This window comes from Pelodiscus sinensis, chromosome 7 (genome assembly GCF_049634645.1).
Source record: "Pelodiscus sinensis isolate JC-2024 chromosome 7, ASM4963464v1, whole genome shotgun sequence".
Taxonomy (NCBI): domain Eukaryota; kingdom Metazoa; phylum Chordata; order Testudines; family Trionychidae; genus Pelodiscus; species Pelodiscus sinensis.
The window spans coordinates 44,036,655-44,485,000 of NC_134717.1; the positions used below are offsets into that span (position 1 = coordinate 44,036,655).

Here is a 448,346-nt window from a genome sequence, read left to right on the forward strand (position 1 = left end):
TAACTTGTGGTTCACTATAACCCCTAGATCCCTTTCTGCCATACTCCTTCCCAGACCGTCGCTTCCCATTCTGTATGTGTGAAACTGATTGTTCATAATAGTCTATTTTTTGAGACTGTCCAAATTTCTTGGTCAAAGTAATGTCAGAGTCTAGACTCCAGAGAAAAATAAGCAAATCAAGATTTTAGAGTCCATTCAAAACCATTTGATAGTCCAGATTTGGTCAGTGTATTGACTACCCCAGCTTTTGAGCCTCAGAAGAAAAGGTGCTAGGGAATACACTATCAAGTTCAGCAGTATTGGAATTGAACATGGGAGCAGGAAACAAAAAAGTTAGAGGAAGGCAGTCAAAGTTTAATTGTCTCTAAATGTCATTACAAAAAATCATTAGTACAGGCAGTCCCCGGGTTACGTACAAGATAGGGACTGTAGGTTTGTTCTTAAGTTGAATTTGTATGTAAGTCGGAACTGGTACATATTGTAGGGGAAACTCTAGCCAAACATTTTTTTTAGTTTTGGATAGCATAGGGAAAGGTTAACTCCCCTCTAATGTTTGTTTTGCTGTCTGTTCCCCTGTTCAGAAGATTTCACATCTATTTCTGTCCCTGTGACAAACTCAGGACTAAAGGAGTAACTCATCAAATACCAAACAGCTCTGCACCATGCTTTGAACTAATAGCTTTATTTCCACACACCACCCAGGGTTCTAGGAGGAGGGTCCTTTTTTTGCTAACACAATGAGGCCAGCACTTTGTTTTGGTGGAGTCTTTGTTTGCCCAGGGAGCCCAGCATGTATAGGGGGAGGAGGGGCTGAGAGGCTGCTTTTGTCTGCTGTTCCGCAGCCTCTTGCTCAGGGGAGGGGGCAGCCTGTTGCTGGCAGGGGGGGAGGGGGGAGGCGTGCAGGATGCGAGGCCACGGGGGGGGGGGGCAGCGGGCATGGGGAGGCACTTTTCCTCTGCCCGGCAGCTCTGCAGGACCCCAGTCGGAGCCGGCCGGAGGAGGAGGAGGATCCTAGGACCCAGGTGAGCGAGCCCCGGGAATGCTGCTGCGCATGTGTGGGAGTTGCCTCACCCCGTTCGTATCTAGGGATCCGACGTAAGTCGGATCCACGTAAGTCGGGGACTGCCTGTATTTCATACACCTAAGATCACCAATAGCCTTTGGCAGGCTATTTTTATGGGTCTTTACCTAGAAAGCCAAGTGACAAATGCATTCAACTCAGAACTAAAATAGACATGACATATGCAGTGACTACACAGACAAATCCTTAAATGTGGATTTTTGAACTTGTTACTTTGAAGTTATGATTTCAGGGTCTTGTACTTCTTGTGAATTCAGAGAGATAAGGAGAAATTTGTGGTGACTGCAGATCACTATTGCACCCATTTACAATTTGTCACATGAACCAACATTCTCACATCCACTAGACAAAGTGATCATATTAATAAACGAAGGCCACAGCCAAACAGATAAAGTTATTGTCTTTAATTAAATGACTTTGGAAATAATGTTCATTTCCACATCAAGATTTGGGAGCCCCAGTAAGATACATACAATTACATTCATAGTTTACTAATGCCAATATTACGAGCAGCAGATCTCTTCACATTGCAAACAGGATCAAGAAAGCAACCATCAGACAAAAGAGACCCATAGCTTCAGACAGGGCGAATCCCAGGATAGCATATGAAAATAGCTGCTGCTTCAGAGACGGATTTCTAGAAGAGAGTATTGAAGTATAAGATTGTTAGTCTGTGTATAAAACGGTTTATGTGAATGTTGTTTGATGCATTTGAGAGAGCCAGTTAAGGATTTTAAATATTACTTTCATACTACAAGTCCCCTACATTAGCAGTGAAAACACATTGCAACCCCACATAAATGTTAACAAAGCCCATCACAACATAGTGACTTCTGAGTAAGTTAACACTAGAATTAGGTTGTTAAACAGGGTATATTGATATGCAGTGTATCTATGATATTTCCCCCCTCCCCAAACATGAAGGCCTTATCTATAAGAGTGCAAAACCAAAAGAAGCTTTGACGATGGACATATCAACATATACAGAGTTCATATGCAGTAATTATCTACCAGTCTAAGATTTCTCTGGTTAATTCCCCTGGTATGTAAGGTACAAAACTGAGCATTACAAAGGGCTTGAACAGGTTATACATCCAGAATTATACTGAATGTCCCTGTAATATTTAGGTCACTTACAGATAAGCTGTAACAACTATTTATCTGCCTTACATGGCTTGTTAGCCCTCTTGGTGTTGCAAAACTGCAACTGAGTATCTTTTCCTTCCATGCTTCAAGTAGAGAGCAGAAAGTAATTCAGGATTAGTACCTTGTAACATCTGCCTCCCTTGGAAGTGGAGGGAGGGTGGGGGGAATAAAAAAACACTACAAATGCCAGTCTGAAACAATCCTCGTTTGTAGTACCAAGATATAGTACATTTTAGATTCCTGAATGGTAAATAAAACCAGGCTTTTAGTGCCAGGTTAACACTTCATAAGAGATTTGCAAATAGAAACAATGTTGGGTTTTTTTTTTGGTAGTGGGTGGGTGAAAAGAAAGCAGCAACACTACTGCTAATTTAAGTCACTTCCTGCCTGTGCCAATTGTTTGTTTCCTTAGTAGCAGGAATTAGGGTTGTAAGCGAATAGTTGAGTTGATACTACTGCTGCCTGTATCAGAGGCAGCAAAGCAAGGGGTGGGAAGCAAGAGCCAGTGCTCAGGGAAGCTGGCTTAAAAGCAGAGGCAGTAGCACAGGGGAGTGGTGGGGGGAAGGGCGAGAAAGAAGGCTACCCATGGCAGGCCAGGCTTGCCCAAGCAGAGGCTGCTCCACAGGCTCCCATTTGCAGCCAGCCCCAACCACCGGAGGTAGGGGCTGCTTCACGGAAGAAGCCCCATTAATAGGCTGCTGGACCCAGTCTGAGCCATGTCTGGGAGCTACCTCTGCTGCCGCTCTGCATTTTAAATGTAGTAAGAGCCCAGAAGCTCTTATTACATTTAAAATGCAGAGATTCAGCAGTTATGGACCTGGGTGAACCAGGACTGCTTGGTCGCAGCAGCCCTGTTCATGGTGACCCATGCTGGCTGCAGGCAGGGGGCTGCTTCAGCAGCAAACCCTGGTTGTTGTGAACAGAGGCTGCCCAGGCTCATTGGTTAACCATGTACAATTACACATTCACCATCCAGTTGGTTCCCTACAAAATATTTTAAAGTTATATTCAGTCTAGGATAGGTTTTGAAATCTGAGTTGAAACTGGCACTTAAACATGAAACCCTGATTTAGCTGTAGCTAGACGTAAGTCACCTAAGGTTTGCATTTACTGACATCTAATCTTAGGCCTTGTCTTCACTACGTGATGGATTGACTCTGCAGGAGAAAAAAAAAGAATCCACCAGTGGTTGGTCTATTGCATCTACTTAAGACACAATGAATCGACCTCTGAGTTCTCTTCCATCAACTCCAGAACTCCACCAAGATGAAGAGTAGCCAAGTTGACAGGAAAGTAGCCCCAACTGACCTTACTGCATGAAAGACACCTCAGTAAGTACGTTAACTTCAACTATGTTATTTGCGTAGCTGACATTGCAAAGGTTAGATGGGTGCCAGGGGTGTAGCACACAGTAGGCCTTATATTTTGTCTGCACTTAGGACAAAAAAATGGTCCTTCATTAGGTGCTAAAAAAAAGTCATCTGAAAGACAAAAAAATTGCCGTAGCAAGCGGCAATGCGAACAGCTTGTTGTTGGCAAGAGCTCCATCCTGTGACAATGTGAACCCCACACAGAGGATGGAAGTAATCTTTTACAAGTGCCAACAGCCAGCATTTAAACTGCTACTTTTAGCAAGTAACGTCAACATGACCGTGTTGCTAAAAGCCACATGGTATAGACCAGCCTTAGAGATTCAGCACTTGTTCCTGGTGTGTCATTAACAAATATTCCATCTCACCAAGAACTTAACATGTTAGATAAATTATTCAAGGAGCTTTATTTCAATTCTACATGCAGATTGTTTTATGGGAAGATCATCAAGACTCTGCTACTAATCTACATCTTCAAATTTATCAATAGGTATATATCAGGGCTGGGTAAAATATGGCCTGCAAGCCAGATCTAGTCCATTGACCACCCTGCCAGGCCCCTCAGGTACAGAGCTGCAGCAGCCCTCTGCTCTGGAGAGAGAGGGAGACTGTTTCCAGCCAATAGGAGCTGAGAGATTGGCTTGGAGGATGGGGGCAGCACAAGCCTCTTCCCCCTCCCAGAGCCACGAGCCACATGGAGGGAACAGCCTGCAGCTCTAAGTGGTCTGGGGCTGCAGCAGGCAGGCAGGGATCCCAGCCTGTCTTGGCAGTGCTGGCCAGGAGACACTTAAGTAAACACCTCCCATCCAGAGCTTGCCTCTGGCACCCCTGCCCCTCCTGCATGCCAACTCCCTCCCCCAGATCATCATCCAAACTTGTTTGCACTCCTCTGCCCCAGATCACAAGTCCCTCCCAAGGCCAGAACCCTCTCCTGCAGCCAAACATCTTCCCAGACCCTACACCCTAATCCTCTGACCCAGGTCACAAGCCTCACCTTCATCCAAACTCCCTCAGACCTCACACTGTCTCCTCCATCCCAGTCCCTTAATCTGTGCACCCTTCTGTACCCAGCCTCCATCCTAGATCCTGCACCTCCACAGAAAAGGGCAGCCCTTGACCGCTTTCCAGAATCTTGGAATGACCCCACCAAAAGTTAGTACATACAACTTAAATCTACTACATATTTGAGAGTTTGTGTGTCTGTGTGTTCATCCATGTGTGAATCTGCACAGGAACTCTGCCTAAACAGTAAGAGCTAGGACCACCAAATTTGGTATGCAGCTTCCTCTTATAAATTAAAGGAAGGCAAGGCTTTGGTTGTTGCAGGACAATGGAATGTGCCTGGAATGCAACTGTTTCACATCAAACCAAGAGAGAGGGCTAATAGCAGAAACTTATACTCTAGAATGACTATAGGGGGGCAACAAGCTCCCCAGCCCCAGGGAGCAGGTGCCAGTTGCCTCCTCCCTTGAGTTCCCCACACCTCCCAACCCCCTATTCTGACTCCTGTGCCCCACACCCTCCAACCCTGAGGACCTCACATTCCCCAAACCTGTGTTCTGAGTCCTGCACCCACCATACTCCCAGCCCCCTGCCGTGAGCAACACCAGGTAAGTCTTTTAGTGGTATAAAAAAGTGGAGGGGATTACCTGGCATAACCAATGATTAGACTACCGAAGACAGTTCCAATACCAGCACCAGAACCAGCCACTCCTACTGTGGCAGCGCCAGCACCAATAAATTTGGCAGCAGTGTCAATATCCCTGCTGATAGCACTAGTCTGGAACTCTCTAAGTGCTACTTGGGAGACAGCGCTCTGGACCCCATGAAGTGTTGAGCAGCCCTAAGAAACAAACATGCAAAACATTTAAATACAGAGACAAACTGAGATATTCCATAGCTATTTTGAAGTTCTGAGTTACTGTGCTATTCTTCTATTACAAACACATTAAACCAGAAATACTAAAGCATTAAGTAGAGTCTGTGATTAGAAGTTCAGACATATACATTACTTGCTGAATATAATGGATTGAAGCGTTAAATGGGAAAAAAATCTATTAGATGACTCTGTCATACAGTCAATATTTTAGTTAGGAAATTACATTTGAAAGCTAGGATGAGAACACTTGGGCTCACCAGATAGTTTAGGAAGCTACAGAGTTTAGTTTATAAGGTACCTCTCCAGTCCTGACCTCTGGCCTAGACAACACTGATGCAGAAATTGGTCTGTACAAGACTCTTGATCCTGCACGGATCTGTAAGAGAAGACAACGTTACATAATTGATCACAAACGTTTCTACATAACGGCACTGATTTAGTCTTTTTTGTAAGACCAAGGACTTAACTCGTCACAGCAGTGACCAGTGGCAATCTGCAGTAGGCATAAGTGACCAGTCAACTATCTGATAAGCAAAAGATTATCAGATAGTCAACTAGTCACTCAACTAGTTGATGGGGGGGGGGGGGGGGGGAGAGAAGAGGAGGAGGGAAGGGAACAAACGGGACAGGAGCCAGTGCTGGGAGGAGCCAGCTTAAAAGCCAGTTTCCCCCAGCACTGACTCTGCAGGAGACAGGGGTTAGCGAGACTGGGTACGAGCTGGGAATCAACTGATTCCCAGTTTGCACCCACTCCCAGATGCTGTGCCCCTGCTTTTTAAATGTATTAAGAGCCTGTTGGCTGGGACAGCTGACTCCCGGCTTGTGCTGGGTCTCCCCCCGCTGCGCACCAGCCTTTACATTTAAAAGGCTGACCCAGAACAAGCCAGGAGTCAGCTGTCCTAGCTCCTACTGGGTTTTAGCCTTTTAAAAGGTATTGAGACAATAGGCTCTTAATACCTTTAAAAGGCAGAGCCGCAGCAGGGTTGATTAAACTAAATTTAACATCCCTAGTTCGCAGACATTGGTATACCTAATAATATCAATACGAAAACTTCCATATATGTCACTTGATCCCTAACTAAAAGCTCCCTTTTCTGGAATGGATTCTTTTAATTCCAGGTGCTCAGGTTAATGCTAATCCATTATTCTGAGCAATTATTAAGCAGTACTGTAATAACAAAGGCAAGTAACATTTTAAGTAGGATATATCTAATAGCAATACAAACAAAAGGAGAGATGGCACATTTTGAAATTGAAATGAAGACAGGATACTGAACATCTGTAACCTGATACTACTATTCAAGTTGCTAACCTTTATATCATTAAAACAAGTGCTTCTAACTAGCTCATTTGTGAATGTCACCACGTCATCACTAACCAGGGAAATTACACAGACGTTAGTCTTGTACCTACTCTAAAGTTTTAGAGCTAAAAAAAAAATCTCACTGCAGTCCTTAGCTGTGAGGAGAAACCGGAAAGTTTAAAAAAAAAAAATCAATCTAGTACGCTAAGAATGAATGAATCTTCTCCGGCGCGGCCTGCTGGTGTCCTTGGGCTCCCAGCACTATAAGGTCACGCTGACTCGAGCCCAGCCCATGCCCGCGGCATAACGGAGAGGTCGCGGGCTTGCGCGCGGCAGCCGAAGGGGCGGCGGGCGGAGAGACTCGCTCTTGCACCGCGGAAGCGGCAGGCTGGAGTTTGACCTAGAGCCAGGGGCTGAGCGGGCGCTAGGCCTCACGGGCAGCGCCGGGCCGGGGGGCCGCCTCTCTCCCCGCACGGCCCCGCTCCGTGCCCCACGCGGCAGGCCAGGGCCTTGACCAACAGCAGGAGCCGGGGCAGCCAGCCCCGCAGCCGCTCACTTGCTGCAACCGGGGAAGCCCTCGTCCCCGGGGTGGGGCCTGCCCGCGAGGGGGCGCCTGCTGCCGCCGCCGCCTCCCCGCTCGGACTCGAGCCCGGCTGGCGGGACGGGCGGGGGCGCAGCGGCGGCTGCCGGCGCAGCCTGTCCGCACTCACCAGGGCCGGGGAGGAGGCGAGCTTCACGCAGGCGAACATGGCAGAGGGCAGCGGGCTGGGCGGTGTCCCCGGGGCCTTCTGGACGCTGGAATCCGCCTCTCTGCAACGAGAGCAAGAGCGTTAGGGCCGGGGGCGCCGCGGGCTCCATGGGGCCGGGCCCCGGCTGCCCGCCCCCCACCGCCACTTACCGGCTGCAGCGGCAGAGGTCGAGCGGACTGAATGGGCGCGGGGCGCAGGCGCGGCGGGGCCGAGAAGTGCCCGGATGCTGGGTGGGCGACGCAAACGCTGCGCCTCAAGGTCACTTTGTAGCAACATTATTGGTCCCGCCGGAGGGGGCGGGACGGAGCCGCCCCAGCCCCGCCCTCCCCCGGCCTAGCGCCCAGCTGGCGCGCTCAGTCTGCGAGTCCGCTCCCGGCCTGGTCTTGCTTTCTCCTCGCACGCGCCTTCCTAGCCCAGCGCCAGGCCCTTTGCGCACAGAGATACATCCCTTTGCGGAGCCGGGCCTGAGGGCCAAGCAAGCGCGGCCGGGCAGCGCCGGAGTGGGAGCTGGTCCCTGCCCCCAGGAGCATGTCCCAGCGGCAGTGCCCGTGGGTGCCCTGCCCCTAGAGTGCATCTTGGGCGCTAGGCTCTGAGGCTTCCTTTGATAAATCATTTCCAGTGACAACACCTTCATTTCCCCTGCCTTCACGAGTCATGGAAGTGCTGCACCTTTTAGTGGTCTAGAAGTTTTGGATCGGTTTTTGCATTCCCTCTCTTAAAGAAAATGCTCGTCTTCGCATGATTGTTGTTGACATGTTGATCAAGAGTTAGTTGATGTCATGTTGTGTATAAGGAATATTTATTGCCTGCTCTATAAAAGGCATCCTTAAAACAGTAGAGTTGTTATACTAGTTAAAAAATGAAGGCAAAAAAGAAATGCGCACAATCTTCCAAGAAAAAAATGCAAGTTGCTTCATAGTACTTAACTATGATCATTTAGGATCAAAGAATGTGGTCATACCAACAGAAAGAGGGACTGGACAGCAGTGATGCTGAAAAGGATTTAGGAGTCATATGGACAAGCAGCTCTGTATACGTTCCCAATGCAATGGTGTGATCAATTGAGTAAATGTGATCCTGGAATGCCTAAACGGAGGAGTAGGAGTAGGGAGGTGGTTTTACCTCTGTTTACCATGATACTAAGACTCATACTGGAATCCTGCATACAATTCTGGTGTTTTCATTTTAAAATGGATACTGAAAAATTGGAGAGGATGCAGAAAATAACCACACAAAGGCTGTGTGTAGACTGACAAGTTTTTTCGCAAAATCAGCTGCTTTTGCGGAAAAACTTGCCAGCTATCTACACTGGCCCCTTGAATTTATGCAAGAACACTGACTTCCTACTGTAAGAAATCAGTGCTTCTTGCGGAAATACTATGCTGCTCCCGTTCGGGCAAAAGCCCTCTTGCGTAAATCATTTGTGCAAGAGGGCCAGTGTAGACAGCACAGTACTGTTTTGCGCAAAAAAGCCTCGATGGCTAAAATGGTGATCGGGGCTTTTTTGTGCAAAAGCGCGTCTAGATTGGCACGGACGCTTTTCCGCAAAAAGTGCTTTTTTTCCGTTAAAAGCATTTGCGGAAAATCATGCCAGTCTAGACATAGCCAAATAGTCTGAGGGCTGGAAAAACAAAGTGAAAGGCTTAAAGAGTTCAAACTGTTTAGTTTATGGAAAAGATTGAGAAGTGTCTTGCCTTAAGTATTATAAAGTATATAATACCCAGTAAAATATTGAGTACTAAAGGGCTCTTTAATCTAGTGGAGCAAGGCATAGAAACAATGGCTGGAAGGTAAAGCCTGGCAAATTTAAATTAAAAATAATGCAGGGTGAATTTTTTTAACAGTGAAAATGATAAACCATTTGACCAAACCACCCAGGGCAATGGTGGTTTCCTTACCTCTTGTCTTCAAATTAAGATAGGATGCCTTACTGAAGATATACATTGATGAACCAGAGGTTCGAAAGATTGTCTAGGGGTGGCGTTTATGGCGAGGGACGGGCTGCGAAGGAGGAAAGCCTGAGACTTAAATACACTTAACCAATTACAAACTTTATTAACTTCAGTTTTATTTTATTAAATCACTGTCTCTGATTCGTCTTAGTGCAGCATGCAAATATATATATATATATATAACAAATAAAACCAATACAGCAATAATAAAAACTCCTCCCGTAGCCAATCCTTCTATGGTTATCTTTGAACAGCTGGTGGAGTTAGTCATTAATCTACGTATACTTAACAACCTCTAAATATGAAATGGTTAATACAATGGTAAGCAATACTCACAAGCCCAGTAACAATTACGATGCACAGACGCAAAACAAAACATAGCATGCTCCGGATTCGTATACCCTTTCGTGATTTGGTGGGTAGGAGGTGGCCTTTGGTGATCAACCCTTTAGCCAGGCTGGATGATACGTGCCTTCTATCTTGATGTAGAACAGTGGTCCCCAACCTTTTCAGGTTGGCGGGCGCCAGGGGGCGTGGCCGTTCGCCCGCTGGGCGCCAGGGGGCGGGGACACTTGCCCGCCCGGGGGGCGGCCCCCCCCAGCCGCATGCCCGGGGGCAGGGCCCCCCCATAGCCACGGGGCCGGCGCCCTCCCCCCGTAAGCGCCGCGCGCCCGGGGCCGGTGCCCTCCCCCCGTAAGCGCCGCACTCCCGGGGCCGGCGCCCTCCCCCCGTAAGCGCCGCGGGGCCGGGGCCAGGGCACGCGCGGTGCTCCCGGGGGCGGGGCCAAGGCCGGCGCCGGAGCTGGCAAGGGTACGCGCGGCGCCCCCGGGGCCAGGACCGGCCATGCGCCCGGGGCTGGCACCTGCCAGCCCAGATTGCTCCGCGGGCGCATGTAAAGAGCCCGGCGGGCGCCATGGCACCCGCGGGCACCGGGTTGGGGACCACGGATGTAGAACCTCCCTGATCTTAGGGCTCAGGGTGCTTTATACTATAGTTTTGACATCCAGTACCATATTAGGGTTCCTTCCTTGTGACATGACGTCTGCCCCAGGGCATTGTGGTCAGTGCCTGATGCAGACACGACTGGCGCATGTGAAAGCTAGCTATGGTTTTTGTTTTCCTGCTCCAGGTGCTTGTTAACTAATGTATATGACAGCTCATTTCTCTTATTCCTATCTTGTCCTTTTTTTTTTGTTTTGTTTTTTTTTGTGTGTGTGCTCGTTAACTTAGTGTAAGCACCTTTTTGGCCCAGGTGCTTGCTAAGTTAAGTTCCGTTTACTGAGGACTGTGCTGAGGCTTGAAGGCCTCTGGCCCGGGTGCTTGCCAAGTTAAGTTCCGTTTACTGAGAACTGTGCTGATCACCCGAGGGACTTCAATCTCTGTTTCTGGATCCACCTCAGCGGCCTGTGTTTTTCTTGTGAGGGGCTTTAGTGTGGCAGTGTGGGCAATACGCGTGAGGCCATGGTCAAAAGGACCTGCTACACGACATACATAAGTCAAGCACATAACTATGCTCAGAAAGGGCAAATTGGGTGAAATTCAATGGCTTATATATGAGAGGTCAGAACAGATCTAATGGTTCCTTCTGACTTTAAAATAGCTACTTTAAAAAGCTATGAAATAGTTGTTTTGTAGTTGACTTTGGTGTACCCATCAGTGTACAAAACACAGAAGAACCATCACTTCATTTTGCATTATAAAAGGCAAGCACCACAAATTAGATACAAAACACAACAGTAGACCTTGAGGAAGGTTCTGTTTTAAAGCTTTTGTTTGCATTTCCAAAAAGTGGTGACATTTTTACTAATAGGCTACGTCTACACTGGCATGAATTTCCGAAAATGCTTTTAACGGAAAAGTTTTCCGTTAAAAGCATTTTCAGAAAAGCATGTCTAGATTGGCAGGATGCTTTTCCGCAAAAGCACTTTTTACGGAAAAGTGTCCGTGGCCAATCTAGACGCGGGTTTCCACAAAAAAACCCCGATCGCCTTTTTCGCGATCGGGGCTTTTTTGCGGAAAACAGTACTATGCTGTCTACACTGGCCGTTTTGCTCAAAAGTCTTTCGGAAAAAGACTTTTGCCCAAACGGGAGCAGCATAGTTTTTCCGGAAAAGCACTGATGATTTTACATGAGCTCATCAGTGCTTTTCCGGAAATTCAAGCGGCCAGTGTAGACAGCTGGCAAGTTTTTCCGCAAAAGCAGATGATTTTGCGGAAAAACTTGCCAGTCTAGACACAGCCATAGGCTTGCCATAAACTTGCCAGTCTAGACACAATCAGCCGCTTTTCCGGAATAAGCTGCGAGCTGTCTACACTGGCCCTTGAATTTCCGGAAAAGCTACGCTGCTCCCGCTCGGGCATAAGTCCTTATTCCGGAACACTGTTCCAGAAAAGGGCCAGTTTAGACAGCCCAGTAGTCATTTCTGGAAAAGCGCGTTTACATTGGCCACAGATGTTTAACAATGCAGAAGAAGAGAATTCTAGCATTGGTAGAAGTGAGGGCTTGATCCTGCAGTGAGTTCTGCATAAGCAACCCCCTGTCTCTATGTAGAGTCCCACTGAAATCAACGGGACCCCCTCCCGGAACAAGAGGGCTGTTTCTTTGAAGCTCATTACAAGATTTGAACCTAATGCACCAGGAGTTTGGTCCTGAACTGGCAAAACCCTACTTATGTGACAAGTTTTTTTGCGGGATAACAGTTTTCAGATTGACACATCAATATTTACTTGCAGGGGGGAGTCCTTGAAAAGGGAGTCCCTTGGGAAAGGGTGGGGGCGGGGGCAAAGAGGGTTGGAGGTGGGAGGGAAGCCCTGTCCCCAGGGGGATTGTGTTGTCCCACCCTCGCACATCCCTGCTGCTGGGGGGAGGGGCTCATGGGGGTAGCTCCACAGGCTTGGGAGGAGAGGGGGTGGTGGAACCATAGATGGGACCCACATCCCGATCCATGCATCTGAGCATCAAGTGGCCCAGTATGTCAACCACAAGGGTTACTTTTCAATAGTGCTGCAGACCCTGGTTGACCACCGTGGACAGTTTACAGACATTTTTGTCAGGTGGTTGGGCAGGGCGCACAACGCCTGTGTATTCGGCAACTCCAGCCTCTACGGGAAGCTGGAGGCTGGCACATTTTTCTCCTGCTGTGACTTTGAGGTTTTGGATGTACAGATGCCACTGTGCATCGTGGGGGACACGGCCTATCCCCTGATGCCTTGGCTGATGAAGCCATACACCTATCACCTAGATGCCAGCAGGGAGCAGTTTAACTCCTACCTCAGCCAAGCGAGGATGCAGGTGGAGTGCGCCTTTGGCTGCCTCAAGGCACGGTTCAGGTGCCTTCTGTCCCATCTTGACATGGGGGAGCACAACATCCCTGAGGTTGTCTTGGCACGTTGTGTCATACACAACATTGTGGAGGGGAAGGTGGAGACCTTCCTCCTGGGAGGGGGAGGGATGAGTCTGGATGCAAGGGGAGACTCTTTAAGCAGCCATGGACAGCTGCCATCTGCCAGGCCCATCAGGCTGGGGTGCACATCCGGGAGGCCCTGAGAGAGAGTTTCTCTCAAGGATCCCAATAAATCTCCCTAGGGCCTCTCCAGTAGGGGCCTCTGGCTTGCTCCAATATCCCTTTTCCACCACAATCCCTTCCTTCTCTCCTTCCCTGACCTCAGACTAAAGATACCTGTCTGGATTTGAACAGAATGAACTTTGTATTAATCTGTTATTAAAAAAGCTGGGGAGGGGGAGAGGGGCTCATAACCTGCAGGGGGACTGAGGGCTGGGAGTGGTGTGGGGGGTGGCTGGATGTCCCACCTTAGGTGCAGGGACCTCATCGAACTTGGCGTTGGGTGGGTCCGGGGACCACAGGATGGGGGGCAGGAGTGGGGGCTTGAGCGGGCTCAGGGATGGCAGGAGGGTAGGGGTAGGAACATGGACATTGCTTGGGGAGAGGGCCTGGGCATTGCTTGGGAGGCAGGGGAGGGGCAATGGGTATAGAAAGGAGGGTAGAAGGGGGGTAGGCAGGAGCAGCGACAGCAGCTGGGTGTGCCATCATTTCCCGCATGATGGCACATATTTTATCGCCCTGCTGCCCAAGCTGGTCCCACATGTGGGTCTGCCAGTCTGCGTCCTCCTGAACCGTCTGCACCAGGGTTTGCTGCTTGTTACACAGGATGCCCACATGCTGCCTCCTGGACCATCAAACACTTTCGGGTCCCCTGTGGTTGGGTATCTGGCTTGGGTGTTGTGGCTCTCCCCTCAGTCCTGGCTGGTCTGACTAGGGAGAATACAAAGAGGGAGAGGCGGTCAGTCATCCATGCAGTCACTATCCCTGAGGCTGTGCACTCTTCTGTGAGCAGTGACCAACAGTCCTCGGGCCAAAGGATGGGGTGGGGTGCCGGGAGTAAGTCCACGTGTGGCCTGCACAGCAGGCCCGGCCTCACAGGGGCCCCGAGTTGCCTAGGGAACCATGCTGGCGACTGTCCCCCACCCCCATGGACAAGCAAGCAAGGAAAGTGTCTGGTCACAGTGGGATCCCATGGGTGGCAGGGGAGCCGGGAGCAGCCTGGCCCTCCCTGTGGCCTGCACACACACACACCTGCACCTCACAGCGCTGTCAGCAAGAGCAGGTGGTGCCTCATACATGCAGGCATGCCTGTGTGCTGTGTGCGGCACTCCTCGGTGTGTATGGGGTTATGCCTGTGTCCTTGTGGCTAGCCTGCTTCTAGCCGTGGTAAGTGGTGGGAGGACATCCCCCTCACCTCACTCCGGGGCCATACGTGTGTGTGGCCTCCCCTGAGCCAGAAGCCCGGAAGCAGGAGCCTGAGGGTGCTCAGGGGCTGCCTGTTGAGTTCATGGGCACACAACAACGCTGCACATGTTTCCACATGCATGGACTGCAGCATGTTGTCCAGCCCGAGCAGGCAAAGCAACGCTTGCACCCCATCTCCTCTGCACCCGCCTCATCTGCCCTGTGTGTGTGACAAACTGAGAGCACTCACCTGAAGATCACCTGGACAGGATCTCTGCTCCAGACCACGAGGGTGCCTGCCACTTGGTAGCCCTGGTGTTGCTCCCTGCAAGGGCCAGGAGGATCTTGGGGGGGCTTGTGGCTGTGCCATGGGTGATCAGGCCTGTGGCAGGGAGAGCCGCGTGGTCATGGTGTCAAGTATCAGAGGAGTAGCCGTGTTAGTCTGAATCTGCAAAAGCGACTTCGTCAGATGCATGGGGTCTTTGCCCACAAAAGCTTATGCTCCTACACTTCAGTTAGTCTATAAGGTGTCACAGGACTCCTCGCCGTGGTCAGGGTGCTGCTCCAGGGCTGGGTTCCTGCCGCAAGGCTTGTCCAGGGTGCCTGCAGCTTTAAGAGGGGCCAGGAGACACGAACTATAGAGTTGTGATTACTTTGGACAGAGCAGCCACCCCGGCACATGTGTTATTTCCTGGAAGCCTCTTCTTTAAAAAAAAAACCCTCTTCCCTGTCCACACATGCCTTTTTCCAAATGCTCTTTCGGAAAAAGTGTTCTTCCTCATAGAAAGAGGTGTACTGTTGTCAGAAAAACCCCTCTGTTCTTTCAATTATTTTTTCTGAAAGAACGCGATTGCAGTGTGGACGTAATTGAAGTTTTTTTGGAAGAACATCAATTTTTCCAAAAAACTCTGCAGTGTAGACATACCCTGAGGCAGGTGTACATGTGCTAGCTTTGACCCAGCTAATGCATTAAAAATAGCAATTAAACTATGGTTGTGTGAGTGGCAGTGTGGGCTAGCTGCTTCTGACATTCCAGACTGTCCACTGCTATGTGCTTTAGAACGACCTATAGTATAGACTAGGAGGAGGACACTGTAATTCAGAGCAACTTCTGACTTCTCTGTGTTGGTCTTTACATATGTGCAGAACAGGAGACCACTCCTTGGTTTTTTTTTAAACAGTTTAATATCAGAGAGTGTGTTATATTAGTGCTGAAAGCGCTGTACATTAACTTACCTCTTGCTGTAGTAATAAACTAATACATGGTACTTCTGATCAGCAATTTTCATTCTCAGGATTTCAAGGCAGGTCACAAGTATCGGTGAATTAAGTCTCCCAATATCCCATGCAAACAGGTATTAGTAATCACATTTTAAATATAAAGATATTGAGGCGTTAAATGGTTTGCCCAAGCTCACAGAAGGAGTTCCATGGCAAAACTGGGAACAGTACCCAGCTCTCCTTCTCCCAGTACTCTGCCTTAATCTTGTCTCCTATTATTATCCTTTAACTAGATTCTCATTTGAACATCAGAATCTGTTTAGCCCATTAGAAGTACTAGATGTTAGTGTGATGATAATAAACCTCAAGCACATCTGTCACTACTAATTTTGGGACCAAACATTTAGTGTTTGTTGTACAGGATTTTTCTTGGTGAGAATGCTCAATTTACATGACAACAAATGGACCACTCCATGTTTCCTATCTCACCTTAAATAACAGAGCTCATACTGAGGCTCACTAATATGGAATTCTAATACTGTGCAGTAATAATGTAATCATTCTGCATCTTGGCTGTGGAGGATTTGGCCCCATAACAAATCCTGCTATGTTAAAAGCAGCAGGTAAATTTAAGATCTATTCTAGACTTCTAATACAAGCCTGAAGTTTAGCAATCCAAAGGTACATTTTATATTTATCTTAAAACTTACACATTTCTCCCTCTCTTTGCTCCATTTATCTTACAGCTCCTGTATACTCAGATTGTGCTCTTTGTTCTCAAACACTGTCTTTTCGTGTTAGTAAAACCTTCCTAAAGTCTCCTGAGTATTGTGCAGTTTGTCATGACCCTGTTTTAGAATGTCTTTCAAAAATGCCTTCACAAGCTTTTGATCTTAACAACATCAAACCTGCCATTACTGAACACTTGTTAAATGTTGCTTTTAGTCCCTGTTAAGACATAACAGCCGATATTAATATTTTATGTATGTCTCAGCGGTTGCTTTTAGGGGGAGTCAGAATAGCCATTGTTATTTACATCTAAAAGCTCTGTTCAAACTTAATTCTACCAGACCTTTGTGAAAATGAGTTCTCATAGCCTAAGACTGTCTCCTAGTGGATACATTTCCAATAGGGTCTACAAAAAAGTGCATTAGTGAGTAAAGAAGCAGTACATTTGAAATTTGAGTCCTGAGTTTTCCATTAAAATTTGCCACACTACAGTAAACTGTAAATAGCTTAAATTCACCAGGAATTGTATCTCATATTTGCCAAAACTTGTTATTGGAGCCATCTCTTCCAGTTTTCCAACTACCTGATAGATCACCACCCCTATGTGGACTTATTCAAAGTATCTTTGCTTGCAGCTGTAGTTGGTTATACATCTCAGATGCTCCCTTTAAAGATGGGCATTGCATCTGTTTCACAGTTCAGGGCTCAGTCTTCCAGTTGTGCTGTTCAGGGCACCTGCTCACTTGTGGAGGGTAGTTAAAATAGTCCAAACAAAAAAGCATGCTCCTGTAGCCCACAGAAAATAGAGTCGTAGGCTTTGGAATGCCAAAGGGAAAGAAAAGACCCACCACTTCTTTCTGTGAGTGCTTGAGCAGTCAAGAGATGGCTATACTAAAGAATTTACAGTGGAGCAGTTGGAGTGATGCAGCTGCACCAACACAGCACTGTCTGCACCAGTGTAAGTTATGTTTATTCATATCTCTGAGCACCATACGTTATGCAGATATAAGCTGTAGCGTAGACATAGCCTGAGCCGTTTCCCCAATCAGCACCTCCTACTACCTGGGATATCTGAGTTGTAATCCTGCTCCTTCAGAGTGCAGCATTGGACTGAGTAGGGATCCTTTGCTTTAAAGCTCCACCTATCTCCAGGCTTGACAAGTCTCACCTATCCACTGGGCTGAAGTAGATTGTGACCAGAGGAACTCTTTACTCCCTTCCTGGCTGGAGTGCTCACAACACTGAATTTATATTGACACAATTCAGACTGTAATTGTTACTGTACACAAATGCCCGCTGACATGCAGCATGGAGCTGGCAATACTGAACAGTTCCACTCCACAGAACTAGCATTTTCTGTAGAGATTTTGTTCAGCAATCTTTTTTATCCTTGGATTTCCATTCACTTTGCCCTCCAGAAAGCTGGTAACAAGCAAAACTGATCACAGTCATTGTGAACTGTCATGTAGAAGCAGTACAAAACATAAGCTGATTTTCCTCTCCAGATATAGTTGAACTTCAATGGCTGCAGACTAGTTCAGGAAGCAAAAAAAGTAAAGTGTTATTGACATATCGGATTCCGTTCATTCAACTCTACAGGGTGCTTTGCACCACATACCACAAGAATTCTTAACACAAGATACAGCTGATTAACAATAAATTATAAGCCTGCATGTTATGTTTGCAACAGAAGAAATCATAGATGTATATTCAGGTTGTTCAAAAGTATAAATCAAAAGTTTTCTGTTTAATGCCTTTGAAAGGCTGTGACATGAAATCAAAATCTATTCAATGAGGGTGAAATTCACCTCTCACTAGTGGATTCATCACGAGCTGTATCCATCACTCCCATTTCAGCTATATTTTTAAGATTGTGATTTGAAAGGAAGCCTGGATGGAGCATCATAAAAGGTTCCATTCACCGCAGGAGTAATTAAATGGCTAGATCTGGGAATTAGCTTTCATCATGTATGACATATATAGTTGTCATCACTTGCTCATGCTTTGTTCCCGCTCTCTTTGTGATTCAAAGTGCTCCTTCAGATCTCTAGCCAATCCCTCCTTCCAGGATATAAAAGTCCCACCAAACAACCTGTCAGAATGTCTCCCATTCCACCTTTGGATCCTATGCTACTTCCCAGTGCCTGCGAGAGGAACTCAGTCCTGCCTGCTACTCTGAAGAACAGTATAGGAGGGCAAACTATAGACCATAGAATCTTAGGGTGCATCTACACAGCAGGGCTTAATTCAAAATAAGCTACGTGAATTGAGCTATGTCAATTGCATAGCTTATTTAGAAATTGGGAGTGTCTACACAGAACTTATTTTGAAATAGAGCACTCTTCTTCTGACTTCCCTTATTCCTCGTACAATGAAGGTTACAGGAGTCAGAGTAAGAAGTCCTCCAGTTTGACAGCATTTTGACATTATTTCAAAATAACTGCCTGCTGTGTAGACACAGACTAAGTTATTTTGACATAATGTTGCTGTGTAGATGTACCCATAGAATCCTAGGGCTGGAAGAGACCTTAGGAGGCCATCGAGTGTAGCCCCCAGCCCAAAGCAGGACCATAATTAGGCCAAAACTTTCAAGCATTTCCATTAGTTTTGTGGGGTAAAATGGAGGCATGACTAATTAGTAGACCCTTTTGTAGGCCTTTGTATAGAGCTGGTTGCAGTATCAGGCTCTTTAGGTTATGTCTCGACATCAGGACAAAAGTCGAATTAAGATGCGCAACTTTAGCTATGTCAATTGTGTAGCTGAAGTTGAAATAGCTTAATTCAGCTTTTGGTGCTGTCTACACAGCAGGAAGTCGAAGGAAGAACACTCTTCCTTCGACTTCCCTTACTCCCCTTGAAATGAGGGTTACAGGAGTTGGAGTAAGAAGTCCTCCAGCTCAACATTATTTCAAATTAATGGCTTGCTATGTAGATAACGCTCTGCGTTATTTTGAAATATCATCAGTTATTCCAAAATAACACGGCAGTGTAGACGTACCCTTAGAGGCTAACATTGTCTTGTGGTGAAGGCACAGGTCTTGGAGTAGAGAGAATGGGCTTTTATTCCTGGTTGTCCCAGAGATGACCTATTTGACTTTGGACAAATCACTTTGGGCAAAATTTGGGTGGATAAAAAGAGAGGCGGATAAAAAATGTGGGTGGATATTCCCGTACTCATGGGAATATAAAGTTCCTTAATTCCTATGGTCTCTGGAGAGCAAACTGCTCCAAAGGTGAGAGGAAGAGCTGGACCAATCAAAGGAATAATACATCATATTCATACCTCCTGCATGGCAGGGAGCTGGGGAGTATTGTGTCTTTTGAGACAGAATCCCCCCAGAGCTTTCTCTGGGGCAGTGTGGTCCCATATTCTAACCTCAAAAGTGGGCATAAGCTGCCCCTTAATGCTGCTATGTCTCAGTTTCTTCATCTGTACAATGTGTTAATATTTACTCTCCTTACAGGGTGGTGATAAAGCTAACTTCACTGATATTTGCAAACTGCTTTGAAATCACAGACTGGATAGTGCTGTATAAGTGCAGAGCATTTGTTGCAATCCTGAAGCTCCAAGGTCTCAGCACTGAATTCACTATGGTAACTCAAAATAGATGGCATATTCCTTTAACCTAAGGTACAGACGCTGTGTACAGCCTGTCATTTTTACATTCTTGGACTGGAATCTGTCCCTAATATCAGACTTGATGAACATACTGGTTCTCTGGCATGCCTACAGTCATTCCCATCTGCTAGGCTGGCACTGTTCCCATTCTGAATTTGCTGTGCCAATTTCAACAGGGCATAGGTGCTAACCAAACATGGTTTTAGAGGAGAAGCCTTCATAACACAGCAAGTGTCAGTGCTTCTGCCAGGAGATCCTGCTGTTTGCAAATAATTCCCGTTTAGGGCCACATGCTTCATTACATGGGATCACATCTGTAGATGCTTGTGGGCATTATAAAATCAACAAATGTCCACTGTATTTCACTTTCAATCTGGTGCTGAGTTTTGGAATTTGCATGTGGAGAAGAGAAGCTCTGCACCTTTTTAGCAAGGCTTTTATACATAGGAGAGGTTCCTGCATCAAAGCTGAAGCAACTAATTGCAGAAGATTACCAGTGCTGCATTGCTTTCTCAGGTGGACTTCTATTTTCATAAAGCTGTCATATATTTTGAGAAGAGAAGACAATACAATTTTACCTCTTTATAGAACATCTCTGGCCAAATTCTGTCTAGAATAGTGGTTCCCAACCTTTTCCAGATGGGGACCCATTTTGACAATTCAGGAAGACTTAGTGACTCAAGGCAATTAAAAAATGGGGGGAGGAGAGAGGGCAGAGCCAACTGGGGAGACACTTGGGGTGTGTCTAGACAACATGGCTCCGTCAACGGAGCCATGTAAAGTAGTTTACCCGACATAGTCAATGAAGCAGTGATTTAAATAAAAATGGCTGCCGCGCTGTGCTGACAATCAGCTGATCTGGAACAGCGCGGAAGTCTAGATGCGGATCGGTCAACAAGGGAAGCCTTTGTTGACCGCTCCTGTAAATCTCTTTTCACGAAGCATAAGGGCTTCCTTTGTTGACCGATCCGCGTCTAGACTGCCGTGCTGTTCCAGATCAGCTGATTGTCAGCACGGCGCGGTGGCCATTTTTATTTTAATGAAGGGGGGGATTATTTAAATCTTCATTGATTATGTCGGGTAAACTACTTTACATGGCTCCGTTGAGGGAGCCATCTAGTCTAGACACACCCTTGGTGACCCTTTTGAAATATAATGGCGGCCCATATTTGGGTCCTAACCCAGAGGTTGGGAAACCCTGGTCTAGAACCATGAAACTGACTTAACTCATCTCCCCCACCTACTGGCATATAAATAATTTAAAGCATCATTAATGTGGACCCATACTGTGGCGCCATCTTGCCCAGATCCTTTCTGTTACCAGTCTTCCATGCCTTTGAACATTTCAGTAAGTGCTTATCTGCAACTTTAGGCACCTAAGTACTTTTAAAATTGACTGAAGAGCTTTGCTAAATCAAAGCCTTAAAGCCCCACAGACTGAAACAAGTTCACCCTGATGATGAATTTCAGGATAATAGTATACAACAGTTAATTAAATGGTCTTATGACTTCAAAGTCTTTTTAGGAAGAAAAAGAAGTCCATGAACTTAGCCTACAAAATGCCTTCAGCTCCTGTTGCCTACCCATGACCTGCCACTGCCCCTGCTCCTGTTGCAATCATTGGGAATTTTACAATTTATTACAAAAGAATGGGCTCAAACTTTTCATTGGGGGCTGTAGGTATGAAGCATCTAGTTCAGCAATGGGCAACACAGGCTAGTGAGTGGGCTGCATGAATGCTCTCCTTCATCTCAGTGGGTTACAATATTGCCAATATTGTCCTTCATCTCAGTGGGCTACCAAGACGGTCTCCTGGGATGGAGGTGGGGCTTCAGGTGGAAGGGGTGGGGCTTGGGCAGCCAGACCCCAGTACTCTCCCTCCCCCACCTGCCCTCAGCCTGGCTGGAGCACATGGCTCTGGAATGCACCTCCTGGCAGCCTAGCAGTGATTCTAAAGGGCCTGGGGCTCCAGCCACCACCACTGCTGCAGTAGAGCCCAGGGCCCCTTACAATTGCTAAGCCCTGGGGCAATTGCCCTCTTTGCCCTCCTCCCTGTTGATGGGCCTGTGCATATCTAGGGTTTGTGGGGTGGGCTGAGTGAACCATAACAGTGCTTTGATTGGATACAGAGGGCGCTCACGGCTTTCACAGTCAATGTTGTGTGCAATCAGTACACACCTAACTTCAAATGCTCTTGTTTTATGTGCATGTCACTTCAGTAATACCGATAGGGAAAAACCATGTGCATGGAAACCAGAGGAATCTGGCAACCCTGTGAGTGGGCTATGGCAAACAAAATGTCCCTTACACCACACATAGAACCCTGATGGGCTTCCGGTTGTCTATCACCGATTTAACAGGAACAGAGGAAGAAGCTAAACCCTACTAGACTACCAAAGGTAAGTCAGAAAAAGATTTGTGTATCTTTTTCTATTTTTCTGTCGAAAGAGGCTTTTCCAAAATTTGATGCATCTACATGGTGCCAAATTTCAGAGAAACCTGCTCTTTCGACACATCCCGTATGCCTTGTAGAATGAGGTTTACAGGGATGGAGAAAAAGCGTATCCCCTTTTCTGAAATTTTTTTTGGAAAAGCAGATGAGTTTGTTGGACATGGCATTGCATTTCTGGGATACCTTTGGTATTCCTGAAAAGTGCTGCAGTCTAGATATAATCTATGTCCATGACTTGATACTGTAAACTAATGAGCAGCTTTGAGTAAGGCTGGGAGGGAGATGAGGACTGAAAATCCACAAGACATACAGCCACACTAAGGGAGAAATCTATAGGATGGTAAAATGGAAACAGTGCCAATAGTTGTACCTACAGCATGCCACTGAGAGCTCTCTTACGGCTCCATGTCTCATAGTATCAAGCCACAAGAAGCAGCTTTGCTGTCAATATTGGACCATGCTGAAGTGAGTTATTCCCTGCAGAGACAGCTTCTAGTATTGTCAAGCTAAAAACTTCCTCTTACACTTTCACTTAAATTAAAACTAGTTCATTTTTAGTCTTCAAATATGCTGAATATCTAAGGTGGCTACACTTTTATGAATATTTGTATCTTTTGATGGTAGGAAAAGCCAAAGGGAATCAGAATATTTTTAATAACCCTTTCTCTCTTTTAAACATAAATATGTATTTATAAAATCTAATATAACTAGCAAGATTTCATGAACGTTTAATACAATTTTATCCCCGGTGATATTGACAATTTAAATACAAGAGCACTGTACTTGAGCAGAAGAAAGTGAAACTGGCAACTCCAGTTTGATTGATCACACTGAATAAATATAAAAATACCCCCAGCCTTAAAATATGAAGGAAACTAAATTGGATATTTAAAACTTTTCCATATTTAACCCAGTGCTGTGATAATACAAGCAAGAAGTGATACAAACTCATTCTTTGGACTAATGTCAGCACTCTTGTGCATGGTATTCCTCAGAAACCAGCTACTCTCCACTCCAACAGTGGGGGGCCAGAGAGACAGAAAAACTCTGTGAGAATTGTGTTATGAAATTTAATACAAAGCTTCCTCCACAGTTCAGTGGAAGCATGAGCTGTCTTGCGTGGATGAGTGCACCTCCTTGAACTATATTGCTTGTGGAAGGGATATGCTGCAGCCACAAGGACAAGGCAGAGGGAGATGCTATGGGCTACAGTCTAGAAATTCAGCCTGTTTGGGAGCAGCCAGTGCTTGTTTAGAATGCTGATGATGTGTCTGTCAAGAACTCCTCTGCCCCCATCCCCAGTAAGTATAGCACAAAGTACAGTGCAGCAGATGATGGGTGTGTTTGGAGGGAGATGGGTGAGGAAACCACGCCTCATAAGTGGCACCTGTTCCACCAATGCAGATCTGCTGTGAAAGGTATGCTGTGGATACATATCCTGGAAAAGTGAAGACTGACAGGGGACATGATAACAAGAGTTTATATAAGGTATATAAGAGGTTATTTCAAGGAGGAAGGAGAAGAATTGATCTTATGCTCTGAAGATAGGACAAGAAGCAATGAGTTTAAACTGCAGGAAAGAAGGTTTAAGTTGGACATTAGGAAACACTTTCTATCAGGGTAGTTAAGTGCTGGAATAAATTGCCTAAGGAGGTTATGGAATCTCCATCACTGGAAATTGTTAAGAACTGATTATACAAACACCTAACACCTGATGGTCCATGTAATACTTAGTGTTGCTTTGAGTGCAGGGGACTGGAGTAGATGACCTCTTGAGTTCACTTCCTATGATGCTATATACAGAGGGGAAGCTCTGGCTCACTGAGATTACTACATCAAGGATACAGACAATTAAAAATGCTTTCAACTAATGTAGAAAAGTCAGGGCCAGATTGTTCTAAGAATCAAATAGGTAGTACCTCCAGAATGACTATTTGTGTGCATAAATAGTGACATCCAGTGTTCAGTCAGATTAACCACGGGTCCATGATCCTGAAAGTAATTTATTGTAAAAGATAGAACACAGACCCCCCCCTTTAAAATTCCAGCTTGAAGCTAGGCAGCTAATTTGAATATTAACTACCTGCCAAGTTCAACACACCTCAACAATAAACATTTCCTTCCTGACTTGTAGAGAAACAAAAGTGGTGTGGCTCTTGTATAATGCTTTTACTTTTCCTTTTTTATGGCAGTGGTAAGTATCTGATTGTTCCCAGGTGTTTCTGATTTCTTCTCTTCTACTTCTGTCACTATGAATGTGACCATTAGGGAAACACCCATAAAGGATGTGTTCACCACTTCCTTCTATGTTTGTCTCTTAACATAGCCACAAGTCCACCGTCTTCCATCCATGTCAATTCCCTGAGGTATCCACATAGTATTTGTGTTGACTGCCTTAATTTTGATCTTTTCTAATCATTCCCTGCCAGATGGCAGTTAAAGTTTAATGATCCCTATAAAAATAGTTCCCTTTCTTCTTTTAATCAGTCACGTGTGTTTGCTTAGCTAACTGTTAGATGTTCAGAAAGCATGAAGAGACCACCAACATAACTATTTCAAAATGCACATTCATATTGTGCTTTCAATGCTATGTAAAAGCAGTGGGTTATTGAGTGAGGAAGATTTCTGGAAATTATCATGGACAAGTTAGTTTAGACATTTTGCTTGTATTTGTGTTATTAGTATACTGCTATTTACTGTGACATTTCATATCATCTGGCATTTAGAACTTCTTAGGTTTGAAAGAACATGAGCAATCAGAATTTTAAGTCCTAATTCAGCAAAACAGTTAAGCATGTTCTTAACCTTAAGCAGATGAGTATTTGTAAGGTTGCCCTTCATCAAGGTACTTAAGCACATGCACAAGCTTGAGCACAGAAGTAGCCCCATTGGGCCCACTCAACTTTGTACATATGTGTAAAAATCTTACTGAATCAGAACCTAAAGATTATAACCATGTATTCATTTGACTTCAGTGGTACTTAAAAACATGCTTAAATGTTAACTGCTTAGCAATGCCTTTTCCAGTAAAATTTCACACTTGCATATTCTTTTCACATCTTCCATCTGAGACTTTCCAATAATTTTACAAGCAAATTAATTAAACTGTACCACGTCCCTGTGAGATAGGTAAAATATTATTATACTATTGATGGAGATGGACAACCTGGGACATTGTGAGGATAAAGACCTAATGCAGATACCATTGAGGCCAATGGAAAGATTCCCATTGACTTCAGTGGGAATTGGCTGAGGCCCTAAATGCCTTACCTAAAGTAACACAGGAAGTATGTGGCAGATCTCTGGCTTCAAATTAAAGTTGTTTTGTTTTGAGTTTTTTTGCTAACAAGTAATAGGATGAGACTCTGGGAGGAGGGGGAATAAACCCTCAGCTGTCTTTTGGAAAGCTTTTTGTACCTTCCGCCAAAGCATGTGGTGCTGGCCACTGTGGGAGCAGGATACTGGACTAGATGGATTATGGTAATGAATTATGGCATTTGCTTTTTTAATAACCTAGGAGTGCTCACTTTGATCACAAGTCCTGCTCACTTTGACCACAGTCCAACTTTAAGACTTTGTCTACACTGCACAGGGGAGTAGCTAACAGCTCTGGGAGTGTAGCTTCTAGTACTGGGAGCATGTTTACACTGGCACTTTACAGCACTGTAACTTGCTGCACTTGGTGGGGGCAGCGTTATTTTTTCACACTCCTGAATGACAGTGGTAATTGTTGGGGAGGAACACAAAAGGGGCACTGGCCACATGATCATCCCACCCAAGTGACTCCTACCCATGCCATCCCTAGCCGGGAATGACCCTGCCCTACTTTTACTCCACCACAGGCCTTGCCTCTTCGTACCCCCTGCTCCCACTCCACCCCTTCTCTCAAACTCCTGCCCTTGCTCTGCCCCCACTGTACCTCTTGCCCAATTCCCCTCCCCCAAGCTAAATGACCCAGGGTCTAGCAGGGGAACCTGGTAGCAGCAGCAGCAGCAGCAGCAGCAGCAGAAGTAGAAGCAGGGGTTGGCTTCCACCCATATTCACTGGCCATGGTGGGGGGAACCCAGTTCCAGTGGAGCGACCCGGTTCGTCTGTTCTGCTGCCCCAGATTCCAGCTGTGTCACTCTGCCATTGGTGAGTGCTGGGAGGTGGTTCTCTCCATCACCCAAGCACCCTCCCCCAGGCGACAAGCTGGGGCCTGATTGCTCTGCTTCCCACTGTTATTGATGAGTGCAGGGGTGGGTCTGCTCCTTGCTGCTGGTTCCAAGCCCTGCATCTCCTGCTTGTTCCCTGGGCTGCATTGCTGGGGGAGGGGAGGGGAAGTGATTGGGAAAAAAGGTGGAACTGCCCCCCACGCTCATCAGCGGCAGAAAAAGGAGTGACACATCTCTTGGGAACCAGGGGAGCAGAACAGACTGTGGTCGGGTTGCTTCACCTCCTGCCACTGCCAGTGAGTGTGGGGTAGGTGACAAACCCTACTGCTAGTGCCAGGCCCCCCACTAGTCCCCTGTGTCCCACAGGCCCTCAAACGTGCAGGGCCTGGGGCAATTGGATGAACCCCTGCACTCATCAATAACAGTGGGAAGCAGAGCAATCAGGCCCCAGCTTGTCGCCTGGGGGAGGGTGCTTGGGTGATGGAGAGAACCACCTCCCAGCACTCACCATAGGATAGGACTGCTCTGCCTGCTGCCTGTTGGCCCTTGCCACTCTCCCCATAGCATCTGGGCAGGCACATGACCCTTTGTGCCTCCCACATGTTGCTGTGCTGAGTGAGAAAGTTAAAGTGACAGTATAGACAAGCCTAAGTCTTGCAAGGAAACAAAGGTTCTAATGATTTTCAGTCTTAATTAGAGATGGGAGAATTAGTTAAGAACAGATAAGAACTAAATTAAAAATATTGCTCAACATTTGAACAGAAAATAAAACTTTTTGAGGTTCAGATGACTATTTTCTCCATGTTATCTTCTCATGTTATGTTCTTTGGGTAAAGTTCAAGCCATAGAGCAGAGGCGCTGAATGATGGCAAAGACTCTTTCTTCTCATTTATACTTAGGTAAGTCCTAAAGGCCTGAATTGGGAGTAGATTGTCACTATACTAGGTGCTTATAGCCGGTTGGGGCTCCTGGAGGGGCTCCTCCCCCTCCGGGTCAGTGCGCGGCCACTCTGCCCCACTACCGCAGGCACTAAACAAACCCCCAGTTCAGTAGCCCAGGTCCGGGTCTTGGGCGGGGAAATAACAAAACACAGTAAATCAGTAGTCCAGTAGCCCAGCCTTAGTTCAAGGCAGGCAGTTATGGAAGCAAACCAGTAGTTCAGTAGCACAAAGACCAGAATAAGGCTTCCTATGATGATGATTGCTACTGGCAGGTGATGAAGAAATATGTCTTCTTTTAGACACAAGAATTATCTATTCTTGATGAGTCCTAGTTCACGGGATGGAACTTCCATGATTGCAATGCAGAGAAATAGACGTAGTTATTGAGCTGTCTGGATCTCTGCATAAACTCTTTTCTTTCATCAAATTATAGACATAGCTCTTAACAATTGAGGAGTATAAGCTAGTTCAGAAGGCAAAAGTATGGTAGTTCATTAACACTACTGAGACACAACAAAAACTGTACATGCAATACAGAAAAACACCACACGGTAGAAAATATGCCTATGCTACCAAAATACGTGCCAGAAAGCGTATTCCATAAAGATTTAAAAGGTCACCTATTTCCTTACTTAATGGAAGCTTGTAGGTAGCTAAACAACTTACAGCGCTCGTTCTTATCATACTGAAGCAAAACTGGAGTAATACAATGTGACATTGGGTTCTTTGATTTATCCAGCTATTTGGTCCCACTTTGTGTGATTTATAGATACAGGCAGTCCCCGAGTTACGCGGATCCGACTTACGTCGGATCCGCAGTTACGAACAGGGCCCTCTCCCTGGTCTCCAACAGACCAGGGAGAGGAAGCAAAGCGGCGGAGCACACGAGCAGCGGACAGCCCAGACAGGTCTGGGCTGTCCGCTGCCCGCGTGTTCCACCGCTTTGCTCCCCGTCCCCCTGGTCTGCAGACCAGGGGGACGGGGAGCAAAGCAGAGCAAAGCCGCGGAGCCCGAGGGCAGCAGGACAGCCACAGCGCGTCTGGGCTGTCCCGCTGCCCCCGTGCTCCGCGGCTTTGCTCCAGACGCCTGTGGTACAGCAGCTGGGGCGCTGCCGGTTGGTCCTGTAGCGCCGCTCTGGGCGCTACTGGACCAACCCGGCAGCACCGCAGCTGCTCTGCCCCAGGCATCCTGATTCAGCCACTGCTGGTCAGTTTCAGCAGCGGCTGAATCAGGACGCCTGGGGCAGAGCAGCTTGGGTGCTGCTGGGTTGGTCCAGTAGCGCCGAGGAGCGGCAGCGCTACTGGACCAACCCAGCAGCACCCCAGCTGCTCTGCCCCAGGCATCCCCAAGTCAGCCGCTGCTGAAACTGACCAGTGGCTGACTACAGGAAGCCCCTGCCCCGGGCTTCCTGGAATCAGCCGTTGATCAGTTTCAGCAGCAGCTGACTTGGGGATGCCTGGGGTTCTTAAGTTGAATCTGTATGTAAGTCAGAACTGGCATCCAGATTCAGCCGCTGTTGAAACTGATCAGTTTCAGCAGCGGCTGAATCTGGACGCCAGTTCCGACTTACATACAGATTCAACTTAAGAACAAACCTACAGTCCCTATCTTGTACGTAACCCGGGGACTGCCTGTAGGAATATTTTTCACAAGCAAACTGATCTGGACAACATTTTAATATACTCATACTCAGTGTTGTAAAGCTCACTGGAGTTTGTTTCAGCTGCACAACTTTGGATGGAGTCTTGGGGTTATAACCACAACACTGAAAAAATTAGGAGATTGTCTCTCAGAAAACCCAGGCCGGGAAACTTCACCGCTTTGCACAGGTGGAAATGATTTCACAAGGTAATAGAGGAAAAAGCCCAGGATCTTGTGTTTGCTTTCTCTTAACATACGAATGCCACAGGGATTTCAGGGGGGAGAATATGTAACAATTCACATAGAACCTTTGATGCTGTATATGCCATTGGAGAAGACAGAAAGCCAAAGGCAATGAGCACCGTGAGAATTATAAAAACTTTTCTTTGCCTGGACTGGAATTGAAGAACTGTCCTCTTCTGATCTTTTGGGTGCTTTTGGTAAGATTTTCTCAAGGCTTCAAGAAAGAATCCCTAAAAACTGAAGAAACTTTCTTCATATTATAGTTCTGAGGGCAGTTTCTAGAGTGTAAAAGTCCCCTATATTCTGTTACACTGGCCAAAGGTCATCTAATGCATTGTGTTCCAGCTCCCCCTCATCCTACCCCTAACATATCTCCTACACTGGAGAATCCAAGAAGGGGGAATTAAGGCCAGCTACAAAAGCATTATATTACTCAGAAATTCCTGTGCCCAAGAGGAATTCTCATGTGCCCATTTAGGGAAACTTTACTATCCCTTTGCATTCTTCAGAGCAATGCAATGAGACAGTATCAGGGTGGAGGATCTGCCCCCTTCTTCACCTTCCCTCCCGGCTTTCCAAGACCTCTTTATTTTTCCCCTCATAGCTGTGGACTTTTTGATGGTTAACTAATTTATACTTCATTGTTAGTTATATGTGATGTTTGTATGAATATTCGGAAAATGCTACTGCTAAGACTAGTTGAGTTGCTGCTATTCTAGGAAAAGAATTATAAGGCACCAAGTAAAGTTATCAGAAATGCTGCAAATACCTATATTTACTGGCTAGGAATATGAGATACAAAATAAGAATTCTTCCTGTCATCTCACCACCCACATTTTTCCATTGTAGCACTCTGAAGCAAAACAAACAAAAATCTTAAAATAAAGTGTGATCTCTTACTTCGATAATATTAACTGAGGCTTTAAATACCAATGGACATAGGACTAGCGGGTACTGTTTATATGAGCTTTCCATGTCACTGAGTCCTTAACAGAGTAAGGGTAGGTGGCGGTGTAAAGGCAAGAAACAATTTAATCAGAATGACATCTGCATTCTGTTTTAATGAGGAAGCTCTTGAAAAAAATGCCACAAACCTGATAGGACTGTTTGGGAGAAGAATAGCAGACAGAAGTGACAAAATTAAATAAAGCCTAGTGGATATCTGACACATCAGAGCTTCTGGCAATGCTATTTAATTGAAGTTACACTGATGTAGCATATTAGTAATTCACATACCCAGATTATTCTGAAGCTGCCTACCACACAAAGAGCCATTAAAAAAATTAAAGAACTGCCTCTGTCTTATCACTGTGTCACCCCTTTGCACTTACAATACAAAAAGAATCTGCTTCCCCAAACGTATTTATGCAGCAGGTTAAAAACTGAAGCCCGTGAGTGTTCTAAACTGGCATGTCAATTAACAGAACCTCCATCAAGCAGGATGTAGTAATGCTAAGGATTAGACTTCAAAAGCAGTTGTGGAATTTGGTTCAGGGGCCTGCCTAGAAAGAGGAAGCCAAATTCTCTACCTGCTCCTGAGAAAAGGTTCAGTATTGGAGCAAGTCTACATGTACAGCTTTGCAGCAGTGCTGCTGCAGAGCATCTGGTAAAGGTGCTCTATGTCAATGGAAAAGAGTCCTCCCGCTGGCATGATAAATACCAACCGGGAACAGCAGAAGCTATGTCAGCAGGAGAGTTTCTCCTGCTGGCCAAACCAGCACTTAGGTCAGTGCAACTTATTTTGCTCAGTAGGGTGGTCTAGTCACACCACTGAAGGTATGTCTACACTACAGCGCTAATTCGAACTAACTTAGTTCAAATTAGTTAATTCGAATTAAGCTAATTCGAACTAACGCATCCAGACTAAAAAACTAGTTCGAATTAGCATTTTGCTAATTCGAACTAGCATGTCCACATTAAGTGGACCCTGAACCGGGGTTAAGGATGGCCGGAAGCAGTGCCGGCCGGGCATCAGATGAGGACTTAGACCGTGGAGCGGCTGCCTCAGGCTAGCCGAGGGCTGTGCTTAAAGGGACCCGACCCCCACCCCAGACTGACAGTTCTCAGGGGTGCCCCGCTTGCAAAGCAGTCCTGGCTTGGAGTGCCCAAACTGGGCACATCACAGCACTTGGCCATCAGACCGGCTGCACTTGCCACAGGCTGCCATCTGCGGTGAGGCGGCAATTGGGGGGCTGCAGGAGAGCTTCCACCCCCAGAAGCCCGCAGAGCCAGCCCAGTCCTCCCCATCGGGGGCTCGTACCCCATTCCTCCCTCACCTCCTTCCACTTACCCTTCCCTAGCCCCCCTTCCTGATGTACAAAATAAAGAAAACGTGTGGTCAAAAATAGAATCTCTCTTTATTGAACAAAACTCAGGGAGACTGGGAAAAGGAGGTGGGAGAGAGGAAGAGAGAGGGTGGGAGAGGGGAGGGCAACTAAAATGATCAGAGGTTTGGAACAGGTCCCATATGAAGAGAGACTAAAGAGACTGGGACTTCTCAGCTTAGAAAAGAGGAGACTGAAGGGGGATAGGATAGAGGTCTATAAAAGCATGAGTGGGGTGGAGAGGATGCATCAAGAAAAGTTCTTCATTAGTTCCCATAATAGAAGGACTAGAGGACACCAAAGGAAAGGAATGGGTAGAAGGCTTCAAACTAGTAACAGAAAGTTGTTCTTCACAAAGCAAAGAGTCAACCTGTGGAACTCCTTGCTGCAGTAGGCTGTGAAGGCTAGAACTGGAACAGAGTTTAAAGAGAAGTGAGATAAAGTGATGGAGGTTGGGTCCATGGAGTGGTATTAGCCAGGGCGTAGGAGTGGTGTCCCTGCCCAAAGTTTGTGGAAGGCTGGAGAGGGATGGCACAAGACAAATGGCTTGGTCACTGTCTTCGGTCCATCCCCTCCAGGGTCCCTAGGGTTGGCCACTGTCGGCAGACAGGCTACTTGACTAGATGGACCTTTGGTCTGACCCAGTACGGCCATTGTAAGCTCAGGGCTCAGGGTTGGGGGGGTCTCAGTGGACCACCTTGATTTTCATGCACACCTGCTCCTGGGTGGCCAGGCTGGCAGCTCTCCTGCCCTAGACGGCCACTTTCCTGTGCCTAGTGCGGAGGTTGTGGACGAGGTCCATGATGTCCGCACTAGACCAGGCGGGCGCCTGCCTCTTGCGGTCCCGGGCAAGCTCCCGGGAGCTGCCAGCCTGGTCCCGGGAAGAGGGGGAGGGCTAGGGGGCATCAGGTGGCTGGCTCGAGCCATGCCAGGTGCAGGGTCTGCTGGCTGGGTGCTGGCAGGCTTGCACCTGGCACGGGCACTGTAGCCAGCCCGTGCCCCTTTAAGGGGTCCGGGGCCGGGAGGGGGGCAATAGAGTTTCCCTGGTGTTGGCCAGAGTGGCCACCAGGGAAAGCTGGGGAGGGCTAGCCTCCCACTAGTTTGAATTAAGGGGCTACACACCCCTTAATTTGAACTAGTAAGTTCGAACTAGGCTTAGTCCCTCGTAGAATAGAATCATAGAATCATAGGACTGGAAGGGACCTCGAGAGGTCATCAAGTCCAGCCCCCCGCCCTCAAGGCAGGACCAAGCTCCGTCTACACCATCCCTGACAGATGTTTATCTAACCTGTTCTCAAATATCTCCAGAGAGGGAGATTCCACCACCTCCCTTGGCAATTTATTCCAATATTTGACCACCCTGACAGTTAGGAATTTTTTCCTAATGTCCAATCTAAACCTCCCTTGCTGCACTTTAAGCCCATTACTCCTTGTCCTGTCCTCGGAAACCAAGAGGAACAAATTTTCTCCTTCCTCCTTGTGACACCCTTTTAGATATTTGAAAACCGCTATCATGTCCCCCCTTAATCTTCTTTTTTCCAAACTAAACAAGCCCAGTTCATGAAGCCTGGCTTCATAGGTCATGTTCTCTAGACCTTTAATCATTCTTGTCGCTCTTCTCTGTACCCTTTCCAATTTCTCCACAACTTTCTTGAAATGTGGCGCCCAGAACTGGACACAGTACTCCAGCTGAGGCCTAACTAGTGCAGAGTAGAGCGGCAGAATGACTTCACGAGTTTTGCTTACAACACACCTGTTCATACAACCTAGAATCATATTTGCTTTTTTTGCAGCAGCATCACACTGTTGACTCATATTCAACTTGTGGTCCACTATGACCCCTAGATCCCTTTCCGCCATGCTCCTTCCTAGACTCGCTTCCCATCTTGTATGTATGGAACTGATTGTTCCTTCCTAAGTGGAGCACTTTGCATTTCTCTTTATTAAACTTCATCCTGTTTACCTCTGACCATTTCTCTAACTTGCTAAGGTCATTTTGAATTATGTCCCTATCCTCCAAAGAAGTTGCAACCCCACCCAGTTTGGTATCATCTGCAAACTTAATAAGCGTACTCTCTATCCTAATATCTACATCATTGATGAAGATATTGAACAGTACGGGTCCCAAAACAGACCCTTGCGGAACTCCACTTGTTATCCCTTTCCAGCTGGATTTAGCACCCTTAACAACAACTTTCTGACTACGGTTAACCAGCCAATTATGCATCCACCTTATCGTGGCCCTATCTAAGTTATATTTGCCTAGTTTATCAATAAGAATATCATGCGAGACCGTATCAAATGCCTTACTAAAGTCTAGGTATATGACATCCACCGCTTCTCCCTTATCCACAAGACTCGTTATCCTATCAAAGAAAGCTATCAAATTAGTTTGGCATGACTTGTTCTTCACAAACCCATGCTGGCTATTCCCTATCACTTTATTACCTTCCAAGTGTTTGCATATGATTTCCTTAATTACCTGCTCCATTATCTTCCCTGGGACAGACATTAAACTGACCGGTCTGTAGTTTCCTGGGTTGTTCTTATTCCCCTTTTTATAGATGGGCACAATATTTGCCCTTTTCCAGTCTTCTGGAATCTCCCCTGTCTTCCATGATTTTTCAAAGATCATAGCTAAAGGCTCAGATACCTCCTCTGTCAGCTCCTTGAGTATCCTGGGATGCATTTCATCAGGACCTGGTGACTTGCTGACATCTAACTTTCCTAAGTGATTTTTAACTTGTTCCTTGTGTATCCTATCTTCTAAACTTACCCTCTCTCTGCTTGTATGAGGTTTACCTAGTTCGAACTAAGCGCTCCGCTAGTTCAAATTAAGTTTGAACTAGCGGAGCGCTAGTGTAGCGCCTATGAAAGTTAATTCGAACTAATGTCCGTTAGTTCGAATTAACTTTGTAGTGTAGACATACCCCGAGTGACATAAGTTCTGCTGCCATAAGCTGTAGTTTAGACATTGCTTTCTCCTTTGACCAGGGCTGGATTAAGGGGGGGCTAGCCGGGCAGCTGCCCAGGGCGCCAACCTATGGGGGGGGGGCGCCTGATTGAAGTGGTAAGGGACGCTGCATCAAGCGTCCCCATAGGTTGCCGCCCAGGGGTGGGGCCCTGGAGGGCGTGGCACCACGTACATGTCAATCAGGTGCTGCGCACCCGGGGCAGAGCTGTGCATGCGCCGTGCGCCCGCTGCCCAGGGTGCAAGAATGGCTCGGGTCGGCCCTGCCTTCGACAAAAACCATACTGCGTGCACAGGCAGAGTGCTGTTTGGCATGGCTGGACAAGGTAGGGGTTGTGTTTGGAGGATGGTAGGTGAAAGCACTGTGCTCAATATCATGACTGAGCCACAGGGATGTCCTTAGGATTTATGGGGCCCTACACAGTACTATTAAAACGCCCCTATGCCCACTTGGCAGCATTGGGCACGTGGGCTAGGAGAGGATTTTTTTAGAGATGTGTTTTTATTGTCTTCAGCAACACACAAATGAAACATTTTAAAGGAGATTTTTAACTAAGGTCCAGTAGACCAGTGTTTCCCAATTGGCGCTGCACAGAACCCTGGGGTTCTACAAAGTGAAAGTAGGGGTTCCACGAGGAGCCTGCACTCCCCTGTCCCCTCTGAAAGAGAGAGAGTCACTAGCCAGCTTCTTAAAGAAGCAGCACACTTGTTTCCCCTTCCTCCCTGGCAATGCAGAGGCATAGCGAGATGGGGGCAGAGGGGAACAGTTGCTCCCAGCCGGCACAGTAGAGGGGTGCTGGACAGGGGTGACCCCACGTGACCCACAGCGGGGAGAGGAGCACTTCCCCTCCCCAAAGGAGCTGGCACGCGTTGCCAGAACAGCTGGGGCTGTGGGACTCGTCAACTTAGTTCCACTGCCTTTCTGTGGAGGAGGTCAGGAGACCCAGGTCTGCGCAGCTCCGACTATGCAGGCAGCGCTCTCTGCCCTGGGACTCCCCGCACCCTCTCTCCGCCCCACAGGAAGGCATCATGGAAGTAAGTTACTGGAGTGCAACAGCCACTGCTGTTCAGGCAGCGCATGCGCCAGCTGTTTGGGGAGGAGAAGTGTAGTCGCATGCTTCCCGGAACCCAGAGGTGATGCAGGATTGCCAGGTACTGGTCCCAGCTGCCCCTGTCCCCTGCCCAGACCCCCCACAAGTACCCTAGCCCCTTCCCCTACCAGTGCTGTCCTCAGCACCCAGCAGCATCCTGTCCATTGCCCCAGTACCCTGCCATCCACCTAGCACCCAGCAGCACCTGTCCCTGGCCCCAGCACCCTGCCACCCATCCTAGCACCCAGCAGCACCCTGTTCCTTGTCCCAGCACCCTGACACCCACCCCAGTGCCCAGCAGGACCATGTTCCTGACCCCAGCATCCTGCCCCAGTTCCCTGCCACCTGTGCCAGCATCTTACCACCCAGCAGCACCCTCTTCCTGGCCCCTGCACCCACTAGCACCCTGTCCCTTGCCCCCACCATCACAGTTGGGACCACATTAGTGAGGCTTGGGGGTTTTGGAGGGTTTTTTTTTGCATCTCACTTGTGTGGCCATAACTGACTTTTCTGTGGGTCAGTGATCCTTGATTCAAAACAGGTTTTCTGCCCATCTCATAAATAAAGACAATGCTAAAACCTTTTGAGTGTGACATAATATTTTATTTAAAAATGAAGCCTGGCCAACATGCCCACAATTGGGGCCAAATCCCCATCTCACTCCTGCACCGCCTGACCCTGAATCTGGGCCTATCATACTCTGGAACCCCCTGTCCCGAGCCTCTTACATCCCCAAACTCCTGCATCCCCACATCCTCAGTCTTCTGCCACAACACTCCTGCACCATCCACACAGTGCAAATCTGTGTCCCGAGCCCATCATACTCACAGCCTCCTTGCCCTGAGCCCCTCACATATCCAACCCAAACTCCTGCACACTCACATCCACAAGCCGGTGACTTGCTCAGCACCCCAATCTTCCACTTGAGCCCAACACTCCCCAGCCTGGAGCCCCCTCCCCGAGACAGCATCCCCTTCTCCTGCATCCAAATTCCCTCCCAGAGCTTGCACTTCTCACCCTGCCCACACTCAAATCCCTCATTCCCACCCCAGAGCCTGCACCTCCTGTCTCAACCCAGTGAGAGTGTATAAGGGCTAGAGATAGCAAGTGATGGAGAGGAGGGGAACAGAGAGGATGGGGGCCTCAAAGGGATGGGGTCTTGGGGAAGGAATGTGATTTTCATGCATAGATGGGTTGTGTTTGACAAACCTAGGGGTTCCTTGAACTTCTGAAAAGCTGAAAAGGGTTCCATGGCCAAAAAAATTGGGAAACACTGCTGTAGACTAACACAGTAAATTCAGAAACTGACAGTATATACCTGGGATTGGCAAATGCCTTTTAAATAGCTTCATTACCACTTGAATGGCTCTTTCACATATTCCATGTTCTGCTAATAGCCCTGGCAGGCTTTTTTACTTTTAAGTTAACTAGATCCTCTCTGGAAGAAGCAGAGCCACAGAACAGGGATAGGATGGGGTGGGTACCCAGTGGTGCCCCAAATTTTTGGATGCCCTACATAGCTGCATATTCTGCATGTAGGTAAGGATGGCCCTGCTGAGCAGGTTTAATAGTGTGTGTGGTGATCTGAAAAGATATTCTGGTCTATTTTAGCAGAATAAAGACTGAGGATTGGGCCTTCTTTTATCTGACGAAATATAACTGTTTGTTTCTGAGTGGCATACTCTGTACCCCTGTCTGTTGTTCTTGATTTCCTCATAGCATCATAGAACTGGAAGGGACCTTGAGAGGTCATTGAGTCCAGTCCCCTGCCCTCACGGAAGGCCCAAGCACAGTCTAGATCATCCCTGACAGGTGTCTATCCAACCTGCTCTTAAATATCTCCAGTGATGGAGATTCCACAACATCCCTAGGCAATTTATTCCAGTGTTTAACCACCCTGACAGTTAGGAAGTTTTTCCTAATGTTCAACCTAAACCTCCCTTGCTGCAATTTAAGCCCATTGCTTCTTGTCCTCATACATCCTCACAAAGGATAAGCTGACACAGTATAAATTGGAATCTGTTTTCTAACCACTAATTGAATTCCAGCAAATTCATTGTAAAGAGAAACATGTAAATGCTAGGCACAATCAAAGTGGCTGTGTCTACACTGGCCGCTTGCTTTTCCGGAAAAGCAATGACGATCTACTGTAAAATTATCAGTGTTTTTCCGTATACTGCTCCCGTTCGGGCAAAAGTCCTTTTCCGGAAAAACTATTCCGGAAAAGGGCCAGTGTAGACAGCACAGTAGTCTTTTCCGCAAAAAAGGCCCGAACGCGAAAATGACGATTGGGGCTTTTTTCCGGAAAAGCGCGTCTACATTGGCCACGGACGCTTTTCCGGAAAAAGTGCTTTTCCGGAATAGCATCCTGCCAATGTAGACGTGCTTTTTCCGGAAATACTTATAACGGAAAACTGTTCCATTTTAAGCATTTCCGGAAAAGGGTGCCAGTGTAGACACAGCCAGTATGTCCCAGGGATTTGTTAGCTTGCTCTAAACTAGTCAAATGAAACCACCTCCAGGGCTAAATTACTCCTTGGAGTTTACTCCATTGTCTTCCACCAGAGACTATTACTCAATGGGGTTACAGCAGGTATGGCTTTGTCTTCAAGGCTTAGCTTTATAAACATCCCACAATGCTAAAGTACCTAGCTCCTCAAGACCCCAGAGCAGAGCTTCCAAAGTATCTTAGGCTTTTGTGATTATGGGCCAAAGGTAGAGGTTGCATTATTTTGCAATTTAAGAGCCCATTTGTGTCTATTAAATGTTAATTTTAGGATACATTTTAAAAAGTTATATTATATTCTTTACATCTCAGCTAAGATTGTGATTTTCAAAAGAAGCCAGGGAGCCGAATACTCAGCTTCCATTGAAACTAAATTTCTCTTAGATAGTTTAGGACATCCTGCACAAAACGTGTAATCATTTGAATTTGTCGATAGAGAGGTAGAGTCACTCATCTATGGCTTATTCTGTAAAAAGAGATCTAAGATTTCCTCCACCAAATTAATTGTTAAGCCAGGGAAGGAACCAAAGTATTCTTTAAAAAAATAAAGTAAAAAAAATAAAAATAGAAGCCCATGAAACTGGGGTTACTGAAAAGTGTATCAATTGTATACACTGTCATCAATAAAAAGAGCTATGATATATAGCTCTTTAACAAATCTCATCTGCTCTATGTAGCCTTCCTCCTTATCAGAAGAGTTAATAGTTTGTCAGAAATAAGCACTCTGAAAAACAGAATTTACAGTGGAAACAATGACTCAACCTTGACTGGAGAAAGCTAACTAGCACTGGAATAGTCTCATATTTCAGGGTCTGATAATGTTATATTGAATAACAAGTAAACTGGGCTAAAAATTAGTTTTCTAAACTGAATGTTTAAAACAGGAGTTTTAAAACTTTAATTCTAGCCCAGATTTATCTGGTGGCTTGAATTTGTAGTGACAAATATTGTACTCTGGAGTACAGGGAAAATAATCAAAGTAGTTTTTACGATACAAAGAGTGTCACTATTTTGGGGTTATTTAAATATAATAATCCAGGCCTTATTTTCACAGTGGATTATTGTTATCATATACACAACTGCAAAATGTGCTAAATACTATTCATTCCTGTATCCCTTGTTAAATGAGGGCCCAGTGCTACTCCCTAGTGAGAACTCACATTGAAATTATGGTCCCCTTGTTTTAAATGGGCAATAAGAGGATTTGTGGTACTGTTTTGTTTTTATCCATTTTTAAAATGTTCTGATTTTTTTGTTCTGTGTTAGAGCTCAACATAATACACACATGCCTTTGGAATTTATGTTTACAATGGTTGAAAAGCCGTATTTTAATATTAATAGTGTAGAGATTAAAAATGTTAGAGGGAGCACAATTTAAAGTCTGCAGGGGTATAATGACGAGCCTCATTTTGGCCTTGATAGATCACACCCAGAAATATCTCTTAGATAGGGTTACCAGATGATTTAACAAAAAATACTGAACACTCTCCGCCCGCTCCAAGAGAAAACACACGGAAAAAATTCTGTTGAGGAAAAAAAAGGGGGAGACCAAAGTGGTTAAACAAAAAAAACCCAAACAAACAAAAAAAAAGGCAATGCACCTTTAAATGGCCCCACCGCACTCCTCACTCCCCTACCCCCGCCAACCGTAACAGAGGAAAATTGTCCCTGCCGGGCTTCTGTCCAAGGGAAACAGGAAATACCGGACATTTCACATGTCCAGTATTTTCTTTTTTTTTTTTTAACCGGACGGGGGACCCAAATAACAGACAGTTTAGGGCTATGTCTAGACTGCAAGCCTCTTTCGAAAGAGGCTCTTTCGAAAGATACTTTCGAAAGAACCTCTTTCGAAAGAGAGCGTCTAGACTGCACGCGGAATTTCGAAAAAGCAAGCCGCTTTTTCGAAAGAAAGCACCCAGTGAGTCTGGATGCTCTCTTTCTAAAAAGCCTGTTTGCTTTCAAGAACGCCTTCTTTCGAAAGAGCACTTTTGAAAGAAGGCGTTCTTCCTCGTGGAATTAGGTTTACGACCGTCGAAAGAAAAGCCGCATTCTTTCGATTTAATTTCGAAAGAACACGGCTGCAGTCTAGACGCAGGTGAAGTTTTTTCGAAAAAAGGCTACTTTTTTCGAAAAAAACCCTGAGTCTGGACACAGCCTAGGCGAAAACCTGGCAATCCTACATTCTTGAATGAAAAGTAATCTCATTTTGTATATATGAATATTATATCAGCCCAAAACTCATCTTGAATGGAAACTATTATTTTTATCAGGGTGTTTTCATCATGCACTGATGTGAGACTAACCAACCTATTTCACTTAGGATTGTTAGGTAGACTCAGACTGTTTGTTTTAGCCGTGCTATAGAAGTTTGTTCATGATTTAGTTAAAAAGGTTTGGCTGTCAGTATGCGTATTCTACTATTCAGACACTAGTGAACAGGAGGATAATTAAACCTGGCCTTTAAACAAATAGAACTTGTGTTAGTATGTGCTATTCTGCATACCTAAATGTACAAATTGTGTCTAAATCAGAAACTCAGAATCCTTCTTTTAGATCCAGACATGCAAATTTCGTTGCAATCAGTGGACATTAAATACGTGTGCTGATCCTGCATCAATTTACACCAAAAAAGTATTGTCAAAGAATTACCCTTGAACTGAGCATAGGTCTATAACCAAAAACTTGTATGCTTCATGCTACATAGGTCCACATTCCATAGTTATTCTGTTGTTAGAGGCATGGGATGTTCTAAGGTAGAACAAGGAATCAGGGATAGTCTGTCCTTTGGACACACATCTCCATGCACGGCTGCTCAAATTACTCCTGTCTATAAGTAATCTGGGGCAAAGTATGAGGCCACACATTCACACTGTTTTTAATGCCAACTTTCCCTTACTAGCCAGTAGGTCCTGAATTTGATCCAATAACTACTTTGAAATGTCTGATATTATGTTCCTTCCTCGTTTCTTTCACTCTACCTCTTTCTGCCAATGTTCAGCTCTCTAAGGGCAAAATAACTTATTTCAGAATAATAACTCCTGAAATAACTATTTTAAAATAGTGAGTCCACACTTCAGGGAAGCCTCAAAATTAGTTTGAGGCAGGCTCCCTTAATGTGGATGTGCTACCTTGAATTAGAGCTCCAGGAATCATGGGGGAATAATTACTTTGAATGACTCTGGGGAGTAGTTGTTTTGAAATAGCAGAAGTGGAATATCCACACTAATGTTATTTCAAAATAACTATTTCTAAATAAACATTATCCCTTATTGGAATAGTGGAAAGCAGGAGTTATTATTTTGAAATAACTAGCCCCTTATTTTGAAATAACAGGCTTGGTAGTTTGGACGCTTTGCTTGTTTTTTCGAAATAAGGAGAGTTATTTTGAAATAACTCCTTATTGTAGACCAGGGCTAAACAATCCATTCTCATCTTCCCTTTCCATCTGTATAGGCAGTGTATGATATTTAGGTGCCATTGAAAAATAAAAAGCTTCAAAGGGGTAATCTGTAACAGGAAAAACTTAAAAAACATCATAAAGTCTAGTAGCACTTTAAAGACTAACAAAACATGTAGATGGTATCATGAGCTTTCGTGGGCACAGCCTTCTTCTTCTTTAAGGTGCTACTAGAATATTTATTGAAAAATAAGTTGTATTAACTTTGTCAGAGATTGCATATATCAAACATAATACAGTGTTTTAAAAACATCCTGGGTTCTAATATATTCTATTATTGAATTAGCTAATTTATTAAAAGTATACTGGGAATGGTTGGCTCACTTTGACTCACATAAGAATTCTAGAATTAGTGAAAAATCTAATTGAAATAAAAGTGCTTACAATTTTATTTTCATTTTTCACTACCAGCAGGGGGAGCACTAAGGACGAAACTGGACACACAATCCACAGCTAATCATTTCAGTCAAACTCAGTCCTAAAGCACCTGCCTCCCACACTGCCATTGACTTTGATGGGAACTGAGGAAAGTATCTGAAGATAGGATTTGGCTCTTCCATTAGGTATAGTCACACATTCCTATACTCTTCAAAGTGAATCCCCCACAGAGTTAACTGAACAACATCATATTGAAAGAGAGATAGAAAAAGAGAGAGAGAGAGAGGGAGAGAAACCAATAAATACCACCTAATACCACTGCTGAGTACTCTCTGGATAAACTCTGTGACCTGGTTGCACAAACCACTGACAATATCCAGTACACTGACAGTATGCTTCAAATATATTTAGTAATTCAATTTCTTTGATTGTGCAGTTTGGACCACAGTTCTAGGAGACAAATTCTACAAATACAGAAACATAAATTCTCAGTCTAGAATTTTAAAAGATCTTTGTGTTACTCCTCACCTTTTGTTTCAGTTGGCCAGTATCTCATGTTGGCTTTTAGGCAGTGTTTAAAAATCAGTGTTTTCCCAGACTAATGATTTCCTTCCATTATCAAAGTTTCTATCTATTCCGTACCATAGACTCTTGCATAGCTGTCATTAGTGAACTGAAAAGGAATGTGCTGCGGTAGGCCCTAGTGTGATAATATGGCTGTATCACCCTGGTACATGCTAACAATGCATTTGTTTGGGTCTAAATGTTGTCTTAACTTCTGATTTCCTTTTAAAGGCTTGTGTTGTGGGGAAATGTACTACTGGATGATTCATTGCTGGCTGTTCCCCTTACTCTCGGAGCAAGCAGAAAGCACACACATTGCTGCATTCCTCCCCCTGGTGGGGAGGTGCAGGGGGCAGACTAATATGGACCTGTCCCAGTCAGGGGACATGCGGCCCTCCCCTGGTTCTCTGTGGTTCTCAACTGGTGGTCCATGGTGACTTTTTCGGTGGTCCACAGGAACATTGTCCAAAGTCACACGGCATGAGCAGGCACCACCGTTAGGCTGTTTTACACCATGTTCACAAGCACACGGCGCGTCATGCATAGCGTCACCTAGGATGCAACCACGTTGTGTTGCCAGTAACTTCCATCTGAGGCTCTTATGACAGATTATCGACACCATGCAACACCCAGACACTAAACTCAACAACCAAAACTAGACTATAGACCAGTGGTGAGCAACATTGAGGTTCTATGTTTGGCCCACAAAACATTTTCTTTACATTTCCCTTGTTCAGGGCTGCCAGATTCTGCTAGTTTCTGTGTGCATAGTTTTTGTCCTACATGACACTCAAATAAAGCAAGGGCATATGAAGTGAGGTGTGTGCTGATTGCACACCATATTGACTGTGAGATCCTTGTGCTCTCTCTGCATCCATTCAAAGTGGTACTATGGTTTAACTGGCACACTTCAGTTAGCAAAACTACCCTATTCCGGGAGACCATCTTGTTTTTGACAATCTTGCTGTCCACTGAGACGGAGGGTCACTCATGCAGCCCATGTAGTAGCCTAGGTTGCCCATTGCTCCCATAGAGTGTTATGTGCCACAAGCAGAGAACCTGAGTGAGATATATGTGAACAACCCTGGCAAGTGACCTGCACCATACAGAGGAATCATCTTCACCCAAAGGTCACTGCTTGTACTGGGGGGAAAACTCATCAGCCCCCCATACAGCAAGCAGTTAGATATTGACAATATGAGCAAGAGCCAGTGAGCCAAGCAACACACACACAGAGAATGCTCCGTGCTACCTCAGTCCCTTCACCTTCATTGTCCAATGGCAGGACAGAAACCTAAACAGGCTACATAAAGGGCAAATGATAAAATAAATGTAGTGGCAACATATGACATTTAGTCAAGCAACATAGTTTTTTATTCAACAGAACTGGACGGAGTAGACACTGACTAGGGCTATCACAGATGAAAGTACAGGATGGAGCAGAGGAGCAGTGAGCAGACCATATTACATAAATATATCTGATCGTTGTACAGAATATGCCAATAACACCACTTTCAGCTCTGACAGACAAATCAGGAAACCAATCTATCTCTGCAAGCCTTGCAGCTTTTATCCTTCTCAGACACTTGTCTAGCAACACAAAACAGCAGAGAAGGAGCCACAGCTCCTTTGCTGGACATGCTCCAGTTTATCCATATAAACAAAACATTTTGGCTATGTTTACACTGGCGCGATCTTGTGCCAGAAATATGCAAATGAGGCTAAGCGTGGAGTGTCACTGAGCCTCATTTGCATATCTAATAAGCCGCCATTTTTGCGGAAGAGGCTCTTGCACCAGAAGGAGCGTCTACACTGCCCCTTCTTGTGCAAGAAAAACCCTCTTGCACAATGTCCTTATTCCTGAAAATAATCAGCATAGCGGCATTGTGCAAGAGGGTTTTTCTTGCACAAGAAGGGGCAGCGTAGACAGCTCCTTCTGGTGCAAGAGCCTCTTCCGCAAAATGGCAGCTCATTAGATATGCAAATGAGGCTCAGCGATATTCTACGCTTAGCCTCATTTGTATATTTCTGGCGCAAGATCCCGCCAGTGTAGACATAGCCTTTATGTTTTGTGGCATTGACTGAATAAGGAGTTCCTAGAGACAAGGAGATGGAGAAATAGCTTCAAGAACACACAGAGAGAAGCCTCAAACAATTATACCGATAATGATTTTGGCTCCAAATTCTGGGGTAAGCATTGCCGTTCTTGCGCAGGCAAAACTCTAGCTTACTCCAGTGTAAATTTTACCAGAGTAAAGACTGAAGAATTTGACTCAAATTATTAGTGGTTCAGTTCGTAGATTTAATTAATTGTTCAACAAACCCATAGCTGATCACGGTTGTATGGAAATCATGGAGCTAGTGCATGGGTGCTGAATTCCTTCAGAATTACTTTCCTACCACTTAGCAATGCTAGTTGCCTTGTATTAATTATGATGCTACGTTTTATTTCAGGTTTCAAAGTATTGAGCAACTGCTAATTTGTGTTTTCTTCACCCCATAATGGAGCACAATCTGTCTGAAGCATTGGAGAGTGCAGCTACAAGGTGTTAATTATAGCAGAGGTGCCCCATTCCTCCCCCCCTCTCTCTGGGCTAAACTCTAGTGGTTTGGGTTGCATTTACTTAAGTAGCCATTTGATCTTTCCCAAGAGAGGATTCTGTATTGTTTCTTTTAATCTTCTCTGCATGCATTCACCAATGGCTCACTGACCTCTTAAGTTAATATTTGTGTTTATGGGCAAGAGGTCATAGAACAAATAAAACTAAAGTTTGTAAATCTGAATTTAAAAAAATGGTGTCGAGTAAAATGTAGAAATGTCTGTTTAAAGCATGGATTGAGTCTATCAACCTATGATGATTTGTAATAAATAAATATGATTTATATTATATGTTAAAAGCTATGAAAATAATAATTATCATGGTCCCCTTTCTGCTACAGAAGAATCTAGCAAAGGATTTTCAAATATATTAAATTAAATAAAAATGTAAAACACAAATGCTTAACTTTATGTATATGTTTTCCTCCTTTGATTTGAATGGGATTACTCATGGAGCATAAAGGTAAGCAGAATTAGAGTTTTATACAGTAACTACACAGCACAGTGTGGTTCCATTGTTGCGTGAGAGGGTCTGTCCCGCTTTCACTCAGCCAATGAAACATCTCTCATTGACCGAGCTTCTGATTTCACTAATACCAGTGTTCTGTCATTACGGAAACTCTATCGAGGTCTATGACATTACTTTAATCAACAACACAGAAATCAAAATCATTCTTCTTAATCAAACATAATGAATCTTAGGTTAAGGTGAAAGAAAGAATCAAGCAGCCATCTCAGGAACTACAGAGCTTGTTTCATCCAGTGCAAAATATTTTGTCCATATCTCATTGTGATAGTAAGAATATCTATGAATCTGAGTTTACTTTCCACTGTTATTGTTTTTATAACATTAGAAATCCAAAGAGTGATTTAATTCCTAACTTATTTATTTCTAGCACTGCAATAGTAATGTTTGCTGTCCAATGATAACCATAGCCAAAACCACAATCTGGATTCAATTAGAGTAAGTGACAAATCATCTGTATGACCCAGAACACACAAAGCAGGAATTGCAATAATAACCTTCTTCAAAGTGTTAGAATGAATCAGAAAAGCACCATGACAAAAATTAATGAAAATATATGAAAAATGTGCAATATTCTACCTAAAAACATGAAGAAATGAGACGTCTGATATAATAAATATGATGCTCCTGATCCAGCAGAATCAGAATCACTACAAATTGAATTATAATTAACAGTTTTAAATTAGATTCCCTTACAGTTTTGAAAGCACGGTGGGGCCAGATTATGCTCAGCTACACCCATGTGATCTTACTAAAGTAAAATGTTGAGTTCAGAGTGATTGCATATAAATGATCATAGAGGTTGGCCCAATGTACTGAATTGTCAGATATCAACAAAATGAAATATTATTCCCATTTATTCTGAACACACCAGATTGTTTCAATACCTCTCTTTCAGAAATAGAAAAGTAGACATAATGTCTTATTTCAAGATATCACCATTCAACTGTTTTTTTTACTGAAAATCCTGCACACATTTTATTAATGTCCAGCAATTCTAGCAAGTGATTTGAAATTAAACCATTTTTTCAGCACCCGTAAAAACGTGCAGATGAAGAACTGGCAATGTGATGATTGCTTTACAGATAAGCATTTCCTTCATCATCTTCAAGGACATTCAGATTTATGATCTAATCAGTTGGCTCTTTAGCAGGATGCATTTGAATCTGATTAAAAAGAAAACAAATAGCAGTGTAGATTTATTAATGAAATCTGCTTGACCTTTCCATTTACCAAACTCTCTCAACATAAGGTGTTAAAAAGAGAATGTAGCTTGTTTAGCAATTCTAAACATTTTAATGTCTACAGGTCCAATACACAGAATGCTCTACAATGCATTTTTGGACATTGGCAAGTGCAATTTTTGGAGAGTTATCTTTTTTCCCTTCTCTTCTTGGACTTTAATTGCTTAACCTACATCCTAATTCAGGTTGCTCATAAACCTTAGCCTTTGTTGTAGGTCCGACAGCTGCATTATGTCAGTAACAAGTAAAACATTCACAAAGTTCCGGAATGTTGCAAGGCATTTTATAGGTGCTGCAATAAAAGGCAAATTGAATTTACAAAAATGCATTTGTCACTGATTAAAAACGTACAAAGTTAATTGGAAACACTATGTAGGTGTTGCCACACAACAAGAGGTGTAGCGGGTGGTTCTAATTCAGACAGAACATGGTTGGGTAGTAGATAGTCATACAATATTAACCTTCTTAGTAATATTTGTCTTCTTTGACAAAACTGTGGTTTACCCAGAGATCTAGCTTACGGGCTGAAATAGTGAAATCTGAAAAGTGTTAACTGAAAATAATCCCTGATTTACAAGATCATTTTCAGGGTTGCAGTCACAGCTGAATTTGTCAGTATCATTCAGTGCTGGAATCTCTCACTTAATAATTGTAGTGCCCATTGGGAAGTTTTCAATGGGGTTTTTGCCTACCCACTTCACTGCTGACAATGTTGTAATGTTGACGCTATTATAATAAGTATATAAGCAAGTGAGGTGGAAAGAGGGAGGTAACCAACAAGGAAAGCAATCAGCACCTTCCCATAGAGTGGAGTGAATTATCTCCACATAATCCACTTAACCTTTGCCATTGTGGGACCTGGGAAGCTTGAATGTATTTCTAAACTTGAGTCTTTTAATTGCCAGTTTATAGTGTCACTAGTCTAGCTCAGCTGGAAAGATGATGACTGGAAAATAGTTCCATAAGGCAATAGCTTTTCACCTCAGGTAGGAGTCCTAATTATTATTAGTTTGGTGGCCTGTCCTCTCAATCTGTTGTAGACAGTGACCTACAACAAATCCACAAGCGAAGGGCTGAGTTCACCACTGTGTCATTCAGATTTTACACTGTTATTACACTATTTATTTCAGCTGAGTAACACCAATGTAAAACTGGAGTAACATACACATTGGGACTGATTCAACACTGAGGGTATGTCTACAGTAGGAAATTATTTTGAAATAACTAAATTCGACTTAACTCCTGATTTTACAAAATTGAAATAGCATGTCCCCACTACTAGTCTGAGGCGGGCTGTATTAATATGGATGCACTACCTCAACTTAGAGTCCTAGGAAGAACTAGGGAATAATTAGTTCCAATTACTCTGGGGAATAGTTATTTTGAAATAGCAGCACTGGCGCGTCCACACTAACACTATTTTGAAATAACTATTTCAAAATTGCTGTTATTCCCTGAGGAAAGTAGGAGTACAGATTTCGAAATAAGTAGTCTGTTATTTCTAAATAACGGGCTTGGTAGTGTGGAATCTCCGCTTGTAATTTCGAACCAAGTGGGGTTATTTTGAAATAACACCCTAAAGTAGACCAGTGCCAAGTGTTAATATTCAGAGGAGGATTTCAAAAGATCCTAGCTGAGTTAAGGACCTAACTTCAATTGAGGGCATGCCTACACTTGCCATTTGCAGTATAAAAAGTCCCTTTTTGCAAAAAAAAAAAAAAAAAAACATGGGTGCTTCTATACTTGGCAATGACTTTTTAGTCAGAAATTTCACTGCAAACAGAAATCCAACTCCACAAGTGGTGTACAGTTCTTATTGATAATACTTTTGCAGTGATGTACAAGTGAAGATAAGTTCCTTTTGTTCACACAGCTTTTAGCCCCTGGAGGATATCCCACAGGCTACATCTAGACTCCATGCCTTTGGCGACAGAGGCATGTAGATAAGGCTACCAGGCATAGGAAAATGAAGCGGCGATTTAAATAATCGCCGCTTCATTTAAATTTACATGGCTGCCGCGCTGAGCCGATTAGCTGTTTGTCGGCTCAGCGTGGTAGTCTGGACGTGCGGGTGTCGACATCAAAGGCATTTGTCGACCACCCAGGTAAACCTCATCCCAGGAGGCATACCTGGGTGGTCGACAAATGCCTTTGATGTTGACACCCGTGTGTCCAGACTACCGCGCTGAGCCTACAAACAGCTGATCGGCTCAGCGCGGCAGCCATGTAAATTTAAATGAAGCGGTGATTATTTAAATCGCCGCTTCATTTTCCTATGCCTGGTAGCCTCATCTACATGCCTCTGTCGCCAGAGGCATGTAGTCTAGACGTAGCCACAATGCTTAGGTGACCACTCTAACCAGCAGCTCTATTTCTCTGATGCCAGGTAAACAGATGTTTGCTCCACAGCCTTTAAAACTCCCTTTCCTGTTTTCTTTGCAAGTGCTCACTTATCCTCTGGCCAAATTACAATGGCTGCTCCATGCCAATCCCCAGTTTGGAGCAATGCTGAGCTACTAGAGCTGATCAGTGTTTGTGAGAGGAGGCTGTGCAAGGACCCAAGATGCCCTGTGATAATCCTCTCCTTTCCCTCAAAACAATACTCAATAATGAGAGAGCTGTACTATGAGATATCTGGCCTTAACTCACTGCTCTCATCCATGACGGAAGTGCTGCAAATGTGAACATGATCTGATGCCTCTGAAAGTAAGTTATTACACAAACCAGCACTTTTCTTTCCTGCTCACTCTCACTGGTAAACACATGCATCTGACAAAGTGGTTTTTAACCACAAAGCTTATGCCAAAATAAATCTGTTAGGGTATGTCTACACTACAGCACTAATTCTAACTAACTTTATTTGAAATAGTTAATTAGAAATAAGCTATTTCGAACTAGTGCATCTAGACCTAAAAACTAGTTCGAATTAGCATTTTGCTAATTCGAACTAGCATGTCCACATTGAGTGGACCCTGAACCGAGATTAAGGATGGCCGGAAGCAGTGCTGGCAGGGCATCAGATTAGGACTTAGAGCGTGGAGCTGCTGTCTCAGGCTAGCCGAGGGCTGTGCTTAACCGGGCAGACAGTTCTCAGGGGTTCCCCGCTCGCTTGTCTAACTCGATGAGGGACAGCAAAGCAGTCCTGGCTTGGAGTGCCCTGAATGCCCACACTCGGCACATCACAGCACTCGGCCATCAGCCTGGCTGCACTTGCCGCAGGCTGCCATCCAGGGGGGTGTGTGTGTCAATCAGGAGGCTGCAGGAGAGCTTCCACCTGAGGAGCCCGCAGAGCCACCCCAGTCCTCCCCATCGGGGGCTCGTGCCCCATTCCTCCCTCACCTCCTTCCACTTACCCCTCCCTAGCCCCCCTTCCTAATGTACAAAATAAAGGACACGTGTGTTCAAAAATAGAAACTCTTTTTATTGAACAAAACTTGGGGAGACTGGGAAAAGGAGGTGGGAGGGGGGAAGAGAGAGGGTGGGAGAGGGGAGGCAACTAAAATGATCAGGGGTTTGAAACAGGTTCCACATGAAGAGAGGCTAAAGAGACTGGGACTTTTCAGCTTTGAAAAGAGGAAACTGAGGGGGGATATGATAGAGGTCTATAAAAGCATGAGTGGTGTGGAGAGGGTGCATCAAGAAAAGTTCTTCATTAGTTCCCATAATAGAAGGACTATAGGACATCAGATGAAATGAATGGGTAGCAGGCTACAAACTAATAAAAGAAAGTTTTTCTTCACAAAGCAAATAGTCAACATGTGGAACTCCTTGCTGCAGGAGGCTGTGAAGGCTAGAACTATAACAGAGTTTAAAGAGAAGTGAGATAAAGTGATGGAGGTTGGGTCCACGGAGTGGTATTAGCCAGGGTGTAGAAATGGTGTCCCTGGCCTCTGTTTGTGGAAGGCTGGAGATGGATGGCACGAGACAAATGGCTTGGTCGTTGTCTTTGGTCCATCCCCTCTGGGGTCGCTGGTGTTGGCCGCTATCGGCAGATGGACTACTGGGCTAGATGGACCTTTGGTCTGATCCAGTACGGCCGGTCTTATGTTTTTATATTCTAAGCTCAGGGCTCAGGGTTGGGGGTCTCACTGGACCACCTTGATTTTCATGCACACCTGCTCCTGGGTGGCCAGGCTGGCAGCTATCCTGCCCTAGACGGCCACTTTCCTGTGCCTAGTGTGGAGGTCGTGGATGAGGTCCACGATGTCCACACTAGACCCGGGCAGGCTCCTGGGAGCCGCCAGCCTGGTCCCGGGAAGAGGCGGAGGGCTGGGTGGCAGCGGGTGGCTGGTTTGTGCCATGTCAGGTGCAGGGTCTGCTGGCTGGGTGCTGGCAGGCTTGCACCTGGCATGGGCACCGTAGCCAGACCATGCCCCTTTAAGGGCTCCAGGGCTGGGAGAGAGGCAGAAGAGTTTCCCTGGTGGTGCCCATTAGTTCGAATTAAGTGGCTACACAGCCCTTAATTCGAACTACTTAATTCGAACTAGGCATTAGTCCTCGTAGAATGAGGTTTACCTAGTTCGAATTAAGTGCTCCGCTAGTTCGAATTAAGTTCGAACTAGAGGTTTGCCTGTGTAGCGCCTATTAAAGTTAATTCGAACTAACATCTGTTAGTTCGATTAACTTTGTAGTGTAGACATACCCAGAGTCTTTAAGGTGCCACGGGACTCCTTTGGTTTTTTGCAGATACAGACTAACATGAGTAACCTTTTGAGACTTGTCACTGGAGAAACTGATGGTGCAAAACTCTGCAAGTGTAGAAACAACCTAAAACTGAATGGAGTACTGGTGGGTTTTTTTTAAAAGCCCAACTTCAGTCCTAGATCTTCCAGAACTGGGTTGAAGCATATTTGTTGGGAAGTGCGGAGAAACTTGCATTGGTCCTGCCCATGATCTCCCTCAGAGGTATCTGGATAAAAGATACGTTCACAAGTACTAAACGCATGCTCAGAAGCATAGTCTACATGCCCTGTTTGATCCTTCTACAAGTTTTAATCTGCCAGCCTGTGCCTGGAGGGAAGAGGCTGTGGGTGGGGGAGGACATTGGGGTTATGATGGATAGGAGGAGTGCTGGCCAGCATCCAGTGACTAAGGGGTTAAACTCAGCCAGCAAGGGTGCTGGCAGGGGACTACAAGAACCAATGGGGATACAGTGCTGACATTTGAATTGGCTATAGACACCTGGTCTGCTGTTCCTTTGTGGGGATTTCTAAGAAAAGGACTGAAGAGAGCAGATGCAGGGGTCAGAATTACCATGTCTATAAGAAATATTGGACATGGAAGTGAACTGGACCTTGAAGTACAGATCAGTATGTATTGTGAGTAGAGGGGAAAGTGTATCTAGTCATGATCAGGGTATTTTTCTTTATTTTGGTTGTTTGGTTTAAACGTCTCTGTGTGAATCCATGCCTTCCCTCCTCCATTCACTGTCTAAGAGTTGTTCCCAGAAATTTTCTCTGTATATTAATTTGTTTTACTTAGTTGCTCTGTACACCTAGTAACAAAGTCTGCTTTATCAAGTATATCTTTTGTTTGTTAATAAAAATCACTTTTTTAAGGTGATGATTTGATTCTTGTGTCCTGGAAGGTAACAGGGGGGGTCTGCGTATGTATTTGATTGCCTAAAACTGGCAGTTCAACTGCCAGAGACTGCAGCTTGTTTCTCTCTTTTCTTTTTTAAGCTCTTTTGGGGCAAAAGAGCTTGGGGTATCTCTGGGGAAGGAATTCAAATGCTCCCTACTGTTTTTTAGGGTGATATCACTTGATGGTGGCAGATTTGTTTTTTTTTTCTCAGAGCCAGTATATCTGTGACTATGGGGAGTTTTTTTGTAAGCAGAGCTTATAGAGGAAAGGTATTTAAGGTCTTTGTGGGCCCCCCACCTTCTGCACTCGGAGTGCTAGAGTGGGAAACAGCCCTGACAGGGGTGTCTTGCAATGCTGATGTCACAAATACTCCCCATCCCTACACTCAGGGTTGCAGTGACCAGGAGTGTGATTGCCCCTTCCATGGGCTCCTTTGTAACCCTTCCCTCTCTTGTTCACCTCATTTTAGACAACACAGATTGATAACTTTAAAAAGAAAGAGTAAGAAAGAACTGAGATGGCAACTGCAAGGCTGCTTTTTCTGCAAGATGACTCAGACCTTCCAGACATGAACTCTCCCACGATGACTGTCATCTCCTCAGGAAGCCAATGCCGTAGTGGGTAAATCTAAACCAGGGCCGGACTAAGGGGTGGGCTAGGTAGGCAGCTGCCCAGGGCGCCAACCTATGGAGGGTGCCCGGCTCCGAGCAGGCTGCAGCGGCCACTTGAGATGGGGGCCGTGTTAAACCCCGCAGCACTGGCCAGCAGTGCCCTTCCCCCCGCAGCTGCAGGGCGCTGCACAGCCAGGTGCAGTCCGCCCCGGGCGGCCCCGGGCTGTGCACCATCAGCAGTGGCCGGGCCGACTGGGCAGCACATGTGCCGTGCATCCGCCCATACGCCCTGGGGGTGGACCCGCGCATGCGCCGTGTGCCTAGAGGCGGGGACATGTGCCCCGGGGGCGGCGCCGCGTGCTTGGGGCCCGGGGAGCCAAAATGGCTTGGGCTGGCCCTGATCTAAACAGCAATAACTTCTACATGGATTGCTATTCGGTAATCCACCAACATTGAGGGAATCATGCTCTAAGAGAGCAGTTGGCTCCCCAGTTTCATAGTCCTCTTCCTGTGAGATGACTTGCAAATGCACAGACCTCTGACCACATGTGTTGCCTTCTTCCCTCAGAGGTTGAGGAGGATACTAGTGTATCACCCTATTAAGTCAGTTTGTCTTCCTCTTCCTACATATAGGGAGAATTACAGAGCAGAAAAAATTATAAAACTTGAATTTTATTTCTTTGATTAATGTTTTAGTGTAACAAGGAATTAATAACATGGAATTGAGAACTGCAGTTTAGCCAGCATGAAGGCCTACCCACTAATAAACCAATGTGAGTATCAGGCAGTAAAGTTGAGCTGCAAAATTTGGTCATAGAGAAATGATGGGGTATGTTTTTATTATTAAGAAGAAACCTCCAGACAGTTGCACAATCTACTTTAGTTTGGATAGGAATCCACAGTTTAGTTTAACTACATTTGACTTCACTGATTTGAAATTTAATCTTAACCCAGAAATGTATCTAAACACCTCAACAACATGAGGTTTTTTTAGTACTTCCTGGATTTGGTCTGGTGAAAAATGGCATGGGAATAAACTTCCTGATTATACCAGGCAAAGCAGGGATGCTTGGGGAGAACCCTTCCAGATTCTTGCCTAGAACTTTGGAACAAGGACAGAAGAAACAATCCCTGAAGAATGAATCCATCCTAAGCTTCATTGTCAATCAGCCACATGTTGGAACAGGATAGTGGGGATTGTTGGCGTTCTGTGCAGTAGTTCTTTAGGCAGTTTAGACATGTTTGGTTCAGCTAAGCGCCACTTAAAAATAATCACTACACAATGTTAACTGAACCTTTTCAAGCTTCAGGCAAGATTAGGGGTTGGAATGGATTTGGACCAGAGTTTGGGGGACAGGAGAATTAGTTCACTTGAAACAAATTCATAGCCTAGTAATTCTTGGCTTGAGGCACACAGTGCTTCAGCTCCTTAAAATGATCATATGAATAGTGAAACAGCATCTATTGAAATGAGAACACACAATTCTGGTTCCTGTAGAGAGGCTCTAAATAAGTGAGGACATCACTGGCAGCACCTTGTAGATGCCTTTAAAATGCTGCTAACTGATTTTAGACTAAGATGAAGTGTAGAGAGTCCGGAGGAAAGGATAACAAATTGAAGCAATATTTCTGTGAGAGGTTGCAGCGTGGCAAAAATGTGGGCACTGCAAATGTTAGTTGCAAATATTGTTGCCTTATTAAAGCTATTAAAGGGTAGTAAAATCTCTTTCTGGCCTCAGAGTGCTGAATGTTACCACTGAAAGAGTGTCAAACTGCAGTGGTCAATTGCAGATGACACACAGGCAGACCTGCTAACAATTAACTTTGCCGCCTCTTATTCAGGGTGGACTGACCATGAAGGATGTTGGTTTAATTTTCTTTTCCCCAAATCGTTTTTGTTTTGGGGTGGGGGAAAGTGTATATTTTAACCATGTGGAAAATAAATCTCCAGTCAGATTGCATCAGGATATCGTGTACAAAGTAATCTAGAAAGGAGATCAGTCTTAATTTACAAGTCACATAAATGTAACTGACGAATGGGGAGAAGGGGTGAATACTAGGGAGAAAATAGAGGGAGGCCTCCATTAGACAGAGGTATATAAATAGCTATTTAAGGATCAGGTCCCATTAGGTGTTACTCAAGAATATGCTTCATTGTTTCTGGGCTTTGCAGGACCAATGGAATTAGTTACTTCTGGTGTATAGCTCTTCAAATAAATTTCCTAAGCACCATTTTTTTTATAGTGCAGACATTATTGTAATAGAAAGATTGTCTCCTGGGACTGCATCATTTCCACTGATGGACACACAATCACACATCTTCAGCAAATACAACAGTTGGTCATATGGAAAAACAACATTAAGTATTTGGTTATTTTAAGCTGTTCTGGTTCTGCACTCTAGTCCCTGAGTGCTGCTCCTTGTTTTCTTATGTAGAAATGATTATTGGTCTGGCAGCTTGACCAGATCCTCATTGTTTCCATCTAAATTTGTGGGTATCCAAGTTCTTTAAAATGAAGAGCAGGGGTGGGGAACCTCAGGCCTGGGATTCAGGGCCTCTCCTTGCATTGGGGAGCCAGTGCTGGTGCTCCAGCCCCCCGCTGCCTCAACCATGGGGCTGGAGCCCACAGAATCTCCTAGGCTCTGGTGTGCAAGGGGAATGTGGGGAGTGTCTTTCTCCTTCCTAACGTATTTTTCTGTTTTGTTTTATACTTCAAAAGCAAGCAGGACTGAGTTTCATGCAGCCAGACTGCTCTCTTGGGCTACCAGCAAGTGCTCCCTGGAACACAGTTTGGAAATCATGTCCATTTTAATCATACTTTTGATGGAACTAGAAATCAGTTCCTATCACTCACCATATAGTGGCTGCACTTAAACTATTAATTCTCTTATATTTATGATAGAAAACACTCCGGGGACTGGTAAATCTCTAAAAGGAGAATGCATTTAAGTTAAATCACTGTGGATAAATTAGATTTAATTTTCCATAAGACAATTCACCTTCTGAAGTGGGTTTCAATATACTGATAAGGGACATTCAAAGTATAATGGGTTTGATTTAATTTTTCCACTGTCCACCAAAGTGGTACCTTCCAGAGTGGCAGTTTTCTATTGTTGCTGCTCTGAAATTAACAACAAGCATGTAGCTAGCAGAGGAGTAGCACACTAGCACCTGATTTCTACTTTAAATTTAATTTAACTAGTGCTCAGCTGTTTGGAATATAAATCTAAAGTGACTCAACCAAGCAAACATTGTTGATAAATTTAATACATATATTACTCTGCCCTCAGCACAATTATCTAATTTTCTGAGGCCAATGAGGCTTGGATGAAAAATTCATTACTCTGAGTTTCTGAGGAGTTCTTTTAGTACACTTCAATGAAAAATACCTTCCTCCCTATTTTTATTTGCAACAAGCAGCTGACACTGTGTCTATTCTTCCCAGTCCTGCTCAATAACATTGTAGATTACTTTAAAAAGTGTAATGTGGATGACTGTTTTGTATATAAAAATTCAAATGAGAAATAAAATAAAGTGAAAAATTCCTCATGAATAGAGAATTATTAAAGAGGTATTATGAACATGTGTAGAACAACAACATTACTATATTTAAAAGATGTTAAGCCTGCTAACAGCTTCATGGATGGAGGATGTATATATACACACACACTATGCCTGAAATCCTGACCCCGTTGAATGGGAGCTTTGCTATGCCTTCAATGGGGCTAGAATTTCACTTTGTGCATATAAATTATATTGCTGTTGTATTTTCTATTATAAAAGTAAGTAAAGACAGGTTGTAACTATTAAGCTTTTAATACTAGCTACTGTATATGGAAAATGTTATCTAGAAGTATGCTATGGCATCCTTACTGGTTTTATACAGTTTAGGAAAAGTTCCTTTCTATATCAATTTGATTTCTTTTGCAGTTGATAGATGGAGTTTTCTACTGAGCATGTTCAGTGGCTATAATCTACTGTGACTTTCAGAAAGCCTTTGACAAGATCCCTTATCAAATGCTGCTAAGTCAAACAAGGAGCCATAGGATAAGAGGGAAGGTCCTGTCACAAATCGGTAACTGGATAAAAAGTTAGGAAACAAAGAGTAGGAATAAATGGTAAATTTTCACAGTGGAGTTAGGTAATAGCCAAGTTCCATAAGGATCTGTACTGGGACCCTTGCTGTTCAAGGTATCTAAAGATGATTTGGGAAAAAGGGTAAAGAGTGAAGTGGCAGAGTTTGCAGGTGACAAAGACATACTCAAGATAGCTAAGTCCAAAGCAGACTGCAAAGAGTTACAAATGGATGTAGTAACGTGACTGAGCGAAAAAATAGCAGATGAAATTCATGCTGATAAATGCAAAGTAATGGATATGGCAAAATACAATCCCAGCTATCCATACAAAATGATGGGATCTATATTAGCTGTTACCACTCAAGAAAAAACTTGAGTCATTGTGGCTAGTTCTTTAAAAACATCTGTCTAATGTGTAGTGGCAGTCAAGAATTCTAACAATGTTAGGAACTGTTAGGAAAGGGATAGATAAGCCAAATGTCATAATGTCACTATATAAATCCCTGGTATACCCACACCTTGCATACAGTCTGTAGTTCTCATCACCCCATCACACACACCCAACAAAAGAGACAGAACTGGAAAAAGTACAGAGAAGGGCAACAAAAATGATCAGAAGTTGATTAACAGTTTCTATATAAAAATAGATTAAAAAGACTAAGACTGTTTAACTTGAAAAAGAGATGACTGAGGGAGGAATACAACAGAGGTCTATACAACCATGAAAGGTATAGAGAAAGTGAAAAACAAAGTGTTATTTACTCCTTCACATAACATTAGAACCAGAGGTCACCCCCAATGAAATTAATAGTGAGCAGGTTTAAAGCAAACAGAGGGAAGTACTTCACACAGCACATACTCTGTTTGAAACTCATTGCTGAGGATGTTGCAAAGGCCAAAATATAGCCGAGTTCAAAAAAGAATTAGGTAAATTAGGACAGGTCCATCAGTGGCTATTGGCCAAGATGATCAGAGACACAGCACATGCTCTGGGCATCCCTAAACTTCCAACTGCTATAAACCGGGGCTGGACAACAGGGGATGGACCACTTACTAAATTGCCCTGTTCTGTTCACTTCCTCTGAAACATCTGGCATCCGCTACTATTGGAAGATAGGATACTGAACTAGATGAACTATTGTTCTGACTTATTGTGACAATTAGAAAGCTGACATGATTTGTGGGATATTTTTTTCACACACAGAGATAGTATATATGAGAGTTTTTCTTTATAAGTGTTTTTAACTTTAAAGGGAGAGTAAAAATAAAACAAAACAAAAAAGCTGGTGAGGGAGCACAATAGACAGCAGACCCCCACAACTGCACAGGTGCAGTGCATCAGAAACAAAACTTTAAGTTACATAGGTTTGTATCCTAGAGTTTTCAGCTGTTCTGTGTATGAGAATGCATTCCTGCCTCTCCAATACCTGAGAATGTTGTATTTAGTTGTTATCTTTGAAAATATCAGGGAGTTATGTTAAGTTGGGTTCTCTCAGCTTAATATAGCATATTCTTTGCTGATCCAGCTAGACAACATGCCAGGTTCAGTGGTATTCATGTTAACTATTACATGAAATTAATGGTAGAAGCATTAACTGTGATAGATCTTTATTCAAATGGTACCAAGAACTTCATCAATGTGGCGTGACCCTATATGTAAAAGTAGATTGCATTAAAGCAGAGATGGGGAACCTCAGGCCTAGGGGCTGATGCAGCACCTGGCTTGCCTGGATCTGTCTCCCAAGGCTCAGCATTGGGAAGCCCACGCTGGCACTCCAGCCCCCCAGCCTCCCACCTGCAGGACTGGAGCACACAAAATCAACTAGCCTTGCTCCCCCCCCCCCCCCCCCCAGCTCTGGTGTGCAAGAGGAATGTGGGAAGTATCTTTCTCCTTCTCATTCAGGGGCTTCTCCCTTTGCTTCTCACTTGTGTGTGGCCCCCAACTGATTTTTCTGTGGGTCAGCGGCCCCGACCCAAAAAAGGTTCCCCACCCCTGCATTAAAGAAACAGGTAGATTAACAATCAATATTACTGTAAATTCAGATTTATGAACACCTCCCACCCCACCCCGCATTTTGCAAGATTACATGCAGATAGAATAATTTGGTCAACTAGTATAACTAGATCACGAATTATCCTTTACTCCCCACATTCACTACATTACATTTTGTTTCACTATCTATTTTCTTTTATGTTTGTGCATATGTTTATACTGGGTTTATTGATCCATCTATGCAAAATTTCATGTGCTGTTGCTCTCATGGGAAGAAGCTCCATCACAGAAAAAATTCTTAATTATGCTGCAGGATTGTATGTTTTCCTGCTCACAATTTTTCACCAAAATTACACTAGTTTAAAACGGAAGTTGTGAACTTCTGATTAATGACCAAAGACTTAGTCTGATGACTATAAACATTTTAAAGTTGGACATATTTCGTGATTAGAGGTACATACATTTCTTACTTTAGCCTCCTGGTGGATGACGTTCTCCATATTTTTCTTTATAATTCACTGTTTATGCAGCTAAATTAGATTTCCACCCCTCCCAAGAAAATACAGATCAGAAATGCACACATTTGTTGTCCTGTTTTCATTTGCTATTTTTTGTATGCATAATCTTTTTGTTCACTGCAGATTTTTGCCATTTAACATTATAATAGGACCTCAATCAACAGGAAAAGTTAGCAACAGATTACAGAATAGTTCTTTAATCACAAATTCTGATTGCCAGGAGTATCATTTCTAAGGTACTTTTTAGCTGACTAACAAATCTTTCATTTTATTGGCTGTCTCATTTTGTCTTCCTTCATATTTCACATTTATGATGCATTCAGACATTCCCCTGTTTTGTTAAGTAGGAATCTGTGTGGTCTTTGATGTAAGACATAATTTATTTGACAAGGAAATATGAGATGGTGCCCTGAATCTGCATTTAATTGATGGATTGAGAATTTTTAGCATTGCAACAAGATAGATTCTCATCCAGAATGTCATGGAAGTAGCATTTTGTTAATGTGTTTTTCAGTGAATTAAAATATATGTATAGATAATTTAGGGAACAATTTTAAAAGTTCTATATTGAAGGTGGTTGACTAGATTTCCATATCTCTCTGAAATTCATATAGTAAAAGTGATTTATGCTATTATCTCTTCATAAGGATATTCTTATATTCATAGACAGTAGTTTACAATTTCTACAACTCAGTGATATGTGCCATTCAACATGGCAAATTAACATAAGCCCTTGGTAACATATCAATGATGCATACGCATGTATATATATATATAATTTCTTATACAAAGAAAGCAATTTATTCTCCCTTTATTAAACCTCTTATAGCTTTAACATCCAAAAAAAGCAAGCTATATTTTAAAACATTACTTTATCCTACATTCAACATTTCTGCATTCAGTTAAGCCTTTATAATATGAAGAGGCATAAATGAATGGAAAATAAATGTATTTGTTGTGTCCTATTCTTGCTTTGGATACCTTATTAATTTTCAATTACTACTCTTAAAGAGCAATGAATTATTTTAAAAAAAACCCTTAGATGGTACTTAGTTTCTATAATTTGTTTCTGAGAAATGTCTTAGGAGTAGTCAAGTGACTGGTAATTTCTCATCCAATGTCAAAAGGAAGCAACAAGCGAGTGGGCTCTATATGTATTTCGGAAGGTTTAATTATTGAAGAATGGATGTTTCCAGACTTTGAACATCCTCTTATCTCTTGGTATTTGTTTAGGAATTTGAAAAAAAAAGAGAAGAAGAAGTTACTTTGGTTATTTGTAAAAGTGTTTTAGTGAATCTTCATTATGGAAGAGAGGCTTTGCTATAAGGCCAAAATGGCAGCAGTGGCACCAAAATTACAAAGGTATCAAACACTTAATGAAATCTCCAGCAAGTCATATTAAATTGCCCTTGCCCTCTTGCCCTTCATGCTGATCTCAAAATGTTCCCCCTTTATAAACTACTTGTGATTCATGCACTAGGGTGACATGAGGATGATTTCTTCTTCAGTACCATTGTACGGAGTTGGTGATTTTGAGTATTCAGAATGTCCTGTGGGCCATCCTAAGGATTTTAATGCTCTGGATTTCCTTTCCCTTTAATTTCTGTTTCAGGTCTTTGGCAGAGCTGCTGGCATGACATATACTTACTTTTACTAGTGCCCTTTAGTTGGACACAATTCTCAATAAATTCATAGTGTTTTCTTAATCAAAACTCTTTTTTCTTTACTTCCTGTCTTTTTTCCATTTCCTGAAATAAAATACATATTATTTGGATTTGGAATAGATCTTCTATTGTACTTCTTTGTTTTGTATTCTTTGAGAGCTTGCTCTCCTCCAAATCTCTACTTCTTGTATTCCATTCTTTTCCTCTACCTCAACAGAATTAACTAGGAAGTTCTATGGGCTTCCATGAAGTAGTCCTTCCCTAAATTCTAAACAATTTAGTTCTCTCCCTGCAAGCACATTTATTATAGGGACCAAGTTAAAAAAATCTGCCATGTAAAACCCTGTATTCCTCGGGGAAGGAGTCATGTCAGCAGCACCGTGAACAGAGGTCTTCTTTCCACAGATAGTTTAATCATGTCCTTATACAGCCCTGCCAATATAGCCTAGTCCTGTTATGGAAAAGTCGTCTCTGGCAACTCAGGCTCCAGAGATACTCAGTATTTTGTCTCTCTGCTGATGCCAGTTAAAATGTCAGTTTTGGTGGCAGTTTTGTAGTGTCCAGTATTTAAGGCAAAAATTCATTTCACAAAGGCCACTGGTCAGCCATCAGATGGTAAGGACTTTTGCTCTCTCCTAATCTGAGCTCCGCGTGACCTGCCACAGTGACCTATGTGGGAAATTTTCTGTGTCCCAATAGATATTCACAGTCCCATTGAGACTATACCTAGTTCTCCTCCAAAACTCCCACCATCTCTAGCCAGCATTTTTCTGCTACTGAGAATTAGAGATATATTTTCTGTCTTTTCAGCTTTGTTGGCACTATGCTCTCTGATAAATAATGGGATGTTCAACCTGAAAAATTATCAGAAGATGTAGCAGGCTGCCCTGTTGTGGATTAACTGTTTTCCCTAGTTCTGAATATTACTGTATACAGGAAAGCACAGAGGGGCTATGGAGAAGAATCATCAAGTGTAAATTATCAAATTGGATTTACTATCTTGGCAAGTCCTTTAAGTCTAAGAAAGGGGCTAGATTATATTTACTAGTGTTCCAATATATAGTAAATGCTTATTTTTCCTCAAAAGAGTAAAGAATGTTTTATAATCAGTATTTTGTATGAAAAATCAGGAAAATATATTGTGGAATTTTTGTATATTATCCTGAAGCCTTGCATACTATAGTAATGAATTAGAAATTCTGGGTGTTTTGCCTGAGCAAGGACGTTAAGATGAGACTCTATATTACAAATACAAATAAAATCAAGGTAATATACAGCATGGGCTCTTTTCAGTTCCAACAAACTCTCTCATTCTTACCTTGCCTGCAAATTTGTGTGATAAAATAATCAACATTTTTCATCATTATACTTTTATATCTTTCATAAAAGAACCACTCTCACTCTTATCTTTATTCACTTCTGTAAAAGAAGATAATGTCTCCTACTTCATAAAACAATCCCTTTTAAAAAAGGTTTCATTTTAGAGCGTTAGGCCATGATGAATTGCTGAATGGTTGATTTCCTGACACGCTTTCTTACTAACCTTTCCTGACAGCTTCTGGATTGCTTTACCTGGTAATTTGCACTATAATAATGGCTACAGTGAGATGTCTCTTAACTATTTCCTTGATTTTAACAAGGATTCTTAACACCCTCTGTAGGTGACAAAATGCAATTACAGACATGAAGTGTCCCCCAGAGGATGTCACAGATGCCACCAGTACTTTAGTACAGCAACTGTTAAATGAAATGAAAACAAAGAATCAGATTCTCTAAACATCCAGTTCAAATAAAAATTTAATTAAAAGTTATGAAGGTATTTTATTGATTAACAATCTTAGTAATTAAATAGCGTAGTTGACATTTTTTCTTTTGGATTTGTTCTTCCTTGGAGATCTCTAATTGTTGTATGGCTTTACATTTATTGATAACTCTGTTTGATGAATACAGATGCCACCTTTTATGGTAGTCGTTGACAGAGTAATCATATTGTGAGAAACACCAGGCTTATGTAGTAACAGCTGTTGCAGTTATACATGCTGACATCCATTGGGAAAATGTGTTTGCTGCTATCATGGGTACACAATAAATGGAAGGTGCAATAAAGCACAAGCTAACATTTTGAAAATCCTTACAACTCTAGGAACTTTATTGCAGATTGCAAGCACTTTGATCTCTGTCCAGTACTTAAGTCTTAATTATCAGACTAATTGCACAGACTATGTTCATTTTCAGTGGTAATCCTTTTGTGATTAGCTTCTGTGTTCAATAACTGACTTATCCTTTAATTAAAAAGACTATTAACCTTAAGGCTGCTGCTGTATCTTGGGATTAAACCTATACAGAGTTAATATTTAATATCATTGTAAAAGCCTTTGGTGAAAGGTGTAGAATGAAAATATACAGTGATTCCCTTTACTGTAACTTGCTTTACTGATGTATAATAAAGCTATTTGCTAAAGTATGTTTTACTTTGACATCCTACTACATTAAATCCATTATGGGCTTGCAAAGATATGTATGCACATTGAGTTAACATAAAGCCCCATCCTTGTTTACAGGCATAGCATACTCATAAATGCACTACCTTGGGTCATTGCAAGAGGTTTGGAGTTGCCCAGTTTTTAACACACATATATGATCTATGAGTGGTCTAAAAGTCAACATGTCAGCAACCAAGATTTATAGTTCTCCTTTTTTTTAATAGTATTTTTTGTTTTAATAGTCTGGACAATTTACATTTTTGTTAATATCTGGGCAGTGAGATATGTACTGAAGATCAGTGATAAGTAAAGTGAAATGGAGTATTCTGGAAAAAGAGGTGTTATAGTTTTGCCTAAGGCCACAGCAGTTTAACTGGTTGAAAAACCAAGAACCAAATCCAGAGCCGTCATTACAACAGCATGTAGAGTTTGCCAAAAAGCCAGATGCTGCCGCAGGAAATGCTGTATCTCTTTCTAGTTTGGCATCTGGGTCCGGCAATGAAGAGCCATCCCCAGTGTGCAGCCATGGCTCAGGGTTCTCCTGCTGCACTAATCGAACAAGAACAGGAATCGAAGGTTATTTTACAAGTATTTTTTATATAAAACTATCTTCACCCTAAAGGCAGATAGCCTCCATGGATCCATGACAGAGTCAGCTATTCTATCTAGCAGTGGGCTACTTAAGTCCAAGATCCTTACAACCAACCTTTCAAAAGACCCCACATGTATGACTTATGCCATGGCATAGTATGTATCTGTTGTGTTATCTCTATTTGTTCCTTTTCCTTGAACAGAAGTAAAGGACTCTGATCAAATTAGGTTCGGTGAGGACATTTATTACAGCTATTGACTATTTGTCCTTACTAAAGACTGGTGAGTACCGTTGTTCTAAAGATATGCCAGAGACATGCACCTCTGGTGTAAAGAAAGGTAGAGTTACCAAATTGTGGGCCATAACATGCTCCCATTGACAAGGCCATTTCCTTCCATGGGTTTAGGGTTTTGCCTTCTGAGAAGCAATACTTTATTCTTTTCTACCTGCTCTATGGACGTTGCGATAAATAGCATAAAGCAGTGTTGTAATGTTACTGTACTTGTTATATAACTCAAGTGACCAAATGCGACTGCTCCCTGAATGAAACTGAGATAAAAGACCATAATATTTGAAATCAATGGGAGCTCCTCGTTCACTGTGATGGGAGAATCACGTCCCAGAGTTATTATCTACCAATAAATCCTGTAGGAGGCAACACTTGGGATGGTGCATGTAGGTTCACATGTCCGCTAGATTTGTTGCTTGGCTTGTACTGAACATGCTCAGTACAATTGCAGAAGCTGTCTGCCTTCACTGTCCTCTGTGCAATGCTGATGACTGTGTACAATACACAAATAAAATCTGAACCCCAAGATGCCTATATCAGTCCTCTGTGGTACACAGCAGTTGATCTCAGCAATCAGAGGTATCACAGCTGCTGTTTCCCAGGTGTGGATATTCATGGGAATACTGTGAAAAATTGGTTACAATTGTTAAGTGAGTTTACTTTCACTGTGTCTATCTCTTTTGTGTGAGATTTTTTTAGAAGCACAAGATAGAACTCATAGCTCAGGTTAAGGAGAACTAAGGTTTAAGTGACATATTCATCCCCCAGATGGCGGGAGGGCCTGTGCGGGCTTGAAGGATCCACTCAGTGTGATTTAGATAAACCTGGGGGTGTGATATGCAAGTTACAACTGGGTACAGACTTCCAAAACAAATAGAAAGGGTCTGTACTGGGGCTGAAAATCTCAACTTACATGATATTCTCATGTCAGCTTTACTAGTGTCAGTGCTTGCAAAAAGGGCATCTAAAGCTTAAATTCTCAAATATTCTACAAAGGCAAAACTCTGAACAGCAGAACTAACCATTAACAATATGAATTTCTAAGTGAGAGGTTTATACTTAATTCAGAATTTACACTGATGGCTTTTCCTTTCCGTAGTTAAACGATGCCATGTAGTTTATATAACTGAATTGAGCACATTTAGAATTTGCACAATGAGCTATCATGATTATTTGCAGGGGAAATTCACAAATCCGGAAGTATCATCATTTGCTTGTGGAAAGCAGTGAAGAGAAAGAAGTAAAATTAGTCACATTAATTATTTATAACAAAATATTGACTCAGTTCTACATACCAGATTAGAACTCTGAAGACCTATGCATAAGAAAGGTAACTGTCTATCCACCCCACTGGCAGACCCCTTCCCCCCCCCACAAACTCACTGAAGAGAAGGAATAAACCCACTTACGTGCAATACCAATCATCCCTGTACCAGCCGACAGTAGAATCTACAAAATCTTATGGCCATAAGATATAAAATACTGTAGAGATCTTAAAAAAAACCCCAAAATACCAAACCCTGCTATTCAAAGAATACCAACCAGTAAGATCACAACTATTTCTGACACTACACTATCCAACTAGCATTGATTGTAAAAGGCTGAAGACAGATATTGTCAGACCTTGGCACCACAATTTCAATGACATCAACCACAAAGGACATTAGGTGGCAGCTTAGCTCAATGTATTAGTTAATTACCAGGTTTAACCATAAAGTTACATATTTCTTGAATATGACTACTGCTCACTTGAGGGAACCTGTCACCCCATATTCCCTTGGGAAGGCATTACGTATTCTTCCCTGACAAAATCAAATGCAGTGGGATCAATTTTCAGAGCTGCTGAGGCCACTTTATGCTGGGTAAAGTGGTCCTAAACTAACCAGCACATAATTTGCCCTGAGCTAGGAGTTCACATCAGCAATGAAAATTAGTAAGGCCAATCACTAATCTACACAGGGGTTGGATTGTAGGGGAGCTAGAAGCCATCGTCAACATCTGATATCCATATCTCTTGGACACAGAATCTGAACCAATATCTCTGTGCTTATTTTTACCAGCCATGAGACAAACATGAAAGCAGGAAGCATCTGAAATTTACTAGCATCTCAGTGAATAAAACTGCTTGAAATGTAACCAGAAATTATGTGGGCTTATAATTCTAGTGTACCTTTGATCAGTGTTCTCAGATCCAAAGTTTTATATCTTTGCTCACGTTGCAACATGAGTAGTTCCCTTGAAGTCTTGAAGCTACCTGCAGAGTAAGGTGTAATTCAATATTAGAAAAGGAATTACAATCTGGCTCTTAGATTGTAGATTTGCCACAATAGATTCTCCATTCTGACAGGGGTCTTTTGGAGCAAATAAACAATGAACCGCCATCATTTTATCAGTGATAAAAGAGAAGACTCCTATCTCACAGTGAGAAACAACTGAGTTTCCAGGTGATGGGAGCCCCAACGTAGTAGCCCAGCATCACACAACAATATTGCAATGTCTCTGTGACAGGGAGTATCAGCTTTGCACTGGTACACTGGGGGTTAACATTTCTCGTATAGCAGAAGAAGGTACACCACTCTGCTGGGCATGCTCCAGCTGGGGTCAAGGTATAAAAGGCCCGAGAGGAGCTCAGTCTGGGCTGACCACTAGAGGGGAAGGAGTTGTTTTGCTAATTCCAGAGTGGACATCCTTCACTGTAAAGCTTGGAGGCCAGCTGAATGGGACCAGATTCTGACACATGGATGGGGGACATCAAAGAGGGTTTAAACACTGGAGGATCACAGATGCCAAAGATTCCAGATACTTGGGTAGGAAGCGACCCAAAGAAACTTGGTGAGCTATGGTGTTATTACCAAATAAAGGCTTGATGTGTTTTGGACACATACCTGCTGAACTAAGGGGAGGTGAACCCACCATTGACTGAGCCCTGAGTCAGGACCCAGTGGAGAAGGAGGGTCTGGGTTTGCCTACCGCAGCCACCACCCATGCTGGGGTGGTGGCCCAGCTTGCTAATTACAGTGACTTGGCCATTTGACACCCCTACCCTGACCACAGGGGTTGTCACAGTGACCCTGGCCATTGGGCTGCACTACCCTGACCACAGGGATAGCTGTATTGATTCTTGCCAGTAGGCCAGAGTGTCCTTTTATGCAGGCAATAGTAAAGGATGCAGACACATGGGTTACTTTTTAAACTTGACTGAGGGGCTTGACATGCCTCTTCCCTGTCCAGAGAGATGACAGGATGTATCAGTCTTCTGACAGGCTCAAGACAGCGATGCTAACAAAAGTCTTGCTTCATCATCCAATCTTGGTTGTATAAACAATTTATAAGATCCAAGATCACTTCACTAATAGCAATAGCTTTATTAGCCACTGACTAACATGAAACGAAGAATCAGGGCCTTGACAGCCAATGCTCTATATGTTTAAGGCAAGAGCCAAGAGGAAATAAATAGAATCCACAGGGCAAATGTACACCCCTTGTCTCAGAAGAGTCTCTTTATGCCTCTAGTTTCATCGCAAGAAGGAGGGGATTGTATAACCCCCTAGAAGTGTTTGCCTTCATGTGGTCTTTCATATCTGTAGCCCAGAGTATCATTGAAACATTTCACTCACCCTACAGTGGTCATCAAAGTACTTGAGATCACAATTCAGCATGGTACTTACACAAATGCTTAATTTTAGCAAGAGAATGCTCCCACTGAAAGAAAATTAGCTACGTGCTTAAGACTGATGCTGAATAGGGCTTCAGAATTTCTAGAATTAAAGAGAAAAATCTTCAAACTCCCCCGCTCCACCACAAACAATAATAATTCTCCTCAATGAGAAGAACACCAAAATGCAACCCCTTCAAGCAATCCTAATTAGGATAGTTAAGTGTTACCCTGAACTCCATGGATCCCTACAATTGAAGCTTCCAACTAATAGCAGGCCACTCACCTATCATACACTTCAACTCCACAGCCATGCTAGAAGTTTAAAAATCAGTACAAAACAAAATGAATGCATAATAGTACTTACTGCATCAATACCACTGGATGAAGGAATTGAAATGAGTTAAAAAAATGTTAATCAGAGGAGCCAACATTATTATAGATTCAACACAGAGAGATAGTATTGGAGATGGTCAGTTTCCCCCTAGATTTAGGACAGGAAATGTATGTAGTAATGGTCATGGCTGGCAAATGCTGATGTTTGAATGGCTTTAACACTGTTACAACATGAGGAGAGTCAGCCATTTTTCTTTAGTTATTTCCACATTAGGCTATTGCCCCTCTTGGGTGAACTAACCTCTGGTTGCCTGATTCCCAGTGTTAGATGACAGAGAAATGGTCTTCTGAGCTTCAGCAGCCTAACACATTATTCCAGATACCGCCTGCTCTTTGCTAATGCATCGAATGATGAACAGTATTTCTTTTGCTGCTGGGAATCTTGTCATGTTTTGTGATGTCATCAGCAAAAGTCAAAAAGAGGTCAGCTGTTAAATGATGTACCTTGTATAGACTGAGCAGAGTTAAAGAAGGGTTAGCTGTTTAGATGGCTATGCTGAACAAGACATAGTAAAAGCTACATTGCCCATATCAGAGCGGGTCAGTGATTGTCTTTTAAAAAAAACAAGACAGCCTCCCAAGTATTTACCAACACTTGCAATAGAGAAGATGCTAGTTATGCTCTCTAATTAGGCTTACTGGTCTCTCAGTCACCACTCTGTTATAACTGAATAAATATACATTTAAAGGGCTACCACAGTATGTAGGTTAATAGACTTTAGGAGAGTCCCCTCACTCTACTTCTTTGTTTAAATGAGTTCATAATATGTAATAAGTAGTATTTAAGAAAACAGTTACATATTTTTTATTAGCAGCTGCCCTGCCAAAAAACATTGGCTGCCACACAATTTTAAAATCCTAAGAAATAAAGCTGCACTTCAGACAAAATATTAAGTGATAAAGCAACTAATAAATAAAGTTACTGTATTTTTTATTTTATATAATTTGTGAAGTTATATTACAAGGAGGGAGTGGTTAAAATAGATCTCTACTACGAACCAATACTACATTGCTATTACTAGTACAATACTACATTATTGGGGCTGACACTGAACTTTAACAATTGCCTACTGGCTTCAAGAGATGCCACCATGAGATCATATTAGAGGATGTGCAGTACCCAAAAGGAAAATCAATAGACCATGGATGCATCTTCACAGTGCCCTAAACTCGAATTATGTATCTTATTTCAAATCTATTTTGAAATAATGTGCTATTTCAAACCATCCTTTATCCCTCATGCAAAGAGGTTTACCGGGATGGTGAAATGGCGCACCTATTATTTCAAAAATAATTTTGAAATAACGGGTGGCTTGTGTAGACGCAGGGTAGCTATTTCAGGATACACCTGTGCAGTGTAGACGTACCTCATATATCCTTCAGGTATTGGAGACCTTTACATGTCAACCAAGTATATCACCAATTCATCTATTTGTTAGGGTTGAGAGCCAGGGTGGAGCAATATATTCAGAAGTGCTAGCTCCAGCAGGCAAACCATGCTGCACTCTGTAGTCACTTCAAACCACAATGTTGCTTTGCCAAGATTCTGGAGCAGGGAGCCACTTTTTTCGAAAAAACCCTGTGGTCTAGACACACCCTGTGAGAATTAATCATTTGGCTTCTTGTTTTTGTGAATCCCTAACTAAATATTGCCAGTTTTTAAATATCGTGAGTCCTTTATAGGACGCTAGTAAGAATAATTAAGTTTATATGAAGTCATGGAGAGAGAAGACCAATAATGTCATGAGAGATGGATAAGAATTAAAGGGTTAGGAATAAGCGGTCAGTTTTTATAATGGCTATAGATAAAGTGTGAGATGACACAAGGTTCCATACCAGCACTGGTGTTTAAATTATTTATCATTGAGCCAGGAAAGGGGCTGAGCAGTAAAGTGGTAAAATGCAGGCTAGGGAATTCTAGAGAAGACTGAGGGACTTGAGAGTTAAGCTAAGTGAAAGGGTAACATGAAAGTGGGTGAAAATGTAACAATGGGTACGTCTAGACTACAAGCCTCTTTCGAAAGAGAGCGTCTAGACTGAAACCTCTTCTTTCGAAAAAGTGAGCCGCTTTTTTGAAAGAGAGCACCCAGGCAGTCTGGATGCTCTGTTTCGAAAAAGCCCCGTTTGCGTTCAAGAATGCCTTTTTTCAAAAGAACACTTTCGAAAAAAGGCATTATTCCTCATGAAATGAGGATTACCGCTATCGAAAGAAAAGCCGCGTTCTTTTGATTTAATTTTGAAAGAACGTGGCTGTAGTCTAGATGCAGGTGAAGTTTTTTCGAAAAAAGACTACTTTTTTCGAAAAAACCCTGCAGTCTAGACACAGCCAAATGACAAATGCAAAATAGTTCATATATGAAGAAATATTTTAGCTCACCATATAGTTTAGGAAAAGGACCTGAGCATCATCAGTGCAAACTTCTCACTAAAAATCTCTGCACAGCATGAAGCAGCAGCAAGAAATAAATAAATGGCAGTCTAAAGAATGGGATGGAGAATTATACAATGGCAATATATTACTCAGTGGTGCACCCTGGGTTCAGTTCTGGTCACCCAAACAGGATTTAGCCAAACTGCAAGGGGGAAGGACTAAAACAGCTGATGATACAGGTGATGAGAATGATAAAGGGCACTAAGAAACTCACATGGGAGACTGAAGACTGGGTTTGTTTCCTTTAGAAAGAAAACAGGAAGCAGATATACAGAATAATGTAATGAAGAAGATAGATCAGGAATTTCTATGCACCTACTCTGATAGTACAATAATAAATGGATGGTCAATAAAATTGGAGGGTGGCAAAATCACTCTTCCCCCCATTTAATTCTTAGAGCTCATTGCCACAAAAAATGGAGGCCAACAGTTTAGCAGGATTTAAAAAAACACTTTGACATTTGCATTGATGACAAGAATATCCAGAGTTATCTTAAGGATCAAAGCCAGCGAGGTTTTAGAGGGGATATAAAACCTCATGCTTCAGAGTGCAAGACAACTTCTAACTAGTGCAGGACAGGAAGAACCATTCCCCAAGGGTAGGTAATTCCATTATTACCATCCTCAGAGTTTCGTGTTTATTTTTCTGAAGCATTTGGTGCTGACCATTACAAGAGACAGGATACTGCACTAGACAGATCACTGGTGTGATCCAGAGTGACAATGTCTGTGTTTCTGAAACATAATTATGTTATCTTTTTATGTCATTGCTTAATGTAGATGGCTTTTGTTTTGTTTTGCTGGGGGAGCGGTGGTGGAGGCGGCAGTACTGGGTGTGTTTTTGTGTGGAGTATTCCGGGATTTCCATGAAGGCTGCAATATCACTCTATTTTGGAGGCATTTTATTGATTGAAAAAGAATCAGCTAAACTGAGATTTAAACAATGATTGGCACTGGCCTTAACCCATGTGGCTAATATCACTGATTTGTCATGCTGAGTGATGTGAAAAGATAAACAATTGGTTGTTGATTATTGAACATCTCAACACAGAGCACATTTGGCATGTCAGTTGAGAGGTTATTCTAATGAGCTGGAGTTCCTGCCAATTACTTAGGAGCAAATACCCCTACAAGCTATTTTGTACATCTTCAAGATCTTTAAATTCTAATCTCACTAGAAGATTGCAAATAAGATTGTTAGATGCTAGAATTTGTACATGTGTAGTATTCTAGATATGATTTTGTGTGCACCTGTCTGCTAATCCAGTCCTGTCATTCAGTGACAATGACTAATTAACATACAGTACAGCAATTATTTTAAGAATAGCTATTCTCTTTGCATAGGCTGACAGACCTATATAATTGAACCATCCCCAGGAGCTTTTTATTTATTTATTGGATTCAAGATTGGGCCCATAACATCACAATATTCCTGTAAAATAACTAGCATATAAAGAAAGGATCCCTCACATGTGTCCAAAGGGGGGCCCAGCATATTGTTTGATGTTTCACATACCATAGTGGATTCTCCTTTAAGGAGAAGCTCTTGGTATGAAAAGGAATATGGGAGACAGAAAGTTATAATATATTTATAGTCAAATATCAGTATTAAGCACACTGTATAGGTTTAGTTCAATGTGGGTTTAAAGGTTTTTGGTATTTTCTTTTCTGGCATTGGAGTGTGAGGTACTGGACTAACAGCCCTGAAAAAAAATCAAAGCCCCCTTTCTTCAATGGCTATAGGATGGGCACTGACTGTGCAAGCTCCTTGAATCCTGACCTAAAAGTATGCACCAACAAGGCTGAAAGAACATGTAGTTGTCTATACCGAGGTTGATATAGGACTCTGCTGGGAATATGAACAAGGGTGACCATTACTGCCAGTTGAGATGATTTTGTGATGTGGATGTTTGGTCACTGATATGAGGACTGAAACCAGGGCCCTCTTAGTCTTTCACTACTGATCTGGGATGTCTTTTAACTCACAACCTGCAAGTAGAAACTTCTATATGCCTTTACCAATTGTCCTAAGCATGTGTGAATGGGCCAATTACATTTTTTGTACTATATAGTTCATATGCCATAGAATCTGATCCAGCCTTTTCCTCCACTTTGGGACTATTCTGTTGACGTACTTGTTTGAATCCATTAACATTAACTGCCCTGACGTACACAAGAGGACAGATGACCCCTTAATATTTTCCTGTTTCCTGTGAGCTTTGCTAAGTCATAATAGATTATGTTAACTGTCGTGTTATTATTTCTATTACCAGATCACATAGGAGCAGTAGTCATATACCAGGACCCCACTGTAGTAGGTGCTGTACAGACACAGACCAAAAAGATGGTCCCCATATCAAGGAGCTTACAGTTTAAGATATGTGACTGCAGATGGATATACACAGACATTCTACAGTTGAACTGTTGTAAAGTTTTTTCAAGATGTCACAGCAAAGTAGCATTTCAAGGAGGGAGCTAAAGGTAGATAATGAGGTAACTTTTCAGATGCTTTTGGGTCCTCAAATGTGTGGGACAGCATGGGAGAAAGCACAAAGGTGCTAGTTTAAAAGTTTAAGTCAAGGCATATTGTTCTCAGAAAATGTATTACAGAAACACTACTCATCAGTAGATCTCACATTTCAATTCACAAGGCACTGACCTCACAATGACATGGGACACACGCACAGTAGTAATGGTGGAATCTTTAAATTAATATTTAGAACAAAAATTTGCCACTAATGTACAAGCCCAAAATGGATTCAGTAGGAAGGCAGATTTTAAGTCTTTGTCTTGAAACCTCTGAGAACTCATCTCCATGGTTTTCCTACACTGCCAAGTGCCGAGTGAGAAAGACAAATCACTTTTACACTCCATCAAAAAATTAAATGTTGACATTTTTATTTTTAAACCATTTGAAACACTTCTAGTGATAGCTATATTGTTTTAATCAAAAAAGGCTCACAATGTAATCTCACTGTAAATTTAATAAAACTATAGTATTCAATAAATGGGAGCTTTTATGAACCTGACTGATCTAAATAAGCTCAGTGACCATGAAATAAAATCTACAACAGTATTTCTTCCATTTTGATATTTGCTAGAAGAGCATACTATGTGATTCACTATATCAAAAAAAAAAAAAAAAATTCTGTTGTAAAGAAATCTAATAGGTATCTTACAATGGAATGGCTACTTTCTCTAACCTTCTGTTCAAATGCAAGATGTCCTCAATTGCACAATACCCATAATTTTAGAGCCATTAGTATCATTTTTTTCCACTTTTCGTTAAATACATAGGATGAGAATGGCTCTTTAGAACACAAGTTCATTCACAGTCATTTGCTCTGGACTTCATAGTTGAAGCACCTTTATATATTTCCTGATGAAATATTTGCTGCCTCCAATCACCTGGGGATTGCTACCTTGATGAAGCCACTGATATATGCCCTATCAGTCTCAGAGGGTTTTCCTAGCCTACTTTTCACACTGCTCTTGCCAATTAAGCTGCCAAATTATGTATGGTAGTGAGGGTCACTTGTATTTTTTTAGTGTTAGTCTGGATGGTAAGAGATGACAGAAGCATCCTGGTGTGGTGAATAATTAGAGTGGATTTTAAAGTCCTGAAACCTCATCTTGCAATGCCACACACTATTTGTAACCTCATCTCCTTTTATAGGAGACTATATGCATTTTACCCTGAGAAGCCACTCTGGCATTCTGCTCAGAATGACTATCTTAAATTACCAAGCTGCCAGATAAAATGAACAAGGCAATGATATCAGAAAATACAAAATATATAAGGAGAGCAAGCACAGAGTACAGGGTTTCTTTTCACACAGTAAAGAAAACCAATACTCTAGGTCACATAATATTAATACCGTAAGTCTTTACTGAGCAAAAATGTTCAGTATAATGCTTCAGATTTTGCATATTGTATATCACCACTTTTCAGTAGGAGTAGGCAATGTAACCCTTGTGTGTGCTTCAGAACAGAAGGATGTGGTCTTGATAGTGATAGTAAGAGCACAGTAAATTTTGGTACTCTAAAAAGGCCTTTCTGAAAGGAAGAAAAGTTTCCATTAGCTAGAGTATAGCACTATGCCACAGGATACTTACACCGTCTGAAAGACTATTAACAAAGGCCTATAATAAAGAGCAAAGTACTCAGCTTGAATGATGCGTGTAATGGGAGACAGGTATCAGTTGAGTGTTGTTAAACAGGCATGAACATATTTTATATCAGTAATGATCTAGAAATAGCAGAATCACATGACCATAGTAATGAAGGGATGGATTATTACCATTACTTGGGTGCCTGAGGTGAGATAATAGGATAGAAAGCCTCTACTCCTTGCCCTCAACAAAGACCAGCCATTAGTTCCTCATAAATGGGTCACAAGGGCCACTCATAAGCCCAGAACCTGTGCTCAGGAAGCAAAACTATTGATGGTGTGTTGTTTTGGGAGGCTCAATCCACATCCAAGCAGGGGAAGCGCTATACAATGCCCTGGGTTGCCAATGGCTAACTGCCAAAATTTGGCTTTAATTGTGCAGAGAATACTAAACTAAAAAGAAATGCCAGAGAGAGGGAATTAATTAAAACCACCTAATACGATTCAAAGCCTTCAGCACCCACCAAGTGATTCAACAACTAATTATATATCTGTATGATTATTTTTGCAATACTCCCATCCTCCTCTACTCTTCCCTCTCCTACTAAGTAACATTCTGTACCATGTTTCAAATTTATTTTAATTTTGGGGGGACAAACTGTAGGGTTGTACAGCCCTTAGCAGGCAATGGCATCCATCAGAAGACAGGTTCATTTATACCATTGCAAACACAAACTCCAGTAGTAAAATGGAACTTAAGTTGTCTTGTCTGCCCCTGATTAGTTTAGAGCTCTGCCTGCAGTAGGGTTGAGCAGATAATTAATTTTTCAGTTTGGTGCTGAAAAAAAAAGTCTGTTCATTTCAAACCCAAACTCATTTTTTTGCCTCCCTCTCTCCCTAGGAAAACTTAAAGCATTTCTTTCAGGCTGAACAAATGTTTTAAATGCCATTTTGGAACATTTTCTATATGAAATATAATTTCAACCTAGTGGCTAGTTTTGAAAATATCAAAACAAAATGTTCCAGCAATTCTAAATTTCTCCACCCAAAATGATTAGCCAAAATCAGAAATCCTTTTACCAATGAATTTACTATTTGCTGAAATCATTTTTTCCAGTTCTAACCACCAAGGACACTTCAATGTTAGTTTAATTTTATCAGCTTGCTCTCTTTCTTCTTGGCACAGGACTTTGGCTGGGCAATTTTGGTTGTTATTCTCTCACCCAACTTCCTCAGTGTGCAATTTGACATAAAAAACAGAATAGAGACAAAATAACTTCATTATTTGTAGACTGGCTTCTTGAGATAGCAACTTTAATTGGCGTAGTAAGGACAGCAGCAAGCAGGTAACTTGAATATAATGTTTATTTTAGAGTTAGTGATAAATCACTGTGAGATAATAATGGGAGCATATGTCTCCAACAGCTTTTCAGAAAAGGTGTTATATTCTAAATGTAAACTAGTGGACTAAAGAGATAGTGAAGATTTATTTCCCCTTTTCTGGCAAAAAATAGATTGCTTTCCTTAGCATATTAATGATGATACATTAAAAATGTTTACAAAATACCACCACTTGGAATTACAGAATGAACATAATTAAAATGACTCTGAGCCCTGAGGGTTGGGAACACCAGCTTAGATATTACTAAACCAGATTGCCAGCTAGGAGTCTAGGGGAGACATGAAAATCGTACTGCCACAGAGCATTCTGTAACCTCACAAAATGGAACATTTTTATGTTACAGGTAGCAAGATGACAGTTGACTACCAGGAGTGATGTTGCGCCAACACTGAGAACTTCTGAAAAATCTCACTTTATATAAAAGCAATATGGTTACACACCTGTCTACCTCCCCTAATTATACAGCAAATATTTATTTTAATCAAATTTATAAATAAACACAGCTTACATTGTGTTTACTACTTATGTAGGGTTGGACCTATGTGGGCGAGCAAGGTAGACAGTGTGTTCAAGGAGCCTTCTTCCTCCTTTGGGTGCCGCCTGTTAGCTAGATGTGGTACTGTAATATTTTCCCCTCTTCTCCTTTTACCACCCCCTTTAGTTTGCCAGCCTCCCCAGGCAGGGCCTTTGGGAGCTCAGTTTTCCAGCTAAGTAACAAAATCAAAATGGAAGAAATCCCTTCCAAGAGCGTAGACAAAGAGGACAACAATCTATTCTCACTAAGATCATCAGCTCTGGCTCTAAGCCAGGGTGGGCAATAATTTTTGCAGGGGGGACCACTTCCTGAATTTTGTAAATGGTCACATGCCCCCTGAAGGGGCGGGGCCTCAGGCGGAATGGACAGGGCCTCGGATGGAAGGGGGATGCTCCCTCTAGGCGACGCTGTTCCTGGCAGAGAGAGGAGACTTCACATGCTCCCCTGCTCCCAGCATGCAAAGTGCTTGCCCCCCCACCATGGGTGTGGGGCACCTAGAGAACTGCAGCCATTTTGAATGGGGCCTGAGCGGAGTGGGGAGGTGCACAAAGTCTATTGATCCTTCCACCTTGCCAGGGGTGCGCAGTGCCTAGAGGGAATTGTCAGCAGTTTTGAACAGCTGGCAGCTACCTTAACAGGGGGAGGATACTTCGCACATTCCCCCATCCCCGGGTCTCGATTCACCTGGGGGCAGGGAAGCAGCAGTGTGGACGTGGGCCAGATCAAATGGCTTGGAATTTAGGCCACATCTGGCCCATGGACTCTATCTTGCCCGCTCCTGCTCTAGACTCTTTGAGTTTAGCTCCTTTTCTTGGGATTTTTAAACCAGCCATGTCTCTCTCCAGGGCTTAGGCCACTCCAGCACTACCCAGATCTCAACTCAGGGAACCAATACACAGCAGCCAGGTATTGCTGCCTACAATTCACTGCTCCTGTTCCCTGGGCCTTTCCCCACATAGCTCCTTTCCTTTTCCCCATTAACTTAGGGTTAAAGTTGTCAGAGCCTCTCATTCCCAGTGCCAGTAAATCAGCCTATCAAGTACCTCCAGCCAGAGCAGAATACTCCCTCTCATTCTTGCTATGTATTGGGTTGTAGATATAGATCTTGTTGTTATAATAATTGAGTTTGGTCACTAGGGGTCAGTCCAGCCAGTTTGAACTGGTTCTTGTTAGTTCTGTGTTATGAAATAAAATGGACACTTGCAACTGTTCAAGCTCTCTGTGTTTCCACTGATTTCTTTCTAAACTGTGGAACTCCACATGATATAACAAAGTGGCGACAAAGAGGGGATACCTGTGCTGCCTTCAGCAACAGAAGAAATAGAAGTCAATGTAAGAAAACAAACCTTTTCACTGTTCTGGAAGGTGGGGCTTAGAACTGACAGTGCAAACTGAAACTAAGATCAGTGGAGCCCAGATGCTGGAAAATGAAAGAAAGAAAGAAAGAAAGAAAGAAAGAAAGAAAGAAAGAAAGAAAGAAAGAAAGAAAGAAAGAAAGAAAGAAAGAAAGAAAGAAAGAATTTGTAGTGGCCATGGCTACACTTACAGAGCCACCGGGACCTTTTGAGGAGACTATAGAGCAATGGCACGTATATACTGAGCGTTTTGAACTTTTTGTTATTGCAAATGACATTAAGGAAGAGAAGAAGGTGCCAATATTTTTAAGTGTTGTAGGGGCTAAGATCTACTCTCTGCTACGCAGTTTGCTGCTCCTTGTTAATTCAGAGACCAAATCTTACAGTGACATTGTGGAACAAAGACCAAAAAGAAAGTGAAACAATTGTACAATTTATAACAAATTTGAAAAAGCTTACAGAACACGGTGAATTTAAGGAGATGTTAAATGATACCATACATGACAGTTTAGTGTGGCCTGCACAGTGAAGCTATATGGACGCGTCTATTAACAGAAGCTCGGCTCACCCTACAGAAGTCCATTGATAGTGTGGTCTCCATGGAACTGGCTGCTCGGGAGGCGCAATACCTTAGTGCACTCCTAGGGTGCATAAAGTGTCCCAAGAGCCTACCCAGAATACAGTGGGGAGCCAGGAATGTTACCGCTGTGTAAAGACCTAGTGTGTTGACAGTGTAGAAAAAAAGGACACATTGAGCCTGCCTGCAAACAAAAGAAAAAAAGGCCTGCGGTCTGGCAGACCAAAAAGGAAAATCTGTATATCATCGAGCAGTCTCCTGATGATCAAGGTGAAACCTTGTCTGAAGAAGAAGTGCCCTGCTATGTTCTGTCTGTGGCAGAGGGCTCCCATGAATACTGGGTAACCCCACTGTTGGACAGCAAACCTGCACACATGGAAGTGGACACCAGTGCAGCAGTTTCGTTGGTCTCAGACACTGTGTATAAGGAAAAGCTAAAGCATCTTCTGCTTAAGGCAACAAAGACCATTCTGAAGACACATATGGGAGAAGCAGTACTTATATTGGGCACTAGTGATGTTAAGGTGGAGCTCAATGGACCCACTGCTGAATTGCCACTGTTTGTGGTAAAAGGCCATTAACCAGCCTTAATGGGTAGATCATGGCTTAGGAAGATCCAGCTGAACTGGGCAGCAGTACACCGGATGACTAAAGAAGAAACAGGTCTGAACAATATATTAAAGAAATATGCTGTTGTTTTTGGAGAGGATCTGGGAAGTATGAGGGGAATCATGGTGAAACTGAACATTAAACCTGGTAGCCAACCAAAATATCCAGAACTGTACCATATGCCATCAGGCCAAAAGTTGAAGAGGACCTGGAGTGTCTAGTCAAAGATGGAGTACTAATACCAGTTACACATAGCCCATTGGCAACTCTAATAGTTCCAATATTGAAGAAAGATGGTTCTATTTGGATTTGTGTCGATTTTAAGTCACTGTTAACCCAGGGTACGTCTAGACAACAGGCTTCTGTCGACAGAAGTTTTGTTGACAGATACTGTCGACAAAACTTCTGTCGACAAAGAGCGTCTAGACTACATTGAGTTCTGTCGACAAAGCAAGCTGCTTTGTCGACATGGTAGTGTAGACGCAAAGGACAGTTTACATGCAATAACACCTTCTGTCGACAGAAACTCTGTCGACAGAAGGCGTTATGCCTTGTAAAATGAGGTTTACCAGCGTCGACAAAACTGCTGAGTTCTGTCGACGTTCTGTCGACAGAACTCAGCGGTAGTGTGGACGCAGGTATAGTTTTGTCGACAAAAGTCCACTTTTGTCGACAAAACCCTGTAGTCTAGACACACTCCCAGTGTTGTGTGCAGAGCAATACCTCTTTGTGGGCCTGGCTGAGGGACAAAAGTTCAGCAAGGTTGATCTGAGTCAAGCATATTTACAGATGCATGTCGATGAGAAGTCCCAAGATCTATTGACTATAGAGACGCATAAAGGGCTTTATCGTTACTGTTGCTTAACCTTCGGAATAACTTCTGCCCCTGCTTTGTTCCAGAGGGCAATGAACCAGATCTTGTGTGGCTTGCCAGGAGTCCAGTGCTATCTTGACAACATCCTGGTCATGGGCAGGAATAAGGAGGATCACCTTAAGAACTTAGAGGCTACCCTACAAACAGGGCCGGCTCAAGCTATTCCTGCGCCCCGGGCAGAGGGCGTGCAATGCATGTGTGGCTCCAGCCCCGGGCACATGGCGGGGACACGGCGCATGTGCGGCCCTGCCCCCGGCATGCTGTGCCCCTTACAGCTGCCATCAAGTGCCACATACCTGGGGCCGGGGGCCGGGGGCCGGGGGCCGGGGACTGTGCGGCGCCTGATGGCAGCTCTAGGGGTCCCATGTGGCCCCTGGTCCCAGGCACACGGTGCCTGATGGTAGTTCTAAGGGACGCTGTGTGGCCGGGCACGCGGCACCCCTTACAGCTGCCATCAGGTGCCCCCTGTGACGGTGCGTTGGGGGTCCCCCGTCTCCTGCACCCCGAAATAGCACAAACAGACTCCATCAGCCAGTAGAATTGAGGGTGGTTTATTGCTTCTCCACGATACAGCATAGCACAGATGTAATCTGGTTACAGGAACTGGGGGCTAAGAGGCCTCAGTGTCCCCTTCTTCCCTGCTTTCCCGACAGGAACTAACTCCCCCTCTCCAAGCACTGCCCCCAGCCAGGGCAGCATTCCACCTCCCTTTGTTTCTCCCCATGGGGGGTTGGCTGGTTCAACCGGTATGGAGTCACCTTTGCATAATAAGGTTTTCCCTGCTGGGTCTTGCTCCAGACAGCAGAGGTCACCACAGCCCAGCAGGTACCCCCACTACGTCACCCCCCCATAGGTTGGCACCCCAGGCAGCTGCCCAGCTAGCCCCCACCTTAACCTAGCCCTTCCTACAAAGACTGGAAGAATATGGCCTACAAGTCCACAAAGACAAGAGTGCATTCTTTCAGCCCTTGATTGCATAACTGGGACACATCATTGATGCTACTGGCCTTCATAAGTCCCCTTCAAAAGTTAAGGGTATTGTGGAGGCTCCATCCCCTCAAAATATTAGTCAGCTTCACTCATTTCTAGGACTATTGAACTATTATGGAAAGTTTATTTCACAGTTAGCCACACTGTTAAAACCACTTCATGAGCTTCTTGGCCAGAAGAAGGTCTAGAAGTGGACTGAAGCCTGTGATGTTGCATTTAACAAGGCTAAATGTGCATGGCTGAACTTGGTGGTCCTGATGTGTTTTGATCCACCCTTACATTTACAGTTGGCCTGTGATGCCTCCCCGTACGGAGTGGAAGTAGTCTTGTCACACATTATGCCTTCGGGAGGAGAGAAACCAATTACTTTTGCTTCACGTACCTTAAGCAAGGCTGAAACTAACTATGCGCAAATCAAACATAAAGCATTGGGAATCATTTTTGGGCTGTTTGGATGGAAATTTTCACTTCTCACTGACCATCGACCTCTGATGGCAATTTTTGGTCCACACACAGGTGCTCCACCATTGGCTGCTAGTCGTATGCAATGATGGGCATTGTGGCTTTTGGAACATATGTATGAGATCTGATATCGGAAATCCACTCTGTATGGCAATGCAGATGGTCTCTCTAGGCTACCTTTGCCAGTCAAACATCAAGATAGTAGCCAGAAGGAAATCTTCTACTTTGAACAAATAGAGAACACGCCCATCACTGCTGTGCAAATTAAGAGAGCGACTTGGTTGACTCAGTACTGTCCCAAATTATGGATCTGGTGATACATAGAACATCTCTATGGGACTCTCAGGCCTCCCCAAACTTTTTCCCTGAATGTCCAGAAGGACAGAGTTATAAATCAATTCTGGGTGCTTGTGTGGGGAATGCGTGTTATTATTCCAAAGATACTGAGACAACAGATGTTAGAACAGTTGCATTCAGGTCACTGTGGAATGCTGTGCATGAAAGAAATGCACCAATCTATGTTTGGTGGCCTGGCTTGGATGATGCCATTGAAGAGAAGGCAAGAGCTTGTATTTCATGCCAGGGTGTGAGGAATGCACCTCAGTTGGCACCTCTACACCCATGGGATTGGCCTGAAAAGCCATGGCAACATATTCACGTTAATTTTGCTGACCCATTTGAAGGTAGCATATTCTTGGTGGCGGTAGATGCCCATTCCAAATGGCCAGAAGTCTCTATAATGGCTTTTACTGCTGATGAGAGTATTATCCAAAAACTACAGGGAATCTTTTGTTGTTTTGGTCTTCCAAAACAACTTGTAAGTGACAATGGTCCACAGTTTGTCTTTCAGGAGTTTGGAAATTTTATGAAAGCAAATGGGATCCATCATATCACTTCAGCACTATATCACCCATCCACGAATGGATTGGCTGAAAGGTTTGTGCAGACAATGAAACAAGCTTTGAAATTGGCTAGAGGCATTCACTTATGCAAAAGCATCTGGACACCTTCTTACTATCTTACAGAAACACACCTCATACTACAACCAAAATGTCCCCGGCTTTTCTAATGATGGGACGTCAGCTGCGCACTTGCTTTGATTAGCTGAAACCTTCTGAACCGCAACAAATTGTGCAACATCAATAGCAAGATCAAGTCATCAGGCGTGCATCCAGAGAAAAGACCAAACCTTTAGTCTAGAGAACCGGTTTTGGTTCGGAACTATGCTTCTGGAGCTAAATAGGTTCTGCCACTATTATTGCTCAAACAGGACCTGTTTCCTATACTGTCAGGACTACAGAGGATCTCATCTGGAGGCAGCATGTAGATCAATTATTGCCAGGTTATGCCTGCCCTCAAGACATATTTCCAGTTGAGTTGACCATCCTCCCCATTGCCAGTGAGCTACTGCAGCAAGAATAATCTGTTCCTGAATCTCCCCCTCCATCACCACCTGTGGTGAACATAACCCCCCTCCCTAAGCAGGCTGATCTGACAGCCTCACCTGTTCAAGTTTCCAGCCCATTATCAGACCTGCATTCATAACACCTTTGGCTGCAAGAATGCCAGACGTTCGCCGTAATACACTTAGAGAAAGAAGGTATCCTCAATGGTTGAGGTTAACTCACAGATGGGGCAAAATAGTCCACGGGGTTAGTTGGGAACTTGAGGCAGTCTATCCTCATTCCATAGTTAGTGTTATTTTATTAAAGGGACGTTCTTATTAAGCGGGGAGGAATATGTTGTGTTTTGGGTTATAGATATAGATCTTGTTGTTATAGAACTGAGTTAGGTCACTAGGGGTCAGCCCAGATGGTTTGGGCTGGTTCTAGTAAGTTCTGTGTTATGAAATAAAATGGACACTTGCAACTGCTCAAGCTCTCTGTGTTTTCACTGATTTTTTCCTAAACTGTGGAACTCCACACAATATAACAATACCCCTGCTCCCTGGAACTGATCCACTCAACCTCTGCAGTTCCTCTTACCTGAGCCTGTGGGGCTCTGATTGGCTGTTTCAATGCAGTCTCTCTAGCCAGGCATGAAGGATTCCCATCTGCTGTTCCTCCCTGGTGTGGTAGGCCCATAGTTGTCCACGACACATGGTAACTCAGTTCTGTTCCTACTCCAGTAACAGTATTGTTACATGGGTGCAAAATTTTCAACAAAATGTTATTTTGCCAAAAAATGCCATTTCATCAAACCCTAGATTTTTCAGGAACATATCAGTTACACAAAACTTAAGTCAGGAATGGAATTTTTGGTCAAAACTAGAAAGAGATACTCTTTCTCCTCCAGAATAGCCTGATGGTATGGGGCCTACCTGGGAGAAACCACGGTTCAAGTACTTGACTTGCCTGATCTGGAAAAGAAACTTAGATCTGTTATCCTACATGCCATGTGAATACTATAATCATTAAGCTATTCTTATTTTGGGGTGGGAGATTATATGTGCTCTCTCTCAAAAATTGTCACAAGATCTCAGGTTCATCCTGATATGGAATGAGAAAAAAAATTCACAGGATGGAAAAAGCAGCTAAGCAAGTCACGTAACTTACAATTTTGTACAGGAAACCATGAGTAGTGTTCCTCATTTTCTGAGCACTAAGACTGAGAATCCTGGGGACTTATTTTCACTTGCGCTGCACACACTTATTATTAAAGTCAATGAAAGAAAAACAGGTGGCTTGGAGGAATATGCACGCACTAGAAAATAGGAAACCTTGAGTTCTAATTTCAGCTTTACTATTGATTCAGTGTGTGGCCTTAGGAAAGTCACTTAGCCTTTCTGCCTCCATTTCACTCTCATCTATAAAACATAGAAACATGTATTTCTACCTCCTAAGGGTGCTGTGAAGATTGATTGGCTAATGTCTATAGAATGCTTTAAACATAAAAATGCTAATTACTGAGAAAAGTCATTCCCGGGGGTACATTGACTGAGGTAATCAACAATTAATGAGACTTTTGCAAACACTAGCCTTCATCTCTATGCCCTGGTTATGAGATAAGTCTTATTCTGACCTCATGAGGTAGGGGTGAAGATGAATTCATTAGCAGTTGTGAGGTGTGACACTGAAAAGCCCACGAGACAATAATTCCTTGTTCAATGCAGAATCTCGATGAAGTAAATAAGGCATGGAACCACACACTGAATGGCCAGGATGAGAAGATATATTACAGAGTGGCCTCAGTCCCTCAGCACAATCCATCCTGTGCACTGAATAAAGAGGGATCTCATGGAGAAAATAATGTAAGCTCATGTAGCTAAAGAACTCATAGGCTCAATTACATGCAGTACCTTAAATTTGGCATTTCCTAATGTTGTGCTTGCATTAGGTTCCTAATGCAACCTAAATAACTGTTTTTAAATGTAGCTTTTCATGCGACGTATGGAATATAAAACTGAATAGATATTCTATCATGTGCTGTGTACAGGAGTGATGCTCTCTACATCCTCTGCCTGTATATTGTAGACAACTGTAGAACAAAATGTATCCCCCAGTTCCCACTGGGATAGTACAGTTCCCCCCTGGATTCTAAACAAGACTGTGCCATAATGGTATTATCTAGTCTTTGAGTGCATTACCGTCTCATTCACTAGCTACACAAGAAGTCAGATATTAGCTTATATTTTACAAAGTTTCTTCATGAATATCAAGGAATCTATGATTTCCATGATGAAGGGACAGCATTAGTTAAATCAAAATGATAAAAAGAATAAAACAGATTGAAAGATGGCGAGGTCGTTGATGAGAATCTGCCCACAATTTTTTGCTTTGTTAGCACCACATGTCAAATGTACTTGGACTTTCAAAAAGCCTTTAACAAGGTGTGACAAAGTGTGTGTGTGTGGTGGGGGGGTCTGCTTGTTTTTTTTCAATGGTTTTCATGCAGAAAGGGGTGGGACTCAGTTTGCCTGAGTGTTACTGGTTTAACAAGGTGATGGAAACAAGAGAGTTTGTTACAGTGGACCAGTGACAGAACTTGGGATCCCAACCAGTGGCCTGGAGAATGGGTATCCCAGCAACTAGTGACCTGGTGATCAGAAGACCCATCTCAGTTGACAAAGCCAATTCTGGACATTGGGAGGACAATGGGCTGTAGAGAGGGGATCCTGGAGACCTGGTCAATATGCAGTAGCAGTTAAAAAAGCTAACAATGTTAGCAATCATTAAGATGATAAGACAAAACATAATGCCACTAAAAAAATCCATGGTATGTGTATACTTTGAATACTGGCTGCAGTTCTGTTGGCCTCATCTCAAAAAAGATATATTAGAATTGGAAAAGATGCAGAGAAAGGCAATAAAATTATCAGGAGTATGAAAAGGCTTCCATACAAGAAAAGATTAAAAAGACTTTATCAACAATTTAGATGATGGCAGAAAGAGTATGATTATTAAGTTTGCAGATAATACCAAGGTGGGAGGGGTGTCAAGTGCAGTGGAGGATAGAGTCAGAATTCAAATTGATCTAGACATACTGGAGAAATGGTCTGAGGTAAATAGGATGAAATTTAATAAGGACAAAAACAAAGTGCTCCACTTAGGAAGGAACAATCAGTTTCACACATAGGCTGCGTCTAGGCTGGCAAGTTTTTTCACAAAAGCAGCTGCTTTTGCAGAAAAACTTGCCAGCTGTCTACACTGGCTGCTTGAATTTCCACAAGAACACTGACGATCTCATGTAAGATTGTCAGTGTTCTTGCGGAAATGCTATGCTGCTCCCGTTCAGGCAAAAGCCCTTTTCCGGAAATGCTTTTGTGCAAAAGGGCCAGTGTAGACAACTGAAAACTCTTTTGTACAAAAAAGCCCCAATGGTGAAAATGGCGATCGGGGCTTTCTTGCACAAAACCACGTCTAGATTGGCACGGACGCTTTTCCGCAAAAAGTGCTTTTGCAGAAAAGCATCTGTGCCAATCTAGACGCTCTTTTCCACAAATGCTTTTAATGGAAAAACTTTTCCGTTAAAAGTATTTGCGGAAAATCATGCCAGTCTAGACGTAGCCATACAGAATGGGAAATGACTATCTAGGAAGGAGTACTGCAGAAAGGAGTCATAGTGAACCACAAGCTAAATATGAGTCAACAGTGTGGCACTGTTGCAAAAAAAGCACACATGATTAACAGGAGTGCTGTGAGCAAGACATGAGGAGTCATTCTTCCACTCTATTCTGCGCTGATTAGGCCCCAGTTGGAGTATTAAGCCCAGTTCTGGGCACCACATTTCAAGAAAGTTGTGGAGTAAATGGAAAAGGTCCAGAGAAGAGCAATAAAAATGATTAAAGGTCTATAGAACATGAGCTAGGAGGGAAGACTGAAAAAATTGGACTTGTTTAGTTTGGAAAAGAGAAGACGGAGAGGGGACATGATAGCAGTTTTCAGGTATCTAAGAGCATGTCATGGGGGGGGAGGGGAGAGGAGGGGAGGAAAATTGTTCTCCTTAACCTCTTATAATAGGACAAGAAGCAATGGGCTTAAACTGCAGCAAAGGAGGTTTAGGTTGGACATTAGGAAAAACTTCCTAACTGTCAGTGTGGTTACATACTGGAATAAATTACTAGGGAGGTTGTGGAATCTCCATCTCTGCAGATGTTAGACAGACATCTATCAGCGATGATCTTGATGGTGCTTGGTCCTGCCGTGAGGGCAGGGGACTGGACTTGATGACCTGTCAAGGTCCCTTCCAGTTCTAGTATTCTATGATTCTATGACTGGGATTGTTCAGCTTGGAAAAGAGATGACTTAGGGGGAGATATGATAGAAATCCCTAAAATCATGAATGATAGGGAGAAAATGAATAGGGAAACGTTATTTATCCCTTCCCATAGCACCTGAATCAGGGGTAACTTGATGAAATTAATAAGCAAGAGATGTAAAACAGATGTAAACAGATGTAAAACTAGGCTTCCTAGTCCGAACTACCTAGTCCGTGCCGCGTGTAGTCGCGCGGCACAGAGTCTGCACTAGCGGACATTTAAAAATGGCGGCGCCCGGCTTTATGCAAATGAAGCCCGGGAAATTCAAATCCCAGGCTTCATTTGCACCTCCGGTTGCCTACATTACCACCCTAGTTCGAACTAGGGTGGTAGTGTAGACATACCCATAGTTACTGAACTTCTATGCAGTCATAGCACCTTTCCTTGTCAGCTCTCCCCAGTTAAACTGAGATGGGCCTGTTTTGGGGGGAGCTTACAGGAAGTGTTTTTGATGAATCATCTAGTAGGTGGCAACTTTTCTCTGTGAGTTGGCTGAATTCATGCCTGAGTATGGCATTACAGTGCATTGTGCTGCTGACGCTGCCACCTCCAAATTCCAGATCAGTGATGTGGAATCCAGCAACTGGCCTCTGACTCCAGAGCGCTCCATACATCTGAGTGGAGGCTTTAGTTTTGCACCTTGTCCCTGGAGGCATAGCAGAGCTGGCATGTTGTCTTGCTTGGCAGCCTCCTTATGCTTCAGGCACCATACAACTGCTAGTTTCCATCTGCACTGCCTCACGGTCAGTTGCCAAGTCCTGTGGCGAGACTGCTTACATTTCAGGGAGATAAGAGGGACACAGCGTGAAAAATACAGGACAAAAATAACATTAAAGGGACAGCTTTCTCTAATGTTTTATGTCAGATTCTACACTATGAATATTACAAAACCATGTATTTCTATCACAGTGTATGAGCCCTTGCATAACTATTGTTTGAAAACAATTCTATCTGACTGAATGCTTCTTAGTAGCTCCTTTTGGATAATATGAACCCATAAAACTCTTAACATGACATATTGAAATAAACCTTTACTTGAAGCTGAGCTTTAGCGGTGTCAATCAATACTCATGCATTTTCTGCTGTCAGTCCAAGGCTGTTTATACAAGGAAAATATCTTTTCTACAGTTGCATTCAGTGCAGGAACTGACATTGTAAATTTGACTCCCATAAATATATATTTTTCTGGATTTGCAGTGAAGGTTTGAGATCATTTCTTAGCACAAGGTTCATTGAGCAAACATCTTCTCTCCAGTGGGTCCTTCATTAAACAATATTCTGCAAATAAAGCATCCACATCCAACCTATGTTGCCATTTCAGGCCTTCAATAATGTTTTGCCTTTGGCTGTCCTTGTGTGTGCTGGTACGATGGAAAATAGAAGGAGGAGGGGCTGTGAACCACTAGGCTAAGCCTCTGAGGGTCACTGGAGCTCAGTGCTGATGCACAGAAAGGAAAGAAGCCACCCTGCCTCATGTCTGTTGCAGTGAAGGCAAGGGAAAAAAAACACTCCAAAACTCCACATGCATATCTATCGAAAAGCCATCTGGTCTGAATTAGGAGATAAAAAGCCTGTTGTATCCAGCCTTAACTCCACACTGATTTTCACTCTATCCCCCTCCATAGGATAGAGGCTTTGCATCACTGGATTTCAGAATTAGCATATCATATCTGTGTGCTTGGCTACGGTGTCTCACTGAATTGAATCATGTCTATACAGGCAGTCCCCGGGTTACGTACAAGATAGGGACTGTAGGTTTGTTCTTAAGTTGAATCTGTATGTAAGTCGGAACTGGCGTCAGCCGCTGCTGAAACTGATCAGTTTCAACCGCGGCTGAATCTGGACGCCAGTTCTGACTTACATACAGATTCAACTTAAGAAACCCAGGCGTCCCCAAGTCAGCTGCTGCTGAAACTGATCAGCGGCTGATTCCAGGAAGCCTGGGGCAGAGCAACTCTGCCTCGGGCTTCCTGTAGTCAGCGCTGGTCAGTTTCAGCAGCGGCTGACTTGGGGACGCCTGGGGCAGAGCAGCTGGGGTGCTGCTGGGTTGCTCCAGTAGCGCGGCTCCTCAGCGCTACTGGAGCAACCCAGAAGCACCCCAGCTGCTCTGCCTCAGGCGTCCTGATTCAGCCGCTGCTGAAACTGACCAGCAGCGGCTGAATCAGGACTCCTGGGGCAGAGCAGCTGGGGTGCTGCCGGGTTGGTCCGGAGCAGCGCTGCGGGACCAACCCGGCAGCCCCCAGCTGCTCTACCCCAGGGGTAGGCAAGAAAAGCCTGGTCTGCTGGGGGGGGCACAGCAGACCAGGGAGACGGGGGTGGGGACGCCCAAGTCCTCCACAGCTTTGCTCCATCTCCCTGGTCTGCTGACCTGGGAGACACGGAGCAAAGTCGCAGAGCACGCGGGCAGCGGGACAGTCCAGGCGCGCCGTGCTGTCCCACTGCTGGCGTGCTCCGAGGCTTTGCTCCCCATCTCCCTGGTCTGCTGGTCAGACCAGGGAGACGGGGAGCAAAGCCTTTGAGCACGCCCGCAGCGGGACAGCCCGGGCGCGCTTGAGTTGTCCCCCTGCGGGCGTGCTCCGCGGCTTTGCTCCCCGTCTCCCTGGTCTGCAGGGAAAGCGGCTTTGCAAAGCCGCGGGGGAAGCCGGCGGCGGGACAGCCCAGGTACGCCTGGGATGCCCCGGAGCCCCAACCCCTCCGCGGCTTTGCAAAACCTCGGGGGAAGCCAGCGGCGGGACAGCCCAGGCGCGCCTGGGCTGCCCGGCTGCCCGAGCCCCTCCGCGGCTTTGCTCTGCGTCTTCCTGGTCTGCAGACCAGGGAGACGCGGAGCAGCTTTTCTCGCCCCGGAGTACACGGGCGGCGGGACCGCGAGGTCCCGCAGTCCGTGTCCTCCGGGGTGAGAAAAGCCGCGTTCGTAACTGCGGATCCGACATAAGGCAGATCCGACATAAGTCGGATCCGCGTAAGTCGGGGACTGCCTGTAAAGTGCTTTGGGACACAAAGGTGGTCCAGTACTATATGAAAGCAGAACATTGCTTACAATCCCCCAGAAGACCCAGTGCAATCTTTTACATTAGTCACTGGCCATCACTCCCTTCTCAGGGACACAAACAGATGCCAGGAAGTCTGCTTCTCAGTAGTCAGTTGCGTAATCCACTGGCCCAGTAGAGATCATGTCCTGCTTCGCTGGCTGGTGCTCATAACAGATATCAACATACAACTGCAAGCAGCAAATGGGTTTGCTCCTTTATTCAAGGAAATCTGTGCTGATAATCCAACGGTCCTGGGTTCAAACCCTGCTGATAACTCTCACGTGTTGTCCTTTGTTTTGCCAAGAAAGGTTTAAATATGGTCGATATAATTTACAGTGATATTTAATCTTCCATTATAGAATTATGATTGAGATTCATCCATCTGTTCAATAATCACCATAATCAAAGATATGCTAATAAAATTATGCAGCTAAATAGTATACTGTTCCCTCCTAATCCTAAATTGTTGGGATAGTTTTCATCTGGTAGTAGTGATAGACACAGCAGGAGGAATAGTCCATCTCTATTAGGAGTGATTAATAAAATGCTAAGCTATGATTACCTAGATATACTCACACAGGAGACCCACTACCAGACTGTTAAGCATCCTTAAGAGGATGATCTCTTGTGCCAATGGCTCCATAGCATACAGAAGAGCTGCAGAGATTTATTCTTACCAAGTGGCTGAAGAGTTACACATACATGAACAGTGCCTAAGGAGGACTTTTTTCGATAGATGGCTTGAAGAGAAGGGTCTCTCTTCAGTTTCTCTGCAGAGTAACCTTCATATCAGAGGCGGTTTTGGGAGGACAGGAGAACAACATGGGATCCTACTTATTTGAAGGCATTTCACTCTCAGCAAAGCAGTGTGACAGCATACACTTTCTAGAATGGAGAGGAGTCCAATCTGATGACAGCTCCAAGAGATTTCGGAGAATCAGGAGTGCTAAATGATCTCAAATGATATTGCCACTGTCTCACCAGAAATTGGACAGGGAGAAACCAAGGGAACAAGTCTATGCCAGAAGGCCCTATTTGGCCAGAGAACCCCTTATACCATTGATGGTCATGAAATATAAAACTACACTGAATGTGAAGAGGTACCCTAATGGAATGGTTCATGAACAATTCAGTATTCCATGGCACATTCCTGTAGTGTTTGAAAGCCCACAAATATATCTTCTTGAATTGTAGATGACTACTAAATATAAAGCTATTTCTTCATGTTAAAAAGACAGTGAATACTATTTCCCCAAATTGGTCAGGCCTCGTCTTCTATCCACTGCTTCATTACAATAATTTGTCTTAATATTCCTAGATCTCAGCACTTTTTATAAGAAGTTGGCAAGGGTAAGTGGTTCATCCAAGATCACACAACTGGTTAGCATCACCACTATGTCTCTAGACATTTGGTACAGTACACTATTCACTGACCCACATGGTCTTATTAGGCTGGAAAATGTAAGACAGACTTTGTAAACTCATATAGTACATCACTGGCACAAAAGTCACTGGGTTTCCAAACTGCCATGTTTATTGACAGAAGCCTCAGAATTCCTTCCACACCAGCAAGGTCTTCTCAGCAAATGTCCCCTCTGGCATTTAGTCCCAAGAAACTTGAACCTAGCAAATAGTGACTGAAAAGGAAAATGAACGTCTCCTCAAAACCAGAAAACCCTTCACTTCTAGCTCATATTCCGAGACCTGGAACCATTAAGTGGACCAGTCTATCAAATTCTTCAATCAACCATACACAGCCCTCCAATTCTACAGAGCAGGCAGGATGGCCTTGCAGCTAACACTATAAATATATAATACTGGTGACTGCCTTCTACACAGTACTGTCTTCTCAGCTTTACAAACTCTTTAGCTCCTGCCCATGTAGCACTTTTCCCTGAACAAAACAGGAAACAAAGAGTCCCTCAAGACTGGATCCTTACATAATCAGAGGCCTTTTCCTAACATTCTACTTAAATCTTTCAGTTGCTTTTCATTATATTTTGATCCCAGCCTTCCCAGTGGCAATAATACTGGTTCTACATTGTCTGAACTGGGGACCCAATTTTTCAACTCTTGATCTTGCATCTTCGAGGCAAATCAAGTGGAATGTGAGCCCATAGAAAAATTAATCTCCCATTACTCGTCAGATAGAAAACTTCTGGCACGCTCATCCAAATGAAAAACTGAGAAAATTAGTTTCATTGCTAGACAAAGGTGAAACATCCAATGAAAATACACTGTCTCCACATGGATGCAAAATACATCAAATCAAGGGCCTAATGGTTCCAGACAGGCTTCAGGCATGCTCTATAAGGAGAGGAGCACTCTGTATCAAAAGCACAAATGGGCATAAAGCCTAGTCCAGTAAATATTACATCTGTGATGGGAGCACACCTTCATCCCAATCAGAAGAAGGCTAATGTGCTCCTGTTAACTGAATCCCTGCTAAATATGGACACCTGCAGAGCTAGAGAAAGCAAGCTTAAAATGGAGGGCTGTTCACAGGAAGGGGAGGCAATCAGAAGAAAAGATGCTATGGCTTGGAAGAAGCTGACTCTTGTTACAGGGGAACTGAGCTGGAAACAGTTAACAACTCCTGCCACCCACAAAGACTTATTGAAACCACAAAAGACCTTTGAAAGGGGGAAAGGCTCTGAAGCTACCTGAGCATGTCCCAAAGGAAGGCTCTGCCTTTCACTAACCACTACATTCTATACATCTTGGCTTTCATTGAAGTGGCACTGAGCAAAATGGATGCTGCATATTGAAATATTTAATTAACATGCTATTGTTACCTTGTGTATAACCTCTCCTATTGCTCATCTCTCTGCATGCCAACCTTTTCACTGCTAGATACTTCTAATCCATTTATGTACCTGCTTCTTCCTCAGAAGACATTTTCTTCCTGCACCAGCTTCTCTTCTTCAGGAAAGGCAGGCTCACTGAACTAATATCCTTTACCCGGACAAATATGCACAGAAGAACTTGAAGAGTCTCCTTAAAAGGGAGAAAGATTCTATCATTCACAAGGGCTATGAGTGAAGAACAAACTGTAAGGTCTTTGTTCTGTGACAGATAAAGAACCAGGATCATGTTTATAACATGGAAAACATTTAGGAATAATGGTGCCAACTCATGGCTTTTATTGAGAATTTCAAGGCGTTTGGGTTTTTTTTTGTGTGTTTTTAGTACAGCCCCTGTTCCTGGAGTGAAGGGATTACATAGGAATCTCATCTTAAAAGCTTGAAAATATGACGTAGGTGCACCCTGAAGTCTCATAATCCAGAAATAAAGAAAAAGAACTCAACCTTTTTTTTAAAATACAGGCTCTCCTTCCCTTTAGAGCTTTGCCTAGAAGCTTCTCCAGCATCCCTAATGTCTAGCTCCTTGCAACAATTCTGAAGAAGCACTAGACATCCTTGGAGTCTGAGAATTACATTTAATTCTGACATTCATTAATTTTATTTGCTCATAAAATACAATATTTGTTATTTTAAGCTTTAAAATCTTAGGTTTTTGAACTGCAAGCAGCCCCACCTTGGCCTGTAGCTGGCTTGCTTATTAAGGCTTTGGCTAATGAGTAGAGGTGTCTCTCTCAATCACTCTGCTTCCTGTGAAACAACCAGAGAATGATTTTTTAAATTTCATTCAGTCACAGCTTAAAGTCAGAGCATCATAACTACAGTAGTTTAAAGTACACTATTATTCTAGCAGCAATGTCTATAGCATAAAATATATTGGGCCAAGTTTATTTCTGGAGTAACAACACTTGAGTCACAAAAGGGATGAATTTGGCCTCTCGTTTTGTAAACAAGAGCAACAGGACAATCTTACTTCAAAAATGTCAAAGTCTTTCTCTGGCCCAACAATAAATATCCATCTGATCTCTTGCAGCTGCAGTAAGTGATGAGAGAGCATTGTTTAGTGCGCTAGTGTACCGTACATGGATCAAGGAAACAAATGTGTATAGATCAAAGAAGATACAATACAATGAGTAATGGAACATTCACCTCAGGTTAAACAAAGATCCCTGTGTGGTGCTGTGTGATCTGTACTGCTCTCTAGGGCTGCTATAGGGAAAAAAAGCATTAAGAAAAAATATTAAGTCCCCTTTGTGATCCCTATTTCAGAACATTGCAGAACCTTCCTGAGTCTTCCTTAGCAATGCAAGCTGCATAATATTATTGTGTGTTTGTATGAGGTGGGAGTAATTGTATATATGATAAGTTATTTGAAATGTATCTCCAATGTATAGTACAGGTTTTACCTCCCTCATCTGGGATTCCCTGGTCCAACAATATCCGTGGTCCAGCATGGACCATGGATGTTCCTGGACCACAGAATCCAGGAAGAGGGAGGTCTGGTGGCGGGGCAGGAGCACCGTATGGGGCACTGGTGACTCAGCCATGAGCCCAGAGTATGCGTGTGTGTGGGGAGGAGGACAGATGGTATGATGGCAAGTTATGGCCCCAGCAGAGGTCCCTGGCCCCAGCAGCTGGGGACCTCTAGCCTGGCCACAGCTGTGGACCTCTAGCTCTGGCCAGGGAGCTCCGACCTCAGTGGCAGCCAGGGAACTCTGGCCCCATCCGCATCCACCGACCTCCAGCCACGTTCTGGCTCCGGCGGCTCGGGAACTCCAACCTCAGCCCCAGCCAGGAAGCTCTGGACTGGGATGCGGAGCTCTGGCCCTGTCCCTCCACCATGGCCACAGCGTTCCGTCCCCAGCCATGGAGTCAGGTGACTGAGGAGCCCTGCCTCAGCTATGCACAGGAGCAGCCCTAGACAAGCTGTCGGCAACTGGCGCCCTAGGCGAAACGCGTGATCGATGCCCCCACCTCCAAAGCCCTCAATGGCCATTTTTCTTGGTAGGTCTTGGTAGCCTGTATTGACGGGCTGACACTGGCTGTTCAGCTCTGGCCGTGGTGCTCCGGTCCTGGCAGTAGTGGGGCCAGGGAGCAGCCCCGGGGGACTGAGGCAACAGCAAGGACAGGCTGGAGCCTTAGCCCAGTGGCAGCATGGCCATGAGGGGAGGGACATTCCTTAGCAAATCCTCTTGTTCCCGAGTGTGCCGGACCAGCAAGGTCCAACCTGTACCCAGTACACCCCCATAGCATTGCTTTTGTTAGTTTGGCAAGTATAAATGTTAGTACAGGCCAAATTCAGAGCATTATACATGGTGATTTAAGTAATAGGTTGGCATATGTCCACAACTGATATGAGATAGAACATGCAGTGTGTGCCAAAGATCTGCTAACCTCGGATTCTTATTCTGAGTGGAAGTAATGAGATTTTGGGCCCACATACTCAGCCACATGCTGAGTGTTAGATCTTCAGAGGACATAATGAGAATGCTTTTCTGGCCTGAGTACCTCCTAATCCAGGCCAAAGCCATGGCCTTCTACCCCATGCCTCCTAGGAAAAATAAATATCAAGTTAGCCTGCAAAGGCTCTTGAACTGATGAAGCTTTCAGCATGCACCAAAGAAGCAAACTGCTCAGCTCAGAGGGCTACGTCCTGACAAATTGCCAGAGCATTGTGACCTCATAGTGACCAAAACCATTCATAGATAGGCCCTGAATCAGCCTTCTCACTCTTAGACCATGAAAAGCAGACCTATCAGACTAAAAAAAATAGGTAGAATACCAAACTGCTGCTGGTGGAAGACCCAATCCAACTGTACTGCCATGAGCCAACAGCAGAAAGACTTCTTACAGACTGTACCACTACCACAAAGGAAGTAAAGAGATCTCCTGTGCTGCTACAGTTGCAGACCTGTGTTTGACAAAGCTGTTATGAACAGGGAAGAAGATAATTGGTCTATATTTTTTACAATAATTAACTTAAATTTCAAAATTCATCATAAGTAATCCTTTTCAGTGAAAAGTAGCAGTTTTGATGAATTGGTGTTTTCCAATGGGGATGGGAAATGTTTTTCAGAAAAAATTCCTGACCTGAGCTATTGACCACTCAATAGTTTTTATCGTATGTCACAGAAAAGATTAACTGGATGTAAGATGGCCTCAGAGTGTTTCAAACAGAATCAGAAAGCATGGGCCAACCACTGTTTGAATTTGACCCCATTAAAATATTTGTGTCATGACCTGCAGATCAGATATACATCCCTGCTGACTGATAAAATTCAGTAGAGATCAGTTCGGACACCTAGCAATTCCTTCAGAGAAATGAAGCAATACTCTGCCCAGTCCTTAAGAAAACAACACAATATATAGACAATGGAGCGGATCCCCCAGCTGGTGTATTGAAGTTTAGGACAGCTGAGGACCTGTCCCAAGCACTCCGACCTCTTTGTTCAAGGCCAGATCATAGATCAAGCAGTGGCATATAAGATGTGCCAGCATCTAGGTCGTATAACTCAGGCTTTCAACCAAGACAAGACCTATTCACTGAAGCTGAGGGAAGGTTTTGCAGCTATTATGGCAGAGAAGTAATTTTTGCTTCACTTAGTGCAACAGTAAAGTCTCTGGTAGCACAAGTGATGCTGCGATGCAGACAGAACTAATGCCAGCACGTGTCCAGGGCTCACTGAACACAGACAAATGCACAGCTGGAAAACAGTGTGTGTTAGCATTGTTAAAATGGGTATTAGGGTTATGAGTGTGTTGAGTGTTTAGACTTTATGAAATGCTTGTAGGATGCTGCATATATCAATCATATTTATAATATCCATGACCCACCATACAAGGTACAATGTAAATGTAATGTAAAAATGTTTACTAAACCTGTAAAACCCCACATTCAGGAGAGAAGCTTTAACTAGTCTGAAATACTAGTTTATCACAAGAGGTTCTGCCCAACCAAAGAAAGTGTAGATAGCAGACCAGGCACTGTGGAACACTGGCAGACAAAGGACTTTGTTGAATGCCTCCCTCACACCCATGATGAAGATACATGCACAAACCTTTGTCCCATCACTACTTGAATTCTGAGGAAAAGGCATAAAAATCTGTGTCTAGGAAGAATTGTCATCACACTGATGCAATTCAGAGAAGGAATAAGGGATTTCCCAAACTGCATAGCTTGGGTTAGCCCTAAAGGACATACAGAGCTTGCATATAATGGCAGTTACTATTACCTTTAGAACCTAAAACTATCTATTTGTGCATGTATACGTTTACCTGCTTTAATCTTGTAAATAACTCTCATTTTTATTTGTTAATAAATCTTTAGTTAGTAATATTATAGGATTGGCTCCAAATGTTGTCTGGCTCCAAGTGTTGTGTCCAATCAGAGATACAGTTGACTTGGTGTAAATGAGGGATCCCTTGGGACTGGAAGTAACCTGAATATTTTGATTCTCTGTGTAAGTGACAATCCATCACAAAGGCATGGTTGCCTGGGTGAGATGAAAGACTGGTGTGCCCAATGGAACTGTCTGTGACTCCAGGCTGCTGTAGTGTGTGAGGAGTTCTCACTTGTTACTTGGTTGGCAAAATCTATACCACTCAACCAGTTTGAGGTTTGTACCCCAAACTGTACCAGCCTGTTCTGAAGTTGGCATTTGACCTCATAAACTACTCTTGGCAGCTAGACAGAGGATGAGTTCCTTTGGTAATAGGGGAAAGGTCAAGTCCCTTGATCTCAGCAGTCTAAGGTTGTGTAGGTCGACAATTATTTGTATTGCAGTAACACTGATGAGGCCTAGCTGTGCTAGTTGCTGTACAAATATAGTGACCCCCATCCTCGATGAATCTAGTCATGCCTGGCTATGGGCTCAACTTCCATCTACCCCTGCTGACACCCAGGCTGTAAGATAATGGGGTGGAAGAAGTGTCTGTGCAAGACTGGAAATAAAACAACCCATCTCCAAATTAGTTGCAATGATAATAAATAAAATAAAATACCAATAATAATTATTAATAATAAAAGCCAAATTGTTGTACAGGAAGAGGGAATTGAATGCCCCATTCCTCTTCCTGCTCCTGACTTCTTAACTCTCCACTCCTTCAAAGGCCCCATGCTGCAATGATCTTACCTCTGACGGCAGCACCCACCAAGCCCATGTTCCTGCAGCCAGGCAGAATGCTTCATTAGGCAGAAAACTCAAGGTGCAACCACCCTATGGGTCCTGAGCTTTCCCATAGCTGTCCTACACTCTGCCATTGCCAGAAAAGAAGAACTGAAGAACAGATCCTGTATGTGAAAGTGCATTTTCCTGTTGCTGGGTTGCCTGCACACTAGGGACTTACCACGCTGGGCTGCACATCTGCTGCCCAACCATAAACAAGATAAATACATGTATCTGTGGTGAGGAGAGAGTCACTCTCACTTGGGAATGCAAAGCTGAAGCAAACTCCCAAATGCCAATCCTTTACTTGGCAATCTTTTCTATAGGCTGAAGGTCTTGCACAGTTTTACAGAGAGCCCATATACACTTGCCACACTCAGAAAGGACTTACATTGAAAGGGGAAGGATGCAGCCAGAAACCTTGTTAAGTTATTTGAATGAACTCATATGAGCCAGGAAAGTGGTAGCTTCTCATTCATTTTGCCAGCAGCTCATTTTAATTTTTTAGACGTGATGGGAAATATTTTTCCTTTTTTAATGGACCACTTGAGCCCTCTTCACATACCTTCAAATACACTTCTCTCTGTAGGAACTTGCAGTTTAGTTCAAAATTTTAGCTTGGTCTGACTCACTGTATCATCCATTATATACACTTACAGTACACTGATTATTCTGGTATCACACAGCAGGTCAATCTGATTAGGACTCTTTTGCCATACATTGTGTTTTGTCTTTTTCTACAGCTGATCAGAGGATCTCAGAATTAATTAAGTCTCCATGTAGTTGGACAGCTTGTGGAGTAAGTGTTAAGATATTAAAGACACTAAACTTGTTCATTTGATTTCATCTTTGTAACCCGAGCTCCAATTTAATGCTGTATCTTCCACCTTCTTGGAGATTAATTACTGCACAAGTTAGTAAGTCAATCCACCTTCTTTCTTTTGTGAAGAGCGTTAGTCAGTAGCAGCATAATTCAGGTGTTATGCTGACTTTATATGTGATCTGTGGAAAAAAGTCAAAGTAGTAATAGGCTGAAGTGTACTAAGCAAGGCATCACCATTTTCATCCAATGGGTAAAATTAATCTCTTTTCATTTATGTTAGACATTAGATGAATCAGGCCTATTGGGTCTCATTCTACTCAGTTTCATCAGTATAAATGCAGGTTCCTCAGTGAAATCAGTGGAGCTGCTCTGGAGTTACACTGGTGCCTACAGTGCAGAATTTGCTCCACTTAATTTTTTACATATGGGAAAAGGCATTTTCAGAGAATCATTGAAATATATGTCTGGAAGGACCTTAAGATGTCAGCTAGTCCATCTCCCTGTGCTGAGGCAGGATCAAGAAAACCTAGAACATCCCTAATGGGTATTTGTCTAACCTGTTCTTAAAAATCTACAATGTTAGGGATTTCATAACCTCTCCTGATAACTGACTCCAGAACGTAACTATCCTTAAACTTAGAAAGTTTCATCATGAGCGGGAGCATTTTGGAACTGTACTGCAAGGTCTGATTCTATAGCTGCAACACTTCCTGCCCATACTGGCATTGTAATGGTACATTGACCCAATGAAGGAGACAAAAGTGACAAGATTTACTAAAAGAAAGTGCAGTTGCCATAATGGTACCAATGCCTGTTTGCTATTGCTAGGTGGTCCATATGTGGATAGGAAGTATATTATAGGTATATCAGAGGCTCACAAAGATCAATGCAAGGTATCAGTGACCTTGGTCTGAAACTGGAAGATAAAGTTGTGTGATTTTGCTTATATTTTAAATATATTATGGTAAATATTGTTATGGCAGAAGTCACCAGATGGGGCTGCTACATAGTTTTATAATTCTTTTATTGTGTAAGCAAATTTTTAGTCTTTGAAGAAGTTCTTTATTGATGTTAGTTTTGATATATAACAGTTCTTGGAGAGAAGCTATGGCAGATTGTCTTATTCTGTATATGTGGAAGAGATCCTGGGAGCCAAGCATTGGTGTGTGGAATATGATTTCTGCAAGGAAAGATCACCTACATGCTGTTTGTAAATGTCTCTGTTCTAGGTCTTGTGAAAATGAGAAAAACCAACTGGGGGTTGCACCCAAGGCCAAAGAAAAAGCAGAACTATGTTCTGGACCACTCACAGGATAGACAGGGCCTTCCTTCACCTCTTTGGATGCAGGGCTCATCAGCAGCAGTAGTTTCCCTTCATTAGCTAAATAGGGGTATGTCTACACTACCAACCTAGTTCGAACTAGGGTGGTTAATGTAGGCAACCGAAGTTGCAAATGAAGCCCGGGATTTAAATATCCTGGGCTTCATTTCCATCTTGCCGGGCGCCGCCATTTTTAAAGCCCCAGTAGTTCGGACTCCGTGCCCGCGGCTACACGTGGCATGGAGTAGGTAGTTCAGATTAGGCTCTCTACTCCATGAGGTGTACTGGTAGTTCAGATTAGAGAGCCTAATCCGAACTACTTACTCCGTGCCGCATGTAGCCGTGGGCACGGAGTCCGAACTACCGGGGCTTTAAAAATAGCGGCGCCGGGCCAGATGTAAATGAAGCCCGGGATATTTAAATCCCGGGCTTCATTTGCAACTTTGGTTACATTAACCACCCTAGTTCGAACTAGGGTGGTAGTGTAGACATACCCTAGGTTAATAATTGTTTTTTCAAGAGTCTTCTCTCATCATACCCCTGTTAATATTCCTGTTAGTACAGAAGTAAGGATGGGGACTTTCTCTCATCCTCCGTAGCAGTACTGGCCATCAGCCCCAAAGTAGGAAACTAGAGCTCAGTTCCTCTCCCACACTCTGTATGCTTCTTCATTCACAATCTCTTCCTTCACGCTCCCTACTTCCCAACATACCCAGACCGTACCCCTTTATCTGTTACAAGAAGATCCCCTGCAACTTTAGATTAGGGACAGGATTTATTCCTTAGGGCATAATTGTCATGCCATAGCTCATGTCTCTAGGCCTCAACACTTTCTCATAGCTCCTCCGTTGTCTGCTTTTCTAGCTCACTTGATTAAGAGCCAAGCTCTTGCCTTGATCCTTATTTCTTTAGATTGCACAAGAATCTTGCCTCATGTAGTGTCAGCGCATAGCTACAAGGTTCTTGGACTACATCTCCCATCACACTACAGCCCAGAATGCCCTTGAAATGGGATAAAATGGGACCAGGGCCATATTTGACCTATAGCCCTTGGAAAGGACCAGTACATGCACTGATACAATAAGTAACAGAGCCCCGATCTACCTTTAAGAATGTAAAAAAAGTGAATAATGCACAGATCTTAAACCAGCATCTTAACCTTCTTCATATTATGTCTCATTGCATGCCCATCCCTGTGACACATAAAAATATCCAATGAGTAATAACTTTCAGACTCACATTTCTATTAGTAAAGGTATAGTCCCTTGTATAGTTACATTTGGTTTCTTCATTTATATTTGTCTTTCTGAGATGGTTTTAAACTGGAAAAATCACAAGCTAGTTTGCATTAATGATGGGCCTGAAGACACCTGTATTTTGGGGAAACTCATAGACCCAAACTTTGCACCTGAGACCCATCTTTGGCTGGTATATGAATGATTAAAACAGTAATGCCGTGTGATGATGATAAATATAGTTTAACCTGGAAAGTTTGGTTCATTTAGATCCCTAAGCATCATGAGGCTCTAAAATGCAGCAAAAACACTAAGATTAAATTGATTTGATCTCCAAGAACTGTTGAATGCTGCACTCTAAGGGTATGTCTACACTACAAAGTTAATTCGAACTAACGGAAGTTAGTTCGAATTAACTTTGATAGGCGCTACACTAGCGCTCCGCTAGTTCGAACTTAATTCGATCTAGCGGAGCGCTTAGTTCGAACTAGGTAAACCTCATTGTACGAGGACTAAGCCTAGTTCGAACTTACTAGTTCGAATTAAGGAGTGTGTAGGCCCTTAATTCGAACTAGTGGGAGGCTAGCCCTCCCCAGCTTTCCCTGGTGGCCACTCTGGCCAACACCAGGGAAACTCGTATGCCCCCCTCCCGGCCCCGGACCCCTTAAAGGGGCACGGGCTGGCTACAGTGTCCGTGCCAGGTGCAAGCCTGCCAGCACCCAGCCAGCAGACCCTGCACCTGGCATGGCTCAAGTCAGCCACCCGATGCCACCCAGCCCTCCCCCTCTTCCCGGGACCAGGCTGGCGGCTCCCGGGAGCTTGCCCGGGACCTCAAGAGGCGGGCACCCACCTGGTCTAGTGCGGACATCGTGGACCTCGTCCACGACCTCCGCACTAGGCACAGGAAAGTGGCCGTCTAGGGCAGGAGAGCTGCCAGCCTGGCCACCCAGGAACAGGTGTGCATGAAAATCAAAGTGGACCACTGAGACCCCCAACCCTCAGCCTTGAGCTTACAATGGCCGTACTGGGTCAGACCAAAGGTCCATCTAGCCTAGTAGCCTGTCCGCCGACAGCGGCCAACCCTAGGTACCCTGGAGGGGATGGACCGAAGACAGTGACCAAGCCATTTGTCTCGTGCCATCCCTCTCCAGCCTTCCACAAACTTTGGGCAGGGACACCACTCCTACCCCCTGGCTACCACCACTCCATGGACCCAACCTCCATGACTTGATCTCACTTCTCTTTAAACTCTGTTCTAGTTCTAGCCTTCACAGCCTCCTGCAGCAAGGAGTTCCACAGGGTGACTCTTTGCTTTGTGAAGAACAACTTTCTGTTACTAGTTTGAAGCCTGCTACCCATTCCTTTCATTTGGTGTCCTCTAGTCCTTCTATTATGGGAACTAATGAAGAACTTTTCTTGATGCACCCTCTCCACCCCACTCATGCTTTTATAGACCTCTATCCTATCCCCCTTCAGTCTCCTGCAGCCCCCCAATTGCCCCCTCTCCCCAGATAGCAGCCTGCGGCAAGTGCAGCCGGTCTGATGGCCGAGTGCTGTGATGTGCCCAGTGTGGGTACTCCGGACAATCCAAGCCAGGACTGCTTTGCAAGTGGGGCACCCCTGAGAACTGTCTGTCCGGGATGGGGGTCGGGTCCCTTTAAGCACAGCCCTCAGCTAGCCTGAGACAGCAGCTCCACACTCTAAGTCCTCATCTGATGCCCTACCGGCACTGCTTCTGGCCATCCTTAACCCCAGTTCAGGGTCCACTCAATGTGGACATGCTAGTTCGAATTAGCAAAACACTAATTCAAACTAGTTTTTTAGTCTGGATGCGTTAGTTCGAATTAGCTTAGTTTGAATTAACTAATTCGAACTAAGTTAGTTCGAATTAGCGCTGTAGTATAGACATACCCTCAGACTAGGAAAATCACAGTCACGGCAAGCTGAGTAAATATCTCAGGGTATGTTTACGGCAAGCTGAGTAAATATCTCAGGGTATGCGTTAGTTCGAACTAGCGGGGTAATGTAGGCATACTGCACTTGCAAATGAAGCCCGGGATTTGAATTTCCCGGGCTTCATTTGCATAAACTGGGGGCCGCCATTTTAAAATCCCAGCTGGTTCGAACCCCGTGCCACGCGGCTACACGCGGCACGAACTAGGTAGTTCGGACTAGGCTTCCTAGTTCGAACTACCATTACTCCTCATTCCACGAGGAGTAACGGTAGTGCGGACTAGGAAGCCTTGTCCAAACTACCTAGTTCGTGCTGCGTGTAGCCGCGCGGCACGTGGTTCGAACCAGCCGGGATTTAAAAATGGCGGCGCCCGGCTTATGCAAATGAAGCCCGGGAAATTCAAATCCCGGGCTTCATTTGCAAGTGCGGTATGCCTACATTACCACCCTAGTTCGAACTAGTGGGGTAGTGTAGACATACCCTCAGAGAAAGCTAGGAGATGGCAGTTGCTGGTGGGTCCAGTCTGGGCACTGAGTTTGCTGAGGCAGCGAACATTGCTTATAGTGTCACTTCCTCACCAGCTTGCATGTCTGAAGGGAGGCTGAGAGTCAAGCCAATTCTTTTGTAATGATAAAGAGAGAAACTAGAGGAGAAGTGCAGAAGCAACATTAGTCCTGCAATGGGTCAAGAATAGCTGATGATGTAAGATGAAGGGAAATCCCTTCCTTCTCCCTATAGACAATGAACTGAGATCCTGAAGTCTGAATACCTTTATGCTGTCTTTCACTGAATAGTTGCAAATGCTGCATTCACATTGTAGGATACGAAAATACAGTCTGTGACTTTACGACCTATTCAGACTTCCCTCAGGCAACACTCCCACTTCATCAGATCCTAGAGAACTTACTTCATCCTTACATGGGCTAGTCTTTTGCTGATATCAGTGAAAATTTTGCCTGCAAGGACAGAACAAGAATTATAATAAGTACCACAATATCTGATAGCACTGGTCCATCATTGTAACTTAAAATAACCATATTGTGCATGGGCTGTATATCTTGAGGTGATTATTGTAGAAAACAGTCATTTTGTTTTTTAATAAGGGAAGGACTGTGTGATTTGGCCCAATGGGAGTTTTGTCTGAATTTGGAGTGGGTAAAGTCCTCAGAGTGTATTGTGTTTAGCCACAGTCATAAAGCTCAAAGGAATTAAATCGCTTACCGTAGTTAACAGGTACAGTCATGAAAGCTCTCGGGCCTCTTTTCCCCCCTAGAAGCATGTACCAGTGGTTTTTTGGTTTTCTTTTGCCCACATACGAAACTCAGCACCTGGCTGTTTTTATTATAATTCTCTCACTTCGCTCAAACCAGTTTTATTTCAATAATAAAAATATAGAAATATAATTAGCATCTTTAAGGCACTGAGTTTTTAAAGAACCGCATGACAACCATTACGGCAGTGAAATCGTTAAAATCATGTAAATGCTTAAACTATGTAGGCCTGGGAGATTATAGTTTCATTAGAGAAAAGGCTATAAAGTTAGACCTAGGTAATTACCTTTCCCATTAATGCTAGAAAATTCTTTGCTCCACTGAGAAGCGATTGTGGTGCATCATGCCTTCTGTGCTTTTACATTCAAACTGCAGGAGCCTTTATTTCATCAGCACAAACGGCAAGAAAACAGCGGCAGCTTTCCAGGTGTACTTTGCAAATTGGGGTTTAAATGTGGAACACATCAAATTAAAATTCAATATTAATTATTTTGTCTTGCTAGGAGCCTGAGTAGTTTAAAGCAGCAAGGGTAATTGTCTAATTCATTGTATGTGTCTACAACGAACTTAATCATTATGTCAGCTTCCTAATAAAAGGTTATTATAGAAACAAAGATCCCAATTTTACATATGGTAGGCAAGGGAGAATTCGAAGAGCTAGTCTCCAAGGTAGACTTGAGGTTCTTGACAAATGATGCCCATGCTGTGATCAGATACTTAACAAGAAATCTCGTTATTAACTAGGCCTGTACAGATAATTAGCACTTGAGCTTCAAATTTTAAATCTGGCTTGAGATGTATAATTTATCAAAAGCCCTAGCTTGCTGTCAAAGTCCTATAATAAGGCAGCGTTATTGATGAATTGAGATTAAGAGCAGATTGAAGAGAAAATTAGGCCACTGGTTAGTCTGAAAGGTCTGATTTCAATATTTACAGTACTAATTTGGTATTATTTTGGTAAATGGATGTGGTCCCCAAGTGCTGCACAGTATAAAAGAATAAACTATGCATCATTATTCTAACAGAAAAAGTATTGTTTACTGTAAGCTGGATTTTGCAGCATTAGCAATCTGGTTAATAAGCTTCTTTATGGGATAAAGTCTACCTGTTTTTATTGCATGCATTTATTATAACCCATACAGCTTTCAGGGCTTTTAGCTAGAATTAGAAAACATAGCTTCTTTGCATTAAAAATTATATTACAGTAGAGTAATTGTTATGGAGTGTGTGGATCTCTGATTTAGCTCAGTTTCATTTATATCTTTGAATTGTCTTTCAAGCATTCTTTACACTGGAATGCAGATAAGTACCATTTTATATATTCAAGCTACATAAAATGAGCAATCTTTTTTTAATGATCGCTGGTAGCATTTCACTGCAAATGGCTCTAAGAAAAAAAGAAAGAGTTACTGTGTGCAATCTAGCCACAGTACAGTGCAGCTGCAAAGGTGTTAGACCCTAGTATGCTAAATCTTATTGATACACATAATAAAATGTCATTTAGGGCAATAGTGATTTCCAGAATTATATTAGGCAAAACATAAGGCTCAGGTGAATTGTAATTCATATTTTTCACTGCCTAATTCAGTGGCTGAGCGTGTAAGTGGTAACTGATAAGCATTGTGTATATCATGTCCAGTATATATCAAATACAACATTGCATCTTTGAATATATATCTCATATATCATTATCAATATCCTCTAAAAATAATAATATCAGTTGCTGCCTGTTTCCAGGAAACTTTGCATTGAAAATCCCTTGTAACATGTTACTGGCAGCAGCTCCTTTCCTCTCAGTTTCCAGCTGTCCAATAGGGTATGCCAAGTCACAGCAGGACCTGAGGAGTGTTTGTATTCAACTGTGGCATTGAGGTTTATGGAGATTTTCCTTGTATATTGTGCACTTGCAGACAAGCAGGATTTCCAGGACCCAGCAGGAGCACTCCAGTGTCTATGCCGAGGTGGTTAGCTAGTTGGCAAATTGCTTTGGTCTAGAAACATGGTGTAGAACAAAATGTATTGCAGCAGATTTTCTATCAAAACCCTCTTAATGCTGACATATAATACAATCGCTTTCATGCTGACCCTTTCTACAGATTTTAATCTTAGGATTGATTGAAAATGTAGGTGAAGTTTCTTGGGAGGCATCAGAAAGAAGTGACCCTTCTTTATTTACTCATAAAACACATGGCTTTTAAAACAATATAAGTAGCTTCAGCTGTTTTGATAACCCATTGATTAATGTATGTTTAATTTCCCTTTACAGGGCATCTAACACATCTTTTTGGACAGATCTACAGCATATAAACACTGGAAGGGGACTTAAAATCATTTATTTTGGGGGTTATACTCTTTAGTACAGAGTGGAGAGGCAGTCTGCAGGATCCTTTGAATCATGCAGGATTTCATTCAATGATCTCCACGTGGTTTATATCTATTGTGGGTCAGGTTCTGATTTTTTTACAGTGGATTTACTTCTGCAGAACACAGGAGTAACTGAAATCAGAATCCACCTTTAACAAAATTAAACTTCACATGATGTGAAGTGCCTAAGTTTGCAGTATCATTGATGATTAAAGTCATTTATATGCTAGAGTTTCAGTTAGTTTGTTCAGAAATAAAAAAGATCTAGGAAATATTTCAAATTAAAAAATTCATATGTATTGAAAGTTAAAAGAAATGTTTAGCTACGTCAGATTTTTGGTAGAAAATGCATGTCAGAGGCATATACTCAACAGGAACAAAGTGTATAAAAAGTTTCTATTATCGTTGAACATATTGACGTTCATTCAGTACAGTGGGAAAGAACTCTTGACAATAAGTTTAGCCATTCATTTAGCTTGATCTTGCAGTCCTTTCACATGAAATGTTCCATAGCCTATAATGGGCTCTATGCATATTTAACTAGAAGTTGCAGTGCAATTAGATGTATATGTTGTGACTAGGATTGAAACAAGCATCTTGTAAACAGGCAACATTTTGTACAAACAACCAAAGTAAGAAATACAGTAGCCAGTGATCAATGCATGTGAAAAGACAGAAAAAAGTATTCGGAAATAGCACTTTGTGTCTTGCACTGTACTGTTAAGAATAATAGGCCTGGTTCCCCACTGTCCTGTTCTGCCTTGTACAGGCAATCCCATCAGTGCAAGAAAGGCTGGATGGCTGATGAGGTAGCACTGGTGCAAATGACTATGCAGAATGAAGGGTCAGGGATTCTATCCGTAGCTACCAACTCCTTAGTGCTGCAAGGCACATTAACAAAACAGAGTTTTATAAAGGTACATTATTTCACCCAGTCAACAACTATTTCTGTTCAAATAGCTATACTTACTCTTCCACTTTGTAAACTCACAGCAGCATTATTTAGAAAATTACAGCATCGGGGATACAAAAATGAATGGTTTTCTGTGTTCAAATACCAATAAGAGAATACAGGAGTTATGTCTCCACAAAAGAGATCCATCTCATCAGCTGGAAGAACATTCACTTTGTTCTGCTAGTCCCGAACAGAGGTAAGAAATAGAAGTGGTAGCACTATAAATATAGACATTTTTGATGTAAGTTTGAAATATACAAAAATATTTTTATTTGGTATTTCAAGGTTTGCTTCTCTAAAAGAGGAAACCAAAACTAAAATTGTATAGCACGTGTATTCTGATAGGGTCCTTATTCAGGAGTATATTTTGACTTTGAAATGTGGACTTTTTTGTGCGCGTGTGCATGCATATGAGGAAAATGTTTCACTATCAGGAAAAGTGTGCATGCAAATCTTCATCCTTTAAAATTGGATGATTACACTAAGACATCAAGATCTTGATTCTGATCTTTTGAGGTCAATGCCAAAACTTAAATAAAAGTAGAATCAGGCCCCAACCTATCAAACTCGTATTACTCTGGCTATGTCTACACTGCGATCTTCTTCCAGAAAAAGATACGCAAATTGTGAACCGCAATTTGCATATCTTTTTCCGCTTTTTTTTCTGAAGAGGCTTTTCCAACATTTGGCCTGTCTACATGGGGACAAATGTGGGAAAAACCCTCCTCTTTCAGAAGAGCCCTTATTCCTCATAAAATAAAATGAGGAATATGGGGCTTCCGAAAGAACGTGCCTGCCTTTTTGGAACCTGTTCTGAAAAAGCAGGCGTGTTCCCTGGATGTGGCAGAGATTTTCTGGGATACCTCCATTATCCCAGAAAAATTCTGTAGTGTAGACATAGCCTCTGACCAACAGAGTGGCAAGCATCTATAAAGAGGTAGGAGAGACCTCTGTAGAATGATTCCAGTTGTTGTCTCTTTTCTCCCTCACACTCTTCTGACACCTCATCTAAGATTATGTGATGCAAACCCATCACATGCAAAATCACTTGGGTCCCAATTATGATGCCCACACTGAATTATACCTTAGCCTTTTTAGATTCCCATGAATGTGAAAGGAACTCTTTGCACTGTGAAAAACTACTCACTGAGACAGGATAGCAGAATAAAGCAATTGTGGAATATTTAGATTCCAAGAGTATCAAAGTTATGCTGAAGCTTAATCCACAGTTCATAAGAATTGTTACTGTCTATTTATTTTATAGTAACAAGTCACAGGCCTATATAGTTCTGCAATAAATATCAGTTTCAAAGCTATGATTTCTGTGCTCTTACAGTAAAACTCAGTCCTGCATCTCTGATTCACATGGCTACAGCACTGAGTCCATGTTGGCACATCACAGTAATCTTGGTTAATACCTACTGTATTTGGTTTATTAGATGATGAGCTTTCGTGGGCCAGACCCACTTTTTGATCTGAGGAAGTGGGTCTGGCCCACGAAAGCTCATCATCTAATAAACCATCTTGTTAGTCTTTAAAGTGCTACATTGTCCTGCATTTTGCTAAAGCATCAGTAGACACAGTTTAGTCATTTAACTGCTCACACGGTTGTTTTCACTGACTGACCAATAGAGGTCTCCAGTGTACCACAGAACTATTTATACAATTTACTCATGATTATTTACAGTATACAGTATGTAGCAGGGGAGAGAAAGAGTGCAAAGGAGAGGTAGTGAGAGTGAGGGAGGGAGATGGGGGTATCTACAGTGGGTGCAGTCCTCAAATTGGAGTTATTTGCAGGACTTAGAAAATTGAATCACAACTCTTACAAGGTGAAGCAAAGCACAGTGTGTTGCAAGATTAGGTTTTGACTTAATACACACTGTGTGAATAAGTCTAATAGCATCCTCACACCCTTTTTGTATTTTGTTTATTTTAGTTTTTTTCTCATTTTCCATCTCCTCTCTCTCTCTCTCTCTCTCTCTCTCTCTCTCTCTTTCTCTCTGTTTTAAGGTACTATATTGACATGTAGACTTTTTCCTGTAAAAAGGATGTGTGCGAGTGGTTCACTTGGGAGGGGATGGCAGGTGATGGTATTTTCAGACTGTGACAGGATGGACGCTTAAGAACCTGTTATTTCATCCAAATCTGATACAGAGTGAGATAAAATAACATGATGTTCTTATTTAGCACATCATGACTCTCCTATTTCATTTGAAATAAGAGTGGGTTTTTCCCCCCCAAGCAGGATCAATCTGTACTAATGCACTATTTTTCATTTATACACACAGGTAACAGAGGAAGGGTGAAAATGTTGTTTTGATTATTGTGGTCCGTATTAAATAATGGTATTCAGTGCCATTTTGTTAAATGAGCAAGGCACACATAATTAGCTAGTTAATATTTAACACATATGGGAAATTTGATCTCTGTTTTTAATTTTTTGGCTTAAACTATCTAAGGAGACAACTGCCCCAAAAACTTAGTGCATTTCAAAACTAGAATATAGCTCTAGAGTGTGTGACAATGTACAGTGGTTGATGAGTTAGTTCTAGAGGCTTCTGAATTTTAATGATGTTGGAGATGATATTGTGTGTCCTTCAGCTTGTTAGAGTGACACTAGCACTCCATAAATCATAATACCTGTGTATTGTAAAATCAATACAAAAGTGCTATCTCAGCGCTAAACCTTAATAAGTTTTTCAGTGCTCTAACAGCTTAAACTTTGCTGTAATACCATTGGACCTGTAGGTTAGGATCAGAGCATGCTTAATTTGCTTTGTAATAGAGACTTTTCTTTAATGAAGGACCGATTAGTAAAGCTTTGGTTGCCACTCTGGTGATCAGTTGGCAGAACAGCCTCTGCAATTAAACTCATGTATCTCTGTCCTGAAGCAAAAAAGCAGGCTTAAACAGTCAATAAATGTTAATCCAGTCAGAACCTGTCTGTGCCTTTGAAGACTGCCCATGAGGGGTTTTTCAAATCACATTTTTTTCATCTTGTTTTAAATGTGGTGGTCCCCATAGAGTTGGTACGTAGCGTACAAGGCCTCCCACTGTTCTGTAATAAGATCTGGCACGCTAACAACAATCTACACAGATCTGTCATCTATAGGGCAGTTTGTCCCTCTCCCGCACTGCCTGTCCATATATTTACCTATGGCTTAAGAATAAATGAGCAATTTTGAAATTTCCATTTTTATGCAAGTAGAGGGAGACTATCTGAAGTATGTATACAAAATGCAGTAGTGGCAATGGGCAGGTTTTTTCAGGGCAGGCTTTCTCTATCTACCAACGGCCTATATGACACACAGGAAAGCTTTTGTAATTATTAGCTGCTGTTAGCGCAATGGACATCCCATATGACATTTCTCAAGGATGAAGCACACATGTAAAAGCAAAGGGTGCCTATACAAAAACACAGAGAGTGAAGAGTGGAGCTTTCATGTGACTTTCCATAAAACAAGCAAATGCAAAAGCTGAATGCTCACTGGGCAGTGGGTGTCCTTGCAATGGCGTGCCTCATCTCAAACATTGCCAGGTATTTGTGTGATTCTGTTTCTCATTCTCTCCTACTTGCCTTACCTTCATAGGAACTGCATAAAAAGCAGGGTAAGGTTGACAACTAAAGGCAAGGGTAGGACTAGAATAAAATTAGCCTGTACGCCAGGTAAGTAGATGTGGTTACAGGAAAAGGCAATTCCAAATATTTAAATACTTTTTGGTTGGCACAAGGCAGCCCTTCTAATAAGAATTTGATTAAAATTATCTACTTATACATATATATGTAACTATATGTATAGTGAGTCCTTCACACAAGGTTTTTCAAGTCACATTTTTCATTTTGTTATAAATGTGGTAGTCCCCACAGGTCAGTATGTAGCGTACAAGGCCTCCTACTGTTCTGTAATAAGATCTGGCATGCTAACAACAATCTATACAGATCTGTTGTCTTCAGGGCTCTTTGTCCCTCTCCTGTGCTGGTTACAATTAGCCTAATCATAAGTAGCATCATATTTATACTACTTTGTATAATTTAGCTTCTGTTTATCACCAGCAGAGTGAAAACCAGGAATCAGAAAAAGGAGAGCATTTTATGAGTCAGCATTTAGTTTATATTTATAAAATTCTAGAATATGTACCCAGCATTGCTTGGATTCTTAATTCAATTTTTTTTAAATAAAGTGAAAGTTTACATGCTTCATTTAAATCATTGCTCTGGGGTGAAGCTGGGGATGAGGGGTTCAGGCTGCCTGGGGAGAGAGGACTACCCCACTCCTCTCTTACTGAAGCAGCTTGGACCCAGGTGAGAAGAGCCTCTCTATGGCTGCTTCAATTCCAGCAGGCACAGCCGGCACATGCATGTTTAAGAGGTGTTCTTCAACAGACAGACAGACAGACAGATAAACTCTCTCAAATACAAATTTCACAGCTAGCCTAAGGAGATGTCTTTCTCCTGACTTCAGTGGAGTTGTTCCTTCTTATGCCAATGGTGAGTTGGGAACGTTCAAACTGTATTAATGGACAGGGGTGGTGCATAAATGCTGTCTGTGCAATGTAATGATGGCAGGGCACAATGATGCAATATTTTGGCAAAGGCAGCCAGATATGCGAACTCATGTGTGCAAAGAGACTCTGTGCCACCAATGTGTTTTATCTGAAGAAGTGCCATAGAAATATAATTACAGAGGACCAAGTGGTAAAGATAGCAGTTCAATATTATTATTAAGAGTATGAACTTTAAAAGCAAATCTATATATTTGCCCTAACTATGCCTAGTTTAAAGTGGGTAGACTCTAGTGAGCACCAGCAACACAATGTTTGTTTATTTTAAAAATCAGCCACTCAGTCTTCCAGGATTTTTAAATCCTCCCACACTCATGTTACAAATCCAAAGACGAAAGCACAAGTATGGAGCTGACATGTAAGGTAAGTCACATGATTGAAGGCTGGAATATGTCAGCATAGGCAAGTTAGGTTGGGGTAGGAGTGATGACAGATAACCTTTTTTACACAAACTTGGTATTAGTTTGAATCTGGTGTATGGAAAGAAAATTTCCTATTGGTTGTGTAATATATCTGCCCATCTCAGAATCTAATTTACATCATTTTGCAGTAGTCATTTGCACTGATTTATATCTTACTGGAAGATTTACCTGGTATTGCTAAGCTTCTTAATTCATTTTTGTTTTTTGGAAAATAAAATCAAAATGTACATCATTGCTCTGGAGTGGGGCTAGGAATGAGGGTTTCAATATACAGGCTGGCCCAGGAAGACAGAACTACCCGAGTCCTCTCTCAGGGTAGTTCTAGACTGCAGAGTTTTTCCAGGATACTGGACTCTGATGCATCCAGGGAACGCATCTGCTCTTTCGAAATTTTTTTCGGAAGAACAGACATGCTTTTTTGGCATTCCCGTAAACCTCATTTTACGGGGAAGATGGGATGTTCCAAAAAAGGTTTTTTTCCCCACATTTGGCCCAGTGTAGATGGGCCAAATGTCAAAAAAGCCTCTTCTGAAAAAAGAAGCGGAAAAAGCTATGCAAATTGCAGTTCACAATTTGCGTACCTTTTTCTGGAAGAACTGTGTAGTATAGCCACAGCCTCACTGCAACACCTTGGGGCAAGGTGAGAAGTGGGCACAGTTGGGAGAGGGTACATGTTCCCAGGCTGGGACAGGCCCAGATTCATCTGTCCCCTATGCTCCCCTCTCACAGTGAAGAATGCAGCAAAGTGTACACTTTCTCCCCATTCTCTAACAAAGGGTAATAACCAACAACATTCCCAAATGACTCAGCGGGGAAGGGAGCTTCAGCCTCCCTCACCCTCCCTAAAGTGTGCCTGCAGGGGTGGGGGTGGGGAGGAAGAGCTGGAAGCTCAGGAGTGGGGCAGTCCTGGAAGGGAGGGGTGCCCCCAACTAGCCCCATTTATCTGCCTGGTGATTGTCTCTTTTTTGAATGGTTTTCTGAGAAGCAATCACATTCCAGGCACATCCCATTTTCCTGGCATAACCAAACCCTTACCTTGCTTTAAGTTAGGATAAGGGGAAGCTGCATACCGAATTTGGTGGTCCTAGCTCTTACTGTTTAGGAGGAGATCTTGAACAGACAGATAGATGGACAGACAGACAAACTCTCTCAAATATATGTAACTTCTGACTTTGGCCTAACGTGTAGCTATCACTGCTCTTCTCCAGTAAACAATTACCATTCTGACCTAACTTTTGCCTTCTTTACACCTGTATAATTCCAGTGAAGTCACTCAAGGCAGAATTTTGCCCACTCTCGGCCAAGCTGTGTAAGTTCTTACTGAAATCATTGAGAATACAATTGAGCAATTACATGAGTATATGAATAAAGTGCAGGCAGCTCTGTTGTAGTCTGAGCCATTTCAAAAATAGTGAAAGGCTACAGGGGAAGGAAAGGAATCCTTACAATGAAGTAGTACAAAATAGAGGTATGCCAGCTTGGAAATAAATGTCTTTTCTGGCAAAATATCAGCCCACAGTTAGGAATTCGAATATTCTCAGTAATAATCAGAAAAATTCATGTTGCCCATCAACAGCATTCACAGCCTCACCTGATCGTTGGTCTTTTTGGAGAGTGGGCTGCCATTCCCTCCCCTTACAGTTCTTCATACACATTGTGATCCTTCATCCCTGCCACCGGCATTGTAGACAGTTCCTCTAGTCCAAGCAAAGGTCTTCAGGCTACCTGCATTGCTCTTGCTTTAACAGCTATTCAGAAAAGCCCCCACTTCCCTGCTCACCTATTCCCACCCACTATCTGGGATTTACCCACATGACAAGCATCTATGCCACTGCTAATAGCTTAAAGAAACCAAGTCATGCTACTTCTCTGAAGCTCACCAACACCTAACACCCCTACAGCTAGTTGGCACCCTCTGAAAAGGTTGTAAGAGGCTGTAGAAGGAAGTGAAAGCTACCGGCATCTGCAACAAAAGGCATTAACATCTAAACAGGGGTGGGCTAACAGCCTCATCGTACTGCACTGGCCAGCAGAGGTGTCTGGGCACACAGGGGAATGGGTGTGTCATGATCATGAGGGTTAGCCAGCATCCTGGGGACTAAGGGGTTAACTATGTCCCTTACCTAAATCAGGTGTCAGGCAGCCAATAGAACTGTAGGTAGGGATTTCAAACTGGGACAAAGGAATTTTTTGGTTTTTTCTCTTTCCTTTGTCTCTGGAGAGATTCTCTCCAGCTATTTAAGGGGACAGGTTATCTCCCTGTAAGAAAATACTCTTCACAGTCTGTAAGTAGGATAAAGTTAAGATAAATCCATTAGGTATTATTGTTTTATGGTTTGGGAAATGGGATCTGGTCTGTGCATTTAAAAATGGGTTTTGCTCTCCTTTGTAACTAAGTTCCTGGCCCATGGTAAATTTCTCCTCCATGAGTATATTATTTTGTTACTGTTCTATCTAGTCATTATGCTTGCAACAGGAAAATTGTGGGGATAATAAAAGTTCTTTCTCTTTTCTTTTTATTAACCTGGTATTGGTTAACTTTTGTGTCCTAGTTTACAGGCAGTCCCCGGGTTACGTACAAGATAGGGACTATAGGTTTGTTCTTAAGTTGAATTTGTATGTAAGTGCTGCTGCCACTGAAACTGACCAGGGGCTGACTACATGAAGCCGGAGGCAGAGTTGCTCTGCCCCCAGCTTCCTGGAATCAGCCTGATCAGTTTCAACAGCTGCTGAATCTGGAGCCTGGGACAGAACAGCTGGGGCGCTGCCCGGTAGGTTCCCACAGGACCAACCCGGCAGCACCCCAGCTGCTCTCCCCGAGGCGTCCCACAACAAAAGCCTGGTCTGCTGGGGGGGGGGGCGCACTAGCTGCGCCCCCTACCCCCCCAGCAGACCAGGGACACCCGAGCAAAGCCGCACAGGCGCGAGTCCCCCCCAACACACCAGGGAGACCCGAGCAAAGCCACACTGGCGGAGGGACCACGCCGTGTGGCTTTGCTCCTTTGCCCCCGAGCAAAGCTTCTCCCGGTCTCCCTGGTCTGCTGGGGGGGGGGGTCCAGCGGCTTTCCTGGACCCCCACAGCAGACCAGGGGGACAGGAGCAAAGCCGCCCAGGCGGCGGGGGTCCTGCTGCCTGGGCGGCTTTGCTCCCGGGCAAACGAGCAAAGCCGCCCAGGTGGCGGCTTTGCTTGGGTGTCCCTGGTCTGCTGGGGGGGCGGGTCCAGTGGCTTAGCTGGACCCTCCCCAGCAGACCAGGGAGACCGGGAGAAGCTTTTCTCGCCCCAGAGGACACAGGTGGCGACCCGCCACCCGTGAGCTCCGGGGCGAGAAAAGCCCCGTTCGTAAGTGCAGATCCGACATAAGTCGGATCCGCGTAAGTCAGGGACTGCCTGTATACTTTAGGGGTGAGATTTCCCAAGTAGTCTCTCCTTGGTTGCTTTATTAATATTTGGGTGGTGGCAGCGGTGTTTTATTTCCAAAATCTAGGTTGTTAAGATTTTGGGGAGAAGTTTTAAACCAAAGCCTGGTAGATAAGGTTTTGGGGTAGTTTTGCGGGCCCCCACTTCTGCATTTATTGTGCCAGAGTGGGGAAAGAGCCATGACAGGGTGCAATCGCATTCTTCTGCCACACACCTCAGAATCCCTGGGGCCTTCAGACCCCACCCATCACATCCCCCTTGGAACACTGAACTTCTGCAGTGGCCCCTGTGCAGGGCTGTGGGCCTATGCCCCTACTATGAAAAAAACCTGCATCTCCTTGTTTATCGTTGGCTTCAGTCAGATGCTCACACTATTTTAACCCTTGAAGCTGGCTGTAATCAGTGCACTCACAGAAAGCAGAGAAGCAGAATTTCAGTTTTAGGAAGATACCACTATTCTGCAGAAAAAGAAATGTGAGATTTCAAATAAATCTGCTTTCTTTTTTCCTTGTTTTCCTCAAGACCATTGTTCAGGTCATTGGTCAGGCGAGTGCATCATTAAGACAGAGAGTGGAAAAGATGGAAAGCTAACATTTGAATGCGTTCTTCATTCTCATTCTGCTTAAGAGACCTGGGGCTATTGTTGATAAATTGCTCTTACAGCTTTTTAGGATTTATCTCAGGTAAGTATTAATAATAAAATCCATTCCTCTGGTATTAAATAATTTCTTAGTGAGTCATGTTGAGTGTCTCTAGCTATGTAATGCTCCTAGTTTAACTTGACCCCTTCCTAATAATGAAAATGGGGTTTTCCACCCCCCCCCCCCAAGGCTGAAGAACTGCAGAAAATTATTTTTCTTACAAGTTTTTTTTCTTTTGGATCAAGATTAGGTACTTAGAGAGATGGGCTGGACCAGTGTTTCAGGTCTGGGCAGTGCTGAGATCAAGTCTGCTCCACCGTAGGTTTCCTTTGTGATATTGGGCAAATTACTAAGTTTCTCTGGGCCTCAATTCTGCCTGTAGAAAGTGAGGTCAGTAGCACTATCGTCTTTCACAGGTTCTTTGAGGATCGGTATATTGGAAGGTGTTCACTTACTTTGGTACGAAGGGGGAAATATATAAGTACCTTGGAGGAAAAGAATGATGTTGTATTTGGGGCTATAAGACATGGCTATATCTTGAGGTCATGCAGACCACAGGAAAACAGTCACAAACCCTATTCCTGAATTTTAACAAATTAATAGTTAGGTTTTAAAAATCTTTGCCATTGTCAAGTCAAATAGGACAATCACTTTTCCAAATCGCATGATCATAGTCAACTTACAGATTTTACAAACGAGTAAATATCAAGTCATATTTCTTCCTTGATGACAGGATCTAGTTTAGTCCTTAGTTCTTACAATGCAGGACTTTGATCTCACCAGCTGCTGAGCTTTATTGAAAGTAGGGAAGAGAGCAAAGGCCTTATCCAGGAAAACTTTACAGGAGATGGTCACCACCCACAGCAACTGACTGATAGCACTGAGTAATATGTAGTACTCATCTTCTCAAACCTCACTCACTCCCTGGAGGAACACGCCCACAATGAACAGCCATTGGAATATTCTTTTTCAGGCCACTAATTAGTTATTCTGTTCTATCATATTAATTTTAAATTCTCAACAATTCATTGATCACAGAATACTGGAGGTGGATTGTTAGTTTTCTTCATGACACTTATGCCGAAGACCGATTTTGGGAATATTCCAGTGTCTGTCAATAGTATGTTCCTCCTCCTATGTGTCTTTGGAGGACTTCTCTGAAGTAGCTGCTATTGGTGTGAGCAGAGGTGGGGTTTCTGGGATTGATTTTTTCATTTGTATAATCATCAATTTGAGAAAAAATAGTTTTTTTTTAAAAAAAAAAAACTAATCTAGAGGGAAAAATGAGGGGGAAAAAATCAGTCACCAAAGCTAAAAAATGGTAGAGGAAGAAAGAGGTGAAGGAAATTACATACGTTTTACTACCCATCCCTTCTGATTTCCTTCCAAATACTTCCTTTTCTGTTTGCATGCTGCCTATTTTCATGGTGCAAGGAAATAAGGGCAATGAGTCTCAAAGCCCCCTGCCTGGATCATAGCAGACCCTAAAATGGAAGCATTTGCAAGCATTAATAAAAGCCCGGCTGCTATTCAACTGGCTTCAACCTATGCAATATAAGAAGCAGATCTTTGACATGATTCATTGTGTCCATCTATAATATGGAAGTATTAATAAGCAGATCTGTACCACAGAACATTGCTAGACCGCCTTTGGTTTGAGCCATAATAAAGGCCTAACAAGGGCTGATATTAATACTGTTATATGCAAATCTGGAGAGTACCCAAGGCACTTTCTCCTTTTACGTGCTTAGTACATTGTTGGATGCACTTTCCAGGAGTACAGGGAGGCATTATATATATATTAAGCATAAGCATTCTAAACCCCTCCAAGGGCTCTGTGGGTGCATACCCAGTGAAGTCCATGGCAATTTTGCCACTTAACAGAACCAGGAATAGGACCCACAAAACAATGCATGTGCAGTTCCTTTTTTTCCAAGTGTCAGTAATTCAGAAAGTGAAATTTAAAATAAAGAAACATCACCAGTTTGAGAGCTGCATGTCTATTTCTTTGTATATGTGCATTGAACCCTGAACCATTTTTTGTAAGAACTGTGCAAAGAAAGTAAGTTTAAAACTGATTAGTTTTATTACTGTCTTCTAAGAATTGACAAAACTGATTGTAATTAAATTTTGAATTTAAAAAACAGTCAACAAACCACACACACAAATACCCACACAGAGACCCTGTGCTGCTGGAGCGAACCATTGTGTACCATGTTTCAGCCTGAAGCTAATTTTAACAGGCACATTATAAACCCCCTGAAAAGAGGGTTTTATTGTGGAAATGCTGACAGAACTATAGCAGTGCTACTGGCTGCCGTGCTAATTAGTCTGAAGAACAGAATGGTATGTTATGCAATATGTGGAGTGTACCATTGCCCTGAGATTGCTGGTTTGTGCCAGAACTACAGGCTTAATTTGGTATTTCATGCTCTGTCACTGTTTCATACAGGCTACCTTTGACTCTTTTAAGCATCAATCTTCATTGGTCTGTTTAATAATAAAAATATTAAAAGATGCTGTTTGGATTTGTGTTTGGTGACAGTGCAGAGGTTCCTGGGGTGTTCAGTTTGCTTTGAAGATGTGAAACCCATATGGGGTTTCTAACATGTTTTCCAGAGACTAGTTTTAGCATCTTTTTAAATTCCTACAATAAAACACAGACTTGAACAGGAATAAGAGCATTTGGTGGTAGTGTTTACAGAGAAACATTCCGCCACAGGGCAAAAGTAATTAAAAGAAAGGCATTAATTATTATGCTTGTGTTCTCCCTCCCTCACCACACTCTGCTGCACCTTCCCCCAGTTGTTTGTGTCTATCTATTCTGTGAGCTGCAAGCTTGTTGCCCCTAATTCCTACTTATGCACAGTATAACCAAAATTGCAGAGGCCATTTTACCTGCCTCAAGTGGAGTGGGTATGCACTGGTGGGAGCAGTATCATCTATGCATTTGTGATGGTTCAGTCCTTTGCTCACATTTCATCAACAGCTCTTAGACCTACTACTGTTACAGGCTGTTTTCAGACTCAGTCAGATGACTGCTGGAACCTTTCAGATTTTTTTTTTTGCAACCAAAAGGGGACTAGAAGTTTGTTTTTAAGTTGAAGTTATGATTGTGGTATTATCACACAACTCCAGGGCAAGGGCCTGTAGTGTCTAGGCCTTCATCTGGCCATGATGGAGGGGATCCTCTGACCACACATCACACCTGGCCTGCATAGAACAGATGTTCAGTTGCTTCTGCAGCAGAATCCCCTCTTCCCCTGGAATGAATGAAGAAGGAGGGGAGACGTAATGGGGGGAGTGGGTACACTAGAGGTGGAGATAGGATGAAGAGATGTACTCAGTCCAATTAAATTAAGAGATAATGCAGCTTCAGGCTATATTATCTTTCTGTAATGGAGACCCCCAGACTATTAGAATCCTGTCAACAGACTCCTGCTTTACTATGGCTGCTACAGAAAAGGAATAAATCTAAGGAAGCCTCAGAGCTGGCTCAGAAGTAGTGTCTCTACACAGATGGCCTTCTGCCAGGTGGCTGGACTTTGTACAGACTCTGGACAATCCCCAAGGTTTGTTATGAGCCTGACACCTGTTCTAGAACAAGACACCTCCAACCTTCCCCCAAGGTCTGCTGCATGGAATGATTAGGGATAAATTTCCACCAGGAGAACGTTGCAGGCATTTTCTCCAATTTAGTTTTATCTCCTGGGTTTTATCTTGGGTGAGTGAGATGACCAGGACTGTCATTTGGCCTCTTCCTTTATTCCTTGCTCAGTTTTTACATCGTCTTTAGCAAATTTCCCATTGAATTCTGTAGTAGTTTTGCCTGAGTAAAAACAGAAGGCCATATTCTTCTGTCCACTACCTTGGAGTAATCCTACTGCTTTCAGTTCTTGACTCATTTATACTGGTAAATTGAGAGGGCATCCAATGAATGTAATAGAGTTACTTCAAATTTACATCAGTGTAATGGAGAATAACATTTTTCTCTGAGTAAGGACTGTTTGTTTTGGCTCTATATTAATAAAGCTTTAGTAATTGATTTGAGTCTTGTGTAGGCTTGTAGAGAGCTTATAAAGCATTTCATAGCTGAAAAATATATATTTATAATGTTAAAAGTAAGTAAAATTAAATAATTGCTAGCCCCCCACTCTTTTAAATAAAGCACAGATTGCACAGATTGTTCCTGGGAAAGGCTGTATGGCCATAGGTGGCTTTTGCTGCAATTTGCATTGTAAAGTTTAAGTCTGGGAGACTAAATCAGATGTGAAAGAGAAATTACAAACTGTTCCTCTCTTTTTGGTCTGTGCTGTTGACTCCCATCCCTTTTCAGGGAACACCTTGATGCAGTGGCTTGAGCAGTGAATTTAGTATAGCAGATGAGATTACATTAAAGCACAGTAACAGATCTCTTCCACAAAGTCTTGACAGTGCTAACCCCGACTGCACTGTTTTGTGCTTGTTCAGCACTGCAGGTCTCAAATTCTGTTTTGTTTGTTTATGTTCTATTTTCTGCCTCCTACGCAGGAGGTAACCTCTCAGGAGTGACCTGATGGGCTGGTGCCCTGAGATTTGACTCAACCAATCTGACCCAACCAGCAGTACTTCGAATTAGATCGCAGTCTCGTGAGTGCATTAGATCTACGACCTACAGCTCCAGAAGTCGGCTGAACCACTAGACTTGCTCTGATTGAAATTACCATTTTGATGCTCTGACCTTCAAATCTATTAATAAAATAGAAACTACCTATCCAGTTGTCCTTTTTTCTTCAATGTAGCCCAGTGGCACAGCTGCTAGGGAACACAATTTTTCTAATTTGCCTGCAGAGCACAGTACAAAAGCTAGTCACTGAAAATATTATAGGGCCTGATTTTCATTTACATGACAGTCCTTTCACATGGCACTAGCAGACCCATCATCAAGCCCTTTTACACTGCCAGAGTGAGGACAAAGGGCCTCTGCTATATGAGAAACAAACCCAACCACTGCTTTACTGGGTAGCCAGTAGCACATTGATCGTTCAGTCAGACAGCATGTTAATTTCCAAATACACCACAAATCACATGTCTTATCCACATTGTAACATTTCTCTTGCAAAATACATGTAAATTACATATACACACGTGGAGGCCTGACAAATATAAAATTATTATGGCATTCTTTACACTCTGTAGATAGAAGGACTGAAATTGGGAATGGGTATGTGTTTTCAAAGGGCGAGGCCATTGTCACAAGGGAGAAGACTGTTTCTCTTTCATTTCAATCTGAGCTTTAGGAATATACTGCACAATCAAGGTGTTAAACACTTATGCAGAAGTTATGTTCTGTAACTCCTAAGATGGAAAAAAGATCCTGTTATCTACAAAAAAAGAAATTATTTCTAAATCATGTGTACTATCAGTACATGTTGCAAGTAGGAGAAAAGCCATTTAAATAAGCAACAATGTTACTTTACATCTGTTTATGTTAGATCTGAACACTGCTGTGCCTTTCCACAACCAGGAACAGAAAACATTCAAGATGTTTCTTTTCATGAACACAGACTACAAGTTATTTTTTGTGTTTAGTTTCTACATGAAAAACAAACTAACAAAAGCACAATCCTGACAAACAAAAAAATCCCCCAAACTCACACCAACAAAAGTGTTTCCAAGCTGTTAAATTGCCCTTTCTGAAATCCAAGATATAAAAATAGACAATGCACAACTGTTACAGTGGTGAAAATACATAATCTTACTATATTTTTTAGATATCTGTGTCTATCAGTCTATGAGTCCATTTGTTCAATAATTCCTCCTAAATGGTAAGAGCTAGGACCACTATAATGGGATTGTGACGGACCCAGCCGGGTCCGCACTGGTGGCGGGGGAGGGACTCCCCCTCCCACCTGGGAAACCGCGCGCCACAAGCAGCGCGCAGACCGGCGCCGTGGCCCCGGAGCCAGGGCAGTGGGAAGCCCAAACCGGGGCGCCCCGCCGGAAGCGGAGGAGGGCGCGGACAGGGCCGAAGCAGCCGGCCCACCCGCCACGGCTTACGGCCCCGAACAAGGCACGGGCCCACGCCGGGGCAAGCGCGGGGGTGGCGGCGCCGTGCGGGCGGGGCGGATCGCCTGGACGTCACTCCCCGGCGCCAATAAAGGTGGCGGCTGGGCAGCTAGAGGGGGGGTAGGAACGAGGAGGTGGCGGCCCTGGCTTCCAGGGGCACCAAGTTCCCGGCCCCCCGGGCGACCAGGAAGGACGGCTTCGGCAACTGGCGGCTCGCGCTGGGACGGACCCGGAGACTCCGGTGCGGTGAGTGTCCCCCGACCTGCCCCGTCACCGGGGCGGGCCAGCAGAGAGTGGAAGGAGCCTGAGGCAGGGCCCTTTTGGCGCCCGTGGGAGGATGAGTTGAGGGCTGCCACCCCGTCCGCCGTGGAGGGCGACGTTCAGACGCCTAGCTCCACTTAGGGCCTCGGGCTGGGACCCGGTGATGAGGGAGGGCCCAGGTCCCCCACTCCCCACCCATCCTCCCTGCAACCCTCGAGAGCTAGGGCCTGGGTGGACGGGACCGTAGGAGGAACCACCCAAGGACCAAACCCCCCCCCTTTTCCCCGGCCAAGCCACAACCCGCCCCCTCTCCCCGGCTGGAGAAGGGGGCCCGGACTAGGGGTTCGCCGAACCCTCTCGGCCGTCAGCGGCCGAGAGGTGATCGCACCCTCAGCAGACCCCGCAGATGAACCCTGGGGTCAGGGATGAAGAGAGCAACTGAAGGCGGTGGGTCCGCGGACCCCCGCCCCCCTCAGCTCGGTGGGAAGCCAAAAGGGGGGGGGGGGCACGAGAAGCTCGCACCCGTAAACCCGCCACAGGGATGGGCATGGAATCCGTTTGTTTCTCATAAAATGGAAAGGAGGGCTCTGGTAGGAGGGAGTTATACTGCAGAATGACCACAGGGAGGCAGCAAGGGCCCATAGATGGGAACCAGGATAGCTATAACCCCATTTGGCCAGCAGGGTGCAGGGGTGGAGAAAGGGACAGGTATCTACTAGATATTTAAGAGAGTTTGCCTGTGTGTCTGTCTGTCCCCCAGCAGGAAGACATGCCCCTTTCCCCAGCTGTGCCCACTGCAGTTGCAGCAGTCATGGACAAGCAGCCATGGACAAGTCATAGCCCCAAGCTGCTGTGGTGAGAGAGGCATGGGGTTGTCTTCTCTCCCTGTGGCAGTCTGCAAACTGTACCCCTCATCCTCAGCCCCACCCCAGAATAATGATTTAAATGAAGAATTACAAAAATTAATTGAATTAAGGACAAAAGAATGGGCAAACAGGGCCAGATGACTGGTTCATTTAGTCCAGTATTCTGTCTTCTGACAGTGGATGGGGCCAGATTCTTCAGTGGAAGAGAAGAGAACAGGCTATTTTTGTGTGTCCATCTCCTGTCATTCTGTGCCAGCTTCTGGCGGTCAGAGGCATAGAGCCATCCAGAGCATGGAGTTGTGGCCCTGACCAACTTGGCTAATAGGCATTGAGGGATCCACCCTCCATGAACTAATCTAATTGCTTTTATTAACCCTCTTATACTTTTGGCCTTCGCAACGGCCCATGGAGATGGATTCTCCACATTATCTATGAATTTTGTGAGGAAATATTTCCTTGTATTTGTTTTAAACCTTTTGCCTACTTATTTCATTGCATGACTATCGTTCTTGTGTTATGTGAAGGGGAATAACATTTCCCCATTCACAATCTGCACACCTTTCATGATTTTCTAGCCGGTTACGGCTACTGCAGCAGCAGCTGGAGTTCAAGGCCTTTTAAATTGAGGCCAGAGTGCTGGGCAGTGTGCACGCTGCAGCACTGAAGGCTGGCTCCCAGCTCCACCCTTTTTTGGTAGAGCCCCTGCTCCTTAAGGGGTCCCAGAGCTGAGCACCCATACTGGGAAGATTTTTAAATTACTTACCCCCCTTAGTAATCCTTTTTCTAAGATGAATAGTCTCAGTCTTTTAATCTCACCTCAGATGGAAGCTGTGACATTGTGATATTTTCTGGTTCATTATTTATCCCTTTCCTAATGGCTCCTAATATTTTGTTCACTTTTTTTGAGTGCCACTACACCTTGTGTGGATGTGTTCAGAGAATGATCCACAAGGACTCCAAGATCTCTTTTTACATTGACAACAGTTAATTTACACCCCATCATTTTGTATGTATAGTTGATTACTGTTTTCCCAATGTGTATTACTTTGCCCTTCTCAATGTTGAATTTCATCTGCCATTTTGTCACCCAGTTTAGTGAGATCCATTTATAACTCTTTGAAGTCAGCTTTAGACTTAACTATCACCAGTAATTATGTATCATCTGCAGATTTTGCCACCTCATTGGTCTGCCCTTTTTCCAGATCACTTATGGATATGTGGAATGGCTTGGGTCCCAATACAGATCCTTGGAAGAACCTGCTCTTTACCTCTCTCCACTGTGAAAATTGACCATTCATTCCTACCCTGATGTTCCTATCTTTTGACCAGTTACTGACTGTGACGGGGTCAGGCAGTCCCGCACTGAACCCGAAGGGCCCAGCCAGGGTTATCTGGCTGCAGAGGCCCCTCCCTCACAGCCCTACCAAGCATGCCCAGGCTGTAGCGCCACTATAAAAGCCTGGGGAAGGACTCAGTCTAGGAGGTCAGTTGGAGGAGAAGGACCTGCGAAGGAAGCTCCTGCCCAGCTGTTGCCCGAGACTCCAGGAGAGGCCGGAGGGGGCACGGAGGTGAGCGGGTGTGACCCAGGGACTGCCTGCCGAGGAGACGCCGGCCCGGAGGTCACAGCAAGCTAGGCGAATACAGGGGAAAGAACCCCAGGGAACCAGGTAGGAAGTGGCCCAGGGCAGGAGTGGGAACCTTCTCCCCCGCCCAGAGAACCTCGACGCGTTTCAGCCGGATTGCCCCGCCAAGGGAGTGACCCGCTACCCGGTCGCTCACAGGGCTTTGGGCCGGGACCCGGTGGAGTAGGATGGGCCTGGGTCCCCCTACCCGGGGTGTGTCCCTGCTACAACCCTAAACGGTGTTATGGACTCAAGCCGGAGGGCCTTGGCCTAGCCTTAAAGGGCCAGCTTTAAACTGTATTCTGGACTCAGGCCGGAGGGCCTTGGACTTGAGAGGGTAGGCGGGAGGGGCCCGCCACACTGACCCATGAGAAGGCTTTCCTGCTTATCCCATGACTACTTAGTTTGCTGAAGAGTCTTCAGTGATGGTTCTTGTCAAAAGCTTTCTGAAAGACCAGGTCTAAATAAACGGCAATGATATTAAATCTAACTAATTCAGAAGATTGGTAAAAATAAAGAGAAAATATACAAGCCTCCAGAAGAGGTTTTGTGTTGTGTTAAATAATCCAGTTTGTAATTTGAGTTTATTAATGGAACATTTTCATTATTAAAACCAAAATGTATGGTTTTTCAGGAGACATGGCAGGTGCCTTTACTGCACTATAAAAAATTATTGAATACTACTTTACATTTCTAATTTGCATATAGATTTTGAAGGTGTGTATGTGTGCACATACATGTGTGTATACACTTCTCTGTATAATTTTAAGCAGCAAAGTTTTTCCCAAAATTTATGATGGGCAAACCTCAGAAACTACAGCAGTTCTGGTTCTGTTTGGATAAGACTCTAGAGGTTGAAACTTAATGTATCCAAGCATCTTTGGGCTGGAAATCTCATAAGAACAGACTCTGTTGCAAGATTTCTAGTAAATCCTGAATTCAGTCATGTGGAAATGCGCAATAAGCAGCTTTCCCATGGTATTTCTCCTTCCAGATGTTTAAACTAGTAATAAATAACAATTACAATGATAAGCATCTTTAGCACCATATAATATCAAAGTACATTGAAAATTATCTACTACATATTAACTAAGAAGTACCTAAAACATTTTAATGTATCAACAGAATAGTTAACCAAACTCTTTGGAACCTTAAGAATGAATCAGGTTCCATTAGTTTTGTTTTGAAGAAAGGTTCAGGTTGGCTTTTATTTTATTCCAATTGATCACATGCCACTCTTTGATGAAGGCTTGGAAGGCAAACCTCCAAGGTTTCTGACATTGGCCTATTGTATGCTAGGCTTTTTTCTGTGAACCTAAAGTTCAAGTATTTGCGTGGCAGGTTTGCCATGAGAAGGAGTTTATGTCTGAAAGAAAAAAATAACATTGAAGATAATATAAAATGGTGGAGGATTTAAATGACTTTATATACCAGTTGACTCATATATTCCAAACAGATCATCTAGAACAGGGGAGTCCAAACTTTTTTCAAAGAGGGCCAGATTTGATGAAGTGAACATGTGTGAGGGCCGACCATTTTGCCTGACATTCTTTGAACCATTAAAATTAAATGCAAATTAACTATTTTATGCAAAGTTTATTGCAAATGGCATACTTTTCATTTCGTCACATGGATCACAAATCTAAACAGGTGTTAAATCACTCTGCCTTTCATATCTGAAGGCCAGATGAAAAAAAAATCCAGGAAGCTGAAATATATGTCAGGAACATTGTAAAGTACATTACATATTATTGGTAATAAAGGTTGTCTGTCAACTTTTAAGTTCAAAAAATATGAACAGGAACATAACACCAAGTATACATGTTGTGTCCAAATATATTTATAACTGATTTAGACCAACTGACATTAACTGAGATTTTACAATGTATTCATCTCAATACATACGGATTTGTTGGGGGCCTTAAAAGATAGCTATTGCCAAATTACCTGTGGGGCTGTATTAAACCAGAACACGGGCCGCAATTGGCCCGCGGGCTGGACTTTGGACATGCCTGATCTAGAACAAGTCTACAGTGAGCTCAGTCAGGTTATATTGATAAAAGTGTCAGTAAAAGGGCTTTGCTCCAATAAAACATGCTAACAAGAGAAGGTATCCACAACTATATAGAAACCACTGAATATGAGGAGGAACTGTGAATGTAGCGTGGTGCTTCTTCTCACCACTGATTTTTGGTCATGGGGATATGAGGGTGTAAGATCCTATTGGCTGTGTCCCTATGAGTGTTCCCTGTTAGCTGTGCACTTGGGCAACCACCTGGGAGAGAATCAGGTGTAACCCAGCTCATTAGCAGAGCACTTACACCTGGCAGCATATGTTTCTACTGGTGGACCACATGCCTCAGTGCACATAACAAAATTTATTCCATTCACTGATGAAAGAAATTAGAGGGAATATTGGACTCTACATCCTCAACAACATACTTCCCCCTGACCCCTTTGCAAAGTTCTGTCAGGTGGATTTTCCACTGTTTGACTCTCTAGTCCCATGGGAATTTCTGTTATATTAGACATTAGACTTTCTGTTATGTTAGACACTGTAAAGTGGAATTGGTTTATATCACAAATACCTTTTGTGGGTGATTTTGGCTTGGTTGTGTGTATGTTGGAATGTAGGATGGGAAACTGAAAGAAGAAAATCAAGTGAGGGCAAAAAAGAAGTGTTCCATAACGTTTAGCATTTAAAATTATATATATACATGGAGAGAGAGAGAGAGAGAGAGAGAAAATGAACTTCTGGCATGGCTTGAGGTGTTATAGATAGAGTGGATTTCTGGCATGACTTGCATGGGGCCAATAAGTGAGAAAGGAAACACAGGCCCATTCTACTCAGTTTGCACATATTCAATATCCAGACAAAAAAGCTAGGGATGGGGCCCAGCAGCATTCATCGGACTCAAGGACATATCTAAGGCTCCATTTCCCATTGCACTACTGTCCAGAAGCAGATACATGGTGGGGGAGGAGGTAGCACAAGTTGCACCTTTCTGAGTCAGTGACATGGAACTTTGCAAAGTTATTCCCCCTAGGCCTTCCTTAGCCATTTTCCCTGTCTTTGTCCATGCAGGCAGAATTGTTCAAGGAGCTTCTGCTACAGCTCTGCCCTCAGTCCCTTTGGCTCTCTATACCTTCATATCTGCAACTTGTGGCTGACAGAAGAGGCGATGTGAGCCCAGCATGAGAATAAAACATCTCTTTAAAATGCTCTAAAGTTTTGTTCTTGGAGGTTTATTTTCCATGCATACTGACATCGCTCACGCAGCAAGAGAAGTTTGTAAGTCAAAAATTAAAGCAAAGCTGGACAGTTACATGTCTTTCCCCCTTGGAAGTGGTTTGGTTTTATTCCTGAGACATCTCAGGAAGAGAGCACACTGTAAAAATTTTATGCGTCCATTAGAATGTTAAAAGCACAGTTGAAACCAGCTTTGTATTTTAAATAAAACTGAAGTGCAGTACTCTGTATTAGGAGCGATACAGAGTAACCAGTCAGGCGCACTGAAAAATATCAGGCACCACTAGTTCCAAAACACAATAAAACCCAAAAAACCAGTGAGAGCAACAGCTCCAGCATTTGATGTAGGTATACTGAATGCAAGGAAACCCACAAGAAACATATACTTTATTAGGTCGTGCAAACGGCACACACAGCCCTGCACTGGGAGTAGTGAAGAGCATGCAGGTGAGCCGACAGCCTCACCAGGCAACTGGGCAATGCGGAGGGGGAGGGGGAGGGGCGGGGGGCTCTGTGCTCCCGGAAAGAGGAGGGCTTTGGGTAGAAGGGATGGGACTTTGAATCACCGGGTCCCAGAGCAGTTGCCCCCATTACTTCTCCTCTCCCATTGGTGGGTCTGAGAGCATCGAGGACATTTTCTCAAGAAGTCACTCTCTCCCTTTCTTGAGTTCTCAGGCCTGAACCAAAGCCCACCAAAGCCAATGGGAGTCTTTTCACTGTTCTTTAGATCAGACCCTGAATGAACAGGGGGACTGCACAGGATTCACCACCCTTTAAGATAGTGCAGTCTGCTCCCTGCAGTGGGCAAGGCCTGCTCTACCAATCCTATGTATGGGGCTGGGAGGGCAGAGCGCTATGGCCTCCTCTCTTGTTACTGCCTCCCTGGGACAATATATACTCCTCGGGGTACACTGAAGGAACAGATTGCAACAATGGGTTTAACCAAGGTCACAGAAAAGCATTCAGACTGAGTGTATTGTTTCTCCAAGGTTTATCCCTGAATTTTATCATCACCTACAAAGGAGTCAATAAGATCAGTGAGTTTAGTGAAACAGACACAGTGTCAGATCTCAGTGTAATAGTGGAAAACGTGTTTAGCATTTATAAACCATGAGCAATGGAGTACTAATGTATTCCTTTGTAGGGGATTATCCATGGATTCACATTCTTGAAATATGAATCCATGTAAGTTAACTATTTAATCCTCCTCTTAACCATTGGTGCTCTAATCTAAGAACACAAAATAAGCCTATGCCTATGAACTACATTGCCTATCAAATTAACAAGCGCTGGTCCCTAACTGGATGCATGGAATCCTGGGAGGAAGGACACATGAAACTATCATGATTCTGCTCTGTATGAAGAAAAGTGGGTTGGGGCCAGAAAAAAAGAGCAATTTAAAAAAAAAAGAAAGAAAGAAACTGGAGAACTAAATCCTGTTCTTAGTTACATGGGTGTAAATCCTTTCAATACAATGAGCTTCATGGAAGTTTAGGGTTGGAAGAGACTTCAGAAGGCTACCTTGTCCAACTCCTTGCTCAAAACAGGATCAACCCAGATTAAATCAAGCCTCATCTTAAAAGCATCTAAGGATGGAGATTCCACCACATCTCTAGGCAATCCATTCCAGTGCTTTACTGCCCTCCTAGTGAAATACTTTTTCTTAATATTCAACCTAGAGCTCCCCCATTGCAACTTGAGACTATTACTTCTTGTTCTGTCATCTGCCACCATTGAGAATAACCTGGCTCCATACTCTTTGGAAACTCCCTTCAGGTAACTGAAAGCTGCCATCAAATCCCCCTTCAGTGTTCTTTTCTGCAGATGAAATAAGACCAGTTCCTGCAGCCTCTCCTCATAAGTCATGTGTCCCAGCCCCCTAATCATTGTGTCGCAAAACTGGACACAATACTCCATGTAGCCCCAACAGTGGCGAATAGTGGGGAATAATTACTTCCCTCAGTCTGCTATCAGTACTCCTACTAATGCAGCTCAATTAGCTGTTAGCCTTTTTGGCGACAAGGGCACACTTTTGACTCATATCCAGCTTCTCATCCACTGTAATCCCTGAGCCTTTTTTGCAGAACAGCTGCTTTACCAGTTGGTCCCCAACTTGTAGCAGTGCTTGGGATTCTTCCGTCCTAAGTGCAGGACTATGCTGAACCTCATCAGATTTGTTTTGGACCAATTCTCTAATTTGTCTAGGTCACTCTAGGCCATATCTCTACCCTCCAGTGTATCTCCCCTCAGGTCAGTATCATCCACAAACCTGCTGAGGATGCAAACCATCCCCTCATCCAGATCATTAATGAAGATTTTAAACAAAACCAGCCTCAGGACTGACCCCTGGGACATTCTACTTGATACTGACAGCCAACTAGATATCAAGCCATTGATCACGACCGGTAGAGCCCAATGATGTAGCCAGCTTTCTATACATCTTACAGCCCATTCATCCAATCCATATTTCTTTAACTTGCTGGCAAGAATACTGTGGGAGACTGTATCAAAATCTTTGTCAAGGTCAAGATCTATCACATCCACTGCTTTCCCCATAACCACAGAGCCAGTTATTTCATCATAGAAGTTGATTAAATTGGTCAGGCATGACTTGCCTTTGGTGAAGCCATGTTGACTATTCTTGATCACCTTCTTCTTCTGCAAGTGTTCCAAAATGCATTCCTTGAGGAATTGCTCCCTGATATTTCCAGGGACTGAGGTTAAGATGACTGGTTTGTAGTTCCCCTTATCTCTCTCCTTCCCTTTCTTAAAGCTAGGCACTACATTTGCCCCTTTCCAGTTGTTTGGGACCTCCCCTGACCATTATGAGTTTTCAAAGATAATGGCCAATAGCTCTGCAGGCCCATCCGATAATTCTCTTCACACTCTCAGATACATTAGATCTAGCCCCATGGATGTGTGCATGTCCAGCTTTTCTAAATAATCCTTAACCCATTCTTTCACTACTGGGGGTTGCTAACCTCCTTCCCATATTTGTGCTGTCCAAGTCAGCAGGCTAGGAGATGATCTTGTCTATGAAGACAGAGGCAAAACAGAAAAAAAAAGGAAAAAAGATTTCATTGATGTTATGCTAGATTTGCTTCCATATAACCAAGATCAGAATCTGGCCCAAAATCTACGACCTTTCTGGTGGAATTGGGTATATGAGAAGGTAAATAAAATGCCCTAAAGGAAAAGGGAGTGTCTGAGAAATCTCCCAACCATCAGGACAGCAAGGAACATGTCAAATATGCAAGTGTGCCATAAAATCTGCTAAACCAGACAAAGATGACTGGCACCCAAATGGCTGGCACTGGGGGAGGAGAAAAGCATAAACGATGAGAGAATGTGACGTGATTGTGATCTCACCCAGAATTCCTTTACCATTATACTCCTCTATAAGCTTATTTTTTTAGCTTGCTTCATGACATCGAAAGAATAAAAGGCATTATGATATGTGGTCAAATAATTGATCACCTGTCAATAGGAGCACTTTGAGGTCTTTTCTCCATCATGTCAAAATACATAGTATCAAGAAACACACAGAACTATTTATTTCAACAGTGGACAACACTACACTACAGTCAATGAACTGAAAGGGAAGCATCAAGTGTCTTACTAGGGGACTGGGGAAATGTGACAGATTATTCATTCATTCATGAGTGCACTGACACAAGTAGACAGCATAAAGCCCTTATTTACACAGAGGTATGCAACGTGATCAAGATAGAGTAATTCTACAGTTGCAGAAAAATATTTATATGGCCGTAAAACTATAAATCCAAGAAATGCTGAAGAAATGAGAAAAGATCCTATACAAAATTTGCCAGAGATGTAGGGCAGAAGTTTCAGAAGTACCTACATGACTACTCCAATTGACCTTCAACGGGCTTTGGACTCCTGAGTCACTGAGATTCTTTGAAAATGTTACCCACAGCTGGGGTAAGTCAGGCATCCTGATTTACCACCGAAAACTCAGCCTGCTGCTTCATAATTGGGTTACATTTTGCCTAAAGTACATATTGGTACCTGTAAACTGATTCTCCCTTACCTTACACTTTGTGTTGTCATTAACCCCAGAGCAGAGTGAGTGTTTAGTGGCTATAAAATCTCACCATTCTGATTGGTAGTTTTCTGTCCATTTGGCATTCACTTTAGGTCTGTGTAAATGACCATCCAAGGTCATTCTAATCCCAATTTAAGCAATAGTCAGAAAGACTCATCAAAATATAGTCTCATTGATGATTAGTGGCAGATTCATTACCCAATAAGTGAGATAGGAAAGGACAATGTTTAAGCACTCTATTTTCCTGCTGTTTCTTCATTCAGATTGAATCACTAATGTTCCAAAGAGCTTACTGAAAATATGCCTAACCCATGTACTGCTCTTCTAAAGCTCTTAAACACGTGCTGTAAGAGGTCTCAAAAATGCTAGCCAGCCTGTTTTATGTAATGAATCCTGGCACAACAGAACAGCCCAGGTCAGTGGACTCTCAAATGCTCAGCAACTTCCCCCAGCTTATCATATATAAAAAGCACCCATGAAGTCCTTCAGTCCTTCCTGAAGTACTGCAACTGCATGCAGTGTTAGTCACAACATAACAAGTCTGAGTTATGTGCACAGGTAAAGGAAAAGGAAGAGTCCAAAGATATAAGAGTATCCATGGATTCAACAAAAAGCACAGGGTAATAGTGTGAAGAAGTTAATAGGTGCCACAAAAGAGCTCTTCATAAGCATGTAATTCAGTTTACAGCTGTGGTGGGCAACCTGTGGTCCAAAGGCCATACTGGGGTTCTATATGTGGTCCACGAGACATTTTATTTACTATTGGTCACATGCAGGGTTGCCAGATTCAGCTGATTTTCATAGCATTGTAAGAGCCATGTACTCCCACTGCATCCAGTCAACGTGCTGCTACCGTTCAGTTGGCACACATCACAAATTCTAGGTACACAAGCTCAGTTAGTACCCTTTCCCAGGGTTACAACAATCATGTGGCTTGCTGAGATGAAGGAGGGCCACTCATATGGCCCGCTCACTAGCCTAGGTTGCCCTTCACTAGTCTACAGAGAGTGGACCAAATTCTTGCTCAGGGCCAGATCCTCAGCTGGTATAAATCAGTATCGATCTTCTGACTTCAATGGAGTTAAGCTAATTAATACCACTTGAGGTACGTGCAAATCCCACCCAAATTGGAGTTTATATTTATTACATGCACTCTTATTCTAGTCAGAAGTAGCTAACTGCAGTTACTCTGCATGAATTATTCCTTTAAGGAATAATAAACTATCTGCCCATGTGGGTAGGAGGCCACTGGTCAATCAGGTTCTGAAAGGACACTAACAGAAGGACCATTCTAAATAGCCATGTGTGGCTCCAGCAATGCTGAAAACATGTACCATGGAGTCTCTCTGGGGTGGGGAAGTGACCAGTATTGGGGCAGACACCAAAGTAATTAAGCATGTGCTAATTCAGAAAAACACTTAGGCTGTGTCTAGACTGGCAAGTTTTTCCGCAAAATCATCTGCTTTTGCGGAAAAACTTGCCAGCTGTCTACACTGGCTGCTTGAATTTCCACAAAAGCACTGACGATCTCATGTAAGATTGTCAGTGCTTTTGCGGAAATACTATGCTGCTCCCATTCGGGAAAAAGTCTTTTTCTGAAAAACTTTTGCGCAAAAGGGCCAGTGTAGACAGCAGAGATTTGTTTTCCGCAAAAAAGCCCCGGTCGTGAAAATGGCGATCGGGGCTTTTTTGCAGAAAAGCACGTCTAGATTGGCCACAGACGCTTTTCCGCAAAAAGTGCTTTTGCGGAAAAGTGTCCTGCCAATCTAGACGCGCTTTTCCAAAAATGCTTTTAACAGAAAACTTTTCCATTAAAAGCATTTCCGGAAAATCATGCCAGTGTAGATGTAGTCTTACACAACTGCTTAACTTTTAAGCAAATGCTAAATCCTGTTGACTTCAATGGGATGTAAATTAAGCATGTGCTTAAAATTTCAACATATGCTTAAGTGCTTTGCTGCAAAGCAATGGACTGCTGAATGGGGGCTTCGGTGCCCCCACGTTCAGCCTGCTGGGTACAAATTTTCTGGCAGACAACAATGAGCAATGCACGGCCAGGATGTTGGCTCACACATTGCAATCATTTTTACCCAGTCTACATAAAAACTTATCAGCAATCTCAATCGTATGCATATTCCAACTGTATGTTAAACACAAATGGCCCTTTAGGTACAATTACATGCAAGCCTGATTTGATTTTGAATGGCAACGTCTCTCTGTTGCTGAATGTAAACCAAGAACAGATTCTGAGTCTCTACATCATCCTGATGTGAAGCCTGATTGATTGTGCAGTGCAGTGCACTGAGGCACAAGGAAGTAATAGAGCATCAGTATGAACCACAGGATTCCTGTGCATTAACTACAATGCTATCCTATCCATTCCTTATGTGTACCTGCTGTGTTTTCTACACTTCCCTCTCCTGTAGTCCATAGCTCTCTCCTAGCTCCTGTGGTCTTCACATTCTCTCTTTTTCTGGCTACATATACTTCTGTGGATCCATCTCCACTTTCCACTGCCATCTTCCTGCAATGGGCCAGTCTTCTGACCACCCCTTCCTTTCTTCCCCTAGACTTCCTTGTAACCCTTTTGGTCTTGTCACCCTTATGCCATAGCTCCTTCCAAGGGTGGGACATGCTGATGCTTAGGGACAGAAAATAACAATTCTTCACACCATGTCCTCCCTACATCCTGCCTTCCACTTAAGGCCATAGCTACACTCGAGACCTTACAGCAGCACAGCTGTACTAATGCAGTTGCTGTAGCTGCTCTATGCTGACAGGCAAGAGCTCTTCCCTCAACATCACTAAACTACTCCAATGAGCTATGTTGGTAGGAGAAGCTGTCCTGCTGACATTGCACTGTGCACACTACCACTTATGCTAATGGAACGCATTTCCCTCAGGGGTATGTTTTGCCGACATAAATGGTAATGTATCAATGGACGAATAGTCACAGTGGAAGTGAGGGACCAATGGGAAGGGGAGAGAGGAGGAAGCATTGGCTGCCTGCTCAAGAGCTTTAGGATTTGGGAGTAACCTCTAGTTGTCGGGAGGAACAGCTGAAGGCCAAGTGTGGCCCATCTGAATCATTCAACAGTCATGAGCCACCACACACTTACATTATGAGATTATAAATACCAATGGATGCTGTGCCCTTTAGATTTGCCATCTGGTTCTTAGGATACACACTAGTCAGTCTCACTTTCAGGCTTTGCTCTGCAACCACGAGGGCTAGAACCTTGGTTTACTTTTTAAATCTGAAAGCTGAGATGGGGATGTGTGGCTGCCAGCGGCTTGGCTTGTGAGAGTTATTTCAGAGTGATAGCAAGAGCAAATGTGTGACTTCTATTGCAGATGGGTGAATCACTTGGCAACGTATATTCTAAAGGAGTCAGGATCAGTCCCTCTGTGTGGGATTTTTCCCTGTGATCCTTAACTGCTGGATCATTCAGGCTGGAAAGTGTAGAGGATGAGATTAGGACAGCTGCTCCTGCTCAAACTTCCTCCCCTTCTATTAGCCTGTATGACTCCCTTACTTTAAGGCTACCTCATCTCCACTTTTCTCTCCTCGCCCTCAACAACAAGTCTTTGGAGTTTTGGTTATTCACAGAGTCCCCACTGCCCTTTCCCAGCCTTCACTGGTTGTGCTTAAAAAGTGGGCTTGCATTCCTGTGGAAGCTGGAGACAAAACCCAAAGCTCCACTTAGAAGACATGGAAAGGCAGGTTTTTTGTCATAGAGTCACTGCTGTGTGTGGGATTGTTTTTAACACAAGCCCTATCTTGGCAAAAATAGCCAGAAGTAAAGGCACAAAGGTCTTGAAAGCCCCAACCATTCAGAGATAATAAATTAGGCCCTTCCCAATCATGACACTGGCTTAATATTCATGAGATTTTAGAAACATCATAAATGTTGGATTCTTTTTTATTTGTCTTTTGGTTTACGAGCCATTAGCTCGGGTCACAATGTCAAGCATTCCCTTGCAACCAGGAAGCCTAAAGGCATTTTTTTTTAAAGCTGAGATTCTCTTCTAATTCCACATACCTATGAACTTGGGCTCAGAAGCTTTAACTACTGTTATACTCATGAGTACTGTATTGGCAAAATTGGCATATGCTTTTGTGTGAACATTGCTTGTGTGAATAGGATTTGGCCATTCAGGTGAGTATAACAACATATATAGGATAGCACCTCTAGATCTCAGTATTCCACATGTGTGCATACACCAACCCCAGAAAACGTGTTCATCTTAACACAAGGAGTTCATTTACTCCAATGAGGAATACCTGTGTGTGACTCACAAGGCACAACTGACCTGTACAATGCGGCTGCGTCTAGACTGGCTGCTTGAATTTCCGCAAGAACACTGACGATCTCATGTAAGATTGTCAGTGTTCTTGCGGAAATGCTATGCTGCTCCCATTCGGGCAAAAGCCCTCTTGCGCAAATGCTTTTGCGCAAGAGGGCCAGTGTAGACAACGCGGTATTGTTCTGCGTAAAAAAGCCCCGATCACAAAAATGGCGATCGGAGCTTTCTTGCGCAAAAAAAGTGCTTTTGCGGAAAAGCGTCCATGCCAATCTAGATGCTCTTTTCTGCAAATGCTTTTAACGGAAAAACTTTTGCATTAAAAGCATTTGTGGAAAATCATGCCAGTCTAGACGTAGCCTGCATGAACATATATAGTATGTGGGCATACTATAAAATTCTTTTAATTTTTATTATCTGGGAATATTCTTTCAATGATTTAATTAAAACTATTTTAAATAAAATACACCTTTAAACTGAATTATTTTATAGCAACACTAAGGTTTTTTTCTAAATTACATTTTGTCTATGAACAATTGATGTGGGTTTTAGAGGAACAAAACCCAAAATGAAGCAAATAACAATACTGAATATTTAAAATAATTCCATAAGATTCCATGTCATTTGGGTATTTGTTACCTCTTGTAGTTGAGAGAAACTGTTATAATATATGTTCAAGCTATGTTGGTTTTCTGCGGCAGGCTTTGTACATAAGAGCTAGTTTTTGGATCTTGTTAACTCAGGGCAAAAAGTCATGCTTTGGAGCAGTTGCCCCAGCAGGAGGATAAAAGATGATGGTTGGTAATTACATCAGTTTTGCACTGTTGAGCAGATGTTCTTGCAGATAGATTTTTGGCTGGCATTTACAGAACATCACTAGTGATTCTCATGGTAGCGTCGAAGGGCTGCTGCTACAAGTGAATGGTGCTGCATGCTTGTAATAAAAAGACTATGAACTGAATGAAAAGACCCTCAGTAGCTAAATTGTATTCCTAAAACATTCATTCCTAAAAAGAGTTGGAAATAATCATTAGAGGCCTGAATATATCTGTGAAGATTTATTTTAGAACTGAGTTTAATGAAGGGATCAATTAACATATGGTATCACCTATACTTTTCCATAAAGGTGAAAATATCATATACAAGTGTCCGGGGGGTGGGCGGGAGAAAAAATGGGAGCAATCCAGGACTGGACAGAATAGCAAAACAACACTCGCTGAACAGAAGAGTTTTGAAGTTTTGGATCTGTGTGTGACTGACAGCAAATTGAGGAAAATAGAATTGTGACCAGAAATATGACATATACTCTGTAAGAATTAGAAACTCTCTCTTGTTCTCTAATTATTGACACAAAGGTGACAGACATGATATAAATAACTACTTGGATAAAGAGGCAGAGATGAAAAAATATCACACTGAGGCAACTATAGTGGGTTCTAAATACTGTACAGCTAATAAGTAAAGTAACCCTGAATGCAGCCTTGTGAGGAAGGGGAGCAGTATTACTATTTCTACTCTAATTGACTTTCTCCTGGCATCGGAACAAGTGGGTAGAAGAACCAAAATTAGAACTCAGGATCTCTGATTCCCAACTCACCACTCATTCCTCCAGATGGATTCAGAGGGTTGGATGGAACTTTTTTGTTAGATATAATGCACAAAGTAGACATCAGTGTGATGAAAAATGCAACAATATAGCAACTTAAGGGATTCATGGACTAGGAACTTTTAAAAAGTAATTAATTTACAGCTAGATCAGAATCCTTCCTTTTAGCTGTTTGCAAAAATGCTGACTTTAAAAAGTCTTACCTTCTTGGGCTGAGTGAATGACACTGAAAAAGATACAAAATCTTTCACCTTGTTGGCAAGCTTCAGTTTGCTAAATTAAACCTGAATGTTCATCTTGCCAGTCAGCGTCCAGATCGAGGAAACAAATACAATGCAGAATATCTACACACTTATTTCTGCATCTCAGGTATGGTGGTGATAGCCAAAAGAATTGTCACTTCAGTGGAGATTGTTACCAAGAGGCTTTCACTCCCTGGTTTTCAGGGGAAAATTTGGGTGTTTGGCCAAATTAGAAACAGCAGAAATACTTTGTTCAAACTTTAACGGCCAAAATTCATACCTTGTACAAGATGGTATATCTCCCACTGAAGGTATTGGATGTGGTACTCACATACTTCAGGGCTGAATTGTACCCAGATTGTTCAAGAAAGTTTGCAGTATCACCTCAACCCCAAAAAATGTGAATGAAAAGAAAACTAGAGAGATGAATACTTAATTAAGTTATCAATTTATAAAAAGAATAAAGGAAAGAGAGGTACAATGGGGGAGGGGAAAACTGATGTCAGTTTAGATTTTAAAAAATGACCCAACCAAACAAAATCCTTAATTTTTGTCCCATATCTGAGCCAAATCAGAACTCGATGGCTGGGGAAGCAGAGAAAGAGAGAGGAGAGGCGAAGAAGCAGCATTCCTTAGGACTTATCTACACAGCTAATTTCTGCATAACAGGCTAGCGTGTCACTCTACAACACACCAACCTGCAGAGTAACGGCTAGTATGGACAGTGCAGTGAAAAGCCCGGTGCATAGCCTGGTGTATTGTTGCTTGAAATTGGAATACATGAAGCCACCCACCAGGACTTTCATTACTCTATAGCAATAGCCACACTGGATGTTACAGTGCGGCATGGTGATGTGCTGTAGATTCTCATTTTGGCTTGCTGGCCAGTAACTTATTGAATACACTAGCCCTTATTCTAATAAAGTTCCCTGTTCAGGGTTAGAAGAAAACAACTTGTTCTAACCCGCATCTGATGAAGTGGATCTTTGCCCACGAAAGCTTATGCTCCAGCACTTCAGTTAGTCTAAAAGGTGCCACAGGACTCCTCGCAACTTGTTGTATGACTCCCTGTGACACGTCTGCCCAAAGGGCTGGAACAACAGAGAAAGAATTTTTCCTGAAATTGATACTAACATAGTGGTCACTGTGTGCTCCAGCAGGGGAATAGTTGTTACCATCCACATGCAGAATGGTTGTGTCACTTTTCAACAGTAAAGAGTATCAAGTCAGCTCTTAGTACCTGTCTGATGCAAAAGGCTATTAACTTGCACACAAACAGGACTTCAGCTGTTAATGGAAGTGTTCTCCTCTCTTGCTGTGATACTCTCATGGGGTCTCTTTCCCACCGGTACTGATGACTCTTTCTACATCTGCTCAGTCCAAGTTACAAAATACTACAGATGTAATAGGGAAAAAACTTGAACCGACATCAGTTGAGTTATCTGAAAATGCCTGGCCGGAGTGGGGACAGGGAATTCAGCTGTCCTTTAAAAGGAAACCCAACAAAGGTGGAGACAAGGATATCATGCTAAAACAACCAGAAGAACCCAGATGAGGAGAGAGAATGTGAAGGAAAGGAACAACTCTGTGTTTATCAAAAGCTGAAATGCAATACTCTTGGTGAAAGCATATGGCCCTCTTTAAAGAAAAATAATACTTAATATCCCTATCCCAGACTATATAATAATAAATCAAATGACAGAAAAACAAATGTCACTTATTAGAGCATTGAGGTTTACCGTTCAAGTGATTAACTAAGAATCGTTTGTATGATTAAATGCTGGAAAATAATTTGCTTTCACTGTGAACCTATAGCATAGATCTCATTACACAGAAGTGCTGCATATTAGTTGAAGCAAATTAACATGCAAACACTTTCTGGAGTGGCTGCTAATCACAAGCTGTTAATTACTGTCATTACATTAGCCTGCTGAGGAGACTAACCGAGGAATCATTCTCATAATCTTGGTATTTGAAAGTGATCTTCACCAATAAAAACACATGTCAGACACACAGAAATTGCAAATTGCCAAATTTGCTGACACAGTTAAAAATTTCGCTGACTATAAGTACCCGTCTAGTGATAGATGCATTCTTGACACAGTTTCAGTGTTTGGACTTAGGAAATAATGAGTATCAATGTCCTGGCAAGGGAATATGCAAAGATGAAGGAGCCCTTTGTATCCTTAATTAAGGAAAATAGTAGCAGAACTGTTCACAGATAAGTGACTGTACATAATAATCATGTATTTATGTGAGGAACTGTTATGCTATAGTACTGTAGTGCAATTAGAGTTTCACAAAGTAATTTTAATAAAGCCAGAGTTACATAATAAATAAAACAACTAATTTTCATGGCAGATTAATTATATACTGTTTAAAAATGTTCACGGCACTGGGCTAAACATATAGAGTCTGATTTTCACAGCCGTGTGATTGTGCGTATAAAAATGCACATGTTCTATTATTGAATACATAAGATAGGTAAGTGCATGCACAGACAACAGGATAGACACACACTTTTAAGAGCAGGTCAATACATTATCTTCCTTGAAGCATGACGCAAACTTTTAATTTACCCCAATGATTTGACAGGGCAACTTAAAACAGGAGATGAGAGAATGACAGTATTATGCTTTCATTCTGAAGATGCAACTCTGAAGATGTGAGAGCTCTCTCATATGGAGTCTTTGAATGACCTCCTTTCCAACCACTATAGTGAGTATTGTTCTGATGACCTCACTTGAGGGGATGGATTTTCTATAGTGGCAGAAACCCCCTAGGGCCACTGTCATGCTTGTAGTGTAGACACACCTCTGTCATTACACCATTACAAAAATAGTACATCAGCAAACTTGATGTAACACATAAGCCAACAGGGAATTTAGCATTCATATGTTTTCTCCTTAAAATATTCATAAGCAGTACTAGAAATTAAAGGATGTTCAACACATTAGTATGCCACAATAATCCCACATTTTGTAATTACATTAATTCTAAATAAAAGATGTGGTCACTCAATTTCACTTCCTTTTCAGTTTCTGAGTTGTCTATGAGCAGAAAACAATTTTCTTTATGTGTTCTTAATTTGTGCTTGTATATCCCTGAAAGCAACCCCAGCACCTCTTCTATGAGTGGCCCAAGGCATGACCTTACACATACAGTGCATGTGAAGTCACTCACAGAGCCCTTTTACATCAAGTAAGGATACATTCGATATTAGAAATGACTTATGCAATAAATTGTGGGAATAATTCTTAGTTGCCTGTTTGCAAATACTTTGAACCAAGTATTCAATATTTTAACTGGAGGCATACCATTAAAGCTAACAGATCCAAGCTCTGTCAGACCAAAGAAGGTTTATTACTACTACTCCGTTGTATGTCTACTATTTCAGAACCTTGAATTGTTGACCATTTGAGGGAAAACCTATGTAGATAGTGGTGCATGCTATAAATGTTTGGGAATTCAAAAACTCAATCATTTCAAAGAAATACAAGCTCTTGTCTGGTTTATTGGTAATTTACACATGTGGAGACATATTGGGAACAAATGCTTAGAAAAATGCATTTCAGAGAAGGATGTGAATTCAGAGAGTCCATCTTCAGTGCAAATGTTTATGCTATATTGTTTATGCATTATTTACTGACAAATACAAATTAAGAGCCAAATCCTGCCCTTGAATGTGCTCATGCAGCTCCCATTGTGTCCCTAATTAAATAAATACCATATCTGTTCTGTAATTGATTAGGAGTTTCTTCAAAGAGAGTCTCAGCAGTGAATTATCTATTTTCCTGGCAAAGTGGAAACCTGCTACTTCATCCACACAATGTGCTACAGGATCTAAAGGGAGTTGAGCTTAAGGAGTTGAGAATCTGAGCTCATTTTTTTCTGAGAGCTGGAGCAATAGAGAAGTAGTTACTTTCAACTGTTCTCAGTGGAGTAGGGTCAGATGATATTGTCATGTTTGACACTGCACCCGAATTGCTTTATTATCTAGTCTTTTTGCTCTGTAAGCAATATTCATCCTGGCAAGCTGATGAAATCTGGAGAACCTACATAATGCAATTATATTTAATGTTTTATATTTATGAAATTTTTGTTAGATGTTATAAGCCTTTGTTGAGTGTGATATATATAGAGAAGGCTCATTTTTGCCCTGATATAAACAGATGCAACTTGGTTCAAGTCAACAAGGTTGCATTCATTTACAACAGGGGCACAACGGGTCCCAAGGATTTTCTTTTAAACAAAATGTTTATAGAAAGTTCCTTCTGACGTCTAAAAATATATTTTTCTAGAGGAATTGGACTGGATCCTTCGAGGTCCATTGGGCTGTAATTAGAGTTGGTAGGAAAATATTTATTGGTTTCTTGTGACAAACAATTGAACATTTTTGTGAAATTTTCTTCCCATCTCTTGGCTCGCTGTCACTGTGAGCCTTCTTTTCACAATTGTTCTTTCTTTTTTATTGATCTATTAATATGTGCCAAGTAAACTGTACCTAGATACAGGGTACACTGAAAGATAAATAAAAAATACTAAATACCAACAAAAAGACAGGTGAAAGATTGGCTCCAAGGGTAACGTCAGCAACCTCCATAGCTCCTCTTTGGGGTCAGAGATGTGGGCAAGGGAAAATTGGGGTGGGGAGCAGAGGATTTGATGTGGTTTGGGAAATTGAACTCCTTGTTTGTTCTGCAGCAATGGTTTCTCCTTGACCTAAGGGAAAGAATGGCAGACGCCAATGGGAGCCACATCAAGTTCTCCCTTTGATCTCCCATCACCTGATGGTGTCCACACTGCAAATGGTGAACTAGGCCTATTTGAGAATTGCCAGCACCTAATGCTATCGTGTAAATGTAGCAAAGTGCAATTAGTATTATTACCACATTCACCCTCTTGTATTATTGTTTCTACGAGAGTAGATGTCTACACATGAAGTCAGCATTATTATAGTGAAAAAGATTGGTCAGATTTCCCTGTCCTCCTCTTTCATGTCTATATGGAACCCTCTTTCCACCAGCAGTATGACTTCATCAACTCATATTGGCTGTGGCTGTCATAGAAGAAAAACATATGCATATATATTATTTCATATTGGCACAGTTCTATTTATCCTTGCCAAACTATCAACAACAGATATGTGTGGGGGAGATTTTCCTTGGAGGCCTATTCCGGTAGATGGGATCAGTCTCACTCCCAATCCTTCTGGGCCACACTGAGCATCTCAAAATCTGACTTCATTTGTGATCTTTCCTCCTCAACATCAATTGCTGCTACAAGGGCTGAGGAGCAACTTTTGTCTTTGCCTGTTTGGGCCTCCCACCACCATGGCCCTGAGACAAGGTGTTAGGAGAGGCAGCTCCATGCCACGGAAGAGGTGGGGCCTTGGGCAGAAAGGGCAGGGCTGGGCAGCCAGCCCTCAGTGCCACCCAAATCACAGTGCTGGCCTCTCCCAGCCCTGAGAGCCCCACAGATCACCTGTTGCGGTGCCCTGGTGGCAACTCAAAGGGACCCAGGGCTCAGTTGCCACTGCAGTAGCAGCAGTTGTGGCCAGGAGCCCCAGGCTCCTTTGAATCGCTGGGCCCAGTGTTACTGCTCCTTTTGTCCTTGCCCCATTAGTGGGCCTGCCTTTACCCATTTCCTGCACTGAGAAATGCTGATGCTCTTATGTCTGCCTTGATAACTGGGCAGCCACTCAGCCTGGGATTTATTCTTGGTTCCCCTGGCACTCAATGCATAGGGGTAGAAATACTTACAGTACTGTCCCAACCCTCAGACCCATCCCAAACCTCCATCAAACTGACTTGCATGCCTGTCTTCATAGTAAGGATTAAACATAGTGGTGCTGTCACTGTGACCCTGCTTGCCCACCTATCTGAGGGGAAGGAGGAAGGAAGAAATTCCCTCTGTCTTTTTTCTCTCACACTGGTTTGCCTAAAAGGGCCAAGCTGAGTTACCTCACACCAAATACAAAAAAAAGTAAACTGAGCACAGACTTTATTTTATTATTGGTAAGCTAATCATCAGCAGTCAATGATAATTATAGCTCATTAACTTCTTTATGTACCAAATGTTTAATTATCCACAGGTTGTGCAGCTTAACTAAATTCAAGGGAGAGTTTCAAGATTTTAAAATATGTAAAATGTGAAGTGTAATTGCATGTGTTAAATGATTTGCACTATGATCTCCATTGGGGTAGTCTTCTTTGCAGAATTCATGCACTGAAACACTCTGAGTAGCAGTGAGTTTTCATTCCTTTCTGTGGAATGTGATTTTCATTGTGATGTAATTACCCGGAATGCTCTCCATACTAAATCTGTGCCTGCAGAACTGATTAAAGCACTGTTGGCCAGTTCATCGGTTAATACTTGTTATAAAGGTGGGTGACCTTGCAGGATGGAAAACACATGCAATGCACCAGGAGTACAGAAGACAGATCCATAAGGGACCAGCTTCCTGTATTTTTTTACTCAGACAAAACTCCCTTTGATGAGTTCAGGATTTTGCCTGAGAAAAGAGTTCAGGATCATTCCCAGGATGCTGAACAGAGTAGATTGGGGGTGGCAGAGTAAATGGTCAGCAGAGAACACAGACTGCGCATCTTGATCTGCTCAGGGCAAATTCCAAACATACAAATCAATAGCAATTAAAGCAGATTATGAAAACACAATAATAGATAGTTAAGTCTTTAGATGGTTTAAGCTGGGGTGAAGATGCATAGCCTGACTCTCCTCCATTCACATAGGTTTAGTTTAATTCTAAGCAACCAGCTTTTATTGTTTCCTAGAACAGCTTTACACATGTTTCCACCCAGTGGAGGATTCTTATCTAGGGAAATCATCTAGTCATTTAAAGCCATCATAGTGGTTCCCGAGAGCTGTGGTGCTCAGATGAACCCAAAATGCTGAAATGGCCACTTCAGTTTGTTGGTCGCTAGCATAGGTTAAAGCAGCCTTCATGTTTATTAAGCTGAATTGGGGAACTTGGTCTGGAGATGAGCTAGTCAGCACTCTGTAGGCTGCACAGGAAACATTCAAATGCCACTGAGCTGATTAGCAGAGAGTCCATAGCTAGGGGTTTTGTTCTATGGGTAGTACATATTTGCATATATCTCAGTGCACATAAAATGTATTCCACACACAGATGGAAAAAGTCCACACGTGGATGGAAAAGATTAGAGGAAACATCGATCTAGACCCGTGGTCACCAACCAGTAGATCGCGATCTACCGGTAGATCTCAGGGGCTCCAAGAGTAGCTCTTGAGCCCTCTCTGAACTGCGCACCTGCGCAGGGCATTTACATTAGATTTCCTCATGTAATGTAGGCGGGGCTTCAAGGAAGGGGCGGGGCAGTAGATCTTCGCCTGTTCTGAGACTTAAAAAGTGATCTTGGGTGTAAAAAGGTTGGAGACCACTGGTGTGTGTCTAACCTGCTCTTAAAAATCTCCAGTGATGGAGATCCCACAACCTCCCTATGCAATTTATTCCAGTGCTTAGCCACACTGACAGTTAGGAAGTTTTTCCTAATGTCCCACCTAAACCTCCCTTGCTGCAATTTAAGCCCATTGCTTCTTGTCCTATCCTCTGAGGTTAGGAGAATACTTTTTCAATCTCCTTGTTAACAACCTTTTAGATTCTTGAAAACTATGTCACCTTTCAGTCTTCTGTTTTCCAACAAACCTATTTTTTCCCAATCTTTCTGCATAAGTCATGTTTTCTAGCTCTTTAATCATTTTTGTTGCTCCTCTCTGGACTTTCTCCAATTTCTCCACATCTTTCCTGAAATGTGGTGACCAGAACTGGACACAATACTCCAGTTGAGGCCAAGGGCTCCATTTTGGGAGGAGGGGGCAGGACAGCAGCCATACGCTCTGGGATGCAGCTTGCTTTTCATCCCGTTCCTCCGTCTATCAGGGAGTGAGGGGAAAGTACTTGAATTCTGTGCTTGACTCTCACACCTGGCTGGTGAAGGGAACTCTCCAGTCAGGTGTGAGAGGCATGCATGGAATGCAAGTACTTTCCCCTCACTCCCTGATGGTCTAGGGCAGGGGAGGGCAAAAGGGTCTCTGCAGGCTGGATCTGGCCCACCAAGCTGGTAGATCCAGCCCGTGAAGGCCCTGCTGCTCCTCCGGCCACAGGCCAATTAGGATCTGGGGGCGGGGGAAGCGCCCGAAGCCTTCTCTGCTCTGCCCGCCATGGGGGCGGAGGAGCGCGCAAAGTCTCCTTCTGCCCTACCAGGAGCATGTGGCGCTTTGAAGTGCCATGCGCTGCTCACAGGGCATGCGGGGGGGAGGGAGGAAAGTGGAGGAGGCTTCACATGATCCTCCGTCCCCAGGCCAGTTAGGGTGTGGGGGCGGGTGAGCTGCATGAAGCTTCATTTGCCCTGCCCCGGCCCTGCGAGGAGCCCACAGCACTTCAAAGTGCCATGTGCTTCTCACAGGGTGGGAGGAGGCTTCCTGCGCTCTCCCGCCCCCAGGCTCTGATTGGCCTGGGGGTGGAGGAGTGTGCCAAGCCTCTTCCAGAGCATGGGTGCCTAATGGGAAGGGGAAGCAAAGGGGCTCTCCCACCACCAGACCATAATTGGTCTGGGGGTGAGGTAGCCCCCCCTTCCCATTTAGGCCCCACCCCTTCCTGTTTAGGCCCTGCCCCTTCCGAATTTTTAGGTGGCCCCAGGCAAAAATTATTGCCCACTCCTGGTCTAGTGAATAGGATGAAAATCAAGCCCCATCCTGCAGCTCATGGCTGCTGCTCCCTTATCTTCCCGAAATGGCACCCTTGGTTGAGGCCTAATCAGTGCGGAGGAGAGCAGAAGAATTACTTCTTGTGTCTTGCTTTCAACATTCCTGCTAAGGCATCCCAGAATGATGTTTGCTTGCTCCCCCCCCCCCCAACAGTATTACTCTGTTGACTCATATTTAGCATGTGGTCCAGTATGACCCTGAGACTCTTTCTGCAATACTCCTTCCTAAGCAGTCATTTTCATGTATAAGCAACAAACAGATATAAGAATCTAGAGCAGGAGTGGGGAACCTTTTTTGGGGCAGGAGCCACTGACCCACAGAAAAATCAATCAGGCAGGGGGAAGCAGGGGCTTCCCAATGTTGGGGAGGAGGGGAAAGCCCTGAGCTCTGGTGGCCGGATCCAGGCAAGTCGGGGACTGCATCTGGCCCCTGGGCCCTAGGTTCCTCACCCCTGGACTACAGAGATATTTTCAAATGGGCATAAACAATACAAATGCACAGATGAAAAGGAAGTTACAGTGCTTACATTGAGTTGAATTTAGTTTGAGGGTTTTCATTTACCTCTCCTATCCCAAAGATTTTTAATCACTTAGTATTTTCCACTTTTCTTATTACTATGTGAAATTTCTTTATATAACTTATATCCCTTAACTGTTGGGAAATGTTTGTGCTATGCTGTCCATCTTGTATTAAATGCACGCAGTATCGAGCAGGTAAATGTTTTATAGTGGAAGTTGTATTTATCTCAGTGATTGTGTGCTGTTGGAATGTTTATCTTTGCTCCACTTGCCTGGCTATTGCAAAGCTACTTGAAATGATTCATGGGTCTGACAGATGTCTGGTACAGCTGGATGTGTCCTTGATTATCCCAAAAGTCTGGACAACACTGTCATTCACCATTGCCCAAATTATCTCTGTATTGACTGCGGAACCCTCTCTGACAGTACTGTAATGGCTAATTACCTAGGATACCTTTGGTACTTACTTTATAATGGTTTAGAAGGATAAGAGAGAAAGAGAGAGAGAGGGAGGAAAAACACACCAACACAAGCAGGACCCTGTTTTTTCAAAAGGATACATGCCTGAGTCTGTTCAGGAATATGCTATATATGCAAATGAAATCCAGGCCCTCCATTTAAAATGGATAGATTACCAGAAAAGTAGATAAAGAGGAAATAAAATGTAAAGAGGCTTGACAATGATAAATCAGGGATGATAGAAGAAGCTATTATCTGAGAAAGAATTGTATGTATAACATACAGGAAAAAAAGGACGATGAGCAGCCATTTGCCTGCTTTATATATTGCTGGAAAAAGAACATGTCCTGTTTAGCAAATAAAGAGAGTGGGAGGGGGAGAGATTTCTAAATGTTAGGCTCTTTAGAAAGCTGCATACAAGAATAAGGGTTGAAAGCAGAAGCTTCATTTTTCCTCACAATGCTATCAATTAGCACATTTTGACAAACATCATTTCCACATATTAGGAAAAAAGGTGATGGAAGAGGGTAAAAAATTCCATTTTGACTTTTTAGTGAATGTGATGAGTTCCCAAGGGGGCAGACAAAGCATAGTAAGAGGAGTCTTCCCTACAAAGAATTCAGTATTTTGCTACATTCTGCCAAAGCTGCATTTGAATGTCACTCCATCTTAATTATGAGACTCACAAGGCTATTTGCTTTCATTCTGGATTACTTCCACCTTTATTTCTTGATACAAGACGATATTCTTTCCAACCCACCAAGCACTCCAAACCCTATTACTGATGTGTGTTGACCAACACAGGAAATATAAAGGGTTCTGGAACTCTTGCTAACATAAAAGGAACCACACACAAAGGTTAAACAGGAAGTGATGTATATTCCAAATCGCTGGAGAAATACTGACAAGGAAGACATAATTTTTTTGATGATTGTCGAGGGAAACTCTGTGTATGTGCAGGGCAGCTGACATGATATGTGGGCCCTGGACAAGGTGTATGCCTGGGGCTGTTTCTATGTCCCCAGAAAGGGCAAGGCCTCAGACAGAAGTGGCAGGGCCAGGGCAGCCAGCCCTCAGTGCCACCCAGAGCACATGGCACGGCGCTTCGGTGGTGATTTAAAGGGTTCAGGAGCCCCCTGTCTCTTTGAATCACCGGGCCCCAGGGACTCTGCCCCCTTTCCCTCACCACCTCCTCCTATCAGCAGGCTTGTGTATGTGTGCAAGTAAGACGTTCTTTGACTGCATACATGTTTTTAATAATAAATTAAAAGTTATAGCAAACATCGCTGATATTTCTCATAGAATCATACAATACTAGAACTGGAAGGGCCCTCTAGAGGTCATTGAGCCTAGTCCCCTGCCCTCACAGCGGGACCCAATACAGTCTAGACCAGTGGTTCTCAAACTTTTTGGGCTCCAGAGCCCTTTACATGCATAAAAATGTATGTGGAGTCCCAGCGGTCCACTGACTGTATGTATTGTACCTATCGATGTTTCCAGTTTGTCAACCTTGCAAAGCCCCTGGAGATGTCTCGCGGAGTCCCAGGGCACAGTTTGAGAAACACTGATCTAGACCATCCCTGATAGATGAATCTTCTGTCTTTTTTCATTCCTCTAGATGGAGCCAGACTAGAACAACAGGTGTCACTTCTCTTCCCCTGGATTTTGGGATGTTCAGCTATAAAGATTCAAGGTGAAACCCTGGCTCAATTACAGTTGCAAAACTGATATTGACTTCAGTGGAACTGGGATTTCACCCCATTGTAATTTTCTAACTCAAGTCTCACTCTATAGTGGGATGAACATGGAACACAGAATCCAATCTTCCTTGTACTATGGGAATTTTTTATTCAGAATCCATTGTAGATCAGGATTTGGTGATTCAGGCACATGTATATTTTATTACTTTAAAAAGACAGGGTGAGGGAAGGAAGTATAGACTTTTTATATTGAGTTCATTTTGCATAGTTTATTTATCACTGTTATCTTCTGTATAGAAATAACATAAGAACATATGAATGGCCATACTGGGTCAGACCAAAGGTCCATCCAGCCCTGTACTCTGTCTGCCGACAGTGGCCAATGCCAGGTGCCCCAGAGGGAGTGAACTGAACAGGTTGATCAAGTGATCCATCTCCACCCTCTGACAAACAGAGGCTAAGGACACCATTCCTTACCCATACTGGAAAATAGCCATTAACAGACTTAACCTCCATGAATTTATCTAGTTCTCTTTTAAACCCTGTTACAGTCCTAGCCTTCACAACCTCCTCAGGCAAGGAGTTCCACAGATTAACTATGTGCTGTGTGAAGAAGAACTTCATTTTATTTGTTTTAAACCTGCTGCCCATTAGTTTCATTTGGTGGCCCCTAGTTCTTATATTATGGGAACAAGTAAATAACTTTTCCTTATTCACTTTCTCCACACTACTCATGATTTTATATACTTCTACCATATCCCCACATTAGTCTCCTCTTTTCCAAGCTGAAAAGTCCCAGTCTCTTTAATCTCTCCTGATATGGGACCTGTTCCAAACCCCTGATCATTTTAGTTGCCCTTCTCTGAACCTTTTCTAATACCAGTATATCTTTTTTGAGATGAGTAGACCACATCTGTATGCAGTATTCAAGATGGGGGTGTACCATGGATTTATATAAGGGCAATAAGATATCCCCTGTTTTATTCTCTATCCCTTTTTTAATGATTCCTAACATCCTGTTTTCTTTTTTGTCTGCTGCTGCACACTGTGTGAACGTCTTCAGAGAACTATCCATGATGACTCCAAGATCTCTTTCCTGATTAGTTGTAGCTAAATTAGCCCCCATCATATTATATGTATAGTTGGGGTTATTTTTTCCAATGTGCATTACTTTACATTTATCCACATTAAATTTCATTTGCCATTTTGTCACCCAATCACTTAGTTTTGTGAGATCTTTTTGATGTTCTTCAAAGTCTGCTTTGGTCTTAACTACCTGGAGCAGTTTAGCATCGTCTGCAAACTTTGCCACCTCACTATTTACCCCTTTCTCCAGATCATTTATGAATAAGTTGAATATAAGCAATATATTGAATTCTGACTAGAAAGTTTGAACTATATATAAGTAGAGCCTTGCATACCTGAAGATATCCTCTTTTATCTGCAGGTATCTGCATCCGCAGATATGGATACAGATATATTCATTATTGTGAATACAGATGTGTATGCAGATACATAGTTTGTATCTGTGTAGGGATCTATAAATAAGGGAAAAGATATGAATAATTTGTTTCCTTGGTGCTGAATACAGAACTGAACAAATAAACAATGGCAAATAAAATATTCCATTTTTTTTTGCCTTTTTTCTTGTTTGTCAGTTTATTTCATGCTTGTCTACTGAGAGCTTGTGATTTTTTTTTGCAAATGTACCTGTTATTTGAAGTTATTCACTGAAAACGTCATGACTCAAGCCTTGTGTACATAGCTCAGTAAAGCGCATTAAGTTGTAACGCAAATTAGGTACCCTTTAGTTCATACCAGAAGGGTCCACATGGGATACGTAATGGACTGTGTCTCAGTGCTGTGGTGTTAAGCCCTGATTATCTAGTTTGTGAAGAAGTAGTACAGCAAATATTAGCTGTATATCTAAGGGTATGTCTACACTACAAATTTAATTCGAACTAATAGCCGTTAGTTCGAATTAACTTTGATAGGCGCTACACATACAAACCGCTAGTTCGAACTTAATTCGAACTAGCGGTGCGCTTAATTCGAACTAGGTAAACCTCATTCTACGAGGACTAACACCTAGTTCGAATTAACTAGTTTGAATTAAGGGCTGTGTAGCCACTTAATTCGAATTAGTGGGAAGCTAGCCCTCCCCAGCTTGCCCTGGTGGCCACTCTGGCCAAACCAGGGAAACTCTTCTGCCCCCCTCCTGGCCCCGGAGCCTTTCAAGGACCACGGTCTGGCTACGGTGCTTGTGCCAGGTGCAAGCCTGCCAGCACCCAGACAGCAGACCCTGCACCTGGCACGGCACGAGCCAGCCACCCAGCCCTCCGCCTCTTCCCGGGACCAGGCTGGCGGCTCCCAGGAGCCTGCCCGGGACCACAAGAGGTGAGCGCCAGCCTGGGCTAGTGCGGCAATCGTGGACCTCATTGAGGTTTGGGGGGAGGCCTCCAACGTCCACGACCTCTGCACTAGGCACAGGAAAGCGGCCGTCTAGGGCAGGATAGCTGCCAGCCTGGCCACCAAAGGCCACATGCAAACCCAGGAGCAGGTTTGCATGAAAATCAAAGTGGTCCAGTGAGACCCCCGACCCTGAGCCCTGAGCTTAGAACATAAGAACAGCCGTACTGGGTCAGACCAAAGGTCCATGTAGCCCAGTAGCCTGTCTGCTGACAGCGGCCAACACCAGCTACCCCGGAGGGCATGGACCGAAGACAATGACCAAGCAATTTGTCTCGTGCCGTCCATCTCCAGCCTTCCACAAACAGAAGCCAGGGACACCGTTCCTACCCCCTGGCTAATAGCACTCCATGAACCCAACCTCCATGACTTTAGCTAACTTCTCTTTAAACTCTGTTATAGTTCTAGCCTTCACAGCCTCCTGCGGCAAGGAGTTCCACAGGTTGACTATTTGCTTTGTGAAGAAGAACTTTCTTTTATTAGTTTGAAGCCTGCTACCCATTAATTTCATTTGGTGTCCTCTAGTCCTTCTATTATGGGAACTAATGAAGAACTTTTCTTTATGTGCCCTCTCCACACCACTCATGATTTTATATACCTCTATCATATCCCCCCTCAGTCTCCTCTTTTCTAAGCTGAAAAGTCCCAGTCTGTTTAGCCTCTCTTCATATGGGACCTATTCCAAACCCCTAATCATTGTAGTTGCCCTTTTCTGAACCCTTTCCAAGTCCAAAACATCTCTTTTGAGGTGAGGAGACCACATCTGTACACAGTACTGAAGATATGGCGTACCATAGTTTTATACTTCCCCTCCTCCTTCTTCCCCTGGCTTCCCCCTTCCAGCTCCCTCCTCCCAGGCTTGCCCCTCCCCTCTCATAGACTGACAGACTTAGACTTAAGGTCAGAAGGGACCATTATGATCATCTTAGTCTGACCCCCTGCACAGTGCAGGCCACAGAATCTCACCCACCCCCTCCTAGAATAATCTTCTCACCTATATCTCAGATATTGAAGCCTTCAAATAATTTGAAGACCCCAAGATGCAGAGAATCCTCCAGCTGTGATCCGTGCCCCATGCTACAGAGGAAGGCGAAAAACCTCCAGGGCCTCTGCCAATCTACCCTGGAGGAAAATTCCTTCCCAACCCCAAATATGGCGATCAGCTAAACCCTGAGCATGTGGGCAAGACTCACCAGCCAGACACCCAGAAAGTTCTCTATAGTAACTCTCCCACCCTCTCTCTTCCCCTCTCCCACCTCCTTTTCCCAGTCTCCCCAGAGGTTAACTCCCCCCCCCCAGTTTTGTTAAATAAAGTGAGTTTCTATTTTTGAACACACGTGTTCTTTATTTTTTACATCAGGAAGGGGGGCTAGGGAAGGGTAAGTGGAAGGAGGTGAGGGAGGAATGGGGCACGAGCCCCCGATGGGGATGACTGGGGTGGATCTGCGGGCTCCTCGGGGTGGAAGCTCTCCTGTAGGGCCTCCTGGATCCTGAGAGCCCCCCAATTGACCCCCCCAGGATGGCAGCCTGCGGCAAGTGCAGCTGGGCTGATGGCCGAGTGCTGTGATGTGCCGAGTGTGGGCACTAAGAGCACTCCAAGACAGGACTGCTTTGCTGTCCCTCATCGAGGTAGACCAGCAAGTGGGGAACCCTGAGAACTGTCTGTCCGGGGTGAGGGTCGGGTCCCTTTAAGCACAGCCCTCGGCTAGCCTGAGGCAGCAACCCCACACACTAAGTCCTAACCTGATGCCTGGCCGGCACTGGTTCCTGCCAGCCTTAACTTCGGTTCAGGGTCCACTCAATGTGGACATGCTAGTTCGAATTAACAAAATGCTAATTCAAATTAGTTTTTAGGTCTAGATGCACTAGTTCGAATTAGCTTAGTTTGAATTAAGTAATTCGAATTAAGTTAGTTCGAATTAGCACTGCAGTGTAGACATACCCTAATTTACCTGGATTTCTTTAAGGCATTTGATGTGAGTTGCACATGGGAAATAATTAGTTAAACTGGAGATGATTGAGGATAAGGAGAAACTTGAAAGGCAGATAAGGAACTGATTAAAGGGGAGACAACCGGTCATACTGAAAGGTGAACTATCAGGCTATAGGGAGGTTACTAGTGGGGTTGTTCAGGGACCAGTCTTCGGACCAATCTTATTTAACATTTTTATTACTGATCTTGGCACAAGAATTGGAAGTGTGCTAATAAAATCTGCAGCTGACACAACATCGGGAGGTATTCCCACAGTGGAGGAGGACTGGAGTATTATACAGAAAGATCTGGATGACCTTGCAACCCGGAGTAATCAGAACCATGCACTTAGGGACTAACAAGAATTTTTTTCTATGAGATTGACACTTATCAGTTGGAAGTGACAGAGGAAGAGAAAGACTTGGGCATTTTGATCACATGATGACTATGAACCATCAATATAATGTGACCATGTAAAAGGCTAATGCAGTCCCAAAGATGTATCTGGTGGGGAATTTCCAGTACAGACAGGGAAATGCTAGTGCCATTATATAAAGCACTCTTGAGACCCCATCTGGAATACTGTGAATAATTCTGGTCTTCCATGTTTCAGAAAGATTAATCCAAACTGGAACAGGTACAGAGAAGGGTTACTAGGATGATCCAGGGAATGGAAAATCTACCTTATGATAGGAGACTTAAGAGCCTGGCTTGTTTAGTCTAACCAAAAGATGGCTGAAGGTAGATATGGTTCCTCTCTATAAATTCATCAGAAGCATAAATACCAGGGAGGGAGAGGAGTTATTTAAGTTATGTAACAATGTGTACACAAGAACAACTGGATATAAACTTGTCATTAACAAGTTTAGGCTCAAAATTAGGTGCAGGAGGAGTGACATTCTGGGTCAGGTTTCAAAGGGTTAAAGTGGGGGCAAAAAGTTTATCTGGATTCAAGACTGAGCTTGATAATTTTAAGGTGGGGATGGTACCACGAGACTGCCTGTAATGGCAGGTGGCCCATCAGAGACCGCCTCTTCCCCAGTGATCAGAGAGGGGACACTAGATGGGAAGGGCTCCAAGTTACTGCAGAGAACTCTTTACTAGGTACTTGCTTGGTGAGACTTGCCCACAAACTCAGGGGCTAACTGACACTACACATGATCTTAGCCAAGAAGGAATTTTCTTTTGGGTCAGAGTGACAGAGACCCTTGGGGGAGGGGGATCGCTTGCCTCTAAAGCATGGGGTCTGGGTCACTTGGAGGTTATAACTAATGCATGTGAATTTTCTGTAATTTGAAGTTTTTAAACCATTATTGGAGAAATTCAGGAACACAGCCAGAGATAAGAGCTCTATTATTAGAATGGGCAGTGAGGTTCTGTGGCCTGCAATGTGCTGGAGGTCAGATTCAATTATTATGATGGTCCCTTCTGGCTTTAAAGTCAATGAATCTATTTGAAATGAAGAGGTATTGTCTTCATTTTGACTGTGTACAAGATCACATGATATTATTTCTGTTCTCTGAATGTCTAAATATAACTTTTAGAATTAGGGTTCTGGTGTTAGTACTTGCATTTCAAATTCATTATTTCCTTGCTGAAACTGATAAGGTACTTCAAAACTGAAATCACCCAGGTACCTATTATGATGATAGGACCCAAACCAAAAAACAACCCCCCTGCAAACAATTCTTCAGCTGATGTAAATTGTTGTAGCTTCATTGTCTTCAGTGCCACTATGCTGTTTTACACCACCTAAAGATTTGCCTATACATACAGTTTTATATGAACCCAAACCACCCATTATAAAAGTTTGACTGTAAACACATATAGGGTATGTCTACACTACCCTCCTAATTCAAAATAGGAGGGTAATGTAGTCATACCGCAATTGCAAATGAAGCCCGGGATTTGAATTTCCCGGGCTTCATTTGCATAAAGCCGGCCGGCGCCATTTTTAAATGCCGGCAGTTCGAACCCCGTGCCGCGCGGCTACACGCGGCATGGAGTAGCTAGTTCAAATTAGGCTTCTAATCCGAACTAGCTGTACTCCTCGTGGAATGAGGGCACGGGGCGCGACACGGGGTTCGAACTGCCGGCATTTAAAAATGGCGCCGGCCAGCTTTATGCAAATGAAGCCCGGGAAATTCAAATCCCGGGCTTCATTTGCAATTGCGGTATGACTACATTACCCTCCTATTTCGAATTAGGAGGGTAGTGTAGACATACCCATAAACACCTACAAATCAACACTTATTTTGGTTTATTTTAACAAAACAAAAAATTCAATCAGTGAGGTTTACAAAAGATGCCCTCCTTAGTCCAGCTCTACTCAATAGCAGACAATGGGTATCTAGTGAACCCACTCACTTGGTATCTGGGAAGAAGTCAATATGAAGGTTGTACTTCGTTTGGTGCAACTCAGATTATGTTTCACACATACCTGCAAATCCCCATGAGTGTGGTGTGCAGCAATGCGCTCTACACTCTTCCAGGGAGGAGGGAGCCCTCTGGTATCTCAACCTAAGAGTGAGTGCAGCTAGTCTGAAAAGATATCAACAAGGCTGATTCAGCAGCTCTCCCAGATAGTTTCAGCCAGTAAAGGCCCCTGATTGAATTTAATGCTGTCAATTTCCACCTAAGGGGGTGAATCTGGCCCATATAAACTTTTGCAAGGTGCTGTACAAATTTCTAAGGGTATATACACCTTGTATTTTAAATCGCACAGCAGTGATTCTGAGTCCAGACTTGGGCTCATGCTACATTACAAAAAACCAGCACTTTAGATCTTGCAACTTAAGGGCAGAGTCCCAGTTTTGAAGCTCGAGTGGGGTGAGCTACAGAGACCAAACCATAATTTCTACTGAGCTCTCTTTAGTGCTATAGTATGAGCCATATGAGTTTTAAAAAGTAATGTAGACATACCCTAAGTAAAGAAGCGGGACCACGATGAGGCAATGATGAGGAAAGAGGCATATTTTTCCTTCACACAGTGAATTGCCAACAATGTAGGAGTAGACTTAAAAAATGGAGAGGGATTAAATATGTAATTGAAAGCTGTCAGGCCAGAATAAAGCGGTGAATGAAAATTCAAGGACTCCTCAGTCTTTCTGCTGGAAACGTTGAGTCTCTCATATAATGTACTCTTTTCAAGTTGAGCAGGCAGCAAAGAGACTAATTTTAGATGCCTGCTTCAGCTGGGAAATGAATAGAAGTGGCTGATCTTGTTTAAAGCACAAAACCCTGAAAAATGGTCTGTGGCATGTGATTGGGCCCTCAAGTATTTTAATGCCTCAATATCAGATTTATGTTCTCTCACGGCATTCTAACATGCAGATTGGATAGTCATATGGCTGACTTCCTGATATTAGTGAAGTACTATCTGCCTACAACGGTTTGACACCTGGACCTGAATCTTGCAAGCTAATTGATATGGAAGATACTCAGGGTGAGGTTGCACATGCCTGGGGCCTTGAATGTGCAAACTTATGGAGTACCTTAGAGACTGTTTTAGAAAATCTAACACAGAATAGTTGTCTATAACCCTACATACAACTTTCAGACTCTAAAAAAATATTCTCTTGGATTATGTTTTTTACTTTAGGATTTGATCCTGCAGCTGCTTCAAATGTCATGTTCCCATTAGCTAAAATAGGAGTTTCCAAATATACAATAGCTACTGAATTGGGCTCTGTTATGGCTTTAGCATGTGTATGGACAGCACATTGTTGGGTTGTGCCAGGAGGAGATTGGGAAGCAGACTCAACTCAAAATTAGTCTCTCTCCTGGAAACCCCTGGTAACTGGTGGTGTGTGCACACATGCGCATGCACATGTGCATGTGTATGTAAGGGTGGAATGTACCCTATGGCAGTCCTGTAACTGGCGTAGTCCCTGGCATGCCATCACAGGTACACAGGCTAGCAGAAAGAGGTAGGACAGAGTCCAGGCCCCGCTATCCACTCCTGGCCACATGTGTGCAGTTGCAATGGGGGCAGAATAGTCCCATGGAGGACACTCTCTTCACCACTCTGCCAACCCTCTTTCTGGTCCTATTCCAGGTGGAATTTGTTTTTAAATCCCAGGCCACTTGTGCTTGAGAAGAGGCATTTGGTAGAACACATCAAACACAGTGCCCAAGGAATACGCACATAAAAAGCCATTCTTTGTGTTGAAGGAATTGCTGATAAATCTTTAGTACAACACTTTCAAAGAGACTAGTGATTTTTGGGTGCCCTATCTGAGATACCTTAGAGAGGCCAAATTTTCAGAGACCAGGTCCTCAGAACTTCTAATAAATCAGACCCAAGGAATCTCAGATCGGGCACCCTAAATCTGAAGTAGCCAAATTTTGGTTACCAACTTTCTGACCAAATAATACTGAACACCCTTTCCCTGCCCCCAGCCTGCTTATGCCACCCTTCTCCCTCCATTATTTGCTCTCCCCCATCCCTACTCACTCATTTCACTGGGCTGGGGAGGGTCTCTTTTGACAGGGTCCTTGGTTGAAAACTGGACACATGACAACTCTTAATGAAAACACTGGCCTTAAAGAACTGAGCAGGATAGCATACAGTTCACAAAACCTAATGAAATATTACCAATGTATTCAAATGTTAGCAAAGCATTTGTATGTTTTCTTCTAAATAATCAAAGTCTCCAAATAAAACAGAGCTGTAGAAAAACAATTATTTTCCCAACAATCTACTGAAAGTTTACTCTCCACCTCATTATTCAGATCACAGTTAATAATGGCTAACCATTACACTGTAGTCACTGGGATTTGAGAATTCCAACTAGTATAACTCTCCACTTAAAAGAAGTTTCTAAAAGACCCATGGCTTAGTTTTGAATGGTCTGTCTGTGTACTAGGCATCTATGGTCTGATCCAATCAGTCTTTCACTGACTTCAGCTGGCTTTGGATCAGCCCCTTCTTCCATACTCATTGTCCTGGTGTATAAATAGATTATTTGTACTGTCCCAAAGATGCTAATTCTGTATAAAATCTTCTAAAATTCTATTTAGATCTCCAAATGCAGTTTCTCATGGGCTGTGTCTACACTGGCATGAATTTCCGGAAATGTTTAAAACGGAATACTATTCCGTTTTCAGTTTTTCCGGAAAAGGAGCGTCTACATTGGCAGGCTGCTTTTCCGGAAAAGCCCTTTTTCCGGAAAAGCGTCTGTGGCCAATGTAGACGCGCTTTTCTGGAAAAGAGCCCCGATCGCTATTTTCGCGATCGGGGCTTTTTTCCGGAAAAGACTACTGGGCTGTCTACACTGGCCCTTTTCCGGAACAGTGTTCCAGAATAAGGACTTATGCCCGAGCGGGAGCAGAATAGTTTTTCCTGAATAGCGGCTGATTTTGTACAGTAGAGCATCGTTGCTTTTCCGGAAATTCAAGGGCCAGTGTAGACAGCTCGCAGCTTATTCCGGAAAAGCAGCTGATTTTCCGGAATAAGTGGCCCAGTGTAGACACAACCATGGGGAAGAGAGAGGGGATAATAGTCAGCAAAGCTTTGCAAGAAGAGGGTAGCCTCCTGATCATGTTCCTGTTTCCCAAACAATTATTGTAAAGAAATTCCATGAAATTTCTTTTATGCTTTCTTTAGAAAAGATGCAGTAAGTAAACTGCAGAGCACAGTCTACAAATGAGTTCAGAAATGTTAATTTTAATCATACTTCCTTTATGTTGCACAAAATATCCTATTCATCTAGGGCTTAAAGTTCCATTAGGATTTTAATTTAATACTTTATATTGGTGTCTTGGCAGGAGCTGACAGAACTATGCAGTTTGCAGCTGAGTAAATGGAACTCTGCTAGGATTTAAATATTGATAAATGTGTGGCTTTTGCAGCTTCCCCTTGTTGCATTTTGTATTGCTGTGTGCTGTATGTAAGATGTATTATATACAAAGAGTTTCATTCTAATGGATAGCAAATTGGGTTTTGCTCACCCCATAGTTTAGATTTATTTTCCTGTTTGCTTTTGTGCACAGTGGAAAATAGGTATAATACCTTAGTCAATTTGGGGAAGATACTTAAAGATCCACTTATGTCTCAGTACTAGAATTTCTGTCTAGGTCACTGCAATATTCTTAAAGCCTGTCACACGCATTTACAATTCTCATGATTAAAAGTTGCAGATGTATTTATAAACTTCACCATTTGATATTTTCCAATAATGTAAGCTGCCTCTACAGCTGTGGTGACAATTTAAAAATAGAAATGGATTATATCTGATCTGGTAAAGATATGGAATCATAAGCATGCTTGTCTAACAATGAAAGAAAGCAAAATAATACAGCAAATCTCTAAGTGACAACCACAAAGGACCTTTAAATAACTCAACTTTCCACCATATTTTATTATCCTTTCCTAGTTTTATAGCATTATCTGCCATAGAAATGTAGGGAGATTTGTAAAACACTATAGCATTTAAGTCATTACATTTTATAGCTAATTTCTAATGTGGATTTGATTTTTTATGAGCAGAAAAAGAATCTAATTTGCATTAGTGACAGTAACTAGAGAAATTTAACACCTGGCACTGTGAATCAGAAACGGAATATTAGCTACGAGGGTACAAAAGACTACCTTCATACCTTCAAAGGGGATTTTTCATGTATTTATGCTGTGCTCTCCTGTTTATCATTACAAAACTGTCCTCACATCATGATGGAAATAAAACTCAGGATTACAAAGATACTCGACAAAAGGAGCTTGGAACAACCACAGCACAGTGAATCATTTAGACATTAGAAAATATGCAAACTGAGGGAAAAAATCTCCAATGAGATATCAAATTAGAACAGTAGCAATGCAAAGTCATTTGCTTTCTACAAGCCCTTTATTTTATTTAATTTTTTGTAGATGGATTGGTTTTCTTGGGGGCAATGTACTCACACAAAATTAAACCTCTGGCAAAAGAACAATCTCTATGTTTGTAAAGTGTAGAAAATTAGGCACCACAAAATCGACAAAGCTGGTGTAAAATGATATGGGAAGTGACACTTTACATAGCCAGCTACAATTAACACATTGATGGCATTTTGCTGGGCTCCTTGCAGTGATAATGCTGTTGTCAAATGTGTTTAGTGCACCAAATCTCCTGGAGCCTTCAGCTAGGCAGCAAGCTTTTGACAGATTGAAGGTTCGGAGATAGGCTATCATGACAGATGGAAACTGGCACCGATGTTCAGCTTTCGCCGATCACAGGGGACCTGCCCCCCTTATTCTTCAGGGCTCAGCTCTGCAACCTTCCCCCTTCTGATGAAAGCAGGGGATGGCATTGTTAAATAGTGCATCTGTGTGAGTTAGACTACTCTGATGAAAGCATAAGGCAGACGCTCTGTGAAGCAAAAGACAGCCTCTGCTCTAACTGCATTTTAGATAGACTTGAGGAAGACTCCAGGGAGCTGGGATAAAACTTTGGTAAATTTCAGACAAAAAAAGAAAAAGCCCACTCTAACCATTAAATGCTAGTTCTTATAGATCTATAAATATAGGCTAAAGAAATCCATACATGTTAGCTACCGTGAACTGTTTCTAAGGGTCTCCAGTAATGTCTATTTTTATTATTGTTTTGATCATCTACTGTAAATTAACTTATTAAAAATGGTACATTTCAGAGCTCCATCCAAATGGGAGCTAGATGGAGAAAAGTCTGTTTTACTATATAAACATGCTGTTTGCTCAGACGCTAATTCAATTATTAGTAGAAGCTATTCTTGCAACTGGTCTGGATTGTTGGATACAGTGTGTTATTGAGCTTTACACAGCTGGGCATAAACAGGCAGATAATACAGTTAATTAACCTTTCACCCCACACACCTTTTGATGAAAGACATTAGTCATTCTACCTCATCAGTCCCAGTGTATTTCAAAGGCCTTTGTCCTGGTGATATTTGTTTCTTTCTATCCCTGACAAATTCCTGTTTGATTTTTATAAACTGGGTTGTAGAATCTTCTTTCTTTGCTGTCTTAATCTTCAATTCCGCTCTCACTGATACAGCATTGGGAGCAGCATACTGCAGCCCATTTGAGGTATGATAATCAGCTGATTAGCTAGTGAAGTCGTTTTCCCTACGGCTCTTTTGTGTGCAAAATCCTCACACTCAATTGACATGTGGACATCATAAAGCTGATGAAATGCAATTGTAATGAACAAGAGGGAGAGGCATCTGCAGCAGTTGAAATGAAGGACCCTTCCCTCTCGACATGCTAATTCAAAAAATCTGCTCTTAACTTGTACTCCCTCTGGATTCCAAATGGATGTGAATCTCCATGAATGCATATTCAAACTGCGTATTAGCCTCAGCAGCAAGTGAAATTTGAGCCAGGATGGACCAATTCTAATTTCAAGACAGATTATACTGCATCAAACGTAGTAATGATCTGACAGTTCATTTGTGACGAGAGTCCTACAGTCAAGGTTTAATGCATGGACAGACGCAGGTGCGCAGCTAGCGCCAGCAAAATCTTTCAGACAGACCAAAGGCTGCTGTCAAATTATCCCAGTTAAAAAGCCTGATACATGAGGAAAGGTGAAACACATTTAAGAAATTAATGCCTTCATATTTAAAACATATAGTGACAACACTTCACTAGCTGCATGCCAGTTATTATCATGTCACACTTGCAGAGCTATGTAGTGCTTAGGGTTAAATAGAAGTTTCTATTGTGAACCCCAACATCCAGAGATCTACACAAATATGCTCTTGGAAGAAATTGGATAACAAGGTCAGAGAGTCTCAGAGGGGTAGCCGTGTTAGTCTGTAACTTTAAAAACAATGGGTAGTCCGGCAGTACCTTAGAGACTAACAAAAATATATAGAATCATGAGCTTTCGTGGGTAAACCCACAATGTATTGGAGTGGAAATGACAGAAACCAAGATATAGATATAGATAACAGCAGAACAAGTACCTGTCAATTGTAGAACTTGTGTTCATGAGGTAAATTAAGTAAGCTGAATGTGTCCCATTCATGTCAGAGAGAGTTTTACAATTTTTATTGTTGCTGTTAACAATATTCTAGATAAATCACTTTGCCCATTTGCTACAGAAACAAGCAAAAACTATGGCCCCAATCCTGGAAAAGGCTATATATAGGTAGATCCCTGTGACCCTGGGGGCCTAAGGTATGTCCACGCAGCACATTAAGATCAGTCCAGTGTGACCCATGCCTGTAGACTTGGCAGTTTCAAGCCTGCACTTCAGCCTCACAAATGTTCACAAATCTCTGGGACCGGATGGCATTCATCCAAGGGTTCTAAAAGAACTCAAATGGGAAATTGCTGAACTATTATCTGTGGTTTGTAACCTATCCTTTAAATTGGCTTCCGTACCTAATGACTGGAAGGTAGCCAACGTGACACCAATATTTAAAAAGGGCTCTAGAGGCGATCCTGGCAATTACAGACCGGTAAGTCTAACTTCAGTACCAGGCAAATTAGTCAAAACAATAGTAAAGAATAAAATTGTGAGGCACGTAGAAGAACATAATTTGATGGACAAAAGTCAACATGGTTTCTGTAAAGGGAAATCCTGTTTTACTAATCTATTAGAGTTCTTAGAAGGGGTTAACAAACATGCAGACAAGGGGGATCCAGTAGATACACTATACTTAGATTTTCAGAAAGCCTTTGACAAGATCCTCACCAAAGGCTCTTGTGTAAATTACATGGCCGTGGGATAAGAGGGAAGGTCCTTTCTTGGACTGAGAACTGGTTAAAAGACAGGAAACAAAGGGTAGGAATAAATGGTAAATTTTCAGAATGGAGATGGGTAACTAGTGGTGTCCCCCAAGTGTCAGTCCTGGGACCAATCCTTTTCAACTTATTCATAAATGATCTGGAGAAAGGGGTAAGCAGTGAGGTGGTAAAGTTTGTGGATGATACCAAACTGTTTAGGATATTCAAGACAGAAGCAGATTGCGAGGGACTCCAAAAAGATCTCACCAAACTGAGTGATTGGGCAACAAAATGGCAAATGGCAGCCATACTGCACTTCAGAGACCCAGTCACAACTTCAGCTTTTGGGGGGGGTATACGATCCTGTCCCAGGACTCATAGTACCTTCACCAGTTGAAGCCACTCAAGGATTTGTTTCATAGTGGGCTGAGGGAGAACTTGTCTGTCCGTCCCATGAGAGATGACTGACATCTTTTTGAGTGTTTTTTAACCCACCAACACATGCAGTAGAGCCCCATTGTTGTTCACATGCTCCCAGCAATCAGAGCCAATAATGGACCCTGTCCCTGTAGGAAAACCTCCCTACCTCATGCTGTCAGCCATATTTTGGGGAAGGAGGTGGATCATCTGTGCAACGTGGGCGGATATTTTGGCAGAAGTTTTTGACTTGTCAAAGGCAACTCTCAGAGAGGGGATACCAACATGCCAGCCGCAACTCAGCTGATGCTGTTTAAGCCTATTGCCTTAGCCAGAGATTCTCCTGGTGTAGAACAGTGCTTCTGGAGCAGGGCCACAGGCACAGATGGGTGGGATCCCATTGTCATGCAGACCTGGAATGATGGTCCAGGCTTTTTGCATGAGAAGTGTACATTTCTGGAGGTGTGAGATCAGCTTGTCCCAACACGCCAGCGCTGAGACACTTAGGCTGTGTCTACACTGGGCCACTTATTCCGGAAAATCAGCCGCTTTTCCGGAATAAGCTGCGAGCTGTCTACACTGGCCCTTGAATTTCCAGAAAAGCAACGATGCTCTACTGTACAAAATCAGCCGCTATTCTGGAAAAACTATTCTGCTCCCGCTCGGGCATAAGTCCTTATTCCGGAACACTGTTCCGGAAAAGGGCCAGTGTAGACAGCCCAGTAGTCTTTTCTGGAAAAAAGCCCCGATCGCGAAAATAGCGATCGGGGCTCTTTTCCAGAAAAGCGCGTCTACATTGGCCACAGACGCTTTTCCGGAAAAAGGGCTTTTCCGGAAAAGCAGCCTTCCAATGTAGACGCTCCTTTTCCAGAAAAACTGAAAACGGAATAGTATTCCGTTTTAAGCATTTCCGGAAATTCATGCCAGTGTAGACACAGCCCTACAGATGAAGGCCAAGTCAGTCCAAAAGCAGATTGCTATACCCATCTGGAAATGTGCTACCCCAGTCTGCTATAGGTCCATGGATAACCAGCTTGGAGTTGGCAAATCAACAGTGGGGGTGGTTGTGGCAGAGGTCTGTGAGGCAATCAGGACTGTGACATACCCAAGGATGGTGGACATTACAAATAGTCTTGAAATTATTGCTGGCTTTGAGAGAACAAGCTTTCCAAACTGTACTGGGACCTCTGATGGGATTTATGTGCCTATACTTTGGCCTATGCAAGAAGTACATAAGTTATTACTTCATTGTTATGCAGGCCAAACTGACAGAGGTACTTTCCTGGACACTAATGTGGGATGCACATAGAGTGCGTAATGTGTGGGTGTTCCAGAGATTGGGACATTTATTTCTATTGAATTACATTGCTAGAAATGGAGTCACTGTTTTCACTGTTATTCTAGGGGACTCTGCTTACCCTGATATCATGGCTTATGAAACTGTACCCTGACTTCAGGCTGAACCTATATACACAGGATTTCTGAACCTATATACACAGCCAAACAGTTCATCTGTCATAACTGATGCTGGACCCAAATGTGCAATGGAAACGAGGGAAGCTTTGTGTACTGACATAATAGGTTTCCTTGGTTTCATGCATGAGGAGGAATGAAATGGTATCTGATGCTGTATTCTGTCTGGGTATGGGATAGCTATGTGAAGATTTTTGTCACTATGTTGGTATTAGATATTGTGAATTTTATAAATTCTTTTATGAAATACATGTAAATTTGATATTATGCATTTTATCAATACTGGCCATGATTATGGATTACTGTGATGACGTTTTGTGAATTGTTTATTGTGAAAGTTTCAGAGAATGGACATGTGAGGACAGACATTAAAATCTGTACCATTTTTAGCATTACCTATAATAAAACTTCCTATTTTAGCCATGTGTGCAAATTCAATACTATTTTAGACAGGAATTTACATACCAATGTAAGAACCAACAAAGACAGACAAGCTGCCAGCAATACATAAGCATAAGAAATACTCTCACTGCTAAAAATGTCCAATGACAAGTCAAGCCATTCCTGGGTGTCTCTCTTCTCTTTGGCCTTTCTGGTGCATTTTATGCTTGTGGGCAGGGACTGGACTGAAGTGGATGAGTGCACAGGGCACATTTTTCATGCCATGTGCTACCATGAGCACAAGTGAATGCTCAAACAGCTTCTTCTGATTCCATCTGTTTTCTCCCCTTCACCTTGCTCATGCTCTATAAATCTGTCCACAAATTTCTCCACATGGTTTACAGCCTCTGTGTCTCTTTTCACTCTTGGTTCTTCTGGAACTCTATCTGCTGATTTGTTTTATCTAGCACTTCTCCATCAGCACATCTAGGACCCCTTCTCTTTGCTTGCAGTAGTATGCTCTGCACCCTCAAGCTCCTGGTGCTGTGTGTTTACCCTTTGGTGGCAGAAGGGCCATGATAGAAGACAGAGTCAGTACACTGTCTGACTAAGATACAAAATTGCATTTCCCCCTTTGGGAAAGGGTCCACATTAATTTAAGGTCAAAAGAATATATTTTGTATCTGTGCTCTGTATTTCCATCCCACAAAAAAACACGGGCCCCTTCAGACATCCTTTGGAGCAGAACTGAAAGCCAGCAGACATTACAGTAAGACAAAATACAAATTTCCATTGAAATTATTTCTTTATCCTTTTCATTTGTTCTAGGATAGCAGTGGAGAAAGTTATGAGTGGTCTAGCCACTAGCTATGCTACTAGCTATGCTTTTTAAATCCTGTCAGGCAGGGCAAGTGCTGGAGAACATTTTGATATTCAGGAGGGCCCTGAGTTGCAACACAAACTTCTATTCCAGGCCAGTGGAGGACATCCATCCAGATATGCTAAGCTAAGGAGATATTTAGGTGCCTAGAAACTGACCAGCACATCTTGGACTGGAGGGGGCTGGTGACTCTATTGCTGCCCAGAAGGTATCCCTGTGTCTGGTGTACCTATTCCATGAGACGTTCACTTTCACTGCCAGCTGACATATGGGGTAAAAATCAACAAGATGGTGTTTAGCGTAGAGATGCAGCATAGACTTCATACATGCATCCTACATCCATGCACAGACCTGGCTAGCTGCCCTGAGGACTCCTAAAGCCACCAGTCGGCCAGCTCCACTAATTTGGACCCATATATTAAAGCCAGCAATGGAACAAATAGACATTTCTGTTCATTTGGACTCATAACAGCCAGGTTTTTTTGGACTCCATATATGGTGGTGCAGAACAGTGAGGGTGTGACTGATTTATAAGGTGTGCTATGTTAGGTGGGCAGGTGATGTGAGGCTGTTGATTGCAAGCCCAGGCCTATACTTGCAACAATTAGTGAGTAACTAGTAAAAATGTCATGATAACTGCTTACGTTTTTTCCTCTTTATGTGATGTCCATTTTGGAGTCCCATGTGGTCCGGGACTGAAGAGGGATGCTCTGAATGAAAGCACCCCAGATCCCAGCTTGAATTGGCCCAGAAATCCTTCTCCCATATAGTAGTAAAAACAAACATGGTGACAGAAACTTACCAGGCTGTGACTCTGGTGCTTGCTCTGATGCTGGTTCTCACAAATGATACAGGAAGGGTTATGTGCACCTTAGACTGCAATTGCTGAAGTCATGTGCCCTCACTCTGCCCCCTTCCTGCAACTCTGCCCTGCAGGGCGCAGGTCACCGCTGTATTGGTTCTGCTCTCCAAGACAGGTCCCCAACAGCCCTCCATGTACAGCCCCAGGCTGTGCTGTAATTTCCCTGGTTTTATGCCCTCTTGGGCTACCAGCCTCAGCACTGGGGATATTTCTTTCCTTCTTTGGGCCTTTGGTCCTCCTCTGGTTGGTTCCTATGAAGGGATGGTTCAGAGGGTGCCATCCGTGCACAGCATATTACCATACACCATTCTCTGTGCCCTCCATTGGCCACTACTCAGTTGCATTCCTTGTAAAAGAGGCAGGAAGACAGGGAGTTCACAGAAGTGTCATTAGCTCTTTGTGATATTTTGCCTTGAGCTGCTTGGGGAGCTCTGCCTTGTTTTTCTGACCCAAAGGCTGCCAGATGCTTGGATACAAGTTGGTGCATATGGACATTTCTTGTGTTTTCATTGAAACTGAGCACCTTGCTCTTCTTGCACCAGAAGTTAACCAAAATCCAGCTATGTTGCTCTGGCCAGCTAGCAGTGCACTCTGTGAAGGACATCTAAGTGCTGGCCATAGCTAACAGACAAAGGTTGACTGTGTTGAGAAGTCTGTATGGAATAGAAGGGTTAAACCCTGAGCAGCTGTATTTGTAAAAAGGAGATTGTTTATAGTTCCTGGGATTTTGAGATTGAAGGGCTGAGAAGCACAGTTCCAAGGGAGCATGGGATAGCAGTGGTGGACACTAAACCTCCATCTGGTGACCTGGACTTGAGCTGTGACCAAATAGCAAAATGCTTGGGCTTTGAGCCACACTACAGTGAGACTTGGGCTCTGATACTCCCTTCCCCCAGCACAGTCCATGAGTCCAAGTCCAGAGGGGTTTCTCCCAAGTCAGACTGATTTGTGTGTGGATGTGAGAAAGGCTTGGCTTTTAATCTATTTGCTGTGTAGACATACTCCACCTGCTTCCATGAGGATGCAGGCATCTGTACCCATGGAACCAGTTGGATAATGAGAGCCTATGTGCTGTAAACATAAATTTATAACTCCAGGATTTTACCAGCTTCAAATATTGGTTTTGTGCTCCTCTGTTTTAAAATGTTCAGAATCTTTAATTGCATTTACCAGGCAGCCCATTTGTAATCTTTACAAATCAAAACACTTTATCAGTTGAAATGATGACATTCCTCTTTTTTGTAAGTAGTATTTATGTTTATTGATTTGAAATAACTGAAAAGGTATAAACTGAATACCCTTCCTGAGCAGCCTTAACTCGTTGTGGGGATAATTAGTTTTAAGAGACAGACAGACAGACAGACAGACAGACAAACTTATGAGTGCAGTGGCATGGGCAGGGTTCTTCTTATGATGCTAAGAAGATGCAGAAACTTTGGGTTCACTTCTAGATTATGTCTGACATTCCTAAAGCTCACACTTCAGGGTTGCAGCCAGGCTAACAGCAGGGATTAGGAGACTTCCCTTTTCTCCCCCACAGCGTATTCTGGAAGGGTTTCTTTTTTGTAATCAAATCTGCTTTCTCTGAAGTCTTAGTGATGGCCATGGCTGTAGATGGGACAATGGGCTAAGTGGACCAGGGATCTGAGGTATCATTAATTATATTTTCTCTCTCTCAGATACTTGGCTGGTTGCTCCTTGCTCACATGCTCAGGGTTTAATTTATCATTGTATGTGGGATCAGGAAGGTCAGATTGGCAATGATCTTGGAGGTTTTTCACTCTCTTCTTACACTTGTGAATGCAGGTCTTTTGCCAGGATTACCTGGGTATATTTCATTTAATAATTTCTCTGCCATTTTTGGTTCTTGGGCAACAGTGCACCTCAGATCCTCCTGTTCTCTGCCTATGGTACATAACTGTCTAGTCTCCTGGGGATTGTTGTACTTTAGTTTAATTTTGGCTGTTGGGTTTAGTGTATAGTACTAGTTCAGGGATGGCCAATCAGTTAGAGACGAAGAACCAAAATAGCTGTGGATAGATGTAGTATGCAAAATGGAGTGATAAAAATAACATTACCGGACATTTCAGACAAAAACCAATTAAAAAGTCTCTAGTCACTTAAATTCATGGCCAGTCCATAGATCTTCAGAGAACTTGACAAGGGACAAACATCAAATTTAAAAAAACCCTTTAAAAATACAGTAATTTTCTCACAATAAAAAAAGCATCCCCACCATGTATTTTAAATTTAACACTACTGCCGTATTATGACCTGTGAGTTTTTTAAAATTAAACTGAACTGAACTAAGAAGTAAATTAGCATAATTTGAAGTGCCTGTTTCATTCCAGCTTGTTGATCTCTGGGATGGTTTCCTCATTTTTTTTTTTTAACTTATGAAGATTATGGCTTTTTTATAGTTCTAAAAATTCAGGTCTGTCCCAGACTGAAAATATGAGAGGTTCAAAAACAATAAGGGAGAGACTCATATCTCAGAACAATTGCGTCTGCCTGGCAAACAATAGTCTTTGAATTTTCTTTTAAAAAACACAGTGTAAACCAGGTACATGCTGATTCTTTTTTTGCCCTTGAATTTAAATATGACATCTGTATTGGCTGCCTTATTCTGCATCCATGAAGACTTTGAGTTTAAGATGCTTCAACCCCACTCCCCCGCTCTAACCCAATGCTCCACCCCTCCCCCAGAGCCAAGCACTCCTAGCCCCCCTGCTCTAACCCAATCCCCCTTCCCCAGAACCAGGCACCCCCAGCCCCATCCCTTCCCCCAGAGTCAGGCAGTCCCAGCTCCCTGCTCTAACCCAATGCCTGAGTCCTGGAGCCGCACTGCTGCTGCCACGTGCTTCTCCCTCCAGGCACTGGGGTGCACGCGCAGAGCGGCCGGCTGTGAACAAGCGCTGAAGCGCATGGCTCAGAACTAGCAAGAGCCGCATTTCTTTAAGTAAAGAGCCGCATGCAGCTTGAGAGCCACAGGTTGGCCACCCCTGTGTTAGCTGTTGTTGGTGGCCTGTGATAGCCTGGAGATCAGACTAGATGATGGGGTGGTCCCTTCTGGCCTTAAACTATATGACTCCATAACCCTTCCAAGCAAAAAATGAATGAAAATGACCTTCTTGGTCAAGATCCCTACTCCCAGGAAAAAATAAATAAAACAACAAGTTTTGACAGTCCATTGAAAAGTGTCTGACAATCCATTGTCCAACTGACTACTCTGGGCTATAACATTCAGATCACGCTAATATTTAGAACTCATGTAATGCTCTTTATCCATGGATATTAAAACACTTTCAAACGGCAGGTAAGCATCTTTATCCGTTTTTTTCTAAAGAAGGGGAAGCAAAGTCAGAGCACAGAAAAGTTAAATGAGATGGCAAATGATAATGTAGAGCCAGAAATAGAATCTTGTTTCCTTATTCACACAACCACTCTGCCTCTTTCCTGGGCATATTATACAGCTATACAATGCTACGTACAATTTCACAGAACATTTTAGCAAAACTATGTTTTATACATGAGCTAGTTAGTTAATTCTTCAGTGCCAGACACCATTGATACTAATATTACACAACTGTTTTAATTGTTTCATACATATTTTTTCACAATGTCAGATTCTGATGAGTTCAGGGGTAGTTGCATGCAACTAACAAAAAAAATTAATCCTAAATTTTTACTTATATTGTCACTAGAATTGTTCTTTTACTAGTTGTACAGTAAGCATAACTAGTGTTAAAATACATACCACTATTAAATCCTATTGTAATATGTCAGCTCTTTTTAGTAACACATATGTGCTACGCTATTTCTTAGGCTTGCTGGTTAGCGTAAACAATGTACCGTACATTCCAGTACTGAGAACATTGTAAAGTTTAAATTGGCCTGTCTTGTAATGAACTGCATTTTAAGAGTTTGAAGGCAATTTCAAAGCAGATCTCTACCATATTAACAGATTCACAAGGAGGAAGCAGAATTTAAAGAGAGGAAACAAAAGCAAACATGCTCTTTACTTGAGAGCAATGAAATCTGTTTCAAAAGATGTTGTAATATAGCATCCTGGAACTATGTAGTGTTTTCCTCCCTCCTCAAAAAATGGCTGCCTCTAAAATACCAGATCAATCAGTAAAAATAAATACAAGTTGTTTGTCCACAAACACATATATTAACATTACAACCATAATGGTACTTTCCTTATTTTATGACATTTGCAATCCACTTTAGTTTTCATTAGATTATCTTGCCTAGGAGTTAATTTCTCTGTGACTCTGTATTCAAAACAGGGTGGCAGATGGAGATGGTAAGAGCACTTGACAAAAATAGGAAACTCAGGATTTGCACCTAAGTGTTTGTCTTACCTTTTTTATATATATATTCCAGAAATTGTAGTCAGATCTGTAATAAACCACTGTGCCCTCTGTTTTAGTTCATCCAAGAGCTTCTCCATAATACATGGCTGTCCTGTACTTTGTTGAGCCAGGGATTCCACCTCTGCCATGGTCACAGACTGATGTTCTTGGAAGGTAGGATAGTAATTTAGTTATACAATCGGTAGGTCTTTTTATATGGGAGGCCCCACTGCATAACCATTCACTGTTCATTTCTCTTTTCATAGAATTATATAGAACACTAGAACTAGAAGGTACCTCGAGAGGTCATTGAGTCCAGTCCCCTGCTCTCATGGCAGGACCCAGTACCATCTAGTCCATCCCTGATAGATGTCTTTTGTTTGTGCTCATTCCAATCTTTAGAATCCCTTACAGCTATTCCCACCAGCAGTCTCCAGCTGTCTCCGTTTAACTACAGGTCTACATCCAGACTGCAGGCTTCTTGCACAAGAAGCTTTTTGCGGAAGAGATCTTCCTCAAAAACTTCTTGCGCAACAGTGCGTCCATACTGCAAAAGCCATCGAAAAAGCGATGCACTTTTGCGCAAAAGGTCGTACAGATTGCATGAATGATCTCTCAAAAGGAAACAGCCACCAAGGCACTTGTGCTTTCTTCAATTGCCTCTTTTTGCACAAAAAATCCCTGTTCCCCGTCCGCACACACCTTTTTGCACAAGAGTTCTTGAGCAAAAAGGAGTTATTCCTCGTAGAAAGAGGAATGACTATTGTGTAAAACCCCCTCTGCTCTTCTGATTTTTTTTTTGCACAAAAATGCTTAAGGTGTGGACACTCTGCGAGTTTTTGTGGAAAAACAACTGTTTTTCCGCAAAAACTATGTAGTGTATCATCGCCTGTAGTGTAGACATAGTATGTCAGTCCAAAGCCAAGTGTGATGGAGGGCCTTGGCTCCCTGATTTGAGCCTATAGGTCAGCAGGGCTGACAGCCACAATGGGCCCTGTGCTAGGTGTGTGGGGGCCTGGCTCCATGCCTGCAGAAGGGGGCAGGCCAAAGGCAGAAAGGGTAGAGCTGAGGGCAGTCAGCCTCTTAGCCCATCCAGATTGTTCTCCTCACCAGCTCTCAGAGCTGAATAGAGTGCCTCTCTGGCAACAATTCAAAGGGGTCTGGTGCTCTGGCCACCACTGCTGCTGCAATACTGGAGACAAGCTGGGAGATTTTGGCCCCTTTGAATCTCTGGCTCTGGGGCAATTGCCCTCTGTGCCGCCCCCCACCCCCTTCGGCAGGCCTGCTGTAGGTGCTACTGTAACACAAATTAACAATAATAATGTCTTGGTAGGTAATACCACATCAGCTTGTAAGAATCATTTTCAAAAGAATCCTCTCTAGATATGTTTGAGTCTGATCTAAGATGTATCACCACATTGTGTGCAGCAATAAAAGTTATAGTGAATAGCTATAATGGAACATACAACAAGATTCACAAAGGCTTCCTAGAGTCAAGGGCTCAGTATTAAGGCTCTGGCTTCTCTGGGTACATCTAAACTACATGCCTCCGTCGACGGAGGCATGTAGATTTGTGTATTTGAAAAAGGGAAATGAAGCCGCGATTAAAATAATCGCGGCTTCATTTAAATTTACATGGCTGCCGCGCTGAGCCAACAAACAGCTGATCAGCTGTTTGTCCACTCAGTGCGCTAGTCTGGACGCTCCCCTGCTGACATCAAAGCCCTTTGTCGGCAGCCCTGGTAAACCTCATCCCACGAGGAATAATGGGGCTGCTGACAAAGGGCTTTGATGTCGGCAGGGGAGCGTCCAGACTAGCGCGCTGAGCGGACAAATAGCTGATCAGCTGTTTGTCGGCTCAGCGCAGCAGCCATGTAAATTTAAATGAAGCGGCGATTATTTAAATCGCCGCTTCATTTCCCTTTGCCTACAACCCTCATCTACATGGCTCCGTCGATGGAGCCATGTAGTCTAGACACAGCCTCTAGGTGCTGGTTTTCATCGTCTCTTAATGTGTTTATTAGAACAATATGTAAAATGTCATTGTTTCAGACACAGAATCAAAGGACTAAAAGAGACCTCTAAAGGTCATCTAGGCCAGTCCCCTGCACTTATGGCAGGACTAAGTATTATCTAGACCAATCCTGAGAGGTGTTTGTCTAACAGGCTCTTAACAATCTCCAATGATGGAGATTCCACAACCTCCCTAGGCAATTTATTCCAGTGCTTAACTATCTTGACAGGAAGTTTTTTCTAATGTCCAGCCTAAACCTCCCTTGCTGCAATTTAGGTACACTGCTTCTTGTCCTATGCTCAGAGGTTAAGAAGAACAATTTACCTCCCTCCTCCTTCTATCTTGAAAATGTTCTTAGTCCTCTATTTTCCCCCAGTTTCAAGTACACAAAGTTCAGACACAATGTCTACAATGTCTATAGATACAATGTCTACAGTTTTTACAATGGAATAGAAAGTTAAAAGAATAACAATAATTCTATGGAATGTTTTAAAATAAAACTATTGATTATAACAGAACAGGATTTCAGATAAATGTGCAGAATTTCAGATTTGGATGAGCAAACAAATGTATTTATGCTCATCTGGCTGTATAGCATGTATTAATATGTCTACTGAAGACATGTAGTTTGTATATATTTCAAATTAAGACACACACAAAATGTGGGCAGGTAAAATTCAGTGAAGTTGAAAATTGGTAAAATGAATGATTGAAAGAATTTGGTGAAAGTAAATTAATTGCCCCCTTGATCATTACTATGCTGGCTTTATCCCAGCGTGCATATCCCAAGCCAAGTCAGAATTTCCAAATGGCCTAGCTTGTCCATGACAAGAGGCAATGTACATGGTCTAAAATATTATTTGCACATCTGACAAGTGCCAGGACTCTGACCATCATATGACATAGTCACACACAGGTATTAAGGGATTCTTTTTCAGTATTTAAGTGATTTCTCCTCGCTAGGTCTGCCTCCCTTCTTTACCCTGCTCAGGCAAAACCTCTTTTATTCCTCAAATAAATGATTAACATTATTTTCTTGTCTCCACAAGGATCCAACCACCACCCTTTACTTGTCTCTCTTGCCACAGTTTAAACCAAACTCAAGAGCATTGCTCACTTGCCAGGATAGGAGAGGAGGAGCTACTGCTGGAAGAGACACACCCCAGGAAACTTGTGCCTGACAGCTTTACATTCGAAGAAAATTTCACTGCTCCCATATATTCACAATGCTCAGTTCAGAAAGATGCTAAGATTGGACAAGGCTGCTTTTTCGTCATTGTAAAATTGGAGTGCAATTGGCTGAAAGCAAGAAAAAAAAATCGGTGATCTGGTTACAACTCCCAATCTTATATCTGGACTTTAAAAGATAATTAAAGAGCAAACAGTTATGCCTAAACTCTCAGTAATGTAATCACTGGCATTGAATCTGCTGACTGCCTATTAATTACCTGAACAACTCTGCAATTTAACTGAGCCAAAGACCGCTCTCTGATAGCTTACCTGTTCACCTCACATGAACTCCAAAACTAAGCACCTCCATCCTGAAGCTTCCAGAAGGAACCCATACTCCCTGCTGGACCTCAACATCAGTTACTTCATAGCAGCAACAGTGAACTGCTCCACAAAGAGAACAGAAATGGCAAGAGATCCCTGTAGTTTCTTTCCAGCCCTAATGAATCACTGAATAAAAGAGGTTTGTATCCCCTGTAAACATACTGTTTCACAGGACACATTCACAAGGGTGCTGGAACAGTTTTTTATAGAGAGGGTGCTGAAGGCCATTGAACCAAACTGTAAAACCTCTCTATAATGGAAACCACTTTGATTCAGGGCTGCAACACTTCTCTTCCCCTGCAGCAATAGTTCTAGCACCTACGCACATTCATTAACACATAATTACGATAGCTTTTACCAATGGTAATGTCATCCCTAAGTATTTTGACTAAAATTATACCTTTATTTCCCAAGGATACCAATTCCCAGGTGCTGAAATGGTCATATTCCTTCCTAAGTGGTAAATCCTACTGCGATGGGGAGTTATTGTAGAAAAATCACTGAAACCATCAACCCCATGCACAGCAACAGTAAGAGAGGCAAACACGATATCAAGTTGTATTAGCAGGGAGATAGAATACTAAACAAAAGGTGATACAGTTACTGTATAAGATCCTTATTAGCTACACCTCATCTGGAGCATATCTAGACCTCTGTGTGGGGCTGGCCACTTGTAACACAGGAAAGATATTATTACCTTGCAGAGGATGCGCTGTAGGGCAACAGAAATAATATCAGATCTCTTAAATTTAGGTTATGAGGAAAGGTTAAGAGTGTTGGGCTTATTCTCTCTGGAAAATAGCCAACATTGAGGTGACATATTAGAAGTTTTCAAAATTAAGGAAAAGGGATTGAACATACTGCTAGAGATACACTTCTCACAGTAGCAAAATCTTAAAAAACTGAAGGATGTAAAATTTAGAAAACTAGGATTACAGGGAGAATTGAGAGAGGAGGACATGGATCTATTTCATGCATGGATAAACAAACTAATGGAGTGCCTATTCCTGATCCCACTGAAATCAGTGGCAGCTTTGCCATTGATTTTAAAAGAGGCAGACCTCTCCTGGAATACATTCCCAGAAAAAAAACAAAACACATATTGTATGCAAGTTAAAGGGTTGCTTTACTCAGCTTTCCCTGCCCTCCCCCAGATGAGAAGGCCAGTGGATGTGTTACCTCAGAGTCTCAGTAACAAGCAGTTTTAAAATAATGTAGAATAAGGGATCTGATCAGTGATGTTAGACGCTCTGGTTATCAGAAGCAGGGCTGGACTAAGGTGTGGGTGAGCCAGGCAGCTGCCCGGGGCGCCAACCGATGGGGGGTGCCTGATGGCAGCTGTAAGGGGTGCGCGGTGCCCCTTATAGCTGCCATCAGGCGCCACGCGCTGGCTCCCACAATGCTGGCCCCACCCATCCCCATGGCACCAGCCAGCAGCACCCTTCCCCCCACGGCTGTGGGGCCCTGCATGGCCAGGCGCAGCCCACACTGGGCTGCGAGCCAGCAGTAGTGGCCACACCGGGCTAGGTAGTGCTTGCGCCGTGCGCCCCGGGGGTGGGTCCTGGGCTGTGCACTATCGGCCGTGGCCAGGCCACACATGCGTCGTGCGCCCTGGTGCAAGTCCGTGCACCCTAGGGGGGGTAGGCCTGCGCTCCAGGGGTGGGCCCGTGCATGCGCCATGCACCCGGGGGCAGCGCTGCGTGCCCAGACCCAGGGCACCAAAGTGGCTTGGGCTGGCCCTGATCAGAAAGAGGGCCCTGACACCGTATCTGCTCACCAGTGATTTTTCCCAAAGATACACACTTGGTGTATGTCTAGACTACATGGCTCTGTTGCCAGAGCCATGTAGATTAGTTTACTAGACATTCCCAAATGAAGCAGTGATTTAAATAATCGCCACTTCATTTAAATTAAAATGGCTGCCGCGCTGAGCCGACAAACAGCTGATCGGCTCAGCATGGCAGCCATTTTAATTTTAATGAAGTGGTGATTATTTAAATTGCCACTTCATTTGAGTATGTCTAGTAAACTAATCTACATGGCTCTGGCAACAGAGCCATGTAGTCTAGACATACCCTTGGAGTCCAGATTAAATTTCACTAATTTATTGTAAGAATTTAAATTGACAAGTGCATGGAACAAAAACCAGAACAACCACCAATAAATCCAACCTCACCCCAAAATAGAAGAGAAGATAGATAGAAAGATCCCCAATGCAGGTAAGGTAGCTATACGTTATAAAAGTCTCTACGCAGTCAATGATGGTAACGGTGCTTGCGACCATCTACCTTTGGGCTCAGGTTAGCCCTTAGGGAGGAACGGCAAGTGATGATTTGTGGTTGGAATCAATTATCCCTGGTGGAATGCCAGGCGTTCACCACAGGAACCAAGGCTGATGTTAAATGGTGGCACAGTTCTCGTTTGGCCTTCACCACAATGGATTGATTCAGGGATGACAACGATGCTGTTGTCCGAGGAGAAAAGAGATCAAACACCCCTGCTTGGTGTATCCCAGATCACCAATGCTGAGCCTTCGTCACAGCGTGATGTGGGAACCCACCGCAGTTGTGAGGGATCCCTATGCCTTTTCGCTCTGCAGCGCTGGCAGTCTGGAACACTGCTACTGATGGGTAACCAACATCAGCTCATGATCCTTCAATACAGGGAAGTGGGCCCTCAATGATGCGGACGCTCCGTCTCTGGCACACGCTGTCTTCAGAGACTGGTACAGACTGATTGACCACACCCTTCCTTGGGGTGCACTGCTTTTGTAAAGTCCTTAGTGGGAAAACCTGTGTAGGGTGGTGTGCACAATTTGGGCTGGGTGCAGAGGATTTGAGTGCCTTGTGCAAGCCTCTTCATGCCTTGTGCACAGCTTGGTAATGGGTGCAAAGACTTTAAGTGGGAAACAGAGTCCAGATCTTCCCACAGAGTTCTGATGACAATTTCCATTTTGCCTCAGAGTCTTTGATGGCAAACGCCATTTTGAAGCACATATACACCTTACACATGGATCATGTAAACAATATGAACATTATAAACTTCATAAACAATATGAACACAAACACCCTAACAGATGTGAGAAATTCAGAAGATGGGATTTGAGGCGGCCATAAAAGGGCAGGTGCTGGGCCACGTGTCATCATCTTATTCCAGATGACATTTCTTGTGAGAGGCATATTCCTTCCCAGGTAGTTCCTCTTAAACTCACTGGATTTGAATTTTCCACGGCAGGCAGAGATCATTGGATGTACTGGCACATTCCTTTGTGTTTCTCACTAGCAAACAGCTAACAGTTTGGTTGATGCTTTCTAGCCCAGGGTTTGGTTGTTGGCCAAACTGTGTTCACTACTGGGGAAGAAATGCTGGTAACAATCAACTCTGCCTTCAGTAGGGTGACCATATTTCCCTGTGCTGAATATGGAGCAAAATTACTTGTATTCAAGTTAGTTCTATGTCAATCAATTAGAACTATGCAGTACAAATATTCAAATTAACATCAAGTTGACTGAAACCTTGTTAAACAGAAATAGTGTACAATGGAAGTTTTTATTTCCCTTTTTATTGTAAGGCTTTAAGGCTCACCTAGGGAAGGCTGACACACAAACACCTCTTTCATACAGAGGGGAAGACCAATTGACCTGACCCTCTGTGTGAATCTATGCCTTCCTTCCCCCTTCACTATCTAAGAGTGTACCCAGAGTGCAGAAGATGAGGGCCCACAAGAGATCTTAAATATCTTGCCTTTATAGGATCTGCTTACAAAAACTCCCCAGAGTCAAAGATTCACCGACTTGGGGGTGGTGGTAGCTGCTACCACCAAGAGAAACAAAAGAGACCCTTTTCTTCTTGAACCCAGGAAGGAAGCACTTGGACTTCTTCCAGAAGGGTAGCCCCTTCCCCAAGCTTGTTTACCACAAGAGAGCTTGAAAAAGCAAAGAGAAAATAAACTGCAGTCTCTGGTAGCTGACCTGTTAGTTTTGATAGATCCTGTACTCCTCAAAACATGATTACTGCATCTGCTCCTCATTTTTTGAGGAGTACAGGATCTTTAGAAATGGGGAATTTCTGTCAAAAATGTCCCGTCCTAACTGCCTTTTTTTTTTTCCAAAAAGCCCCGTTTTGAAAAAAAGCAGCGGCCACCATTATACAAATGAAGTGTGGGATATTTAAATCCTGGCTCCATTTGCACTTTCGATACGTCTAATTTACAGCCCTCTGCCAACAGAGGGGTGTAGTTTAGATGTAGCCTTAGATAGCGAATGGTGGAGGGAAGGAATAGATTCACAAAGAAGTTTAACCAAACAACCAAAACAAAGAAAAATACCCAGATCGTGACTAAATACACTTTTTCCCTTTACTCATGACCTGTGCTGATCTGTACTTCAAGGCCCAGTTCACTCCAGTGTCCAATATTTCTTATAGACATGGTAATTCTGATTACTGCATCTGCTCCCTCTAGCCCTTAGCTTAGAAGACACAAAGGAAGAGCAGAGCAGATATTTATAGCCAATTCAAATTTCAGCACTGCATCCCCATTGGTTCTTCTGGCCCCCTGCCAACACCCTTGCTGGATATCTGAGTTTAACCCTTTAGTCACCAAGTGCTGGCCAGCACTCCTCCTATCCATCACAGGATGTATCAACCCTACACTGAAGCTAATGGAGTTGCCTTGGTCCAGCTGGCTGAGAGGGCCCCACCCCCACCGCCCTCCTGGGCATGCACCAACTGGAGACAGACTATAAAAGCCTCTGGAGCCACTCAGTCAGGGCTGACTGCTGAAGGGGAAGGAAGTACTGACGGAGCTCTAGGGGAGGAAGTGCACTCAGGCCAACCAGTGGCAGCCAGGCCAAGAAGTGCTACATGAGAAGATGCAGAGACAGAGTGAGACTATGGAGGAGAGATCTTCCAAGTACTGGTAGGAAGTAGCCCAGGGCGAGGAATTGATCCCCAAGCACTTAGGGTATGTCTACACTACCCTCCTAGTTCGAACTAGCGGGGTAATGTAGGCATACCACACTTGCAAATGAAGCCCAGGATTTGAATTTCCCGGGCTTCATTTACATAAGCGGGGAGCCGCCATTTTTAAAACCCCGCTGTTTCGAACCCTGTGCAGCGCGGCTACACGGGGCTCGAACTAGGTAGTTCGGACTAGGCTTCCTATTCCGAACTACCGGTACACTGAACTACCTAGTTCGAGCCCCGTGTAGCCGCGCTGCACGGGGTTCGAACCAGCGGGGTTTTAAAAATGGTGGCTCCCCACTTATGCAAATGAAGCCCGGGAAAGTCAAATCCCGGGCTTCATTTGCAAGTGCGGTATGCCTACATTACCCCGCTAGTTCGAAATAGCGGGGTAGTGTAGACATACCCTCAGTGTGTTGCAGTAGGATTCTCCACTGAGTGAGCAGTGGACCTTGCCACTGCCAACAGGGCCCTGGGATGGAATCTGGTAGAGTGGGAGGGTCCAGGTCCCTCTGCCTCCTCTGTACATACTACCATGTGGGGGAGTTCCCCTTACCTATGGACTTATGCTGCGGGGCTGTATTACCTGTTGGAGACAAAGGAGGAGCAAGGGAAGAGTTAAAATGGATGTTGTTCTCTTTCTCACTTGTTAATGATGTTATTTGATTCCCTAAACTGTTTGGCTATATCTACACTCGTGCCTTCTTGCGCAAGTAATATGCAAATGAGGCTAAGCGTGGAATATCGCTGAGCCTCATTTGCATACCTAATGAGCCACCATTTTTTTTCAGAAGAGGCTCTTGTGCAAGAAGGAGCATCTACACTGCCCCTTCTTGCACAAGAAAAACCCTCTTGTGCAACGCCGTTCTTCCTGAAAAGTAATAGGTGTAATGGCATTGCGCAAAAGGGTTTTTCTTGCGCAAGAAGGGGCAGTGTAGTTGTTCCTTCTTGAGCAAGAGCCTCTTCTGAAAAAAAATGGTGGCTCATTAGGTATGCAAATGAGGCTCGGCAATATTCCACGCTTAGCCTCATTTGCATATTACTTGCACAAGAAGCCATGAGTGTAGACATAGCCTTTAAGTTTTATCTGTTAACCCCCTATCCCTTCCCTGAGTGAGTGCAGAAAAATGTCTGAGGTGGACACCAGAGGCGGGAAAACTCTGAGGTATACAGTAGGAGTAAACAACAGTGCACACAGCCCTAGCAAGGTGTGCACACGGCCCCAAGAGGCCCAGAGACTCAGAAGCTGCATGTGGCTGATCCTTAAAGGAGAGAGGGACAGAGACACGGTTGGTTGACCATCAAGTGGAACCTCCCAGAATGCCCTCTGCTTGGATCACCTGGCTAGTGGACCAGCTTAAGAGTCAACTTGGGAAGATCAAACATGAACTGCCTTCTGCTCGCCTTATCATCCTGCCTGGGACTGTAAGTGTGGTTGAGTGCATGAGTGAGATTCCCCGCCCTTCCCAGTTTTAACTGAATAAACAAATCCTTTACAAGAGTAGGGTGCCCCTCGACAATGTGATGGAGAATGTGGGCACTAGCCCGATCCCTCTCTTGAGATAAGGGGATGAGTGGGCAGGCCAGATAGGAATGTGCTATAGAGAACCTAAGGAAGGGCGCTAGTAAGACCAAAGCCATGGATCTGGGGAAGGTGTTTGAGTGGCTGCTGGAGAACCAACAGCAGCAGGCAATCCAGTTGCAGCAACAAACTGCTGCAACAGTTGGTCACCCAACTGTAAGCAACTCAGCAGCAGGAGCAGCGAGAACAACTGCTACAAGAATTTTCCACCCAGCCTCAGACCCAACAAGACCAATGGCTTCAGCAACTAGCAATGTAGTGGAGGTCAGCGCCAGCCCCGGTTACTAGCCCACTAGGAGATGGGGTCATGGAGGACATGCAGAGGCTGGGACAGCAAGATGGGACCTGGTGATGACCCTGAGGACTTCCTGGTGACCTCTGAGAGAGTCGCAATGGCGACCAGATGGCCAAAGGAATATTGGGCTACTGTATTAACGGGGCCTGCTCAAGTGGCATACCACAACTTAGACCTCTGAGAGGGTTTGGACTGATCGCAAGGTTAAGGGGGCAATTTTAGATCAGACGGCTGCTAGCCCAGAAACTTACCAGCAGCAATTCTGCCAGGAATGATACCGCCTGGGAGCCAGGCCATGGCTTGTAGTACAAAAATGCCAAGATTATTGCTGGCGATGGATTAAACCCAAGAGGCGGACAGGGGTACAGGCTGCATAGGCGATGGTCCTGGAGCAATTTTTACAAATCCTCCCCCCCGGGGGGCAAAGATGGGTGAGGCGGCACCACCTAAACTCCCTTAATGAGGCTGTCTCACTGATGGAAAACTACTTAACAGCAGAAGGCCCAGTTGCGAGGGGCAGAGGAGTGGACAAACATCAGGTCTCTGGACCCAAGGCCAGGCATCCCACCCACCAGCGAGAACCCAGAGGCTCCAAGTACTATGCCCAGATACAGCAGCCTGATGTGGGGCCAGCAAGGAGGCAACCAGCAGGACTTCCACTGGACTGGGGGAAGAACAGTCAGCTGGAGGAGGTGGAGGAAGAGAAGCCAGGAAAGTTGGAAGGGACCAATAAGACAAATGTTATATGTGAGGACAGAAGGGGCACTTTCAGCAAGATTCCCCCTACATGGATTGTAGTTATGGACAGGTGCTTATGGCAGGCCTTAGACAAAGGGGATAGGCTCTGCTAAGTTGTTAGTGAGCCTGAGGGTGAAGGGGACTGTGGTAATTGCCTTAGTTGACTCAGGGTGCAGCCAGACATTGGTGTGGGCTGACCTGCTGTCCCCTCAGCCTGCTTGAACACCCATCCTAATGCAGTGTATAAATGAGGATGAGCAGTTGTATCCAATAGCCTGGGTGTGGCTGTCAGATACACACGAGGAAGGAGTCTGTCGAGTTGGGCTGGCTCGCAGACTGGCCTACCCGGTGATTTTGGCACATGATCGGTGGGGATTCTAACAGATAGTCAGGGCTGGAGTCAACAAGAGCCAGAGGAGGCCCAAGAAGGTGGGGGCTGATGGCCCAGGGGAGCAATGGAACCCTGGAGGGAGCCCCCTCCCCCGCATTAGAACCTGGAAATTCCTCTCAGCAGGCTCCAGAGACCAAGCCAACAAGGGAATTCAAGGTTGATTGGCTAGATACTGGCAGTGACTTCCTCTGAGACCAGCGAGAAGACCTGATGCTGAGCCAGGCCTGGGAACAAGTAGTGAGGCCAGACACAGAGGGGGACACAGAACAGCAGACATCCCAGGGACCCCAATCTCAGGCATGTGATGATCACTTCTACCGCATGGCTAAGAATCCCCAGATATACGGGTAGTTGTGGCAGCTGCTGATGCCAACAAAATACAGATGGGGCATATTGTGATTGGCCCGTGCAAGCCCTTGGGCTGGACACTTGGGTAGTGAAAAGACTGCAGTGGGTGGCTCAGAGATTCTTCTGGATGGGGATATGCTGTGAGGTTCAGGATTTTTGCAAGTCCTGCCCAGAGTGTCAGTGAACCAGCCTGTAGTGAGTATCGAAAGCCCCATTGCTAGCATTGCAGGTGGTGGGAGTCCCATTCAAGTGGATTGACCTCAATTTAGGACCCTGAGAGAAGGCTAATTCGAGGTGCAAGTGTATCCTTGTGGTGGTGGACGATGCAACTAGACATCCTGAAGCTGTCCCTCTGAGGGATCCCACTGCACCCCCTCCCACCAGGGGTTAAGCTTTTAAAGATTTTTTCCTGGGTGTGGATACCCAGGGACATCTTAACTGATCGAGGGACTAGTGTCATTGAAATTGATGGCTGAATTTGCCAGTTACTAAATATTAGGGCTCTAAGGACCAAAGTTTACCTCCCTCAGACTGATGGGTAAGTAGAACATTTTAATCAAACTTTAAAATCAATGATGTGGAGGTTTGTGGATGAGGACCCCCAAAACTGGGACAGGCTACTCCCAGCCCTGTTGTTCACAGTGCGCGAAGTTCCCCGGGCTTCCATGGGCTTCTCACCATTTGAGCTCCTTTATGGGAGGCAACCATGGCAGATACTCAGCTTACTGAAGGAAACCTGGGAAGCCCAGGAGTCACAAGACATGGGATCGGTCCCCTATATCCTACAACTCCATGAGCAGCTCCAGAAGCTGGAAGAATTCCCCTGAACAAACCTTTTGAAGGCACAACAGACCCAAGTCTGGTGGTATAATTATCCGATGAGGCTTCACACCTTCAAGCCAGAAGACAATGTCCTCCTCATGCTGCTTTCAAAGGAGTCCAAACTACTGGTGAACTGGCAGGGCCCTTTTGAGTTGGTATGATACGTGGGGCCAGTGGATTATGAGGTGCGGCTGATGGGAAGGAAGAGAGAGGTCTGGACCTACCACGTGAATCTCCTAAAGAAGTGGAAAACTCAGGAGGGTTTAATGATTGCCCCATACTCCCCAGAACCAGAGTTAGGGTTATTGGGAGCAGACTCCACAACACTGACCCCTGTTGCAATGGGAGAAAAGCTAGACCCAGAGCAACAGGAAGAGCTATGCCAGCTGGTCTACGCCTTCCCCTCTGTATTATCGGCCTACCTCGGATGGACCAACTTAGTCAGCCACCCTGCCAGGCCAGAAGGTACATGACCATCACCGACCCTATGCCAGGAGTGAGTGGAGGGGCCCCATTGTATTGGTCCCAAAACCAGATGGGACCATATGATTTTGTATAGACTTTTGCAAGGTAAACACCATATTGTGATTTGATGCCTATCCTATGCCAAGGGTTGACGAATTGCTCAAGCACATTTCATCTCTGGATTTGACTAAGGGATACTGGCAAATCCCCTTGACTCCGTGTTTGGGCTGTATCAATTTGTCACCATGCCCTTTAGTCTACATGGAGCTGCCGCGATCTTCAACGACTGATGAAACAACTGTTACAACCTCCCCACCAATATACAGCGGCCTATATAGACGATATAGTGATATATAACCAGACGTGGGCCGAACACCTTCAACAGCTGGAGGCCGTATTGGACTGGGTGAGGTCAAACTCACAGCAATGACATCTGGGATGGTAACCCTGGCAAATGCCATCTGGAATGATGAGAGAGGATATACCTTGGCTACACCATAGGACAAGGGACTCTATGCCCACTGATAGATAAGGTGCCGACCTTAAAAGAGTATGCAGCCCCCACAACAAAGAAGCAGGCACAACAATTTTTGGAGTTGGAAGCGTACTACCACCGCTTTGTGCCGGACTTTGTGACACTTGCTGCTCCCTAGTCCAATGTGACCAAGAACTCACAACCCAAAAAGGTTCAATGGTCGGCTGAATGTGAGAGAGCCTTCCAAGCCTTTAAAGACCAAATAACAAAGGCACCAGTGTTGTTTCACACAGATTTCTTGAGACCTTTTATTTTACAAATAGATGCAGCCGAGGTTGGGATCGAGGCTATGCTGTCCCAGAAGGTAGAAGGGAAAGAACATCCAGTAGAAAGTTGTTTTCACAAGAAGTACTGAAAAAGGAGGTGGAAATGGAGGCCCTAGCAGTAAAATGGGCAGTTGATGCACTGAAGTATTACCTGCTTGGCAACCCGTTCCAGCTGGTCACCAACCACAGTCTATTGAGATGGCTACTTAGCATGAAAGAGACCAACCCAGGATCATGAGGCGGTACTATTTGTTGCAGCGTTAAGATTTTAGCATGGCTCATCGGTCAGGTAGGCCACATGTGAATGTGGACTTTTTCTCCCGGATGGTGAGGGAGGAACCCATGCCAGAACCTTCTCCAGGTACCCCCTTAAGGGGGAGAGTATGTAACAGGGTATATTAACCCTGCACTGAAGCTAATAGAGTTGCCTTAGTCCAGCTGGCTGAGAGGGCCCCACCCTCACAGCCCTGCTGGGAATACTCCAACTGGAGACAGACTATAAAATCCTCTGGAGTGGCTCAGTCAGGGCTGGCTGCTGAAGGGGAAAGAGGTGCTGAGGGAGCTCCAGGGGAGGAAGTGGAGCTAGGCCAAGCAGCGGCAGCTAGGCCAAGAGGTGCAACACAATAAGCTGCAGAGACAGAGTGAGACTACGGAGGAGAGATCTGCCAGGTACCAGTAGGAAGTAGCCCAGGGTGGGGAATAGATCCCCAAGTGCTCAGCATGTTGCGCTAGGATTCCCTGCTGAGTGAGCAGTGGATCTTGTCACTGCCAACAGGGCCTTGGGCTGGCACCCAGTGGAGTGGGTGAGCCTGGGTCCCTCTATCCCTTCCTTATATACTCCCATGTTGAGGCGTTCCCCTTACCTATGGACTTAGGCTCTGGGTCATATTACCCTGAGTAGAAGGGACTTGCCTATGGACTTGGACCGCTGGGCTATATTACCCTAAGTAGAAGGGACGAGAATATGGACTTGGGCAACTTGGCTGAAACACCCTGAGTTGAGGGTTGAGAGTACAAAATGATGCTGTTGAGCCGTACTGTAAACTGAAGTGGCAACAGGTGAGTCACTCAGCAGAAGTAGGTTAGGCTCAAGGGGCCTCCAAGGGTAGATCTCCCCTCGACACCATACCAGCCTGGTGCTCTTCACCCTCCATGTCAGGGTGGGCTCCTGGGACAGATCCACCTCTCCTGGTACCTGACTCCACATCTTCCTGAGGCAGCATGTGGGAAAGCATGCAGGGTCACAGCCCCTTCTCCACAGCTGCTTTCAGCCACAGGGGAGTGGGGGAAGGGATGACTTGGGGCATGTCTTTGCAGAGCTCATCTCTTCCCCCAACTCCTCTCCCCTCTCGCTCCATGGCTGGTCCCCGCATGCCTGCACTGAATTGAAGGGCAGCTGACACCTCCAGGATGCTGCTAGCCACTGACATAATTCAGCCATCTCCTGTCCCCAGGCTGCGGTGTGGGCAGCAAGGGGATAAGGCCTATGGATGGACAGCGTACCAGGACCCAGGGAACCTTACTGCCAAGGCTTTGGTGAACCCAGCCAGAGAGGTGACTCAGGAGGGCAGTGTGCCTAGGGGACATAGTGTTAAGATGCAGGGGAAAGAAGGTCCTAAGCTTCTGCCCCATGGGTCTGCTGTGGAGCCTGCAGGTTTGGGGTGTGAACAGGCCAGAAATCACTCCCTCTGGCTACCACTCCAGAGCATAGCTGAGGACAAATAGGTTTTCCCCTGTTAGCACTGTGCAGGCTTTGGCACATAGAGGGCTCAGCTCCTGCTGGTCAACACTCCATGCCAGAAGGTCTTCCCAGGGTGCCAGCCCAGCCAGAGGCAGTGGGGGAAGGAAGGCGCCTGCCTACCAAGCTGTTGGTGAGCTGAGCACTCTGACCAGGGGCTGGTTCGCCGTAGTGCTGGGAGTGGGATGTGCCCTGTTGGGGGAGATATGGGGGAGCAGTGGGATTGGATTGAAGAGGTAAAGCAGGAGGGGAGGGGAGAACATTAAAGGCCAATGTGTGGGCAGAAGAGGTGACCAGTAACCATTTGGCACCAGCCTGCTCTCACAAGAAATGACAACGAGCATCCAGTGACAGCTAGAAATGTGATGGGAGGGGCAGAGCTCTGCTGTGGGACAGCCAGCATGCAGTGGGGGCTGTGCCGACAGAGCAGTGTGGGGAGTGTCCAGCACCGGATGTTGCAGCTTTTCCCCACACCAGCCTTGCACATCCGCCCCCATTGTTGCCCCTGGATATCCTTCCCCTTACCCACTGCTAGTGAGCAGGCTGCTGGCAAGCTGGGATCTAGCCAACACCAGGACCCAATAATACAGATTGGGTAGGGGGAGACAGAAAATATGGGACAATGTGCCCATTTTATGGATAAAATAAGGACATCTGCAGGTGGGCTTAAACACGCAACTGTCCCTTTAAAAATGGAACATCTGGTCATCCTAACCTTCAATCACACCAGGCGCAATGAAGAGAAGGGAGGGTTCATGCTGCACCCATTGTATGGATAACTGCAGATGCATTTCCTGAGAGCTCTGGCAGGAATTCTGAACAAATCAGCAAAATTCTTCCCAGGGTGCCCGCTACAGAGAGGTCCCTCCATGCTCTTAGCAGCCCACCTTGCACTAGAAGAGTCAGAATGTAGCCATGGTTATGCATAATTAGTCTATATGATAAATTACACACATTTTCAAGCAAATATTAGAGACCATCATTATTTGGAGCATTGCTACATTTAGCTACCCAACCCTCCCTACTATGATTGATGGAGTACTCACAGCCATAGAACACCTTTCCCTGGAATGGAGTGATTATTTCAAAAATGAACACAGTAAAAAAAAAGTGCACACGAATCAAACAATGCTAAACACTAGAGAGCATCAAAGTAGCAAGGACTGGAGGTCAATTACCAGACCATAGTGGTTAGTTGGAAAATTGTTTCAGACATATACTCTAAGGGTTTAAAGCTCCATCTCAAAATCCCTCAGAATTTTAAACAATTCTGTGTTAAATGAAAATTCCCAGAGAGTAGATTTTTCTTTTCTTCCCTCTTTACTAGTCTTTGACTCCAATGTCCAGCAGTGAATGAGAACTTATTGTGTGGAACACAACATGCCTGCTCATTGCTAAAGGACTGATTTAATAGCACCTATAAACAAGGCTCAAAGACAAAGATAACTGTAATGATGCCACTCAGGTCTAAACAAACCACAGGGTAAAATAGGATTGAGCAATATAAAACAGATTGTGTCAGTCCGTACAATTAACATTTTGACCATCAGAGGCAATTATTTTTCTCACCTATCTCCACCTCATTTCTGTCTCTTTCTCTTTCCTTGATGAAAGCAATTTCCTCACCCCCAAATCCAATGCATATTGTTTTGTAATGTACTGAGCATGTATTAAACAACTCCGTTTTGAAGAGTAGATGCTCTTATGCAAGTTCTCCAGCTGTTGAAGAACTAATAAAAGTGTATCCCTCATCATCCAAACAAGGAAAATATCTTTTCTGGCTAACAACTTCTAGATTTAAAAACAGAAACCTCAGTGATTATGTGCATATTTAGAATGTCACAATTAGAATATATTATTGTACAACTATTATATTTCTCGATAGTTTATCAATTAAGGTTATTTAATTGGGTACTGACTTCCATACTAAGGACTAGGTGTGTTGTGTGTTATCACTGGGAATTTTAAAATATATTCTTTGGTTAAAATACTATATATCTAATAACCAAATCATGAAAGTCTGCTTCATAGCTATTGGAAACAGCATCATAATCATAAAACCAAATTAATCAGTATAGTAGTTTGTTGTGGTTATAATTTTAGAGTAAAAAGTGCCTACATTAAGCTAAGTCTTAAATGTATCCAGCTAAGGGAGGCTGGCACTTATCATTATGATGTGTTCTCTATACAAGTTCCAGAGAAAAGTAGCATATTAAATTAGAGATATGAAAGACATCAAAAGTACATTCACAAAGCTGAGAAAGAGACAGCTAACATTGCATGGTGCTTCTGATCCACAAACTGGGTATTTTAAAGATATTTAAACATTGGAATGAAAAACTTTTCACACAATCCCATGTCTTATTTCCCACCTGAAATCCTAACACACATCATGTGGGGGCAGGTTCAATTAAAGAGGAATATCTTAATGGCAATTCCCCCACCTTTACTAAAAGCAAAAGAGAGTTGTCTCTCTCTCTCTTCTCCCTGGCCTGGAGGAGTGATGCCCTTCCATTTTCACCTCCTCTCATTCTCCTGCTTGATATCTGTTTTCCTTCCCATTCTTCTCCTTTTCTAGTCTCAGCCTCCCATGATGCACCAGTGTCATAGAACTCCTGTGATGCATGATGGCAATTTAATCAGACCATGCAGTAGCATGGAAGATGTAGTCCAATCAGAGAGTCCAACAGATAGGAGAGAATAGGGAAATGCAAAAGCTGAACTACAACTTCCATGAGGCATTGCTGCAGTTCTGGTGGACACAGATTAATGTTGACCTGAACCAAAACAAAACATTTAACTTCAGTTTGATGAACCGAGATGATTTTATTTGGTTTTCCATCAGGAAAACTGAAACTTTTAAAAAATAGACATTTTCTCATTTTCTGCTGGGAAATTTCCATTGGTATGTTTTCTTTTCCCCAAACAGCTCTACTCCTGGGTTCAAAGTAGCAAATAAAGATTTGGATGTGTGTGCATACTAGATGGTATAGGAGGCAGCAGGAAAGAATGGAAGAGGGGCAGAAATGAAGACAATGGATGTGGAAAGAATCAAGAATGGGGAATAAGGAAGAAATTAGAGAAAATGAAAAGACTACGGGGAAAAACACCACCAGATATAGGCAGATATTTCAGAAATGGGACCAAATAACTTTTTATATTAGACAGAACAAAGGACAGAGGAAAGGTGGAGTGTATTGCAAGAAGTAATGACAGGAAACTTGGGAGACCAACAATTGTAAAAGAATGGTTGGATAGAAAATCTGATGCAAACATATTGCGGTAAAATAAATGTTAATATTTTATTTAGCTGTTAAGGACATGATTATTTGGGAAAAAGCGTCAAGCATCTCGCTATACATGGGAGATGAATACAGGATCTTAGTATTTCTATATATAAGGATGGAGTTGACTTGGTTTTATGAAGGGTTGCAGCTTATAAGGGCCAGCTGCTAGCTGAAGGCAAGATGCTTTGTTTACCTGCACCTTCACAGATAATGGGAGAGCTCAGCTCCCATTGGCTGTGGATTGCTGTTCCCAGCCAATGGGAACTGTGGGAAGCAGTGTGGACCAGGACATTGCTTTCTGCAGCTCTCATTAGCCGGGAACGGTGATCCACAGCCAACAGGAGCTATGATCATCTATACCTGTGGAGGCGCAGGTAAACAAAGTGTTTTGCGGCCAGCTAATGGATTGCCCTTACAAGCCATGACTCAGAGTCTGAAAACTCCTGGTTTATACCTTGTTATTGCAGGCAGTAGGCATGCTATTAAATATGATAGAAAATATGTAAGTGAGATCAAAGCGCATTGGTTCAGAGAGAGAGAGAGAAAGTGAGTTTAGGAGCACATTTGATTAACCCAGCTAGTAAGTTATCATTAACTACCAGATACTTTTACATTTTGTGTATACATAACTGAACTTCCTTAAATTTTTCTAAAATGTAGAAAACTTCCTTGGATATTTAATTTTTTTCTTTCAGTGTACACCTCTGGAGGTACCATTTTGATTCACATAGTCTTTTTCCAACATCCTCTTCCTATGTTGACCTATTTTAATCACTGAATGAAGTCAATTTTTGCTCCCCTTGCTTAGAATCCCAATGATTTAGGTAGGGAGCATGCTGATAGGGAAAACAAATCAGGATTTGGACCCTCATAATGATTTTCCTCATTCATCAGTTACAATGCCACCAGCAGGGCACCATCAAAATCAGTGTAGCCAAACTAATTTACAGCATCTGAGGGTTTGGCCCAACAAGTTCCAGCAGAGAATAAGCATAAAAGGCAAATGAATGCTTAAAGAACGAGGATTTTTCATCTCACTACTGAATGAGAGATGAGAAGTATCTTCTAGGTTAAAAGGATTATTTCTGAAGCGAATGGTTTTCAAAATGACCAAAAAGGCATTAACTATATAATGTGATACTGAAATAATTTTATTTAAAATATCACAGAATGGTTAAAAGCAGACAGTCTCTGAAGCTTGGTTGAGGAAGGATTACACGTGCCAGCAAACACTCACCTTGTCAAGGAAGACTGAAGATGACATACTTCTGAAAGTGGTGAGACTTCCACTTTATAAACACCATAAAAATGAAATGAGATACACAGCTCAGTGTATCTTAGTGATATACGGCTTTGTTTCTCTGCTAGAAGCATCACCTAATTCCCAAACCTCTGAAGATATAGACAATTGGAAGACTTCCACAAATTAATTTGCTAAAACAACAGGTAATCACGAAAATCATCTCAACATTTGGTGACAGGGAAGCTATTGAGGGCACCATGTTTATGGTCATGCACACCCAGTCACCCACACATCCTGTCATGGAAAACAAAGGATGCATATCAGAAAGGAATTGTTAGAAAACCATAATAAAATGCTATTAATATATACACAGGTAAATTAATTAATAGATAAGACACAGCCTATTTGATGTTGCTGCACCTTCAATAAATTTATAATAAATCCACTTGAGGCTTCAGGGTCAAAGAAATAATTCTGTTCATTGTCACACTGCAGGTATGCTGCAATTATTTAATGAAACAGACTAAATAAAGGGCCAATCCTATTCCTGCTAGAGATAACGTCAAAACTCCTATTGACTTCAATAGGAACAGGAATGGTCCTTAAATAGGGAATCACATTTTTCTTTTTATTTCCTATAGTGACATTGCCTGATTTTTTTTATTTTACACAAACACACATGCCTAACCTCTGGATATGGAATAGTTGAGGGAGAGATAATTATATACTATTAAGGTATCTAATAAAAATTAAATACTTTTTATAAATATATAGTAAATCTCCCCACATGTTGTGAATGTCAGACTGGTTTTTGCCTGGAGCTATTAGGATTATATTTTTCAGATTCTAGAAGAAAGGGTGAAATGCAACTCAACATGAGATTTAATAAATTACTAATACTATATTTATGAGATACACTTCCATCATACTCCATGTGTGTAAGGTGTGGGGGTGAGGCAGGTGTGTATGTGGAGATGTTTAAATCTATAAACATGAATGACAAAAGAACTTGTACTGTTGTATGCAGTATAGTCATAGCTGTTTTGATCCCAGAATAATAGCAAGACAAGATGGATGAGGTAATATTTTTGAATGGACCAGAAGGAGAATTCTGAGTTGTTCAAAAATTTCTCTCTCTTACCAGCAAAAGTTTCTCCAATAAAATATATTACCTCACCCATCTTGTTTCTCTAAAAGAAATTTAGGAAAATGTTATATGGTTCACCTTGCATGGTTTTTCCCAGGACACACAGCAGTAGTTAATGGTAAGATTGCACTGTGCAGCTGTCTGCCGGGTTGTTTCCCATCGCATAGATCTGGGGGAACTGCTGGAAGTTTTGTGCATCCATCCTAATATCAGGGTCTTCTGTGCACCCTATAAACTCTTGCAGTTCTCACTCATTGGAACTACCTTGCCAAAATTGGGGGTCCATTGTGCAAAATCAGGGCAGACTACCTGGTGTCCTTCCATTCCCATGATTTCTTATATAACTTACTACAGCTAGTCCCCTGTTTCTTTTGGGCAGACCAGACATTCCAACACATTACATTCAGTGGCAGAGGCAATGGGGAACAGAGACTTCCCCCCTCTCCCCAAATGGTCTTTAGATGAATTAGTGGCCCTTTTTCAAGCATGTCATTTATTTATTTAAAATATTTTTACCCCACTTCTCTATTTAAAATATCTGAGGCAGCTTACAACATTTTAAAACACAATATATAAAAAAGTATAATAAAAAATCCCAAGTACAAAGCATAAAACCTACTAAAACATTCTGAGAGGAGGGTAACACGCACGCACGCACGCACACACATAAGCACCAATAAAAGCAGGGGTAAACAGGGTGGCTCTAGCCTGGCACTGAAACAATGCCAGCCTCAGTGCTAAGTGAATGTCCTGAGGGAAGGAGTTCCATAGCTTGGGAGCAAAAGCTGAGAAGGCCTCGCTCTGCCTTATCTCCATAGGTGGAGGAACATGGAGTAGAGAGCCTCCCCAGCTGATTTTAATCCCTGGGTAGGTTCATATGGGAGGAGATGGTCCTTCAAATATAATATAATATAATATAATATAATATAATATAATATAATATAATATAATATAATATAATATAATAACCAAGTACCATCCCTGACAGATTTGCCCCAGGTCCCTAAATGGCCCCCTCAAGGACTGAGCTCACAACGCTGGGTTTAGCAAGCCAGTGCTCAAACCATTGAGCTATTCTTCCCCACTACTGGAAGCCAGTACAGTTGCCAGGGCACCAGCATAATGTGCACTATGTAACAAGTATTAGTTAGAACTTGAGCAGCCACATTCTGGAGCAGTTAAATTTTCTGAAGACTCTTTGAAGGCAGCCCCCAAGTAGAGCATGTTGCAATAGTCCAGTCAAGATGTGACAGGAGCATGAATCACTGTGGCCAGGTCATTCTTATTCAGGAAGGTTCACAGCTGGCGGATCAGCTGAAGCTGCCCAAAAGCACTCTGGGCCACTGAGGAAATCTAATTCTTAAATGCTAGAAAGGGGTCCAGGAGGATTCCCAAGCTGCATACCTGTTCCTTCGGGGGAGTGCAACCCCATCCAGAATAGGTAGCACACCACATTCCTGGACAGATGGCTTCCTGATCCATAGGACCTCAGTCTTATCTGGATTCAGCTTTAGCCTATTCAACCTTGTCCAGTCCATCACCGATTTCAGACACTGGTTCAGACTGATTGCCGCCACATCTGGATCCAATGTCACAGAGAAATAGAATTAGGTGTCATCTACAAATTGATGGTACCATCCTCCAAATCTCCTTACAACTTCTCCTAGTAGTTTAATGTAGATGTTAAACAGCATAGGGGACATGATGGAACCTTGTGGAACCCTGTAGCACAATTGCCACAGGGTCAAGCAGCAGCCCCCTAACTCCATCTTCTGAAAGCGTCCGAAAGGTAGGACCAGAACCACCACAAAACAATGCCTCCAATACCCAACTCCACCCAATGCTCCAGAAGCATATCATGGTCAATGGTATCAAAAGCCGCTGAGAGGTCCAAGAGAATCAACAGGGACACACTCCCCTTGTCTATCTTTCAGTGTAGGTTGTCTACCAGGGTGACCAAGCCAGTTTCTGTTCCAAAACCAGGCCTGAAGCCAGACTGAAATGGATCCAAATAATCCATTTCTTCCACCAAAGCTTGAAGTTGCAATGCCACTGCCTGCTCAAGTCCTCAGCTTGTTTCACTCTACTGGGAATGAGAACATAGTTGCGGTAAGTAACCGTTGTGAACTTATAGTTCTATGTCAGGTTCAGATTAATCTGAAATGAATGAAATTTTGATATAAAATGTTAAAATGTCTCGAAAAATCAGGCCCACATAACTGTAAGAAATACATTCCAAAGCTTGGCAAATTGCAGCTAATAGTTGTTTGCTCCCTGTGGCTAAATATCCAGTGGTGTCAGTGGTTAATGTTCAGGCCTTAAATACAAGGTTGAAAGTTTATTTACTAAAATACTAAGCTACCTGCACAGTGTGTGCACACACAGAGTTCTCAGATGAGAACCATGGATGGTAGGTATCAGAAGCAAGGGGGGACTAAATCTCCCCAAACTACCAAATGCAACCCCCACGCACTTCCCCCTCCAGTCCTCCTCCTGTTTCTAGCTCTGCTGGCTGTCCAGCCTTCCCATACTCTATGTCCAGGGTGGGGCTGGGCATTCCTGCCCAGCCTGCCCACACTCTGAGGATGCGGGGTGAGGCTAGAGCCAGTGGCCACAATGAGGGGGGAAACTGGGGGCATGGGACAGGGGCCCACAGCCACAATGGAGGGGTTGGGCTCTGGCATGGCCTGTAAAGGAAGGGGTAGGGCTCAGGAGGTTAGCCTCCCCAAGCCAGTCATACATCCACCATCCATAGCGATAATTGAAGCTTCACAGGACAAGGGGTTCATGTGACACTTTTTTTTGTCTGTTTGTTTCTGTTCAGTGTGGACTCAAACTCCTGAGTTTTGCTTTGCATTTTTTATTCAAAATGAGCACATACATTTAGTTTTACCTTCCGCTAAAACTAACATGTTGAACTTGAATTACCTACCGAAAACACTACAACTGCCCCTGATTCACTCAAAATATAGCCCAATCTTATTTGAAAGAAAGCCCAAGTTTTCAGAAAGATCTACAAATTTAGGAGAAACGTTTGGATAAACTGTGTCAAGATTTAGGTTTGTAATGAAACCTGGAAGATGATTTGATTCCCAAATAAAGAGATTCTCTGCTGATGTAAATCAACATACAGTAGAACCCCAGAGTTAAAAAACACAAGAACTGCAAACTTATCAAGCAAATACCTCACTTGTAAATGGAAGTATGCAATTAGGCAGCAGCAGAGACAAAACCAACATAAGGAAATATGGTGACTACTTTGTTAGATGTAAACTACTAAAAAAAATAAGGGAAAGTTTAAAAATTTTGACAAGGTAAGAAACTCTTCCTATGCGTGTTTCACTTAAATTAAGATGTTTAAATGAGCCTTTTTCTTCTGCATAGTATAGTTGCAAAGCTATATTAGGCCAAGGTTAAATATAAACTTGAAAGAACAAGCACAATATTTTGTTCAGAGTTACAAACAATTGCTTAAGATGTTTGTATGTCTGAGGTTCTGTACCTCCACTGATTGAAGATGAGTTTAGAATTACACAGTTAAGACTCTCATCTAAAGACTCAGCATTTTCTTATTTTTGCTGAATGTCCATGAGCAGATTATTTTCTTAAACATATTTATTATTGCATTTTCCACAAACCTAATACACTTCAATGTATTACTTGATAATTTCAGCTCTACTGCTTTGTTGAGCTTAGTTACATAAATTGAATGGTGTTGTTTTTGCCTCTCATTATATAAGTATAATTCTTATTGGTTTCTTGATATAAGCATGTAAACTGCAAATTCACTTTCCACAAATATTCCTGCTAATAAAACACAGGCCATTAATACTTCCTGGAAGCAGACACAAAGGGAGCACAATCATGGCATAGAGGAATTCTTATTTAAATATGACTAGTTTTGCAAATTATGTAAAAATGCATATAGCAATGTCACTCTTCAAAGCAACGGTAGGCTTCTCTGATTCAAGAAATTCAAGCAAAATTTCCTGAGAATTCCTACTCATTTTCTAAATTACATTGGCACAGCATCAGTCAATGATCACCATATGCAATTTAGAGTAATTAAATTCCATAAGTCATGAGACAAAGTGGGTGAGTTAAGATCTTTTATTGGACCAACTTCCGTTGGTGAGAGAGACAAGCTTTCAAGCTACGCAGAGCTCTTCTGTTGGTCCAGTAAAGACACTATCTTACCCACCTTGTGTCTCCAATATCCTAAGACCAACATGGCTACAGCAATACTGAATGCCATAATTTGTGCTCATTGACAGTAAAGTTTCATAACTGAGAACCTGAGTAGGACTGCACCTTTGATACAGGTATTACATTATAGCCTGATGTGTACTAGTGCCAGCTGCAATCTCTCCTGTGAGATGCTATACACCCTTAAACCTCTAAAAGCTCTAAACTTGCTTCCACTGAAGTTAAAGAGAAAACTTGCATTTATGTTAATGGTTCAGAACGAAATCCTAAATAAACTGTAAGGCTCCTGGAGGGAGATTCATGGTCATTTGGAAAATACTGAAAATGACTTGAGAAAAGAAATGCTAACCAAGATTCATAGCATGAGCTCTTCAAAGACCCGAGGGAACAACCTAAGGTGGCAGCTAGCAGACATTTAGTGCTATCAACATTATTAGTGGAATATAAGAATAAAACTGTATATTTAATGTTTAAAAGGTTAGCAGTGTCTCCTAAAATTAGTCTTATTTTCAAAGTTTGCATTTTCTGTCAAATGCACTAACAAAGCATTGCTTTTATCTCTCTAACTCATGTAAAAAACCCAATTATTTTGCATCTCATTCTATTTCTCTTTTGCTGCATTTTCAGTCCAGCGTTTTTATCTTTGAAGATAGTCTAATATGTAAATAACTCTCCAATCACACTCCAGAATCAAAAGGAGGTATTAGGAATTGAAATTCAATTTAAATTTATCATAACTTGATAAGAGTAGAGTGTGTTTATTTAAATACTCTACTGTTGTTTTTTCTTAAGAACAGGCAGCGCTGAAGTGCAGCTATAAGTCTGTTTACACCACACAGATATCAAATTGACTTGCTAATGGTAACTTTTATTCGGTATCCATGGGTTACTGTGTCATGTGATTTGACATCAAGTACAGACAGTGCTGATTAGTAGCATCCAGTTCTGTCCATCTCTGTGCATCACTGAACCATCTGGTCATTTATTCACTAATAAGCCCCTAATGGCCCAAATATTCACCGGCCTGTCATTGTGACATGGCATAAAATGCCTACATCTTTCAACTTGCTTTGACGTGTTGCTTGTTTCACATCAAAACCCGTCATTTACAGGAAAAGAGCTCAGAGGGGTAAAAACTTGACCTAATCTGCAGTGTTAACACAAAGACAGAGGCTTTGTTATCTGGTAGCCTGACTGAAAGCATGTAAATGGGCATGAATTCATTTTGTACATTTTTCCATTCTCATTTTACAACATTCTTTAAGTTTGATATCATTCCTAATATGGCTTTTTATGTATGTAATGCTTTGAAATATCTTTTATAAAATCTGTTTATATGTTAAGGAGTGTTTTAAAGGAAACTGGATTTTCATAGACACTTGTGCAGCCTTTTATAAATAAAATAGGTATAAACCGAACTGCAATAGGGAGCCACAGAACTTTTATTAACCATTCTATTAAAATTTTTCTGGTCCATCATTTTACTCCCTGTATTTCTCCAGTTCATTCTTTCCCCAAAAAGTCAAGTAGCCCGTATAATATTTTCTGAGGATGGGTTAGCCCTGGCTACTTACAATGTTACATTTTAATTATATTTCACAGAACACGTCTACATAAAAAACCTCAGAGCATCTTTCTACATGGGAAAAACAAAATTCATTCTTGCTTGTACCCATAAGTGCTTGATTACTAGGAAATCCCCTACTTCTATCCCTGAAGCACAGAACCACCAGAGAAGAAAGAGGTCACAATCAATGCTTTTTTATTTTATGTTTTTTTACTGGATATGGACATAGTTAAAATAGTTTTAAAAAGCAAACACCCATTAAACTAATTGCTGTTGAAATCTTGGTTAATACATCATTAAAATGTGATTAAAGCATGATGTAATTGATTGTAACTAGAACAGTTAGGGTAGTTTTATAGCTCTGCAGTCATTGAAATGATGGGACACATAATTCACCCAGTATGTTACCTTCACTTGATGTGCACCTCTTTGGAGCCCTGGTCTATTGGAGTATGCACACTTGCTTCAACAAAAAGTTCCATTGTGTTTCTGCCTGATTAGCTGCCCATACGGTGATAAATGACAACTTTGATTTTTTTAAAATGTGTCTTGCTAAATGTTGTTTTGTTTTATATTTTACATGGACACTAAAATAGTCCCATTGGTAGCACTTATTAACAACATGAGTGCTACTAGAAAGAAATCCTATTCTGTGTTTACTAGTAGTTCTTTGCCGGAGAATTTGGGTAACTAATGAACCAGTCTAAGCATTGCATCTTCATGCTGGAGATTCATAAAGTTAAAATGAATAATAGCATTTTAAATGTGTATGACGGGATAGGACAGTCCAAACTCAGAGTGTAGGAACAAGATTAAATATTCAAATGTTACTAATTTGGGATTCTTTCCTCACCAAAGCCTCACTGGAATATTATGTTACCCTTAGGGGCAACAATAAACACATTGACTCCCATTTTGTAAGCTACTGAAAACAGCTCCTGCATGTTGCTCAGATCTCTTAACACCCTTCTGAGTCAATGGGACTTGAAGCTGCTAACCAGCTCACAGGAAGTGCTCAACACCTTCCGGGATTGGTCCATGGGGTCTGGTATTTGAGCACTCTCAATTCCCTACTTATTATAATATGCAATGAAGCAAACAGTGCTAGAGGCATGTAGGGAATGGGTTTCCCATCCTGTGAAAATTTTCAAACTTTTGAGAATTTTTCCCATTAAAAATAAGAAGGAAAAGTAAAAATCTTGAACATTTTTGTCAGCCAAAAATAAAAATAAGTGCAGGTCTCTCAAAACATTTTGTTTAAATTTTTGACTACTTTTAAAAACATTATTTAATTTTACTATAGAAAGTTTACTTTTAAAGACTTTATTTTTACTAGAATTATCTTAAATGTAACATGTAACATCATTTTGAGCTAGAAAATGGTATGTTTTAATTTTGAAAATATTAAAATGAAATGATTTGACAATTTTGATTTTTTTCCAAACATTTGTCAAGTGAATACCAACCCTTTCCTGTGAAAATTTTAGTTTCAAAGAAGCAGTTTTTTCCAACAGATAAATATCTTCATTTTATTGTAGAAATGCATGGGCAAATTCTCTATAGAAATAAAGTGGCTCATTTCTATTGAATTCAATGGAACTGCTCAATTTTTACCAGAAAAAGAATTAGGCACATAATATCAATTTTAAAAAAAACATAGCTATTTCAAATACCAGGCTCACAGGCTGAAAAGCTGGAGACCACTTCCAACAAGAACTCTTAACCTCAAAATGGCAGGAAACCAGGCCCTTCCATTCAAACAACTTTCTTTACAACTGTCTGGTCATTGCTTCTATGCCACAGTGTACCCATGCTTTCATAGCAACCTTTCCCAGCATGCTTTTCTCATTGCTGACTCTATGGTGTCTTGAGACAAACAGCTGCAGCTCTAACATGGCCACAGGGCAGCTAACCTCAGCTTTCCTATCATTTCAGCTAATAAGCAATGACAATAGGTTTCCTTTTACTTGATCCTTTGAAGTGGCAGCCTCACAATTGCATGTATACAGAACTATCCAGCCAAAGATCACAAGCTACTTTATGGTGATGGATACACAATATCCACTTTTTAAACAGATAAGGTAACTGAGGCACACACAAGCAGAATGAAGGAGGTTACACAGCAAATCAGTGAGTGTAATCCAAGTACTCCGACTCTCATCCCTATATACTACGTCTTCTCCAAACTCCTTTTGAAGCTTTGAGTTTTACGTCCTTTAAAATAAAGAAATACCAATATTTTTGCAAAACTAATAATACAAACTATACCCCCTGAACATGAACTGCAGTTATTTTTTATTGCACTTTTTAATTCAATGCAGTAGCAGTGACATTCCTTGTTACTGCCTAATAAATCTATTGCAATGACTTCCATTCAAATGAGTGGGAAATTGCTACCCATCACCTAAATGGAAACCAACAGCTTAAGAAAAACAAGAAAAAAGGTATCTACATTAATATTAAAAGTCAGAGATAGGTCACATATTTTCCACAGTCTGTGTTTCATGCAAAACATGTTTTGCACATGTTAATGGAAATACATGCTTGAAAAACTGGTACTTGTGCATGTAACTACAATGATTATCCTGAAAATTCTAACAGTGTTCCTTTTCTGCATAGGTCATTTATCATGATATTTGCAGTATTCCCTATATTTAGATCTCAGTTCTCAAAGTAGATGCATTTGCTTCAAAACATGTGTAAGTCATCATAAAATTACAATAAGGCTAATTTCTTGCAAATAAAGATGGTAACATTTATAATGACAACCATACCAATTAAAACTTGATATAAAAATGCCTATTTACATGTACAATTGTTTACTTTCTATTACATAATGATAGAAACTAAAGTTTAAGCTTGCATGTTCAAATAACCACACCATGTTCCATGTTCTGTGAAATGAAACAATGTTTATTAACACAGCAAAAGTGTTGTTACACTAGCCACAGTGCAATTAAAAAGTGTCAAAAATAACATGATTTTCTAATAACAAACACATTGTTACTACATACCTAGATACGAGATAATATTGATGGAATTCAGGTATAATATTACTCCATGATTGTTATCAGGAAGAATTAATGTGTGATCGCCAATTTAATAATGTCCAAAATAGCATCAAATATATGATATGAACCAATTACCTTATCACAGTGATAGAACTGGTGATTTGAGATGGGGGGGGGGGCTATATTTTTAAGTGAGCCTGATCCATGCTTCTAAATTACACCCACAGTTATTAGCTGTGACTTTGTGAGTGAAGTTATTTGCACCTGCAGGTGATTACACTCACAAAATTCCTGACAACATTTTGGGTGCAGTTTTAGAGGTTGTTTTTTGAAAATATGAGCCACATTATTATCATTGCAGTGATAGCACATGTTTTAATGGGCAATAAACTGGAGCTGAAACACACATTATCAACTTCTCTGTATGTGCTTGTTCAAAGCTATCTGCCTCCTAGCACAACCAGACCCACTAATCACTCACAAATGATTTGGTCACATGTTTGCTCCCTGAAATAATTAGCCAACAAAGGTGCTTATACCAGGGTCACCAGCAGGCTACCAAGACATGATTGTTATCAGGAAACTAAGAGACTCAAATGAAATATCTGTGGATGTTTGATCCAGTGTACACATAGGCACCTCTCTGCCATGAGGAGAAAACAGAAAGATGTGAGGGAAATTCGGCATACATACCACATGTATTTATATTAAATAGGGGCTCTAATAACTATTGCAAACATGCACTTAATACCACTATATCTGTTTACCCTGCTAAGTAGTCTTTTTATTATTTTCTACAAGAATACATTCTTCACTTTATATCCTTTTAAAATTATTGTGGGAAGGGATATAATGGAGCCACAAGAGGGTCCTAGAATGACAAGAATTCCAGCAAGCTACATTTCTGCCGTGATAATAATTAAATAAAGCAATTACATGATCCATGAGAGAGAGAAAGAGCTGTTGTAGGGTGTAGCCATGGGATCCTCAAATTGGTCACTGCTGAGGAGAGCATAAAACTTAAGACCAGTGTCAGCTGGAATGCCTTAAAACAGCCCCTCCACACACACACAAAAGTAGCTGAACAAAGCACAGACTGATTCACCAATGTTCACATATGTTTCTGTTAGTAGGGTGGGCTGCAAAACAAGAATTCTGTTTTACAAAACTTTTGAGATTTTAACATATGTTTCCATTCTGATGCAGAATGGAACTAAACTTTTGATTTTTTTCAGAAAAATGTGCATGTATGTGTGTGAGAGAATGAGACCCAGAATAGCCAATAACCTGTTGATTAGGTGCCCTTAGGTGAGAAAGACTCAGGTTCAAATCCCTCCTCTTTCAAATTCAGTACAAGAATTCAAACCTGGGTCTCTCACATTTCAGTAAGTGCCCTTACAACTGCTCTCTCTGTTGTTTAACTAGTCATTTCATTCTGAGCCTGAGAAAACTTCCTGATATGAAGCCTAGACACCTGTATGAAATTTTCTGTCAACATATCAATATTTTCCAATGAAAAGAGTTTTGTAGAAAAAGTTTCCAACCAGGTCAACTTGCTATGCCTGCACTAGGTGAGCACTGCAGTCCAGAGGAGTACAACCTTCCCAGTGATATTATACAACTGGCTGATGATGTAGTGTCATTCCCAAACAGAATGGCTTCTGAAGGAGGTAGTTCTGAGTTTGCTATCCAAACATGGCAACTCTTCCTGGTTTAATATCTTTAGCCTATGTTTTCAAAAGAGGCCTTCAGCTTTGGATCCCTCCATTTTTGGGAGCCCAACTTGAGATACGTTTAGCATTCACAGAGGTGCTGGACCCTCAGACTTCATCCAAAGTTAATGGTAGTGATAAAGGCTCAGCACTTCTGAAACAGAGCTAGACATGCCTCAGATGAGACATTCCCTGGCTAAGTCAAAATAAGATCCCACTTCTGAAAAAATCACCTTTGTAAAATCAGATCTCACACACACAAAGCCCTTAGCTGCCTTATATGAAAAAGTACTGTTGTATATTGCATCTGCTAGGGAAAGATACAAAGGTTCCATAAAATAAAATATTGGAAAACTTTACTTGGGCAAAAATCTCCTTTTAAAATGGCTGTAAGGAAAGCTTTCAGAATGTGAACCACACTGGTTAAACTTTAAATGCTCACTGCTGGACTTCTGTATGTGGTACACAGGTTTTGCCACGCTCTGGGCAATGTGTGTGTGTGGGGGGGGGGCGGGGGGTTCTGGTGGTGTTAGGGCAGCCTGTCCTCAGCACTGCCCAGATTGCAACATGCAGGACTCCAGCAACAGTTTAAAGGGCCTGGGCCCTATTAAATCACTGTACCTTGGGGCAGGCAACTGCCCCTTTTCTTCCCCCTTCGCTTCCATCAGTGTCCCTGGGCAGAAAACAAAGCCACAATTTCTGGGGGCAAACCATCCCAGTTTTGTCTGATCTCCCTTGCTCCCCACTCTTACATGTATATTTGCACCTAACTTTTGCAGCAAAGCCAGCTGTAGAAGAGCCAACCAGCAAAGAGGAATCACTTTCCTTTTTCCACCTTTCTGCACTTACAGTTTCTAGGCAAGACCAAAAGTGGAAGGGAGCCAAAACAACATGACAGCAATTCGTGTCATGCTATTTCTGACATTTCTGGCAATGAGAAATGCTGTACAATAAAACTCATACTCTTGAGATTTCCTGCTGAATTCTGCACTCTCAAACGTGTGGGAAGTTCAGATGAGCATACAAACCTTTGGGTGTACATTTGAACAGAACCAAAACTTAGCCTATTGAAGTTTTGCTGTCACTTCATCAAGCCCATGTAGAGCTTACAAAGGTTTTTGACTTAGTCTGCAGAATTGGGCACCCAATCTGCTGCAGTCTATCAATCCTTCTATGAGGGCATGAAAGGGACTTCTAATATATGTGTTTAAGAGTAGTATGACTGATCAGACGGATACCTCTGAAATCCACTGTGACGTTTTGATCCTTGAACTCTTCAGTATATTTTTTCTCTGTGTCTTCTTCATGCTTTCTCATCTAGCACTGAAAGTATACATCTCCATATGCAATCAGATGGAAAACTCAAACTTTTCAAATTTATAGCAAAAATCAAACACTTCAATGCTGATAAAAGAACTTTGTACCAATTACGCAGAGCTCATTTCACACCATGAAGAGGAGCTTCAGGAACTTTGCACTAGCTTGTGTTACATTTGGACTTACTATCATTGTAAAGAAGACAAGGTATATTCACTGCACCAGAGGTTTCAATATCTAATGGCATGCACAAATATGTTCTGCTACCTAGGATCAACTGTATCAGAATAATTCTTGCTTTAGAATGGTAGCTACCATATTTGGCCAACTAACCAAGTTCATTTGGAATAACAAGAAACTATAATAGAAAATCAAGATATGGGTCTACCAGATGACTGCTACAATCATGTTCCTGTTCAGAGCAAAATCTGGATCAACTACAGCAGGCATGAAGGAAGAGGAAACATCTTTACCTGTAATCTTTGCCATTTTCCAGATATCAAGTGGGAAACCAAAGTTCCTGATACCAAAATACTCACGAAAGCAAAATTGCCAAGTCTAATGACTATTCTTAAATACTACTCTATAACACACACATCTCCATTGGCTTGGTCATCTTCACTAGGTGGATGATAGATGCATTCCAAAGGGTCTCCTGCATGAAGAACTTGCCAGTGCTTGAAGGCCACTGGACCAACCTATGTTAAAGGACCTTTACAAGTGGGACTCACATTCTTTTAACATTGACACAGCAAGTTAGCAATGACCAATAGTGGAGGGCAGAGCCAAAGAGCCCTAGGGAGCCAAAGAGTCTAAAGAAAGATGATCAAGAAACAGGAAAGAGAGTGAACAGGAAAATGCAGCAGGCTTCAAACACTAGTAGTGCACTGGCTTCCTCCTCTGGTCCCATGCCACGTACCTGAATTGTTTATGGCAAGGACTGTCCTTTGAAAATTGGACTGTTTAGCCACCAATGATACTACAGCATGACACACAGAAACTGAACTGCTGCTTTTGTGTTTACGCCATTGTCTTTTGAGATGGAGGGCTGCCATATCAAATCCACATCATGTTACTTTCCTTCATTTCATGCCTCTCAACCCTAGATTTAAAGGTGCTCTTAAATGTTATTATGATTACTCCTTGTTCTCAAAACATTTTTTTCAATTATCAGGTTCTTTTTTTTAGAACAGGCCTTGATCTTCTTGCTGCATTGTTTGTTTGTTTGTTTTTTAATAAAAAGAAGAGCTGGAGGAAAATGGCCCCTAGTTTGGCTTAATTCCAAAACTGATTATCTGAGATTAGCGGCCTGTACAAACATTGCTGATTTTAAGGAATTAGGTTTCCAAAGCAACTGCAAAATCATGAGATTTTCACAAGGCTAATGACAGCTAAAGCAGAATTGCCTTTGTAATTCTAAATTCACTAGGGGAGGCAGGTGGGCCCAGAGTAGAAGACCCTCGGAATCCAAACTTTCAGAATTTCCAATCACTCATACGGTTGGGTGTAGGGTTCTATGTTATACAGTATTAGCAATTTTTCTTTGTTCTCTTTCATTCTATTTTTCTTATTAACTACCCCCACCACTTAGACCACCCTAATTAGTAAGAATCCTGCCATTGTTCCACACACAGAACTCTCATTGTTGTCAACATGGAATACATATTATTTAGTTGAGCATTTTAAAAGTAGTATCCCATTTTGTCTGCTTTGTCTATTTAGACTGTAAGCTATTGGGGCAGGAGCTATCACTAATAATCAATGTTTCCTATAATTTTTTCCATCTATGGACAGAAAAAATGTGTTTTATGCACTGAGACATGTGCAGTTGTGAACTACCAATAGAAACACATGCTGCCAGCTATGGGAGGCTGTGCTAATCAGTTGGGGAGCATTTGAATCTCTCCTCGGTGGTCGCCAAAGTGCCCAGCTTACAGGGAACACTGCTATGAATGTACAACCTCTAGTACAATGGGACTGCAATCACACTTAAGGCTTCCAAATTCTATTATACTACAATAAAAAAACCAACATTAATACCTCTATACTGGTTTGCTTTATAATGGAGACCTTTGAAAGATTGTGCTTTGTAATCTCAAGCTGCTACAGGTGGGACCTCGCTGGACCAGCACCGTTGGGACCTGAGTGGTCACAAACCATAGAGTTTGCTGGACCAGAGAGGTCCAGGCTCCCCTCCCAGCTATTGGCCCTGACCACTCCCAGTCCCAGTTGGGGATGCACTCCAGCCCCGACCGTCGCCCTCCCCCCCAACCCCTACTAGCTCCTACCGTCGGCCTTGGCTGAACTCCCAGGGTATGTCTGTTGCCAGAGGCATGTAAATTAGACTACCCGACATAGTCAATGAAGCCGGGATTTAAATATCATTAAAATAAAAATGGCCGCTGTGCTGTGCCGGCTCAGCTGATCGTCAGCACATCGTGCAAGTCAAGACGCGGATCAGTCGACAAGGGAAGCCTTTGTCGACTGATCTGCATCTTGACTCGTGCGCCGTGCTTACGATCAGCGAGCTGGCACAGCGCGGCAGCCATTTTTATTTTAATGAAGCCGGGGATATTTAAATCCCGGCTTCATTGACTATATCAGGTAGTCTAATTTACATGCCTTTGCCAACAGAGGCATGTAGTCTAGACATACCCCCAGCTGCCAGCTCAGGCTGACTGGCTGCCAGCCCTGCTGGCCTGGGCTGTGCTCCCTGCTGCTGGCCCTGGTTGGGGCTGCACTCCTGACCTCTGGCCCAACTGGAGCTGTGCTCCCCACCGCCAGCCCCACTGCGGCTGCACTCCCCACTGTCAGCCTAGCCTGGACTAGGCTCCTGAACTTGGCCAGCCAGGGCTCTCTGGTCCAACAATATCCATAGTTTTGCCAGACCACGGAGGCTGCCGGACCAGAGGGTCCTGGATTTTAGAGCTTCAATCTATATATACATGCCATATATTTAGTATAGATATCATTTGCTTCCAGATTCTATTCACAGTGCTGGTTACCATCTACTCCATAAAGTCTTAGGTGGCCAGGGGAAATACGGCCCACCGTGTTGCTATTGCTGTCCACAGTTAGTAGCAGCAACATTCTCAAAGAAGAGTCCGTGCCTTGGTCTAGGACTTTCTCCCTCCAACAGTTGACCAGTTAGATTTTTAAAAAATCTTGTGGTGGCCACTATATCTGAACTCTGCTGTCATTTGAAGACACACTCAAGACTGACAAAGAGGTAGGAATTTCACACAAATGATGCGATGTTCATGGGGCTGTGGCCAGGATTACTCAAAGATGTGGACTCTATCCTCATTGCCCATGTTGTGAAACTCGGAATTTAACAGGGTTCAAAAAAGAGCTAGATAAATTCATGGAGGTTAAGTCCATCAATGCCTATTAGCCAGGATGGGTAGGAATGGTGTCCCTAGCTTCTGTTTGTCTGGAAATGGATGACAGGAAAGGGATCATGTGATTATTACCTGTTGTGTTTACTCCCTCTGGGGCATCTGGCATTCGCCACTGTCGGCAAACAGGATACTGGGCTAGATGGACCTTTGGTGTGACCCAGTATGGTCGTTCTTATGTTCTTATGCCCCTTGTATGATACTGCAAATGTCTTCTTGTGGATCATCTTTTCTAAGCATGGAAATACATAGAACGTTTAGGTTAGATGTTTCCATACCAGACATTTTTTATGGGAATGAGATGCTATGACCTGCTCATAGCTTCCCCAGTTAATTTCTTCCACAATAAAGGAGCTCTTAGTTTAGTTTGTAGCCAACAACAGCAAATTGTGCAATATATGAGGACCAGAGAGGTATCCGTTTGAAGGTATAAATCACTAAAAGGGGAAGAATTAATTTCTGTTTAATAATTTGTACACTTTTTTTTAATTTCCATTACCTTGTAAGTACAAATAGAGCTGGGCAGAACTCAGGACACACAGTTGGAATTGAGAAAATATTAGATAGTGGAATGTAATTCACATGAAAAACAAGCTAGACCAGTGAAGTAGGTTATTCTTACTTATTCATACACTTGTCTGTAGAGAAAGCATAACTGGTTGGTGATTTCCTGTGGCTCAGTCCTTTGGGAGAGTTTATATAGGAAACATTACTGTAGCTAAAAGCGTATCAATCTCTAAGATACTCTGCTAAGGTCAGAAGGCCTACTGTCAGTTGCCTTAATTTATTATTGAATTCTCTAAATCTAATGCATGAACGTAAGTATTCACTGATTGTAAATTACAGTGTCTACTTTAAGGAAATAACTTGTTGGAAACAGTAGCAAAAAATCAAATTGCATCAAGCAAGACAAAATGAACATATAGAACATCCACTCTATTAAACAATCAGTTTCAGGACTCCATTAAATAGATGATGATTTTTGTTTTACAGGAAGGTATGCTTCCTCTTTTTTAATTGCCATCAGGAGTCTATGAAGAAATGACCATATACCCACCTTTTATTTTACTAACCTGTAATTTAATCTTTTACAGGGGAATAATACTTTTTAGCATTCAGAGCGTAAACTATAAGCATTATTTACTTTTTTCACAAACTTATAAAATAAGTAGTTGCAAAACTATCCAAGCATTTATATCTTACACAAATCCATTGTTTTCATAATGTTCTATGATGATAAACCATTCCAACATGTGGGTCACAAAGATGAGTTTCAAAATCACTAAGTAGGGAATGTCTTTATAAAATGTTATAGAACGGGTAACTGAGAAACTAATATATGTTACAGACACAAATTTTATTTTATTTACTGATGGGCATTTAAGTGGCACTCATCACAGCACAATCTAAGGGCCTCACAAATGTTATTAAAAGTCAAAACACTTGTGAAATCACAGGAATTTAGGCCTGTTTGTGGTACATAATATCACAGAAATAAACAGAAAAGATTGTAGGGACCAGTATCCACCTCACCCTGTCCTTTGCTGACAGGCAAGATGGAATATGATCACCTGAGCCTAACAGATGTTCCATAATTTGATTTCCTTATAAAATAATACTTTCTAAGTAAGCGGAGGAGGAAGGGAAAGCAAAATCATCCTCAGTCCTGGGAGAAATTTCCTTCCTGCCCCCCAACTTGGCAATCCATTGAATTCTGACTGAGGTAATACTGTTGCCCAAGATGGATTCTTGAAAACCTCTTGCGTAGTGAAGGGAAAATCTTGTTTACCCTCTCTGTGTATTTAAGATGCAAGTCATTTGTTTTTTGTTTTAAAAATTGTCAGCAGTGTCCCTGTAATTTGTTGCTAATGCTTAATGAACCAAGTCCTCTTAGGTACACAGCAATAAACGCCTCTACTGGTCCTTTCAAATTAGGAAGTTGCACATCAGCTCATTAATAAATGCCAGTGAAGGGCATTGACCATAAAAGCATCCCAGCAGTAATTTCTCATGATTGTGACCTTCTGCCCTTTACATTTTTCTTGTAACTAATTTGCTATACAGTCTTGATACCTGTATCCATGACTAGGGAGGCCAATCTAAGAATTAAAGTGTATTATCTCCTTTCACTAATGTGGATGGTATGGAAGCTACGCAACCTGGTTAAGAGGCAGAAAAGGAAAACAGCACCTCCGCTGCATGCTCTTGATCTCACTAAGCCCACTGAAGTCTCTCAGCTCCTCCCTAAATTAATTTGTTTAGCCATTTACCCTGTCCGTCCTTCACATTCCCCCTGGAGCCATGTTATAGCTGTGGTACCCACAAAAAGTCAGTTAGCTAGTAAGGGCCAGATTGTACAATATTTAAGGAAAGCTGATTTTGTTTAGGTTATGATATGATATATAAACAAAACTTCCAGATAACTTAAAGCCGTGATCCCCAATGAGGTGCCCGCGGGTGCCATGGCGCCCGCCGGGGCATTTATGTGCGCCCGCCTAGTGACCAGGGCCGACCCAAGCCATTCTTGTGCCCCGAGCACATGGTGCATGCGTGGCCCCACCCCAGCCTAGCCCAGCAACCCCGTGTGGTGCCCCTTGAAATTTGTTGGCGCCTGCCACACTCTTCTGAAAACATGAATGTGCTATTGGCCACAAAAAGGCTGGGGACCACTGACTTAAAGTATCAAATTGTGTGGCACTAATTTCCCATCTCCCATTCCCTCTTACTGCTTTTTATACTTGCTCATTGTTCGTTGCTGCCTCAAGTTAAACTGCCAGCTTTTCAAATCTCAGGGCTGTGTTTTGCAGTGCATTTGTGCAGTGCCTAACACAACAAGACCTTGATCCCAGCAAGTGCACAAGTTTAGGGACAAGTTAAAGAATTCTTGCTTGTGAATCTGAGAGATATTCAGCTTGGTAGTTGCATGGAGCTAAAGTTGCTCCAGGAATGGGACTCTGCTTACTAAGAAAGATGCCACCAAGATTCTGCACCAAGTGATGCTTCAAAGGGCTTTTCAGGAGTAGTCCTATCTAGAGTAATCCAAGGTGAAAGTAAGAAAGACATGGATAAATCTGGTGGTATTTGCCCCATAAAAGAAAGGTTACTCCTCTTTGTCAAATGTATTGTCAGTCATGCATCCCAAGATTGCTTAGCCTGGGCAAGACAGATGGCATATGGTGATACTTTGCAGCACAAATGGCATGTCCTAGTCTGCAATCTAGATAGCCCAGGAGGTAGAGGATCTGTGGTCAGCAGTACCAATATAGAATTGCTTTTGTGTGTACAAGACATGGGCTTGCTTTATCTCCACCACTCAGAATTCTATAAAGCTGGAGAAAACAGTTCTATTAGTCATGGCTATTATCAGGAGATCCAATATCCAGAATCTCTGTGGCTCTATAGTTAACTGAATTCTACGTGTGTGAATCTAAGTAAATATTAAAAACTGATGCCCTCTTAAACAGAAGCCATCCTGAAAGGTAGAAGGATGACTGTATTTGTAGGCTGAATCCTGGATGTCTCTAGATAATGGGACAGAAATGAAAAATCAGGTCTCTGTAGATCATTCACACAGATTTTTTTAAATGCTGTAAGTTACACAGAAATCTTAGTGATATACACAATGCAAACACTTGTCTGGATTCACAAATACCCTATAACACAGTTATTCTAGAACAGATTGCCAAAAATAATCTATTTTTTTGTACAATTTGCTAACAAAAACCTGTAATTTAAAAGTAAAATTTGAGTGAGTTAACAAACATTATGATGGTTTAAATAATAAAATCAGAGATGGACTCAATCAAAAACCTATATCCACATACCACAAAACTGAAGCTGGTTCTATATTCAAATTTTGCAAGCAACCATTATCTTTAAAATGGACCAAACCAAACCTGTGGATCCACGTGTCAGAACTTTAAGATGTTGAAATCTGGACACTGAGCCTATCCTTTACTGAACAATCTTACATTGAGTTGATTCATCTCAGGTTATACAGCTAAATCTGATTCAGAATCATTGCATTTTCAAATTCCTTTCAAAATCCAATGTAGGGGTCAAATATCTACCTTTTCTGGTGACATGCGGGTTGATTCATAGTAGCTTCAAGTATTCAGTTAGCTTATTCCCAAGTGAACATTCCCCATCACACTTTTACTATTTAAAGGTAATAAACAAGATGTCATATTCTGCACATTTCTAACTAATTTCTAGTGGTATTTCCCAGCACTATCTACTTACACTGTAATGGTAGTGGGGCTTACAGACATTCTGGGGAGAAAGTTCCCTACCCAGAGAAATTTGCACTATCACTGTCTCTCTCTTGAGAGGGAAATGTAGTAGCATATAAGCAAAGCAGTGATAAAGTATGGGAACTTAAAGGATCTGTCTATAGCTCATCTGGAGAAATGAGGTGATAGAGGAAAGGAGGAAATAACTAGCTTGAAAGAGGGTTTGGAAGATTAGTCTTTTCCTGTAAGCCCCTCCTGGAAAATTCTTAGCACACTTGGGCTGTGTCCAGACTCAGGGGTTTTTTCGAAAAAAGTAGCCTTTTTTTGAAAAAACTTCCCCTGCGTCCAGACTCAAGCCGCATTCTTTCGAAATTAATTCGAAAGAACGCGGCTTTTCTTTCGATGGCGGTAAACCTCATTTCATGAGGAAGAACGCCTTCTTTCGAAAGTTCCTCTTTCGAAAGAAGGCGTTCTTCAGTGTAAATAGGGCTTCTTCAAAAGAGAGCATCCAGACTCGCTGGATGCTTTCTTTCGAAAAAGCAAGCCGCTTTTTCGAAATTTCTCCATGCAGTCTAGACGCTCTCTTTCGAAAGAGGCTCTTTCGAAAGATGCTTTCGAAAGAGCGTCTTTTGAAAGAAGCCTGCAGTCTAGACATAGCCTCAGTTGCTGGGATGTCAATGGGAACTAAAGGAACTCGGCAACTTAGAGGATAGACCACTGAGTTAGTGCATCTGAAATGCCAGTGCGTTGGTTCCTTTCTGGCAGTAAGCCATATGGGGGCAGACGCTCCACTGATGTAATTGTCATAGCTTCATTCACTTGAATTCTGCTATGGCAGCACTGAAGTCAGGCTGTGTCATTGCACTGTGACTTCATTGGAGCCAGGAGAAATGGACCCTGACCATCTCTATCCTTGTGTTACCACAGCAAGACCCATAAACAGCAGCACTGACTAGGCAGAAATATGCAAAAAGGCAGGTTGTGTAGCCCCTTGGCTATTTTTCTTGGTACTGTGGGGAATGGTTGTGTTCCTTTAAATATAGAACCATATATAGATTGGTGCTTTTGTACAACTATTTTTATTTTAGTACTTGCTCTAGAATAAACTAGCTCTGAAAAAAGGGGTCCTAATGGAGTCACATCAGGAATAATTTTGATTTCAATCATACCAAGGATAAATCCAGCCCAAAATGTTACATGCCATGTACAGGATCTCACTGGCCCTGCTATGGTTGGGGATAATTTCTGGCCCATGGGGACAATTTCTGCTGCCCCATAGGCTCTGACACACCTGTTCTGATTAGGTGCTACCTACCTTTCTGATGCTGCCACCCGCACTTTGGCCTTTTTAAGCTCATCTGTATTTCTGTTGTTTGTCACTGGTTTAAGGATTGGAAGAGTTTCTCAAAACTTTACAACCAGTGAAAATCGGCACCAGCTTCGTAATTCTGGCACAACATGTCTTCTCTTTGAAGTCTGGTGACTGCTTTTTACAGTTCTATTTTTAAAATGTATTAAAGATGTTTAAAAGTGGCAGAGACTTCCAATAAAACCATGTTGTCCAGAATCAGGATGCTGGCCCCAATTTAAACTGGCTGTTAAACAATAGTGTATCAAAATAAAAGGGGTCTGATTTATAAAATACCTTGAACTGAATGAATGTTTATTGCCTACTTCTTCTTTTCAAGGTCTGCAGAGAACAGTCTCTCTTTATCTCCCATTACCTGCAACACTTCTTGTAACTACTGTGCAGTACATAGGCTCCTTTACTATGTTTAAAAACCAACCATAACAGAAAATACTAAACTATAACAAGGAAGGGATGCTAATGAAGTTTTACATTTACTCATGTATGTGTACCACTATGAACCATTGTAATCTGAAACGGACTCAGGATATACTGTACAGTGTTGTAATTGGCTTCTGCTTTTTATCAGCCAACATTTGTATTTTTACCTTTATAAACTGAAATTTTATGTAACAAATGATATATTAACACCATATTGGGTTGCTTTTTCAAGGGCAATGAGCTGACATAAATGGGAGAGTGCATTAATGATTTGAACTCAGCACTTAATCTGCAGAATCATTTATGATTTGTTCATGCACGGAGAACCCATGTGATAGACAGGCTCAAAATCCAGAAATCCTGTAATGAAGCAGCCAAACAGTGCAGTAGAATGTTTTGAGGGTGTGAGGTCCTATGGTTAGGGCATTGGACTGGAACTCGGAAGAATGAGGTTCTAAACTGTGGTTTTCCAGTGACCATGAGCAAATAATTTTCATCTCTCTATGCCTCCATTTCCCTTTCCAATTTAGATAGTTCCTGTCCCTAAGAAATTTGCAACCTTTTATTCATTTGTATAGTGCCTTGCACAATGGGGTTCTCATCTGGTTTAACATTTTGTTTCCAGGCCATTTTAAATGTAATGTGTCATTTCATATGTGTAAGATGGTTTATATACAATAAGCAGTTCTGTTTTGTTTCTTTAGCTTAGGACATCAAATAAATACATAAATCCATTGGTACTAAATTTCAGATAATTCTTGTTATCAAGCTCTTAGCCAAAAGTTATGTGATCATCCTTGGCCTTCAGAAACACAAAAAAAACTTTGGAGCATTTAGGCTTTCTTATTTGGATTTAAAGAAAACTTTAGAGAGACAAAAACCCAATTTTGCAGTTGGCACAGTCTGTTTTCTGAGACTGTAGAGTGGTGTGAGCAGTTGAAATTTGCAAATAGTGCCTTGACATCCTCAATCATCAGGGGCATGTCTAGACAGCGTCTCCATGTCTTTTAAATGTGCCCATTATTTTGAAATCTTTTTCGAAATAACAGGTGTTCTATTTTTACATCCCCGTAACCCTCGTTCCATCAGGGTAAGGGATGTGTTAAAATAGTGTATTATTTCAAAATTTGGTGCAGTGTAGATGTCCCAAATTTCAAAATAAGCTATTTCAAAATACAGTTGAAATAAGATGCTGTGTAGATGCACCTCAAATGAGCAGAAATCCTTGCTTTAACAGAGAAATATTTGAAGGGAAAAAGCCCATTTTAAAATTGTTAGGCAAATTTACTTTTTGTTCATTCTCTATTCACTGATCAGAATACCTTTGGAAATAGTGAATTTTGATACGGGAGGATGTTCACATAGAATCAGTGTTTGACACTGAAACTTCACCATAATTGTTGTTTTGATCCAATCAGGGAACAAAAGTTCTGCTTTTTAAACATAAATTCCCAGATTGGATCACAACAACAAGTATGGTAAAGTTTCATCTGACCTATGAGCCCAGTGAAAACAAAACCAGCACGCTAATAAAATCAAATTGAGAAAAAAAAATCACAAGTGATTCAGACAATTCATGAACAGGCCAAGAGGCTATATTTTTGGAATAAGATATTTGTTGCAAATTATTCAGTCAGCTATAAACCTCATGGAACTCAATTTACCTGCTTCTGAAGCATGAAGGACTTAGTCAAAGCTATCTTGACTTGACCACGCTGAGATCTGTCTCTGGGATTCTGTTTCAAATCTAATTCCTTGATCATTAGGCCATTCCAACCAGTTGAAACAATGATGCTATTATAAACTGTTCATCTTCAATAGTAAAATACTTGCAGCATAACTCTATGAAGACAGTTCCAAGTATTATATTATTGTTTTGAGCACGACATATCACTTGCTGAAGATTATAGAGAGGCAAAAAGGAGGAGTAAGGGGAAGCAAAGGTGCCAGTAAAAAGATCAGTGCTACAACTAATTGCTTTAACAAGGTGAAATATAGATGACAAAATCACTTCCAATGAAAGCCTATGGACATATTTCCTGATGTCACAATAAGGCAGCAGAGTGTGACACTGAGCATTAAAATAGCCAAGAAAATAAACAACAAGCCAAAGACAAGGCAGTAAAACAGCATTGACATTAACCTCCCACAAAACGTAGTTCTGTATAGGCATCTGCCATAGCACCCTTGTAGCACATTTATAATCCTCTATCTATGCAGTGTTACATACAATATTACTAGGGCAATCTTTGGGTCACAAAATAGGTAAAGCATGTGGATGAACAAATACTATTTCCACGGTTTGAACTGAGCCACCCAGAGAACATATCCACATCCAGCTGAGAGTCTAGATCTCTCACCTTTGAGAGGTTCTGGTCCCACTGGAAATGATCTGTTTGCCAGTGTTTTGCTATTTGCAGCTCCATGTTATTAACTGTATGCACAACATTAGTCACAATGCATACTGACCAGAAACAATGATAATATCCATCATCTGGCAGTAAATATGGAGACACTGTCTGACTGCTAATGGGTTTGGTGTTAGTACATCACAATGGAAACACAACACATCCTGACTCCAGAAGCTGATTTGAAAGCCAAGGGCTGGAAGTTTCTCCTGACCACAGGCTCCTCCACTCACCTGGCGGAAAGCTGTGAGTGAGGATGAGATTCATTTCTCCCTCTCCTTTCCATGCAGCTATGAGTACAAGATGGTGCAATTTTTTAATGGCAAAACTGCTGTCAGAATACACCTAGATTCCTTGGAATGCTTTGTGTTAGGGCAAGGAGATAAACTATGATGTTTAAATTCCATCATTATTAGATTAGCTCAATAAATTGGAGAGAGAGAGATTAAGCTGACAAAGACAGGGATTTTCTTCAAAACACAGAAAGAATGGACCCATTGCAGGAAAAGTTTGATAATGGAGAAACAATCCATTGGATTGTGTGGAGTTATTTGTTAATATCTTAGGCTGCCTTTGGAAAAGGCTGTCAAGAGTGGGAATGACTGTTAAACAGGGTAGCTCCCCCCTCAGAGAATGGAGAGGGAGAGGCTGCCTCTGGGGTGAAGAAGTCTGGAGGGAACAGCTAACACTTGTTTGACAAAGAGATTTGGGGTCCTGTAGATATATACAGTATGGAAGTATGTAATTAAAGGCTTTAATACATGTTCAAAAGGGCTGAATTAAGGTTGCACAAGTAGCTTTAATTCTGGCATTTCCTAACATGCGAGTGCTTGTCTTTGCAACCCTAATGTTCTTCTAACAATCCTTTTGTAATGTCATAAAGATCTAGCCCCTGTTTGTAATTTCAGACAAACACTGAGCCCATATGTTTTTTCTAGCATGCTCTCCAGATTAGAATAAGAAAGGTTATAGCCTACACTCTACTCTACTCTATATTAAAATGGGAAAATAAACCTCTTCCTACAGCACATCCATGCAGTGGCAAAGTATGATTCCCACTTTAATACAGAGGGGTGTGCTAGGAGTAGATCCCAGCTAAATGTGCTTGCTGGTGTCTCATAGCTTCAGGATTGCATGATCTGTCAGCCAGACTCCCAGCCAATATACTGCCCATGTTATGATGTAAGCAGGCACTTCAGTGGTGGACATTACTCCTGTTTAAAGCAGGGAGTGCCCCACCATGCCTTTTCCTTTACCATAAACCACCTTGCCCTGACAGGATGTTTGGTACAGCCATGCTCCCCCTCACTAATAAGGGGGTCCTCCACAAAAAGAACAGAATTTGGCCAGATTTAATTTATCTAATTTTCTTATACCTATGACCCTTCTGGCTTCCTTTAATTTAGATTCAATTGCTGTCTGTTAACATAACATAACATTCTACTTACAGTGACTACTCACATGACTTAAAGATTACTCGTGAGAGTTAGTGAGTTATCAAATCAGCCCACATTCACCAATTTCCTTTGGACTGAGTTTGTGGCCGAAGCAGTAAGCATTCAATTGCTATGATAATTTTAAGGCTACATATGTTTTAAATGTCTTGCTTTTAATCTAACAGCAATAACTCTCAGATATAAACAACCATACAAAAATATCCCTTTATTTGTATATACAGTGGAGAACTGCAATAATGACACCCACTGCTAAATATTTGTTTAAGGCATGCCCTGGAAAGTACAGCAGATACACAGATGCATTGTTTCTAAATTGAAAAACCTCTAACATACAGAGGATAGTCTTAGAACTGTTGCATGTTTGCCTTTGAGAATGTACTACTATAAACTGGCTTTTGGTGCTCAATATCCACATGCAATCTTCCCAGCCTGTATAGGCAATCATAGCACTTCATTGTCCAGTGCTATCATTACAATATTGTTATCATCTGAGCTTGAGTCTGACACTTTCTCTAAGACCTTTCAAATAACCCCTTTACTAGGCTTCAGTACCAAACCATTCAGGGCAAATCTCTGCTTTGTGCTTGTCAGCCTTAATAGACTGGATGTCACTTTTGCCTGTAAAAAGTGCCCGCTCTTCAGCTGTCAGTCAGTCCTTGTGGTGTCAGCTGAGAGCGTGGCTGGAGCCGGCTGGATTAGAGGGTAGTTACCATAGCTGTCAGATTACTGACAACCTGACACCCACATTCCCAACTTCCTTTTACTGTATTTGGTTTCCATCTAGCTCTTTGGACCTTTCTTAAGGTGGATCTATCTGTCAGAATTAAAATGATAAATTTTGGAGGCATCTGGAAAAGTTTTGCTCATTCTCTGCATTCCTTTCAATTGTTTTATTTAAATCACTCAATTAAATGGCTTTATGCAAATTATTATTTTCAGTAAAATTTGAGGAAAAAATAGTAAATTTCCTAATGTCCCCAAGATAGTGAAATTATTTCTTTACTTTTAATGATTCTGGGATATTTAGGGATATTGTGCTTGTAGGATTCTTTGTTCAGTCTTATTTTTTCCACTTTTATTTCCCTCCACAGCTTATAAAAGTAACCTTACCACTTCATTTATTCAGTACTTCCTCTGTCCCTCCCAGACATACTCAAGAGGCTACATGATATGTGATACTACATACGGTTAACATTTATTGAAATGAATGTGTGGTATACTAGCTTTTCATACAACTGTGCTTGTGTTTCTCATTCCATAATTCCAGATATTGCTATATATATTTACACTGGCGGTGTCTTCACTGCAAGAAAAGGTGTTCAAGCTGAGATACCTAACCTGAATTATGTATCTTGCTGTAAAATTCTAGGGCAGATAAAATACTGTAATTTTTAACTCAGGACAGATAAATCCATGTAAATCTTATATTCTTAAATTCTTTCAGTCCCCATAATTTGGGATTGACTTCAACTAGCTACACCAAGGTTAAAACTACAAGGATTTTACAACAAGATAGCTCACAATATAAAAAGAAAAAAATATGTATTTTTGCAATGAAGACAGCCATTGAGTAGCCCTTGTGTCGGAAAGGAGGCCCTGCAAAGTAAGATATGATGCGGCACAAGGTGGCAGAAATTGGCACTTCTTCATTAAACATATGCACAGTAGATATTTTAAATGGTGCTTCATATCATTATTTAGAGAAATGATTGAAACTCCTTCAGGATAGATGTTTCTTGTTTAGTTCAGTAACATTGTTCAAATTAATATGAAAATTGTTATATATATAATGATGGGGGGTTTTTTTTGGTTTTGTTTCATCATCTTGCTAAGAATGTATTCCAAAACAAAAACTACAGCAAAGATAGAAATGTAAGGCTTGTTTCTGTCAACTTTATTCATACTGAATACGTTTCTACTCAACGCGAGGGTGGCAGATTAGTGAACATGCTCCTTTGAAAATTTGCAAACAGCATCTAATGTGTATGTCTTGTTATAATCGAACATGCAACAGCAAGTTTGTGATATGAGGACTGAACAGGTTATTCATGGTTGTTCATTAAGGGTAGAATAAGAAGACCAGGTAATCAAGACTAGTAAGGAAATACTGTGGGACTGAGGCAGACCAGAGTCTGCGGTATAGGGCCACAATGGAATGGAATGAACCAGCAGTCACTGCCACGCTACACCTGCTATCTCTGGCTTCTGGAGCTGTACAGATGTGCATCCTATGGCCATCCACCTTCTTGTAAGCTTATTTGAGGCCAGCAAGAAGTTGCCCTCTCTGTGGGCCAATGGATTGCAGTAACTGATTGCTTTGTCGATGGTTGCTCGCATAGTCCCACAGACTTCATGCATCTCAGGGAATATATTTGCATTCCAACTCTTCATGAAGTGCTGAACAGACACTGGAGGGTCAAGCAAAACCTGCCTCACCCTTCTGTGTCAGTTTTTCATTGCAATAAAGGTGGGCAATAAAAAAAATGGCAGCCCTCAGGGTCAGATTAACAACCTTCTTTTGCCAAATCCTGAGGTCCTTAGTCATCATTTTGAGAGAGGACTAAGTAAACACTTTAAGGAGTTCAGAACTTGACTGATTATTTGACAAATGGGCTGACACACATCTAAGTTAAAGCTGACATCCTCTCGAAATCACACTGCTGGGGAGGAAAAAGAGGAAATAATAATACATACATTAATAAGATATCAGCTGTATCTGTGTGGGTTCCTTACTTTTGGCCATGTGTGACAGGAGCCTAATTTATTAAAATTTACCTTTATAGGGGGCTCATGTAGGACAGTCTTTGCAATAATATTATGACAACAATTTCATACTTAGGCTGAGGGTACGTCTACACTTGCTCCCTAGTTCGAGCTATGATAGTTATGTCTGGCATATTTACTTCTTGTACACTATTCCAATTAACATTAGTGCTCTTAGCACATGTAAATGACTAATTGAAATGAAAAGCTATAGCAGTTTGAGTGACCTCTTCAAAAAAGGAGTAACGTTAGTTCGAACCAAGGGGTTTGGTTCAAACTAATGCATCCCGGTGTGCACTTCCTGGTTCGAAAGAGCTGTTGAGCAGAGTAACGCACCGGCGAGATCATGCTAATGAAATGCGGGATATTTAAATCCCCACTTCATTAGCAATTTTGGTGGCCTACATTTGCATCCCTAGCTCGAACTAGGGAGCAAGTGTAGACATACCCTCATTATCAGGAACAAATGCATGGTTTTTCCCTGGTATATACCAAAGTTTAATCCATAGTAGCAAGTAAATCCCTGTTTGAACAGATGGACTAAACTGATGGGATATTAAACTAATTTGGGTACCACTTAAGTAATCTTCATAATAATAGGTATGCTAGCATATTTTCATCTGACTTCTGGGTCCAGTCACAAAACACAAGTCCTCAGTGCTAGTCAACTGGCTGTGCATGATACCTGATATTCTACATGGAACTAATCCTGTCTGGGAAAGAGTTTTGCAAATAATAGCAAGAGCTTACTTTTTAAGATAGAACAGGTAGTATTGCATCTCCTCTACTGTCCATAATCCTCAAAATTAACGTGCTTAGAATATCCCATGCATTTACGCAGATACTTGCTGTGAATGATTGACTACTTTTTAAAATTGTTGTGTGTACGCACAAATTCAGAGCTAGTGAAGAGTGCCATCTTGACATCCATCAACAGATTCAAGTCATAATTCACTGGCCTACAGAGTGACGTTGTAAGCCTCTCCATACTGATACACGCATGTGTGTCACCCTATGTAACTATAAGGGACTACCTGTGTGGCTGACAGAATAATTAGTACAATTATTTTAGAAAGTCTCCTGAACAGGACTTTCTGTGTGTAACAAAGTCCACTCCTTATAGATCTGGGGAGCCTAGAAGTCAGATGCTAAATATCCTTTTTTATCAGTCCCTGGACCAATCAGGGGACATTCTGTACCACATTCTTAATCATGTGGTCTTGGAATGATTAAGGGATAGAACAGAGATATCAGTGTTTGGAGCCATTGCTACAACACGTAAATCTGCAGAATTAGACCCTGATTCAGCAATTCTCTCAATAGAGAGCCTAACTTTAAGCCTGTGAATAAAGCCATTAGTGTAAATAGGACTACTTACTTGAGTAAGCACATACCTTGTGCTTGCAGGCTCAGGGTTCATAATATTACAAAAAATGGTGTTGTTGAAAAGCAGGTACTATACAAATATCAATTTTAAAGTTAAATATCTCAGTATATAACCCTCAATACATTTCTATCACTAACCCTCAATACAGTAACTGGTAAATACTTCTCTCTCAGCAAAATACTAACAGCAAACTTAATGTTTCAAACGATCACTTCCAAAATTGTTTATTTGTTTTTACTAAAGGTATAGGAGTTACAAGAGTGCAAAAGGTGCTTTAAACCTTTTAATTTGTTTTGTTTACTTCTGTAGTTTAAGCCTAGTCAAACCAATTGTTTTTAATTGGTTAAAAAAGTGCCCAAGGCAGAAACCTAGAAAACCAATCTTCAGTCTGGAGTAAATTTTTACAGCTGCCTTTTAAACCCCCTTAAAATGGGGTTTATAATGGAAGTGCTGACACAACCTTATCTGCAATATATCGGTGTGAACTGTACCACTATAATAAGCAGTTATTATGTATGTGTAAAAATAATGAGAGCCAGTGTCTGAAGAGAGTTAATGTAAAATGCTAAGCAATTATAGTTGGTTACACTGTATAGGTTAATATTCTTTCATAGAGCTACACTTTTTTCCCCTTTTGTCCTCCAGAACTCCTAATGAAAATTTTGAGACCTGACGGTAATGATAAGCAGCCATTCACACGTCCTTTGTGTCAAGACTGGAGCATTAATGCTTTCCTTCATATAACATTTTGCATAGCCTAAAGCATCTATTAAAATCCTTTGTAAAATTCATGAAACAAAAGTGGTGGGTTGAGTCTAGTGGGAGAGAAAGTAAGCTGCTTATTAGCAAAAAGTCAAAAACACAGGGCCAATTACAGATCTGAACAAGAAGGGCTAAGGAACAGCATGGGGAGTAATTCGTTCTTCAGCCCAATGGGCTCAAGTGAGAGGCAACTTAGATAAAAATATAGAAAATATTCTAAGCAGTAATTAAAGTAAAATGTTTGGAGTTAGAAACAGCTCTATAACAGCTGAAGGAAACGCTCAAGTAAAACAATTGTCTGGTCTCACATAGATGCTAAATTGGAAGGATTTAACACTGTTCCCTAAAGGAACGACTGAGGGGTAGTCAAGAGGAGCTGTGAGCTCAGGAGATATGTAAAGAATCTGTTTGGTATTTCAAATGCTATAAATTAGATAAAAAATGAGCTTTTCTACTGAACAAGCAACATAAAACTGAATAAACCACAATAAGATTGCCCTTTTTCTGTTATAAACCTGACATTAAGCCTGTCATGTTCAATGACAGCCTAACAGACCTCATTCTTTACCCTTTGGAGTTTGAAAGATTGGCAGATGTCATGATTTCCCTAACATAAAAGACCTTGCAGATAATGTTCACAACACATACTTTTAGTTTCATAACTTCACTCCCCTGCTTTCAGAATCATTGGGGGAGATTTGCAAATAGGGCATGAGATTTTTCTCTGGTCAATAATTGTTTCTGACCCCTGAGGAAAATCTTTTATTGACAAAAGAAAAACGTGACACGGGCAGCAATTTTTATGATTTGCTTTACTAGTTGAAACATGCCCCTCCATTCATAATAATGAGCTCCTTTGCACAAAATAGCTCATTATTATGAACAGAGTGTATAATACTGTTAAATTCTTTGGAAAGCTGAGTCAAAGCAGAACTAGTCCTGGTTTGCTCTAAGAACTGTTCCCTTTCAAACTTCCCCTCTCCTCCACAAAATATTTTGGACACAGACACAGACACACACAGACACAGACACAGACACACACACACACACACAATTGTGGTAAGGTGCAAAATGCTCATTTCCTAACAATTGGTTGATACATTTGTGTGTGGTGATTCATTTATTTTTCAATTTACCAGTGATTCTGAAATGTTCTATAAGATTACATCATTTTTCTGCAACTTCTTAGATAGTCTTATCTATAACTTTCAAGTGAAAGAGTATTTAACACCTATTTAAAAGGGAAATCCTGCACCCTGCTTTTGTTAAAATGGGATCAAAATGCAGTGGCACTGCTGTAGTTACTTCCTATGCAGGAAGTGGAGCAGCTGTGAAGAGAACTCTATAATCTGACATGTTATGAAACTAAATTCTGTATTAACTTTCCCTACAGGGATGTGTACGGATGTCTTTCCAAGGGTATTGTGGAGGGGGGTGCACGTGCATGCACCCACAGCCAGTAGTTCTCTTTATTTCACAGATCTAGAGGGCACAATCTCTAGACAGGAAGGGTTTTGTAAATCACAGCCATTACAGCAAGGCATAAAGGACTGTAGCAGTCATGGAGTGGCTGTGTAGCTTGCCAGCAACCTGACCTGGATTTAGGACAAGATTCCACTTCTCCAATCTCTCATATTGACCTCTGGTCAAAGCCCCTTTATTTGATTTTTACAAAAGAAATATGAATTCACCCTAAACCAACAGCATCTGGCTGCAGATCAAGTCAACTCTCTATCTAGCAGGTACACTTGTTATCCTAGACAGAACCTCTCCTTGCACCTGGAATATGAATGCTTCAAAGATATTTTGAAAATTTTTACTCATGAAGGGCTTTCAATTTTTTAGGCTGAAATTGTAGCTACCTTCTTTTCTGCTTATATGTGAGCTATAAATTGGCCTTTGTCCTTGGAAACTGAATATTTATGCATCCAAATATCAGGTCATCTACACATATTTTCCAGGAGCACAAACCAGTGGTCAGCTGAAAAATTGGCAATTAATCTTTAATGTGTATATGTACTGTATTTTTGAAATATTTCCAGCTCTTTTATAGCCCAAACTTTAAATGTATAAATTCCATATTCTAAATAGTTATGATATTAATATTTTAATCTAACTTTCTACCTTTAGGGACCTTTGTCAGAAATCTTCCATTCACTACCTAGAATTGCTGGCAAAATTTTTCATGATCTTAAATTGCAAAAACAAATTGTTCAACTAGACATTTAACCACCTATTTATATGCACTAATGCATTTTGCTTGCATAAATCCAAATTTTTGTGTGAGCAAAATACGGGTATGAGTAATATAACTATAATTTTAAAGGCAAACTTTGAAAATATGGCCTTAAATGTTAAGATTTGTGTATAGGATGGAGAAGCTAACTTTTTGAGACACAATTTTTTAAGGATATACATATCTCATTGTAAGGTGCAATGTTAAAGTGACACACAGTTTTTTAAAGCTGACAGAAAAAGAGAAAAAAATTCTATTGAAAATCATAGCACTGAAATTTTTGAAACTAGTAGTGATCCAAACTTGTAGAAGAACTGCTAAAATCTTGTAATTCATTCAAGAACCTAGTTAATAGCCCGGGTAGATCAAAATATTTTATTATCCTTTTTTTAGCCTTATAAATTTTGTTAGAAAAGGGCTTGGGACAAGCTCCCATTATTACCTATCATTTAAAAAAAGGAAAACTGTACCTTAAATGATATAGCGACTAAATTTAAGAACATATGTCTTTGTATATTTGTATAGTATTCAATGCAAAACTATTATTAAACAATCATAGGTACAACATGGTTGATATAATTATATTAAACTGAAGAGGTCACTCAAATTGCTATAGGTTTTCATTTCAATTACTCATTTACGTGTGCTAAGAGCACTAATGTTAATTGGAATAGTGTACAAGATGTAAATATGCCAGACATAACTATCATAGAGAAAAACAATTCTGTTTGTAATTATTCCAGTTCCAGTAAGTCTTGCGGTTTGTGTTTGTAGAGTGAAATTTATTTAGCTAGATTTTTAAAATAAAACGTACATATCACTGAACAGATAAAAATTCTCAAAACTGTATTTCCCTGTAGTTTCACTAACACGTTAACCTACTTACAGTAATTAGTGCTTCATTAGTAAGGCTAACTAACTGTTGCTGTGCCCTGTAATGATTTGCCAGGTTTTCTATATACAAGTGCATAATCAATGTTTTCCAATTACTGCTATAGTGCAACCACTATTTCAAATAAACTAGATAATAATACAAACCCATTACTGAATCTGAAGTAGCAGAGGCATTTAATTGCAAGGCAGTTCTTTTCAGCTTTTAAAATTTTTCACACTAATGAAGTGTCATACAAAAAAGTTGTATTGATTTTTCCACCACATGGCTTCAACCACAAATATGTAATTATCCCTTTTATATCTAGCAGGGGGATTAAAATAATCTATAGTATATAGCCTTTACTTATCCCTGATGGGTTTAGTAGTACTTTTTACCCTTTTCAAAATATGCAGCTTTTTGATGAATGAACTTTCAGTAAAATGTTGCTTTATCTGCTTCATATCTTCACTTTTTTAAAGTCATCTTGTGTGCAACCATTGGAATTTTAAATCCTAGATTCCAAAACTATCTGAAGAATGCAAGACTTGATTCAGGACCATTGGAATCAATGAGAGTTTTGCTGTTGCAGGGTCAGGGCCATGTAGAATCAAATCTTGTGAGACTTACTCCCTTGAGTAATACTAATGAAGTTGTACCAGTGAGTAAGGTGAGCAGAATCTGAACCATATCATAGTTTATAGGTAAAATTTCAAGTGTTTTCTAAATGGTAAGAATCAAGGTGAAAATTACAGGAAGATATACAGAACAAACTGTTTTCACTTAAGGGAGATTTGTATTCAATTCTAAACTTTTTGTTAAGCATGTAAATCTTTGTCAGATTGTTCAAATAATGCTCTGTCTTCAGTTTAACAGGTATAAATTCCCAAGTTAGAATGTCAGAAATATGCCTATACATTAGATTTCTTATTTCCTCATTAAAGTTTGAGTAAAAAAATTGTTACTTAATAAAGTGAAGAAATTCTGAATGCAAAATAGATAATCCTGATAAATGGAATACTGCTCTACAGAATGGGACAAATGCATTTTAAAAGTAGCCTGTCTACATGTATATTGGAACACAAAAAATGTGTCCTTAAAAATGCTTTTGCTAATATTTCTTCCAATTTTATTTAGTATTGGTTCTGCAACAACCAGTGTAAAAATATCCCTCACATTTAAAAAACAATTACCACCTCACCCCAAAACCAAAGCTCATGGCTTAAATGTAAAGGCCTTGTTCTTAACATGTGCCAAAAATTGTATTTTTCAGTAATTTCACTAACAACTTAACCCAATTATATGTTAGATAATGGAGATTTGCTGAGTTTTACTCGCTTTCTACATTTTGAGGAGAATTTTAAGGAGAATTTCATGTGCAAATTAAGGAACTATGTGTTTCAGACCAAGTGTACATGAAAAGTAAATGAATATTTGAAAACTTTCTGAGTATATGTTAGAATTGTGGAGAGAATTATAAAACTGCAGTACAACCACTGAATAAAGTGTCTTTATGGTAGTGGGATATTTTGTTCTATATTTCAGTTTAAACAGGAGTTTTTTTGGCATTCATTTAAATAGAACAAGGAAATGAATTGTAATTAAAGAGCTAACAATTCTAAATAATACAATATCCATATTCGACTTCCATTTTTAAAAGTGCTAAAGAAAAGTTACCATTTACAAAAACACTTTAAATATTAATGAATGTATGTCTAATTTCAAGTGGAATGAAACAGAACAATAAAACAGAAACAGAAAATAATCCCAGTATATAACAGTTTTAATATAAAAATGACTGTGCAATAGGTTCTTCCCAAATCATGCATGTAAATCCAAGTAATATATATGTGGGTTAGAATAATATTTCAGCAGGAGATATTCCCCAGATTGGCAACATTGGAAAATTCCCCAGATTGGCAACATTGTATATATAGGGTATGATTTTTAATGAAAGAGAAAAATACTTTTTGTCCAAGCAATTCTGAAGAAAATTGGTCCATGTGATGTATGGTAATACATATCACTGTGCTCTGTATTTTTTACTTTTGTAGATGAAGACCATGAAGTCATAACTACATTGGTAGCTTAGAGAATACAGAGGGAAAGGTTTCTTTGGACACCACATGTTAATTAGGCAGTATTCATAATAATACTATTCAGCATTATCTCTTAGATAACTTTTGTATTCTCCAGGATGTCATAGCAAAATAAAATTAGTAATTGCATATTTGTTTTTTTCTCTAATAATTTAAATTCATTTAGAAAGGACAAAAGCAAAAATTGTGAGGAAAAAAAATTAAGCTGCACCAAAAGAGTTTAAGAAAAAAAAATCCATCTGCTATGTGGAAATCTGTGTTTCCAGGATAATAAAAGGCCATTGCCTTGACCGATGACATGAAGCCATCAGAGTCATATTTATTGATGAAACTTTCAGCTCCCAATCTGCTGCACTGAATGAGCATCATACAGCTGTCAGCAAAGGCAGAGCACAAAAACAATGATAGCTTGTGACATTTCCCTTTTATAATTTATGAAAACAAAATATCTTGAAGTTTGTAGGACACCCAAGTAATAATTTTAAAAGTCACATAAAGATCAGTTGTCTACATTATAGCTTTAAAATGGCAGATAGCTTTTATTTGTTTGTTTGTTTTAAAAAAACATTACTAGACTCATATGCAAATAAAGCTCTAACAACATAAGTGGGGCATTATTTCATTATTGATAGATATGTCAAAAGAAATGCAAACCTGATCACTTAACCTGCTAAGAGCTAAAAACAATATGGGACAAAGCCCCAAAATGAGGAACACAAAACAAATTGCAAGAAATTTAAAATACTGAGAGATTTCTTCCTTTAGTACAAATAACTTATCTTAACCTCTTTTTTCCTGATTTTTTATTTCTGTTGTAAATAATTTGCAACAATAAAAGTGAGGTGACACCAAATATTTTGGACTAAAATAAGTGACATCCCTTGAAAAGGGGGACGTTTGAGAAGATTATAATTGTTGTCTCCAATAGTTGCCATTATCTCTTGGACTACGTCTACATTTCGGAGCTATGCCAGGATACTGGAAGTAGCCCAAAATAGTTATTCTGCATCTTTTGAGCAATCCCGTTATTTCAACTCTATTCCGATGTCTCTGTAAACCTCATTCCATGAAGGGTAAAGGATGTTTTGGAATAGTGCTCTGTTTCAAAATGAGCCAAATTTTAAAATAAGCTATTTTGAAATTAACTTGAAATAAGATATGCAATTTGTATAGCTCAAACTCCATAGATTATTTTGAGCTCCGAGTGCAATGTAGATGCACCCACAGTGTGCATTATTTTAATCAAGAAATTATGTATTTGCTATTCCTACATGTTAAGGCCCAGTAAAATTTGTAACACCATTTTTCCTTTGTTGCTGTTCACTCAGATTCCAAAGTTGAATTTCATGAAAATTCAAGGGCCCTAGAAGTTTTTCCATAGATCAGCTCACAAAAGCCAATTCTGGGAGTTTGAAATTTCACATTTTCAGTGACTGGAAAAACTTGGCTGATTTCAGCATCACCTTCAACTGTCAGACTGTGGCCTCAAACAACCTGATGTTGTTACACACAGTTTTTATGTATGTCCATTTTGGTCAAGCTGAGTGTAGACAGCTGCCTTTCTGGGTGAATCTATGTAAGTAGGAGCCCTGCCTGGCAGTACATTGCCTGCAGAGCTTGTCCAGCCTGTGAAGGGTAAAATTCCACCATGACATTGTCTCTTGTTTCTTCTAAAAACAGAGAAAGTGATTCTTTAGCTGAAGCTCACAGACAATCTGGGTCAGGTGAAAATTACCACTATTGCAGATCTGAAGGGCATGCTAAAAGTTTGTGACTTGGCAAAGCCTTAGAATAGATTTTTTGGGGGAATATGACTTTATGATTAGGATAATGCTCATTCTCCTCCTGCTAAAACACCAATTACTCTTCTTTAGCAACATTAAGCATAATCATCTTCCTCAGGTTTCTTTGGCCAAGAATCTAAAGAACTCTCCTATTCTAGATAAACCCTCAGCTTCCTATAGCTACAAATGGTGCAGAGCTTTTCTCTCTCTGTACTAAAAGACCCTTCTACTGTGTTCCTGCTTTTCACAGAGGAACTGTAAATTATACACTGTAGTGGGCATGTCCAGAAATGCCAGTCTGTGAGGACTGACTATACTGCTGGTGCCTATGTAAGACTGTCCCCTGGAATATGCCTAGTGCTTAGAAATATCTTTATGGAAGCTACTTCTATTTCTGATAAAATTACTTCACACATTTACTATGCACACTCATAGGCAATTATGAGTGGCACTTTGCTTAATATTTATATAGCTGCGGAACACTTACTCTCCAAATCTCCAATACACGCAGGACATTACAGAGATTTTACTACCTCAGCTACAACTGCAAACATATTATATTTTTAGTTACTGGCAGTGATTGTGTTGAATAATGACAGAAAATGGAGACCATTGTATTGATTATGTATATTGGGCAAATATATGAAATATCATGTTGAGATTATCATAGACCGTGGTTAAGGAGGCAATTCCTTGCTACCCCGGGCCTGGCTACTGAACACCCAGGTGCATAAGGAGAGGTGACTGTGCCAACTGCAAATAAGAAAGGGGACACCTACATGACTACTAACTGGTTGATGACTGACATCAGTTGATGGCACTGGTTTAGTTAATGCATGTGTAACCCTTCTGCCAGAGTTGGTTGCAACAAGGGCTAGACTTAATATCTAGGGTTTTCTTTTCAACAGGCTAATGCTAAAAGTGCCTTGAACCCCCCTCCAGTGACCAGGGACAATTACACACCATTCCCTATGTGCCCCTAAGTGGTAAGTAAGCACAGAGTCAGAGTGCAGCAAAAACCTTTAATAAAAGGAGGGAAGTAACTCAGCATTAATTTAGGAAAACACCACAACTATGGTTCATAAACATAAACCATGAGCCAAAAGACCCACCCCAGGTAAAGTAGGCAGTGTCCTTTCTCTTCAGGTTCTTAAGTCCAGCAGCCCAAAAGTCCCTTTAATGTGCCCATCTCATCTTTGATCCCACTCACAGTTGCTGTCCTTGGTCAAAGCAGCCCCACAGTCCCCCTACATAGTGAATGTTGTCTAGTAGAGGATGAGCCCCTCTACCAGGATATGCCAAGCACAGCTCTGCTATCCTCAATTCACACAACACAGATAACAACCCTTTTAGCACCTCTACCCCAGTAACAAGGGGCTCCAACACCAGCCAAAAGTGATCATTTGGGACAAGCAATCCCATCATGCTGAGCCACCACCAGGGAGAGGTGGGTGTACCCATGTAAATGATATCAGCTCCTGAAGTTCTTGTCCACAGCTCACCATTAGATGACAGTGGAGAGCTCAGTCCAGCTCTGCTTACATAAGATGATATGAATATAGCCTTCCCAAATCAAGCTGGACTTGAGCACATAATTCGCCACTGTGGTGAGTGAATGGTGAATGCTGCTTCTTTCACAAAAGAAGACAGGAAAAGATTCTGAAAGGCCTAAAATTCCCTAGGTCTTCTTATGCCAGTACTCAAATTACAGACTTAAGTAGTTGATCAAAAGCATTTCTCATAGACAGTGTTATGTGGATGGAATTTTTAGATGTTTTCTTTGTTGAAAATTACACAGCCAGCGCCACTATGTTGACACATGGAAAACCCATGCAGGAAATCAGTGGCCAGCATTCTTTGGTGCACAAACTCATTTCCCACTTGCTTCAATGAGAGCCATATGTAGGGAACAGAAGACAGCATATTGCTCTATATGTGTAAATAAATCACACAAATATCCTCCCATTTCTCTTTCACGGTTAACATGTTTGCAGGCTTCTCATCAAGATGACCTGCCTGCATCTGAGAAGACCCAGGTGGTAATCCCTTCCCTAGATTACCTATAGAGGCTACAGTGGAAGTTGCTGTACCCAAGTGCTGAACACTCTGTCTTTCTAGCACTCCCATTCACTACCCACTGGGAGCAAAGGCTGAATCTCAGAATGGAATATAATACTGTTGTGCGTTCAATGCAAAGGACCCGTTACTCAGGTGGTGTAAACTGAGATAGCTCCAATGGAGAAATAAGAATTTACACCATCTGAGCATCTAGCCCACATCCACCAGACTATCTTGAGCCAATTTAAGATTCATAGGAAAGAGGATCAGACTCATTATAAGGGTGATTAAAGTTCCAGAGGATCAAAAATAATGACACAAACATTTGTAATATTTAAGGGGTATAGTGCCAAAATGCAGCACTGTTTTTTAAACCAATACCCTGTGGAGTCGATAAAAGGAATTATTTCTGTTTGCTTAATGTCCTCTTTGGATTTGTGCCTTTTTATCTTGGGAGAGGTTTTAGAAATCAGGCTGCTTCTCTTTAATAGTGTATCATTGACTGTGAGAGAGAGGCTCAATTTTTAAAATGAATTGCTTCATAAATCTAGGCCATGCCCATTTAGTATCACAGATTACTGTGATTGGATGCTTGCAAGTACTATATATTGGAACCTACATCCAAACCAATCGTTGCCATAATTTTGAATTAGCACTGAATTTCTCCTTAAGTCAGTCCTAACCACAAAACTTTGTTGAAGATACTGTAAGTCATTACTGCTGGTAACCTACAGATGCACTAGCTTGCTAGCATTTAGCATAATTTGGCCTAATGAAGACATTTTATAAGGTTAATGGACTACATTTAATTAAACCACCTCATCAAACCCCTTCAACTTCAAAAATAATAAAATATGTGCAAAATGTAGAACCTCTTACTACAAAGTCTATGCCACTGATACACCAACAATCATAGTTTAAAGTCAATTTCAAAAGAAATGCCTAAGCTTTGTATCCACACATATGCAATGTACTCTGCAGGTAAAAGAGCTTATCTTCAGAACTTCAAATTCATCCTCTTTACAACAATAGGGTCCAAAATGTTGAAATCCTCCCTCAGATTCATTTAGTCAACACCACCATCACCACCAGCGCAAGCCTCAGCTGATTCAGGTCCTGAAAAGTGCTGTTCTCTGACGGGTTTAAAAATAATAATTAAATAATAGTTTAAGGCACAAAATACAAATTTGGGCCCACTGAAACAATCAGCAAATTCACAAGATTGGTTCAATTTGAGGGGAGGGTGGGATTACTTAGGAGACAGTGGGTGGAGAGTTGACCAACTTAATTTTTTTACTCAAAAGGACTTTTTCTAAAATGTACTACTTTTATTAAAACACCTTAGAAAAAGCTCAAAATCAAAAAGAAGCTTTTTTATTCAGGGTTTATTTTTCCATTGTTTCATTCACCAACAAACTGAAAAATCAGTTATTTGCCCAATCTTAGCATTGAGCATTTCTTCCACCTATTGAGTTTGCAGATGAAGGTGCTCAGCGCCTGTCAGGATTTGGTCCAATAGGTATTCTGCCTAGCTAACAATGGAGGAAGAACTCCTGGCCTTCAGACCTATTGATCACAGTAATGTTTCAACTCCTGTAACCTTTACCTGTTGAGTATGTATGGAATGGATAAATAATGTATTCCATGTTTTTAAACCCTCCTCTCTCATGACTTTAGTTTTGATATCACATCATGATTCAAAGCTTGGTGCCCCATAAATTTTCTCCAAATGTGTAGTAATTCCTTGGTGCAGTCCAAAGTTATGATTCATTTATACTGGAGTGACAGCATAATACCTAGGTGTCAAAATCCATTAAAACTGTTCAATGTCTTCTGTTTATTTTTAGAACCAATTGAGACTTAACTGATGGTGAAAAATATACAGTCAAGTGTGTTTACTTCACCTTTACAAAGAATCCGTTATAGTCCCAATTAATTTGTTATTCCTGTCACAACAGGTACAGGATACTTCAAAACTGTCATTACCGTTTCTGCCTTTTTTGTTTTTGTTTTTGTTTTTAATAAAAGGGCTTCTGTTTATTTTTAACCCATTAGTAGGTACTACCATATTATTTTGTAAAATAAGGGACTGAAAATCATTTTCCACTTTAATTAAAATAAATGTGATAAATAAATATATCTCCTAACCTAGTGAAACAGAGTGTGCTTGAATTTCTCTCGCCTCCTGTCATAATCAGGTGTTCTTTTTAGTGTTGAGTTTAATGACTGTCCACAGGAGTATTCATCTTGTGCATTGAGATGATGGGACAGATGGAAGACATTTAAATTAAATGTGTAATAAAAGGCAGTTGTATGTACTGAGGTAGTTTATAGTATGAATCCAGAACTGGCTTTATCATGTTATTAGTTAACAATACATTTCTTTGAAGAAAACTCAGTATAGGTTTTGGGGGGGAACTAGGTTATAAATCTCAAGGCCAAACTCTATGAAGAGAGGGATTTTGTCTAAATAACAAACAAACAAACCCAAATCCAAACCAAACCCTGGTTCTGCAAGCCAACTGTAAAGAGAACTGCTAAAATGAGCAAGTGAGAGTATATGTGAAGGCATAGTGGAACATTACATTTCTGTACCCTTATCCACACTAGAGCCAAAATAAATCCAAAACATGATTGGAGAGGACTTAGAAAATAGAAACAAAAATTATTTACGAGGCTAAAGGCTTGGACTTCTGAAGAAGGATGCGGTGCTTGAGATGGCACATTAGCTGTGGTTACATGATTGTGCGCTCCTATTCTCCAGGAAGTAGTTTGCTTTGCCTGTTATGTTCTCTAGCATCCTTGCAGACACACTAAGCAGCAGAAGGCAACGGTGAAGCCAAGTGAGAAAGAAGCAAAAATAAATACATAAATAGAATTATGGAGTGATTCAAGGATTATAAGTGAGGGTACTGATATGAAAAAAGCAAATATCAGGAAACTTTTCATAGGTCTATTTAAAGTCAGACTGGACTAAGCACTGTAGAATATACTGTGGAAAATGATCTAATTGCTCTTTTTCATCTGTAATCTGTAGGGATGTAATTGAATCCATGATTTAGCATGGCTTAAAAGCATCATTGATGACCTCTCCCACTGGCCCAGCAGAATTGACATTTTTTTTTATTTTTGAAACAAGTAAGCTCATTCAATATGAAATGAGGCATCATGTATTTGCATCCACTGTAAGGTTTTTATTACATATTTGGATGATTGTGCTCCATAGCCATAACTATGTAACACTGAGTAGATATAGTTCAGCAGAATCATAGGAATTAGTGGCAGAAAAGTAGTATTAGTTTAAGACACCAAGCCCCATCCTCTGGTCAATATACCATATTCTTTACAGTATAATTTTCCATTGATTTGACTTGTCTATGTTAAGTGTCTCAGGTGATGTGGCTCCAACTACTTATCTTGAATAATTGATGATTGAACCATAGCAGCACTTTGATTGGCTTCAGAAGGAGTACATGGCTGTCACAGTCAATGTTATGCATAATCAGCATGCCTCTCATTTCATGCCTGTGCTTTACATTCGTATCATTTTAGTAATACTGGTAGGAAAACACTTCAGTGGCTGGAAACCAGCAGAATTTGGCAACCTTGTGCATGGGCAATGGTAAAAAAAAATGTCTGTGGGCCGCAGATAGAACTGCAATGGGCTTCATGTGGGCTGCAGATTACTCACCACTGACTCCCGTGAGTGAAGTTACTTTTGTATTTGAAGGAAGGAGCCTTAGGTTGCAATTTAGAGCTCTTTATAACAGCTGCAGTCAGTCTCAAATAATGAACCACACTTTATAAATATATTAGGAGGGAAAGTGTCTGGGAACTGTTTTCAGAGCCGGTCTTAGGGGCGGGCCATGACCACATTTTGGCCCAACCTCTCGAATCCACCCCTGGGTTTCCCTGGTTACTTCCCCCCCCTCTTTTTTTTGGCCTGTTTTTTTTTTAAACCGTCTGGAAACTCTACAGACGAGCCGGGCAGTCACCTGGGGCCGCCAATTGGTTAGAACTGGCCCTGTATATGAAAAACTGTTATTGCAATGAGCAAACCCTCAACAACTTAGTTATCTATCAGTCTGCAGTGCAAAACTAATTCACACCCTGGAGATCATCTCAGTGGGGTTGTACGTAGGATGAATTCAGTCATTATTTCTAAAACTAAAATCACTAAGCACTTTCTCCCAGATCCACATTCCAAATGGATATCTGACAATGGTCAAATGGTACCAGAAGAATCTTCCTTCTTGAACATGTTTTCCCATTCTGTCTGGCATTTCAGCACAGGGTATGCATTTGTTTTATATAGCTGTTCTAGTGAAATAGTTAACAGAGAAACAGTGTATTATATGTGAATACTAAATAATGTTTGTTAGAAATAAATTATGAACTCATAAATTAGCACATTCATGTCAGAAACCTGATTCCAAAAGTCATGCTCATCCAGTCATGGAAGATAAACCTAAACATGTGATAGAGATACATCAAAGCTAACTGGCATGAGCTAAATATTAGGTTTCAGATACTGCCTATTCCAGAGATGACATGTCAGATGGACACCATACTCTGATACCACAAAACTTCTTCTGCAAAAGGCATAGTTACTTGTTCCCTATTTGCTTGCATTCTCTGGATTCTTCATTAACATCACTACCTTAGCACAATTATTCCTGCCCAATGAGCAGAAAAAACAAACCAAAACAGATCCTGATTCTGATCTCACAACAAGGCAAAATTTGGAGCCACTCAATTGAAATAAAACCGGTTGGGCCACTGTTGTGAAAATTCACATTGGAAGTAACACATCTTTTCAAGGGATTCCTGAAAGCTCTACAAACTATACTGATTCTCTAAGAATAACTTACCAGCACCAGAAAAAATATTCATGTATGGTTAATATTGAACATGGCCTCAGACTATAGATTAGTGGGTGCTGAAATACATGAAATTCAAAGACTGAGTATCTTCTTACAGATCCCACTGAGTTCTGAGGAATCTAGGTTTTCATTTGAAAGAAGACTCTTCAAAATGTTTCAGCAAAGAGGAAGAATCCATTTTCAGGCAATTGCATTAGTACTACTCCTATTGATAACATACATGTATGGTCTCATGTTGTAAGCAGTCTATGAATGGAAGTCATTTATTTCACTGGCAGTCTGACACGAAGAGGGAATGCAGGGTCAAATTCTTACACAATCTCTTTCATTCTTGATGATCTCAAAGATCATGTACATGCATACTCAAGAATCACGTTGGTACCAAAATGCAGTCATAGAATCATAGAATCATAGAACTGGAAGAGACCTCAGAAGGCCATCAAGTCCAGCCCCCTGCTCTAAGCAGGACCAATTCCAACTAAATCAACCCAGCCAGGGCTTTGTCAAGCTGAGACTTAAACACCTCTAGAGATGGAGACTCCACTACTTCCCTAGGTAACCCATTCCAGTGCTTCACCACCCTCCTAGTGAAATTGTTTTTCCTAATATCCAACCTGGACCTCTCCCACCACAACTTGAGACCATTGTTCCTTGTTCTGCCATCTGTCACTACTGAGAACAGCCTCTCTCCATCCTCTTTGGAACCTCCCTTCAGGAAGTTGAAGGCTGCTATCAAATCCCCCCTCACTCTTCGCTTCTGCAGACTAAACAGACCCAAGTCCCTCAGCCTCTCCTCATAAATCATATGCTCCAGCCCCCTAATCATTTTGGTTGCCCTCCGCTGGACCCTCTCCAGTGTGTCCACATCATTTCTATGCTACAGGTGATAGGCACAGGGCCATGACAATAACAGTGAGAGTAAAGGAAACCAAAGATAAATTATTTGATTGTGGAAAAATCATTCTATAAAATCCAAAAACAATAACTGTACATTTGTTGCCAAGAAATTTTTTAAAAAACAATTGCTGCCTTCACAGGACCAACACTGGTGTGATTTATTTTCAGTAAATCCGTTTTCATTTAAAACAGAAATTATTTAGTTTATGCCAAACATTTCCTTTCCCTTATCAAGCCATTAAGAAAATTATTGTGCTGAATGGGAAGCATACAGGCACAGAGCCAAATTCCCCTCTCCCGCAGAAAAGCTTTCAGGAATGGGAAATACTCATAGAAGGCACTATCAAGTCAGAACTATATAGTTTCCACCTTGTGTTTCCCTCTTTCAGGTTATGTGTATATTTGAATTATTTGTCATAGAATCGCAGTAGTACAGGACTGGGTGGGACATCAACAGATCATAGTCCAGTTTCCTTCACTCAAACAGGGCTATGTAATATCTAGACCATTCCTGACAGGTGTTTGTCTAAACTGTTCTTAAAAGCCTTCAGTGATGTAAAATCCACAATCTCCCTAAGCAATTTGTTCCAGTGCTTAACTCCCTTGACAATTAGGAAGTTTTTCCTATTGTTCAACTTAAATCTCCCTTGCTACAATTTAAGACCATTTTAACTTCAGAGGTTAATGAGTACAATTTTTCACCTTTTTTGTAACAACCTTTTATGTACTTAAATGCTGTTATCGTGTCCCCTCTCAGTCTTCTCTTCCCCAGTCTACACAAAGCCAGTTTTTTCAATCTTTTCTCATAGATCATGTTTTCTACTTTTAATTATTTGGACTGCTCTCCTCTGGACTTTCTCCAGTTTGTCCATATCTTTCCTGAAATGTGATATTCAGAACTGGACACCATTTTCCATCTGAGGTCTAATCAGCTCAGAGCAGAGTGAAAGTTATTTCTTGTGGTTTGCTTACAACAGCCTGAAAATACATCCCAGAATGATATTCCCTTTTCTATAGTATGACATTGTTGATTCTTATTTAGCTTGTGATTCACTATAATCCCCAGATCCCTTTATGCAGAACTCCTTCCTTGACAGCCATTTCCCATATTTCGTGTGTGCAACTGATTATTCCTTCCTCAATGGAGTACTTTGCATTTCTCCATATTGAATTTAATCTTGTTCACTTCAGGCCATTTCTCCAGCTGTCCAGATTATATATAATTTTAATTCTTTCCTCCAAAACACTTACCACACCTCCCAGCTTGGTATCCTCAGCAAATTGTAGAAGTGTACTCTGTATGCCATTATCTAAATCATTGATAAAGATATTGAACAGAACTGGACCCAGGACCTATCCATGTGAGACCACTGAAGGCCTTTCCAGCTTGACTGTGAATTACTGCTAACTGCTCTCTTGGAATGGTTATCAGAAGGTCATGCAAGACAGTATGAAAAGACTTACTAAAGTCAAGATATAGCATATGTACCACTTTGTTCCTATCCACAAGGCTTGTTACCCTGTCAATGAAAACTATTAAGTCGATTTCACAAGATTTCATAGAATCATAGGGCTGGAAGAGATCTCAGGAGGTCATTGAGTTCAGCCCCCTGCCCAAAGCAGGACCAACCCCAACTAAATTATCCCAGTCAGTGCTGTGTCAAGCCAGGACTTGTTCTTGACAAATCCAAGTTGACTCTTATTTACCACCTTTGTGCTTGCAAATTGACTTCTGGGGATTGAAGTTAAGCTGACTGGTTTGTAGTTCTCCAGGCTTTCCCTATTCCCCTATTTATTGATTGGCACCTGTGACAGGGTGTTCGCCCTGCACGGGCCCTTTAAGGGCAAACCCCAGTCTGAAGCAGGGCTGGGGAGTTTAGCCCCAGCTGGGGCAGCATTTGTGGATGAGGGCCCAGCTGGGAGCTATATAAGAGCCTGGGCGGTGGCTCCCAGGGGAGAGGTCAGTGAGGGCCTGGCTGCTGTGGAAACAGGAGGCTGTCTGGAGCTAGAGCAGGGCTGGGGAGACAAGGCAGGGCTAGGGGAGCTCTAGCCAAACAAACCCCCAGACTGCAGGGCCTGCATAATGGCCTGGTGGAGAAACAACTACCCCCGGAAGGGGGGCTCAGAGACGGACTTGGGCACTGCCGGAGGGCAGTGTGGTGAAGAGGACGATGCAGCCGGGAGGAAAGAGGGGAAACCCCACCAGAGGGAAGGTACTCTGCCAGCAGAAGGAGCTGATTCCGGAGGCAGACAGCGGACCCCCGCTACGGTGGTGAGTGAACCCCCTCACAGATGGTGGAGAATGTGGGTATAGCCCCGAATCCCTACGCTAAAAGGGGGTACACACAAAAAAGGGGGAGAAACCCACTCAAAATGGCGGTGAACCCCAAGAAGGGCAGAAAGCGCCTCCCTGGGGTGAAGGGGAGGACGGCCAGGAGAATGGACCCCGCCCAGATATTTGATTGGCTCACTGAACAACAAAAACAACAGCAGCAACATCAAGTGCAGTTGTTGCAGCAGCTGGCCGCTCAAGGCCAGGAACAACAAAGACAGCTGGTTAGGGAAATAATGCAACAACAAGAAAGATGGGTGCAACACGGAATAGGACGAGGCGCCAGCATTGGGTCGGTGGGAGAGGGAAGCGAGGGACTGGTAGGCACCCCGCAGTTACCCATACGGCTAACGAAGATGGGGCCTCTGGATGACCCAGCGTACCTGGTCACTTTCGAGCGGGTAGCTCAAGCTGCCCGTTGGCCCGAGGAATTTTGGGCCACCCTCCTGGCACCCTCTCTCACAGGGCCGGCGCAGCTTGCCTATAGGAGCTGGGCAGCCCAGGATGCCCTAAAATACTATAAAGTTAAAGAGGCGATATTGGATCAGATAGGCGTGACCCCGGAGACCTATAGGCAGAGGTTCCGAAGCGAGCGATATCCACATGGGTGCAACCGAGAGCGGTGGCCCAGAAGCTAAGGGAACTGGCCTGGAGATGGCTAGAACCCGACAAGCGGGACAGTCCCCAGTTGGTGGACGTGGTAGTACTGGAACAGTTCCTCCAAATCCTCCCCCCGGGGGCCCAGCAATGGGTACGCCGTCATTGCCCCCAAACGCTGGCCGATGCCATCATGGTCATGGAAAATTATATGGCGGCTGAACCCCCGGGAGGAATGGGAAGGGGGGATAGAGAGACCCGGGGGGGAGCGACCCTTAAAAGGCCGCGGGAAGCCAGAAAGGGGAGGCCGGGGAACTGAGGCTCGCTGGGGCCTGGGCCGTGGATGGGTGAGGAGGCAGCCCGAGGCTGAGAGGGAAGGCCCCCCCGGGACCCCCGAGATAGGAGGGACCCAGGAGGAAACGCCCGGGGAAGGACAGGCCGAAGGGGGGTCCTCCCGTAACTGCTGCTATGAGTGTGGACAGGAGGGGCACTTAAGCAGGAGTGCCCCTTTATGGACTGCTCCTTTGGAAAGGGGTACCCCTGGGGGTGTCCTCTCGCCCTAATCGAGGAGCTACAGTAACCGCCCAAGTGTTGGTGGAGGGGGTCCCGGTTCAGGCATTGGTGGACTCGGGTTGCGGGCAGATGATGGTCCATGAGGATTTGGTCCCGAGTCCCGAGCCCACCGGGACCACAGTGTGGGTGAGGTGTATTCATGGAGACATACGGCCCTATGCCACCGCCTGGGTGCGGCTACAATGTGAGGGTGAAGAGGGCATCTGCCAAGTAGCTTTGGCACCTCAGCTCACCTACCCCAGAGGGAAGGGCTAGAGGCCAGTGAAATTGAGCCCGACTGGGTCACCGAGCATGACTTCCTCTACGAGCAAAGAAATGACCCGATGCTGGCCCACGCCTGGGAGCGGGCCTGAGGAGAAGAGGAAGACGGCACACCAAGCCCACAAGGGGCAGACTTCAAGGTACGGGGGGACCGCCTGTATTGCGTGGCCCGAGAAACTGAGGGGTTGGGGATGGTCTGGCAGTTGCTAGTACCACGCCGCTACCAGCATAAGGTACTGGAGTTGGCCCATTTGAACACCTGGTCTGGGCATCTGGGCAGGGAGAAGACCCTACAACGAATTATACAATGCTTCTTCTGGTCGGGAATATAACGAGCCGTTCGGGACTTCTGTGATTCGTGCCCCACCTGCCAGTGCACGCGCTTACAACTATGCCTCAAGGCTCCGCTGGTACCCCTCCCCGTAGTAAGCGTCCCCTTCACCAGAGTGGGCCTGGACCTGGTAGGACCAGTGGAGAAGTCCTCGACGGGGTTCCAATATATAATGGTCCTAGTAGACTATGCCACCCGCTACCCTGAGGCAGTACCACTGAGGAACACCACCGCGCCCACAATGGCCGGGGAGCTAATCAAAATATTCTCCCGGGTGGGAATTCCGAAGGAGATCCTAACGGATCAAGGGACTAACATGACATCCCGCCTGATCCAGGAATTGTGCAGGCTTCTAAGAGTAAAAACGTTGCGGACTTCCGTCTACCACCCCCAGACGGACGGGGTGGTGGATCGATTCAACCGGACACTGAAAGAAATGCTGAGGTGATTCATAGACGAAGAACCCCGTGAGTGGGACAAAGCCCTGCCGGCCCTACTATTCGCCATCAGAGAGGTGCCGCATGCTTTGACAGGGTTTTCGCCGTTCGAATTGATGTACGGACGACAACCACGAGGTATCCTAGACTTAGTGAAGGAGACATGGGAAGAGCAGGAGTCCAGGGTTCAAGGAAGTGTAAACTATGTCCTCAAGCTGAGAGAGGCTGAAACGGCTCGGGGAATTTGCGACAAGAAATTTTCAGGAAGCCCAAGACCGCCAGGCGTTAGCGTATAACCGCGGTGCTAAGATGCGGGAGTTTGAGGCCGGCGACCGAGTCCTTCTCCTATTGCCAATAAGGGAATCGAAGTTGTTAGCCCGGTGGCAGGGACCCTTTGAGGTCGTACGGAAAGTCGGACCGGTGGACTACGAAATACGGATAGATGATAAGCGAGCAAGATCACAAGTATACCATGTCAACCTTTTGAAGAAGTGGAAGCCCCGCGAAGTGTTCCTGATCACGACAGAGCTAGAGGAGCCGGAGGTAGGCCCCTGGGCCGGGGAGATGAAGAATGACACAGGCCCAACGATGGGGGACGGCCTCACGGTGGCCCAGTGTCAAGAGGTAAAAGCCATCACGCAGGAATACGCTGACACGCTCACGAAAACACCCGGGAAAACATCAGCGATTTACCACCACATCTCGACAACCCCAGGGAAAAGGGTCTGTGATGCGCTAAGGCCCCTACCCTGGAAAATGTGGAACCCCGTGCGGGAAGAGGTCCAGGAAATGTTACGGCTAGGGGTGACTGAGGAATCCTGGAGCGGCTGGAGGAGTGCAATCATACTAGTGCCAAAACCAGATGGGACGCTCCGATTTCGTGTGGATTTCCGGAAGGTGAACGCGATATCCAGATTCGACGCGTACCCCATGCCATGCATAGATGAGTTGCTGGATAGACTAGGACAGGCCAGATACATCTCGATGCTAGATTTGATGAAAGGGTACTGGCAGATCCCACTCACCCCAACCTCAAGAGAGAAAACTGCCTTTTCAACCCCGTTTGGATTGTTCCACTTCAGGATGATGCCGTTTGGCCTACATGGGGCTACTGCGACATTCCAAAGATTGATGGATAAAATCTTGCAGGACCACTGAAAATACGCAGCAGCCTATATTGACGATATAGTCATCTACAGCCAGACGTGGCAGGACCATATGCAACACCTTCGAGCGGTGTTAGGAACCTTAAGGGACGCGGGTCTCACGGCCAACCCCACCAAATGCCATATAGGCCAACGGGAGGTAACATACCTAGGGTACACGGTAGGGAGGGGGAAACTACGACCATTGCTGGATAAAGTGAAAGCCCTAGCGGAGTATAAGTTTCCAACAACCAAGAAACAGGTGCGGCAATTCTTAGGCCTAGCAGGGTACTCCAGAAGATTTATTCCCCAATTTGCGACAATAGCAGCCCCCTCACGGACCTGACGAAGTCTGACCAACCTAAAAGGGTAACACCCTCGGGAAAGGCAGAAAGCGTTTAATGAGTTAAAAACAGCATTAATGCGGGCCCCGGTACTAAGACAACCGGACTTCTCGAAGGAGTTCATAGTACAGACAGACGTCTCAGCAGTAGGGTTAGGGGCGGTCTTGGCCCAGAAGGTAGGGGGGGAGGAACACCCCATCCTATACCTGAGCCAAAAGCTGTTCCCGAGGGAAAAGGCCTACGCAACAATAGAGAAAGAGGCACTTGCCGTAAAATGGGCCATCGAGGCTTTACGGTATTACTTGCTTGGAAACTCTTTCAAATTAATAATGGACCATGCCCCCCTAAAGTGGCTGCAGTCTATGAGAGAGACAAACCCCAGAATAACAAGATGGTATCTGGCCTTACAACCTTACAGGTTTGAAGTGACACACTGACCGGGCTGACAACACAACAACGTGGACTTTTTCTCAAGAATGGACGAGCCGGAATATACCATGGACGGGAGAAAGGCAAGAAACCCAAGGAGGAGAAGGTGTGACGGGGCGGCTGGGGCAGCGGACACTAATCCCGCACCCCGCACTCAAGCGCCAGGTGACATAGCTGCCGGAGAATCGGGATGGCCCTGCTGCGCCAAGGACTCCCTGCCTGGGGAGAGGAGGGAGGGCCCCACCCCGGTGGACGGGACCAGCAGGACGCCGGACCCGGACCTGGACTTGGACCCCCGCCGATGGAGCCACGCAGGCACCCGTGGCAGACCAGAGCGGCGGGAGGAGATGAGCCCCCCTGGCAGGGAAGCAGCAGACATAGACGGACCAAGGCGGAGGAAAGAGCCCAGGACAGGGTCGGGGAGACCCGGGGACCGGTGAGTTGCGGCTATGGCCCCCCCGGTCGGGCAGCGCGTCGCAGACGCCTACCCTTAGCGTCCTGGACTGGGACCTGGAGAGAGGGTGGGCCCAGGTCCCCCTCCGCCTCGGAGAACTCCTATAAAGACTGACAGTGCAGGTGCAACCGGTGGCTAAAGGCGCCCCCTTCCCCCTCCACCCCCCGTGAGAGATACTTAAGGGGGAGGGTGTGTGACAGGGCGTTTGCCCTGCACAGGCCCTTTAAGGGCAAACCCCAGCCTGAAGCAGGGCTGGGGAGTTTAGCCCCAGCTAGGGCGGCATTTGTGGATGAGGGCCCAGCTGGGAGCTATATAAGAGCCTGGGCGGTGGCTCCCAGGGGAGAGGTCAGTGAGGGCCTGGCTGCTGGGGAAGCAGGGGGCTCCCTGGAGCTAGAGCAGGGCTGGGGAGACAAGGCAGGGCTAGGGGAGCTCTAGCCAAACAAACCCCCAGACTGCAGGGCCTGCATAACAGCCTGGTGGAGAAACAACTACCCCCAGAAGGGGGGCTCAGAGACGGACTTGGGCACTGCCAGAGGGCAGTGTGGTGAAGAGGATGACGTGGCTGGGAGTAAAGAGGGGAAACCCCACCAGAGGGAAGGTACTCTGCCAGCAGAAGGAGCTGATTCCAGAGGCAGACGGAGGACCCCCGCTACGGTGGTCAGTGAACCCCCTCACAGCACCATACTTATAATGATACATCATGAATTAACACATATTAAAGTAACACCATTGTGAAGTCTAGCCTCAATTTTTCTTGATAGTTGTGTTTATCCCTTGGATAAGATGGGTTATGCATGATGATCAGGAAACATCTGTGTCCTGTCAGTCATAGTTCATGCAACTGCACCTATATTTCCCATCCATGGTTCACCTAGGATGCCCACTTGAGTTTCCAAACGCCACAGCCACCACCTGTCTTGAGTGGAGAGCCACATCTTTCTCCCTCTGACCCAGTTGTTTTTTCCAGACTGCACAGTTCCCTGAACAGGCTAGAGTCCCCATTTTGTCTTCTCTTTGAAGGTCACAAACAGCTGTAATTGCCAGCAGTCATATGTTATCTTGCAGCTCTTTCTAATCAAGCACTTTTATTCCTAAGATGAAAACATTAACACAGTAAGCAAACCTACATGCATGTCAATAAGCTCATCAGAGATCACACAAACACCAACATGGGCTCTGAAAGGAATCAGTCCCAAGAAGTGGGTTTTCTGTGGTTACAAGTTTATAATAGCGTTAGCTCTGAACATGCACATCCATGAATGTAGCTTTACATAGCTTGGATTTTAGATCCTCAGCTGTCAGATAATCAGCAACCAAACAACAATCATCTCATCAGAGCATAAGTTCAAAAAACTGGGTTTTTGCATAACTACAGGTGGTAGTTTGTATTCATCACTCCCTAGATAATTCCCAGAAAATGTACTTCTCACATATTATCCCATAAGACCATTCTTTGATCACCCAGACCCACAATAATACATAACCTTTGCACTTGCGCCAATGATTTCCAAAGACATTTAAACTTAATTCAATGAGGGTTTCCAAAGATATAGCAAGAAATTTCCATATCTGTCCAGCTGTCCACACTAGAATTTGTGGTTGTTATTTCACATAGACAGGTCTTAAGACGACAAAAATTTCAAATATAGATGTGCTCTCAGGGAGAGGAAGGAATGGGTTGAGGTTCTGTAGAGGAGGTGGAAGGTAAAGCCTCTAACCCGACTGACCTGGGAACACCTTCAGGAAAAATCTCACAGAATTTGTATGGTTTCTGGCCATAGTGCTTCTGCAATGACAGCCATGCCCATGACTTCAACAGGGCTCCAGGAGAACGTAGCTGACCTTGTGCATGGATGCAATTGGAGGACTGAGTGTTTTGCATTCCCAGCAGAAAACCCTTTTCATGCTTAAGGTGAGTTCTGTAAAAGCTACCCTCATCCTGTAGCCTTCTGCCTTCACCACCAGGGGAACTGAAGGGGAACACTGGGTTTCAAGTTTCCGGAAGAGGGTATTGAAGTCACAGTTTTAGGGTCACATTGTCTACTTGAAACACTAGAGAAAACTTGCTGATGGTGTATAAAGAGGATTTATTTTGTTGTTCAACTCACACTAATATGAATGTGAACTGTGCAGCTAAATTCCTGTAATCAATATTTTATATTTACTTCCTTTTTAAAAAATACAGGCTGTTTAAATAATTTCCCATCTCTGTACACTCTCCAAAGTAAATATGTGCTTGCAATATCCCTTCTTTTTTATTAACACCTACAATGTTAGTAAAGGAAAAGAACATTTTCTGCTTGTGCATTTTTATAATGACCCCCAAAATTGTGTTTTAACTCTTAATATTCCTTATTCTCTTCAGTTTAATATTTTGTTCTGTTTTATATATTTTTAAGACTTATTCATAACAACATGTTGCCTTCTCCAGTTTCCACTATAAAAGCTCACAAACAAGCTACAAGGGTTTTTGTGTGTGCAGTTATGGTCCATCATTATTAAATGTCTCTTGTTGGACGGAAGAGGTGCTTCATCACAAACAGCCATTCATCAGCACTTGCCAAGCCTGCTCACATCTGACCTCTGCAGCAATAATGCCGCATCAAGTAGGCCAACTACCCAGTTTAGCAATAGAGCAGGGAGCACAAGCTGGCTTCAAGATTAAGTGCACTGTTTCAGGTTTCCATTCCCAGGAGCTATGCGGGCTGATGTTGTATTGATTGTGAAAGTTTACCAGTAAGTATCACAAACAACAATAGCCAGGTCAACGATCGGTGATGCCTGAATATGAATTCCCTTGCGGTCCCTTTGCAATCTGGGCTAAGGCACTGCTATCATGATATCTGAGCACAAGTTGAATAAGGTTTACAAGGAAAGTAAGAGTGAGAGCCTGCAGTTTGAAATGACATTTAGGCAAGTTACATGTGGGAACAGAATGAGAGACAATGATATAATTATATATTCCCTAGTTTTCTGCTGCAGCAAAAACCTGTCATCCTTCAATGCTTATATGTTCACCAGGCTGTACCCTGAGTGCACACATTATTTTCAGAACCCAAGTAAGATAAGAACAATATGCACAGGTAGAAACTAATCAGTATAAATCACAGATGGGAAAAAATAAGATCCTTGCATTCAATTTCTCTTTTTGCCTCCATCATCCAAGCATTACTTTGGAGATCAAATGGGATCTGGATATAAACTATCCGTGGTTTTATTTTTGCTTAACCCTTATTTTTTTAAATCTAACAAGTCCTGGTTTGATTTCAGAGAAGGAATGAATGGAAATTCTCCTGATTCCCTGAATTTTGGTGGCTAAATGAAATGGAACTCATATATTCAAACCACATTTGGGTATGGTTTTGTAAAACTGAAAACCCATCTCCTGGATTCATCTCTAGTTCAAAAGCATATTGCCTGACTATGGTAAGCATCTAATTAAATGGTTTTATTATATTAACATTTTTATAATTAATGCTTAAGCTCAGAGCTCACATTTTGAACAGGACGTTTTACAGAGACACTATATAATACGACTACGTCTACACATTCAAAACACATAAGTTTTTAGCTACAGCCCTTAAAGTTTCCTTTTTTAGATAACTGTCAATGAATTTAAAAGTTCCAGATACTTCAAGATGACATAAAACATCCTTTATGCAATTTAAGATATGAACAAATGCAACTTAATAACCCACTTAGATCTTAGAGCTTTACATATTAAAAATTCAGCCCCAACGTTAGACCATCATTTTCCACAACACAATTTTTCTTCTTTTTAAATATCTTCATTATTAATGATCAGGTCTTAAAAGAACAAATATGAGATTAAAGAGACTCTCTGCAGCAGTAAACCTCTTTGCCTAATAGGGCATCAGTGGGCATGCATCTCGCCCATGAGTATTACTGTGTGATACACACTCACACTAACAGAGGACTAGGCTTTTCTAAAGTACAGGTGCTAATTTCCTGTAATTGTTCCATTATGTCACTTACGCACAATAAACCCCATTTTGTGCTGCCAGACATCAATTATACAGTAAATATTAGGGACATAAAGGGTTAACTGATTAACCAGTTACCCAATAAACATTTGGCTTAGCAACATGGTTACTAGGGTAATTGGTTAACCAGCAGCCTAGTCAGAATTGGTGCCCATCTGTAGTGCGGTGTGGCGGGTCCTGCCTGGTAGCCCATATCTGCGATATGGCAGACTTGGTTCTGCCTGGCAAGAGCAGCCTGCAGTGTGGCAAACCCGACCAGGCCCACCATGCTACAGGATCCTGGTTAATTGGTTAAACATACCCTTTAACTAGTTAACACTTTAAATGGGATTTTACATCCCTAGTAAGTATTGCTGAGTGTGAAAGAAAGTCAAAATGCCTCCTTCAAAAATGTTGGAAGTCTGGAATCACTTTAAAGGTACAACTCTGGTAATACCTAGAGTGAATGTTTTGCATGTCTAAATAACCCTTCCATCAGCTCAGAAAATTCTAATAAGCACATAAATTGTGGGGGTCTCATATGGATCATCAATTATTAATAAATAATAATATCTAGACCTTGTCTTGTGGTCTAATGACCAGACATTTACTAGTCTGAACAGCACATATAACTTGCTGCTTCTATGCCAACTTTCAAGAGGGGAAAAAAACATCAACAGTCTAGCAATCATTCTAATCAGATGATCCTATTCTAAACAAAAGAAGAAACCCGGCCTATCAGAAAATGAATACAGGCAGTCCCCGACTTACACGGCACAGACCACAGGCACCGGGACTGAAGCCGCAGCCACGGTGGGGTCCCTCGCCTCTGAGGCTTTGCCAGAGCAAAGCCTCAGAGGCGTGGCACCCCGCTGCCGCTGCGGCTCTGCTCCCCGTGTCCCTGGTCTGCTGGGGAGGGGGGCGCAGCTAGTGTGCTCCCCCCCCCCCAGCAGACCAGGCTTTTGTTTTGGACTCTGGGGCAGAGCAGCTGGGGCGCTGCCGATTGGTCCTGCAGCGCCCGCTCTGGGCACTACTGGACCAACCCGGCAGCACCCCAGCTGCTCTGCTCCAGGTCCTGATTCAGCCGCTGCTGGTCAGTTTCAGCAGCGGCTGAATCAGGACGCCTGGGGCAGAGCAGATGGGATGCTGCTGGGTTGGTCCAGTAGCACCGAGGAGCGGCGCTACTGGAGCAACCCAGCAGCACCCCAGCTGCTCTGCCCCAGGCGTCCCCAAGTCAGCTTCTGCTGAAACTGACCAGCGCTGACTACAGGAAGCCCCAGGCAGAGTTGCTCTGCCCCCGGCTTCCTGGAATCAGCTGCTGATCAGTTTCAGCAGCAGCTGACTTGGGGACGCCTGGGGTTCTTAAGTTGATTCTGTATGTAAGTCAGAACTGGCGGTCAGTTTCAGCAGTGTCTGAATCTGGACGCCAGTTCCGACTTACATACAGATTCAACTCAAGAACAAACCTACAGTCCCTATCTTGTACATAACCCGGGGACTGCCTGTATGTCCTTCTAAAATATGTGGCATATTAAAATTTGTCAAGTCATCAGCATTGTGGGCATTTAATAAACTGCAATACCAAATTGTCTAAAAAGAGTTATGGTCTTTAATTGTGATGCTTATGTAACTGCCACCAGGCATATTAGAACCTGGGACCTCTGAAGAGGAGTATAGGAGCCTTTAACCTCTGAGGCTGTGTCCAGACTCAGGGTTTTTTTCGAAAAAAGTAGCCTTTTTTAGAAAAAACTTCACCTGCATCTAGACTGCAGCCGCGTTCTTTCGAAATTAAATCGAAAGAACGCGGCTTTTCTTTCGACGGCGGAAAACCTCATTTCACGAGGAAGAACGCCTTTTTTCGAAAGTGCTCTTTTGAATAAAGGCGTTCTTGAATGCAAACAGGGCTTTTTAGAAAGAGAGCATCCAGACTCACTCGCTGCTTTCTTTAAAAAAAGCGGCTTGCTTTTTTGAAAGTTCCGCTTGCAGTCTAGACGCTCTTTTTCGAAAGAGGCTTTTTCAAAAGTATCTTTCGAAAAAGCCTCTTTCGAAAGAGGCTTGCAGTCTAGACATAGCCTGAGCTAAAAAGCCAGCTGGCTCCTAGCCCATGCTATAGAAGTCTCTTGATCTTAACTGTTGGTGTGGTCTAGGTACCACTTGCTTTGCTCAGTAACCACACTAGGTGTGTGGGTTACATACTTCCTTGAGGTGAAGAAGCATGACACACCCAGGATGAGCCCCCACTTGTAACCACCACTAGGTGGATTTGAACCTGGGACCTCTGAAGAGAAGTATAAGAGCCTTTAACCTCTGAGCTAAAAGCCAGCTGGCTCGCAGCCCATGCTTTAGAAGTCTCTTGATCTTAACTGTTGCTGTAGTCTAGGTACAACTTGCATTGCTCAGTAACCACACTAGGTGTGTGGGTTACATCTATAGTTAAGCACATGCTTAAATTCTTTAGTGCATCAGAGCCAAAATATTATTAAAATATATGCTATGTGGTGATTCAGAAAGTATATTGCATTAAATATATTTGAGCTATGATTTTTAATTCATTTTAAATGTACTAGACATTGAGTTTGCATGATAAAGAGATGGAATTATGGAATGTTTAACTCTTGCATGTAAGAAAGACAATAAGCATCCATTATCTAATTAGACAAAGAAAAGAACAAAGTCAGAAGAAAAGTGACAAGCTTGTTTTATGAGCAGAACAAAGTATACATAAAAAAAAGATTTTAATACCCAGGAAACAAGTGCCACTTACCAAATTATAGCTCAGATTAATGTATATTACCCTGCTGACACTTTTATTAGTCATCGAAGGGATAATATTAGTGTCATTTAAATTTTGTTGGCTTATTGAAAGAGTCAGTGTATTTAATATAACCTTATTCAGTATTACATTTTTTCATCTAATTTAAATTGAAGATCACAAACCTTTGTTCCAAGTTTTGTACTGAAGGCAGTGCACTGAAAATATATTATCTCAATAGCATATAGAAAGAATAACATGAAAAGCAAAGTTGTTTTATAACTGCTTCTGTAAATATTTTTGAGCTTTTAAAAGGTGTGTGTCAGGAAAAGAAAAAAAATGCAATGGACACATTGGAGTAGGAAACATCACCTTAAAAGGTTTTTTTCTTAATTTATAAAGGCATCTCCATGAATATCAGAAATTTAGCAGGCATACTTATTTAGTTCAGATACTTCCTGCTTCTCTTCAGATAATGTGAGGATTTGGCCACAAGTATATCCATATTATTTTACTTATTTTTCTTATGGCCCTGGTTGCTGTCTCACTATGCTAAGGAAAGACTACTATTATCTGTTCTATACAAGTATTTAAGCCAAAACACAAAGGCTGTGTCTACATTGGCATCCCTTTCCGGAAAAGGGATGCTAATGAGACACTTCGGAATTGCAAATCCGTGGGGGATTTAAATATCCCCCGCGGCATTTGCATTTACATGGCTGCCGCTTTTTTCCGGCTCGGGGTTTTTGCCAGAGAAAAGCACCAGTGTAGACGTGATTCTCCGGAAAATAAGCCCTTTTCCGGAGGATCTCTTAGTCCTTTGAAAGTAGGACTAAGGGATCCTCTGGAAAAGGGCTTATTTTCTGGAGAACCGCGTCTACACTGGCGCTTTTCTCCGGCAAAAACCCCAAGCCGGAAAAAAGCAGCAGCCATGTAAATGCAAATGCCGCGGAGGATATTTAAATCCCCCGCAGATTTGCAATTCCGAAGTGTCTCATTAGCATCCCTTTTCCGGAAAGGGATGCCAATGTAGACACAGCCAAGGTATTTATAATTTTATTTCCCTCACTACTCAGATGTGATTGTCACCTAAATACAGTAAAAATTCAAAGCAATCAAAGGAAAAATGTAAAGAGCTTTCTGTAAAATTTAGGCAATTTAGATAGCAAAGTAGTGCAAGTGGCCCAACAGCTAATCCACCTCCATTTTCATTCATACCAAGTTAAATATAAAGCAAAAAAAGCATATGAGATATTGGATCACAGTTTATTGAAAGTAGTTAGGAAATAACATTGATCCTTAAAGAAGAGATCTTTTTCAGTTCTATTGTTAAACATGGTCAGTAAGCACATTACAAGCCACACATCTCCGTTAATAACATCAATAGTTATTCATAACAAAAATCTTACATGCACAGGCGATAGTATAGTACTGAGAGAAAATCTTGCTGGGAGACTTTTATTTTTAAAGCTCTCCTATGCCAGTATCCCCCTCTTCAGGAGTACACCTATCAAAAGATAACTACATTTACTTTGCATCATTAACTATTAAGATTGCCTGCTTCTGTAAAACTCAATCCTGACGTGGACTTTCCCAAAGAGTGGGGGAGTTTGGATGAGTTTTTGGATGGGTGCATCTTTAGATGGGATACAGTTTGAAATCATGCAGTTTGATAAAGGAGTATTTTTTTCTCCCTTGTCTACTTACTGGACAACAGCTACAAAGTCCCTTCTCTTTATCCTCAGTGTTCATTGTTATACCAAACAAAAAGCAACTAAAAAAAAGAAAAGAAAAGAAATACAGTCTCGTTCCCCCTTCATTATTACATAACTCTCATCCCATCACCAAATCAACACTCAGTGACGCCAGATAAGACAACAAATATACTGTCTGTGGGGAAAACCACAATAGGATTTTTGCATTTGAAACCATTTTGATACAAGTAAAAGAAAAATAAAATCTCTTTGGTGTGCTTAGTTTATTACATTAAGTCTATGTTAATATTTTCTAATCTTAGTGACCTCATCCTGCCAGAATGTACAGGCCCCTAATCCTTGCTATAATGTTTTCTCATTAGCTGCTTGGCATTGGCCACACTAGTCGTAGTAACTAAGCACTGCCTCAGGCACCACTGGAATTAATTACTAGAAGAAACACTGCTGTTTTGAATTGTCATCTTGAATTTATCACTTGCCACTTAATGTAACTCATCTGACCTAATACCTCCTCTGTGTCACCAGGGGCCTGAGCACCAGTTCCACCAGGGTAATAGCAGGGGTGTTCTGTATACTTAATGTGCCTGTATAGCTGAGCACACATCTGCTTGAGGCCTGGATAAAATCCTACCCTGGAGGCAAAGCATGCTAACAATGCCCCAAGCAAATTGCAGCTTACCCATACGTCATGTTACATCTGAACCGAAGACTGATTCAGAGGTAGACTCAATACATCTAATTTCTGCTGTTTGGAGATGATAATCTTTCATTTCATTGGATGTAACAACACTAACCATTTGTTTCACTCATGTTACACTTTAAACATAATGAAACTGGCTACTCGTGTATGGATGAATAGGTGGCTCTAGGGAGCCTTGTGGAGTTAGGCCCGTGGCATTTTCTTATAAATGTGAAGAAATTGCTCATTAAATTACCCTCAATGAAATATATTTCAGTTGCCATTCCAATGTAACCGATGTATAAAGCACTAAGCTAACCAGTCTTACCAGTTGGTCTCTCCTGTCACCCACTTTTCCCACTTGTTTAGAACAGAGGACCTGGTCTATTTATATATTCTTAAAGAATATGAAAATAAATGTTGACAACCTAAACAAAAGAAAATATTAATGCATTACAATCTTTGGTGAATGTTCAGGATCACATCAATTCTCCCCCTTCCCCCGCTCCCCCGTAAAGAGTTTTTAATAGAAATGGACAGATTTAATATTTTCCCCCTGGCATATTAGGAGTAACTAGAACCTCAATGTTTCTGATGTAAGGCCACTATTTGCAAGGTCTATTGAAGCACTTAAATATCTGGGAGCTATATTTTACCACTGTTGAAAACTAGCATGACTCCTTGGTGTAATAAACCAAAAAAAATCATACAGATAAAAGGATAAAGGTAACAAGACTTATCTTTTAGTAGCATTTTAATGATGACAATCCTCAAAACAGTTCCCAGACAGAAAGATTTGCTTTTGCTACCACAGTGTACACTCAGTACCGTAAACTTGGAGAGATGTATAATGCAATATAAACATTAATAGTTTCACAATTGTGTTTTAGAACGACTACTTATAGAGAAAATACAAAATGTCTCCCAAAAGTATACTTAGACATAAGCCACCATAATCTTCCTGCTCATGCAGCAGGAAATCTAATACACCAGCTCAATAAACCTGTAGGAAACAAAGGTTTTATGTAGCATTAAGAGTCACAATATTAAAATACCACATTCAACTACTCTTACAAAGTTCCTTTTAAGAGCCAAGAAAATTGAGTGCCAGTTTAGAGAAGGATAATATTGCAGTATGAAGAAACTGACTAAGCAGGTACCAGGATATGTGGAATCCTGCTGATGTTTTTGCTGATTGGATTAGTTCCAAATCATAGGTGGTATTGCAATTTTGGAATGTCATCACCAAAAATACTGCCTCAGAAGTGCTATTCTCCAGAATGATGTTGCTGCAATGTAAGTTCTGATTGGCTGATGCAGTGACATTATTTCAGAACATATCATCTTCACTGTTTTTGATAAAATGAAAATAATCATCACTATGACTGGCAAAGTTGAGATCTGAATCTAACTGTGGAATTTGGGATGTACATATGCATACCTGTAAAATACAAAAAGCTGTGGTATAAAATTTTATCAGCACACTTTTGAAATGGAGTTATACAGATCATCCCAAATAAATGTGCTAATAGAAACTATATACCACACTGTCTCTATTTGCCACCTACATTGAGACTATTTTTCATATTCTTCCACTTGTAAATCCAGGTTCTTTGAAGGTAGGTAACATTTACCCAACTGAACAGGGCTCAGAAGTTGCCTAAAAAAGTATCATAACATAGAAATTATATACTTACAAATGTCACACCTGTAAGCCTACTATTTGGGTCTGTTTCAAGCGCTGAACATAGCTGCATTCTGGAAGTCTTCCATTCTCAAAGCCAATGTTTCCTCTCATCTTTCCCATCCATATGCAGATTTTTCCATCCATGTGCAAAATTCATTTTTATGTTCACCTAGGCATGTGTGAATGTGCCCCACCAATAGAAACAAAACTTAGCTCTGGGCACTCTGCTAATCAGCTCGGTGATATCTGACTCTCTCCTGAGATGCTGCACAGGTGCACAGCTTACAGGGAACACAGCTGAAGGCCCAAGTTCCCATTTCTAGCCCTGAAGAGGAGCATGTTTGTCAAACTTTAACAGTAACATTGTTATGCTTAGAAAAATCTGTGTCTGGCCATTCTCCCACACCTTTAGGCTCCCACAGAAGTAAGAGCAGCATTTATGAGGGGCTAGGGGGCAGTAGCCTGCCCACCTGAGTTGGCACCCCCTGGATTTCATTCTTGAGGTTTACTTAAAGTCCATGTCCTGACTCCTGAGGCAGTTGTTAAACGCAACAGAGTTTGAGCGGCTTGCAGGTTTGCCTTTGGGGCAGGGAGTTTGTTATTAAAAGAGAAAGGCAGGTGATTAAGAATAACAAAAGGCCAGGCATTCAGGCAATTGAAGGATTGTTGGATTATCATGAAAACATTGCCTGGTATTCCGCTTAAAAGATGGGGTAGAGAAGAGTACGAATGAGTGTTGTGCTTCTGGCATTTGCACTTGGATCACTGCTGTGAAACTTACAAATGTTCTTGAAAAGGGGTGAATAGGAACTTATCCAAAGCTGACTGCAAAGAGTTATAAACGGTTTCTCAAAACTGGGTGATCAGGCAACACAAAGGCAGATGGAATTCAGTGTTGAAACGTGCAAAGTAATGCAGGTGGAAAAATATAATCCTAACTATAACTGTTAGCACTCAAGAAAGAGATCTTGGAATCATTGTGGATAGTTCCCTGAAAACATCTGTGGCCATCTAAAAACTCAAACAGCTAACAGAATATTGGGAATCATTAGGATAGGAATAAAAAAGACAAAATACCTTATTGCCTCTAGATAAAGTCATTGTATGCCCACATCTTGAATACTGAATGCAGATCTGATCACTCATCTAAAAAAAGATACATAGGATTTGGAAGAGGTATAAAAAGGGCAACACAATTATTTGGACTAAGGAACAGTTTAAATATGAGGAGAGATTAACAAGACTGGGAATTTTCAGCTTGGAAAAGAAATGACTAAAAGGTAAAGGGATATGTTAAATGGCTAGAAAATCATGAACGGTATGGAAAAATAAAATAAGGAAATGTTATTTATTCCTTCACTAACATAACATAAGAAGCTGACTTGATTAAATTTATAGGCAGAAGATTTAAAAACAAACAAATATTTTTTCACAATCAACTTGTGGAACTCTTTGCCAAGAGATGATGGAAAGGCCCAAATCACAACAGGATTCCAATAAGAACAAAATAAGTTCAAGGAGGAGAGGTCCATCAATGGCTGCTAGCCTGAATGGTCAGGAATGGTGTCCCTAGCTTCTGTTTGTCAGAAGCTGGGAATGAGTGACAGGGGATGGATCATGATGATTGCCTCTTCTGTTTATACAGGCAGTCCCCGGGTTACGTACAAGATAGGGACTGTAGGTTTGTTCTTAAGTTGAATCTGTATGTAAGTCGGAACTGGCCAGTTCTGACTTACATACAGAATCAACTTAAGAACCCCAGGCGTCCCCAAGTCAGCTGCTGCTGAAACTGATCAGCAGCTGATTCCAGGAAGCCCGGGGCAGAGCAACTCTGCCTGGGGCTTCCTGTACTCAGCGCTGGTCAGTTTCAGCAGAAGCTGACTTGGGGACGCCTGGGGCAGAGCAGCTGGGGTGCTACTGGACCAACCCAGCAGCACCCCATCTGCTCTGCCCCAGACGTCCTGATTCAGCCGCTGCTGAAACTGACCAGCAGCGGCTGAATCAGGACCTGGGGCAGAGCAGCTGGGGTGCTGCCGGGTTGGTCCAGTAGTGCCCAGGGGCGCTGCAGGACCAATCGGCAGTGCCCCAGCTGCTCTGCCCCAGAGTCCAAAACAAAAGCCTGGTCTGCTGGGGCGGGGGGGGGAGCACACTAGCTGCGCCCCCTCCCCCCAGCAGACCAGGGACATGGGGAGCAGAGCCGCAGCGGCAGCGGGGTGCCGTGCCTCTGAGGCTTTGCTCTGGCAAAGCCTCTGAGGCGCGGGACCCCCCGCGGCTGCGGCTTCAGTCAGGGTGCCTGTGGTCTGCTGGGGACCGTCCCCAGCAGACCACAGGCACCAGGACCCAAGCGGCAGCAGCGGGCGGGTTCCTGCGCTTCTGAGGCTTTGCCAGAGCAAAGCCTCAGAAGCGCGGGAACCCCCGCTGCTGCCGCATGAGACCCGGTGCCTGTGGTCTGCTGGGGACCGTCCCCAGCAGACCACAGGCACCCGGACTGAAGCCGCAGCTGCGGGGGGGGTCCCGCGCCTCTGAGGCTTTGCCAGCGCAAAGCCTCAGAGGCGCGGGGAACCGCCGCTGCTGCCGCTTTGACTGAAGCGGCAGCAGCGGCGGTTCCCCGCGCCTCTGAGGCTTTGCTCTGGCAAAGCCTCAGAGGCGCGGGACCCCCCCGCGGCTGTGGCTTCAGTCCGGGTGCCTGTGGTCTGCTGGGGACCGTCCCCAGCAGACCACAGGCACCGGGTCTCATGCGGCAGCAGCGGGGGTTTCCGCGCTTCTGAGGCTTTGCTCTGGCAAAGCCTCAGAAGCGCAGGAACCCGCCCGCTGCTGCCGCTTGGGTCCCGGTGCCTGTGGTCTGCTGGGGACGGTCCCCAGCAGACCACAGGCACCGGCACCCAAGTGGCAGCAGCAGCGGTTCCCGCGCTTCCAAGGCTTTGCTCTGGCAAAGCCTCAGAAGCGCGGGAACCCGCCCGGTGCCCCTGGTCTGCTGGAGACGGTCTCCAGCAGACCAGGGGCACCGGAGCAGCTTACGAACGGGGCTTTCTCGCCCCGACTTCCGGGGCGAGAAAGCTCCGTTCGTAAGTGCGGATCCGACATAAGTCGGATCCGCGTAAGTCGGGGACTGCCTGTACTTTCTAAAGCACCTGGCATTGGCCACTGTTGGAAGACAGAAGGACCTTTGATCTGACCCAGTATGTCCATTCTGGTGTTCTTATATAGCTGAAATGTATCTGCTCCCTTGCTGTAATCAGCTAGACCCCACTCCTCTTCCAGAGCAGAGATAGAGCCCAGGAATCCTGATGGGGTCTGTCTCTCTCCATAGAGTTAGTAATAAAGAAAAATATACATTAAAATTGTAAGGCTGACCAGGGTCCCTTATATGACTTACCACAAGATGTCAGATTATGTTAGTGTTAGAGCTGAGTGGGTCTAATATTTATTTAATTTTCTTTCTTCTATATAGGAATTAGATACAGTGCTCCCATTAGCTAACTGCTAAGTTGTCTACCCCCAAAAAAGGTAGAGTTTTCCTGTGCCTGGGGAGCACCCGGAGAGAGATGATGCATGTGTGGGGGGGGGGGAGGGCAGATGGGATTGGTCCCCCCCATTTGGTGCTTGGCTTGTACTGTGCATGCTCAATAAACCCGCTGAAGCCTCTGTTCTCAATCCACGCCCCCCCCCCCATGCTCTCACTCCTTCCTCCCCATCATGGTATGCACAGGCCAAGCCCCCTCACCAAACTCTGAAATGTGCCCCGGCGGGGGGGGGGTGCGTGCGTGCGCTTATGTGCGCGTGTGGGGGAAAAGGAGATAAATCCATATTTGGGGGTAAATGAGGAAACATGTCTCTGACTGATGTGTTTCGTGAAAGGTAGCTATATGAATCTTTCCAAGGGGTTGGAATGTTCTGCAGAGATGGACTAATGGATAGAGGGCAAGTGAGGTGATGAAAATTGCCTACGCTATAAATACATTAAACCCATACATGTCTGGAGTCTGTGTGTACATATCTATACATACCACTTCACCCACCCTGAAATACAACTCTCTGGCTCTAGGATGGAAGGCAGTGTATGTATAACTGTGAGAGGAGTGCTAAACAACACTTTAAGACAGGAAGTGAAAAATATTCCATCCAAATGCAACTACAGATGTGTTTAGGTAGGCCCAATGTAAATTACACAAACTAGTCAGGCTGGCACTGAACACTGTATAAGTCAGATATAAATATACATTGTGAAAATTTGAAGGTTTCTTGTTTTACACAATTTTGTACTAGACTTGCCAGATATGTGAAAACAGAACATATTCATGCATCTGTAGAATTAATAATTTCATTCATTTTATTATCTCATAAAACCCCCAATCTTAAGTTAGAAGAACACTGGCTGGCAAAAATAAGTACCTTGTAATAGGAAAATATATCTAAAAGCAAATTCTGTGAATTCGTTATTGGGAGACTAGGTTTATGCAAGCAATTTTCATGCAAGCATAGTTGTAAGTAATAATGTGGCCTTTAATGACGGAATGATGGACCTGCCAAACACTAGCTCCTGCCATACACTGCTTGCATTTCCCTGCTGGAGAGCACAAAGATGCCCATCTGGGAGTTATTAACATATTCTCGTCAATTCAGAACCGACTTTAACATAATCCATATTTGTTGGCAAAAGACCAACATCAGCTAGAGAACAGCAGTCACATGATTCAATGACACATTTCAAGCAGCACACATAAAGCATGCTTGGGCAGCTAAGCAATTCAAAAATGCAAATAGCAAAAGCATTCTTCTGACTAGATAAAAAGGACAAATCCCTTTTGGCAAGACATCTCATATACGCTTAATACTGAATAGAAACAACAGAGATAGGAAAGAGATCTATAGTGACTGATTTTGGGGGTGCTCTTTCATTTTATTTCAAGCATGCTAATACACTCAGTCTTAAACTGAACCTTATACCTTTGTTGTAGGCAGGCAATGCTTTCTTGTATGGGATATGTGAGGAGAGACTACAAAGCTCACATGCTCACTTGTATGACAATGCTCACTTGTAGGATGTGGGGAAACATGCTTTTTTATTTTTGCAATTGTCTTTAATTCATCACCAAGGGAACTCTTTATTTGATCAACCTTATAGGGTTTCCTTTTAGAAGCTCAACATTTTAAAGATCTGCAATTTTGTTTATTATAATTTTGGGCAACACACAGGACAGATACTGTTATCATAGTTACACATGAACTTTCTTGTGAATCTTGCTTCTATTGGCATACAGAGTTTCTACACAATTTTACCTAGAAAATAATGATCTATGTTAGTCTGCGACCCAATTGTCTCTGATTTTACATATTACTTTTATTATTTATAGGGTGGCAGTGATATTCAGTGAGTTTTACAAAACCAATAGAGTGTTGGATCTCTATAATGAAGATATTGCAGTCTAGTCCAGATAAACTCTATACTCAGAACAAATGTTTTAGTGAGGCATGGATGTATTGTTAACTAGAACTCAACATAGGAAGGTTTAATGAAAGAGGGTATTAAGCAGGAATTTAAAAGAGGAGGAAAGACATCTTTATTTTTAGTATTACAATTCAAACAAACAACTTTATAGTTCTTTATTCTGTTTAAATAACAAATACACTAGAAGAGTTTTTATTTTCTACTAGAAATGGTGGCAATCATGAGTGAAGACATGGAGAGACTTCTGTTAGAGGAGAAATGACAACACAAAACAAACAACGTGGGATGTTTAGTGGAGAGGAAATAAAAATAAATAAGAAACAACATGACACAATGAATGGTACGGGAGATAAATTGGGCACTCATGCTTATTCTCTCACAATATGAAAAGAAGGGGATAGTCAATTAAATGGATGGCAAAAAGTTTAAAAGTGACAAAAGGAAATACAATATACACTACACACAATTCACCTCTGGAACTCATTGCCACAAGATATCATTGACTCCAAGAGTGTAACAGGATTTTAGAAAGGACTCAATATGTACAAGTATAATGAGAAAATAAATCATCATGTTTGATGGGATATTTTTAGAAGGGCTGTAAGTCCTCATGTGTTGAGACATAAGCTAAAAACTAACTGATAGCAGTTAGGAGGAAACTTCTCTTTTATGGCAGGTTAATTCTAAAAATGTGCTACAAAGTTTCTGACACTTCCTGACCACTGTTAGAGACAGGCTACTGGACTGTTGGTGTGATCTGGCAACTCCTGTGTTCCTAGGCAAGGTATCCCTGGGGAAATTTCCTACACATTCTTCCATTTTCATTAGGGCAGTTGGGAAAGCTATGAATATGGTGGGAAGAGGAAATGTTCTGGACCCCAAATTCTATTAATCTATGTCCTGGAAGAACAGGGCCATATGCATAGAGGCTCAATGGCTCTGTGCAGCCAATCTCTCTGGCTCCAAGTCAGCATGGTTATTTTGGATGCAGACTGGACTATATTATCTTCTCCAAGGATTCCCTGTAGGTTTGGTGAATAGACCATATACACCACTCCAAGATCAGACATGGATTCAGCCCCTGAAGAAGGGAAGAGCAAATGGTACCATTCAGATGGCTGGGTGGAAACCTACTCTCTCCTTGTACACTAATAGGAAAAGAGCATGCCCTAAATATAGCTATCAAATTATTACTTTGGTATGTGGATAGTAATGACTGTGACCCTAAGTAATCAGCCATGGTCCTAGTTCAATTTCATGGCAAAATTCTCATTGACTTCACTGAGAGCAGGATCAATCTTCTCCTTATTCTTCTGTCTGACAAGACAGTGTAATTGTTTAATTGTATTTAAAGTGCAGGCAGTGAATTAATAATTATTGCTTTGTTGCTATTATTATTAAAGAATAATATCAGTTCAGAATCTGTTCTATTAGTCAATCTTGGAAATTAATGCATAGAACCCTGCATGGATATAAAATGTTTATCCACAAAAATGAGCCACGGATATCCAAATCAACATCCATGGGTGAAGATACCTGTGGATATAAAGTGGATATCCATGGATTTGCAGGACTCTATTAATGGAGCTTTATGCAATCTAAGAATACATCTCTGCACTTATGTTTTTATTTATTATTATAAAGAGCGTTGCCTCTTTCTGTGACTGATTTGCTTTTTTCTTTCTTGATTTTATTACCAAGAAGATTTATATAATGTACATATTAAAGATCCACATGAAAATGCAAATCAGTCACACGAAGGTGCAACACTCTTTATAAGGTGAATATATTAAATGACCAAAGAATGCAGCTTCCCCCTTTTTCCTGCAATTCTCAATAGCCATACTAGATTACACAATTGGCCCATCTAGCCTAGTATTTGGTCTTCTGACTGTTGCTAGGGTCTGACACTTAGTTAACCACTGAGAAGTCTATCATACATCACTAAAGTCACTTGGATTTTCACTTGGATAACATAAATATAAATAGGATTGGATCCCAGACTTTTAAGAACAGGTTTTATTTTAAAACAAAAGACATTCTTCATGGGAGGAATCTTTCTAGAGGTTTGCGCTTTTTCATATAGAAATCAAAGCTAGAAGACTGCTATTCAACATAATAAGCAAATCCGAGTGCTTACTATCAGTAAAAGTGATAAAGGCTATAACTACTCAAGGAATAAGTCATCTATACAGATTAGTCCTGACAGAAAATGAAATTATTAGGGTAGAGTGGGACTGAAAATTTTATCTAGCATGGGTTTCCTTGAACATTTATTTTTAAATATGATATATAACCTAACAAGATGGCAATTGATTCCAAATCCTTGCTATGATGTATGCATTTTCCTTATACTGAACAATGAATAAGACTAACATGCCCCCGCACTTACAAAGATGTGTTGAATGACTTTTACAATAAAAAATACTTGCTCAGAAAAAGGTTCTGAGCATAGCCAGTTTGAAAATGAAAGGTTTTTTGTGTGTGTTTTTTTAAATTAGCTCTTTTTTCTAAAAGCCCATGTAGTTATGTTCTTGATCCTTGTTGTAGTCCCTGTAAAATCTCTGTAACTTCAAAGAAGGCTAAATAGCATGAAAGTGCCAGCACTTATGTAGGGCTTGCCTGGGTACTTTGATGTACAGTATTCCAGGATGTCAACAGTTAGGAACTAAGGCCCTTTTTAGCTCTTATCTCAATACAATATGATATTTACTAACTTCAGTTTGTTGGGCTACCATTTTTTTCTTCTTTTTTCAGTCCTGGGTTACTTGATTTTGTGACTTCTGATGTTCAAACTAATACTGTTTATGACCTTTAAAGACCTTAAGGGAGACACTGTTTTTCCCATCGTACAGCCACTATGGAGAAATTCCAACATACATCTGTGAGCTACAAAAGGATAGCGTAAACAACCGTTTCCTATTAAACTTTAGTCTAACATTAGGACTGCTGTCCAAAGATCATACTAAAAGATAACTGAAGTGTTATGATATTCCTTTGTGTAGCTCAGTCATGACCCTAATTAATGTGTCTCGGTTAGACATGTATTTCTTCAAGTAATGGGTGGTTTTGTTTGGACAATTAGGCAGAGCTGACAAGGAAATTTTCCATCAAACTGGGTAATAAAAAGTACATTATTCAGCATTATTATGAGTAAAGCAGTATTTATTGCCTGAACTTTACAATACACCATTATCAATCATTACCTGCCATTAAGGTATGTTAACATGAGATCAAAGAGACAAAGCCAAGTTAAACAAACAGGGATGCCATAGAAGGCTTTTTGGAACTGCTGATTTAAATTGAAACAAGTGTTGGTTGGCTTGGAGTTCCTTTAAGCTAAAAATGCAAATCGGCCAATGATTACAACCCTAAAACATTCATTTTTTTCCATAGGTCACAAAATACATGAGTTTTTAGGGAAACTAGCAAAGCCACAGAAAGAAAGGAAAATGCCAATGTCTAGTTCAGCTAGATTAGACTCTGCCACATCAATTCTTAGCTACAAAACTACCTACATGTTCACTAAAATTATCAATGCAATTGATCCAAACAGAAGACCAAATGTTTTTGGCCGACTTGTAAATGCTGGAAAACACATGGGTTTAGCAAATGCTCCAAAATCATAAACTTAAGGTAAATGTATTATTTATTATTAATAATAATTTGTATCATGATCATGCACAAAAGCCCAGGATCAAGTCATGGAATCATCAAGATCCTATTGAGACAGGTGCTGTACAAACACTCCTTAGAGCTAGTCTAATAAACATCTTCTTTTGCTACAGGATAAAATTAAACAGGCCTATCACAAAGCAGCAAGTTCTCCCCTGATTTCTATGTGCTCTTCTTCCATTCTCCCCATCCAGATACGTATAGCCCAGAGAGAAGTTAACTGAGTCCAAATTGAAACCCATAATTTCTGTCCACATGTGAATCAAACCTTTACTGGAAGTTCTAAATTGTCTGCTTAGTTTATTATACAGCACTTCTGATTTTCATCTGTTTCTGTCAAGAATGGAAGAGACAGTGCTGAAATACCACACAACAAAAACAAAAACACCTAGATAATTCTTGCAGTATTCTTAGCTCATCCAGAAGCAAATAATTTTAGAAATCTTTTGAGATTTCCTCCTCGCTTTTGTAGAAACAAAAGATAGATTATTTGGATACGCTCAGGTGAAAATCGGGATTTCTAGATGCTTATCCAAAACAAACAGAATCCCCATTCCTTTTGTATTTTCTATCATCATTATTACATTCCAGTTATTCCGCACTTCCATAGAAATAATCTAATAAAAACAAGACCCACAACAACAAAACTGTCCTCAGTATCCCATTGTCCTTTTTCCTCACCTTCCCATTAAAGTGTTCCATTCTGTTCCAGACCCAGCCACTAGTTCCAGTACAGGTCCAGGCCAAGCAGTATTATTAAGAGCTATTAATAACAACTCCTTTGTCATTTCTTTGGCAGTGGATTTTTTATCTGAGGTACCACTCTTCATGGGTTATCAAGACCACATATTGCTTTTGAATGCACACATTAGCAATCCATATGTCACTTGATGGCATTCCATTATTAGAGATCTTTTCAGATCCATTAGAATACATTAAAGTAAATCAGACTTCTTCAGATATGTTAGGTCTCAACATGCTGGCATAACTCAATTAACTTCAAATTAATTTATCCATATTAATGCTTGTTTAAAAGAGAGGGAAATTGGGCCCCTACTGTTCTTGCACATTTCTAAAAGGCTACAAGTTTATCTTCTATATATTTTAGAGAGTTTGTGTGTAAGTGCATCTGTTGCTGTGTCTGCCCATCAGTCTATTTGTTCAAGAACTCCTCCTAAATGGTAAGAGCTAAGACCACCAAAATTTGGTATGCACCTTCCTCTTATCATAAATTAAAGCAAGGTAAGGGTTTGGCTGTGTCAGGAAAATGGGATGTGCTTAGAATGGGATCATGACTCATAAAACCATACAAAAAAAGAAATAGCATCACCAGGCAGGTGAAAGGGCTGGCTGGGGACCATGGCATGCCCCCCATCCTCTATCCCTGAGCTTCCTACTTCCCAGGCACCCTTTAGGAAAGGTGGAGGGGGCTGAAACTCCCCTCCCCCAATTTGTATGTGGACATTGCTAGCTATTCCCCTTCATCACAGAGCAAATGGGGAAAATGTAGAGTTTGCTGTGTTCTTCACTCTAGCTGGGGAGTGCAAGATGCAGACAAACCTGGACCTGCCCTACCTCAGGGACATGCACCCCTCCCCTGCTGTGTCCGATGGAGCTGCAGCATGGAGAGGTGCTTCTCACCTGGCCCCAAGCTGCTGAGGGAGATGGGGTAGACCACTCTCCTTGGGATAGCCTGCAAACTGAACCCCTCATCTCCAGAACAATAATCAAAATGAAGAAAAACAAAAATTGAGTAAAGGACCTGCGCAACACCATGTAAATCTTCTGGTGATGATATACAAAGGCTTTTGTAAGATATTAGAAAAGAAAAGGTTGGCAGCAAAGAGCTAGTTCAGAACTAGGCATGTAGATTTTTTATTTTAATGCACTTTTAAGATTCTTTCCTCTCTAATTCTGAAGCCTAAGACAAGTTTATTACAATTTGGAGTGCAACCTCTCACAAACTCAAACAATGAGTTAATAGGGTGACTTTCCAGAAGTAAAATGGTCTCTGTTCTTTCACAAATAGTTGCATATTGCCAGTCCCCTGGCATACACCCTTCCAATGTGTTCCTTAAATGATATTGTCACTGTGGGAGAAAGGACCACACCAATATACTTATGAAAGACAAGACAATGATTCATTGCAGCTTCATTTCTTTTCAGTAAACAGAAGGCGTCATGATATCATCTGTTGGGAAACCGGTTAGGATTTGTGCTCTAATATGATCTTAGACTATTTGGTGTATAAATGACAGATACAGAAATAATGCCATACCATGCTAATGCTTTATAAGACTTTTTACTCATTAAGCAGACATAATTACATTCTAACACACCATTATGGTATACTATACATATATATTTACACACAAATTATTCACCCATGATAGAAATGCAGTTACCTGCATTATGTAACTCAATAGCCATTTGTCAATACTTTACAACAGTTGATGGAAATGAACCATATAAAACTGAATCTTCCAAAAATAATACAGATAGATAGAATATAATTACACCAGGAATATCCACCATCCATTTATCCAAAACACTAGGGTTAAGATTAATTTTGTGATGCATGTCAATGGATCTTTAATAACTTCAAGTGGTATTCAACTTCTGCATTATATGATCTGAAAGGCAGATTAGATGGTGCTCTCTCATTCTAAAGATTAAAAGCTATAATATAAATATGCAGTACTCAAAAAGTTATTTTGATTTATTAGAAATGTCTGATAAGTATCTTCATGTCTCTGCTAACACTGAATATAACTGACAGCTTTTTGCCTTGTTGTTCTGCATTGAACAAAACTAATATATTTTCCCAAAGTAACTGAAGCTATTGTGGGTATGTTTCGCACTAAGGAACAGAGGTGAAAGTAAGCAGGTGTGCCCTGGTGCGCAGCTCTGGCAAGAGCTGCTTGAGCTGTGGCAAAAGCCAGCAGGGAGCTATTTAAATAACTGGTAGGGACCTGGGTTGCAATAGGACAGTACCTGTAAGAAATAAAGTTATTTTCACCACAGCTAAGATACTAAATGTTTTCCTAAGACTTTTGTATACTACTCTGAAAAAAACCTTTTCCTCATAGCAAGTATAACAACACTGACACCTTCACTTTACTAAACACCCTACCCTCAAAAAAGGGCCAAGTCAACCAATTGAAAATCTCTGACAGAAAAGCTCTAAGCAGAGGATGACTTCAGAATGGAGGAAAGCAGACACTCCATGAAATCCACAAAAGGACTTCACAGCTGTAGGATTAACATGGAATGAATTCAGATACTTTGGCATAGGTTCCCAAGCTGGGGGGCGTGAAGAAATTCCGGGGGGGGGGGCATAAGGCGACCCAGCCTCCTCTTCCTCCCCCTCACCCCGCTGGTCATTCCCCCTTCCCAAGAAAGAGCTCGGTCCATCTGGTAAAAAAATTCAGAAAATACCATGTGAAATGTCCGGTATTTTCTATTTTTCCTGGCTCAGGCATCTGCCGGAACACGTGCAGCTTGGGCTGGCTGGGGCAGGAGAGATGGAGCATCCCAGGCAGACCTCAAGTGGGCTGCCTTACAAGGGAAATGCCTGCTCTGCTCTTAAAAGGGCAATCTTTTTTTTTTTTTTGTCCACAAATTTTCCCCTGGAGTACCGGCACTTTTTTCTTTTTTTACACTGGTTCCAGGAATTAAAGGGACCAAGACTGTTTTTTGGCCCTGGTAAGTTCCTTTTCTTTTTTTTGCTCAACAAGTTTTGCTGCTATTTTGGGGGGGAAAGTGTGAGGGTTTCTCAAAAATCAAAAAGGGGGCATCATGCTGAAATGTTTGGGAACTACTATACTGTGGTGATGGATAGCAGTAAAAACCCTAAGATAGATTGATACTTCCAGTCAAGAATCCTTTTCTGTGGTCTACCATTTTAATGAGATTCCTATTACGAAGTCTTTGAACTATGATCACAGAATTCTAGTAACTAATCCAAAAGTCAGTTTGTCAGGTGTTTTTTATCTGTCAGTCACAGAAGATGGTCTGTTTTCAGGGGAGTCCGATCTACTTTAACAGCAGTATCAATACTTATTGATTTTTAAAGGAGAAGGAACCTCCAGTATTTCTAGCGGCTTTCTGAACTGCCAGTGGGAGTTGGAGATGCTGAAGATTGGTCAGACATGGTCAGTTTATTCATCAAACCCACCATGATAAGGACTAGTGAACCAATCCCCCAAACTCTGAAGAAGTCAGCTTCAGGTTGGAACTTTTCAAAGGAGTTAAGGCTGATGATTCCCCCTACTTTGTTCAGAATGCTTCCCTCGATTTCTCATCAGTTAGCAGCAGTGATTTTAAAATCATTAATAGAATCAGTGCCACTGTTTGTTGCCAGCAATGGCTTAGATTGCATCCCATTGGAAACCACGCATAGCATGGGTAAGGTCATTGTTGTGCTATCTCTGGAGCAACCTGGGGAAGGAATTGTGACTCAGAAATCCACATAATCTTTTCTGCTGTTCTCTTGTATCAGGAGATGGTAATTTGTGGCTGGATTCACCAGCCCAATTATAATCTTACCCTGGCACTTGTTCATCTTTGGGGTTGGTGCTCGGAGGGACTGGAAGCAAGACTCTGTTCTCTGCCCCTTTCTTCTCATTCCTTTCTTATGTGCTTCAGAGTTGGAGGATTAAGTGGGCATACAGTGTCCTTTACCCCTGCATGTCCAGACCCAATGTCTGGGTAGCCCATGGAGAGGTCTAAGGGAGTGAAGTATTCTGAATTTGGGCACATAGTCCAGTTGGCAGTGTATTTTTATAAAAGACTTAAGGCTCTTTTTAGTTAGTGAATCTCCAGTAAGCTGATGCTGATTTCCTTAGAATGTAGTTATTGTTTGGGTTCACTACATGGTTTGGAAGAATATTTTTCAGAATCTAGGTTGTGAACAGTTTATATTATCTATTTCTCTTCATTATTTCTGAGATTTGGCCAGTTATGTAATTCAAGTGGTATGGTTTGTGTGTCCAGACTGGATGGCACACATTAAAAATCCAGAAAAATAAGACGTGTGTAACAAATTGCAAGAACTTGTTAAGAACATTGGGACAAAATTGCCTTCAAATATAATCTGTAAAATGTGAAATACCCAGCTGTTCTCAAAACACTTACAAATATGAAATGATACTGTACATCTTACTAATTGGAGTCTTGTGCTTTTATTTGTGAAAAGGAAGTATTCAAACAACTCTAATGATGAAAAGTATTACAGTAACCTTATATATAATAGTCAGTGATATACCCCAATAGGCAAGAAACCATAGTAACAAACAACATAGAGGAGGTTGAACTTAGTTATTGACATGATATATTTGATATGTTTTAAAACAACAAGAAAAGTCAACTGTGTCAGACAATTATTTGGCATTATTAAGGTATCATTTCAACCCTAGATTTTTATGGTTAATCTACTTTCCTGCCATATAATTTTGTGACTTAACACAAGTTTTCATCCAAGGAAAGATTAAAATAAATGAATCTTGTGTTCCTGTAATTTGAAATCACAGGCTGTTGTCAGGAAAATAAAATGATGTCAGGAATTCAGCTCTATGAATTCAGTGTCAGGTCACTAAGGAAGAACAGATAGTGGGAAAGTAAAGTACTTTTTAAAAACACCTGGTGATCCTTATTTAGATGTGCTGTAGACACACACTTCCACTGAGATGAAAGGGAGATTAGGTTGCAGAACTCTGATAAGTTTAAAAAAAAAATCTGAAAAAGACTAAAATATTAATCTGTTCTTAGCACTATTCTGATACTTCAGTATTTTCCCTTATCAAAGTCCCTGTGCTTAAATAACTTAACATCTTATAAAAGCAAGTAAATCTAAATCTCTAAGTCATGAGAGACCAAATTCTGCTTTATGGAGTTAGTTCAGATTTACACCAATGTAATACAGAGAAGAATTAATGTGTGGATTTCCCCATCCCACCTTTAAAATTAATTTATCAAAATATAAATAAATATTTTATCATCTTTTCTATGTTCTCATTGTGGTAGCTATTTTTTTGTTTTACTCAACCTGGTCTATGTATTCCATATATCTCCATGATTGTACCTTTGTAGCTCATTTTTAATTGCATGTCATTGCTAACCTCCTTGTAAAGAGACAGGGCCCTGCCATTCCTACTAATTATCCAAATCACCAGTCACTGTTTGCATGTGTGTGGCCTTGCCTGAAGGTTTTAACCACCAGTTATGTCACTAAATCAAAACAAGTTGGAGGAGTTACTGTTGTAGTGATTTACTAATAAATGTTGCATGACTTTCCTTTCAGGCCATTTGGAAGTATTGTTTTTAGAATTACACTTACTCAGATACAATGATTGATTTTGTTGGGAGGAACCAAGAAATGTTGGAAGGCTATCCAGTGCTATGAGCTAATGCATTAACATTCATCTTGAACAGCCGTTTTCCGACAGTGCTTAGGTCATAAATGAAATGAGTTTGATGATCTCAATCTACTCCCTGTGGAGTGATTTTTGTCTACCTCTCAAAAATCGCAGCATAGTTTGACAATTGCTAGTCTCTGCTCAAAGCAGTTCCAGGTCTAAATAGCAGTGGCTGATCCTAGTTGTTGGTAGTACATTAGTGTAGATGTGAGGGGAAGTTTCAGGGCATGAGTCTCATACCTTACCAATCATAATGCTTCATCGTATATGCTGACAGCCAAATTCTGCTGAATACACTGATACACGGAATAGTATCTTACCTGAGGAGTAGTACTGTTGAGAACAGTAGGACTACTCTCAGAGTAAAGTGTTGCAACAGCATGAGTAAGGATGACAGAATCTGGCCCTTAATGCTCTTTTAATTAAAGATATTAGCTATAACATACTTCAGCATATTAGGAGAAGGAAAACTAACCCAGACATAATTTTTAATATACTGTTTATCTCTGTTGAACTTATGAACCTACAACATCAGTCTTAATTAAAGCAGAAAGACACTTTGTTAAGGTGGCAGATTCTAGGGCCAAGCATGGGGAATCCCTTTGTGGGAATCTTCTGCTGGGGTTATCTTGATGTAGAAAGAGGGACATGCCTTTTTATTAGGTCACCCTGAAGTTAGAACAGGTGTTTTCAATCTATGAGGCAGGACAGAGTATCTTCTCTGGTCTAGAGGGAACAAAGGGCAGGGAACAAAGGGCACAGACTGAACAGTCTAACGGAACCAATGGGAACTGTTACAGCCTTTGAGAGAAAGCTTAGGCTGAGGATTATGTTCTGTTATTATTTGAGTTACCAATAAAGTCCAGCTCCATAAAAGTACTAAGTTGGGACATTTTGCAGTGTATGCACATATATTGTTCAGGGGGGCCTAGGAATACTACCTGCTTACAGAAAATGTTTTTCAAAGAGCCACTATTTTCTACACCTGTTTTTGCATGCTTATATTCTGCATCTAATATTTTGATACCCTAGTTTCCCCTTTCTAAACTTACGGGGTGGGGGGAAAGGACCTCAGCAGCAACAGATGTCTAAGAGCCTACCTCTTCAGATTAAATCTTGATAGTTGGTGTCATCTGTGACACACACATTTTCGGTCCCCAAATGTGTATGTAATGGAGGAGTAGGTAGAGCAACTTGATGGAAGGTCCATAATTCTAGAATATGTTTGTTCACCTTTGACTGGCAGAACCTGAATTTCGTTAGGCTACAAGTCCTACACTTTGTCTCCTCAGGAAAGGCCTAAGTATGGAAGATGTCTTATTTTGATGATGGTGGTTTGTTATAGTTGGCAATTTTGGTTTAACAATCATGCAAATTTGAATAAGAACCCATGGTAGAATATTAAGCATGTTAATTGGTGCTTAAATCATGAGTGGTGTGGAGAAAGTGAATAAGGAAAAGTTATTTACTTGTTCCCATAATATAAGAACAAGGGGCGAACAAATGAAATTAATGGGCAGCAGGTTTAAAACAAATAAAAGGAAGTTCTTCTTCACACAGCACATAGTCAATCTGTGGAACTCCTTGCCTGAGGAGGTTGTGAAGGCTAGGACTATAATAGGGTTTAAAAGAGAGCTAGATAAATTCATGGAGATTGAGACCATTAATGGCTATTAGCCACGATGGGTAAGGAATGGTGTCCCTAGCCTGTGTTTGTCAGAGAGTGGAGATGGATGGCAGGAGAGAGATCACTTGATCATTACCTGTTCAGTTCACACCCTCTGGGGCACCTGGCATTGGTCACTGTTGGCAGACAGGATACTGGGCTGGATGGATCTTTGGTCTGACCCAGTATGGCCACTATGTTCTTATGTTCTAAATAAAATTAATAACCACAGAATCATAGAAATATAGGGCAGAATGGGACCTCAAGAAGTCCCAATCCAGCCTCTTGCACTGAGGCAGGACCAAGTAAATCTAGACCATGGCCATCCATTGGCCGGAGCATATTCCCCTGAAGGCCTTGAGGATTACCAAAGGTGCCTGTTAGACCACGGGGAAGTAGAGCAAAGCAGAGCAAGTGCAGATGCCGAGTGTAAACACATTTTCCCAGTTTAGTGTCAATCAAAAATGTTGTGAGCTTCAGCTCCAAGACAGACTGCTGCGGAACTCCACAAAATACATCCTGCCCCAGTTTGACAGAAAACTATTGATAACTATTATTTGAATGTGGTCTTTCACCCAGTTTTATGGCCACCTCATAGTAACTACATGTAGAGTACATTTCTCTGGTTTGCATATGTGAATGCCTGATGGGATTGTGTGAAAAACCTTATGAAAATCAAGATCTATTAAATCCACGGCTTCCCAGGTCTGTCGATGGGAGAGGGAGCAGATGGGGAAATGGGGCAGCTGCCTCAGGGCCCAGTGATTTAAAAGGGCCTGGAGTGCCGCCACTATCTCAGCAGCAGCCGGAGCCCTGTTTCCTTTAAATCACTGCCAGATACCACCAACAGCACAAGCCCTGCAGTCCCAGCAGTGAAGAAGGGCTGGCTGGGAGAGGCTAGCCCAGCCCTGCCCCTTTCACCTGAGGCCCTGCCCTTTCCTGGGAGCCTAGAGCCAGCTCCCCCTGAAGCCCAACCAAGATTCTCATCAGCCCTGCTTCTTCCCTACTATCCAGCAAGCCAGTAACACTGTTAAAGAAGAATATTATCTCTCCTTTGAACATCTGGACATTCATCTTCAACTTGAATATCCAAAGAGTGGGTCTGACTTCATGCCTTATTCATGGGAACAGTTTTTGTCCATTTAAGTTAATATGATAACTTGCCTTTTAAAGTTACCCCGCTGCTAATTATTGCTTGTGGTCTTCTGAAGAAAAATTCTTTCAAAGTGTTCATATAAAAAATATTTGACCAAACAAAAAAGAAAATTGAAACAGTGAATGTGGTTCTAGTAAGCAAAGAAATTTGTTCAAGTGGTTCTCATTCTCCTGGTTTTTTCTTTCAGTCTTTTCTTCATCTTGATTAGTAATTTTTACTCATTGGCAGTATAATATTAAATACTTTTAAAAACTGCTGTAGTGGGGGAAATACTTAATTTTTATGATACGTCTCCAGAGGTAGATATTTAGTACTCTACAGTGAGGCTAATTTAGCATAAAATAGTATAATACCTTCCTTATTTCTGTTCATTCGGTTAGAAATTATGGGACCAAATCAAGAACAAGTTACACATCATGCACTAGTTATTGTGCATAGAATGCCCATGAACTAAAAATAGGCTTGGAAGGATTAGATTTTTAATTGGTAAATGCTGATAAATGTTTATTTCATCATATGCAAAAATGTTCCTCTTAATAATAATAATCAGAATTTACAAAGTAAGAAAAATGCTGCTTGATAAATTATTATAGTTTGATTTAAGAGCACTTACTCTGTATATTTTGACATAATGAGGTTGAAAATTTTTGTTTTAACAGTTATAAAGGTTTTACCTCTTGAATCTCAACATCTATTGTTATTCCATAACTGTCTGATCCCCTCCTACAACATAACTATGTGACCCCCACTCACACAACAGTGAAAATGTAAATAGATCAAAATAGAATAAAATGCTTAAACCCCATAATTTGTGCAACTATGACATTTTAAATAGAATTTTTTAAATGGTTAAAATACATGTTTAAAATGCTTAAAAATAAATATATATATTGTCCATTGAAATGATCAAAAATAGAATTCTGCCATTAATGACTACAAGAAATGCTTCAGTCTGCTGCAGAGCAACATGGGCTGCAATACATAATATAGCAAAACCCTCAAGTCTTGGTAATAATTTGAGAGATCCTCATTTAAGTCTCTAAAGAAGAGATGTTGCTATCCTCTAAAGAAAGCTGGAATGCCACCCCACTTTGGAAACTGTCTTCTGTGCTGCCTTTAAATAAAAAAAATTCTGGTATTCCCACTGTATTAGTGTTTTATCCCAAGTTACTAGGAGCTCCTTAAATCAAGGCAGTGTGACTTGATAATGAGGTACATAACTATAAGCTCTAGTGATCATGTCTGCGCTGCATGAATATTCATACCGCATTGACTAAAATACCTAACGTCCTGCTCTGATATGCACTGGGCTCAATATAAAATCTGAGATGGAATATCTTGGGACAGCCTCTTCTAAATTGTTCCCAAATTCTGGTCAGACATCTGGAAGGACAATTCCCAGCATAAATAACAAGGAGTCCTGTGGAACCTAAAAGACATACAGATTTATTTGGCCATAAGCTTTGGAGGGCAAACCCCCATGTTTTTGCCCATGAAAGCTGATTCCCAAACAAATCTCTTAAGGGTATGTCTACACTTGCACCCTAGTTCAAACTAGGGATGCAAATGTAGGCATTCGAAACAGTCAATGAAGCCGGGATTTCAATATCCTGCGCTTCATTAGCATAAACTTGGCCGCACGCTATTCCGAATGCCAACTGATTCGAAAGTGAAAGTGCGCTCTGGGCTGTTTTAGTTCGAATCAAACCCCGTGATTCAAACTAACATTACACCTCAAAAAATTAGGAGTAATATTAGTTCGAACCACGGGATTTGATTTGAACTAATGCGGCCCGGAGCGCACTTTCACTTTCGAATCAGCTGGCGTTCAGAATAGCGTGAGGCCTAGATTATGCTAATGAAGCACGCGATATTTAAATCCCGGCTTCATTGACTATTTCGAATGCCTACGTTTCCATCCCTAGTTCAAGTGCAAGTGTAGACATACCCTTAGTCTTTAAGATGCCACAGGATGATCCTTGTTTCTGCAAATGCAGACTAATATGGCTACCCTCTCTGTTACTTATTCCAGCATAACAGACAAATGCAAAGATTAACAGGAGTGCATTTTTAGCTTTAAGTATGAGACCAAATCTGCCCTTAGATGCGTATGTACACTGAGTACAATGAGAATGTAGCAGTCATCTCTTCAGGCAGGATTTTTCTGACCTTGTTAAAAGGGAGGGCTTGCTATAGGAGGACTGATGCATATTAGAAGCCTCACCTCTATTTCAGCATCACTTATGTGGGCTAGAAAGGCTACTCCCACACTTTCTTTAAACGGATTCCCAGATTCCCAAATTCTGCAGACAGGAATGTATGTATATGTATATGTCAGTCTTTGGATGGGGATTAGATGTTCTCCACATCCACTGTATAGAGCACAAAAGGTAATTGGCTTAATCTACAGCATGAGCTAATTAAGTTAGATATTAGGAATGCGATTGGTTTCTGAGGGAGGTTTTTAAGAATATGTTACACAGACACAGTCAGGGATGGCTGGGTATACTTGGTCCTGCCTCAGATGGAGGGACTGGACTATAAGATTTCTTAAGGTCCCTTTGAGCCCTACAATTTTAAAAAAAAGAAAGAAGTAGAAGAATTTTCCTACATTCCAACTCAACATCAATATTAAATAGCTCATGCTGGACAGGTGCACTCTTGACTTCCACTGGAGTCAGTGGGAGGTAAGGGTGCCCAGAATCTCCCATAGCAGTGCATCTGTTTAAATGACCTTCAGAGGGATTGGTGCTTAAATCCAACTTACATCATTCATCGGGAGAGTAAGACAAGCAGGGTCTGGCCCCATACAGAGAGAAATAAAGGGTCACTACCCCACCGATTCTTAATTCTGATGTTACTGTGGAGAATCTTGGACCAGTTTTCTTGTGAACCCACCCCTACAGCCAACTCAGACCTGGTTTGTCACCAACTGATGCGTTCATTAAGAAATAAAAAGGACCTCTAGCTTGACTTTTATGTGGTTTTTCTTATTTCTCTAATATTAATGTTCTGGGTTTGTTTTTCACTGAATTGTGGCCCTTCCCATTCATCAACATTCAAGTGCTGAAGATGGAATAAATTATTTCCAAAAGGAAATTTAAACAATGTTCTGTCAGCAAGTACTGTGTACAATAGGCTGGGACCTTCTTGATGTTAATTGCCACACAGCTCACTAATGAAACTTTCCATCTATTAAATCTTAACAGGCATAACTATAAAAATGGCGCCAGCTCTCTCTTCAGTTCCAGAATGTCCCAGACAGCATTTGCAGTGGCTTTCCCCCTTTCTCTTTGGAAGGATTTATAATTATTGCTAAGTCATGACAGCACTTAACTAAATTCACATGGACTATGTATTCTTTTAAATGTAATTTCCATCTTATGCAATTTTATTTGAATCAGCAATGCTCTATTAAGCTCTGATGCAGCACCTATCTTTGAGTCAAACTCTACTCCATCAAATATATCAATGTGGTCATTATATAATGACACTGGGGAAGACAATATGATCTTAAAACACCTCAGACAGAAGATGAGGCTCATCCTAACGCAGCAAAAGCCAGGTAGACAGTGAGATGGTCAAGCAACATCTCCATCATTAATGGAATCACAATAATTAAGAGGTAGAGTCAGCAGAACCCTCTGAGCTTCTCTCCCAAACTTTCCTAACAAAAGCAATGGTTTCTGGGAGGTCCAAATTAAGTTTCCCATCCTCATGTCCCCTGCAAAGGAGGTCACTGCATTAGTGTCCATAAGGATTGCACATGGATGAATGGGAAGCTAAGGAAAGTGGCTATTTACCAGGTGGTGGTCGTGACCTCTCAGAGACATATGTCTCTGCCGGACAACATATCAAAGTAGTTCAGCAGCCACTCTCTCAGATGTACTGTGTGACACTGAGTTAGTCACTTAATCTTTCTGAGTCGCTAGGGGTCAGGGACAGTCCAAAAATCTGTATTTGCACTGTTCTTACCACAATGGGGCCCCAATCTCATGTAGGAGTTCTAGGTGTTACCATAGTATAATCAATAAAAAATCAAAATGTCATTTGCTGCTCCTGCTCAGCAGTCCATGTAACCACGGCCCAGATTTCAATGGCGAGTTAGGCAATGATATGCTTTTGAGGACCTGGCCCTGCAGTTCAAATAAGGGATTTGGATGGTATGAGCTGGATTCTGTCTCTGGTAAACCTGCTTTGAGTTGCCTTAAAGCCAGCTTAGTCAGCTATCTGGGGATTTTCCTGGAGTGAATAGAAACCAGGATGGCAAAGAGTCAGCGTAGCTGCCTCTGTAGGTATGTCTACAGCAGGAGTGGGAAAATCTGGCCCGCGGGCTGAATATAGCCCACCAAATCTTCAGATATAGCCTGATACCATACTCTCATCTACCCATGTCCTGTGGCCCAGTGGGACTCCCGAACAGGCTCCCAGCCTGCAGTGCCCCAACATGCTGCTCAAAGCAGCCATTTGTTGGGGCCAGGTTGTACATCTTTGAGATGCAAATCTCCTGTCAGGATTAGAGGGAGGGTTCCTTGCTCTGACTCAAACTCAGAGAGCTCTGAGTACCCGGCTGTTTAGCTGTGATGTGGACATTTGGGCATGGGTTGGAGCCCAGGCTCTATGAATGCCCAAGCATAAATGTCTACACTGCAGTTTAACTGCCCTGTAGCCTGAGTCCTGCAAGCCCGAGTCAGCAAACATGAGCGAACCACAGAGTTTAATTATAGAGTAGACAAACTCTAAGTGATTGTCCTGCCTTCACCCTGGCACAGGGTGCATGACTAAAGACAGCTGGACATGGCTGGATTGCTAATGCTCTCCAATAATCTCTGCCTATTTGAAGGGCCCCTTGGGGGCCAATGCAACTATGCCAATTTGCTTTTTGTTTACCCCAAGGAGCAGAACTGCACAGGGAGCTATTGGATACTTTAATACCCTCTCCAGCTGATGCTACAAGTTAATAGTGGATCTTTAGGACCTTTCCCAGTTCAGCATTAAGGTTTGAAATGTATTCTGGAGATACATTTATAGCACTGGAATGGACTTTTGTAACTAATAAGTCAGTTATAATAAATGTATGTTAAAGCAAAAGGATTGGATTAAACTTAAATACAAGATGTAGGCCTCACAGAGGGCCAGGCAGCTTTAACTTAGCTCCAGCTCTGTTTGATGTTAGCATGTTAAAGTAAAGGGATGGAATATTGTAATACATAGTGATGTTAGTGTTAGTAAGGCCTTGTAGTAGATAGAAAGAAGTTTAATGTTGAAAGATTTTGTAACTTTGTTAAAGCGACTTAGAAGTACCCCTTTGTTCCATGCTGCAATTCTTTAAATGTATTGTTTGTGAATGAGAGAGAGAATGTTTTAGGAGAGATAAGGTCACTGCATGCTCAAATGGTCGGGGGGGGGGGGGGGGGGGCTGAAGACTCAGAAGCGCCGAATAATTATCAACTAAGTGAAAGAACTCAGAAGACTAACAAACCCTGAAGCTAGAGGCAAGCACCCCTTGATAGGGAACCAATCACACCTTTCGCCAGAAAGACAACACCCTCGAGGGGTCGTCAGCATACTAATATCAGATGACTGTGAGAACAACTTCTTCCCAATAAGCGCATGTCGTAGGAAGATTGATTGTGATGCTGAATGACTGATTAAGGCCTGAAGAGACTTGCATGGAAGGAAAGTCCTATAAAAGATGGAGTGTCTTGTATGGTTCTTCAGGTTCTGTCCTGCAAAGATCAAGACCAGGAGGGGCATCAGTCCAGACTGACATTAACCCATCTCCTACCTCACACCTGACCTATCTGGCCAATAGGTTGGGCAGAACAACAGACTGGTAACTATTCCATCAGCAGGATGTGTGTGCGTGTGTGTAAATGTATATGCTACTTTGTTATTGTTGAGGGGCTTGTCCCCGCCTCGGCTGCACCACAAAGTCAATGCCCCTCTACCAGGGTAAATACTGCTCAGAAGTCAATGCCCCTCTACCAGGGTAAATACGGGTCTAGCAGCCTAGTCCCAAAGTCAGTGCCCCTCTACCAGGGTAAATAAGGCTCCTTGAGGCCTCGCCACCCAGTGAAGCCTCTCCTGGACCAGGGGTTGATTGTCCAGGGAAGGGAAAAGGGCGGGAGGAGGACCCGGGCCCTCCCTCTCCACCGGGCCCCAGCCCAGGGTCCTTTAGGCAGGGACTATGGCTCCTGCCCGCTCGGCGGGGAGTCCGGCCGATACACACCGAGCTGCATGATCAGTCCTCTGCCCTGCGCTGCTTCCTGCCGCGCCCTGGCTCCCCAGGGCCCATTCGCCTCCCAGTCAGTACCTGCCAGGGCTGCCGTCGGGGTTGCGGGGGCTCCTGCCTCCCTGGGGTTGGCGGCTGCCGGCTCTGCTTCAGGGTCTGGCACGGGTAGCAACTCCGGTCTCAGCTGCTGCAGAAACACTGGCATGGCCTGGACTGCTCCTTCCCCCTGCGGCCTCCCTCGCTGCAGGGCTCTCTCTGCTTTTATACCCTGGCCCTGCTGGGAGCATGCCCAGCAGGGCTAGAGGGGCGGGGGCTTCTCAGCCAGCTGGGCCTGGGCTACTCCCTGCCCTTCAATGTGGGGCCTGTCCACCCCATCACAGTTATATTATCAATAAATGCGTCATGTTGCCTTACCTCCCCCCCCCGAAAAAGATCTCATGTGCTTCTTATAAGCATAAAACATGCTCTGTTTTCTTTGCTGATTTGCCTTCTACCACTGCAACCACCCTTGCCTGACTTACTGAAAATGTTCTCTCTCTGCCCTTTCATATTTCCATTTTCTTTCCATACAGTTTTTAATCCATTACTCACTTTCCTCTCTTATTGCCACAACTCCTTTCTTTCCTCTATTTCAACCTGCACAGAATATCCCAAAATGCCCCTCTCCCCCAAAAATTCCAACAATTCCCCACCTGAAAAAAGGAAATAAGATACTTAAAAAGATGTGTGCCTAATTTAAGTTGAAACATGCTGGGTTATACACAGAGTGTATGTTCATCTTTTCTTTCTAAATCTCATGTTTTTCATTACCGGGACTGACCCCTTCCTATAGGTTTGGATAGAACCTAGCACATTGTGGGCACTATAGAAATAAAAATAATCACCACCAGTCCCGCCAACAGGAGGCGGCAAAGGGGTCAGTTGCCCCAAAGTCTGGTAATGCCAAAGGAGCCCTGAGCCCTTTAAATTGCTGACGGAACACTGTGTGGTATGCTCCGGACAACACTGAGGGTTGCCTGGGGGAAGGGCAGCACTCTCCAAGTAACACTAAGGGCTGCCCTAACCCTAGCCCTGCCCCTATTGCCCTTTCTGGGGGTGCAGAGCAAGACCCCACCCTTGCCCAGGGAGCCGGCGAGGCTGTCAGTTCCACTGATAATCACCAAACTGGTGAAGGAGCATGGTCTTGTTGCCAAGCCACAGAGTGGGGAATGATTGTGGAAGAGCTGGAATAGAGTTTGCATATGATACTTCCTGTGGGGTCTTGAACAAGTTTCTTTGCCTCTCCATGTCTCCATTTCCTCATTTCTAACATGGTCATACCATAGAGCTCATCAGAAAATTTTCACTGAAAAAATATTTTCACCAAGAAGTTGCACAGCATGACCTCTCCTCACCCCATGCATCATGTGGGGTTAAATTCATAACTATTACTGAAGTTCTGTGAAGTCGTCAGGTGGAAAGCACAGTAGCTCTGTAGGCAACTCATATACAGCACAGCTGCAGAGGTTAAACTATATTTTAAGAAGACAATATCGGTAAAATATCAGCACCTTTTTTAGCTCCTCCAAGGACTGATACATGTACATGGATGCAGTCAAACTCGGTATAGATCCATATGCTTGTCAGTCAATTGTCTTTACTACTAGTGTTTTGGTTAAACTGGAATGCCCGAGAATTGCATTTGGGTGCTAATGCACATGAGTATGTTATCTTATTGCTACTTTATTGGAGCTAGTCAAGCTGGAGCCAAAATGATAGTTTCTCTGCAGTATATCTGGGTCCAAGAAACTAGTATAAATTCTTAATTGGCAAGACAAACACAAGCAAATCTTTGCTAATATTACTATTATGATTTCTGTCTTGCACTGATGTGGCATAGTAGATGGTTTCTGAGTGACCCCACACCCAAAACACATGGGACACTTGTAAGCAGCCAGACAATTTTTCATGTTCTACATATTACATACATTCTGATCTATCTATAGGCTTGCTTTGAAAAATGATCCTCAAAATGTCGATGGTTCCAAAACTGCTTAAAATAAAATTTGAAGCTAAACCTGTAGACGTTCCTATCTCCTGCCTAATTTGTTTTCCTCACTCACCTTTAAAGTCCTATTGTTTAGGAAAAGAAAGCAAACTATCAGCACTATGAATTCTGTATTAATTGAAGCAATATTTTACATTATTTGTCTATTGTGCATGCATACATAATAGTACTGTTTATATTAACTGTTAAATGCTGAAAACGCGTTTGGTGCTATACCATGCACCAATTTAAAAACTGCCCCAGCAGCCCAAAGCTTAGTTTAACAAGTAAACACATAGGCTACGTCTACACTGCAGGCTTCTTGTGCAAGAACAGCCATTCTTGTGCAAAAACTTACGGAGTGTCTACACGGCAAGTGCATTCTTGCGCAAGTAAATTTACAGTAAAGCATCAGAATAGAGGGCTTCTTGCGCAAGAGTTATTCTTCTCCCCACAAGGAATAAGCCCTCTTGTGGAAGAGCTCTTCCACAAGAAGGCAGTGTGGACGGGAAAACTTGTACAAGAAACCCCTATGACTAAAATGGCCTTCAGAGCTTTCTTGCACAAGAGAGCATCCACATTGCCATGGATGCTCTTGCACAAAAGCACATCTCTTGTGTAAAAGCACATGGCAGTGTGGATGCGCTCTTGTGCAAGAACTCTTGCATGAAACAGTTCTTGCGCAAGAAGCCTGTAGTGTAGACGTAGTCCTAGAGAAGACAGGAGAAAACAATCTCACACAGAGATTATGATGTAAATCTATAACCCCTAACCAAAGCTTGTATGCTGGGTCTGCAACACTGGTCGGGAAGGGGTCTTCTAGTATTTTGAAGCTGAAGCATGGCAATATATGAAATTAAAACAGGGGCTAGGGTGAGGAAGTTACCTGAATTTCTGAAACTGCAGAAAAGGCTTTGCTTGAGTGGAGGACAAATATCTGTAATTGGTTGCTTAAGACAAAATAATTTCGTACTTAAAATATGACTCTGTAACTTGAATTTAGAATTTGGCATACACAAAGTGTTGCACTGTTTGGGAGGGACTCACAAATAACTCAAGTCCACTGTTACTAAAAGCCTCTACCACTGTACTACCGTGTATTGAATTAATAAAAGATATTATGCAACGGCCAGTCTGGCTAAATTTCTCTTGTAGATAAGATAATCTTATAGGGACCAGAGAGGTGGCTACTATACTTTTTTTTTTTTTATAGGGAAGCTTCCATTGTTTGTGACTGCAAAGTAAAGTCAGAAATCCTGTGCTTTTCCATTCTTTAGTAGCCAAATTCTTGCCTTAAATGTACAGAGATGGCGCCTATTAAAACAATAGGAGGGAAGAAATTGATTCCTAAATTGACTGAAATTTTGGTCCACCCAGATTTCAGGCTCTTCAGAAGTGACTCAAAATACTTAACTGAACAACATCACATAGTCCATCAATATCCCAATGCGAGTACAAGCTCAGGGAAGCAATGTAAAGGGCTCATTAACAAGATTGAGAGATTATAAAATAATTTATACGAAAAGCTATTTCACTTTTAGTCCATATATACAGTGCACTAACATATATTTAAGTTAGTTTTGAAGTATCTGCAATCCAATTTATATTTAATTGACATGTCACAGAAAGGCACAAAAAGTGAAACTATTTCCTGTAAACATGTTATATAATCATATTCCCTCCATAAATAGGGATAGCTCTAGCATTTGGGTTATCATGACTCCTGGATTTCAATCTGGGTCTTGTCTTCTAGGTATCCATCTTCTAGACTACAATCGCTTCAGAATGGGGACTGGCATTTGGTTTTGTGTATGGCTAAGCACACAGAAATAGTAAATAGTAATAGTAATTCCTTCTGAATTGTTGTAGTCATTCCTTATCCAGTCACAAAATACTACATCAGTTGCAGCCAATTTGGAGATTCATCATTCTGGAGCAGGAAAGATTACAAGCAGGATAATAATGATCCGGCTGACATCGCCAGAAATATACCAAATTCTAACCAACACTTCAACCAGACTCTCCACAAATGCGCCACAACCATGACCAGCAGCTACACAGCTCAAATTCACCCATCAACTTCACTCTACCTTTATCACAAACATTTTCTTAGCATTGTTTGTGCTTTTGAGTGCTCTTTTATTTCTGTGCTCTCTTGAACTCCCTATTGTAATGCCATTGACTACAATGACACTGGATGGTTAAGGCAGAGATAATCAATGTCTAAACTGAGACAGCAAGCTGTTCACTACTTCTGCAGCTGCACCACCTTCTAATTCATTGGGAACTTTATTGTGCAGTAACAGCTGCCAGCCACACCAGAGGAAAGGGGAAGGGAGCTAACTGTGCCTGCCTTGCCCCCTACTTCTCTTTTAAACCAGGCCTACTGGAGCACTATGGGTCCATTCCTTGCGACTTTCTTCAAGTAGAATTAGGGGATGGCACCTTTCTAACCTCTTTCTGATGTTGTTGATAGTTCTGGACCATGAGCTAACTGGGGTGGGAGCTTGACTGTCAGGGGAGCACAGTAAAATAGGATGCTGAATGGGAGCACCACCGTCATAACCTGTGTGCTGTAACATCACACTGTACTCTCTATGGGCTTTCTGCTTCCTTTCACCTGACACCTGCAGGGATTCCTTCCATATCCTGTAACTACCGGGGAATTCTATGATCTTATCAGGAATTGAATGACAATAGTAAAGATGAACACTGAGCTGATTTGTAATTATTACAGTATGTAGTTTGTTCAGCCTTTCTAACTATGCAGGCTTGCCACTCATCACTTTTCCCTGCCACTGTTTGTTACACTCACTTGTTAAGGCTTGCTTTTTTAATTAGATGGTGAGCAAGGATTGTGCCTTCCTGTGCATTTGTAGAACCTCACAATATAAATAAATACTGAATAATAGTAAATACAACTAAAAATTGAAAACAAAATAATGCCATGGTAAACAAACCACACAAAGTGCTTTGATCTGTCCTCTTCACAGCTGGACAATTTAAATTACTTTCTTGCAAACTTTTATTTTTAAAGGAGGAATGGCAAAAGCATACAATGTTCAATCCTGAACTAAAAGTGTGTATGTAAATATAAATATGCCTGGACTTTGCTAACAGAGAGAATAGGGAGAAATCAGATGATTCTTTATAATTCATACACACACACTTTTTTCTCTCTGCATTAAGGAACATCATTCCAGTTTTTATGAATGACTCTGTGGTAAGACAAGAAAAAAGAGTTGTATATGCTGAATACAGCAATGAAGTGGTTTTTAGCATTTTCTAAGTTGTGTGTGATGGATGTGAAGCTGCTCTGTAATAATTTATGGATATTGTATTTTGACCTGGTTACTGAAATAGTTACTACATGGTAAACACGGCAGGGTGGTTAAGAGACAATGCCTGCACTATTAGCTGGGAAGATTCTTCCTCTGGGCTTTAGACAAATAAAGAACTTGGGTTTGTATGGCAAAACAAGGCTGGGAACCAGAAGATCAAGAGAACTATAGCTGGATAAAAAGGACACTCTCACCACAGGACAAGGGTTCCCAACCTTTTTTGGTCCCCTTACCTCCTTGGCTTTTAGTAAACCTTCCTGTACACCCTATTCAATATGAAAGGAAATAAATTCTAGACTCTAGAATCCACAACTTTTTTCACTAACACTTCTACTTTTGGAATATTTCAGTTAGGACAATCTAGTTATTTACCAAATATTCCCCGTACTCCTTGGACAAGCTTTTCATACCCCTGGGGGTATGCATACCCCAGGTTGGGAACCCCTGCCATAGGGAGAGGCAGTTTTTGGTGAGCTGTTGAGGTGGTCAGGTACCTGCTAGGCTTTCTGTAGAAGTTAGACCTGCCAAGACTACCATTGTGGGTTGATAAGCCTATAGATAAGAAAGACATGCACATAGATTGTTTCAAACTCTTCTTTTCTAAATGGTTTGTGTCAACTATTAAACTTAATCATTACTTTGGATTTCAGAAGGCTATTTGATCATTATTAGAACTTTTCTGACAGAACTTTTTCTATTGGAAAATACTGATTTGTCAAAATCGAAATGTTTTGCAGGGTCATGTTAATTAAGATTAAATTTCATTGACTCATTGGGTTGGAAGAGACCTCAGGAGATCATGGATTCCAACCTCCTGCTAAAAGCAGGACCAGTTCCAACGAAATCATCCCAGCCAGGGCTTTGTCAAGCTGGAATTTAAAAACCTCTAGGGATAGAGAGTCCATGACCTCCAAAGGTAACCGATTCCAGTGCTTCACCACCCTCCTAATGAATAGTTTCCCCTAATATCCAACCTAGACCTTCCCCTCTGCAACTTGAGACTATTGCTCCTTGTTCTGTCATATGTGACCGCTGAGAACAGCCTCTGTCCATACTCTTTGGAACCCCCCCTTCAGGTAGCTGAAGGCTGCTATCAAATCCCCCCTCACTCTTCTGATCTGTAGACTAAATAAGCCCAAATCCCTCATCCTCTCCTCATAAATCAAGTGCTTTGCCCCCTAATCATTTTTGTTGCCCTCCACTGGACTTTCTCCAATGCAGCCACATCTTTTCTGTAATGACGGTCCCAGAGTTGGTTGCAGTACTCCAGATGTGGCCTTATTGGTGCCAAATAAAAGGGAATAATCACTTTCCTAGATCTTCTGGCAATACTTCTACTAATGCTCCACAATATGCCATTAGCCTACTTGGCTACAAGGAAACACTGTTGACTCATATCCAACTTCTCATCCACTGTAATCCCCAAGTCTTTTTCTGCTGAACTGTTGCTTAGTCATCTGGTCCTTAGTTCTTGGTATTCTTCTGTTTCAAGTGTAGGATACTGCACTTGTCCTTGTTGAAACTCATAAGATTTCTTTTGGCCCAATCCTTTGTCCAGGTCACTCTGGATCCTATCCCTACCCTCCTACCTATCTACCTCTTCCTCTAGCAAAATCTGTGATTTTGCTGAGGGTGCAATTCATCCCCTTAGCCAGTTCATTAATAAAAATGTTGAACAAAACCAGCCTCAGAACTGGCACTGGGGCACTCAGTGTAATACTGACCGCCAACGAAACATTGATCCGTTGATCACTACTTCAAGGAAGCTCTGCTGGGTTTTGTGTCAGCTCATTTCCTAGGTCCTTAACATCACAACTAATGAGCTGCTGGGGAGCCCAGGCTTCCACCTTCACAGCACTTCAGAATATTCATATTGGATTTTTGGGGGCTTTTTTTTCTGAACAAAATGCCAAAATTCCCATTGCAGGGGATGTGTTGAGCATTCTTTTTTCTACTCTATTTCATTTGGAATTTCCTGCAGATTGGAAATTCTGGTGTCTTGGCAGCTCTAGTCACTATATTCACCAATAGTTACAGACTTCTGAGGGGAAGAACTACATGTCTGAACCAGTTGGGCCAACTAGGTAAACATGGGGGATGGCACAAGGCATTGTAGGCCAGATCTCAAAGCAGAACTCTATGACTCCACTGCAGGACAGCTAAAGGTATGAGGCATGACACTTCAGTCTGCTCTTAGAGAGAGCACAGAGAGTAGAGATGCAGGTAATCCTGTAACTGACACTGTATTCCAACACACACTGCAAACAAAACCCAGAACCCCTGTCCTCTAGCAAGGACCATAACCATATGAGAAGCTGGTTGCAACCCCTGGGTACCAAGATCCCACATTAAGGAAAGATTTTATTTTTAAACTTAAAAGTTTATTTGGAAAAAAAAGCAATTAAAATATTTTATACACTGTGAGGAGCAGGGCTGGGAGGGGATTGGTAACAGGTTAGTGAATTTTTTCCCCATAGGTCACTGGTTCTATTGTTGCATCTGATACAGGATCATTGTTAGAAAATGGTTGGTGAGTAGGCCTCCAACTCCCACTCAGCCATGAATCACCCACATGCCATGTTCTCTTTTCTCAATATAGACTTATTTATCCTGTCAATACTTTAATATCAGACATTACCCCCATTCTCCTCTCAGCGGCATTTCAGTGGGCTTCCTACACCTCCATGTAAACTCTCACTAAGCATTTGGTCTCTGTCTGAAGTTCCTTCTTCATTCACTTTCTATCGGTTTCTCTATCTAAAAGCTCTTCTTTCACTACCAAGCCATTTCCAGCCTTTCCTTCACCCTCCAGAAAGCAAATCCTAGTTTTTCCTCCACCTCCCACCAGAAGGAGGAACCAGCTAATGACCTAATCTTCCTCCTTCCCCACCCAATCCCAGAAGAGAACAGAACTGGAAAGAAATGAGATTTGCCATTTCCATTCTTCCCACTTTGTGGAAGAGGAGTAAGACATAGTTTCTCTTTATCCCCCTTCCCTTTTTAAAGGAACGGGTGGGCAGGACAGAGTGGGAATGATCTGTTCCCAGTCACAAAGATGAGGACAGTAGCACTGAAACAATTTTTAGAGTGGAGATGCTGAAAGCCAAGGAGCAAAACTATAAATTCTGTATATGATGGTAACCCCGTCAAACCAGGGGTGCTGCTGCACTCTCAGCACTCCAACTTCCAGCATGCCAGACAAGGAAGACAAAACTCAATAGCTGCTGTAGTCTTAATAGTAATTGGGAGTGCTCGGTAGGCAAAAATAAGGAAGCACCTAAGTAGGCAGGGCTACTAAAAAGCTGCCTGTGCCTGTGCCAAACAGGAGCATTGTGTGAATGTACAGTTTTTGTATCGCTATGACTCACCCTGGTCTGATATTTGCTTGGTGGTTTATGTGGAATTACTTTGTGTCTAATTTCAGTTCCCAGGCACCAGAGGCTCTCTTACAAATCACCACTGATTGGTATAGTTGATGCAGTCCCCAGCCAATGCTAAGGAAACACGAACGTGTAACCTACCTAATCTTTCATCTCCATAAACAGGTTCTGAAGCCAATGTAAATTTGCTAGATTGTGTGGAGAAACCTTCTCACTTGCTACATTGTTTTGGAGTTGGGGGTTTTTTTTTTTGGGGGGGGGGGGAGCTAAGCTGATGACTTCATTGTATCTCCTGACACATTTTATAAGCACTACCTCATTATTTTAAAAACTAGATCCGATCAGATTCTCCTCTCGTCAGTCTAAACATTCTCAAGAATTTTCATTTGACACGGAAGTAGTTTTCCTGCTGAAAAAGTGTTCATGAATTCCAATTCCAATGTGTATTATCCACTTGCCTGAAGAATACCTTGGCTATATTTAATCACCAGCTGCAGTTTGTCAGCTCAAAACCTGCCTTGCTCTTCAGTCTCCTGCCATAGCATCCATTTCAGTTGTACTGAAGATCATTTCCCACGTGTAATATTTTTATGACTTCTCATCTATTTATAATTGCTTCTTGAGAACTAGAAAATTGTGTTTATGCCCTACTTTTTTTCCAATCTACATTACCCCTCTGACTGAAGTAATAACCTGTCATGTTTAAACAATTAGTGTAATGCAGAGGACACATGGGCCTACTGCATGCTGCTAATGGAACACCAAATGTGGCTTCAGAAGGACTGATAAAAATATGTTTTACATGGCCAACCTAAATGTTAGGGAATCATCTTAGGGCAAACATTTTAAAAATAGAATAGTCAAAGCTGTTTTTCCTCCTTTACTAACCTCAGCAAGGCGTTGATTTTTATGCCACAATTACTGCTAGCATGTAATCTCTTAACTTTGTCTGGGACATGACACTACAGAGCTACATTTCCCACAATATTGAATTATATTAGGTGTCTGATCTCCACAGAGAAGGAAGCTGTGCTAGTGCTAAATATGCATACTCTTAATCAGAGAGATTCACCAGCAAACTACCTCATTACAACTCCACTAAGAATGAAACTGTTCTCATTTACGTCAATTGATTTTTCCATCTTTCCGGGGGATTTTTATTAGGTTCTGTAAGATTTTTCTTCACTTTAGTTGGAGAGTGCTACAGGAAGGTAAACAGACTTGCCTCAATTATTTCTAAATTTTTCCTTTGATTATTTTGGTAATAGATACAATTAAATGGTCAAAAGGTATTCTAGTTCAGCAGCCTTTAAAAGGGGGAAAAAAACAGTAGAATTGATACCATCTCCTGTGTGTACCTTCAAATTGTCTCAGTGTTCTACTATTTAGGAGGCACAGACAGCAAAGAAATTGGTAGCCCCCGATAGATAGTAATCATCATGCATCTTTAGAGCCTGTTAATATATCACCAAAGATAGATAACCCACCCAGGGACAAAGCCCATGCAGTGTTAACATGGCAATAAAAGCCAGCTGCCATGATTTTTCCAGTCTGTGGGTTTGTTGGAACGGCAGCTTAATGGTAAATCTCTGCCCACCACTCTACATACACTGTATACAGTGGAATGACTCACTTGGGAATTTAAATTATAACCTTTTGTCACACAGATTATAAGTAGTCTAGCTAATTAATTGAAGAGAAGCAGCGTGGGCATTGAGTCCAGTGAAAAATGAAAGTTCTCCACTTTTAATACAAAGTCCAACATGAGTTCCTTTTTCATTGTAAGAATTCATGTATATTATTTTTTCTGGATTTGGGATTTTCTTGCAAAGTAAACATCCACTAGTCCAGAACATTATTCCAGAACTTGAATAATTGCCAAAAAATTTGAAAAGAATCATCGATCAAGTCATTTTTATCTTGCAAAAGACCAAATAATTACAGAAGAGATGAAATTTTCAATGTTTTTGGAGATAAATGAACTGGAAAGAAATTTCTACAATTCACAATATAGGGAAGTAAATCTTTAGAAAGCAAAAGTTTCTGAATATAGAAAAAAGTTTATCAAAAATAATAGTGTTCGCCATTTTTCTATACAATTGATCAGTACAAAATACATACTATAATATGCCATGCTGCTAAGAAGAACACACTGGTAAGTTTTGAATTCAGAACATAGTGATTAAAGATATACCGAATTACTACACAACACTTTTTAGTTCGTATTTTTCATAGCATAATATTTGGGCTCAATCTTGAAAACCCTTACTTGTTTGAGTGATTTCATTAAACTAAATAGGATATTCTTGTAGGGAAAGGTTTGTGAGGTCAGGTCCATATTCATACATGCCAGCTTTAATTACAAATCTTACAAATTGACTTTGTGTTTGTGAGGGGACAAAAATTTGTGTGGGACTACAGGGGTATTCATGACCACCTGCCTCACGGAATCAGGACTGAGTATTGTGTGGCTGGCCAACTCCTCAATCTCAGTGTTTCCAAATAAAATCTAAGACCTTGAGAACTGGCATCACTGACTAGTGCTGTCTCTAAGGGGACCAGGGCAATGCCCTTACTGCAGGCCCCATCACCATTGCACACCTTCTAAACCATACCACTGCTTTGTCCTCTTCTTGTCCCTGTTCCACCTCCTCCTACGCCTATTGCACCCCTTGCATTCACCATGGTGGCGGGAGCCTGAGTGACCCAGCAGCCCTCTCTGGTCCTCTACATTGCCTATCTCCCAGCCTGCTGAGTTCCACTTCACCATGGCAGCAGGAGGCAAAGGGCCCTGGGGCTGGGGTCGAGGCCAGGTTGCACCGCTTCCTGCTATCATGGCAAAGTGGAACACAGCAGGCTGGGAGATGGGCTGCAGGAGAAGCGGAGCAGACTGCTGGATCATTCTGTCTCCCACAGCCACCGTGAGTGGGGGAGAAGGGATTGATCCTTGCTACTGCCCTGCACTAAGCCCAGTGGCGGATATAGGGCAGGGCGAACGGGGCGGCCGCCCCGGGCCCCGTGCTTAAAAAAGCCCTGCGCTTGCGCCGTGGCAAAGGGGGGGCCCCATGGAGTTATGCTGCCTGAGGCCCCGCAAAACAGTCCCTGCCCCTGACTAAGCCATCCAGGTAATCCCCCAAGTCCTGGAGGTTCTATCCATAGGAAAGTTGAGGTGGTCGCTGTAGAGCCCCCCAAAGCATGGGGCCAGCGGTGGCTGCCCGAACCATTCTATAGCCAGGACAGCTCTGTCACTGACCTCCTATATGCAGAGGACCCTGTCATTCTTGCATGCACAGAGGCCGACCTGCAAAGCACCTTGAATTTTTTTGCAGATGCCTGTCACAACCCGGGTGTCTCTCAATGTCAGGAAAACCAAGTTACTGTACCAGCCCTCACCTGAGCAAACTACTCTTTGTACTCCACAAATCACCATCAGCAGAGAACCCCTGGAAATAGATGACTTTTTCCCCTACCTTGTTAACCATCTCTCCCATACAAGCAGCATTGACACAGCAATTAAATATAGAGTCCGCTGTGCCAGCTCATCCTATGGAAGGTTATTCAAATGAGTCTTCAATGATAGGGATCTGCAAACAGGCACCAAAATCTTGGTATACAAGGCAGTTGTCATCCCCACCTTTCTCTATGGGTGTGAGACCTGGGCAATCTACAGACAACATCTCAAGTGAGTCATTCCAGCAGTGCTGCCTCACGGGGGGATTCTCAAGATCAGCTGGGAAGACCGAACCACTAACATCAGAATTCTCTCTGTAGTCAACATCAGCACTATAGAAGTGCAGATCATGAAATACCAACTCTGCTAGGCTGGCTGCTGTGTGCATAGGCCTGCCACTCACCTTCTGACGCAAGTACTCTTCTTTCAATTAAGTCAGGGAAGAAGGTCTTGTGGAGGGTTGTGGAAGTGTTTCAAAGACATACTGAAAGGGCACCTTAAAAAGGGACTCAGAGGGAGGCATCAACCCAAAAAACTGGGAGGACTTGACACAGAACAGAACACAGTGGTGCCATACCACACACCAAACTACAGCTCATTTTGAGGAGTATAGACATGCTCATGAGACGGAGAAGTGAGAAAGCAAGAAGAAAGGGTGCCTCACTCCAGTCAACAATTACATCTCCTACAAGACTGTACCTGTCACTTCTGCAGGAAAATCTACAGGGTAAGAATTGGGCTCCTCAGCCACTTACCTCACTAACGAACCCCCTTGCAGACATCATCCCTGCTTGAGAGAGAGCTGAAGAGGAGGATTCATTTTTAGCCAGCATGGGTGAATTACCTTTAGCAAACTGGTGTTAGCATTATTCTTTCCAGAAACTTTCCTGTGGACATCTGGAAAGGTTTATGTGTATTCCGAAGTAATCCATTTAGGAAGCAGAAATAATTCCACATGACTAAGCTGATCAATCACAGTCCAAATACAGAATTACAAATAGCTTTGGAAAAAAGCATTCAAGAAATCATTAGCTGATGCTGACAATGTAGCCAATTATCCACCTGAATACTCTGAATCTTCTTACTACCCCTTCTGTTGACCCCAGATACACATTGAACAGAATGGCATCCTGCAGGATCCCACACTCAAATACTCTCCAGGAAGAGGAAAAAATGCCATGGGGCTTAATCTTATGAAAGAATTTCAACCTCCCTGGTTTAAAACAGGACGTGGAGTAGGCATTCCTGTAAAGGGGTCCAAGAAAGGTCTCTTGAGTTAAGTTCAGAATCTAGAAAGCACATTATCATTTTGTTTTGTACACAGCCATTTCCCCAATTATCATTACTTGCTACAATTTCCAGCTCTGTTTTTTGATGATAAATTTATTCTTGTTTTCACTGTGAATATGTCTAAGGGCTATGAAGCATTAAACAGAGTGGTGATCTGGAGTTGAATTTAGTAATCTGGAACTATAGACTCCAAGAGATCTGTGAGTGTTTAGTAGACCAGGGCCAGGCATTCGGGGGACTCAGGGATTGGTGGGTGCCTATTACAAACCTGTGCAGAAAGAGCAAGGCCTGGGAAGGTGGAGAAGGTAGTGCTTCCATCATCAGAGACTGGTGGAGACAGGGAGCTGATTCACAATAGGCAAAGATAAGCCCTACTCACACTTAAGGCAGATAGTAACAAGGTACATTACAACACAGGGTCCTTACAGGAAGTGTCACAGGGAAAAAAGCTTTCTTATAAGTTATTGAATGAGTAATTTATAAGAAATGAGCCTAATTGTTAGTGCTGATGGGTTTGTCATCATTATTTGAGCTGATTGAAACCCAACATTTTGTTCCCATGGGAATTTCCAACTTTTCTGCATTTTTGGGACAAACATCAAAGCAGCTTTCACAGAATGAAAAGATCCTAAAAATTCACACCCAGAAATGTCAAACATTTCATTTTGATATTTTCAATTGAAATGTTCCATTTTGGGTTAACACCGATCTCTGCCTCTTCCTGATCCGTGATGGTGCTGTAGTTCCATATCCCCATTTTCCCCTATGGGCCTTGAGCTTCATGGCCAAATTACATTTCCCATGGTGCACCATGCCCCCTCATGCAAATAAGATGAACTGCCATCATTCCAGTTTCAGATTCTATGGGCTCCTCAACTCCTGAAGAAAAAAGGGATCAGAAAAATCTCCAGATCTCTACCTTTGGGGAACCAGTGGACATTAAGCCAGCATTGCTGGCTCCTTCTCCTACCACTTTCTCCTTTTCCTGCAGCCTTTTGAGATGGGGAGGCAATTTGGGAGATGGGCACTGTGCTTGGATTGCTCCCATCTGGCAACAGGCAGCCAGGGTAATTTAGAGAAGTCCTTAGTCTGTCTAATCCATGCCAAAGGTAACAAAATGCCCACTTTTCAGCTGTGCAAGTGGCAAGGCTAGCAACAGAACCCAGTGCCAACAACTACTCGCTCTCATCTTGGACACTGTACAACATTAAGTAAGAATCCCCAGATGGTGTCGCTCTTCATAATAATGATCAGTGAGGTATCAGTCCTCCAATATGATAAATGTTGTTCTGCTGCTGAATACAGACCAGTCTTCTTCCCTAATACCAGTGTTCTCTGTACGCTGAGCACATGGGTGGATACTGAGGAGTGATTCAAATGCCGCCCAACTGATTAGCAGAGCACTCACAGCTACCCACAGCCAGCAGCATGTCTTTCTACTGGTGCTGCACATCTGCACATTCCTCAGTGCACATAAAATGTATTCCACACATGGATGGAAAAATTTGAGGGAACATTGCCCACTAGCCCCAGAGAATTAAGTGATAGACAGTAAATGGATATTCAAGATGTCCCTTAAGGCCACAAAATGAGTGGGACTCACCGTCTGGTCTCCAGCAATTCGATGTTGGGGAAAGACTCTCATTATCTTTGTGTTATTCATCCCTAGGCCATAGCTACTTCCATCTCTTACTGAACCATAGGGCCTTAAAGGTTAATATTACTGCATCACAAAGTACTGAGAAGAATATAGCTGCTTGTGTGTGTGTGTCTCTGGACTTAACTTAAAATAGTCTTTATGAAATGTGAGGCTTTGGGGAGATAGCGTTAGCAAAGAAATGTCAGATTTTGCACAAGTCATTGAGGAACAGAATATAACAAGGGTGGTTGCCAGCTATTGTGCTTTTGTATTGAAAAATTGTACAATCCTTTTAAGTTACATATAATGATTTTATAGCTTTTTAACAAGTGGGACACCACTGGGTAGGATTTTAACAGAGGAAGTAGGATTGGTGATTTTTTTTAACTAGCTGAATTCCCTAAGTTCTTCCTTGATTTAAGCCATGGTTTGTACTACAAACAGAAAAGATTACAGGCATCTAAAGCAGCAATGGTTTCAGTAAAACTCTCCTAAGTAATGATGATCCCACCTTATTTAGAGAAGTCAGGAGTCAAAAGAACCTTATTTGCCTATGCTTTTCAGTAGGAACACTCTTTCTGCAGTACCATACTTCCTAGTACTTCTTTGAATACACAGAGGATTCATGGTTCAGTTCTGCATGTATTAAGAATGCAGCCATAGCAACTACTAGCATTAATGAACTATTTGCTTATGCAGTAATAATTAACTTCCATTACATTACTTTGTGTGATTACTTTCTTAATTGCCTGAATTATGCATCCATTTAATATTTAATAACCATTCTCAGAAATCAGACACTGGTAAAAAAAACAAATTGCTCAGAGTTTCCTTGCAATAATTAAGCTCACAAGAATAAATGAAATCTTTTAAAAATGAATGCCTTGTGATTATATCCTTGCATATAGAACAAGATCCTAAATTAGCTATTTATTAAGTCTAAATTTAAGACCAAATAGTACATTTTTCACATCTGCCTGGGGAAATCAACCTATACAGTACCTGACATCATCAACAGAATCTAAGGCCATCTATTTTCTTGGAGAGGCATGAATACTGCATTAGTATTAATAACATTGTGAAATAAAAAAGTCTTTTAAAATGTGACTTAAAAATAATTAGCATCTTCTTAACCAAGAGACAAGATGCTTGGTCTTTGATGAAAGTGCTGGAAGGATACCTGATCCGCCACCCACCCCAAATATACAAACAATGAAAACACAGCATATAGCCTCGGGTCAGGTTTACCTCACAAGATAAAAGCTGTTGTATGAAAATAATGTTTACCATCAAAAGCAAGCTATCTGACCAACTTGGGTTTCTTTCCCCCCCACCTCCCCGATGTTGTCATGTGTTTGTCTGAGTCCTGGTGTCCAGCTAGCACACAAACAAAACCACATTCTGGTTTGAAAAGTGATAATGCCACTATGCTACTGCACGTCAGCTCCAGCTTCCAGTGCCTTGCAATGAATGAAGTGAATGGCTCAAATAAAATGTGTTACTCTTTTACTGTACGTTGCAGTGATGAATAGATGCTACTGAATTTGTACAATTCAACTAACTGTTCTTTTTTCTCCAAGTTGCATCTGCAAAAATTACTCTGCCATTCCACCTTGATTATGGCAATCGTGTCATGTTTTTATCCGAACCATTACAGTGGTGCTTAAGCTGGAGGGGCAGTGGAATGTTATTTACTCATTGTTATCCTATGCATACATAATGTACAAAAATGTGTACAAAGAAAAATAAAACATCTTCCAGGCATTTTGCACCCACATAACCCAGTGCAGTAAAAAGAAATAAAGAGCATATACTCAGAGAGGCAGGTGAAAATCAGAGACAGACTGTTCACTCCCCTTTTTTCCATACAGGTACATAATTTCCAGTGAAACACATAAATAGTTGGATGGATGGGGGAGGGGAGAACAATGTGACTTTAGGGTGTCATGAGTCAACAATGGCTGCTATTCTGAGTTTCTAAACTGAGCTAAATTGATGCCAATCTCACTGGCTGTTGTTACAGTGGGCAGCATCATTAGGATTTGCTTTTTAAATGATCTCTCAGCCTGTAAGTCTGAGAGCTGCTAGCAAGGCAAGGTTAGAAAGAAAATGATGGCAGCATGTTGATGCTTCACAGACCTCATGATAGTTTCCGTCTGTCATTATTTACGTCTGACTAGATGCATCATGTCAGCTACCTAGAAGGCACTTTAATATGAAGCTCCTGTTTTCTCTGCTTTTGCACATCCAGGCTGGATACTATTATTTTTTTTTGCATCGCTACACTTAGGTGAAGCGTGCTTCAATCTTTCCATCATGACACACAAAGAAATAAAAATTGTTGAGCTCATGTTATTATACATGCTTGTATTCTAACAAACCTCTTCAAAACTGCTCACAAAAAGGTGATTTTAAATCAATAAACAGGCATCTTTCAAAAGGTCATCTTAATTTTATTCTATCAGCTAGTTTATTGGTAGTGTAAGTAAAATAATCTTTGTTTTGGTTTGAGTAAGTCCTGGATTCCTGGAATGGAAACAGCAGCATCTAATTTTGGTTTATTTAATGTTAATTAGTTTAATTAACATAGTAATGCCTCTTTAGATAATGGCATGACTATCAGTCAATATAAATAAGGAGGACTATACAGCTATGATGCGTGTGTCGGCTTTGTCATTAGGGGATTCAAAATCAAAAGCTTCCCTGGCACTGGTTTGGAACAAAATGACTTTGGCATTCATGGAGGCACAGACGGCCCTTCATTGTACCACAAAATTTTTATACAACCACATGCTATTATGGATGTATAATATGTATGGGCCCAATTCTAGGCATGAATGGACCTCCCTGAACAGTGTTCCCTATAAGCTGTGCACTTGTGCTGCCACTTAGAAGAGATTCAAATGTTGGCCAGTTGATTAGCAAAGCACCAACAGCTAGCTTTTTTGTTTCTACCAGTGGTGCACATTTATACATACTTCAGTACACATACAATTTATTCTGCACATGGATGAAAAAGATTAGAGGGAACATTGTTCCGGAACCCAGTTTGCCAGGCACTTCTCACTGGCTGGCTGGCCAAAAGAAGAGAGTAGTTCTTGATGGCTTCAGAGGAGAGGGGGGAGAAGTAAAGCTGCTGGAAAAGGGACCAGCATGGTGGCTGATACATCAGCCACGAATGAAGAGTTTTTAAAAGTTCAGCTTGTGCTGGGACCCTTCCCTCTTATTTATGGAGCAAGATTAGCAGCACCCACCTTCCCTCTGGTGGCAAATATACCAGGTTGTTGGCTATATCTGCTGTGGGTATTACACTACTCGCCCCTTTGAATTTTTCCCTTTCCTCAATATTGGCCCAGATGCAGTTGTTTAGGGTTTTTTTGTTTTTTGCCTTCCTCACAGCAGTTTCAGGTGGGCTGTGTTCATGCAGAACATGGCGGGCAGTAGGCCTTCTGTCACAACTTGTTATTTTCATGTATAGAGGATGTTCAGTGCAGGTGCCCCATAAAAGAAGGCATACAATAATGGACAAATGTCTTGGGGAGAGAACTTAACGGAGAAGTGCTTTATAACTGAGCAAGCATGGGGTAGAGCCAAACTCTGCCCCATCATTATTGTCCATCTTACCCTTCTATAAGGGGGGTGATTGGTAAGATCCCAGCAATGGAGCTGCTGGAAGGATCTGGTTAGAAGGGGAGGGAGTGTTGAAGCCCCTCCGCTCCCCGCTCTGTGATTGTAAGGCCTGGCAATGAATCTGCTGGAGGGGCATGGGTGGAAAAGGATGTGGTGAAGGTAGTAAAGGCACTCCACCCCCCCCAACCCCAGTTAATTATGGGAGTAAATGAGAGAGGGTTACCTGCACTGTACATATTATTTGCCAGGTAGTTCCAGACATCTAATAATAAAGTTGTGGCCTGATTAAATCCATATAAAATGCCTCCTCTCCTCCTTTCAGCATAGCCAGACAAACCTTTAGGTGCTGTAAAAGAATCATTGACGTTTGTTCAACTGTTTTCACTTCAGTCATGCTGGGCTTTCACATCTTACAAGAATATAGGGTAAATTCCAGTAACCAATGAGCTGCACACTTATGTGCACACTGCATCTGTTTTTTTTAAGAGCACAGCTAACAACTAAAATTTTCCAGTGCTCATTGCTATTTTATACTTGTCCTTCGCAAATTTAGAAAATCAAGTAGTTCTCAAGAGAGGCCTGTTTGCCCACATTGAAGTTTCAAAGTTCAGTTATTTTTCTTGTTATCCCTAGGAAGGTTGGGAAGGAGGTGAATGGTCAGAATTTTTTAAAGGAGAAAAAACATTGTTGCCTCTCACAGCTCAGACAAAAGGGGATTTTGTTCAGGTTATAAAAAGACGCATTTATTTTCAGAGACTCCAAATATGAAAAATTCCAGCCCAAAATATGAATGTATCTTAAAGTTATGAGTATAACTGGTTGACTTACTCACTGACACCAATCTGTTAAATTTAGCCCATTTTTTTTCTGTTCCTGAATAATCCACAACCAGGTCACGAGCTTTACAAATGTGTTGGCTATTTGACATTTTTATGAGAATGTTTACTATGAACACATTTTGGCCTATAAATTATTTGTATATAGTTCACTATGAATTTTTGTTATTAACTATTTGCACCATCTGACCAGTCACTTATGTCACTTTTTTTTTACCCAGTTGGATGATCTAAACTTTGTAATCAGGAATCTCTTTTTGATACACAGATTATATGCTAATATTGGTAATTATTCAAGGAAAGCCCGAAGTAAAATATTTGCAAAATTGTGTAACACAGTTTTGACACAAACTCATGTGAATAGCAGCAGCTTACTTTTTGCTTCCTGCCAGCATTCCAGAAAATAAAAATATATTCATCTTATGCTAATGTATGTGCATGAACTTTCACAAAGATAGCATAGTGAATGTGTAGACTTAATTTTCATTAATTTTTCACCTCTTGTGAAAATGTACAAAAGGATGCAAACTTAATTGAATCTTTCAGTCTTGCCATGGTAGCTTTACACAAAAATGACCTCTTTGAATATAGGTTTAAGGTGATTCATCTATATAAAATATCAGACTATTATTTCAGTAAAGCATTAATATTTTCCTTTGCACGAGTTCCCCTTTGGGCTGAATAATAAATAGCTATTTCATGTATTGATATAAAATTATACAAGGAGCTTGCTTCTCATTTTTGCATGCCATTTTTATAATTGTGTGTTTACAGTGTTTTACGCTGTACAGTATCTCTCGCTAAGTAATAAGGCATGAGAACGAGAATCACATCTAATATTAGACTTAGACACACACACACACACACACACACACACACACACACACAGCCTCCAAAGGCTCAAGACAAAGTGTCAACAACTACTCTGTATGGTACTTTATGTTCTAGATGGTGGGCTGTATTTTTGTGATTAAAAATAGTCATAAAAAGTATCTCAGAATCCCAAGACATGGTGATGCTACATAAGAACTATACTCTGCATAGTGCTGATTGTTACTCAGGCCAATAGGAGCAAAAACTACTCTGCACTTTGCAGGATTGGACGTCTATTGAGCAAAATGACCAGATTCCATATGATCTTTTAAAATTGAGTTAGTACTCAGATGATGTAAGGACTTATGGCAGCAACAAAATGACACTAATATTATGAGGATTCATATTTGCAATTTTAAAATTAAAAAAAATCTCCTGTGTCCATTCATTTCATTTTAATGTACAGATTGGTTTTATTTTAACTGATATCTGAAGCTGCTTAAACTTTACCAGTCCTGGATGAAGTATTGTATGCCCTCCCAAATTCTCCAGTATTACTTAGGGTAGAAATATATAGACTGTGAACTGCTATGGACATTTAGTATTTGGAAATTCAGTGAAAGTCACTCTCTAGTTCAATAATACATGTGTAGCAAAAGACTTTTTCTTTAACATTTGACCAAAGCATCCTCCTTACTGCTACAGAAACTAAAATACATGTGGCATGATTAACAGTAGGTGGCAGTCAAGTCACTAAGCTATTTTCATAGCTTTCTTGCATTGAGTCATTGTTAAGAGTAATGTGAAAATAGTACATTTTCTGTTTAAAGGTATCTTTTCTAATTGATCTTTTCAGTGCTCTCAAGTTGTAGAGTAAAGGCTTGTGGTATATTTGAACAGAAGAGCTCAAGACTGCTTGAATTCCAATATCTTTTTTTTAAGCATTTTTCATACAGACTTGTTTTAGTGTAAGATTTTTATGGAGTTTGACAGATTTGTTTTCAGATCACTGAAATCATGGGAACGTCTAGTGGTATTTAAACAGAAATTGTGCATGTGCAAAAATAGAGAAAGAGAGCTCTCCTGCATGCTGCACGTGGCCAAACCATATATTTAGTCTTCAGGTTCAGATCAAGGAAGTCTTTATTTCATGACCGTATAAATATCCAGATAAGTCATATCTCCAGCTTCTTTTTGGAGGGGGAGGGGAAGGGGGAGAGGAAGGGGATTATTAAAAATAAATCTTGAAAACTGAAATATATTAACAATTTTTTACTTCTATGTAAACGTCCAAAAATCAAGTGTAGATGAAGTTGGGACTTTTTCTTTGTGTGTGCTGTACTGAGCAATATATTTTATATACAGCCATATATGGTGTAATAAGTACTCTCTTTGTAGTGTTCTGAATCATGCTCACATGTAGCATTGTCTCTAATAGCACTATGTTAGAGAGCACTAGGGAACTTTTAATGCGCACTAGCAGATGAATTAATTGGAAAAACATATTAGTTCACTTGAGAAATCACACTCCTATAGTCCACAACACTGCTCCATGTATACAAGTCCTTATATTTAAATAATAATTTTATGTACTTTTTCCCAAAAAACCCAGGTTTCATGTTTTGCTTCTTGATTATTTTAATCGGTGATTATTGATTAAAATCTTAAATCAGAATCCTATTCATATCTAATTCCTGGAAAAAATTATTCTCCATTTCTCTTCACTTGCCTTCCACCCCCACCCCCACGGAGCTATTTAAAGTTTTTGGCATCATAAACAAGTGACACAAGAACACAGGCACAGCACAACAATATCATAAATATTAATTGTTCATTTACTGAGTCTGTGATACTGCCAGGTGCTACATCACCTATCTTGGAGTCATAGATGTTAAGGCCAAAAGGGATCAATCACTCTGAACCATATTACAGGTTATATGTACATCACCCAGCACCCCGTACTAAAACCTAATGTAAAAAATGAGATCAAAATTATTACAGTTCTCAGGAGATTAAATTATTATGCATTATAGGCAGAGAACAGTATGGACTGAGGTACACCAATGGCCCAGGTCCATGGAATATCACAAAATTAAGTGAGATGCAGGGATCATTCGGGTGTAAGGGGCCCAAACCCACAGAAGGACAAAAACCCCAGTCACTGCCAATCTGATGTAGGAAAGTTCCTTCCCAACCAAAATATATGGTGATCAGATAGACCTGAGCCCATGAGCAAGAAACAGCCAGACAAGCAAGAGAGAAAGAGAATTCTTGGTGCCATCTCAGAGCTCTGGCCAATCCCATCCAGTGTTTCATCTCCAGAGGTGGCCATCCTTGCTTCAGAAGTAGGAAAAAAAACTCCCACAAACCACACCCAGCAGTCACCGGAAGGGAGGAATACTAGACCAATTGAACTAAAAAAAAAAATTAGCTGTTGACTCAAAAAAGGAAGTCAGGTTTGTCTAGCATGATCTATGTTTTGTAAATTGAAGTTACATTACATTCCCTTTTCTATTTATTTATATGAATTTACTTATTTTTCCTTCACACTTCTAAAACATGGGTTCCCAAACTGGGGGGGGGGGGGGTGCCCCTCTGGGAGAGGCACATGAAAAAATTCCAGGGTGGGTGCAAGGCGACCCAGCCTCCTCCCCCCCCATCAAGTTTTGCTGTCCTGGTCAGTTACTTTTTTTCCTTTTTTTTTTTAATTGGCTCAACAAGTTTTCCTGTGATCTTTTTTGGGGGCGGGGGGCTTGAGGGTTTTTCAAAAATCAAAAAGGGGGCATGATGCCTAAAAGTTTGGGAACCTCTGTTCTAAAATATCCAGCATTCTATACGAAAGTACAGATGAGTATATTATATTCTTCAAATTTTAATGGCACCCTGCTTTTACAATGCAAACATAGGGCACTGTAGGATGGGAAAGTTAGAAAACGAAAAGGTGTATTGAGGCACCATCTCACTGTTAAATAAACATTTTAGGCTCTCTTATCAAGGCACAACTATCATATATATTCTTCCTGATCATGCACACTCTGGAGAATGGTTAGATTTTGAATTCTTTAAATAATAATATTTCTAACAGAATAGCTAGGTGAATTATCTACCTTTAGCTTAAAAACTGTACATACTTTACCATCCCATATAAAATGTTCCCTGAGCATTGTATGAATGGCTGATGAGAAAACCTCCTTGAGTTTTAGGAATTGAAAACCATACTAAATGACACAAGTTTAAAAGGTTAGATTTGTAAAGACTTGATTTTGACCTTCAATCTTAATGTACCAAGGTATTTATGATCTGCCTACAAGTAACATACAGGCAAACAAACAAGCTAAGAAATTCTAGGAAATCTATACAACATATACAAATCCATTAACGAAATAGATGAAATTAAACATCATTTGGTTAAGTTATAGTAAATTAATGGTAAATATAAATACAAAAATATTTAATAAATACAGAAAAATGATTATAGGCACAGCAAATGAGGTTTTCAGGTTTGGAATTATGACTCTTTAGTGAGATGCCCTAGGTTACAATATCACTTGTATAAAATCAGTTCAAACAAATGCATGTTTCTCTCCTTCTGTTCTCATCCCACAGGCAGAACAAGACAATGATGTTTTGGGGCTTACTCAGGCCGGTAAGGGGCTTGGGTCACTGATTGCCTTACATCTCTGGGTATCTTGTGTCTGTGCAGCTTTGGTACAGAATTGGGACTCTAACAGCCCATAAGTCCCAACCTTGGTTTGGTGACCTTGATTACTCCTTGCAAGTGGAATTTAATACATATTCCAGTCTCAGTTTGTCCCAGAATTATCCCACTCCAGGGACCAGTCCTCTCACTGCACCCTTAAAGAGAAACTGTTAGGTTTGCTACCTTAATAGTGACCAGTCAGCTTTCTAGAAGCACAGACTATACTGAACATGCAGAGCACTGATTATTTATAATGAAAGCAAAAGAGCACGGTTTAAGTGACATCATCTAAAAGACATTTTTAATCTAGCAAGGTACATTGTATATTTAAGATTCTCTCTCTCACGCAGCCAGGCCAGGAGCTATCTCCCTTTGTTTTGTAAGGTCAAGGATAAAAATGAAGTCTCTCTGTTCCGTATATCCTCAAAGGGAAGTCTTTGCCTTACAAGTTAGAAAGCTCCCCTGGAAAGTCAGTTTCTTGTCTCTCTCTTGGGTGTAGGAGCCATGTTAATTCTCTGACTCTTGAGTTCAGGATCAGGATAACTCATCCTAGTTCAACTTGAAGGCTTTGTTTACTGATAATATGTAAAAGTCCATTCCTTTGTCCAGGACAGATCTATTAATCACCTTTACCTACGCAAGTCTGTCTGGACTTAAACATCTTTTGTTAATGTTAATACATGCATTTACAATAACTAGCATACAGCTAGCTTCCATATGATAGCTTGTAAGGCATATTTTGTACACATAAAACTGCAGACGCATGTAGGAAGTGAAGACAGGAGGGATTAAGATCACACTGAGAAAAGGTGTCTCCAGTCAATTCCCAGCTAGCTCAGGTTCTGGCTCAGCTCTGAACAAGTTAAAAATTACTTAGAAAAGTTAGATGTCTTCAAGTCACCAGGGCCTAATGAATGCATCCTAGAATACTTAAGGAGCTGATAGAGGAGGTATCTGAGCCATGAGATCTTCCATCTTTGAAAAGTCACGGAAGTCGGGAGAGATTCCAGAAGACTGGAAAAGGGCAAATATAGTGCCCATCTATAAAAAGGGAAATAAGAACAACCCAGAACACTGCAGACCAGTCAGCTTAGCTTCTGTGCCAGGAAATATAATGCAACAAATAAGGAATTAATCTGCAAAAACCTGGAAGATAATAAGGTGATAGGTAACAGTCAATATGGATTTGTAAAGAACAATCATGTCAAACCAATCTGATGGCTTTCTTTGATAGGATAACAAGTCTTGTGAATAAGGGGGAAGTGGTAGATGTGGTATACCTAGACTTTAGTAAAGCATTTGATATGGTCCTCTTATCAATAAACTAGGAAAATACTACCTAGATAGGGCTACTATAAAGATGGGTGCATAACTGTTAGGATAACCATTCTTAGAGAGTAGTTATTAATGGTTTACAGTCATGTTGGAGGGGCATAACAAGTGGGGTTCTGCAGGAGTCTGTTTTGGGGCCAATTCTGCTGAATATCTTCATCAACAATTTAGATTTTGGCATAGAGCATACACCTATAAAGTCTGTGGATGATACGAAGCTGGGAGGGGTTGCAAGTGCTTTGGAGGATAGGGTCGTAATTTAAAATGCTCTGGACAAACTAGAGAAATTATCTGAAGTAAACAAGATAAAGTTTAATAAGGACAAATGCAAAATATTCCACTTAGGAAGGACTAATCAGATTTACATACACAAATTGAGAAGTGACTATCTAGGAAGGAGTACTGCAGAAAGGGATCTAGGGAGTCATAGTGGAACAAAAGCTGAATATGAATCAACAGTGTGACACTGTTGCAAAAAAGCAGACATGATTCTGGATTGCATTAACATGGATTAGGCCTCATTTGGAGTATTATGTCCAGTTCTGGGCGCCGCATTTCAAGAAAGATGTGGAGAAGGTCTAAAGAAGAGCAACAAAAATTATTAAAGGTTTAGAAAACATGACCTATGAATGAAGATTGAAAGATCTGGGCTTGTTTAGCTTAGAAAAGAGAAGACTGAGGGGACATGACAGCAGTTGTCAAGTACCTAAAAGGGTATTACAAGGAGGAGAGAGAAAAAAAAGTTCTCCTTGACCTTTGATGATAGGACAAGAAACAATAGGCTTAAATTTCAGAAAGGGAGGCTTAGGTTGGACATTAGGAAAAACTTCCTAACTATCAGAGTGATTAAACACTGGAATAAATTGCCTAGGGTGCTGATGGAATCTCCATTATTGAAGATATTTAAGATCATCTATCAGGGATGATTTAGATGATTCGTGGTCCTGTCGTGAGGGCAAGGGACTGGACTTGATGACCTCTCAAGGTCCCTTCAGGTGCATCTACACAGCACCCTTAGCTCAAAATAGCGCAAATTGCATAGCTAATTTCAATGCTATTTTGAAATAACTTATTTTGTAATTTGGTGCTGTCTATATAGCACCAAATTTTGAAATAACTTGTTATTCCGAAATCCCCTCAAGGGTTACCAGTATGTTGGAATAAGCCGCCAATTATTTCAAAATTTATTTTGAAATAATGGGCTGCTTCAAATAGATGCGGACTAGCTATTTCAGGATACTTCCAGTATCCTGAAATAGCTCCACAGTATAGACATACCCTTCCAGTTCTAGTATTCTATGATCCTAAAATCTGAGCTGAGCTACTGTTTACCCTTCCAGAAAGACATTACACTGTATTTATCTATGATTTCCATGATCATCTGGCATATTCTAGACTTGGTAAACAAAATTACAAATTTCTTTTTGTCAATAAGTTACAGAATATTTTCATTGTTTTAATGTTGCCTATTTCCAGCTCTAGCTAATATTGCCAAAAGTTAAGATAAGAAATAGAAAATCTGAATACAATAATTCTGCAGTGAGCAAAAAGTGTTCTGTCACAAAATCAAGTCCCTTTTGGACTGAAGCAAATGTAATCGTGCCACCTTAGAAATACTATTTCTTACATTTTAAGGCCAAAAGGGCCCATTATGATAATCCAGTCTGATCTTGTTGCATAGCATAGGCCAAGGACTTCCACCCAGAAACTCCCTACATCAAGCTTATTCCTATTGATTAACTGGAGCATAGTGAAATATTTGTGCTTTGTTTCCTGTGAAGATCAAGAGTGCATTTACAACCTCACTGTTATCTACAGCAGCAGAGGAAACTGTTCTCTCAAAATTTTTCACTAGCAACAGTTCTGTTCCTAGAATCACCCTGGCCACAGTCTAGCTCTCAGAAGTGACTCAGTTTGCTCACTATTTTGCCCAGTCATTATACAGCCAAAACAAGACACTTCTCAGAAGGTGCTTTCTATGGTTCAATGCTTGACAATTTTCTTCCTTGGGAAGTGCTAGATCAGGCCCCTGACCCTCTTTTCCTAGCTGCTGCCTCCTTTCTTAGTAATATCCATTCCTTTAGCACTTCTTCCTCCACTGGTGCTGCTTGCCCTCTTCATTTTTGTTTTTAAACTTAACTATGAAAGATTAAAAAATGTGTGTGCTGTGTGCAGATACTTTTCAAAAACTTAAATAGGATTATGATTTTCCCTTCTCTATAACCACAAAGAAGTCAGACTGAAGTACTACAGTACCACAAGTACAGCAGAAATGTCAGGACTGAGAGCATCCACAAGGGACTGCTCTCCTTATATCAGCAGGAAAGTTCACTACAGTAGGGCTGTGTCTACATTGGCAAGATTTTGCGCAAAATCTTGCCACCTGTCTACACTGGCCACGAGTATTTGCACAAGAACACAGCCTTTGTAATGTACAAAATCAGTGGTTCTTGCGCAAATACTCTGACGCTCCCGCTCAGGGATAAGCCCTTTTGAGCAAGTATTCTTGCGCAAGAGAGCCAGTATAGACTGACAAGTTAATTTCTTGTGCAAGAAAGCCCGATGGCTAAAATGGTCATTGGAGCTTTCTTGCGCAAGAGAGCGTCTACACTAGCACAGATGCTTTTGCACAAAAGCAAATCTTTTGCACAAAGGTACATGCCAGTATAGACGCTCTCTTGAGCAAATACTTTTAAAGGAAAAGCTTTTCTGCAAAATCATGCCAGTGTAGATGGAGCCTAGCAGTACTATTTAAGGTGAACTGAAATGTCTTTAATAAACACACTAATACAACTGAAATATCAGGGCCCAGGAAGCCCCAGGTCTCGGTGACAGGTTAGGCCATAGGAGAATAGGAACACTGTTCCCTTTCTACTACTTGTAAATAAAGAAATAATAGGTTTTTGTCATAGTGTCCAAGACCTTGCAAAAAATCACAATCCTACTTTGAAAACCAATGTGAAAATACTTTCTAAGCACACCAGCTATGGCTCAGCCAATCAGGGAATTAGAATTTATGCCATGTGACTCCAAACATGCAATCTAGCACAAAATATTGAGCAACATTAAGAAAATCACTGCAGCTTTTTTTGTGTAATTCAAAAAGGTCACAATTCATAGAGTGTAACAAAACTAGACAAATATAAAAATGAACTCCCATAGGAAAGAGTGCCAGGTTCTCTGGACTAGTCAGGTTATATATAGCACAAAATGTGGTAGAAGAGGGAAGGTGACAGAAAAAGGAAAAGTGATATGAAGATCTTGCTGCACACATGTAAGGACTAAAGCGAGAGGGTCAGGGGAGCTGACAGCCTTCACCGGCCCCTGAGCAAGGTGGGAGGGGGCAATGTTCCCGGAAGGGTTAGAGCCGCAGGCAGAAGGCAGGGGAGTCGGGGCACCCAGCACCTCCACTCAGCCCTCAAAACCATTTGGAGCACTAGTGCAGGGCTCTGGTGGCAATGTAAAAGGCCCAGGGCTCCAGCCACTGCTGCAATAGAGGCAGTGGTGGCTGGGAGCCCCGGTCCCCTTTGAATTACTCCTTCTCCCCTCCCATCACTGGTCTTGGAGAGGGTGCAATGCTGGGGAAGTGCGGCTTGCAATGCTGGGAGCAGATGACTTGTGCCTCAGCTACTCTTCTCATGGCTTGACAGAAAAGCACCTTCCGTGCCCTGCTTCTCCCCACTCTTCCTGTGGGAAAAAGTGGCAGCACAACCTACTCCTTCCCATCCTCATCTCTTCTGCGCATCGCTGCCCCTGCAAAGGGGGGAGGGAGAGCACAGGGTGGCCGAAGGACAGTGAACAAGAAGGCAGTAGGGCAAGAGGTACAGAGTTGTCAAACAATAGCTGAGGGACTTCTGGGCCCAGGATGGCAGCAGTGGTGGAGCCTTATGGGTAAGGGGGACTGTACTGGAAGAAGGGTAGCACCAACTGAATTTGAGAGCAGCCTATTCAGTGCTATCCCTTCCATGGATGATCCACCAGCAGTCTGGGAAGGGTCCCATTGTCCAAATCCTCTAGTCCCTGAACTGCATGGTTAGGGATATTCTCCCATTACCGAATGGTGTGAAGACATCCTTAGAACAGATTATTAGTAAGAGTCATAAAATGTGTCTTGTGACATATCACACCACAACTGGCAGATATTTTTTTACAATTTGTTACCGTTTCAGTGGCATTAGACACACAAAGGCAGGTTTCCAGTTTGAGACATAGATTTCACTAAGACGACAAGTTGAACCAGTGACTGACTGCCATGAACCAGTTGTGTGGTTAGTTATCTTCATTCAGAAAAAAAAAAGGCAATCTATAAGGTAGTGTGATTGCCCATGTTGACATCAGTGATGTGAAATACATGGTGTATTTCAGGGGTGCTAGATGGTCAGCACAAATCATTAACATAGCAAAATTCTCAGAAGTAGGCGAGGACTTTGTAGTTGACACATACATTTTGGGATGTAGGCTTAAGTCTTTTATTAAATTGTGATAGTGGAGATTTATTCACAATCAAAGCCAGAAAGGTCTATTCACGAATATAATTTCTTCTAATAAAGCTTTTACAAAAAGCTACTAGGGCTACATAATTCAGTAAGCATTTATAGAAATTCAGTAAGTTTCCTTCACAAATTTGGACTGGAGCAGATAGATCATCATCAAAAATCAATCTTAGTTCAACACTGCCATCTGTTTCATTAGGTCCAGCCACACGCTGCTTAGAAAACAACTGTAATAACGTACAGATTAACTATTCAAGTATAATTTGAAGATTCTTCATCTGTTCCTCATAAGAAAAATTGCAACTCATTTTTGAGTCTATGTCAACATAGAAAAAGCATCCTTTTGAAGCAGATAATGAAAAAACATACTAACTTTAATAGGAAGCTTTTAACTTAGGGTGTGTCTAAACTACATGGCTCCGTCGATGGAGACATGTAGATTAGGCTGATCGGCAGAGGGAAATGAAGCCGTGATTTAAATAATCACTGCTTCATTTAAATTTAAATGGCTGCTGCGCTCTGCCGACCAGCTGATGATCAGCTGTTTGTCGGCAGATTGGGGCAGTCTGGATGCGCCGCTGTCGACAAGGAAGCCTTTGTCGACCGGCGCAAGTATGCCTCGTGAAACAAGGTTTACCTGCGCCAGTCGACAAAGGCTTCCTTGTCGACAGCGGTGCGTCCAGATTGCCCCGATCTGCCAACAAACAGCTGATGATCAGCTGTTTGTTGGCAAAGCACGGCAGCCATTTAAATTTAAATGAAGCAGCGATTACAGGCAGTCCCCGTGTTACGTACAAGACAGGGACTGTAGGTTTGTTCTTAAGTTGAATCTGTATGTAAGTCGGAACTGGCGTCCAGATTCAGCCGCTGCTGAAACTGACCAGCGGCTGACTACAGGAAGCCTGAGGCAGAGTTGATCTGCCCTGGGCTTCCTGGAATCAGCCGCTGATCAGTTTCAACAGGCTGAATCTTAAAAGAGATCTTTTCTAGATAAAATTGCTGTTACTCAACAACACTGAATAAACACATTAGATGAAGATAAAATAAGAAAAACAGTTATTAATATGGACATAATGAACTTTACAGTTAACCCCATTGAGCTGAAGTGGGTAATTCACACTTCTCGGTCTGTTTTAGCTGTGAACCACTGCAGTTATATTGCAAATATAACTGTCCAGCTGTGAATCACTGCATTGGTTCACAGCTGGACAGTTATATTTGCAATAAGGATAGGTGTAAAATTGTATTTGAAATACAGTTTAAGTTCTGCAGGAACTGATGGGAGCAAGAATGGGATGCATGCTGTACCTGACAGATGTAAGGCAAATGGTAACAACTACTATTGGTTTATTTTCAGATGCTTTAAGCTGTAAAGCGCTTTACAATACATTTTCTTGACAATAGTTTTGCAGTAATTGAATTGCGCTCCCCGCTGTCAACTTTTTCTGGCCAAGCAAACGTTTTCACGGGATATGAAACATTATTTTAGGAGTTCCTCCATGGGAAAATAGTTGGGAATCACTGCCCTACAGGTTTAGGTATTATACCATTCCTGATGTGTGTTTATGTCCATTAATCCTATGTTGCAGTCTGGCCAATATACATGGTGAAGGGGCATTGCTGGCCCTTGATGACATATATCACATCAGAGGATGTACAGTTGTATGAGCCTCAGATGCTGGGGCTTATATGGTTAAGTCTTGTGATGGTGTTGCTTATATAGATATGTGGACAGAGCTGGAATTATTTAGGGCTAGAATCTGCAAGGTGCTGAGCACTCATTTATTTAGGTGAGATCAGCCTCTCACAGGTTTTTGCTCTGCTTGAGAAATACTTTCTTCTTCTAGCTGAGTAGCTTGTGTTTAATATCAAAACATTAGAGAGTGCATTTCAGAAAAATATTACACGGAGAAATGAAACAGTATTTACTTACTACTTTTCAGTGCAATTCATTGCTCCACTAGAAGAAAAGGGATGGGGACACGGCTCCAAACAAAATCCGAATCTACTGCGTCCATGTAACTTTTGTCCGAAATTTTGAAAATGGATGCCTGAGTATTATTCAAATTCACAAGGTATACATATCCTGCTACTACTGTATGCTCAGTGATTCCAGCATTAATCAGAGCAGAACTTGCACTATAAGCATTTTGCACACTAACGTGCTCAGTATATGTATCACTCAGGCAGCCAGCTTGCTGTATAATGTAATCCTAGTTTGCTTTCTTAATAATAAACTCAGCACTGGTGGTCAAAAGTGATCAGGATCCCTTAGCATAATTTAAAAGCAGGCTAAATTATACTGAGATATAAATTATGACAATACACCATGAGGACTGCAAGGGTACTCGACACAGAACTCAGAGTCTAAGATCTGATCTACTCCATCAGGAAAAAAACTGAAATCACATTAGCAAAGTACATGGAATAAAATTAAACAGGTGATTCTGGTCCATAAAATGTTTTCCCATTTAACACTATAATTTCTACACCAGATATCTATTTTAAGGCTAATTCTATCCTCAGTTCTGTCATTCAGAGGTGTGGGAACATGGGGCAGTCACATAATTTATCTGTGCCTCCATTTTCCAATCCATAAAAATGGGCTTGGCTCCCCACCTTTGAGATTTAGTTCTTGGAAAGTGCTAAACAAATGTGTTAGGAATTATTAAAAATAGAGATCTTCATGGCTCTCTTGGTTACTTCCTAAGCACGGAGTGCACTTGGATCATTTAAAGATATCTTTTAAGTTTATATTATTTTATATCCACTTCACAATATCTAACAAAGAATAATAGAATTTGTAGTTTTCCTAGGAAAAAAATAAGGGTTTTAGGCATAAACTGGCCAATAAGAAGGATCAGAGAAAAATGTTTCCCTTGTCATGCACTATTGCAGAATTAACCAGGTGTATTTTGGCAGGGATTCTTCCTGATTCAGTGGTCCATCTCTGTGATTAAGGTCCTATGTTCCTAACCTTATCTCAATGCAGTGGCTGTATAGATTTTTTTTCGTGAAGTTAAAAAAATCCTCCATTACAATAAAGGAGCCATCGCTAGGACAGTTTTGTATTTCATTGTTTTGTCTATGACAATAGATCCTTTTAACTGTGTCCCAACCAGGCCACTGCCATTGATAGTCAAAAATGTATCTTCAAAGAATATTGAAAATTGAATCATAGGGTAGGAGTGGTTGGGGGGCTGTCAGGGAGTTGGCTGCAGTTTTTAGATTCTCTGCCCCAGCCCTGGCACAAGTTTCAAAAATTTCATGGTTGCTCTAATTTTTATCAGCTGCCAACAATCTGCAAGGGATTGTTCAACAGCTGGGAAAAGACAATGCATCATGCTATGACTACTGCATGCCCTCTCCCCCAAAAGTTTTCTGCACAAGGACAGCAGGGAGGAAAACACTTCAGAAGATGATTATGCTGGTTGTGTGGCCACTGGGGAATTCTGCATTACAGGGCATCAGAGGATGTATGTGGACTTCTGTTCACTTTGCATTGGGTAGGCAACACAAAGGGAGCAGATCTGATCATAGAATTTGGCCCATAAATTTAGGTTGTATGATATTTTATCTTAATAAAGACAAATGCAGCAGCTTTAACAGGCTGGAAGTCTGGTGTTTAATTTAACCCTGGCACTTGAATGAATTAAATAGGTTCTCTAACCTACTTGTTTCACATGTACACAACATAGCTTGACCAATTTTCATTCACAAGAGTGAGGTAGCTTTAAGATGTAAAAAATTTATAACCTGACAATTCTACTCTTAATATTCATGAAGTTAGAAATGTCAGGACTCTCTCATTCTTTGTAGATAATTTATATTTTAAGACAATGGTGGTTGAAGGGGATTAAACAATTTCTCCCTTCCCTTTCCCCTCCCACTCTGCCCCCATTATCTGAGAAGAATACATTTGGTGCAAATAAGAGATTTAGGGTCAAAAGTGTTAAAGATGGGTGCATAAAATTAGGCATTTAATTCTTAAAAATAAAACTGGCCTGATTTTCAGAAGTACTGTTGAGCTCCAGTGCCCATTGAAGTCAATGGAACACCAAAGTGCACAGTACTTTTGCAAATTAGGACAATTCTGTTGAATTTAGGATCCTAATTGTAAGCAATTCATTTTCATACTTATTTACTGAAGAAAGGGAGAAAAGGGAGTAAAGTACCATGAAAGCATTATACAGTCTGTTTGTAAATCTCACTGTAGAATACTCCATACAAATTGAGGGACTCTATTTCCTCCTTCAGGCTATGTCTATACTGCAGAGCTTTTCTGGGATAAGCTATGCTGCGTCCAAGGAACACGTTTGCTTTTTTGGGACAGTTTCCGAAAAAGCGGACGTGTTTTTTTGGCATTCCAGTATTTCTTATTATATGAAGAAGAAAGGATGTTCCAAAAGAGGAGGTTTTTCCAAAATTTGACCCTGTGTAGAAGGGCCAAATTTTGGAAAAGCCTCTTCCGAAAAAAAAGCGGAAAGAGATATACAAATTGACGTTCGCAATTTGCGTATCTTTTTCTGACTTTTCTTTGCAATCTAGATATAGCCTCAGACATGCACTTTGTTCACTATGTCTACTGAATGTAGGACTTGAAGTAAATTGTAGCACGGGAGCGTGAGGGGGACCTCCTAAGCTTTATGAAAATATGCTTATGAATTTGAAGATGGATAACTTGGAAAATGCTTTCTGCAAAAATAAATCTTGTAAGGTATCATTTAAAAAGTTACAATCTGTGAAATGTGTACATTCTATTTGTGAACCTATCTCCCTCCATATTCCAGGAAAGTATTCTAACAATCAGGCTAGTACTCTAACTACCAGGTTAGCTTGCCCAACCATAGTCCTGCAAGTAGCTGTCTTGTCACAAACCAGCTCTACAAGCCAAATACACAGAGAAGCCCTGGAATCCCAGTTCATCCACAAATTCAATTCACATGCTAATGGACTCAATAGTGATATGGGCTGGTGGGGACTCTACCTACTTAACCACTGAAGGTGCTAACAGCTCCCTGAATGGTATCCTTCCTGTTTTAGGAATCTATCAACTGACTTTGATTTTTATCTGCTTAGGTTTAAGTACCCATTCTCCAGATACTTAATGATGCTCTGTCTCCCACCCCCATTCCTTTTTCTTTCCCCCTCCCCTTCCCCTCTCCTATTTATTTCGAGTTTTCATATCCCCCACTCATAACTCCAGTCATCTGAAGGAAGTGGGCTGTGCCCACGAAAGCTCATGATGCCATCTACATGTTTCGTTATTCTATAAAGTGCTACCAGGCCATTTGTTGTTTTTCACAGATTTAAGGGGTGCCTGGAACTTGAATTCAATGTCTGCATCCTGAAATCATCTCTATTCTTTATCAGAGCAATATACTCCTATGCTACTCTTATTACTGGGATGAGGGAAGGTGTTTTGGCTTTCTCTGCTCAGTACTTAAATTAAGATGACAACTTGAGCCAACAGTCAGTACATAATGGTATAGAGAGATGCTGTTTCCCCTGTTTATTTATAAAGGAAACAGCCATAGCTACATATTATTGATTAACAGGAGCTGAATTTCTTTTTAATGGCAGCTATGGTAGTTCCCCACTGAATAGATAGCTACACTGATTCTGAAGACCAAGTTGCTCCCTGTGATGATGTTTGTAATTTGCTGTGCTAAAAATGTCTGATCTAAATTTTTAGCTGAATAATATTTAGAGAGGATATATCTGACTGAAGTAGCTCTTTCCTCCTTACATCATGACTCTTCGAGTCTAACATTGACCTGAGAACTACAGTGCAATTCTCTGGGTAGCATTTAGCCCTCATTGTGGTTTAATAACCCTGAAGAAAGACAAGCAGGCATACAGTGTTCAGTGTTGTTACAAGAGAGGAAATTATACATGGTCCAGTTTACACAATCCCAACATTTTATTCTGGAAAAAATTATAGGCCTGATTATATGGTCACTGCGTGTGAAGGATCCCATTTAAAATAAGTTGCTGATACAAAACAGCTGTGTAACTGTTAGTCAAAAATGGAAAAAATATCATATATAATTCATCAGTTTCCAGGACTGTACCTAATAATCAGGGTCCACATATAGGGTGCAACTATACCGCACAGTTATTTTGAAATAATGGCCATCTACACAGCAATTCTGTTATTTTGAAATAATTCGAAATAATGGATGGCTTATTTTGAAATCTGTAAACCTCATTTCACAAGGAATAATGCTTATTCCAAAATAGCTGTTTTGGAACAGCAGTAGTGTGGACGCTCCACTGCTGCTGTTTCAAAGTAGCTCCTCCCCAGGGCCAAAGTAATTATTGAGGATATTAAGGACTAGTTGACTATCTGATAAGCAAATGCTTATTGGATAGTTGAGTGGACAAATCGATTCCCCACCCCCCTTGCTGCCTCTATCAGATAGAGGCAGCAAACAGGGAGGGGAAGAGAGGGTACTTCAAAGCGGCAGTGCTGCATGGAGCCCGTGCTGTGGTGGTATTTCAAAGGGACAGCACCACACATCTGATCCCAGACTCAGCTGCACGGCACTGTCCCATTGAAACGCCATCTCGGCGTTTCAAAGCACGATGCAAGGGGTGTGGGGTCAGCTCCATGGGGCGCTGCCACTTTGAAATGCCGCCGTGGCATTTCAAAGCAGCAGCGCTGCATGAAGCCCGGGGTCAGCTAGGGACTCTGAGTCCCCTGCTGACCCTAAGCTTCATGAGGGTGCTTCCACTTGGAAATGCACAAGAGCCCCTGCTGGGGACTCTTGTACATTTCAAAGCTGGCATGCCCGCATGCAGCCCAGAGTCAGCTGGCCCCAGGCTGCATGTCGAGTTCCGCATTCCTCCTTTGAAATGTACAAGAGCCCCAGCGGTGGCTCTTGTACGTTTCAAAGGAGGAATGTGGAAGTGCCTATCGACTAGTCAAGTAGTTGAAGGAACTTCCATCAACTACTCGACTGTAAATCACTCGATATTTAACATCCTTAGTAATTACTCCCCAGTGCCTCCTGGGGTTCTAAATCAAGGTAGCACATCCACATTAGGGAAGCCTTTCTCAGACTTATTTTGAGGCTTCCCTGTAGTGTAGACATGCTATTTTGAAATAAGCTATTTTGGAAAAAAACCAACAAAATAGCTTATTTCGAAATAAGTGTGCAGTGTAGACATACCCAAACTGGCTACGTCTACACTGGCCCCTTTTCCGGAAGGGGCATGTAAATTTCACTTGTCGTCGTAGGGAAATCCGCGGGGGATTTAAATATCCCCCGCGGCATTTAAATAAAAATGTCCGCCGCTTTTTTCCGGCTTTTAAAAAAGCCGGAAAAGAGCATCTACACTGGCCCCGATCCTCCGGAAAAAGTGCCCTTTTCCGGAGGCTCTTATTCCTACTTCGAAGTAGGAATAAGAGCCTCCGGAAAAGGGCACTTTTTCCGGAGGATCGGGGCCAGTCTAGACGCTCTTTTCCGGCTTTTTTAAAAGCCGGAAAAAAGCGGCTGACATTTTAATTTAAATGCCGCGGGGGATATTTAAATCCCCCGCGGATTTCCCTACGACGACTAGTGAAATTTACATGCCCCTTCCGGAAAAGGGGCCAGTGTAGACGTAGCCAACATGTTTATTCTTTTATCCTCCTCTTACAGAATCCATGAGCAAAAATCCTTCTTTCTTACTCCAGTGCCAATAGCGTAGATCAATCAGCAGCATTTTGGATCTTGCTGTAAAAGATAATCATGCAAAAAAAAATCCCACACTCTCAGAGTTTTTATGTGAGTTTTACTTTGTGCATTGGACTGTTTCCCTCAGGACACTACTACTACTACTAGGTTCTTGCTGCAAGCCTTTTTTCTTTTTTGAAATATTCCCTTAAGGGCTTTGATGCCATAAAAGAAATGATTGGGGTCAATTTTTAAAGGACTTGCATGGCATTTTAACTGAACATGTCTCCTTGACTTTAATGGGAGTCTTATCACTAAAACCTTGTGAGTTGCTTTCACAAGGGAATCTAGGAAACAGTGCTGAGTCACTGAATATATAATTCCAGCATCTGAACATTAAAATAGATTCTCTTTATGTAGTGGCAAGAAGATTGAAAGTCCCTCCCCATAGCCAATCACTTTAAGAGCATGCAGAAACAGCAGAGCAAGTTGAAGCAGCAGCTTTCAAGAGTTCCAAAGTGACTACATCAAGAACTTTAGCATTCACCAGATGATGTTTGGAGGCAGTTCTCTCATGCAATTTCATGGATCTGCCGCTGCTAGTAGAAAGAAATTTAAGTGATCAGTCTGATTTGGGACTTTTGCATTTATGTTTTAGGGGGCTCAATTTTGCTGATCAGAGAGAAAATAACTACTAAAGATGATGTGTAAGAAAGAAATGAAGCTGCAGGAGAGGGGGAAATGAATCATCACAGTTTTGTACTTGACCTTATTGTATAATCTGAATTATTTCTGAGCTGATATTTAATCCAATCTTACAGAGCACCTAAAACAAATGTGAAAAAAGTGCTACTAGAGCTATTATAATGCAGGATTTTATAATTTCTGAAAAAGCTTAAGTTTGTGCTGAAGTTATTTAACATGCTGATTTTCCCCCAAAATTTTTTACTCATATTTATTAAGATGATGTTTTCTACATATAGGCATACCATTTTATCTATATGCTTTATGGGGTACGTATATTTTGAAAATGACTAGAGAAGAGATTATGAGAAAAAGACTTAGATTTGTAAATGACGGCAAAATGAAAAGAGGGGCTGTATTCCTTGCCTTTTGGTGCAAAAGTCTCAAACAAGCTCAGCTACCTGCTTCTGCAATTATGCAAACAATATTTTCATTAGTTGAATTTTTTTTTAAGGTGAGGTATACGGAGGCTGCTTTATTCAGAGTGACGTGCAGGTATTCACTAAAGGATCATTTACTCTTGTGGCTCTCAATACCAAAACACCAATAGCTATCAGCTGCATGGAGGAATAAAGAAAGCATACCCGTAACTGTACATGGTTGGGAAATTCAGAAATAAATCTGGCACTGGAGAGCATAATCCAGGCCTGATGCATTCCTGTGTATTCATATTGTGCAGACCACCAGGAATCAGAAGGAAATGAGATGTAAATAAGATGAGACAAAGAGGTAGACACACACACACACAAAATATACCTCTGTAACAATAGATCCGTGAATGGAAAGAGTTCACAGAAAACATGAAAAAAAACAGAGAAGAGAAAAATTACAATGTATGAAAAAGAGTAGCTATGATAAAAGAGGGGCTGTTACAGAGCTAGAGAAAACAAATGTTTTGCAAACAAATACAATACCACAATAGACCAACTATATCAAAAAGATGAGCCTGCTTAAAAGCATTACAATTTGTCCTCTGGAGAGAATAGTAACCTGAAAAAAGACCTAAATTTTAGACATTAATAATGACTAATAATGCAAAATTACAGTGCTTAGAATTTCCTATTTTTATTTCACTCTTTTACGCTTGTTTGCCATAGAACTGTGGTGTCCAGCACCTCACTACATAGCTAATATAGTGGCTACTGCTTCAGAATTAGTTGAACACCAAGGCTGTGTCTACACTGCACCCCTTTTCTGGAAAGGGGATGCAGATGAGACAAGTCAGAATTGCAAATGAAGCGGGGGATTTAAATATCCCCCGCTTCATTTGTATAAACATGGCTGCCACTTTTTTCCAGCTCGGGGCTTTGCTGGAGAAAAGCACCAGTCTAGACGGGATCTTTCGGAATATAAACCCTTTTCTGAAAGATCCCTTATTTCTGATTTTAAGAGGAATAAGGGATCTTTCAGAAAAGGCTTTATTTTCTGAAAGATCCCGTCTAGACTGGCACTTTTCTCTGGCAAAGCTCCAAGCCAGAAAAAAGCGGCAGCCATGTTTATACAAATGAAGCGGGGGATATTTAAATGCCCTGCTTCATTTGCAATTCTGACTTGTCTCATCTGCATCCCTTTTCCGGAAAAGGGGTGCAGTGTAGACACAGCCCTCGGCATTAGAAGGCTTGGTTGCTTTAACTATACTTTAACTAACTTGGTTGCTTTAACTTTAAGTACAGAACAAGTAGCATACACTTTGCCTCCCCAGCGTGTAATATACACAACATATCCATCAGGGCTTACAACCACCGTGAGCCCCAGAACAAGGCATGTGTGGGTGCCCGGAGGAGGTGGGGCCGCAGGCAGAAGGGCTGGGGCAGGACAGCCAGGCAACCCTCAGTGCCCCATGTCCTCAAAGCGAAGTGGAGCGGCAGTCTGGTGGTGATTTAAAGGGGTGAGGCTCCGGCCACTGCTACGGCTGCAATAGCAGCAGTGGCAACCAAAGCCTTGGACTCCTTTGAATCCCTGGGCCCCAGGGTAACTGTCCCCTTTGCCCTCTGCTGTTGGAAGGTCTGAACCTACCTGCACATAGTGGTATATCTTATCACAGTTTGGGAAGCAAAGCAAGCTATGGCGTGTACTGGTACAACTATACTGATAAAGAAAAGAAAAAGAAAAAGAAAAAGAAAAAGAAAAAGAAAAAGAAAAAGAAAAAGAAAAAGAAACCTCCCACAAAGATAAACTGCTATTCATTTTCCACTGTAGATGTCTTTATATGAATGAAGGCTAGATATGGTAACTTGATGATTGAGCACAACTCTTGTAATTATGGTTCTAATGTTTGTTTATACTTGCATTTAAGAATTAAAATGTCACTTTTCACAAATATTTTCTATTTTTTGTAAAAAAAAAATATCATTGTTTGCATGACTATTTCACAATGGTGGCAACAGAAACAGGCACGAAACATTCAAAGGTGAGTTTATTTTAAAATGTGAATGAATATTAATGGGAAATAATATAGTATTTGTCCAGCTGTAGGAAGTGGTATCTCAAATAATAGGTGCCGTGCCCTCTGAGTGACATTGAAGAAAGGATGTGCAGGGCTTGCAGATGTAGTACAGACAGTATTTCTGTATGAAAGGCCCATTTCATTAGGATTTAAACAGCATCAGGAAAAGAATAAACATTTTATGGGAACACAGTAATTAATCATTGTGTTGAGAATACCATCCTTAAGAAGTTTGTCATTGGCTGCAATACACTTATTGCTTCCTTACAATCCAGTCCTTTTCATACTGAAATCAAAAGCAAAACTTTAACTAATAACAATGGGAGCAAGACTGACCCATGACACATAGTTAAATATGCAAGTAATTTGGTACGAGGTGAGTTAAAAGGAAATATTTAAATTTTTTCCATTAGAGAGAGTAATTGTACAACTGTGACCGTCACATCACAGTCAAGACAGCAACATGGAACGAGGTGTACCAGTAGTTCAGAATAGGAATCCTAGTCCGAACTACCTAGTTTGAGCCCCGTGTAGCTGCGCTGCACGGGGTTCGAACCAGTGGGGTTTTAAAAATGGTGGCTCCCCGCTTATGCAAATGAAGCCCGGGAAATTCAAATCCTGGGATCATTTGCAAGTGCGGTATGCCTACATTACCCCGCTAGTTCAAACTAGCGGGGTAGTGTAGACATACCCTTAGAGACTAAGGCCAGGTCTGCTATAGACCCAGCAGCTCAGCTTCAGGTTAAGCCAATTCCAGCTACGTCTTCTACATAGCTGGAATTGGCTTAACCTTAAACTGAGCTTGGTGGCATCCTTACACTGGGAGGCTGATGGGAGCAAATGCTCCCATTTACTTCCCTTACTCCTGGCAAGAGTAGGAGTTTGAGATGCCAGTGGAAGCACCCTCTGAGTTTGATTTAGCAAGTCTGAACTAGACTCACTAAATTGAACTCCAGAAGATCAATCGTGGCAGCATTGATCTTCTGCAGAGCAAAGACATGCCGTAACAGATTTACTAGGGCATAAGCTTTTATGGAGAGTTCTGCAATTCATCTGATGAAGTGGGTGTCACCCATGAAAGCTTATGCCCTAATACAGCTGTTAAGTCTATAAGGTGCCACAGGACTCTCCAGTGTTTTTGCAGATGCAGACTAACAAGGCTACTCCTTTGAGACTTTCCCAGTGCCCCCAAGACTGGCTTAACCCAACCCCTGTTACATTGGATAAGTATAGAATAGAAAAATGAGTTCTAAGGAAATGCCTCCCTTTTTGTTTGTTTGTTTAAACTCCAAGAATAGCTCATTGATTTGTAAAGGAAAGACTTTCTATTTTGAAACAAAACACTCAAGATTCCCATTGCCTGGGTATTTAGAATTATATCAGAGGGCAGAATTCGTCTCTGAGGTTTACCTCAGGCTGCTATCTGGCATACACTTGTACTGTCTATGCATGTAAAAAGGGGAAGATAATAGTGGCCATAAAAAGCTGCAGCAAACTGAAGAGAGCTGCACTGCAGGAAAGCTTGTGATGATTCTGTTGCAAATTATTTCTCTGAGTCCTCGCTGCACACAGACTGATGTGGACACACAACAGGAGGATTTGCTGAAAGAGGATTCTATATTTAAATGTGTCTGTCTTAATGGTCTCTTCTTCATTTTCTCTCCAACAAAAACAGATAGGAAACAGCATCACGAGAGAAAAGGAAGTAAATTCACACTCTGTCAGTCCCAGTGTCCTGTTCTTTTTAAGGACTCTTGGCTCGTAATAATTTTTTTAGCCAGGTTAGTGCTGCTACACCACAAAATAACAACAAAAAATGATGGTCTTTTTCATCTTGAGTTGTCTCCACTCTGTAAGCCTCATTGATGCTCAGAATTCATACAACATAGAGAATGCACATATACATTCAATATTATCCTTGTCTTTTAAAGTGTCTGAAGCTACTGCACATCATTGATCCTTCCATAGTCATTCTAGCTGTTCACGCTCCTGTCACTAAATATACCTCAACATGAAGGTTTGTACGTCCTCTTTCTCCCATAACAGCTTTCAAACCTCTTAACATAATCCTTGATGCAATTATTTGCTTTCTTACTTTCCCCAACATTCTTGGTTCAGAAATTACCTAAACCAGATACATTACTCAGAGAAATGATGGAAACACAGAAACGGCAATTTCCTGCAACATCTCTGGGAGATCTTACAGTATACAAGTCTCAGAGGGATAGTCCCGTGTCACCTTAGAGTAGAAGGATGTTAAATATCAATTAATTTAGTAGTTGAGTAGTTGATGGAATTTCCATTGACTATTTGATAGGCACTTCCACATTCCTCCTTTGAAATGCACCAAAGCCCCATGGGGGATTCTTGTGCATTTCAAAGTTGGGACTCCATGTGGAGCCCGGAGTCAGCAGGACTTTCCACACACCTGGGGCTACATGTGGCGTGCCAGTTTGAAATGTACAAGAGTCCCCAGCAGGGGCTCTTGTACATTTCAAAGCAGAAGCACCCACATGGAGCCTAGGATCAGTGGGGAACTCCCCAGTTGACCCCGGTTCTGTGGAAATACTGAGCAGAGCCTGGGATCAGCTGGGGAGTCCCCAGCTGACCGAGAGTTCTGCGGAAATGCTGATCCAGCTGACCCTGGGTTCAGCGCGGTGCTGCCGCTTTGAAGTACTCCCCTTTTCTCCTCCCTTTGCTGCCTCTATCAGATAGAGGCAGCAAGGGGGTGGGGAGAGTGACTAGTCAACTATCCTGTCGACTATCTGATAAACATTTGCTTATCAGATAGATGACTAGTCATTCACATCCCTAGTAGAGTAAAGTGCCACAGGACTACTTGTTTTTACTGTATTCAGTTTGTGTGTCATTGTAGACTGTGGTTTGTGTGTAACTCCACGGGGGAAGTTGACCACAGTTCCTCCAGGAACTAAGAACAATGAAGAAAGATTTCTTTGGTTCTAACACCTCAAGAAAGATCTCACCACCTGGAGAGGCTCTCATATACTGGTTCAAACTGGACTCTCCAGAGACCAGACATACAAAGACAGGACTTTTCTATAAACAGTCTGGCTGTGTCTACACTGCACCCCTTTTCCGGAAAAGGGATGCAGATTAAACACATCGTTATTGCAAATGAAGCGGGGATTTAAATATCCCCCGCTTCATTTGTATAAACATGGCTGCCGCTTTTTTCCGGCTCGGGGCTTTGCTGGAAAAAAGCGCCAGTCTAGATGGGGATCTTTTGGAAAATAAAGCCTTTTCCAAAAGATCCCTTATTCCTGATTTTAAGAGGAATAAGGGATCTTTCGGAAAAGGCTTTATTTTCCGAAAGATCCCCGTCTAGACTGGCGCTTTTCTCCGGCAAAGCCCCAAGCCGGAAAAAAACGGCAGCCATGTTTATACAAATGAAGCGGGGGATATTTAAATCCCCGCTTCACTTGCAATAATGATGTGTCTAATCTGCATCCCTTTTCCGGAAAAGGGGTGCAGTGTAGACACAGCCCCTATGTTTAAACTAACCTGGGGCCTTATTTCTGATTCAGCAAATGGACTGCACCTTCTGTCTAAGCAGGGCCCCAATTCTAATTGGGAAAGGCTGGAAGGACCTTTGTTCTTCTGAGACCCCATCAGTCTGATGGGTGATCTCTGCTAAGTTTTTAGCCTATGTACATGAACTTATATGGTTTTCCATATTTTCTCTGTAGAGCTTTCACCTTAAGAATACAAATGCTTGTTTAGAAAAGCTGTGTGGTCACTTGTAATTGCTGTAATTAACAGCTGTTCACAGCCTTCAAGGAGAGAGCACAATACAGATGCTCTTCTGTTTGGGCAGTCTGGATTGCTGGCCATATTACAGTGTATACAGGGAACTGTCCAGCCTGGAAAAAACCTGAGCAGAAGGGAGAGAGATGTGAATGTCTGCCTAAGAGAGGGGACATTTAAGAAGCCTGCCGACTAGAGTGCTCTTCAAGGACCACGGGGAGAAATGCAGTTGCCCACAATTGTGACAGACTGTATAGTACTATCCTTGTATCCTTTACACATGCCACAGCATCAGAACATGTTGACGACCCTGACACTAACGTTGCCCACAGTTTATTCTTGGTTTTGTGCACTGATAATATCAACAGTATTCTAGGACTGAGCATCTCTCTTAGGGTACATCTACACTAGCCACCCTAGTTCGAACTAAGGTGGCTAATGTAATCATTCGAACTTGCAAATGAAGCCCAGGATTAAAATATCCTGGGCTTTATCTGCATGTTCCCGGGCGCCGCCATTTTTAAATGCCCGGTAGTTCGAACTCCCTGCCCGCGGCTACATGTGGCACGGGCTAGGCAGTTTGAACTAAAGCCCCTAATTCGGACTACTGTTACTCCTTATTGCAGGAGGAATAATGGTAGTCCGAATTAGGGGCTTTAGTTCGAACTGCCTATCCCGTGCCGTGTGTAGCCGCGGGCAGGGAGTTCGAACTACCAGGCATTTTAAAACGGCGGCGCCCGGGAACATGCAAATAAAGCCCGGGATATTTTAATCCCGGGCTTCATTTGCAAGTTCGAATGATTTACATTAGCCACCCTAGTTCGAATTGTCACCTGCTCAAAGTACTCTATGATCTGCTTCTCTGATTCTTTTTTGCTCCCCTTGGAATTACTATGATATCCATGGCTGACCAGGGTTCTTCTAACACTGCTGAAATGGGTAGTCCTTTGTCATTCCCAGAGACTTAAGCAACATGATGTTTAAACTTTAAACAATCTTAATATCTCCCTTGGCACCAAGTTGTAATTTCAGCAGCTTGTGCATACCTTCTCTCTCCATATGGAAACATATAGCTTCATTAGAATTATGTATCAGCAGCAATCCCTCATAGCAGTTCAAAATTCCCAGCTGCTCCTCATTACTCAGGGTGAAAACATGCTTTGCAATATGAAACCACATGAGTAGTCCAGGTATTTTAGTTAATACTAGCCCCTAGAATGCATATCAGGCAGATGCTATGTCAGTAGGGACACTGCTGTATTCATTTTCTTATTTCCTCTGATTGTTTATGGCCCTCTTTTTTCTGTGACTCACTTCTGTTTCCAAAATACTGTATCTACTTTACTTTATGAAGCCCACCCTCCCACCACTTTTTGGCGATTCGCTTTCAGCACCTCAGCCTGTTTTTTGTTTAATTCTGTGGAAAGCAATGAATAACTTTGCAGATATTTCTCGTAACTCTCTAAGATGAGATTTCAGATAGATAGACCTCAATCCTTGTAGTCACAGTCTGATTCCCTACTTTCCCCAGCATCTTTTCTGCATGAAATGGCATTTGTCAGTGGAAGAGAACAAGTGCCTTTGAACACATTCTATTGATAACTCCTCCCTTCCCATCTTGTGTTTGTAATTCCCCAGCCCAATTTCGTTTTAAAAAGCAGAATACAAAAGAATGTAGTAGCTAAAGCAGTGAAATTAACACATACAAACTGTCCTTCAATGAAAACGATATCTCTTCCTCCCAAGCTTTGCACATCTTCTCTAAAAATAGACTACAAACACTTTGGGGTACTAATATCTGTATTGCATCTGACACAATGGGGCTTTGCTCCCAATTGGGTCTTGTCACAGAGCAGACTCACCACTGTGGCTCCTCCAACTGGTAGCCCTGGGAATTAGCTCGCTGACTCACTGGATGCCTCCCTCAAATTGGTGTCATCCTGTGTTCTTGCTTCTCTCTCTAGTCCAGACTTGTGTCATTTTTGGCCATGGCATCCTCTTCAGGACACTACCCTCTGGCAATGCCCACTCCAGTGTCTCTGAGCCCCCTTCCGGGGATAAGTTTTTATCCAGTTTGCACTCCAGGGTCCTCCCCTCCCAAGGGGCACCCTGTTCTCCTCCCAGGGAACACCCAGTTCCTCTGTACCCACCTTGCCTCAGTGACCCACTGTCAGTCTTCATCTAGCCCCTGCCTCAGGGCAAACTGCAGTCTGTAATGGCCACTCACCACTGGCAAAGGGGTGTGGACCTGCTGCTCCTGCCTACCATGGCTGCCTCTCTGCAGCCATCAGGGCCAGCTCTAGGTTTATTGCCACCCCAAACAAAAACATTTTTGGCCGCTCCCCCTTTTTTAATAGAGGCATGAGTGGAGTGGGACTGGGGGCTTGCTTTGCTGGTGCTTAGAGCTGGCCCTGTGGAACAGGGGACACCCGGCACTGTGGCACGGGAGCAGATCGCCAGGTGGGATCCTCTGGGCATGTGTCACCAACCTGCTCCCCACCATTGCTCTGGTGGCACCTTGTTCCCTGCCCCCGGGACCCGAGTAGCCTTCCCTGGGCTGAAATACTTCGCTTTAAGGCCTCCAGGCTCCACATGGGCCTGGGTGCAAATCTGTGTCCCGGGGTGCACAGGGCTCAGCCCCGAGGATCCCACGGTCCGGTCTTGCACCGTGTGGCCAAAGCTTAGAACTGACAAGCAGCACTTAAAGGGGGAACTGGGAGGCCCATGCCCACGCGAGGCGGCCCAGACCCTCCTGTGTGCCGCAGGGGGCTGAGGCAGGGGTTGCGTCTCGCAATCCAGGGGCAGCCTGCTGTCGGGCTGAGCTGCTGTCTGGGCTGAAAGGCGCGTTGATGCGGTGATTTGCGGTAGGTTGGGAGTCCCTGGTGGGCCAAGGGCGAGGGGAGCCAGATCAGCAATGGAGCAGGTGGAAACTCCGGGGCCAATAGAGAGTGGGGCGCACCCGTGGCTAGCAGCACCCAAGAAAGACCCGATGTCTTTTCACGCAGCCCCGTGCCCCATTCCCAGGACCGGGGCTGTGCCCAAGGATCCATGTCTGGTGTTGTCACCTCGCTGTGATGCGCCGTAACGCAAATAACATTGTGGAGAATGAGCTGGGCTCCCGGGGCCAGTTGCGGCCAGCGCAAGCCCAGCACACGACACTGGAGTGTGAAGGTGCAAGCGGGAAAAAGGAAAACCCAACTGGGGCCTGTGGTGGGTTCTTGTGATCCCAGCGCCCGGGCAGGCTGAAGCCAGCGGATCGCCTGAGCTCAAGAGTCCTGGGCTGCAGGAGGCTGTGCTGAGCAGGTGTCCGCGCTAAGGGTGGCATTGACAAGGGGGGGGTGTCCCTGTGGAGCTGAGGGTCCCCAGGTTGCCTAAGGAGGGGTGAGCTGGCCCAGGTCGGGAAGGGAGCAGGTCAAAGCCCCTGTGCCGCTTAGTAGTGGGATAGCACCTGTGAGAAGCTCCTGCAGTGCAATCTGGGCGAGACATGGAGACCTGGCCTCTTTTTACGCCACCCCCAAGTTTATTCTAAGGGTACGTCTACACTGCAGCTCTTTTCCGGGATATCAGGAGTATCCCAGAAAAGCTATACCACGTCCAAGGATTGCGTCCATTTTTCCCCCAAAACATTGGAAAAGCGGACGCACTCTCTCACCATTCCTGTTAACTTCATTCTACGAGGAAGAAGGGACATGTTGAAAGAGCAGGTTTTTCCAAAATTTTGTACCGTGTAGATGCACCAAATTTCAGAAAAGCCTCTTGTGAAAGAAAAGCAGGAAAAGATATGCAAATTGTGGTTTGCATTTTACGTATCTTTTTCCGACTTTTCTTTGTAGTGTAGACATAGCCTAAGGCCTTACATACAATCAAGGTCAAACTAACAGGGTAATTTCCACCCATCACCTCCCTTTCTTAAAAAGATACCATATTTGCAGTTCTCCTCTCAGGAGACATGACACTTCATTCCCCCAGGTTTATGAATTCATTAAAAATTGTTGCTCTGAGGTCTTGTAATTTCATATGCTGGTTCCTTTAATTTCAAATCTTAAGTTTATTGCATCCCCACTCTATTTGGTCCCATTAAGATGTTCACGTTTGGCTTCTATCTCAGATGTGGTCATTTATATTTCTGTTCCCTTGTAATGTGGTGGACTGGCTGCTCACAGACCTGGAGTGGGAACCTCACTGAACCTTGGTGGACAGAGCCACACAACACTCAACCCTCCCACCGGAAGTCTAAAAGTGGAACAGGAACTATAAAAAGTGGGCCAAAGAGCTCAGTACAGCCCTAGTCACCAAAGAAGGCACTTCTTGCAACTTCTTGAATTGGAAGGCTGCTGCAGATGCCAAGGGAACTGAAGACTGGCCAGAACCTCCCAAATCCAAATACCAAGGAACTACAAGCTTCAGGGTTTAAGACAAGCAGTTAGGAGGCAGCTCATATGGCTGTTATTCTCTACATTTGGGAGCTTTCTTGCATCTCCTCCTTCTGAAGCAGCTGTTGCTGGCTGCCATTAGAGGCAGGATACTGGACTACATACACCACAGCAAAGTCCATGTTCCCATGTTGATACAGGTGCTGTAATCCCCAGTTTAATATATTATCTACTTAAAGCCACTAATTCTGATGCCACAAACAACTGTGACTAGATGACTGGATTAGAATTTAAGCAAAGATTCAGGAAAAATAAAAACTAGGAAACAGAAATGCAGAAATGTGTAATGCAGTGGTCCCCAACCTTTAGAGGCTCCCAGGCGCCCGGGAGGTGGGGCCACTCACGCGCCGGGCTCCCAGGGGCGGGGCCGCACGTCCGAGGGCACGCCAGGGGACTTGGATGCCCTTGCACCCGGCGCTGGCATGTGCCCTAGAGCCGGGGCTGGGGCCGCCCGAGCGCCTTGTGCCGTGGGCCTGGGGCCGGCGCTGCCACCCGAGCCACACGCCTGGGGCCGGCACCAGTGCTGCTCGAGCACCGCGCGCCCGAGCGCCCGCATGTGCCCCGGGGCTGGGGCAGCCTGAGCGCCGCGCACCCAGCACTGGTGTGTGTCACGCACCTGGGGCCGGCGCCTCCCGTGTGCTGGGGGCGGGGCCGGCCCAGGTTGTCGGCGGGCACACACGAATGCTGCATTGGGGACCACTGGTGTAATGCATAACTGCAATTGTCATTAGGCAGAATCTCATTTCAAAGTATTCCATAGGGTGACAGGTGGGTTTTAAGTATGTCTTGAAAGCCCTCTTCTTTCACTTGAGTTCTCATTATTCTCATTAGTTGCTTCCAGTGGAGTCCTTCAGAGGCTCCAGACTAATCAATTATCTGCCTTCCTTCTCAATGACATGATTCCCTACTAACACAAGCATTTCATGCTCTCTGGGTGAGCTTTTCCATTTTCCTTCTGCTAAAACTGCTTCACATTTTACAGCCTGTTTAGTAGAAATTAATGCTATTTCTCAACATTTTCCTTTCAGCTGCTACTGCCTGGAGGTAAGCATATAGGATTTTTGCCAAGCCATGTGTGGGGGCAATTTAAATTGTAAAATGGAAGCGCCATCTAATTTCAGTGTAATCATAATTCTTCTCACCTGGCAGATTCACCACACAGACTGATACCTAAGAAAAGATGCAAAAATCCCAAGAGGTAGCATGATCTCATTACAGTTGGATATCCTTCAATGGAAAATGCAGCATCAGTGCAAAGTATTAGTAGTACTGTCATACTGAAAAGTGTGGGGGGGAACAACAGCCATCCAGAAGAAAGGCACACTCATGAGCTCAGCAAAGAATTCACATCCCAAGGATTGCACAATAAGCTGAGCTGGAGGGTTAATAGTTAGGTTTAATACCAGGCATTAGCCCCTGATAGTATGTCACAGCAGAGGGACAACTGGTAAGCAATTGAAAAGCTTAACTGTAATGTGGACTCACACTCTTACTGAATGCTACTATGTGGGTTCTGTATGAGAGAAGTATGTCAGAAGCATGCCAACTAGGAGGGAATGATATCGCCAACAAGCACTGAGAAATACAACTACTTCATAAAATGTGGAACCTGAGAAAGTATTTGATTCCAAGTGTAAATATAACTCCTGCACGATCAAGGCTGGCATCTGTCCATGTCACATTCCTGCTGGTGTGATCAACAGTGGAGAATAATCACAATAAAAATAAGGAGAACTGATTTTCATGTTCCAGAAGCATTTCGGTTACCCAATTTCTCTGATAGGCACAAACAGGTACACGTCTTGCATAGCTATAACAAGGGTCTACTGACCTCCACAGCCATGGAATTTGGGCATCAAATTAAGCCTTTATATTTTTGAAGAAAACCTTGCAAATGAGAAATCAAGTGGAAACTGATGCAGAGAATCTGTATCAAGTAAAACAATGACAGAGGGTATGTCTACACTACAGAGCTTTTTAAAGAAAAATGGCCGTTTTTCTGAAAAAACTTCAATTACATCCACACTGCAATTGTGCTCTTTTGAAAAAAAATATTGAAAGAACAGAGGGGTTTTTCCAACATTGGTAAACCTCTTTCTACGAGGAAGAAGCCTTTTTCCAAAAGAGCTGTTTCGTAAAAAGGCATGTATGGATAGGGAAGAGGGAGTTCTTTCTCATGACGAGGAAAGAGGAAAAAGCACAAGTGCCCTGGTGTTCACTCCATCCATAGTAATCACAGCTGAAATGCGAGATAGCGTCCATCAAAATGGACGCTATCTGTCGAAAAAGCAGATTTCTGTTTCGATGCGCTTTGCCAGTGCGGATGCTCTCTTTCAAAAGAAGTTTTTTCAGAAGATCTCTTCCAAAAAAAACTTCTGCTGAAAGAAGCCTGCAGTCTAGACATAGCCAGAGGCAAGAACTTCCCCTTCACATGCCATTCAGATGGACTTTGAAACCTAAGCATAATATTGTTGTCCCTTTGGCCTGAGCAATTAGCCAATATTCAAGGCTTTGCACAGGTATTTCAGTTTGGATGACAACTGGATGACATAACCATTGGGGCAATCTTGCTTGTTTACAATGAATGTATACAACATCCTGTTTCCAGGAACACAGCAGAAACAAATAGCAGCAGGAGTTGCCTTACTGAGTAATCTCCAATGAGCAGTATGCCCAAGAAGCGCTGTCTTCCTCTCAGGGTCATGTTCACAAATGTTTTTTTGGCAACTTACATCACAGCAGCTATGTCTTTCAGTGGTGTGAAAAAACATACCCCTGAGAGATGCAGCTATGCTGACCTAACTCCTACCCCATCCATCAACCTAGCTACTGCCTCTGGGGAAGGTGGATTCCCTACACTAGTGGAGAACCTCTTCCTTCAGCACAGGTTATGCCTGCACTGAAGCGCTCCAGCTGTGCCAATGTAGCATTTTTCAGTGACAAATCCAAAAAGAGACATAGCTTGCCAAAACCAAACTCTGAGTACCAGCATTTGCAATCAAAGAATTTCTCAGACCAAACAGCTCAGCTCTAGCTCAGTTCTGAATACATAGGGGCATGACTGTTTCTTCCACTGAACTTGGAAGTAGGATGCTTATATGCCCATCTGTTTTAACCAGGTCTGTGATTCTGAGACCTGCTACCTGCCAGCCACAGCATTACTATATCTCAAAAATCATTTTAAAAGAAACATCTATCTAAACTTCTTGAAACCCTAATCCACACTTCACCCCTCTCCTGAGCCATTAGCTCCAGCTTCTGAAATCTCCAGCATCCCCACAAATTCAATAATACAGTTATGTATTGGAAACATGCATTTTTGCCACTCATTGAAAACTGAAAATCTAGTGGCACCACAAAAGCAAATTGGTCAGACCCCAATGGTTGGAGAATTCATTTTATGTTTAATTCTGTGAATCCTCTGTCACAGAGCAGGTCAAGCTGTTACTGCTAGCAACCCAGCAGACTGTTGAGAGGGGAGCCAGCCACTGGATCCCATGTTTACTGTAAGGACGCCCCTGGGTGGCACCAACAGAGTGAGGGTAAATAAGGCAGTTGCTACAGAACCCAATGATTCAAAGGGAAGCAGAGCTGAGATCGGGGTCGGGGGGACCACACCATAATCTGGGAAGTGCTAAGGGCTGATTGCCCTTGCCATGACCCTTCTACCCTCAGCCCTGTCCCATCTGGGAATGCAGAGCCAGGCTTTGCCCACACCTTGCCCCAGGGCCCACAGTGGTTGTCGGCCCACCTGCCTGGGTCTGGACAGAAAGCAGCACTGTTTGTTCCCTGGGCCTCCCTGGCACAGTTCCTAGGCACTAAGTGGTAGTCTGTTACCTCTCCACAGAAAGGAGTACTGAAAGCCACCTGCCTTAGGACCCAAGGCCAATTGCCAGATAACTCCCCATTCCTTACACTCCCTTCTCCCAGAATACCACTCAAAGGCATGAGCCTTCTGGCCTCCCCTTTCAAAGAGCTACCTCGTAGGTATAAAATATAAAACAGAGAAACTTTGTACAGAATCTTATAAATATTTACAAAAGTTAGTTTGTTTGTCCCGAAAGATCTTCGAAATGGGAAGAGCTAGAAACACCAAATTTTGAATGGACGCTACTGATTTCCTAACGTAAATAACTGGGTTGGTTATATCTCAAAATTGGTTCCCCCAAAGCCCCAGTTGGGCCCACTGATAATTAGATTTTAGTAGCACCTGATCATAGAAACACAACATTTTCAACGGATATTCCTGATTCCCTAACTTAAATCATTGGATTGCTTATATCTCAAAATCAGTTCCCCCAAAGCCGCAATTGGGCCCACTTATAATTAGCTTTTAATAACGCCTGATCATAGGCATTTGCTGGACTCTTCTGTTAAGCGTGTCACAAACTGCAACTATGAGATCCTAGAAGATAAAGCACGTGGGCACCTGCAGCACCATCAATGGAAAGCCAATGGGGGAGATGCTGCAGTGGGGCACAGAATCAGCAACCTCCCCTATACTAGGGCACCAGCAGGTCACAAGGACAGACCCAAATGTGGCTGATGCTGGCTGGAGTCTAGCCTTGCTAATTATGGCTGGCAGAAGCCTCCAGTTATCACAGCCTCTCAACATCTTCACACAGCCGGGCTCTGACTGAATCCCTTCTGAAAATTAAAGTTGCTTCCCTCCCCCCACACCCAAACAAGCCATTCCACCACTTGCCCTCCTATGACCTGCATGCGTTCTCCTGGCAGTGCTGTGTGCGTTATCAGCAAGTGCCACGGGCATTATGCACTTTGCAGGAGTCAGCTCACAGTACAAAGAGGAGGTGGGTAGGAGGACAAGGTTTTGAGCACCGTGGAGCCTGAGGAGGACACGGTGCACCAGAAAGCCTACTCTCATTAGAACAGGTACATTCAGGTGCATGTTCGGATCATCTAGATCAGTGGTCTCCAACCTTTTTACGCATGAGATCACTTCTTGAATTTAAGTGCAACCCAAGTTCTACCTCAAACCAAAATACCCTTGCCCCCACCTCCTTTGTGCCCCTTCTCCAAGGCTCTGCCCCTGCTCACTCCATCCTCCCTCCCTCTCTTCTCCATTCTCCTTCACTTTCACCAGGCTGGAGCAGCGGTTTGGGGTGCAGGCTCTAGTCTTGAATTAAGGGATCTGGAGTGCAAGAGGGGCTCTGAGCTGATCTTGGGGCAGGCAGTTGGGTGCAAGAAGGGGTTCTAGGTGCAGGCTGGGAGGATGTTTGGATGCAGGTGTATGAGGGGCAGGAGAGGGTTCATGACTGGAGTAGGGTTTCAGGACATGGGCTCCGACTGGGCCCTGCTTACCTCAGGTGGCTCCTGAGTGGTGGTGCAGTGGGGCTAAGGCAGGCTCACCCCTGCCCTGGCCCTGCACCACTCCCAAAAGCAACCAGAAAACTCCATCCCAAGTCCTGTTGTGCCCCCCGGCCTGCTCTGTGGAGATAGGATACAGGGTGGGAGAGTGCTTGACATCAGTGCTCCTCTTCTCCCTCCCCTGCCCTGAACAACAGGAGGCTCCCAGGGGTGGAGGGAGGCAGCTCCAAGGCAAAGGGCAGGAGTTGTGCAGCAGAAGGGGGGAGGTGCAGATGAAGTGCTGATACTCAATAGCCTCTTGGCCAAACCAGTCAGGATCACCTGTCAGAGGCTCCAAGATCTACCAGTAGATCCCGATCCACTGGATGGTAACCACAGATCTAGATATCACTCATTGCACCTGGTCTGAAGGTGTTTTGCTTTGTCTGATCAATGCAGCTGGTCTGTCTACTGCTAGGAAGTCCATTCAGGTTGCCCCATGGACCATGCACTGAAGGCACTTGGGGAGTAGCAACTTGGGGATCAGTGATTTGCTGCTGCTGCAGAGCCCAGGAGACATTCTCTCCATTTCTTTGGGCTTCTGGCAAGGAGACTGCAGGCATTGGTTTGCATAGAGTTTTTAAGGGAATATGGGCCTTCCTGATTTGTGGGGATTGAGAAAAGAGACCCTATGGGATTTGTCATTTTGTAAGCACATCACTAGCTATGTTAATTTCTTAAAGTAATATATCAGAGAAAAGTATTTCCAATAAAATCTGCTATGGTAATGTAATTGATGTAGTTCATTCATCACACCTTTTACTATATTTTCCGCAGGCGACACCAGGTATTTCTGCTAGTCTTATAAATATTTCCGAAAGTTAGTTTGTTTGTTTGTCCTGAAAGATCTCTGAAACAGTAAGAGCTAGAAACACCAAATTTTGCTTGGATACTACTGATTTCCTAACTTCAATAACTGGATTGGTTATCTCTCGAAATCAGGTCCCCCGGTTGCCCCAGAGCCTCAGTTGGGACCACTGATAATTAGCTTTTAGTAACGCCTGATAATAGAAACACAAGATTTTGCACTGATACTCCTGATTTCCTAACTTCAATAACCGGATTGGTTATCTCTTGAAATCGGTTCCCCCAGAGTCCCAATTGGGCCACTAATTAGCTTTTAGTAGCACCTCATCATAGGCTTTTGCTGGACTCTTCTGTTAAGCATGTCACCTAAACTGCAACTACGAGATCCTTTCCCTACGATAACAGAAAAAGTACTAGCTATGTTAATTTCTTAAAGTAATATATCAGAGAAAATATTTCCAATAAAATATACTATGTTAATGTCATTGATGTAGTTCATTCATCACACCTTTTACTATATTTTCCCCAGGCGACGCCGGGTATTTCTGCTAGTTCTAAATAAACAGCAATAATGTGTTAATCACACAAGAAATATACGTCTCTGTACAAAAATAAACTCTTACTTTCATTTTTTTTCCCCTTCAAATTCTTCACCACTCTAGAGCATTCTATGGGATAGAATCATGGTTGTCTGTAGGGTCCAGGTTCTCTTTTCCCAAAACATAGCCTTTCTTCTTAAGTCAGCTTGCTTCTTCTGTTGGCTTGTCTGTTTCCCTTCCCTGTACTGTCCAAACTTCCTGTGTATCTCTTCCAATCTTCCCTAGTGAGTTATTTTCTACTCCCTTCTTCAACTATCCCTATGAACCTCTTGATTTAAAATTTTCAGAACTTGATTTCTGCTATTTAGGGAAGGCTCAAGTTAGCTTTCTTTACATACTAGACAGAGTATGTTAACAGGCCAATAAGAAGACTTTAAAAGCTTCATTTGTTAACTATTATAAATCATTATTGCTTTGTAAAATTAGGTCTCCATCCTTTCATTAACATATATTAGTGATGCCAATTTTGGTCTAATTTTGGATTTGAGTCAAAATGCTTAAGTCAATTTTATTGACATGCAGTGTCATCTACAATGTATTATAGTTGCCCAAAAAGTTTATGTTGAGCTAAAAAAATTGCTGCTGTACAATACTTTGAAAGAATTCTTTTCTGTGTGATTGCCTCCAGGTTATTTTCTGTCAGATATGAAATGATGCCGATTACATTTCTATATGTGTGGCCGCATACTGGTTGTGTGATTGCAGCAATTTGTTCATTAGTCTCTGGAAGATGGCAGCTGCCCCGTGCAGTCTAAATGGCATGGTAATAAACTGGTAGAGGCTGAAGCATGTAGAGAAGGTGGTCCCACATGGTGCACCACTTCAAAGGGGTCCTGCCACTTACCCTCAACAGAGTCAAAGTTCCTGGCTAACAGTAACAATACTCGGTCACCTGGCTCAAAGCTAGGCACCCTAGCCCCCCCGGTTATACTGTTTCTCTTATGCTTGTTGAGCATGTGTTAGGTTCCCTTGTGTAAAGGCACCTAATGTCTGAAGCCGCTCTCAAAAACGTAGCACATTTTGGGTGGTGCCAAGCACCCAAGTCTCCTGAGTCTTCCAGTCCTCCCTTAATAAGTGAAGTATATCTCAAGGTTGTCTCCCACAAAGAAGCTCAAAAGGAGAAAATCCTGTTGAGGCTTGAGGAACTTCTCTTGTGGCAAAGTATAGGACTAGTAGGAGTGTGTCTCAATACTGTGGGTCATCTTCTTCAAACTTACATAGCATTGATTTGAGGGTGCTGTTAAATCATTCCATGAGTCCAACTGCCTGGGGACTGCTGTTGTCTGGAAGGTTTGAATGTGCATGTGCTGACAATTCACCAATCAGCTTGGAGGAGAGGTTGGTACCCTCATCAGTCAAGATTTCTTTGGATATCCCCACCCTAGCAAATACCTTCACTAACTCATTTGCCATATTTGTCACAGTTGCTGCTTGAAGTAGCACAGCCCCCAGATACCTGGTCACATAATCTACAGTGACCAGGATGAATCAATTTTCTGTCTTGCTCTTCTCTAATGGTCTGACAAGGGCCATCCTGATTCACTCAAACAGTACACTTATGACCAGCAAAGATATGAGGAGGACCTGGGTGTAGACTTCTCGGTGTATGCCCAGCCAAAAGAACTGTGTGCCACTCGCTAAAGGGTCTTTTCCTTACCTAGGTGTCCTGCTTGGGGGTGATGTGAGCCAAATGTAGGAGGCTTCAGCATAGCCTCCGGGGACCAGTAACTGGTATATCTCCTCCTGTGTCTTAGGGTCCATCACCACCCAAAATGTTGGTCTTTCCGGTTCTCAAAGTGTGGCCCTTGTGGGTGTGTTGCCTCCTTTGTTTCCTCTGGGTTGTGGATCTTGACCTGATCCCAAGCACAGCTCAGGGTTTGGTTTTCCCTTTGTCCCTTTAGGAAGTCTACATCCCTCTCCAGCTGTACCGGGACATCCTCCTCCAGCATGTTTGCGTCTGGGTCTAGGTCTCTCGTGGGTCCTGGATGGTTAGACGGACCTTCTTGGGGGTCTGTCTCCATGGGAAGCCCCAGCATCCTCCCTCCTGAATCCCCAGGTTGCTACTTTCTCATAGGGGAATAGTCGCACTCCCTTACAAGCTCTTGAAACATGGACCAATCTCATCCTAACACCACTGGGTATGTCAGCTGGTGGGATACCCCCTACCAGGAGGAGCTCCTTCCAGCCCCAGACCTCAATGTTTACCCAGGCAGTTGGGTGAGACACACATCTGCATGGATATATTGGAAATTGAGCATCTCCTCAGCTAGCTGGAGGTCCGGTACCAGGCCTTCCCATATAATAGTCTGGCTGCAGCCTGAGTCCACCAGAGTGGTGGTCTTCATGCCTTCCACTGCTACCGGGATCACTAGTTTTCTCAGTTAGGGTCCCCGTGCCCAATGCCCAGCCACCCAGACCTGTCCATAGTTGCAGTCCATGTGGACAATCTTTCTGGAAGTGTTCTCCTTGGCTGCACTTCCAACAACAATCTTGGGGCCTATGGATCACGAATCATCCTTGGGTGGACTTCTCTCCCCTTGTGGCAGACTTACTTTCCCTGTGATGTTCAGGGTCATAGTTCTTTGGCGTTCTGTCCCAGGTGTCTGAGTCTGCCGGGTATAGTACATGTGTGGGGATCCCACCAGTTTCATTCTCTGTGGCTACGTCTAGACTACATCCCTTTTTCGTAAAAGGGATGTAAATTAGACATATCGCAATTGCTAATGAAGCAGGGATTTAAATCTCCCCCGCTTCATTAGCATAAAAATGGCTGCCGCTCTTTTTATGCACAGAGCTTTACCGGAAAAAGCGCCAGTCTAGATGCCGATCTTGCAGAAAATAAAGCCTTTTCCGAAAGATTCCTTATCCCTCTAGGAAATAAGGGATAAGGAATCTTTTGGAAAAGGCTTTATTTTCCGCAAGAACAGCGTCTAGACTGGTGCTTTTTTCCGGCAAAGCTCTGTGCGGAAAAAAAGCGGCAACCATTTTATGCTAATGAAGCAGGGGAGATTTAAATCCTCACTTCATTAGCAATTGCGATACGTTTAATTTACATCCCTTTTATGAAAAAGGGATGTAGTCTAGACGTAGCCTGTGATTTCCCTCTCCCCAGACATTCTTGTCTCTTTGGGCTCTCCGATTGCCAATACCAGGCTCTGGTTTCTCCTGCTGCTAGGTAATCCTCCATTAAGGTTACCACTGCTGTCAGCATGGCCAATGTCTTTGGACCTACTCCTTGGCTCCTGGAAGGAGTACCTGTATGAATTGCTCCAGGGCTACTGTCTCTGTAATTTGGGATCTGGTTAGCCCTCTGGGTTCAGCCCCACCCAGTAGTGGTCCCTGATTTTTTGGGTGACATGCCCAGTAGGATACTCTTCTTTATGCAGCGTATACAGCTAAGTTTCTGGGCTGATACCAGTAGGCTACGTCTACACTGGCCCCTTTTCCAAAAGGGGCATGTTAATTTCACAGGTTGTAATAGGGAAATCCGCGGGGGATTTAAATATCCCCCGCGGCATTTAAATAAAAATGTCCGCCGCTTTTTTCCGGCTTCAAAGTAGAAATAAGAGATCCTCCGGAAAAGGGCTTTTTTCCGGAGGATCGGGGCCAGTGTAGACGCTCTTTTCCGGCTTTTTTAAAAGCCGGAAAAAAGCGGCGGACATTTTTATTTAAATGCCGCGGGGGATATTTAAATCCCCCGCAGATTTCCCTATTACGACCTGTGAAATTAACATGCCCCTTTCGGAAAAGAGGCCAGTGTAGACGAGCCCGTACTGTCTAAAATGGCTGCCTTCCCCTGTGGATACACAGCTAGGCTGTGATATGCAGTCTGCGCTGGTCCCATTAGGTAAGGGGGCAATATGGTAGCCCAGTGTTCCTGGGGCCAGTGAGAAGCCCTAGAGACCCATTCAAAGGTTACTAAAAATGCCTCGGGGTCATCCCCAGCTAACCTTGTTAGCTGAATGGGCAATCCTACTCCAGCACCTGTAGCAATGGGGCTTGGTGGACATCACAGCTTGGTATCAGCACAGCTACTGGTCGAAGCAGGCCTTCCTGCTGGGTAGTCAGCTCCCGGAACAGCTGCTGTTGTTGCTCCTGCTGTTGCACCATTTGCACCTGGTGTTTGTGGGTTAGCTGCTGTACCAGCTGTGCCTGCTGCTGTTGGTGCTGGGTTACTTGCTGCTGCTGGTTTTCCACCATCCACTGTAGGAATTTCTCCATCTCCATTTATTTGCCAAACTACAGGGACAAAGCGAGGCTCCCCAGTCCCACTCTCTCTGTATCTGGACCTCTCAGCAGGTCCTGGGTGTTGCCCACATTCTCCACCATGTGTCGTGGGGTAAGCACACCCCATTCTCAGGTTTCAAGAATCAGGTTTCGGGATGCCGGCTGCCTTCTCTGCAAGGAGGTTTAACAGGTAGTTTGATTTAGGGGCTTTAATTCGAAATACCGGGTCCCTACCGCGTGTAGACACGGGCAGTTAGTCTGGACTTGTAAATTTCCAAAAATGGCGACCAGCGGGGAACATGCAAATCAAGCGCGGGATATTTAAATCCCGGGCTTGATTTGCAACTTCGAATGCCTACATTAGCCTCCCTTGTTCGAACTAGGGGGCTAGTGTAGACATACTCTGGGTTACTTCCTAGCAGCCCTGGCGCAGATCCATTCCAGGAGGTCTCTAGATCCTGGGGTTCCCCTGCAGTTGCCTCTCCCTGGGGCTCCTTTGGTTCTGGAAGCTTGTGGTGGTCTTCTGGGTCTCTGGGTCTCACCGTCTGAATCTCTGGTTGGCACAGCTCTGGTACTCCTGATGGACATCCTTCTCCTTTGGTGGCCCACCCAGACTGAGCTACCCTATTGCCTTTTATGCTGCCCCAGCATTTGGAGCATGCCCTATCTGGATTGAGTGGTGGGACTTCCTCCACCCAGAGGGTTTTAACCCCACCTGATTCAGTGTGGGGTATGCACACCTCGTCACAATGGGTCACTCAATTTATTTACTCTTTTATATTGTAAGGGAGGGGTAAACCTATACAAGTAATAGAGAGGACAGTATAATATTTAAAAATAATAAAATGCTACATATGATCTTGGGAATAACTTTATTGTGTACACACAGAAGAAAAACAGAAACACACAGGCTGAAACAAATGGCTGAGACAGGTACATGCCACAGTAATCCAGAACTCTGGCCTGTTAATGACTGTGACATTGCTACAAACTAGGAATAAGACAACAGAATTTCAACCTGCCCCAAGTATCATGGGTTTTGAAGTTAGACTTGAACATTATTGAATTTCCATTCCAGTTCAGACAGTAAAAATCAGGAAGTAGAGAAAAATGGGGCAAAGAAAGAGATACTAAAGATAAAGTGTTAAAAATAAATACAGAGTCTGTGTGTGTGTGTGGTGGTGGGGAGAGGAGAACAGAGCAGAGACACAGAAAGAGATCCTAATGAAAAACTGGAAAAAAGTGTGGTATATATGACATGCATTTAGGGCATGTATGTGTGGCACAGTGAGGGGATGCCATACACCACAGGAAACACAAAAACATCCCTTTAGCTATAAAAAAAATATCAATGTTCAAACAGTTGACTCCTTTGGAGGAGGAATAGAGCGAGAAGGCAGGTAACCACCAGGGAAGGAGTTTGTTGCATTGGAACATAGTCACAACCTCCTGCACACAGAAGAGATGGCCGGTGTCTAAAAAGCGATTGATATTGTCAAGGATTTGGGGATGAAGAATGGTGTTGGAGGATGCCTCAATTCAATGCCTTGCCCCAGACTTTCAAGTAAATCTGACCCAAATCCCTTGGTAGAAATTTAGAGGAAGGGAAGTGGCAGCAACCTGTCTCTCAGACTCTTCTTCCTCCAGTGCAGGAAATCCATCTGGCACAGAGAAGTGACATTTATACTTCCCTGCAAAGCCCAAGAGGATCTGGCCCTTACGTAGAAGATTCAGAGCTTAATTGAGAGCAAAATCAAGGCACTTGCTTGCCAAAATCAAGTGGTTACCTCTTTAAAAGTAAACAGTTAATTGGCTTGTACAGAGTGTTCAGCAACAAGGAACAGAAATTGTTTGGCAGTTTTATAGCTGCCAAAATTGCTAGTGCATGTCAGTGCTTTCCCACTAGGTTTAGGTAGGTCATATCACCCAAGATCATTCAGAAATATAGACAAGAGTACTCCTTTTCATTTGTGTTGTGCTTATTAAATGGCCTTTATTGTTTTAACTAGATGAGGTCAATTAATCATTGAAAACATTGGCCTGACAGTAATTAATAATCATGGATGCAAAGAGCCCAATCAGCGCTCAAGGAAACCAATCACACAATCGAAGATGGATTTTGTTCTCTTCGCCACTGCAGGAGCCCCTGCAACAGAGTCAGTGGCTGCATTATTGAAAGGAAAGGATGAGAGAGAGGTAGCCCTCTTAAGGCAGGCTGGGTTATTTTCAAACCTTTGCATACAAGCTGCAGGTGTAGAAAACACTAACTGACCAAGCAGCCAGGATCAGGAGGCAATACACCATTGGAGAAAGCTGATACCAGGAATATAAGAGCATTCCTTTTTCGGGGCCTTGCATAGGAACATGTTAGAAATTTGAAAAGTCAAACACCAGGTTTTGCCTCAAAAGGTGAAAATTATTTAACTGGAAGCAGGTTTATTTCAAACAGTCATGGACCGTTATTCTCAGGGCAGAGCAGGACAGTTGGAAGACTTTTAGCTAGTATAAATTACCATGGTGCCATAAAAGTCACTAGAGCAAAAAAGTCACTTTACACCAGCTAAAGATCTGCCCCTTTAGTTTATAATCCAACAAAACTCCCACTGAATACCACTGATGGTCTCATCTACATATAAGGGTTTTGCCAATACATAGCTGTACCAGTAAATCCCTCCTAGTCTAGGTGGATCTTATGCCAGCAAAGTGCTTTTACCCATATCGCTTGTATTTGTTTTGCAAGCAAAATAAGCTATACAAAAAAACTCCAAAAACCCACCAAACCACACACCAAAAACAGACACTTTAATGTCAGTATAATTGTATCTATATCATGACCTTTGATGGTCTAAAATACAACCCTAGCTTCCTCTCTTTCCACAAACCATTGACATCCTAGCACAAATTTCTAGTGTATACCTGGCCAAAAGGAATTTTGCACATATAAAGGTGGCAGAATTTAACTCTGATGAACTACCTATTATGGGCCAGATTTATTAGTGGTATAATTCTATTAATATCCTTAACACCTGGACTGGATTTGGCCCATGAGTCAAATTCAGTCATTCATTTTTATATAACATTCCCCACTGATGTCAGTGAGTGTTCACCACCTGGAATGGTGACAGAATGTTTATGCTCTTTTCCATGAGATAGATTTCTACTATCAGTAGTTATGCAGACTATGAACGAATTTGTTATTCCTTGTTCTTTTTCTCTTAAGGCCTATAGATTTCGTATTGAGCTCAATTACCTTTTTCCTGCCATACCTTAAAATTAAAAATATGTGATATAAAGTGTCACTTCAATGTTACAGTTAGATTCTTAGAAGCAATCATCTGAAGAAAACTCATTCAGAAGCCATTTGAAGGCATACAAACTGAAAAGAACATTTTAAATGTTAGCTTTCCAGTTACCCACAGACATCTCAATCATTTCTATTACTGCATGTAGTGCTGAAATATTCATATTAGAGATTATTTCCTTTACAACATACAAAATCCAGTGAGCACATGGCATACATTACATGCTTATGATTTCCAGCTAAGAGATATGTGGTGTAAGTGACAAAATGCAAAATGAAACACATAAAGAGAAACTAAAAAAAAAAAAATCAAGCCACACTACACAGTCACATGGTATGTCTACACTTGCAGATTAATTCAAACTAGGGCTGCAAATGTAGGCATTTGGAATTGCAAAGTCCCGCACTTGATTTGCATGTTACCAGCCGGGCATCATTTTTTTTTAAAATTTACAATCCTGAAGTAACTGCCAGTGTCTACACGCGGCAGTGAAACTGGCGTTCGAAATAAAGCCCTAGTTCAACTACCTGTTATTCCTCCTGCAATGAGGTTTAACAGGTAGTTCGAACTAGGACTTTATTTCGAACGCCTGTGTCACCGCCGCGGGTAGATGCAGGCAGTTACTTTGGGCTTGTAAATTTCAAAACTGGCGCCCGGCTGGGAAGATGCAAATCAAGCGCAGAATATTTAAATCCCAGGCTTGATTTGCAATTCCGAATGCCTACATTTGCAGCCCTAGTTCGAATTAGGCTGCAAGTGTAGACATACCCACAGACCAATCTAGCCAAGTGGCAAGGGTCCTCAACTCCTATTGAAGTCTATAAGAATTAGGTACCTAAATAATGCTTTTGAAGATCTGAGCATAAGTACCTTGAAGAATCAGATTAGAATTAAGATGCAGCCCAAGTGAACTTGGAAACCGGGGAAGGATCCAGGGAACTAGAGAAAAACCAATGTTGTGAAATTTAAAATTATGAGATGGCATAACCAGGGTAATTATAGTTTATCTAGCCCAGTGATTCCCAACCTTTTTCCCATGGAGGAACCCCTAAAATAATTTTTTATATCTTGAGGAACCCCTACCTATGAAAACGTTTGCTTGGCCAGAAAAAGTTGACAGTGGTTTTGCCCCCTCCCCCTCCCCCCCCGGGCTGAGTGGCGCAGAAGTCAGCCAAGTGCCAGGGCGGGAGGTGAAGGCCATGACAGAGGCTTCAGGCCCCGCCCAGCATTATTTATTCCATGATTTCTCGCTAAACCCCTGATGATGGTCTGCGGAACCCTGGGCTTCCATGGAATCCCAGTTGGGAAACACTGATCTAGCCTGATAAAATAGTGGAACAAATTATAGGAGACTCAGTCAATAAATAGTGGCATTGTAATTTATGTCAATCAACATGGTTTTATAGGAAATAGGTCTCAGAGACAAAATTCTCTGATGAGATTACAGACTTGATTGATAACATATTTAGACTTCTGTTTGTTGTTTGACTTAGTACTAATTAAAATATTAGCACTATGCAAATTCAATATGGCACATAATTAATTGATTCAACTGGCTAACTGTTACATCTTATCACATCATGATTAACAGGGATTCATCAGGTGGAGATGTTTCTAGTGAAGTTCTGCAAAGATATGTTGTAGGTCCAATGATAATGCAATAATTTTAGTGGAAAAATTTTAAATCACTGCTGATAGACTTTGGAGATGACAGTGATCAATGGGATGATAAATAATGAAGAGGACACATCTTTTGTACCACTTATCTGGATCACTTAGTAAGATGGTTGAGTTTTAACACAACCAAATTTAGGTAATACTCTGGAACAAAAAAATATAGTTCACAGGACTTTATCCTGAAAAGCTCTGAGGCTGTGTCTAGACTGCAGGCTTCTTTCGAAAGAGCCTCTTTCGAAAGAGGCTCTTTCGAAAGAGGCTCTTTCGAAAGAGTGCATCTAGACTACAATGCGCGGATCGAAAGATCGATCCACTATTTCGAAAAAGAGCGTCCAGACTGCTGGACGCTCTTTCGAAATTGAAAGCTACCCGGAACTGCTTCTGCCAGGGCATGGGGGCAGCATTTCCTTCCGGGTGCTGCCTGCCTGCCCCTTGCAGAGACGCGTGGTGAGAGGGACACTCCTGAACACCCGTTGCTCTGCTCCTGCAGCTGCCTTTGCTGTCCCTTGAGGAATTTTGCAAGGCATTGCAGTGCTGCTTTGGAGTGCTCAGCTTCCTGGGACACCCCAGCAGCTTTTTTCTTTTGAGGTTTTTCTGCTTGCAGACCCTTATTTTTGGCATGGAGCCAGAGCTGCCCCTGGGCAGGCGATGGCCCCACACCACCATACTGCAGCTGTTGCTGCATCTTCGTGAGACAATCATGAGGCTCCTTCCCGAGCTGGACCCAGACCAGAGGGACGAGGGGTTCCCCCGTCCGGCAGCCACACTGCCCTTGCCTCCGAACTTTTTCGTGGACAGGCGTGTTCGGAGGTTTGACACCAGCTCTGAATGGTGGGACCGGCTCGTGATGGAGATCTGGGATGACCAAGACTGGCTACGGAACTTCCGCATGAGAAAGACCACTTTCCAGGAGCTCTGTACCTGGCTCGCCCCTGCTCTGCAACGGCAAGACACCCACCTGCGGCCCGCCATCCCCCTGGAAAAGAGGGTCGCCATTGCCCTCTGGAAGCTGGCAACCCCCGACAGCTACCGCTCCGTGGGACACCAATTTGGCGTGGGGAGATCTACTGTCGGGGCCGTCTTGATGGAGGTAAGTCATTGTCTGGGGACAGTCACAGTTTGGGGTGGGGGGAAGGGAGACTGTCAGGAAGGGCCAAGTGGAGTGGGAGTGGGAGTGGGAGGGAGCTCCTCCACTCACCCTGAATTGTGGGGGGGGGGGGGTTCTGAGGAGGGGATTCCCGGGCTGTTTGTTTGAGAGGGAAGGTGGGCGGTGGGTTCTCCTCCTAAGACATAAGGCACCCCTTCTAACACTTTGTTGTCTGTCTCGTTCTGCAGGTGGTGAGGGCCATCAATTCGGAGCTGCTCAACAGGCTCATCTGTCTACCGGATCTGGACAGCGTCATGGCCGGCTTTGCTGCCCTCGGCTTCCCCAATTGCGGAGGAGCGCTCGATGGGACACACATTGCCATCCGTGCACCGCCCCATCGAGCAGCCCAATTCATCAATCGAAAGGGCTACTTTTCTATGGTCCTCCAGGCCCTGGTCGACCATCGTGGACAGTTTTCGGACATTTGTGTTGGGTGGTCAGGGCGGGCACACGATGCCCGCATCTTCAGAAACTCGTACCTGTACTGGAGGCTTCAGGCAGGAACATTTTTTTCCCCATCGCCAGTTTGCGGTTGGGGATGTGCACATGCCGGTGTGCATAGTGGCTGATGCCGCCTATCCCCTGATGCCGTGGCTGATGAAGCCCTACACCGGCCAGCTGGATGCGAGCAAGGAGCAGTTTAATGCTCGCCTTAACCGGGCTCGCAACCAGGTGGAATGTGCGTTTGGCCGTTTAAAGGGCAGATTCCGGTGCTTGCTCACACGCCTCGACATGGGGGAGACCAACATCCCCGAGGTGGTGGCCGCGTGTTGCGTCCTCCATAACCTTGTGGAGAGGAAAGGGGAGGCCTTCCTACCAGGGTGGGGGAGAGCTGCTGATGCCCAGGAGAGGCTCTTTGCCCAGCCCCGGACAGCTGCCATCTGCCAGGCTCACCGGTCTGCAGTTGGCATCCGGGAGGCCCTCCGGGAGCAATTCTTCAGTGGAGGCCACTGAGTGCACTGAGGGGCTTCTGCCTGGGGACTGGGCCCTGGCCCCCAATAGAAGCTTCCCTCCACAACCCATCTCCTGACCCAGTTTGGACACATCACTTACACCAGGGTGTGTTTCAAAATAAAATGTTCTCTTTACTTATTTATAATTTTGTACATATTATCAAACAATGTGGCAAAATAACAAAAAAAATTTTCATTTTTGTTGTTGCCAAACTATATACAATAAACAAACAGTTCCTTTAACCCTTTGTTTGTGCTTAATAAGTGGGGTGATGGGGGTGATTGAAACCTGGAGGGGGGAAGGGGACTGGAAACCTGGAGGGGGGAAGGGGACTGGAATCCTGGAGGGGGGAAGGGGATCAGGTTGAACGGGGCTTGGCAGATTTCCCTTTCCTGCCTGGGCCTCGTGTTTGGGGTGCTCCCCGGCTACGGGATCGGGTGATGCACCTGTCGGTTGGCTGGCTGCTGGGGGGCTCTTGGGATGTGGAAGCCTGGGGGAGAGGAGGGCCAGGGGGAGAGAGGGGCTGGGGAGCTGGACTCTGTAGCACTTAAAATACTAACAGGATGGTTTATTAGGGGATGAGCTTTCCAGGGCCAGACCCACTTCCTCAGATCAGAGTAACACGGCTACATTTCTATCACAATCAGTCATGTGTGCAACAGCTGTCCAAAAGGGCATGCCCTCTCCCTTGAGACAGGGGAAGCAGACATTCTGAAGGTCACACTGTGTGTGTGTGTGTGTGTGTGACCTGGGCATCAGCCTGAGCATGACAGGTTTCCCTTGTGCATCACCCACTGTGCACCCACCTACCTCCCCCCCCCCCGGGTGTGACACAAACTCACTGTACTCACCTGCTGCTTCCTCTCCCGCGCCAGATGACGCCTGGGAGGCCTCAGAGGTCTGGGTGACTGGCTCCAGGGTGAGGGTCGCCGTCTCCTCGCTGTCCTCCTCCTCTGGGCCCATGTCCCCGTCTCCAGACTGCTGTAGCTCCCGCTCTGGAGTGTCCACCACCGGGTCTGCCAGTCCGGACTGCACGAACCTCCGTGGTGTGCGTGCTTCTGCACTGCCACCCAGGATCTGGTCCAGCTCTGGGTAGTAGGGGCAGTAGTGGGGGACTGCCCCAGACCGGGAGCTCTCCTCCCTGGCTTTGGCGTAGCCCTGCCGCAGCTCCTTTACCTTGGAGCGCACCTGGTCCTGGGTGCGGGGGTAGTGGCCCTTCTGGGCCAGGGCTTCAGCCATGCGGCCATAAATTTCGGCATTTCGCCGCCGGCTTTTGAGGGCCTGTAAGGCCTCCTCCTCTCCCCACAGCTCCAGCAGGCTCTTGATCTCAGCGCCGGACCAGGATGGTGTCCGGCGCTTGGAGCCCTTGGCTGGGTCCCCAGAAGGCTCTGTGGAAGGGCCAGGACGCTCTTGGGGCTGTGACATGCTGCAGCAAGGTCGCCGTGTGCTCTGGCTCCTTGTCTGCAACAAGTGTCTGTGAGGGTGCGCCTGTCCCTTTAAGGAATGGCTGCAGCCAGGAACCACAGACGTGCAACCCATGGCCCAGATTGTCCACTAGGGCTTCTTCCTGGAGGCCAATAATTTCGAAAGAAAGGGCTCCCCCCGTCCAGACTCACGTTCTTTCGACGGATCTCCCTCGAAAAAGGCGTTCTTCCTCGTGAAACGAGGTTTACCGCCGTCAAAAGAAAAGCCGCGTTCTTTCGATTTAATTTCGAAAGAACGCGGCTTGAGTCTGGACGCAGGGGAAGTTCTTTCGAAAAAAGGCTACTTTTTTCGAAAGAACCCCTGAGTGTGGACACGGCCTGACTGTCAGTCTATGGGGTTATGGTAGGTAACCCACTGAACATGAGCTCTCAGTGCAATGCAATGGTGAAGAGGGCTCAAATAGTCTTTGGTCATTTTGGCACTCTTTACCTCAAAGCAGCACCTCGAACTCACATATTCAGCCCTGCTTATAATTACAGTATATTTAATACAAAGCTTGCCAGGCAAGATACATGAGAAGACATGATCTACTGAAACCTACTGCACTGTCCTAATACATATATATCCATAACACCTATGAAATTATGAAATGTTGCTGTATTGTTGTTACTGAAATATGGTGCACATTTGAGAGTCTCTGATGCTATTTCCCCCATGATAACAAAAGGTTGTGATCCACTCCAGCAAGGGAGCTGTAAACAAGGGATTCACAACTCCATAAGCAAAGCAGCACACAATGGGGGATTGCTTGACTCAGTTACTCAGCAAAGCCCACCAGGGCCTGCCTCAGGGGGAGGGGCCAGGACTTTCTGTATGAGTCTGGCAGATATGTCACAGGGATGCTGGAGCTATTCCTCCTGGCTCTCATCTCTGGCACTCGGGGGCCAGTGGGGTCTAGGGCTGGGCTGCCTATCAGAGCTCCAGGGGCAGGCTGCAGCTGCATCATCCACTGGCTGGGACAGGTTGCAGCTGTCCCACCCGCCCATTCCCTGGAGCTCCCAGGCCACACTATCCGAGGACAGTGGCCAATGGTGCCATTGCAGGAGGACTGGGCAGAGGACAACAGTAGTCACAGTGAGAGGGCTGGGCTTCAACAGAAGGGGTGGGGCTAAGGGATTTGCCTCTCTAAGCTATGGGTCATCCACCACCCATGGTGAAAGCATAATGCCACTGTCCCCTTTCTCCTTCTTCACCTACGGTGGAAGCAACAAAAATGCTGGGAAGACAAAGACTTGAAGGCAGGAGACTGATCGGAGGCTTAGGGGGAAACCTGTGTGTTAAGAACTGTAACCTATCTATAAAATCCAACTGGGTTGAGAAAAATTTCTTGAGCCAAATACTGCATAATCTAATAAGGTTTGTGAATTAGCCTGCATGCTTATCTTTTATTTTCTTCGGTGATTATCCCTCACCTTTTGTGTTTACCACTTATCACTTAAAATCTGCCTGTAGTTAAAAATGTGTTGTATATCTTACCTAAAACAGGGTGGTCTATTTGAAGTGCTTAAGAAATCAGCTCAGTTTACAAAGACTCATGTGTGTCTTCTCCACATTGAGGGAAGAGGTGAACTGGATAATGAACTTACCAGACTTCTGACCAGGACAAGATGGTACAGTTCTGAAGTGCAAGGTAAGAGGTGTGGGAGATTTTCCCATGACTTTCTCTGTGAGATAAGACTTCTGATCAGGGAGCAGTTTAGGTGGTTGTGGGACTCCATATGTTGTTACACTGAGTGATAACAGTGCCCAGAAGGGTTGCTGCTTTTCACTAGCAAAGCACTGTGAGTGATAGCCCAGGCTGAGAGCAAAGGGCACACAAAGCAACCCATTTCCAAGTGGTACCCCAGGAATCCCATCACAGAAGTACAAACGGAGAAACACTGTACCAAGGTAGAGAGAGGATATTACTTCTAGAGATCTCAATGCCATATTTTGAGGAATACTGTGCCTAGTTCTAGAATCCCCATATTGCAAAATTGAAGGGGGCCCAGAAGAGTTGTAAGAATGATTCAAGTTCTGGAAAATGTCTCAAAATGAGAGCTTTAAGGAGCTTAGTCTATTTAGCTTATCCAAGGGAAGAATAAAGGCAAATTTGATACTGGTCTAAATATTTATCTGTTGGCAGACAGCTGTTTAATCTATCAAAGGCAAAACAAGATCCTATAGCTAAAAGTTGTTCAAACTCTAAAGAGTTCAAACAATGCTTTTAAAAAACAATAAGAGTAATTAACCACTGGAATAGCTTACTCAGGGAGGTGGTAGATGCTCCATCACTTGGAGTTGTTAAAATCAGGATTGGAAATCTTTCTTTAAAATATGCTTTAGTTCAATCAAAATATTGAGCTGATGGCAAAAATTAGTGGGTGAAATTCAATAGCCCATGTTACGTAGGAGTTTAGACTAGATGATCTGAATGAAACCAGATGGGACCAATCTATTAATCAAAATCATCTGAACCAGAGAAAGAAGAGATCTATTAAAAAGTCATCTTGTCCATCCCACAGCCAATATCCTGCTGTCTCTTTCAAAGAGCAAGCTTTGGCATAAAACATAGCAATGCAGTAGAGATCTATCATCCTTTAATATTTGTATACTATCCAGGAAAAGTGACATTTAACAAAGATATTTAGTACAAGAATAATTCAAGTTTATAATTGTTGAGCTGGTTCAAAAATAATAATAATTTGTATTTATATATTATCTTGCAACTGTAGAGCTCAGAAAGTCCCACAGCTCTGTGGTAGGTAAATATTATCCCCATTTTAGGGAAGAGGGAATAAAAGCAAAATAAAGTTAAGGGGATATGCCCTCAACCTCACAATAAGCTCTGCCACAGAGTGAGGAATATAAATCTCTTCATTCTTTACCCTCCCTTTTTGTCTTAAGCCTAAATTCTTTCCCTCAAAACTGTTTTAAGGTTAGGAGTAGTTCAGATGAACACTTCACCACCACTAATCTTTTCCACTGTGTTTCTACAAAAACATTCTCTCTGGGGACCCAGAACACATATCTTCCTCCCTGAGACCTCCAACAAACCCTTTCCATCAGACATTGTCCCCAGAACTGCAGAACCCAGTCTCTGAGTTCATAGAGTTTAAGGCCAGAGAGGACCACCATGATCATCTAGTCTGAACTGTACATTGTAGGCCACAGAATCTCACCCACCCACTGTAGCTAGTGAATTCAGTGATGTAACCGTGGCATGTAGCATATCTCTAGTCTTTGCTTTAGAGGTATGAGCAACATACACTCAGGTTAAACTTGGCCAGTCTAATCTTTTGCTAATTCGGGTGCTTTCCTCTCAGGAAAATAGCAGTGTACTCTGTCACAAGAGCTAACACCAGGCACAACAAGAATCTGAAAAGGGCTGAGTCTGTATGATGGGCATATCAAAGGTGGTAAAGTCATAGCTTGTTTTAGGTGTAGGGTGGTGCCAGGAATGTGAAAGTGTGAGAAAAATGACTTGAACTCTGTAGGTTATGAGCAGAGAAATTCAGTGTTTGTCACAAATTGTAGGGAGGAGATGCTGCACTAGGTCGAGAAGACAGATTTATGATCAGGGAAAAGGAGAAAGAAGGATCTGTGCAGAAAGTGGGGAGTAGGGCTGAAAAGGTTCAGATAAGCATTTAAATTTTGGGTGCTCACCTGACCTCCTCCAATCATCCCTTACACTTTGAAATTTACCATCCTCTACCCCAACGTAATATCTTTGCAAAGACACATTTACATTTTTTCAGCCTGTTATAAAGGTGCAATGCTTGAGCCTTGTTTTGTTTTCAAAATTCTATAAACAGATTCTGATTCTTGAATTACAATGATAGCACACATAGAATAAAACTAATTGTCTGCAGTTCCTCAAAATGAACCTGCTTCTCTAAATGATTAATAATTGCTTTATATTCATTTGAGTTGGAAAGTCTGTAGGCATGGCCATTCTGCTGCCTACAACATTTTTGTGCATTTACAGGGAGTACAAGAAATAAAATCCTAACAGTAGTTTCTCCAGTGCAGTACCAAAAGGATGTAAAAATTATCACGAGACAGAGTTGCACAGAGTATGCAAAGCATAGAATTACTCAGTCTAGCAAACAATTAAGTTTGTATCAAGACCCAACATGAAATACCCACCAATCACTACAGACAGGTCTGCGTTTTGATCAGTTGATGATATAAACCCAAACAACAATGAACTGCTCTCAGTTGAAGCAGAGGACTGTTCTTTAAAGGAGTTCTAAAGAGTTTCTTTAAATATGTATTTTATAAAATATAATTACTTTTAATAAGAGTCCTTCTACTACCTGTTCTTTTTATTATTTTACCAGTCAGTTGTTGCTTTTCTAAGAGGTTTGAAATTATGTTCAAAACATGATAACATTTCATATTTTTCAACCCTAGCATTCTGTGCACTCACATGCTCTACCTCCTTTCCCAGTGCAGATTTGGCTTCTCATATATGCTTCCTTTTGGGTCTGACAGGTTAATTGTTGACTCCCTATTTGTCCATTTGAATTGCTGGCTTTGTATATTGTGCACCTTTTTTTTTCTACACTGGACATGCTCTTTTTGCTTTCAAACTGGAGGTACTGTAATGAAGGCAAAACAACTGACGTTACAGTCAAGACATCTTTAGAAAAACAAAATACTTGGGAAAACTAGACTTTAATACTGGTATTACAACTGAAGGTAGGAATTATGGTTATTAGAAGCTTTACAGTTTATGCTTGCGATAAATCTAATTGCCTATTACATTATGCCCTCTTCCAGCAATACTGTTGCTATATTTACTACAGACATCTATGATGACAGACAGTACCTTTGAGGAGAGCCAGATAAACAAAATATTTTACATACTCAAGCTTCCCAGTGTCTAATGGATTCATATCATGGAGAGAAAAAGGCTTCATTAGAGAAAATGCACCAGGTGCTTGAAAGCAGATTTACCACATAGATTTGGTTTGAGTTATCTGCTACCGTTTAATGGGAATGCTACTGTTCATCTCTTGGAATCCGGGGCACAAAACAGACAGCTAGAAAACACTGGGAACTTCACTATTCCATGGACACAAAACTTTGTCTGACAACAATGGCACTGTCTGGAATGAATCATTTTATAAACTAGTAAGGATCTGTGCAAAGATCATTATTATTGCAATATACTTGGCACGGCTTCAACAATGTTTTCTTTTGTCATAAGGAGGCAGGTGGTCATGCCTCAGGGAGAACAGCTGCATATAGAAGTAATTCTCCAGCCATTGAAACTGGAGGGCTAAAACATACTATACATCAAAATACTTGATGCAATTCCAGTAGTAGTAACTATTGATTGTCACTAACAGTACAGTAACAATGGACAAAAGGACTCTTACAGATTTTAATAAACTATTCATCGGCCTTTATAAATCATTTATAAATCTTGGACCTTGCTGGAGGTGGCAAAGCAGTGAAACAAAAGGAAGCCCTCTCTCTTTGTAGTAGTACCATTAAATAAGAAATGTTTAGCAGAAAGGGACTAGCCTATGATGCATTGTCTGTGATACTTAAAACATCAAAGGTCAAATATTACGCTTTTATGGATGTGTTGTGTAAGGAAAATTCTTCTAGGGATGAAAATTTAATGAGTGCTCCCCATCTCTTAGCCCAAGAATATGGAGCTTCGCCACAGCCATTTCTACAGCATCTCACAGGAGACACAGCAGATTACACTTTACTCCCTGCCCTCTTATATCCGAATACTTGGCTTGGATGCACATAGTTATGTGTTGCACACGTTTGTGGAGTCAGCTCTACCTACATTTGTTATTTGGACTTCAATTTCATTTCCTCCCCAGACCACTGCTAATAGAATTAAAGTGTAGAAATATAGTGGAAAAGGTGTCATTATAAGTAATCAATTGGCCAGTGTCTATTCTTGAATTCAAATGCATGAACACAGATACACACATTCAAGCACAAAGTTTAGCCCCAAATTCTTATCCAGTCACTGATACCATGAGATAAAATGAAAAACAACATAGCATTGCCAGGTTAGTTCTTGGGGAATTAGGGGCTTATAGCTATAAGAGGGAGAATCAGACATATTCCTGGAATACAGCCTACTTGCCCAATTTGTGTGTATTTGTCATGACTCTTATGACATTTGGTGTTTTTCTTAAAATGGTTGGCCTGGAACTGTATTGTTTTGTGAGAACCTTAGTTAATCATTAATTAGAATTATGATAAGTTTCTAAGTTCTCCTGGTTGTGGAGAGGAAAAAAACTTGAAAGAAAAATTTAAAGATGCAAGCTAAAGAGAAAAGCAACTGGTTTACATAATTTGATCAACAGAAGGATTCAGCATCAAATACATATTTAGTCAAATCTGAAACGGAACACCTGTGTTTGATCCTCTGGTATCTTGGGTAACCATTTTAAAGCTTGGATACCAACATCAGATACTTCTTCATGAATAATAATAAACTGCTTTATTTCCTTGTGACCTTAGAATACTGAATGGGTTTGAAAGAGAACGGGGCTGTTTCGTGAATACGTCATAAAGCCAAATTTAACAAGTTGTATATTCTGTAAATCCTATTTGACCAGCTCTAATTTCAGTTATCTAGCAAAGGCATGTTCTTCCATACGTGTCCTTGGGAGCGGGGGGGGGGGGGGGGGGGGAAGGTGATTCAAACACAAGAAGTCACAAAAATACAGTTGCAAAGTTTCTTCAATAATTCTAAGCTGCTAGCTCCAAAACCCTGATGCATGCTCCAGTGAGGATAACAGACTCCCACAGATATCAGTGAAGTTTGTGTCAGGCCCCACTTCTGAAATAACAGTAGTGAGACTGATCAATCAGGCCTGCTAACGGGGAGGGTGAGACAGGGAGACGAGGAAGGGGGCAACTGCCCTGGGGCAGATACAAAAGGCCCTGGAGCTCCTGGCCATTGAGGCAGCATCCAGAGCCCTGGACCCTTTAAATCTTCAAAGGAGTACCATGCGCCAGGCAGCACTGACAGCTGCCTAGCTCTAGCCCTGCCCCAGCCCCCCTTCCCCTCTCCATTCCGGGAATGCAGAACAGGGCTTCTCTCTCCCATCTTGCCAAGGGGCCCAGCAATGCTGCTGACCCCACTGTGCTCAGTGTATTGTGAGAGAAAATCAACGGGAACTTTGTTGGTGTTACTGAACTAAACTGTTTTTAACAACATAGTTAACTCCTTTACAATCCCCATTTTTATAGGTGAATCAATTCGTCACTAGAATATACACAGATTCGTACTTCAGCAAACTTCCCAAATTAGACAGGTAAGCTACATAGAAGCAATGGGTCTACTATACAAAGAAAGGCTCTAATTGGTTGAGCCTGCGGCAGTTTTTATCTGCAACCAAGTGACACCCAGAAAAATCTGTAAGTCTTCTTTCCTGCCTTAGAACACAGGGATTAGATTGAGGTTGCTGTCCTCTATGACTCAAAGCCTATGCACCAACATGAGTGAGGAACATGCACATCGGGACAGTGAAAAAATGACTTTTGCTTAGGAAAAATAACATATGATCCATTTAGCCAAGTGATAATCAGTAACAGCTAACTTCATTTTAAATTAAATCCTACCAGATGGCCAAATACTTGACATAACTACATTCAAAATCTTCTAAACATTATTACAGCAGTAGAGAGAAATTCTACTCCAAGCTCCACAAAGCAGATCTCAACTCTGTTAATGCCGTCACCCTACATGCATGGAACTCTGGGAGTTTGAGAGTCAAGATCTGTCATGAAGAGTCCAAAATAGAATTTTGCTCTAAGTATGGTGTGCTGTGAGTTGCATCACATTCCTTGCAAACAAATTGTACTGAGAGCAGTAAAGAATAATTTTCCTAATCTAAATATGTAAGATTCCAGAAACAGAAGGACAGATAGAAGACCAAAAGCATGAATTATGCATACAATACCAGTAAACTCTTCTCCCACCCCCCAATATATAGCTGTAGCAGGTACTGCATGGAAAGAGAAATGAGGAAGAAACAGATATTGAACAATTTTCTCCATAACTGGTTCTTACTCACTCTAAATGTAAAATTTTATTTAGCTGATTTCATAGGGAGACATCGTTGTTAAAGTAGCACATTTATATGGGTCTCTCTGAAAAGATTTAATGCAAACAAAGCCTGAAATAATTGAAGAAAAAAACATCTTCCCACTGTTCTCAGAAGAGCTTAGCAAGGAGAAGGGTGGCAGGAAAGAATTACTTTATTATATCGATTTTCTTGGGAAAATCAAAGTGGGTAAGGCAAATAGGCCAATTTCTTTTTGCAAAACTCAATGGAAGCATGCAGAATGGCATTGAATTTACATGTCAGAAACTGTTTGTAGCCATCCTTTTGCAACTGCAAAACCGACACATCATTACTCTAATAAAACAGCTAATGCGAAAGGATATCTTGATTTATTACTGCACTTTCCTACTTTTAAAATTGTTTAAGGTATAAAGTTTGTAGGTTTTATATTTAAAATGTAAATAATCAAACCATTAACCTGAAATAGGAGAATGGTATAAAATAAACCTGCAATAACAGATATGTTGAGTAGCAATAAACGTAACTGGCCAGCAGTTTTATAAAAGCTAAAATGCATCTTAGTTCACAACTTAGAAAGCATGTTCACATGTAAGCAGACAGTTCTCTTCACCATGTTAAATCTTGACTATTGTTTATTTCTGAATAATCTATTAGCCTGTAATATAATTTTTCCTTTATTGCTTCTTTAGCAGTGAACTGAAACAATCAAATATATTTTCAAATCAAATATCTGAAAAATCAGTTCCTTCTGTTTACATTAGAAACTATAAGTGAAAAGTCTCATTCTTTTGAAGTTGTAGCGTTTTCTGGTCTAGGACCCAACTTCATATCTGTCTGTAAAGGCACTTTGCAGACTTAGCGTTATACAAGTGATAGATTATGATAATATTTGTGTGCGAGAGTAATGAAGTACTCGCTAACTCCTGAATTTAGGATACTGTATTTTCTTTGCTATATAATATAGTTGAAGAAAATAGAAACTGTTGTGGCTATAGGGCTGTACAGGAAATCCAGATTTAATTCCTGATTCTGCCAAAGACTTCCTGTGGAACCTTGGACATTTCACTTAATCTCTCTGTAAATCAATTTCTCATCTATAAAATGTAGATAATGCCACTTCCTTTCTCCCAGTGCTTATTGCCTTGTCTATGGAAGCTGCAAATTGTTCAGAGTAAGAATGTGTCTTACTTAGAGTACCTAGAGTCTTAGTACTTAGAGACCACATTGTACTAGGCACTGTGCACAAACATAGTAATACAACACTAACTAAAGGGTCCGGTCCATACATGCAATTTTACAGTCAATCACAAAACTCCCACTGACTTCGATTTCAGTAAGAGCTGGCAGCAAAGTGTAAGGCTTGCAAGGAACTCTTTCCTCTCTCCTCTCGCTGGTGTTGTCACCAATTGTGGCAGAAAAAGCAAAGAACTCTGAAATGAAAGTCTTGGCAGATCAGAAGCTTTTCAGCAGACTTTCAAATTCATATTAAGGGCCTGATCCTGTACTTCTAACTCCTAAATGAGCTATGAGGCTTTGAAGACTTCTTACATATTTTTCTTTCTTTACCCACTTGTGCCAGTGTCCAAAGACTTGCTTTAGCAGAGCTGATCAGAAATTATCACTGTATAATTCTCTCTACTACTACTAGATTGGGTGATCTAGAAATACTTTTTAGGGCCTTTATTAGTAATAAAGGCCAGTGCCTGATATAAAATATTCCTCATGCTTCAGATAAATGCAACTTATGAAAATAAGAATCAATAGTCCATCTCTCAATGTCTTTGACTCATAGCCTGTTGTCTGGCATACTGGGAGTATAGGGCTGCATCCTGGACTTTCTTGGAAAAAAGCCATTGATAGACCTATCCTACATGAGCTTATCTAATTCTTTTTTAAAAAACAGTTATACTTTTGTCTTGACAAAATTCCAGAGTAACAAGTTCCTAAGGCTGAGTGTGCATTGTATGAAGAATTACTTCCTTTTGTTTGTTTTAAACCTGCTGCCTATTAATTTCACTGAGTGACCCCGAGTTCCTGTATTATGTCTTTCCTGTTCACTTTCTTCATACTATTCCTGATTGTATAGACCTATGTCCTATCCCCTTTTAGTCATCTCTTTTCTAAGCTGAAGTGACCCAGACTTCTTAAACTCTCCTCATATGGAAGTTGTTCTAATCATTTTGCTTGACCCTCTGGGGGCCTTTTCCAATTCTAATCTATCTTTTCTGAGATGAGGCAATGAGGACTGCATGTAGCATTCCAGAGATGGTATACTTTCTTTTCATACTTTTAGCAAAGTTTGGGATAATCAAAGACTTGAATAGATCAAATTGAAAATTATTTAAAACAATAAAATGATCTACTTTTACAGCATCTTTCATAAGAGTCTGAAGGAGTTTTGTATAAAATTAATCAAATGCAATCAGTGTTATTTTGCAAGATTTTGCTTCTTAGTTTGGTCTTGGCTTTTTTGTACCTAGAGCCCCAATCATTAAACTCTAATATTTTATCACTGTACAGTGAACATAACATTCTGATAACAGTTACCATGCATTCATGACTTTCAACTAAGAAATGCCTCCAAATTAGTCGTCTTGCTCATTCTGCAGTACAGAAACTACATAAATACACCAAAATAGGTAAAATTTCAGGGTATATTGCTTACCTTAGATGTTAACCCCAGATACTCAGAGATGAGAGTTTCATACAGCTCAGTAAATCCTTCTCCACCTTTTTGTCAACTAACAATAAGAAACCAGAAAAAAAATAGGAGTCAATATTCAAGATACCCAAACCAATTGGGAGCAAAAGAAAACCAACAAGGCTTTTTGTCTGCATAAAAAATATATGAAGTCTCCTCTTCTAAGGCACATTACTACACAACATATGACAAGATTTAGACCTCATCTACATTGGGAATTTCTCCCTATAACAATACTTAGTAGCAACTATTACTGAGGTAACTGCGTAAGAGCAAACCCCAAATGATGATAAAGAAAGCAGCCATTTGTAGGAATGGCACCCGCTAAACTTCTGCTTGAAATCACAGTAAGCTCCATTAGTGCATAGCAGCTTTTCTTGTCTACACTGAAATTCCATGAGGGGAGCAGGCTTATGTAAGCCCACCCACTTCTAAAGGCCTTTCCCCTAGCCATGTATGAGGGACTACTGGACCTGAGATCCAGATTGATATGGAGGGAAATTAAGGAATAACAAAGATGGGAGTAGAGGCTCTCAGGTTCAAAACTAGGGATCTGGAGTGGGACACTGACCAGAGAACCCTGGATAGCAGCCATTGCTCCTCAAAGCTGCATAGAGAGCCAGCAGATGCTGACTGAATGCACGAGAGCAGAGTAGAATGGAAATAGGCCACACTACTGCAGAACACCACCTTGTCCAACATCCTCTTCCTGGTTTTATAGACAGCCACTTTGGCCAGTGCCACTAAGAGTTTGATGAGGTCTTGCAACTTTGTGGGACCACAAATGTGGTGTGTAAATATTAAAAGGTGTGGGGAAAGGTGCTGGCAGAATCTCAACAGGAGGTTCTGGAGGAGCCAAAATAGGGCCTGCAACCCGGTGTGCTCTAGATAAGTATGTGCTAGGGTCTCCCTCATTCTGCAGAAAGGGCTGATGTTGGGAAAGGGGGTAGACTGCACTAAGTACACACCCATGCTCACAGGTCTGTGAGGAGCTGCCTACTGATAACCCCGACAGGCCATGGGATCAGGGTAGAATAGAGGCCCATTGGGGTTCCTCACCCTCCACAGGTGGTAGATAGTCCTGTCAATTGGTGTTAGGTCAGGACTTGAGAGTGAGGAAACAGAATGTGTGGAGCACAAGCATGTTCAGTCATTCCTTAGGCATGGTTTGAAAGTGACCTGTCTGCAGGGTTTGCAGCTGGTTCAGGTTGTTGAAGGGAGGAAGCCAAGGAGGGAGCTCACTGGGCAGGAGCTGGATCACAAGGTCCAGAGGGCAAAGGGAGGGTGGGAAGTACCCTCTCTCAGTACCTATTCAAGGAAGAGGAGAGAGAGGGTAACACAACTGCCCCCACTTCCAGGACTATGTGCAGGGGGGTCGGAAGGATGGAAAGCTCCATGGCTACGTCTACACTGGCATGATTTTCCGAAAATGCTTTTAACGGAAAAGTTTTCCGTTAAAAGCATTTTCGGAAAAGCACATCTAGATTGGCCACGGACGCTTTACCACAAAAAGTGTTTTTGCGGAAAAGCATCCTGCCAATCTAGATGTGGTTTTCCGCAAAAAAAGCCCCGATCGCCATTTTCGCGATCGGGGCTCTTTTGCGGAAAACAGTACTGTGCTGTCTACACTGGCCCTTTTGCGTAAAAGTCTTTCAGAAAAAGACTTTTGCCCGAATGGGAACAGCATAGTATTTCTGGAAAAGCACTGACGATGTTACATGAGATCGTCAGTGCTTTTCTGGAAATTCAAGCAGCCAGTGTAGACAGCTGGCAAGTTTTTCCACAAAAGCAGATGATTTTGCAGAAAAACTTGCCAGTCTAGATACAGCCCCATGTGTCAACAGAGTGCTAGGGGATCCACCCAGTCTCCAGTGTCAGAGTCAAGGAGGTTCCTGATCCTGGTGGTTTCTGCCAGGACCAGCTTCCACTACACTGGGCTAACAATGGTGCCATTACATCAGAGGCTAGAGCACAACGTAGGCAAGTACACAGAGACAGAGACAAGTCTTATTCAGGAATAAATCCAGACACGTTAGATGATGGAAGACAGGTGTAAATAAAAGAAAAAACAAAATCAAACCTCTCCTTTGCAGAGCACATACAGGGTGGGGCTTCTTTTACAATTATCAGCACTTAAATACAAAGCAATTTTCTGTTTAGACACCATTTTATTTGGACAATGTAAAGTTTTTAAGAAATCTGGTACAAAATACTGTGTCAGAGTTAGAGTATGTTGCACACCTGTACTTTGGAATCAGTCTCATCAATTCAGCATAAGGTAAACAGAGGAAGTCACTCTTAAGAAGCCTCACCTAGAGCAAAATTCCCAATTGTCTCAGGCCACTTGTAACTCTCCTTGCAGCCAAGCTGGACTATACTATTGTACATAGGTTTCTCTGTGCTAATCCTCTTGGAATGCAGGATTTATCACCTTCCCCACAGAGTTAAAGGCTGCATTACAAGGTAATAATCACTTCCGCTTCCTTCTCTGCTCAAGCAGAAGAAAAAGGGGAGCAGTACTGAGGAGAAAGCCCTAGATCCCACTCTTACACCAGCTGCTCCCAACACAGACAAATGATAGATTTTTTCCAAAGCCCCTGAGAGGTCTCCCACTACCGGAGAATGTGAATGTCACCATTTCCAGGATAAAAAAAAAAAGAAAGAGAGGCAGACCCTCTCACCAGGCAGCCCTGCTCCAGCTATAAGGGAAAGCTGTGCATAGTGCCCATCCTGCAGCCTACATTTCAAAAGCATTTGAGCAGAATAAGGACTTGAGAGGTATGGTCTCTGTGCAGACAAGGGTCTGACTGAACAAATAACCAATTCACATTGGAATAAGAGTTGGAGAGGGGGGGACAAATAAATGCTCCTTTTTAGGAACACACACACACTAATTTTCTGACAGGAGCCCAGCCTTTTCTATCCCCTGATTAGGGTAATGAGTCCCACCTGCTCCAACTGACATTCAGAAGCACAGCTGACTTCCCTCATTCCAGTCAAACAGTTGTGCCTCTGACTATTACTGGTGATTTAGCACCAGATCCATGAAGAGATTTGGGCACCACTGTGATCTACAAAACCCCTGCTCAGTTGCCTCCTAACTCTGTAGGTGGTTAAAGTCACTGGGTGCCTTCATTTCTCTGTCAAATTTCCCTAGGTACCTAGTTTTCTGAATCTGAAGAATACACTGTTGCCTCAGACAAGCCTATCTCCTGTCTAAGCCCCAATGCAATCTTCAAGCCAGAAAGCAGAAGATAGGCAGAGCAATGCCTGTCTTGCCTGTGGGGACCTAATCCTATAAGCCCTGCTCATGGCATACCCGACCAACTCTACATAAAATGGTCAGGGGAAGGCCTCTCATAACGTTAACCCACGGTTAGGCTATTCATCAGAGATGCAGGAGACCTCATTTCAGTCCACCCACACTTGACCGTCTCAGAAGGGGAAGGCATGTGAAGAAGAGTTCCTCACATCTCAGATAAGATCCCTAACCACTGGGCTATTTTGATGTGGCGCTCTCAAGCTCCCTTGTTCAATTTTAATAGGGAATTACTCTACAGTCCACTGGATAGGAAGCTCACCTCAGAGTTGTGAGAGCTCTGTTTGCTTCTTTGTTCTTCATCCGGCTTGGTCCTGCAAGACGCTGAATGCCTAGCAAAGACAGGTGCTCAATGTTTACAGAACAGTCTCCTTCATGGTTTCTTTCAATATTTCTGCTTTCCCAGTCCTAGATATAATTTGGAAGTATAGAAGCTCATGAATATTGAACTTCTGAAATCTCACTTCCTTCCCTTTCCCAAAAACCCACCACACACATACTCTCTTTGGCTTATGCTGGGGGTAGGGAAGCCTCTGACCTGATTTGCTTCCTCCTAATCCACCCAGCAGGGGCAGAAGGATCAAATACAGAACAGCTGTCATTTTAACAACTTGATATAAACACATTCCTTTGACCTGAGCTTGTAGAAAGCCTGACCTAGGCCTGAATAGAGGTACCCACACTGACTCTTAGTACTTGAAGTAAGGCTTCTCGGCTCATGTATTCAGGGGGGAAAAATCAATGTTCAAATAGCAGGTTAGATGTAACAGCTGCTGTCTGTTTAGCGAAACTATTTTAATTTTGTTCTGGTGACAACTGGTTTATTTACATTGGAAAAAGAGAGAAACCCACCAGTCCAGACGGCTATACCATCAGTCACAATTCTCAACATGGCAACTTATTTTGGCAAAAGCTCAACTTGTTTTCTGCTTTTCTTTAGCTAACAGAAGGAGGAGGTTGCCACTCTTGGAAGTCAATATAACAAATAATCCAGCTCTGGAGTTAGCAGCTATTTACCGTGCCATTTTAAATCTCTACTAATGTCAGAGTATTCTTGGACCTCCCAGTACCTCCCCATGCAACTGGGCTCTCAGTAACTGTTCCAGGACTGCTGTCCAGTTGCTGAGTCACTACAGACCAGCAGTTCTCCAACTGTGTGTCACAACCCTATTTTGATGGGTTGCCAACAATGTTCCCTCTAAGCTGCACCTCAGCACAACTTCCCAGGTGATTAATCAGCCCCTCGGGGTTGATTAATTACCTGTGAAGCTGTGCTGCTGACCAGTTTAGAAGGAACACTGGTTGCCAAGGCAGAAAGCCACACCTAGGAGCTCCCCCAGGGTTGAAATCCTGAGACATACAGGACTCAGGGGGATCCAAATGAGGGAATCACAATTATTTTAAGTCCAAATGAGGTCTCCAGCACAAAACATCTGAGAAACATTGCTGGACAGTGCAATGAAGAACAACTGGATCTTTCTCTTTCATAATATTGCTCTGAAATCATAATTAGAACAGAATATCCTTAATGGCTATATCTGCAGTGCTTGCACCAAGGGAATGCTCCGCAACTTGATCCTGGGGCTTTTAGAACCTCATTACACTGTTCCGGCCCCTGTAGCCTGGGTAAGGGGATCATGATATAGGTTAGAATTTCACCCCAGCCATTTTATTCAGAACAGTTATATACTTTTTCCTAATTCGAAGGCTATTAAGTAGCTCCCTTTAGCTATGGAAACACTTTCAGATCAAAGAGACTGCATCACAGCACCTCTTTGAAACTTAGATTTTGGTATTTGGTTGTGCAACTTTCACTTTTCAAGTCAGGAATGCTAAAATATTTAAATTGCCATTATGTATAAACTACGTACTGATCTTCATCTATGTAGTTGATAGAGAAGACAAAAAAGCTGACAATGTAATCTAGGTGGTCCTCGTCAGTGACACATTTTTTCAGTGACCACAGCAAAGAATATTTCTTGCACTCAGTACACTGTCTCAACAAATGCTTTCCCACATACATACAAAGAAATGGGCATTATGATATTTGTAGCCAGTGCCTTTTGTCTGACAGACTCCTTCACTAACAATTTCAAAGGTACAGTACTATGGAAAATGAATCTGGGTGTTCAGACATATTGGCTGCATCTAGATTGGCATGATTTTGTGGAAATACTTTTAATGGAAAAGTTTTTCCGTTAAAAGTATTTCCCCAAAAGCACGTCTAGATTGACACAGATGCTTTTGTGCAAAAAGTGCTTTTGCGCAAAAGCATCCGTGGTCAGTCTAGACACGATTTTGCGCAAGAAAGCCCCAATCGCCATTTTACCCATCGGGGCTTTTTTGCACAAAACAGTTCTTCCCTGTCTACACTGGCCCTCTTGCGCAAAAGTATTTCCACAAAATCATGCCAGTCATAGGCTACATCTACACTGCAGGCTTCTTGTGCAAGAACTGTTTTGTTCAGAAGTTTCTGTGCAAAAAATATTGCGCAAGAGTGTGTCCACACTGCCATGTGCTTTTGTGCAAGAGCATTCATGGCAATGTGGACGCTCTCTTGTGCAAGAAAGCTCTGCTGGCCATTTTAGCCATAGGGGTTTCTTGCGCAAAAAAACCCTGTTGCCTGTCCATGCTGCCTTCTTGCGCAAGAGCTCTTGTGCAAGAGGGCTTATTCCTCTCTTCTGATGCCTTACTGTAAATTTACTTGTGCAAGAACACATATGCAGTGTAGATGTTCCTCAAGTTTTTGCGCAAGAACAACTGTTCTTGCACAAGAAGCCTGGGGTGCATCTAGACTGGCAAGATTTTGCACAAAAGCAACTGTTTTTGCGCAAAAACTTGCCAGCAGTCTACACTGGCTGCTTGATTTTGCACAAGAGTGCTGACATTCTAATGTAAGAATTCAGTGCTTCTTGCGCAAATACTTTGACACTTACGCTCAGGGATAAGCCCTCTTGCACAAATATTCTTTAGGCACCTTAATTTTTTGCGCAAGAAAGCCTAATGGCTAAAATGGCCATCAGAGCTTTCTTGTGCAAAAGCGCATCTATACTGGGCACGGATGCTTTTCCGTTAAAAGTATTTCCTCAAAATCATGCCAGTCTAGACACAGCCCTGCAGTGTAGATGTAGCCATATTGCTTCAACAGAGATCTCAAACTATAAATATAACCCTAACACCTGCTGAGAGAAGTATGAGAATCATAAATACACATTTGCAGTGACACACACTGAACAGATTCAAATCCAAATCCATGTCCATATATCATTTTGCTGTAAATAACAATATTAAACTACATAAACAATATTTAGTCTTAAGACACAGCAATTAAAAGCACTATCAAAATTCTAGCCTCAGTTAACAAGTCTAGGAATTAATGAAATTCCAATAATAGTATCCAGGAAAATAAAATATTTAGATTAAAAAAAACTCCAATAGATTGGCCAGTTAATATTGTTGTATTGTGATAAAACATACATTTATTTGTATGTGGTAAGAATTGTGTATATGTGTGGTTTCTTAGGAGGATAAATATTATGATGTTGGTTAAGTTTTGTAAAAGAGAAGATAGATAAGCTGCTGTTGCCTCTTGGTCACTAGATGTGCTTTTTAGAACATACAGCAATAGATACTTTCATCTGATGAGATTTATAGTCTTGTAAGTCAAAAGGGGAAATGTATAGATCAGCTTTATTCAATGTAGTTCTTTGCAGCCCACAAAGACCTTAGGAAAATTGAGCCTAAATAAAATTGTCCCGCTAGCAAAGCACATCTTTTGAGCCACCTAGGTGATGAGATACTACGCTGCAAATCTCCAGTCTATATGTAATGAATTCGAGAGCTGAGACCATATCACTGTGAATTTTGCTGTTCTCAAAGCTTAATACGTGTATGTTGCAACCTGATGATGCTTTCTGCAATTGCAATGTTGTTGCTGTCAGAAACAATCTGTTTACTTTGCATATTTCCACATTTTTGCAAGATGCCTGGATTCTATCTTCTGCAATTGGAATGGAGATTTCCTAATTTTATTTTGCAAGATGAAAGGCCTTGGGTGTAAAAAGATCCCACCTTTCAGAATCTGGCACAATTCAAATTTGGGGCATAATCATTTTAATGCAGATTCAAATTCTACTGCCCTTGCCTACTGAATCTGGGTCCCATGGGCCAGATAACCCAATATCCTTAGAATTCAGGTTCCACTGGACACAAGAGCCTCAGAAATAGTTGCATCAGAGCAGGAGTGAATGTATTTCCTTCAGCTGGTGATAAGCAAATAATTCAGAGCAAGGACCAGTCAGTACATCTGGGATTGAATGGATGAGACATTACTACAGAGTACCCAATATATGAATTCACTAGCAGAGATACCTGAGGTGGTAAACTGGCATCTGGAGACTTTTGAAGGGCTATGAGCACAGTCCAAGGCAAGTATTGTTACAGGTTACAGCTTAACCCCTTCACTGCTGATTTGTGCAGTGGAGATACATATTTTACGTTCATCTTGGTTTGCCAAGGATGACACCAAGTGCAATGACTGCACTCTTGGTTGGTGTAGACAGGGATAATTTGTTAAGGACATAAAAGAAACCTAGCCAACTGTAAACATCAACATCGTCACATGCAAACACATCACATTCATGGAGCATGCTTGTTTCCTGCTGGCAAAACACAGTAGCCTAAGAGTTGTTAGGTGCACAGAGTCACATTCACTATGCCTGGCAGTGATGAAAAGTAGGCAGTCTATATAACAGAGTTTCCTGAATTATCTCAAAGTTATCCTTGCCCTTTGAGAAGATTAACTCCTCAGTTGCACTCCTCACCCTGGCAGGCCAGGGACCTCGGAAGGGACAACTGGTAGGGATCACCATTGGCATCAGCCAGTGTTCCATTAAAAGGATGCACTCGATAGTGTGGTTGAGATAGGAGTGGCCGACTCAGGCTGAACAGGTGAAGCTCATGATATTGGAAAACTGATTTTTCCTTCTGGGAAAATTGTAAGCCCAAATCAGGACAAAAAAAATACTAAAGCTTGAAACTGTTTGTGGAAGTGAAATTCCATATGGTTTTGTTGTGGAAATATCAAAATGTTCCTATAGTATGAATAGCTGGATGTTTCCAAATCAAATATGCTCTTTAAGTTTCCTGGAAGCCCTGGTTGTATGACCGGGCAAGCTGATAAGGAGTCTGCAAAGCCATGTCCTACTCCTTGCCTATTGCTCTTTTATGTGCATGTGTCTGCCATATTCCTACTGTGCCTCAGGTTTTTTAATGTTTGGCACTGTGTTTCCAGGTCTGTGATGTTGCTCACCAGAGTATGACTTTGATGGGTCCAGAGGCAATTGACTCTCCCCTCAAGTGTACAGGAAAGTGATGTGAAGATCACCACAGAACAAGTAGTTGGGACAATGCTCTCTTGGGGTATGTCTACACTACCACCCTAGTTTGAACTAGGGTGGTAATGTAGGCAACCGGAGTTGCAAATGAAGCCCGGGATTTGAATTTCCTGGGCTTCATTTGCATCTCACCGGGTGCCGCCATTTTTAAATGTCCGCTAGTGTGGACTCCGTGCTGCGCGGCTACACACGGCACAGATTAGGTAGTTCGGACTAGGCTTCCTAGTCCGAACTACCGTTACTCCTCATAACAGTAGTTTCACGAGGAGTAACGGTAGTTTGGACTAGGAAGCCTAGTCCGAACTACCTAGTCCGTGCCACATGTAGACGCGCGGCACGGAGTCCGCACTAGCAGACATTTAAAAATGGCGGCGCCCGGCAAGATGCAAATGAAGCCCAGGAAATTCAAATCCCGGGCTTCATTTGCAACTCTGGTTGCCTACATTACCACCCTAGTTCGAACTAGGGTGGTAGTGTAGACATACCCCAAGAGAGCATTGTCCCAACTACTTGTTCTGTGGTGATCTTCACATCACTTTCCTGTACACTTGAGGGGAGAGTCCTTTGCCTCTGGACTGAGGGTGGTAGTGTAGACATACCCTGGGATCCCTCTCCCTGCAGTGTATGTGCAAAGGGCAGGAGATGGGGTGCCACTCCTTTCTCATTCCTTACCCCTTCCCATATGACTGCTAACCCGAAACAACTGAGCTTGATTTGCTTACTACTGCTGCTATCCTCAGACAGTGGAGCAATGAGGGACTAGCTGATTGGTTCTTGCCTGCCAGGGTAGGGGTGTGTATGCGGGCAGGGGAGGGCAACTTCTGCTTCCTTTTACTTCTGGAAGCAGCCATTTTGAGCTCTTTTGCTTTCGGCTGACTAGTCACCAGTATGACTCTGTGCCAGCTCCATCCTTATTTGATGGGCTTAGAGGTCTTAGAATTCTGGGGACTTTGTTTGGGTGTGGAAAGGACATTCTCATTTGGTGAAACTCACAAAACTTTTGTGTGGGATTGTTCAACTTCCATCCAACAGTCTGGAGTCAGAATTAAATTACATTGTCTCAACTTGAGTGTGTTTTAATTCAGCTGACTTCGAGTGATGTCTTAGCATCTCAATGGCCTGTTTGGACATGGACCAAGAACACAATGTTGTATGGTAAGAGATTCCCTCCACACCCATTTTGTGGAGCACATGTCTCATCTCATTTCTCCTCTCCTATGTGGAAGAGGGGAATAGGCTGGGATTCTGATTTCCAGCCAGAGTCACTGGGTAAGCCTGAGGCCATAGATGAAGCGTTGCCCATATACTAGCCCACAAGTTTGCAGCACCCAGGGCCACTGGTTTCCAATTGAAATTTGCACTGGAAAAGCCCTGACAGATAGTTAAGGCCAAGACAGCTGACAGTGGGGCAAAGGGGTAGTTATCCCAGGGCCCAGCAATTTAAAAGAGCCCAGAGCTGCAGGCTCTTTAAAATTGCCGCCAGATCCCCATGTGGCCTGATCTGGCCAGTGCTGAGGGCTGGCTGCCTCTAGCTCTGCCCCTTCTGTGCAAGGGCCTGCTCCTTCCCTTCCTCCCCTTCTCCCCCCCCCCCCCCCCCCCCCCACCAACTGCTCAGGGCCTGTCAATGTGCCTGGTTGAGGGAAATGATTCTCTTTTTTATTAAAATCCTTAACCAGGTACAATCTCTATGTTTAACCCTCCTATTGCAAATATGTTTCACTGTTTCAGTGCCCCCACATTAATGAATGACTAGTGCCTGGGTGGCTTAATCTGTGCTTAATGCAGGCTTCGTTGTGCCATTGACATAGCAAAGTCACAAAATGCCCAGCTAAATGTAGGGGCTCTCCGAGAACTTTTGAAAATCCCATTTGAGCAGCCAGCCCACTTGTCACAGAGTTCTCTTCCTGAGTTGGAGCAAACACATTTGCATTTTTTGAAAAATTGTCTCCTGCCTAAAGTAGGTGGTCAAGCCCGAGTTGCTATTCTTTAGTAAACTTGTCCCTGCACACCATCTCACTGTGATGCATAAATATTTTCCATAAAAAGTTACATGGGCTCCACAAAGATGTAGTAAACAGAAATGATTTACCAGTTTGAAACTGATAGTGTACCTTTAAAAAAGATATTTCTGAAAAAGTATTTCACTTTCAGAGGATTCTCCATATCAATTTCTAATAAATAGATTTTTGTTACAAGGACATACAAACGAGATGTAGTCACTCTGTTAGCAATAGTACTTTATCAGGCACTTTACACATCCCCCAACTGCAGAAATCTGCACTTTAAAAAAAAATCAAAAGTGTTTTTTCCCAAAAAATATAAATATAGTGTATCTCTCATCAATGGTTGGGGCACATGTGCTTGACATTGTCATTGAAACAAATAATATGATTTCATGCCATGGGTTGAGACAGAAACAAGATCCGAGTGACTAACCCCCCTAGGTGTCGATGTTGCTCTCATGCACTTCTTCAAAGGGCAAGTTCAAAGGGTTTTCAAAGAGCAAGTTCCTTTTAACTGATGCAACACATTGCTAATTAAAGCCTGTTACCATAGCTGGCATGTATATATACCCTCCTCTTGCAGAGCATTTGTAAATCTCCTTCACATTAATGAGAATTATATCAAGAGAAGAATAGATCTCTTGGGACCTTGACACTGAAGTGCCTCAGAATTGGTGCCAATACACAATGCTTGGTTTGATTCTATTAAAAATCATTATACTGTAGCTGTTAGAACATTAATAGTGAGCTTCGTGGACTATAATTCTCCCAGAGGAGGTTTCCATTATCTAGCCAATACTGTATATGTGACAAAAATGAATTACAACTTCCATTAAGGAGTATGGCAAAAGGACTTAATTGTATATATCCACATTGCAAGTTAATATGTACAAGATAAACTTTGCCCCCATATATTGCCTTCTCTAAATGTGGATGGCTTATTCTGTGTCCAGAACCTGGCATTTAGGCAGATTGGTTGATTTTCAGCCCCACGTGCTAGGATATAGCTGTACTCCAAGGGAAATGTCATTATATTAATTGTATCATGTGGAATATGAGTTAAAGATAGGAGAAAGGAGGTTAATGTCAGTGTTTTCCAACCCTGACTGCAACAATTTGCTGTCGGCAGAACTGCTACAATGGAACATTTTACAAACTTTGGCCCAGACCCTAAGCTGGTATATATCAACAGAGCTCTGAAGATCTGGCCTATTGTCTGCTCCCTTGAAAGTATAAATGAGTAAGATTTTAACTCCCCAGAGAGCTAAATACTTCCTAGTGTCATTTTATAGATAATTAAATGACATGCTCAAGGTTACACTGCAAGCCATCGTAAGAGCCAGAATAAGAACTCAGGACTTAATTACTTCCAGTCATATGCTCATTCCTCTGCATCATGCTGCCTCCCAAGAAAGCAGATGCACTGTATTAATAAACTGAAATCTGAACTCATTTTCACCCTTCCAATCTTAAAGTCATCCATGGGAGTTAATGACATGAAGCACTTCACAAAATTGAGTCCTTAATAAGCTAAATAGTCAAAATATGGCAAGTAAAACTGATCAGAGTTTTCCAACAAAACTGAACTTTTGGTGTGAAAACTTCATTTTTTTCAGGAAGTATTTGGGTTCTTGTTAAAATCCCATACAGCCACTCCCCGAGTTGCGAACGATCGAGTTACAACCGTTCTCACTTACGACCAAAGCTCCCATGGAGCGGTCGTAAAGGTGGTCCCCAAGTTACAAACGCGACCCACGCTTACGAACAGCGCGGTTGCGTGTAACTCAATGGGGTCCGAGTTACGAACAGTTCGAGTTATGGACCAAGTGTTGGTCCGTAACTTGTTCGTAACTCGGAGAGTGGCTGTAAATTGAAACAATAAAAAAAAAAACCCTTGAAAAAAAATCAAGTTTTCAGTATTTCTGAAAATTTCTGTGGAAAAATCAAAGCTAGATACAAATGAACCATTTTAATTTGTCATGGAAAATGAAATATATTTCCCAACCAGCTTGAGTGACAAATAAGTCAGCTTTGATGGCTGGTTTCCATTTCAGAAGAGAAATAAAACAAGGGTTGTATCTGAAAAGCAGAAAAGGAATGCTATAGATTTTTGCTGGTTAAATAGGCATGACATAATCTGTGTGATAGTATTTTTGGAGAAGTCTAAGGATTTGTAGTTGCAAGTTTTAATCACATATTCTCTAATCCATTAATTATGTGCTTCTGATAAGGAAGTCACTAGCACGTCTAGAAAATCCCTGACCTTAGGAACAGTTAAGAGCACTCACCACCTTGCAGGATGTACTTCACTACTTGCAGGATGGGACCCCCATGTTTTGATCTGCCTAAAAGAATTATGAAAGCAAAACAATCCCAGAGTGCTGTTTTCACTTTTTTTCAAGTCTTTCAGAATTTCTGGGCCTAAGAGTCTTAAATATGTGTGATATTGTTTGCTTTGTTTTTTCCCCAGGATAATTGCTGGAATTTATGGAACACTTTAAACTGGTCCCAAAAATCTGAGTATTTTAGATGTCCATAATAATAAACTAAGTAAATTGAGTTTTCAAAACAATCTAATGAATGTAAAATTAGATGATATCACCAGTTTTGGACTTAAACTACATCTAAAAAAATCAAACTAATGAAAGTACCCTGGTCCCCAGAAAGCATAAGTATTCACAACTGTTTGCTTAATTTAAGCTTTTTATATGTTTTGCATGTAAATAAGCCTTATCAAACATTTCTTGCTCCACTGGCAATTTTCTGACCTCCTACTTGAAAATCTGAACCCCTAACTTTGGTTCATGGATGAGTAATCACAGCGGGTCCACAACAGAACTTATCCTAGAACTACAAATATATCATCTGCAGCATTGTAAATCAAAGTCTCAAAGAGCATCATTTAGCCTGCAGCTAAAATTGCTTGTTTATCAGATGGTGCCTAGTTTAGCATGGAGCAGTTCCTTGTAAATCTCAGGGACCTTTTACAGCATATACTTAAGCAAGCATATTGGCTCCTGGGAGACTTTCTGAGAGCTTTAATGACCGCAGACTGCTAAAAGATACAGGCCTTGGTTTAGTTAAAGTGGTTACTTGTATAGTTTGGCTCCATTTTGTAAACTCACAAAGATAAGGTGTCTGGTTTATCTAAAGAAAGAACAAGCATTAGTTTCTTAGGAAATCTTTATATCCTAAGTGTTAATGTTCTTGTGGCTTTTGGTATTTTGACCTTTGTCTGTTCACTTTTGATTTACTGTGGGAGCAGATTCCTCTTCCCCCAAGCCCTTCCTATGTTTTATAGCTACTTTGAAAAGGACAATGAGATACTTTCAGCAAGCTTTTAACAGCTAACAGATATATTATTTCTGATTCATAAATATGTTCTATGCAAAATTGAGGCCCTACATTAAGAAAGCAGCACAAAGACCATCCATTTTAGTAAGGGTAAACTATGACCACTATTAATGATCCTCTCTCAGTTCCTCATTTCTAGTGCCAGCCTCCCTGCTCAAGTCAGCACTTTGTTCCTCTATGACAGAAAGGTTTATGGAGTCTGGCCTTGTTGTAGTAGCAAAAGGAAATTGTTCACAAAATTCCTATTGGTTTAAAAGCATAAGCACTTCCTACAATCATGAACAGCGTACTGACAGAAACCACCAGCAAGGATACTGGTGGCTGATTAACTCTGTGGGAGTATCTATCAGAAAGTAGTTCATGTAATGCATTAATTATAGAGCTCATTATCAAGGTCTTTTTGATATGAGAGAATTACAGTTCACTTCAGTATAATCACCTGCAGTAAGACAACACCTTTTATGAGCATACATCAGTACAAAGAGAACAAAGGTTCATTGCAGCAAAATCTGCTCTAAATTAAAGCAAAGCAACCCTGTCAATGCTATTCCCTTTTATACCAGTGCCGTTTCTGCAGGGTGAATCAGAGAGCAGAATCTGGCCCACTGTGTTTATAGGCAGTGGACACAACACATTTCCAAATCCGTTAGATTTGTCTAATTTAATGCTTTGCAGCACTTTTGAAGATTTAGGAAGAAAGTGGGTTTTTTTTTCTACATTAAGGGCAAAGAGATCTGTTATTTTCTGTGGTGGTTTTACATTTCTTAAACCAAGAATTCTACCTTGTCTGTTAAGTACAGCTCCTGCTGGCACCAATCCAATGCCATAAACTCAAGTCAAGGACTCCGGAGGATAAACATGCACTGCTTGTTGAAAAGCTAAAAATATATTCACCTGTTGCAAATTTTCCAAACAGAAATAAGCCCACATAATACACAGTAAACAAAAAAATTAAACAGTGAAGCTTATTGGAAACTGCTCTCTTTTAAAGCTACTCTTTTCCTGTTAGATTAGGCTAAATACTCAAAGACATTTACCAACCTATTGTGCCTGAAACTGACATTGGCACACTTAATGAGTATGCAATTGCACTTGTTTGTACTATTACTTTAAAAATGCACACACACACACACACACACACACACACACACACAGAGAGAGAAAGATCAAATCCTTTCCTCTTAAGCAAAGCCCAAGTAAAGGGGCTTTGTACAGGAGATGTCTGTTAGGGCTTGGGAAAGAAATCCTCCTTGTCCATTTATAGATCACATCTAGAGCTGTTGTTCAGCTATTGCTATTGCTCAGGATCTATAATAGTCTTTGAGGCTTCTAAGAACTGCAAATACATTGCCTCTTCCCTGGCCACCTCAAACCCCCCATTTCTATGCTACCAGGGAGCACAACACCTCACTATTGACTGACCATTGTGGATCTGGATGTTCTGTCTACACAGCAACATTTCAAAATAACTTAGTCCGCATCTATACAGCAGACAGTTATTTCAAAATAATGTCAACATGCTGTCAAGCTGGAGGACATCGTACTCCAACTCCTGTAACTCTTAGGGTAAGTCTACACTACATAGCTCCGTCGACAGAGCCATGTAGATGAGCTCTGTAGACATAGCAAAATGAAGCGGCGATTTAAATAATCGCCGCTTCATTTACATCAAAATGGCTGCCTCAATGTGGCAATCAGCTGTTTGGCAGCACAGCGTGGTAGTCTGGATGCTCCTCAATAGACATCAAAAGCCTTTGTCGACCGCCCCGTTATGGAATGAGGTTTACCGGGGCGGTCGACAAAGACTTTCATGTCAACCACGGAGCATCCAGACTACCACGCTATGCTGCCAAACAGCTGATCGGCACAGCGCGGCAGCCATTTTGATGTAAATGAAGCGGCGATTATTTAAAACACCACTTCATTTTGCTATGTCTACAAAGCTCATCTACATGGCTCCATCAACAGAGCCATGTAGTGTAGACATACTCTTATTGTATGAGGAATAAGGAAAGTCGGAGGAAGAGTGCTCTACTTCGAAATAAGTGCTGTGTAGACACTCCCAATTTCGAAATAAGCTATGCAATTGACATAGCTCTCAATTTGCGTAGCTTATTTCAAATGAAGCCCTGCTGTGTAGACATACCCTTGAAGACCTCCAGGTTTGAACATTGAGCCCTGTGTCTCTTTCAAAAGTGATGTATTTCAGAGGTAGCTTGAGTAGAGTCAGTTGCCATCACTTTTTCTTTGTATTGAAAAAAACAATGCAAAAGGTAAAAACAAATACTCATTCTAGGGATGAAATCTAATTCTAAACAGATTTAGCTAGTGCTCCTCTTAACGAACACTTGTATTTTACTTATTAGCTCAGTGGCTTCTCTTTTGCTAGTACTATCCATAGTAACCCTCATGTGTGCTTAATCAAAATCTGTCATTTTCATGAAAGGACAAAAGCTGCTATGATAGCAGAAGCATGTGTTTTACAAGTGCAAACAACTACTTACATTTGGCAGACTATAGCCCTATATATGCTAAAAGTGTTATACTTATATGAAGTAACCCTCTCAACACCTTTATGGATTAGGGGAGCAGTGTTATCCTGATCTGACAGATGGGGAAACAGACAGAATAACAAAATGACCTGTCCAAGGTTAAAGAGGGTCTCACGTACAGTACTGTAATAGCACAGCAGTGTGCCAATACCACTTAGTGATGACGATACCCTCACCAACGGGAGAGCTTCTCCCATTGACATAGGTATTCCACCTTCCTGAGAGGCAGTTACTCTGTTGATGGGAGATTTTCCACACCCTTGAGTGACTCGGTTGTACTGACAGAAACTAGTAGTGTAGACCAGGCTATATGTCTATACTGCACACGAAGCCTGGGTCTGTGGAACCTGGGATTGTGGACTTAGTGTTTCCAAGCCTGTGCTGGAGCTTCCACACTGTCCTGTAAACCTGGATTTACAGTTGCTGGACCTGAGTCTCTCAGCTGTGCTACTATGTCTATCCTGCACTATGGAGACCTTCTGACTGAGGCCATTGGCTTGAGCTGTGTTCACATTGCAAAATGGCAAGTGCATGGCCTAGGGGCCTCAGGGCAAGGTGTGAAGGCAGTCAGTTCCACACTCCTGGAAAGGGCGGGGCCTTGGGCAGAAGGGGCAGGGCCAAGGGCAGTCAGCCCTCAGTGCCGTGTAGAGATACTCTCCGGTGGCAGTGGCTGAGAGCTCCGGGCCCCTTTGAATTTTCAGGCTCCTTTGCCCTCTCCCCTGTCAGCAGGCCTGGGCATGGCCTCAAGCCTCAGTATGCATTGGACCCCTCTCCTTCCCAGCAAGTCCTAGGGCCCAAATCCTGAGTGACTGTTGAGCCAAAACAAACTGATATATGGATGGAAGGGGTGCTTGCACTCAAACTGGGCTTAGTGTGCAGGGTAGACATATCCACAATGAATTAGTGGCAGAGTCAGAGTTAAAACTCAGAACTCCCTGTCTTCAAACTTTGTGCTCCTTCAGTTCTGTGAACTATTACATATTTTTCTGAATAAAAAGCATGTGAAGTGCCACATCAATAAGGTTTAAGATTAATTAATTTTCATTATTTCAAACATTTCTTTCAGAAAAGCAGTGACAATATATTAAATGGAAGGAAAGGACATTAAAGCAAATACTGCAACAACAAAGAAATCACACTCAGCAAAATGGTGACTGACTATTTCAGTTAAAGAAAAAATGTGCATCTTAAATTATATGAAATCCATTAATTGTAAAGGACTGTTCTCTTGATACAGCATGGAATAGACCTGTTGGACTGGGTAAGAGGTGGAGTAAGTCCAATAACCTTGTGTCATGTAAAATATATACTGTAATTTCAGTCAATCCTGAAAGCAAAGAACTGCAAAAAGAGAACATTTAATGTAGAGTCTCCAGATATTGATCCTAATCTACACTGAACTCAAGGGCAAAAATCCATACCAAACACATGCTGATGTTTGAGCCATCTATGCGTCCATCCTTCAGTGATCACTTGCTCTTTTAAAGTCACTCCAAGTCTTTCTTCAGCCCTCATTCCAGACCATCAGATTTACTAGTGTTTGACCCTGTTGTTAGAGGCACTGCTTTACATTTCAGCTGCAGTGCTATTGATAAAATCTTTATTAAATGCAACAGGAAATACAATATCTTAACAAATCAAGCCTGGGAAGAGGAATTTATGGTTCAAAGATACTAGTCAGAAAAAAAAACAACCAATATCCCAAAAAGACAGATCATCAATGCCTAGTAAACAAGCCAGAAGTAAAATTCTGGTTCCATAAAGTCACTGGCAAAACTCCCGTTGACTTTAAAAGGGCCCAGAATTCACTCAAAGACTTCAAAACATTCATGCCCACTCATAGACATCCAAAATGTGTATGATTTTTTAAAGGAGCTATTGACTTCTAAATGGGCTATTTTACTACAAATTACAGACCTGTATTTCAAAATGTGTTAAAATAAGACTTCTTCAACTATATGGCTGTGTCTACATTGGCACCCTTTTCCGGAAAAGGGATGCTAATGAGACAAGTCGGAATTGCAAATGCCACGGGGGATTTAAATATCCCCCGCGGCATTTGCATGAACATGGATGCCGCTTTTTTCTGGCTCGGGGCTTTGCCGGAGAAAAGCGCCAGTCTAGACGGGATCTTTCGGAAAATAAAGCCTTTTCCGGAAGATCCCTTATTCCTCTCAAAATCAGGAATAAGGGATCTTCCGGAAAAGGCTTTATTTTCCGAATGATCCCGTCTAGACTGGCGCTTTTCCCCCTCAAAGCCCCGAGCCGGAAAAAAGCGGCAGCCATTTTCATGAAAATGCTGCGAGGGATATTTAAATCCCCCGTGGCATTTGCAATTCCGACTTGTCTCATTAGCATCCCTTTTCCGGAAAAGGGTGCCAATATAGACACAGCCAAAATGTTTATTGTACCCATTTATAATAAGAACTAGGCAAAGACTATAAGATGGGGCCAGACAAATTTGAATTAGAAACAGGGAACCAATTTTTTATGGTGAGGGTGATTAATAGCTGGAACAGAGAAGTGGTGCATTCCCATCTCTTGGACAATGTCTACACTATGATGGATTTTTGGAAAAAGATATGCAAATTGCAAAGCGCAATTTGTGTACCTTTTTTGATACTTTTGTCGGAAGACGCTTTTCCAAAATTTGGCCTGTCTACTCTGGGCCAAATTTTGGAAAAGCCTCCTCTTTCAGAAGATCCCTTCTTCCTCAAGGAACGAGGAAGACAGGGCTTCTGAAAGAGCACGTCTGCTCTTCCGCCAAAAAAAAGTGAAAGAGCAAATGCATTTCCTGGAGGCATCCCGAAACATCTCCCCTCCCCCCGCAGTCCTGATGTACCCTCAATGTCATCAGACCAAGACTCAATGTCTTTCTGGAAGATGTGCCTTAGTAAAACTCAATCTCTGGACTAAGTAGAGGGTAACTTGGTGAAATTCCATGGCCTGTGGTATATAGGAGCCAAGCACTAGATGACTTAATGGTCCCATCTGGCCTTAAACAAACCGCAGTCATCACAGCACTCACTGTAACAAAGTAGCTTGCCTCACAAGGGTGAAGGGCCTGGATAATAAGGAGCCACTTATGGGTTGGATCAGGTAGTTCCACTATAAAAGTGGCAGAAAGCTGTAATGAAGAGGAACCTGAAGAGAGAGAGACAGAAGATACAGTGCAGCGCACTTGTGAGTTAGAAATTGTGAAAACTGTGTGGTTGTATGTGCAGGTTTTTTTCCTCTTGTGAGAAATGATGATTCTCTTCTGTCTCATCAGAATGAGAAAGCCAGGCATGAATACTGTGAGACAGCCTCAGCCTGATTTCTTGAAGGCAAAGTGCTGTGTAGTCTAGGGACCATTGCAAAGGGCTCTCAGCTTCTGTATTCTGACAGCTTCATCCAGGGTCTTGACAGTTCCATTGTCCCAGATGAATATAGGTTTCTTGATGGGATGTGAATGCAGAAGCAGTCTATGTGCTACCCTGGCCACAATCAGTTTAGTCATATAGGCCGATATCAGGGACTTGAACTGGAGCTGGAATCAAATGAGGAGCCTATGAGGTCCATGGGATGCACTTTAACAATCTATTCGTGCCAGTTGAGCATAGCCAGGCCCCTTCCATCGACCTCAGATAGACAAAGTCGTTATACTTCTACCAGGAGGTGATAAAGGCATGCATTGCAGCCACCAGATTGCCATCTGATAGGAACTGACGTGGCCTCTTGGCTAGCCAAAGATGGTATAATCAGTTTCTCCTACTAATGTTTTTTGAGGCTACATCTACACTGAGGAGCTATTTCTGGATACTTCAAAATAGCTTTTGAGCAAGCCCATTATTTCAAAATACAATGGGCTTGCTAGTCCGATGTCCTTGTAAACTTCATTCCATTAGGAGTAAGGGATGTTACAGAATAGTGCTGTGTGGACAGTACCAAATTTCAAAATAAACAATTTCAAGCTACAAGTGAAGTGTAGATGCACCTTGAGTGCCCCTACACATTCCCACTCCTTGTAGTGCTATTCAGACAAGGGAATCTCTCACATGCTCCTCTTGCTTCCTTGTAAAAAGGGTTATGGTGTTTTGGCTGCCTCAGTTATTTCTAACTATGGATGAATCCAATCTCTTTCCAGTCTGTCTGCAATCTAGATCTATGTCTTCTATGAGCAGGAATAGAACTATTTTTAGTTGTTGTTGCTTAGGAGTTAATTCTTTCTTTCATTTTATTCAATGTATTTAATTTGTTGAGGTTCCTTTCAATTCTGCACCCTGGTGTGGTCTCAAATCCTATGGTACATGAGGAGGAAGAGCCAGATTGAAGGAAGATGATGGCCTTAGTAGACTTTTAGCACCCTTCCTTAGAGTCCAGATGCATGGGAGTGGGGCAGACAGGGGCGTGAGGGACAGCTCCCCATCCAGTATCCCTTCCCCCTGTGGCTAGGAAGCAATGGGGGCAAAAAGCAGTGCAGAGGGGATAGCATAAAGCTTCCTGCAGCCACGGAAATTTCCCAGAAACAAGAACCACCTGTTATTAAGGTTACCGGACACTTCCCATTATAAGTTCATGTTTTCAGGAGCTTACAACCTTGACAAACTTGAATTATTTAGTTGATAGCTTCTAAGAATGAGCGAACAATGTAATGTTTTACTCCTCAACTTCATTCTGAAGCTTCCCCTCCTCCTACTTTTAAATAGCATGGAATACATCATGCTTAGACCCACACATATAACAACGAAGAGAAAACAAGATATTGAAGAGCTTCTCATTGAGTGAACACGATCCATCCTGTGCACTGACTGGTAGCGGCCCTTGTGGAAAAAAATACCATGATCATGTAATTAAAGACTATATCATAATATAAACACACACAAAATCCTATTTAAGATTTCATTCTGGTATTCTCTAACTCTTGAGGGCTTCACTTTGCAATTTTAATAACTGTGAGAAAAAGTGTGCAAGTGAGGGAGAGAAGATAGGATAGATCTATGCGGGACAAGAGGGAGAAGTTTTGAAGAGGACGACAAGTTGCACATTCCAACTCCCTGGGAGGTGAAGAACAAGAACGTCTTCTGAGTGTTGCTCCACCTATTCCTGCTGGGGTTTGTCATTAAGCTACTGCTCATGAGAATAGTTTTCTAGGGAACATGTTAAATTATGTTATTAATTCATATTGGCGAGTTTTAGAGCTCTGTGCAGGTATTTCAGTTTGTCTGTCATAATAGCATTTAACAAAGTGTTGCTTGTCAAATAGATCTTCATACCACAAGGGAACTTTAATTTCACAATGTTTTGATTCTGAAGAGTTTTGCAAAGTGGAGAAACGTGGGTGGGGAAACCTCAAATAATCCAGGAGGATTTAAAAATAGTGTCAAATATGCTTATTACTCCCCTTCACTTGAGCGACCAGTGCTGTTTTTGTGAACTTTCCCCACTGGAGCTGGTGTTTCCTTTCTAAAATGTCATCTAAGTAATGACCTCCCCAGGTGTCCAGTCTGCGTTCCATCCAATTCATTAGGAGACCAATGTGCAACAGATAGTGCAAATGGCTCAGCATGTATTTTCAGGATTAATGTACAAAAAAAAAAAAAATCACCACAGCCTGCCCTATCTTACTGCTGATTCTTTGCTCTTGTACCTGGTGGCACTAATGGACTCAGTGAGACAGACATTGTATGAAACCTGAAAATAACGTTAATTAAAACTCTGACCTTACCCAGGAAGATTTTTAAACACATTATATGCTCTCTTACTTTCCTTACTAGAACGTTTTGTGTTATCCCAGGACCCTCCTACTCCTTAGATTAGAAGAAACATTGTGTATATCAGGTGTTTCCGTCAATATTATTGCTTCCCTCTCTCTGCTAGACTGGATAACTGACCCTCAGGCTAAGACATACTCCTTTGTCTTCCTGGGGGTCTCGAAACAAATTTAGAGAGGCACAGATATTGTTACAGCCAGCGACTCCATATATAGCGCTTGTTAATCATTTACTCTTTGGCTCCTGTTCAACTAGATCTGCTTCATTTGTTTAGATGTGGAAGAGGGAGGGGAAGATGCAGTTGGCCTTTGTTTCCATACAGCAGTACCACTGGTTTTCTCAGAGTGGCAGTGGCACAGACACATTGTGTTTCGGGAGGGGTATATTTGATGGCTTATCCACAGTGACACTAGCTAAAACAGCAGTCAGACCCACCGCACCTTTCTTGTTACTGAACATGAAGTGACACAGTCAATCTCATTATGTTAGACTAGAGATGTGTGGCAGTGCACTGACGTGACAAATCTTTGTTAAAATGAAGAGAATGTTAATCTGTCAGAGGAAAGAGGTCAAGAAGATTTCAAGGTTTGGAGATAGGCCTCAAAGACTTGGGTTGTCCCCTAAGGATACCCAAGCCGAGGAAAATCAGTCATTCGTTCAGGGAGAATATTATCTCGCACTCTATAAAAATACTTTTCCTGCAGGAAGACAGAGTGATGTAATTTGTTATTCTGCATCCTGCAGCCCTTCCCTGGCTTGCAGCCCCTCCCTCTGCCCTCAGCCGCATGCCCCGCCCCCCCGTCCCACGCTCCAGGAAGCCACAAGCCATTCAGTCTCCGCCATTGAGGGCAGGGGCAGGAACCATGCGGCCTGTGGCTGGCCCGGCCCAACCCCCTTCAGCAGCTGGAGCCAGAGGGCCAAGGCTGGCTTGGGAGAGACAGCCAAGCCCGACGAGAGCAGGGGAGAAAGCTGGGGCTGTCAGAAGGGACTAGGAAGTGGGGTAGTGATGGGGTTGGCCTGGCCTCAGCTCCTGCTCCCCCAGCGGCCAGGGAGGGAGAGAGCTGGGACTGCCGAGGCTGTGGGGAAAGGGAGAGAGACAGAGCTAGCATGGCCTCAGACCACCCCCTCACTCCTTGTGGCTGCAAAGAGAGCTGCGCCCGGCATGTCTTTGCCCCAGGCCCTCTCCAGCATTCGGTGGGCAAGGGAGCAAAGCTTGGGCTGGAGCAGCCTTGGACCCTCCCTCAGGGGCAAGGGAAGAGCCAGGGCTGGGCCCAGGCCTGCCTTGGCCCCAGTCCCTCCCCAGATGAGAGGGGGGTTGGCGAGCATAGTGAGCAGGGAGCACAGCCCCCTATTTTATTTTAATGTACGAAATATGCTAGATGTTTTACAGACAATATGGAGACCAGGTGTCTGCTCCCTAAAGATCTTACAGTTAAATAAAAATGTGCTTCCTGCAGACTGTCAGGAGACAGAAGTGCCTTATGAATGTACTCCCTGGCTTTAAATTAACTAGTCTGAATTATTTACCACCCTGTTCCCTAATATGTGTTTGGGGCTGAAATTCACTATATCCCCTTTCAAAGCGTCAGATATAATAGCTTTAAAGGCTCTCGATAATTCACTTATACTTGAATACAGTGAGGTTTCTCTAATACTCTCTTTATGAAACATTTGGGTGATGCTCATTACGCACTGGAAGTACGTGGGGTGAAATCCCAGCCCCACTCAAAACAATGGCAGAATTTCCCTGGATGTTAGTTGAGTCAGGATTTTAGTATAGATGAGGGAATAATTGGAGTTCTATTACTAGGAATATACTTAAAAATGATCTCTACAGGACTCTTCCGTTAATCTCTCATCACATAAACAGCCTTCTGGTCTTGCTGGAGACTTTTTCATTTTCTCAACACAACAAACCAATATTAATGACACGAATGTAACAACTACCCTGCTGGTCTTGAGTCCTGTTCTTAGGGGTGTCTTTTCCACAGCTTGTCACCAGGCCTTTTACTCTGGCAACCTCAGCAACTCTCAAACCCTTCTGATTAGTAGCTTTTCTCCCCAGCTTGCTTTTCATTGCAGCTTCCTGCTGCTTTCATAGCAGAATCACCTGATCCAACCCAGTTGTGACTCTTTCATAAAGGGGGCTTGCTAGCTCTAGGCCTTCCAGACCTTACAAGTAAGCCCCCTTTACAATCCCTACCTTAAAACACCTTGGGGCAAGTTCTGCTTGAGAAGATACTTCCCACCCCCAATTTACCAATGTCACTGGCTATATGAATGCAAGATTGGGGCTCTCAGAGCCTCCAGCTCCTTTCCTGCAGGGTTGCCTGATATTCTTTGGCAACCTGCTCCTACGTTGCCTGAGAAGGAGCTTGATCTAGACACACTTCTCTTGTTTTCCACAAGGCCCACCAATTAGGTGCCTCCCACCTCCCCATAGGACATTGTCTGAGTCCCAACAGCAACTTCTGGAGCACAGCTTGGGTTCCACTATCCCCTGATCCAGTCCTGTCTTCCCAGGACTCCTCCTGTCTGGGACATAACATACACTAAAACTTCTACTCTCTCTGTCTCGCACCCTGTCTCCTTGGGTGCTCTGGCCTTCTGGTCTAAACTCTCTCCTGAATCTAGCAAGTGGGCCAGCACCCAGTACTTTTCCTCCCTCTTTTCAGATACATGTGGTTCATAAAGTCTGCTAACAAATTACACCTGACACTAACATTTACCGGTGACTATGTCCCATTTTTTTAACAAGATTTGTTCTCTTGCTTGTACTAAGGATGTAAGGGTATGTCTACACTACCCCGCTAGTTCGAACTAGCGGGGTAATGTAGGCATACCGCACTTGCAAATGAAGCCCGGGATTTGAATTTCCCGGGCTTCATTTGCATAAGCGGGGAGCCGCCATTTTTAAAACCCCGCTGGTTTGAACCCCGTGCAGCGCGGCTACGCGGGGCTCGAACTAGGTAGTTCGGAATAGGAATCCTAGTCCGAACTACCTAGTTCGAGCCCCGGGTAGCCGCATACCGCACTTGCAAATGAAGCCCGGGATTTGAATTTCCCGGGCTTCATTTGCATAAGCGGGGAGCCGCCATTTTTAAAACTCCGCTGGTTCGAACCCCGTGCAGCTTCATTTGCAATTCAAATCCCGGGCTTCATTTGCAAGTGCGGTATGCCTACATTACCCTCCTAGTTCGAACTAGGAGGGTAGTGTAGACATAACCTAAGTGACTAGTTGACTACCCGATAAGCAAATGCTTATCAGGTAATTGAGTAGGAACTTGACTAATTGCTTTCCCCACCTTTGCTGGCTCTATCAGAGAGAGGCAGCAAGGGGTGGGGGATCATGAGACAGTGCTGGAGGGAGCTGGCTTAAAAGCCAATTCTCCCCAGCACCATCTCCCTGGGGGCAGGGGAGGCAGATGGCAGTGGGGAAATGGTGTGAGTGGGGATTGAAACAGTCCCACTCGTACTGGTCCTGACTGCTGCTCCTCTCCCTTTGAAATGTAGAAGAGCCACCTGCAGCTCTTGTACATGTCAAAGGAAGAAGCACATAGGGGAACCCATGCCAGCAGGGACTGCTTTGCTCCCTGCTGGCATGGGTTCCCACTGCCTCTCTCCCTGTGAAATGTACTAGAGCTGCAAGTGGCTCCTGTATATATCAAAGGGAGAGAGGTAGCGGAATAGGAAGCACCTCCCTTACAACTAATTGAATAGTCGATGAAAACTAATAAGTTGTAGCTGATTAATTGAAATGTAACATCCCTAGCTAGTACTCTTCAGACCAGTGTCACTCTTCCTTGTGGTTGCAATATCTGAAAGGGCAAGTACACCTCTTACAACCTTCTGTCAAGCTGTGCGGAGTGGTTCACAAGCATGGATACCAACCCCAAGGCAACCCAGTGAAAAAATCCCAAGCAGGCTGTGAGTTTTATACTTAGATTTTTCCAACCAAGGGTGAAGTATGAACTTAAGCATTATAGCAATTTTAATATGGAGCCAAAGACTCCATGAATCTCTGTCTCTCTTACCATCCAGGCAAGACTGCCTTTGTGATATATTGTCCTTTATTTCAAAATTCACATCAGATTACTCCGTCTCAAAGAACTGATCACTTACCTCAGCTCAATTGCACCCTAGATCCTATACAAAGACAACACTTTTGTAACTAATTATAATAAACAATCTAAAGATTGATTAACTGAGAAAAAGAAATGAGAATTAGGTATGGAGCTTACTTATAGAAGTTTATACCACACCCTAGATACAGTCTTAGGTTCCAGAAGATGGTATAAGCTCTGTAAGTAAGCTCTGTAAGTCCTTTGGGGCTAACCCAGCCCAAATACTGGGGATCCCGGGCTTATGCTTGGGAATCTTGCCATCCCAAAGCCCTAGCAGCATAAAGACCTAGTCCTTTCTTGGTGTGTATTTTTATTCCCGTCCCCCAGAATTCAACCTGATGGGATGAGTCCACGTGCACATCATGGCTATGTCTAGACTGGCATGATTTTCCACAAATGCTTTCAACGGAAAAGTTTTCTGTTAAAAGCATTTGTGGAAAAGAGCGCCTAGATTGGCACGGACGCTTTTCCGCAAAAGCACTTTTTGCTGAAACGTATCCGTGCCAATCTAGACACACTTTTCCGCAAAAAAGCCCCGATCGCCATTTTAGCCATCGGGGCTTTTTTGCACAAAACAGTACTGTGCTGTCTACACTGGCCCTCTTGCACAAATGATTTGTGCAAAGGGCTTTTGCCCGAAGGGGAGCAGCATAGTATTTCTCCAAGAACACTGACAATCTTACATGAGATCGTCAGTGTTCTTGCAGAAATTCAAGCGGCCACTGTAGACAGCTGGCAAGTTTTTCCGCAAAAGCAGCTGATTTTCTGGAAAAACTGGCCAGTCTAGACACAGCCAATGTGTGTGGGAGATAGTGTTTGTGGGTGAGAGAAAGAGTCTTTTGTCCTCTAATGTTCCAAAATGGCTCATCTGGTTTCAATGGGCCTTCCTTGTGGGCAGGACCTACACTTTCTGTAGGAAACCGGTATTTTATATTAATTAAAGTTCCTTCCCTCTTTGGTGACTTCCACTACTGTAGAGGTTTAGCAGTGCAAACACTCAATATAACCTTATCATGTGATGTACTGAGATTAATTCATGCAGCAATCTACAGTGCTGGGGCTCCAGCAGAGGCCCCTTTGCTACTCACGGATGCAGGCACCCTAGTTCTTTACGTCCAATGCAGAAGGCAGGTCCCAGGCCATAGGTTTGCCCTGAGTTGCTGTCTCAGGAATGGCCAGGAAGGGAGGCAGTGACTGCTGGGTCTCTGCTCAGTGCAAGCTGGAGGGAGTCTAATGACAGAATGATTGGTAACCATACACACCCTGCTTTCTACATTGATTGCACCATGTCACAAGGTTGCTGGCTCCTTTAAGGGGAATCTTGGTCCAGGATTCCTGTGACCAGCTAATTTAAGGAGCTCTTCAGGGGTAGTTAATTGAGCAACAAGCACCTGAGCCTGCACACTGATAAAAGGCCATCAAGAGCTCAGTTACAAGGAGATGCTCATAAAGAGACAAGCTCACGTAAGAGACAGGTGTTCCCACAACTGAGACCCATAGGCCCCAAGGAGGAGGGCTGAGCCCAAAGGGAGAGACTGTTCTCACTGTGACCCATTGAAATACACTTGCTCAATATTGAATGTCCTAAGTCAACGTGAGCAAATTACTTGGAAAGTCAGCAATGATCTCATGGGGGTTTCTGTTGCCACTTATTCAGTATCTGCAACAAGTGCCATACTGAGAAAAATGCAACGTGTAATAAAAGGGCAAATGGATGCATGAAAAACAACTTTTCTAAGATTTTCTCAGACCAGATGAATTAATTGAATTATCCTGGCATTCACGTGAACCTCAGCATCCTAAGCTAGTGGCTTCTAGTTTTTCCACACAAAAATACTGGTGCAGGTAGAGTTCCTCTGGATACCTACAACCACATTCACCCTGATATAATTCTACCATCCTCATCACTCCAGAAAAAAAGTGATGACTACCATGTACATGGAAAGCCCAGCTGGACATCAGGCCAGTTGAGAGGATGCAGGAATAAATGGTTCACTCATAATATCACCTTGCTAGGATGTTTGCTATGGCTTTTGTGTGAAGGTGTGGGCTCCTTAAATGTGGACTTTGCACCTAATTTGTTTGACATGGGAAGACTGATGTGTTTACATTCAGGCACTTCTTTAACCCACCTACTTTGTACTGTTTAATTACATGCCTCATCCTATTTCTTGTACCTTCTTTAAGAGTGCCCTATTCTTTCTCTCGTTGCTTACAATAGTACCATGTCTTTGTAATGTTAAAGATAGAGGTTTTATCCAGTTACTCCATTTTCAGAACAAAACATGAACCACTCATTTGATTTAGACTAAGCTGAAAACCTGAGAGCATGTGAAAGTCCAGTGCATGGTTCAGAAGCAGTTTTTTCTTCTCATCATTAATGTTATGATTTCTTTATATTGCAGTACAGGCAGTCCCCGACTTACGCGGATCCGACTTATGTCGGATCCGCAGTTACGAACGGGGCTGCCCCAGGGTACACGGACTGCGGGACCTCGCAGTCCTGCCGCCCGTGTACTCTGGGGCTTTCTCTGCATCTCCCTGGTCTGCAGACCAGGAAGACGCAGAGCAAAGCCCAGGAGGGGCTCGGGCAGCGGGCTGGCCCGCTGCCCGAGCCCCCTCTCCCGCACCCCACGGCTTTGCAAAGCCTTGGGGAAGCCGGCAGCGGGGCAGTCCAGGGGGCCTGGGCTGCCTCTGCCCGAGCCCCCCCGCGGCTTTGCAAAGCCTTGGGGAAGCCGGCAGCGGGGCAGTCCAGGGGCGCCTGGGCTGCCTCGCTGCCCAAGCCGCCCCCCCCGCGGCTTTGCAAAGCCGCGGGGGGGGGGCTCGGGCAGCGGGGCACCCCAGTTGCGCCTGGGCTGCACTGCTGCCGGCTTCCCTGAGGCTTTGCAAAGCCACGGGGGAAGCCGGCAGCGGGACAGCCCAGATGCCCCGCGGCTGTCCCGCTGCTGGCGTCCTCAGAGGCTTTGCTCCCCGTCTCCCTGGTCTGCTGGTCTCCAGCAGACCAGGGAGACGGGGAGCAAAGCCACGGAGGACCCAGGCGGCGGGACCGCGGTGCGTCTCGGTCCGCCGCCCGTGTCTTCCTGGTCTGCTGGTGTGGGGGGGGGCGCAGCTAAACGCCTCCCCCCCCCCCAGCAGACTAGGCTTTTCTCCGGACGCCTGTGGCAGAGCAGCTGGGGTGCTGCCGGTTGGTCCCGCAGCGCTGCTCTGGGCGCTACTGGAGCAACCCAGCAGCACCCCAGCTGCTCTGCCCCAGGCGTCCTGATTTAGCCGCTGCTGAAACTGACCAGCACTGACTACAGGAAGCCCGAGGCAGAGTTGCTCTGCCCCGGGCTTCCTGGAATCAGCTGCTGATCAGTTTCAGCAGCAGCTGACTTGGGGAACGCTTGGGGTTCTTAAGTTGATTCTGTATGTAAGTCAGAACTGGCGGTCAGTTTGAGCAGCGGCTGAATCTGGACGCCAGTTCCGACTTACATAAGATTCAACTTAAGAATAAACCTATAGTCCCTATCTTGTACATAACCTGGGGACTGCCTGTAGTACCCAAAGGCCTTGATCCTCTGGTGCTAGAGATTGACCAAACCCACTCCCTGTACCCCAAAGCTGATTACCCAGTTCAGCTTAGGAGCTGTAATCCCCTGGCAATCATGAACAGGTTTCAAGGTGTCATGACCAACCTGTCCTTCCCATTTTGCTAAATGGGATCAAGGGTGCTAGATCCTGGCCAGATTGGGGGAGGAGGAAGGTGGAATTGCAAGAAAACCAATGATCGGCTAGAAGACAAGATACATTCCTATGAGTGTAATGAACAGTAGGACAGCAGGAGGATGGGTAAATGTGATCACTCATTTTGCCTTGGTTACTTATATGTATGGATTTTCTCCCTTCTTTGTCCTATGGAAGTTTTCTCTAATGAGAGATCACGTTTGACCAGAATCCATGCCAAAACTGGGGGCCAACTTCTATAGGTGCTGGACATTTCCCTATGTTAAATCCGGGAGTGCTCTCCTTTGAGGCATTCACAAAGGTCAGGTGTTTTGCCTCCAACAGCTTTCTAGTAATTATTTTAAATAGAATGTGTCATTTTTGACATGCAGGGCATATAGCTTTAAAGATGGGAAAGTGGAAATGGTCCAGTAATCTCATCTGGTGCACTGCTCTCTGTTAATTGCATTGCAGTGGGGGGGTGGGGAAGGGTTAGGTCAGCAACATGGGTGGGAACAAGTGAGCTATTTTGGTTTTCCTTGACACAGCATAAGACTTTTCTGAAACACTGACTAATGTAATTTCCCAGAGTTGTCAGAACTTTACTCCTTGTACTGCTGTATCTGTTCAGAAATATTGATTTTAGCTGCAAGGAATTCCTCTTAATAAAGTTTCTTTCATCCCACATTAGAAGATAAGGTTTTAAGTTGGCAAAATGATTAAAAGTAGAAAGTTATTGCTGAGTGAGATACTTTACTTTTTGAAATAATTCTTTCTACAGTGCTTGACCCCATTTTCATGCATTGATGATGATCTGTTTCCCTGCAGTTCATTTATTAGTGCTGCATTATGCAAATAGTGTTGCCACTAGAAATGAAATGCATATTAACCATGTATACAGTGACTGCATATATATTATTCAACATTGTAAGTGTAATCCTATTCAATTTTGCTTTAAAATAGTATTTCCATTATATGTAGTCTAGGTGAAATTCTCATTAATATTAGAAAATATATATAACTGCAACTGATTCCCAAAATATACATAACTGCAACCACACCAATGATTACAATCTGTTTAGGAAGGCTCAAGAAGTCAAGAATGCAGGGACACTGGCATTTTGTGCAAAAACAATTATGAGCCAAAAATAATTATGATCCAAATCAACTAGAAGGAAGAATTTAGTTAGAATAATGTGGCTGGTAATTGGGAATTGCTTACACTTAGGTAGATGCCTCCCAAAACCACAATTCCACAGTGGACAAAGGCCATATTGGTTAAAAAAACAAGCCAATTTATCGGAGATATGAAGACAGCTATAAAAAAATAAAAATATATATTTATTATAAAATAAATAAAAATATATAACAAATGGATGAAAGAGGAAGTTGATAGTAATAAATTATAAAACAGATGTTAAGAATTGCAGAAAATTAATTAGGGAAGCAAAGAGAGACAAGGTGAAATCTGTGAGAAACCAGCGAAGGACAAAAGCATCAGAGGGGTCGCCAAGTTAGTCTGTAACTGGAAAAACTTAAAACAACAAATAGTCTTGCAGCACCTTAAAGACTAACAAAACATGTTGATGGTATCATGAGCTTTTGTGGGCACAACCCACTCATTTGTTATTGGTATGGGGTATTGTTATGGCATTGGGCCATTGCTAGATGGAAATAGTAGAATTATTAATAATAATTCAGAAAAGGCAAACATTTTCAATACAAAAATGTTATTTTGTATTTGGGGGAAGAACAGTGGATGATGAGATCAGATCATACGATAGCACGCTTTCCATCCTACTAAAATCTCAGGAGGATGCTAAATAGCAGCTGCTAAATTAGAAATTTTAAAATCAGCATATCTGGATAATTTGTACCCAAAAGTTTTACAAGAGCTAGCCGAGGAGCTTTCTTGGCCATTAATGTTGATTTTCAGTAAGTCTTGGAACATCAGGGAAGTTCCAGAAGACTCAAAGAACGCTAACACTGTGCCAATGTATAAAAAAAGTGAGTACGATGACATAGGTAATTACAGGTCTGACAAGCAGCAATTGATCCCAGGCAAGGTAATGGAGCATCTGATACGTTCTCAAGTCATAAAGCATTAAAGGAAGGTAATAGAACTAATGCCACTCAGTGTGGGTTTATGGAAAACAGATCTTGTCAAACCAACTTTGTATTATTTTGATGAAATGACAAGGTTTGTTGATAAAGGTAGTCGTGTTAATGTAATAGATTTAGATTTCTGTAAGAAATTTTACTTGGTACCAAAAATAAAATTAACGTTGCTCACATTAAATAGATTAAAAAGTTGAAAATGAATTGGTTTCAAAATGTAGTTGTGAACACAATCATCACCACACGGGTGTGTTGCTTGTGGGAGCCTGAAAGGGTCAGTTCCTGACCCTATGTTATTTAACATCTTTATTACTTCGAAGAAAACGTAAGATCATCACTAATTGAGTTTGCAGATGACACTAACATTAGGGGAGTGGTAATTAATGTATCAGGTCACTGATACAGATCAGTATGGACTGTTTGGTAAGCTGGATACAAGGAAACGGTGTGCCTTATAGTACAGCTAAATGTAAACATATACATCTAGGAACGAAGAATGAAAGCCATACTTACATGATGCGAGTCTCTATACTGGGAAGCAGTGACTCTGAAAAATATGTGGGGGTCGTGCAGATAAACAGCTGAACATGAGCTCCATTGTGATGATGTAGCCAAAAGAGCTAATGCAATTCTTGGAAGCAAATAAGGGAAGCTTGAAAAGCAGAAAGGTTATTTTATTTGTATACTTGGCAATCGTGACTGCTGCTGGAATACTATGTACAGTCCTGGTGCTCACAATTTATGAAGAATGTGGATAAATTGGAGAAGGTTCAAAAAAGAGCCCCAAGAATTACTAAAGGATTAGAAAACATGCCTTTATGGTTAGACTTGGCAGAATTTGATTTTTTTATACTTTTGATAACTAACATTGATATTTATTCTAAACATTTTTTAAATATTTATCAACTTATATTTTCACAGTTTCAGATATTTATGAGGAAGGGAGGGTCAGGCAATTATGTAACGATAGATATTGAGCATGAGAAAGGGAAAGTTTTATAAACAGTTGAAACACACGTGGTCAATATCACATGTCAAAATATATAAAATACCCTTAAATCAAAAAATCATACCTGCTTTCACAATTCTTTTGCTGGTCCATTTGTAACAAGCCCAATTTAATAGTCTAAATCACTGAATGTTTGACAAGTGATGTTTTTTCAGTTTACCTATCTGTAAATGTTTTTTATTATCAATGACAATTTTTTCTTGGGTTTTGTGTATGGGATAAAACAGATGTTTACCAATATTTACCAACAAAACTTAATCCTTCCAAGCTCATTGATTGTGATAGACCCAAAGAGCTGAATGTATTCAGCTTAAAAAGAGTAAGATAAGGAGGGACTTGATTACAATTAATAAGTATTTACATAGGGAACAAATATTTAATATTGGGCTCTTCAATCTAGCCGAGAAAAATATAACATTCAATGGCTAGAAGTGGAAGCTAGACAAATTCAGACTATAAATAAGGCCCAATTTTTTAACGGTAGAACAATTAACTATTGGAACAATTTACCAAAGTTTGTGGTGGATTCTTCATCACTGACCATTTTTCAATGAAGATTGTTTTTCTAAAAGATCTGCTCTAGAAAATTATTTGAGGGAAGTCTTATGGCCTGTGTTTCACAGGAGGTCAGACTAGATGATCACAAAGGTTTGTTCGGACCTTAGGATCTATGTATATATGTAAATGGGTTTTATTTTAAGGGGGTGTGATTTTTATTTTTAAGCAATAATATAATATTTTATACCCCATAAATTTGAAGGGTTTTTAATATAATTGTCCTTATTGTTTTGGCTACTGCCAGTATTGCTTTCTACATTATATTGGTAGAAATGAAATATACATATCATCCTGGTATCATAAATGAAATGAAAATAAATGCTGTTCATCACTCTACTGTCTGCCTATTTTCCTATCTCATTCTGTTGCTCCTCAGTGTAATATATTGCTAGAGTTAGTTCTGCCTATAAGGGAATCATGCTTGTTGACAGACCCTCCAGTTTAAAAATGGCTGTGTATGTTAAATTCCCTACATATTTGAATGATAACTAGAAATTGGACATTTGTATAATGTTCCACAAGTGTTTTTTCTATAATGAATTAACACTACAAGAAATTAATCAGCATTGCTTTTCTGTTTACATTATAATGGATTAAAAATGACAACTAAAATTTTACATTTTTACTGCAGGGGGGACCTTTTACAGTGATATTTTAGACAGTCAAAGTGTATACATTATTGTAAACAGGGATTTTTTGACCTGTTTCCTGGGACTTACTTTGTGGTTAAAATACATACAAAAGAATCCAAAACTAGGGTTTGGTGGTATTATGAAATAGCTTAGAGGCTATGGAATGTGATTTTTAGCTAGAGGCAGAACAAGCATTTGCTTGACCTCTGTATATCAGAAGGATATGGTAAAGATTTTGAAACTTTGTTGTGTTCCACAGTGAGGGAATGAAGTGCATCCATTGCTTGTGATTATTAGCTAGAGTGGGATAAGCCTTCTCCTTATTATGCAGATTAGTGGAGCTCTCAGTTCCAACATATTGTACAGATGCAGGAGAGCAGCTGCTCTTACAGATGGTAAATACACAGCTCCATTAGTATGTATCTATTGTCTGCTCTTGGCTTGCTTAGAGGATGGCAGGACTGTGTAAAAAAAGAATTGTTATACACTGAAATGTAAAGGAGAACACATACTCTTAAAAATCCTTACCCAAGAGACTATTTACACAGCAGGGCAGACAGCAATCAAATTAGAAATCTACCCTAGATAAGGGCTTTCATATGTCACAATTAAGCTTTGGTAGTTTTTTAAACAGATTAACCATTAAAATCAAGGAGTATAATTCAAATTTCACAGCAAACTGCTGTTAAACAGTCAGATTAAAAGGGAAATCCTAAACCATTCATTGAGGATTTTGTAGTATATTCAGTGCTTTTGGGGCCTTCTTTTAAAAATAAATCATCCTAGTTTATTTGATATAATCTTACAACAGTGTGCAATATGGAATTATATTTCATTTATTAAGTTTTTCACCACAAGAATATAGCATCTTCATGCAATTTTTGCATTGAGATCTGAAACTGCTATGTTTAAGTTAATATTAACAACATTGACTGTGCATGTATGCCAGTTTTTCTTTAAGAAAATGCTGAACAGAACATTAGTTTAACTGTGTGTTAATTTTTATTATGCACATCACTGGATGAACATAGCTACAGACTGATTACAGAAAGTAAAGGGCAGTACTTCTAAACATCATTCGTGACTAGATGCATGAATTATGTTATGAGAATATCTTAAAATGTAGTTAGTAGTTTATCTTTGTATTTTCTAGTCAAGCAAGGGATGAACTGTGCTTTTTGAGAAAAAGCATTAAACTCTCATTTTTGTTGTCATTCTAGACGGAAAGTACTAATATTTAAAATAAGAACGTATAGCCAAATTTTTTGGGAGGAATATACATTTGAGAGCATAACAGGGTATGCTGGTCCTTTAAGGCTAAAGAAGGCTAGAAGACCTCATTCCAAGGTCAATGGAATAAAGAAATGCTTTAGAAACCGCCTTGCTGCAGGAAGACAGGAAGTGGTCACAGGAAATTGGAGTTGAATAGGAAAGGTACAGTATCCTGGTCTAAAGGATCCAGGCGCACGAGCCCCGCAGCGTAGGGTTGGTTAGAGCTTCCCTCTCTCATAACCAGTTTGAGGCAGAAGCTCTCCAAAGGAGAGCAGTATATATTGTGGCAAAGCTCTTGCTGTACCCCAACAGTCCTGCACTTCTAGGTGGTTATTGTATGCCTCAGAGGCTCACTGTGACCCTCCACTCTGCTCTTATCTTTTCTAGAGGCCAGGGTCACCATTTACTGAGCCATTTTCATCATTAGCAAAGTTAAAGGATTGGGGTGAAACCCCTCCGTAATCCTAGCCTCCCTTTCCAGTAGAGTTTTTAGTGGTATGGGGGGGAGGGGTTAAGGGAAACCCAGGCTCTCCCACTACTCTGGGTTCCAGCCCAGCAATCCTAGGTAGCAGCAACTGATGGGGTTTTTCCTTTAGCCCACATACAGAAGCCTTTTCCCTGGGCCACTTCCCCAAACACTCCGGGTATGTCTACACTACCCCGCTAGTTCGAACTAGCGGGGTAATGTATGCATACCGCACTTGCTAATGAAGCCCGGGATTTGAATTTCCCGGGCTTCATTAGCATAAGCGGGGAGCCGCCATTTTTAAATCCCCGCTGCTTCGAACCCCGTGTAGCGCGGCTACACGGGGCTCGAACTAGGTAGTTCGGACTAGGGTCCTATTCCGAACTACCGGTACTCCTCGTGAAACGAGGTGTACCGGTAGTTCGGAATAGGCACCCTAGTCCGAACTACCTAGTTCGAGCCCCGTGTAGCCGCGCTACACGGGGTTCGAAGCAGCGGGGATTTAAAAATGGCGGCTCCCCGCTTATGCTAATGAAGCCCGGGAAATTCAAATCCCGGGCTTCATTAGCAAGTGCGGTATGCATACATTACCCTCCTAGTTCGAACTAGGAGGGTAGTGTAGACATACCCTCCCTTAGAATCCTCTCCCTGGTACCACCTGAGTGAATGTTTCCTGTTTCAGCACAAACACTCTTTCCTGTCTCAGTTTTCAGCTCTCCAGTAACATACTCCCTCCTCTCAGTCCTTCACTCTTCTCCTTCCCACCCCTTACCTAGGGGGAAACCTTTTAAAGTAACCCAGCAGGCCTAAATTGGCTGAAGGTGCCTGATTAGCCTACTGCCTCAGGCAAGCTCTTACTTAGCCTTAAGTGGCTGCCTGCCTTGATTACATGGCAGCAGTTTATTCAGGAAACAGAAAAACATTCACCCAGCTCCCGCTGTGTCTGCTTTCCACCAAACCATTGTAGCCAGTTGCCCTGGGTCTGTCACAATATGCTGCCTTTCCCTCAGGACAGAAAGCCAAGGTCAGAATACTGAGATTACTGTAGGGAAGGATGGGTTTGATAGCGCCATGAATAGCAGTCTAGGGCAGAAGGGCTGGAGTTCATATTGTGTTGCTATGATGGACATTAAATGTGAAGCACTGAGGACAATTTTGAACTGCTTTCAGCTACTAAGTCAGCCCCAGGTAGTGATCCTAAGAATCACTGTAAGTAATTCTTTAGGATCCTGAAAGGGAGAGCAAAGGTAGGCTGCGGCAGAGGCCCTCTCACTATGAGAGAGTGAACAGTAACTGGTAACCCCATTACAGGGAGGATACAAAAACGTGAATCATCCATGTTCACTTCAAATAGACTTTTACCGTATTGGACTGGGTTTGGAAGGGGAAGCAATGCCTAAATATCCATATATACCTGGGAACAGGAAGAAACTGTTTAACATAAATTGACAAGCAAAGTCATCAGAAAAATGTCTGAAAATTTCCCACTCGTACTTTGCTGGAATTCCAGCTGATGGACCATTACAAGCTAGGTGTAAACAAAAGTTTTTTCCCAGCAGTATTACAGGGACAAGATGGAGCTTTGCAATATTTTCATGCTCTGCAATGCAAGCTTTAAATCCACCCAGTGATTTATTTAAATATTATTTTGTACTAGGTGATCAGAACCAAGATTTCTTTTCAGTATCCCTTCCCTGAAAAAGAAATGCAAGGAAATGGAACAAGAAGTGAGGAAAATAAAACAGGCCCAGTTTAAATTACTCCTGTTCTCCTCTGCACGGTATTATCAAAGGGTGGTAATTGCCTCATGGGGCACAATGTATGTATTTAAGGGGTGTATTGATAAACTGAAAAGAAGACTTCTGGAGATATGGATTTCTTATGTATTCAGGAATACTGAAACACCAGCATTTTCCCATACTAGTCATGCTTTTACATACATGAACTGCCATGGATCCTGCTTGGGTTTGAATATCAATAACATAGTAATTATCTTTCATAATCCAACCAACATCTCTTTAGAACAAAAGAGAGGATCTTCCTTCACTTTTTCAGGGTACATCTAGACAGTGGAGCTATTTCAGGATACCAGAGGTATCCTGAAATAGCTATTCCGCATCTTTTACGTGCACCCGTTATGCTGAAATAGATTTCAAAATAATGGGCACACTATTCCAGCATCCCTGTAACCCTCATTCCATAAGGGTTAAGGGATGTCTAAAAAGAGCACATTATTTCGAAATACATTTGAAATAAGCTACGTGATTTGTGTCGCGCAAATTATTCTGAGATAAGGGTGCTGTTTAGACACACCCTTAGGGAATGAGTAGCCACTGCACTAGGTTTTTATCCTACTTCTGTCACTGTAGTATCTGTGTATTTATTATTAATAATAAAATTAAAAGATTCTCTTTCCTCCCTCCTTTTCCTCTTTGAATTGGGAGGAGTTACTTAGTTTGCTTTGAGTGTAGGTTTTTAAATAAATAAATTTAAAAATGATGGTAATAGCTCCAAGAGTGATGAAATTAATAGCAAACCTAACTTCTTGTGGTAGTCTTAATCCAACTTCTGAGAAGTGGTGAAGCCATTACTCACTCAAATTTGGTTTGACAGGCCAAACTGCACTACTTGAACTAATTTATGTTAATCCTTTCAGCCTCTTGGACATGGGTCAGAAGTATTTGGTGATCAACCAATTAGCCAACACTTCAGAGGGACCTATCAGGACAAGTATGCACATATGTCCCAAATCTGTGGACAAGAAGTCATCCATCCATTCAACAGGAGCTATCTGTGTCCTCCACACTGGCCTGCCACCTAATGAGGATCCAGAATGCTGACCATTGACAGGTGGTGCTGAAGATTTCTCATTGTTTTTTTCTGAATCAGTTTGCTTAGAAAGAGGGGTTGGTACTTTCTGGGGATTTTAGCACTGACTGATGGCTTCTTTAATATGAGTATAATGCTAAACATTGTTGCAAGCAGTGGGTTTGGAGATAATTTTCCCTCTTCCAAGCAAGCAATTTACTTCTCTATTAGGAATCCCAAATATTTTTAACTCTTTCACTAGCAAGGAATGGCAGGGATTACAGTAGCAGGTGCTAACCTTGACCACCATTACTACTTCTAGTACTACTGTTTGGGTGTGGATGAGCCAAATTCTTGGAAGGGAGTGTATTGTGTGTTGAGCTGTCTTTTCATCTTGCTGTTCCCAGTGTCCCATGAGGCCATCTTTGTGGAATAAGGCAAAGTTCTTTGCAGCTTGAAGTACTGGGTTCCAGAGTGGAGTGGAGACAGTTTGCGTTTACCATCTGCAAGAAATCTGCAGGGTGTGACTGTGCTTCCTCAATGGCAGAGGATTGGTAGAATCTCTTTCCATCCTGCACCGAAGTGGGGTAAGCTTTTTTAAAAAATTCCTTGTGCTAGAGTCTGAGCAAACTAAAAGTTTGCCATTGGAGTTATTTTCTTTATGCTAGTTCTATCACAGATAATTCAAGAACCATGGAGATGTCTGGGCCACTATAACATGAGGTATTTTGATACCAGACACCTAGCACCAATCAGCTCTCTCACACTCCACTGATCACACTTATCCTCCATGACCACAGCTTCACTATTGTCTTCACTACTGGCTCTGCACTCTGGCTTCTTAAGAACAGAAGAATGGCCATAAGAGGTAAGACCAAAGGACCATATAGCCCAGTATCCTGTTTTCCCATTGTGGCCAATGCCAGGTACCCCAGAGGGAATGGAACAGGACAGGTGAGAAGCACCTCTCCATGGCCACTGCAGCTCCAGCTGGCATAGCCAGGGGAGGGGTGCATGTCCCCTGTCTGGGGCAGGTACAGGTACATCTGCCTCCTGTGCTCTCCAGCCAGAGTGAGGAATGCAGCAAACGGTTCATTTTCCTCTCATTTCCTAATGAAGGAGAACAGCCAGCAATGTCCCTGTATGAATCTGGGGATGGGGGGTTTCATCCCTCCCCTGCTCTTCCCAAAGGGCAACTACAGGGTGGGAGGCTTGGGGCTAGGACAGTCCTGGATGGCAGACTGATGGGTGTTAGGGAGAAACTTTGCCAACATATTGATTACTCTATAGCACAACAATACTGAGTTTCTTCGTTGAAGCATCTGGCACTCACAGCTATCAGAGAAAAGATAGTAATGATCTAGATGAACCACTGGTCAGATGTGGGAAGGTAATTTCTATGGGATGTAGGATGAAGCACTTATACCCTAACTAGTAAGTAATCTAGAAAGTGTCTTCACTACTGTTTTACATAGGTGATAACTTTGTATGAATGTTTGGATCATGAAGGAGAAGACACCTTTCAAAAAGGTGCCTTTTTTCTGACATTTCATCTGGTGAATGTTAAACCTTTCAACTTTATTTCAATTATCCATGCCCCTTAAATAAAGAAGATGATAGTATCATGCAGATGTGGAACATTTCATGGTTTTGTTTGTGTCCTGGAGGGAGAAATCCTAAATGAGTAATTTACCTTCATATACTTCCAATGTAGTTCAGTAGTCTCTTGCACTGTTTGTTCTCTTCTTTGCCACTTAACATTTTATCTTTGAATCTCTCCTTGCCCGTTATTCCACTTTATACTGTGATTTTACTTTGTAAAGCAGTTAAAGGGATGTGTTCTTATAACAGTTTATGAGCATAAATTCCAGTATGCAGTGAGACTATACCCTAACTTTGGATTCTTCCTTTTAATACTTCTATATTTGGTCATTTTCTTTATAGCAATAAAAAAGGCAGATAACTCAAACGCCCAACAGCCACTTCCCCTATATTAAACCTTATTATCTGTACGTATCAAAAGCCATGTGGTGGCTTCATAATACATTTTAAATTATTGCCATTCTACTCGATGTAGTGTTACTGTTAAGACAGTTTAATTTAAAATCTTACCGGCTTAATGTAGGCATTAATTTTAGGATTCCATATCCAAGCTTCTCCAAATTTAGGGAGGTGGATTTGGGATCATCCTGGTTTAGCAGATTCTAGATTTAGCAGAGAGGCAGGCATATCTGTTCTGAATTCAAATTTCCAAAATTCATGGAAGGTTGGATCTGGGTTTTTGGTTTGGCCCATCTCTAGTCCTGCCATCTAATATATCTTCTTAAACTTAGATGGTAAGTTCCATGGGACAGAGATCATCTTTGTTCTGTATTTGAACCATGCCTACCTCAATGCAGTCCTGGTCCTTGATTAGAAATGGCAAAACAGATAATAAACAACAAGCTGATCCATGTCAATGTGTATTTTCTGTCACAGGGACCATGCTCAGGCTTATTCATTGTTTAACAGCTGGATGCTATACTCCTAAAATAACAATCTCTGCCCTCTCACTGTCTTCACTGGCATTTTTGCCTGCTTGTGATTATTATTTAGTAAATTATGGAAGTGTCCAGGGGTATTGTCCACACTGAGCAGTAGAGACAATCCCTGCCCTGGAGATCTTACAGTCTATCTAGGCAAGACAGAGAGAGTGGTGGAGGGGTAGAGTACACCATGGCTACGTCTAGACTGGCATGATTTTCCGGAAATGCTTTTAACGGAAAAGTTTTCCGTTAAAAGCATTTTTGGAACAGAGCGTCTAGATTGGTACGGATGTTTTTCCGCAAAAGCACTTTTTGCGGAAAAGCGTCCATGCCGATCTAGACGTACTTTTCTGCAAATAAGCCCCTATCGCCATTTCCGCGATCGGGGCTTTTTTGCGGAAAACAAATCTGAGCTGTCTACACTGGCCCTTTTGTGCAAAAGTTTTGTGCAAAAGGACTTTTGCCTGAACAGGAGCAGCATAGTATTTCTGCAAGAACACTGACAATCTTATATGAGATCGTCAGAGCTTTTGCGGAAATTCAAGTGGCCAGTGTAGACAGCTGGCAAGTTTTTCCGGAAAAGTGGCTGATTTTCCGGGAAAAACTGGCCAGTCTAGACACAGCCCATCAGCATGAACAATGTGATGGCAAAGTCATTTCCATCTTCTCTGTTAGCCTTTATTTTCTTCCCTGTCTCTAGTGCAGCATTTCCTGGTCTGGCTCTATCTACCATATGAGCAACAACATATGCACATTTAGACTGCTGTATTGCATTCAAATAGAAGTACAAACCACCAAGCCTGGAGCCAGATCCAAAGTTTCCTGAAGACTGGAAGAGTTTGCACAGTTTTGGTTCACTTCAAAGAGAAGAGCTGATCCTAGTGGTGTGAAGCAGGTCTCATGGGTAGCATCTGTTTTTCTGAAGCAAATCTTCATATGCAATTTCTTTCCTAACAGTTAACATGGAAAGTTTTTACTTCACATTGTCCTCTTTTCTGAGAAGCAACACTGAAGTGCTCCCAACTCTCATACTGAGACAATTCAGTTATCTTTAAATGTATTGCCACAAAAGGCAACCAGATGGCTAGGTTATATCATTATGCATGGTTTTGTTTGTTTCCACCCTCACTCACACAGCACAAGTATATATGTCTAGTATAGAATGAGACACCAAATCAAGCATCTATTTTGAACAGTACACCAGAAATGTTTCTCAAATATAGTCCAACACAAAACATGTTTCAGAAAACTTTCATATAACTAAAGTGAACTTCTGTATAAGTTTTGCAGGCAGATGGTAAACTTCCAATAAATTTCACAAAAACCTGATCCTTTTTAAACACAGTCTACTCAAATATTCAATTTGCAAAACACTTGGTTGTTAAAATATAATATGGAGCAGTGAAACATGCGAATAGGGAGGAGTATGCATGAACAAGTGTGGGTAATGGAGTTAAAAGGCTGCAGGCTCTACTAGCTAGATCTCTGCCATTAAACAGACAATGAAATCAACTGCTGGATAAAGTGAATCTATTAATATACCCAGATATAGCTTTTATAAACACTTTGTAGGATTTCTACACTGATATGCTTTGTTTACCTTTTTATAATCTCGTATGTCATTTATTAGAAGTGTTTGCTTGGCTTGTTACTTTAGGGACATATTAAAAACCTAACTCAACCAATATCCATGTTTACAAGAATATTTTTCACAACCTCTAATACCGTACAAAGTCATCTAGAATAGCTTTCCAAGACTTCACTAATGCAAGAAATATACCCACAACAGAATCTATGTCCATGAAAGAGCTAGGACCCACTCTCTATGGTACAGGTTAAATAATGGCATAATACTGTAATACAGCTAGTTTTGGCGTGATTATTGAACCGGTTCCTACAGGATTAACATACTTTATGACAAAAAAAGCACCTTGAAAGACCTCCTATTACTTCACACAATTGGATTTCTGTTGGTGCACCATTGGCATCTGCCCAGAACACAATTAACTTCAACCTTCACAAATAGGCCTGGGTCCTATATACATAGAGCACAAAAGAAAGTCAGCTATGGCTGAAGGATAAGACAGCAGCCAACTTACCCATAGCATGGAGTGCATAAATAATGCAATATTTTTAGTTATTTCAAATGTATTTTAATTATAAACACACATAAATGCACTCACACAAACACTATTATTTATCATCTAATCCTTGCCACATGATATACAATATCCACAAATAGCAAACCAGACCTCATCTACCCAGGTGTCATTTAAATTAAATGCCCAGAAATATATGTCTGCTATGGTAAGGAACAGGAATGAAATGAATAAGAATTTAAAAGGATCTGAACAGAACACTAGGGTCAGATTCTGCCCTCAGTTACTCTGAAATAAACCTGGAGTGTCTCCATTAGACTGTGACCATTCTACACTGGCACATACCACTTCATGGTTTGTTTTCCAGAACAAATGCCTTCTTTGGTGAGTAGATTTTAGACTTCTACTGCTGCCTTCTCTGATGGGGTTAGTAAAATAATGTATGCAAAATAAATGAGAAATTGGAAAGGTCAGTCCAGGCATCTAAGCTACAGGAGGCTTTTTTTGTTTGTGTGTTTGTTGTTTTTTTTCCCTCCAGACCATGTTTAAATCTCTAGATATCAAGAATGCTTAGAGAGTTCCTACAACATCCAATAACAAACAACAACTGAGCTGGAAGTAGAAGCTCTTACAGACTTACAAAGTGTCTTGCTTAAAATACATGCAATTTAACAGACAAATGTTGCTTAAATAAATACAACTTTAAAAAACGTAAGACTAGAAAAAAGCATTTTTCCTCCTCTCAGCAGACAAATATTTACTAACTTTATCCAAAGAAGAACGTAGCTTTATAGCTTGAATTTAAATAGACAATCTTCAAACTTTTTGTTTTAAAAAAGAAAGGAATTCCACTGAAGCAAATGTCATAATGCAAGTGCAATGAAAAACACAAATATCCCACACAAATAGTTCCTCCTTTAACTGTATGAGCATTGCAGCAAATAACCAAACTTGAATAAATTCAGCAAAGTTTGCATTTAAATGGCAACACTTGTCATAATTCATCTAACTGACAGTCACAGCTGAAAGGAAATACAAATGTGTAAATGTGATGAATGTAAGTGCTGTAAAGTAGGCCCTGTATCTTTGACTCGCTATCCAATATTTATTGAGCTCAGTAGAAAGACCTTGGCTTGGGAGGGTCTCTTAGCTCTATCATCAGTAAAGTCTGAACATGAGAGATTTGGATTCAGGTATCACCATGCGTTTAAAATTTTGGATCATCATATTTTAGCTAATCTAGGCATGATGCTTTAAGATAATAAGCACCTCCTGTGAGATGCTGGCCGTGGAAACTAAATGCACTCCACTCCCCTCTGAGCCCAATAAGAACAGACAAACAGCTCTAAAAGTAAAACGTCTTGCTTAGATTTTCCTAAGGTAGAATATATTTCTACTTCAACCCAGAATATGCAAGTATTTTCCTATAACGTGCACTGTTCATGTTCATTGTCTGAAACTGAAGATCTACCACAGTTTCAGCCATTTTTGCTTTGATTAAATGGAAAAATAAATAAAAGATGGAAGTTCCACCATAACAGGAAAATAATTGTATTACCACACTATTGGGAGAAGAATCTATCCACAAAATGAGAGTAAGTCTCCATTAAATATATTTCCATTAGATTATTTGTCACTGATGTATGATTTCAAAAAATGTATTAGGCAGAAAAACAGCTATGTTTAAGAGAGGAGAGTGCTGTGACTAAGGCACTGGATTCCGACTCAGGAGATCTGGGTTTAGCCCTCTACTTTGCCAGAGACTTCCTGTGTGACCTTATCTAGCTCTTCCTCAGTTTCCCATTTGTAAAACAAAACAATAATTCCTTTGTCCACTTTGTCTGTTTAATAGAGCAAGGATTGTCATTATATTTGTCTACAGTGCTTTGTACAATGAGACCCTGGGGCCTTTCTGTACTATTATAATTAAAATAAATAATAATAAATATTATTAAAGAACTAATCATAACTAATATATTTGTCAGAGTTTTCTCTCTTTTGCCACTCCTATTATATTACACTAGCCATGCTAAGTACATTTTGTAATGTCTGTTTTTCAACATAGTTTTGGGCATAGGGAGATCACCCATGAAACAGTGTTTGATAAATCATTGCACTTGCATTAGAAAGTAGGAACACAGTTTAGTACAATACACTGATGGTCTTTTGAACTGCGGAAACTTTGAAAGGTCATGGATTCCAGGGTGACCTGGGAGGGGATCTATGGAACAATGGGGATGGGTGAGAGGATATAGCATGTAAATATGTCCTGCCACCCATTTTCTACTCCCTCCTATGTTTTATCTGTCCTTTATAGCCCACACTGGAGATACACAACTAATAGGAGTTATTACAGACCTAGGGCTGACATAACCCTTCCCAACCCCTCAAACATGCTCTCTTTCCCTCATCTCCCCTGCCTCAGGTGGGGAGAAGCAGCTTCTAGCAAAAACTACTCTGAGAGTAAAACATACCTGGGTTGTGCAGAGCCTTGTTCCCCCCACATCATCAATGATCTGTGTGATGAGAGACCCAGTCTGTCTTAGTCATGAGAAGCCTGATCCCTGCAAGTCTGGACTCTAACCAAGACATTTTTGTTCCCAGAAGGCATAAGGCTGAGGTGATGTTCTTCAGACCACATAATCATTTCTCTCGTATCAAGAAAGGTCCTGATAGACAACATGAGCCTGTCTGGCCTCATACCTTTCAAATATATCCATGCTAGTCAAATATAATAATGAGTTATGGGATGCCAAAAGTAATCACTGCACAGACATTGAAAATATAGTCTCTGCTCCAAGCCATTTCAATATACATTAGACTACATTAGCCAGAATATACCATCATATAGATTCCAAAAGCCTGGATGGCTTGACTAAGCTAGATAGACTCTATAGACCTGGTTGTAGCCTTGCTTGTATTTGTGTAAATGAAGTGACTTTGATTGTTACACTGTGTAAAACTGGGATGGGTGATGCCCAATGATTCTACACCTTGGAAAGGATATATCATGTGGCCTTTCACAAGGGACAATTTTCCCATCTAAATGCCCCTAAGGAGCAGGCTCTACATACATGTAGACTGAGAGACCTGCAGTATTTCCATGGGCCTGCAGACTTTCACAGATGCTACTTTGGAGCTTCACAATAAAGCTCTACATCTGTCTGCCCATGGTGGTGGACCCTCAGTCATAATAAAGTTCCCTTTCATATCACATTGATATCAGTCGGTACTGCAGCAGTGCTCTGATAGGTGCCTCTGAAATACTTACAATAAAAGGGCAATTCAAAGGCAGGATTGGCTCTTACAAATTCTGCATTTAATCTACCAAAAAAAAATCAAATCTTTTTTTTTTTTTTGCTCAAGAAAATGTGTCATGTTTTTCTCATGATCTAACATGCGACACTGATATACCTACATTATATTAACAGAACTTAGTTTTAAAAAGACAATTCTTTTTATTGAGGGATTGGGGCATGATTTATACTGATGACATGGTAAAAACTATTTATAACAATCCAGTGTAACCTCCTGATCTTACCTCTATCAAGGCATTTGACTTGTCAAACCTTTTTAATGTGGAAAAACAATAATAGAACCATAGAATACTAGAACTGGAAGGGACCTTGAAAGGTCAAGTCCAGTCCCCTGCCCTCATGGCAGGACCAAGCACTGTCTAGATCATCCCTCATAGATGTCTATCCAACTTGCTCTTAAATATCTCTAGTAATGGAGATTCCACAACCGCTCTAGGCAATTTATTCCAATTTTTAACCACCCTGATAGTTAGGAAGTATTTTCTACTGTGCAACCTAAATCTCCCTTGCTGCAATTTAAGCCCATTGCTTCTTGTCCTATCATCAGAGACCAAGGAGAATAAATTTTCTCCCTCCTCCTTGTAACACCCTTTTAGATACTCGGAAACTGCAATCATATCCCCTCTCAGTCTTCTCTTTTCTAAACTAAACAAGCCCAGTTCTTTCAATCTTCCCTCATAGGTCATGTTTTCTAGATCTTCAGTCATTTTTGTTCCTCTTCTCTGGACCGTCTCCAATTTCTCCACATCTTTCTTGAAATATGATGCCCAGAATTGGACACAATACTCCAACTGAGGCCTAATCAGCACAGAGTAGAGCAGAAGAATGACTTCTCATGTCTTGCTCACAATACTCCTGTTAATGCATCCCAGAAACATGTTTGCCTTTTTTGCAACAGTGTCACACTGTTGACTCATATTTAGCTTGTAGTCCACTATGACCCTTAAATCCCTTTCTGCAGTACTCCTTCCTAGACAGTCACTTCTCATTCTGTATGTGTGAAACTAATTGTTCCTTCCTAAGTTGAATACTTTGCATTTGTCCTTATTAAACATCATCCTTTTTACCTCAGACCACTCCTCCAGTTTGTCCAGATCATTTTGAATTAGGACCCTATCCTCCAAAGCACTTGCAACCCCTCCCAGCTTGGTATCATCTGCAAACTTAATAGTCGTACTCTCTAAGCCATCATCTAATTCATTGATGAAGATATTTAACAGAACCAGTCCCCAAACAGGTCCCTATGGAGCCTCACTTGTTATGCCCTTCCAGCATGATTGTGAAATGTTAATCATACTCATAGGGTATGTCTACACTTGCACCCTCTTTCGAGAGAGGGATGCAAATGAATATATTCGAAATTGCAAATGAAGCTGGGATATTTAAAACCCTTCTCTCGAAATAACCCTTATTCTTCATACAATGAGGCTTACTAGTTATTTCGAGAGAAGGGTTTTCTCTCAAAATATCCATGTTTTAACAGCATCTGTTATTTCGAAATAGCACTATTTTGAAATAGCACCATAACGTGATTATGCAAATGAAGCACAGGATATTTAAATCCTGGCTTCATCTGCAATTTCGAATGTCTTTATTTGCATCCCTCTCTCGAAAGAGGGTGCAAGTGTAGACCCGGAGAGAATGGTTATCCAGCCAGTTATGCACCCACCTTATAGTAGCCCCATCTAGGTTGCATTTCCCTAGTTTATTGATAAGAATGTCATATGAGACAGTGTCAAATGCCTTACTAAAGTCTAGATATACCATGTCCACTGCTTCTCCCTTATCCACAAGGCTTGATATCCTATCAAAGAAAGCTATCAGGTTGGTTTGACATCACTTGTTCTTTACAAATCCATGCTCGCTGTTACCTATCACCTCATTATCTTCCAGATGTTTGCAGATGAATTCCGTAATTACTTGCTCCGTTATCTTCCTTGGCACAGAGGTTAAACTGACTAGTCTGTAGTTTCCTGGGTTATTTTTATTTCCCTTTTAATAGATGGGCACTATCTTTGCCCTTTCCCAGTCTTCTGCATTCTCCCCTGACTTTTCAAAGATGAGAGTTAAAGGCTCAGATACCTCCTCTATCAGATCCTAGGATTCATTTCATCCGGCCCTGGTGACTTCAAGACATCTAACTTTTCTAAGTAATTTTTAACTTGTTCTTTTTTTAATCTTAACTTCTAAACCTACCCCATTTCCACTAGCATTCACTATTATAGGCATCCTGTCACCATCAAACTTCTTGGTGAAAACTGAAACAAAAATGACATAAAGCACCTCTGCCATTTACAAATTTCCTGTTGTTATTTCTCCCTCTTCACTGAGCAATGGGCCTACCCTGTCCTTGGTCTTTCTCTTGCTTCTAATATATTTGTAGAACATCTTCTTTTTACCCTTTATGTCTCTATTTAGGTTTAGTTCATTTTGTGCCTTTGCCTTTCTAATAATCTTGCTCCTGCATACCTATATTGTTTGCTTATATTCATCCTTTGTAATTTGTCTTAGTTTCCACTTTTTACGATGACTCCTTTTAGATTTTTAGATCATGTAAGATCTCCTGATTGATCCAAGGTGGTCTCCTGCCATACTTTCTATCTTTACTATGCAGTGGAATAGTTTCCTTTTGGGCCCTTAATAATGTCCCTTTAAAAAACTGCCAACTCTCTTTAGTTCCCCCCCCCCCTCTTAGTTTTGTTTCCCATGGGACCTTACCCATCAGCTCTGAGTTTACTAAAATCTGCCTTCCTGAAATCTATTGTCTCTATTTTGCTGTTCTTCCTTCTACCGTTTCTTAGAATCACGAACTCCATGATTTCATGATTCCTTTCACCCAAGCTGCCTTCCATTTTCAAATTCTCAACCAGTTCCTCCCTATTTGTTAAAATTAAATCAAGAACAGCTTCCTCCCTAGTAGCTTTCTTAATCTTCTATAATAAAAAATGGTCTCCAATGCAGTCCAAGAACTTGTTGGATAGTCTGTGCCCCACTGTGTTAATTTCCCAACATATGTCTGGATAGTTGGATGACTTTGTTAGTTGTTTAAAAAAAGGCCTCATCCACTTCTTCTGCCTGGGTAGGTGATCTGTAGTAGATCCCTAGCATGACATCACCTTTGTTTTTACCCCTTTTAACCTAACTCAGAGACTCTCATCAAGTCGGTCTCCTACATCCTTCTCCACCTCAGTCCAAATGTAAACATTTTTTAAATATAAGACAATACCTCCTCCCTTTTTTCATGCCCATCCTTCCTGAGCAAGCTGTACCCTTCTATACCAATATTCCAATTGTGTATTATCCCACCAAGTCTCTGTGATACCAACTATGTCATAGCTGTGTTCATTTATTAGAACTTCAAGTTCTTCCTGCTTACTCCCCATATTTCTTGCATTTGTATATAGGCATCAAAGACTAGACTGCAGGTTACTTTCGGAAGCTTTCCAGAAGAGAACTTCCAAAAAAACTTCTTCTGAAAGAGAGCGTCCACACTGCCAAAGTGCATCGAAAGAGTGATCTGCTTTTTCATATGATAGCTTCCACACTGCATGGATGCTATCTCACTTTTAAACTGTGATTACTATGGATGGAGTGGCCACTAGGGCACCTATGCTTTTTCCTCTTTCCTCTTCCTCTGAAACAACTCCCTCTTTCCTGTCCACACATGCCTTTTTTTTTTAAAGAGCTCTTTTGGAAAAAGGCTTCTTCCTCATAGAAAGAGGATTGCCAATGCTGGTAAAACCTTCTGTTCTTTCGATTTTCTTTCAAAAGAACACGATTACAGTGTGGATGTAATTGGGGTTTTTTCAGAAAAATAGCCATTTTTCCAAAAAACTCTGTAGTGTAGACATACCCTAAGTTACTGACTCATTTTGTCCCTCAGTTCTGCCTTGTCCCTCCTTTATTTCTGCTATTATAGCCTATGCTCCCTCCTATTTCTGAGCCGTCTCCCAGGTCTCCATGTTTTTCACTTACCTGTGGGCTTTTGTCACCTGTCCCTGTCGAACCTAGTTTAAAGCCCTTGTCACTAGGTTAGCCAGTCTGTATCCAAATACTCTCTTCCCCATCCCTGCTTAGCAGTCCTTCTTGGCACAGCATCCCAGGGCTGGCCTTACCATGATGTGAATGGAGGCAGTCGCCTCAGGTGCCAGACTGTGGGGGGGCACCACTAGCACCCAGAGTGTAGAAAATTGTGTCTGCTGCTGGTGCATATATATTCTCTCTGATCTAGATGCACAGAGATGGTGGAGTGCTGTGCAGGAGGAAGAAGGCAGAATTGAGACCTTTCAACGTTTTGGCCTAAGCAGGGGGAGTCATTTGAGCTCCCCGCCTCAGGTGCCAAAATGTTGTGGGCCGGCCCTGCAGCATCCCATGGTCAAGGAAGCCAAAGCCCTCCTGGCAACACCATCTTTGCAGCCAGACATTCGCCTCTGGGGATGCACCTGTCTCTGCCTAGACTCCTACTTTTGACACGAAGGACTGAAGAGAATGCCACCAGTGCTCCAAACTCCTTCAGCCATATTCCCAGAGCCCTGGAGTCACTCTTGATCTGCTCAAGGTCACACCTTACAGTATCATTTGTGCTCACATGCATGAGTAGCATAGGGTAATAGTCAGAGGGTTGGATAATCCTCAACAATGCCTCTGCAATGTCTCAGGTATGGGCCCCTGGCAGGCAGCTAACCTCTGGAGATGACATGTCAGAGTGACAGATGGGCGCCTCTATCCCCCCTCAGAAAAGAATCTCCGACCACCACTATCCTACGTTTCCTCCTTGAAGTGGTGGCTGCAGACCTCCCAGCCTTACGAGGCTTCTCCTCTTCTGATTTAGGGGGTAATTCCTTATCTCCTGAATCCAGATCAGCATAATGGTTCTCCAGTACCACAGAGGGACGGTTGGAAGCATGGGTGGAGCACTGCCTACTGCCAGAAGTGACCAACTGCCAGTGTCCCCCCTGAGTCGGAGCCATCTCCTTCTCCACCAGTGGTGTGTCAGCAATCTTTTGTAATGGGACAGCTACCTCAGCGTCAGCTGTTTCTACATGAATACTCTCCAGGAATTACTCCTGGATTTGGATGCTCCTCAGCCTAGCCACTTTCTCCTGTAGTTCTCCCACCTGCTTCCTAAGAGACTCCACCCACAGGCACCTTTCACATCAGATGGTCTCCCCAGCCCAGATTTCAGTAAGCGGAATTGCAAGCCACAGTCCCTGCAAAAACCACACTGGGATCTGGGTAGAGGCATCCATGGTCAGGTGGGCTGTCTGGCTACAGTCATAGTGCTGGAGGGGACAGGAGCAGTGCTGACACAGGTTTTGCAGGCCTTCTGAACCATAGTAGGACTCCCTCTTTCAAATGCTCTTTCAAACTGCCCTGTCTGCAGCTCCCTGTCCAGTTTGTTCCCCTGGTCATTCTGCCTCTGGCTTTTAAAGCCTGCTCACCTACCTCAGGCCTATCCTCTCTTTAGCCACTCAGGGGGAGGCTGATCCCAAGACTGAGTGAGGCTGATCAAAAGTAATCAAGGAACAAAAGATCAAATATTGCCAGTCACACCGTCCCAACAACCACAGTAACTGAAATCACCTTCACCAGAACAGAAACAAAATGCAAACAAACAGTCGAGCAAACTCTCTCACCTACTCCAAAACTAGTCCACTCTCCTGACGGCCTATTCAGCGACAGGACCTCTTGCTCTCCTTCTTAAACTCCCCTGTCTGCAGCCCCCTGTTCGCTTCACTCCAGTGTAAGTAATGATCTTAAAACTTCATGTGAAAAGCCTGAAAAAGAAATGAACATGCATATTCTGCATCCATTTGGTCTTGTGTTCTGGTGGCACAGATCTCTTCCAGCCCAGTTTCATTTTCTTGTATATTTTAAACATTCAGAAAACAATCATACACGTGCACATAGAAGTCACTCATGGTAGTACTTGGAAGATGTACAGTCTCCCAATACCTCTGCCACAATTTTAATTGCTAAACGGGGTGCCCCCATGCCCTCTTCCTAGACTTCCCTGCATCCCCTGCTCTACAGGCACCAGTCGCCTATGAATGTACATAGTCCACATTCAGAGGACTAAGGAAACTCTCTCTTTGTCCTCTTCCTACATACAATCAGGTACCTGGCAACCTACAATACGGTGGCAGTAATATATGTGTGGGTATATCAATGTTCTCTCTGTTCAAAAACAAAAAAACAAAAAAAAGAAGAGTTTCCCTTGAGGGTAATATGTTTCATCCAGGAATTACTGCTTTAAGTTCAATAATTTCATTTTGACTTTTTTTCAAATCTCCTACTAATGTGATTTCTTCTAATGTGAAAGTTACACAAATTATTAAACACCTCACCTGCAGTGCTCATATTAAAACTTGCAGTTTAATTCTTGAGTTGATATGAAGCCTAATTTCAAGGGCACCAGGCACTGGGGTATTGTAAGTGCCTTTAAATGACCAAGATGAATTGCTGATTTTGCAAATATCTGTCCAAAACCAGGAATTCTATTTGAATTACTAACATAACAGATGTTTGCTAGGATCTGCCATGCCGTCTGCATACACAGTTATGCTAATTTGGCAGCGTTTCTCTTCAAGTTAGCTCTGAGTCATTAGAGCACGCAGCTAGTAGGTCCGTCTGTCTAACTAATAATTGCCTATTATTGATATTAATTAACATTTTTTGCACCTTCCCTCGGTTTTGACCTGGTATCTGCTGGTAGTCTAATCACAGTGGCCTATTAAAAGTCAAAATACAGGGGAGTATAGCAGTCATGAGCCATTTATCAAAAAGCAAACAAGGCCAATTAAACAGGCAGCCAGACAGTTGTCTTGATTTGCCACTGACTGTTTCTTGATCACCATTATAAATTGCTAATCGGGCAGAAAGTGCTAAGCAGTGCAACAGCAGGGGGTGGGTATTGCTCACTCCCCGCCTGGTGACAGGTGAGAGAGGCTAGTGATGGTCGTATTGATGTGAACTGCTCATCAGTTGGTAGTTATTGTTAAAGTTCATGATGCTACAGCTGATCCCTTCCTGCTGAGAGTCAATCAAATTAATTAATGCTAGAAATTCTTCTGTGTTGTTTTAAAACAGAAATACTGAAGGAACACTCTGTAATTTGGTTCCAGAGGCAATGGTGGAAAAAAAATCTTCATGTATTACAGAGTGGAGGAAAAAAATCAAATATTGCTTCTTCCATTATTTTATAATAAGAGCTGCAGCTAAAGGTTTTTATAGCCACAGATCAAGAGATCATAATAGAAGCATATTGACAGATTTTTTTTCCCAGCAATACTCCAAGGAACTGGCGGTAGCAGGAAAATATATCAAAACCTTATCATCAGAGCTGAGATCTTCTGTGAAAAATCAATAAGGAGTTATACATGGTTTGAGTTTAAACAGTTCTCTGTAGTCATTTAAACATAGCGCATCTGTGCAGCTTTTTACCTCTGGAGACTGGTGTAGCCTAGCAACTGCAAGGCTTAAACCGATTAACTACAAATGAAGTACTGTATGCCTATCAAAGCAATTGTTCATGGTTGCCTTTGTTGCAGAGACTGAGCTAATTGAACATGATACAGTATGAAGATAATTAACACCCATGAGTTTGTTAATTGCCTGTTAGCATTACAGCACAGTCTCTTGGTTTCTTTCTAACTTGCTCTTTTGCAGCTTCTTACTTCCTTAAAAGGGTGCAGGACCTATTTAGCTGGCAATGATATCTTATAGTTTATTAACCCTTTTCAGTGGAAGAAACACTGTGGTAATGAAGCATATTGCAAACTCTTGTCAAACATAAGCTCCCACGTAGTCTGTGCAATTTATGAAGCACAGAAATTTGTTTTACATTGGCTGTACAAACTATGTTTATTTTCAGGGCTAATTTATTTCAAGCAATTTAGCTACTATAATTGCTTCAAAAAATCTTTTGTGGGTCACTTTTATGACTCAGCTGCTCTGCCTTCTAAAGTGAGCGATAAATGTCTTTTAGGATTGGAATATTAATTGAAGGCAGCATCTGGTCAGCAGCTGACCTGCTATACTTATCTTCTTTGTTGACTGCGCAGTTAAAACTAGTGGTTTATTTGCTTTACTTACCATCTTTTCTCTTTCCATTTTGGCAGTGTAGATAAACTCAATTTTGTCTCAGCCAAAATGTAATAATAATAGTAAACATGGAGAGAGGGAGAAATTTGTGACAATCTATTAATCTGAAATAGATTTAATCTGAGTAATTTCTTTTAAATTACTTTGTTTCACAGAATATTTCTCTATTATTTACATCTGTGGAATCTGTGAAGAATGCATATGAAAGCTCAAAAGGACAACGTCTGAAGATATAATTGTATAGGACATTTCTCGATGCAATGGAGTCAGCGCTTAAAAAGCAATGAAAAATATAAGCAACATGGCCAAGAATTATTAGTATTTGGTTGCCATAGGCAAGTCTCTGTTGTTTAAAATCTACATGTCCCATACTGCCTGGAAATACTTTGGCTTTGTCACTGTTTAAAATAGATTTTTCTTAAATGATCTTGGGTTTATTAACTGTTACTGTGTCATAGTTAATACTTGCAGAAAAGCCATTCCCTGGAGGAATACGACTAGTGCCCAATTACAAGTTCCATCATCAATCATAAGTATTATTTATTCAGCAAAATGAATTGCTAATTAATAACTGATGAGCATTATGGCCTTGAAGATTGTAACACTATTAATTATGCTTGGCAATTGGGATTCTGCCCATGAAGGAGTACCAGGCACATTTTCACAACAATTAGTGCACAGAGGTTACAAGGTACCTGCTATGATAAGAAGGGAGAGGGAAAAAAAATCTGTATGGCTTTTGGAAAGTAATGTCATTTCTATGCAGAATAAACAGTAACATTCTTATTAGGCTGCACTGATCTTCTTTTGTTGAGCTTTGTTTTTTAATCTAAAGCAACAAGGATGCAAATATTATGTACAGCATGTCAACTGGAAGATTTGGCATTGTGTCCTAAAATGAGTGTTCCTGCTGAAACGATACATTGAAGCAATGTGGTAACAGTATGTTCAATGTTACACGGCTGCCTTGTGTTTAGTATCCCATGGCTGTTTGGCTGTTGTAGTATGCTATGATTAGTGGATTGATGTTCAACTATGGACCTCTAGCAACTGCTAACTGATAAATGTTTTCAGAGTGGTTAGCATTAGCATTATTTTTCAAAATTTAGAATGTGAGCTTTACATGAGAAAAGGGGAATATACAGTAAGACCAGGTCCAGGAGTGTACCGGTCTTTCAGTAACTCATGATGACACTAAATTGTCCGTACAGGATCGTAATTTGCCCAGAGCCCTTCCCTCCCTCTAGCCTTTGTTTGCTGTCATCTCTTACTGTGTTATGTCTAATTTTGATTACAAACTCCTCAGAGCAGGAACTGGGGGTTTTTCATTTGTCTGTATAGTGACAACTACATTTATGGAGTTGTAAAAAAAATACCAGAGAAACTGAAAGATTAAAACAAATAGTCAACTACTGCTACAGAGGCTGTACTCCAGGAAAACTCTTCCAAAGACACAAGCCAAAAAGAGTTGCTAAAACTTAGAAATTGCCTTTGTCCTTATTGACTATTACTCTTATGACAGGGGTTGGCAACCTTTGGCACCTGGCCCATCAGAGTAATTCACTGGTGGGCCACAAGACATTTTGGTTATGTTGACCATCCACACGCATGGTCCCTTGCAGCTCCCAGTGGCCATGATTCACTGTTCCAGGCCACTGGGAGCTGTGGGGGGCCATGCCTGCAGATGGTCAACATAAACAAAATGTATCACAGAGTGCCAGCAGATTACCCGGATCATATGGGCCACATGCCAAAGGTTGCCAATCGCCCCATTATTCCAGAAGATTTACAGACATATATGAACATATGATTCACTTTTGAATGCACTTTTATTGCACCCCTGCTCTGAGCAGAAATGATGCTTATATGGTGCCTCATATCAGCAGCATTATTTTGATTTGATTTTTCATTAAAAGTATAAATAAAAAGCCAGGCAAACAAAAGAGGGACAGAATTGCAACACTTAGATAATTAACACCTTCCTCAAAAGGCTCACTTCATAGGCTATTTCAGTCCTACTTTAGCTTCAGTTTCAATAACCCTAATTTCAGTTCCTTATGCCCGGGCTGAATTTGGCCCATCAGTTTTGTGTTTATATATTATTAATAAATAATAAGTTAAGTGTTATTTGATCCTTTTTGCCCCCATGAAAGCAAAAGTTACCTATGATCTTAAAGGTAGTAATGTGAGTTCACAATGATTAAAAGTGATCACTTTAGTAGGCAATATGAATGTACTGGATGGTTTGTAAATACCAAAACACAAGGGCTCTCTCTCGTATCTATCATAAATCTCTGTTTCTACTGGAAGCTTTATATGTACTTTGGTTTAGGTGCTGGATTTCTGATGCGAGATGAGAAAAGTAGACAACGGCTTTATTTGCTGATGTGTTACAAAGTAATGACACTGATCTTCATAGACTCATTTTTGGAAAGAATTGTCTTCTGTGGGTGGTTGCTTGCTACAGAAACTCTTATCTGGAGTCCAGAGAGATCAGTTTATGTTTTAAAAAACCCACAATAGCTCAACTGATTTCCACATTGGATATTAAATGATTTTCCTAAAGATTATAAGGATTTTGCCTTCAAAAATATTTTGGAAAAATAGCACTAATTTGTAGGAACTGTCCTTGAATCTGATAATTTATTTTTTATTTAAACAGACTATCTTCTATAAAATATCTGTCAATGTCTCTGACCATTTTTCAGTTGGTCCTATCAACTCAGCTGTGATCCAGATTTGTTCATGTTGAGTCCACTTCTAAGCTTCTTCTTTTTATTCTGCTGCAGAGGCAAAGTGGAGACATAAAAATGAAATGAATCCACAGTTTGTAATTGATTTGTATGTAAATATAACTTCTTTTAAGTTACTCAAATACCTCAAAGTCAACTCTAAAAACAGAGATTTTAAAACCCTTTCCCCCAGTTCCTTCTAAAGTACAATAGCTATAAATTTGACATTTGTGGCATGTCATAGCTTTACTTTGGGGGGGAGGGCACATGGACAGTCACTGGTTCAAAAAAGGTCTTGTTGGGAGACTCCTTCTTGTCTCTCTCAGTGTGCAAGAGATGAACATAAGGGAAAGAGCGGCGAGGAGTCCTGTGACACCTTATAGACTAACCGAAGTGTTGGAGCATAAGCTTTCATGGGCAAAGACCCACTTCGTCAGATGTATGTCAAGGGAAAGAGAAGCCAGATCTGAGAGTTCTTTTGTCCCTTTGGCTATGTCTACACGGCCGCTTTTTTTTTTTTTTTTTTTTTTGAAAAGGGTACGCAAATTGTGCGCTGCACAAGTTTTGTCGGAAGAGGCTTTTCCAAAATTTGACCCATCTGCACTGGGCCAAATTTTGGAAAAACCTCTTCTTTCAGAAGAACCCTTCTTCCTCGTGGAAGAGCAGACACATTCCCTGGACGCGGCAGAGTTTTTCTGAGATACCGGAGGTATGCCAGAAAAACTCCGTAGTCTGGACATAGCCTTTGATATACATCCTTGTAAAGACAAGTGTGAAACTTCAAACAATGAGGATAAGCCATGACAACATAGATTCTGACAGAGTACACCTGCTATGATAGAACACACACAAGGAAAGCACTCTGAGGTGTACTAAGATATCTAATAAAGAGTTAAATCAGACTAATTTTTAGATGTTCAATCAATCTTAAAGCATCATCATCCTTCCAGAAAATTATGACTGAGCACAGGAAACTGGAACCCTTCAGTGTTCCTTAGGAGCTACAAAACTCTGGCTGAGATGATGGCAGTTATATTCCACCTGAAAGACAAATTATTTCTCTGGTTGCTAAAAATTTAAAAATTCCTGTAAGAAGCTAACACTGCTTGCCTGAAAATCCTACCTAATAGTAACTGATGATCTTGCTACGACAGGATAAATGTGCCTGATTTCTCATTGCAGATTGCTTGTTAACCTACCTGGATAAAAAAGAGAGAGGACCTAGGGTGTGAGCTGAAAAAGAAAAGGCTTGTTCTGGATTTTTCGTTTCATTTGAAGTAACCTTTGTGAGTAAAGCCAAATCCCAGGCAAAATCTGTATACAGAATTGCAAAACTAGATTTTTTTTCATGAAAAATAATGGTATCTATTTCCTATTTTAAAGCAGCTGAAGTAACTCAAATGCCTCAAAGCCAACTCCAAAAGATTTTACTTCTTTGTCACACCTGGGTGGTATGGGATATGTTCTAATTGCAAAGTGTTCATACACAAATATCTATTTGATAAAACAGGAAACAGTGAATTTCCGCCTCCCTACTTAGAAATCAACATAAAAAGCTTGAACAGCAAAACTGCTTACCTGTTAAATCACACCAATGTTCAGTCCCATCAGGCTGATATTTGGTCTTCAGAGATGTGATGATCCCATGAGAATTCTTTTAAGAAGTTTCTAGTGAAGTTAATGGGACACTCACAAGGGAAAGGAAAGTGGAAATTGTTTCCTAACAAGCAGCAGCAGCTATTTGATACGTACAATGCAAGCAATCCACACCTTCCTAGCAAATATATTTCACAGTGAATTTTCATTCTCTTCTCCAATCAACTCTCTTCTTGCGAAATCTTGCTTCATCTTAAACAATCTAGAACAATAAAACTGTGTGAATTCCACAATATATCTACTTAGCACTATTTATGATAAAACGTATGAATTTGACATAATTTGTAATGTAATATATATACATACATAGTCAGATAATTTTGGAACACTAGTCTAATACAGAATCTCAAATATTATTCTCTCCCAAAGGGAACATACAGTAAAATATATTTGCAAAAGACCATTTCACATTTTCTCTTACAAGATGATTCAGATTTTTTGTGTATGATAATTTTGATTTAATTAAAGCCAATGGTTAAAACAACATGTTTTACTTCAGGAACATAAAATGCGAGATACTATAAAATATATTTCAAGATATAAATGTATAAGAGGGAATCCCTTTTTTGAATTATAATCGTAAACATATGGAGAGAAATTAGTACAGGCAGTCCCCGGGTTACATGGATCCGACTTACATCAGATCCCTACTTACAAACGGGGTGAGGCAACCCCGCACTAGCTGCTTCCCCCCAGCAGACCAGGGAGACGCGAAGCTAGCGCCCCCCCAGCAGACCAGGGAGACACAGAGCGGCTTTTCTCAGCAGACACCTCAGCTTGAGAATAAAGGACTGAGGGAAGTGAGGTGTGGGAGAATAAAACTGAGCTCCGGAGAAATGTTTGGCTAGAGTTTCCCCTACAATATGTACCAGTTCCGACTTACATACAAATTCAACTTAAGAACAAACCTACAGTCCCTATCTTGTATGTAACCCGGGGACTGCTTGTAGATATAAGGATGACAACATGGATGCTGTGCTTACTCATACTTACTTTATTGTAAAATAATAACCTTTTCAAAAAGGTCATATAGGAGAAAACATGCAGAATGATTTAGGGACTTGGAAAAGATAACAATACAAAAACAGCCATCAAAATTAAAGCACGACTTTTTAGGAAAGGAAATCTCATTTAGAAATACAAAATTTTGAAGGGAATAGAAGTGAGATTTTATAATGCTATTTGAGATAATGTCAAATACTAGAACAAAGGAACATAAAATAAAGTTAAAGGGTCAGACCGTGAAGGAATTTAGGCAGAATTTCTTCAGAGAGTATTGAATATATAGAATTAAAGACAAAGGGCAGCAATAGGAAAAAAATACTAGTTTTGAAAGGAATTGGACAAGTACATGCCACCAAAAAGGATTGTGAAGTATGATTGCTCACTCCACATATGAAAGAAACTTAAATGGGTCACTGTCTTTTCCAGCTATATCAATTTCTGGTTTTGTTCCTTTTTAATGCAGGAGCACAAGTCTCACTGACTTTTGGTGGAACTTGTACCTAAGTCACTTAGGCTCTTTTGCCTGCATAATTATAGACATTGAAAAGAGTTTTCAAGTTCAGCTTCTTGCTACTACAGGAATTTCCTACCCTACATCTTCAAGCACTGTGTCCAATCTAGATGACTTACAGGAGAGGACTTCTTCTACTTTCCATGGGAGGAACGGCCCATTATATTTCACTAATGACTTTTTCCTAACGTCTTACATTTTCCTCTCTTAATTTCACCCTTTTACTCTTGTCATTCCCTCTTGCACAGTCCTAATTAATTTCTCTCTCGCTCTCTCTCTTTGGAGTTTATACCCTTCAGATATTTCAAACATTCCATCAATCATCTCTTAGCAAAGCCAGAAATAGGAAAGCTAGCAATGGTAATCTTGTCACATGATTTGGTCCCTTCAAACCTCTCCTCCTGAATCTTGGCTTCTTGTTCCTGTCTGAGCTCCCTACAATTTGTCAGTACTTTTATGGTCATGTTATTCCCAGAATTGTAGGCATGGCTTCCTTGCCTAGAGAGGAACTATGACTGGTCCAGTGGCTCTAGAGATACAAATCAAAATTGCATGAATTACTTCTAATGCCTTAAACAACAGATTGACTAGTAGCACTTTAAAGACTAACAAAACATGTAGATGAGCTTTCATGGGTGGGTTGCACCCACAAAAGCTCATGATATCATCTGCATGTTTTGTTAGTCTTTAAGGTGCTACTGAACTATTTGTTGTTGTTTTAAGTTTTTTCTGTTACAGACTAACTAAGGCTATGTCTAGCTTATGTGGAAGATTTGAAAGAGGATATGCAAATTCCTAGGGAATTTGCATATCTTCTTCCAATCACACTTTTGAAAGCGGAGCTTTTTAAAATGAAAGTAGTCTAGACACATTTTTTTCGGCAACCTCTCCCCTTTTTGAAAAACCACGTAAAACTCATTTTTTTGAGGAAAAGCAGCTTTTCAAAAAAGGGGGATTGCCAAAACAATAAAAAAAATCTAGACTACGTTCACTTTCAAAAGCTCCAATTTTGAAAGTTAAATCAGAAGATATGCAAATTTCTGCTGAATTTGCATATCTGCTTTTGAATCTTCTGTGTAGTCTAGATGAGCCCTACACTACCCTTCTGAAGCTGAGGGAGGGATACCTCAGTGTTTTGAGCATTGGCCTGCTAAACTGAGGGTTGAGAGTTCAAGCCTTGAGGAGGCTATTTAGGGATCAAGGGCAAATCTGTCAGGGATGGTACTTGGTCCTGCAGAGGACTGGACTCAATGACCTCTCAAGGTCACTTCTAGCTCTATGAGATGGTATATCACCATATATTAAGAATCTAATGCCTTCTTAGCTTTTCAGGCTTATTAGCAGCATGAAGCATTGGTGATAAACTATGTGCATCATGGAGTCAGATTTTCACAATAGTTCTGCTCCTGTTTAGGCACCAAAAGGGCAAGAGGCTCTGCAGAAGAACTCTGCTTGTTGGGAGTGGAGCTCTTTTAAAAATCTGGCCCTTTTTTGGGTGCCTAATGAGGACATGGTCCCAACTGTAGACACTGAGTACTTGAAAATCTGGTTCTGAGCTCTTCTGAGAATCTGGCCTTTTACGATGAAGGCAAATCTCTAGGTCAAACACAGCCTTGAATAGGTGGGAGTAACCCCCCTCAGCCCAGTTCAGCAGTGATATAAACAGTGATACACATTATACAGCAGCTCATTTGGCAGGACCATTAGTGTAAGGGAAGCACTGTTTGAATAGCATTATGTTTTAGGTAGGCAGTTGGATGCCTTGTTTTCCATTTGGAAGCAGTGTGTAAAGGGCAAAAGTGTTATTTGTTGACCATGCAGAGATGGAGGACCCATAGGAAACTCTGGGCCAAAAATCCTTTAAATCATGAAATATTTGTACCTCTCCACATCCGCAGCTCACTGCCATGCTGCTGTTGTCTCCTGGCATAATTATAATGTGTGGCAATTACCAGCACAGAGAGAATACAGATTCTATTGCAGAGGCAAAAATAAACAAACACATCTATTCACTTAGCACTGTTTGGCATGGGTTTACCCTTTTGGTATGATGGGAAACACAGGAAGGCATGACATTTTTCCATGAGCTACTAAAATATTTCTTTTATATTGATGAGATTTTTGGTTTCAGAGTTGCAGCCTGAGCAGATTGGAATTTCTCTCTCAATCTCCTCCCCAAATACAGGCTGGGAAAAACAATTGTTTACTAGGAAGTAGTAGAGACAGTGTCTCCTGGGAGTAGGGTGTTTGTATAATTAAATTAAAAAGAAGTTAAAGTATAAACTTTGCAGTTTACAACAATTCACACTCATAGTGCGATTCCAAAGCTCTGTTCACCAGGGTGCCAGATGGCAGAATTTAATTGAGAAGCAACCTGCTTAAAAGGAAATAGCTCACCTATGTACCCAGCCTAAACTGCATATGCACATCCCCTAAGCAGGTGTGAGCTGCAGAGTTTGCATAGTGGCAACATCAGGTAGTGTGATGTAGAAGCAAGAATGTGGTACAAAAAAGTACCCACACTTACAGTAAGGGCAGAAAGCAAAGGTGTTTGCACTTATATTAACACAAACAATACTAGAGGAATACATTGTCTACATGCACAAAGGACATACCATGTTACTGTATGTATGTTATATAGATCGAGAGAGACAATGGGTATGTGTGTGTAGCGCCCCCTCTCCACCTGGTTACCTTCTTTTAGAGCCAATCTCCTTTCAGGTTCGGATGGATAGGTCTGGGTTCTTCTGGATCCCGCCACCTACTCAATTTTATTCTTTCTGATTGATGTACTTGGCGGTGCCTCCACCCCCCTCACTCCTTCCTAGCAGGGTTGCCAGGGCAGCTTGGGAGGAAAATTCTAGCCCAGGATAATCCCCACGTATTCGCCAGATAGTTGGAGACTCCCAGAAAATAACACAAACACATACACTATAATAAACACAATTATATTAAACAGGAGACAATTATAACAGAACAGGGTAAAACATTATTTTTAGGGTCACCGGTGCCCTGCAACTGTGAAGTTAGTGTCCCGTTGGTACGCGTACTTTGTTGGGGCCCTTGATGACTGTTGACCACACAATCCTTCTCTGCAGAGGTTTAGCAGTGGAGCTGACTAGGTCCAGTACAGCCCAAAGGACTCACACATGGGAGAAGGCAGTAAATCCCTCCACAGTTTAATAGGCTGCAGGTAATAAAATCCCCAAACAAATTCCCTGACTTACTAACTAAAATTTGGTGCACTCACACACTCCATGAATGAGCCTCAGGTTGAGAGATGACTCAGTCTCTGCAAAGGGGCTGCTCTCTTCTCACAGGGGTCCTCTTCAAGCAGGAACCAGGCTGCTTCGGTCCCAGAATTTCCCCTCACCGTGAAGGGGTGCAGGGCTCAAGATGCAGACCACGCAACTGCACCAAAATTCAAAACTACAGCCTCCCAGCCCAGCCTCCAGACCCACACAGCAGGCAGCAGCCCCTGAACTTGCTGCTAGAGCCGAGCTGACCATGCAGTCACTCTCTCACCCAGGGAGCTGGAGAGCCAACTCAGCCTGGCTGGGGAAGCCTCCCAGCAAACTCCACAACTGGGAATCACAGTGGAGACATAAACCCAGCTGAGGGATCCCTAGAGGCTAGTTCTCAGGGGGAACCCTGCATGCAGGCCTGGGGCTTACTAGCACCCACACACTCAGTCCTCCCCTTTTTCTGGCTGGCTCCAGACTCCCCTCAACAATGGTCTCTCCTTCCCCCTGGGAGGGGCATCTCACTCCCCATGGGTTGCCGGGCAGACTCTGGCCCTGGTAGGGAGGGGGAGCCAAGGCAAACTCAGAGTGCCTCTCCCTGAGCTGCCAGCAGACAAAGCCCCACGAATCCAAGCAATCTCCTTGGGGGTTACATGTGCATTGTAGGCAGGGCTACTAGCACCACCTATTAAGTTTGCCCGAGACATCTCATTATAATAAACTTGAAACTCTCTGGTCCGGGACTTTCTGCTGCGGCAACATCCATAGTCTGGCAGAGAGCCCTGGTGGCTGGGCATCCAGAAGTAAAGGGCTGGTAAACTGAGAGCCTGGGGTCATCAGCAGGGCCAGCAGCCAGGAAGAAGGGCATTGAGCTCCCCTGGTCCAACAAACTCCCTCGTTCAGGACTGGTCAGATCCAAAGGGAGATCTAACTATACCATGGTTTCAGTTGCTTATAAAACTTAACTATTTGGGCTGAAATTTCCCATATAGGGCATCTGCATCAAACTGAATACTTCTGGCAACTTTCAGCCATTCCTAAGAATGAGGCTAGGCAAAAATACATTGGTTTTCAATATTAAAAGATTCTGGTGACCTTTACTTTGGAAAACACTAGCATGCTCCCATGCTTTACAGTAGGGGGTTGAAATTTGGCAGAGTGCGGGTGGCCTGAATTCCAGGGATGTTTCTTTTGCCATCTCTCTATAAATATGCACAAAGTTGGCCAATTTATAAGTCCTTGGGGAAAAAAAAATCACAGTTCATATACAGGGAGCAGAGCCGTGCTAGGGTTAACAGCTGAAATCTCCAATAATAAGCATCTTTCATCCTCTCACAGCTCTTGTGCTGATCAGATTGCACAAATGCCATAATGACTGAGCACACTCTATGATATCACAGCTCCTACTTGTGACAGGACTGTGCAGGTGCCATCCCCACAGAGAAATTGAGCATGGTCCATTCAACCCAGGGCTACAGGAGCAAAAATGGGCTTTCTTTGCAATTTCTTATCCCAGCAGCTTCTGGCCAGAGTGGGGCTGGCCAGTGAACTGGGAGCAAAAAGGATTTCTCTCTCCTGTCCTCTTAATCACTCCTTCTGGCACCCAAACAGCATGCGCGAGGAAGCCATTTAATTCAAATACAGAGACAAGAGATAGATTAGCATGTTGTAGGGGACAGAGGGCTGGGGGAAATAAATTGTGACAAAGGGCCTGAGGCCAGAGATTGAAACTAGAAACTGGCAGAGAAATGGGGATTGGGATAATCTGGGTGACAAGACAGGATCTGGAGAAGGAAACAGGGAGAAGAGAGACCTGATGAGGAGGCCAGGAGATTGGCACTGCAATGATTTTGGATTGGGGAAGAAGGTGGAGGTCATGGAGACACAGGTGGCACGGATCCATGGTGGAGAACGAGAACTGGGACTTGCTGGGTAAAGAGACTGCAACAAAGAGATGAGGACACAGACTGGATGAGACACCCCAGGAGCAGGAGCCTTTGGGGATGGGAAATATGGACAGTGACTGGACTTTAGGGTGGCTACAGTAACCAGAGTGCCTAGTAATGTGATCAGGATCTTACTGGGTAGACCATGTTTACTCATTCTGTCCGACCAAAATGCTGATCATGTTTACTGTTCTCATAAGGCCCACATTGGGGAAAAAAAGGGCATCCCTGGTAATTCCAGGCTGGTAAACCTAAACTTCAGACAAATTGGCTGAAACTATAGTAAAGAACGGAATTATCAGACACATAAACATGATTTGTTGGGGAAGAGTCAACATTGCTTCTTGTAATGGAAAATCACGTCTCACTTCACAAATCTTTTAGATTTCTTTGAGGGAGTCAAGTATGTGTACAAAGGTGATCTAGTGACTACAGTGTATTTGGACTTCCAGACAAGGTTCCCTCACCAAAAGCTCTTCAGCAAAGTAAGCTGCCATGGGATAAGAGGGAAGTTCTCATGGATCAGTAACTGGTTAAAAGAAGAGCAGGAATAAATGGTCATTTTTCAGAATGGAAAGAGATGGAATGAATCTAGTCTAATCCCCTGCACTCATGGCAGAACCAAACACCATCTAGACCATCCCCAACAGGTGTTTGTCTAATCTGCTCTTTGAAATCTCCAGACACAGAGATTCTACAGTCTCCCTAGTAAATTTATTCAGTGTTTAACCACCCTGACAGGAAGTTTTTCCTAATGGCCAATGAAAACCTCTCTTGCTGCAATTGAAGCCCATTGCTTCTTGTCCTATCCTCAGAGGCTAAGAATATTTTTTTCTCCTTCCTACTTATAACAACCTTTCAAGTACTTGAAAACTCTTATATTCCCTCTCAGTCGTTTCTTTTCCAGACTAAACAAACCCATTTTTTCAATCTTCTCCCATAGGTCATGTTTTCTAGCCCTTTAATCACTTTTGTTGCTCTTTTCTGGATTTTTGCCACTTTGTCCTCATCTTTCCTGAAACATGACAACCAGAGCAGGACACAATAGTCCAGCTGAGGCCTAATAAGTGCAGAATAGAGCAGAAGAGTCACTTCTCTTGTCATCCTTACAACACTCCTATTAATATATCCCAGAATTTTGTTCAGGTTTTTTACAAAAGTTTTACATTGTTGACTCATGTTTAGTTTGTGGTCCACTATGACTCTTAGATCCTTTTCTACAATAATCCTTCACTGACAGTTATTTCCCATTTTGTATGTGTGCAACTGATTGTTCCCTCCTAAATGGAGTCCTTTGCATTTGTCTTTATTGAATTTCAGCCATTTATTTGAGACCATTTATTATTTCTCCAGTTTGTCCAACCCATTTTGAATTTTAATACTATCCTCCAAAGCACTTGCAACTCCTCCCAGTGAGGTATTGTCCACAAGCTTTATAAATGTACTTGTTGGGCCATCATCAAAATCACTAATGAAGATATTGAACTGAACTGGATCCAGAACTGATCTCTACAGAATCCTACTCATTATGCCCTCTCAGCATGACTGTGGACCACTGGTGACTACACTCTGGGAACAGTTTCACAACCAGTTTTGTACCCACTTTTTAGAAGCTCCATATAGATTGCATTTCCCTAACTGGTTTATGAAAAGGTCATTGTGAGACAGCATCAAAAGCTTCACAAGTGAAGATATAGCATATCTACCAGAATAGGCTACATCTAGACTGCACTCTAAAATTGAAAAAAAAACCACGCAATTTGCGCTATGTAAATTGTATATCTTTTTTCTATTTAATTTTGAAAGAGGCTATTTTGAAATTTGGAGCATCTCCACCGTACCAAATTTTAAAATAAGGTACCCTTTCAAGCCATCCCTTATTCCTTGTAGAACAAGGTTTTCAGGGATGCAGAAAGAGAATGTCCGTTATTTTGAAAAAAATGTTGAAATAGCTGACTCATTCCTTGGACGCAGAGTTGCTATTTTGGTAGATGTACATAGTGATGTATGACAGGGAGCTGTCCAGGGACTGGTGCTGTTCACTGTATTCATAAATGATATGGAAAAAGGGGTAAACTATGACTGTAGTAGAAAGGGATCTCACAAAACTGGGTGATTGGGCAACAAAATGGCAGATGAAAGTCAATATTGATAAATGCAAAGTAACACACACTGGAAAACAATACAAAGTAATGTGGTCTAACTTAGCAGTTACTATTCAATAAAGATGCTGCAGCAGTCAAAAAACCTAAACAGAACATTAGGAACCATTAGAAAAGGGATGGATAATAAGAAAGAAAATATAATAATGGCACTATATAAATCAATGGTAGGACCACATCTTGAACACTGTGTGCTGGTCACAGAAGGTTAAAAAAGATATTGAAATTGGAAACATTGCAGAGAAGGGTAACAAAAATGATTATAGGTGTGAAATAGCTTCCATATGATGCCTAAGGCTGGGAGGGGGGATAATTGAGATCTACAAAATCATGAATAATACAAGAATTAGGGGCCACCCAATAAACTGAAAAGACAACTGGTTTAATACAAATTTAAGAAGTACTTCACATAATCATAGAATCCTAGGACTGGAAGGGACCTCGAGAGGTCATCTAGTCCAGTCCTCTGCCCTCGTGGCAGGACCAAATACTGTCTAGACCATCCCTGATAGACATTTATCTAACCTACTCTTAAATATCTCCACAGATGGATATTCCACAACCTCTCTGGGCAATTTATTCCAGTATCTGACTACCCTAACAGTTAGGAACTTTTTCCTAATGTCCAGCTTAGACCTCCGTTGCTGCAGTTTAAGCCCATTGCTTCTTGTTCTATCCTCAGAGGCCAAGATGAACAAGTTTTCTCTCTCCTCCTTATGACACCCTTTTAGATAACTGAAAACTGCTATCATGTCCCCCCTCAATTTTCTCTTTTCTAAACTAAACAAACCCAATTCTTTCAGCCTTCCTTCATAGGTCATGTTCTCTAGACCTTTAATCATTCTTGTTGTTCTTCTCTGGACCCTCTCCAATTTCTCCACATCCTTCTTGAAATGCGGTTTCCAGAACTGGACACAATACTCGAACTGAGGCCTAACCAGAACAGAGTAGAGCGGAAGAATGACTTCTCGTGTTTTGCTCACAACACACCTGTTAATGCATCCCAGAATCATGTTTGCTTTCTTTGCAACAGCATCACACTGCTGACTCATATTCAACTTATGGTCCACTATAACCCCTAGATCCCTTTCTGCCATACTCTTTCCCAGACAGCTGCTTCCCATTCTGTATGTATTAAACTGATTTTTCCTTCCTAAGTGGAGCACTTTGCATTTGTCTTTATTAACTTCATCCTATTTACCTCAGACCATTTCTCCAATTTGTCCAGGTCATTTTGAATTATTACCCTATCCTCCAGATTAGTCGTAACCCCTCCCAGCTTGGTATCATCTGCAAACTTAATAAGCGTACTTTCTATACCAATATCTAAATCGTTGATGAAGATATTGAACAGAGCTGGTCCCAAAACAGATCCCTGCGGAACTCCACTTGTTATGCCTTTCCAGCAGGATTGTGAACCATTAATAACTACTCTCTGAGTATGGTTATCCAGCCAGTTATGCACCCACCTTATAGTACCCCATCTAAGTTGTATTTACCTAGTTTATTGACAAGAATATCATGTGAGACCGTATCAAACGCCTTACTAAAGTCTAGGTATACCACATCCACCGCTTCTCCCTTATCCACAAGACTCGTTATCCTATCAAAGAAAGCTATCAGATTGGTTTGACATGATTTGTTCTTTACAAATCCATCCTGGCTGATCCCTATCACCTTGCCACATTCCAAGTGTTTCCAGATGATTTCCTTAATTACTTGCTCCATCATCTTCCCTGGCACAGAAATTAAACAAACTGGTCTGTAGTTTCCTGGGTTGTTCTTATTTCCCTTTTTATAAATGGACACTATATTTGCCCTTTTCCAGTCTTCTGGAATCTCTCCTGTCTCCCATGATTTTCCAAAGATGATAATGAGAGGCTCAGATACCTCCTCTATCAGCTCCTTGAGTATTCTAGGATGCATTTCACCAGGCCCTGGTGACTTGCAGGCATCTAACTTTTTTAGGTGATTTTTTACTTGTTTTTTTTTATTATACCTTCTAAAACTACCCCCTTCCCACTAGCATTCACTACATTAGGCATTCCTACAGACTTCTCGGTGAAGACCGAAACAAAGAAGTCATTGAGCATCTCTGCCATTTCCAAGCTTCCTGTTACTGTTTCTCCCTCCTCACTGACCATTGGACCTACCCTCTCCTTGGTCTTACTCTTGCTTCCAATGTATTTATACAAAGTCTTCTTGTTTCCCTTCATTCCCGTAGCTAGTTTGAGTTCATTCTGTGCCTTTGCCTTTCTAATCTTTCCCATGCATTCCTGTGCTGTTTGACTATATTCATCCTTTGTTATTTGTCCTACTTTCCATTTTTTATATGACTCCTTTTTTATTTTTAGATCATGCAAGATGTCGTGGTTAAGCCAAGGCGGCCTTTTGCCATATTTTCTATCTTTCCAACACATTGGAATAGCTTGCTTTTGGGCCCTTAACAATGTCCCTTTGAAAAACTGCCAACTCTCCTCAATTGTTTTTCCCCTCAGTCTCAATTCGCATGGGACCTTATCTATCAGCTCTCTGAGCTTACCAAAATCTGCCTTCCTGAAATCCATTTTCTCTATTTTGCTGTTCTCCCTTCTACCCTTCCTTAGAATTGTGAACTCTATGATTTCATGATCACTTTCACCCAAGCTGCCTTCCACTTTCAAATTCTCAACCAGTTCCTCCCTATTTATTAGGATCAAATCTAGAACAGCTTCCCCCCGGTAGCTTTTTCAACCTTCTGAAATAAAAAATTGTCTCCAATGCAGTCCAAGAACTTATTGGATAGTCTGTGCCCTGCAGTGTTATTTTCCCAACATATATCTGGATAGTTGAAGTCTCCCATCACCACCAAATCTTGGGCTTTGGATAATTTTGTTAGTCATTTGAAAAAAGCCTCATCCACTTCTTCCACTTTAGTAGACTCCTAGCATGACATCACCTTTGTTTTTAATCCCTTTTAGCCTAACCCAGAGACTCTTAACACTTCCTTCTCCTATGTCCATCTCCACCTTACTCCAAGTGTGTTTATTTTTAATGTATAAGGCAACACCTCGTCCCTTTTTTCCCTGTCTATCCTTCCTGAGCAAGCTGTACCCTTCCATACAAAGATTCCAATCATGTGTATTATCCCACCAAGTTTCTGTGATGCCAACAATGTCATAAGTGTACTTATTTATTAGCACTTCCAGTTCTTCCTGCTTATTTCCCATCTTCTCGCATTTGTATGTAGGCAGTGTGACGTAGTGGGGGTACCTGGCTGGTTTCTATGCTGCTGGCTCTGGGGTAACCCCCACTGGCTGCCGTGGGTACCACGACCCAGCGAAACAGGATGAGTCACTATGCAAACCAGTACGGCCAGACACCCCCCATGGAGAGGAACAAAGGAAGGTGGAATGCTGTTCTGGCTGGGGGGCAGGGCTGGAAGAGGGTTAGTTAGTTGCTGTCTGAGAGCATGGAGGAGACAGCCTAGGGAAAGGGGCTGGAGTTTAGGGGCCCAGTCTCCCCCATTTCAAGGGGGCCTGAGGCATCCTAGCCCAGCTCTGTGACCAGATTACATCTGTGCTGTGCTGTATCCTGGAGAGGCAATAAACTTCCTCTATTCCACCGGCTGGTGCAGTCTGTTTGTGCCATTTCGGGGTGCAGGAGACGGGGGACCCCCAACGCGCCGTCACAGGCAGCTAAGATCCTGATTTGACCTTGCCTCCCAGTTTTGCCCTGACCCTATTTTCTCTCTGCCATTGTAGCTCCCTTCCATTTCCGACCCATCTCCCAGGTCTCCATGTTCTCCACTTACTGTGGGCTTTGCTCACCTGTCCCCGTCGAACCTGGTTTAAAGCCCTCCTCACTAGGTTAGCCACTCTGTATCCAAATAGGGTCTTCCCTCTCCTCGTAAGGTGGACTCCATCCCTGCTTAGCAGTCCTTTCTGGAATAGCATCCCATGGTAGAGGAAGCCAAAGCCCTCCTTGTGACATCATCCTCGCAGCCAAGCATTCACCTCCAGGATGCACCTGTCTCTGCCCGGGCCCCTACCTTTGACAGGAAGGATCGAAGAGAATACCACCTGCGCTCCAAACTCCTTCACCCATACTCTGAGAGCTCTGTAGTCACTCTTGATCTGCTCAGTGTCACACCTCACAGTATCATTAGTGCCCACATGGATGAGTAGCATGGGGTAGTAGTCCGAGGGCTGGATAATCCTTGACAATACCTCCGTAACATCTCGGATACAGGCCCCTGGCAGACAACATACCTCCCAAGATGAAATGTCAGGGCGACAGATGGGCGCCTCTGTCCCCCTCAGAAATGTCTCCGACCACCACTACTCTACGTTTCCTATTGGCAGTGGTGGCAACAGACCTCCCAGCCTTGCACAGTGAATCTGTGGAACTTGTTACCAGGGGATCTTGTGAAATCACAACCATAACAAGGCTCAAAAAAGAATTAGATAAATTCATGGAGGATAGGTCCATCAGTAGCTATTTGTCAGGGTGAGCAGGGATGCCACCCCAAGCAACTGATTTCCTTGAAGCTGGGAGTGGTTGACAGGGGATGAGTCATTTGATGATTCTCTGTTCTGTTCATTCCTCTTGGATACCTGGCATTGGCCACTGTCAGAAGACAGGCTATATTGGGTCTGACCAAAGGTATCTACCTGTATGGACCTTTGGTCAGACCCAAAATAGCTGTCCATATGCTCATACTCAGCATACCTAGCCCCTTCCCACTGCCACCACTACCCTCTAATTCTAGGGCATAACTCGATCAGAGCTAGTTTGAGTATGTCTCTTCACAGGCCCACTGATGGAGGGAGGAGGGAGTGGGAAAGGCCCAGCAACATAAAAGGGCCTGGAGCTCCTGGCCACTGCCACTGTGGCAGCAGTGACAGCCAGAGCTCCAGGCCCTTTAAATTGAGCATTGAAGGCTACCTGGGTCAGGCACAGTGCTCTCTAGGGGTATGTCTACACTACAAAGTTAATTTGAACTAACGGACATTAGTTTGAATTAACTTTGATAGGCCCTACACATGCAAACTGCTAGTTCGAACTTAATTCGAACTAGCGGAGCACTTAGTTCGAACTAGGTAAACCTCATTTTACGAGGCTTAAGCCTAGTTCGAACTTACTAGTGCGAATTAAGGGGCGTGTAGCACCTTAATTCGAACTAGTGGGAGGCTAGCCCTCCCCAGCTTTCCCTGGTGGCCACTCTGGCCAACACCAGGGAAACTCTATTGCCCCCCTCCCGGCCCCAGACCCCTTAAAGGGGCACAGGCTGGCTACGGTGCCCGAGCCAGGTGCAAGCCTGCCAGCACCCAGCCGGCAGACCCTGCACCTGGCACGGCTCGAGCCAGCCACCCAATGCCCCCCAGCCCTCCCCCTCTTCCCAGGACCAGGCTGGCGGTTCCCGGGAGCTTGCCCAGGACCGCAAGAGGCGGGCACCCGCCTGGTCCAGTGCAGACATCGTGGACCTCATCCACGACCTCCGCACTAGGCACAGGAAAGCAGCCGTTTAGGGCAGGAGAGCTGCCAGCCTGGCCACTCAGGAGCAGGTTTGCATGAAAATCAAGGTGGTCCACTGAGACCCCCCGACCCTGAGCCCTGAGCTTAGAATGGCCATACTGGGTCAGACCAAAGGTCCATCTAGCCCAGTAGCCTGTCTGCCGACAGTGGCCAACCCTAGGGACCCTGGAGGGGATGGACCAAAGACAGTGACCAAGCCATTTGTCTTGTGCCATCCCTCTCCAGCCTTCCACAAACTTCGGGCAGGGACACCACTCCTACCCCCTGGCTAATACCACTCCATGGACCCAACCTCCATTAATTGATCTCGCTTCTCTTTAAACTCTGTTCTAGTTCTAGCCTTCACAGCCTCATGCAGCAAGGAGTTCCACAGGTTGACTATTTGCTTTGTGAAGAAGAACTTTCTGTTGTTAGTTTGAAGCCTGCTACCCATTCCTTTCCTTTGGTGTCCTCTAGTCCTTCTATTATGGGAACTAATGAAGAACTTTTCTGTATGCACCATCTCCACCCCACTCGTGCTTTTATAGGCCTCTATCATATCCCCCCTCCATCTCCTCTTTTCTAAGCTGAAAAGTCCCATTCTCTTTAGCCTCTCTTCATATGGGACCTGTTCCAAACCCCTCATCATTGTAGTTGCCCTCCCCTCTCCCACCCTCTCTCTTCCCCTCTCCCACCTCCTTTTCCCAGTCTCCCCCAGTTTTGTTCAAAAAAGAGATTCTATTTTTGAACACAATTGTCCTTTATTTTGTACATCAGGAAGGGGGCCTAGGGAGGGGTAAGTGGAAGGAGGTGAGGGAGGAATGGGGTACGAGCCTCCGATGGGGAGGACTGGGCTGGTTCTGCAGGCTTCTGGGGGTGGAACCTCTCCTGCAGTCCCCCAATTGCCCCCTCTCCCCAGATGGCAGCCTGCGGCAAGTGCAGCCGGTCTGATGGCCGAGTGCTGTGATGTGCCCAATGTGGGTACTCCGGGCAATCCAAGCCAGGACTGCTTTGCAAGCGGGGCACCCCTGAGAACTGTCTGTCCGGGGTGGGGGTCGGGTCCCTTTAAGCACAGCCCTCGGCTAGCCTGAGCCAGCAGCTCCACGCTTTAAGTCCTCATCTGATGCCCTGCCGGCACTACTTCCGGCCATCCTTAACCCCGGTTCAGGGTCCACTCTGTGTGGACATGCTAGTTTGAATTAGCAAAACGCTAATTAAAACTAGATTTTTAGTCTGGATGCGTTAGTTCAAATTAGCTTAGTTCGAATTAACTAAGTTCGAATTAGCGCTGTAGTGTAGACATACCCTAGGTGACACTGAGAGCTGCCTAGCTCCAGCCCTGCCACTTCTGCCTAAGAAAAACTATTGTTCCATTTTTTTCAGCTTACTTACCTTGTATTTGGCCACACTTCATGTATAATCTGTTTCACTGGTAGTCATTCAGTTTTCCTTTCTTGATTTTGTGGTTCTTTCACACAGCAACAAGAAGGGGGGAAAACATGTAAAACATAGAATATCATTGTCATGTGAGAAATTGACATGAAGATTCTGGGGAAGGTTTGAGCTTGGAAGCTAAAGTAAATCCTTGCCATTCATGGTGGATGCATTCCTGGTATCACTGCGAATGGCAAATATGCAAATACTAGGTGCAGCAGCTCCTGACTGCCATGGTGAGCTCCTTGAGGCTCCCGAACTCACAGCAGCAGCTGGGGGACATGGGAAACTCACTTCAGGGCCTGGGAGCTGTGGGGGGTGGGGGGATGGGGGGGCTGACTGTTGCTGCCATCTGGCAACAGGCTCCACCGCCACCACTGCTCTGATGCTGCATCCCCCCAGGCCAAGCAATGAGGTACTATGGAGAGACTCATGAATCCATTCCACAAATTGCGAGGGTGTCCTGTACTTAATTTTTTTTTAAATTATCACATTTTAAGCTGATGCTCTCCCTGTAACTCATGATACAAAAAAGTTTCAGGAATGTACTATCCTCAGAACACTCAAGCAAAGCACTCATTTATTCAGAAGCTGTATCATCAGCTTCTACTTGCCTATTCTATAGAGGAAATCTGTTAACAACTGAACATTCAATATCCCACATACTTGCAATAACCCTATTGCATCACTCTATATTCAATACTGATTAGTCACTATGGAATGGCAAACATTGAGTGTTTAAATGGTGTACACAGCATGATATATCATTATATATGTACATGTTGCCAAGAAAAAAGCAGTGATAGTCTAAGGTGTAATCCATGATATATTATTTGCTTTCCATAGTTATATAAAGGTTGCTCTAGGTGAACTTAATGTGATAATTTATCTACATCAGTGCTCTAGAGAACCTAAGTTATATGAGCAACATGCTAAAAGCAGTCTAGCAGCTACCATCATAATAAATTGCATGAAAGCAGATACAGACCTAATAATAAAAAGTACCAAGCAGCCAAAGAGGTCTTGGCCCAGACTCACAGTAACAGGGTCAGAGCATATGGCCCAGCTGGGAAGGGGTGGAGGGAACAAAGGTGTCCTCAAATGCTGGAACCCAGGGAGTCTCTGCACCTTTCCAGCTTCTCATTTCTCTCCAATTGTTTGTTTGGCCCGGGGAAGACCTTATCCAATGCACAACCTGTAGTACCACAAGTTCCATAGCCCCAGACATATGTGCTGGATCTTGTGTGAGCATGAATCCACTCTGTGATAGACCTAGACATGGGTCCAAAAATCACATTTTTTAAATGGATTCATGCTTCACCAAAGCATTAGCTTCCAGTGCTTGGATCCAAATGCATCCCTAATCAAACCTAAAAGTAAACCTCTTTTCAACAATGACTACTAACTACTCTGCCTCTTTCATGTAGTTCCCCTAGATAAAATATACAGGAGCTGCCTGAACTCATGGAGAAAGATCCTATCTCCATGTAAATCCTTATAGGCCCATGTCTTTAAGGGCATCGTTTATGGGAGGCTGGGGGACAGTATCCTTCCCCTCCTGAGTTTGAACCCCCTTGATTTCATAAGAACAGACATACTGGGTCATACCAAAGGTCCATCTAGCCCAATATCCTGTCTTCCGACAGTGGCCAATACCAGATGCACCAGAGGGAGGGCTCACAAGAGGTAATCCTCATGTGATTCCTCCCTTGTCACTCACCTCCAGAGAAACAGAAGTTAGGGATACTATTCCTACCCATCCTGGCTAATAGCCATTGATGGACCTAACCTCCATGAATCTAACTAGCTATTTTTGAACCCTGTTAAAGTTCTAGCCTTCACTGCATCCTCTGGCAAGGAGTTTCACAGGTTGGCTGTGTCTACATTGGCACCCTTTTCCGGAAAAGGGATGCTAATGAGACAAGTCAGAATTGCAAATGCCGCGGGGGATTTAAATATCCCCCGCGGCATTTGCATGAGCATTGCTGCCGCTTTTTTCCGGCTCGGGGCTTTGCCGGAGAAAAGCGCCAGTCTAGACGGGATCTTTCGGAAAATAATGCCTTTTCTGGAAGATCCCTTATTCCTGATTTTAAGAGGAATAAGGGATCTTCCAAAAAAGGCTTTATTTTCCGAAAGATCCCGTCTAGACTGGCAAGGCCCCGTCTAGACTTTTCTCCGGCAAAGCCCCGAGCCTGAAAAAAGCGGCAGCCGTGTTCATGCAAATTCCGCGGGGGATATTTAAATCCCCCGCAGCATTTGCAATTCCGACTTGTCTCATTAGCATCCCTTTTCCGGAAAAGGATGCCAATGAAGACACAGCCGTTGACTGTGCGCTGAGTGAACAAAAATTCCCTTTTGTTTGTTTTAAACCTGCTGCCTATTAATTTCGTTTGGTGACCCCTAGTTCTTATATTGTGGGAATAAGTAAATAACTTTTCCTTATTCACTTTTTTCATACCAGTCATGATTTTATAGACCTCTCTCATATCCCCCTTAAGTCTCCTGTTTTCTAAGCTGAAAAGTCCAAGACTTTTAACTCTCTCTTCATGTGGGACCCATTCCAAACCCCTAATCATTTTTGTTGCCCTTTTCTGAACCTTTTCCAAAGCCAATATAGCTTTTTTGAGATGAGGCAACCACATCTGTACACAGTATTCAAGATGTTGGCATACCATGGTTTTTATATAGAGGCAATAAGATATCCTCTATCCCTTTTTTAAAGGCTCCTAACATTCTATTTGCTTTTTTTTTTTGACTGCCGTTGCACACTGAGTGGATCTTTTCAGAGAACTATCCACAACAATGATTCCAAGATCTCTTTCTTGAGTAGTTATAGCCAAATTAGTCCCCATTATATGTATATAAAGTTGGGATTATTTTTTCCAATGTTCATTACTTTACATTTATCAATATTAAATGTCATTTGCCATTTTGTTGTCCAATCAGTTAGTTTGGTGAGATCTTTTTGAAGCTCTTCACAGTTTGCTTTGGTCTTAACTATCTTGAGCAGTTTGGTATCATCTGCAAATTTTGCCACCTCACTGCTTACCCTTTCTTTAGATCATTTATAAATAAGTTGATTAGGATTGGTCCCAGGACAGACTCTTGAGGGACCCCACTAATTACCTCTCTCCACTTGGAAAACTTACCATTTATCTCTACCCTTTGTTTTCTGTCTTTTAACCAGTTATCAATCCACAGAAGGACCTTCCCTTTTATACTTGAGGTCTGCTTAAAGCTGCATGCCCTGACTTCAGAGGCAGTTCTTAAATGCAACAGAGTTTGAGCTGCTTGTAGCTTTGCCTTTGAAGCAGGAAGTTTGTAATAAACAGAGGGAGATGAGGTGATTAAGAATAACAAAAGGCTGGGCATTCAAGAAATTGAAGAATCATTAGATCATCATGAAAACATTGCCAAGTACTCCATTTAAGAGACAGCAGGAAAAAGAGTATGAATGTGTGTTGTGCTGCAGGGATCTGCATTTGGATCACTGCTGTTAAACTTCTCATAAATGTTCTTGAAAAAGGAGTAAACAGGTACTTATCCAAAGCTGACTGCAAAGAGTTACAACGGGATTTCACAAAAATGGATGACTGAGCATCACAAAGGCAGATGGAATTTAGTCTTGATAAGTGCAAAGTAATGCACATGGAAAAATATAATCCTAACTATAGATACAAAATAGCTGTTACCAATCAAGAAAGAGATCTTGGAATCATTGTGGATAGTTCCTTGAAAACATCTGTTTAATGCGCAGTGGCAGTCTAAAAACTAAAAAGCTAATAGAATAGTGGGAATCATTAAGGGTACGTCTAGACTACCGCATTTTGTCAACAGAAGTTTTGTCGACAGATACTGTCGACAAAACTTCTGTCGACAAAGCGCGTCCAGACTACGGAAGCAATAGACAAAAATATAGACAAACTTTTTGCTTTGTCGACAGAGAGCATCCAGACTGCAGGACGCTCTGTCGACAGAAGAAAGTACCCGGAACTGCTTTGCCAGGTCACAGGGGCAGCATGTACTTCCTGGTGCTGCTGCCTGCACTTTGCAGAGACGCATGCTAAAAGGGCCACCCACCCGACTAGCCATTGCTCTGCTGCTGCAGCTGCCTAGAGGGATAGCAAAGGTTCTGCAGTGCCTGTGTGGAGTGCCCTGCTTCCTGGCACAGCACAGCAGTGTGGGTTTTTTTGGGGGGGAAGGTTTTTCCTAACCTTCGTTTACCATGGAGCGAGAGCTTCCCCTGGCCAGGTGCTGGCCCCACTCCACAGTGCTTCAAATGCTGCTGCAACTGCATGAGACTATCATGCTGTTAATGCCTGGTCCGGAACCTGAGCCCAGACTGGAGCCGCTCCTTCAGGATGTAGCAGCACTGTTCCTGCCTCCAAACCTTTTCCCGGACAGGCGATGTTGGAGGAGGGAAACAAGTATGGACTGGTGGGACCGGCTCATAATGGAACAGTGGGATGATCAGGCTTGGCTCCAAAACTTTAGGATGTGGAAGTCCACCTTCCTGGAGCTTTGCACCTGGCTTGCCCCCACGCTGCAACGAGAGGACACCCACCTGCACCCTGCCATCCCGCTGGAGAAGAGGGTAGCTATTGCCCTCTGGAAGCTGGCCACTCCTGATAGCTACCGGTCAGTGGGACACCAGTTTGGTGTGGGGAGATCAACTGTTGGTGCTGTGTTGATGGAGGTAAGTCCCTTGGGGATGGGGGGAGGGCAGTCCGTAAGGGGACTGTAACCAAAAAAGGGTGGGTGGGGGGCAATGGAGGGGAGGTGGTGGAGGGCTCCTGTGTCTTACACCATCATACTACTAGGAGCAATCACTGGGGGGAGGGGGTCGCCAAAGGACTTAGGCAACTCCTCTTACTTCATAATCTGTGTGTGTTTGTATGTGTATATTTTTGCAGGTGGTGAGGGCCATCAACTCAGAGCTGCTGAATCAGATTGTCCGCCTCGGAGACCTAGACACAATCATGGCTGGTTTTGCAGGGATGGGATTCCCAAACTGCGGCGGAGCGCTCGATGGAACACACATTCCCATCCGTGCACCACCCCATCGAGCCGCCCGGTTTATCAACAGGAAAGGGTACTTTTCCATTGTGCTGCAGGCCCTGGTTGACCACCGTGGACTATTTACGGACCTGTGTGTGGGGTGGTCGGGCCGGGCACATGATGCTCGGATCTTCCGCAATTCACACCTGTACGAAAGGCTGCAGACAGGAACCTTCTTCCCCCAGCGAACCTCTGCTATTGGGGACGTAGAGATGCCGGTCTGCATTGTGGCTGATGCGGCATACCCCCTCATGCCCTGGCTTATGAAGCCATACACAGGGCATCTGACCCCGAGCAAGGAAGTGTTTAATGCGCACCTGACACGCGCCCGTTTACAGGTAGAATGCGCATTTGGCCGGTTGAAGGGAAGGTTTAGGTGTCTGCTAACTCGCCTTGACATGGGGGAACACAATATCCCAGAGGTGTTGGCAGCATGTTGCATCCTCCACAACCTGGTGGAGAGCAAAGGGGAGGCCTTCCTCCCAGGTTGGGGGCCAATGGCGGAAGTGGAGGGCAGGCGGTTTGCGCAGCCTCGGACAGCTGCCGTTCGCCAAGCCCATCAGGCTGGGGTTCGCATCCAGGAGGCTCTGCGTGAGCGCTTCTCAGCTGGAGCCCTATGACTCCCCAAGGTATCCCCAATGGGGTCTGTGGGCCTTCCCCCCCATCACAAAACCTTCCCTCCCACAATCCATCCCTGCATCAGCCTCTGAAAAGTTAAGGCACACACACCATGTTAAACTTCAAAAATATGTTTATAAAGGAGTAACGTAAGAAATTATATCTGTAATACAAAATAGAATTGTTCAACAACAGTGAAAAATAAACTTCTTTTTTTAACTAATATCATGTGTTTATAATTGAGGTAGTAGGGGGGATTTCAACCTGGAGGGAGGGAGGGAGGGAGGGAGGGAGGATGGATTTCCAACATGGAGTGAGGGAGGGAGGGAGGGAGGGAGGATGGATTTCCAACATGGAGTGAGGGAGGGAGGGAGGGAGGGAGGGAGGGCAGACACCTTAAGGGTAATGGCGGCCTCGCCTGGGCCGCAAGGCTTTGCCACCCCTGGTCCGTGGACCCAGCCGTCCTCGGGCTTGAGTGGGGGCTGATAATGACTCTTCCCTAGCAGTGGGGGGGAGGGGCAGGGCTGGAGGAGTGGCAGGGGCTGAGGGAGAGGAAGGGGGGTCAGAGGGGGCTGAAGGGGGAAGAAGGGGGGTCAGAGGGGGCTGAAGGGGGGACGGAGGGTCAGAGGGGGCTGGAGCTGGATGGGCAGGAGGAGTCCCCAGGGGGAGAGGACCTGGCACAGCCAGGGACTCCCGGACGGTGGCACACATACTCCTCCACTCTGGGAGGAAGTCCTGCAGCAGGCAAGTATGCCACCGAGCCTCCTCCCTCGCTCTTTCTGCCATGGTCTCGTGCATGTTGGCCATGGTCCTTTCCATTTTCTCCATGGCCTCCACATGACGCTTTAGGAGGTCATTGTAGGTCCTCCAATGCCTGCGGGTGCTGTGGGACCGGGTGGGTGGTGGCACAGGGGTTGAGCGGCTGACAGCAGCAGCAGGTCCGGCTGTGGAGAAGAAGAGGGAGAACCAATCAGTGTTAGCAATTCACACACAAGTCCATACAACAAGGGATGGGAATGTTGTTCTGGTAGGCCACGTCTGGCCTTGCCAGCCGCCTCGGCTGCACAGGGGACCCGTTGTGGCTAGGACAATGTCCACCTCCACCCCCTAGATCCTCCGCCCTCCACTGTGGCTGTCCAGGCCAGATCAGTGTGCAGGCACAGTAGGACAAGGGCCTGCTGCACCTTGGGTCTCCCATGCCCCCCACCCACATACCCAGCACCTGCCCGCCTGCTTGTACATGCACAGAGAGATGCAAGCTGTCCAGGAGGGAGGACCAAGATGTGAACACTGCTCTGCATCCTCTCTGCTTCCACCTCCCCTGTTCTGTGTCTGCACTCACCTGATGTTCCTTCTTCAGCGTCGGTCGGTGCCTGCGAGGCTTCCTCTGAACCTGGGACAGGCTGCAGACTCAGGGTCAGGGTGTCCTCCGTCTGCTCCTGTGCCTCCTCAACATCTTCCATGGGGACCTCCTGCTGGCTATGCTGCACCGGTGTGTGCAAGCCTGTCTGCACAAGCACTGATGCAGACATTGGTTCCTGGCCTCCCAGGATGCGGTCCAGTTCTTGGTAGTAGGTGCAGTGCACTGGGGCTGCACCGGAAGCCGAGCTCTGCTCTCGGGCCTTCATGTACCCCTGGCGCAGTTCTTTGACTTTTGCCCAGACTTGCTGGAGTGTCCTGGGATGGTGCCCTTTATCGGCCAGCCCCTGAGCCATGCGGCCATAGATACTTGCATTCCTGCGCCGGGTGTGCAGGACCTGAACTGCTTCCTCCTCCCCCCACAGTTCTAACAATGTCAGGACCTCTGTCCCTGACCACACAGGGGCTCTCTTTTTTTCATCAGAGGGCACCCGAGATGGCTCCCTCGAAGGTCCTTGGGGGCCTCGTGGCGCTGGAGCTGCACACAGGGCCACGTGCAGGTTACGCTGGGAGAGCTCTGGGCTGACAGAATCTCTCTGTGGCCAGCTTCCTGCCACAATGCCTGCCAGGGATGTCTGTGCCTTTAAAACATGGCTACAGACAGGACCAAGAAGAGGTTTTTCCTAAAGAAGGACTCTCCAGCAGGGGGCTTCCCTGGAGGTCTCCTTCTGTCGACAAAAGGAACCCCTGCGTCCAGACTACCCTTTTTGTCGACAGAACTCTGTCGACAAAGACGTTATGCCTCGTAAAATGAGGTATACCAGCGTCGACAAAACTGCTGAGTTCTGTCAACGTTATGTCGACAGAACTCAGCGGTAGTGTAGATGCTGGTATAGTTTTGTTGACAAAAGTCCACTTTTGTCGACAAAACTCGGTAGTCTAGACACACCCTAAGAAAGAAATAGATAAGACAAAATACCATATTGTCGCTATATAAAATAATTATTCAAGATGTGGGCAAACACCGTATGCAGATCTGGTCAAACCATCTATAACAGATATATTGGATTTGGAAAAAGGTATAGAAAGGGCAACAGAAATGATTAGGGGTAAGGAACAACTTGCATATGAGGACAGATTAACAAGCCTTGGACTTTTCAGCTTGGAAAATAAATGATTCAAGGGTGGGGGCATATGTTAGCGGGTTAGGAAATCATGAATGGTGTGAAAAAGTAGAATAAGGAAATGTTATTTATTCCTTCACTAACATAACACAAGAAGCTGACCCAATTAACTTTATAGACAGCAGATTTAAAACAAAATAATTTTTTCACAATGAATTTGCAGAAAGTCTTTGCCAGGCAATGGTGGAAAAGTCCAAACTATAACAGGGTTCCAATAAGAACAAAATAAGTTCTTATTGGAGAATAGGTCTATCAATGGATACTAGCCAGAATGGGCAGGGATGGTGGCCCTAGCTTCTGTTTGCCAGAAGCTGGGGATGGATCCTGATGATTACCTCTTTTGTTTATTCCTTCTGAAGCACCTGGTATTGGCCGCTGTCAGCAGACAGGATACTGGGCTAGAAGGACATTTGGTCTGGCCCAGTATGGCCATTCTGATGTTCTTATATAGAGCTGAAATGTATCTGTCCCTTGCTGTAACCCACTAGACCCTATTCCCCTTCCAGAGCTGAGATAGAGCTTAGGAGTCCTGATGAGGTCTGTCTTTCTCTCCGCATAGTTAGTAACAAAGTAAGAATATACAGTACAATTTTAAGGCTAACCAGTGTCCCTTAAGTGACTTGGCACATGATGTCAGAATATGTTAGTGTTAGAGCTAAGTGGGTCTAATAATTATTTTCCTCTCTTTTATACAGGAATTAGACACAGTGCTCTTGTCAGCTAACTGCTAAGTTAGCTGCAAATAAAATAAAATAAAATAAAATAAAAAAGTTCCAGTACCTTAGTAGCCCCTGAATAGAGATGATGCATGAGGGGGAAGGGCAGATGGGGTTGGTTTTCCCTCGCCTCTTTTCATGCTTGGTGTGTACGGAGGATTCTCGGTAACACTGCTGAAGTCTCTGTCCTCGGTGCATGCCTCCCCTCCCATGATTTCACTCTCTCTCCCCCCAGCCCACATCACAACATGCATAGGTCTCACACATACACCCAAAAAAATCTGAAATGGCAACCTGCACTTCTGCCTTGCTTCATACTATGAATCTTACTCAATTGTATATAGGTTATTGTTATTCCCCTTCTACTGACATCTGTCCTTAGATTGTGAACTCTTCGGGTCAGGAGATATCCTTCTTCAGTGTTTGAACCATGCCATACCCTGTGCTCCCAAAATAATATATAAAAAGGAGACTACATTTTAGACTGATGCATAATCTCTGATTTTTGCATATTGTGTCAGCATACAGTTTCACTGTCTATTGAAGAGTATGGTACTTACCTACAAAAGATGTTGTCCGGTGTTTTCCGTGTTATGGTAATACATTTATGCTGCTCTCAGTCTAGTATAAAGGCCAATATAAAATCAAGATATTCACACACAGTTTATTAGAAGTGTAAAGAAAAAAAACTGGAGAGCCACTGGGGCTAGTGTTCAGTAATTCATTTTTGGTTATCAAAAAATGGAGAAAATTATTTTATTCTAACAGATATTTCAGAGGATTTCCTTTAAAACATCACTGTAGATAGAGAATGTGTTTGTGGTTATTAAGAAATAGAAAAACTGAATAGAGTGAGCTGAGTGTAACAGTGGGACACCTTTATTTGGCCAAAAAAGGACAGAAAAAGCATCAAGTCATCATGGGTTAAATCAATGTGATGCATGCTATCAGAGATAAAATTGTTAAAGTGTTCAAAGTTATTTCTACAGAGTCTTTTCATGTGGAAATACTGGGGAAAGCGGGTTTGGAAAACAATCCTACTTTTTATAAAAGAAGGGTACAGAAATGAGGCTGAAAGAAATAGGCCTATAAATCAAACATCCCAGTACCCTCTTCCTGCAATCAGATCTGGCTAGACAGATCCCTGCGCCTGCACAGACTCCCAGTGATTCAGTGGCATTTTGTGCGTACATAAGAGCCCGTGTACACAGATCACATGGCAGAGCCTGGGAGTGAAATATTCAAAGAGGAAATTTAATTATTAAGCTGGTTTAATGAGAGAATCAAAAAGCATAACTAGTCCGTGAGGTCTAGAGTGGATTTGGGAAAGGTAATTCTTGTCAGAATTTTTTTCCTCAAAGGAAATAACTATTGTGGTAATTGAGAACCAGTGGCTACACTACTTAGATTTAAAATGCTAACACGAACTAGAAATTGAGGTTTACAGCCTACAAATCTTAGCAATAAGTCCAAAATAAAATTCATAGATTATTCAAGCTGATTTTGCAGTGTTATATTTGTCTTTAATTATTTACTATGTTATATGAACTGTATGTATTAGCTTAGAAATTTCAATACTACTGATCTTCAGTTTTCCATTGTGAATCCATTTCCCTTTAAACAATAGTCAATTTTATTATGGATGAGAATACTATGAAGTCCTTCTTGTTATAATTAATAAAAATAGACTAAATGTAGGTGGAAGGTTTAAAGCTAGAGGGGGACTGGAATTTCCATTTTGATGAGAAAGTTCAACATTTCACACAAAAAATATTCTAAATCAGAATGAAAAAGAAAAATGTTTAAAAAATTATTCAAAAAACAAACAACATGATTTGTGACACTCAAAATGTGTTATTTTGAGAGTAGCAATGTTTTATTTCAATGGTGTCATTTCATTTCAACTTCTATATTATCTTAAATATTTACTGTAATGGTACATATTAAAAAATAGTTGGTTAAAGTGAATATTTTAATGTAGTACAAAGTTGAAATGAAACATTGTCAGTGTCAAAATGAAATGAGTCAACCATTTTCCAACAAAAAATATCACTGAAATAGACAAATGCCCATGAAAGATTTTTAATTTCAACAGAACTGCATTTTTCAATGGAAAAGTGTTCCATTAACAATCTTTCAACAAGGCTGTACTTTCTTATTTACCAGTGTGATCATCTAATTTTGCCCAGTGATGGAAATGGGACAGA

At 42.5% G+C, this 448,346-nt stretch overlaps 1 protein-coding gene and 2 long non-coding RNA genes across 4 annotated transcripts; 1 reads left to right on the forward strand and 2 right to left on the reverse strand.

The window, feature by feature from the left end:
* Positions 1-1,470: 1,470 nt before the first annotated feature.
* Positions 1,471-7,831, reverse strand: ATP5MC3 (ATP synthase membrane subunit c locus 3). Its single transcript, XM_075933685.1, has 5 exons — positions 7,678-7,831; positions 7,490-7,589; positions 5,775-5,852; positions 5,247-5,440; positions 1,471-1,718 (listed from the first exon to the last, which is right to left on the reverse strand). Exons 2-5 carry the CDS (start codon positions 7,526-7,528, stop codon positions 1,604-1,606), a joined length of 426 nt encoding a protein of 141 aa, XP_075789800.1. The 5' UTR covers positions 7,529-7,589; positions 7,678-7,831; the 3' UTR covers positions 1,471-1,603.
* Positions 7,832-11,764: 3,933 nt separating this feature from the next.
* Positions 11,765-365,678, reverse strand: LOC142830305 (uncharacterized). 2 transcript variants are annotated; one of them, XR_012905463.1, is made up of 5 exons: positions 365,492-365,678; positions 361,875-361,950; positions 66,869-66,952; positions 14,479-14,676; positions 11,765-13,754 (listed from the first exon to the last, which is right to left on the reverse strand). It is a non-coding gene; the product is annotated as an uncharacterized LOC142830305 (long non-coding RNA). The 2 variants fall into 2 exon arrangements; XR_012905464.1 differs by lacking the exons at positions 11,765-13,754; positions 14,479-14,676; positions 66,869-66,952 and adding exons at positions 344,595-344,736; positions 346,763-346,831.
* Positions 365,679-401,152: 35,474 nt separating this feature from the next.
* LOC142830306 (uncharacterized) lies at positions 401,153-405,564 on the forward strand. Its single transcript, XR_012905465.1, has 3 exons — positions 401,153-401,563; positions 401,656-401,844; positions 404,202-405,564. It is a non-coding gene; the product is annotated as an uncharacterized LOC142830306 (long non-coding RNA).
* The last annotated feature ends 42,782 nt before the right edge of the window (positions 405,565-448,346 follow it).

Coding starts and splice junctions, on each gene's coding strand:
- ATP5MC3 (XM_075933685.1), bottom strand. CDS start 7,528: ATGTTCGCCTGCGTGAAGCTCGCCTCCTCCCCGGCCCTG. Junction 5,441..5,774: donor CAGAGGTCAGGACTGGAGAG/GTACCTTATAAA, acceptor TTTGTTTCTTAG/GGCTGCTCAACACTTCATGG. Junction 1,719..5,246: donor CTAATCATTGGTTATGCCAG/GTAATCCCCTCC, acceptor ACTCTCTTCTAG/AAATCCGTCTCTGAAGCAGC.